Genomic DNA, 465,146 nt, shown 5'->3' on the forward strand with positions numbered 1-465,146 from the left:
ATATTTATAGTAATGTGTGTGTTTTGGTGGTACATGTGAATTAATGGTGAGTGACAGAACAGCTGTGGAATGTTTTTGGGTAAGGGGGGTCAGTAGGGCACCCCTCCATCTTTTCTGATATGAAAATGTGTGTTTGAAACTTTAAGAACTAAATGTATTCGTAATATCTTACCCAACGCATGTTATCCTTATGCTTTCATTCGTTAGAAAAAATAGAATTCTAATAAAAAGTAATAGCTGAATAAATACTTTGAAACCAAAATGTTTTTCTTTATGTTTACATTGCTAAATATGAGAAGTTTACAGTTCCAAATGCTTAATATTAAAACAGTATTATTGTCTAAGTGGAGACTTATGGGAGAAGAAAGTGTGGCAAGCCAGGGAAGTTATTGAATTGTTAATAATTATAGACACAGTGTTCAACAGTGTCCAGCAGTTAAAGACCACATCGTGCTCATACTGGGATGCAGCCAGGTGTGAATGTAGAGCATCGCTAGAAATGAGCTGTTGAGTTACCATACCCCTGGACAAGGTTACTCAAACAACGACGAATGAAAAGCATGCACTTGAATTAGAGCTTTCCTGACCATGATGACAAAAGTTACACCATCTCTGAAGAATGAATCCAACAGTTAAAGTAAATACATGTTGTTTAACTAAAATGCTTTGTTCTTGTACTGTACTTTCATAATGAACTCCTATTTAACCACTGACACACACATGAGCAAGAATGTGACATACACACACACACACACACACACACACACACGTACACACACCAGTGCTGAACTGAAGACCCCCCTTTCCTTTTTGTTTTACCTACATTAAAAATAACCATAGAAAAAGAAATATTATAAAGTCACCATGCACATTTGTCCCCTTACCATAGATTTTCTTTAAATGCTAAATGCACTCTTTTGTTTTTTGACTGTTGAACATGATACATGTTGACACTGAGATGATTAAAATTAATGTTCTGTATACATTTTCCATTGGTTCACCAGATAACCTCTGTATAATATTTCACTGTTGCCAATTAGGATTGGTGTGTGCGCACTGAGGTGAATGCCAAGTTGGTCCACTCCTAAAGCTTGCATTTCTCTCTCTTTTCTTTCTCTGTCTGACACACACTGTCTCACACACACACACACACACACACACACACACACCTATGTGCCAATGCAGAGAAACAGAGAACACATATGACCCAATATTTGATGGAAATGTTTATGTATTTCAAATTCTGTTTGTTCCCTGAAGACACCCATTCATCTCTTTCATATTAACCCTATTAGCAGTGTCACTGACGGCGCACAATATATGGGTTGCCGGATATTGTTGTTATCATTGCTGTGACTCTATTTTGAGACTCAATAACTCTCTCATCCACTCGCTCAAGGTGATGAGAGAGGTGTTTATGTGTGAGAAAAAGAGTGGTTGGGAATTAAAAGCAACCACATTTTGAGATTTTGAAGCAAATGTCTAAAAATTGACCATGAGAGTGATCTATAATATTATATGTTCCTGAGTAGAATAAACAACACAAACATGCCAGGCTAGTTTTGTTTATTGTTCCAATAATGGAACTATATTAATGTAATGATAAAATCTTCTTTACTGAAAGAAGGGTGTGAGGGTGTGGAAACAAGTTATCCAGGCTCATTTCACAGTAATTATCACTGATCATATTAGTATTATAATAAATATCTGCCAAAACTAAACCTAGACTAAACACACACACACACACACACACACACACACACACACACAATTGTACACAGAACACTGCTTTAAATCTGACAAGACTGACTTTGTTTTGGAAGACTGTAGAAAATGAATCCATCATCATTTCAATGGTGCCATCTGCACATATGGCCACATACACACATAATTATAAACACACACACACACACACACTCCAACGTCAGCACAACGTCAGACAATTCAAACAGTGCCCAGTGCTAGGCAACCATGCTATCACAGTGCAGATGGCAGGGTCTGATCATGTTTATTTTACTCTAATCTAATGCACTTAAGTCCCATTGCCTACCCATGCCTTCTAAATGATGTTACTGGGGATATGCAAGTTGTGTGTGTGTGTGTGTGTGTGTGTGTGTGTGTGTGTGTGTGTGTGTGTGTGTGTGTGTGTGTGTGTGTGTGTGTGCTTTTGCGGAGAGGGCAGGACGGACGGACTAATAGCTGTCGTATAATGGACTACACCTAAATGGTCAGTGTCCACTTAACCATGTATTCACTTCAACCTAGATGATATAATATCAGATAAAACAATTCCTCCTGGATTTAAGGATGGCCTCATGTCCTCTTTTTTTATTCTAAACTGCCCCGCCTAACCTTGCCTGACACCTGGGATTGTCCTGCAATGTGTGGGTGTGGTTTTCCATGGCACAGCTTAATGATGCAGAGAAGCTGTGGGTGCAGCGGTGGGTGGGTTCAGGTTGGCATGGCTCAACTATAATGGAGTTTGTAGCAATAAATCAAAGCTAAAGCACTGCACCTGCTATCCACCCATTTCTGTCGATGCATGTTTGCTGACTGGGTGAGCCACTTCAGTCACTCCACATTGCAATTATCATAATCACCAAGACAAAATAACAGATATTTACACACCCTTTCTCTCCTCTTCATACCTGTTCCACCTGCCATAGTGTGCTGCATACCATTTGACCATGTCAGTCACATAGAATAATTACAAGTCCATATAAAAATAATGTAACGTAACCATCCTAAACTACTCCAAATATTAGAAGAGTGTTTGCCCCAATAGTCTAAATTAGCAAAACCATGATTTAAAGCGGCTATAATCAATATGTTTATAGTAACATAATCTAATGGCAGTGTGAAAAAAATAATGCAGTGCCAACACTAAAAAATACTGAAAACCAACAGTCCTACTGTACATGTGCATGTTAGACATACAGTGCAGTTATTGGTATTGCATGTTATTTTAATTAAATGCAAATGTCAAATATAGTGTCAAATCATAACAGCCTTTATCTCAACAAACGTAACAGATAGAGTAGGTGTAGACCACACTATAATTTACAGTGACCCAACAATTTCCCCAAGAACAATTGGACTTACTGTATTGCAGCTGCATCAAGGAAAAACTTCCTTTTAACAGGCAAAAACCTCGGACAAAACCTGGCTCTTGGTGGGTGGCCATCTTCCTCGACCATTTGGGGGGATCTATTTATCAGTAAACACTATTAATCAGTCTTATTAGCAACACCATTTACAAGTAAATATTGCTTGTAAATTAATTAAGTAAAACTTAGCTGCAATCATGGTATTTAGCAGGCCAGCCCATCATGCCATCACCATCCCAAACTAAAATATACAAAAAACTGACACATGCTATTTTCTGCTCATTTGCAAATGTTATTTGACCTAGATCTGGTTTGCACCTCTATGTGTGCACGTCTGTCAGTCAGCAGTGACAGTTTGTCAGGTCTGTCAGTTTGTAGTACCCCCCCTCCTTCCCATTTTAAGTGTTTTTAAAATGGAAGATCTATTTATACAGCATGTCAACAGGAGACGGTTTTCTGGTTGCTTCGTCAGAGAGCTGGTCTGTTTGTGGCAGCAGGCTGAAGAGGCTTTAGGCACTTCATCCCCCCTGGTGAGGCTCTATCCCAGTAGGCTTAGCAACACAGGCCTAGGCAGCTGCCACAAGGCTGGATGGCCATGGGATAAATTGCTCTTTCTGCACCAGAATAATGAAGAGACACACAAACAAACAGCCTCAAAATATATTCATGCTGTGGCGCTCACACAAACACACATACAGATAACTACCACCCACTAATACAAAAGATCACAACTAGCCCTGATGAATCAACTTGTATTGTTGCATGGTATTCAAAGGCCTTAATAGCTGGACAGCTGATAATAAGCCCATGTAGTCTCGCGTTGCCAGACCTTCCTCCACAGTCTGGCTAGAATTCCGGGATGGGAAAAAAACGTGCTCTGGTTTATTGGCATTTCTTTAAACCAATCACAATCGTCTTGGGCGGTGCTAAACGCCGGACGGGGCCCCAATGCCGCTGCAAAATAGCCTCGGGAAGGAACTTGTCTTGGTGGAACATGTGAATGTACGTTCAAAGGTTGTTTTAGTCTTGTAACATAAAACTCAGATTGGACAGATAGTCTATCTAGCTATCTGGATTTACCGTGCAGAGATCTGAGGAGCAGTTAACCATAGTCCTTAAAAATCGACCAGAGTTTAGAATGCCTACACAAAGAAAGCGGAAGGTAACGGACATCCGGCCGTAAAGAGTGACATCCAGCGGAATTTCCAGCGGCAACGGACCAATCCCAGAAGTGGAACGTCGTGGATATAAACTAAAAGTCCAGTGACACTCATGCCATGATGACTTCTCAAAAAGTCTTATGATCAGTGTGGTTATCTGCGATTTTATTAAAGTGACACGTCGTACCACTGGGGGCCTTTTGTTGAAGTTCTTACAGGATCTATTTTTCTCATGTGACTCTCATTAATAAAATAATTCAAAGTAGGGAATATGAGAGGTAGAATGTTGCTCTAACACCCTCATTACTTGACACACATGCATGTGCACACATGTATTCACAGTCCACATAGATTCAAATTTATATCTTAGAACAGCTCATGTTAAGGTCTTATCTCCCCAACATTGTGTGCTCAGCTGTGTCTAACACCTAAGAGCCGACTATTGACAAGTATTGTAGCAGTACACAGCATGAGTGGCCCCGGGGCTGTGTACGGGACTAAAGCGTCTCACAGAGCTATTGACTTAGTTAACAAGGAATAAAGGACTGCTGTTGTTTGTCGCCACATGTTTTTCTGTGAAAAGTGATGTCTTCTCTACTCTCAGCCCTTTCTTGATGTTGTTTTTACTCCGCTCTGTACCTCCTCTGCTCTTACCATCTTTGCTTATTTCATGTATCTCTCTTGACCAATCTTTCCCTCCCTCCATACTGTTCCAGTTACTTATATTATCTCAGTGTCATTTGGGACCTCATATTGACAGCTTAGTCCACCACTGATTGCCTCTCTAGCCAGTGCGGTTAGCCACCCCAACCCCCAGGCAACTGGGAGGCATGACACGACATGACATACTGAAAATGATTGATTCCATTAAGATTTTGTGTGTTAATGTCACTGTAGTGCATGTTTATTCTTTACAATTGACCCTGCCATCAGCATTAACATGACTGTCAGTTGGTACCTAACCAAATCTGAGTTACATAACCTGACTTGTGTGTGGATTCAAAACAGTCTTGTCAGTTGATGTTATGTGACCAGTTTTGACTGCAAACCAGAAAACTCAGGGATTTAATACACGCTTAGCCCTAAACTGACAAACAACACACAATTACTCGCTGACCTGATTCTTCTTATCTCGTCACAATAAGGTGGGTGGGATTTGAATGATAACTGGTTGCCTCATATGACCTGCTTTTACAGCTGAGTTGGCAAGATTTGTTTTCAATTAAGGCATTTTCCGCTCGTCTAAACAGATCCTAGAAACCAATATCTCTGTTGTACTTTGTAATGTTTGGTCTGAAAAAAATTGGTTTCAGTAGGTTGTATTTGTTTTCAATAAAATGCCTTTTTTCTGTAATTTCTAGGAAATAAAAATAGACCTTCTGTTTCTACTGTAACTACACTGAACACAGTGCTCTTTTGACCCAATTTAAATGCTTGTTAACTGTAAAAAAAAAAAAAAAGAATAATGTGTAACCAGAAAGCAAAGGGTAACAAATACATCATAGACACATAAACACACCTGCCTCAAATGTAGATTATTTGGACAGTAAAATAAAATTATAATAAAAAATACATAAAAGTAAAAATAAAATTATACATTGTAGTCTTTCACATGTTAAACTGTGGACATGACTGGAAGAGAAGATGCATAGGAGGCCATCTTGCAAATACATATTTCTTCCTTTTACTTTCTCTATGTATCTGTACTATTGCTGTCCTGCAACAACTGAATATACCCCTCTGGGTATCAATGAAGGTTTATCTTATCTAAGAAAGAAGCCAATACAATGATCCTTCTGCGATGTGCCCACGTTAATTGCTTGACATTATTGTCCTGTGGTCTGCACAAAGTATTCAATTACAATGTGAAGTTTCTCAAAAAGTCTGTCTTCAGTCTATAACCTTTTGGGCAACTCCACCCTACACTCTAGTGAAATCTGTTTGCACTACACCATCTATTGGTGCATTTGTGAAGTGCAAAATTAAAACCAAAAAAGGCAGCTTTCTTCACAAAAATGTTTATTGGTAACAGCTGCTTGAAACAATAATTATATCAGAAAGAATAATAGAATATTTGTAACTTTCAAAAACTACATTCACATACATGTAAACATTTGTACTTAAAAATATTTATAGAAACTTTAACAGATTACTTTTGCATTATCTTGTTATATGCTAATTTCCTTCTACCCTTTGTAGATATAGACAGAAATGCCATGAATCCAGATTATGTTAAATACCCCCATCCTTACAGAATCTCAACCTGACCCTGACCTGGCCACTTTTGACTGTTGTTTCCTCTGGGTCATGTTATCTTTCCAGAAACACTCTAACATACCAAATTCACATTAATAGTATACTTAGCTTCAATGAAAGCAAAGTCCTACGACTGTGTGTAACGGATAATCTCACTCAGGTCATAGCCTGTCACTGCAAAAGCATAACCATCGCCGTCACAGAACTTGGCGCCACATATTTGAGTGTCCGTCACACACTCATTGTGCAAATGGGCAACCTGAAAGCAAATGAGGAAACACACACAGTCAGGGTCTCATTGAGAGCAAGTATAAGTTAAACCTGGGGCAAACCACCGTCAGTTGTGCCTTGATTCAGAACGTATTAACAAAATGACTTTTGTATTCTGTGTTTAGACCAGTTACCTCAACACTGTTGGTCTCTGGGGTCATTGTCAGGTGCCACACCCTGACCAGAGAGTCCTCAGCAGCAGACAGAAGCTAAAGCAAAAGTCAAAATCAAGTGGTATTAGCTATGCCACAAAAAACATTGAAGACCCCCTGAATATGCTTTAGAGTTAAATAAACTTAATAATTTAACTAATTATTGTCTTTTACTAAAAAAATCATATAGTTATCTGTTTTTGCCACTTCAAATTACAACCTTTATTTATTCAGGGAGGGCATTGAGCAAGCTCTCTTTTCCTAATTACAGCACAAATAAAAAGAACGATCTCAATTACAGTACAAATAAATATTATGATCATAAAAATAATATGATCATAAAACAATACCCAAATTACAATATGTAAAAAATGAATGACGGAACAATCACACAATTAGTTTTGTCAGTTTCCAGTTTTCCCAGTGTATTCACACTTTCCAAAATGATTAATGCCAACATAATAAACAGTGAGTCAGTGAAAGAAACAAATTCTTATCAAATTGGTTAATTCAACTCACCAGCCCAGAAAAAGGAGCAATGTCCAGTGAGTATATCCAGCGAGCGTGGGCGTTGATCTCAGCATGCAGGATGCCTGTCACTGCCTCATAGAGATGAATCTGGCCTGTGCCATAACCTGCCACCACTGTGCCTTTCCACAACTTGACAGATGAGCAGCTCATACTGAGAGCAGCGAGGGACATGGACAATGATTGCCATCAGGGAATTAAGGAAAAAGATAATGGACATTAGATTAGAGCGAGGAGGGGAAATGAAGAAGAAACAAAGGACAGTGGAAGGGAACAGAGTAGATACGTACAACAATGCCTGAAGAACGGAGAGAGATAAAGAGGAAAGAAAGAGTAGAAGAGGAGGAGTGATGAAGCAGTTTTACCATAAGTCACTCTATATTAGCTCAATCTTACATTGCACACCAAAAATTATACTATAATACAGTCAACATCTTACTCAAAGCCGGGGATGTTGTTGAGCAGCTGAAAGTCCTCCCCAGACTTCCACACACACAGGTTGCCCCCGTCATCTGCACTGACCAGATCAGCAATGCACTCCTGAAGGGAGGAAGACAGCAACAGAGTGGAATGGTTGTAGTTCCTAGACAAATTATATAAAGTAGTAATTTATCTATGTTTGTCTGACATTCATGGAAATAAATTCACAATAAACAAGTGCACACACACCATACCTGGCTCCCCGAGCACTCTGGGGCTATGTCAGTGATGGACTCCTTGTGCTCCTTCAGGACCTCAGACAGGGTAATATTACTGCCTTTAATGGGAACATCAAATACTAGAATTGCACCGGATGAAACGCCTAGAAAGAGAAAGAGACAGTAGACTGTAGAGCTTTGCCCTGTATTTTGAATATACAGTACTTAAATATATTCCACTCAGTGCTTACCCACACATATATAACTCTCCCGCACTGCTGATATCCCCCGAGCAAATACGGCCTGAGCTGGGACACAAAGACGTTCTGTGAGTGCACTCAATTTAGTGTAAAACTCTTGATTAATACTTTTCTCGCACACACAAATGCGTGATTGCACAAATATGCATACAGTATATGAACGTCTGTAAATGTGCATGCAAACAAATGTGTGGGCAAAAAAAGCCAGTAGTATCTATGAGTAAACCTGAAAAAGCAGAAAACCATTGTTCATGTGTACAATGTCTTCCATGCTATTTGCGATTGTGTAGATATAATAATGTAGATGCCTGATAATTGTTTATTTCACTATAATAAAATAGAAATAAACATGTTTTAAATATGGTTGTGTTATGAGGATGGATAAAGTGCTCAGTTTCTGGAACAACCAAGTAAACTTGTATCATATATTCCTTTGTATCATATCACACTGTATCATCTTATTGTATTGCATCATATAAAATATTGACTATTTTCTAAGTTGTCATGCAAATAATTGAGACAGGTCCGCCTTTGAGTGGCTACATGTGTAGTTTATATGTAAGTTTACCTGTAGGTGTTTCCGGAGTATCGAGTGCATGCCAGTACACCATGATGGAGCCATCAGATTCATACATCTAAAACAATGGATGTATATGAATGCAAGAGGCTGCAAAAACACTCATTCATACTTTTGTTTAAGTTCACATTTACAAAACACTCCACAAAACTCACTTCAGTCCCATATACAACCCCAGCTGCTATAAGTATAAAAGTAGCAGAAGCAGCAGTGCCTCCTCCAAATGTGGAGACTGCCGATGACCGCAGAGGAGAGCAGACACACACAAAAACTCACCTGGATGCCTTTCTGAGAGGTCACCACCAGCAGATCACGAGAGGGCAGAGGACAAAACGCAGCCTGTTACAAGAGAACACAGGATTTCTTTATTTTTATGAATAAAAATGCAGTATGCTAGAGCAAAAGCCACAATAAAACAATGTTAAATTTCACATTTGCCAATTTTTTTGTAAACGGTCGTAACTGTTTGTCAAGTTTATCACTGTACTCCAGCACAAAAAGTGGAAATGAAACCCTATGTGCTTACTTTCAGCATTAAAGTGTTTGAGGTCATTCACATTAGAGGTGTGAATCTTCACTGATCTCCCGATTCGATTCGATTATGATTATCGTGTAAGCGATTCAATTCGATTCGATATCTCGATGCATCACGGTGCATCACGATGCGTCAACTACATCTTTCTATTAAAGCCATATAGGATATTTAATTCATAGCTTTTCAAGCTTCAAAAACAAAACATTCTGCAGTGCTCTAATACTAAATAAATTGGATACATAAAACTACAGCACTGAGCACATGGCACTTCCTGAATGTGCAAAACATAACATAATATGTAAACAGAAAGGTTGTTAGGCCTACATTAAATTGTAAACAGAAATAATCGATTATGGCCCGGCCGATTATCGATGCAGCATCGTCCACGTCCATGATTCGATGCATCGATTATTTGATTAATTTCAACACCTGTAATTCACATCCATATTGGGTATTAGGATTTAATTCATACACTATTCATTTGATTTGAACACACCCCCCCTTAAATTTAACAGAAACAGTCCTAGCCATTGTTTCAGTTCAAATTCAGTGTTTTGAAAAACAGTGCCAACAAAACAAAAATGACCCACTGTCCTAACGCATTCCGTCTGCACGTAAATTTAGAAAGAATATTATTAAAGGGGACTCAAGGACCACACTCACACCCTGTCCAACCTGCTCTCACTATGGACATTAACAGCGGAAGACATTAAGAGCACACAGCAGAAGTTGCACTTTGTTTGGCCTGACCTGCATGATGAGTGATGTGCTTGTGGCGACATTGGGCTCCTTGGACTGCAGCTGACGGTGGGAATAGTTGAGGCCGTCCCAGGACGCGCTGACCATGTTGACCACGTTAGCATGGACCACCGTGAAGTAGGTGAGATGCCGCGGGGCGATGCGTAGCACGCCGAGGTTGTTGTACAGCGCCGAGGCGCTGTTTTTGACCTGGATGCTCTTCTCTTTGTGATACATCGAGCTGTCTTCTCTTGGCAGAGCGGTTTGTTGAAATGGCAGTAGCTAGGTGATCTGGTGTCAGTCTAAGATAAGACAGTAAAGGTCACCACAATTAGGGTCTGATTAAATTAGATGAACAATTTAATTAAAAAAAACATACCGTAATTTAACGGCAAAGGGCAACGCTAAGTACTAAATACTAGCAGTTAGCATACTTCCTCCGCAGCGCTGTAGGGATAAGACTAGCAATCCGAGACTAGCAGCAAGCTAACCTTGTTATGGTAGCAAGAAACCAAATGCAATAACCCAGCGTAGATAAAAGAGCACACCATTACTTTTGTGAGACACATTGCACATACTCTTGCTTTAGATTACATAACAATTGGTCCAGCCTCCATTGGCGCTGTCGTTATCGACCCTTACAAGCTAACGTAAACGAAGCACCTTTTTAGCTCTTGTTAGCAACAGGATTACCTCCGCGTCGTCTGCAGCCATAGAGACAACGCCACTACCTCTACGTAAAACGTCATCCTTGCGTCCTCGGTTGCTGAGCAACCGTAGACTACACGGATAAGGGTGTAACGTTACAAAGGAATGTGTATGGTAAGGTTGTAAACAGACTTGAAATTTTAACGTTATAACAGCATTTCATTGTAAGAAGTAGCTGTCGGTACACGATCCGTTCTGCACATGCGCAAGATAATACTGTTTTACGTATCCATACGACCTGCACGATCTGTTCCACGCTAGCCTATGGCTAGCCTCCACCGGGAAGCTAACGTTAGTTTAGCTAACAGCTAATTCGCTAACCGCTAGCTGACAGCTAGATTCAGTCTAAAATAACGTTAACTCAAACGTAATGGGAAAAGCAGGCTACAGCTAAATTAAGACTTCACAGTAATAACAATAAAGACAAGTATTGAGTGATTGTATTTTAAATGAGCACAAGTAAAGTAGAACTGACGTAACAGCTGTTATATATGTTAGGTGTTTGTTATATATGTCAACGTTTATTTTCAAGTTTTATTTTGAGGGTCTTTTAAAGTTATTACATGCTGTCTCAGCTAGCAGTTAGCCGAATTAGCTGTTAGCTAAACTAACGTTAGCTTGGCTGTCGACCGGAAGCGTGGAACAGATCGTGCAGTGTCGTAAATCCTCGTACAACCGCGCATGCGCGAACATTTTGCGCATGTGCAGAACGGATCGTGCAGGCAGAACGGATCGTGTACCGACAGTAGCCATAGATGTATTATGTTAACGGAAGTAACGTTAGCCTATAGAGTTGCGCTCGAATGGTGCTTAGCTAGCTAGCTACATAACATGAAAGAAATACACATAGCTAGACCCAGTGGTGGCAGGTGTAACTTTAGCCATAGATGGGTGTAACGATATCTAGCTAACTAACTGAACCAACTGGCAAAATAACGTTAGCTTGCTTGATATTATGTGACTTGTTTAGCTAGATTGAAGAGTAAACTCAATAACGTGAAAAAATGGTCGACATGACACTTGATTAAAATGATGTTTAATGACTGTGAGGGTAGCTAGCTAATTACATTTCACTAAAAGTTATTCTATCCACTATTCATCTATTCCCCACTCATACACAGCATGACAACTACCAACTCTAAAATATGTATTTCTTTATGCATTAATAAAACAAAATAATACATATATGGCAGTTTAGTTTAGTCACTATCATTTGCTCCCCAAAAAGTTATTGTTTCTGGAAGTTCTGTTCCAGTTTAGGATTCTACAGTGACTGTCCTGTTTCCTTGGTTTAAGGTAACTTGATTACTGTTAACTGGACGTCACTACATATGTTTTCTAGAAAACCATTTACACATTAACTAAAAACTTATAGCTAAGACCGTTATAAGTTCTAATGGTGCAACTCGATTTGATGAATAGTTTTAAGTATTTACTATTAATATAGGAAGCACTTCACACACAATCTTAGTAATGTATTGAATTTGTGCCTCTCAAACATTGTTGTCCAAACTCTAACATTAGTTACTGTTCAAATTCTGCAAGGAGTTACAGTAAGTGGAAGGATTGTGTTGATATGCAAATGAAAGTCCTGTAATGATTCGGGTCATTATAATTTTACATCAAAGTTCCCATGGAGAAAGGAAAACTGTCAAGTTCGATCACATCCACCAGAGTGTGCTAATGTTTACCAAAATACATTTTTCATAGCAACATGCCAACTGATGTTTTGATGTTGTTCCATGTTTAATTGTTTAGTTTTTTTGCCCAGTAAATATATCAAACTCTTCATCATCACAAACATCAGTTTTCTGTCATCCATCATTTGTGTTTCATATTTCACACCAGCCTCTAAGCCAAGATGCCCCGCTCTGCAGCCAAGTCCCAAGCTGAGAAGCAAAGACCCAAGTCGTCTGTCCCAGTGAATCAACCTCCAACGCCAGACCTGAAAGTGGAAGATATAATCCCTGGTCGCTTAACACAGGCCCAATGGACAGACATGTTGATCCGGGAGGATGCAGATGAGGCAGTGGCGGTGATCATAGAGGACGTGTTGAGCAAGGTCATGGAACGCTGTCTTAAATTAAAAATTAAAAGACAGGTAAAACTGAAAAGGCATATACAACTTTTTATTTTTATTTCTCTTCAGTGTGAACATAATCTTACTGATTGACACTTGTGGAGAGACCAATACATTATTATTTTTTTTAACTTGCCGTCTTCCATTTTGACCACACATAATACAAGTACATAACATCCTTGATTTTGCCTGTCTTTGCCCTTAAGCTAGTACCTTTCTCCGCATCCTGGGCCAAGAGCTACCTCACACAGATTCTAGAGCAGAAAATCCTGTGCCCAGATGAAGGAGAAGCACCAGAGGAATCATCTAAAACAGAAGACTCAGAGCCTATGCCAACTTCAGATGCCTGGGTTCAAGGATGTGTGCCTGTTGTAAATGCTACACCTCACCCCGCCTCACCACAGGTACTCTTGATATGTCTCTTCTGCAAGTCTTCTCTTTAAATTTCAACCAAGAGGTTATCTATATCCGTATCTACAGTATATATTCATGTATTCGTTTCTAACAGGAAGCTGACATTGGCCAGGTCCCAGTACAAACAGAGCCAAGAGTCGATCAGCTATGTAATGTTATGGCCCAAACAAACAGCTCTCCAAAGCAATCTGGAAAGGAAACAAATCACAGGAGGCATGTCCGTTACGAGTGCTTTAAAGTGCATAGTCCTAACCCCTCAACAAAAATTGGTCTAAGGAAAAAGCAGCAGGTTAAATTACCTCCCATGTCTGTTCCAGGCAAATTACTGCCACCTCTGTCCTGTTCAGCAGAAAAAGAGGATGTGGATGTAGAAGGTAAAGATTGGACACGTTCTGTTTATAACCACACGACTGGATCATTATATCAGCATAAGAACTTCCAACCCATACCAAGGCTTGATCCCTCCTGCTTGCCTCAACACTGCATCTTTCCTCAGTATGAGATTGTGGATAGCAACTACACAAAACCCAACTCCAAGAAAGCAAGTGGACTATCCAAACTAGAACCAAGATATAACAAGAAGCAAACTGAGACAGCTACCTCACTGAAGCAACTAACCAGCTCCAAGGATCAACCAGCAAAGTTTCAGAGGAGAAATGAGGTCGATGTCTGGCTGAAGACATTGTCTCCTTCTAGACATAGAAATGAAGGGATTGTGTCCTCTCAGTGTCTGAGGCTGGACACAATGGTTTTGGCCAAGGGTGTTTCTCTGTTGGATCCCCAGGCAATTGAAAATAACCCTCTCAAATGTTACCCTCCTACCCAGTCTACCAAGCTGAGGCCGATACGAAGTGATGCAGCTGTGCCACTGTTTTCCGTTGATCAGTTTACTACAGGTCCACCACCTCAGGTCACCCCGTTGTTTCAGTCCAAGGACTGTGACTTTAAAATGTAGTGATACATGTCTGTGGCTGTATTTACAGCAGAATGATCTTCATGTTAAGGAAATAAAAAGACCCTTCTAATACAAGAACACGTCATATAGGGTAGGCAAAAAAAGAAATTGAAGAAAATTCAGACTCAATCCATGTATTTGTTGCATCTCTACATTTGCAATACAGTAGTGAGATACACTTGTTCACATATTAAAAAAACAGTATCTGATAAACTGAATACAGTATGTGTTATTCCTTTGAAATTAATAAACAATTACAATATATAAATGTGTTCTATCATTGCCTCCCACAACATATAGCAAAAATAAAAGTGCCTCACACAAAAAAACTACCACTGTGAAGCAAGGAAATTCAGTTATAGATAGGTATCTAACAACGGAGTGTATGCATGCCCACCAATAGTAATCTGCAGCTGCTGCAAACATCTGCCAGAGATAGTGATTTGAATGAAAAATAGCAATACGCTGACAAATATGATCATGTTAAATTTGATTTATAAGGTAGACCTACTTTTAGAAATAAAAGTGTATTTACAGCATTTTCCTTTAATGTTGAATGTATTCAAATTACCCTGCGCCTGACACATCAGTGGGGAGCACCAACCGCACGGGAGACTGCTCATGCAACCTATCTTGTTGAAGCCAATAGGACTCTCAACAAGAGGCGAGCCAATCACCATTAACCCCCACCGCTCCTACACCAATCAGGGAAATATTTTGCATGCTAGCAAGCTTGACTGACCCTTTGCACATGTGAGAGCGCAGTGCAGGGAAAGCGGTGTTGATCAAAACTTTCAAAATATCGGAATTGTCATCACATTGAAAGCAGATAAGACATGAAAAAGAAGCAGGCAGTTGCAGAGGACGCAGCAGAGGTAAGACGGGCGACATTTATTATGATTGTAGCTGCTTGGTGGCTAACTAACGTTACCGTTTAGTCAACACGGGACAGTTTACTCAGTGGTAACGTCAACGTACACTGGCGTTGCTCGCACGCCTTGGCTACAATTACTACATCTAGCTAAACTTTACATCACTAAGCAGTAATAAAAACTCAATATACAACAGGTAACAGTCAGTAACACTTCTGATACAATCGTTAAGACAAGCACCAGGAATTAACCCAGTCTTATATCTGGTGATCTGCTTCCTTAGTGATAAAAGACATGTTAAACGTTGAATCAAACCGAGCTGCTACTACATGTTGTGTTGTTGTTGTTATTGCCAGATGATTCCATCAGAGAGTCATGAGGAGGAGGAAAACGAGGCTCCCGTTAAAGCCAAAAGGAGCAAAACCGAGGACGCTGGAGGGGAGGAGGTGGTCTATCACCCGGTGAAGCTGTCCCGAAGTGATCTGTACAGACCTCCTACAGCGGAGGAGCTGAACCAGCTGAAAGAGGCGGAAAGCCTGTTTCACTGCAGCCTGCTCAAAATGCAGGTGAGACTCTTCTCCCCCCCCCACCCCCCATCTATGACATCTCTCGAATTTGTGCATAAATTTTGTCCAGTTTGTGCATGTGTGTGTATTCTGGGCCTGTGTGTAATATGTGCCTAACAGAGTGTAACATGTAATTTACTTAGATACTTACTTAGATATACTTAGATAAGTATATCTTCTTCTTCTTACTGACACGGACATGAAAAGGAATGGGATTACGGCTTAAGCCAATCATGTTGTCCCATGTAAACAATAACTACGCAACTTTCCACACGCTCCCAGAAAATGTCTATAATCTCTCACCAATAACAGATGGAAGAGCTGCTGAAAGAGGTCGCCCTGAGTGAGCGTAGGAAACAGCAAATTGATTCCTTCATTCAGACCGTCACCAAGCTGCTCCGGACTGTACCCGAATCCCCAGAGGTTGAGGTATGTAGTACTTTAACTGTATTTATATAAAAAAAAAAAATAAAAAAAAAAGCTTCATGATTGGGCATTGAGGCTCAATTTCATTCATTCGGCTCACCACAAATTCGCACACTTAAACCTGTAACCACATTGTAACCACGTTTTTTTTCCCTCAATATCTCTCTCTGTGTTCAGGTAAGTGACCTGTCATGGCTGTCTAGTGCAGTTAAGGTCCCGTTCCTCCTGGTGCCCAAAACAACAAAGGGAAAGTTCCACATGACACCTCCTGCTTCTGTTGATCTGATCGGCAGCTACCCCCTGGGCACATGCACCAAACCACGCGTCATGGTGGACCTGGCTGTCACAATCCCAGCTGTAAGTCACCTGCCATGTACTGGATGCAATATGACAATGCAGACATTGGCTAATAAGAGACACCGCTGTCTTCTGTCTGCTCATCCTTCTGTTATTAGGATGTCCTCCACCCAAAGGACGTCGTGAACCAGAGGTATCCGAGGAAAAGGGCTCTCTACCTGGCGGGCCTGGCCCAGTATCTCGCATCCTCCTCTGACATCGGAAGCATGCTTTATTCCTGTCTCCATGGCAATCGACTCCGACCTGTTCTGCTGCTGACCCCTCCGGGTATTTCACTTTTAATTTACATCATTGTACAAAATACTGCCAACCTTCAAGAGCGTTGTATTAGGTTTTCATTGCATGGATTTTACCAGCAATTCATCGTGTTTATTAGTATTTGGTTTTGGTATATTTGTATATTGTCTTAGATGTTGGATATTGTAATATCGTAATATGGCATAAGTGGTGTCTTTTTCTGGTTTTAAAGGCTGCATTACAGTAAAGTTATGTCATTTTTTGAACTTACCAGACTGTTCTAGCTGTTCTATTATTTGCCTTTACCCACTTAGTCATTATATCCACATTACTGATGATTATTTATCAAAAATCTCATTGTGTACATATTTTGTGAAAGCACCAATAGTCAACCCTACAATATCGTTGCGGTATCGATATCGAGGTATTTGGTCAAAAATATCGTGATATTTGATTTTCTCCATATCGCCCAGCCCTATTTTGGTTTATGATTATGAAGATTGTTGTGATGTGCCATCTTTCAGGTAAAGATTCTTCCAGCTTCATTGTCCGTGTTCATGCCTGTCCGCCTCCTGGATTCTTCAAGCCCAACCGTTTCCACCCTCAGAGGAATAACATCCGGACAGAGTGGTACACCGGATTGCAGACCTCCCAGTCTGGTAAGATTGTTAATATACATATATACGGCTTGTTCAAATATTATCCATCACAATTTATTACCTTTTAATCAGTTGATCAGTGACTAATTTCTTTTGCTTGTTTGTTGCAGAGAGCAGCGAACCGCCCACTCCACATTACAATAGCTCTGTTCTGGGGGATTTACTGCCCAGGGCCCACCTCCAGTTTCTTTCTGCTGTCAGCTCCCAGTGCTCGGCTTTTGCAGATGGGGTTGCTTTGCTCAAAGTCTGGCTTCGACAAAGAGAGCTCCATCAGGTAGGAGGCTCGCAATGATTCTCTTAAGCTACACTCCAAGACTTTCAAATTCGCCAGTTCACTGTACTGTTCACACTGACTACACAACTTGCTGTCTTGTTTTTACACTCCCTGACTAACGGGCAACAGGGGCTCACACACTACTAGATCTTTTACCAGGAGGAATCCCAGAGTCTAGTCTCCAATCTACATTTTTGCAAGAAGTGACACGGGACATGACGTAATACCTTACCATGAAAAGGTTTTCATATGTCCACCAGAAACAAGCGCTCCAAGTTGTTGGTGATGGATTTGCAGCAATAAAACAAAGAACAGAAAGAAATATCAGAGAGAATGCTTTAAGGGGGGTGTTGTCGTTGGCACACGTTACCACATATCTTTTCTATTTATAGCCTGTTTTCTCTATGTGCATATGCAACACATACAGTAAAGTACAGGCGACCCCTCCCCCTGGCTTCCCCTCAGCCTGTGTCTTGCCCTCTCCTTGGCTGTAGCTCCCCAGCAAAGGGCCGGACACCTCCAGATATTTAGCCTGCTAGACTCTCTTGTCTCGTGTTTTTTAACAGTTCACACATCACAATCGAGCATGTGCACGCGAGCGCCAAGCCAATGTTGATTTGCCTCCGATATGGGGCTTATGTCGGTGAACGGAAAATCAGGGCTAAAGTCCTGTAGTGGGCACTTGCCATTGCTTGTTAAAGCTTTAGTGCGTAACTTTTAATAATTAACGTCCGTTACGTTCAAGCCATTGCCAAGTGAGTTGATACAAAGCTAATTAAGACTGTTGGCTCCACAAAACTCTCTGTTATTCAGCATGGCTGTGATTAGAAATTGGTGTAAAGATAGTTACCTCTTCTGAAGAGTCCATCATGTTTTTTAATCCTCCGTGTCCTCCTTGGCTACTAGCAACTGCGTGGAGGAGGGGTGGGGGTGAAGCGCGATAGTAGTAGAGTAGTGTTTAGATCGGGCCCAAAAAATCAAGCCCGACCCTTCCCGAGCCCGTGCACGTTGCGTCCGAGCCAGGCCCGGCCCGATTTCAACCTGACACTTTTTTAATACGTGGGCCGTTATAACTGACGTTCTCAACTACAATTCCGAGTTGTTTGAACTACAGAAATCTGTTTAGAATTATCTTAATAAATACAGGTAATGCAACAAGGACGAAGCATGTAAACTGCGCTGTTTGTTTATTCAGAATGGAACGGATCGCAAATGGATCCGAATGAAGAAACGTAAAAAAAACCTCAACCCTAGCTCCCTCAGCCGAATAGTGTGGGTAACAGATCAAGGCATCAACATAATCAAAGCCCTGGAACCATATAGGAGACATTCGTGTCTCGATGACCTAAATAATACTGTCCTTCGCCACGGTCTGCATGCTGACGCACTGGCCGTGAACAGTGCTGCAGATGGGGGAGACACGATGTAGCACAGTTTACCTCACACTCAAGTCAGTGCAGGACATACACCCAAAGCTACGGGAGAAGCACCGAATAAGGCTAATAAAGTAACGATTAAAAAAAACACAAATGCTTGATCAAGGGCCGAGGATAGCAGCGGTCGGGTCCGGCTCGGGCAGAGAATCTAAACTCTACACCGAAGGCTTGTATCATGTGGATGCACCGACAGAATTGTTGTCATTACTTAGAATTCCTCATGGGGGAGACAGAAACTACACACTATAGCTTTAAACTTTCTTTGTACTTTGTCTATTAACTAGTCGTCTGACCTCTGTATTGCTCTCTGAATGTCTTATAGGGCGCTGGCTGTTTTAATGGCTTCCTGGCTTCAATGCTGATTGCTTACCTGCTGACCAGTCACAGAATCAGTAACTCCATGACAGCCTATCAGCTGCTTCGAAACACCTTGAACTTCCTGGGTAAGAATATTTAAAATCCACTAAACCACTTCTTTTTTTTTTTTTTTTTTTTAAATAAAAGATAATATGATGCCAAATATGACATACGGTAGTTGACCTTACAGCAATTTGCTTATCACCGTTTTCAATATCTTGCAACTTACCTACCTTTCGTCCGCCCCCAGCATCTACAGACCTGACAGTGAATGGAATTAGCCTAGCCAAAGATCCTGACTCTACAGCTGTAAGTGGTCTAAACCTGTCGTGTGGTATATTCAGTCCCTTTCGTTATGCCCCATTAATTAATCATTATTGTCCCCTTTCTTTTTTTTCTTCTTCTTTTCCCCTGCAGCCATCTCTTGCAGAGTTCCATGATGCTTTCCAGGTCGTATTTGTCGACCCTTCAGGACATCTCAACATGTGTGCTGACATGACCGCTTGTACCTACAAACAGGTAAATACTGGGAATACAAACGTGCATTTCAAATTGGATCATTTTCACACGGGTGAGCTTAAGCAACAGGTTTTGACCATTTTATAATTGGTTTTCAGCTGCAGCACGAGGCCTCTGTGTCGATGCAGTTCTGGGACAACCCTACGGTGGACGGGTTCCACAGCCTCCTCATGACACCTAAACCCATGATAAGGACAAGCGACCACATATTCCAGTATGCCTTTATTTATTAGCTAATGCAACAAACCTCAATTATATCCAGTCCCTCTTTTTATTTTTCCTCTTCAACACACACCATTTTCCACTGGCTAACTTCTCCTTTTACAGATTCCGGCTGTAGATATTTTAGACACCTTCTCATACACATAGGCATTGTCTAAAATGTCAGGTAATGAAGAGGGTACTGGAAAAAAAATACCCTACTGCTCGCTAGACGTCACAAGAGTTGATTTCAGAGCAGGACTCTTTCACGTTGTCAATAGCCGCTTTCCGACCGGAGGGATTTTTGCAGTTCCTAGAACATAAAATTCCTAGAACCCTTTTTTCTCGTGTTCCGACTGGACCAATTTGGGGATTTTTAAGTCCCTCTGGCCGCAGTTCCTGTAACTCTTTCAGCTCCTACTTCAGGGCAGGGTCTTTTCCCTTTTCAGCATATGAACCTAGGTGAACGAGGGTCGGGTTTCCGGTACAGACAGACCAACAACGGGACAATTTTAACAATTTTCGCCATCTTATTCATCACTAATTTCACTTCTGACAACGTTTTAGGCGAGAAATTAACTGTTTAGATTTCGAATATAGCAGTCTTGCGAAAATTGATGCCGAATTGACAATTTGCTTCAAAGTTTTCGGAGTTGAGAAACTCCATGAAGTGAGGCAACAGCCAGCAGGCGCCTGCCCCGGCTGCTAGCTCGTCGCTCGGCCAGTCGTGCTCAGACACCTCGCTGTAAGCTGGAGGTCTCTCAGACCGCTCTCGTAAATAAGAGGCTTTTATTTCGCCGTTGACGGTTCGTTTGTTTAAATATCACAACACATGTCCATCATAAGATTAACGGGAACCTGTGGTTAACTGTCTTTTCGGAGCTAAACTCCACAAGCGTGTCCTGTGGCTCGCCGGCCGTCACACACACACACACACACACACACAGTCACACACACGTCCACAGCGCAGCAGGCAGAGGCGGGGGAGAGAGAGATACCCGTTTCTATTCGGGAGACTTGTTTAAATTATGACAAATATGCTATATACATTAGATTTAGTTCATACTTTTCTTGGTGTATTTGTTTTCTGATTTTAAAGCTATAAAGACCGTTGCCGTGCTTGCATCACTCCCTTACCCCTCCTACCAGTCCCTATGGCCACTTCGCCAGTGCGAATGCAATTGGGAAAAAAACGGTTTTGGGGGAGAGTAGTTAGATCTGTTTAGAAGTGGACTTTTCCTATAACTACGTTCCTGTAACTACTTGGTCAGAAAGCGGCTTTTGACTTCCCACTCAGCTCGTTTTGTGCTTTTCATCTCCCGCTCAGGTTATGTGAGCTGGTGAAGCTTCAGTCCAGCTGTAAGAAACTGAATCTCCTCAGTGAGCTGATGGACCACAGTGGAAATTACGTCCACACGGCGCTCCCTTATATCCTGTCGCTGCTTCAGCGAGGACTGGGCCAAAGGATCCACCTCCTCACCCACTCCCTCTCTCCTGACCCTGAGGTGGGAAACATTCACATTCAGGGGATCCAGTCGTCCATGTCTGGCTTACTCAACTGGCAGAATGTGCACATGGAGTATTCAGTGCTTAAAGTCATCATTGGTCTAAGCTAGTTAACAAAACCCTTGATTGAGACTCAAACCAGTTCAAAGGTCTCTTACAAAGTAAGATCTTGCTTCATTTTTTTTGTTTTATCACAGTGGTCTGTGGAGAGTGAAGCCCCGAAACACAAAGCCCAACCTCCTCTCTCCTTCGGTGTACTCTTAATGCCGGAGCTGGCAGCCTCTGCCCTGGAGAGAGGCCCGCCTGCAGATAGCCCCAAGGTAACCTCACCTGACTCTTTTCTCTACACGCGTAGATTTTATTTCTTTTTCCCATCTGGGTTGAGATACACGGTTATTTTACTTCAAATCAAAAGTGCTACAAAGATGGAGCACATTTGTGTTAAGTGTGTACTCACTGCAACAATGTACCTACCATACGGTGTGTTTTATTAGTAAAGACCTTTTGATGTCAATGTTCACGTACGCTAAATCTGTGGTTATGAAACATGACATAAGAATGTACATTTCTTAATCATGTATGTGTTGTGATGCGTTATTAACCACAGCGGTGTCCTTCCATTAGGCGGCTGAGTTTCGTCAGCTGTGGGGTTCTCGCTCCGAGCTGCGTCGTTTTCAGGACGGCGCCATCACCGAGGCCGTGCTGTGGGATGGAGAGAGCATGTGCCAAAAACGTCTAGTCCCCAGACAGATCATTACACACCTGCTACAGCTGTATGTATTATTTTAATCATTGAGTAGCATATTGGGAGACACAACAGACGTCACATTATTACTGTGGTTAGTCTGGTCAGTGAGTTTCTAGCTGTATTGATAATACAAATATTTAGTATGATAACAAAGGAACAAACCAGTGAATTTACTTCATTGTTTTTTTTTATTCTTATTTGAGGACTATTGTAAAGAAAGGTATTCAATATATTCAGTCTCTACTTGTTGCTTGGGTAAGCCTAATGTTTGATTTTGAATACCAAGGATTATATAGTGACCACATGTTTACTCAGATATTGCTCACATCAGCTGGAAGCCAGGAGTTTGACAAATAATGTATTGTATTCCTAGCAAGAGGTATGGGCTGGGTCCGGATCAACTTGCTGTCCGGTCCGGATTTTAAGCACTGCACTAGAAACGGGTTCTGAAATTAACCTTTTTTTTTCTGCCACTCAGAAATGTTATCGGCCAACTCTGAAATCTATGCACTAAATGAAGGAATAACATTTATATTTTGTGTAATAAAAAGAATTACATCAGATACTTTTACTATTAGATACATTTTCACAAATACATGCGTGGTAAATTCACAGCGTTTGAATTACAGGGTGGCTTTCGGGGGAGCCCTAGTTAGCAGTTATGCATTTCTGTTTACAAAGATCATCATGTCAACATGTTCTGGGCTCAATCTTGTTCGCATTGTTGCAAATGTTTGTCCAGCCTCTGACAGTAAAGATGGCAGTGATACACCAGGTACGCATAAATAGTGTCTTGCCAGAGTGGCTAGCTTGGGGAATCTTGGTCCATTTACCCTCCACCAGTCGAGAGGGTTTATGTCCAATGAGGGAGCAATGTCTCTCAAGTAGTAATCTACCTGAGCCTCAGAGTCTGTGGCATAGGAGGAACTGTAGTTGTCTCCTAGGAGCAACATCATGGTGTTTTTGGTGTCACTTCTCAGTTGCGAAGGCACAGCCACCTGGCTAATATCGGGTGTAACCAGGACCTCCTGCTGTTCATCCTTTGTGCCCACTGTAGTAGTTATCACATCTAATCTGGAAACCAGTTCGTGCAGTTTAACCTTTGCAGCCAGTCTCCCCGTTGGCGTCAGGAAGCTGAGATGTTTGTGACGAGGGTCCAGCATAGAGGCGATCAGGGCGGGTTTGGAGGCTAGGTCATTAGAGTCAACCTGTGAACCGTAAAATAAAATTGATAAAGAGTTAAGTAAGGGAATGCAGATTGTTTATCTTAATCAGCATCAATCTGGTTGTCAGCGCTTATTCTACTAGCACTGCCAAAGATATTACAGTTAAAGCACAAATTGATTAGTGACTTTTGATTAATTAGTTTATGCCTACCTCCATGTGATTTCTAAGTGACTTCTGAACCTTTAGCTTGAACTCGGAGACTTGTTCAACGTCATTCTCTTTTGGCACAAGGTGGGTCTGAATGAGGCTGAACGTGATCGGGTAGATGTTCGAAATGGACACTTCTGTGTCGGCAGATATGACTGTTGTTGCCCATTTCAGCGTTGCCAGCACAGGTGTGAAATTCTCAATTATTTGCCAGCAATCATCTTCAATCTCAAGGATCTGAGCTTCCTGCCTGTTGGTGGTTGTGCGATCAGAGAGCACAGCTTTAATTGCCCACCGTTGCTCAAGTAACCTTTCAAACATATCGCAGATGGTGTCCCATCTAGCTTTGCTCGACTGGATAAGCTTGTGCTGTGGCAGGCACATCTGAACTTGCTTCTGCGCCAAGGCCTCACTTGCCAGCAAGTTGTGATTGAAGTGCTTGACTAGTTTCCCAGCAGCAACAATGATGCGGACTAGATCCTCACTCAGCCCATCACTGACTGCTAGCTGCAATGTAGTGGCAAAGCAAGTGGCATAGTCCCAGGTGACACGGGCACATGCATGGGCGGACATGATGCCCTGCGTGTTGTTATGAACACATGCAATCACTTTCCCACCAATAGCCCAGGTTTGCACAGTTTTAAGGAGCCTGTCTGTGACACTGCCTGCAGTAGTGTGACTGTCTGATGGTAGCTTGTGTGTCTGCAGCACAGCTGACCTCCCCTGCCACTCTTCTGTTATGAATGAACAGAAAACTGTAATGTACCTCTGAAATGGGAGGGCTGTCCAGAAGTCAGCAGTGAGAGCCACTTTCTCCACTCTACCCAGCTGTGCTACAAGCTCCTCTACCTTCTCGTGGAAATGGCCTTCAATGAGGCGTGTGATCTCGCCAACAGATGGCATTTTATAATTTTGCACAGTGTATGCAAGAAGCTCACGAAAACCATCACCACTAATCACGCTAATGGGAAGCATGTCCTTCTCTATCATTCTGGAGATGAGATCAGTCACCTCTGCGTGTGCTGCAAGTGACACACCATCATTGGGCATAGTGTCTTGGTGCTTGTTTTTGATGTGGTACATCATGCTGGTGGTGCTGCTCCTGTATTTCAGCTTTGTGTCGCACATCGTGCAGTGAACCTCGTCGTCCACTTTAATGAAAATGTCCCACACCGAGCTCCTCTTCAGGCGCTTCCTCTCTCCGTATTCACGCTCAGGGAGGCTGGTAGTCATGTTCATGTTGGGTGACATGATGGCAACCTGCATGATGTCCGAATTAGCGCTACTCTCCTCCTCAGCGCACTGAACGGTAACGTTACAAATCACCGGTTTCTCGTCTTCGTCTGACGTTAGCGGTGCCGTGGACGGATGGTGCCTGCTCATGTGGTTAATCATGGAGCTAGTGGCGCCGCCGCAGTACTTCAATGTAGCGTCACATTTCATGCAGCGGACGAAGTTGTTGTTCACTTGTTCAAAGCAGTCCCACACAGAGCTCCGTCTCCTCCCCATACGCTTCATTTTGTCGTGCAGCTGGCTAATGTCTGGAAATGGTTTTTTTTTACAAAGCTAACGTTAACTGTTAGCTAATGTTAGCGCCGACTGTCGTCGCAAAAAGAAATAAGCCAATTTGAGACCAGTTTTACCTACAGAAAATTACAGTGAGGTGAATGTATGCATACATTTTTTTTTCAAGCCTCGTTTAAAAAGGGAGTCTAATCTATATATTTATAAATATATTATCCACCAGGCATGCAGATATCCCCGAATCCTCCGTGAGATATGTGGGGGCGATGGTGGATGACGTCATCAAAACAGGAAGTGAGGTAAATTCCAAAATAAAGTCGGTGAGACTCATTGAAAATAAATATAAAATAGCGGGGTTTTTTAAGTAATGAATATTCTTGTATGGAGACCCTGCACTGTCTTTGTTATGAATTGTTGTAATGTTTGTTATGTTATGTTTATATTATTGCTTGGTATTTAAACCAAAAATGGTGAAGACCACCAGAAATGGGTGTCAGTGTTGCCGTTTCATCACAAAATAAATGTAGTCTATAATAATGTGTATGTACAGCATGTGTTTGACATGTATTGTGCTCTTCAGCTGCCTAGCACTGGAGAGGAGGAGAGTTTACTGGTGGTTCAGTCCTACGATGACCTGAGTAGGAAACTATGGAGGTTGGAAGGTCTGCCTCTGTCCATCACAGCGGTGCAAGGAGCCCACCCTGCACTCAGATATACACAGGTAAAGCCTCTTGTTCTTAACAGGGAACTGCTCTCATTTTCATCTCCACTTCAATGAGCTTTTGTTGAGTCATTGATAGCTGTACTCGTTGTAAATTGTGAATGATTTCATGACCGTTCTTATATTTCAACTTTGCCTTGCAGGTCTTTCCCCCTCTGCCACTGAAGCTGGACTATTCCTTCTTTGACAGAGAAAAGACTTCCAGATCATTGGTGCCGAAGGAAGGCAAACCCTGCCCTGCATATATCACCCCTATCACAGGTTAGTGTTCTAATTTACAGGCACGTACTTAAGAAGTTGTTAACTCTTGTTTAATCTGTTGCAAACTACTGCTAGACTTCATCAAAGTTTGACTGAAACATAACTTTCCTTGATTTCTGTGATGTTCCTGGTGATTTCAAAATGGTAAATGACATGAGTTACAACCCATGTATTCAAAGTAGGAAAATCTTAGCCACAGACATTAAGCAATACAAACACATATACCAATGTATTGGCAACCCTGCTCTTGCAGTGATCTGTCACATGGAGGGGAGCGGAAAGTGGCCTCATGACCGCCTCGCCATCCGACACATCCGAACTGCCTTCCACATCCGTCTGGGAGAGTTACTCAAGAAGCACCATAATTATACGTGCAGGCCCTGTCCCACACACCTAGATGTCTGGAAGGTATATTTTTGAATTTGTGTATAAGTCACACTTTTGTCTGAGACCTTGACTGTGGTTTTTCTTTGAAATCTCATAATACATTTTTATTAAAGTTTGTGGTATGGCCAGGCAAGTTGTGTTGTTGTTGGTTTTTATCGCAGTTCACAGTATTCCGTTTATTCATGCAGTTTCATTTCCATTTGTTTATACATCCAGGATGGCTTGGTGTTCCGCATCCATGTGGCATACCATCGTGAGCCTCAGGTGCTAAGGGAGAGTGTGAATGCCGAGGGCCTGCTGGTTGTAAGGGACAACGAGGAGGCTCAGGCTCTGGAGATGGCCACCATTCACAAGCCTCTACTTACCAGCACATTGCATGGGTAAAATAAAAACAGTAACACAAAGCAGTGTTTGTGTGGGAAAGTAGGGTCGTAGGGTTCCTACTGGTTCCCTCAGTCTGTTCAACCCTACACATTGCTGTGAGAAACATTAAAGAGTTATTTCTGGTTATATGTTTTCATTTTCTTCAACCTTTGTCCTACTTTTCGTCCTTTCTGTCACCACATTTTGGTCTCTTTCCTGTTTCTTGTTTTTTTTTTTTTTTTTGCCCTGCATGCGCCATTTTCTCACTTTTTTGCCCCATCTTATACATTTCACTCTGTTGTTGATAGGCTCCAGCAGCAGCACCCATGTTTTGGGGCGGTGTGTCGCCTCGCCAAACGCTGGCTGGGGGCTCAGCTCTTCGGTGATGACATCACAGAGGACACAGCAGACCTGCTGGTGGCGTCGCTTTTCCTGCAGCCTGCACCCTTTACTCCACCAGGGTAGCTACCGCTTTTTTTGTTTGGTCCACCACACAGTCTTTCACAATTTTTTTTGTCACTTCCCTTTGTTCGTTCAGTAGGTCATAGGAATGAATTTCTGTCTTCTTCAGTTCTCCTCAGGTCGGCTTCCTTCGTTTCCTTCATCTGCTCTCCTCCTTTGACTGGAGGAACAACCCGCTGGTTGTCAACCTCAACAACCAGCTCGCAGGCAAGCACTCTCTCTGTCTCACACACACACACACACACACACACACACACACACACCTTTTTACTCTGTGTCACACAAACAAATCCCCCTATGACCTTTTTTCTATATACACACTACTTAACATCCTGCTCATAAGCCTTGCTGTTTCAACGTCAACCTTGATTGTTGTTCACCTCTCTGTCACATGCAGCCACCGACTACACGGAGATCAAGAATGACTTCACTGCCACCAGGGAGTCTCTGCCTGTCTTGTTTATAGCTACACCCAAAGACAAAAAACAATCCATTTGGACCAAGCGAGCACCTAGTGTACAGGTCAGTGGACACAAATAAAAGTACGCAACTCCCACAACAGCACATTTAATAGATTGGCACTCAATGCTGAATTTGAAAGTGATTAAATATTACAATTGGCCAGTAAGAGGACAAAAAGACAAAAATGGAATCAGATAGATAATACCATCAGATAGATCACAGGCTTATAAGTTATTTTTACTGTTTTTTTGTTTTGTTAGACTTGTAACACAGAGAGAATCACAAACAACGGTGTAGAAAAGAGTTGCATGTTCTCGGCAGAGAGCAGTCACATAGTTTCCCGATCCTGGAGCCTTTTCTTAGTGCACACTGGTCTCCTGGATCACACTGACAAGATATGACACCAAATTAAAGTAAGATATTGATCCATGGACAGATAATAAGTGTATTGCACTGAACATATTGACCAGATTGATTTCAGGAGTTGAGATCATTCCAGATGGACTGTGTTGTTGCATTACATACCACAGGCAGGTAGCCGTGCTTTTTTCTTAGAGCTGGAAATTGATTGTTCTGAAGTCTTTGCAAAATTCCATGTAAATCATAGATCTGGAAGTGCAGAAATGTTGGGTTTCACTTTTAATACATATCAGAATACCACTAGAATATCAGATAATGAACAACATTCTGAAGAATTTTTTATAAGCACTGCTTGCGTAGCTCACCAGTTGCTTTTCATTGCTGTCCTCTGTCGTAGTGAAATAAGTTAAGTATTTAGCTTTGTATTCCTCTGCTTGAATGTGACCGTGGCTGTAAAAGAGTCCGGTGGCACACAGTAATGTACGGAAAAGGTAAACACACCAGCTCCCCATAGTGCGTAGCTGACCCAGATACGCTTCCTGTGGTATCCCACCTCACTCCCCCCTACAAGCCCAGCATTAACACTGAGCCTCTCCCAGCAGCCTCCTTTATAACGTCTGTGGAGAACAGGAACTTTGTGCTCTGTGACATCCTGGCAGAGACGTCACTGTTGCCTCATCGCAATGTTTAGGATGATTTCCATTTTACCTTGTCTGGATGCCTGGGTTGCATAGATCAGTTTCTTGTTGAATTCACATGCCCACCAAAACTCTCAAAACAAATAACTGAGGTGAGTGAATGATCCTGGCTCAGTGTGTTGTTTGGAGTTGTCTCAATGCCTCTGAATGACCACTAGAGAGCAAAGTGGGATGGAGTGAATCCGTTCATAGAATACTTTTGATGTTATAACGTTTCTCTCAGAACACACAAGATGCTTTCTATCAACAAAATACATACATGACAATGTATAATAAGATTTGCACATATCATGATTTTATACTGAACCAGAAAGATATTTCAAGTTAGTTTGAATGAAAGTACATTGTATATTTCCCTAGTGAATGAATGGGGTTATAATCTGGTTACAAAGTGTACTTGTAGGGAAGATGAGGTCAAAACGCTGAAATAAATGGGTTTGAGGAGAGCAGTAGGGAGAAAGTCACTAACTCTAAGTATCCTTAAAAGCCTAAAAGGAAAAAGTACTTAAAATTAGCAGATAATAGTACAACTGGGATGATAATGTGGTACATTAATGGGACGATAATGTGGTACGTTAATGGGACGATGATGAGGAACATTAATGGGACGATAATGTGGTACGTTAATGGGACAACCTCATGATCTTACATTCTCAAAATGAGAAGGAAACAAGGTTCAAGGCACTATTGTGCAGTTATCATGCCATGAATGCCATAGAAGAGGAGATCCCAAGTAAGAAACGCAAAGATTAATTGCATGCATTTTCTCAGTGACCCTTTGCACTAATGCAAAAAAAAAAAAAACGTAAGGGTGTGCTTTCATCAGACAGGTTGAAACTAATCAATTTTTTCATTTTCATAATAATTGTTGGATTTGTGTGTCCTGGGAAATTGGTACTTGGAAATACCAGTGCTAATTGATAGCTTTACAACCACAATGGGGATCTACAGTATACATTAATATTATGACATGTCAAAATGTTTTCAGCTAAAACACTTCAGAATGTCCAAAGCTACCGTGTTTAACCATTTCAAGTCATATTTTGGCTGTTTGTTTTCAGATGCTGCAGCGTGTGGTGATGGTGGCTGCCGAGAGTCTTAAGTTACTGGAAAATCAGCTGATGGACAGCAACCAGATACAAGATGTCAGGGTTAGTAAAGAAGCGCTCAAAAGCTCTCATTTAGTATTATCTCCGTAAATGCTCCACTATCTGAATGAATTAGGATTTAATACATGTCAGCCTTGTGATGCACTCGTCTGTGTTTGTGCAGGTGGTCATGCGCCCTCCTCTGGATGCCTATGATGTGTTGATTCACCTGAACCCCAAGCAGGTTCCGCTGCTTGTTCAGGCAGTGGACCCCCCCACTGTCACCTTCAGCAGGGGCATCATGGCTGGCAATGTGACCCAGTCTGGAGGGGCCCTGCCCGTCATCAACTACAACCCCGTGTCCCTCTACATGGCAGAGCTCAGAGTGAGTTTTGTCTAAACTTACGGTTAAAAGGAAGGTGTGGTGTTAATAACGCATTGTTAACACTGGATGTGAGGAAAGCTGTGCAGCAGGATTTACGCATGCAAGTTGCAGCTAGTATGTGACGTCCAGCAGTTTCCTGACATTAAAAATGAATTACAAAGACGAGAAACACCCAGGCTGTACTTACATTGTTCACAATGTAGGTAGATTTCCTCGAAACAATGTCTACATTTCTCAGAAATGTTCCGCTTCTTCACCTTCTCCATACACTCTTGCGCATAACCCGCATGCATAGGGATGTTTGCCAGCCAGGATCTTGACTTGTTATTTAGCAATCTGAATATAGGAACTCTGTCTGTTTTTGTGTCTCTTTCCTGCTCTTTCTGTCTGTCTCCCATTCATGTGATCCAAAGCCATTAATGATGGGAATCGGCAGTCAACCCAAGACAGTAGTGATTTTGCACAGATATGATAAAAGCATTTTAATTCGGTTGTAAACCTGCTTTTATCTTTCATTTTATTTGAGAGATTATTTATTTGAATAGTTTTTTTCTTTTTCTTTTATCTCTCTCTCGCTCTCCTGTGTCCTAATTGGTGGAACCTTGAGTAGTTGTTGTATTTGTATTAGATTGTGATTGCTTGTGTCAGTTTTTGTTGTGTTTTCGTAGTTGTGTGTCATGATGGATGTCATACTCTTGCTGCAGAACAAATCTACCTACGGGTACAAATAAAGTAACCTGAACCTGAGACCTGATACAGTAGCTAGACCTATCAAACAGAAGTTGTTAAATGTAACCACTTGTGGAGGAAGCAAACTCAAACTGATTAAGATGCTGTCTTGTCCGGATGTGTAGTTTTGTTTTGATTGATGCCATTTTGTATTTAATAGGCTTTTGGCCTAGAGTTCTATAACAAAATGGATTCTGTCACCAACTTCTACTGCATCACTTAATTTAATTTATTTTCAGGAGGCTTTCGGAGACCTAGCCCTCTTCTTCTGTGATCCCCATGGTGGAACAGTGATCGCAGTTTTATGGAAGCCAAAGGCCTTCATCCCAGTGCCCTTTAAGGTAAAGCCTAAGTCAAATCATATATCTAAAAGCATTAAAGGGGAACTATGCAGTTTTTTTAGCTTAATTTAGCTTAACTGAACAGCTTCGGAGTCATTGGAATGGGTATATGACTTTTTTCGGGTTGAATGGTGGTCGTCTCGCTCCCCCCTAGCGCCTGTGAGCAGAAAAACCATCCTTGCCACTTTTGGCCTTCGAGCCGCCGGCCTCAGCATCAGGAAGTATTGCGTGATATCAGGTCTCGTGATGTAACGAATTGCTTTAGGCACTGCACAGATACACACCCCCATCCAGGAACCAGCTAGCTATAAGAACAAGGTAGCAACTCACACTATCGTCATGGCTGCGCCGGCAAAAAAGAAGCAGAAAGCTAGGAAAGCATTGCCGGAGGAACAGAGAAAGAGGAAACGGCAGACTGACTGACACTTACACAGTGTTGCCAAATATCTTTTCCGAAGCTGTAGGGGGAGTTCTATAGAGAAACCTGCGCGCAAAAAGCTTGCTTTGTTGTGTCATGTGTCTCCTTCACCTCCATCCTCCTCCATTCACTCACATTAACATCCACCACTCTGACCTGATGTGTTACACTTTTCTTCATCGCAGACGTCGCAGGTGTCTGCTCGGAGCGTGGTTGTGACTGGGGAGGAAGCAAATACAGTTCCCAACGTCGAAGCAATACTGGAGGACTTCCGGATCATGGGAAAGGGCTTGATCAAATCACTGGAAGCCAGAACTGAAAAATGGTCATTGTAGACAACACAGATCTGCACACACACACCAATTTTAATTTTACCATTTGATATTTTGTACTAGAAACGGTGTATTGATACCTTTTTTGTTTTGTTTGTGCCTGACTTGTAATACAGAACAATGGAAATGTGAATGCATTTTGGACATCTTGTTAACAATATTATGTGTTAATAATGTTGCTGTAAAAGACCAGCCAAATGTCTGTTTTGGTGAAGCTCTATCATGTCTAATAAATGCACAAGTATTTTGATTTTATATTTGATTCCTCTTGCCTGCCTGCCTATATGCCTATCTATCAGTGGATGAAACTGTGAAACAACATGATTGGTACATAATCGGTAATAACGTTTATGAGTGGCCAAAATAATAATAAATAATAGTGGCAGCTTGCATGAATTCTGAATTCAGTTTTGTTGTTACAGTAGAGCTGAAATGATAGTCAATCCACAGAAAACGTATCTGCAACAATTTTGTTAATTGGTTAATCATGTAAGGCATTTTTCAAACAAATATTTACTGGCTCCAGCTTCTCAAATGTGATTATTTGCTGCACTGGGTTGCACAAAGGGGATAGTGGTGGCCTAAAGGTTAGAGATACGAGCTTGTGACCGGGAGGTTCAATCCCCAGACCGACAGGATAAAAAAATCTGGGTGGGGAAAGTGAAAGAGCACCACCACTGGTGGTTGTACTGGGCAGCTTCCAGGTATGAATGTGTGCAACTGTGTGAATGTGATCAGGGCGTTCCTGCAAAGGGAGGCTGCGCCTCAGTGAATAAATCAAGGTTACAAAAAAGAGAAAAAAGGCAGGAGGTTGCTGTGTGACTCCTTTATCATTGCTGTTGATGCAAATATGCAATGAAAAGTAGTGGCAGTTTGAGACATATGTTGACTATTTGCCTTTAAAAAATATATAGAAGAGCACTGTTTACTTATTCTTAGGAAAACTGGCTGGGGCTTACTGTCATAGTCGCATATAATAATCATAATCACAGACATGGGGTGTCATAACTTACTTAGATAGCAATAGACATACAGTTAAGTACACAGTTGTGTCAAAAGTATACTAAATATAAATTGACATGTGCTAAACACCAAGAATCTGACATAAATTTGAAGTGCTGCTTTTCTCTTCTCTATAACTGAAAGTAGTGCTGCGGTGTCTCCAACACACACAACTCTTGGAATTGCCTCACCCGTCTGGTTTACCAGGACCTGGAGCACTTTTGAATTGTAATTTGATAGAGCGGGCCTTTGAGTTCACCACAGTTATGTCTGTACATGTCGTGTTTGTTTGTTTGTCGTGTTTGGCTTTCACAACCTCAGTGACAACCAACAGGCAGTTGATGAAACAATAAAGCTTGTCATGGTAATCTTTAATGTCTAAATGCAGAGTATGGACAGAAAATATGTACTTACATTCATATACAGCAAAACTGCTGGCCCTCTGATAGGACCTGTGTGTTATATATCGTAGTAACTGGTATTTAAAGGTGTACAGTGTTTGTTGCGTGACAATCTCTCTCTCAGAATCTGCAAGGCTTATTTTAAGATTTCAGTTGAACTTTCACCGGTTACTGAAAGAGCAATACATCTATCTGAGATGCAGGTGAGGGTTGTGATTAGCAAATTACAAATTAAAAGTACATTTTAAACTTCCTAGCATTAGGAAGTTTAAAATGTAGCTGAAGACTAATGTGAATACTTGTCACTGTAACATTATGTTCTGAACACAGAATCCAGAATCTAGTATATATGCAAAACGTTTGGGCAAATCAAAATGCAAGAGGCTATACAGTATATATACTGTATATTTGCTATGCATTATTTAAATTGGTTTGATGTGTTCAATTAAATATAAAAAACTTTTAAAAAGACAATTTGTTACAGACTATATTGAGTCTGAGGCATCAAATTATTAAATTATTATTAAACCACTAAAAACTGCCATAAAGTACTATAGTATAGTATAATATAAGATGTGTTGCAATGTTTTACAGAAAACAAAATGTGCTCACGGTGCTTACAGGATTACGGCTGCCAGTGCTACTGCACAACTTAATATTCAGATTACGAATGGTGAAATGGTGATGCATCACTTTAAATGTTGCTGCTGCAAGGAATTGTGAGAAAGTATTATCTCCTTTTCTTTCGTAAAGGATGGTCCAGTGTATCATATGCTAAAGGAGTCTAGAAATGAGCATTCAAGCATCTTTGCATATCACTTAGACAATCTGACCGGCTCTTATATGGCTGCCATTTAACTACTTCTGGCTCATTTCACTCCATTACCGAACCTAAGCGAAAAAGACTATTTGACCACAGCCCTGGTGTTCTCTTGTTTCATTGTCAGATTGTCTGCTTGTTTCTGGCTCCAAGTGTTATTGTTCCAAGTGTTTACTTCTCCAATGTTAAATATTTCTTGTCTTTTTGGATTCAGCTTTTGCTATTAAACCTTGCTTTTTTTGATCAATCTGCCTTACTCGTCTCCTACATTTAGATCCTCCTTTCAAACTCTGCTGTGTGACAGTACAATCAGACCAAGTATGGACCCAGCAGACTCTTTCAGTCAGGACCTGTTTTGTTAGTATGGGGAGTGGAAGAGAGCTCCTAGTAGGGAGTATAAGAGGGTTGCGCTAAAGATGGCACACCAGAAGGCTACCTCTGAGCCATGGCTCAGGAGCACTTTGCCTGAGTGGCTAAAGGACTTCTTAGGAACCCCAGTCTGCTCATCCAGGCTGGTTCTCCATCAGCTAGCCTCCAGTCTGCTGGCAACCAGCCTCCACGCAGGTCCATCAACCTTGGTATCCTGAGCCTGCAACCTGCTAGCTCCCAATCTACACCCCTGTTTGATGGTCTCCAGTCTGCGTCCCAGTCAGCTAGCCTTCAGCATGCTGGCCTTCAGTTTGCTTCCCAGCCTGCTAGCCTCCAGTCAGCTACCCATCTGTCTGCTCTGGACCCAGAGCCCCAACTCCCCTTGTTCCAGCCACATTTTTACCCCATGGACTCAGATGGTGGGCTTATTAAGTTTTTTTCCCACACACTCCATGAAGAGGATCCAACCCTGGCAAAACACCTGATGGAGGCTCGCTGGAAAGCTATAGAGCGTGAGTTTCCCAGTTGCCATTCAGACTCCAAGCCTGTCAGCCCCCAGCAGCCAGTCAGCCATCCTGCTCAAAAGCCAATGATTCCTCAGTCTCCCGAGCCTTCACTGCTGCCCAGCAATCCCAAGCCTCAGCTGCCCAGCGCCACAGAGACTCCGCTGCCCAGTGCCACAAGACTCACCTGCCCAGCGCCACAGAGACTCTGCTGACCCAGTCTCTGCAGCCCAGCTGTGTGATTGATGTCCAGCCGGGACCTGAACCAGTGTCAAGGGTCACAGCCGTTGCTCGTCACTTCCAGAGTCGGCGTTCCCAGCCGACGTCTCGTCACTTCCAAAATCGGGGGTCCCTGCAGAACCTACTCGTCTCGTCACATTCCCAAGTTCCTGTTGAGTTGCAACACACCCAAGTTTCTTTTGAGCTGCGGCAATCCCACGTTCCAGAGCCTCTGTAGTCATCCGTTCCTGTGCTTCAACAGTCATCAGTTCCTGTGCTTCAACAGTCATCAGTTCCTGTGCTTCAACAGTCATCAGTTCCTGTGCTCCGGCATACAACAGTTCCTGTGTTCCTGGTGACTGCAGATTTGTTTTTCACACGGATTGGACCGTGGGGCTTATTGTTCTACTGAAATCTATTAAGTTAAAACATAAACATGTTTGTTGTTTGATGTCTTGCCCGGTGTCAAATATAGCCCGCTCTGCATTTCTTGGGTATGTATGAAAAATTAACTTGTATTTTAACTATTTTACCATCTTATTAACCTGCTGTATTAACGCCTCCCTCATGAGTGATGTAGCCCAGGGATTTTCAAACTTTTTGTATGTGTGGACCACTATTTGTAATCAAAAATGTTCACGGACCACCTCATAATACACATAATAAAATATGTCTACACACAGTCCTTCCTGAATTAATCCGCACCTCTTAATAGATCTACTAGCACTAAAACTATAACTGGTCATCGCATCAGTACAGGCTTGTTAAAAGAAAAGTTTAAATAAAAGAAAGTTTACTGCACACAACGGCTGCCACATATTTTATTTATTTATTTACTCAAGCGCCCGAGTGGGCGTAATCAGGTTCATTTGAACAACAGGCTTATTTCCATAGCAATGAAGTATTAAATCTATACAGTAATAAGTAACACTTGGATATAGTCAAAATTTCAAAACCTTTGGCGATTTTAGGGGATTATTAATCTTCAGAGTTTTACAAGTCCTCAAAAAGTAGGCTATGTGAAATTGTCCACTTAACAGCACATCCACAAAACATTTCAGAAACGCGAGATCAAGAAACTAACTGGAAATTAAAATAATAATAGGCCTTATTCATTAGGGCCCGAGCGCCAGTGGCGGATCTAGAAAATTTTACATAAGGTGGCAAGGGGTAGCGAGAGATCTTGGCAGGGTGGCAGGGGAAGACGGTACATGGGAACCCCATATATGTAAACACACTGCTATGCCCTACTATGCCCCCGCAACACCCTGCTACGCCCTGAACTATTATTTCTAGTCATAGTTCCATTATCTTTGCTGTTACTATAATTGCCACCGTTCATCATACCAACTGGTATAATTATTATGAATCTTAATTCTCTTTATCTGTATATCTGTATCCGTCTCTGTGTCCCACCTGGCAGCAGCAGATGGCTGGGTCTGAGGAGAAAATGTTGGTAACATTATGAAGTCTATGTTGGCTTGGCTAGTGTTCCTTTGTTCTATACAGACCACTTTTCAATAACCTTTTTTGAACTCTTTGCGTGGCCCAAACCACAGTTTGATGCGATGGATTGTTTTTACCCATCCGGGGAGATGCTCTGTCAGCATCAGACTCTTGAAAGTTGTGCTGTACCACTGTATAGATTACTGCAAGGTGATGTATGTATGTAAAGCTGTTCTTGCCTCGAAAAAGAACCAAGTGTGGTTCTTTTTCAGGTGCTTAGACGGACTGGAAGTTGTTTGTGTTGTTACAAAAACCAGATCCAGTTGTGTTCAAGATAATCTTGAAGCTTTGTGACTGGGAGTTGAACCCGGATGGGTGTTGTTGGGCGAGCCATTTTTAAACTGCATGACACTGTTCCCCTGCACTAATAATCATTTTAAGTCATAATTCTGACTCCACTAGTTCTTACAGTAAGTGAGATACACTTCAATGGAATTTAGCCAACTTGTATTTCTCAGTCTGATACATTTGACCTTTTTTGTGTTTGACTCAGGTATGAATGTGTGACTGTGTGAATGTGACAGGTCATTGTTGCAAATGAGAAATTGTTCTCAATTGACTTACCTGGATAAATAAAGGTAAAAAAAAAAATAAAGGTTACGCCACAAAGACATCATGGGGACGGTCAACCAAGGCAGGCTGGGCCTAGGAGTCATAACCAGAGCTAGGTGGAGGGACGCTAATGCCAAAGGTCGCCGCAGCCTAGTCCAGGAAGAGCTCCTTATGGTGGAGGAGGAGGAAAGGCAAGCGAGGGCAGCAGCCATGAAAAACCAGGGGAGGTGGACATGTTGGGGTGGTGTCCAAGGAAGACCATTGGGGTGGAGGGATATGTGGGGCATGGGCATGGCGGAGAAGAGGATCAAATTCCTCCTGTGCTCCACATATATGTCCTACCAACACTAGTGAACCTCCATCGTTGGGGGCTGGCTGAGAGCCCAGACTGCATGCTGTGTGGGAAACCGGCAAGCCTTGAACATGTGTTGTCATCATGGCAAGTTCAGATGGAGGCATGACCAGATACTTGCCGAGCTGGCTGCAGGCCTGGAGGAAGAGAGAAGGAAGACCCACAACAGCACAAGGACGACAGCACCCCGTTTTGATCAGGTTTGTTAGAGCAGGGGCGAGCTCTAGTGAGACATCAACTGGCACAGGAATCTTGACATCTGCTACTGACTGGGACATGAGAGTTGACCTCAGGAGACAGCTCAAGTTTCCAGAGGAGATCACTACCTCAACTCTCAGACCAGACATAGTTCTGTGGTCCAGAGCAACAAAACAAGTGGTGCTGCTTGAACTGACTGTGCCATGGGAGGAGAGGATAGAAGAGGCCCATGAGGCAGTCACTTTGGAGCGCCATGTCCAGACTTGGAATAAGAGGTCCCAGCAGGAGACGGCTCGTGGCGAATATCACAAGACGAGCAGAGACAGCATTGAGATGGCTGTGGCTGAAGCGCTGTAAGCGATGGAACGACCCACCGGGTAGGGAGGGAACATAAAAGAGTACTGGCTGTGGAGCCCAAGGGGCCGAGGGGGCTGCCCCAGGATGCTGGGGCTAGCTGTCAAGCCCTCTGGAGGTGTTGTGGGTTAATTGACGAAACACTGTTGAAGGAGGGTACCCGAAGAAATGATGACCCGAAGAAAGCACCTTGGGCCCACACCACAAAACTCAGTGGGTTGGACTTGTAAAATGCGAGTGTTGGCCATCACCTCAAATAGGCGGCTGGGACTTCACCCAGCCATTGAGTTGAGAGCGATGATCCCATCGTATTTCAGACATTGATGTAGCCTGGGAGTATTAATGTGTTTTGTTTTCCACTTTTGGAATAATTGTCAAACTTAATTATCTTGATGAAATAATAACTACATGAGTGATAACAATGATAAAACATAACTCAGCAACAGCCCAACATTACACTGTGGACTTACTTATGAAAAACAAAAAATAAATAATGTATATCATAGTGTATGGCACAGCTTAAATACACAACATAAATGTGTACTTAAGATAAACGTAAGCAGTGGTGGAAAAGTACTGAGATAAGTAAAAGTAGCAGTACCACAGTGTAAAAATACTCTGTTACAAGTAAAAGTCATGCATTCAAAATATTACTCAAGAAAAAATACAAAAGCATTAGCAATACAATTGTTTTGTTATAAATAAGCTATTAAAAGTAAGAAGTTAATATGCCTCTAGTCTTAATGAGTTCTCTATTTACCTAGCTGTCACTTTAAGACTCTCAGCTGGTAACCACGATTTATGGTTGTAGTGTAGCAAGCCAACTACAGTTACATTCGCCTACATTTATGCCTAGAGTAGCATCGCTGGTATGTATTCATTCACTGTTTTTAAATAATGACATAGGTTCATAGATTATTAGTTTGATGTCCGTGTTATTTTGTGTTAAGTTTATATTAGAAATGTCCGTGATCGCTGGCGTTGGTGCTGTGACTAACGTTGCATGGTTGCTAGGCAACTATAAGTCATAGGACAGGCTACACTCGTACGAATGAACATAATATTGTTTACATGTAAAAATGTCTTTGTACAGCATAATCACACTCACACTCAGTTTAATAGTCATGAATGATGTAGCGGTGGTGTAGCGGTAGAAAGGAAATATTTGAATTGATGAAATTACATTCTGAACATTAGGCTATATTGTATGTTAAAAGCTAGCATAGAATTGATTAGTCTGTCTTTGTATGTTACAGTTTCACACTTTCCTTGCAACGTCATTAAACCTGTGGACTTGGGAACGACTGTCTTCAGAGTCTTGATGTTAGGAGAGTTTAGCTGGCTGTCAGTGTATAGAGCAATACCGAAGACGGCATAACAATATACTTAAAGTACAAAAAGTAAAAGTACTCATTATGCAGAATGTCCCATTTTAGAACAATGTCTATTTATATTATTGGATTATAATTAGTGGAAGCATTAATGTGTACATCATTTTAATGTAGGCCGTATGCTATGCGTGTGATGTGATCATGACAACGTTCTTTGCCTCTGGCCCTATACACATTTAATAAAACACAGTAGGCCTTCTCCTGGTTAAAAATAAAAAAAAAGTTGTTTATGGGAATTTACTGGTAAAATGAAGGTTAAAAAACTATTATTTTATATTTTACTTTGCTTTTCCACAGACCACCTGCAGTACCCTCACGGACCACTAGTGGTTCGCGGACCACAGTTTGGGAATGACTGATGTAGCCTATTTCATGTTTTTATTACTGCTTGTTACTGCTTTGCATGGTTGAACAGTGCAAGAAGATGGCTCAGGTCTGTGTTGCTTGGCTGTGTTTTGATGCTTGCATGGCTTCTTATACTGAATGGGATACTGTTGATGTGTAACTGTGTTTATGTTATGCTGCTTCCTGTAGCTCTGCATGGCTTATTGAGAAAGCTTATTTGTTGCTCTAGCTGTCTGTATGGTGTCTTGTTGACTTCTGTCTGTATAGTTTAAACTGTACTAATGTCTTGCTGTTTCCTGTTGCACTGGTCTAAAATCATCTGGCCAAAGGACTACAGTTGAAAATTAGCCGGCTGGCTAACACTGGCACATTTACAGAAATGTTGATTAATGTGTGTTGTCCTTTATAAAATAAATAAGAATATGAATAAACAAAAGTGGTTAAAAAACCAGAACCTAGCAAGAGATGAAAAAAGGGGGAGAGTTTCCAGTGCTACTTCTAGGACCCTACCCCTTCTCCATATCAATTAAATTAAATCATTTTTATTATATATACAACTAGAACAACTATCCCAATGCTATCATGTACCAAATGTCGAAATCATATGACTTAAACAATTACCTTATGTTCCCACCAACCCTTCCACGTCCCTATAACTCTTAAGAATATATTTTTGTAAATCTTTCCTGTTATGTTACGGATCAAATTTCACCCCAATCTCACACACACACACACACACACACACACACACACACACACACAATACACTCACTATCATTTTTAACTGTATACACAGTTGCACGCGTCTGAATAAACATTCCTTCAAGAAAGCAGGTAAACAGGTTGATCTCATCACTGTTGGGATCGAGAGTATAGCTCAGGTTGAATCCTGGTGATGGTGAAGTGCCAGAATGCAGGTGCTGTTATGAGTTTTAAGGGGAACCTTTTCTGTTCCCATGGGCAAACTCGACCCCCATTCACACGCAGGGGAGGAGCAAAACATATAAAGATTTTGACAATGTGATGCCGTAGATTTCCACGGAGACCAGTGAAGGATATTAGAAGCACTTTTCTGGTGATGGCTGAGCGTTACTGCGCAGCCTCCAACTGAGCTTGAAGACGTAGATGTGACGTGAGCAACCTGAAAGTCTGAAAGTCTTCTGGTAGCTGTGCCAAGAGAAATCTCAATCATTCCGAATCTTGCAGAGATGGAGAGCGTAGGTATATGTAAGGAGATAACATAGGCACAGGCTAATTATTGCTAACTAAAATGCTAGTTAACATTAGTAATTAAACTTAAACAGCTAATGTAAGTCGAAACTGCCTGTGAGCTTCTCCTGTAGTGCACGGTAATTTCTCTACTATGCGACAGTAAGTCGCGTGGTTATGACACAATCGTTAGCCTATTTTTACAAAAACGTCTTCTACAGAGCCATAACGTGAGATACAAGGTAATGGAGCCTTTTATACATTGTCGTGTTTCTTAAGAAATAAACAATGGACAAATAAAGTCTTTAAACGCTTCAGATGTATTCTGCTTCTGAAGTTATTCGCTGTCAAAGTGACGTCAAAATGAATGGCAGTCAATGGAATGCTAACGGCAGGTGATAGCTTGATAGCAACAAAATGGTCATAGGAGGTACGCTTTTGTGAATTTTGGTGAATTTCTGTAGCAGAAACAGCGTCACCTATAGGCCTGGAATATGAAGTAGCATGTTGAGTCATTTATAAACGGATCCATTTGGACGTAAACATTCTTGAAACGATTCCAGGGAAGACGGGGGAAAAAAAGATTGTTTTGGTACATGTGGACGTGGACTCAGTTGCACGCATCTGAATAAACATTCCTTCAAGAAAGCAGGTAAACAGGTTGATCTCATCACTGTTGGGATCAAGGGTAGAGCTCAGGTTGAATCCTGGTGATGGTGAAGTGCCAGAATGCAGGTGCTGTTATGAGTTTTAAGGGGAACCTTTTCTGTTCCCATGGGCAAACTCGACCCCCATTCACACGCAGGGGAGGAGCAAAACATATAAAGATTATCTGCAAGGGAGTCCTGCCAACATTACACTCTGCAGCTACATATGATATACTCTCTGTCAGAGCTTTACAAAATGAGCAGCAGAAGTACAGTAAAGAGTTCACAGCATTGGAGGCTCTAGAACTCATATTTGAATATTAGAGATTTGAATATTATCATTCTCAAAATGACTAATCTAGAAGGAATGTGTGTATTGGGGGAGAAGTAGAATGAGCTGGATAAAATGCATTTACATGCATATTTGGGGGTCCTCATCCTGGCTGGGGTCTATAAGTCAAAGGATAAATCAACAGCCAGTCTGTGGGATGCAGAGACAGGCAGGGCTATATATTTCATGCCACAATGTCTCTGGAGACTTTTCATATTTTTTCCAGAGTAATCCGATTTGATAATGGAGAGACAAGGGCTGCCAGATGGGAGAGAGACAAGCTGGCAGCTTTTAGAACAGTGCGGGATAAGTGGGTAGAGCAACTTCAACTACTCTATAACCCAGGCCCTAATGTCACAGTGGATGAAAGGCTAGTGACATTCAGAGGTTGCTGCCCATTTAGGCAATGCCTTCCAAACCAGCAAAATACGGCATAAAACTCTAGGCACCATGTGATGCAAACACCAGCTATGCATTGGGCTCCTACAGCTCCAAGTGATGACTGTGCGCTGGCCGCTGGTCATCTTTTTATCTTTTTCTTTTTGTTGTATCAGCCTACAATGCATTTGTCATTTGGAAGGAGATCTTTCCTGAGTGGAACGTGTCAAAGCTGTATAAGAGGTGCATCTTCCTTGAGCTGGGGAAAGACCTTGTGGTACCACTGTGTGCATTTACAGCGGAGGCAGCACATGCCAAGGACCCCAGCTGCTGCAGCTACAGTGAGGAAGATCCAGGAGAAGACTTAAGCTAGTACACCAGTGCATGAGGTGTGTGTGTGTGTGTGTGTGTGTGTGTGTGTGTGTGTGTGTGTGTGTGTGTGTGTGTGTGTTATTGGCAGCTATATCATTTATTTCTTTAGAATTATGCTTGAAGTCCTCCGCTTTCTTAATTAACAGGTTGTCCAGTTTTAATTTAGCTTCCTGTAGTTTTTTATAAATTCTGCTATTTGTTGGGTCTTGTGTGCTCTCTGGAGTAATGTTATCTCTTCTCTCACTTTATCTAATTCCATATCAAATTCCGCTTTCTTTTTTGACGCATATCTGATCATAACTCCTTAGGTATGCCTTAAAAGTATCCCAAACTATGTCAATACCTGTCTGTCCTAGGGATGCCCACTTTTCACATTCGTTTCTATAAATAGATCTATGTGGCTATTGACATATTCCAGAAAGTCAGTGTCCATTAGATATTTCCTGTTCATTCTCCAGATCCTGTGAGACGTTATGTTTTCTTTAGGGGACAACACGCATGTCACTATGGCATGATCAGATATTACAATATCATTGACTTTACTTGTTACAGCATCTAATTCAATCCCTGAAATAAACAAATATTCAATTTGACTGTAGCTATTCTGCGCATGTGAGAAGTATGTGTAATCTGTTGTATTAGGGTGTAAGGTCCTCCATACATCCTGAAGGTCGTTAATAAATAAGAAATTGAGGAGTTTATTTGGTGGGTTTACCTTTCTGGTTGTTGTTAAGCTGTCCTTTGAACTAAAGATATTGTTCAGATCCCCCCTGAATATACAGTAATGACCCATGTTGATGCACTGTCTGTATCTTGCTTAGAAAAGACATAGGAGGTTTATAGATATTGATAAGAGTATAAATCTCTCCAAACAATTCATACTTAACTACTAAGTACCTGCCATTTTTATCTGGATGTTGTGAGATTAATTTGAAAGGTAGCCTTTTATTTATTAAAATACCCACCCCTCTGCTCCTAGATGTAAGTGTTGCTTCAAAGGCTTCCCCAACCCATTGTCTCTTAAGGCGCTGACACACCTACCCGATTATCGGCCATTGGACAGTCTGGCGAGGTCGGTGACCCGAGTCTGTTTGGTGTGTTCCGTGCCGTTGTCACTCGGAGGAGCCTTCGGCGTTCATTTGGGCCAATTTGACTTGTTGAATCGGCCAGTGGGCAGTCGGGCTCAATGACCAATTACCGGAAATGACGAGCAGGATGAGCGTGACGAACGCCTCTCAAAATCTGACGAAAATCTTTTGAAACTGACCTTGACAAAACATTTTAAGACCTCGATCTTAAAATGTTTTGTCGCTTAAAATGTTTTCGGAAACACGTTTCGGTGAACTATTTTCGTAAAATACAAGATCGTATTCCAAAGGAGCCGCCATTATGGTCAGTTTTGAAATTTGGGAGAAGTCAGACCCACGTGACGCGTTCGTCCAATCAGCTGCCAGTTTAATTTTTTAGCCGACAATACAGATTAGCGCTGCTGTTATGTAGACGTATTACGTCTCGCACACGCGCAGAATGTACGCTCAAGTCGGCATCACTTCGGTGTGTTCCGAGGCACTTTTTTTTTTTTTTACCAACTCGGGGAGACTGATCAGTCTGACTGCCTTTTCTGCCGAGGGTCAGTCATCAGGTTGGCGTGTCAGAGCCTTAAAGGTACTCTATCTGGCCTGTTTTAAAATGGAGCTCCTGAAGAAAGACAATGTCAGAGGATAATTTCCCTAAAAGGTATAGGACCTTATGCTTTTTAGTACCTTCCTGTAGCCCATTTACATTCCAAGTCGCAATTTGTATTGTATTAGGAAGGTTTTGAGCAATACTTTTATGAGCCATGAGTAATAAACTAATGAATCTCCTTTGTAATGCTCCTCCAGTTACAGCCAATAGAACCCAACATAAATTGATAAGACAAAAAACTAAGAAAGACACACACTTAAACATCCATTCATGCTCAAACACTCAACAATCAACTTAATGTCATGATTGTGATTTTCTGTTTTGTTCTGTTTCCTGTTTTATTTTGAAGTCCATCTTGTGTCCCTTGTCTTGTCTACTTTACTTCCTGTCTTTAGTTTTCCCTCCCTTGTGATTGCCCTAATGTGTTTCACCTGTTTGCCCAGCCTAGTGTCACCTGTCCCTTGTTAGTCCTCGTTACCTGGTTTATTTAGTTTCTGTCTTGTCTTTGTCTAGGTGTCGGATCATTTTATTCTGTTGCTGTGTTCTGTGAGTTTGTTTGTGTCTCCTGTCTACCCTTCATCTCTCTGTTCCAGTTTTTTTGAGATGGTATGTACTTCATTTTTGTTTTAATAAATCCTCTAAACTGCATTTGGGTCCAAGCCATTCCTGACAAACCGTGACACTTAAAGCTTATTTTCCTGGAACCTTAATTGAGCCGAAGTACATTCAGCAGACGCTGTCCCAAATCAAGAGATGTACATCATTCAGGTATATCGACTTAATGTTCCTGGTACCTTACTTATACAATAACACATTTGGTTTTATGCGAGAGAGAGAGAGAGAGAGAGAGAGAGAGAGAGAGAGAGAGAGAGAGAGAGAGAGAGAGAGAGAGAGAGAGAGAGAGAGAGAGAGAGAGAGAGAGAGAGAGAGAGAGAGAGAGAGAGAGAGAGAGAGAGAGAGAGAGAGAGAGAGAGAGAGAGAGAGAGAGAGAGAGAGAGAGAGAGAGAGAGAGAGAGAGAGAGAGAGAGAGAGAAAAAATATGAATATCTCTGTCTGCCTTGAGGCAGTATGCCAACCTGTTCTGTTTGTCTGAGAGATATTAATCTTTCTTCACCTGTCTGTGCCTATTCTGTCTCCAGCATCTGATGAAAAACAACTGAACACTGGCACTCCTACGGGAGACAAACACATCTGGTATGCACATGGTACTTATGGCCATCAATCATATCAAAAACAATGATCACTGCTATTTCTGAAGGACTTCAGGGTTATAAAAAAACAAATATGAGACAACACTGTCTCAAAAAGCAAAGCCTAATTATTAGAACTTGTAATTGCAGAATTTTGACAGAAATTCATGTTTGTTTTACAGCTTTGTCTTAATGTTTGTGCGTACCGCCATTCTTTTCCCTTTCCCTGAGCCAAACAATTCCAGGAAAAATGGTTTAAAACCATGTGGCCCAAAAATGCAGCTCCTCTGGCTTCTAGATAGGATTCCTTCTGGAAGCCAGAAGAACTAAACTGAATCAGAAAAACAAAAGAAAAGTAAAAAATCTCTTTGTAGAAGATGGTAGCCCTGGTCAGGTTAAAATGTTTACGAGAAATATGCTAGTACAAATTTGACAAATGAGGATTAGGATTTTGAGATGCATAAAGGGATAACAGTCCAGTATAACTGATGAAACTTTTAAAACAAACAAAAACAGTATATTTTAATATCTGCTTATCACTGAAACCTATCTAGCATGCACTGGGTAAAGCAGGGAAACAACCTGGGAGGGTCAGACAGGCTAACACCAAAAGATGCCTTGCACTAAAAGTCCTACCTGTGGGAACTCTTCAATCCAGTTGACCTGCAGGTTACTCATGTATTCGCATATTATTTTCTCACTCAGCAATTGTTTTTTTTATAAGTGATGTACTATACATTTTTTAACATGTAAAGCCTGTTTAAGTTCTCTACAGCAAGTAATCTAATGCACTCCACTGTCAAAACGAAATAGGCATAGCAAAACAGAATAAAAGAACTTCAAACTGAGTATAGAAATAGTATACTGATTCCTTCTGATAAAGGCATGTCTGTGGGGTTTTAAAACTGGAAATGTTCTCACACCTTGAACCATTGAAACCAGACAAAGAAGGTATAATATGTGGTGATGAAGTTTCTGACGGGGGACAAAAGAACCGGTCACAGAAAACGAGGTGAGGGACAGAAAGGAAAGATGAGAAGGCCCAACATGTATGTGAAATAGGGGACATCTAGAGTCTTTCAACAGGGGTATTTTGGGTTTATATTATGTTCATTTATAAAGTTTGCCGTTTGGTGGACTAAGGTGGATAGAGGCTACATTAGGTGTATACAGGATTTTGCAGTACAGGTACTCTTTAAAGTATGTTTATCCATATATGATTCATTTGCATAATCTAAGACAGGTAGTGATTGCAAATGTATAGAGTAAGAGATTAAAGAAAGGGGAAATGTAGGATTCAGTAGATTTTAGGCACTGATTTCTAATGGTTAATGTTAAGGGGCAAACAGATAAACTTGGATTTGGTTTTAGGTTAAGATCAGATCAGGCAACACTAGTCTACACTGTAAATCAGGTTTGACCATAGTAGGCATGCAAAATCACAGTATGCCTGATCTCAAGGCCATTTTTATTATGTCTCTAAAAGTTTGAATTTTTGCTGAACTTTTTAAATGAAGAAATTTGATAACTGGATTATATTCAGGTAAGCTATGGTTATGGATATATGCCACAGGTATAACTGTGCATGTGTGTGTGTGTGTGTGAGAGAGACAGAGGGTGAGAGGGAGAGTGGACCAGTGAGAAAAACAGACTGAAACTTACCGTGACAAGCAGGGAGGCGTGGTGCAGAGAGTGGAGGCGAGTCCAGGCTTGGCACCAGCCCAATCAAAGGCCATCTTGGCTCTATAAGAGGAGCCCAGTCCTCCCAGCTTCACAGCCACTCAGGAAAAAACTATCCAGCTACCGTGCCTGTCTTCTCACTGTCTCAGCCAGAAACAAGAAAACATGGGCAGACATAAATTGTTTTTGGACAAACTGTCCCGGTCCTGCCATATCCGAAACCTGCTGCTTCGCCAGGCCCTGGCAGAGTGTCTGGGCACCCTCATCCTTGTGGTAAGTGTGTGTGTGTGTGTGTGTGTGTGTGTGTGTGTGTGTGTGTGTGTGTGTGTGTGTGTGTGTGTGTGTGTGTGTGTGTGTGTGTGTGTGTGTGTGTGTGGGCTTGTTTAACTATATTCGTGGGGTCCAAAAAAAACACGAGTCCAGTATACCTGTGGGGTCCCGACAGCTTTGTGGGGCCAAAATGCTGGATCTCACAAGTTTAAAGGGCTGTTTGAGGGTTAAGACTTGGTTGTAGGATTAGGGTCAGAATTAGGTTATGGTAAGGGTTAAGGTTAGGCATTTAGTTGTGATGGTTAAGGTTAGGGTAAGGGGCTAGGGAATGCATTATGTCAATGACAGGTCCCCACAAAGATAGTGCCACAAACCTGTGTGCGTGCGTGTGTGTGTGTGGGCATGGAAATTACATTGCATCTCATGCTGAAACAGATGAGTTTAAAAAAAAACAACAGCATTTTATGAAGTGGTTACAATGTTCATACTTTGAAATATACTGTACGTTAATAATAATAATAATAGTTCAACTGTGTCCCCTCTCAGTGTTTTCTTTTCAATAAATAATAACTTCTCAACTTATTAAACTACAGACTGCACTTTTAAACTTAATAATATAAACTTAGTAATTGCAAAGAGGAAATCTGAAATGGTAGCTCATCATCCAACTTTGCCCCAATCATAAAAGAGGTTTCAGGTTAAAATGAAGAACATTGTTGCATGGCAGGAAAAATAGAATAGACAATTTTTTTGCTCATTGATTAAAAAAGATCCAGATGATGGGATATCTACACATATAAACGTATTGGGTAAAATTTGTTTTACAGTTAATACTTTAAATACTAGTACAACAACCTGCTTAGTGGGAAACCTAAATGCTCTTGTATTGGCTTAACATTCACAGCGAGGGTGTGCTGAGTTTACTGACTCATTTTCTGTGATTAACACATTTATTATGGCATAGAAACATGCTAGTTTTAATTGAAGTGAACCATCCAACAGAGCTTAGTCAGAATTTCAAGTCACTCAAATATAATGTATAAACAAGTACATTATGTAAACACAGATATGTGGTTGAAAACTGCCTATTAACTACTACTTGCATAAGAGCTTAAGACTGAAAATATTCAATAAGCGTTATTAGTCAGACGTTACAGCATGTACTGTGACGACTGAGGGAACAGAAAGGTGTTCCACAGTCATTTAGGTTTCACAATAGGTGAAAAATATCAATACCAGCACTGGGAGAGTTAGTGGCAGAACAATAGGCATCACATCACAGACATGACTGACATAATTTTCCTTCCTCTATCGGAGATTACAGAAGTTTCTCACACATTTGTCATTATCTTTGCTGACCATCCTTTCTCTCCAAATATCAGCCTGTCAATACATGTTTCCCTAGTGACAGATTAAACAAAGCAAACTGTTAATAGTAATCAGCTACTAGTGTAGGATGGCCTGGAGCGACAGTGAGCGCTTGCGGCGCTTTCATTGTGTCTGCCGCTTAGCACCGCCCAAGACAATTGTGATTGGTTTAAAGAAATGCCAATAACCCAGAGCACGTTTTTCTCCCATCCCGGAATGCTGTGTAGACTAGCCAGACCCTCCTCCGCAGCTCTGTGGAGATAGGTCTGGCAATGCGAGACTAATCCTACTGTAACTGTTTTGTTAACCCCTCAATGCACTCTCACAACATGCACTTCATTTTCCACCTCAAACCACTGTTCCCTGCTTTGAGTAGCCGTAGGGGAGCTTCTGAGGCTCTTCATCCTGAATTTGAAAAGATCACACAGGTAGTGATTTTAAGACTGTTTCCAGGCCAGCAGATTTTTGCTTTCAGCTACTAAAGAAATGTGTTTTTCAGTAGACTGCTGTGGTTTTTTTTTATAAGCTTCCCGACTGTGCTAAAAGCTGGATGTAGCTGCATGGATGCATTACCAGCTGAATCAGCCAATTTAATGTCTGTTGAGAAGGTGTTGGAGTGCAGTTTACTAATTACAACATTATGACAGCAACATAGCAAGTGGCTGGAATTCTTCACCGTAGTGAACACACATTCACTGGTGAATTTGAGCACTACAGAGTTAGGTATAATACTCATTGCTCCCAGATTTAGTGTCGGATTTAAATAAGACCTTTTCAAGTGGAATATGATCTAAGTAAGGAATTTGGCACTCACAAGCTAATGGACCATCATTTGTAATCCAATGCCTCTGACATTAAGAAAAACTTCTTTTTTATATAAAATAAATAAAACTTTTTTTTTAAGTTTTAAAATTTTTCACATAAGTGCAAAAATAGCACAATAACATCAAGGAGACATTCACCGGCATTTCAAAAACAAAACTAAGCACAATTCTAGCATGGGGCGGATTCATGTAATATTTTTTCCAGTTATGGCTGGCTCCGTCTGGGGTGGAAAAGAGTTTAGACTGAGCCCGGTGATGATGAACTTCTCTCAGGCACCAGTTCCTCTGAGTGTGGTTCCCTCAAGCTAACCTCACCATCTGAGTCTTGTGGTCTGACTGAAAAGCATCCTCATTAGGAGGCTTAAAGAGCAGCAGCCTATGCATGGACCACACATATTCCATTTACCGAACACATACACCAAACAATGAGGACACACATACACACACATAATCACACAGTGTGCAGAATAAACAGTTTGGCACCTGCTTGGCAGTACTGCTCCTACATCTAAAGACAACATGTTCTGTAAATCCTTCTTCTTTGACAGAAGTCACATTCACGTTGCCCATGAACACATATGTTTTCCTCTTTTCCCCTCATCCAAAGTGGAAACAAAACTTTCTTTCCTTTCCCAGATAAGGCCAGACCTTCTGCACCAAACATCTATTGTGGGATAGGAGGAAAAAAATGTTCTGGTGTGTTTGCATTTCTTTGAACCAATCACAATCGTGTGCTAAGTTCCGGACACAGCGACGGTCCCTGCGAAATAGTCTTGGAGAGGAACTTGTTTTGGTGAAACATTTGCATCCCGCAAAAGAAAAATGCCACATTAAATATTAAATGAAGTTAATTTCACAAACACAATACAGTAACATGAGCTATTTAAATTAGCTGGATACATGGTTACATAACGTAATTTGCTCTTACCAGTGTGTCGCCGTGTGGACATTGTCCATAGTAATCCCCGCCATTGGACGTATCTGCCCCAAAACGTCCCAGTTAGATAGTGAATGCCGTAAACATATTCTTTGTAAATCTTTAGAATTATACACCAGAGGAACAGAACAGCCCTGCCGTATTGCACAATCCAAATCTTCTTCAAAATTGCCATTTTCAGTGTGTGCTTGCCATTTCTGCCACTTCGTCGGATGTCTGGCTTGTCAGGCTCATCCTGGCAATGTACTTCCGTCCATCCAGACTAGCTGGGCAGTAACAGCGACAGTTCTCCCCCAGTCAAGGTCAACACAGTGACCTTTTTTGTAGATACAGTATACTGTACTCCTGTGAGCCATTACGAACACAATAAGGCTCAGTTAATTCTGAGAACAGCTCATTTAATGGGCTTTTGTTCCACTGGTTTCACTGATAATGATCACAGTGCCTCATTTCACCCCTCAGCTTGACAGTGATCGGCAGACAAAGCACTAAATGTATCCAGTAAAAAAGTATCCTTTTTTTATTTATACAACACTGAGATACTGAATACAGCTGGTGTGTGTTGCGCAAAACTTTGCACTGGAAAATTCAAAAGCCCTAAAGAATACAGATTTGCTGTCTTTTCTTGTCTTTTCTTTAAAATCACACATAAATATCCCACACGTAACACATCACATCATCCGATTACGAGCTGTTGTCTTGTGGCTCGGAGGTAGAGCGGTGCCCCTCAACCACATGATTGGTGGTTCGATCCCAAGCTCCTCCAGCCACATGTCAAAGTGTCCCTGAGCAAGACACTTGAGAATAAAGTTTCATTCATACAACAGAAACAATCATAAAGCTGTTTTGCGCAGAAGAATGTACTGGGACATTGCGTAAACTTTTCTTCTCTCTCTCCAGATGTTTGGCTGTGGTGCTGTGGCCCAGCTGGTTTTGAGCGGTGGTTCCCATGGCATGTTCTTCACAGTCAACTTTGCATTCGGCTTCGCTGCCATGTTAGGCATCCTGGTCTGTGGCCAGATATCAGGTACACTAATCCTACTAGTATTTTATTGAAGATTATAATGCATGACTCATTTGGTTTTATTATGGGTGCATGGGAATTAATACTTTCTGAGCATTAGATTTTTCAGACAAATTCAAGTAGCAGGAAAACTATTTAACCAGCTTTGCCTTGATTTATAAATCTGGAGTCTGATTCTATATTTAGATAATGTTCATGGTATATAATATGTACTGACATACTGTCACCATGTACATTTGCAGGTGGCCATCTGAACCCTGCGGTGACCTTTTCCCTGTGCCTGCTCGGAAGAGAGCGCTGGAGAAAGTTCCCCATGTACTTCCTCTTTCAGACAATCGGTGCTTTCTTTGGTGCTGGCATCATTTTCAGCATGTACTTTGGTAAGAGATGACTCCAGATGTGGAGCCAAATTCAAATAAATGATGTTGTTACAACCCTATATGAAGTGCTTCATTTAAAAACCTGTCTAAACAAAACATTATACTATACAGTATTTTGTTGTTTGCATCTCTTTAGATGCCCTGATAAAACATCCTGGATGTTTCAATGTGACTGGTACTGATCCAACAGCTGGGATCTTTGCTACCTACCCTGGAGAACATCTCACCCTTCTCAATGGCTTCTTTGATCAGGTACCCTTTTGAAATGTGGAAACAGATATCATACACTTAATTTTTATTTTTACAAATATAGCCTAGGTGATGAAAATCCGACGATTTCCTTTTCGATGTACCTCTCTCGAACATAGATGATCGGCACAGCAGCGCTCATTGTTTGTATCCTGGCTATTGTGGATCCACACAACAACCCCATCCCCCAAGGGCTGGAGGCCTTCACTGTGGGATTTGTGGTTCTGGTCATTGGATTGTCTATGGGCTTTAACTCTGGCTATGCCGTCAATCCTGCCCGAGACTTCGGACCACGTCTTTTCACCGCTATGGCTGGGTGGGGCAGCGAAGTTTTCACGTAAGTGTACAGATTTTTAAGCCATTTCCACATTGTTTATCTCCATGCAAACTCTCCTTCACAACACTCTCATAGTGCTCACTATACAATGACCTTATACCCTCGGGACAAAGTAAAACCCTTTTTTTGATTATACATAATTAACTCAATTTTCATCACTCCTCAGGGCTGGACAAGGCTGGTTCCTGGTACCCATTTCTGCCCCATTCATTGGAAGCATCATCGGTACGATAATCTACCAGCTGATGGTTGGCTTTCATACGGAGGGAGAAGCACGTGACCAGAAAATCGCAATAGACGAGAGTGTCCGACTCACCAATGTCACCACCAACGATAAAACCAAAGACAATGCCAAAGAAATACACTGAGCGTGCTAGAAAGCTAACGACTCTAACACATGCACATTCTGTAAATACCAACACACAGCAGCATTTTCCCTTCAAGCCACAACTATTTTTTACAAACAATCTTTACAGCTGTTGGGGTATCCCCCAAGTTAGCTGTGTGTTTGTGAAAACAGGCCATTATCTTTACATTATAATGTAATTGGATTATATTGTAGAACTTCAGAAACCCAGAATTCCATTAATTATTTTAGGAGATGTACATTTGGATCTTAGAGTCTATAGCACTCCAGTTTGAACAGTATTGTATGCTTTATACCCATGTAGTTTTATATAACTTTTATGTTGACAGATGAACGTCTTTCGCAACCAATGTTTATGCATTGTGTCAGTCCAGAACCTTTCACTGCCTCTCACATTTAAATTCGGGGAAATTGGGAAACAAAGAATTCAAAATTCAACGTAAAAGTTCAAATATTGCAGAATATTTTATTGTGACATTCCATCAACTAGCAAATTTGATCATTTACCCTTTGTGTAGTCTTACATTGCCAAACCTATCTCCACAGCGCTGTGAAGTAAAGTCTCGCCCCTCCACATATTCTTTGTAAATCTGTACAATCATTCCCTGAAAGAACCAAGCAGGCCTGCCTTATTGCACGATGCAAATTTTCTTCAAAACTTGCCATTTTCAGCATGTAGCTTGCCAAGTCGAAGGTTCTGGTTGCTCTTTCTCGAAGCGACCAGAGTTTAGAACGGCAACACAAGGAAAGCGGAAGGTGATGAGGGGTATCTGGTGGACTACCCTTTGTATGAACTAAAATTATCAGAGCTTTCTAGCCTTCTAATTTCATGCTTGGAAATATCTTCTGATCTCCATACTCATAGATTTCTCACGTGTAGAGGTCAATTTTCCATAAGATTTAGGGGTACACAATTGGGGAATGGTTTTTTCTCTACTAGCAAAAAAAGTCCTCTATTAAATGTTACAAAAAATGTAACTGCTGTTTTGTAACTGCTTTTTCCCCATGTATTGTTGTCCACATTCATACATCATCTAAAACTCATATTTTCTGTTTTTATTTTTTATATTTTTTTTACTTCATATATTTGTTTATTACTTTTTCATCACTATTATGTCGTCATTTTATGTTCTTTATGTTCATTTTGTGTTCTTTATCATATTGTGAAATTTTAACATTATTTAGGTGGAGGCTTCAAATAAACTCATAAACTGGGTTTTCTGCCTCTTCCTGCACTGTACATCATGTTATGTTTGTTTCATTTGTCATCTTAAATTGTGCAAAATAAAAAACTGAACTAAAACTTCTCAGATGTGTGTTAACAAATGACAATGATCTTCTATGTGCAGCACAATATTAACTACCTGTCTTCAAATTGTTAGTTAGGCCTTTTGGTGTGCTCATGAACTGGACTGTGTGAGCACCTTGGTCCATTGTACATAGGTTGAGGGGAAATGTTTTTGAACTGATACAATAAACTTCTCTATTTGATTGTTGCATGAATGTGGATCATACGTTTTTGTTACTGTTGATTCCCGTTTGTCACTAATGCTTCTCATTTTCAGAGGGGTTGGGCTGTAATCAGAGCACAATTCAATTGGATATACTAGAGAGTTATACTGAACTGTAAACAACTGTGGTTCAAAACAGTTTGCAGTTGCAGCAGTACACATGTATGATATGTTAAAGTAATGGAACTCAGTGCTTGTCCATATTACAGTAATAGAATATAGTGCAAGAGTCAATGTAACATATTAACATTATATTATGAAATAGAGACTAAAATGAGAGTATAAGGTGCAGTATGGTAGCAATATAGTATAGAATAACATAACATGATGTGATATATAGTATAGTACAACCACATAACACTATATAGTAGAAGTATAGTATAGTGCAGCAATATAACATAGTATGTAAACCGTAGTGTAAAATATAACGTAATATGTTGTATAGTCTATATCCTTGATGTTCCACTTCCGGGTTTGCTCCTAGCCAGACCCTCCTCCGCAGCGCTGTGGATGGTCTGGCAAAGAGAGACTATATGTTGTATAATCTGCAGAATATCTGCAGATTGAAATAATTTTTTGATTCCATTTGGTCTTCACATTGAATAGTTTTTTCAAAAGAAAGTTGGGTCACAACATTGGTATCCAAAAGTGTTGTGCATTTACAGGAGAACTGACACAATGTACCAGCATACCTCAGTATCCACAGACCAGAACAGGGCTATCCCAAATTTCTCTTCTCTTCAGAATTTGGATTCTGGCAGGTTAATGAATCAACTGTTTTGGACAATAACTTTCAACAAGTCTTAGCATGTCACCTTGCATGCGTGGAAGAGATTATTAAGTCCCTGAAAAGTACTCAAACAGCATTCCTGTCGAATCAGACAGGTTTAAACACATCTGCTTTTAAAATAGAGACTAAGGCTGTGTTTCATTAGTGGTTCAACATGCCCTAGTTCACTTCCACTCAGCACTTACCTTTGGAGGAAATCTCCACCGTCATCATAAGTGTTGTTTCTTTTTTAAGACTGTTGGCATCATTATTTTGATATGACAGCTGAAGACCTGAAAGGGGAGAGAGAGTTGAGGGAATGACATGCAGCAAAGGGCCACAGGTCGGAGTCAAACCCGGGCCCACTGCATCGAGGAGTAAACCTCTATATATATATATATATATATGTATATATATATATATATATATATATATATATATATATATATATATATATATATATATATGTGCGCCAGCTCTACCAACTGAGTTATCCAGGCGCCCCATGAGTGTTTAAAAACCTAAAGAGAACTTGGTGATATCGACTGTCGGAGGGCTGAGGAAGCGAGTGAACAACTGTGGTCACTCAAGAGGTTGATATCACCCACAATGCATTGCAGTAATGCATTTGGTGCAAGATAATCCATGGTTTGGTGACAGTAATGTACAACCGGTAAATCTCTACTTGCTGACCACCAAAGAAGGAGAAGATGAATACACTGATTAAATACATTTCAACTTTTTAGTAGATGGTGTCTTAAGAAAAGGTCATTGTTAGCTTGATATTTTACTGAAAAATGTAAGCTTAATATATATATGTATAACTAATGTCAGTTAATATTTACTTGGATTGTTGTACTTATTCTAATTGTGTGATTTTTTGATTCTCAACATTATTGGTAAACACATGGTAGAAATTCTGTTTTTGCAAGATATTATAAACCCGTAGCAATAATAGTTATGATTAATCATGATACATCACAAACTTTCTAAATCAGAAACTCATGCAGCTAATTGCCAAGCCTCATTGAAATAACTCTCTCAGGTATTTCTGATGATTTGTAGAAAGTAGTAATAATAATCATAATAATAATTTTATAAATAGTAGGCTATTTGTAAAGCACATTTAAGAACATACAAGAAATGCACCACAAAGTGTTTCACAATAAGGAAATTGCATGACATAGACAGAATGAACATAAAAACAGGGATAGAATGCCATAATGGCCTTAATGGAAAATAAGATTGAAAACACACTTGAAGCAGTAGCGCTAAGCCTAGAACTGGTGGTCGATCCGTATAGTTTGGGGCTGAAAGTGAACAAGGGCAGGTGCGTTTCATTTTAATCCCCCACTCCTGCCCTGCCCACTTTCCCTCTGCTCACTGCCACGGGCAATAAGAAGTTTGAGTTTCTGCAAGGTGATGGTAGTGAAACTGAAAGCCATTGTAATGAAATGAACAAGACCTAATGGTTCTCTGAAAATGAAGGAAGTCGTTCCAAAATATCTAGATGTTTTGTAAGCTTGTCAGGTGTACACAATCTGCAGTTCATGGACTAAAGTGTGCAAAACCACCAGTATAGCCCTTTAAAGAGCTGATCCAAGCAGCACATACCAACCTTGTGGCAGTGGACATGTGTTTTCTATCTTGAGCTCCCTTGCAATGTACAGTATGCTGCCTGAGGCCCTGATGGAATTCTACCATTAGATCAGATTTGATATATTATGGCTTTTTGCCCTATATGTATGTATATATATATATATATATATATATATATATATATATATATATATATATATATATATATATATATATATATATATCTTGAGTTATGTTGAAGTCTGGATTCACTTCTAAGGTAAGTACTTATCATTGGCATGTGCAAATAACAGTAACCTCTACTGCATAGACCTTACTGGTGAATAAATGTCTGTAAATATACTATCCAGTGTTGCCAAAGATTTGCCAAAGATAAACTAAAGTTGTATAGCAACAAAAACAAATACTAAAGAAAACACTGATTATTTCAGAAGGTCCTCCTCAGCTTTACAAGAAAAGAAGAAAAGATGTGAGCGGAAGGCTGAATCTAAAAAAAAAAAAAAAAAAGACCCCTTGAAGACAACTCTTTCATGCTAAACCTGTATCATACCCTCAATATAGCCTCTCACATACCAAGTATATTCCTTTTTACAGGATCTGGGCCCAAGTATACCTGTAGAACCTCCATGATATCCCTTAAGCCAGGTTGCTCATGCCAGAGTCTCATCAAAGCCGTTTCACCTGGCTATATTTCAGTATTGTATAACACACTTTCACAGGAAAAACAAGCTGATGGATCTGTGGAAAACACCAACAGTCTTCAACCTTTTATTACAATGTCTGGTATACAAAGAAAGAAAGAAAGAAAGAAAGAAAGAAAGAAAGAAAGAAAGAAAGAAAGAAAGAAAGAAAGAAAAAGAAAGAAAGAAAATGTATAAGAGGTAAACTAGTCGGGTAAGTTCAAACAACTTTTACCACATATTTTACAGAGCAATAAAATGTATCTCACACAGTTGTATGGAGTGTCTGGTTCAGGCTGGGACACTAATGGCCTGTTTTGTTCCACATAGTATGAAACACCTGGGGGAAGAGTTAGTGTGCAGGCCATGTGCAGGCCATGTGATAACAGCAGTTTTTACTGTGAACCTGCAGTGAATCCAAATAAGAGACAGCTACATCAACAAGTTCAATATGCCATCTTTGAGGAACTTGTTGATTCCTATCCATTTACAATCCTTTTTTGGAAAATTAAAAAAAAAAAAAAATCTAAGAGCCAGATGTAATTTCCACAACCCCTATCATCACGTAGACCAGATGTTAATTGGCCGATAATGGGCCATCAGTGACCATTTCCTCCCTATGCAGAGCTCTCAGTCAATAGGAGGACAGACAGAGGAAACATGCCCTCATGTGTAAACACTGAACATCCTGTCACGATAATAATTAGGCCGTAATCTAAACAGCAGTCCACGCCCATACCCACACATTGATGCTGTGATATGATATGGAAAACTTTTGACGATTGGAGATTTCTACAAGAACTTTTCTGCGATTGGATGGCCAGCACTTTTGTTCTGGAAATTGCTCAGAAACTCCCTTGAAGGGTAACTACCTTTTTTTTTCAACCTGGACCCCAAATCCGCATGCATTTGTGTCTACAATTGGGGTACGCTGTACAATTGCCCCATTAGGTTACATTGCAGCTCGGTTTGCGCCAGGCTGTCACTGCGATCATGCTCAATATTGCAATACTGGACCAATTTCAAAGATTGTTGATCACATCAGTCTATTAGACACAAATGCATGGGGAAATGGGGTCCAGGTTAAAAAAAAACGCTATCTCCATAGGAAAACAATTGGACAGCCAGTACAGAGCGGCTTTACTGCTGATCATGTGTAGGCGGCTTACAGGTTAACACTGGTCTGACACTGCGGGCCAAAAAGGTAGCTATGTCACCAGGAATTCCCCCGGTGCCCGGATGGCCAGTCCAGGCCTGCAGATACCCTTTAGTTAAGCATGTTGACCACAGCCCTTGTGAAGAAATCACAGCAGTGGCTGTACTTTCTCAGGTCACTCAACAAAATCAACCTCCTTCAGAAGCTGCTTTTATCCTTTTACAACTGTTCTGTCCAAAGTATCATCTCGCACAACGTTCTGGTGTGGTTTAGCAGCTGCACCACTGCTGACAAAAAGGCGCAGGACAGAGTCAGGAAATCAGCACAAAACATAATTCACACACAGCTCCCCTCATTCACTGACATATATCACATCAGATGCTTGCAGCGGGCAAAAAACGTAATTAAAGACTGTTCCCACCCAGGTCACAACCTCTTCACTCTGCTGGAAGGCGTTACAGATCTTTCCAGGGTCACACTTCCAGACTTGAATAGTTTTTATCCAAGTGCCATAAAACACATGAACTCATGACCCATATGGACTGCACTGCACTTCATGGACTATGTCTTCTTTTAGCTACTTATCAATTTGTATAATTTATTTACTTATTTATTTATTACTGTGTTCATATTGCTTAGGTCTCTTTTTATTATGTCTTTATTCATGTTTTACTATGTTGTCTTGGCAGACTATGTGTCACAACCAGGGAAAGTGCAATTGAATTCTGTAATGTGCAATGGCAATAAAGGCATTCTAATTCTAATTGAGCAATAATACAATTGCTTTGAATGATTTCAACTGCATGTTCCACATACATACACAACTACGTAAACTGATCCACACTGTGCAGTAGAGGGATCTGAATATGGAAATCATACCGTATGGAGAATGAAACTTAGATCCTCAGTGACACACACACAAGCACACAAGGTAAATGAAATGTAATATTCAATGTGTCAATCGTCTTATTATTATTGTCTTAATTGTCTTATAAGCTGTGGCAAATTGTTTTTGTTTTTTTGCCAATAAAGCACAATAGCACACTAAAACGTATGAAAATTCATCAAACATTTTTAGTATCCCCATGCTGTGTTGGGTATTTCATACAACTATTAGCAAGATCTCAATATTACTCTTACACCAAGACGCCTATTGTTACGTGCCGTAGTTTTCGTTTGTGTTTTCCCCGTGTGTGATTCTCTTCAGGTGTGTGCTGGTGACGTCAGTCCCACAGCTGAAGCCGTTCAGCTGCAATGCTCGGCCATGCATCTCCCTGATTAATCAGTGGCCGAGCCGGTGACAGGGAAGAGAGCTTCAGTGGAAGCCAGAGTGAAACTGTATGTGACAGGGAAGAGAGCTTCAGTGGAAGCCAGAGTGAAACTGTATGTGACAGGGAAGAGAGCTTCAGTGGAAGCCAGAGTGAAACTGTATGTGACAGGGAAGAGAGCTTCAGTGGAAGTCAGAGTAACACCCAGATAGTCATTGAAACTATGTTAAAGCAGCCATATTATGCTCATTTTCAGGTTCATATTGTATTTTAAGGTTGTACCAGAATAGGTTTACATGGTTTAAATTTCAAAAAACACCATATTTTTGTTGTACTACAGTGCTCTCTCTCACTGCTGCAGATCCTCTTTTCACCTGGTCTCTGTTTTAGCTACAGAGTGAGACCTCTTTTCTTCTTCTTCTTCTGTACTATCTTTGATTGCACTGCACATGCCCAGTAGCTCAGATGTAGATCATGTCAGCTAGCTAGCTCCATAGACAGTAAAAGAAAGGCTGTTTCTACAACTTCGGTCAGTTACAAGGCAGGATTAGCTGGGAGACTTCTAAATGAGGGCACACATGTAAGTAGTTCTTTTGTAGATTATGGTGAACTTGTGTGTGTTGTAGCAGTGCTTTGCTATTGAGAACGAGGTAGCGTGCTAGCGTTAGCATGCTAGCGTTAGCATTAGCATTAGCATGCTAACGCTACGAGCTAATGGTTGCGGTTAGCCTGCTCGTTTCGGCTTGTGACGTCACAAGCCGTGCCGATTTGGAACAGCTCACCCAGAGACTGAAGGCAGGACACATTCAGAAACCGTATCTCACTCTAAACAGCATGGGTGGATTTTTTGCAAAGTTTGTATGTGTGTGGAAGCACCAGAGACACAAAAGAACACCCCAAATCCCAGAAAAAGTGATTTTTTCATAATGTGGGCACTTTAAATTAACATTCTGTTGTCATCATTAAGTCATTGAATCAACATTGACAGCATGTTCCGGTATGCAGCGTGAAGCAATAGCCTACTGTGACCGTGGTTGTGTGAACTGCCTCTTTTTGTGTTGTGTCTTTGTTTAAAGACTTAGCTGTTCAGTTTCACCTTTGGTACTAAATATTTGTCTTCTTTCTGAAGTTCGTTTTCTGTTAATTATTACTTTAACAATATACCATGTGACATGTCTGTTCTATCTTTAACTGTTTCCGCTTCTCCCTTGGTTTCCCCATAGACTGTATATAAGAATGGACCAACAGATCCCGTTGCTCTGGACGGAGACCAGTGAAGGCCTTTAGAAGCACTTTTCCGGTGAGCGCTGAGCGTTACTGCGCAGCCTCCAACTGAGAGAAACAACGTAAATGTGACGTGAGCAACGTGTCTGAAAGTTGTAAGTCTTCTGGTAGCTGTGCCAAGAGAAATCTCAATAATTCCCAATCTTGCAGAGAAGGAGAGCGTAGGTATATGTAAGGAGATAACATGGACACAGGGTAATTATTGCTAACTAAAATGCTAGTTAACATAAGTAATTAAACTTAAACAGCTAATGTAAGTCCAAACTGCCTGCGAGCTTCTCCTGTACTATACGGTAATTCCTCTACTATGCGACAGTAAGTCGCGTGGTTATGACACAATCGTTAGCCTATTTTTATAAAAACGTATACTACGGAGCCATAACGTGAGGTACAAGGTAATGGAACCTTTTATACATTGTTGTGTTTCTTTAGAAATAAACAATGGACAATAAAGTCTTTAAACGCTTCAGATGTAAAGTTATTCGCTGTCAAAGTGACGTCAAAATGAATGGCAGTCAATGGAATGCTAACGGGGGGTGATCGCTTTGTAGCATCAAAATGGCGCCACAGGAGATTCGAGCTTTGAAGCGAAGCTTACCCCCTTGGGTTTCCCCCGGGGTTTATTTCATTGTTAGTGTCTCCGCCACTAGACACGATAGTGACATAACCGTTATGTTTTTGGCTCAGTTTGTCTGTCTGTGTATTTCCTGTTTTGGCATGGATCACGTCAACTATCTTTAAACCAATGACATTTTTGCTCATAACTCCTGAAATGTGCAGTGCAGAATCCAATATTTTTTTTTTTGGACCAACAATTATCTATCCAAAAAAATTAACTTTCCTTCCAACAAATTTTGTTTAATCTTTAATCTTTAATCTTCCTAAACTATCATTGCAATGTGCAATTGCAGCCAAAGCAGGATTGGACAGGCATGTATCAACCCCAAGAAATTCTACAAAATGTGATTGCATTTCATCCTTCTATATGTGGAAAGAAGGTATGCATCCTTCAACTGCTTTTAGTTGTAATTGGGTCTCCAAAAGTTTATTCATCATATTCCAAACTTTCAAAACGCTTTCACAGCTTCAATTGTCAGCAATAATAAATGCAATAAAATGCAACAACCATGGCTACAGAGTTAAGTGTGCTAAAGTTTGAAGTATTGACTAAAGTTGCTAATGTTTTTTATGTTGTGACTAAAAAACATTTGTGACATTCACATAAAAAAATAAACAGTGGAGTTTTTATTTATCGTTTCCTTTATCCTTTAACCAATGACTGTGATGAAGATAGATTTAACAAAAACAACAAACCCGTTCTCACAAAGCTGTTTTTTTTTCTAAAATTTGAACAAATAAGGAAGAGTATCCATTGTGCATTGCTAAGGAAAAAAATAAAAGATCCCAAGTAATCCAGGGTCCTTAGAACACATCTGTTTATTGTTGCTCTTGTTCATTCAGCTTTTCCCTTTAATCTAAGCCTCATACTAAAATGTCATCCACACCCCTTCACAAGGCAAAGGGATTTTTAAAGTTTCTCTTTTGCTGATTGGTATTTATATAGAAAACACTTTACTTTTCTCAAAGGTCAAGACGGCCTGATGAATTCTGCATCATCAGGCAACTGTCTCATGTGGTATAGCTGTAGTGCTTAGGGATGAGCCGGATATAACTGGTTGCTTTTACGGTGTCCAGGCTCTGAGAAACCACTGTGGAGATTGTGCACTTCTCTCATGTCCCAAAACAAAAAGGACAGCAATACAGACAAAGTTCTATTCTTTAAGTTTAGAGTATAGATCACTTAAGCAATGCTACTTGGGGGGGACCCAGAAACATCATAAAGAGAATGAAGAAACCACTGTAGGGAGACTGTGAAACCAGATCTGCTATTGAGAGTGCTAAGTGTGTCCTCTCACACGCGCCTCTTATTCATACTCCCACCATCATCAGTATCATCTGCATGCCTGGGATATGCAGGTGAGGCTGTGTCAGACATGTCTGGGCACATACAGTACAGCCTGTCATTATTTAGACAGTAACACATTTATTATGGTTTCAGTTTGAGCACGCTGGATTTGAAATGAAACAATATCAGTATTAAGGATGTTTGAGAGAGCTCACATAAACCACATTAGATACACACTGTAGTCCAGTGCAGTGGAGGGGTAATATGATACGGTTATAATCCCTACACTATTCACCCTACACTCAAATTACAGTAAATATGAAATTAGCACTTTACCCTCATAGGCATTGTTTTTTATTTAAAATCCAATGGAGTACAGAGCCAAAACAAAAAAGGAAAACTTGTCACTTTCAAATACAAATTATGCGTTACCTGTGTTGCAGCTCTGCCGCAAAACGTATAAAGTAATCAAAGTATGATAAACCTAATGTCCTAATGATACTGTATATACTCAGCAAAACAAACGTCCTGTCACTTTTAACTGCTTTTTTAAGCAAACTTAACATATGCACATTTTTGCATGAACATTAAAATATTTAACAACTAAGACATAAATTGAACAATTTTCACAGACGTGACTAACAGAAATGGAATAATGTGTCCCTGAACAAAGGGGGGGGGTCAAAATCAAAAGTAGCCCTCAGTATCTGGTGTGGCCAAAAGTTGCATTAAGTACTGCAGTGCATCTCCTCCTCATGTACTGCACCAGACTGGCCACTTGTTGTGGGTGTTGTTGCCAATATTCGGATGTACCGATCCTATGCAGGTGTGCTTCCTGTCTCCCTGTAGCGCTGTCTTTTAAGTGTCTCACAGTAGGGACATTGCAATGTATTGCCCTGGCCACATCTGCTGTCCTCATGCCTCCTTGCACCATGCCTAAGGCACATTCACGCAGATTAGCAGGGACCCTGGGTGTCTTTCTTTTGGTCAGTTTGGAGTCAGTAGAAAGGTCTCTTTACTTTCCTAATTTTCTTTTAACTGTGACCTTAATTTCCTACCGCCCTTAAGCTGTTATTGTCTTTTCGACCGTTCAACAGGTGCATGTTCATTAATTGTTTATGGTTCATTGAACAAGCATGGAGCACATTGTTTAAACCCTTTACAATGAGTCTCTAAAGTTTTACAAAAGTATATTGTCCTGAAAGACACAAAAAGAGTTCAGATTCAAGGCCAATCACACACAAATATTAAACAATTGTTGATGCTAAATGATTCCTTTGCAAAAAAAAAAAAGAATGTAATAGGGAAAGAAAGAAAATAACCATTTTTTCTCATCAGGCATTTAGATGTGGTTTGGAAAGGTGTGGGTGCCGTGTGCTGTTCATTAAACTTAGTGCCCTCTCATTAGTATAAACACTACCAGCAGGGGAGTCAGCTCTAGGTTTGGTGCACTAACATGTCTATGAAAGCATTATATAACAGAGGCAGAAGTACTTGAATTAACCTACATAGCAACACCCATGCCCCTCCCAAAAAAACAGTGAAACAGCCTTTGATTTTCTGTTGTAAACAGGTTCCTCCCACTGGGAGGTTTCCGTGCCACTGGGAATGTCATGTTCTCTGCAAGCCTGATCATGATAACAACAGTACAAGTCAACTGTGTATATCCCATTTTATTTGCTAGTTCACAGTATAAAAATACTTTTGTTAAAAGACTAACACACAGCACAAATTAGTGGTTTATCAGGTTGCCACATACAAATGCAAAAAAGTAAATACCGATTTAAGTTAAAACAATCTCCACTGGAGGTTCTGGAGCTTTCAACTATATCATACGGTCTTCCCAGTGAAATGTTAAGATTGAGAGGTCCCAACAGTGTTGAGAATAATGGAAAGTTTAAACATCAAGGTTAAAAGCTCAAGTGGACCTTAAGGGAATATTGTTTCGTCAACTGCTGTTTCCAAGGAGATATAACAGGTCCAGTCGGTTATAAGCACTGTTTCTATTAACAATTTAAATTAATAAAGGTTTATGTAATGTCAGTACCAAGCAAAGTGCATTACAGTAATGAAATCTACTGTGTCAGTCAGACTACAGACATTCCCTACATAAACAAGATTTTCTACTGAAATATCTTACTCTATGCAGTTATTATAAAGAGCACACGCTAAATAATACAGAATTATGTTCGGAAAACAACTTTCATCAATCAATGTTTCTTGCAACATATCAAAGTTGCAACACAATTATGTATTATGTAAAGAGACATCTGAGCTAATCCCACAACAGTGTCTTGACAAATTGGGGCTAGATGATAGTTTAGACATAGGAACCTAATCTTTGTTTGCCTAAGTATTTATGTAAATAAAGGCCTAAGCTATTGGGTACATTGTTCAATCTTGAATTTTACTTATATAAAGCCGAAAAACAATGACTCAATTCTTATATTTATTTTACAGTCCTTTCATCCAACAAGCACTCCCTCAAATCTCAAAACAGCAGACATCAGGACTCAGTATTTTGGAAAACTCATGGTCCTACATACTTTTTCTATTCTGGCAGCTTCACAACAGCTTTTATCTTCCTGTGGCAGCTAAGTCTTACAGAAACGGTTTGATACCGATCCATGAACTTTCCATTTTATGAAACCGTATGCTTACTGTCATTTCCATGCCAACAGAAACAACACACAAAAATACTTATTTTGCCTTTTGTTTTTCTCATTTCTTTGTCCTTTAGAGACATTCAGATGATAACATACATAACCTTGCACAAGAAACCATGTGTGTTTGCATTACCACACCTATGTTCAAAGATACAGTACAGCCTTCAGGCCTCATACAGTGGAGTGACAGTGCCATCTTTCCACTCAATCAGGATTTCTCCTCGTAAAGTGGGGGAGGAGTGTGGGAGGCGCATGGCATGCTCTGTCAGCAGGGCTCTTTCACTGGCAGCTGGGGACCCAGGAACACTCACCTCTGGCCTCGGAGTGTATGACTTTAGAACACACACCACCTTCTTCCTTCTGGCACAGCAAGACAGAAAAGGACAGAAAGTGGTTGCTTTGTACCACAACTCTTTGAAATGTTTGGACACTATTTCTTCCATTCTCTCTATGTTCTTTTTTTGAATTTCCTCTGAATTTAAGAGATTTGTATTGGATGTGGGTCTCCAATGTGCAGAAACAAACAAATATATTCCATTACATTAAACAGAAACAAGCAAGCACATCCTAGCCTTAGAGAAGCTGGTATCAGTAGACAAAGACTGTCTATTTTACCATATAAATAAATAATTGATAGGCAAAATGATAATGGAATGTTGGTCATTAAATTAATGAAGCCACTTATCTTTTCAATAATACAGATATATAAATAAAAATGTGCACCTTTGTGTGTACGGTGTGTGTTGCCCTCACCTACTGGAGTAAACATTAAGGATAAGAATCACAGTCCCCAGGACCAGAGCCAAAGAGCTTAGTACCAGCATGGTTATCTTCCAGCCCATCCCTATGTACACAGGCCAAGCAACACATCATTTTGTATTTACCTCTTTCAAAGTTATGATTCTTCTTCATGCATTTGTTACATTTCTGTCAAGACTGAACCTAAAACATTACACCCATTTGAAAGCCCTTTGCAAACACTGCAACACACCAAGCATGAACTTCGCTCTCAGTTTCACATTCCTCCATCTCCACCTAGTGGTGGAAAAGTAACAACATCTTTACTGAAGAAGGAAAATTGACACAGAGCCTCTATGTCAGCCTTTCTAACCTATTGTGGATCAAATATTTCCACTGATAAAATTAGACATACACTACCGGTCAAAAGTTTGGGGTCACTTAGAATTTTCCATTCCACTCCATTAGACAGAATACTAGCTGATCTGAGTGGGCGGCTGATCTTTAATGCAATATCTAGAGCTGGGCAATATATCGATATTATATCAATATCGTGATATGAGACTAGATATCGTCTTAGATTTTGGATATTGTAATATCGTGATATGACATAAGTGGTGTCTTTCCCTGGTTTTAAAGGCTGCATTACAGTAAAGTGATGTCATTTTCTGAACTTACCAGACTGTTCTAGCTGTTCTATTATTTGCCTTTACCCACTTAGTCATCGTATCCACATTAATGATGATTATTTATCACAAATCTCATTGTGTACATATTTTGTGAAAGCACCAATAGTTAACACTGCAATATCGTTGCTGTATCGCTATCGAGGTATTTGGTCAAAAATATCGTGATATTTGATTTTCTCCATATCGCCCAGCCCTAGCAATATCTACATTGCCCATTATCAGCAACCATTCATCCAACGTTCCAAGGGCACATTCTGTTTACTAATGTGATATCATTTTAAAAGGCTAACTGAGAAAACATTGGAGAACCTTTTTGCAATTATGTAAGCACATAATGTAATCTGAAAACTGCTGCCCTGGTTAAAAAAAACAATGCAACTGATCTCAGCTGGTATTCTGTCTATAATGGAGTGGAATGGAAATTTCTAAGTGACCCCAAACCTTTGACCGGTAGTGGACATTCAATATTTTATTGATTTACCAAACTTACCGTAGTCCATACGGAAGAAAACCATGGTGGGATCTGCAGGGGATTTGGTGCTAAGGGACCAAAGAGGCACATCCATTAGTGGATATGTTTCTGTGACCTCCCCGGCCATTATACCTCCAACTGGAAGAGGAGAAAAAAAGAAACAACTAAACAACAACACAACTTGAAGCAAGGACCAACACTCAAACATTACTGGTTTGAAGTTTGCCCTTTTAATTAAAGAAGTGATAGTTATGCTCCATCTTCAGTAGTGAGACGCAAATCAGTTCACACAGGACCAGCCCGATATAAAGACAACATGACTCAGCATTGTGGCCCTGATGTGGCTGGCTGCCCTCCAGGAAGATATTGATTCAAGTCAAACACGGCTTTGACTGAATTAGATCCTCTGGCTAAAAGCATTATAATCTAAGATGCAGGACATGACGGAATACATCATGCAACTGATCAGATATAACACATAGACTTTTAAAACACACAAAAAATATAAATATGCTCATATTATGCTTTTTGGCTTTTTCCCCTTTCCTTTATCGTGTTATATATCTTCTTTGTGCATGTTATAGGTTTACAAAGTGAAAAAGCCCAAAGTCCACCCCATAGGGACTTAATTTGCAATTGCAATTTTTGTTAACAGAGACTGAGAGTCCATTTTATTTATTGTTTTTGGTTGTTTTGTTCATTTATTGAGGATATTTAAAATGTCTTCCAGTTCCAGTGTTAAATATTCTTTAGAAATAAAAGTTTATTGATCTTTGAAAAGGTGTACCTGCATTATTATGCCATTATCATTATATTAGATGAAAATGGTCTCAGAACGACAATATTATCGTTTATCGCAATAATTTCTGGGACAATTTATCGTTCAGCAAAGTTTGTTATCGTGACAGGCCTACTTGTTGTCCTTACCTAGGTACTGAGCATGTGCGACTCCCAATAAAGATGGAACAGAAGTGAGATGCCTCACTCTGTAGCTAAAACATAGAGCTCAACACACAGGGTGAAAAGAGGAGCTGCAGCAATGTGCAGTACAACAAAAATATGGTGTTTTTTGAAAATTAAACCATGTAAACCTATTCTGGTACAACCTCTATATACAATTATGAACCTGAAAATGAGCATAATATGAGCACTTTAAAAGAATATATTTGTGGTTTTGCATGTTTCAGCCCACAGAGTACGGTTTACACACATTTAATCTTCTTAATGTCAATCTTAAAAAAAAAGAAAAAAAAAAAGGTTTTGCTATGGTGTAAAAAACTTGCAAAGGGTTTCAAAACGTTCTAGTAACCCATCACAATGAATGGTAAGATGGGTATCCTGTAAAGGCTCTTAGTTGGTGTGTTCAAAGAATCCAAACATTCAAGCTTTGAGGATCAGCAACCCTTCTAATGCAAGACAAAATGACCAAATTCATTATCCTGTTCATGATGTCCATCTTCATGATTTTTTTTTGTGTTCTGGTTTTGATTTTCTGACAACATAGTAGCTTGTCAAAGAAATGCTTTTTAGCATTAGTGCGTAGATGCCAGCGGGTACATGAATGCACCACCAAGTAGGGTTTTGAAAATGGTCCCTGCTTGCAACAGCAAGACAAATAAACTATAAATCTACTGTTAGTTTGTTATAACAATGTACTGTAACAAAGATAAACAGATATTATATATATATATATATATATATTGTTACACTTCACTAGCAAGATCTGATACTATACCTACAAAAGTAGGAAATCAATCTAAAAACTCATGATTGAAAAATAGTTACAATAATGTCAAGTATTTACACTGTTGCCAATAAAGTTTGTAATTAAGGGAGGTTTAGCAAAGCTACTGGCTGACCCTTTATGTTACTTTTATTAGAGTCACACACAGACTGCAGCGTATCATTCGCTCTGCAGAGGTGATTGGCTGCAATCTGCCATCCCTTTCAGGACCTGTACCCAGCTAGGACCCTACGATTGTGACCCTGGACACAAACCCTGGACACAAACTTTAAAACACTTCCTAATCAGGACCAAAATGCCACAAAAACATCCCACAGACCCAGACAATAAACCTTCGGATTCTGATTCCGTCGGAAGACAACATTCAGTAAAGTACTACTAGATTTTTTAGGTCCTTACATGGTTCAGCCTGTCTTTGTATATCAGAGATGGCACTTGGAAAAATCCCAGGTTCCAAAGATTTACCCAGATGGTGATGAGGTTGGTGTTGGTTATGTTTGCTGTCTCTCCCATTGCATAGTGTCTGGTTGTCAAGTGTCTGCCACCTGCTGCCAGGCTGGTAGAGAAGGTGAGCCAAAATAATTCAGCTAGCATTAGACATTTTATAGACGAACATATTCTACAATATACACATCCTCCCAAGTTTTTAGATCAGATAAAGGTAATCTGATTAAGGTACTACCAGATGTTACGTCACAATACTCTTACCTGCCTATGTTCCCTCGAAAGGAAGACCAACGTAGCTTCTTGTGTGGCACTAAGATGTAGCCCCCTTCCTTTCAAAGTGAGGTGTCCTTTTTTGGAACAGGACCATATCTGGCTGCTTGCCCCTCTGCCTGTATCCACCACTGCCACTCCGGCATTAGACTCGTCACTTCCAGCCCGAAAGACGCAGCGCTGCAGGAGGACACCTTCATACTGCTCTCCTGGTGCAGTCAGACACTCCCCAGTGTGGTGATTGATGAGAGCCTGGCTCTCTGGTAACCAACGCCATTCCTGTAGGGCCGAATATGGGCTGCAGTCACCCAGAGATACTCTGCCTCCCAAAGTTCCTTCATGCACCTGCAGACATTTACCCAGCAGCTTGTTCTGAATCTTTAAGCCACATGCCTCTGTGGAGGGAACATAAGAAAATGCCTTGTCCAAAATCTTAAACTCATTATTATAACGTTAAAACTATTAGCCATTGTTACTATTTGGGGAGGGGAGCTAGGTGTAAAGGTAGAAACGTAATGGACCTTTTTCACAGCAGCAGACATTTTTGACTTGTCATAGCAGGAAAAGCACAGCTGAAATTTATAACCTTAACGATGGCTCAATTCCATCAAGTGTCCCAGTAAGCTATTTCAGTGAGTCAGCATGTACACTACCAGGGCCTCTCCTAAGTGGAATGCAGCCATCATTAATGGTTTTGAATACACCTGTGCTTTTCCTTCGGAATCATGCAATTCAGGAGATTTTAGTTTCATTTATATACTTATATTATAGGGCAACATGTATGTGATATTAAATTCTGCAAACCCAGGAACCAACATTGTTAACGTCACTGAGGTAAGCTATTGGGGAAAGTACAATGTGCATAAAATGCTCTAACATTGGATGAGACTTAGCTAACTAGCTAGCTAGGGAACATGAGAGCAATATGGTCCCAATGGAAAGTAAGTTAACTTTCTTTGGTTTTCGGGAAACGTGTGTGTAAAATATTACTTCAGAGGTTTAAAAAGTTGGTTTCTTGGAATCCTTAGCTCTAATCGGCTCAGCATACAACTGAAACAGAAAAAAAATGCTACCTAAAATACGACTAGCAATGCAACTATTCGGACAGCTAACGTTAACGTAGAAAACGTTGCCATTAGCTAGGTTAGTGGCCGTTTTTCTTTGGCTTCGAATCCCTGTATTCTCATCTGTCATCTGGAAATCAAACGACCAACTGCATTATTATATTAGCTAGCTAACTGTAACAGCATTAACTTTCTTACCTTGGAAAATGACTAAGACAAGCAAATAGACACACGGCAGGCTTCTTCCCATTGCGATGGCGATGACAGGCACAGATAGTTTGGGGTCTCCCGTGGCAATAAAGCCTGCAACAGTAACAAGTGCAAGTGGGCGGTGACAAAAGTTCATGCAACCTCCCTCTATGCATCCATCACTTGGACAAAGGAATGCAGGATCCATGCATTCCTCCTCATAAATCTTCAATGCAAATTTACTTTAACATGCTTTGTTAACTGTCCAGTAATCAAATCAATTTCTTGATATTAAGGATGACTATGGTTGTTTTGAAAGGCTCTTGCCCATTGTTATTTATGCTCTCCGCCCTTAACAACAGTAGGTCACTAGGCCTTTTTGATATGAATAAAAAAAGAAATCCCTGTGGGCCACTGTTCATGTTGTGTTCATTTGTTTACTGTTTTGCATATTCTGTAGTTTTTCCACAACTAATATATACAACTCATAGCCACTCCTTGTTTACCACTATGGCAGGCAAGAAATGTGTTTACAACCAGTGTGCTACAACTCCATGGACTACCAATTAGATTTATAGAGCATAAATCTGTTATAAGGACAAAACAGTGTTCCAAGCTGAATAGGATTGCCCACTCGTTACAGTGAAGAATGGGACAGCTTTTGGGGCCTGCATGGTCACATGATGTTTTTCTCTATCATGATGCACCACAAAGTATGTGAAAGGCCTTGATCAAAATAAAAAACTTCTTTATCAACTATTTATTTTTATAACAATAATATTAAACACATTGCATTTAATATTTAAATTACATTAAACATTTCACAGCCAATTAAAAGGCAAACAAAAACTGAAGTTCCCTTTTTGCCTGCAACTCTTACAGTAACTTGTTCTGTGTAAAACAGTTGAGAAACTGTGAAACTTGGTTTGCATCTTGCTTGGTCAACTTAAATCTTGCATATAGAAGGAAACTAGTTGTGTTAAAGGGTAATGCCATGAATGAATAAACATGTTGGTACTACATTAGAACAAACACTGATAACATCCATATAGCATGACTTTGAAAAAACAACAGTTATTTAAATTAAACAGTAGTGCAAAAACAGAATACATTTTCACATTCGTAAATAGCAAATACTATGCAAATACATTCGGGGCGTGATGGTGCTAGTCATATTTGTCTATTTAAGTAAGCCACTAAAGGGCAAAGAGCTGAACTTGTTTCAGATGGGTTTTCTGGGCTAAAACTTAACAAATGTCCAGTGCGCAGTATAACTTTAGATTCTGTGATCCACTTATTCACAGTTCTTTATACACATACTCACTGTAATGTTCCACCTATGAGTCCGAGACAAGAGTAGGGTTCATGCATTAACTGCTTTATTAAAGCACTCAAAAGTGTATCGAGAAAACCTACATACTGTATGTTTTGTCTCGCAACACTGCACTCGCTCAACAGCCCCGGTAACAACAACAACAACAACAGAGATTACAGTGGGCCAGACCTGCCCCTCAAGTCAAGATTATTTGTGTTCTTTTTTTGTGATTAACAATTTTTTATTTAAATACAAAACATACAACTCGCAACATGACCCCCCCCCCCCCCCGTTCGTCATCACCACCCACCCAGACAAAAATAAAGAAAAGATGTAACTATAATATTCAATTCAATTTTATTTATAGTATCAAATCATAACAAGAGTTATATCTAGACACTTTACAGATAGAGTAGGTCTAGACCACACTCTATAATTTACAAAGACCCAACAATTCCAGCAATTCCCACAAGAGCAAGCATTTAGTGTGACAGTGGCAAGGATTCAAGACCATTCAACAAAATAGTAACAAAATAGACAATAAACCAAATAAACATATGTATGAATGACAACACCATAAACCCATCATACACATCTCTCCACAGCACAAAGCTTCATAGGAGCCCTCCAGAAAGTTCAGGTACTTTCCCCATTTTCTAGTATAGACATCCAACCTGGCAAACCTTTTATATGACATTTTTTCAAACGCCGCCACCCTAGCCATCTCACAAGCCCACTACTGGATTGCCGGCACCCCTTCATTCTTCCATCCTCTTAAAATAATCTGTCTGGCTTTCATCAAACTAGTCTGGACTCAGCTTCTTATGTGCTTATCCATCCTGTTTAGGATTGACCCATCTCCCAGAACAAATAATCTTGGGCTGAATGGAACCTGGGTCCCTGCAATCTGACATAGGTTATCATTCAATTCAATTTTATTTCAATTCAATTTTATTTATAGTATCAAATCATAATAAGAGTTATCTCAGGACACTTTACAGATTAAGAGTAGGTCTAGACCACACTATAATTTACAAAGACCCAACAATTCCAGTAATTCCCGGTCCAAAATCCCTGGACCTTATCACAGGACCATAGGACATGAAGTAGTTGGCTGTCCTCTGTCTTACATTTCCAACAATTTGGTATGTCTTTCAGATCAATTCTAAACAATCTGGAGGGAGATTTGTGTTCTTTTTGAAGCTCAGCTTTTGTGCTCTGACCCAGTCCTACTGAGAGTGTCCTGAGAAGGGTAAAAAAAGGGACATATAAGAGGGAGGATCTTCTCCCTGTTGAACTAGAGGTGGAGCAGTAGGGGCTTGTTGCTGCATTATAGATGAAGCTGCAGTTGAAAAACCACATGGAGGGGCCTGTTGTGGCCACTGATTATTACAGCCACTTATGGTTCCATTTTGAGTGGGATCTGGTGCTGGGTACCCATAAGCACCTGAACCTGCAGGTACAGGATAAGGACCAATAGGGAAAGCAGGGGGAGGGAAGTCGCTGTAACTTGGGGCCCCAGCTGAGTAAGGCCCCACAGGGTAAGGGCGGGCAAAGCTAGAAGGAACGATGACCAGTGGAAACACCACCTGTGGGTCAATGGCAAAACTGATGTCCAAATACACCTAAGAAACAGAAACATGTGAAGAAGTAAAATCTGTCTACATCAGAGAGGATTAGAATCAATTAAGATTAAGTTGATTGTGCTGTCAATTTTCAGTTAATACACTCTAAATGGTAATAAAGCATTTTATACTGTAATTGTATGAGCTGTTGTGCTGTTATGTTGTTGTATTAATGATTGTTGAAGTGTGTGAAGACAAGAAATGTCTGTGTTACAATTACTTAATCGCCAATATTTGCAAATGAAAGCAATTACTTTATTTCTGAGTTGATGCAACATCACTATTACATTATTTCATACCTTGAGGTAATGGTCAACTGAGATTATTTCACAATGATGGAGTGTGGGCATGGCATCGGCAGGAATCTTCAATTGGCAGGAGACAGTTTTCTCTGAGTTCAGTGCGATAGTCTCGCCAACTATTTTGCATAGAGTTTGGTCACTAGAATTGGTGGAGCCACTGGCGCGGTACACTGTTTTCTGCTGTAAACTGAATTTGGGCTTCACTTTTTTGGAAGAGGAGTTGCAAATCTTGGCAACAACAGATAACGTGTCACCTATCGAAAACAAATCAGAAGATCTTATTATACACATTTATATAGAAAAATGTTACCACACAAATATTATAGGCTACATTACACATACACTATATGTGTAAGCATGTAGTAAGCTGGGGTGACTTTACCTGGAGAGCAAACCTTTGTGTTGACGGTAGCAGACAGCTGGACCTGACCTTTGGAGAAAACCCCGATTTTTTTAGCCACTGAACCAGACTGGGGACACTAGAACAAAATCAGAACAAACATTTCATATCAATACGGCAACTCACATGGCTGAAATTCAAAGTTTAAGAGAAAAGTTGCTTGCTGTCAACCTTTGAATGAAGCCATCCTTGTCCAGGTTCATATGATAAAAAGTGAACTTTTTAATGTCGCAAAATGATTGGTCCCTGAATAGGTTTAAAATAGAGTTACTATGCTCTCTCTTGATTGCGGTCTGTGTAGTTTGTGTGTATGTATGTATGTATGTATGTATGTATGCACTATGTGTGTTGAATTTCTTTAAACAGCAGATATTGTTTTTTGTCCAAGACAAATTTCCTTCAGGACAATAAAAGTCTATCTTATCTTATTCTCTAATGGGCCACATTCAGTGTTGGGGAAGCTACTTTGAAAGCATTGCTTTGCAAACTACCAATTACTTCACACTGGAAGAACCACAGCAAATCAACCCATTTACTGTTTATTCAAACTGGTGTGTGTGTGTGTGTGTGTGTGTGTGTGTGTGTGTGTGTGTGTGTGTGTGTGTGTTTGCTCTGCATATTACACGTGAATACATCATAGAGACTCTGATTACAAAAGGTCCTGCTGCCTGCTTCTTCCATGATGTAGTACACTGCTGTAATGTTAGCATTTTCTCCATGACAGACTTCATGAAAAAACTGTTTTCACACTTACTGTAACTCTTTATTGTTTTCTTTCCCTCAACTCCTCTATTCCATTCTTTTAGTTGTAGCCAAATGTTTTTTTTAACAGCCAGTAAGTGCTGCACAAATCATAAAATATTTAAGTTCATTTGGAAAGTGATATAGTGTATCAAATTCATAACATGTATCATATTGTAGTGTCCCATTTACCATTACTTGGCCAAGGTGTGAAAGGGACTTTGAAACAAAATTGAGCTCTGTTTGTAGTCGAGAATAACTCAGCCAGCCCCTGGACACCTTGGCTTCAAGCATGTAGACAATCTTTCCATGAATCCCCTTGAAGGATGATGGCATATCCCTGTAAAACACAACAAATGCACTTATTTGTAAAAGCAAACAATGACACAGAGTACGGTAGGGTTCCACACAGCAAAACACCAAGCAAATTTCAGCCAGCGAAATATTGCCTCGTGGGCGTGGTCGCGAAAACAAGACGCCAGACCGCAACAGAACACTGGCTGCTAGGCAGCTAGCAAAGAGGGTTGAAGCTAGGTAGCATAGTTAGCTAGCAGGTAGTTTGCTAGCAAGCTATCGTTGCTATTGTAGCTTGTGAAATCTGTGTTGATACAAGCGTCAATGTTCGCCAATAAAACATGTAATCAAACAAATGCACAAGTAGCCTAGCTGCCTGGCTAGGCTTACAATGAAATCCAATGTCCAAAAATGCTAGCGATTAGCCTGTCGGCTAGCTGAAAAGTTGGAGTGTTTAAACTAACATACACAGTGGTCTATTTAGTGGTGTATGTGCCCTGACTAAGTTTGTGTGTCATATAAATCACAATTTGTGTTGATACAAGTACCAATGTTCGTGTAGAAACATTTTAATCACATACAAATTTTCATGATACATTGCTGATAACCTCCACCATCTTGGTCAGACTTTTTTGTAACTCCCGCCTCCAAACACAAACACGCGGACCTGATTGGTTCTCGAGTGGTCCTCATTTGAATAAAGTTAAACTTTCGTCAACTTTGTTTCGCTTGCCTCGGCGATTCGCTCTCATCTCGCCAAGTCAGGACGATTTTCGTCTCCATTCAACCTCAATGAGAGCAAAGCAAAATTTCACTGTGTGGAACCCTACCTTATGCTATAGAAATACACACGTACCCCTGTGGAATTTTAAATCTGAACTTAAAGCAATGGACTCCTTGGGGAAGAACAGTGCCTGCAAAAGGAGAAGTGAGATTGATGAATACTTCATGTAAAGTCCTCATAAATGACAGAGCCTCTATTTACTCAGTTTTGTGTACTTTGTGTTACGTGCTCAATGAGGTTGTGTGATTCATGTGGTTTCAGAAAGTGCACAACTGTAATCAATCTGTGTAGTAGCCTTGACTGTTTCAGGCTGTGTTTAGAGATGGGAAAATGGACCATAAGATTGAATAGGCTACACAACTTCATTCAAAATGCATTTTATGTGTTTACTTGACTCAAGGAGAGTCCGCAGATACTAATAGCCTATGAAGCAATACGGCCTATATAACAAGGCCTATATAAAAGCATCCAAAAAGCAGCATGTCATAGGACCTTTAATATTTAGCAATACGGGTGGCGTACATACGGTAGAACTTTACACAATTTACAAGGTTATAAGGGCATAGGCTATTGGGCTACGCCCATCTTATCAAACTAACGGCCGTGACTTAAAAAACAATAAACATAAACTGTTGTTTAGACGAGCAAGAATATCACAAACTGACACATTTATTTGGCCTACCTTCAGAATTTTCTGCAACGAAGTACTCTTTTAGTTTAAAGTATCTCTTGTGGGCTTTGTAAGATGGGCCGTCGCCTCCGTTGTGTTCTGTCCAGTCTACGTTCGCGTCCCCTTTGGCTTTCACCATCACACCCTTCACTTTGGTTTTTTTCGTCAAAGTGAAAGTGAGTGTGCCTGCGACAGTGTCTCCTTCAGAAAAAGTTGCCTCTTCGTTGAGAGCTTCACAAGCCAGACATAAGTCCTTAATCGGAGACATTTTAGATATATCGGCCAAAACACGCTCTGTTTCCAAAACTTGTGGCTAAACGGTACGAAGTATTGACTGTCTGGCTTGGCTTCGCCCGTAGACTGAGGTCACAAAAAAGCTTCCAATATTGCCACGTTGGACTTTAACCATGTATTACAACAGACGTTTACGCAATCCAGCCAGGTATCATAACAATATAATGCACAACAGGCTTATCAGTTTTACACAATTTAAATAGCCTACATAAAATTTAGTTTAAGGGATCTTATGTGTAATGTGCATTGTACTAATTACAATGTGTTAATTAATACGCTATTTAACTGGTATAAGTGACATTTCAAATAATTTATAAAGACAAAATAAATAAACAGTTCAACAGGATGAGATTATTTAAGCGCTGTGCTACCCTGTGGCCTAGAAATGCAAACATGCAACATAAGTAGTTATAACAAATGTTCACACTCACTGAAAGTTTCACAGAAACACTTTCACTGACAGTTCTTTATTTAAATTTACAAATCAGAGAAAACACTGGCAGTTTATGAGTATAACAAATCAGATTTGAAAAGTACTGTGTAATTAAGTAGAAGTAGTTGTCTGGTTTTACTGGTAAAAATAAATGTATAATTAGCCTCTTAGTTGACTTTAATAAAAAAAAAGAATAGTCACATGTCTATTTTCTTTTAACTAACCTCCAAGCAAAAGAGTGAGGTAGCGAAGGGGGGGGGGGGTTCGGCTAAACAGGTTACGTTTGTTGTTTAACTTAACATACTCATTCGCATTTTACTCAATGTAACTCTGAAAACGTTAGCTAACGTTTACTAACATGAGTTGGAAAGAGTTGGGTACATAGTTTGCTAACCTAACCTAAAATAGGACGAACAGTATGCAATGCAACTATTTGGACAGCTAACGTTAACATAGAAAACGCTGACATTAATTATGTTAGTGGCCGTTTTCTTTGGCTTCGAATCGCTGTATTCTCAATTTTAGTCATCTGGAAATCAAACGACCAACTGCATTATTACATTAGCTAGCTAGCTGTAACAGCATTAACTTTCTTACCTTGGAAAATGGCTAAGACAAGCAAATAGACACACGGCAGGCTTCTTCCCATTGCGATGGCGATGACAGGCACTAGAGTGCGGATCGGGCCGCATTTTTCTGTCCGAGCCCGGCCCGCATCCAACAGAGCAGTAACCGAACCTGACCCGAGCCCGACCCGAGCCCGACAGTTAAAATCTCGTTTTTTTCTCATACTAATGACACATGTACGTTTGTTTGTGTGGAAAGCCCGCTCACCTAACCTGCTCCCGACCAGGTTAGGTGTTCAGCATAAGTTACCACAGCGATTGAACCCGGTAACAAGTGATCCACCGTCCTGATACAGAAAACCCTGGGTTGAACCTGAAGTTACCTCGTTAACGCCAAATCTTGCTTCATAGTACAGGCCTCAGCCCCTCAAGTCAAGATTATTTGTTCTTTTTTGTGATTAACAATTTTTTATTTAATTTTTAAACAAAATACAAAACATACAACTCGCAACACGTTATCACCACCCACCCAGACAAAATAAAGAAAAGATGTAACTACAATATTCAAGACCACTCAACAAAATAATAACAAAATAGACAATAAACCAAATAAACATCTGTATGAATGACAACACCATAAATCCATCACACACGTCTCTCCGCAGCACAAAGCTTCATAGAAGCCCTCCATAAAGTTCACATTGGTATGTCTTTCAGACCAATTCTAAACAATCTGGAGGGAGATTTGTGTTCTTTTTGAATCTCAGCTTTTGTGCTCTGACCCAGTCCTACTGAGAGTGTCCTGAGAAGGGTAAAAAAGGGACATATAAGAGGGAGGATCTTCTCCCTGTTGAACTAGAGGTGGAGCAGTAGGGGCTTGTTGCTGCATTATAGATGAAGCTGTAGTTGAAAAACCATATGAAGGGGCCTGTTGTGGCCACTGATTATTACAGCCACTTATGGTTCCATTTTGAGTGGGATCTGGTGCTGGGTACCCATAAGCACCTGAACCTGCAGGTACAGGATAAGGACCAATAGGGAAAGCAGGGGGAGGGAAGTCGCTGTAACTTGGGGCCCCAGCTGAGTAAGGCCCCACAGCCTCACCAGGGTAAGGGCGGGCAAAGCTAGAAGGAACGATGACCAGTGGAAACACCACCTCTGGGTCAATGGCAAAACTGATGTCCAAATACACCTAAGAAACAGAAACATGTGAAGAAGTAAAATCTGCCTACATCAGAGAGGATTAGAATCAATTAAGTTGATTGTGCTGTCAATTAATACACTCTAAATGGTAATAAAGCATTTTATACTGTAATTGTATAAGCTGTTGTGCTGTTATGTTGTTGTATTAAGGCGAGACACTACAGGTGAATAGGGTACATTTTTTAACTAGCAGATATCACCATGAAACTCTCCCAGTTGATTACTGACATTAATATGAGAAAAAAATGTATTACAAGTTTTCTGTAATTTAATGTTTAAATATGCAAATTAGGCATTATCTAATTAAATATGCGCTAATTTGCATATATTTTAAAAAAAACGAAATCTGAGTATTGGATAAAGCCAGCTTCAAAATTCTTTTTTCATTGTGTTCACATATTAGATGGGAAAAGAATTACAGAGGGAGTTATGGATATCTACTTTTGTTATCCTGTAAATCAGAATATACTGTCAATAGCCTTAAAAAAATCGATTTTCGCCATGTTTTTTGGAATAAAATGTTATATAAATCAGGCTAGGAATAATATTTACAAATCCCTCTGTAAATGTCTTCATAATATAACTAGGTACAAGACTGGAAAGTTTGGTGTATAAAGGTGCTCCTGAAGTGGAGATTTCAGACTTGGAGTATGAGAGAAAAGTCATTTTGAGAAAATGGGCTTTAAAGATTTTTTAGCAAAATTCTGCTAATTTCTATTGAAAGCCATGAATTACAGACACATATCCCTTTAGGTCCTAGTAAGATCCATGTATCACACTGTTTAACATCCAAAACTTATTATTGCTTCATCGATCACTGATCATAACATCCAAAACAACACATCAACATGGCCTTCAACTGAAGACCATTACATCACAAACTGACAGAACACAACCATTACACAGCCTAGTTCCCCCAAGTTAGTTTACAGTCTACATATCCATGCCAGCACCATATGTAGGGCCTTCCTCCATCTCTTGCTAGTGTCTTTTCACCTTTTTGGCTGTGCTTACACTTTTACAGCTCCGCTATGCGCTGGTGGAATGGACACTATTGGCTTTTGAGATCCTAACCATGTTGTCATCCTTCATTGCATTGACAGGCTGTGCTCTGAAGCCACAATATCTCCATCACAGCCACCATGGCAGAGGCGCCCTCATTGAATGTAGAAATAGCCATACTGACTGCAGCCTCAACCCTGCTTTTCCCCACAAAGACTGTTTTTGGACATCGGGCCCATATGACCAAGTTGAAGAATGCGTTGCCATTCTGAGTGCCTCCATGCTGCACTGTCTCTGGACATCCAGTAATACACAGGGATGAGCTTCTTATGGTGATCATTCAAAAGACAAATATTTAGAACATTGGAGAAAGCAAACAAAGTAGACTAAATTGTTATTTGACAGAGTATCTGAACACTGTCAGAGATACGAAGAAGAGACGGATCCTGACTAAATACAGGCTCAGTGACCACCAACTGGGTCAGACAGATATGCACTTCCTCCTCCACTGGGAAAAATTACTTCACTAAGAGATTTACACCTTGGAAAAATAGCCAAAAAAAGTTAACAACAGAAAAGAAGCTGGTAGTTCTCCTAGGAGCGGGGACAACAGCTCAACTGACAGATAAACATGGATCTGCCTGCCACAAGCTGAGGGACTCACCACCACTTAGGATCCCAAAATTACAGATCTGTTTAGTATTGTATAGTAATTATATTAGAATAGTATATATGTGACACCTACATATTTAATATATGACATGTAGGGTATGAATTTCTGTAAACTGCTTGGAGAGAGAGCGAGAGAGAGAGAGAGAGAGCGTCTGATTACTTCCGCTGTCTGAACACTCCTGTTTTCCGAACGACAGTTTAAACATCGACGTACTATGTGATGGCATTTCATCATCTGCTGTCTTAGTTTGTAATCCTGTGTGTCTTCTTGCTAACGACAACTGTTTTCGTCTTCTCTGAGGTGATTTTCGACCGTTTTCAACGCATTTCTTTTGACATTCTGAACTACCGCGAAAATGTCAAAGCACGTCACGTGACAATTCTGAACGAATCATGTTGTCAGAAATTGGCATCAGCCAATGAGATTACGTATTTAGAGTTAACCCCCCCCCCCCTTTTACTTTAACGATTGGTTGCTGATAAAAAGGAAATGACCATATTTGGATCCGACAGCATTGTACAGGAGAAAGAGAGCTTTCCAACGGTATATGTGATGACAGGCAGAGATCGCGGAGCAGCAGGATGATTTAGAACGCCAACTTTTGTTGAATATAGGACAAATCTACCGACGCAAACAGACAAAGTGTAGTAAAATAAAGACCTAAATGTGTACTTTTTACTTTTTTTCACCACAAGTCTGAAAGAATACATGTTATTGAAGACAAATAGCCCAAAATCTCAAAATTGACCAGTGAAAAAAAAACCGATGTTTTTGCCTGCCGTGTCTCGCCTTAATGGTTGTTGAAGTGTGTGAAGACAAGAAATGTCTGTGTTACAATTACTTAATCGCCAATATTTGCAAATGAAAGCAATCTAAAAAAAATAAAGTGTCTACATCAGAGAGGATTAGAATCAATTAAGTTGATTGTGCTGTCAATTTTCAGTTAATACACTCTAAATGGTAATAAAGCTTTTTTCTGGACCAAATTGTCTGTGTTACAATTACTTAATCACCAATATTTGCAAATGAAAGCAATTACTTTATTTCTGAGTTGATGCAACATCACTATTACATTATTTCATACCTTGAGGTAATGGTCAACTGAGATGATTTCACAATGATGGAGTGTGGGAATGGCATCGGCAGGAATCTTCAATTGGCAGGAGACAGTTTTCTCTGAGTTCAGTGCGATAGTCTCGCCAACTATTTTGCATAGAGTTTGGTCACTAGAATTGGTGGAGCCACTGGCGCGGTACACTGTTTTCTGCTGTAAACGGAATTTGGGCTTCACTTTTTTGGAAGAGGAGTTGCAAATCTTGGCAACAACAGATAAAGTGTCACCTATCGAAAACAAATCAGAAGATCTTATTATACACATTTATATAGAAAAACGTTACCACACAAATATTATAGGCTACATTACACATACACTATATGTGTAAGCATGTAGTAAGCTGGGGTGACTTTACCTGGAGAGCAAACCTTTGTGTTGACGGTAGCAGACAGCTGGACCTGACCTTTGGAGAAAACCCCGATTTCTTTAGCCACTGAACCAGACTGGGGACACTAGAACGAAAATCAGAACAAACATTTCATATCAATACGGCAACTCATATGGCTTAAATTCAAAGTTTAAGAGAAAAGTTGCTTGCATGGCTCCAGACTAACTTTTTGCCTTGGTCGCACTGGTGCGCCTAACTTTTTTTATTTAGGTGCACCAGCACAAAATTTAGGTGCACCCAAATTTTTCCTCGCGTCGCCATTAACGCCACAATTTCAAGTTCACCTTTTTATCACGCTCCATATACATTCATATATATATTATGCCAATTATTTTAAACAAGAATAAGTAGTTGGTACATTTTTTTTTATTTGAAGCACAATTATACTGTACTCAAAGTCTTATAGCGGGTCCCCCCTTGCTGTCAAATGCCCGTCAGATGGCTAACACCTGTAATCTAGCCTTCTTCCCCTTTGGCCTTGGCTAAACCAGCTTGCCACACTCCCTAGCATCAAAATTCTCCAAACTGGGCCCCTCCACACTGATTCTTATCAGATCTTCCACTAGTCCAGGACTAAAAATCATATCTCTGTATTTTTCGGCTGAATGGCGATACACAATATATATCTCTATCTCTAATATATGTATTTTTACAAAGTGGGCTAAATGTTCAGTTTTAAGTCAAAGCCACTTTTCACAAGCTCTTTTATTAAAACAGATGTGATTAAAATAAAATGCAAAGACAGGGTTTCCTGCCCAATTTGAAAATATACAGCTGCAGCACATGTAAATTATCTGAAATAAATAGCCTGGGATATATTTAAAAAATATATATCTCTGAGAAAGCTCCTTCACTTGTTTTCAACAACAAGAACAGACCTGGATAGCCCAGTAGCTCATATAGGGAGAGAGGGGGAGTACGATGGACTGAAGCGTATGGTCCAGCACGGGTCGAATGCGCTTTGGCGGGTCAGTGGCGTTACATACGTCTTGTGTATGAAATGTCTGTATCGTCCCTGGCTGCGCTGCATTTTTATGAACTATGATGATGTGGCCATGGCTCACATCTCTCGCCCAGGTCCAGCAGGCTCCGTCTCACACGCTATTACTCAACGAACTGAAGTTAGTTCCATTCAATAACTTCTTCTGTGTTTTTCGCCGTGGCGGCCACAATAACAGAGAGTTACCAGCGGAAACACTGGTACCAATACAGGTTTCCCTCTCATACTTAACAATATATAGCTGTGTTAATAACAATTACAACTGTAGACAAATGTCAGCAATTTGGACCGGCGGCGCTGTGTCTGTCTGCATGTCGCAGGTGGGCCGTGTGTGAGTGATTAGGGGCGGGGCAGCGCGGAGGAGAGATCCAAACACAGGCACGGCTTTACAGAAGAAATGGGTCACGTAACGCAACATTAAACCATATCGATATAAACGACATCACTTTCTTAGTGGAGAGGCAGTGGATGCGAGGATGCGAGGATGTTAGGTGCACCGGTGCGACCTAGGAAAAATCTTAGTCACACCCTTACAAATTTTGGTCGCACTCTAGAGCCCTGGCTTGCTGTCAACCTTTGAATGAAGCCATCCTTGTCCAGGTTCATATGATAAAAAGTGAACTTTTTAATGTCACAAAATGATTGGTCCCTGAATAGGTTTAAAATAGAGTTACTATATGCTCTCTCTTGATTGCAGTCTGTGTAGTTTGTGTGTATGTATGTATGCACTGTGTATTGAATTTCTTTAAACAGCAGATATTGTTTGTTTGTCCAAGACAAATTTCCTTCAGGACAATAAACGTCTATCTTATCTTATTCTCTAATGGGCCACATTCAGTGTTGGGGAAGCTACTTTGAAAGCATTGCTTTGCAAACTACCAATTACTTCACACTGGAAGAACTACAGCAAATCAACCCATTTCCTGTTTACTCAAACTGGTTTGTGGTTTGCGTGTTTGCTCAACATATTACACGTGATCACATCATAGAGACTCTCAGATTACAAAAGGTCCTGCTGCCTGCTTCTTCCATGATGTAGTACACTGCTGTAATGTTAGCATTTTCTCCATGACAGACTTCATGAAAAAACTGTTTTCACACTTACTGTAACTCTTTGTTTTCTTTCCCTCAACTCTTCTATTCCATTCTTTTAGTTGTAGCCAAATGTTTTTTTTTAACAGCCATTAAGTGCTGCACAAATCATAAAATATTGAAGTTCATTTGGAAAATGGAAATAGTGTATCAAATTCATAACATGTATCATATTGTAGTGTCCCATTTACCATTACTTGGCCAAGGTGTGAAAGGGACTTTGAAACAAAATTGAGCTCTGTTTGTACTCGAGAACACCTCAGCCAGCCCCTGGACACCTTGGCTTCAAGCATGTAGACAATCTTTCCATGAATCCCCTTGAAGGATGATGGCATATCCCTGTAAAACACAACAAATGCACTTATTTGTAAAAGCAAACAATGAAACAGGGTACTTATGCTATACAAATACACACGTACCCCTGTGGAATTTTAAACCTGAACTTAAAGCAATGGACTCCTTGGGGAAGAACAGTGCCTGCAAAAGGAGAAGTGAGATTGTCATTTATGAGGACTTTACACGAAGTATTAATCAGAGCCTCTATTTACTCCGTTTCATGTACTTTGTGTTATGTGCTTAATGAGGTTGTGTGATTCATGTGTTTTCAGAAAGTGCACATCTGTAATAAAAAGAAATAAAGGCCGAAAAAGTGCCTCAAAAATATAATCTTTAATATTTAGCAATACGATAGCCTACATACGGATGTTACACGAAAGGCATGTGCCCATTTTATCAAACTAACGACCGTAACTTATAAACAACAATAATCTTTTGTTTAGACGAGCGAGAATATCACAAACTGACACATTTATATGCCCTACCTTCGGAATTTTCTGCAACTAAGTACTCTTTTAGTTTAAAGTATCTCGTGTGCGCAGTGTAAGATCTCCGGTTGTCTCCGCTGCCTTCTGACCAGGATACGTTCGCGTCCCCTTTGGCTTTCACCATCACACCCTTCACTTTGGTTTCTTTCTTCAAAGTAAAAGTGAGTGTGCCTGCGACAGTGTCTCCTTCAGAAAAAGTTGCCTCTTCGTTGAGAGCTTCACAAGTCAGACATAAGTCTTTAATCGGAGACATTTTAGATATATCGGCCAAAACACGCTCTGTTTCCCAAACTTGTGGCTAAACGGTACGAATAGTGTTGACGAACTGATCGAAGAGCCGGTTAATTAACCCGACTCTTGTCACTGAACCGGGAGACTCGAGTGCCATATGTCAATGAACCGACTCACTCCTGTTTTTTCTTTTACTTCATTCGTGCCGTTGTGTGAAGCTGATATTCTTCTGCTACTGTGTGTGTGGTAATCTAGCTCATTAGCGCCTCCACTGGAGTGGTGGTAGTAGAATCAATCAGGAAATTAGCTACCTAGACCCATAGACTATATATATATATATATATATATATATATATATATATATATATATATATATATAAAATGGACCAACAGATCCCGTTGCTCTGGACGGAGACCAGTGAAGGCCTTTAGAAGCACTTTTCCGGTGAGCGCTGAGTGTTACTGTGCAGCCTCCAACTGAGAGAGATGACATAAATGTGACGTGAGCAACGTGTCTGAAAGTTGGAAGTCTTCTGGTAGCTGTGCCAAGAGAAATCTCAATCATTCCCAATCTTGCAGAGACAGAGAGCGTAGGTATATGCAAGGAGATAACATAGGCACAGGCTAATTATTGCTAACTAAAATGCTAGTTAACATTAGTAATTAAACTTAAACAGCTAATGTAAGTCCAAACTGCCTGCGAGCTTCTCCTGTACTATACGGTAATTCCTCTACTATGCGACAGTAAGTCGCGTGGTTATGACACAATCGTTAGCCTATTTTTACAAAAACGCCTGCTACGGAGCCATAACGTGAGATACAAGGAAATGGAGCCTTTTATACATTGTCGTGTTTCTTTAGAAATAAACAATGGACAAATAAAGTCTTTAAACGCTTCAGATGTAAAGTTATTCGCTGTCAAAGTGACGCCAAAATGAATGGCAGTCAATGGAATGCTAACGGCAGGTGATAGCTTTGTAGCATCAAAATGGCGCCATAGGAGATTCGAGCTCTGAAGCGAAGCTTACCCCCTTGCCTAGACCGCGCACCAGGCTACTGAATGAGACCGAATGTAACCATGCAACCGGCCGGCCCGCTCGAGTCGTGAGCTTTTTGGCGTTCCATAGTAACCGAGGGTACTGCATGAGTCTATTTTCAAACGGGTGTCTAGGTTCTCGGCAAGTTTGAGTTATCAACCGATCCCAGAAGCCTTTATTTCTCGTGCATCTTAGATGATACATACAAATTCATAGACTACATTATCGATGGATATCACATACAAATGCACATCATGTTATCTTAGTAGTTATGTTAAGTTAAATGTTTGTTACATGGTAGGTAGGCTGTCACCAGGAGACTGCACACCAGGCTACTGAATGAGACCGTAACCGTGCCTAATGCATGAGTCTATGTAATCAAACGGGTGTCTAGGTTCTCGGCAAGTTTGAGTTATCAACCGATAGCAGAAGCCTTTATGTCTCGTGTATTTTAGAATTGTGTTCATGGAAATTCATAGGCTACATTACCAAGGGGGGAAGTATTATATCACCTACAAATACACGTGATGTTATCTTGTTAGTTCTGTTAAGTTAAATGTTAGAAGTGAATGTTGCTACATGGTATAGTTAGACTGTCACGAGGAGACCGCCCACCAGGCTACCGGATGTAACCGTGGCCAGTGCGCGAGTCTAGTGTCGGTCAGTAGGAGTGTGTAAATAGTATGTCGAGACTGAATGTAACCGCAACCGCTCGAGTCTTCTGCGGTGTCTTGGTTCTTGGCAGGGGAACGCGATCACCCCCCCCCCACACCGCCGAAGGCACGCGAACCGGTGACCGAGTCTATTAACTCGGTAGGCCAACCAACGACCGTCCGGTTGTACCGACTCACGTAAAAGAGTCTGTTGTCCCATCACTATGTACGAAGCATTGACTGTCTGGCTCTGCAACTGGGCGTGGCTTCGCCCGTAAACTGAGGTCACAAAAAAGCTTCCAATACCGCCACATGTCCGACTTTAACCATGTATTACAACAGACGTTTAAGCAATCCAGCCAGGTATCATAACAACATAATGCACAACAGGCTTATCCGTTTTACACAATTTAAGTAGCCTATATAACATTTAGCTTAAGGGATCTTATTATGTGTAATGTGCATTGTACTAATTACAATGTGTTAATTAATACGCTACTTAACTGGTATAAGTGACATTTCAAATAACTTATAAAGACAAAATAAAGAAACAGTTCAACAGGATGAGATTATTTAAGTGCTGTGCTACCCTGAGGCCTAGAAATGCAAACATGCAACATAAGTAGTTACAACAAATAGTTCACACTCACTGAAAGTTTCACAGAAGACACTCACTTTCACTGACAGTTCTTTATTTAAATTTACAAATCAGAGAAAACACTGGCAGTTTATGAGTATGACAAATCAGATTTGCAAAGTACTGTGTAATTAAATAGAATTAGTTGTCTGGTGTTATTGGTAAAAATAAGAAATAAATGTATAATCCCTTCTTTTTAAAAGTAAAGCATTTTCTTTCTAAACAAACTCATTAAAAAAATAAGATATGTTACTGCATTACCACAAAACAACAAATAACCCACATTTGTTTAATTTCTTCTTTAACTTAACCATTAGCATCAAACTTTGTTTTCTCAATATGAAATATTCAAAACCAAACATTAATTATACTGCCATAACCTCCGTAACATACTTTATATATATATATATATATATATATATATATATATATATATATATATATATATATATATATATATATATGGGTCTGTGTTTCACAGCTGGTGAACTGGGTACGGTTTGACCAGAGTCAGTGGCATTCAGGGAACTTTGACAGTCCTTGTTACTTCTGGTGTTTGTCACCACTGGTGGCTGTGTGTCAGTCTCTGAGGTGCGCTCCTGTAGATCAATAAACTCTTGTGAAGATCCTCTTTTCAGCTTGAAAACTGTGGTCCATTATCCGAAAACCGTTCATTTGGAACTCCGTGTCTCGCAAAAACAGTCTTCAAAAAAGCTATGACGGCTCTGCTGGATGTGGACTGTAATGTTGCAACTTCTGGATAGTTGGAGTAGTAGTCCGTAATCACAATATGATTTTTTCCATTGCATTCGAACAAATCAACTCCAACCTTGTAGTATGGGTACTTGGGCACCGGGTGTGGCATCAGCAGCTCTGCCTGCTGTTTGGGTCTGTATGTGAGACGTATTTCACAAAAAGCTGTATTACGGCTAATATCTGCGTTTATTCTTGGCCAATACATGACTTTGCGTGCCCTCCGTTTGCATTTTTCTTCTCCTAAATGTCCCTCATGTATCTTTTGTAACATTTCCTGTCGCATTGCAGGTGGGATGACAAACTTGTTCCCTTTGAATATGATGCCATTTACAACAGTGAGTTCTGTTCTACACAACCAGTAGTCCTGTATTGCAGCTGGACATGTTTGTCTTTGTTCAGGCCATCCTCTTTGTACTGTCTCTCTCTCTCTTAGTGTTCTCATGGTCTGATCATTCTCTGTCTCTTTCCTGATCTGCTCCGTTCTCTCTTCAGAAACAGGAAGGGATGACACTATCATGTCCACATAAGCCTGAATTTGTGCATGTGTCGTGTCATCTGCACTGTCACTTTTGTCAACTGCACGAGAAAGCGTGTCTGCAGCGAACATGTACTTGCCTGGTGTATAGGTCATATTCACGTCATATTTTTGCAGCCTTATCATCATGCGTTGTATCCTCATAGGGCAATCGTTGAGTGGCTTTGACATGATCGCCACCAGGGGCTTATGGTCTGTTTCCACCTCAAAAGCTTGACCATATACATACTGGTGGAATCTTTCACATCCGTAGGTGCTGGCTAATAGCTCTTTCTCGATTTGAGCGTATCTTGTCTCAGCTGATGTCAAGGCTCTGGACGCATAGGCAACAGGTTGCCAGTCTTTGTCATGCTACTGTAGCAATACTGCCCCTAGTCCATACTGTGGCGCGTCAGCTGATATCCGGGTGCTCTTTTCCGGGTCATAGAATTTAAGCACCGGCTCGTTGGTGAGTATTCTCTTCAGATTTTTAAAACAGTCTTCCTGTTCATGTGACCATGTCCATTCATCTTTTTCCTCTAGGAGATATCTGAGTGGCGCTGACTTTGTTGACAGCTGAGGTATGAACTTTGCAAGGTAAGTGACCATACCTAGAAACCTTCTGACATCATCCTTACTTTTGGGATGTTCCATGTTCTTGATGGCTGACGTTTTCCTTGGGTCTGGACTAATCTCTGCCTCAGAGACTACATCCCCCACAAATCGTGAGCTTAGAATTATAAGGTTCTACCTCCACTTTTGGACGAAATTAAGTTTTTGACATAATCTGATCCATTAGGTGTTTATTAATGCCTGTGTGGTGTTATTTATGTAAAAAAAAATATTTTGTTAGTTAGTTATTAATAAAATAAAATACTACATAACAGTTTTGCCAGCTGGGATGTAAAAACTTTGATGCTCAATATCTCAGAACTACCCTAAACGGAGATAGAACCTTATAATTCTAAGCTCACGAAATGTCAATGACTTCACTCCAAACAGGCACTTGTCTTTGTTTAACTTTAAGTTTACTTGCCGTGTCAGGTCGAGCACCTGTCTCAGTCGCTCATCATGTTCTTCCTGACTGGACCCCCATACAATGATGTCATCCATCATGGTTTTGACTCCTGGTATGTGTTCAAAGATCATGTGTATTTTCTTGTGGTAGACTTCTGGCGCTGACAGGATCCCGTATGGTAGACGTAAAAACCTGTACCTTCCCTCCGGCGTGTTGAAAGTACATAGCTTTGAGCTCTCCTCATGTAGTTTAATTTGCCAGAACCCTGACGACACGTCCAGTTTACTAAACCACTTGGCTCCGGCAAACTGTGCCATGATCTCTTCCCTTGTCGGCAACTTAAAATGTTCGCGCTTGACTGCTTTGTTTAGATCCCTTGGATCCAAACAGGTTCTCATCTTTCCGTTGGGCTTTTCCACAACGACCAGAGAGCTGACCCAAGCTGTAGGTTCATCGATTTTCTTTATCACTCCTAACTTCTCCATTCTATTTAACTCCTCTGTGAGTTTTCCCCTCAGCTTGAATGGTATTTTCCTGCATGGATGAAATACTGGAGTCACATTCATATCAACTTGTATTTTGTACTCCCCTGGTAAACATCCTAGCCCCTCAAAACAGTCACTGTATTCCTTCATGAGTGAATCATGATCGTTAGCAGGTTGCGATGAGACTACAAAAACTCTTTTTACAAGGTTCAGCCGTTTGCATGCTTGTAATCCCAATATTGGCTTGACACTCATATCAACAATCAGCAGCATTTCTTTTATTTGCTTACCGCTGTGTTGGAATGTTGCAATGCAACCTCCTTTGACTGGCACTTTTTCTCCTGTGTAACCACTCACTTTTGTTTTTACACGGAATATTTTGCTCTTCACTGTGAGTTTCTTGTACTCATCCACAGATATGAGGTTCGCTGAGGATCCTGTGTCCAGTTTGAATGGGATGATAGTCCTGTTAACAGTCAATGGCACTATCCATTCTTCTTCCTTTTTAGCCTTGTTCATATGCACAGCATCCACAAAGAACTCCTCATGTTCCTCTTCAACTGCATGCACCTTCTTTTTCTTAAAGACCTCCGCTTTGCAGCACTTTGAGAAGTGGTTATTTTTCCCGCAGGTATGACACTGCTTGCCATACGCTGGACACGACCTTGGTTTGTGGCTTCCTCCACATTTCCCACATTTAAAGTCTGTTTTATTCTCTCTTTGTGACTTGTATTTATTTGGGTGTTTAAAGTGCTGTTCTCCTGTCTTTATAGCATGTACTGCTGTTTCTTCCTTGCGCAACTCCTTGGCTTGAGCATGTGTGGTTTCTGCTGCTCTGCATATGGTCACAGTTTTGTTTAATGACAGGTCTTGCTCCCGCAGTAGTCTTTCTCTGAGTCCATTATCAGGTATGCCACAGACGATTTTATCTCTGACTAGCGAGTCTCTCAAAATTCCAAATTCACACGTCTTACTCAGCGTGTGTAGCTCAGCTAAATACTGATCAAAACCCTCTCCTTGTTTTTGATCACATGCGAAAAACTTATATCTCTCAAACGTAATGTTCTGTCTTGGCACAAAGTATTCTTCAAACTTTTCCATTAGCGTACTCAGGGTCGCATCTTCGTCAAGTTGGAAACTGTTATATATATCCAGCGCATCCTCACCTATGACGTGCAGAAAGATTGACGCTTTTACCTTGTTGTCTTCTTCACCGCATCCACTTGCAGCCATATATATGTTGAATCTCTGCTTAAACCTTTTCCAGTTGTCAGCCAGATTTCCCGTTAGCTGCATAGGTGTTGGTGGACTTAGCTTATCCATATTTTTTTTTTCTTTTTCTCTCCGCTTGACGAGCGTTCACCTGTCGCTAGCGTTAGCCTCTTTTTGCTAATCCTTGCGGCGTGCAGAACTCCACTTCTTCTTGCAGCGACAATAGCTAAGTTTCCATCCACTTGTCAATCGAATTATCTGAAGTTTGGCAAAAAAACTCATGCGAATAAAGTTGGTGAAAGTGTGTTTCCATCCAACGGCTTTAAAGCGAATAAAAACCTGTGCGTAATGACGTCACATGCTGTTTTGCGATCAAATTGGTATATCGAATTGATTTTAGACATTTGAAGGTGTTTCCATTCATTTTCATTTTCAACATTCAAGATAACTTTTGCGAACAAAGTTTTGCTAGACAAAATGGATCATGCCATCTACCAACAAATGATCAATATTGCACAAGTTGTAATAGTGCTAATGTGCCAGCTGATAGCGACATATCAAGAAAACAACGACGCTATCAACACATTGCTATGATGATGCAGATGCACGTAAATGCCCGACGACAACGGAGGCGGCCTGTGGTGTGGGAACGACAGCGCTCCAAACAGTTCTGGGAGATCGTGGTTCAGAGACACTTCACGGAAACCCTTTGGTTGAAGCATTTTCAGATGACCAAGACAACATTTGACCTGTTGTGTAATTTTTTTGGCCCGTCCCTTTTCCCAGATGTCGCAAGCTATCGCCCTCCGGTTCCAACCGAGAAGCGTATCGCCATTGCGCTCTACAAACTGGCTACATGCGCAGAGTACAGAGTGGTAGGCGAAATGTTTGGAGTCAGCAAAACCACCGTGCACCAGTGTGTTTACGCCGTGTGCAATGCCATACGAACGAGGATGATGCGAAGGTATATATATACCTACCTGGAGTGGATGAGGCGCATGATATCTCGCTGCGTAACTCCAGAGCGCACCCTGTGCCACAGGTGTATGGCGCAATAGATGGGACTCACGTCCCCATTAGACCCCCTGCTGAAGGCTACAGGGATTTAGTCAATAGAAAGGGCTGGCCATCAATCGTACTACAGGCTGTGGTAGACGATCGTTGCATCATAAGGGACATTTGTGTCGGCACTCCCGGTAGCGCGTCTCCTTGTTCGTCCACTTCCATCTGTCTTTGTTGACACCCGCCATGTGTGCAAACAGAGCGGAAATACTGGGCGGAAATGAACTAAAACTTCTTCTTCTTTGTTTTGTGGCGGGTGGCAACCATAAAATGACCTAAGACTTAATCACAATTCATTATTTATTCGGCAAATAACGTTTCCATCAGCGTTTATCGCATAAGCCGTATATCGATCAAGAGAAAATCCGATGAGACCGAACGTATTTCATTTGAGTCGATATTCATGAAATTCAATCGAATTTTACTGTTAGCATAAGGCATTTTTCATTCGATATCACTTAATTCGGATAAAAACGTGTGGAAAGAACTAGGTGGAAAGCTAATGCTAGCCGGCAACCTGTCCCATCAATCCTGCTTGCAAGTGTCTCTTTGGACAACAAACTGGACTACATCCAACTTCAACGAAACTCCCAATGCGAGTTCAGAGACTGCTGTGTTTTTGTTGTTGTGGAAACATGGTTGAACAACAGTGTACCGGACTATCCAGCTACCAGGCCTGCTGTTCTGTAACCGGGTAAAACTAGCTAGTGGAGGTGGGCTTCTTTAACACAGATTGTTGCAGAAATGGGGTGCTTGTATCCAACTAACTGCTAACTGCTGTTGGAGTTTGTGACTGTTAGATGCCGACCATTCTACATTCCACGCAAATTTACGGCTGTGTAGAACTGTGTTTACAGCCTACCGAGCGCTAATGCTAGTATGTGTTAGCTGAACTTTACGGAGCATATAATGTGTGTGCACTAAATGTAGCCTGTTTCGTATGTCGTTTTTATATATTTTAATTGTGTAACCACTTGAGCCACGGTGAAACGTTGTTTCGTGTATATGGTTGAAATGACAATAAAACACAGTTGAGTTGACCGTCTCACTGTCTGTCTGTCTGTAAATGGTAGGCGTGGCTTGGGAGTGGACTCAGAGCAGCGAAGCAAGTGCATTCTGGGATTTGGTGTCTTTCATCCACATGGGCCAAAAACACATTTCCTGGCTTTTCTCGGCCTAGAAGGCACCAATTTAAAAAAAAAAAAATTCACATTTATACTACATAAGTGACCCAATTTAAAGATATATTCAGCTTTCCAGCGGTGAAATATCCCTTTAAGGAACTGTAGGAAGACATTTGGAAATGTCAGCAGATGAGCGCATCAGCGGTTGTCACAGCTACATAAACAAATTTCCACACACAGGAAGACGGATGTTAGGGTAATATTTTAAATTTATTTTAATCACAAAAACAAACCTTTGCATCAAGTGAAACAGGCCCATTGGCTTCATACTTAATAAGCTTGTTTAAATTTAAAATGTTCAATGCCTTATCGCGCTGATGTGACCGAGCCCCACCCAAACCCAAACATCATTTCTAAATATCTGTCCCAACCTGGCCCGGCCCGTTGGGCTCGGATCAGGTATCCATCCTCTAACAGGCACAGATAGTTTGGGGTCTCCCGCTCAACAGCCCCGGTAACAACAATAACAACAACAGAGATTACAGCGGGCCAGACCTGCCCCTCAAGTCAAGATTATTTGTGTTCTTTTTTGTGATTAACAATTTTTTATTTAATTTTTTAACAAAATACAAAACATACAGTAAGCAACATGTCATCACCACCCACCCAGACAAAATAAAGAAAAGATGTAACTACAATATTCAAGACCACTCAACAAAATAGACAATAAACCAAATAAACATATGTATAAATGACAACACCATAAACCCATCACACACGTCTCTCCACAGCACAAAGCTTCATAGGAGCCCTCCAGAAAGTTCAGGTACTTTCCCCATTTTCTAGTATAGACATCCAACCTGGCAAACCTTTTATATGACATTTTTTCAAACGCCGCCACCCTAGCCATCTCACAAGCCCACTACTGGATTGCCGGCACCCCTTCATTCTTCCATCCTCTTAAAATAATCTGTCTGGCTTTCATCAAACTAGTCTGGACTCAGCTTCTTATGTGCTTATCCATCCTGTTTAGGATTGACCCATCTCCGAGAACAAATAATCTTGGGCTGAATGGAACCTGGGTCCCTGCAATCCGACATAGGTTATCATGTATCCCGGTCCAAAATCCCCGGACCTTTCCACAGGACCATAGGACATGAAGTAGTTTGGTATGTCTTTCAGACCAATTGTAAACAATCTGGAGGGAGATTTGTGTTCTTTTTGAAGCTCAGCTTTTGTGCTCTGACCCAGTCCTACTGAGAGTGTCCTGAGAAGGGTAAAAAAGGGACATATAAGAGGGAGGATCTTCTCCCTGTTGAACTAGAGGTGGAGCAGTAGGGGCTTGTTGCTGCATTATAGATGAAGCTGTAGTTGAAAAACCATATGAAGGGGCCTGTTGTGGCCACTGATTATTACAGCCACTTATGGTTCCACTTTGAGTGGGATCTGGTGCTGGGTACCCATAAGCACCTGAACCTGCAGGTACAGGATAAGGACCAATAGGGAAAGCAGGGGGAGGGAAGTCACTGTAACTTGGGGCCCCAGCTGAGTAAGGCCCCACAGCCTCACCAGGGTAAGGGCGGGCAAAGCTAGAAGGAACGATGACCAGTGGAAACACCACCTCTGGGTCAATGGCAAAACTGATGTCCAAATACACCTAAGAAACAGAAACATGTGAAGAAGTAAAATCTGTCTACATCAGAGAGGATTAGAATCAATTAAGTTGATTGTGCTGTCAATTAATACACTCTAAATGGTAATAAAGCTTTTTTCTGGACCGAATTGTCCGTGTTACAATTACTTAATCACCAATATTTGCAAATGAAAGCAATTACTTTATTTCTGAGTTGATGCAACATCATTATTACATTATTTCATACCTTGAGGTAATGGTCAACTGAGATTATTTCACAATTATGGAGTGTGGGAATGGCATCGGGAGGAATCGTCAATTGGCAGGAGACAGTTTCCTCTGAGTTCAGTGCGATAGTCTCGCCAACTATTTTGCATAGAGTTTTTTCACTAGAATTGGTGGAGCCACTGGCGCGGTACACTGTTTTCTGCTGTAAACGGAATTTGGGCTTCACTTTTTTGGAAGAGGAGTTGCAAATCTTGGCAACAACAGATAAAGTGTCACCTATCAAAAACAAATCAGAAGATCTTATTATACACATTTTTATAGAAAAATGTTACCACACAAATATTATAGGCTACATTACACATACACTATATGTGTAAGCATGTAGTAAGCTGGGGTGACTTTACCTGGAGAGCAAACCTTTGTGTTGACGGTAGCAGACAGCTGGACCTGACCTTTGGAGAAAACCCCGATTTTTTTAGCCACTGAACCAGACTGGGGACACTAGAACGAAAATCAGAACAAACATTTCATATCAATACAGCAACTCATATGGCTGAAATTCAAAGTTTAAGAGAAAAGTTGCTTGCTGTCAACCTTTGAATGAAGCCATCCTTGTCCAGGTTCACATGATAAAAAGTGAACTTTTTAATGTCGCAAAATGATTGGTCCCTGAATAGGTTTAAAATAGAGTTACTATGCTCTCTCTTGATTGCAGTCTGTGTAGTTTGTGTGTATGTATGTATGTATGTATGTATGTATGTATGTATGCACTATGTTGTGTTGAATTTCTTTAAACAGTAGATATTGTTTGTTTGTCCAAGACAAATTTCCTTCAGGACAATAAACGGTCTATCTTATCTTATTCTCTAATGGGCCACATTCAGTGTTGGGGAAGCTACTTTGAAAGCATTGCTTATAGAGGTGTGAATCTTCACTGATCTCCCGATTCGATTACGATTACCATGTCAGCGATTCGATTCGATATCTCGATGCATCCGTCAAATACATCTTTCTATTAAAGCCATATAGGATATTTAAATCATAGCTTTTCAAGCTTCAAAAACAAAACATTCTGCAGTGCTCTAATACTAAATAAATTGGGTACATAAAACTACAGCACTGGGCACATGGCACTTCCTGAATGTGCAAAACATAACAGAATATGTAAACAGAAAGGTTGTTAGGCCTACATTAAGTTGTAAACAGAAATAATCAATTATTGCCCGGCCGATTATCGATGCAGCATCGTCCATGTCCACGATTCGATGCATCGATTATTTGATTAATTTCAACACCTCTAATTGCTTTGCAAACTACCAATTACTTCACACTGGAAGACCTACAGCAAATCGACCTATTTACTGTTTATTCAAACTGGTTTGTGGTTTGCGTGTTTGCTCAACATATTACACGTGAACACATCATAGAGACTCTCAGATTACAAAAGGTCCTGCTGCCTGCTTCTTCCATGATGTAGTACACTGCTGTAATGTTAGCATTTTCTCCATGACAGACTTCATGAAAAAACTGTTTTCACACTTACTGTAACTCTTTATTGTTTTCTTTCCCTCAACTCTTCTATTCCATTCTTTTAGTTGTAGCCAAATGTTTGTTTAACAGCCAGTAAGTGCTGCACAAATCATAAAATATTGAAGTTCATTTGGAAAATGGAAATAGTGTATCAAATTCATAACATGTATCATATTGTAGTGTCCCATTTACCATTACTTGGCCAAGGTGTGAAAGGGACTTTGAAACAAAATTGAGCTCTGTTTGTACTCGAGAACACCTCAGCCAGCCCCTGGACACCTTGGCTTCAAGCATGTAGACAATCTTTCCATGAATCCCCTTGAAGGATGATGGCATATCCCTGTAAAACACAACAAATGCACTTATTTGTAAAAGCAAACAATGAAACAGAGTACTTGTGCTATACAAATACACACGTACCCCTGTGGAATTTTAAACCTGAACTTAAAGCAATGGACTCCTTGGGGAAGAACAGTGCCTGCAAAAGGAGAAGTGAGATTGTCATTTATGAGGACTTTACACGAAGTATTAATCAGAGCCTCTATTTACTCCGTTTCATGTACTTTGTGTTATGTGCTTAATGAGGTTGTGTGATTCATGTGTTTTCAGAAAGTGCACATCTGTAATAAAAAGAAATAAAGGCCGAAAAAGTGCCCCAAAAATATAATATTTAGCAATACGGTAGCCTACCATCTTATCAGACTAACGCCCATAACTTCAAAAACAATAAACATAAACTGTTGTTGTTTAGACGAGCGAGAATATCACAAACTGACACATTTATATGACCTACCTTCGGAATTTTCTGCAACTAAGTACTCTTTTAGTTTAAAGTATCTCGTGTGCGCAGTGTAAGATCTCTCGTCGTCTCCGCTGCCTTCTGACCAGGATACGTTCGCGTCCCCTTTGGCTTTCACCATCACACCCTTCACTTTGGTTTTTTTCGTCAAAGTGAAAGTGAGTGTGCCTGCGACAGTGTCTCCTTCAGAAAAAGTTGCCTCTTCGTTGAGAGCTTCACAAGCCAGACATAAGTCTTTAATCGGAGACATTTTAGATATATCGGCCAAAACACGCTCTGTTTCCCAAACGTGTGGCTAAACGGTACGAAGTATTGACTGTCTGGCTCTGCAACTGGGCGTGGCTTCGCCCGTAAACTGTCACAAAAAAGCTTACAATACCGCCACATGTCCGACTTTAACCATGTATTACAACAGACGTTTACGCAATCCAGCCAGGTATCATAACAACATCATGCACAGCAGGCTTATCAGTTTTACACAATTTAAGTAGCCTACATAACATTTAGCTTAAGGGATCTTATTATGTGTAATGTGCATTGTACTAATTACAATGTGTTAATTAATACGCTATTTAACTGGATTAAGTGGCATTTCAAATAATTTATAAAGACAAAATAAATAAACAGTTGAACAGGATGAAATTATTTAAGTGCTGTCCTACCCTGAAGCCTAGAAATGCAAACATGCAACATAAGTAGTTATAACAAATGTTCACACTCACTGAAAGTTTCACAGAGATACTTTCACTGACAGTTCTTTATTTAAATTTACAAATCAGAGAAAACACTGGCAGTTTATGAGTATAACAAATCAGATTTGCAAAGTACTGTGTAATTAAATAGAAGTAGTTGTCTGGTGTTACTGGTAAAAATAAAAATAAATGTATAATTGCCCTCTTAGTTGACTTTAATAAAAAAAATAGTCACATGTTGTCTATTTTCTTTTAACTAGTCTCCAAGCAAAAGAGTGAGGTAGAGAGGGCAGGTATAAACTAACAAACACTGAATAAATGATCAGTCTAGGCACTCGAGCTGAACAAGGCACGTGAAATTCAGTCAGATCACAAAGACATAACACAGAAAATACAATCATAAGAAATACAGAAAGACAGAATTGGAAAATGATTTAATAAATACATTAGGATAATAGGGATGCAAAAGAAAATACAATTCTGTAAAGCAGTTACAAGAATAAGTTTGAAGGTTTTAAACCAGACTGTCCAAGAGGCACAATTGAGTTGATTTTAAGAAAGTGTTGTAATTTGTTCCAGGAGTCAGGTGCACTAAAAATAAAAGCAGTGTTTCTAAGTTCAGACGGAGCTTGTGGAACATGAAGTAAATGCCAGTTAGCGGAGCAAGTCTGCTAATGTCCCTCTGAGTAACAGAGAAGTTCTGTAGGTAAGATGGCAGTTTTCCAATTCAAGCCTTATAGATAAAGAGATACCAGTGAGTTTGTCCGAGACAAATTTCCTTCAGGACAATTACAAGTCTATCTTATCTTATTTTCACATTCAGTGTTGGGGAAGCTACTTTGAAAGCATTGCTTTGGAAACTACCAATTACTTCACACTGGAAGAACTACAGCAAATCGACCCATTTATTGTTTATTCAAACTGGTTTGTGGTTTGCGTGTTTGCTCAACATATTACACGTGATCACATCATAGAGACTCTGATTACAAAAGGTCCTGTTGCCTGCTTCTTCCATGATATAGTACACTGCTGTAATGTTAGCATTTTCTCCATGACAGACGTCATGAAAAAACACTTACTGTAACTCTTTATTGTTTTCTTTCCCTCAACTCCTCTATTCCATTCTTTTAGTTGTAGCCAAATGTTTTTTTTTTTTTTAACAGCCAGTAAGTGCTGCACAAATCATAAAATATTGAAGTTCATTTGGAAAGTGGAAATAGTGTATCAAATTCATAACATGTATCATATTGTAGTGTCCCATTTACCATTACTTGGCCAAGGTGTGAAAGGGACTTTGAAACAAAATTGAGCTCTGTTTGTAGTCGAGAACACCTCAGCCAGCCCCTGGACACCTTGGCTTCAAGCATGTAGACAATCTTTCCATGAATCCCCTTGAAGGATGATGGCATATCCCTGTAAAACACAACAAATGCACTTATTTGTAAAAGCAAACAATGACACAGAGTACTTGTGCTATAGAAATACACACGTACCCCTGTGGAATTTTAAACCTGAACTTAAAGCAATGGACTCCTTGGGGAAGAACAGTGCCTGCAAAAGGAGAAGTGAGATTGATGAATACTTCCTGTAAAGTCCTCATAAATGACAGAGCCTCTATTTACTCAGTTTCATGTACTTTGTGTTATGTGCTTGTTGTGTTCGTTCCTTATTTATGACAAACTTGGCGCTGCAACATGCTTACTTACGAGAACTCTTTATTGTTTTGTCAGTCTCTTCAACACATGTAGGTAACTCTCTAGACGCGCCAAAAACACTGACCACTTCCTGTGTTTTTGCCATGCCAAGACTTGTGGGTAACGTAGTACAATAAACCTTTATCAACATATCTCCCTTCTTTTTAAAAGTAAAGCATTTTCTTTCTAAACAAACTCATTAAAAAAATAAGATCTGTTACTGCATTACCACAAAACAACAAATAACCCACATTTGTTTAATTTCTTCTTTAACTTAACCATTAGCATCAAACTTTGTTTTCTCAATATGAAATATTCAAAACCAAACATTAATTATACTGCCATAACCTCCGTAACATACTTTATATATATATATATATATATATATATATATAACTCCTTCAGCAGGTTTCTATAAGTCTCTCAGGTGGTTTAACCGTCCTGCTGGGTCTGTGTTTCACAGCTGGTGAACTGGGTACGGTTTGACCAGAGTCAGTGGTATTCAGGGAACTTTGACAGTCCTTGTTACTTCTGGTGTTTGTCACCACTGGTGGCTGTGTGTCAGTCTCTGAGGTGCGCTCCTGTAGATCAATAAACTCTTGTGAAGATCCTCTTTTCCGTCGTGTGTTTTTTTTATTAGTCCTTTGATGATCTTAACTGAGCTCTCGGCAAGTCCATTTGACCTGGGGTAGTTTGGGCTTGACGTGTTGTGGCGAAAACCCCACTCTTTAGCGAATGCCTCAAACTCACAGCTTGAAAACTGTGGTCCATTATCCAAAAACCGTTCATTTGGAACTCCGTGTCTCGCAAAAACAGTCTTCAAAAAAGCTATGACGGCTCTGCTGGATGTGGACTGTAATGTTGCAACTTCTGGATAGTAGTCCGTAATCACAATATGATTTTTTCCATTGCATTCGAACAAATCAACTCCAACCTTGTAGTATGGGGACTTGGGCACCGGGTGTGGCATCAGCGGCTCTGCCTGCTGTTTGGGTCTGTATGTGAGACATATTTCACAAAAAGCTGTATTACGGCTAATATCTGCGTTTATTCTTGGCCAATACATGACTTTGCGTGCCCTCCGTTTGCATTTTTCTTCTCCTAAATGTCCCTCATGTATCTTTTGTAACATTTCCTGTCGCATTGCAGGTGGGATGACAAACTTGTTCCCTTTGAATATGATGCCATTTACAACAGTGAGTTCTGTTCTACACATCCAGTAGTCCTGTATTGCAGCTGGACATGTTTGTCTTTGTTCAGGCCATCCTCTTTGTACTGTCTCTCTCTCTCTTAGTGTTCTCATGGTCTGATCATTCTCTGTCTCTTTCCTGATCTGCTCCGTTCTCTCTTCAGAAACAGGAAGGGATGACACTATCATGTCCACATAAGCCTGAATTTGTGCATGTGTCGTGTCATCTGCAGTGTCACTTTTGTCAACTGCACGAGAAAGCGTGTCTGCAGCGAACATGTACTTGCCTGGTGTATAGGTCATATTCACTTCATGTTTTTGTAGCCTTATCATCATGCGTTGTATCCTCATAGGACAATCGTTGAGTGGCTTTGACATGATCGCCACCAGGGGCTTATGGTCTGTTTCCACCTCAAAAGTTTGACCATATACATACTGGTGGAATCTTTCACATCCGTAGGTGCTGGCTAAAGCCTGGTTCAGACGGGACGATTTTAAAATTGTCGGCCGATTTTCCAATCCTGAGAGACCCCACACACGGCGATAAAAAATCACAGGTCTAACAGTTTTGGTCGTACAGTGTATGGTGCGCAGCACACGGCAAAATCAACACATCACACACGAACCGATTTGACTCCCGAGCATTCCCAGGTCAGACGGGAAATCTCGCAAAATCCCTCGAGATCAAACGTGACTTCAGAGTAAACAATCATGGCGGACGAAGAGGATGCAGTGGCGATAGTTTGTAGTTAGTTTTTAACCAGGAAAAAACGTTGTCAAAAGAAAATGCGATGGTCAAAGAAGTGGAGACAACGCGAGCATGGACTATACTTGCTATACTTATCTCCGACGTCCACCGCACTTTCTGGTGCGCTATGCCGCCGGCTGTTTTGATTTTGTTTCCCGGTGCTTTCCTCGCAGCCTCATCACCTCGCTTTCTGATTGGCTACACGCCACAGTCCACAGGCTGCGTGCTTGTTTGTCCCCGGGGGACACCACACACAAGGAGAAATCGGGCCAAATAAATCCAACATGTTGGATATCCCCGATTTGAGATCGGAGCGGTCCCGACGTCCTTCCGAGCAGACGAGAGCAGTCTTAACACACCACACACGGCAGGAATATCTGATCAGATTATTTTACGATAGTCAGAGCATCCTTAAGATTGTCGGAAGGGGTGAATCGGGGCTGAAATCGGCCTAATTATCCTGCCGTGTGAACCATTCTTAATAGCTCTTTCTCGATTTTAGCGTATCTTGTCTCAGCTGATGTCAAGGCTCTGGACGCATAGGCAACAGGTTGCCAGTCTTTGTCATGCTGCTGTAGCAATACTGCCCCTAGTCCATACTGTGGCGCGTCAGCTGATATCCGGGTGCTCTTTTCTGGGTCATAGAACTTAAGCACCGGCTCGTTGGTGAGTATTCTCTTCAGATTTTCTGTCTTCCTGTTCATGTGACCATGTCCATTCATCTTTTTCCTCTAGGAGACATCTGAGTGGCACTGACTTTGTTGACAGCTGAGGTATGAACTTTGCAAGGTAAGTGACCATACCTAGAAACCTTCTGACATCATCCTTACTTTTGGGACATTACATGTTCTTGATGGCTGACGTTTTCCTTGGGTCTGGACTAATCCCTGCCTCAGAGACTACATCCCCCACAAATGTCAATGACTTCACTCCAAACAGGCACTTGTCTTTGTTTAACTTTAAGTTTACTTACCGTGTCAGGTCGAGCACCTGTCTCAGTCGCTCATCATGTTCTTCCTGACTGGACCCCCATACAATGATGTCATCCATCATGGTTTTGACTCCTGGTATGTGTTCAAAGATCATGTGTATTTTCTTGTGGTAGACTTCTGGCGCTGACAGGATCCCGTATGGTAGACGTAAAAACCTGTACCTTCCCTCCGGCGTGTTGAAAGTACATAGCTTTGAGCTCTCCTCATGTAGTTTAATTTGCCAGAACCCTGACAACACGTCCAGTTTACTAAACCACTTGGCTCCGGCAAACTGTGCCATGATCTCTTCCCTTGTCGGCAACTTAAAATGTTCGCGCTTGACTGCTTTGTTTAGATCCCTTGGATCCAAACAGGTTCTCATCTTTCCGTTGGGCTTTTCCACAACGACCAAAGAGCTGACCCAAGCTGTAGGTTCATCGATTTTCTTTATCACTCCTAACTTCTCCATTCTATTTAACTCCTCTGTGAGTTTTCCCCTCAGCTTGAATGGTATTTTTCTGCATGGATGAACTACTGGAGTCACATTCATATCAACTTGTATTTTGTACTCCCCTGGTAAACATCCTAGCCCCTCAAAACAGTCACTGTATTCCTTCATGAGTGAATCATGATCGTTAGCAGGTTGCGATGAGACTACAAAAACTCTTTTTACAAGGTTCAGCCGTTCGCATGCTTGTAATCCCAATATTGGCTTGACACTCAACAATCAACAGCATTTCTTTTATTTGCTTACTGCTGTGTTGGAATGTTGCAATTCAACCTCCTTTGACTGGCACTTTTTCTCCTATGTAGCCACTCACTTTTGTTTTTACACGGAATATTTTGCTCTTCACTGAGTTTCTTGTACTCATCCACAGATATGAGGTTCGCTGAGGATCCTGTGTCCAGTTTGAATGGGATGATAGTCCTGTTAACAGTCAATGGCACTATCCATTCTTCTTCCTTTTTAGCCTTGTTCATATGCACAGCATCCACAAAGAACTCCTCATGTTCCTCTTCAACTGCATGCACCTTCTTTTTCTTAAAGACCTCCGCTTTGCAGCACTTTGAGAAGTGGTTATTTTTCCCGCAGGTATGACACTGCTTGCCATATGCTGGACACAACCTTGGTTTGTGGCTTCCTCCACATTTCCCACATTTAAAGTCTGTTTTATTCTCTCTTTGTGACTTGTATTTATTTGGGTGTTTAAAGTGCTGTTCTCCTGTCTTTATAGCATGTACTGCTGTTTCTTCCTTGCGCAACTCCTTGGCTTGAGCATGTGTGGTTTCTGCTGCTCTGCATATGGTCACAGTTTTGTTTAATGACAGGTCTTGCTCCCGCAGTAGTCTTTCTCTGAGTCCATTATCAGGTATGCCACAGACGATTTTATCTCTGACTAGCGAGTCTCTCAAAATTCCAAATTCACACGTCTTACTCAGCGTGTGTAGCTCAGCTAAATACTGATCAAAACCCTCTCCTTGTTTTTGATCACATGCGAAAAACTTATATCTCTCAAACGTAATGTTCTGTCTTGGCACAAAGTATTCTTCAAACTTTTCCATTAGCGTACTCAGGGTCGCATCTTCGTCAAGTTGGAAACTGTTATATATATCCAGCGCATCCTCACCTATGACGTGCAGAAAGATTGACGCTTTTACCTTGTCGTCTTCTTCACCGCATCCACTTGCAGCCATATATATGTTGAATCTCTGCTTAAACCTTTTCCAGTTGTCAGCCAGATTTCCCGTTAGCTGCATAGGTGTTGGTGGACTTAGCTTATCCATATTTTTTTTTCTTTTTCTCTCCGCTTGACGAGCGTTCACCTGTCGCTAGCGTTAGCCTCTTTTTGCTAATCCTTGCGGCGTGCAGAACTCCACTTCTTCTTGCAGCGACAATAGCTAAGTTTCCATCCACTTGTCAATCGAATTATCTGAAGTTTGGCAAAAAAACTCATGCGAATAAAGTTGGTGAAAGTGTGTTTCCATCCAACGGCTTTAAAGCGAATAAAAACCTGTGCGTAATGACGTCACATGCTGTTTTGCGATGAAATTGGTATATCGAATTGATTTTAGACATTTTAAGGTGTTTCCATTCATTTTCATTTTCAACATTCAAGATAACTTTTGCGAACAAAGTTTTGCTAGACAAAATGGATCATGCCATCTACCAACAAATGATCAATATTGCACAAGTTGTAATAGTGCTAATGTGCCAGCTGATAGCGACATATCAAGAAAACAACGACGCTATCATACACATTGCTATGATGATGCAGATGCACGTAAATGCCCGACGACAACGGAGGCGGCCTGTGGTGTGGGAACGACAGCGCTCCAAACAGTTCTGGGAGATCGTGGTTCAGAGACACTTCACGGAAACCCTTTGGTTGAAGCATTTTCGGATGACCAAGACAACATTTGACCTGTTGTGTAATTTTTTTGGGCCGTCCCTTTTCCCAGACGTCGCAAGCTATTGCGAACTAAAACTTCTTCTTCTTTGTTTTGTGGCGGGTTGCAACTGTTCTGTGGAAAGAACTAGGTGGAAAGCTAATGCTAACAAACTGGACTACATCCAACTTCAACGAAACTCCCAATGCGAGTTCAGAGACTGCTGTGTTTTTGTTGTTGTGGAAACATGGCTGAACAACAGTGTACCGGACTATCCAGCTACCAGGCCTGCTGTTCTGTAACCGGGTAAAACTAGCTAGTGGAGGTGGGCTTTTTTAACACAGATTGTTGCAGAAATGGGGTGCTTGTATCCAACTAACTGCTAACTGCTGGTGGAGTTTGTGACTGTTAGATGCCGACCATTCTACATTCCACGCAAATTTACGGCTGTGTAGAACTCTGTGTTTACAGCCTACCGAGCGCTAATGCTAGTATGTGTTAGCTGAACTTTACGGAGCATATAATGTGTGTGCACTAAATGTAGCCTGTTTCGTATGTCGTTTTTATATAATGTCGTTTTTATATATTTTAATTGTGTAACCACTTGAGCCACGGTGAAACGTTGTTTCGTGTATATGGTTGAAATGACAATAAAACACAGTTGAGTTGACCGTCTCACTGTCCGTTTGTCTGTAAATGGTAGGCGTGGCTTGGGAGTGGACTCAGAGCAGCGAAGCAAGTGCATTCTGGGATTTGGTGTCTTTCATCCACATGGGCCAAAAACACATTTCCTGGCTTTTCTCGGCCTAGAAGGCACCAATTTAAAAAAAAAGATTTCACATTTATACTACATAAGTGACCCAATTTAAAGATATATTCAGCTTTCCAGCAGTGAAATATCCCTTTAAGCAACTGTAGGAACACATTCGGAAATGTCAGCAGATGAGCGTATCAGCGGTTGTCACAGCTACATAAACAAATTTCCACACACAGGAAGACGGATGTTAGGGTAATATTTTAAATTTATTTTAATCACAAAAACAAACCTTTGCATCAAGTGAAACAGGCCCATTGGCTTCATACTTAATAAGCTTGTTTAAATTTAAAATGTTCAATGCCTTATCGCGCTGATGTGACCGAGCCCGACCCAAACCCAAACATCATTTCTAAATATCTGTCCCAACCTGGCCCGGCCCGTTGGGCTCGGGTCGGGTATCCATCCTCTAACAGGCACAGATAGTTTGGGGTCTCCCGCTCAACAGCCCCGGTAACAACAATAACAACAACAGAGATTACAGCGGGCCAGACCTGCCCCTCAAATCAAGATTATTTGTGTTCTTTTTTGTGATTAACAATTTTTTATTTAATTTTTTAACAAAATACAAAACATACAGTAAGCAACACGTCATCACCACTCACCCATACAAAATAAAGAAAATATTCAAGACCACTCAACAAAATAGTAACAAAATAGACAATAAACCAAATAAACATATGTATAAATGACAACACCATAAACCCATCACACACGTCTCTCCACAGCACAAAGCTTCATAGGAGCCCTCCAGAAAGTTCAGGTACTTTCCCCATTTTCTAGTATAGACATCCAACCTGGCAAACCTTTTATATGACATTTTTTCAAACGCCGCCACCCTAGCCATCTCACAAGCCCACTACTGGATTGCTGGCACCCCTTCATTCTTCCATCCTCTTAAAATAATCTGTCTGGCTTTCATCAAACTAGTCTGGACTCAGCTTCTTATGTGCTTATCCATCCTGTTTAGGATTGACCCATCTCCCAGAACAAATAATCTTGGACTGAATGGAACCTGGGTCCCTGCAATCCGACATAGGTTATCATGTATCCCGGTCCAAAATCCCCGGACCTTTCCACAGGACCATAGGACATGAAGTAGTTTGGTATGTCTTTCAGACCAATTGTAAACAATCTGGAGGGAGATTTGTGTTCTTTTTGAAGCTCAGCTTTTGTGCTCTGACCCAGTCCTACTGAGAGTGTCCTGAGAAGGGTAAAAAAGGGACATATAAGAGGGAGGATCTTCTCCCTGTTGAACTAGAGGTGGAGCAGTAGGGGCTTGTTGCTGCATTAAAGATGAAGCTGTAGTTGAAAAACCATATGAAGGGGCCTGTTGTGGCCACTGATTATTACAGCCACTTATGGTTCCATTTTGAGTGGGATCTGGTGCGGGGTACCCACAAGCACCTGAACCTGCAGGTACAGGATAAGGACCAATAGGGAAAGCAGGGGGAGGGAAGTCGCTGTAACTTGGGGCCCCAGCTGAGTAAGGCCCCACAGCCTCACCAGGGTAAGGGCGGGCAAAGCTAGAAGGAACGATGACCAGTGGAAACACCACCTCTGGGTCAGTGGCAAAACTGATGTCCAAATACACCTAAGAAACAGAAACATGTGAAGAAGTAAAATCTGTCTACATCAGAGAGGATTAGAATCAATTAAGTTGATTGTGCTGTCAATTTTCAGTTAATACACTCTAAATGGTAATAAAGCTTTTTTCTGGACCGAATTGTCCGTGTTACAATTACTTAATCACCAATATTTGCAAATGAAAGCAATTACATTATTTCTGAGTTGATGCAACATCACTATTACATTATTTCATACCTTGAGGTAATGGTCAACTGAGATTATTTCACAATTATGGAGTGTGGGAATGGCATCGGCAGGAATCGTCAATTGGCAGGAGACAGTTTCCTCTGAGTTCAGTGCGATAGTCTCGCCAACTATTTTGCATAGAGTTTGGTCACTAGAATTGGTGGAGCCACTGGCGCGGTACACTGTTTTCTGCTGTAAACTGAATTTGGGCTTCACTTTTTTGGAAGAGGAGTTGCAAATCTTGGCAACAACAGATAAAGTGTCACCTATCAAAAACAAATCAGAAGATCTTATTATACACGTTTTTATATAAAAATATTACCACACAAATATTATAGGCTACATCAGTGTTTCCCACACATAGACTAATTTGTGGCGGTGTGCCGCACTATCAACACCTGCCACCGCACATTGCGTTTCATTATTATTATTTTTTTTTTTACGCTATTTAAAACATGCAGCTTATTCGTTCAGCTGCATTTCCTTTCCCTGCTCTCCTCCTTCTCTCTGTCACTTGCGTCTCGCTCACATACACACACACAGCCCCTCCCCCTGTGCACACAGCACCTGTCTCCATGACAGGAGAAACAGGAGAAGACAGCTGGCGAAATTCACAACTTCACGAAAGGTTGGTATCTCGTGAACACCTTTACACAATCACACATTAAAAAGTGCTTTAAAAATATTTTATATTCTGAACACAATTTTGTCAGTTAGCAAACAAGCGATTGCGCCTGCTTTAGAAAGTTAACTAGTCGCAGGTTTGCGGTAAAATGCAGTTGGGTTGTCGAGGTCAAAACACTATATGTAGCAGCTGTGAATCAAATAAACTTATTATAAATAATGTTGTGTCATTTTTTTACTCTTACACTAAAAAATGCACATGTTGAAGATGAGGACCAGCCTGAACCGGAGGTATCAGTCTGAAACAGAGCTGAACAGTTCGACCAGTGTAATTAGTTATGTTATTAATTTGTTTACAATATTTTCAGGCTTCAACCAGTGCTGCTCAATCATAAAGACAGGGTCAGTGAGAGAAATAGAAAGATTTGTTAGGCATTGAAGAAAGAGTAGGACAGCATCCAACAGCATGTCCTCCTCAGTTTTTGATACTTGATTGTATGAAAATAAGTATCTCCCCCCCCCCCCCCCTCCCACCGCCACAAATTGCCTTTTAATCTGTGGGAAACACTGCTACACATACACTATATGTGTAAGCATGTAGTAAGCTGGGGTGACTTTACCTGGAGAGCAAACCTTTGTGTTGACGGTAGCAGACAGTTGGGCCTGACCTTTGGAGAAAACCCCGATTTCTTTAGCCACTGAACCAGACTGGGGACACTAGAACAAAATCAGAACAAACATTTCATATCAATACGGCAACTCACATGGCTGAAATTCAAAGTTTAAGAGAAAAGTTGCTTGCTGTCAACCTTTGAATGAAGCCATCCTTGTCCAGGTTCATATGATAAAAAGTGAACTTTTTAATGTCGCAAAATGATTGGTCCCTGAATAGGTTTAAAGTAGAGTTACTATATGCTCTCTCTTGATTGCAGTCTGTGTAGTTTGTGTGTATGTATGTATGCACTATGTTGTGTTGAATTTCGTTAAACAGCTGATATTGTTTGTTTGTCCAGGACAAATTTCAAAAGTCTATCTTATCTTATTCTCTAATGGGCCACATTCAGTGTTAGGGAAGCTACTTTGAAAGCATTGCTTTGCAAACTACCAATTACTTCACACTGGAAGAACCACAGCAAATCAACCCATTTACTGTTTATTCAAACTGGTTTGTGGTTTGCGTGTTTGCTCAACATATTACACGTGAACACATCATAGAGACTCTCAGATTACAAAAGGTCCTGCTGCCTGTTTCTTCCATGATATAGTACACTGCTGTAATGTTAGCATTTTCTCCATGACAGACTTCATGAAAAAACTGTTTTCACACTTACTGTAACTCTTTATTGGTTTCTTTCCCTCAACTCTTCTATTCCATTCTTTTAGTTGTAGTAATTCAGTCTTTACCCTTGTGACTTGTGGTCTTAAATAGTTTTTTTAACAGCCAGTAAGTGCTGCACAAATCATAAAATATTGAAGTTCATTTGGAAAGTGGAAATAGTGTATCAAATTCATAACATGTATCATATTGTAGTGTCCCATTTACCATTACTTGGCCAAGGTGTGGAAAGGACTTTGAAGCAAAATTGAGCTCTGTTTGTACTCGAGAACACCTCAGCCAGCCCCTGGACACCTTGGCTTCAAGCATGTAGACAATCCTTCCATGAAACCCCTTGAAGGATGATGGCATATCCCTGTAAAACACAACAAATGCACTTATTTGTAAAAGCAATCAATGACACAGAGCACTTAGGGACCGTTTGGTATTTATGGAATGGACCACCGGAGGAAAATAGGGGAGGGTCATGTCTTTTTATTCTTTGTTGATGGGAGGGTCACCCAACATTTGTATTCATGAAACAGCTAAATTTCAAAGTAGCTTGTTTTGCTGCATATTTTTCCATTTAGCTCTCAGTCTTGGCCCCCCATCGCTAAGCTCTTGTGAATGCGCAAAGATTCACAAAATGGATCACAATGAGCTGAGGATGAAAATACGGACCGCTAGCTCGAGTTTCACTCCGAACCATGAACACCACTCAGAAACATAAACGTATAATTTGTGCTGATCCTTCCAGCCTGAGCCTTTTATGAAAAGATAAGGAGAACATATGAGTTTGTGACTGAAAGAGGCTCTGCTGTCTGCGCGCTGACGCACAGCAAAGGTGTGCACCCGCCAAGCAAAACACGTTTGTCTTTTTGAGACTCTGCAGTCCTCCTGAGTGAAGCCGTCATGGAGAAATTGAAAAACTTCCGAATTGATGCCCTGCTTGCTGATGAGACCTCTCCCCTGGTCTGAAAAGCGACAGCCCAGCAGGCAACCCGTTTTCTTGCCGCCGCGCGGACACCCCATCTCCGCAGGCCGCACATCTTCAAGGAATAATCCACAAACCGGGTGTACTAAATCTCCCGCATCCAGGTCTCGCTTCAATTCCCGGCATGTATCATGCCCCTATGTACCCATTATCCGCGTTGGGTGGACAGCACCCGCGTTTGCATACACCGGTTTCACACAACTAACACAGTCCTACCCAGAGCACCTACAGGCAGTTGCCATGGCGGAATCCGCGCTGGTATCATGATGCCACGACTACCAGATTACAGCAGTAGGCCCTAAGAATATGATGAAATAAAATGATTTTATAGGCCGAAAATATCCAGACTTTAAATGTCCTATGACATGCTGCTTTTTGGATGCCTTTATATAGGCCTTAGTGGTCCCCTAATACTGTATCTGAAGTCTCTTTCCCGAAATTCCGCCTTGGTGCAGAATTACAGCCACTAGAGCCAGTCCCACAATGAGCTTTCCTTAGTATGTGCTATTTCTGTGTCTGTAGCTTTAAATGCTATTGAGGAGGACAGGGGGGGGCAAGGTGGAGGGTGGGGGTGTGGCCTTGACCAACTGCCATGCTTCACATGTTTTCAAGCCATGATGTCTCTCTCTTTCTCATGAGCAGGACAAATTCTCTGAGCGGGCAAAGCAGAGAAAGGGGAGGTAATCTTCCTCCTTATGACATCATAAGGAGGAGATTCCAGATCAGCCCATCTGAGCTTACTTTTTCTCAAAGGCAGAGCAGGATACCCAGAGCTCGGTTTACACCTATCGCCATTTCTACCCACTGGGGGACCATAGGCAAGCTAGGGGAACTCATATTAATGTTAAAAAAACCTCATAAAGGGACATTTTCATGCCGTGGGACCATTAAAACACAATAGAATTAGTACATACATGTTGTTTATCCTGACCAGATTTAATTTTCCAAACACAGGCACACATCTGTCACTCAAGAACCGTTTTCTGTTATCAGTTTTTACAGTTTTTAATGAGCTCTGAAGAACCGCTGAGGTGTTGTAAACTCATTGAACACACTGACTGTCAAATAAAATTGCAGTTCATTTTTGACTTATAGTGAGTAAATCTACTGAAATGGCCACCATCTTGGTGGAGTGTGATGTGTAAGATGAGAAATCAGAGGTTAAGTCATGCATGTCAATATTGTAAATAAACAGTGGCTATCTGTACATCTTTGCCAAGCGCAAAGCAGTACAGAAGGCATCAATAAATTGTTGGGGATGGTCATGCCTATTTTCCCAATCATTTTGGAGGGTCATAGAAACATTTATTGCTGGCGAAGGGAGGGTCAAGTATATTTTGACTAAAGATCCCAAAACTCCTCTGGTAGCCCTTTAAATAAAAAACGAACAGTCCCATGCAATAGAAATACACACGTACCCCTGTGGAATTTGAAACCTGAACTTAAAGCAATGGACTCCTTGGGGAAGAACAGTGCCTGCAAAAAGAGAAGTGAGATTGATTAATACTTCATGTAAAGTCCTCATAAATGACAGAGCCTCTATTTACTCCGTTTCATGTACTTTGTGTTATGTGCTCAATGAGGTTGTGTGATTCATGTGGTTTCAGAAAGTGCACATCTGTAATCAATTACAGAGGCTACACAAGTTCATTCAAAATACATTTTATGTGTTTACTTGACTCAAGCAGAGTCCGCAGGTACCAATATTAAACAATACGGGTGCCTGGTTAGCTCTCCTGGTAGAGCGGGCGCTCACATAGAGGTTTACCTCTCGACGCAGCGGCCGTGGGTTCGACTGCGGCCATTTGCTGCATGTCATCCCCCTTCAAATCTAAACTATCCTATAGAAATAAAGGCCTAAAAATGCCCCAAAAAAATAATCTTTAATATTTAGCAATACGAGGGTAGCCTACATAAGGGCATAGAATTAGGCTACGCCCATCTTATCAGACTAACGCCCATAACTTCAAAAACAATAAGCATAAACTGTTGTTGTTTAGACGAGCGAGAATATCACCAACTGACACATTTATTTGACCTACCTTCGGAATTTTCTTCAACTAAGTACTCTTTTAGTTTAAAGTATCTCGTGTGCGCAGTGTAAGATCTCTCGTCGTCTCCGCTGCCTTCTGACCAGGATACGTTCGCGTCCCCTTTGGCTTTCACCATCACACCCTTCACTTTGGTTTCTTTCTTCAAAGTGAAAGTGAGTGTGCCTGCGACAGTGTCTCCTTCAGAAAAAGTTGCCTCTTCGTTGAGAGCTTCACAAGCCAGACATAAGTCTTTAATCGGAGACATTTTAGATATATCGGCCAAAACACGCTCTGTTTCCCAAACGTGTGGCTAAACGGTACGAAGTATTGACTGTCTGGCTCTGCAACTGGGCGTGGCTTCGCCCGTAAACTGACTCCGGTCCAATGCCGCCACATGTCCGACTTTAACCATGTATTACAACAGACGTTTAAGCAATCCAGCCAGGTATCATAACAACATAATGCACAACAGGCTTATCAGTTTTACACAATTTAAGTAGCCTACATAACATTTAGCTTAAGGGATCTTATTATGTGTAATGTGCATTGTACTAATTACAATGTGTTAATTAATACGCTATTTAACTGGTATAAGTGACATTTCAAATAACTTATAAAGACAAAATAAAGAAACAGTTCAACAGGACGACATTATTTAAGTGCTGTGCTACCCTGAAGCCTAGAAATGCAAACATGCAACATAAGTAGTTACAACAAATAGTTCACACTCACTGAAAGTTTCACAGTGACTGACAGTTCTTTATTTAAATTTACAAATCAGAGAAAATACTGGCAGTTTATGAGTATAACAAATCAGATTTGCAAAGTATTGTGCAGTTAAGTAGAAGTAGTTGTCTGGTGTTACTGGTAAAAATAAAAATAAATGTATAATTAGCCTCTTAGTTGACTTAAATAAAAAAAAATAGTCACATGTTGTCTATTTTCTTTTAACTAGTCTCCAAGCAATAGAGTGAGGTAGAGAGGGCAGGTATAAACTAACAAACACTGAATAAATGATCAGTCTAGGCACTCGAGCTGAACAAGGCACGTGAAATTCAGTCAGATCACAAAGACATAACACAGAAAATACAATCATAAGAAATACAGAAAGACAGAATTGGAAAATTATTTAATAAATACATTAGGATAATAGGGATGCAAAATAAAATACAATTCTGTAAAGCAGTTACAAGAATAAGTTTGAAGGTTTTAAACCAGACTGTCCAAGAGGCACCATTGAGTTGATTTTAAGAAAGTGTTGTAATTTGTTCCAGGAGTCAGGTGCACTAAAAATAAAAGCAGTGTTTCTAAGTTCAGACGGAGCTTGTGGAACATGAAGTAAATGCCAGTTAGTGGAGCGAGTCTGATAATGTCCCTCTGAGTAACAGAGAAGTTCTGTAGGTAAGATGGTAGTTTTCCAATTCCAGTCTTATCGATAAAGAGATACCAGTGAGTATCACGTCGTTCTCGGAGAGAAGACCACCCAATACTTTCATATATATATATATATATATATATATATATATAAAAAATACAATGATGTGTACCATAGACATGACTGGTTATGAATCTCAAGGCGGAGTGATAGACTGAGTCCAGAGATTTAAGAGTTGAAGATGATGCAGGTCAATAAATCACATCACCATAGTCCAAGACAGACATGAAAACTGCCTCAAAAACCCTTTTGCTACAAAACATGGGCTACACAGTGTATCCTGATGATTAAGGTTTGAGTAATTATGTTAGCACCTAGACAAAGCCGATTAGCAACCTGAACTGACCAGAAAACAGCCATCATACAATGCAAAAGTCCTATTTCCGTATGCAACTGTTTACATACAAACAGTAAATATGGAATTAGTGCCATTAATATTTCAAATTCACACTTTTAATTCAGCAACACTAATAAAGTGTTAAAGACACAATATAGGTGAATGGATTTCACATTCCAAACTATCCTAAGCATTAGTATTTTACATCATAATTCGTAAACTGATTCAGTCATAAGCAATGCATACATTCTATTATTTTGCAATAGATTTGTCAGTAGCAAAAGATGGGAAAAGGAGTGAATATGCTGGAGGAGCTTCATCCGATTGAGACAGGAAGTCTGTGTTCATCATTGGTGCAGAAGGCTGCAGGGTGTATGTCGGAGCAGTTGGGGATGTGTTGAAGGGTTGAGGAGGAGGAGGGGATGGGTGGATCTCTGGGGCAGGTGGGAGTGGTTGAAATGTTGGGGCAGTAGGCGGAGGGTGAAGCACAGAAGACGATGATGAAGAAGAAAATGGAGATCCATACAGAGCAGCCAGCAGTGGCACTGGGTTATTGTAGGCCCCATTAATGTGTGCCGGCTGAGCAGGGTACACACCTGGTGGACCAGGATACGCCGGTGGGTTATCTGGGTGCACTGGTGGTGGTGCCGAGGATATTTGGGCTCCTGGGTATCCATAACTGCCTGAGTGTACGGATACAGGATAAGGACCCATAGACACCGCAGGGGGAGGGAAGTCACTGATACTCGGGCCCCCAAAAGCCCCAGCTGGATAGGGACCCATAGACACCGCAGGGGAAGGGAAGTCACTGATACTCGGGCCCCCAAAAGCCCCAGCTGGATAGGGACCCATAGACACACCAGGCTGAGGGCCAGGAGATAAGTCTTGAGGAATAATGACCACTGGGAAAATGACCTCTGGATCGAAAGCAAAGCTGATGTCCAGATACGCCTGAGAAAAAAAAGATATGACAGCCTAATTAGCACATTATGCTCTACTTTAAAATAGAATAGCAAGAGAACATCTGACAGTCACAATGACTTTGGAAAACTTTTAACAGTATTCAGGGTCTTCGGTTTTACAAAATCTGTCTTCGTCAATGGATATAGCTTACTATGCTTTACCATAAATATACACGGTAACACCATTGCATACCTTTAAATGGTATTCCACTGAGATAATATCACAATTCTGGACTGTTGGCATCTGATCACGAGGAATCTTGATTGCACACCTGACATCCCTCTGTGTTCGGGATTTAATACAGTTGTCTACCACTTTGTGGATAACGCTGCTCTCATGATTGGTATGGCCATTGGCACGGTACACCACATCCTTGATTAAACTGAATTTGGGTATCATCTCACTGGATGAGGAATTGTCGATTTTCGCAACAATCACCATTGTGTCACCTATGAGGGGAAAAAATACACACAATTATTTTTTAATCAATTTTAATTTATTCTAATTCAAGTGCCACATAGGACAAAGCAGTGTGCTCCAGAGTGTGTATTATATAAAAGAAGTTTAATATTATGCCTGTGAGGCATATCTATCAACACTGCTGAATGCAGCTGCTATTAATGTTATTAGTTAAACAAGTGCTTCTCCTGCAATGACATGTCAACATGTCTACTGTGAAAAAAAGACAACAGTGTTTTAAGAGGAATTTTACTACCTTGGGCATAGGCTGTCCTGTCAACAATGACATCCATGTGTGCATGTCCTTTTGAGAAAAGCCCCATGTCTTTCTTTGTTGAACCAACTTGGCGTGACTAGAATGCAATAAATAGGGAAAACAATTACTTTTGATCCTCCTCCATTATTAGGACAATAGAGTGCATGAGTTAAACGGACCAGTGTGTAGGATTTAGTGGAAGTCAAGTCTCACACCTTCCGGTGGACCCCATGGGGCCTTATTTCTTACAAAATATGTATGGTAGCGTACAGGGAAGAGACAAATACTTTTCTGATCCCATTTGAAGTGAGCCATGAATTGCACATATTTTTTGTGTCAATTTTAAAGATAATTTTGCAAGTGAAGAAAGTCACAGTTTGTCGTAGGTTTTGTCGTAGTACTACTTAGTTTTGTGTGAAACCGCTCAGTGAACTACATACCTCGTCTCGCACCATAAGACGTCAACTTTCTTGCTGCTCTGCACACATTTAACGTTAAACACCTAACGTGTTTTATCCAGCGTCTTTATCAGCCAAGAAGCGAAAGACTGAGCAAGACCTAATATTGCTCCTGTGAGTAACATTACATCCCGGTACGAAACACAAGGGCATTGTAGCTTCAGTGAGACGTCACTTATGCGACTCTGGGGCGAGTAGCGTTTCTAATCACGCATTTTCACAGTCGTATACTGTACATATTTTTTTCCGAAATAAGGTCCTGTGGTGGTCCATTGGAAAGGTAAGGACTTTGACTCTCTATAGCGGTGAGGTTGCAGATTGCAACCAACTAATGAATACCGCTTCCCTCACCCTCCCTTTCTAAGTGTGTAGTAGAACCTTCGGTGGCCTTCAGGTAACGTAAAAAATGCGAAAGGCACTCTCTAGAGCCAGTGTTTGTTTGTCCGCTCTGGGTTACTGTAGAAACATGGCGTGCAACATGGCAGGCTCTGTGGAAGAGGACCCACTCCTTACGTAGATATAAAGGGCTCATTCTTAATTAACAAACACACAATTGTTAGTTTCTGGTGATTATACACTAATGAAAACCTAATTATGAATATTATATTCCATTTCTGCCAATAGATCCCCCAAAAATCCTACACACTGGTCCTTTAAGTGTTTCAGTTAGAGAGCAGAGCAAGATGCTAAGGTCCCCGGGACCAGGAGTTAGTATCACTGCATGACCCCTTAATCTTTTGTCAAATTGTGTATCATATGTTTCAATATTTTACACACCACCAGAGAATGAAGGTTTGGAAAGGCCTTGGAGACAAAATGTATGTCCGTTTCTACTGTACGGTTAAGCCTCCAGCTCCTGGACAACTTGGCTTCCAGCTTGTAGACAATCTTTCCATGACTCCCCTTGAAGGATGAAGGGATGCTTCTGTAATGGAGAACCAGCAGATACATTTTATGTAATCTCAAATGAATTAACACCAATAACCTGAATGGAGTTAACATCAATTAATAGAATGTGCAGGGGTAGGCTATTTTGTCCTGTTTGTGAAAATCAAGTACATTGTGAAAGTGCAAACATTATGTCATGGTAAGATTGTCTGTACTTACCCTGTACTTACCCTGGTGGTATGGTAAAGCTGAATTTATAGACATGGGTTCCTTGGGGAACTAAAGTTTCTAAAAGAAAAAAGATTTTGGTGTTATTCTAGTGGTCTACTGTCATTACTAGCTAACGTTACTATATTGCAGTGGTGGAAAGTAACACTAACACTTTATAAGTATAGCATTTAATACTTCTACTCCACTGTACTACATTACAATATTGTATATTATGTTCATAATGTGAGAGCTGCAATTTAGCCACTCTGCTGTTATGGAATAGACTACAAACTAAAGTGAAAATTAGCTCCAAATTGACCAACTATACCATACTTTTACTCAAGTTTTGAAAATAAGACTTTTATATAAAAAAATATTGTAAAGTAACAGCTATGCATATTTTAACATCACTGACGTGCCATGACCATCACTCAGGGTTCAAAATTAACTTTTTCGTCCACAGCCATATGGCTAGTGAATGTCGTTCACATTTTGGCTAGCGAGTGAAGCAACCCCTTGGCTCGTTTATGAACGTAGACTCTTAAGATGTTGTTTCCTGCTGTGTATCCACGTCTTTCAATAAAGCTTGAATAAAAAATAATAATAATTTAAAAAAAAACTTCACAAACAATCACAAACAAACCCGGAGGGAACAATATGGCAGGCCTTCACCCTTCTCCTAATACATCCATGCCTACACCATGGAAGTTAGGAATACCGTTAACGTTAAGGCATGCATAACTAACAAGAAGTACAGCCTACCATTAGAGTTCTCTGGGATCAAAAACTGCTTCAGCTTGAAATATCTCTTGTGTGCAGAGTATGTATGGTTGCGATCGCCGACCCTTTTCGTCCAACGTACATCAGCGTCTCCTTTAGCTTTAACAAACAGGCTTTCAACTATGGTGTCCTTTGACAAGGCCAGCGTTACTTTTCCAGTGAGAGTGTCTCCCTCTGAAAACGTCCCGTACTCATTCAGCGCGTCGTAAGTCATCGTTAAGCTTTGAATCGCAGGCATTGTCGTAAATGAAAAATATACTGCTTAAATGAATAAACAGTCTACCATCTGGACTGTGGGAGAACTACAAGACCACAGACAGAAGACCACCACCGTTCTCTTAATACATCCATGACCACCACAGGCTGTCGAGAAAACACGCCCATAAGAAAGTCTGCTCAAAGATCTCTACTGTCATCTAGTGTACAAAGGAGAGACTGTGGGCTCATAGGAAACAAGTGCGGACAACCCTATGCAACACATGGATATACGGTGCATAGGAAGGAATAGTGATGTGGGAGGCTCCGTAGAAAACAGCTGATGGCCAATTACTGGATAAACTTAAGGGGCCATGATGAATGGCATCCTACTAAGAGGGTCTTGGAGACTTGCTGGGAAAGAAGATAAGTTTTGGGTGGATAGGCAAGAACATAGCAGAGCAGATGAAAGTCCATGAAACTGAATTTTGTCCAACTGTGTTGTGGCCTGTGAGGCCATGCCTGGATGCTGCATAGTGCTTGTGTGGATCTTGAGCTCCTGAATATCAAGCACATAAATATAACAGCTGACCTTGTTTGAGAATACTACAGTTATAAGGATAGAAATGACAGTGATTATGTACAGCTTTTTACTGACGGATCAAAGGATCCTCTAACAGGGGCAACAGGGGCAGCAGTGGTGATTCCCAGTTACCAGACTGGAGTCAGTAAGAGAACATCAGATTATTTAAATGCATACACAGTTGAGTTACTTGCAGTTCTGTTAGCATTACAATGGGTGGAAGAGGTGACAATAAAAATAATAATATAAAATAAAAAAATAAAAATAAACAAAAAAAAGAGGTGACAGCACATAAAATACTCATCTGTAGCGACTGAGTGTCAGCACTATCAAGTATCAAAGCAGCATCAACCAGAAATCATCAAGACTTGTGTATGACATATTGTTTACTAATTCAAGGTTCGCCAATCAGGGTAAAAATGTAGTGTTCATGTGGGTATCTGCACATACAGGAATTCCAGGAAATGAGAGCGTGGATAAGTTTGCAAAGGAGGCGGTCAAGAAAGGAAATTAAATGTCGAAGTCAGAGGGGAAAAGCATTGTATGGAGGGAAATATCCAAACAGTGGCAACAATATTGGGATAGTGCAGAAAAAGGGAGACACTTACATGCAATACAAAATAAAGTAGGAGGAGTGAGAAACAGCGGGGGTAACTGAAAATAGCAAGTAATTAACAGTAAATTAAGAATTGGTCACAGCAGATTGAACAGTACTATTTTTATAATAGGAAAACACCCAACTAGGCACTGCAGTCTGTGTGAGGAAAAGGAGACAGTGGAGCAGGTCCTGATTTCATGCAGGAAATACATACAAGATAGAAGGGTCATGTTTGCTGGGCTACATACGTTAGGATCAGTGGTAATCAGAATCAAAGATGTGCTTGAAAGTGGGGTCACCGTAAATGGGAGGAAACATATATTTACATTTTTGAAAAACACCGGTCTAATTAAAAAAATTGTAATGGAATAAAATAATAGATGAGTAGACCAGTAGGAGGCAGTAATGCAACGTATGGGATGCCAACTGCCGTAAAACCATAGACTGTTAATATTAATTCAATTAAAATTAATAATAATAAAAAAATTATATTTACAGTCAATGCGTAAAACCCAGAAGAAGAAGAAGAAGAAGAGTGATGTGGAAGTTCGTAGGTTAGGCCTATTGCACTTACATCAGTGCTATGTAAAATAATGGAAAGAATGGTCACAGGCAGATTAATATATACATTAGAGAAAGATAGATGGTTTACACCTGTACAAAGTGGCTTCTGTAGAGGTAGAAGTACCATGGATGCTGAGCTTTCCCTTGACAGTGATATTAAGAAAGCCATGGTAAATAAAGAAGCCCTAGTGGCGGTGTTTCTTGACATTGAAAAGGCCTATGACATGTTATGGAAAGACAGGGCTAGTTATAAAGCTCTATGAGGCTGGAATCAGAGGGCGGATGCTTAATTGGATACAAGATTTTTTGAAGAACAGGATTATTCAAGTCAGGGTTGCAAATTCTTTTTCTGATGGTACAAGGGTGGATAATGGAACGCCCCAGGGAAGTGTAATTAGTCCAATTCTATTCAACGTTATGATAAATGATATTTTTCAGGATATTGGAACCAGTTTCGGACTTTCCCTGTTTGCAGATGACGGGAGGCAGCAAATAGCCGCAAAGCTTCAAGTCTGCCAGAAAGCCAGAAGAAGAAGAAGAAGAAGAAGAAGAAGAAGAAGAAGAAGAAGAAGAAGAAGTAGTTCATAGGCTCATAGCATGGATGTATTACAGTTTTTCTCAGTAGCATGGATGTATTACAGTTTTTCTCAGTAGCATGGATGTATTACAGTTTTTCTCAGTTGCTAAAACACTAAAACCCATTGGATAAACAAAGTTCTCAGTTGCCTGAACTCATTTAGCTAATTGTGCAGTCCGTTGTCAATACCTTAAATAATTTCACATGGTCAAACACAATTTGTAGATCTCACTTAGACTTTTCAGCAAAACTCTAAACACATTCTCATTCTCAAAACACATTCTGCACTCTAATGCACATGTCATCCATACTGGTAAACACAAGTGGCAACAATCAAATACAAATAGAGAACATATGTCACTGATTGACCACAACCACTCAAAATTGATTTCACTTGTTTCAAATGATGTGACACAATATAAGCCAGTTCAGAGAGCAAACAGGTTGATGAAGGTGGGAAGGAGAAAGTCTGAAAATGGATAGAAGGACGACTGCGTATGCGGTGGTAGGTGGGCGCTGAGGAGGAAGAGGAGGAGGAGGCCAAGAAAGAGGAAGAGAAGGACGAAGAGGAAGAGGAAGACAAAGAGTGGAAATATCTGATGAAATTCGAGCAACAGTCATAGACCATGTTCTTGTCCATGGACAATGACGGAAAAATATGAAATTTGTTTTGAGATTAAAAATGTACTTCTCCCTGAGAACTGAACAATGTGTTTTCTATTTGTTTGGTGTATTGTTTACTGACTGCTTGATAGTGTATATCATTTTGATCACTTTGTTTATGATTTGAAAGCAGTGTTTGATTTTGAACACAGGTAAAACTGTTTTGAGGCGAAGTTTAATTTTGCGAGAGGAGTCAGAGGTTTTGTAAATAGTAGCCTACTTGAAGATGAGGTTTTGTGTTTAATGTTTTCAGAAAATGGAGCAAGGTTTCAGAAATTATAGTTATGTTTTATTTCGGTTAAATCATTCAACCTACACATTTATCGAAGTGAGATTGTCATGTGCCGCCAGGGGATCGGTTTACAGTATACAGTACAGTAGTGACTGTGGTACCACAGTGGCTAGTCTCGCTTTGCCAGACCCTCCACCAAAGCGCGCTAGAGGAGGGTCCTGGACTAGAGCTGTCAATCTTCCTCTATAATACCATTCGAATTCCATTTGACATTTTTTTAATATTCGAATAATAAATGCTCAATTGCAGCCTGTTAAATAATATGTACTACACTACTCAGACGTATGCATTGTCAATGCTACTACAAGCATGTGGTTGTTCATGTTCTGTCCACTAGAGGGACATCCAACGTTAGCCTGGACCTGCACGCAATTTTGTTTACATTAATTTTTCACCACGAGCAGCACAGCGACAAACACAAATCAACAGAGAACTCTGTAATGAAACATTATCTAACAAGTGTAGTGAAGCGGCATTGTTGTTAAGGCTAATGGTGCTCGGTGAGCACAATGACATCATGTTAGAAAGCACAGCCGAAACCATTTGTCATAAACTAGCTAGGTAAGTAACAAACGATGCTAACTGCATTAATAACCAAGCCAAACGGTGCTGTCACTACTATTTTATTGATTTATAAGCAACCTGTTTCTTGCAGACTGTCACGTTACTGAGAATACTGCTATTAGAAGGTATGAATTCAGTCGAAGCTAACTCTGACAGCTAACATAAACTTTAGCTTTCTCCATGAAGCAGTTAGAAAACAAGAACGAGCTAACTAATGTTAACATAGCTAAGCACTTTGCTCGGTGGATGTCGATTTTAAAGTCATGTTAAAACTATTTTCCGTCCTTCTTACGATTTCCAGCCGCAGCCTGTCATTCTCCCTTGTACTAACTTTACTCGGTACATAACGTTAACTCCGTAATGTTGTACTAACGTTACTCGGTACATAATGTTAGCTTAGACCTCACAATGCCTTATGTTTCTCACTCCCGCTAAATGATTGTTCATAAGACTGACATGAGTGACACAGGCCAAAGCGAGAAGAGGGAGATTAGCTAACGTTAGCCAACATTTATAAAAAAAAATTAAAAAAAAAAGTCACATTCGAATAGTAATTTCAGCATTCGAATAGTATTGATTTTTTTACTATTCGAGTTATATTCGATTTTCAGTATTCGTTCCAACAGCCCTACTGCACTGACCAGCAGCCACTTTTTGATCTCGGCATCTTTGAGATTTGGGTGGGAGATGCGCTTGTCAGAGAGAGGGTCGACGCTGGGCCTCGCGTCTCCCGCGGTGGGCCAGACGTCTAACCTGTTTTATTTTCAAGAATGATAGCTACATTTGAGGTAACGTTACTTGTTGGAAGTCACAAATGATGGCACTATCTTTTTTTTTAGATTGTTCGGTTGGCAACTCTGGCAAGCTAGCTAGCTAGCTAACTTAACAACATTAACGTTGGCTTAAACTTTCTAGAAAGCAACTGTAACCATGGATATATTAACCTTAGAACTGTACCGTTAATAATTTGTATTCTTTGTGAGTGTTACCTAGCTAAAACTTGTATCGTTACCCTCCTTAGTGTGTGGATCTAATAGCCAATGTTGAATTGACGCACACATTTGGTTTATAATGTAGAATCGTTAGCTAGCTACATCTCAAAATATTGGACTTTCTAATTGTGATGGATTCGCTATCGGAGTTTGTCAAAACTGCCGAAAAGCATATGTATGCAGACATGATGTAGCACATTATATTATTATTCTTATACCGGAAATGTAAAACGTTAATGCCGCGTTGACGTCATATGAGATGGATCATATGGGATAGATGGTAGTGACTGCAAGATAGTTGATTGTGTGAGAATTACATTACTCTGCATCAATAATATCACACCATATCCATTATCTATTCAATTTGTGTTTAAATAAATGTTGGCTATGTGAGGCACTATGGTGAGGCATTTTTATTTATCATGTTTTTCAGGTACTTCCGTAAATCACTGGAGCTTTCAGGAATAACTGCTAAAACTATACTATGATGATTAGCACTAGAGGTGTTGAAATTAATCAAATAATCGATGCATGGAATCGTGGACATGGACGATGCTGCATCGATAATCGGCCGGGCCATAATCGATTATTTCTATTTACAATTTAATGTAGCAGGAAGTGCCATGTGCTCAGTGCTGTAGTTTTATGTATCCGATATTTTTAGAATTAGAGCACTGCAGAATGTTTTGTTTTTGAAGCTTGAAAAGCTATGAATTAAATATCCTATATGGCTTTAATAGTAAAAATGTATTTGACGCATCGTGGTGCGTTGTGATGCATCGAGATATCGAATCGAATCGAATCGCTGACATGATAATCGTAATCGAATCGGGAGATCAGTGAAGATTCACACCTCTAATTAGCACCCCTATCTAATCAGGATTTGGACAGCTTTTGACTGCTCAAGTGACCTGTTAATCACTTTGGAAAGTGAATAGGCAGACAACCATTATAGGAGTCCACAAGCTCAATCTTCTGTTCACTGTTTGTGGTTAAAGTTTTAAGTGCAGTTAAGTAATACTGAAATTACCATTATAATGTTGTGTGTGTGTGTGTGTGTTAGTGCCTTTCTTAAATACCTCTTTCAAAGTTTGCCCCAATTTAGATGATAATCAACATCTGTGGGCTGTCAACAGAAGTTGCTATGGAGACAGTTACCTGGCCAATGTGGTGAATGCAATGAGGGGAGGTTGGGGCGGAAATGAAGTCAGGGCCACAAGACAACCAAATGCAAACAATGTGCGAAAACAAATGGACCAACAACAGAAGTTATAAACGGAGAAAAGGAAGCGTGATATAAGAAGACCTACAATCGGCACAGGTTAGTTCCTGGTAGCGTTGTGTTGCTAAGTGTGTTTCTGCCTTTTTTTCTTTGATGTTATTTATGTTTGGCATTCAAAGGTAGAAAACAAAACTGGTCTTCACAATTTATTTTATTTTATGGTGATATATTTGTAATTGCCGCAAGTAAGAGTTCAACTCTTCAGTGGAGAGACATAAATAATTTTTGACCAGAAATTATGTTATGGTGCTAAACATATGGGAAGGTATTGTAGCCTGTAAAGGATTATGAATGCGTTCCTAGTGTGAATTTCTTGTTGTTTAAAGTACAACTTGAGACAGAACGCTAAGTCCAAGAGTGCTCTTTGTCAGTTGAATATTTCTTAGATGTTTTTTCCTGAATAATTTCTCTTACCAGCTTTGTTTATTATGTGTCATGTTTCTGTTGGTAAAGCCTGATTCAAAGGACATTATATGTCATGAACTCCAGCAAATGTTTTCCGAATACATTTAAAATACCTATTCTAAGAATGAGGCCTAGCCTGTAAAAGTGAAAACAGTCAGAAGATAGCCTTGACATGGAATGAACAGTACAAAAACCAAACTTTAAGTTCTGCGGAAAGCAAAACAATACAACTTGTAAAATCTGTAAAATATAGGGATATGTCTTGGGCAGCATCTCCAAGTGGAAAGACTAGATTTGTGGTGTGGCCTTTGATTTCTCTTATAAGGTCTTCAGGATATTTATAATAGAATCCCCATCACAATACAAGACTCTTTAACTCTGCCAGGTGTGGCATAGATTGTAAAGCTTTGGGCTCCTTCTCGATGCACATCAAGGGGTGGCTGTCTTGTCTGGCTAGCGAAAATGGTGCTTCAACTTATTTTCTTTTGTTTATTGAAAAAAAGGAATAATGTAATCGAGCCATTTTGCAATTTATTTAATTTAAAATGATCCATGACCCACCCATCCCTGATTAGTGGATATCAAATCATGGCAAAAGCTCAACTGCCAATCGGTTGTGAGCAGGAAACATATGAGTAAGTGTGGCAGAAATATGAAAGTAATTAAAAGTAAGAAAAGTGAGCAAGTCAAATCCTGCTTAGGGCCCTCATTAAGCTGAGGACAGCCCTGCATGCTTGGAAACTCATCTACATAAGACAGAGATGAAAGTGGCTGTTAGGCGTCTGCGTCTGATAACATTTGTCCATTATGCTCTGCGTAGGGCCATCTGTAGCATAACAGCAGATGCAGCTTCATATCACACAAAGACCTCATTACGGCAGCGCCGCTTGTTTTGTGAAGTTTCTTTGAAATTTCTCAACAAATAACTTCTATTGGGCAGTCAATATACATTTTAAAATGTTGTTCTGAGCTGCACACTAGACTAGGTTAAAGTAAGTACTATTATAAAAGACATGTTCTTTTATAATTGATCTATTAAGGGAAAATACTTAAATCACATCCCTCAGTAGAAGCTCATTAATCTATGCCGTGTATATGCCCCTAGTTGGATAGGTTGTATCCCTGCATTGGGAAAAAGGGTGCCTTGGTCAAGTCCAGTCTTTATTAAGATTAATGAACAGCTTGACATTTTTAGTCCTCTGTCTGAATCGATAATTTTAATACTCATGAGGGCCAATGGGGATCTAAGCTTGCAGAACACACATTGTGGCCACAGGGCGCATGTTAAACGTCCAAGTGGTAATCAATGCAAAGAAATTAGCTATTGATCTTTTATAGTTTTGTAATGGGTTATCTATTGGTTTGCTCTTTCGGCAAATTCCAATAGCAGTCGGATGGAATTGTGCTGGTAATATTGCTGTGGGGTGTGTGTATGTATGTGTATGCATGCAAATACACCCAGCTTCCATGTGTGTTTGCATGTGTGTGCAGGGTCACATTCTAATTAGCACAGAGGGCAGATTGTAAATAAACATGTGAGGAGAATATTGGTGATCTGCAGCAGCTCCACAGTTCATTACGAATAAGGCTGGGGAATTCAGATTGCTTTTATGCCAGCTTAACCTGTATTTGTAAACCACTATTTTGAATTAACACTATTTCCACTATTTGTCATCAGACCGTATGTGGAACCCCATCTTTCATATAGTGACCAATTATGACTCCAGTATCACTATTAACATCTAAAAATATATTTATATGTGTATTGGTGTGTGGGGTGTAAATGTAGGTGATGAAAAACTACTGCATTATAAATACCTGTTCAGGTCAGGAACTCTAGTTCCTATGCTCAGTTTTTCTAACAACGGACACAGTTCTTGTTAAAAATTAAAAATGAAGTAAAAGTTGAGAAAGGTACCAAGCAAACTTTGGTTACTTTTCCTATGTTGGCACAACACATCCCTCTTCTCTATCTGTGTTCCCAGGACATACAGTGTGACTTGGATATGAATCTGCTTTGCTGGGGTAGTGGGGACCTTGGCCAGACTGGCCATGGCAGGCCAGGCGAAATTGGTCCTGAGGAGGCCCATCTGAGAGAGTTCACAATGGCAAGGCTGGGCAGAGCGAAGCTACTGGCATGTGGATCCAGTCACTCCATTGTGGTTACAGGTACAGGTCCCCAGTTCCCTTGTGTACAGTTGTTTGTCTTCTATTGCACATTGTGGATGTCTAAATTACATTCACTATTTTTGGATGAATTAGTGCATTACATTACATTTTAATTTGGGTACTAAGCATGATTTGTGTGTGTGGGTGTGTGTGTGTGTGTGTGTGGGTGGTCTGGTGCAAGTTTTGCATGTATTTTGTAATTTGTCTAGTATAGCGGAAACATTATTTATTATATTATCATTCCACCATTAACACAATCACCATTAATATTCACGTCAATGTTTTTTATTAACTGACTATTCATCGTCATTGTTTACCATGATTAAGTCTAAGATGCATTTTCAGACATGAAGTGGTCTAATGCTTTGGTAAATGTATTGTTATGTCTGGTAGATCGAGCCATACTTTTGGTTATTGGGACAACCTACAATTACCGGTCGTACTTTTTAATATGTTGATTTGCCGAAAGCAACGGCTATCCAGCGAGGCTTTAAAATGTTTACAGAACAAATGGCTTAGAGAGACATTTAATCAAAAGATGCGTAACCAACCAAGCTCATTGAATCCATTAGCAACCACCATACATACTAACTGACATTTGATGGACATTTTTGTCCGAACTACCTTTCAGTACCATGAATGAATGGAGTGCACATACAGGACCTAGAGAATAGATTATCTGGGGGTGTAGTAAAAGGTTATTCTGTATAGGTTTTAAAGACACATAATGTCACATATTTATATTGGGTTTACACACAACATGAAGTGTCTTCCTCCCTGCCCATGAGGTAATACTGGCCTACTTATTTGCCAATTTGATAGAAACCCTGATGACAGGAAGGGAGGAGGCTCCTTTAGTACATTAGCTGGCAGTAGTCATAAATCAGTAGCCTAGATAAGTCTTATAGATCACCCCAACACAGGGATCCTATACCTCTACTATCATTACAGGGAAAAAGGTGACATTTTTGATTGATTAAAATGGTGCAGGCTAGCTTAGGCTAAATCATGTTAAGTGATGTGACATTGCAGTTTCACATATCATATTTCTGTCAAGACAATGCTGGTGGAAGGCATTGTCAAGGCATGATATCTGACAACAGCAGACATCTGGGGGGACCGGAGGAGATTTATGGGAAGGTTTTAGTGGTCTGAGGGAGATGAGAGAGAGTAAAAAGTGGTCCTTTTTTGTGCATTGTCACTTCCCGAGTGACTGTAAATTTTACTCCAGTGCTGTTGGGAATTGGAGACATTTACACATCCTGACAAATTGCCTGCTGTAAAAGTATTTACTGGTCTTGTCCTCCCTTTATTCTTGGCCTGCTCGCAAACACATACCCCCCTCACAGACACAGAAATATTTACCCACAGCAAATTTATGTGACACACGTTTATGTGGCGTACCTGAGCTCTAGCCCAACATATGTCATAGTAGTGGCATGTTGAGAGTACTGGTCTGCTGTTAATGTTTTAATAGAGGAGGTCCTGAGTAGGTCGTAATGGTTTTCTATTCAATCAATCACATTTTTTAACGTTGTCTCTTTTTTTTTTTTTTTGTCACATGAAATCGTACAAGGTACAATTCCATTGAAATGTAATCCCATCAGCGACATTGTCTCAGAGGTTTTGCCATTTGGCCCAGTCAGCCCGAGGAAAGGCTTGCTTATGGAAAAATAGCTGGCAAGAGAAATCCTTGAGTTGCACAAAAGGGTGAAGAACAACTAAAGTTGTGTAACTCACAGACACGCATCGTTAACCGATTAAAGGCTATCACCCCAGCGATTGTCACCAACCAACATTCAACGATCAACAGTAAATGAGACTGGACTTAGAGCTTGTTGTCATGGCAAACTTGCACGCATGAATGAATATATATATATATATATATATATATATATATATATATATATATATATATATATATTCATTTTGAAATGATGATTATTGGAATAATTTAATTGTTGATTTCATGCAAATTGTAGACTGTAAAAAATTGGACTGTAAAACCTCAGATAAGGGTGAAATGATTACCTTTAAGTGAACTTATTCTCATGTTGACTTTTTTAATCCATGTTCAAACATTGCTCCACGTTCTACAACATTATAAATTGCTGCCACTCGGTGGCACTATTAGACTGCCAATAAGACCGTGTAGCAGAGGGGAGTGGGTGGGAGAAGGGAGGCCCATGCTTACCTCACACTCAGACAGAGCTATAATTTACTAATAGTGTGGGAGCCGCCATTGCTGTTATCTTTTAATAGATTTGTACAGGGGAAAGCAGGTGCCTGTTGTTAATGTGTCCAATTGCCCAAGTTGCCTACAGAATTTAGGGCATCCATCACTGTCGGCGGCGGTGACACCCTGTCGTTCTACTTCACGCGGCGGGCCGGCCGGGCTGGGGCTGGTAACAGATGAGGCTTCTCTCTCCTCCAGACGCCCACAGTCACACAGAGACGACTGCCATACGTGCTTGCACATGCATACACACAAAAACGCACACAGCTATACCACACTCTTAGAGGGCAAACTAAACTCCTATCCATTACAACAGGAAATGCATATATTTATAGTGTATACATTAGATAGATATCATAAAAAAAAACAGGCATGATTACTTGATGATCCAAAAATGAAGTGGAATAAATGGGCTATGTTAGAGAGAGAAAGGTGCCATTAAAAAATAATCTCTGCAAACTTTGCCCCCCCCCCCCCATTGCTTTGAATTCTTGACCCTCCAGCTGCACCCTTGAGCTTAGCCAGGGGCACCACGTTGCTTGCAGATTTGCCCTCCGCCCTGGAAAACACCCCGTGCAGCTGTGTTTCTTTAGACCTGGGCTGAGAGTTGGAGGGTATACAGAGGTGCCTGCTAATACCTTGTTAGGGCTGTTTCAGTTGCTGGGTCTCAGTGAGGTCAGTGTCAGTACTGCTTTTGTTCGAGGCCCCTGATCTGCTGGATGTTGGATGATGCCAAGGACTCATGTGCTGGCCGTTTGTGACCTGCTCTGATTTTCTACTACAGGATGCGTCGCCCTTGTGAGTCCCACGGACCGTTAGAAGTCAGATGTCTCAGACATTGTTACTTTGATTCAGGTCTTCGGATGTTGTGGGCAACGACTAAATGATCTTTGATATGTTATGATTCATAAGTTTTCTGAGATTGTACACAGTTATGAGCAGAGATTTTTGATTTTGAGAAACTCGGTATGCTATCCCAAAAAAGGACTGACGGAGGACTGAGCTGGGGGCTTAGGTTATTCCTTTTTTTTTTTTTTTTTTTTTTTAATTTCCCCCGTCCTTGGTTTTTCTTCACCTCTCTTTCCATATGAGTTATGAACCTTGGTTAGGCCTTGGTGTCAGGTGTTAAACCACATATGAAGGCTATGACCCAGCTTCCTAACCCTCTCTGACATCTCTGTTAACATAAGACAGAGCCCTCACTCTCACCGTAATTGTAACCATCATGTTACTTTTGAACAGTTTTTCCAGTGTTTCCCTCTGCATGCTGTTGGTAAGCATTCCACGCATGCTCCACTCATTCCTTAGCTGTGAACACATGCTTCCTTTCTCAACCTAAAACAACTTCAAAACATAATGTGAAGTACTGTAATGACATCATGCACCTGTTAGTAATAAAGAACACAGTCTGGAATTTTTAAAGTGCATAATATTATACCACTCGTCAGTAAAAGCAAGTATTGATAGATCCTCTATTCTTCAACTCGTCATAAAAATCCTTCTGCAAACATGGAGAGACGCATAGCTCTGTCTATTCAGTTTAATGATGTCCATTAAAATGGATTACAGCAGGCATAGTTTGCTCTGAATTACTTGGTCTTGAAATCCAATACTTTTTTTTTTTTGAAAAAAACATCCTAAGTAACAGGAATGGACAATTGACCTGCCTTCTACCCAATCCTTATAGGCATTCAGGGCACAGTTACATCTCTGTAGAATCAAAGGGATAGAAAACGTGTGAGAGAGATATAGGCAGAGAGAGACAGATTGAGACTCAGACAGACAGCCACAATGGCAGAAGAAAAAAAAAACCTCCAGGTGCACATATGACTCTCCCTTTCAATTCACCGGTCAGGTCCAGGTTCTGCCTTGAGGATAGGGTCCATGCAGACTTGAGTGGCTACTTCTGTAAATGTATAATTCACTTGGACTGTCAGGAAACTGTGTTGTTAATATGGAGACCTATTTTCCCATTTTCTTTTTCTTCCTGTCTTTCTTTCAAGCCATCTATGCCTGTAGGCAAATACACCTTCACCTATGTATTTTATTGTCTTGTTTAATGTTTGTCAAAGAGTGCAATACTCAGAATAATTCTAGAAAAGTATTGGCCATTCCCCTGCATGACAACTCCAATATGTCTGCTTTGGACCCAGCACCGAGGGGAGCTTTGGTAATAATTTGCTGTTTAGCTGTGTTGATGTTTTTCTACTATTTCCCAGTTGGGAAAGGTGAATGAGTGGAAAAAGGGGGGGGGGGAATAACCCCTGTCCTTGCTTCTTGCCCCTCTCTCTCACTGACAGTTTTTTTCACTCTCCCTCTTGATCTCTGTGCTAATTTGGTTGAGCAGGTTGAGCGTTCAGTTTTGCACTCAGTTGCTTTTTAAGGTTAATCGTAGGACAGAAGTGTTTATGTTGCTGTAATATGGGCTTAACTCTCTCAGCGAAGCATGGAGCACTTGAAATATGTAGTTCACCATCCTCTTCCTCCAACCCCCCCACCCCCCATAAAAGACAAACGTTATGCAGAACAAAAGATGGGGGAAAGTCTTGCCAATTAGCAGCTAATGAGACAAGCTTGTGAGGATATCCAAATCCTCAACGTGTTAACGTTTACGACCCCCCCCCCCCCCGTCTCTCGACTCCTTCAACCTGCGCCTCCCCCATCTGCCCTTGCACCCAGCCTCTTGTAAGGCGGCGAGGGCACCTCTGAGGCCCTCTGTGTGATTATTCACACATGGCCGTGGCCCTGGTGCTTTAAGCGGCGAATAGGAGAGGAAGAAAGCAATGCCTTACGTATGGCTAGTGTAAAAATGCTCAACTGACACATGGCCAGGACTCCCTTTTTATTTTTTTCATTTCATATTTCCGTATTACTCTACCTCCTTTCCACCCCACACACACACACACACACACACACACACACACACACACACACACACACACCAACTCAACCCCATCTTCTATAGATAGATAGATTGATCCAATGAGGCACTCTGTTCCTCGCCATCCGTTCTCAATTTTCCTTAATATAGTAAAGCCAGGAATTGGGTGGGTAGGTTGTGGTTGGAGGCTGGTAAGGGAAACACATTTGATAAGTGAAAAATAATATGCCAAGAGAAAAACCAGTCATCCCAGTTGCCTTTGACTTGCTTTTTATCAGAGATGTCTGTGTTGGAAGTGAAAAATAAAATCTGCTTTTGTAATATAGATCTTTGGACAGCCTTGAATGATTCGCCACTACTCCTTTCCGGCCTCATTTTCTCCAGAATGTGTATTGGAAGTGTATTTGGAATCTTCAGTGGGGAAAATCAAATGTGAGTTGGCCTGGAAGTGTTGCAGTAAACAGTGAGAAAGAAGCAAACACAGACCAGATCAGGGAATTTCATGCAGAGTAATGTTTGGACTAAAAAGAAGAATTGTGTAATGGAACAGCACATATTCCACTCTCCAAAGGGACTTCTAATTGATTCTGTGCTTCATTACTAGTTTTGTCAAGGAGAAATGGACAGCTCATTTTATTATGAAAACAGAGCAATAGACATTTAAATGGATGCCAGTGTAATTATTGCGATACAGTTCTACAGTATTTGGCAGCAGATGATTGCTTTATTGCAGTAGCTTTTCCTTAAATTGCATTATTTTTTCGATGGAAGTAGCAGGGAGTAACAACCTTAGCCCTGACTGAAACAATTAGATGAAAAGCGTAGAATTGAAAGAGAGAGGTTTGGGAGCACAAAATAATCCAGGGCTCCACTTGATATGTTATTTGTCGGGGGCAGTACATTTGTGCATGTTAACTAACTGTGCCACTGGACTTGGCCTGTTCCTAATAGGGTTCCAGCGCAAACATTTTCTCTGAGGGATTTCTATTATTAATTCTGTCTGAACACATCCACAAATGAATAATGAAATAAATAATGAAAATGTTATTACTTTTGGCAGCTGGGTCATTTCTCGTTTCCTGCTTTTTCCTCCGCTTGTTTCCTACTAATTAACTTTCCAAGGAGTTGTCCTCCTTTTCACAAAATTAATTTCAACAACAACCAGAGCTCTACACGAGTCCTTTACTGGTTGCTTGTCATTTAAAGGAAATTAATGAAATATAATTATTATCTTTTTTAAGTTGCACACAGCTTTTAGTTGTCTTGTCACAACAAGTGGATTCAAATTTAGCATTGGTTAACGTTTTCACCACTCTTTTAACCAAAAGATTTAACAATGAAAAATGTTAAACTTTGGCCCCGAAGCAAAATAATGTATACCTAACTTCCACATACTGACCACTGAACCACAGGATAATGTGTAACGGGCTTTCTTCTTCTAGTGGTATCTTATTTGGCCATTCAAGGTTCCCCCCTCCTTACCCAGCTCCACCACCACTCATCTCCCTCCTTTCAGATGGCTGCCCTCTGCCCCGCACCATGCTGTTAAAGGCTTGTGTACTGGGACAGAGGCTTGGCGATAAGTAGCCCTCATTTAATATGGATCTTAAAGAGGGCAGTAAACCTAGAAGTCCCCCCCCCCCCCTCCATCCCTCTGGCATTACTATATAGATGACCCTTCTCTCTCTCTCTCTCTCTCTCTCTCTCTCTCTCTCTCTCTCTCTCTCTCTCTCTCTCTCTCTCTCTCTCTCTCTCCTCATTAGAGTTATTGCAAACTCCTTCAAACTGCTCCTTCCTTTTCTCTGCGTTTTACTGTTAATTAGTTTGCTTTGTAAGGTTAGACGTGTGGACGGAGCAACTTTGGGAGTGTTTGGCTGCCATCTGTGTGCATACGGCTCTAACTATGTACAGATGGTGTGTGCTTACAGACAGGTTGCTTCTTGTGGGGGGGAAAAAGCACAAGAGATGGTTTTGGTTATTTTAAAGATTTATGGCCATTCTCACAGGTAACTGTTTGAGCTGTAATGATGATTGTTAGTCGGCTGTCAAAAAAAGGATAATTTAAGGCAAGAGTACGAAAGAGAAGAGAATGTATATTTCTTCATTTCCACATCCTCTGTGATGAATCCTTCAGAAAAAAAAGAAAAGATAAATTCCTGGGAAAGTTGCTTTGTTAAATTTGTAACTGTGAAACATATTGAACCAATTCTGTTGCGGCTACTTCAGAAAAGCTCTCATAATTTAGACAAGTTAAAATACCATTAGCCACTCAGTGAACCAGTGAACCAGGTAAGTAGAGAAAAAGGCAGAGATTGCCAAATAATTGCTTGACAAGGTCACACAATTAGCAAACATAATCAAATAAGGAGCTGACTGAATTATTTATGGTTTTGGTTACCAGGACAGAAATGTCATATTTAAGTCCCCATTAAGTATCATGTTTACATATAGTACAATGCATACAATGCATTTGATTCTCATTGTTTTAGAATTATAAAACCACTGTCAGCTTGCACTAAAACATGGCTTTAAATTTTTTAGCATACTCATTTCTGTTTTTTTGGAGGGGGTGGGGTAGGATTAAGTTCTTGGCCTGCCTGCAAGGTGCCTCTTGCTGGTGGGAAACCTGGCCCTGTCAGTCGTAGTTCAGTGGTTAATGCTTTCTACAGGGCATTGTGAATGACCCTCCCACAATTAAAAAAGGGTTAGAAAAATTATTGTTGGCCTCCTGCCACACACTTTATGTGACTTAGCAGTGGTCAGAAACAGAATGTGGGCCCAGAGTCCCCAAAACGTGACTTTTTTCTTTTAACCCAGCTCTGACATTGCCGGTGTTAATAATTAAGTCTTGCTGTATATGAGGAATCAGAACACAGACTAAGTGTATGTTACTTTTTAGTTTAACTCAAATGCAGTGAACACCCCTATTGTTCACAAAGTTGAACCTTTTGCTTGCAGTTTTTTCACTGATACTTCTGAAGAGGAAGAGCTTGTCCATCTACATGTTTTAGATTCCCCCCACCCCCCCCTTATTGTATCTGTTAAAACGGGGACCCGTTATTGTGTATAGTTTTTAGTGCAAAATACCTTTTCACATTTTCGTGAGTAAAATAAAATACTATTACTATTTCATTTTGGTTATTCATAGGCAATACTTTCGGGCAGCAAATCTATAGGTTCGTATGTTGCTATGCTTTGACATTTGACATAACATGTATGCTCCTAGGTATTCAAATTGAGCTAGGGATGAAAGTGAGGAAATTACACGTAACTAGACATGAAAAAAAGATGAACATTTTTACAGTCACGTCATAGTTTTGTCAAACACCATCAAATAAAGGTTTATTAACGATTATAATTTGCTGTGCTGACACCTTTTTTTTTCGTGATGCAATGGAGTGTTGAGGCTGGCTGGAGAGGTGTTGCAGTGCGGTGTCAGCGCTTATGGAGTCAGTTAGACGGGAATCTGTCATTTTATTAGATTTGCAACAACATTATTCATTATCATGTATTGACGCATGTAACTTGGTGAGACGGGTCACAAATAACATGTGTAGACATTTATGCTACTCTGTGCTTTCCATGCACAATTGTTCAGATATACAAAAAAAAAAAAAAGATATGACATTTAAGATTACAAGATGCCGTATATTTCTACAGATTGTTCTTTTTTTTAACACGCACCTTTATTGAATCAATGAACACAATCGTCTGAGTTTGAGTGTGTCATAATGCTGCTTACTAATGACTACAAATGAGTACACCAATTTAAATGTATGAAAAACTCAGTTGCCACAGCTATACAACATTGTTCAATGAAGAGCCCCTTCTTTTGTCTTTCTTTCTCTTTAAACCCTCGCCGTGAGTGAAGCGGGTCCTCTACAAACGTCTGAGAAAGCAGCCAAAAATACTGGGGAAAAAAGATTGCTTTGTTCATCCCCCCCCCGCTTTCTCTCTTTCCCACTCTCCCCAAGGTTCTATTAGGAAATAGATCCCAGGTGTTCGATAAGCCTGTAGTGGACATGACAGCAGTGCAATCAAGTGTATAAATTTAATTGCAGGCTCATTTTGTGCCGTTTATTAGCCGTTTAGGGGCACATCGCTCCACTTGAACCCTGTTATTGCCAGACAGAACAGCTGTTTGGTTCCTTTTTAAATGTTTGTCTCATTGCATAGTTTTGAAAAGTACATACTTAAATGCCAAATGCCGCTCATGAGAACTAGAAATTATATTACAAAATGCATACATATATTTGATCATAAATTTTTGAAATATGCTTTTTTTTTATCATTTATACCATTTGATGAGGAAACAAATTCAGTTTGATTAGGCAACAAAAAAAAAACATGAATTCTATGCAATGTGATTAATATTGTTACTGGAAAACTAAAATGCATGCTAAAACAACAATGTGTTTTGTGCACTAATTTGTCTAAATTTGCCTTAATACATACAATATAGAAGTAATTAAAAAATGTACTATATATTATTTTCAATTAAAAAAGCTGGACAACACATATGCACCATACTGTCTATGAAAAAAACAGCTGAACACACACAATTAAAGGGAGAGAGTAAGTCTCTTAGCATAGCAGTGTGGCTTTTGCTGAACTGGGTTAGTCTGTCCTCCATCTTTGCTGCAGGACGGTGCCACACACCGAGAGGCCTGCAGATGTACTAGCTTTGGTTGAAACCTTCTTCTGGTTCGACACCCCATTAATAAAAAGCCTGGAGAAATGTGTGTTAATTGTTACCATGCATTCGGCCACGGCATTCCTATAAATCACCCGACTAATTGCAACAAATTGTGGGCTGACATTAAGCTATGATTCTGAACGGGCAAATATTCATCAACATTGCAACTAGCCCCATAAAACACAGAGCCGGCCGTTTCCCAGGCCAAACACATATCTACCATCTAACTCCCCCATTATTTATGGATCTTTCTTGTCCTCAGCATTTAAGTGCTGCATGGTGAGTGAATGAGACGCCATCTTGTTTATTTATTATATCCCTGGATAAAGCCCAAGTAATGGCAGTCATGACCAGTCACAGACCTTGTTTTCCATGTTACCCTTGAAGCCTGGTGTGTTGTCACACACCCCCTATACTGCCCTATATTGATTACTGTGTTGCCTGTCATAAGCGAATTACCTTGAAGCGTTTCTGTAAATGCAAGGCTGCTAAGAGTTAGATTGCAAAGAATGGAGCAGTAAAAATGTGCTTTATCAGTATATATATCTGACAGTTTCACAATCTTTAGAAATAATTAGCCTCAAATGAACTGTCGAAAATGAACAAAGTCTACACTATTTCTGTGGATCACTTGGTTTTTCAATGTTATTTACCAAATGCTTATTACTGCGGTAGGTACTTAGAAAGTGCTTGATTCGTCGCCAAGCAGTCATATGTCGGAGCATTTAACCTCCCGTGCAATGTTTATTTCATGCAGACAAAAGGCTAGTTAAATCTCTTTCTCTACGGTCTGACAGGCACCATAACTGTCACCGCAGTGATCTATTTCACAGCCCAATGCATTACTACCACTAATGTTTCACTATCCTGCCAATTCACCCTGGTACTGTTCAAAACAGCTACAGTATGTGTCAAAACAGTGCATAATAGGCTGTCCCCCAGGTGTGCATCAGCAGCTAAAGATGTAGCAGCCAAAGGTCAGGATCTGATTTGATATGTGGGAGTTCACCGTGCATTTTGATGTACACTGATCAACTCCACACCCCAACATGCACATAAATCAATCCTGCATCTGGAAAGAAGGTATACATGGGTGCACATGGTGTACGAGCGCATGTGTGGACATGCACGCACATGCACAAATGGTCCTGTGCAGACTATAGTGCAATTAATCATAAATCTCTTACAGCATTATGTGAGCATGTTTTTATCCCCTCCGTTTCCCCTCTTACCTTTTTCCCCCTCGTGTATCCCTCTGTTTTAAATTGCTGAGATCCTACTGGCTTGAAAGCCCAGACATAGCTGGCACTACCATAAAGGGTGGGGGGGGCTGAAGAAGAGCGAGCAAAGAAATCCTTCCTTTTGACACTGTTAAACATTGACGGGCTTATTACCGTGTTCTCTGATTCAGCTGGATGTGTTCAAGGATCTTCTCGGCAGTGAAAAAGGTCAGCTGCTCTTAGTTGTGCTCAGCTAGAATACTAATACTGTCCTTATTCAAATGATCTGCTCCAGCGCTTATTAAATTGATGGACCAGGCGCTCTAATTTAATAGTGTTGCAGTCCAGGAGAGGGACACAGCTGCAGTCACCGGTGAATTAGGTGCTTCTGAGGCAAAGTTCAAGCAGGAGCCCCCTTTGCTTTTGGGATGCATTTTTCCCAGCAAATTAGCAGTCAGTGGCAGTGTGCAATTAATTAGCTCAAACCAGGAAAAGCTTGTCATTTAATAAGGTGCTTTTTCCCCACTCACACCTCTCCCACACACAGAAATATCTCTCTATCTATCTTACCATATCTCATCCCCTCCCTTAATCCTTCCCTCCCTTTTTTTGTCTGCCTGTTTCTCTCGTACTCCCTCCTCTCTTGCACTTCGCTTTACATAAACAGAGGGAATTGATCCATTAAGTCGTGTGCTTTTAATACCATTTAATGTACGTCTGGTTAAATGAAAGCTGTGGGTTGGATATTTTCTGTGGCGTCAGAGTTTGACAACCCCCGTCTGGGTTGGCTAAAGAGATTAAAGACTGGCCACTTGCTGATGATTTCATCCAATCAATAACTGTGATTGGAAGATAGATTTAACAGAGGTGAATTTTGGCAGACTCAAACATGAGACATCTTCAGGTGCCTGTGTGTGTGTGTGTGTGTGTGTGTGTGTGTGTGTTTGGAAGTGCAACCATGCATTGTTGATTCACTTTGTGTAAATATTATACCCATAAAGTGGCATTTTTTTCTGTTTAATTGGACTACACTTTAAGAGGCTATAAATGGTATGAGATGTGATGTAGAATCGAGTGGATTGCAACCACATCCAAAAAATGACATAAACTCTACAACATATAACAGTTGCAGTTGATAAATGCTGAGAAGAGTACGGACTTTTGTCGGCTTAACAGCTTTTTTTTTTTTTGTCTCCGTAAAACTTAGTTTGACCTTCAGAGTAGAATGTATTTTTTACTTTTAATCCTTACCTTATTTCCTTTTAATCTCATCTCCTAAAATAACTACATTTATTCTATTATCACTGACAGAGAGGGAATTACATTCATTGAATTATGGAAGAGGTTGATTGAAAATAAAATGTTCCAGTTAAAATGTTGACGGCGACTGTTGACTTCAAGGCACCTAACCCTAACCTTAACCCTAACCATAACCATTGCCTAATCCTAGTGCCTTCCATGCAGCGCTGCCTGGAAGGAGACATTGGGGGCTAAAAACACCGATAAACGTGTGTGTGTGGGTGTCTATCTCTGTCTATCTCGGCATAAAATACTAACCAGTAGTGCTAAAGCCTACAGAAATTCTTTACCTTGTAATAGACAGATTTATTTGACTAATCAATTAGTTGATCTAATTAAATAATTTGTCAAATTGCCTCACCAGACTTATTGTCACCGATGAATGCAGACGCACAGGAGGATCTCTCAAAATGTAATAAATCAGCAGTGTAGTGCTTTCATGCTTATTAGTAAAAAAAAAAAAACTCTCAATGATATGCCAGTGAATCATTAGATAAAGAATACAAACACCTCTCTCATGTAGGATTTTTCATTTTTAAAAGTTGTGTGATTTGTCAAGATGGCAATAAAGAAATAGCAAGGGGTTGGGAACCAGACAAGCATATACTGTATATTTTATTACACACACACACACACACACACACACACACACACACACACACACACACACACACACACACACACACACACACACACACACAGAGAGAGTTAGACCTCTGTACCGTTGTCCTATTTACAGGCTGAATGCTGAACATGGAGTACAGTAGGCCATAAATAAGAGTGCTTGGGCTCTATCAGTGCTGACAGAGGTCTCCCCCCCCCACCACACACACACACACACACACACACACACACACACACACACACACTGCCTGGCCCGGTGCCTTGTTTTCCCCCCCTCAACTAATAGACTCTGGTGAAACCAGTCAGCATTGTTGTTCTCAGATTGATGTGACCTTGATGTCGTTTAGTGCAGTGATTTGTTTATTGGCACTTATTTTGATGCATGTGGAAGTGAGTCTTAAAAGCCCCCCCCCCATACACACACACACATAGAGGAAGATAAAGATGGGAAAAACAGAGCTAGAAAGATGGAAGGGGAGAAAAAGTGAGGGAGATGGAGTAGAAGAGATATACTCCCGGGGCAGATTACATAATACATCATTCACAAAGCATTGTTGCCAATATGTCTTTTATACTCCTTAAATTGCTGTTGCCATCCCAGGGCCCCCTCTGCGCTTTGACAAACACATCACAACACACACAAACATATTGTATTCTCTCTCTGTACAGTTTGTGTACAGTTAGTGGAGTCTATCACAGGCCTCCTGGGACGCTACTGTGTGAGGAGAGGAGCTGGTGCCGAGGAGTACTGTACAGTATTGATGGAGCTGTGTTTCTGTTAGGCAGTGAAAACAAAGTCTCCCTGATGCACAGCGGAGTGTAGGGGGATCAATAGACGTGGAGCGCTTCATTTCCTCAGGCTTCTGCTGAAGAAACACTCACTGATGTGTCACGGCTGCTGCAGTTGTTGCTTTGACATAGAGGAGAAACCAAACCATCAGGCTGTACTGTATGAGAAATGATTGAAACACACACACACACACACACACACACACACACACACACACACACACACACACACACATACATACACATTCACTATGATAAGGGAAAGGTAAAAAATAAAGTCGTGTTTCATATTGTGCTGCGTTGGAACAAGAAACATGGACTAAGGGGGAAGGGTTTAACAGACACACAGGATGGCAAGGCATGAGCTTGAGTGATGGGGAAGGGTTTGGCCACCGGACAGGATGTAACAAGACATGTGACTCTGCTGGGGAAGGGTTTGGCTGGCGCATGGGATGACACAGGGCCAGAGCCTGGGGCAGCCAGGGAGAGCCCAGCTGTCACCTCAGTCAGCCCCTTCTCTGGGGGCAACTGTCAATCAGCAGCCGCTCATATCGCTCCGTCATTGAAGCTAATTGCTATTGTCAACCCCAGAGACCTAGAGGATGCTAATGCTAGTGCAGTTGCCCTTTTAAAGAGAGAATACTGCCTCCAAACACGAGATAAAAAAAACCCGCAGGAGATCCAGAGAAGTGAATCAAAGGTGGTTCTGGTAGAGCATTAATAAGGCATTAGAAAAATTAAAGGCAGGATCACACAAAATTACCTCAAACAGCATACATCCAGGCCCACAGAGCAAATTGCTGGACTTTAAGGGAATGTGGCCTAAGTGGAATCATTCAACAACACATAAATATGCATGCAGTTACACCGTCCCTCTTACATACACATGCATGCACAAGCACACACTCACAGACAAGCCGGCACACGTATACACGCAGCAATAGACCTAATGAAAATAAGATGGATGCTCTCTGAGAGACGGGTGGCTGTGTTATTAATTGCTGTCTGTCCCCTCCTACTGATAATGATGGGCTGTATCCTGGAGAATTTGCACAGAATAGATTTTATTTGGAAGGATTATTTATTGTCCTTCTCATTGGAGGGGTGGTGTGTTTAGAATAGTAAGGGTTTAAATAATGGCATGTGTGAGATAAGTCCTCATGTTAATTCCTCTTCCTTCTCTGGCACCTTCTTAACCGCAACACCCCCATTACATAGATTTATCCACACAGACAGTTAGACTTCAGATGGGATATTTACAGCTTCCTTCTTCATTTCTTAATTCAAAGGCAAAAATATGTTGTCTGATACGTTGATAGGCATTATAAACAGTTCTCATAGATTTGTAATCTTCCGCCAATGGTATTATTGATATTCTAATCCATCATGACCCACTGCTGTTGCGCCAAGCGTCACTGCCCTTTTACAAGTGGACACGCAAATTTAGAGCAATTATTGCAATAAAGATTACCATTCTGTCTGCATGTAGAGCCAGTTGGCTGAAACAAAAGGACCATGTCACAGAGAAGACGTGAATTGAAAGAAAAAACACCCACGTGGGTGCAGGGGAGGTTGTCTGCTCACTCTCCTCTCTTTTGCTTCACGTCTCTCACTCTCTCACTCCCTCACTCCCTTCATTTGTGGGAGTACAGAGGGACAGCATTATCATAAAATAACACTGCCCCCCCCCCCATCTCATCACCCTCTCACAACCCATAAATCAGGATGCTGGTGTTATGACGGCTGGAGGCGTGGTAGCTGTGGTGACATGGAGAATCCTGGTGTGGGTGTGAAATCACTTGACCCCCAGCATTAACCTTTCTGGAGTGAATGGCCGCTGCTCTCCTCAGCAGGCTGGGAACAAAAGAGGCCTGGTATTGATTAAACTCCGCCGCACGCACTTGATATTAAACACTGGCTTAGACGCCTGTGTTCCGTAAACCCCTCTTGCTCAACGCCGCTACTGCCTTACCTCACTTGCACATGCATAATAAATAAAAAAAACCCGTCTTAGAATACATACCTCTATTTATTCTATTGTCAGTCGTGATGCTCACATGGCGGAATGGACGACTCTCTGCAAACACACACAAACCTATATAGACACAGTGAGTAAAAGCTATGGGGCCGATCATGGCTTTAGGCCGGGGGTGCCAAAGGTCACGAAGAATGATGGAGAAAGCGAGAGCAGGGAAGGTCTAGGTCTCCGGGGTGATCAGTGTTTTGTCATCTGGAGCGGTGTTTACTTTTTCTCAGCACAGGTTCTCCTCCCCATCTTCCCGATCGATACTCTGCATCCACGAAGGCATGCGAGCATGTGAGTCAGTCAACACTTACTGAGCTAAAGGCAATGGAGTTTGAAATCTCCCAGGCTGCAGTCATCATTCTATCACCTTTTCTTCCACTTTGTAGACTTTCTGCAGCACGGGATGTAAAGTGCATGCACCGTACCGTAGGTGTCCGGCTGATTCCTGTGTAGTTAAATGACTTCACAAAAAGCTATATCAAACAAGACTTTCTGCCATCTGTTGTAGTTATGAAAATGCTGTAGCGTTTTGAAATAGTGATTGGTTATACATTTTTTTTTTAGAAATTAGGCAAAGAGCAGAGGTGACATGCACTGTACACAAAACATAATGAGACAGAACATTTGAAGCTCTTTAAACGAGTACAGAGTGCACAGACAGAACAGTGAGTTCTGCTTGGATAACCCTTTTAGAGAGCTCTTCATTAGCTCTTTTATTCTTTAATTAACTGAAATGCTTTTGATTCGAGTGACCATCTAATCAAATAAGATTAAAGAGACTAAAACATCAGACTAGCAGAAATCAGAATAATTTGGCTGTTGTTGTCACAATGATTATATTTTTGATTCTCCTATCTATCTTATTAACTGCAGATACCGAAAAATAATTATAACGAGAACACGTGGACCTGTTAAACAGTTGACAAATAAGTTGTCGTTTTGAATTCTACCATACAATAGTGTTGGAATATAAGCATTGTTAAATGGTAAAACAAAATTCTATAAGATGTAGCAATATTGTGTCTAATTTATTTGCCAGTTATATATGCTCGCCACAACTCAAGTGAGGTTTGAAGTATAGAGCCACACAAACGTTTCCCATATTGGTGGTCAGGGCTTGAACAATAAAATGCATTCAGCTCCTCAGACAAGCTTCACTGGCCTTACAGGCGTACTTTCTCTAAGGCTGCCCTTTGATTATAAATGGTCCATCACAGGTCTGTTAGTTCATTTACTGTAGAGGCGATGCTAACTCTGCTACACACACCTTAACCTCAGAGGCAGGACAGGGCCGCTTTTCACAGGGAACGCCAGCATCTGTTCAAGGAAGTGCCTGTCTCGTTCAGGCCTAATTGTCGTTGCCTCTATGAGAAGGCTGGTAAGTGAGAGCAGGAGGGGGGCTGTCACGTTCCCGTCACATCCCAATGGTCCGGTAAATAGAGCGTGTGAGTGTAACCCCCCCCCCCCCAAGTTACTGACGGACGAATAGCCCCCCCTTCCCTCCTCTCCATCCTCCCTTTTCTCAGCCCCCCCACCTCCCCCACAATATACCACTCCAGCTTTCTCCTCCCCTTATTTATCTCTACTCTGTCATGTTCTTCACACGAGTAGAAAATAATTAATTACTGCACCCAGTGATGATTTATGATATTACTGACATAATTAATGATACACATCAATTTTCCTGCTTAATTGAAGGGGGCTGCAGAGCCTATCCTGGCACCAAGAAAGGCCACTGCCCTGCGAACATGAAAACAGCCCTCCACACTCACATACACCCCACCCTTAGGTTACTCCTTTTCCTCTTTTACCACTCTTTTTCCTTCCTTTTACCAGCCTCGCATTCATACTCAAGTGCTACAGTGGCGTTGAGGTTTTATCTACCAGGCCGGTTCAGCAGAGAACCATCATTCTTGTCCATATGCTAAATAAACCTTAAGAACTGGACAGTTGTTTTCACATGTAGATATGCATTCATACATATCTTTGTCTTGTTACGTGCGCATGTGGACTCCATAACGGCCACTATGAGTGTGTATGTGCGTGTGTAGGTATACAGTGATATATGATTCATGAAGATGCGTGTGAGGCATATGTAATTCCAGCTCTACCCTCAGGACTAGAGACAACAAGGTAGTGCATGAATATTTGATTTGCAGGGAGAAAGTATAGGATCTATGCACAGCATTTTAAACAGACAACCTAGAATATTTATCTTGAAAATCTATACACTCAATGTGTTTTTTAATTGTCTGTCCCTTGCATTGTGGCTATGAACATAATAAGACCATATTATACTGTATATTTTGAAGAAACAATGTTTATATCTAAGGGATTTATGTGTGTTTAATCAATTAGTTGTTTTAAAAGTAGGTTTTAAGGCTGGTACTGTGTGACGTGTTAATTTGACATGATACTAATTTGATATTAAGTTTTTTGCTTAAATATTTACCAAAGCTATTTGTGTAATTGAATCTCAGGGTTCTTTTGAAAAGCAGTCACAACAGTTTTAAGTCAGCTACAATGCAAAAAAAAAGGAAAAAAATGCATTTTAAGTTTCTGTGTATATGCGCGCGTATGTGTGGTGCGTGTGTAAGTCGGAGAGAGTGACAGAGACCTCTTCCTGACCTGGAGTACAGTGAACTCTATTTGAGAGCTTCCCGGTGGCTCCACCAGCCTCCAGCTAAATGTGTGATCAGGTAGTTTCAAAAACTGCCTGACGGTGTCAACACACAGAATGTGGACAGGGGGTGCGGGGGGAGTTGCAGACTTAGATTAGTCTCCATAGCAACGGCAAAGTATCCCTGTTTGTAGACAGACAAATTCTGCTACATGTGAAAATGATTGGCAGGCCTATTCCTCCACAGCTGACCCATAGACATTAGCACGTAAGCGTTATAATACCCAGCTGCATTGACAGGGTCTCCATACTTTTTAAAGTCCTCTTGTAAGCGCTTCTCTCTGCCATTTGCATAAGAAACATGGCATGCTTATTGGAGGGGCTTTGGGGTTGTTGTGGGGGGCTTTCATATCTTTAGCTTGACGGCTTCTTTGTGATCAAGGGGATTGAGGGGAGGGAGGGTTGCCAGATGAGAATAACTTAATTTCCAAAGCTCCAAGATGACAGAGAAGAGTTGAGGGTATAAGTTCACGATGCAGTCTCATTCGGGCAATAGTGAAGGAAAAAACAAAATCGACAGTGTCTGCGCATAAGTGTGTGTGTGTGTGTGTGTGTGTGTGTGTGTGTGTGTGTGTGTGTGTATGTAGTAAAGAGGCAGGAGATTTTGCAAGAGGAAAAGTCAGTGTGTGTACCAAGTGGTCACAATTATCAACATCAAAACCCTGCTGATATTCATTAAGACCGCATATTTTAGAACTAGAGTGTATGTCTTTGTTGAGTTCACTCCTGCTGAGATACTGGGAAAGGAGAGCATCCCGCTCCTGTAGTCAATATACACTAAAAATACACTCACAGGGAGATAGAATAAGGGAGGGAAAATGAGAGTCCGTAGGATTGACCCTGATGTCAATAGTGCCAATTTAGGCATGACATTAAATTAAACAAAAAGCTTTATATGTGTGAGCAACTGTTGTTGCCAGCAAGGCTGTGAATGAGTGTTCAAGAAAGTATTTATTTTTTTATTTTTTTTTTTTTTGGTTAATAAATATTTTTGAAATATCTTTTTGTATTTTAAGATAGAAGAAGACCATAGATTGTTATTCTACGTTAAGGTTTAAACTGAAATGATCTTGAGTTTGTTGATTAAAACTTAAGAGTAGTTTAACACATCCAGTGTTTTTATCCACACACAGTATGTGAGTGAAATTAAAATGTGAGACATGTAGAGGCCTCTGTGTAAGAAAATGTATTTCCTGCCAGCTATTATTGATCGGACATAATTTCAATCAGTGGTCCAATCAAAAGGTCACATAATTAACACTAGGGGGCACCAGTGTTCCACACAACTCTGTATTTCCAGTGTGATGATACCACTGGAAAGAAAATTATGCTTTGATAAATGATAGACTGTTGACACCACAGTGCATGTTCACAAGTAAGTGGAATTGCAAAGTTGCTGTTCAAATATTTTTAATTAATTTTGAAGAGCCTTTTAGAATAATTCAAAATCACTCTGACACACTACATAAATTTACTTTGGCAGTACAGCAACTTCATAATTTTTCTTTCAGAAGAAATGAATGGTGCTGAAGCTGGGGTCAAGGTAGACACAAAGAAACACTAATGAAAACTATCAGTGGTTAATACAGTTCTTGTTTTTTATCAACTATGGAGAAATCAAAGTGAACAATTAACCAGTCAAATTGAATTTGGCTTGAAAATTTATCTCTTTTCATGTGGTGATTTATAAGTCAGATAGAACACAAATAAGTTTCTGCTTGTTTATGCCTATTTTAGGAAACAACATTTTTTTATATTTAAATAGTATTTCATTTGTGTCATTTTCTTTGACATACTTAAATACATACATGCCTCAGTTTTACCTCTCAAAATAATGCTCTCAAAAACTTTTTTCTGCCAACATGATGACAAAGTCATTTCATTTGTTGGCCATTAGGTGTAATTATTATATAACCTTAATCTCCAAGTTGTTTTTGAATATCTTACAAAACAGCTAGATATTTAACAGCTCAAAGATTAACTGTTTTATAATTAAAAGTTCTTCAATGGATAGAAATTTGAAGGCTAGTTTTTCAGTTTCTACCTTGCCTTTGTACTAGATCTACAATAGATCAATAGATAGATAGAACAACAATAGATCTACTACAATCAAGTGAACAGCCTTTGTTTTCCATAATCATGTATTAGTTAAGTAAAAGAAGTAAGACTTTAAAATTAATTTATGTATTTTATAATTTACATTTATATAAAAAAAAGCAGATGCATTGCTTACTTTGTAACCATTTTTTGCAGAATAAGAGATTTATTCATTTCAACTTTATTTAAATGACCGTTTTCTCAAAGGTGATTCGGCATGACTTAGACAACACAATGTCCAAGATTTAAATCATTTAGGGGTGTTTTGTTGTAATCTTTTTACAATCTGATGAAATCATATAATTAACAAAAATGTGTATGAAATAAATGCCCCACCACTGTTTTCCTAGTGGTCCGCCTAAGACGGTGTTCCACTCTGTTTCCTCCGCTAAGTTTTTATCAATGTCCTCGTCTTCCCAAACCGTAATTTCATCTCCATGCAAAATACTCCAGGGGCTTCTACTCTTTTTCTTTATGAAGAATAATTGGGAAAATACCCTTTTTTTTAAAGCTTTACGTCGTTTTCTCTCTCTCTGGTGCGCGCGCACACACACACACACACACACACACACACACACACACACACACACACACACACACACACACACACACACACACACACACACACACACACACACACACACACACACACACACGTACCTTATCCTCCTCTCCACTCACCCGTCCTCTCCTTTTCCACTATTTGTACCCCACAATTCCACACCTGGTGCATTGGCCTGTTTCCGACCTATGGTTTGGAGCTGCCCTTTTCCCTCTCTATGTTTTGTCTTCTATGGGTAAGACCTTGAGAATCACTGCTCTACAACACCTTTCTAGGCCATTCTGCATTTTTGCTTTTCATACAGTTTTCCTCATTGACAATAAATGGCGGTAGGTTTGTGAGGAGGAGAGTGCAGTACAGACAAGACATCTGCGTGAGTGAGGTTCCCTCAGGGGCTCGGGTCATGGGGCATCATAAGCCACACCCTTAATCGCCTCTACACACACCCACTGGATTCTGATTGGTTAACAGTGTGAGGCCAGGGGAAGCCTAAATTGGCTTTCCCTCACTATCCCTTTGAACAGAGGACTTATAATAATAATAGGCCAAATAAGCAGAGAAAATAAGTTATGAAAGTAACATAATCAAAAAAAATCTGTATTGAGGCAGAGCATTCTTGGTGTCCTCAGGTGTGAATTATGAAAATCAGGCTTTATCTGACCAAGCGGACAACACTGTATATTACATTTGATCAAATGACTTGGTATTCCGAGTAAAAAAGAAAACCACTGAGATGAGGTCAGAATAAGTACTTACTATGTTGAATAAAACACAAAACAAAAAACTAGTTTAACACAGAAACAACAAAGCTAATTTATGAGGTGAAAAAAATGCAAATAGTTTCCTTAATTTTTCTTTTCCCTGTAGTGTTAGAGTAAGTTCATGATGTGAGGACAAAAAAGGAATAAAAGAGTGCAGTAGGTGCTCTGGGAGCTATGTTGTTTAATTATTATTTTGAATTCATTGGAATAACCGATTCTTGACAGTAGCAAAAGAGGGAAGACATGGACGGCTTTTTCATATTTGAATTTTGAAGTAATTCTTTTAAATTTAATTTCCATCCCCTACACTGCTTGCACATATACTTTTTTCCCTTTGTTTTTCCAAGTGTGATTATAGGCTTAAATTACGTGTCAAGAACACATTTCTAGAAAGATTCAGTAAGGCTGTTGTTTGAATGTGGTTATGTATGTTTGTGTGTGTGTGTGTGTGTGTGTGTGTGTGTGTGTGTGTGTGTGTGTCACACACACACACACACACACACACACACACACACACACACACACACACACACACACACACACACACACACACACACACACTTGCATACAAACAGGCTCCTGCATCCACAATGCGGCAGCCCTGCCCGTGCCATTGTTGGTTGGGGAGCGGGTACCCTGTCCCCATCATCTGGTTGTGACACCCGCTCTGTGGGACGTGGCAGCTCCCTTAGAAACCGGCAGAGTTCCAATCATCTACATGCCATAACCTTACGGCCGCCTTTGTCCACACCTCCGCCAAGATTCATTTGTGTCGCCCCAGCAGGTCTGACCGCTGAACAATTCCCGGGCGGAGCAGGAGGGAAATACATTTCACTGATTAAAGATATCTGGTGACTGTTCTACATGCTGTCAGCACACTGTTAGTGTTCCCCCACCCCCAACACCCCCTCCTCTTTCCCACTCACCTCATGTATGTCATCTCCACCCCCCGCCCCCCTCACGCACTCTTTTTTTACTTTCTTCACCTCTCACCCTATCCCACCCAAGCATGCTGTAATTTCACTATATGGGTCTAAATAATCATGTTAATATTTCTTTTTCTTCTTACTTGCTATTCTGGATTGATACAAGAATGCAATCTGAAGAGAACGTACAGTAAAGGAAAACATAAAGAGAAATATACAGAAATGGCAATAAAAGCAAAAGTGAAAAAAAAAAAAGAAACTTGGCTTTGTTCTGAAAAAGGCAGACGACAGTTGATGGAGGCAACCTGCAGTCTACAGAGTAAAATATCCACTAATGTTGGATTGCTGAGGTGAAGAGAGAACATGATGTGTATGCGTTATTATCAGTGTGTGTCGCTCATCTCAGTGGCTGTGTGGCCTGACCTTGGGCTTTTTACAGTATCCTCCTGCAGCGGCATCCCAGCCAGCTGTAAAATAAAATGGAGGACGGCACGCACACAGTAAATCAGAAATAGCTGGGCCACTGTGCACTGTATGTGTTTTAAGAGTCCCACACTGCAGTAAAAGGGCCTTGCAACAGGGGATAGAGGTAGGATGAGCAGTTCCGTGGAAAAGATATGGGACATCTCCTGACCCTCTTCCGCACTGTGATCAAATATCAGAGTTGACAAGTTACAAATGAGGTGCTCCTTGTTTTTTCCCTCTTTTTCTTTCTAGTCTTTTCTTTCTTTCTTTTTTTCTCTCTTTTTTTTGCTTTCCCCCTCTCACCTCAGTATACTCTACTTCACACAGCTTTGCATTTAAGAGCAGGGAAAGGCAGAACTGTATAACTACAGAGCTTTATTTTTTTTTGCCTATGTAGCACTTCTCCAGACCAGCAGGGGACAGTGTTACTTGACATGTAAATTGAGATGCTTGAACAAATATGTATGCACAATTAATTAAAGAAGAAACATTCTCTTCTTTGTTCTCTTATTTGTTGTTGACTTTGTTCACATACAAGTTTTAGCCTATTTCACATTAGTTGTTTGACTGAACTGCCCTGCCTACTTTGGCAGAAACACACAAATACAGAGTGGCCTATAACTTCAAATGACTTGATTGTTCCACTTTCTTCACTAGGTACTACACAGTATATGGGTCACATGTTTTGGAAGGTGGAGATGGAGGGGGTGTGGGAATTGGCATGTCTTTTTTTTTTTTTTTGAACATTTTGCCCATTTCCATTTCAGGAGTCACCTCCAAACCCTAATTAACAGGGAAAGCCATCAAATCAAACTTTACCAATCCCAAAGGTGCCGTCGGCAGGCAACTGGCACAGACACTCCCAATGCCACTCTCTCCTGCCACCTTTTTGCTCCACTGTTAACTCACTCACCAGTGTGCCAGTGCTTGTGTGTGAGTGCTGTGTGTGTTGGGATGTGTTGGGAGGAGCACAGGGGGCAGAGATCAGTGGGTATGACAAGTGCTGCTACTATTATGAAAGGGCAAAGATCTGGAGGCACCCAACCCTCCACAGGCTAATCATCCATGTGTGCATGTGGCTTTGTGTGTTGCTAATTTACAGTATGTGTGTCTGCAGTAGCACGTTTGTGTATTCATGCAGGTGGTGTTTTGTGGCTGTGCACTCTGTGAGCGCGTTTATATGCACGCGTGCACGTCAGAGGCGACAAGCAAGTGTTAGATGTCAGTCGAGGTGAGGGACTGTGGAATATGGAGAGCAGCAGAGGGGTGCCCTGTGTGACACCAGTCCTGTAGACAAGGGTTAAGCAGGGAATAGGGAATAGTCCTGAGGTAATAGCGTGGGAGCGGAGGGTTGATGAAGGGTGAACAAAGGTGATGCAGTGTTTCACAGACACGACGCCCTGATATGCTTTGTTGGCTCATTTGATAGGAGCATGTGAGTGAAGGAGTGTGCCCTCGAGGGAAATTTAATAGCAGTCAACATCAGCCTTTACGCTATGAAAGTAAAAAATAGGGTAAATATACAAGGCTGTGAGTGCAGAATAATTCAACAATGTACTGGCGTAGTTTGGGATGTGTATCTCACGCTCTCTTAAGCCAATAGGACCAAGCTATTGGTAGCCTTTATTTCAGTTATCATTCCACTTGTGTCTAAATATGAAAGCCTCAATGTGCCCATAGTAAGGGCACTCATCATTAAACGGGCAGACTCCAGGGTCTCCCCTCATTTTCTCATCCACTCTCCTTTTCTTCTATTAGATTCATATCTGATATTTAGCCACAGAGCCACATTATGCTCTCTTCTCTCCAAGTCTAGACAGAAACCAAAGGCTGTGTCTACCTCACGCTACAGACTACAGAGGTGACTTATTCCCATGTGTGAAGCACTATTCTGAAAACCAGACAGGAGCTGATGGGCTCTGAACTTCCAATTCTGTGTCAGGGACCCAAATGGCATCTAGAAAAGGGTAGCAGGCAAACACTTGACCTTCCATTAATTGTCTCCCATGCATAACCACTTGTTAATTACTGGAAGAGCCAAAATGGCTTCCAAAGCTAGTTTGTAAAAGGTCACTTACCACTGGGTAATGAACAGTCTCAGCGGCTCTTAAGTCTGCTGGTCTAGTAGACCATCGCGGGCTTAAGATGTATGATGTTGCAATGTAGACGCTGCCTTTGAGTAAGAGGAGATGGAGGATGGTACTTTGTCTTTCAAGTTAGTTTTTTTTTGACCATTGTGGGAGGATTGTCTGCCAGTTAAAGTCAAAGTCATTGGGTTGAATATAAATTCCCTACAGACGGCCTATTCAACATTCATGCCAAATACCATTGCGTTAAAGTGGAATGAATGTAAGCGTATGGACGTGCGAGATGCCAATTAATAACCTTGTGGTTCATAACTTCATTACACACGCGCACACACGGACACACACACACACACACACACACACACACACACACACACACACACACACACACACACACACACACACATACAGTACGAACACATACCCCTCCCTCATCTCATTAGCCTCTGTCCCCATTCTCTTTATCTTTTCCACCTAGTCTGCATAAGGATAATATATACATTCTTTGTAGTGACAGTATTATCAGGAAGGGTCATCTTTCTTGCCTCTTCCACACAGTATAACGATAAGGACTTGTGTTATTTTAAAGAACCCGTTCAAAGAGAGGAGCGATAATACAATGATAAGGTGATTTAACAGAAAGGGTTTTATATGATGCACATTAACAGTTTTGTCCCCTTTCATCGTCGTCTCAGGAATGATTACCATGTATTGCAGCTTATGAAAGCATCTTAATGGCAGCTTAGAAACAGTGAGTGGACTTTCGAGGCTTCTTTATGTATTTCAGATTATTCTTAAATGTTTTCCCAGAGGTGGTGTTTTTCAGTCAGCCATTTTGTTTTGCATCTGGAAAGAACTTTTTATCTTTTCTTTTCTTTTTTCTTTTGTCCTTACATTTTTGTGGGTCTATCAGTCCGGTGAGTATTGCACAGTGATATTAAAATTTAAATTACAGTATGAACCTGAGCACAAAGGTCCGATCCCATATTGTGCTAACTCTCTACCTGATCCATCTCATGCCTGTCTTGGCTTTGCATCGGGGTTATACGCAGACGCCTTGCATCACCACACATTTGATTGTTGGTTAGCAAAATGTGCTGCCTTCAACCATGCAGGGGTCTGTAACCTTTCAGAGGGGTAAACATCAGAGCTATGCAATCTTGGCTGATGTGTAGTGGTATATTCTCACCTCTTTCACTCTCCACCTCCTTTTCCTCTCTCTTTCTCTACCCCTTTTTTAATAGCTCCTGGTATTGTCTTGGTCCTTGCTGACAACAAAGGGGATAAATGCAATGCCTACTGTAAGTCCCTGTGGTTAGGCCTTGGACATGACACGTGTCAGCCTATGATAAATTGGCTGTGTGTCTGTTCAATTTCAAATGCAAAGCTCTAGAGAGAGAGAGGGAGAGAGAAAGAGAGTGAGGGAGAAAGAGAAAAGAACATGATGGAGAATGGGATGAGAGAGAGAGTGAGGGAGAGAGATGCCGGCATATTTCTGGCACAGGGGGAGAAGGATGCCTCAGATGCTGGATGTTAGTGTGTGGGGTACAGATAAGGCATTGCACAAGTTTGAGAGCGGGATGCCCACCTCCCGGGGTTTGGGAGGTGAAATCTTGGCATCAGGACAGGTGCTAGACAGTGGAGGAGCGGGGGGGGGGGGGGGGGAATGAAAGATGAGAGCGCTCTTTTCACAATGCTGATGAATCACTTTTTGCTGATGTATCCACAAGCAGTACTAACAAGTTTGCTTCACCTAACTCTGCCCACTTCCCTTCCGTATGTGTGGGGCTGATTGGTCATTTCTTTATTTCCTTTAGTTGTGTCTTTTGCAGGCTGATTAAGCACACGCCCAGTAAACAGTGTGGGACACAAAGTGAAACAACAAAGGGGGGTGAAAAAAAGTATGCAGTGATTCCAGGAGATGCCTGGCTAATAATCTGCCTGTGCTAATCAGTGCAGCTGGGCCGGGAGAGTTGGCGCTGTGACACCAGGCATCCACGCAGAGCATTGGGGAAGAGGCAAGGATGCGAGCCAAATCCAGCTTGTATCTCCCAAGCGGAGCTTCACAGGAGGGGGGGGGGGGGGGGGGGGTGTTTGGGCGAATCGAGAAAGCGGCTTCTATACCTTGGGATGCCGAGATGCCTGCTTGCTTGATGCCTCCATGAGAAAAAAAAGGAAAGGATGGCACTTTCCCTTTACAATTGGCCTGTAAGGTGACAAAACCGATATTATGGTAATGTCAATCTAATCACAGAGAGAGATATCTCCTGAAAATCCTTGATATCTCCTGAAAATCCCCCCCCCCCCGGCCTCTCTCACTTTAAAGACGATCTCTTTCTCTGGATAGGATGGCACATTTCTCCCGTTGCAGCAGTGGATCTTGAATGGTGTGATGCATTGTGAAAATAGCATGTTTTTTATTAGCACAATGAGTTGATTTCCCTCGGTGGTTAAGGCAACCTGGCAACTTGGCACTGTTCTCTGCGTAGTTTTGTATGACTACCCCCTTGAAACAGCTCATTTTAGTCATCTGTTTTTCAGTCTTTTTTTCCCGCTCAAACATTCCTCTGATTTGACTCCCTACTTCCTCCAGCAATCTCGATGCTCCATATTATGTAGCATGAGACTACCCCACCCGTACATGCTGTTTTGACCTTTAAATGTCATTTGCAGGTGTGTTGAGGCGGCTCGCTGCTAATGCACAAATTTGATAAGATGTTTATCTATCCCAGAATCCAAAAGGCCTGCGAGAAGGAACACTGGTGGTTATGCTGACATCCCCGCCAAACCGACCCTGTAGGAAAGCCAAAATAATCTTGATATTATAAATGTCTGCCGACCAATAAAAGAAAGGTGGAGAGAAAGGGACTGGGACAAAAGGGTAAACAGAAAGAAAGGCATGCAAGACCCTGACTGTGCTGAGCCAGGCACTGTTTTTTTCCCTGTGATCTATCCACGGCTGAACTCTCTGACACCTCATCTGCCGTGCTGACGAGACGTCGCCGCGCCTTAATTGAAGTGGGTTTGTCTCATCCCTGCTCTCCCATGATCCTCTTCTCCATGGGTCAGTGAGAGGTGGGGGGAACCCCCTTGAGTACACAGCATTGGTGGGATTGCTATTTGCCTCCTACCGCCCCACTGAGAGGATGTTAGATTGAAGTTATTTTATGCTTGGCTTAACTCTCTCTTCCACTCTTCTGCATCGTATCTCCTGCTCTCTCCTCTTCCTCCCTCTTTTTTTTTTTTTTTTTTTTCGCTTTCCCGATCCCACCATTCTTAAAACCTCTCATGCAGCAAGAAGGGAGGAAGGCATCCGTTACAGTGTGAAACTACTGTGATTTTACGGAGGTCCTGCAGTTGAATAGCTATACTTTTCCCAGTGGAGCTCAATTCTGTTTGAAACGGATCCTTTTTTGTCTCATAATGCATTGAATGTGTTTTTAGTATGGGGAAGGATCCAAGGATGTGGAGAAGTGCTTGGTTTAGGAGAGTCACCATACACCACAGTGACCCCCTACCAACATCCTGTTTGTTATAATGGTTTGGGTATTAGGGGTGAGGGAAATAATCAATACAGCATAGTATCACAATATTTTCTGTGGCTAAAAGTATCAATCTTTTTGGTAACATTTTACTTGACTACATAAGAGTGAACAGACACTGTAATGAACACATGACATTGTCATGACACAGTCATGACACATGAACCCTAACCCTAACCTAGGGCTGGACGATATGGAGAAAATCAAATATCACAATATTTTTGACCAAATACCTCGATATCGATACCGCAACAATATTGTAGTGTTGACTATTGGTGCTTTCACAAAATATTTACACAATGAGATTTTTGATAAATAATCATCAGTAATGTGGATATAATGACGAAGTGGGTAAAGGCAAATAATAGAACAGTTACAACAGTCTGGTAAGAAAAAGACAAAACCAGGAAAAGACAACACTTAAGCCATATTACGATATTACGATAGCCAATCATAATCGTAATAGACGATATCTAGTTTCATATCACGATATTGATATAATATCGATATATTGCCCAGCTCTACCCTAACCCTTACCCTAACCATAACTTGTCATGACAAAAACCGAATGACACTTACTAAAAGAAGCATTATGTCATAAACGTTTATGACTTGTTTATAATGTTTATGACACGTTCATGACAGTGTCATGTCACTCTTATGTAGCTACCTTCAAGTAAAGTGTAACCATCTTTTTTAATAAAAATTGCACGTGAGAGTTTAACTTTTTGGTACTGGAATAATAAAATCAATTGCTTTTTCAGTCCACTACATGGTGCAGTTGAGATTTTTTTCTAGTGAGATATTCATTCTTTGTGTGTGGATAAAACAGATGTTGACAACGTTTTCCTTTGGGGACATAAGTTGGGGGAAAAGGTAATAAATTGCAATATATCGCAATATGTTTAAAAAATGCAATAATATCGTATCGTGTGGCCCCTGGTGATTGCCACCCCTCATGGGAATGTATTTCTCTAGATTTTGGCGGCTGTGGCTCAGGTAGTACAGTGGTCGGCCTACCTATCGGAAGGTTGGTGGTTCGATCCCTGGCCCTGCAGTCCCATGTTGAAGTGTCCTTGGGCAAGGCACTGAACCCCGAACTGCTCCCTCGGTGTGTAAATGTGTGTGAATGTTTATCTGATGAGCAGTTTCTTTCTCACTTAAGAGAAAGTTTTAGTTAACGCTACAGTAAGCAATAGCACATCACGCGTTGCTTGCGTGTGTGTGTAGGCACAGTTTATTCGTCTGTGTATTGTAGCCTGTGTGAGTGCGTGGTTCTTCATGTTCGTGTGCTTATATGTGTGTGTTCTGGCGTCAAGCCTGTCTGTAGCTCTAAGTGTTGTGCGCATTAGGGTGATGAGGGTAATGATGTGCGAGGCAGTTGTGTTTTGTGCCAGGGCGACCCTGCGGCTCGCACCCCATTCCCAGCCCAATGTGTTTCTGATTCTCTCCATCCCTCATCACCAGTCAGCTTCTTCTGACAGCAACCACATACATATGAAGTTAGCCCACACGCATGTTCACGCGCACATACACTCAGATACATGTACCTAAAGACTGTATCTATACTTGCATTCATACATATGCTGTTAACACAGAACAAGCACAGCCACATCAAGGTATGCGTACACACACTTGACTTTTGTTTAAGCTACACAATGGAATTATCACTCCACCCAGCTACCTCTTCTTTCTACTCACATGCAGGCGTAGAGCAATATTCAACCTCATTCCATGGGTGAAATGGTAGGGTCATTGCATAAGTAGAAGTGAGCCTTGATTCACGATTTTGAGATGCAAACATGTGGGTAGACTTACATTCACCCATATAGACGCACTACCAAAAACCTGTCAGAAACATGCCTCTGCATATTGATTTCTCTGTTGTCAGTGCTATTGGAAAGATGTCTGACATTCCCTGTGTTTCCCACCTACCACTGTGGGGGTCTGGCTGGGACAGAAAGGCAAATATATGACAAAACCCTCCTCAGCACGGCTTACCTTTATGGTTCACTGCTGTAATTGGCCTAGGGTGAACGTACCCGCTCGACACTGGCAGTAATGTATTTGAGAAGATATTGAAAAAGCTGATGAGGGAGACAAAAGATGTGTAGTAGAATACAAAAGTTAATAATGGTGGGGATTTTGACGAATGGATCTCTAAATGTATCCTGATATCGGTCTAAATTGCATTCTTTTGCTCACAGTTTTTTGTGTTTTTAATTTATACATTCTCTCATTGACTATGCAAGGTGCTTGTGCCATAGTAGGGAATAGTTCACTTTGTGTGGAGGATAATTCACGCAGAAGTAGTACTGTTTGTACTGTATTGTGCTATGTTTGTCTAAATGTCCGTGGATATAGTTCAACCAACACTACGAAACCTCCCGGTACTGTCATCACACAGACACACAGTGAATGTGTCTTAAAGAGTCATGAGCTCAACACTCATACCATGCGGTTTTGAGTACATACATATCATTTTATTGCTGCATATATCACCCCCACACTGAGACATCTGAAAAGAGAGCATGATCTATACCAAAACATTAATCATCATTCATTGTATGTTAATAAATTCAGAATTTCTCCATTTACCATGCGGACGTCCACGCGTGCTGGAAATGCAACCTTTCCAGAGCTCATAAATCACACACACTGAGTCATCTGACAAAGTACCCCAAACACAGGCTGAGGCGCTGCGATCCCTAGGGCACAAACACGCGCCATCTAATGTGGCGGAATCAGAGCAGGGACCAGAGCTTTCTGACGCCTCTTGCTGATGCTCCGCTGCCAACCCCTACCAACAAGGAGCATTCGCCGCAACCTGGGAAAATAACAGGCAGAATCAGAGGGGATTGTGGGATGCCTCTCTCTGTCTCTGTCTCTCTCTTGCTAGTTTTTCTCTGTCTTTTTCCTCGGTGTCAAGGGGTTGAGGCCATGTACAAACAACAACACTTACACAGGGTTGGCTGGTGATACGTACAGTGGGGACCACCTGTCTTTGCCTTATAAGTCTGATTTCACCATTGAAACTTTAAACAGAGAGGGACTGTGAAAAATGTTACTTCCAGCACTTTCCGTTGCCTGGCTGTGTGAAAATATGGAGTCCATTTTTAACATCTTCAACCAAAAAAGAAAGAAAGAAAACAAAACGGAAAGCATTTGACTAGGAGTGCAGTAGAGGTAACGGCTATTATGGCTGTGCTCGATTAAAGAAATTCTTAGTCGACTAACGCTCATTCAATTGTATCGACTAATCGATTAGTTGATTTAATCGACAGAGCTGTAAATCTGAGTTTCTCTGCAAAGAGTCATGCAAAAGCACCACTTTAATTCTTGTGTTTACCAGAGATGTGCTCATACGTTTCTTGGAAATAAGTCATTCAGCATGAAAAAAGCATAAAACATGACTAATCGACTAAAGAAATCTTAGTTGACTAAGACCAAAACGACCGATTAGTCGACTAATCGACTAAGAGGGAGCAGCCCTAGTGGCTATCATTAGAGTATTAATGTCACTTTTTGCAACTTTATTCATAGTAGCTGTTTGTGAAGCACTTGTTTTACGCAGCAGAACTGTAACGTTTCTCAACCATAAAACTAAACTATAACAATGCACCTATGCTTTAAATATGGCAGGTAATACATTTGTGTAGTTCTCCTTAAAACATAGATTTTAATAAAAGTGCTTTAGATGATTTTATTTAGTCTGTACTCTGCTCTCTTCCATTCGACGCAAATTGCTCCAATCTGGCAATTCCGAGAGATTACCAAAGCAAGAAGGAAATCTGAGCAGATACAATGGCTTCTCCGCTCTATACCACAGCACAGATGAAGAGAAACAGATTTATCTGCAAACATCTTCAGAAGCCCAGTAATAATGGGTGCTATTCAGGTGTAAGGCGGTTATTTTTGCACGTACATGACGGATTAAATTATTTTTAGCCTGCGGGGAAAGGATCTCCATTGTGTTTCCTGTTTACACAGAATAATCATGTCTCTTTACCTTTTTAGCAAAGTGGTCACATGATCTCTGTGCTGTGAACATTTGCTTTATTCTTCAGATTAAAAGATTAACGGCTTTTTGGTGAGGAACAGCAGCCCAACGAAAACCATGATACTGTCAAAAAGGGTTCGAGACGGTGCTACAGTTGTGGAGTTGTATACATTATAGAGGAGACCCTCTGTAGTGCGATTAGGAAGATAATGCCATCACATGTTAATGACCAGAGTGTTTGCAGTGTGCAAAATGAGTGCCCTCTGATATGCAAAGCGTTTCTGCTGAGAGTGTAGAATTGTCTGTATGTATGGAAATCCAGTGGAAATAGAGACGCTAGTCTGTGCAGTATAGAACAGACAGCATTATTTATCCCCTTTTCTCTCATTTTCTCCTTTTTACCCCCCTTTGGGTCTCTGGATTCTTTCCCATCTCTCCTCTGTTGCCCGGGCCTATCCCTAGCTCCCTGGAGACTGGGGGACGAGTGGTTATTTCTGACTCTGGAAGATGGTCGTGACTAATTGATTCGACATCTGATGGAACGTGTGTAACGTCTCTTTTCCCTCCGCTGCTCAAGCTTTGCCACTTGCTCAGATGAGCTGGAACCATTAATGTATTGTGCATATATTTATGTACTGTACGGCTGTGTTTGATATGAGAAATGTGTTTATGCCAGCACTGTCTGTGCTCCTCTGTAAACCCACCGTAGTGTTGTCCCTGGTAATCTCAATTATTACTGGACTGTTTGATGTCATCCGTAGAGAAAAGAAATGCTGTATACCAGTGCATTCCCATTGGTCTCATAACAATGGATTATATGGCTAACACTCAAAATACTCCCACTTATGTATCTGTTAGATCGCTTTGTATTGTTTTTACATGTTTTGGAGATGTTGCACCACATAAACACAATTGATCCCAGAGGTGCTTTACTGTAGGAATGCATCTAATTCACCTATTGAAGTTTAGTCTTCTCTCTTTCTCTCCGCCTCTCCTCTCCCCACTCTCTTCCTCTCCTCTGGTGCTCTATCTTTGTCTTTGTGGTGTGGTTTTGGGTAGAGTCCAGAGACCTAATGAGGCGGTTCTGATGGGCCAAGTCCCACAGGTCTTAAAGCTGCAGCAGGCCACTGTTGATGCCCACTCCAAAGTACCTAATTGATCTAATCATTTAGCCGATTGGTCAAAGTAATCAGTCTCTGGCGGGCACACATGGGATGAACAATGACAAGTGTTTAGTGGCTGCAGGCTGGGTTCCTGTCTCTAACTATAATAGGCTAGAGGTAGATAGGGCTGTGTGTGGTTGTTTGTGTGTGCATAGATACCTGTTTTTGAATTGTTTGACACCCGAGGTGCTGGAGTGGCGGCCTGCTGAAATGCCTAATAAAAAGTTTCAGTTTTCTTTGCTCATCCAAACTTTCTGTTTATGAGATAGATTTTTCAGGAAACCTTGATACCTAGAGTATAAAGTTTTCGTTAAAGCCCATAATGGAGTGGATAATGTTTTGCATGTAATTTTAGTGAACAGTGCAAAGTATATTTCAAAGAAGTACCCTTCATTTACATCTTTAAAGGTCTACAAAGCAAGGCGCAATGGAACTTCCTTTATGTGGAAGACACATTGAGTATATTGTCTGGATGTGGAGAAGGCCACTAGGGAATGATCAAGTGTGCATCCCATCGACCCGCATCCTCTTCCCCATTACCCTGACATTTCATCCCCACTTTTAATTCCAGGCCTTTCTAAAGAGCAGGTAATAGTGCAGAGGGGTACAGGGACCCAGAATTAAGCAGTTTTACACCGAAGGGTAATTTGGTGTGATAAATGTGCCGTCGCTAGTAACTAATAATACATATTTTAAGTAGCAGCGGCACGGCTCCACGGCCCAGTAAAGGTAGCATCATTATTAATGTGGGAGTCGCTGCGTGTTTTAGTCAGGGTTACGGCACCAAGGTCAGAGCTACGTTTCACTGAATTAAAAGCCATTTTGAGCTATGGCACTCCTAATCAACTCAGACCTAAAGGTGCATAGCTCAGTTATAATGAGGCACCAATGAATTTAAATAAACAGCAAGATCTAGTGATTTATAAAGGCAATGTGCTATCCTTATAGCTCGTTAGCCATGACGGATACTCTTTATTCTCTGGGCCTCTTTACCCACAGGACCCTGAGCTTTTAACCAAGTAATGTCTGCCTCCATTGTCAGCGGATACACATTCGGAGCAGGACACTTATCCCCGTCATTATGAAAAGTGGAGACACAATACAAGAGTAATGGTAATGTATGCCATCCAAATAGGTGATTTTTCTCCTCCCCTCCCTCCGTTTTTTCGCCGATGTAAAAACTACCCCAGAGTTTTAGGCCTATGAATTCATCATCATATTTTCACAAAGGGGTTTTCATATATCCTGAAAGGAAGCCTAATCCTTGATAGTGGGAATGTTTTGCATTTAAAGGGGTACTTTTGGGCTGGGAATTGATGGTGATGTTTGGGGCTGTAGAGAAAGGAAAGTTCTAGTTTTGAGAGTGATCACTTATATGAATTATAATATGTTTTTGAGTGAAAAGAGTCGGTGGCTTATTTCAACTACTTTACTTTGAAATAATAGAAACTTCCACAGTCAATGTGCCACCATTAATATGCTGATTAGGAACTTTCTAGAATAATGATGTTTGATACTCAGACTCTCCCTCCCCTACATTTTTAGGAAATACTTCTTAAACAGTTTGCTGTCTGTTAGCAAGGGTAACTTTTCTCCTTATTTTTCTTTATCTATTCCAATATCGATCTGGCCTGTTGCAATTACAGGTATTGCTTCTGGTTTTGCATTTCTTAATCTAATGACCCTGGGAGTATAATTGGTACTTCAGATGGGGCCAGACGGGTCAGTGAGGCGTGCACATGTAGCCGCCTCTGGCCGCCCCCCTGCCGCTCTTGTTGGGGCATGCCGGGGCATTAGTCACTTCATCAGGTTCTTTGTTGCCCGCCTTTCTTTTGTGTTGCCCTTGTAGGACGTTTCAAGCAAAGCCATGGCTACAGCCTCCTCTTTACATCTTGATACAGCTTATTCAGGGGACTTTTTGAGAAATCAGTGGCTTGGGACAGGATTTTTTATTTTTTTTTTCCAAACTCCGGATTCAGGATGTGTTTCCCTCATTGATTACAGCTCAAGCAGCTCGCCTCACGTTAAGAATGAGTGGTTTTCATCACTGCACATTTGATGGCATCTATTTAATTACAGAGAGACTTCATTTGAACTACTACACGGTAAAGACTAGTATTCTACCACTGAGTGTAATCGGTTCGCTTTGTGCATGAGCAGGTACCGTATCCTGATACGCACTTCACTTTTCTTTGTATGTGGCAATACCTGAGGCCATTCTGAATTCAAATTGACATCAAACATTTTCGTTTTCCAAAGTACAAAAGTGTTGACTCACCTCCAAAATACACTTGTTTGATTTCCCATGTGAACATAGTACACAGTGACACCCATAGCTTTCACTATTCAGAGACCCACTCACTCAGCCTCTCACCGTGCGCCACACTTTTCAGAGTAATTTTCACTCCTGACACCACGGCTCTGCCTACCTGCCAATTTCTGTCTCGGCTCCTGAACGGGTGATTTGTAAAGCCATGTTCACCTCAACACTCGAAGTGAGCTTGCCAGGTGTTTGAGCTGTCAGTTTGTTCTGTGTTCACAAACTTGCCGAAGGGAAAGTAATAGCAATACTCAGCCAGTTGACTCAGCCAACAGAGTTGCTATTGCAGTAATAGTGGAATACATATGGTTTATTTTTGATTTGTAACTTGCAACAACAGAAGCTGTAGTATTGAAGTATTATTTCATGAAGCCATTTTACATTTGTTGGAAGTAGGCATGGGCCGGTTTACAATTATTATTATTATTTTTTTTAAGATAATTTTTTGGGCATTTTAGGCCTGTATTTGACAGGACAGCTGAATACAAGAAAGGGGCGAGAGAGGGGGAATGACATGCAGCAAAGGGCCGCAGGTCAGAGTCGAACCTGGGCTGCTGCGTCGAGGAGTAAACCTCTATATATGGGCGCCCTCTCTACCAACTGAGCTATCTGGGTGCCCGGTATACGATTCTGACGGTACGATAACCTTTAGCAAAAAAAAATCACAGTTTCACAGTATTGCGGTATTACAATTACAGCTTTAAAATGTTTGGGTCTGGGTAAAAAAAAATATTTCTCTACTGAACACAATGTATTTTATTTTTAAACACAGACAGAGACAGATTACTAAACTGCACTTTCTGTCCTTGAAGACTCATAAAACAACAGCTCATACCTTAGGAACGGTATGAAAGAAAATGTTGTGGTTTTGAACCGTGACTTTTTCAAACCACGGTACACCTTGAAACCGGTAACCGGCCCATGCCTAGTTGGAAGTTAGTTTCCTGTACTACTTGTTCTGAAAGACATTACTTGCATATGTGGAAAAACACTTTTAATGATTAAATGACTGATGTCTTCAAATAGGGCTGTGCAATTAATTTAATTTTTAATGTCATTTACGATCTCTGATCACAAAAACAGAGTAATCGAGAACAACGATTCGTTTGCACATTACGTTTTGCAAGTAAACTCTTATTTTGTCCTGTGTTCTGAAGGGGAATTCAAAGATTTCAAAAAGGGAAAAGTATTAAGGGAAATGTCACAGTTCAAGGTGTTTTCACTGTTGATTTGTTGAACTCTTTGACTGTTTTTTACTCTTCAGTAAATGCAACATCTTTCCAAAAGTCAATGAGTAATCGTGTCAAACAATCGTTTTAAATTTTAATATTGACCAAAATAGTCGTGATTATGATTTTTTTTTTCCATAATCGAGCAGCCCCATCTTCAAATGTCACGTGACATGGATGGGAATCTGTGTGATCTAAAAATATACCCATTCTTTTACTACCTGTATATATGCTGTTGTCTCCATAACTTCATAAACCTCTAGCTTTTTTTGTTTCGTGGTTACGCTCCCTGCTTCCTCTCACCATGGTTTATAAACAAGCCGTAGTTGTATTTTGGGGCTGGAGGTCGTTGATTTGTCTGCCTCTCCCTGTAGGTTACTGAGGTCACCACGGCCCCGGAAGCATCAAGCTTGGAAAATGAGAAGCCCCGCTCGGCTCTCCCGCTGGCGACCGGGAGCACCCCTTGCCCGCGCCCGCCCTGATGATTAATGCCACCCCCGTCCAGCCACAAACCTTTCTGCCTCAGATAATGCCAAGCGCGGCTGACACTTTTAATGTATAATTAAGTAGAAAAAGGCAGCACTGGCTATGCAAATTTTTTAAAATGATAAATGACGCTGTACAGCAGCAGGGATTGATTTGGTGTAAATGAAACTAATTAAGGAAATGTCAAACATAATTAATAAAACAGGTTTAAGCTGCAAAACATTGTCAATTGAATGAATGAGGAGGCATTGGCTCCCATTGTTCAGGCTTTATTTAGGTCTTGTGTTTAGCTTGTTCCCTGCTCCAGAATGCTCTCTCCCCTCCTCACTCCCTCCGCCACCAATTCCCTGAGAGGGGGAAAATAAATTTGCTTGTCTCTCCGCTGACTGTAGAAATTAATTGCTGAAATCTTGTCCCATCCAAGTGTTACATTCACACGCAGGACATTAACATAACTAATTTGAAAGAGCTCAAATGACTGCATAATGGAGCTCCGTCACCATGCATGACAGTCGCTGGTCATACCAAATTAGCTTGGTTTTATAATTGAAAATTTCCCCCCCCTTTCTAATTTTTACACCATTTCCCTCCTTTTTCTTCATCTTCTTTCGCTTCTTCCTTGCTCCTCGTCCTTGCGTCGTGTCTTTCCTGTCCGTTCTGTTGTCTTGATAAGAACAAAGGTTTTATAATTTACAAAAAGAGTGCTTGACCTATAATTAGAGGAGTGAGGGGAAAGGAGGGGGAGTGCCAAGTGGTGGCGGCAGAGTCAGATCCTTAGTCCTGGTAATGATGCTGGAGACCTTGTGGCCCCCGGGGAGGCAGAAGAATAATGGGATGGGCTATTTTTATGGGGGAGCAAAGCAATGGGCCACCAGCCGCTGGGATGCTGGTGCCTGGGTATGGTGCAGAGCAGCAGGGGCTAGCAAGGGGCTAGTGGGGGGCAAAGGAGGGTGAACACTCAACCTGCCACACTGCCAGCTCTCAGCCCTGCCCATCAGTTCTGTACGTCAGCCTGATGCACCACTGTCGGCCCCTGTGCCCCCGCGCCAGCCGCTGCCCTTGCCGCAGAGAGAGACAACTGGGTGGGTGGATGAGTGGGTTGGAGGGGGGTAGAAACATCTGCCACTCCGAGGATAACAGAGGACTCAAAGATACAAAGTGAGGGGGGTATCACATTAAAGTGATGCATCTGGATACTCAGATAAACTCACAATAATAACCACATATATAAACTACGAAGAACTGGAGCAAATAATACAATAATACTTGCAAAGTTATTCTTACCCTTTGTTTGAACCTGATTGCATAAAACTATTTGCACGTGTCAGGATGCTAATCAGTCTACAGTAAACTTTGCAGCAGTTAATTGGAGTTGTATGTCCCACCCATTTTGCATGTTTGTAATATAAAACAAAAACTAAATCTTAAGCTGTACATGATATTTATTATTGTGTACTGTTTGACCCAAGCCTGGTGCTAACACAGATATTGTTAATAATGTGCCTGTGTGCAGAGTATTGCAGCAGACCTACCGCTGCCAATATTTTTGTGCTTTGCTTCTAAGCACCGCTATTTATCATACTCCCACATAACAATTCTCAAGAGTTAAAGGAGCAAAAGAAAACAAAAACAAGAAAACAGAAAGTACAAGAATAAAAGAAAAACCCCAAAAATACAAAACAAGATAATAAAACTCTGGAACACTCACTGTCTTTATTCCCATTGCATTTTCATTCTCATCATTATTTCATTATTCCAGTGAGAGTTCTTATGCTTGTAAAAAGTAAACTCAAGTCCTGGACTCCTGTACAGTTTCTGCATTCTTTATGCATGACAGTAACAGCCCTACAACCGCCATAGCCCCACAGTGAGCACAGAGCTACGCTGTTTTTTGCAGCAATGCCATATGCTGTGCGTATGTATTTAAGGATTTATGTGTTTCAAAAGCATGGGCCTTTAATGAATATACTTTCATTAAAGTGTTTAAGTTTCTTATTATTCCTGTGCTCAGAGAACCTGTACATAGACTGGTAGTTTAGCAGCAGTTCATAATGAGTGTAGTTGGTTCAGTGAGCACTTAAAAGTTTATAACGTAACAGTGTATTAGAAGTGGTGTTTCTTTCTATCTGGTGCCAAAGCTTGAGCTGGACTCACAGTTTCTTGTGTTTATTGCTTGGTCTTGTTTTGTAGTAAAATGTATGTGTATATATATATATATATACACATCTGCATATATACATATACATACATATATATTATGGCATGCAGTTTAGGAATTTATTATATATATATGTAAAGTTTGAATATATTGAATGAAAGTCTGAATATATTGAATGGAAATCAGAATATATATAAATGAAAGTCTGAATATATTGAATGAACCTTGAATATATATATATATATATATATATATATATATATATATATATATATATATATATATATATAAATGGAAGTCTGAATATATTGAATGAAAGTCTGAATATATTGAATGAATGTCTGAATATATTGAATGAATATCTGAATATATTGAATGAAAGTTGAAATTGAATCTGATGTCATTGTCTGCCACCATCTTGTGTTTTCAGTGTGACACTATGAGCGAATCAGCAAGAAATCTACTGTCAGCAATTTTGAGCAATGAAGAGATTATTAAAACACTGGCGAATGCATGTACGGGCCAAAACACTGGTTACGGTAACCATATCCAGTACCGTTCTCCCAATGAAGAAGTTTATTCACTTTTTCATCATGTAAGACTGAATGAAAGGAACCTCTCTGGTCAGGCAGGTCCCTTTCATCAGGCTAACGTCAACACACCTTTCATTTAATATATTCAGACTTTCATTCACTATATTCAGACTTTCATTCACTATATTCAGACTTTCATTCACTATATTCAGACTTTCATTCACTATATTCAGACTTTCATTCAATATATTCAGACTTTCATTCAATATATTCAGACTTTCAGTCAATATAGTCAGACTTTCATTCAATATATTCAGACTTTCATTCAATATATTCAGACTTTCATTCACTATATTCAGACTTCCATTCAATATAGTCAGACTTTCATTCAATATAGTCAGACTTTCATTCAATATATTCAAAGTTCATTCAATATATTCAAGGTTCATTCAATATATATTTAAGGTTCATTCAATATATTCAGACTTTCATTCAATATATTCAGACTTTCATTCAATATATTCAGACTTTCGTTCAATATATTTGAGGTTCATTCAATATATTTGAGGTTCATTCAATATATTCAGACTTTCATTCAATATATTCAAGGTTCATTCAATATATTCGAGGTTCATTCAATATATTCAAACTTCACATATATATAATAATTTCCTAAACAGCATGCCATAAAAAATAAATATATATATATATATATATATATTCGAGGTTCATTCAATATATTTAGACTTTCATTCAATATATTCAGACATTCATTCAATACATTCAGACTTTCATTCAATATATTCAAGGTTCATTCAATATATTCAGACTTTCATTCAATATATTCAAGGTGCATTCAATATATTCAAACTTCACATATATATAATAATTTCCTAAACGGCATGTCATAATATATATATATATATATATGTGTGTGTGTGTGTATGTGTATATATATGTGTATGTATATATGCAGATGTATTTCAAACTTGCAAGTTAATTGACCTCTAAAGAACATTAACTTGTATTTGCTTTCTTGTAATTAACAAAAAGGTGCTCTGCAAACATTAGTAGAAGCAAATACTACAAACATCGTGTTATTCCAATGATAACATCTAGTGCAAATCACTCAATACATGCTGTACTAATCAGTGACCTGTTTTGCACATTCTCCCCAAAGTTTCCAAGTGGTAGTTCACCTTTAATGTTATTTCCCTTCACACATTTTGCTACAACTCTTTCGAACAACCCAACCCTTAAAATGCCAAAGGTCACGAGTCAAACATATGCAGCACGGAATACAATTTATTACCCCGCATTTGCCTGATAATTTTTCTCTTTTGACAAGCTTAGGTAAATCATATAGCCTACTCTATAATGTATGAGTACTCGGCTGGCTTGATGAGTAAAGTCCGTTGCTATTGGCTGTTACCCCTGTGGTGTTTGAGTTCCCATAAGACCAATAAGGCATGTCTGTGTTCCAACATGACTGGAATCACTGCAGGAACAGGTAGAGTTCCAGGTATTTATAGAAACCATATGCAAATGGATCAGTGGATCATGTTGGATTGTTAGAGCAGAGAGGTGACAGTTAAATACATGTACATAGAAGGAGAAATTTATAGGCTTCTTTTAGACAAGTCTAATCAGTTAGGATGGCCTCCTCTCCTCATTTCATTTGAATATGTTCAGCTTGGACTCAGTCTAAAGAAGTGTCCCATCCCATTTATATTATTCCTTCCTGCTGAAGGCTCATTATTTTACAGCAGGGTGTGTGAGAGGTGGCCCCAGTCTCTGAACTCTCTGTCGAGGCTGTATTAATCAAACTTCACACAGTGGGGAAGGGTCCACCCACTGACGCGGCACTGCTCACTCTACACTTGAGGACAAATGGGAAAACACGCAGCCTGAGTTGTTACTGTGAAACATCTACAGCTTTTGAAGATCACCACTTTTAATTGTTCACAACAGCAACCCCCACACCCTTTAAAGATTGTCTAAATGATAGTCCATGCTTGGAAAGTATTTTTCAGCATTGCTCATCCATTTGAATCAACACGTGTTATGTTAACATCGTCCTCTTCCTTTTCTCCGCAGTGGACAACAAGATCTTTGCATGGGGGAATGGCACCAGTGGACAGTAAGTGAATTTCAGAAGTAAAAAGATGTAAATGAGCATGTGAACAGTGCTTATCCCCCCAATTCTTGGTACACATATTGCAGCACTGTTCAGACTTTCATTGCCCACACTTTACTTTAGGAGACTACTCAGGCGTCCCTAAAAGTTCAACAATCCTTGGTCAGTTTTGTTTTCGCCCCATGGTCATTCAAATGCCTTCAAATTCTTCTGACATATACCGTACAGCTGTAATTTAAAACTGCAGAAAGACACTCTGGCAGATAGACAAGCAAACCCGACAGACATAGTTATACACAAAGATAAGTTATTTTCCTCCTGATGAGCTTCCTTGTTAAAACTTCTCCAGCCAGAAGCCCGTCTGGCTGTAATGGCATCTAAGGGCCTGGGGGCTGCAGTGATTCAGTGGCCCTCAAGTACTTAAACAGCAGCACTGCAGACCTCTGAGAAATACATAAAAGAAACAAAGCCATCACTTCTCACACTCGCATCATCTCCCATTGTCCCTCATTCTCCTTCTCTTGCTCTCCATCTCTGTCTGTCTCATTCTGTCTCTTCTCTCATGATGCCTTGACCCCTCTAAGCAGGTCGAGGCTCTCTAGTGGGGAGCTTATAGTTAGAGGAGCCTATAGTTGGAGCTCCACAACACCCACTTGCAGAGCAAAGGGTGAACATCTCCGTTACACAACTGGCACTCTGATATCTGAAAACTCCTCGGCTCTCCTGTTTGTCTCACTGGAGGCAAGAGAGGAGAAGAGTACAAGGGAGCTGTGTAAATTTAAACTGGCAAACTTTCTGATGGAAATAGCAGTGACCCCAGAGTGGTCTTGTCTTGAGTTGAAGCATTGTTGTAATCAATACAGGCTCTCGTGGGGATGGCGGGCGAGGACCTTTCGTTCCCCCGTTTGTGGAAATAATGGAGAAGACTGTTTGTTATTTTTCCCAGACATGCCGCAAACTAGCAGATATGGCCGGGGCATTGCAGGTTATGACGCTGGCTCAGGGAAACAAATACAAAGAGGAGCATTTTATCAAGAAGCAAACAGCAGAGCTCTGTTTGAAGCTGCTGGGAGCTCACAGGTCACAGGGGTGCTGGGGCTGCGTTTGACCAGCTCATCTTGAAAAGGGGTCTTGGATGTTCTTTGTTCACTCACACTAGGGACATAGATACAGAAACACAACTCAGCCAAGGCCTATGCAAAGTCATCTGTACAGCTACAAATTGAGTTAGGTTCAGTTATTATTTCTTCCCTAGGAACGTAAACTGACCTTACTGAAATACACCTTTTAGACACATTCTATACAGTATATGACTGTTGTCTGTATAGAGAAAACATATCAGAAAGACAACAGCACAGCATTGCTGCGGGGGTGTATACTAAAAAAAAAAAGTTATCTACCAAGATCATGTCTTATATCATTCTTACCTTAAAATGGCTTTTTACTTGTTAATGACACAAAAATTTCATTTTTATGTATTACACAAGCTCCATGTGTTAACAAAAACATGTACATCTATTTTTTTTTTGTTTTCAATGAGTTTGCTTTGAATTATTAATTTAAACACATTGTAAAACAGTACCACTTTCATGACATGATACCGCTGAAAGTTGATAGAAAATATTTGCAAATTATCACCAGGTTCTATAATTTGACGTCAACCTTCTCTTAAACCTTATTATGTCCTTTACATGATAGAGAAGAAATCGTCAAACTGCAATTCTTTTGTCTGCTTTTTTTTAGGCTGGGTGACGGAGAGAAGGCAGTAAAGGACCAGCCAGTCGAGGTTAAGTTGCCACAGGAACTGAACGTTGAAGGAAGCAACGCAGCTGTGGATGTGGTCAACATTGTTGGCGTGGCCTGTGGAAGCAGACACTCCTTCATATGGACTGAAACTGGCCGGGCCTACAGTTTTGGGAACAACTTCTACGCCCAGCTAGGCTATGACGTCCAGAGGCTTGACTTCAAAGACCACCAGGTATGAGGATAATGGTGTGTTTACAGTGATGACCAAAATCAAAACTAGATACATGATTAACACTGGTACCTTCTGAATATCTGAAATGCTTTGACTTTGGGTTAACACTCTTCACACAGCGTAGTCTATATCCACGACGTTCCAATGGATGTCACTCTTTTCATATGTCCGTTTTCGGATGTCCCGTTTCCTTCCGCTTTCTTTGTGTTGTAATTTTAAACTCTGATCGATTTATGAGGACTATGGTCAACTGCTCTTCATATCTCTGCAGGTTAAATGGAGACAGCTAGCTAGACTATCTGTCCAATCTGAGTTGTCTGTTGCACGTCTAAAACAACTTTTGAACGTACACGTTCCACCCAAACAAGTTCCTTCCCGAGGCTATTTTGCAGTGGCACCGTGGCTCCACTTGGCGCTTAGTACCGCCCAAGACGATTGTGATTGGTTTAAAGAAATGCCAACAAACGAGCGCATGTTTTTCTCCAATCCCGGAATGCTGTGTGGACTAGCCAGACCCTCCTCCGGAGCGCCGTGGAGGAAGGTCTGGCAATGCGAGACTACACACAGCGTAACACCCAAAACAAACAAAAATGTGGACTCATCACATGAAAACCAATGGGATTTTATAATGTCCCCTGAAAACGTCTACATAATCTTTACAGTACAATATCATTAGTTTTTAATTAATTGTTGTGTGAGAGAGAGAGAGAGAGAGAGAGAGAGAGAGAGAGAGAGACACAGAGAGAGAGCAATGGAGGCAGGCCTGTGTGATGGATACCTCAAGGGCCTGGATGGCTCTTTGCTGGTTGTCTCTATATCTCTGTCCTTACATGGCTTACCATACAGTAGCATGCTGCTGAACCATATTAAATTAAGTGCTGTGGAATTGAAATTGGCTCTCTTGTGAAGTGTTCCACTTGCATTGGAGCTTAATTTTGCCTACTCATATCATTTCATTCAGTCCCCCAGTCCCTCTTTTGCTCGCTGCAGCCCATCGCACCCTCTTCCTTCGCATGCAAAATAAGCCCATTTAATGTGACAGTGTCTAGGTGAATGATTGCCACTCAACACTTGATATATGGGTATGTGCTTCTGTGCGCATGTGTACTGGATATATTATATTTCCGACACATTTTCCCAGTCTCTTGCAGTGACATTAGTGCATTGTTAAACATTACATCTTTCAGTTTTTTACACCCACACACTGTAATGGATGGATTAAAAAGGGGGGAGAGGCTATGTGACAGGTTATTTCAGTCCGCCCTCTCTCACTTGGTCAAAATATTGTTCTCCCGTGCTGAAGTCAGTATGGAGAAGCTTAGCAGAAAGTACCCAGCCACCTGGCAGCAGTATGGAGTCTCAGGGGACAAACCTCTCACCTCTCCTCCCCGATAAAGGCCACTCCACTGGGATCTGCATGACTGCACCCAGGCCTCACCTCTTTCTGCTAAAGGAAATGATACTGAAGGGGGGGAAAGCAGCAGCAGTGGCAGAGAATGAAACCTGGTGGTATGTGTAGCTACACCAGTGGCCTCTGATTGCCCCAGGTGGAGGCCCAAACCTGGCCCTCTCTCCTGTATACCACCAACCTCCATCTTCTTTCATCATTGCAGCCCCCCCCCCCGTTCGTTTTTTTTTCAGTCGGTCCAGAAAAGCTGCTCCACCTCCAGCTATCCCCCCAGACTCCATACTATACGATACTGACTATTGTTGTAAAGAATCTGTAGGTTGGAACTGCCAGCTTCACCCCTAAGGCTCCATTTCTCTTTAGCATCTGAAATGGAGTGGTAGGAGACTGCTGAGATCTGGGAAACACGATATTCTGTTCTTTATTGGCCCGGTGATAAGGTGTTGGGATTCTGCTCACACCTGTGAGCCCATTGTTCAGGCCCGCTAAGGCATTTCACCTGCAACAGGCAAGGTTAGACAGAGCTCCTATTTAATGGTTTGATTGACATTATTTTAATGGCACACCGTGGGGAGCTATATGTCTGTGAATGGAAATGAAAGTTAATCTTTTTTTTTTTTTTTTTTTTTTTTACTCTCATGTCTCTGCCTCCCCCCTCTCTCTGTCTCCTCATTAGGACAATGACATTGTCATTTTCTCAGAGTTTTGAGGGATGTGTTTGTATGCAGATAGGAAAGTGTCTATGTAGTTCTCCATGTCCTGCCTTATATAAACATTTTGATAAGAACTAGCAATCACTGGCTAAGTTGTTGCGGAAGCTATTGTAGTATCAAGCAAGTCTGTCCCTGTACATACACATACTGTACAACCAGATCTCATTCTCCCTGTATACATAACATAGCTCAGTCTCTAAGTAGGCTAACACCTCCTAGCTGAAAATCTACCACCCATTGTCTGTATTTCTACAAAACTAAGCAAAAAGCGACCGTGGGACCATGAAAATAAACTCTGTTCCTAAGTGTGACACGTGTGCAGCTTGAGCTTGGCACGGCATCCATGTTCAGCCTGGCTGAGCACAACTTGTTTGAATGTCATATTTATCCCTGTGTTTTGTCAGAAAATTAACTTCCTGTGAGTTTGCGGCAGAGCCGAGCATATGGCCACAGCTCTCTAGAGATGACAGCCTAGCGGAGCGGGAGCTCGCCGGTGCCGCTGCCCTGCTCTGGCGGCAGATGCTCCTGGCTTCTCCGCGATTAAGTGGAGATCATCACTGTTTTCTTTGAGCACCGCTGTGCCTTGTACTCTGAAGTGTTCCGTTAATCACTGCCTGCCTTTTCCACACAAGCTGCCAAAGCACTCATTAGGTTTGAATCTCCCTCTCACCACTCGCTCGCTCACCATGCTGGATACACTGCTTTGACGGAATCTTAGCGGTCCCCTTTTCTGCAGGAACAAAATGGTTTGTTGCACCTGTTTTGCTAGAAGGATCATAAAATCCAACATTCTTTGCACGCTGGTTTTCTAGCCCTCTTCTGCTGTTCATTCATTTTTGAGGCATACTGTTAAATAAGTGTCGCTCTTTGTGTCGCGGAATGTTTTCTCTCCTCTGTGTATGCTGATGTAGTCTGTATTTGACTTGTTTCTCCCCAAGCACTAAGATGCTGCCTTGTTTCAGTACAGGCCTGTGAGAGGAGTGAAGCCTTTTTTACGCTTGTGTTTTTGTCCCAATAGTGCCCCCTCGTTCTGCATATAATTTGGAAACTGCGAGTCACTTTTACAATTGTTAAACTACATTATCCTCTGTGTGTGTGTGTGTGTGTGTGTGTGTGTGTGTGTCTCTGTGTGTCTCTGTGTGTCTGTGAGTGTATATGGAGTTTAAGGTATCAGAATCCAGCTATAATGTAGAACACAACTATGGTCAAAGAGGAACAAAAAAGATAAAAAGTGACTCTTTGTTACCACTCTAGCTTAACACCCCGCCCCCCAGCGTCACACATCGGGTTGTGTTGTGTATATCTCCTGCACAAGCAACAATCCATTGTTATCGTTAAACATTGTGACATGCTTTAACCCTGATTGATCTTGATCTCCAACACAAATAATAATGTGATTACAGGCTTTTCTCAGCTTCTGTCTTCACAGCAGTGGAAAATAACATTAGATATTTCCTTTCATGTTAATCGCCTTGGTTGGAAGTATACCTCGGTGCACCAATAGGCCTCAGTAATGCCTCCTTTCTTCTTAAAAAAAACATCCAAAATAACCTATTTGCAGCACACCCACACACACATTGCTTAGCTCTGTAACACCGTTATTCTGCACCCATCAAAGCCTAGCTTGCTTGTCCTGGTGCAGTGATCGTTCCCCCACAATAGCGGGATGGCATTACTGTGCCTTTGAAAGCATTTGCATGGCAAAGCAATTGCACGCACCTTGTAAATAAAGGAATTGATCCTGTTCATCGCAGGTTGGATTTCCTGGATAAAGCTGGGGGGAATGGATCCCAATGCCATCTCACATCGATATACACACCCTGTTTCCTCATCCTTAAGTTGACTTTGCAAATAACTGTCTGCTTCTTAATCTTGTCTGTCAGGCTGTCGGGCAGACACACAAAAACGTATGTGGTTCTCTCTGCTGCATTGGTTAGTTGGCAGACACGCTGATTAGTGCCAGTTCGTCTCTTTTTCAATATGTAGATACCCAGTTAGAAAGCTGGCCCTATTCATTGAGTCCAAGTACCAAAATAGCAATTGCTGTTCTCAATCAACTATGAAGAAATTGGTTTGTATTGTTGGAAGAGGTTGATTAGTGACTTTTTGAAGAGGCACTTGAAATTACTTTCAAATCGGGCCGAGTTGACAGACAGCTGGTTCCATAATCATTTTACAGCGTAAGGTCAGCAATAAAGAATATTGATGTTTATTGTTATAGTTCATACTGTACAAGTGCCATGCATTTGTACCTTCTGGGCCTGCATATTGTTATTCAAAGCAATAAACGTTTATCTCATCTACTCAAATCAAATCTATTCACAACTGTACAAATTGCCGCTGTGCTCTTGGCAAGGTACAGCTAATTTTTCGACGAAGAAATTCCTTGTCAGGAGCAGCCAAGGGAGGAGGTGTCAGTTTGATAGCACAAGTACACTAACGGCTGTGAGGGAGCATAAGCGTTTGCTGCGCTTCGGTGGCGGCGCGTTTGATTGTAACACTGACCACCGGTGATGCCAACCCTGTTGTCCTCATCTGAGCTGCCTCTTGAGACTTGAACATGGACGTCCCTCCCCCACATCTCACTTCAGACTGAGAGAGAGAGAGAGAGAGAGAGAGAGAGAGAGAGAGAGAGAGAGAGAGAGAGATCTCTGTATAGTATGTACTTCTATCATTTGTCTATTATTACACTACAGTTACAAGCTATGCAGTATGTGGGAACTCAGTGTGGGTGTACAGCGACCTAAACTACTATACCCATCTCCCCTAGGGGCACCTCAAAGGATGCTTGTTCTGTTCCTTCTCTCAGGCCCTGGGCTCTGCTGAAAAATGAGAGGCAAGTGAGAAACTAGGAAGAGAAGGAACAGGGGGAGGTAGTCTCAGCTGTGTAGGAAGGCTAACCTGCACCTCTGGAGATCATGCGTCTTTTCAAAAGTGCCAAGGCAAACCCATCTTTCTGACTTGTTTAGGGCCACAGTGTTGAAATAGTTAGTATTAAGACCTCTTCTGCACTCTGGAACTCACTATAGCCACTCTTCATTGTTTGCTATTCTTTTTACCATTAGATGCTATGCAAAGTTTGCACTTGAAATATGCATCATTTTCTCAGTGTGAATGAGAGAATATGGTGTTTGTGACCTTGTTTCAGTTTGCCCCACTGTTTCCTAATACGCCCCTAGTGTATGTAATGCTGAAAGCACATTTATTACACATCAATAATTCTGTACATTTCCTTCTGGAAAACTAATTCTCATAATAGGATTTTGTCAATGTGATTTGAATAATGATCTCAAAACATCCCATTTTAGGCTACTTAACTAAATAGAATATTACTGATTGCAACACTTATCCATGGTTGGGGTTTTGGTAACCTTCTTTTCTGTTTCTTGCCAACAGCCAATTTTCTCTCAATTAAAGCATGATATTAGCACTCAGTAGGGCATAAACAGAAACAACCGTACACTACTGAATATCATGCCTTGATTATGAGCTTAAGAGTGGGTGTACAGATGGATCCAGTTTCTATACTCCTATTAAAGTGCTGGTGTTTTTTATGTGTGTGCATGTGTGAGAAAGGGAGAGGCAATCACTGCCTGCATGTGCAGGAGTGGGTATCTATGTAACACTTCAGCTGCAGGAAAAGCTGGAAGTTATCAGCTCTATCCTCCTAAAACCTCTGGAAAGGGAGGACAGGAGGAAAAGAAAGACAAAAGTCACAGGTATAGTGGGAAGAAAAAGTGTATCATTACATTGAGAGCCAGTCAGTGGTGAAGCCAGTTGGCCAAAGTTAGCAGGAAGCTGTCCTAGTAAATGGCAGCAGCTGCTCGCAGTTCGAGAGAGCATGTCCCAGTCAGAGGAGAAAAGCGATGGCATCTACATTAATACTACCTTAATGGCCCATCTGGCACTCCGTAGGGTCCCTGGCTGCGCCACCGACTCATAGGCGTTTGACAGGCAGTCTCCAGCGCACCAGACGCGCATGGCATGCCAAATGGCGGGGAGACGCCTCCGTGGCGCACAGATCTGTCAAACTCTCTCTGACGCTGTAGTCACACAGACAAGGGAAGTTAAGGCAAGTTTTCACACGTGATTGGTTCTTGACATGGATGGGGAAGGGAGGGGGGGGGGGGCATTAGGAGAATGACTGGCTTGTCTATCTCTCACATATGTGCACACTCACAGGGCACACACACACACACACACACACACACACACACATCTTCACACATACACACACACTCTCCATACTAGATGCTAAATTGCCATGACCAGATTAAACCTCAATGAGAAAGCCAGGTTAAGATTAGCCAGTGGTGGATTCACTCTGCCCTGATGGCAAATGGAGATAACAAATATTATTGTTGCTGCGAGTCACAGCCTCTCTCTGTAAACAAATACTGGAACCAATTGCTTCATTGGAAGAAATTGTGGAAGGTCTTATCAAAACACCACAGGGGTTTCTGGCTATAATTGGCATAATTGGTTGACAGAGCAGGCTGCAGTCCATGATGTGGCACCGCGATGCACTTTATGGGAACTGAGTGATCATGGCTTTAGGTCTATAGATTGCCCCCTTAGATGTTTAAAGATACTGGGCAAGAAGTGCATTAATTAATATGCAAACAATGGACACTGTCACGTCCACCGGTATGTTGTAATTGCTTGGGAAATAATTGACTGTGTGTAAAAAAAATAAATAAATAATTCATAATTGAGTCATACTGTATATTTCTTTATGTCATGTCATCATTCTTTAAATCATTGCGAGATCCAGAAGATGCTTTATTTGAATCAATTATACAGTCATTAAGAATGTTCCTGATTTAAAATCAGACTGTTTTCTTGTGTCAGCACCTTTGTGAACTAACAACATTCTGTGCACAGGGTTAAGGAGAAACTTTAGCCAGTGGATGATCTCATCCAAATTCCTACTCTGCCCTATGTGCTTGGCCTTTCCATCGGCCCCTGTTGAGCTACACAATACTGGCCCAGTGGAGGTTTCTCTCAGAGCAGGTCACGTTCTGCAGTACCCACCAGCACAGATCACAGTCCCAGAAGTCTGTATCACACTGCTGCTGGGAAACTGTGGCTTCTTTCTCATGAGTAAAGTACACACAAAAGTACAGCAAGAGTACTTTAAAACATTTGCTACCGTTCTTTCTCTCACACTTTTTCTTAAGGACATTTTGAGAGATAGCAGCAGTTCAAAAATGGAACGGAAGGTTCTTTAGAAAATGCATTTCAAATGGCTTATCCAGTAGGTAGCCCCAGAGGACACCTCAGGGATAAACCTTGGCAAGAAAGGAAGATAGAGGGAAAAAAAGTGAAATAGGAAAGAAGACACAGCCGTGACTAAAACAGTAGAAATATATAGAGGAAAGGTATCCTCTTAACCCGCCGACGCCTCTTCAGTGGAATCACAGCGCTCCATATCAGTATTCACTTTCTGAACATTCTGCTGTGTTCTTTGTTCATAGAAAAAGTCTCGATCCACTGATGTCTCCTGCCCCAGACAGTCTCAAATGTAGACAGCCGGTGCATATGGTTTCTAAATGACTCACACCACTGTTAGACACTGTCCCAGTTTAGTGTTGTTGTTTCATGTTTGGTGTTAATGGTGTGGCTGATGTTGTTCTTGAGTTTAAAGTACATCAGTGGAGTGATGTGCATGATAAAAAAAAAAAAAAAAAATAGGTTTACTGTTTTATTTTGAACTAAACAAAATACTAAACTGGTGAAATTGAGGTCAGCTGGACAACAGCTGCCAAGATTTGTGTGCAAGAAGGCAAAGGGAGGAGAGACCTATAGAGATGAAGGCTGAAAGGAAAGAGGAGAGAGAACAAAAAAACTGGAATCAGCAAAATAGGTTTGGGGGGGTGGAGGTGGGGGGGAGGGATTGAGAAGAGAGAAGAGCAGGAAGAACTCTTCAACTTTCACTCTCGTTCCCAGATGTGTTGTAGGCAAGACATAGCCTTTGAAGAGCTTGTGGCAAAACAGGCAATACATGAATACACACACCATCTCCACGTTCCCTCTTTCTCATATACTTCCCCTTGCCCTGTCTCCCTCTTTCAAACTCTCTCCACATCTCCCTCTCTTTATCTTTCTCCCTGGGCATCTCCTTTCCTTGGTGGCAAGCCCAGCTTGGGGGGGTTTCCGTGCTACTGTGAGTGAACCTTCACTGTCGGCAGGCAGCTGTCCCTGCACAACACGCTAACACGCACATACTGCACTTACCCATGCCGCCTTCTGCTAACTTTGATGACTTATACTTTTTATATACATTTACACATGCGACCAAAATGGATAATTTACAGCTTTAAAAAAAAAAATGTTAGTTGAATTTGAGATTTATTTCAGGAATACTTAGAGAGGAAAGGACTCCACAACTCTTTTATGTGCAATCCACTCTAAAGCCACTAGAGGGAGCTTTTATTATGCTGTGGTCCCTCATGCCAGGATTCTGTTGCTCCAGCAAGGAGGCACAATTTTTTAAATGTCTCCTATTTTTGTCCCTAAACGCAATCAACTGTCCTGCATTGTGGAGATCACAGCCTCTAACCTGGGCAAGAGACAAGGACATACATTGGTATTCAGAGTGTGCTTTCTTTCAAACTAATACAGTAATTGCTTCTCATGTGTTTGTGTTTTAGCGCAGATATGCAGTAGTGTGAGTCTATGTGTGCACGTGCAGAGGTGATAATTCTACAGTTGCTCAGAAGCTTGAGCAGGGTGTATAATGACAATAACAGAGAGCATGCCTAGGCATGCTTTCAATCTGCTCCCCAAATGTAATGAGTCTGGGCTGAAGGCTGGTAATCCCAACTTGATCAAAAACGGGAGGAAATCTGCAAATGATTTATTATATCCTGTGGAGATTCATCAGTTACACATGTCAAAATGATGCTGAGCTGAAAATTAAAAGGCATCTTTCGTCACCATTATTTTCCTAATATAGACGGAAAGTGGGAGCTGGAAAGCAATTCAGTCAGGACAGTAGAGGAAAACAGTTTTATCTGGTTTAGTTTAGTGCATATTTGATTTCATTTGATCTCATTCCATCTGTATACATTTTATCTTTTCCTCAAAAATAATGAGTCAGTTATACAATTACAGTAATTTAAATAAGATACATCACCAGCGCTTTTCTTCCAAATTGTTTTTCAAAAAGTCATTCTAAAAAGTACCCCATATTACGCATTATTTGATTTCTTATTATATAAGCATGCTTATTATTAAATTAAATTCAAACATCTTTATTTCTGATTTGTGCACTCCTTATAGATACACATGCGCTTTTACTGTATCCCTACCTTATGTGCACCATTGCCCTTCTGCATTCCATCAACCTGCAGAAGACTAATGCATATTGCCAGTTAATCATATTTTTCTGTCTCGGTCCTCCCTAATAGGAGTGGGGTGACATGACAGCATCTGAACTAGACTCCCAGGGTTGTCCTGCCAGAACGTTACACGATCTTTCCTCTCACGTTACTCACGCAGGCTTGGCCGATGGGATTTGCCGTACTCTGCGCTTCCCTTCTCCTCCACTCCTCCTGGCCTTTTCCTGTGACAGGGCTGCCGATGATACAGATCCGCTGTGACATTTTACATTGTGCTCCCTAATTGCAGCAGCTGATAGTGGGATAGCTCGCCATACAGCTGTATATTTCCTCTTCCCCACCCCACCCTTTGGCTTTTTTCTTTTTCTTTTTTCAAAAGTGGCTAGCGCAGGATGTTGTACTGGTTTAGACTAATTGCATTATTCGCATGTTGTGTGATGGTATGGCATTAGGTGTTTCACCCTGCTGTGCAACTCTATATGCAGCAGCTTTTTTTATTTGTAAAATCCATTAATTTAACTCAAACCTTAAACAGAATCTTTTTTTGTCGTTCATTTAAAATCCTCATTTCAAACATTTACATAAGTGAATAAACATGTTTTTTGGGCCAAAGTGTATTTGTCCGTTCCTTCCTTTGCTCTGGTGTTGTGTCCTCAAGTGTCTCCCACAGCCTGCAACTCCCAAAACTGAAAGCCAGAATAAACCTGTGTGACAGATGCAGCTCTAATTATACAGTTGTTTTAAGACTGTCATGTTGCAGCGAAAAGGGAGCCAGCCATTTGGGAAAGTGAAGGAGGAGTGTATGAAGTAGGAAGGGGGGGGGGATTTGATGGACGGACATTGTAACACCAGCATCTGGTGATAGTTGCAGCTGCCGTATCGTTTTCCCACTGCCAGCTTGCCAGCTAAATAAATATTGCCACGATCTGTCTTGTACTAGCAAGTGTAAATTACTTTAACACGTCAATAACTAGTTTACAATGATGTTTTTTTCCTGCCATTTCAGGATATATATTGATTTCACATTGCTGTTAAATGGCACTAGCATTGTTTCCCTCACCCTGTACTTCGCTTTTCACATAGACTCCAGAGGTACTTTGCAGGAACAGGAGATGAAAGGGAAAAACTATTTACCCATGCAGTTATTTTACTTTTGCGCCTCTTATGATAGCATATATTAGGGCTGAACGATTTTTGAAAATAATCTAATTGCGATTTTTTTTCCCAAATATTGCGATTACGATTCGATATTCGATTAGTTTTTTAAGCTCTTTGTCTTCTGTATTATTCAACAAAGAATAATATAATAATGTATAGTATGAACACACAATTACACACTAGACAGTTAAATAAGTAAAAATATAGTATATATCTATACACACACACACACACACACACACACACACACACACACACACACCAGTGTAATTTTTTATAGTGCACAGAGAGGAGCTGCCGAGTGCACTTGCTCAGAGAGGCTATCGTTACGTTAGCTAGTTGCTGGTGTTCTTGCCGTGGGATTAACTGTACTAATAAAACCGTTGAAACACCGCGGCCACGCTGCTGTGAAAGCTCCCCGAACGTCATTTATCAGTCTGATTGTTACTCCTCTCAGTGGCAGCTCCTCCACTCATATCTTTATAACGGAGCTAACCGCTAACCGGAGCTAACCGCTAATCAGAGCTAACCGCTAATCAGAGCTAATCGTTGCCAACCGAGCCTTGAGTTGTGTGTGCCTGTATCCATTAACTGAATGTACAGACTCAAGCCCGAATGAAACCCTTCATTTTATTAAAATGGCTGTAAAAGTTTTAAACTACAACTCAGAGTTGTTTGAATGACAGAAATCAGCTCAAGGTACAGTGTAGCGTTAGCATGCTAGTTGAAGCTTTCTCTACGGAGTGCAGACTGATTGCTCTCGCGAGTCATGTGACCAAATCCCATCCTTTGCGATTAGGAAATCGCGTTTTAACATATCGCGATATTATCGAAAATGCAATTAATCGTTCAGCCCTAGCATATATCATATTTGTGTTTGATTGTAAGCATAAGGGGTCAGATTTGTAAATGTTTGTCTTTGTGTGTTGTGTGCTTTTTTTTGTCTTTTTACACCGGTAACATATACTGTGTCTGTAAATGCTTTTTGAGCCATGACACGTTAACTGTAGTGCTACATTCTGAAGCTCTTAGTCTCACCACCGGGATGCAATTAGTGTAACATGGAAACCTCTCTCTAAAAAAGTGCATCTAGTTTGTTTCCTGCATTGTTAAATAAAGCTGATTATAATTAGCATCATAGACAGACAGAAATCTTTAGTGTCAATGTTACCAGTATAATTTTCCATTTTTTCATGCTGCGTTTCAATATCTTCCTCAACATTAGAGAGAAATAATTAGTCAAGGAACGTGTTTAGGTAAGAAACAATGCCCACAGTATACATTCTCTGTTTGTGGTGTGTCAAAATAGACAAAGAAATCATAGAACGTACATTATGTAAATGGCTCTGAATGAGGCTTCAAGGCTGTTATTTGTTTGGATATGCACGTGTGTGTTGTGAAGTGGGAACATGCACGTGTGTGCACCCATGAAGCATATTTGCAGGCATGCTTACACTTCTATATTGCGTGTCTATTTTCATTCATATGGGTTCGTCCTCGCACGGACAGATGTTGGGAAACCCACAAAATCAGAGCTGAAACTGCACTATAATCACCGCGATTTTAATCAAGGTCTCGCATTGTGACCCACTTATTTTCTCACAGTGCTGATTGCACTGCAGTACAGTGACGACTAGCATTACAAAACTGCAGCCTGTGATTAACCTTCACATCATATACATGTCCCATAACCACCATACAGCCAATCCTAATCCCAAAATTACACCCACTTGGACTGGAAAACCTCTCCCTTTGTCAAATTTAAACATTTTCCTCCCTCATCCTCCCATCTTGATATGATACAATGATGATGCCTGCTTCGCGCATATGAGCAAATTGAGGTATGTCCGAGTGTGTAATACTCAACTGACAAATTTCAGTCAGACTGAATAAATCTTTTTTTTTTGCATTTTGTGCAAGCATGCAGGCTCACTCTGTGACCTACCGATTTTTCTTTTCTCTCTACAAGTTAAACACATCCACAAAATATGGTACAAATAAAACCCACACACAATTCTGTTATAGGCTTTTGTGAGAAATGGGAAATATTCTAACCCTTCTTAGCTGTTTTCACCAGCCTTATAATTTTCACATCAGTGATAATAGAGCAGACTGATTATTCATTCAATTCATTCTTCAACACCATTTAATTGTGTGGCCAGAACACTCCAACGTGGGGTCAGCAGGGTTCTCTCTCATTTACACAAAGACACATCAACACACGCACACAAATTCAGAAATTTCTCGCTTTCCTTCTCTCCCTCTCACAGATGCTCTCACTACGCCTTCTCAAAGGGCCCCCCAAAACATGCCCAGACTGGAATTTGCCAAAATATCATTTCTCCTATCAAACACACACTGTGCCCCATCTCAGTCCCATTCCACTTAATCCTTCAACATCTCAATTAATACCCCTTAGGAGGCATGGTGCCCTGCAGGGGCACAGACTCACTGTGGTGGTGGATTCTCCCTGTAAATTTACACCACAGAGGCTATAGTGCTTTCATTTTAAACCACGTCACTAAACTATCACTTAAACTCCATCTCAGTCCCAATCAACACCAAAAGATTAAACACATTGATTCAGGAAAAGTTGTCAGACATCATATGCGTGTATGTGCATGTGTTGTGTCTTTGCATTTGAAAGAAAAAAAAAAAGTCCAGTTCTTATGAGGATTCGGGGACTTTGAATCTCCCGCACTTGTGTGGTTTTTCAACCCAGTCTCACAGCAGTTTGTGAAATGGTCACGTAATCTAATCTATTTGATTCGTGTACACAAACACATTCATCTCGTTTTTTTCGTGATGTTCAGCACGTTTTTTATAATACCAACAATTGCATAGCTGTATACAACGGGACGGTTGGGTTTAGTAAAAGAAGAAAGCGACAGTTGGGTTTAGGAAACGTGACACGCGGGACATGATCCCCGGTCTCCTGGGTGAAAGTCCTGTGTTGATTGACCCATCCACCACCCCAACTAACCTCCCTATGCGGATTTCCGGGCTTAATACTACTCGCTACCGTAGTCGCTCTTAATGCTACGTCATCTTCTCATTGAGAATCGTGCTGTGATCACGAAAGATGCTTCCCATTGAAATACATTAGTTTAAAAAACACGCTCACCATCACTACAAAAACTAGATAAACGTGTTTGTGTAAACAAATCAAATCGATTAAATTACGTGACCATTTCACGAACTGCTGTGAGACTGGGTTGAGTTTTTAATGTTTTCATACACACAACCATACATTGTCATTTATTAAATGTATTTATAAGCGTGTTGTTTGATAGCTTGGAACTTTAAGGAAGTTGAACTGGTAGAGGCAGAGGGCTTTAATATTCAATCCAAGCCATACTCCCTATACCATACCTGTAGATCTGCAACAGTCTCTGTCCCCTGTCTCTCTCTCTCGCTCCCTGCCTGGTCCTCCTGTTCACTAGCTAATGGATCGTTGTGGTTTCCAGGGTCTGCTCCAGAAATGTTCTCCTGCGGAGATCTCGTAAGAAGTGCCCTCAGCTGGTCCCTCCGTCTGCCATTAGGCCTCTCCACACTTTTTATCCCTAGACCTCTGAGACCTCAAACTGCCAAATGAGTTGAATTATGGCCAGTTATGTGGAGTGGAGCCGGCGTCACGGGGGAGAGGCCTGAGTCAGTGGAACTAACCACACTCCTGACCATTAAAAGGCAGCCTGACACTGCCTCTTCATCTTCCCCCCCTGCTCTCAAAGGCCTGCACTGCAAACCCATGTCCCCCAGAGGAGAGAAACAGTACAGCAAACTGACCAATGAGCCAGGCAGCTAGCCAGTCAGTCTGTCAGGCAGGCAGGCAGGAAAGCAACCAAAGCACCAATCTCCTCCATTCTCTAGCTCCCACATCATTAAAATTGTTTAGCTTTTCCTTGACTCTCTCTTTTTTTTTTTTTTTTTAAGGTGTTTTTTTTCTCACCTATTTTTGCCCTACATTTCTGTCCTATATTCACCTGTTTCTCATCTGTCTCTTCCCTCTGTGTTCTTCAATCACCTTCCCTGCCATTTTTTTTTTTCATTTTTTTTCCCTCTCTGCCCTTCAGCTAAGTGGGTGGGGTTGCGGGGTTATAACCACACAAGGTTAATTGCAGAAGCTAAAACAAGCATGGCGGCCAGGGCCCCAGCTACTGTATAAAGGAGATCATCTAAGTCAGGCAACCCTCACAAATCCACTCACAACATCCACAGTCACACGGATGCCGATCACGCCAGCCTGGGAGACCACAGTTTGCATCCCTTACAGTCAGACACTGGAGGCACACATACACACACACACACACACACACACACACACACACACACACACACACACACACTTGAACACATGCATGCACACACACTGCACTGAATTTGATCTGCCACAATAACAGGAGCATCATGACATGATGGATACAGCCCTTTTTTTCCTCCTCTCTCCCCCGTTCTGCCTCTCTCCGGTAATCTTGATGCAGTGTGTAATGTTTGCTGTAGCCGGCGGCTGGAATTGAATGAGTGATACAACCAGAGGTGCTGGGATTACCGTGGGCAGAATTGATGCTATCTGTCCAATGATGTGTTATTTTGTGGAAGTGAGGCAACAAACCGGAGAGAGAAATGGTCGCAGCGCTCTGTATGATTTTACAGTTTAAGTGGTGAAAGACAAATAGAATAACAGTGATGTGCTAGCAGGGGTTGTAAATGGTTGAATAATTTCCCCCGATTTCAACATTCATTTATCTTTTCTACAGTCTTTTGCAGGGCTTTACATGGCCGTTTGAATGCTATTTATCCCTCTGGTCTACTCACAATTGCAGCATCAGCTAGCTCAGCGCCCATCTTTAGAGGTGAGACAGGTGGCGTCCAGTCTCGAGTCCTCTAATAGGGTCGGCTCAGAGCAGGGTCAGAGGTAAACTAATGACACCTGCAATAGATGCTTCTTTCTGGAAGCCTAAGCTAAGGCTGAGCAGGGCTGGGCTTGTGGGAATAAAAGTGTGCTGCTTTAAGACTCAGCAGGCTGGGCTTGGGTCAGATGCTAACCATTGAAAAGACTAAATTCAGCTCTTTCTGCCGGTTTGGGACACAAGCTGAAGGTCCTGGCTATTGTTATGGGGTCAGGTTGCAGCCGTCCAGATTGCCAAAGCAGCTGACAACCATTCATCACAAATTCAGCAACAGTTCAGCACTGCATAGCTTAGTAAGTTCTGCTTAGGTAGGTTAAAGGCTTTCGACAAAAGTTGTCACTTTTCATAGTCCATGCATTGTAATTGTGATATTGGTTTGTATTTCAAGTTATGAACATTAGAGGAGGTTTTCCTGATGTTGTGAATGTACATTGTTGTTATAGGTCTCTTTTTTTCTTTTTACTGCTACCAATTTTGCACAGTAGCATCTTCAACAGTCATCTCTCTTTTTGTCCTGTAACTTTTTAACATATCAACTAAGTTTTTTTGGGGGTTCCAGATGTGTCTGGTCAGGTATAAATCATTAATTTGATTACTTCTTTTTCAAGTTTTGCCTAAAGCACAGTTTTGGTTTCTTCTACACAGTTGATCAATTCTATTTTGCAATCATTTTGGCTATTTTGGGCAAATTCTTACTGTTTCTTTACAAACACCTTTGTAGGATAACACACTGCTTACTCACTCACTTGCTTTTGATATACAGTAGTAGTTACAACTACACTGTCTTCTGTCAGTCACTTAAATTTACAGTATGTGTTTATGTGTAATAATTGTATGATTTCCGGCTGGCAGAGAGCGACTGTGGGCTTTTGGCTTTGAGGGAAAAATGAAATAAGAAGGGCTATTTCTCTCCCCTCTGTAAACAGCTGGCAGCATCCCATGCTTGCACAATTAATTGGCATCTAATTGGCAATAATCATTTTTACTTAAGCAGATTTAAAATAGGCAGTTGCCCCTGGAACAAACAGCTGTTGGTGGAACCTTCTGGCAACATAGCGTGGATGTTTGAGGATATGGCTGATCAATGCTTACAGGAGGTGGTCCATACATGAACACTTACATACCCAACTGTTGGCACACACTTGCACAAGGGTTTCTACCTAAATCCATCAACCGTGCAGGAAGATTAACTGTATGATGCCTTCAGGTGGATTTGATGCATACATTACTGTTACATGCACTGCACTTATTTATTACCCCAAATGTTGGGGTTTAATTGAACTGTCTTTTATCATAGTTCCCATTAGTAGTTCCTTTAATTGTTTTAATGCAACATTTATAATGCAAATTGCTTTCCATGCCATTCAGTCAAACAAAACATAATAATGTAGGACGCCGGGGTTCTAATTTGCAATAATGACCGGCTCGCTCTACATTATACCTTAGGTATGAAGTCCAACACCATGCTAAGGCAGTTTTAAGGAGCTTCTATTTTCTTGCAGATAGTTTTTATCAGGTTATCAATATTACACCTAGTTAACTAGATAGTTCCTTTGTATCTGGGGATTTTGAAAAAGTGAACGATCACTGTAATTAATTTATGGTGTCAGAAAAGCATACAAAGGTGGAACTTCAGTTAAAGAGAGGAGTATATGCTTTAGTTAGAGAGGCTGTATGTAAACACGTTTCAGTCATATTGTTTTTAACATACTTGTTGAATCCTCTTTTGACAGCTTTTAAGGCCAGACCTCTGCAGTGTGAATCTACAGAGTTGTGATTTCATTTAACTGAAAGCAATCCCGCCAAGGTCATGATTCAATATAAAATACTATGAAGAAGTTTTGTACTGGCAGGAAGGACGGAGCCTTGCGGCTGGCAGACAAGCAGGCAGTGAAGAATGAATTAAACACAAAATTGTGCTTTGCCATATAACTCATCTGGCCGGGAGTTACTCAGACTGAAAGCCAAATAGGACATGAAGAAAAAAAATGTGAAACTGTAGTTCATTTGATAAAGGTACAGTGAAAGTCTCTTCGACATTGGCTTTGGGACTTCTAATATAATGCACAAATTAATTTACATGATGAAGTCTCTTCTGCTTTAAGCCTTCCCCTTGATGAAAGGTGAAATGAGTGAGGGTAAAGAGGGAGAGAATAAGTGTGCAGGATGTTGAAAAGTAATGTCAAACGACCTGATTGTGAGAAGGGAATGGATTAAAGGCATTGTTTGAGCTGCAAGAAGAGGTACCACTGGCTGCCATCTTATCTCGCCCCCCATCAGTGGTTTAATCTGTTGGTCGAGCACGCCTGCAAGTAATTTCAGTCTGTCAGACAGACAATGGAACTGCCACCTTGTTGTTCATCACGGATTACTGTACTGCGCATCGTGTCCCGCCCCCTACACAGACCCCTGACAAAGGACTTAATTGAATATCCGTCCGTGGCTAATTTGTGTGTGTTCCATGTGGGAGCATGTGTAAACACAAGCCATCCAAAAATACATACAGACTTGACATGTGTGCTCTTTACAGTAAGCACATGCAAGTGCACATAAACAGCCACCCAAAGCTGTGTGCACTTGCCTCCTATAGGAATTTATTTTGAGGCTATCTGTTCATTAAGTCTGATGTTGAAAGTCAGGTATTATTGCTTCCAATCCATATGGCTAAACTGTAAACAACTTGAATGGACCAGATTCAATTAACTCTGTCTAAACCTAAAACATAATTACATGAAAGCACAGAGTGAGAGGAGTGGGAGATAATGGAGTTTTTTTTACCCTTGAACCTTAACCCTACTTTTCCCATTTGTTTATCAAATTAATTTAAGCCAGTAGATTTGTTATGCTTGGGCTTAAATACATATAATCGCCCATTTTAGCTTCATATTACACTTGTGCTTAGGCTAATTAATCCTCAATGTTTATCATGCATAAACAGTGATGGCTTTGCATTATAGCTTTGCATTGTACATCTACAGAAGTAAGGGTCTTTTTAATTGTTTATCAAAATTGTTAATTATTTAGTGCCATTACAATTTTCCTCATCGTCCAAATACACAGCTTGTCCTTGTTTAGGGAATGATATTGAATGACATTGGTCTCAATGATGGCACGTTGAAGGGTTATATCACTGGGAATTGGTTGCATTTAAAAAACCACAAATCTGAAAAATACAAATTAATAAATTCCACATGATTGTGTTTGACAAATCTAAATAAAACATTTTATTTTTTTTTTCAACATTTTCCTGAGAATCTCAAATTTGACCAGCGGAGAACCACACTGTCCATGTTATCGCAACTGAGGAGAATGCCTATATGTCCGAGTTTTCTGAAGTGACAGCTGTGCCTCATCTCATATGATGATGTGTTCAACAAAACACTGCCCACATGTTTGCCTTAAACTAAGTAGCCCTTAACTGCTTGGACAGACAGCAAGCTGTTGCACTTTATGTATTTGTTTATTTTCAAGATAAGGGGCCTCTTTTATGGATAAGCAGCTGACGCTCCCGCTCTGTCAAGCTGGGACAGGCTGAGGGAAGATAAAATAGAGTCTGTTAATCTGGTGCTGGTGAGCAGAAAGAGCGATGTTATTGACCTACGCTGGCAGCAATGTGTTTCAATTATACCCCGCCATCCATTTGTCAGGCAGGCGGAGCGATGGGGGGGGGACACGGAGTTCAGGCCTGGGTTAGAGTCATTCTCCATCACTTATGATGTGTCTTTGGAAAGCACTTTAATTGAATTACCCAATTTATTCTTCAAGCAACAATGCCCTGGCCCAGACCCATGACGTGAGACAATTAGATACAAGTTTAAAATCAGGCAGTTTGCATACTTCATCTTTTCATGGTGTACACAGGGAAGGAGACAGCTAACTTATGGTGACTTTCTTCCCCTCTTCATCCTGAATGAATTCTATTAATGTGAGTGGTGCGACTCTATCATGACAATTTTATTTTACACCTTCTTGGTGCGGCCGCTTGACATACAGCTTCATGAAACCTATAATATGGTAAGTGGCGCTGCCTGTGTGTTGCTACCCACCCATGTGCACCATGTGTATGCATTCTGTATGAATGCAACTAGTAATTTGTCAGCACAAAACTCCCAATGCTTTGGCAAAGTGGGCAATTGAGACTGTAATGCATTGTACTGTATAAGCAACTACAAGATAACTTCAGCTGAAGTACAATCGGTGTACCCTTGACCAATGCGGAAACTTTTCTAATTCATACAATCCATCATAGCCAACATTTGAAATGCACTCTGCATAGAAATGGTGGCCTCTCAGTTGCACATCCAAATGTCTACATTTATCTTTTTAGCTAGAAAAATGCTGCATGTGCAAGGCAAATTGTCAAAACTAGGGTGTACTGAGTTTATCTCCTTTGTTCCGCGATCTTCCAAGCAGATTTCCTTGAATATTTTCCCTGATATTTGCAAATTGCAAGTAGTTGAGTGTGATTAATTCTAATCAAGTTCAATTTATTCTGGTAGAGCAGCTGGAAGAGGCCTAAGTGTTGCCTGCGTTCTGTCTGTGAGCTGTCTGACAAGAGGGCCAGGCTGTCGATCACCCCAGCCCCAGTTCCAGGTGTAGGGAAGGTGCTTGTGTCAGATGCACACTGGCCTACTTGCACTCTGGCCCTCACACCTGGCCGTTCACCAAACTCTGATTGTCTCGCTGTCTGCTGCCACTATCTGTGTCTAATCAGCAGTGTTGCTCTCCCAGTATCTCCACAGCTCATCTTGTTAAAGGCGAAGAATAGTGGATAAAATATACTCTATACTATATAAGCATGTTATGTACACCAATTATGTTAATTTGCAGTGTTGCAGATGGCCCAGTGTTGATTGCTGCTTTAGGTTTAGGAGATGCAATCTGAAATTTGATTGTGGGAGCCACGTGACTCATTACTGCACAATCTCAACCAAATATCCCTTTGTCACTCGTCATCCATCTGTGCTGACTGTCTTTGACAGATAAGCCTATGCAGACCTCTATGCAGCAAAAGAGTTGCACGACAAGCAACCGGGAAACACTTTCCTAGTTTTTAATTGGCAGTTCCCTAGTTAAGCTGAATTTGGGTGTGTTCTTATAACGAGTATTGCGAGCAATAAGTCATCTGAAATAGTGATTGGGAGATAGAGCGGAAAAAAAGAGGATAATGTACTAATACAGGATTATACTGTCTTTTACAAAGTAATCGCACAATAAATACACAAAAGATGCTGAATAATGACAGTAAATAGAATCATGTCATTTTCCTTTGACAGTCTACCTCATCGGGATACGAATAGTTCTCCTCTCCCTGCGTGCTGGCTCCAGGGGCAGGAGAAGCCACTCCAAATGCCAGTCCTCTATGGGAACTGTGACATTCGAAGTGTGCCAAGGTGTGCCGTGTGTTAGGAAAGCATGTGCAGTCAGCTGTAAATTCATCTTCGTCATCAGCCATGATGCTCTTTGTTCCGGCTATTGAGGCAAGTCAGTTTAGCCCCCGTCTTCTGATGCAGCATGCTGAAGTGAACCCATGCTGATGTCCAAATGAATGGAGGCCTTTCACAAAGCCAAGGCCATTGAACTCTGGAGACAGAATATTGCCTTAAGTCCTGCAACCTTTGTGGCAGAGGGTTCCTGCCAGGCATGATTCCTGTTTAGTGAATAAGTGGGGTAATTATGGTGCAGTTGGGGCTGTGCAGCAAATGTCACCAGCAGATAAACAGTGGGAGCAACGCTTCTGTAAAGGCCTGATTTATCCACTCTGGACCTCCTGTAGCCTGCAGATGAATTAGGAGCACTTGGGTGTAAAAAAAAAACTAACTAGCTTGTCTTGATTTCACTGGAGTTCAAGGATGCATATAATTGGAGAAACAGTAGTTATGTAGGCCCCATGTTAAACCTTAGTTTGTCACAAACCACATCTCTCATGCGGCTCTGAACGGCAGGTGGTAGTTTGATCTGTGGATGCCATGATAGTACATGAATAATATGCAATGGCATTGTAGAGATTTAATTATTTCATGCTGAAAAAACGTTGTTTCAATAGCTGCAACAGATAAAACATGTCACTTTTTTCTATTCCTGAGCTACTAACTGAAACCACAGGTGTAAAATAATCCCTCACACTTTACATTTTATGTGGTGCTATTAGGGAGTGTGAATCTTAAACTTCTCCATTCCAAGTCTCCTTCTCCGTATCTCTGATTGGCGGATGAAACCACATCTATTGCATGCCATTAAACAGTGCCCACTCACGCGAGACTGCAGGGCGGCCTTTATAACATCATGAGCCTGGGGAAATGGGAGAGCCAGCCAGCGTCATTCCATTACCTGCTGAAATGGATGCCCCTGTATCTCCTCCTTGATTAGCTTTGTCTCTAATAACAATGATAGCTTTAAGTGTGTCTAATTGAGGCCGGGCTCGCCCTCCCTCTCTGTGTGAAAGTGCTTACTCATTTTGTCTGTCCTTTTAATAATTACATTATCATTTTACGCCCCTGCCGGTTCCTTGGGAAGTGGGCTGGCGCTTTTGTTGAAGTGAAAGCTCATTATTGGAGCTGAATTATGTGCAGTTTATTGATCCCCATGGTGGATTATGGTGCTCTAAGTTAGTCTAGACAGAATAGTTAGCCAGATGACAGAGAGGAAACATAGAGGCCCCAGGGGAAAGATCCCTGGGCTCAGTTAGCAATTAATGCCTGCCAGGTAATGGAATTTAAGTTTTCACTAAATCCACCAATGCCTTGACATTTGAAGTGCCTTATAAAAAACATTAGCCTAATGAGACGGTCGAGAGCAGGAGAGGCCTTCTTTTACACACAGTTTCTCTCTCACAGACTTTTTCTTCTGTCTTTTCTATTTCATCTTCTCGTCTCATCCCATACAAGCACATAAATGCCCTTCTAGCACAACCCCATTCTGATAATTCTAATAAGTTAATACTAAACATCTACACTGGAATGTAGTGTATGTTGGTGCTTTTTGGATATGTGTTTTCCTCTCTTGATTGGCCTGGAGCAAGTTTTAATTGATAGGCTTTAGTTGGGTCCATTTTCCAGACACGCTTTGCTAATCTTCATCTTAGGCTGGGTGAGGGTGTTTGTGTGATAAAGTGCACAATGAGTGGGGGAAAGGCCAAAGTGCTGAGTAAGAAGCCTAGCAGGACATTCATCTCTATAAAGCCGAGGATGGATAAGGATAAAGCTATCCATCATTATCTTGATGAACATGCCACCAACAGCATTGCCTCCATGCCATCCAGGGCCAGCAGCGGTTTGTCCTCCTGTGGACTTGTAAGGACCTAAGTCACATGTGGAGTTAAAGGGTGGAGTGTGTGTGTTTACACATCAGCGTAAGAGCTTTGTATTATTTGAAATATTTTGATACTGATACATTACCTGAGTTTCAGTTCTACAGCAAAAGAAAATTACAATGTTCAATATCTTACTCAAGGAATACAGACTTGTTTTTCTACAAAACCATATTTTCATTAAAGAAGCAGAAGTTCTCAAATGTTAAATGTAAAAACAAACAGCCATACAAGAGCTGCCTAAAGAAAATACTTAAATAAAAGTTTGGCAACCGTTTTGAATAAAATCAGGAATGATCTGACTGAGAATTATGTAAACAAGACCACCCATCTGACCAGACATTCAGAGACAGCTTGACACATCGTCAATACTTTTTTGTTGGGATCAGAAAAGTACTGAGATTCAATATTCAGCGCTAGTCTGGGTGTCTGAAAAAAGAGAGTTGGTCAGTTACTTTTTTATACAAAGTGGATATACCTCTCAAGAAAATCAATGTAATCCCCCATAGCTGAAAACAATATGTTCACTTACATGCGTTGGTGTTTAAGACACCCACAGGCACACACTTTGTTGGGGCAGACTGCCAGTTGCTAAAGTCCACTTTAAAGCATGGCCTTAATGAGAAATACTGGATAGACCGGCAGCGTGCTGCACCTGTTAAAGCAGCCTTGTACATCCTGGAAGCGAGACAGGGAGCCAACAACTTTACCCCGTAATGAGGCCAATATCCAGCTCAAAGCCTTTCGGTGCCTTTTGTGTGGTTTACCGTGTCCTTGGCTCATAAGCCTTGATAATGTTAGTAAATACATACAGAGGCACGGATAAACTGGGCTGTAATCCACACTACCTCTAGATGGAAGAGGAAGGGAGCGATACAGGAGAGAGGGAGAGGAGAGGGAAGCGGCTGATTAGACTGGTTTTACTGCTCCTCTGCCGACCTAGAAAAACACTGCAGCCCTGACCTTGCATAGCAGAGTCCTTATATATCTAACGATCTCTGAGTACCTTAATGATACAATGTGTTCTCTCTCCCACTCTTTCCCTCCAGTTTGCACATCCCTCTTTCATGGCTTTCTCTCCCTATTCTCTCTGTTTTAGCACAAGCTTGTGCACACGCACACTATTCCACACGCACACAAAGTACACAGCCTTGAAAAAGCCAGTCAGCAGTTTGGGCTAGGAGTCTAGCAAATGAGCTGTCCTATTGAAATAGAAAGGAGAGTGCTCTGTGCTGCAGAAAATGCTGCTATGGCAAGCCTTCCAGAGGAGGGACATAAGGAAAATTACTTGTCCGGACAAAGAAACATAAGAATGTCCTTTCACTACAAATGTACCAATTTACATTTAGACGGAGCAGATTATATCCATTTCTTCCATGTTTTATTTCCTTTTTACCCTTTTTTTTTAACCACAATTTTATCTCATCTCATTATCATTCATAAAATACCACAAAGTGGTGTGAGTGCTGTAAGAGAGAGAGAAAAACTTCCAATTAAAAGAAGTGTATCATTGTCATTGATTCAGCGTTCTTTCCTCTCTTCCTAGGTGCTCCATTGGTTTGAACACTCTCCCAGAGTGGTTAGACTCCTGCAGTTTAATGGCGGCTGTTACACAGCTCAGCTCCACTGCTTTAAAGTTGACTAACCAACCACAGTATCTTCTTACATTCTTAAAGTGGGGTGCTGAATACTGTGTAATAGTCTCCCATCCTAACAACATAAGTGTATTTTTTTTTTAGATATGATGGGTCTTGGCAGATTGATTGGACTCACTAACCAAGCAGTCTGAACCATCATAATCTGCAGATTTATAAATAAAATAAAACACATTTTTTAAGTCTTCATTAAGCTTTTGAGTTCCCAGGCCATTTTTTGTGTAGAAAACTACTTTCACCGGTTTAAGTAATTCATTCTCGCATCTAATTCCCTTTTTGACCACTTAAAGCATAAACCTCTATTTGGTCCTGGTATTCCCCCTCCTCGCTCCATCTGCCCACAGTAATTAAGTTTCCATTCTGCTCTGAATAGGAATGTTAAGATGGAGAGTTATCACTGGGGTTCATAGCCTCACCCAATGAAACACCTATAGTGACCTCTCTGATTTCCCCAATAGCAGTCCCCTCCTCCCCCCTCGATATCCCTCTCCCCTTCATGGCCATCTTGTTGTGTGGTCTCCTCTCTTCAGTTCTCTCATTACTCCCTGTGTGAAGGCCGTGGAGGGGGGGGGTGACAGTGGAGGAGTGGGGTGGTTGAAGAGGAGGGCTTCTGTCCCTGGATGAGTGAGTGTGGATAAGAAGTTGTTTGAATTCATAATTGTGCTCTTGTGAAGGGGCAGATTTGTAAAGCAAGGCTGGGTTCATTGTGTGGCAGTGTGAGTCCGGTGGAGGGTGCGAGCCGCTCAAAGCTAATGTAATCTACGCTATTAGAGAGGGTTAATTAGCTGCTGAACTGGAGCCTGAAGAGCAGGCAGGGAAGCAGAGACACAGAGAGCGAGAGAGAGAGAGAGACAGAGAGAGACGGAGGGCGGGCAGTAGGGATAGAGAGGTCTTCAGGGAGTCATTAGAGACTGCTTGTTGTAATACAGCCACACAGTCAATAAGGCTAGCCCTCTGAGGAGTAGAAGAAAGGCAAAGACAGACATGGAGGGAAAGAGTTTCACACCATGAAAAATAGCTGGATGTCAGCAGAGCTGCCACTGGACACATGTTGGGAAACCAGAGATGAATTTTATGGCTTTATTTTTGATCTGCTGCCTTTTTAAGGGCCTTTTAGCTTTAACCCCCAACATTTGCTTGTAAATGGATCAGTTATTCACAGAACCATACTTTACATCAACACATCATCACAATGTCTTTACTTTATAAAACATTATTTGATGACTTCAATATTTTTACTAATAAAACATTTTTGTTTTTTGTAAATACAAATAACTTTGTCTGTGCAATCTTTTTGTGCCCTCCTGTTGGCACCGGCTCTGTGATGAACTGCTGTATTAGAACAAACTGGGTATGAAACTACAGTGATTTCATTTGTATCTTCATGTGGTTGTTCATTTCCTTTTTATAGCAAGTAAAAGTCAAAATTCAAGTTCAAAGTACCAATCTATTTACCGGTATACATTTTTATAATAGAGTTGTTTTTCTTGTTGCCGTTTTTTTTTTAAATCACACGTTGTTTATCTGAAACACATCTACAGTATAGGTCTTGTCAAACTGACTGAAAAACACCTTTAATACTGTAGCTTTGTAGCATGCCATAAACTCAAACCTAAAGATAGCTTAGATCGATTACATGCTGCCCCAATGAATGGTACACCCTTCCTGTCTCCTAAATGGGAGCTGCCTTGTTTGAAAGTGTAGTAAATATCATGTGGATGGATGAAAAGTTAAAGTTGCATAATTTATATTTTCTTTTGCTACCATTAAATAAAAGCCATATTTACGGTAGCATTACAAAAAATAAGTTATCTGTAGCGCTCACAAATAGTTGATGTTGGCTTATCTGTATCTAAACAGGTCTCGAACAAAGTTCATTTTCTCCTGATTTATCCGTCTGAAAAATGTAATTTTAGTGTCAGAATGTCCGGGAGATATGTGGCTTGTGCAAAATGGATCCAATGTTTACTTTGGTGGCTATGGGGTGAAAGAATTGGTCATAATCTGTGTTCACATTTAATTTTCCCATTGCAATCAATACACTCAGGACCTGCAGCTAGTCTCCTAAAGAAGCGTGGCAGTACGCAACCCATGTGACACAGATACAGGACGTGACGCGTCTCGGTTCTAAACCGTCTCTGATAGAATATAATGTCGACGTGTTAAATAATGACCTCAGTTACACACTGGACTTTACAACACAGCTGCTGCATAGTGGTATGGATGTGGTGATCCTTTCAGTGACTCAAAATGGCAATGGATGAATGTGAATGAATGTGCTGTGGTTCAGGGATCACTATTCAACTTTTCCAGCACAGTGGTCTCATTCTACCATAACAGCTTTTTAAATGCCATTTTATACTTAATTGAAATTAAGCAACTCCATGATACAAGAAGAATTCATTTCTTACAAAATGGTATGAAACTCTACGCCTAAATCACTACAAACTTTGCTTTGAATAACACGCGTAAAAACCAAATGTAAAAAGTTACTTCTTCTGCCTTGAGCTTGTTGATAGTTTGCATTGTAGTGCACAAGGAGATACAGTAATATCTATTCACCATGTATATCTTGACTACTTAACTGACTTACCTGCCACTGCACTGCTGCAAAAAAGGCCAGCATGGCCTCCTGCTAGCAGTCTATTTGTATTTATCATTGTGTCCTCTAGAAGTCCATCCTATGCTGCCATGGGTCTCTTGTCGCTCTGAGCAAAACTTCATTTAAGATGGGTAGTTAGTGCCTGTTCCCTTGGCATTTTAATGCAGATTAATTACTTTCCCTAGCCCGGGCAATCCATTTTTGTTTGTCTGTGGATGTTTTTAGCTTTTTCTTGACCTTGGGGTGAAGAAAGAGAGAAAGAAAAAGAGAGGGGAAGAAAAACAGCCCTCCACAGTAGACTTATACCCTCAATTTAATAGCCGAGTGAGGTGTTTCTCCAGCATCATCAGATCAATGGAGAGTAAATAGCCCACACTTCTTGTTTCACAGTGCAGTATTGATCTTTTCCTCAGCCTCAGCTTCCCTTTCCCCGGCATCTCGTGTCTTTCAACCCCTGGGACTGTGCTGATTGTCATAGATTGGACAAGCTAACAAGCGCATGATGAGGAACCAGGCTTTCTTTTCTTCTCATAGGCTGTTTCATTTTTTTCTTTGTGGCACTGGCATGAACACACACCGACAGACAGACAGACATACACACAGGGACTTAAAAACATCAGATCTACACAGCTCAGCGCCATAAAGGAGTATGCTGCTTCTTTCTTGTTCCCTCTGTTGTTCCCGTTGTTCTGTCTTCATCTATGCTGAGAGGATCTACTGTGGCTGTGCCTGTCTTTGGGATGTTAGCCAGCCTGATGGAGTATACCAACTGAACTACAGAGCTACTCAGAGATACACTGTGTTTCTTCACCTCACTGGGAACTTTATTTTTTTTTTCAGCTGGCACCGCGTTTGTTCCAGAATCTCCCATCCTCTCTGAAAATATCTCAAGTGGCCTGCGGAGAGCGACACACTCTGTTTGCGCTGGAGGACGGCAGCGTGGCGGCATGTGGGTAAGTTCAGTGTCAAGGCAGCAGACAGTTTGCCCAAGTCCAGACCTGAGGGGGATAGGAGGAGAGATGAAGATGCAAACCCCTCCCCACACATCCCAACCCCCACTGACATTATTGCATAGGCAAATTAGGGTCAGGGGAAAAATCGAAGGGTTATGTGCATGTGTGTGTGCACGTTAAATTGGGTATTTTCTGTGTGTGTGTGTGTGTGTGTGTGTGTGTGTGTGTGTGTGTATGTATGTATGTGCGCGCGCACATGCTTGTGTTTGCGTCTCTTCCGTTCTGCTCGGCAGGCAAAGTTGTAATAAATCTTGTTGAGAGCTGGATGTGCTGCCGGGTGGCTCAGGATCAATATGAAGTATGTTTACTAAATCCAATAGCTGTGTTTGTGGAGAAGGGGAATACACCAGCTGGAATAAGTGATCAGATGTGCTTTTAAGGCTCATTACCAGCCTGTTTGGCATATAGATCTGCTTTTAAACAGCCCTCTGGATTGGACACGTTTATGCTTGAACACAGCCAACATGATATAATTGCATATGCATTTGATCATCTACTTAGTGTTTCCAAGATTTACTTTTTTTCCCTCCACAAACCCTAGATGACTTTTCACAAGCAACTACTGTAGTTGTAGTAGTGTTTATTTAGCTGTATAAATGTGGATGCCTTACTACAATTAGCTACATTCAGTCTGGTATTTATTTTTTCTTTAGGGTTTGTTTTAAAGGCCGATGATAAGGCCATTATATTCAGGATCAAGGAAAATTAGAGTGATGTTTTGTTCCACCGTCGTCTCGTTGTTGTTTTTTTCCCTGGGTTGAGCAACCCTCTGAAGAGTATTTATCTCATGTGACCTACAACTTGTATAAAGTATAAACAATAAACAGTGGAATCTGTAATGATCTGATTCTTTTCAAAACCCAGAAACTCTAGATATGACTTATTTCAGTCAATACTAACGGCTTAGTGTTGATTCACAGTATTCAATCTTGGTAATATTTCTTAAAAGATGTGCTGAGTCTTTACTTTAATAAAATATATTTAAATATGATTTGAGAAAGGAGTTAGGAAACGTGTCAGGCTTTGCGTTTTCTGCCATAAAACACTCACAAACGGGTGTATGCTAAAACAAGCTAGCAGGCTAATGCAAAGGGTCACAGCATTAAGAGACCGTGATGCATTCCTTTCAATCAGGAGTAAAAAAAGTATTTTAAATAAATTCATTAGTTTGATTATTTTACATTTTGATATTTACGTTTTTTCTCACAGCCTTAGTTCACTCTTCCAAATTCAAAATAACACTTCCGTAATATTCTAACTAAAGTAATCCATACCAAGAGTGGTAATCCCGGTTACTTGCACGCACACATATACTGTATCTCTCCTCCAGTCCTTGCTCTCTTCCTGGTTTCCTGTGTTTGCATGTGATATTTTAGGCGACTCTGGGAGGGATGACAGTTCTAACCAGGCCTATTAGGTAACCCTCAGGGTGCCCTCAGCACTGATTTGAGCACCATTAATTTTCTATTATGGAGTGCTAAAGATGTGCCCCTGCACAGTCATTCACCTGGCTTATTGAGTCTCGCACACACCAATTGTGGACTTTTCCAGGGCAGTGTTGCTGAAGGTTTAGTGCGACCCCTCTGGGGAGCTAATTTATTATTTGCAGATATTGATCTGGCGGGGTAGGCCAGCCAAGCCACGGCCGATGTTGACTCTGCTCTGCCCTGTGGCGACTTTAACCCTTTCCAGACTGAAGTAGACACACACTAAATGGACGGTCAGTGGCTGTTTGAGCACTGCTATTAGTAGTTCTTTCAATTCCTTTGCTTATTCAATGGTCTTTTTATTAAAATGAGAAACTGATGGAAGTAACTTGCACTAAGACGAGGGTATATTTTTGTCTTTATGGATATAGAACTTGCTTTTTCTTTGCAAACAGACAAATAAGCACACTCAGATACACAGGCACACACACACACACACACACACACACACACACACACACACACACACACACACACACACACACACACACACACACACACACACTGTCTGGCCTGTCCAAGGGAAATAAAATCACAGTTAAGAGGAAGGAAAACAAATTTAGAAGGTCAGACAAAACATTTATCAAGCTGTGTGTGTCTGGTGGGTAAATAACAGAGGGACAGTAAAGGGCATGACCACCAGATAACCACAGCAGATCATCACACACAGTTTCAAGATTCACTGCAGAGAACGGATATTTCTCAGAGGGTTGCCTTCAGAGCATTTGCTAATATTCTTTCTCCTATATTGCTGTTTTATTTTGAACATTAAACTGAGACAAATAACCTAGATCAGACATCTTATTGTACAAGTCTTACAGTATAGGCATTAGGCTATTTATTAAGACGCCGTATCTAAACATCTGCAGTAAATAACAACAAACAAAAAATTCTGCTTAATCCTATGCTATTATATGATAGAAAATAAGTTGAGCCACAAACCAGGCTTCTCAGAGAGGTGAACAAGAGGAGGCTTTAACTTTACTTTAAATAAAATATCCAGATGCGGTTTTTTTGCATGTGTGTAGAACGTAGGGATGTCCCGATCAGGTTTTTTTGCCCTTGAGTCCGAGTCCGAGTCATTTGATTTTGAGTATCTACCGATACAGAGTCCCAATCCGATACTTCTATAATAATTCAACTTTATAATACCTCCAGACCGCAGACATACTCGCGCTTTTCGCTTCAAGCTGCTTCCGTGTTCTACTTTGCCGGCATTTAACCAATAGCGTCTCTGCAACAAAGTGATGTCATGCCGCACGCGTTGCTGTTTCTGTGTGGAGTCAAAAGGGTCTAACTCTGTGCCACCGCATAATTATAGATGTGTTAAAAAATAATGAGAATATATATACATATATATCCGAGTCCTGATCGGGAGGTAACGTCCGATTCCGATCGAGTCTGAAACCACGTGATCGGGCCCGATTTCCGATCACGTGATCAAATCTGGACATCCCTAGTAGAAAGTAGAAGTATATGCCAAAGTACATGTCTTTGCTATTTATGTCTTTACCATGCACAAACTCACACACACATACTGTATGAACCTGGTCTTCTCACACACACACACACACACACACGCACGCACGCACGCACGCACGCACACACACACGTATGCCCAGGGACCAATAAGTTGCTTCCCACAGGCCTCCTCAAGGCCCTGCTACAACCTCAGACTCAGCGTGGCCCGTCCCAGCCCTAATTGGTATTTAATGCTCTCACTGAACCCGAGAGGTCAAACAGCAGTGTGTGTTTGTGTGTGTGTGTGTGTGTGTGTGTGTGTGTGTGTGTGTGTGAGTGTTAGTGTTTGTGTAAAGGTGCTGAGCCAAGTATGTCACAGGAGGTATTACCAAGAAAGGGCAAAGAGGAAACCTACTGATTGCACATCTATGGATGTGTCCTATGATGACTGCTGGGTAGCCTGAATGGAGGGTGAATGATGATAGATGTCCGGAGAGGAATTATGGAGGATAATAGACCACCATTTTCCTTTATACTGGTTGTTATTATAGCCTTTTACTTGATCTTTATGGCCTAGAACATAAAATAAAGGTCAGGAAATTTCCCAGGGATGAAAGTGCCTTCAACCAATCCAAATTTGTCCATACTCCCTCTGTAAAGGCGATTTCATGGTTGACAAGCCTGTCTCTTGTTGAATTTGGCGTAACCTCAGAAGTTGGCCCATATTCATCTTCCATATTCATTCGAGTCACTGAAACTGAGGTGGAGGTCAGAGAGAAGACATCGCTGATGAGGAAACATGGTGGAGTGGATTTTCCACTGTTTTGCTGCGTAGTCTCTGCTAATGCTGTTACGAAAGAGTGGGCGGTCTGCCCATGGAGCTCTGATGGGGAGGAAGACAGAGGGAGGAAGCCACCTCATGCTCCCTTTGTCTCGTTCCATGCCACTTCCAAAACTGTCTGCCTTCTGCCAGAGACCACAATCCATGGAGATGCTCCACGCAGCTGTCTGCACTCCGGGAGAGGAAAGGAAAAGGAAAGCATAAAGGTTGCGAATAACGATGGAGGGGAGGCTGAAATTTCCACGTGTTCAACAATGCCCTTTCTTGTTATTATGGGGTCAGTTGTACATGTCCATAACAACACCTCTATAGCTATGTTTTATAACATTATTTCATGCTCTGCTTGTAATATGATCTCCTGCTTTTCTTTGTTTTGTTATCTCTTTTGTTCATTTGTTAGTTTTTTGTCACATTTGGTTTGCTTGATTCTACTTATGTTTTGTTATTGTTGTCGAGGACACCGTTGAAAATGAGACGGTGCATCTCAAGGGGTTATTCCTAATGAATCATTTCCTACAAATGGGGACAAATAAGATATTACCCATTTCTGTTGTCTCTGGCATATCATTCAGTATCTCATCTACCAGATCATTCTGCTGTAAATAAGACAGCATAGTAGGGTGTTTATGCTTTCTTTAAATATGTAATTATCAGACTTGATCTGCTCTTAGCTGTGCGAGATACGTCCGGCATCTGGACGAGTCCAGACAGACTGATCGAAATGAAGAGGCATGCCTTAATTAAACATAAAGAAAGGGTGGGATTTTACATCCAGCCTTATTTACTAAAAATGGTACATGCTCTTGGTTTATTTAATGAATAGGGCTTTTTTTTCTCCATTGGATTTACATCCATTACAGAGCTTTGGAACCTGTGCCATTACAAATTGCTCTATACGTAAAAAGAGTAAATGTGGTTCTAAAGCAACACAGTTGTCAATAAGCATCAAGCACCCGCCGCTGACATGCCTGCTGTCTCATCAGTAATCAGGCCAATCTGTTTTAGCAGAAAATGTCCATACACGGCGCAACATTGATGGCAATGTCTCATTTCAACTTCATGATGCCTTGAGAAGGCAAAGCAAATCAGCAAATGTTCATAAATTCGACAGCAGAAGCGTGGAAATTCTATGACAACTACTTGGATTCGGTGAGCCGAGTGCCAGCACTTTGCATTAAGTTACACTAAGCACTAATTGGATGCTACCTGGCTCTACATCACTAGCAGCTCAGAACAGGATCAGGATCTGGCTCTGGCTCTGACTAACAGCAAGCTCTCTGGTGTTGCTGGCTGATTACCCTTAGCAAAGGGAAAACCGAAACGATGATGAGAAAAAAAATCCCTTCTCTTCTCTCGCACAAGCCCTTGGCCCTGTTGGCACTCTGCAAGCTTTTAGATTTTTCCTGATGTCCCTGAAATTGATTTTCAGCCATGATTGCATCGCCTCTCTGAGGATAATCAAAGATTTTAAATAATTGCTGCAGTATGACTGTACAATGGGGAATAAGAAGAATAGTGGCTACTTCCCCTTGCTGTCATCTATAGAACAATTTTAGCTGAGTACTACGGTATGACTTCACAACATACCTCTCAAATGGTTCCCAGTTGTAAGCATGACACCATTTGTTTCGTTGGACTTGCCTTTTAAAATCCTATAATGACAAAACATGCCATGATGTCACAGCTTTGGAAATCTGTCATTGAAACCTATTTTTTTATTTAGGTACATGTAGTTATTACGTTAATACTCAATTAATACTCATTATTTTTCTTTTGGCTTTAAGGGGGAAAAAAGCCAATCTCTTAATAATAATGACTATCTCTTATCCCAGCTGATTCATACACAATTAATCAGCCATGGAAAGAAAAAGTTGATGTCCTCTGAATCCCTTCTACACAAGCTTGACAACACGTCAGCTCTCAGTAACATTTTCCCTGCTTAATCTTGCTGCCATTGATTTAAAAACATCCCAAGGAAGTGATTTTGTGCTGTTACTCCTGGCTGCCTCGTATAAGAGAGACATCACCATCCTGGAGCCACCCTTTTGTGCCACAGTGAAAGATGGTCTCTCGTTTAGCGCGGAAATGTAAGCAGTGTTTGCAAGGGGAGAAACAGATTGATTAGAGGGCGGGGGAAGATTAATAAGCTGCACAGGGCAGTTATGACACCCATTGTTTCACACATGCCCTGTAGAGGTGTGCCTCCCAAAATGCATCATTGTGTAAAATATTGACCTAAAGCATATCATTACTCTCTTTCTCGTATGTGCTTGCTTTGCTCTCCAAAGGAGGCTTCTAAACAGTAATAAACTGCTCTCTCTCCCTTTTTTTTTTTTTTTTTAATTTTTTTTTTTTTTCTTCGAGAAACTGCACTGGCTCCTTGAACAAAAAGATTATATATACTATATGGCTTGTCATAACTAAAATCCTGTCATGTACTGAAAGAGAGAAGAATCAGGGCACTCGAAAACAGACAGAGACAATAACCCTAAACTGTATTCAGTGACACTATTCAGTATCACAAGTAAAATAAAGTTTACTCATCTGCTAGATTGCTCAGTGGAAAAATAAACTGAGAAACCCTGCAGAGATTTTAAAACATGACTGAGCCCAGATGCATGTTGTATATATTATATCCATAAAAAGAGGTTTACCAGACAATGTTTTTTTTATCAGGTTCTATTGATTGTATTTCTTTACATCTAGACTAAAAGTAGGATGTTTTGCAAAATTAGTAGTATTATTTTGGCCAAAAAACTAAACAATTTTATTCATGTATACATATTTTAAAAGTAGTGTTTGTATTACACTTGTACACTAGACATTTATGTATTCATAACAGCAGATGTTCCCTTTTGAATGGAGTGAGTGCTGGTGTTACAGAGTGAGCCTATTACTTCAAAGAATGTTTTTTTTTTTTTTTTTTTTTTTTTGCATTACATAGCTTTAATGTTGTCAGCATGTCTCCACCTCACTAACTATACCTTAGGTTATTGAGTGTACAACTTTACAGTAAGCCCAGGTCACCCTGTAGGAGGTTTTTGTGGCTCTTAAGGTGTTAAGAAAGTCTTCCTTCTTCAGTTTTAAGACCACGGTTTTGTGTGAGCAAAACTGGAGCTGAGTGGTTACTTATACAAAACCAAAGCTTTTGAGTCTTTGTATTATTCACAATAAATGAACACACATACAGTATTACAGTCTGAATTGGAAAACATTTAACCTAAATTTTAACATTAAAATACAGCCTACAGAAATGACATAAGGATGTACAATGTAAACAACACATAAATACCCGGACAGATATCTACACTTCCTTTATTGTACGCTTACTCAATACTGCAAAAGTCAGTCATAAAGATGCATGATAAACATAAAGTTACATATACTAATGTTCTTGTGTGTGTTGCTCTGTTTAAAAGTAGCTGAAGGGAAATAAAGACATTTATAGAATGTTGGAAATGTGTTGTAATGGATTGGGGATTGCATTTGGGCTTTAAGTAGACTAAGTGAAATCACAGCAGAAGAAAATAAAACAATCAGTGTTCTTTTAAGGTATTTTAATTATGACAAACAATTGGATTAATCTACCATATTTACCATCAACAGCTTTTGGATGCTGTCATGGATGGGACAATAATGCTTTGCACGACAAAAATCTTTCACGCAAAAAATGTTTAAAGTGCTAATGGCATTTTTGTATGAAGAGTGAAGTGTATTCCAATTAGTCAAATGGCAAAGCTTGATGTTATCTGAAATTAGCTTTCATGTGAGATTTTCTACCCTTGTTATTTTCTGTTACTAGCTGGAGGCATGGCTTTGTTCCCCTTTCTATTTAATTTGCTGCCAACCTGTTTTATTTATTTCTGTGGTTGCAGAAATTGCCTTTTGACCTTGATGATTACAAAAAGTAAGTGAATCGAAAAGGCATTGATATCCAGAATTCAGTGGGCTGGTGCACAAGGTTATTCATCTTCCTACCTCGGCGCGGTTTCAGTTTTTGCAATGGTCAGATTTTAGTTCTCGCTTTGCTGTTTTCATTATCTTAAGAGGGCAGAGGAGAGCTTTTAGCCAGCGACCTTATAAACTTCAATTTCCAATTCAGTACACCAGCACATAGATACACACACACACACACACACACACACACACACACACACACACACACACACACACACACACACACACACAAACACACACACACACACACACTTTTGTTTCACTATCTTTGTGGGGACCCGTCATTGACATAATGCATTCCCTAGCCCCTTACCCTAACCTTAACCCTTACCCTTACCCTAACCATAATCTAATTCTAACCCTAATCCTAAAAACAAGTCTTAACCCTGAAACAGCCCTTTAACCATGTGGGGTCCAGCATTTTGGGCCCCACAAGGCTGTGCAGACCCCACAAGTATACTGTATTCCCCGGTTTTTGGACCCCACAAATATAGTAAAACAAGCCCACACACACACACACACACACACACACACACACACACACACACACACACACACACTCTCTCTATCTGCGATAAAGACAGGCCCCCTCCCACCACACATATACACACTCGTACTGAACGTAACCTCAATAAAAAAGTGACAATTTTCTGCTTAGGACAGACATAGACACTGCATTTTAGTCTCCAATAACTCTCAACTGTCAGTTTATCCTAACCCTATTTTTTGGTAACATAACAGCATAACATGGGACCAGAATCAATTGGTTGATTGTGTGTAATATAGTGACTGCACATGTAACACATAAATTGGATGTTGTGTTAAGTTATTTTTTTAATAACAGAGTATGGGGAGCATCTGCAGCCATGCAAATGTACTGTACCAATGTTGTTGGTTTTTATAGGCACGCCACCATACAAATAAATTTAAGGACAATATATGAATAAAAAAAATACGAGATCCCAGTTTTCATCCCTCATTCCTCTCTGCCTCACAATCTAACACACACACACACACACACACACACACACAGGCACACACTGTATAGCCATATCACTTTTGACACCTGTAAAATATGGAAGTAATGATGTCTACTGTGGATGAATGGCTGAACGAGCCTGCAATGGGGCTGTATAGTACCATGTTCACCTTGGGGTCACTCATTCGATTCAGGGGCTGAATCTGAGTGATCAGAAATCATTTCCATCTAATGGCGGAGTAGAAGAGACGGAAGCGTCTCAATGGTCCCACTGGGCTCTTGGTTTCCTTCATAATACAGAATAAACCAATAAACCCACAACTGATTGGTATACCTGATGCTGTAGTGTGCACATCACAGGGAGTGCATTTAGTAGTGGTGGTAGTCTTACATATAATGTATGAGTAAGTGTGCCTATAACAGAACTGAGTTTATCTTGTGTTTTTTTTATCTTGGTGACAGATCGTTCAATCATGTGTTTACGGCCGTCCTGCACCTCTTTCTTTCTCTATTGTCCTGTTGGCAACCATTTCTGGTTGCTGGAGAAGAGTGTTTTATTATTCTAGCAAGTGAGCAGACATGTCAACACTTAAGGATGACTCTCTGCCGTGGCCTCATGGATACCTGTAAAAAGATTTTGCTGTCATATCACATCCACCACACTGTGTAGGTTTATGCTCACCATCCACAGAATTCGTATATAGTTTGTTCCCTATCCGTCACACCATTGTTCATGTTTCACTGGCACCACAGTCCTCTCATCCAGCAGCATCGGTTGACAAAAAATATCACACTTCCTTTAGAAATATAATAAGTTAAATGTAGAAGATTTGCAAGCTTTTCACACAATCTTGATATAAAGGTCACTATAAATTATATCAATAATTTAAAATTTTTAATTATTCATTGTTTGTAATTGATAATTCCATATGATCGACTTTTTTTTATTTTTGTGATTGTGAATCTCGAATAAGTCACATTTGTCATATTTAATGCAACTCATTTGTATCGAGAGATTGAAAAACACTTAGTTTCATTGTAAATGCAGTTAACTGGACCGTGTTGAATGTACAGGGGATGAAAGAGAGGTAAGGGGGCTGTAGGGTGAGCAATAAAAGAGAAGCTGATTTTGGCTCTCCAGTGTTTCAGTGTTTTCTCTGCTGCCCTTTCAAGCTTAGAAGAGGCCCGGTGGGGGCTGCAGTGTGTGAGGCTGGAGTGCAGGGAGCACGGGGCACCGTGTAGGCTGAGGCTCAGCATCTGCCAGCCCAGGCTGTCCGTGGTTTGTTCCTTTTCCAGCACATTCTTACGTAATTATCTGTGATAAACTCCTCTGCAGTGAAGCCTCAAATCCACGTCAGAGGCCTGGCTTACCGAACAACTCTGAGAAAGCCACATGCACATGCACACATGGCCTTGAAGATGCTTGAGCGCACAAACACACACACACACACACACACACACACACACACACACACACACACACACACACACACACACATGCAAAGAGACACACAAATGTGCATTCTCACACACCTACTCACACTTAGATTCACACAAACAAAAGTTTGGGCTGCACTGTCAAGTGGGTTTTGTATTTTGGAGCCAAAGGAAGGAGGGTATTATCCCGGCTGCCACATTGACACTCAGCAGAGTTCAGCAGACTTCAGTGGTTCCTGTCGTGCCCAGCACTTTCCCCTCTCAACACAAGTTCCTCAAAGTCCCCATGACAAAGAACCTGCAGATAGTCTCTACTGTGCCAGAATCGGCACTACAAGAAGTCCTGCCTCTACTTCCTGGCTTTGAACAACTTTGACTACTCAATGCTCAACAGACAGAAGTGAGGGTTATGTTGTTCAGTAAATTATGACCTCCTCTTGTGTCTTTCCTATCGCTTACCTCGGAGACGTTGTTTATATCGTTATAATTAGCCGTCCATGCATGCACGTTGTTAAGATAATCATATTTTGTACCATATTTTGCTACAAATTGGGGCACAAAAATGAAGAACAATGGCCTGGTTTTGAGTTCAAAGAAATAATAACCATATTATTTCCTTGCCATGTTTTTTTACAAGGGTTCTTGGATCTTCGTTTTGCTGTGTATTATCTAGTCTGATGCCAGCAGAACAGGGGCAGGGGATGACAATGGAGTGGTGTACTGCGGAAGACTGAAGGCTGTGCCAGCAGGATAAGAGAGTGAAAAACAGAGGAGGGTGGGGGTTTCATTAGCATAACTAGCGGGATGCCCAGAACCTTTCTGGAGTGGCATGTTTACGGCACCAAGCTTGGCAAGAGCACACTCATTTTATAGGGTTTATTAAGGAGACAAGGGGAGGCACAAGCAGGATTTGGGATATTGTCGGCATGTGTGTTTTAGTGTTTGCGCTTGCTTGCATGCGTGTGTGTGCAAGTGAGCATCTGCGTTTATGTGTGCGTTTGGCTGTTTTGTTTGCATGTGTGGGGTCTGAGAGGAGGTGTGCTGGGTTTCAGCGGCTGTGTGGCGGCATCTAGCCCAACTACTTTTACATGTTTGTATTTTGGCTTAAGTGCCCTTTAAAAGCAATGAAATAGAAAGTGCATTCATAAGCCAATCCTCAAGAATGATCCCATTTCAGAGGAGCAGAGAATGGGGCTCTTTGTTGTGCTCTGGATCCTTTCATCTCTCTGAGGTCATTTTCACAGAGCAAACAGGGAGACTCATTATCAACCTGCACCTGAGAGGTCAGAACCTGAACTCTCCCCCTCCCTCACTCCCTGTCCACCCCCTCCCTCCCCTCAGCCGGGCCTCCGCTCACTGCTACCCCTGGTCCACACTCGGGTTTATTAGCGCAGAACATATTTTCCCGGGACTGAGCTTGCCCTTATTGTCTACAGCGGTCAGGGTCAAGTCAAGGGCTCTCAGCCTAGATTGGAATCATTTGTCACATGGTCCCGGACTGCAGCTGATTTCAGCAGAGGCCAGGGTGAGGTACACAGCGGTTCCAACACCACCTCTGACACAGGGAGCAGGGGAGAGCAGCCACCGGACTACGCAGATGGCCTCAACATATTACACAGCCACTGCTTGCCAACAAAAGAGCCCCTCCTTTCCCCTTTTCTGCTTGCGAATTTGAGGGGAATGTAATGGGAGACTGGATTGAGAACATAAATGGAACACGCTCTCTGGGTTGTCAGGACATATGCCTCCAAGTTTGGAGCCCTTTCTGGGACCTCTGTCTCCCTTTAACAGTCCAAAATTACCACATGAGTGACCGTGATAATGACTGCACCTTTTAAGCCATGAAGGCAAAAAAAAAAAAGTGGGTAGAGGACTTATTCCTTAAATGATGTAAACCGTGCAAAGTGTTGCAATTTGGTTTGGGAGCACAGGGTTTTTTCACCCTCCACCTCTCTTCATGGTCAGCAGGAGCTTGCATGAACAATGGATCGTGCTGAGGTAGCATGTGGAAAATGACTTTAATACACCATATAGAATGGCTTATTGCTTTGGTCAATAGGACTGCAGTGAAGATGGTGTATTTTGCCGCTTGGGAAGGTTAGAGCTGTCAAAGGGCCACGGTGACTGATGCCCAGACCCTGTTTATGAGGTCCGTAATGGGTGTGTGCACGTGTGTGTATGTGTGGCGGGGAGGGGGACTGACAGACAAGCAAAGTTATAAAGGTTACATATGACATACACCTTTCCATTAAGCATTAAATTAGTCCTTTTTTTTAATTTATTTTTTTTACTTTTATATCTAAGAATATTTCATACATGGCGCAATAGGATGTCGAGGTGGCACTAAAAGTGCGACGCCATAAACTGTGAAATGACAAATATTAACAGAACCCTGAAACTAATAAACCATATGTTTTCAGCAACCTGCTAAAGAAAAAAAATGGAAATATGGAAATAGTGGGAAAACGAGGGAAAAAGAAAGATTGAGCATCAGGCCATTTTAGCTTGTTTTCCCTCAGAGAGGCCAAGTGTGGAGGTGAAGGTCAGAGAGAGACTAAGCACACAGCTCATAAACAGCACAGCTGGAGGAATCATTGAAATATAGCCCTTTGTTTTCTCTGGGCCGTAATTGGCCGTGGAGCCTTCTTCCCCTTCCCGCTCTCTCTGTCTCTCGCTCTCTCTGTCTCTCTCTCTCTCTCTGTCTCTCCCTTTCTCTGATGTTTTTTTTTTTTTTTTTTGCACCAGGGTGGTGCAGTTTAGAGACCCAGATAATGACTTTAGGGTTAAAGGGCACACCTGCGGTCACAGAAACAATACACAATACAATAAATACAGAAAAACATAAACAAACATACTGGGAAATAACAGTCATAGCCATGCGATGCTCCTTCCCTCACACGCAGGTTTTAGGTTAGCTGAAACGGATTAATACATACAGTGATAACATTGTTATATTTGAGCATTCTTTTTTTATTACAGGTCAAGCTATGTTATTTCACATTATTTTTCTAAAATTGAAATTGATTGAAGGTCAGCAGAAGGGTTGTGTTTTCAACACCATATGAGAGGCAACGAAAATACTAATTTCAACGGGCAGCTATATATATTTTTTTTTTTTAAAGTTCCACTTCCACAAAACAACATGACATTGTCTTCATAGTTCACAATGTTATGTAAAGTAGCTAAATGTTATTCTTGGTGCCCTTTTCAAAATTGCTTCAGACAATGGTCTTACTAGCAAAGGTTCAAGCTCATCTCTTCCTTTTTTTATTGTAACTCTGTCAGCACGCTGGATGGGTCCAAATCACCTGTCCTCGTCCCAGGAACACCCATGGGGTCAGTTTCAACATATGTTACGGTCACCAAGCACTGTGGTATTCTGCATGCATGGTTTCAGATATTCTCATAATAGTTTAGCTAACAGGTCAGGGTGAAAAGAAGGAACATGCGTAACTAATTACAGAAATGAGCAGACAGAATACATTTTTCACACTCATACCAATGTATGAAGTACAACTTTAAATTCAGCCATCATCAGTTTTCCTCAATCTAATTCAATCAATTATCAACAATAAACCACACACTATTGATACTTCTATCAACTATTTATTCAGGATTATAGGAAAGGAATTTTGACATTCATTCAAGCCTGTCAATAATGACACAGTAGATACAGAGACACAGAGTTAGACCAACTTTGGATGCTCATGTCTTTTTTTTTTTTTTTTTTTTTGTACGTGTAATCAAATGCATGCATTCACAGCACTTTTCATTACGTCGACAGTGGTGGAACACCTCTTGAGGGATTAGCTCTAGAAGATGGCTGTCGCTCCTCCTGACTGGAGGCCTGAGATCTCTGAGTAGAGAGAAGAAAAACAGTATCAGATCCAGCCAGAGATAGCAGGGCTTTGCCGTATAATTACTATGTTAACCCAGATGATTCTCTCTGATCTCTGCAAACATCAGGGCGCAGGCCCCGCCAGGCCAGCTTAGGCACGGATCTGTCACAGTGCACTGTGGGACACTGGATGTATGTTAGCTTGCTAGCAATAGGACTTTTGGTGTGATCTTCCTGCGCTTTATTTTAAACCCCTTGTGTGTTTTTGTGCACACAGTTAGTACAGGCGCTTACATTGTCAAACCCCAGCTTCATGGTTCCCTTTGTAAAAAGTATTACGCCTTGCATACTCTCACAAATAATTTTCTGATCTCCAGCATGCTGTAACATGTCAACATTCAAAATGCAATCTTTTTCTGAAAACCTTACAGTATTGTTTAAAATCGTATTTTTTTCTGATTCGTTAATTCTGTTATTCTACACCTAAACCGCTTTTATAAATCTCAAACCACACAAAGTAGGGATATGTGAGATGTGAGACCCTTTCCTTCATTGAGTGTTATCCCCCTGAATGTTAGTGGAGATTCTGTCTTTGGTTCCTTGCTTCCTAAGCCTTATTGATCTGTGGGCGTTTTTTTCTCCCATTCTCCAAAGTCACTAAGCTTGCATCAATTCATCTTAATCTGTTTGCTCCTTAAACCCGGAACAAGGCATGTCTTGTTTCCTGGTTGTAGGAGTCTCTCGGCTGGCTTCCCTCACATCCTTCCTAGCCGGGCTTCTCCTGGGTGGCAACAAGAGGCTTTTCATATCGAATCAAGTGTTATTGAGTTTCCCCACACACCTCTTATATTCCCCCCTCCTTTTCGTTCTCTCCATCTCTTTTTTTCCTCTCCTCCATCCACTTTTAACAAAGCATTCCTTTAATGACTGTGGGATTATGGGCCAACCTTTTGCAGCCAGTCTGTGGACTAGCCTGTAATCTGACCTCATTACATCCCCTGTGACAAGCTCCTGGGTCACCGCAGAGTGACTATACCTTATCCTTCTGAGAAGACAAGCTGCACACAAGCCCCCACCCTGAGATGGCACTTACTCAACCAAGTCAGGCATCCAGGCCACCCTTCCCTCATCGCCATACCTGTCCACCAAAGCGTAGGATCCCTTGATCCTGTTCACTTCCCTTAACTTCTCCTCCATTACGCCGCTGCCAAGATGAATGGTCGTTTGTGGGGGCAGATGAAAACACAATTGTGTGGGTCCAGGCATGGTGGTGTCACTGATGAATGTGGAAGGTACATGTTCCTCAGGCTCCTGATGTTCTGACCGAAGAAGGCTAAAGCAGCAGGCCTCTGTCTGATTACCGTCCAGCAGACACATACATTTACACACACCGCACTCTGCACTGTATCTACCCTTCTCTGTCTGGCCTTACATACTGTAAACAAACAAATCGCATGGGGTCTGGTAGGCACCTAAATTGTGTAGTGTTATACAAGATGATGTATTAGATATTGAGCATAATTGCTGACTTTAAAAGCACTTTAAAAATCTAAAGTAAAATGCAATAAAACAAGATGCTTTGGCTCCCAACAACAATACAGTACAATATATAATGCATTTAAAACACAACTACATTCAAATTATATTTATCAAGTGTATTTTATATCAAGAGGAACAAGCTGGTATGTGGTTATTTCTGTTCAAATAAGCAACGTATTTAATTCTATCCCTTTCTGCTCCATTTATCCCTTCTTTCTCTTCAGCCTTCTGTGACTCCAGTGCTCCTACAGGCCACCTTTTCATCTTTCCCCCCTCTCTCTCGCTACCTCAGTCCATCCCCCTCTCCATCCCTTCACTCCCCCTGCATGTGTCCCTTCATCCCACCAGCGTTTGAGGGTCAGGTGTTGACAGCGAGCTGGCATGTTGTCAGGCCTACTATGCCGGATTGTGTGGTTGCACTGTGCTTGAGAGGACAAGGGAGGCCAAAGCAGGTCCATTACATCACCCCCATCAACACTGATTGGGCTCAGGACGGGGGTCCATGCATGCTCATGAGCGGTTGGCCCGGCCCGGCCCATATGCCTTTAATACAGGAACAGATGTGGAGCACAGACCCTGAGCTCTCACTCCCCTTATTCCCTCCCTCTGCCCTACACATTGCCTCAAGCCAGCCATGTTGTCCTGGGCCATACTTAGTGTGCTGCTAGGTTTAATGGGAAGTAACTGGCATGCTTAGATGGTTGGATGGAGATGATTTTTATTTCAGATGGCCTCCCTCCAGAACTGTCTTTGTTTTGTTTTGCACCGAGAAAAAGGGAGGGAACAAAAGTCCAAGAGGCGATGACAGAAAAATGAATTGTTGGCAGATGATACCAAACTCGTATATCATCAAGCCGTTTGGGACATGGTTTCTTTTACAAACACACCAAATGGACCAAAAAAGCTTTGGAGAAATCTGTCAGTTGATATCTCATCACTTATCAACTCTTTTTTGGTATATTTTTACAGACAGTAATGATAACTGTAGCCAAAACAAACTGCATTGGCCTAAAGGATGCTGCCTTTCCAAATATATTTTGAACAATAGTGATGGGACACCATTTCCTAGAGAATTATTAATGGTCCCACACAATCTCTACTATGGGCACATCCATGTAGGAGTCCTTGGTGGGGAGCAGGTGGGAGAGGCTCTGCCGTGTCTGTGTTGTAATTTGTTGGACCTGAACCAGTGGCAACTAGGGAGAGGGACTGTGCCATACCCCAGTCAAGTAACCCCATATCCAGACCTCATATATGGGATGCAGATGAACCAGGGCCAAGACCCTGGTGATTGTAGTTTGTCACAGGGATGTTGTACCTCCAACTGCTGTGTCAGTGAGCAAATACCCCTCTGAGTTTTTCTGTGTGGCCAAGACAAGACAAGGCCTGTTCACTCTGTCATCTTATTTTAGCTTTCCGGGCCGACTAAGGTAAGGCGAGGATGGGAGGTATCAACGGAGGCATTCGCACATGGATAGAGGAAAGCACCGAAAACATTAAGACAGGGTAATTGGGTGGACGGATGTATGTAAACACAGGAACAAGATAGAAGAGGAAGGGAAACGAAAAGAGGAATAAAAGAGCAGAGTGATATGTGAAGCAATGGACACGAAGCAGCAGGGGTTGACTCATATCTCCTCAACAGCATCCCTCTACTGTTAGCTGTGCCAGAGCAGCACAGACACAGCCAATCAGGTCCTCAGGTCTCTGGCAGCCATTTCCTGGAGAGGGATTACCGACCCCTCCTATTGGGCGGGACAAGGCCTCCTGGTCTGAATTCATCAGCGACACGGCGTACGAGATGTAGGAAGCAGGTTAATAGACACTCATCAGACATCTGCCGCTGGGTTACCGTCCAATAATCTTCTCCCTGGATCTGCTGCCAGCAATTGATGACCACATTTTTTCCCCTAAACCCTTCAACTGCCCTCCCTCCCTCTCTCACTCTCTTCCTCCCCACCACTTTGTTCCTCCCGACCTCTCTTCTGAGAACACACTGTTACACACAGACAAACACACTCTTAGTCTGCGGCTGGGTTAAACACGCACAACTGTGCACATGTTTTCAACCTCTATCCTACCTATCACCCATTATACTCCTCTGATGGAAGCAGACTTTTTCAATTTGGGGAGCCACTTCTGATGGAGTCTAGTGACAGATTTGGGAGGCCAGTGGTGGCTCAGTGTGACTGTGCGATGAAAAGGCCGCTGTCATACAAGAGCCAAGTGTAATCCTCCCTTCTAAAGAACATGGCCGACATCCCCCTGGCTTTAAACCACTTCCTGCTCAAACCGTCAATGAGGAATGACATTCTCTGGCTATGTCTGTCTTTCTTCTCTGTCTTTTTCATTCTGTATTTTCTTGACACACTCATGGTCTCTCACTGGGTCTCTCTTACTCACTATCTTTGTCTTTTTACAGTTACAGTGACATTGGTGCAGAAACAGTTAATGCCACTTGCATAGATTGTTTTTCCTACTCTCTATCCAGGCAATTTGTAAGCTTTTTTTCTCAGAGGTTGTATGCATTTTGTTCTACAGTATGTGTTTGTTATTAGTTCCCTAATTGAACCTTATATATGTGAATTGTCATGAATTAGCATCAATTATATACTGTTGTTGATTTGACCCCCCCCCCCCTTAAATGTTCCCCGTAGCCCTTATTACCAAAAATAGCTAGTTTTTTCTATTGACTATTTGCAGCATTTAAGGTTAGTATTACACTCCGGGGCATATAATGGCTCTCCTAATGATTGCGTCCACATAACTCCAGTGAAAATCATATGGCTCCTCTCTTATTGACTGTTTTCTCAACCAGGTTCAGAGGGCAAGTAGAGAGTGAAGCTCCCTCTCTGCCAGGTTATTTATGACTTTTCTTCCCCAAAGTTATTTTTCTTTCTCTGATTGCCGAGCGGTGTGTTAAATCCGACGTGTCGGGAGATTACTCAGCTGGCCGTCAAGTGCACATGGTCAATTTGCCATGATGAGAGGAACTGGATCACACAGCCCCTGGAATCTCTCAGTGGAATCTGTGGGGGGAAGTCCTCTCACACACATACACGCACACACATTCATGGAGGACGCCAATGTGGTAGTCATTTCAGACGCCAAAATCAAATGGAGGTTCAATCGTTTCCACATTTCTTAAGATAACATTATGAGAGGGAGAGAGATCGGAGGGCCGGGGCAATCAAACATGTTCTGTTTGGTGATGTTTCTATGGAAGGAGAAATAATGGGGTCATGGGATGAAGGTGAGACATGCGTAAGAACAGTTCCTGGGTTCAACTATCGGACAGTGCCACTTGTTTCTGACTTCACACACGCATAGTTCACTGCTGTCAAAGGCAGCCTGTTACAGATGCCCTATGGCCACTCCTCGTAGCAATTACTGCAATTGGACCTAATAACTTTGGGAATTACTAGAAAAACAGGAGGGGAGGGGTCAGTAACAAAACCTGTAGGGTACCAAGCACATGTTGGAGTATTTAGGTACACATCCTTTGAAAACTTTCTCTATGAATGAATGATGTGAATGTAAATCAATAAATACGAAGGGATCACTGTCTGTTGTAGCTTTAGTGCTATCTGTTAGCATGAGCCATTCATTTTCGCCGGAGGTTTCCTGAAATCCCCTGATGCGTGAGAGGGGAGTGGTTACTCGCAAAAGAGTTATTCATAACTGCTGATCCTTTTGTGCGAGGGATCTATGTCGGACAGGGGCGCGTTGAATGCAGGCTGGTACTCGTCTTTGGGTCTCAGATGGACTTTGGGACTTGTAGAATGGGCAAAGGGGCGTTTCTCCGTTCACACTTGAGCTCTGCCCAGCCATGCTGAACCCCCCGGCCTTCATCTCTTCTCTAGGCCATCATCTCGTCTCACCCAGCGACAGAGTAATGAAGTGGGGACCATTACGGTCACTATGACTAATACTGGGCTAATGGAGTTCAGATAGAGGACCAGCCCACCTATACCCATCAAAATAGGCTAGAGCAGTTAAGACACAATTAAGATCTGGGAAGGTTGAACCTTTGGAGCTATTCTTTTGAAATTCAAATATGCTCTTCATTTCAGTGGATGACACATCACTCAGTTGGCCTTTTTATGCTCTGAGGGAATGTGAGCCTTGTGTCTGCAGGCATTCTGGAAACTGAATATGGTGTATCATTCTTTATACAGTGCAATGATATGCAGCGTTTGCAAAGTTCAGAAACTATTTCCGCCTGGGCTCTTGTATGCCTAGATGAATGCATACACTTGCTAACAAACAAGTTTGCTATAACTGTGGTCACAGTCTGCCTGAGCCTTTAATGAGGGCCTTTTTGTCACAATGGATCTCCTTCTGATCCTCGGTGAGTGAAATTTCTGCAGTCAGCAGTCAGCACTTCCCCACACAGTAGCTTGCTGCTGCAGAAATCCACGAGCCAAGAGATTTTCGAGTTCCAATGCCGCCATATTTGAGGCTTCTGTCACATTCCGTGTTCAGACTGGCCTCTGCCTTGGCCACATGATTTGCTACACTCCTAACTCCTGATGCCAAAAACTGTCTTCCTCTGACTTCTGACATCAGCCATCTTTAAACACTTTGCACTGCGCTGCATTCTCTCGAATTTCTCTTTTTCCCGTCTGTATTCTCTCTCACATTCTCTCTTTTGCGATCTCTCTTTCATTTGCTTTTCCCCTTTGTGTTCCTCCTCAGCGATCTGGCTTACAGCTGAAGCTGATTCAGGCATGACAGGGATCAGATGATTTCAGCTGGAAAAACTGCATTCTTTTTGCATATTGCTTTGAACCCTGCTATTATCCAGTTGCCTGTTTCACAGTAATACCCTTAAACAGAAAGACTATGATGGAGGAACCTTTGCACTCTTTCTGGTCCAACAGCACTTCATTTAAAAAATATCCCTTTACAGGGATTGGTTGACACCCAGAAAATAATGGATTTTCTCTGGTATTGTCTGGCTCATAAAAATGGTATTTAAAAAAGAAAATAAAATAAACTGCATTCATTTTCTGTACTTATAAGACTCTCATTTTACTTAATGTGAACAACCGCAAGATCCACAGTACTTATTTGCTGACAAGTTAAATGTTTCTATGTGAAATAAGAAAATTGTAAATCGTAAATACATGCCAACGATAGCTCTATTATGATACTGTGTCGTACATGATGAGGGTAGTTCATAATCATGTTTTGCGGAGTGTTGGACAGGGCCGAGGTGAATACAGGGTGTAACCCTTTGGGGGTCCCGAGAGGTTCCAGGGTGATCCAGAATGGGCGATGGGCGTTTCTCCCCGTTCACACTTGATCTCTGCCCAGCCATGCTGAACCCCTCGGCCTTCCTCTCTTCTCACGGCCATCATCTCCACTTTTCTCCACGCAGCAGAGTAATGGAGTGGGGAACATTAGGGTCACAGTGGCTAATACAGGGCTAATGGGGATCAAACAGATGCCCAGCCCACCTATACCTATTATGCGTGGAAGTAAATGGAAGAAGAACAATATGCAGGGAGTGTCCAAGCACCAGTGGTTTTACTGCTGTCAGAGCTGCTCATGAAATATAATTTTTCAGTGCTTGCTGTTAGTCTTTATATTACAAGAACTGTAGTTATTTGAGGTTGAATTCAATAGTCAGACATTTATAGACACATATGCTGTTGTAATACCTAATTTCAAACGTACTAATTATGTAACAGCTCAAGCAACAAGCAATACTTTGCTTGCCGTCTCCATCTTAGTTTAGACGGTATTACTGGCTTTACTATATCGTTCTATATGAAGTGTTGTATTATTATTATTGAAAATAAGTTATGTGTTTGAACCATACCCTCAACAAAACATATTTCCCTTCATTTTTGAAACCCCTTTCCCAACTTGTTCCAGCCTGTCTGTATCTTTTCCTGGCCAGTAACTATAGGAGGAAGGCCATTATTCCAGATAGATAGAGGTGTTAGCCGTGCTGGGCCGACCTGTATTGATCGGCTGTGAGAGGACGCTGAGCGGGGGAGAAGGACTATTTGCTTTAAAGTTCAATGGCTCTCCACTGCTGTTAGTGTTGCAGCCACAGGAGCAATCGATATCTGGACAGGGACCCGTGTCACGAGACACGCTCCCCATTTAGAAACATCATAATACTGTGCTGATGCTGTTACCCCACGGCCAGAGCTTGTGTTTAGATTTTTTTTCTTTTTCCCTCTTTACTCCCCACCTCCCTTGTGTCTTGGTTGTCATGTTCCCCCTTTGCACCTTACAAGCTGCTTTCTTATTTTATACTGTAGGCTGGGTTTTAGCATAGCGGGCTGGAATCAGTGTGAATTGTAATTATAGATGATACACATGGCTGGAAGGGAGAGATAGAGAGAAAACACAGAGCAGAATAAAAGGCAAACAGTCATTTGCAGCAAAGGTAGGTGTCACAAGGTAACTGATTATGTAAAGAACACAGTGGAGGTGTTCAGTGGTGTGTGTGTGTGTGTGTGTGTGTTTGTGTGTGTGTGCGTGCGTGCGTGCGTGCGTGTGTGTGTGTGTGCGCGTGCGCTTCCCCACTCACCTTTTTTGCCTATGAAATTAAAAAAAATACATAATAAAATGTGCTCACTGCGTTTCTTGGCTGTGGTTCAAGTGCTGCGAAAGAAAGAAAAAGGGCGCGATTGTTTCTAGTTCAAGGTGTGTAATGCACAGAGGCGTACATACATAATGGGGTATTGTCAGGGGGTTAGTGTGAGGATATTAATGCCCTGGTTTGTCCATGCTATTTGGTGCAGTGTCGCTCCCTGAAGGGAACAGTAAGAGGAGGCTGCTCTAACTACTCTACCCCCTCCACACCCTCTTCCCCCAAGGCCCCGACTAGAGGTCACTCTGTTTAGCACAAGAGGCGAAGCCCATTTTCGCCATGATGTACCAAATACATTCCTCTCCTCTTGTCTCCTCTCCTTCGTTGGTAAACATAAATGCCCCGCCTTGCCTCATTGTGTCCCGAACGTTCACCCTCATTTTAAACCCTCTCAGTATCTCTGCTCATCCCTCTGTGTAATCCCTCTCTACCATACAGTATGCATTTGCATAGCTGCTCTATGGCTGTGCATACATTTGCATCAGACCCCCCCCGCCCTACCTCCTTCTACCAGCACTCCTCCCAACAGCCTACCAATGAACCTGTTTATGTTTGAACATTTCCACTGGCATTTGAACTCATCCCATCGATTTATTTATGGCGAGAGGTTGTGAGGCAGTTCCTTAAAGGGGTTGAAATCGACCATCTAAATATTTGACTAAGGGGTCACTGAGATCGCAGCAGGCCCGAGCGAGAAATACAGATGGAGGCGCAACGTGAGAAAAAGGGGAAGTGGCTGGGCGTCTCCGACAGGAAGAGGCTGGAGGGAAGATCCAGCCGGAGGTGGAGTGCCGCAGCAGAGAGGAGAAGGCTGCAGTGCTGAACATAGGCTGCATTTTACTTAGGCTCCACAAGAGGGTGCTGCTGGACAATCCATCCCAGATCTTTAAGACGAAGAGGGAAAGAACTCCCCCAAAACACCACATATATTTATATATCTTTACATTTAAACAACCTCCACTCTTACTCTTTCAGATAAAGTTATGTACTTATACTTAAGTTGCAGTCCTGAAAACTAAATTGATTTTCCTTGCACTTCTCTAAGTACTGCTATTGTGCATGTGTGACAGTAATTACATGCTAAGCTGTCAGTGACATCAACCAAAATTGACTTCGCTGTTCCCTTGCATTGTCTATCCATCGTTTTGCCTGAACAGAAATGGTTTCCAGAGATAAATCTGAATGGAGCGGGGTCTTGACCGACACAAGGAAGAAATGTGAAATAATAAATCTAATTGAATGTCTATTAAAATTACAATTTCTGCCTGATTGGGGAAGTGAGTGGCAGTGTCCACAGTATTACCTGCCACATTGTTCCTCACTTCACCAAAAAGCAAGACTCTCTCTCTCTCTCTCTCTCTCTCTCTCTCTCTCTCTCTCTCTCTCTCTCTCTCTCTCTCTCTCTCTCTTTCTGTCGCTCTGTCATCTCTCGCCTCCTGTCTTCATCTGCACATCATTTCAGACCTCTCGTCATAATTCACATAGAGTCCCATCCTAAATTGCAGCATTGGGATATACAGTACAGATGACAACATTTGCACTACAACCCCTCCCATTATGCCCACCATGACAATAGCCCCAGGGCACACAGAGGGGCTCATGTACAATCTCCTCTGGATCCTTTATGCTTAAATGAATAATGCATACAAATATTCACTGTAAAACTAGTGTGTGTCCTCATCTATTAGCTTAGCACAAATTATGTATTTTACTGTACATTTGCCATCCCCAGCATATGTTACTTGTCAAGACAATGGTTCATAGATTTTGAAACTCCCAAAAAAAAAGAAAAAAAAAAAGGATTTGCATCAGAAACATCAGAGCGACGCTTGTCTTCACAATAGCTAGGCTCTACATAATCCACTTGTTACTGGGAGTTGTTTAAATAATGGTAATTACTGATCTCTTTACATTGCATTCTCCCCCATTAACAAGCGTTGTATCTCCCCCTCTCTTCCTCACTGTCTCCTTCCTTGAACTACAGTTGTATGCTGCCGTGGTGTCTGTAGTCTGGTGTCTGTTGTCATGGTGTTCAGAGCCCATGCCAGATGTCATAGTTAACTTTGAGGGAGAGAGAGCGAGAGAGAGAATCATGCTAGAGGCTATTTTGTTGTCAGTGATTTAGATGAAACACAGAGATGTTAAAATGTTAGACTTGCCCCACAAAGCTTCCCCCTTTTCTTGCTTTTTTTAATTTTTTTTGAGAGCGATAGTAAATTTACCTTGAGGGTACACAGCCTTTTGCTCTGCTAAATACAAGAGACTTGCAAAGCATTGTTTGAAATCAGCATGAACACGTAGTTATCAGAGAAGAACTGAAAGTGCCTATAAAAATGTTTTATTTATATTCTTTTAATGTATTTCGAATAAAAAAAAAAAACAACATCTCTAGTCAGGAGTAAAAATTGATTTCCGTACGTGAAATTGCATTATGTCAGTTTAATTTTACCTGATATGTTTTATGTCAATATATCATCCTCTATTTTTACACTCAGACTAAGTGAGTGAGTACGGCTCATTCTGAATTGTATCATTCTGAGAATGTAGTTTCTTATGATCAACCGATATCCGTTTTTGAATAAAGGCACATCTCAAACCACTCAGCGTGCCATTCTTTTGGCAAGCGTATGCACTGATGTACTTTTTTTCACTTTGACGTCCATGAAAATATAGTTCAAATTACTGTGTTTTTTACTCCTTGTACTCTTTGTTACAGCAGATGCAAAATCTTTAAATGCAAATCTTATTGACATAAATTTGAATGCAAAAGGTGAATGAAGGTTAATTATTAGAATACATCATACAGTTAGAAGATGTTGCTTCTTAAAGACAAATACGAAACATAACAAGTCAAACAAGTTTAATGAATTATGAATGAATGTATTTGTTAATAAATTATGTTTTACAAATAAATGCATATATACCAAATGCATGTGTGTATATATTACATGCATTAATGTATTACATACATAAATTAGATATATACTGTACATACTATAAATTTACTTAAACTGGACTCCTGAAATGTACTTTTGTAATACTTCAAGTTGCTCCATTGAGTTACATTTGAAAACTCGTGCTGTATCTGCACATAAAGCATATCATTAAAACTTTTCTCAAGATTTTTCTGCAATTAATAACTGCATGAAATGATATTGCAGAGTAACAGAAAAAACTGAATCTCACTATTCCATATTTGTATTTATTAATAATTGAAACTGTGTATGTTTTAAAAATGAAAGAAAACTAAAACATATTTGCAGTATAGTTGTTATAAATCTAATTAATTATGTTTATTATTCTATGAATATGTAGATTCTGTAGATACTGTCCAGAGTGGAGCTGCTGTGAATGAATTAGACTGTAACATTTTACATTTAGGCAATAATTCATCAGCTAACTTTTATTGGTTTAATTTATGGGAAAGCAATTTTCACTACCAGCACTGTGGTAAACATCGTTAATCAAAATACATTATTATAATGAAGCTGTTTTAAAATGTTTATTAAAGGAAATAAAAAAGGGGTTACCCTTGCTTTGTGCATCTTTCCATTGTCGTGATAATTAATAGCTAAACTGAACGTTTTCTTTGCCAATGCAGATGAGGAGAGAGTGCCAAAGCAGGAAGAATAGTTGGACTATAAATTTAACAATAGGTAGGCTTAACCTTAAGTGATGAACGGTATGTAATATTACAGGAGTAGTTCCATGCAAATGCACCCCACTGCCTCACACAATGCTGGAGACCACAGCCAATTAAATCCATCGATGTAATACCAAACTAGTTGGCTGATTTTCATTGGACAGTGGGTGGCCTCTGGATTTGTACATTTAGTGTTTGATAGCGTTGTGAAGGAGGGAGGGTGTGTGAGTGTGTTGCTCCAGGTTGAAATTATGATTCTGAAGTGTTTCGGTGAGCAGAGTGAGTCATCTTTGTAGCCTTGGCATCGTGGGTGGCTGCAACAGTGTTTACACGTTATATGTAAGTTGTGCTAACAAAATAATTTGAATGTGAAGACATTATATGGCACCGAAAAAAATTCTGTTGCCGCTTTGCCTTTGTTACTGTTGCTTACAGTATCTATCCGGATCTGTTGGCCAGTAATTTAGTTGACCTCATGAAACACATTGCGACTTTGTACCAAGACTTACGTCACAAAGTGAAGTGTTAACCCCCACCCAGTTCAATTTGTGTCATTTGGTGATAGCCTTCTCTCTCTCTTTTTCACTCTCTCTCTCTCTCCTGTGGCAGGGATGAGGAATCACCCACCACCACCACCACACCCTTGAGTGCCATTTGTTAATGAAGGCCAAAGTGTTAGATGATAAATATGGTTGAAGAGAAATGGCACATGTAAGTGATCTCATTTAGGAGCATTACATTTGAATTTATTGGGGTACTTAGAGGGGACAGAGGGGCCGTGACTCTGAGGGAGAGGGGAAGGGTGCAGATGACTAACTTATAATAGACAGTGGGGTAGGGCCACTTAGCGACTAAAGATATATACCGCAACCAGAGAAGGATGCAAGTTCTCTGTGTTTATGTGGTAATGTGTATGTGCTTACATACAGCCGAATGTATGTGCTGTATGTGTTTTTCCTAAACTTTCACCACACAATTCCAAAACCTACACACGGTTTTGGAATCGTGTGGTGGACGTTTAGGAGATAAACAGTAGTCTGCATTAACCGTGTTGTTTGTATCCTCACCACTTTAATATAGGCTCCATTGTTAGCCTTGTCTTTGTATATTGAATTATTACATCCCTGGAAATAGACAGTACGATATCAAGAAAACACAGAACAAGTCATTACAATATAACACCCCCGTACATTTTATTCTCAACATTAACATGATGCACCGTGCCTGTCTTCTTTTCAAAGTCATGTTTTATGCACTGAATTTGTTGAAAACATTTCAATCATCATTACCATCATAAAACACTGTTTGGGCTTAAAAACCAGTAAAACATGAGTCTTACAAAGTGAAAAAACAAAAGCATGTTTATTAAACAGGCATTGATTTGTGTAGGGACGTGTTTGTGGTTCGGGACTCCTTTTTCGGTGCATAATCCTCGCATTGGAGAAAAAGAGCTTTGCAGGAGTGAGTTGCTTGCCTGCATGGTTCACGGTTAATTTATGTTCGGTTTTGTTACAGTAACTACACCCCATATTGTGCAGTCAAGTATTCAGAAGAATCCTACAGTATCTATAAACATTGGCAGAGTGAGACACACAGAATAAAAGACCTGCAATACCTCCAACTGGTTGACACAATTTGGATTTGCAGAAGACGAACAATATATTCAATCCATTTCTTGGCCCCGATGCATTTAGTAAATACAGGGCCTGGTTAGTAAGAGGGATGTTGACAGAAAATCAAAAGCAATGTAGCAGCAGCGTCCTATAATGGAGACTTAGCTCTACTTTACACTCCTCTTACAAAGATCTACGATTTGAAAACAATCAATCCCTTCATGAGAGCTTGTTATTTTCTCCTATAATAAGAGTAACGGCTTTTCATCATTCTCGCACAGCACTGATTGTGTTTACACTGGAAACGTAAGCATTCATGGCACGAGTGTAAATAGAAAAAATGAATATAGCAAGGTTTTTATTTGTGAGAATCCCGCTCTTTCACTTTTCTTTTTGTGAATTTGTTTTGCTGTCGTCAGATATTTTGGAAATATCCTCATGCCGTATTGACGGCTTGCGATGAAGGTGACACAGCATGGCACTGAGCATTGGGGTGCCGTGTCTCTCCTCCCTGTCGTTAATTTCAGGCAAAGGAGTTTGAGTTTTACCGGAGAGTATTTCCTTACGTAGACACAAGGACAGTTTTACATCCAGCAGTTTGTGGTGCTGTTCCATCATGCCTGTTTGTGGTCATTTATTGCTGAAAGTTGCTGTTACCAATTCTCACTTTCTGCTCATATTCAGCTAAATATTTTGGTGTGATACTGTATCTGTTACCTGACATTACACAGAAACATCTGGAGTCTCTGTTGAACCAGGTGTTGATATAGCAAATAAGCTTCCTTGGTAAATGGTTAATGTTTTGACTCACTGCAGACCAGTGGACCAGAGGAAATGTTTCTTGTTAAGGCCCAATAACACACTTAAAAGGACATTGTTTGTCTCTTTCTGCAAGATCCTGCCTATGGCACAGCCTCTATTAGGCGTTTATTCTCACAAATGACCGTTTAACCGTCTTTTCCGCACCCTGACGCCTCGCCTGTTATTACCGCCATTGTCTCTCTTTCTGCTGTATACACGTGTGAGGCTGGGCCCTTTAATACGCGGAGAGCTTTTCCTAGGCTTTCCTACGGGCACACTGGTCTGTGTTTACTCCTCAGTCAAAATGCCTCTTTTCCACAAGTTTGACATGCCTTTTTGTTGCCATGGTAAGCCCTCCCTTAAAATATATATTTCTGCTTTTGGCCTGGATGTTTTTTTATCTCAGTGGTTTAGAGCCTGTTGCCCCCAGGGCCAGATTTAAATGTGTGTGGGTCTTCAAGGATTTCGCTGCTGAAAAGCCATTTGGATTGCAGCCTCACTGCCATACAAGTGCGACGGAATTGTGTCATTTCAGGTTTTTGAGCCATCGTTGGAACCAAAGGAAAGTCCAAAAGAGAAGCAAAAAACACAAGACAAAAGCTGATGAAAATGGACCAGATTGGATTATGTCAGACTTGGCATGTGCCTCGTTATGAGGGAAGTCTTCGTTCTGTCTTATCACACTCTGCCTTACAGCTAAATGAATAAAAAAAAAAAAAAAAAAATGGCAAAGCACAGCTCGGCTCCTTGGAAAACAACAGCCAGATCGTAACTGTAAATACTGGCTTAAAGTGGTGTGGGCTCCACATGATTTTCAGTCACAAAACAGGAAGTGAGGGAGGAAAAAAACATACACTGTGATTGCATTAACTTTGGGGACATGGACCACATTTTAAGCAGTTAAGATGGGGCAATCGTTTGAACAATCTTTCCTGAAAACCGTTTTCTTATTGGCACATGCTGTCATAGACTTGGATTGCTACCTGAGTATCTACCCATGGGTCCTTATGTTTAGAGAGCCACTACAGTATGTTCAGGTGGGTTCAATTATCAGGGTGTATATATGAAAATCTATGAAATGGGTATTTTGGTATGGTTTGAATCTCGAAGACAGAAACTACATATCCAATCCAATCCATTTTATTTATATAGCACATTTAAAAAACAAAGGTTTACAAAGTGCTGGACAAGAAATAAAACATAAAAAAACACATATAAACACATAGAACACATAAAACAACATAAGACCACACAGTTCTCATGCTGGGTTAAAAGCCAGGGAATACAAGTGAGTTTTAAAACGGGATTTAAAAGATTTGAGGGTCGGGGCCAATTTGACCTGTAGAGGTAGCTCATTCCACAGTTTAGGCGCTGCAGCTGAAAAAGCGCGGTCGTCCCTGGTTTTTAACCTGGTTTTTGGAGCGACCAGCCAAAGTTGATCAGTAGACCCAAGTGACCGTGAGGGGATGTAAACTTGTAAGAGGTCTGAGATGTAGCGATAGAGATATGCCTCCCATTGCTTGTCACACCAGAAAAGAAATTAAAGAATAATCTTAGGATCAACAACATGCTAAAGGAATAGATCATCGGGTGTTTTTGCAGTTTTATTATCATGTATTTTGTTTAGCTTCTTTCTGTCTCATTTCTGCATCACTTTTAATTAGTGCAACTCAACCTCCATGTCTCAGAGCCAGCAGGCTGCCTATTTGCAACGTTCAACAGGTAATCAACACTGATTAAGCACTAAACATAGCCTAATTGCATTAGATCTCAGAAGCACACTATAACCATCATAACTGGAAACGCACATGGTCTCTTAGTAAAAAATAGGTTCAAATCTCAGAAGAGGAAGTATTTAGGCTACTTCTTCTGTAGCAAGAGAGAGGCTTATGATTATGAGCATTACATTTGAAATACTAAACCCAAATCCACATCAGGGAATGCGAAAACTAAAGTTATTTGAGTAAAAAGCAAATGTGTTGTTTCGATCTTAATAGGATTGAAGAGCCTTCATAACATATAATGAATTAATGTACTATTTTTTAAGCCAAGATAAAATAGAATTGATTGTATACAGTACAGTTTGTTTGTGAACATGCTCTGTTCCCTCTGCCATGTCTGAAGTCCTTCTGTATCACTGTGAATCCCTTTAAGCGTGCTGTGACATGTCCTGAAGGCCTTGTTTAGCACCTCTCTCTGTGTGTTCAGGGTGTGAACTGATACCTAGTGTCAGCTAGCGTCGGGGAAAGAATGGCGAGAGAAAGATTGCTGAGGTCTACATAAACGAAGAGGCTGCGAGGATTAGCCTTGAGAAAGCAGGAGACACACTGGGGAGAAAGAAATGGAAAAGGAAGAAATGAAGAAAGAAAGAGAGAGAGAAGATGAGAAAGAGAGAGATGGGGCTTTAATGGGAGGTTGTCAATTTTCTCCAATTTGGCTCAGGAGGAAGCTATTTTCTTGGAATTTGATGGTTGGATCAATGCAGCTTTCCAGCCATTTATTAGTGCATGACATCAACTGTTGCTGCATTCATCACCAGGCAGAAAAAAAACAAACATTGTATTTTCTCAACCTTATCACCACTTGTCAGTTAATTATGCATTTTAAGTGTGTGTGTGTGTGTGTGTGTGTGTGTGTGTGTGTATGTATGTTGGGGGGGGGGGGAGTTTAGCAGTGAAACACTTTGATTGAGCCCTTTGAACTCAACCAGGAAAGAAATCAGTTCTCTTAATCCCGGCTCCTATGTGATCATCATCGCTGGAGGATACAGACCTCTGTGTCCATCATCTCCAGGTCAGCCAACTGCAGCACCATTACTAATGCAATCACCACTGTGATCTGATCTTCAGAACCTTGGGCCAAAATAAATAGATAAACATGTCTAAGATATAGCTTGAAGAATAAGAAAATGAAGGTGTGAATGAGTCATCCGCTAAAGGTTCATCCGACGTGGACCTATAGAACTCTTCCAGCTGGTCTCGATAGCCTAAGGTGATATGAGCTATGTGATACATGATCTTTTGATCATACAACAAGTAATGCTTCTCTCATTAGCACAGGTCATGCTCTCGCGGCTTCAAGTAGTTCACACTTTTCATCATCTTACCTAAAGAGACTAGCATGGAAAGATCAGGCTGAAAAGTTAAATGCTTTATGCTTAGGAAAAAGAATGAATAGTGTAGCGTAGTATGTGGTGTAAGCGTATTTAAAGGAGTGTGGGTGTATGGTGTGGATCTCAATCTTCCGCTGTGTACATCCAAGTCAACATTTGGAACATAGCAGGTTGTGCAGAGACCCATTTCCCCTAGTATTCCCCAAACTTATAAACAGTCTAGATCAAAGGCCAAACATGCCTCTGTTTCTATCCTAGAGAAATATATTGCCACAATTTATCAACTTTGATTGGTTAACACTTGGACTCTCCAAATGGAACCCTTCATAATTTAGAAGCTGCTCTAAATGCAGTTGGCCGGGCTACATCTAAATGTTTAAAAGTCAAGTGAAGGAAGGAGACGGTTAGACCTGAAGTTATGTCCTCCAAGGGAACTTTACAAAGATCCTCTCACAGATTTATAGCCACTTACCTTGGAGCCTGAGTCGATATTCATAAACGTGGCTTCAAACAAAGCCCCCATCCACTACCCCTGCTTGTAAATAAATACAGATATGCCTCTTTTACAGACAGCAGCAATCTGAAATATTACCACCAGCATAATTTTACCACACACATTAATATTTTACAGCCCATTGTATTTTACCGCATTGAATCTTAAACTTTCATGGTCGGCCCCAAGGATTTTATTCCTTAGAAGTCTATATCATTATTAGCCAAGATGTATAGCAGGTACAGCAGGTGATTGCCTCGCTTTTGTACTCTTCACCATTTAATAGATAATATTTTCATGAAATCAATAGAGTCAACAGTGCTGTCCTATTTTTATACCCAGCCCTTCTTGAGACTCAAAACTGAGCTTTTTCCGCAAAGTTGGCTGCAATTCTGCCCCTGTGAGGTAAAAACACAGTTAAAACATACGTAACCACACCTCTTAAACTAGTCCTATGCTGTGCAGTACTATGAAACGCTGCATTGCAATCTTTGCCGTTTGTTATCGTAGACGGCATCCGTTCATTAAATTCACCATCCACAGACAGATTAATAAATTGCTCATGTAATGGTAGGACCCTATTAAATCTTGGTTGAAGTGTTTATTTTTATTTTTAAATCTAAACAAGTAAAACCCAACCTGTACAGTATCTGCCTCATTATGATGGGAATACACGCTTAACATCTGCATGTGTGTGTTTGCATCTGTGCTTGTTTATATGCCTGTGTAGTGATTTAAGTGGTTTTAGTGTCAAAACAAGTCTAATGAGCTGGTGCAATAATTATCAGCCATTTTGCTCTCACTTTAGCTAATTGAGGCATTATATTAGAGTTAATACCACTGCCTATGTACACTGTTTTACAGTTTGAAAATGTTTGGCCAGAAATAGTGCTGCCAATAATTTAGATTTTTAATTTGTGCATGTCAGTGTTTTAATAACTCCCTATTAAATATACTTATGAGCTTTGACAGTCCTCCCCAGATGGAGGTCATTGATCAACTCCTGTTTAATGTATTTTTTACATGCAAACAACTACTTTATACAATGGTATCAAAGTCAAAAAGGACAAGCAGTGGCCTCGCTTCTAACCTGATTTGCTTTAGTATTGCTTTAGTTTAGTTAGTAGTAAACTTTACAGTATATCAGCTCTGTAGAAGAAGTGAGTCTGGTATTACTGCAATTTGGCATATGCTACAAAACTCATCATATACCGTATACGTGATATTAAAGAGCTCCTCTCTTTTTACATTCTCTCTGCACCTTTTTTCTAAGTTGTCTATCATGTTTCTGCCTCTCTTCCTCCTTTCTCACTTCGCTCCATGTATTTGAAGCGCTTTGTGAAATTCCTGTCTTATCCAGGTGAGTGTGAGCTGATCCCCAGGCCCTTTGCTCTTGTCAGGAATCTCCCAGGCTATCGGGCTCTCCTGGGGCCCTGTTTCACACACCAAATTGATGTCTCTGACTGGAAATGACACTTTCAGCAGGATTTGCCATTCTAAACCACCTCAAACCTATGTGATATCACCCATTCACTCTCAGAGGGATTGCATTGAAATGCACCATAGCTTCAAAAGCCAATGAGCATAGCATGCTTGAATGAAAAGCTGATGCATATCCTATCAGGGAAAAAAGAAAAGATATAGATAGAAAAGATATTCTAAAATGCTGGCAATGTAGAACAGTACTTTTTTGCTCTGAACAAAGACCAACAGTCCCCTGAATAGGTAGGTATTGCCTGGGGGAATGCAATAGAGGGTAAAAGGGAGTGAAACTAAAAGAAATCAATACCACATGAATTTTCATGTAGAGGTGATTGTCCGCCATTTGCTTTATCTTGTTAATATCTGTCTTGGTCTGTCCTCCTATGAATACAGACACAGATGGCATGATTAATACATACCATTCAGATCTCGCCATCTTCTAACGCTCCATTTAAAGGAGGAGCACAGTGACCCATGTTGCTTTGCTTAAGAACTAGTTATGATATAATGTGATGCTGGAGTAAATGGAAAAGGTGTGACTAAGAATCCCTCCCTTGACTTATTTTCATCCCTAAGTCTTTTTGGGGCTGCACGTTTCTCTTAGGGGGCTCTATACACTGGCATAATGGATAAGGGCAAGGGTGTGAAAGGAGCACCTTAAGGCTCCTCATTCAACTCTCCCAATCTCTGCTGCACACACTCTTGAGCTGTGAAGGCCTTCTTTCTTTGCCCTGCTAGCATGGGAGCCCTGTAATGGGCTCTAATTGATAGGGAGGTGTTGGGGTCTTTCTGTATGGTCTGAAGGGATGAGAGTAAAGGAGAGAAAGAGGGAGTGAGAGAGAGAGGATTACATGCGGGCATGTGGGGTGGAGCGGGGGAGGAGCAGAGGCTGAGGAGCGGCCTAGGCCCCCATCCGTAATGAGTCATTAATTTCCTAGCGGTTTTGTGGCGGTTGGCTCATTACTGGTCTGCAGAGGAGCAGGAACAAAGCTCTGGGTAGGTAGGAGGTGAGCTTAAATAGTTGGGGCTCAACACTCCCCAACAAAAGGAGGAAGAGAACGTTTGAATGGCACTTGGAACAGATGCAGTAAAAAGTGGCAGATGCAAATTGCGGGAGAGCAAGTCTTCCTTCAAGCACTTTTCTCTTTTTATTTTGTCAGACTGCAGCCTGAGAGTCTAATTAGTTAGTGAGGTGTTTCACTTCTGATAGGGCTGTGTCTCGTTATTGTCACAAAGAGGATTCATAGCAATGAGAGGAAACGCATATGTTCCACAGTCCCCAGTGGAAGCTGCTCACTGCAATAGTTTAATTGATTTGATTATTTATTTTACCCTATAGAAATTAAAAGGTGTGCAATATTTTTCATGCTTTGAAATTGTGTCCTATATACGTAGTTTAAAATGCGATGAAACAGTATGAAGATGATGCCCGCAGATAATTAATTATGTTTTTTTTGTTTTTTAATTATGTGTTCATACTCTTCCCTCTACAGGCAGAATGATTATGGACAAATTGGCAGTGGTTCTGAGGAAAATATGGTCATCCCTCGCTTTGTGGAGGGTGTGGACCATGTGTCGAAAGTCACCTGTGGGGCAAACCACAATCTTGCACTGACAGGTACAGTAATGCACCGTGCAGGCCTGCCATGATGCACAACATTTAATTGACAAATTAACATTAAATAGATAATGATTAAAATATTTGCCTTTTAAAAATACAGCCGTATCTAATTGTCCTCATGTTACATACATCCCGTAGCAGTTATTTCTCTTTCTGTAATATGCTCCAACATACAAGAAGTGGATCCTATCGTTGACCCTTCATCTATTATGCTAGATGCTTTATTTCGTAAAACACACCAGCACAAATCCGCTGGATAATATCTTTATGAAACGGAGCTGACGTCACTTCTCATGAGCTGTCACCGTGTGCTTTAAAGTTCACCTACTTTACTCAATTTTATGTGAATATCAGAGCCCTCGAGCCCTCGATCGTCATATCACCTGAGAGAAAGACAAGAAGGGAGAGAGACAGAGTTAGCAGGAATATGGCCCTGGCTCCTGATCCATAACAGTCATTGCCTGTTACATACATTTCAGAATTCATTCAGGCTATGAAGATAATCGAGGTAGTCGACAGTTTCCCCTGCAGCCCAATGGATTTATGATAGCACTGTCAAGAAAATGAGGCGAAATGACACAGTAGCTGACTTTAGCTGCAAATAATGTGATAGGCCGTACAGTGGTGCAGCAGCAGCTGCTGTCATTGCAGGTAATAGGCTATAAAGAAGCCTGATAGCAATACCTGTCATTTCTTAATGGCTGACTTCACTGAAGAGCTTTTGTGGCCTTTAACATGAAGATAATGGAAGATACAACAAATTTTACAGCTTTTGCGTTGCATCCATAATTTATCACCAGAGGCCGCATGCAGCAGCACAACAAGGACAACATGCTCCTAGAGGCTTGCTGGAGAGAGATGCAAGATGAGCTGCAGGGGGTTACAGGCCCCTGCTATACTTTGCAATTAATGGAGGAACTGCATAGGGTATATATTATTATATAGCGGTCATATTACATGACAGTACATTTGGGTTCCGCATTTGTTTTGGACATGAGAACTCACAGATCCTAGATGTTACCTTAAAACCGTATGTGTGTATTAATTAGCAGAAATACTCTGTTGATCACATCATTTCTTTTTTGGCTTATATTGGAAACTTTATTTATTTCTTCATTGATGACATGCAGGTGACGGCAGGTTGTTTCAGTGGGGATGTGGACGGGCATGTGGGAACAGAAAAAGGAACATCCTTTCCCCAGAGGAAGTGACGCCACCAAGCTCGCCAGTGAGAGACATTGCTGGAGGATGTTGGCATAGCCTGCTTCTAACAGGTTAGTCTCTGCTTATACTTTAAACCTATTAATGTAACACAGTTTAATACTGGCCTTTTCTACTTTTACTAAAGCCAACAGTACCTTCTGTCTGCTGTTGTATGCATTTTTCTGTTCATAGCACATGCAGACTCCGAGTACATGCTTGCATGTACCGTGCGCACCGACATGTCCACGACCTCGACATAAAGTATGCATAAATCCTTGGTGTGTGTGTCTTGGCCCTCATGTAGACGTGTGAGTGTGTGCTTTTAGCTGTGGTGTCCATCTATCCGCATCATTCATTAAGAGCTCTCCCAGGCTTAGTTCGGCTACATAAACACAGAGGTTGAGGCCACGGCTGCTCTTTCACCTCGCTGCGGAGAACTTCAAAGTCACTTCTCCTCACAGAGCAGATGAATGCTCCCTGGCTGATATATTGGCCACAGTTGCTGTCTTCTTACTGTAGTATGGCTGCGACTGGGGCCCCATCATGGAGCCAGAGCTGGGCCATTTGTTAGTTTTAGCTGTATCTTCAAGACCCGGCTTTAATTCTGAAGGAAGGACATTAATCCTTTTAATACAACACTTTGTAGAGTCGTTTTCCTGTGTTGCTAATGCCGTCTATTATTAACCCCATTAAAAGTGTAATACAATTTAAGGAGAGTGCTAAAAGTGGATCATTTGTTGCTCTGTTCTGTTTGAATTAATTCTCAATTTATGATCTAAATGATTAAACTATGGGAGTCACAGGACTGAATGAGAGTTAAACAGCCAGGTATACATTTACACATATGAATACAAACATTATGAGCATGCATTCACACACACACACACACACACACACACACACACACACACACACACACACACACACACACACACACACACCAAATGTCCAAGTGTACATACACACGCACAAGAAGCTGCTGTGTGTTGCATTTGCTCTTCTAAATCCTGTAATGTCCCCATTTTGATCCCTAGCTCCATTCTGTCATGAGGGAACAGAAATATCCATCTCCAATCAGGACGTAATGAATAGCCTGATGAGTGTCGGGCAGAGCTGAATTACCAGATAGATTTGAAGAGCGTGAGAGTGTGTATGCACTGTATGTGTGTGTGTGTGGGATGGGCGGGGGGTAGTTAGAGGGTCACTGGAACAGGACACATGTAGAAATTAATTCTCCACAAGTTAAAAAAAAGAAATTGGCTAATTCTGTCTTATGAGCCTCATGGAATCGCCTTATCTATTGGTATGAGTTCTCATTTATTAGGGTCAATGCGGAGGAACGCACAAGGGAGAGAAAAGAGAGGTTGGGGAGAGCAAGTCGGAGTGATGGAGGGTGAGATTTGAAAATTGGAAAGAAAAGGAGAGAAAGAATGGGAAAAGAGTAGAAAAATGATAGAGAGATGGGAAAGATGGAGCAAAAGGAGAGCAAGAGAATCAGTGGTATGAGAGACAGCTTGCCTGGGCCGGAGCATATTGAGGGCAGCAGGTGGAAGAGTGGCACAGTTAATTAAAACGCCTGTCTTAATGTCTCAGCCCGTCACTCCAGGGAGAGAGAGGGAGAGGGAGAGAGAGAGAGAGAGAGAGAGAGAGAGAGAGAGAGAGAGAGAGATGCCAGGCTTGAGCTGGGCTGCACCCAACCAACAATCTAGCCAACCCACCAGGCCACATGTCAGACAAGCCCTGACACTATGCCCTTCACCCTCATCATCCTTTGCAAGAAACACAGACACACACACACACACACACACACACACACACACACACACACACACACACACAAACACACTCACACACACACACAAACACACTCACACGTGTGCGCAGACATACACACATGGCCAAACCCCACCTACTATTTCCCTTTTCCATGTACCCATAAGCCTATCCAAAACCACCACCCTCTCTAATCTGATGCAGACCCCTTCAAAAAAGGCCCCTCTCTCTAAAAAAAAGAAAAGAAAAGAAGAACAAAAACACACTTCTGATGTTACAGTTTTGCTCAGCAGCATCTGTAGCATGCCTCTGGACTTCCAGCCTTGCAGCGTAATCTGTCTGCTTTTAATAATTCATAGAAAGCACAGGCTGTGCACTATGTTCTGAATGCTGAGGATAATAGGGATGTTGTGATATTTCTATCATGGCCTGTCTGGAGCAGCAAGCAAATCAAACTATTAAAAATCTGATAAGCAGTCTGTTCAGTGTCATACCGGCACTGGCTGTCATCACTGCCTTAGGTGGACCTTAACAAATCTATTTCGCCCTGCACGCTACAATCTAGATTCTCTGCTACGCTGTCACAAAGTTTCGAGTCACACCAAGTCATTGATGTGGGGTACTACACTAAGACACAGGCACACGTGAGCCTGATGTAATGTTTTAGAACACCACTATACTGCACTAGAACAATACTCAATATATTGATTGATTATTTGACATAATAGAAATGTAAGGGCAAACAAAGAGTGTGAGCATCCACCCATGTGCGAGGTTGGGTCTAGCGTTGTACGTTGTGTTGTTTTACTAATGTTTTATCAGGCTTTGCTGTATCACGGCGGATTGCTTTGTCAATAACCAGCCTGGTGCCTCAGTGAGCAAGAATCTGAGATTGTCAGGCTGAGTGACAGGCTGGAGATGGCAGATAATTCAAAGAAATTGGAAGTGTGAAATCTTTAAGGGCCACTTCTTAACACAGCAAATGCCAGGGTATCTTTCCATCAGCTGCTGCTCTCACAAGCCACCGCATTGTTAATGGTGGCCTGTCTGTCCATCAAGAGCGCTTCAGGAGGGATTTAGACCTGTTTGGCACCTTATCTCTCTGACTGCCTCCCACTAACCTGACCACTGCACAGGCCTTAAGTACTGTGTGTGTGTGTGTGTGTGTGTGTGTGTGTGTGTGTGTGTGTGTGTGTGTGTTGTTCCATGTGTCCGATGATGTTCACACATTTACCTCCAGAGCAATATATATTTTCTGTTCATTCGCTTATTTATAGACATTGATTTATTTATGATTATCTGTCTGACAGTGTATTGGTATATCTATCCATTGTTACACAATCAGGAGCCATATGTAACGGTGCTTGTAGCACTTGTTAATTTAGCTGTCAACACTACTGATTGACCTGAGATTGTAGCAGTAAGAGCTCTTTGTCCTTGTGAGTGGTTTTCTGTGTCTGCTGCTGTCTTTCTGGGGTAGTGCAGGAGAGTCTGTGTCTGCTTTTAAAAACATTGTTCTGAGCAAGAAACTCAAAATGTCAGTCATTGATAGGAGATAACTGTTTCCATATAGACCAGATCTTTATATGATGACAACGTTTTTAGTTGTAGTCACTCCACTCAAAAAATGTGTTTTTCTTATCTTTATGTCAGATTCAAACGTATCCCGTCACAAATTTGAAAAAAAAGCTGCTCTTTTACCGGTCAACCTAGCGCAAACAGCTGTGGTGGGCAGGGCTCGAGGCCAAACCCAGAATTTCTCAATATAGGAGAAAGAGTTTTTTTGTACTTTGTGGGAAAACCATGTTAAACTAAATATGGATCATAGTATTTATTGCATACTTTAAAATGTCTTAGAAGGGGGACTTTAAGAAATTTAAATATAGGGCCTATTTATTTTTAGGTAATTTAAAATGAGCACTTGAACATTAACACAACTTTTTGAAATCGTATTACTGTATCCAGCTCAAAATGTGCTGCGGTCCACTCAAACATTGAAAGTTTGAAGAGGAAGCAATGGAATCAATGTCTTCTATGAATACATATTTCATTAATATGTTGAGATCTGGGGCATTTGAATACCCAAAATTAACCTAAAAGTAATTTGAAATACAAGTTAATTATTAGTTTGATAATGAGGTTTATGATTAAGAAGTTAATAAAAGAAACAAAAAGTCCTTTTTGTGCCAGAAAATAAACCGAGAATTCACACAGGAGTAAAGAAGAGCCGCTGTGTGTGTGTATGTGCGCACTGATGTTCATTCATCATACCAGAACTGCCTTTGCTCCAAAGAAAGTTAGGTATTACAGTGATGTCCTGACCTAGCTCGCTCTCTCTCTCTCTCTCCTTTTCCATTTTTCACTCACCAACTTCTTACAATCGCACACAGTCACTCCCTGAAAAATGTTGGCTAAGAAGTATAGAAAAAAGGCAGAAGAGGACAGAGGGAAAGAAGTGGAGGAAAGACAACAAGTCAAAAAATGGATCCTCCACATCTGCTTATCCAAAAAAAGCTATATATAATGAGAGAAAATAGACAGAGGAGGAAGGGGGGCTACAGAGACGGACCAAGAGAGAGGAAAAGGAATAAACAAAGAATAAAAGAAATAAATATGTCCCCTATTTTTCCCTCTCGTAAAGGTCTCAATTCCCTGCCAGAGCTCCCTGTCACAGGGAGGTAGTTCCCAGGCCGGCACATCTCAAGCTGTTCAAACATCCATTAGAATGTTTTGTTTCATACGCTCTACAAATACAGCAAGACGAGACAGAAACAGGCAGATGATGAGAGGGAAATTGAGGAAGAAAGAAAAGAGACAGAAAAACAGAGAAGAGAAGATGAAGAGGGGAGTGAGTTGATGGGAACAGCAGAGAGAGGAGGAGAGGGAATTTATCAAGGAACTCGTGTGATATTTAATGATCCTTGTATGTGGAGAGGGAAGACCACACCAACTCGTTCTCCTTCGCCAAATACCGATCCCCTAACTTAATTTCCTGCTCAATTGCTGTTCTATAGTGCATAGTACAGTGATACAGGCTGGCAATATAGAAAACAGATTGCCTGTGCGGCGGAGTGGATAAGGCTGAGGCTTGTGCTGCTGGAGACCTGCAGTCTCCAGGGGGGTCTTGTCGGTGGGCTTCACAAAACCAACAAAGCCCATCTTTCCCTGCGACTGGCAGCAGCTGGCAGGTAGATCTTCAAGCGCTGGAGGTGGGGAAGTGGATCTGTGAGTGTGGTGTGTGTGTGCAAGTTTGTGTTTCTCTGCAGTGTGTGTATGTGGTGCAGAGAGTCTTGCTATTGTTTGTATTGAAGAGTTCCACAGTCTTCCATCTTGTGTTTGCTCATGTGCTATGACTCCAATCCACTCGAAAATGTAGGCCTGCACAGACAGCAACCATCAATCAGTGCACAGAACAGTCTGCAACTACAGCTACTGTACAGTGTTTTCTCTGAGACACAAATACTCACACACACACACACACACACACACACACACACATGCAGTACACATGCCTGTTACGGTGTGATATGTTTCGAAAAGCCTTATTCAAATTTTCTGCTCATTTTTTCTTTCCATATAAGCCAACTCCGTTTTTGACATCCAATGTGGGAACGAAATCCAGTAACACGCACAAACACAGATTTGCGTGTCCAGTGCGCATATATACATAAACACAAATGGGAAACACAACCACCTCAAATATATGACAATGATTACTCAGATGAATTTGTTAGTGCTGCTAGTGGAGTAACTGACAAATTAAAAAACAAAATTTGGTAAACCTTCAAAGGTTTTTCAGAAGGAATGCTCTATATACAGTATAAAAAAACATAATTTTTTTACCGCACCCTGTTGGTATTAACATCATAGGGATTTAACATGAAGCCAGTTTCTGACACTTTTTACTTTTGCTGTTGTAAAGTAATGTTTTGCAGGGGAATTTTCTTTTTTTAGTTCGTAACTCATTCTGGCATAGTCAGACGGAGGAAGCAATGCTGCAAAGTGTTTTCAACACATGGCCGAAAAGCTGTGAATTTACATTATGAATAAACAGCCAAAAAAGAACAGAATAAAAGTATTACCTAAACACAAACAATTTTTCAACTTTTGTTTTTCATAATAAAACATTATAGCAATGGTTACCTACGACCTCTAAAGTTCTCATTGCTTGGATTACCTCTTAAGACAAAGACAGTTTTGATGGTGTTTCCTCCTTTAAACCCAAAATAGGCTAACATGGTGAATCATCCTTGGGTATTGAACCAATCAGTAAGACAATTATTGATTGTGAATAATTGGCTTGAGTGATTGCCATACTGATATACAGTACCTTGAACCTTGAACCTACTGTACATAAAGTCTTGATGTATAAAGTTGTAATGTGCTATCATGATGCTGTGTTGCTCAACACAAAGTAGGTCACTCTAGTGAAGTCTTCATCGTGTTGGAGACCTGATGTTACTTGTATCCCAGTTCTTTTAAAGTTGTTATTTCATGCAGGAAGTGTCACTAACCTAGTTGCCATTGGGGTTTTTTTCCCGCTAATGTTAGCAGTGTGAACCTCCTTTGACCTCTCAAAGTGACAGGGTTTTGTTGCGTAACAACCTTGTGTAATGAACTTCCTCCCTGGAGATGTCATTAAGAACGGGAATGTTTGTCTTCCGCTTGCACCAAAATGAATATTTAGCTATTATCGCTGCACAGCATTCAGATCTGATAGGAGTTTTGGGTTTCAGCTTGTACAGAAGAGACACAGAAACCCATTCCAGATGGGTTTTATTTACCGTCTCTGTGTCTCAGCGATCAGCCACCGGTTTTCTTAATTTATCACTTCTAACTCTATTTTGCTGCGTGAAGACAGTTAAGGTCATTTCTCTGTCTTCCTAGACATAGTTGTATCTGGCATACATCATTCAGATACTCCCCCACGTCTCTCTCTTACCCAGATTTACGTATTTGTTTTAACTAATGTCCTGTTGTAGGCCACTAAAGATCTGTAATAACACTGCTAGGGTTTCTGCGAGGCCACCTCGCCAAGAACCACAGAGATGTGGATGGGATAGAGTTGTCAGAAGGCTTTCCATCACACACAGGGATCACATTTGAGCAAAGGTTTTCCTTAATAAATGAACCCAATTGGTCAGCTTATCGGCTGGATCAACACTGTATACCTTTCATGGCTCGTCTACTTTTCCCATGTAGGAGGCCCTGCTGAGGGGGAGTGCACCGTGTATGTGTGTGATACGTGTAAGCCTGACAGAGAGGCGAAGAAACAAGAGAGAGAGACCGAAATATGTCACAGTGATTATTTGAATTCCCTTGTTTATTGAAAATGACTGAATCCAAAGTTGATCCTTCACATTCCAAAAATATTCGCAAGAACGGGGAGGAAGGGAAAAGAGCTCTCTGTCCTTGTGGGTGGGGGGCAGCATACACCATCTGATGCCTTGATTACCCTTCTGAGTATCCTCATCCTAATGGTAAATATAACTACAGGAAGTAATGATTTCTGCTCAAAATGATGTGCATGTTTACACTGCTCATGGACGGAGGAATATATTTCTGATAAAAGATAAACTACGAAAGAAAAATAGGAGTCGCATTAGTGCAACAGTGGGAAAGAGGAAATGGAGGGTCCCGGAAGACTGGTGTACCTTGTAAAGCAATCCCCCCCCCCCCCCCCTCTCTCTCTCTCTCTCTCTCTCTCTTGCTGTACCAAAGGAGTCAATGCCAAGATGGTTGCCTGAGCTCCAGGCCTGCAGGGCTTGACCCTTTGACTGTTTCTCTAAACTTCAATCTCTTCAGACCCTTGCATAATTCCTCCTCCTCTCTTCCTGTCCTCCTCACAACATCCCTCTCTGTCTCCATGTTTTACTTCTCTTTTATTTTCACAATGTGAGCCACAGGGAGGATGGTGCGGGGTGCTTCATCTTTCAAATTCCTGTGAGTTTTACGATGGCAAGACTTGTTTTGGAGGATGAGTGTTTCATGGAGCTGGGTGTCTGGGGCTCCTCCCTACAGGTTTATCATGTTGGCAACCATGGATGGCTCCTTTTTTTAGGGTTGTCGTGAGTTCTCCTCCCCTCAGTCTGGACCTTTCAAACATAGTGGCATGAATCTTTGGCAGTCACTGTGCACAAATAGAGCAATTAGCATAGAACTCCAAGTTTAGTTGCACAGGACTCAGAAAAGTGAGTTTTTTTTACGTTCTCCTGACCTCATACTAAACTATGCTGTAAATGAAACAACACACGATCACATCATCTTTTATTTAATGGAAAACTATGATGACATTTTGGGCTAACAAAACATGAGAATTTTGTAACTGCACTGTGCATAATGGAAAGTAATAGATTATGTTTCCAATGGGATTGGCACAAATCTCAAAAAAATGTAAATCCATGTTTTATTTAGATGAAAAGTGTTTATGGTTTGCATATCTTAAAGCCAAACGTGGGATCAGCTGTATCCAACTTTAATTGCTTGTGTTGAATATATAGCTTATGAGTTTAGAAAGTTATTTCAGTTGACAAGTCTGTGTAATAACCACTGATTTACTGTCATAAAAAAATGAAATAATAGGTTTTCTGTCTAAGGCCAATCACTGAGAGGTTTTATTGGATTTCCCCACTTCTCTAATAACGTTGCATTATTTTGGTTTCACAGCACAGTATATACTCCTAAGTTGTTCTCATGGTCTTCATTTCCATCATTCACAAGGCAAACAAAAAATATTTTCCATTCCTGTTAGTTACATTATACAGACAGCTCCCTGGGCCAGGGCAGGCCAGGCCAGTATTTACTGTAGCTTGGACTTCTGAGTGTTACATGTACGTTAAAACCTTTTCTTTCCTCGTTTATTTTTACTCCATGGTGTTGTGCAAATGCCCACGAGGAGAGTTTTCAAATTAAAAGCTGAACTTCAACCACTAGAGGTTATGGTTATTCTCTATCTCTCTCTCTCCCCCCCCCCCCCTCACCCCCCTTTCTTCACCACTGAGTCAAACCACCCACTACGTCTAAGGTCACCAGCATAGCCAAGGCGAAGGCTGTTCAGCAGGGCTGCAGCAAACTTGGCAAAGTACTGGTAAGACTCCCTGCTGCTCCGTGGGACATACCAGCTCCTTTGCCAAGTCAAATAACACATTTAGTGAATTGAAAGTAAGATTTAAGTGGGGCAGTACAATGCGGCCAACGCTCTCATCTCTGAGCCGGTCCTTTTCTTTGTGTGCTAGAGTGTGAAAACTGCTCTTGTTCTCAGGGACTTAATCTTTTATTTGGAAACAGGTCAGTTGGGTGTGGAGGCTATAACTCCACCCTCCAGTTTTTTTTTCTTCTTATAACTTCACATTCATTGCTTCACCAATTTTATTTCTCCTCATCTCTCAGTCTGTTTCTTTACCTCCCCTTCTCTTTTTTTTTTATACCAGCACTCTTTTCTCCTCCCTGTGTGTATAAGAACATTTTCAAAGAATTCAGTGGCCAAGTTCAGGCCCTTGAAGTGATTGGCTTTGATTCAAGATCGTTTTTTTTCTCTTCCTTCTCTTCTTTTTTCTCTTTCCCCTCACAGTATTATGCTCCTTATTTCACTGAGAGTAACACTTTTCACCTTTTGTGTTTTAACTTCAACATACAAACACAAATACTCCGGTTTAGTTTTTGTTACCATTTTATTATTTTATTCACCGGATGGCGGAAAAGAAACTGTCGAGAGAAAAGTCTTGCTACAGGTCTATTTGAATTGTATGTTGTAGTGATGCATTGTTGTATACAATTACATAATTGGAATATATATATATGTATATATATATATATATATATATATATATATATAATGCCATGTATGTCACAATCAATGCTATAAATATGCACAACAGGGGTGTAATGAATGTAAACAACATTTGGCAATGAGTTGAACAGAAAGACAGAGATATTCTCCATCTGAAGGCTTTTAGCATTCATATTATTCATAGATCTGGGTGGTCGTTTGAATTTTGAGTATACAAAAACAAACAAAAAAAATTGAAAATGACTCATTGAGGAGTATATCCCTTTCTTTCTTCCTCTGCACTCTCCCTGACATGTATAATGCTTAAGAAAGCAAGGCTGGTTGACACACTGGTTGTATTTAGGCTGGATTATATCAACATCCCTAAAAAGACCAAGACAAGCTAAGTGTTGATGCACAATGCACACTATTCAATAATTATATCAATTATATACATATATAATAATATATAAAACACGTCATGTGAATTATGTGAAGCAACTGTCGTCTTAATTGTAATGCAAGTGTAACAAAAGCCAATAAGCGATTTCTGTCTAACCAACTATGTTCCATTCTATTCATTTATGCCAAAAACACAAATGGATGGGACCAGAAACTGCATGTATTTTATCATAAAATTAGAAATTAGTGTATTTTTATTTTTAAATGCACATCTTTGTTCAGAATAGAACCGTATATGTAGAATAGAATATTATCTGGTGCTAGCTAGACTGCTGCACTACATTACTGCACTGTCACCGACTTGCTACTCCCCCTTTCTCTACATCCAGAATCTGTCCCCTTACTCACATTTTTTGGGGGGGTCAGATAGTTGGGCTAAGGATGGGTTGATCAGTACTGTAGAAACCAGTGCAACAGTAATTCTACTCTACATTGCCTGTGAGGCAAACTTCTCAAAAACAGTTACGACTTGATTATACCCTGCTTACTGTGGGTGGACAAGACTAGTTTGTAAACACGCCATTTATCTGTCATCGTTCATTATGCAATTTAATCGATCACATCTGTTGTATCTATTAAAATCACTTAGCTGTAGAGGATTCCTGATCTTGTCTAAGTCCCATCAAGCCCACAGCTAAGCAACATCTTACTGTGTGTCACACTGATTATTGTTGTAAAAACAATACGCCTTAACAAGGGCTAAAGCGTGTAGAATTTCTTTGCTGCTGTGGAGTGTTGTATGAACAACTTTCACTGTATGTCAATAGTACAGTAGCTACTAGACAGTGTGTTCAGGCATAGCAAATTGGGGCCAGAGGACTGTTGTAACACATTAGCTGCTGCCACAAAGAGGTCAAACTCAGCTGTGTTAGCTGGATATGTTTGTGGGGTTAGGTGCTCTGTGTGTGTGTGTGTGTGTGTGTGTGTGTGTGTGTGTGTGTGTGTGTGTGTGTGTAGTTGCACATTGCTGCATGAATCTATGCAGGCTAAACTGTGGGATAGAGACCAGTGACAGATCTTGACCTCCCCAGGGTGCAAAGCCAGTACAGCCATGGTTCAGAGTTCCCCTGCTTATCTGTGCTAGACCTGGAGGAGAAACCATCTGTAGGCATGTTCTTCTGTTAGATAAACAGAGGGGAGGATTCGGAGATGAGTGTGGAAGAAAAATAAACCAGACAAGGTCAAAACTGTTCAAAGTAGGTGGAATAATGACAATATTCCATTTTGACTGAGGAACTGATACTAAAATATGACATTGGGTATTGATATTTTAGACAGCCATTTTCCTCACATTTATTCTTTATTCTTTATTCTATATGTTTAATTAGTTGTTTTGTTAAAGTGGTTTTACATGGGTAATTTCAAGCAATTCACAAAGAGGCAGGATATTTATTACACTTGAGGGTGCAATGAAAGTTGGAAGGTAAGGATAGAAGGAGAGAGTCAGGAAGGGGAGGAAAGGAAGGATTTTGTGGAAGGAGGTAAGGGAGTGGGATAACGGGAGGGCAGGCAGAATCAGCAGGCAGTTCCTCAAAGCCCAGCTGGTCCCCGGCTCCCAGGGTCTACTTCAAGGACCAATTTCTGTGTTTCTCTCTCTCTCTTATACACACACAGACACACACACACACACACACACACACACACACCAACTATACCCACCCACTCAAGCACACACATACACACATGATAACACTCCCCTCTGTTGCTCATTGTCGGGCTCCAATCTCTCTGTATCCTCACTCCCTACAGCATCCCCACCCACCTTCCCTTTCTTTACTTTTGCTGTATCTGTCATTTTCAGCCCCTCTCCATTTTTGATCCACTGGCTGACAATGATGAATTTCCCTCAGCTGTACAGGAGTTGGCAGAAAAAGTTTGCTCAGCAAAGTTTTGAAAGTAAAGCGAAGAGAGTGCGGCTTATGATATTAGTTCAACACGATACTTCGTAAGACAAAGTCATTTTTCCTCATTTAACATCTGCCTTGTCTTTTGCAAAATAAGCTTTTTAAGGAAACCTGTTGTTTTTTTTTTAACTTCTTTGGTCATTATTTCATCACTCTGCCATTTTAGGTCATTCATAAGACATTTTACATTGCCTGTCTTTGCGGTTATGATTTAAGCCAAGGTTCTTTTAATTGAAAGGTCACCTGCTGATGTCCCTAAGTCAGCAGAAACTAAAAGTAATAGAAGCCTGGAGTCAAGTTCAGTGGTTAAAGTAATAGGAAATACACATAAAATGACAGTGTTTCTTGATACATTGGTTCAGATGCTTCTTATCAGGTAATTTATCTGTGATTCATTAAAAACATATCTGGAAATAATCATGTCTATTACACAATCAACAAGCATTACACAACAGAAATGTTTAACTCTTGTTTTACCAGCACAACCTGGGTTGGCAACTGTTTTGATAATGTGATTACAGATACAGTTCATATTTAGCATTTAGGCTTTAACCTCATCACTCCCTGTGGAGATAATAATGATAATATGATTTAAAAAAATAACTTTCCACTCTAAGCCTCATTAGATACAGAGTCCATTGTTAGCTGTTATGTGGAATCCAATGTTATGTGTTAACCAGGGACGATCTGCAATGAGGCCTCAGAGCACAATGGCAATATAGTATCTACTCATGCTTCTGTGTGTAGGCCAGACACCGATGGAAATGCGTACATGCCTCGACTTTGCACCTCTGATCGCTGGAGGGAATATACAATCTAGTCAAATAAGCATGCTGGTCCTCTTGCTCGTGTGCCTGTTCTATGTGTTCTATATCTATAATGCAACAGGCAGCTAAGGACAGATCAGTTGATCAGCAGAGTTCCTTTTTTGGCCTTCAACCTGCCTCTCCCTCTCTTTTGCCTCTTTGGTCATGACAGGTGGGTAAAGCTTGACCTATCATGACAAATAAACGAAAATCAAGTTAATCTACACTGTTTGATTTCCAGCATTCGTTGTTTCGTGCCTTAAGAGAGTTTTATATAAATTTAGTAATATATCTTCAAGCATAATGTGTACGTGTAAACCATCTTTGCTGCCTACAGGTGTTTAGTGTTCAGACCTTTCCCAGCACCATTAAGGTGTTTTCTCAATCGCATGTCATATGCTACCCTGCTTCATTAAACTGCCTACATCATTGAGCCCTTGTATACTGGAGATGCAAAACACCATCACCCTATCATATAAATGCGAGCTACAGCAGGGTAGAGATTTGAAACACCTGGTTAATTGGCCTAAAGCTTGTACATACAGTAATTCATTTCCAAAGCCTCTATTGGTCCTCCTCTCCAGTTCTCTCCTCTCTCCTCTCAGCCTCACTCCTTCTCTCGAGGATTATGCGCAGGTTACAGAGCTAGCACAGTGTGGATTAGCAGGGTCGTTCCTCCATGCTTGGTGCCTCTTTTAATGTGATTATGCATCATCAGGCTTGTTTACTGTTAGCTAGTTCATTGTTGAGACCTGACAAAAGTTCAGCCCCCTTCAACCCACTTACTGGTGCCCACGCCCACACACTCATACAGTGCTTAAGCTGTCAACCCCCCCTGCTCATACTCTGACACACAAACAAACAAACTACACATAATATTCACACCAACATAGTATATCAATGGCCCAAAATGTTCAGCACTGTTTTCTTTGGAAAGGCAGTACAATGTTTCTCTCTTTTGATAATAAAATGACATGTACCAGTATTGAAATACATAATGCAATAATGATCAGAACTCTTACTGTCATAAAAGAACCTGTTTTTCATCTGAAGGATACCATTAGACAGTGCAGTCGAGATTAGGTGTCTGTACTGTATGTGTTCCCTTTAGCTAGAGTCCACTATAACCATCTTTAAGCGTCAAGCACCGCCTTTCATTAGCCTAATGAAGCCATCAAGACAGCCTGTTTGTACAGAGCATGGTCTAGCTCTGTCAGACTTCCCAGCTATGCACTCCATCAGTGGTGAATGAGCCTCTGTGTGGCCTGAGGGGGGTGTGACTTAGACACGGTGTGTCATTAGCCATTGATGTTATTGGCTCATTATCTCCCAATTAGGCTGCTATCAGAGCTAGCTGGCGTTTTCATTACGACGTAGACCTCCATGATCTAACAAAGACCAATGCGGCTGATTAAAGATGGTTTCAGCAATAACATGTAGTGTGAGGTCTTTGAACTCTCTGGGATATAGTCAGAGCGGAGGTGATATAACACAATGAAGCTGATTAGAGAGGGCATGTCTCTTATTGTGCCACTTACTGAGGTTAAGGCAGAGTAATACTGATTAATGCGTTCTTGGTGGCACGTTTTGTTAATAATGTACAGTCAATTACGAAACTGAATAATCGAGGATGGTTACAATTAAGCTTTCAAAAGTACAATGGACATCAATTTCGATTTTATTTTAAGATGCTCCATCTTTAAGTGTAATCACCCATTGGCCCTTCACCCACATCATTATATGCACATGCACTGTATGTGTGCACACAGTGTACCCATATGGTGTACGTCCACTGAAGGACAAGTCTGAGTGTGTGTGTGTGTGTGTGTGTGTGTGTGTGTGTTGAAGGACTATTCAGCTCCGTTAATCACCCAGGGCGGGTCAGCCTATAAGGCAGGGACAAAAAACATGTCTCCTTAGGTAAATCAGAACAAGGAAATAAAGTCCTGCAAATTAGAAGCCTAGAAAAAGATTATAGTCAGTCATCATGTTTGTCCTTCACTTTGACCATGGAATCAGTGCTAGCTAGGCAATACGTCTCCCTCATGTTGTATTACTTTTTTAATTAATCTACCACAAACTCCTTAGAGTGATGAGATACATTAGAGTTGTCTGTTAAATGCAATCAATTATCTAGCTTTGTTGCTACAGAATATATATGGAAGATAATTGACATGTCTTTCTCATGTTTTGACTGACTGCAAGTGCCTTTTAAAATTTAGAATTGTGACTTCAAGTTTGTGTCTTTTAATCAAGTGATCATGAAAAAAAAATATTATCCTATAGCCTTGGACTTTGAAGCTTAAGCAAATAAAAAAAAATGGATTATTTCGGCCAGGAAAAGAAACAACATAATACAGTTACGGTAGCATGAATGTTGGTATGTGTGTTCCTGGCGACCTCGCCAGAGTGCTGCTTATCTGCCTGTTTACCCGTTAGAGGGGTTAGTTCCCTGATCCGTGAGAACTCTGTAAGTGTCTGCCTGGTGATTAACTCCACATCACTAGCACAATGTCTTCCCCCTCACTTCATAAATGGGCTTTAATTGAGGGAGCTGGCTCCTTAGCAGGGAACCTCTTTCACTCTGTGTCGATTAAAACGTCATTTTACAGCCAAAAAAGAAACACGCTCCCAATCACTGCCCTTGAATTATTGTTTTGTAGCTCGAGGCTTGTATTTTAAAGTCACTGAATAATTGCAATCAGATTATTCTAATCAAGTGCTGGAACAGTAATTACAGGTTGCAGTCATTTAAGCTGCCCTGGATGTCCCATACACACTGCTGGTGTGCGTATTAAAAGTTTATGTCGCAAGAGATAAATTTAATGAAGAGGATTGTAATCTTTCAGCTACTTTTAGATAGGTTTCACACGTGTATGAGGAGAGCGCAATCTAAATTTCAGCCATCCGAGTAGCTACGCTAAAGGCAGTTGTGGTGGATATTTTTCACACCCTGCTCCATTCTCCTCCTGCCCCCTCAGTCCCCTCGGTCAACCACGCCAAGGCATTAAGTTCCAAGCAGTTCTCCCAATAGGACTTGACGCGTTTCCTCCCCCCACACACCACACACACACACACACACACACACACACACACACACACACTGATAACCTCATCTGTGCCCAGGTCTGGATTTCATGTCAAGGCAAACGTTAGGTGACTTAGTGCTGTGCCAAGCTGTCAAAGAGGCATGAGAATTACAATCTGGAGGTCTGTGTGACAGTGGAACCGTCTCTCCTAATCCTGTTTACGCACATCCGCATCACCCTGTTCCAAAACAGAAACCTAAGTGTGTGTTTTTTGTCTGTGTGCATGTGTGTGTGTGTGCATTTATATATGTGTGCTTGTTTTCATCACTGTGTGAGATATTGTGTGTCTTTTTGACAACAGTACGTCTCTGGCTCTGTGTGTGTGTGTGTGTGTGTGTGTGTGTGTGTGTGTGTGTGTGTGTGTGTGTGTGTGTGTGTGTGTGTGTGTGTGTGTGTGTGTGTGTGTGTGTGTGTGTGTTCTCTCTATGTATTGTGTTGATGTGGAAGGTGTCGTACATGCTCTGAATGTATAATTCAATATGACTAATCATGGTGGTGGATGCCAACCCAGCAGCACTGGCTGACAGACTTGGCCCAAAGCTAATTTGATAAGGTTACAATGCTCTTGAGCTGAGATTTAGATTCAGCAGCAGTAGCAGCGCAGCCGCGGTAGTACAGCATCTTGTGCAGTTACCTGAGATTCAGTCCCAATTGACTACTTTGGGCTTCCGTCCACACCTAGCTATTCCCCACCTAATCCCTATTCAGTTAGCTTGGCTGCATAGGAAACATTTCCCTCTGTCCCTCTGGGGGGGGGGGGAAGAATTGAGTTTAACATGATAATAATCATCCACAAAACGTCCTACCTGTGCCTCATGAAACACACAGGGGCTTACGGAAATCGATCACAATGGCATTGATCGCAATAACACAGAGCTCAGTGGCACATTGCTTCCATGTATTGTGGTAAAACAGGTCACACTTTAATCTCTTTCCTGCCCGTATTTCAGTGTAATTCTCTGACATGTCAGTAAATATAGTATATGTTGTAATACAGTATCACACACAAAGTGGTTAAACGATATTGCTTGTCGGCCGTGTATGTTGTGAAGGTTCTTCACACATATCTGAAGCTGGAGGCCCACCTTCATAAACAGTTTATGCCATGCCTGGCGGTGTGATGTGTTAATGTGACTCAATCTGAATCTTTTATATGAGCTTTCTTAATTCTCGTCTTATGCATCATATCAATAGTGTGCACCATTGCTGGTATGTTGGTAATGTGTACAGTCAAGGATGCCAAGCAATCATTGTTCAACAATTTTAACAGAAATTAGGTTCCATAATATAATGTTTGGAGGTTAATCAAGTTGACTAAGTATCAGGTTTTTCTAATTAGTAGTGAATATTTATTATCAGTGCCATTGTATTCTGTGTATAGGGAGTGCAAGCAGGACTTCTGTGCAGAGCTCCTTTAAAAGATGGAGGGTTTTCATTTCGTAAATTCGACTAGACATTGGTTTTAGGAGCATTTACACCAGGGCTTTATGGTGTGCAGGCTGATTTTGTGTCACATATATAGAACAGGTGTTGCTACGTGCACATCCCGATGTTTCTAATGATCAATTCAGCCAAAAACTATTCAGCTTAATTCTGACATCCTGTCTTAGTTTTTAAAATCCAACCCTTGCTGGAGATCAGTGTCATTACATTAGATATGTCATCATTAAGGAAAGATACTGGAGAGGGAAATGCTTTGTTAGAGGAATTGAACAAACAAATCAGTCAGCTGCTAAATTCAAATAAAAGGGAGAAGATGTGACGAGAGAGCAAGAGGCAAAGGGTGGTCAGCAAATGGTTAAGATAAAACTGGCCGGTTATTACACTTTTTTTCCATTTCGAAGTCCAATATAAAATTTCTATTATAAGGACAATTAATTACCCCTGCCAAATGGCAAATGTGCATCCTTGTCAGGTGGAGTGTACTCTGATGGCCTTTCCTCAAACAGAGAATGTGAAGATTTGATCTCTTCTAATGGTTCTGCAGGAAAGGGTAATTACGGCATGGTCAAAGCTAATTTGCTTTCTGCCAGATGAACTGTTGTATTTTATTGCAGGCTGACATTTTAAAGTAATTATGGCACTGTTGACCCCAGACAATTTCAGATGTAGCATGGTCTTGGGTGATCCTCACTCTCCCTCTTTCTCTCTCTGTCTTTCTCTCTCTCTCTCTCTCTCTCTCTCTCTCTCTCTCTCTCTCTCTCTCTCTCTCTGAATGGAAGTCAGAGGCGTAACAAGGTAATGACACGGACGGAGAGAGCCATATGGGGCTCCTCCATCCAGCTCGCAGCCTTAAAACCTTCACATCATCATTACCCACCATGCATTTCACATAGACTTTGCATCCAGATAGAAATATATCCCACTGCCATGATCGTGTGTGTTTGTGTGTGTGTGTGTGGGCATGTGTTTTCTTCCAAGTGTGTGCATATAGGTCAGAGTCCATGCCTGTGTGTGAGGGTAATGTGTATTGTCATTTCATCCCTGGGTTGCATTCATTGCCCATTCCATAGATCCATGTATCGATGAGGGTGTAATTATGTGCCTCAGTGATCATCTCTCTGTTTCTTTACTGCACAGGAATTATGTAGGCAAAGGTCAGTATGTGCTCCCTGAAAATTGCCTGCAGAAAATCATATGGCGATGAGAGCAATTATGGATTTTTCTCCCCCTCTCAGGACCCCCCCTCTCTCCCTCGTACTCTTTGTCTCAGTGTTTTTCCTTTTGTCGATGAACATTTGAGCAGATGTCAATCGATGTGTGCTTCTAGCAACCTCTGTATTTGTATTACAGCAACCACCTAAATTATCTCTCCTGTATTCTTATTTTGGAAAAGCATGCAGACATGGGGGCGTACACACATACACACACACACACACACACACACACACACACACACACACACACACACACACATACACATTGCCAGTGTGAAGTATGCTAATGAAAACAATAGTAAGGCGATGCTTCATTACCACAGAAGATTATATGATGAATTGTACTGGATACAATATATACTATATATACCATTTCCTTCACTGGCACTGATTAATATAAAAATAAATGAAAATACTGTTTTTGTCAAACCAATTGATATTGGTTGCAATGTTTAGTTAGCAACTGATGATTCCACCTCGCTTACATGTATCATCGGAGTTATAGGATATTTCTATCCCTTGTCTGTTGATGGCAGAGAATTGAGCAGAGATTTAGCCACACATTTAGACATTTGATAGTGTGACAGTCCCGACATATCAGAACCAAATTTTTAGCCAGGGTATTCAGTATACAAGATAAGATGGGCTAAGAGGGATGCTCTCTATCTATCTTGCTCAATCTATCTTTCCCCTTCCTTGACTAACCATACTCCTTCATCCCCTAATATCATTCTGAATCTAATAAAGACTGACACTTGTGACACTTCAAACATGTCACCACCAACAGCTCCTGCCTAACAAAAGAGCCCCTAGTGCTACACGTTTTAATGGCGGAGCAGAGCAGGCCGGTGCAGCCCAGCCCAGCAGGTGTCTCCCACACATCCTGGTACTGAGAAACACTCCCTCTCATTCTGCCTGTCAATGAACACAATGGCACAAAAAGCCCTCGCCTGATGTGTGCACAATGGCCACTGGGCACAGACGGAGCCTATAGCTTTGTGATGTCTTAGAAAAAATGTATGTGTAAACATGGAATAAAGGCACTTTAGAATTGGCAGTATCGATGATATAGAGGAGATAATATGGATTAAGAGAAATTCTTCTCAGGACTCCTTGAGCTTTGGATATTAGTAATTAAAACATGCAGGGTTATAAATGTGCATCAAAATGTTGTACACTTTTGATATTAGAAAATGAATTGAGGCAGTGTGTCACTTTTTAGGGAAAAATATAACTATGACTTAGGTTCATGTTCAGTAAGTTTAATAGGAAATAGTCACAAACAATGTAAAGACAGATTAGCAATATAAGATAAAAAAAAAAAAAAAAAAGGCTTTTAGCTCCCTGTAACCTTGAACAGAAAAAGTGGGTATAGAAATTAACGGATGGAAAAATGTAAAAAAAAAAAAAAAAAAAAAACACTAAACTATTTACACTAACTTATTTTTTTTGTAAAGAAAAAACACTCCCTGGATATTTTGCTACAACTTTCCCTTACCTGCATCTTGGCTAAGAAATTGAAGTTATGCCTAATACGTAAGGGTTTGGGGACCTCAACAACCTCTATAAACAATTGGGTGGAAGGATCAAAGGCAACAAGGCTGTTCTCTGCTGCCTGCGGCGTTGTAAGTGAATATATAGCCTGCTGTGCATTGTGTGGCAGAGATTTCTTCTTCGTCCCTCAAAGAACAGCATGCCTAATTATAAAAGCCTTGTCAATTGCCTGATACAACTTTGATAATGTGAGCCTCCAGCTTATTGCACAGTACAATTATGTTTTCAAGAAGCAAAGCTATAGTTATTGTTAATCACGTTCACCTTAGTAATCTAATAATAACTCCATCCTTCTCATTAGTATGTATTGAAGTCTTTGCCAGGTGATGGCCTTCTTACAGTGTAAAAAAGTACTGTAAGTGTAAAATTGTCATATAGTCGCAGATTAATTTCTGTTGAGCTCAGCAATGTTTTAATCACATTATGAATGGCCTTTTCAGCTGGGGACTTTAATATTCTGGATAACCAGACCCATTAATGGTCATGCATGTATATGCTGATGTGTATGTTGATTACTTTTGTTTTAACATCTGGTTTAGAATCCAGAATGTGTTTTGCGGCTGCTTATTTTGGGTTCACACACGACAAAGGTGTGAATGTTCTCTCACAAACCCAGGTCCTAAAGTGAATTTAACCGGCTCATTTTAGTCTGTGGGTTAGTAATGGCTTGTAAATACATTTTTTAAACACTGATAGTCAACACTACAATATTGTCGCAATATTGATACCAAGGCATTTGGTAAAAGATATCTGGATTTTTTATTTTCTCCATATCACCCAGCCCTGCGGTATCCATAAATTTTGCACCCTACTTTTGTAAATATATAAACTTTTTCTTGATAAAATCATGCGTTAATAATTGGTTTTAAAAATATTTCTTGGCCTTTTCGCCTTTATTTGACAGATAAAAAAAGAAAATGGGGGCGAGAGAGAGTGGGGTGTAACATGCAACAGAGGTCCCAAGGCTGGAATCAAACCCTGGGTGTTGCAGTTACAGTATATGGCATGTGCTGTAACCACTCAGCCACACAGCATTCCCAAATCATGCATTCATTTTGACTACATGTCAATCAATACAGGCAAAGTCAAAGTAGCTCAACTGGACTACAGAATGTGTGTTTCTTGGGTTTGTATATTTTCTATTGTGAACCTCTGACCATTTAAATTACATTTAGACAAATATTTATCATGGATTTCTGTGTTTGTAATGTTGCCCTGAGGCTTAAAAAGATATAGGTTTCTATTGGTCATGGGACTGGGTCCGGGTCAGCCTATTCTTTCACGTGATTCAGAAAGGCAAACTCATGGCCAACTCTCAGCTGGAGATGTCACATAGCAGGCTTAATTAAAACAACTTAAGGTGATTGTAGAAAATTGAGTTGTATAACATCAAGTAACATCTTGTTGCATTACTATGGTAATGGTATGTTCCTTAAGCACTTGTGGATCAGGCTAAGGTTACAGGTTGGACTAAGTCCCTGGAGGTGATGATGATAATAAAATGACTTCTATAATAGGTTAGACTTGTTCCGGCCTGTCTGCTCTTGAATGTGCCTTAGAGCCCCCATCCTGATCGCTGCTGGATGAGGTTCTCAGTGAGAAAAAAAATGGCTCTTTAATTCATCATGCAATCAACCAACCATATAATTTAAATACGTCTATGGGAATTAGTGTAATGTTATGATAATTGCTATACAATTCAGTATAATAATTTTTCCCCTGGTTGAAATTACTTGATTTTTCACCGTAAAGGTGGGTAATGTGAGGATTTTAATTGGTTTATAAATTATTTGAAAATAATAGTAGTCAGAGGGATGTTGTTGGCATACCATAATGCAAATGCTAAAATCTAACTGTTCCACATTAACCGGAGAAAACCTCAAATGTGGGAAAAAAAAGTCTATTTTGTGGATCTTCTTTATTAAAGAAAAACAAAATGATGAGAAACTATGAGCATGCCTCAAAGAGCCGTATTGCAGGTTATTGAATTGTGCTGCAGTTTGAATAGATGAGGCTGACGGAGTCAAAGTTGGGAGTTGAAGGAAGTCACGATTTCCATTTCCTGTTTTCTTTTCTTTGTGTGTTTTACATCCAGGTCACCACCCTGTTTGCAACACAAACCCTTTGCTTTGTCTGAGGCCAGGGCTGAGTGGCTAAGAGTGTTGTGTGTGAGATTGCGTACACAGTACACACACTTGAACGATACCGTGTATTTGTGTGTCTGGCTGCCTTCGTGTATGTGTCTACAGTGTGTATAGTGGGGGCAGGGGCATTGCTTTCACAGCCCATCACCTTCACTTCCACACCCAATTTGTCATGAGTGTCACGCGTCAGGGTGAAAGCTGAGGAAGTCACCACAAGAAAATGGCTGCTTCCACATCACAAATGGGGGAAGAGAAGGGGCAATGGCTCGGTAAAGGCGGCGGTGGTGTTGCACTGTGGCCAAAGCAAGACAGTGAGAATGGAACAACTAATAAATAAATAAACACACAGCTGCCCTCTCCTCTGATTGTGTGAAAGTGCATGGCAACCACTCAACATCCTCCATCAGTAACCTGAAAGGAACTGCTGCCTTCGAGTTTCCTCCAGTGCTGCTCGGTGGCAATGCTAAGTGAGTGGGTGTGGTAGGTGACATGGCTGCCAAGGCTTTGACTCTGACTGATGAGCTGTGCGGTTGGTACTGGGCATCTATAAACATCTGCCCCGCTCTTGAGTGACAGGTCATTAGCAGTTTAATCAGATTCTAGCGTCAGTGCTGGTTGTGATTATTACTTCATACTAGCTCCTCCCTGACTCTGCATGTAATTATTGCTTTTGATGACTTCTCCTGTGTTTTGGTGTTTTTCTTTGAGTTTTTTTGAGTCAGGCCACATGCTCCGTTTACATCAGTGCAAACTGTGAAACGTGCCTTGCATATGTATTTTTCAACAGTATTATTGTCATTGGTATAAAAAAGGAAAGTGGAAATACAACACAAATAAGGACCTATTTCTAGACCTGAGGTAAAATCGCACCACAAAGAGCCACGCAACAGTCCTGCGTATTTGAGGTGTCTTTGTACCTCCATGTACACATTTCCATGACTTTTGTGTTGGCCTAAGCCGAGTGGTCAGAAAAGCCATTACAGAGGGGGTAAGGCTTGTAGCTGGAGGATTATGGACTATTGAAGTCTATGTTCGTCTCATGCAAGAAACTATCAGTGACATCTTCACCCCGTCAAATCCCACTGCATTAGTCCCTCAACTGACTGACCTGGCTGTACAATAAGGGCACTAACTCAGACGCAGACTCCACAAAGCCAGAGATTAAAACATGCTTCACAACCAACAAAAGAGCTCTCTCTTAACATTACCATGAGATGATTGATAACATTTATTTTCTTTATTTTTTTTTTTTAGCATATTGCATTATTTTGTTTTTCAATATTTATATATCTAATGTAATTACTTTCCTTGATTAGTTTTATATTATTCATGTGTATAATATCATCATTTTGTAAGTTGTAAGTTGTACTCATTGATGTACATGTAGTTTTGGCCCGCACAGGGAGTCATTGGTTTACAGCAATGCATGAGCTCCATATTCCATGCTGAGCACTCAAGTATAACTACTGGAAACAGACTGAAGAATTCATCAAACTGTGTTAACATTCGGAGAATGTGTTGGGACGTAACAGGGACTGCAGCTGAATGCTGACTGGCTGACGTGAATATTTGGCTCTTGATTGACATGTGTTTTATTTTGGTACAATGTTCTCATTGAGGGGTCCGTGTGAAGCAGGGCTGGGGGGGGGTGGGCGGCAGGGATTCAACCTGATTAAATGCACCCTCTCTGAGAGATGGCTTCACAAAAGCAGGCACAGACAAACTCCCAAACAGCTGGAAGCAGGGAGACAAAAATAATGGAAATTAAAACCAAAACCAAAACAACCATAGGTAAAATGGAGGTTGTGAGGGCATACACAATCATATAAAAAAAAAACAATATCTTAAAGTGCAAGATCAGAGGAATCCCCATTATGTGGAGCGCTGGCAAACAGTCAAACAGTTTGAAATTTAGAAATGTTTGCTATGTAAAAAGCAAATGGTTGAATAACACATGAAGTATGATGGAATGAAAGCTGAATGAAAGTGTGTTTTTTTAACCTTTTTTCAGCAGATGACTTAATTTGCACAGGAAAAGCTACCTCCCTCCCTCCCTCTGTCTTTCTTTTCTCTCCCTCCTTCCATGCTTCTCTCCTTCTCTCCTCTTTGGACTGTACCGTGACCTTCATTGGCGTTCCACCTGCAGGAAGCCATGTTTGATTCTCTGTCCGCCGAGACGCCTGCTTGACAGCAGAATGGTGTCATAGGACCGAGTAGAGGAATTTCTCTTTCTCTGTCATCATTAAGGGGCTTCCCCCTATGGTGAGGGGGATGAAAAGTACGATTTAATGTTCTCTGGAGAGTGGCAGCAGAAGAAAAGCTCAAAGCCCTGCATGCTGGTTTCTGAGTGGGTCACTCCAGCCCTTGCAGCGAATGGGATGTCCCTGAGGAATTTGCCATAGACCGGCCTGAAAGGCTGGGGATTAAGACCCTTTTAAGGATGGAAATGTAACAAAAGGAGCACTTTTATGATGTAGCAGCATAAAATGAGGGGGTCCATTGTGTAACTGATTGCAAAAGATCTTTGAAACAGGCGGCCCTGCACTGCATGCTCGCCTGGCCCAGTGGGCTTTAACGGCTTGTACAAAATGACTTGTCTACATTAGGGACAGAGTGGCTTTCGTTTTAGGAGGCAATGTAGAAGATTATTAGTTTGTTTCTATTTTCACCCTTTGCTCCTCCCTCCCTTTGCTTCTCTCTCACTCCCTCCCTCCTCTCCGTCTGCTGTCAATGCTGGATTGAAAGTGGCGACAGAGTCCCAGTGAAAGTTGGTTAATTTAGAGCGAGGGAGAAGGTAATTAGCATGCCCTCAGGCGTGGCTAAGCTAGAATAGGAGGCACCTAGTATAGCTTAGATGTGAGTGGGAAACACCATGCTTGGTTTGAGGCAATAACGACCAGATGCTGTGACTGTCCTCACTGCAAAAGGCGATCCTGTGAGAAAAAGAAGCTGCCAAGGCAACGTCACCAAACAAATATAATTGTAACTGGATGCTAATAGTATGCCAAGAGTGTGGTGTCAAGTGTCCGAAATTAATTCATCAGTGGTTTTCTTATTGCTTGCTTGTTATTCTGAGAGTGACAATGGAAATTGTGTTTTCTGCAAAAAATTATCGAAAAATGAAATACTTTATTTCTGTTTATTTTGGCTGGATTATTAAAATAAAACACTCTAGCTTTGTTAGAATAATGATGCATTATATGGGGAACATAGCAAGCTAAATGTTGACTGTATCACACTTGAGCTGCACCCAAACTGACATACACTCTAGTGATGCACATTGGGGCATCTTGTAGGCACCTGTAGCACATGCCAATTGAATAAAAACAGATCTTTTGTACCAGGTATCTCTACTTAAATTCACATTATGTATCTGTATTTAAATTAACAGCGTATTTGGACAGTGATTGAAAACTTAGTGGTGAGAGAGAGAGAGAGAGAGAGAGAGAGAGAGAGAGAGAGAGAGGCCTGTGAACACTAGAGGGGGAGCTTACCCAGGATGCAGCCTGTGCTGGTCTGACAGAGGGAGCTGTTCTCAGGGCCCCACCACATCCACGTCTTTTATCACCCCTCCATCCCTCTGTCTCTCCCTCCTCCACCTCCAGCACAGGCAGCGGGAGACCTCCAGGGATCAGAGGTCAAGGGTCGAGAAGAGCGGCGGGCCTTTTTATTGTCATTCTCCCAGGAACGAAAGGGGAAGTGTGTGTGTGTGTGTGTGTGTGTGTGTGTGTGTGTGTGTGTGTGTGTGTGTGTGTGTGTGTGCCTGTATGTGCATGTGGAAGTGAGTGTGTGTGTGTGTGTGTGTGTGTGTGTGTGTGTGTGTATCAGACAGAGAAAAACAGAAAAAAAAGTCAGAATCTGTATTGATATGTATTTGATTGTGCCCATCAGTGTTGAATCTTTTTAAATGTTGTGTTGAAACCAGAATAATAATTTGAATACGTATGCATATGTTATGCTATATTTACTATGCACATGGCTTCAGCAATAAATGTGTTTGTACAGTGTGTGTAAGGCGAATAAGTCGTGAACAGAGGTGTTTGGAGAGAGGGGGGTGGGCCGGCTGCTGAGTTTGTAAGTAGGGGGAGCGAAGTTTAGGAGGCCTCACACTGTGATATGGAGCCCTTAAAAGGCCTCTGGAGGGAGTGTAATATCAAGAGCAGGATTATTCCCCAATCCCTCTTCTCCTCCCCCTCCTTCACTCCCGCTCTTCTTCTCCTTCTCTCTTCAGCTGACCCTCATCACCTCCCCTCTCACTCCCCACATCATTTAAATGTCTAAAGAGTAATTGAATGAATTATCATAAAATTTTGACAAATTCATTGACTCGGCAGGCTGAGTGAGCCAAACGTTTCCTTCCATGTGCGTCTAATAAGACATGACATTTGAGATTAGTTTATGTGCTGGTTAGACATTTTGCCTTTTCCCTTGGTTCCAGAAACAAAAGGCCGATAAGTGTGTGAAGGGGTACATCTTAAATGCAACACAGACTGCAGACTTTTAAGGGGAATGTGGTGACCACAGCCTGAAACATGGCATTTGTCCATTTTGCACTCCTACATATTCAGACTGTGCTAAATTCTTTTTTTTAAAACTTGTTTTGAAGATAGTCTTCACAAACTGAAGCCAGTAGCAAAGTGAAAAGGGAACTCATGTGGGGGATGGAATTCAGCGCTGCACAGTGTTCTCTCTGACCTCGGTGTTCCCACATCAAAGGGCCTCCCCAGCCCACTTCTCTTGACGCAAGCTGAAAAGAGGTCTTTAGTGTGGAGGCTTGTGCTTGTGCTTGTGCTTGTGCGTGTGCGTGTACGTGTGCGTGTGCGTGTGTGTGTGTGTGTGTGTGTGTGCGTGTGTATGTGTGTGTGTTGAGCTTAAACCTTCAGGCTGCCTTGTTGGCTGCCAATATGTGGTACTAGATGACGATACCAGGTTCTTGGGCTTCAACTGAAACCCTCGTTGCTTAGAAAAGGAGTTAAGAGGGAAATAATATTTTGTGCAATTGCCTTTACAGATATGCTTTTTTACTTGTGTACTTTTCCTTAGATTTTTTTCACTCCCTATGTTCAAATATTAGCAATTAAAATGGCATGTTTTAGAAAGCGGTGCCAGCTCACTGTAGTTCATTAAACACACTGCAAGTTAATTGAAGTGAGAGGTTGGAGGTTAGAAAGCAATGTGGTGTATTTGGAGGAGTTCCATGTTTTTCTCTTGCTGGTCACAGCTGTGTGTCCTCTGTCTTTTGATGAGGGCGAACAGAGTTAAATCTGCTGAGTGTGTGGGTCCCACGCACAGTTGAACCCCTGCACCAAAGAAATTCAGGACACACACAGCAGCTCACACAAAAAGCACACGTTGACACACACATTCAGGCCACACACACACGCCCAAACTAAGTGTAATGATTCTTGTTAGAGCCACTTGTTCCTCGTGTGTAATTGTTTGTTCGAGGCAGAAGCTTGGGCGTTTGCCGTGACAAGATGAAACGGCCTGCTTCCATGCCTCCATGTGATGCAACAGCTGTGCCTGCAATGAGCTGCTCATACCTCCGCAAATCCCAGTTAACACACACACAAAAACACATATATACACACATATGGTGTATGCATGGACGTTCATATTTTCACAACAAATGCAAAGTAAACATCACAATTACATCCCGCAATAAAATAATCTTGTTCGTGTACTAAAACATGCACACGTTCCCCTCCACCCACCACACAAATGCACACACATAGACATGCACAGGACTTCCAGTACTCCTGCTGGGTGACAAATGTGTATTTTGCTGTCAGGCAGAGAGAGGGCCGCCACCGTGTGCCCCATCCGACTGGCAAACGGCTCCATACATCATGGTGCTCTCCTCTCCTCCAGCCCCGGCTCCACTCCCGGGCCAAATCGAGCATGTTATTCTCTGCTCACATCTGATTTCCCCCAGCCACCCAGTGACTGAGGATTCTCTTCTCCTGCAATGGAGAGAGAGGGAGAAAGAGAGAGAGGTAGAATGGGAGAGCAAATCTGGACACACACCCACGTGCACACGCACAATCCAGACAGTGAAACCGACAAAGAAAGCCACACGCCCTAATAGGCAAGCATGGACACACACACACACACACACACACACACACACACTCACACACACACATACACTCGCTGACCTCTGTGCTTGCCACCGCAAGGCTGCCACTGATCTTCAAATACAGCAGAGCATCAATCAGTTTGTGACTGCCTTTTAGTGTCATTTTTCTTCCTTCCCCTGGCTTTTTGTCCTCATCCTCTCAACCTTTCCTCTGCTCCTTGAGTATTCTTACAGGCGTCTGCTCTTTCTGGCTGAGCCTGTAGAGCATAGGTCATATTTAGTTTATCTCACGGCTCCCCCTCGCATATCAGGACTGTAAAATATCCCAAAGAGATAAACCCGGATAATGTATGTAAATCCAAATTGTTGTATCTCAGGCACTTATTTATTCCACTTTTTTTTTATGGAAATCTTTTTGATTTTTTTTTTCTCTCTCTCTTATCCTAACCCTCCCCCGTCCTGCCTCAAAGTCTCTCTGCATCATAAACTTGAATGATGCAGAAGTGTTTCATCCCAGGACTGTAACCCGTGATAGAATACTTCCAAGAGAGAAAACCTTTTGAACCCTCTCATACAGTAAACTTCACAATGACCTCTTAGTTTTTCCTGATGACAAATACTCAAGGGATATGAACATTGCTAATGTTAAGAGACTGTTTAACTTCTATGCTATTCCTATTAGAAAACACAACATGTATTGTACAATGTACTGTACTGCAGAACTTTATCTTTATCATTAGCTATTAATACATCAATAGTTATTGCTTTGCCGCTGATATTGGAAATTAGCCACATTATTATTTCGGTGTAGTATTTATAGCTCTATCTCCCCTGTTTATAAGAAAAAAATAATGCTCACAAAATTGAAATCCATGTGCTCAACACAGTGTTTCAGCTGTTTAAATGTGGAGTGCTTGGTTCTAATTTGTGGTCTTGCTTTTTTTCAACAACTCAATAATGCTCACATTCAGAGCCCAATTAAGTGTGACTGTGTTTATTTTTAGCTTTATGGCAAATGAATTAAACTTCTCAGTGGAAGACTATTAGACATTCCCTGGCAGCAGAAGTCTGCCAGCCAGCCAGCCAGCTCGCTGCTTTGGGAACGTCAGCGCACTGAACACTCACCCCGCAGAGCACATAATCGTGTTTACTTGGTTGAGGTCCCAAAATAAGTGTTATCTTAATTAATAAACAAATTACAAAAAAATATGAAGGAAAAAAAAACTAAAGTTCATCAATTACCAGGATTAGCCAGGCAAGAAGCATGTAATCTACACAGAGACATTTATAGGGCAACGATTGTGCCACCTTCCCCATAAGCCTTTATTGTGATGAAATTTGGAGCAATAAAGCACCTTCCCATTTCCCCTGACAAATCCTGTACTCCTGCTCAAAATCAAAAGGTGAAGCATTTAGCGGTCCGCTTCTAATGGGTAAAGCCGTGTGACGAATGAATTGCCCTACACACATCCAGTGGTGTGCTAAAGAGGGTGGAAAGTCAAGAAAACAGAGTGAAAGGAAATTAGAGTAGGAGAGATCAAGCTATTACATGTGGTGATATACTTTTAATGAAAATTCATAGATTTATTCTATAAATTTGTATTTTAGTGTTTTAAGTTTTTATGTAGGTTCCATACTGAATGCAAGGGATATTTATGGCATACTAACAACACAAATCACTTATTGCTGTATGCTGCTGGAAAGATTTAAACTATTCCCCCTCCACATTTTTTTTTGTCTTTGCCCTAGCTGAGCACAAGCTGTTAATTATGTACATAGGAGTGAAGTGCAGACTGAAACCAGCATTGTCTCATCTGGCATACTGAGTCCTGCTTTACGTCTCTCCCAACACTTTATTTCTAGTAATCTGCTGATAGAACCTATGGATTATGAACAGCAGAGCATCATAAGTAGGTTTCTGGCTCTCTTACCTGAGAATTTGCAACAGACCCCTCTTAGCTCACTCACGGAGTGAGGAGGGGAGGGGGGGGGGCTACATGGATAGGATGCACAGGCAAAGGAAATCTCCATGTCTTTCCTTTGATATGTATATTTGCAACCACTTTTTAAATCGGATATTTTTTCCCCTCCCCTCACCAAATGCCACTCTCTTTTCCCCGCTACAGTAGTCCTTTTTATTGAGGATCAGTTTGTGTTTTCACATCTTCCTTCTACACGAGGGTAGACACATCTAATATAGCTTTGATATGCTTTAGACTGGCATTTTCATCTCCACTTGTGGTTGTGTGAGTCTTTCAAGTCTTTCATATTATAATAAACATATACAAGGTGATTTATTGCCAGTTTACCTAGAACCTACACTACCAGCATTTCTTTTTTTTTAAGTCACGGATGATAGCTGTAACCATGGCTGCATATATCTGAAAATGGAGTTTGTTTTTCACTTTATCAGTCACTACTGTCTGGGTCTAGTTATTATCACAGCCACTGTACAACTTTAAACCACCTCTTTTTATGTCTCAATGCCCTGGTGTCAGCGGGTCTAAATGTACCTTCTTAATATGATAGCGCTCGCTATTGTATTCTCAATCACCTGGCATTAATATTTCCATCCCTGCTGGGGTTGATTAACTGCATTGTCTGCCTGCCATCCATCACTGCCTCCTGGGCAGCCTGGAGTTGCCGCAGAGTGATGGGCAAACCTTTTGAGGAACTTGTTGTAAATGTCAACAAAACATCTCCATGGGTGTTCAGGGTTCTCTTTGTTTTCATACTTTTAATTTATGTTTTAAACTGTCTATATAGGAAAAGATGTATGTGAGCTGATGACCCACATGAAGTGCATTTGGTCTTTTCGTTGTCTCAGGTATGTAATTTCATCTGATACACGGTGTATGATGGTAATTATATGGTTGACTGTGCACATATTTATAATTCCGAATCACCCTTTTGACATATTCCTTCATACTGTATATATAGTACAGTGTAAGCTTTTGCATTGTGTTAAATATTCAGTCACTCACATATTCAGCAACTAATGCCAGCAACCATCCCCATCTATTCAAAGAAATTAATATTCAAAGGTTAAGATATCTCTTCACAAGGTGTAATGAGCACCTCTGCTCGATTGTTACCATAGGTGTTCTGATCCTGGGACTGCATTAGGGACTACGCTCAGATAATTTACGATTCCCATAGTCCCCCTCAGCGGGGATTAATTTTGAATTATTTATGCTCTTATTCGCACATAGAGCTGAAACATTTTAGTAGGTGTCAGACGCTCACTCACAGACGAGGCTAATGTGCGGACTAACAGGGGAACTGATGGCAGTCTCTTGTTATTTAAAGTCTAGCTTTTTATATTCCACTTATTCCCCTAGGGAGTAGAGGGGCAAAAGATGAAAACAGTATGTCTCCTTAAATAGAAATATACAATTCAGACGGTGGTCGGGGTTGGGAATGCTGGCTTTAGGTGGTTTGTTTTATTGAGGCAAACTTTTCTATGGCTCGAATACTGTAGAAGTGACTCTTCTATAAGGCGGCTTTGACATATTGCTGACAACACTGGTTGTATGACCCTCTTTTATTAAGCAAAGAGAGAGTGGAGTGTTTTATGTGTGGAATCCATGTCAGGAGTCAAATATTTAATCATGTTTTTGTTTTTTGCACAAATGAAAATGGATGGACGTTTTGAACCCCTGAAATGAAAGGTGCTCCAGGTTAATAGTAGCTTATATTTTGCACAATTTGTACCGTTAGTCATTTCTAATATCATTAGGGAAATTAGGTGTGAGGTGATTTATTTGTTTATTCATTTAATAAATCATTAAACCCATTCTGAATCTTAAGCATGCTAGGCGAAAGACGAATAGCCAGCTCACTGTGCCCTTATAAACAGGAAGCCACATAAATCAGGTAATAAACTTGCAACATGTTTTGCATAGCGCTAATTACTAGTGTTTTTAATTTGTCCGGTTCAGGCAGGGATCTGTTGCCATGTGTCACATCTCATTGCTCTCTGGTGAGTAATGAATGATGTGATTCAGCCTAATTCATGTTATGGATATTCCCCTGCTTTGTTCATTCCATGTGTACTAATTAAATTTTCCTGCACTGGAATAAGGTTTGCTTTAAATATGCAGAAATGTATGTAAATTATGTTTTGTATTAATTTTCACTTGCTTTTTTTGCAGGTCAGGTCAACATAAACAAACAGTAGTTTTAATGTACCACATGCTGGTTTTATTTATCATCATACTGTACTTGCACACAAGAAGACACGCACATGCACACCACAGTGTCAGTCGCTACAACCCTTATAACTCAAGCCAGGCTCTGTAATTGTGTTGGCATCAGTATTGTCCTTGCCATAGGATCACTGCTACCATTGTACAGAAAAGGTCCCCTTTCTCGCTGCTCAACAATGTCTAATAAATCCTGGGGTGGGGAACATTGATGCTGGGCACTGACTGTGACACAAAAGAGGGGAATTTGGGAAGAGGCTACAGAGGATAATGAACAGTATTTTAACTCGGCAGTTTAACCTCCGAGCCTGTCAGGACTGACCTTTCGCCAACCCCGGCGAGAGTCTGATTTCTCCTGTTTCTCCGTGTGTTTTTTTTTTTTTCTCTCCCTCCTCCTTCACTCCCTTCTCATTCTCGCCTCCCCCTCTCTTTTATTCTTCTGCTGACAGAGAGTATACTGGAGTAAAAGAGATGGAGAGAGAGAGGGAGTGTGTGTGCGTGGGGGGAGAGAGGGTAGGGGCTGGGATGTGTAAGAAGTGTCAGTCCAAGACATTTACATGAAAAGCAGTTAGTAGTTGAAAGGCGAGCCGTTTCACAATCTGCCTGTACATTTTCTTTTTCTCTCACCCTTTCTCTCTGGCTAAGTCTCTCTCCATCTCTTTTATTGCCGTGGTCCATGCCTAGCGAATTGATGTGAGAGCAGGGGCGACCCCCACACGTCTACAGCAGACTGGGAGGTGTTATTGACTCTCATTGAGGCCTACATGACCCTCATCCAGTATGGCCTTTATACAACCTTTTGCTTCACCTGAGGTTGACCTGGAAGGAATGTGGCTCCCTGCATTTATATGTCTGCTATTATTAGTGCCTTCCAACTCATGCTTTTTTTTCCCACCCTTGTCCTTTTTAGTTGCTTTTCCATGCATCCTCTGTGTTTTTTTTTTTTGTTTTTTTTTTCTCTTTCTGTCTCCCTCATTTACACAGCAGAGGGTAGTACGTGTAAATCAAGCGGGGCCGTTTTCTTTAGCAGGGCTCTGATTAGTGCTGATGATGTTTCCAAAGAGGTGGAGGGGACAGCTCAGAGGCCACCGCAGCTGCTCTCCCCTATTCACCACGTGCAGATTTATGTCTCCCTCTCTCTTTTTTCCCTCTTTCTGCCCCGCTCTCGCTCTGTTTCCTACCACATTTTCAACATTATCAATATCGATCGGGCTGTGCACTTAGAACCTCTCTTTAACAATTGGCTCCTGCGGTTGATGTAGGCATTAATGGTGAGTGCTTGCAGAGAGAGAGAGAGAGAGAGAGAGAGAGAGAGAGAGAGAGAGAGAGAGAGAGGAGGGATGGTAAGATTTAAAGCAGTTTGAAAGATTTATGTAATTTCGCATGAACAACCACAGATGTCATGGCAGGGGATTCTCTCTTACACAGACAGCTTTATCAATGTAATAGTTAGCCGCATACGTCGGAGTTCACATCATCATATCATCTTACCTTGGGCTGAATGTTTGCTTTTTATGGATATTTCATGGGGAGCTGCTGAGATGAAGTCATAGTTGCGATGCTTTGGCTTATGCCGCTGGACCTGTCCTGATGTCCTGACCCTCCCTGTTTGATTTATGATCATAGGAGTCCGCCAAGACTTGATGGGCTTCAATCCATTCAGCTCAATCACTTAATGAACTTGACAGTGGACGGAACAAGTGGAGAGATACAGCTTTCAGTGAACTTTATTAATCTTTTTAGCAAATACAAATCTATCACATAGTTAACAAAATCTAAGAGGGCAATTTCCCATCCAGTTGCATATTTCTATAATCATAACTGCGAACAATGCATGGTTAATCTCACCATTGGCCAATATTAATCCAGTTTGAAGACAGATTTTGTCTCGACCTAAAGAAAAAACAATTTATAGCTTCTCTTTGCCCTGAGAAATCAGAACGGGAAGACTTTTGTCTCATAATGATAGATTATCCCAAACAAATAAAACAAGGTGTGAAAACAAGAGGCTGATCTGATTGAAAAATAATAGATCTTAATTTTCACAGAGAGTAAGTAGAATTAGTTGTTCCACTGAACCCCCCTTCTGCACAGCATAAATAATTATGCATGGGTGACTAATTTGAAGACACTGCATGCTAAGTATACAAATCCCCCTTTCTTCCCCCTGCTCCAGGGTTCAGGAGGAATAACACATGACCGCGAAACAAAGGCAACATCAAGCTCATAAAATTAACATAGCAAATGACCTGAAGAAGAGGCTCGATAAATATTCTGATCTTATCACCTCTAAGTACTGCAAGACAACTAGAGAGCAGCCAATGAAAACACCCTCGTTAATCTTCCATACTCTTGGATAAACTTTTTTACAGGAAACCATCTTTCGAGCAACTCTGCAGGGGTTGGGACAAGGGCGCCTTCTCCCTAAATTGATAGATATGTTTTGGGAGATCTCCGACTTTTGTTCAGACAGCTTCACTCTGACCTTGGACTCAAACTCAATTTAGCTTTTCCTTTCTTCTTGTGTTGCCTCCCTCTTTGTGATGTAGGAAGTACTGTCTGAGAGTACTGTCTGTTTTGATTCTGTATTCAATCAGATCTACAAAGGGGTGTGTGGGGGTATTGGGTTTGTGTTTGTGCGTGTCTGTGTGCGTGTGCGCTCGCATACATAGTTTGTGTCACAATCCTAACACCTTTTTTTGTCCCTTGTTCACTCCCTAAAGCTGTTTATGCAAGGTGAGGAGACAGAGCTTTGTACAAGTTTGAATGTTGTCGGAGGAAAACAGTCATTTTGGAGATGAAGAGGGGATCAATCAGCCTTAACCCCCCCACCCCCCCATCTGCCACATGTGTCATATGTCTTTTGGCCTGTCATTCTTATGTGCTGCAGGTAGATAAAAACGCATAATCCCCCTCATTTGATTCAGATGCATGTTTTGTAATGCGAGCATGTGGATAAAAGTGATGGCTCTCAGCGCCTGAGTTTTCCAAGTGTACACATTACGCTCTGAATAAACACTGCTGTAGGTTAGGCATTGTCTGAATGTGTGTATTTTGCAGTATACCTCTTAAGTGTCTTCTCTACAGATCATTTGATAACAGAAATTCCACTTTCTCTGTATGTAGTGCATCACATTGTACGGCATATCCACATGTTTAAATGCAGTCCTTCCATGAAAAGTAATGGTATTTATGTAAAGGTACATTCTGTAATTTGAAGTTAAACCAGAACAGTTGCTATCACCCCGACATTGACATATTTTGATTGAGTGACTAAGACCAGATGACAATACAACTTGACTGATCATTTTGGTAACACTACATTTTTTCTGATGTTTAATGTTTGGAAACACAGTAGGAGTAAAATAGGCATATATTTTTGATAGTCATCAGTTGAGAATCATACAACTCTGTAGTTATTAAATCAAACCCTTAAATATATCTGAATATACCTGTAATTTATATGGTCAAAAACATTATAAATTGTGCCATTAACTGATATTATATTATGCCTAGTCAATAATTTGAACACATTTGAGTAGAACATATATACAGTAACAGTAATTATGCAAATAAAGATACAGCACAGTATAAGATAGAAAAGTTCTACATGTTCTCCAAGAGCTCATCGTAGTTCATATGCATTATAGCATGTTGAAGCCCACGCTGTCCATATTAACATGATCTATAGTATTCTAGCAAGTTCTAGATGAGATTATATCATATTACATACATGTATCAATTTTTTAAATTCCAAATATATTCTACTATCTGCCCAGGTCGTTTCCCTGTTCCCATCGTCCTAGTCATTAGACTCATTGTTCCACTCGAGGCCCATAGGTTTAGACTAGCTAAAATTGTCCTCCTCGGAGAATACAACACTCGTATTTAAGGCATCCTGCAGCAAGGACAAAATCAACACTGGGAGAAAAGTTAGTGCCGCCACTGCCTGTATCAAAGAACAGGGGCATCTGATGCCCTAGTTTCTCTTTGGAGGTGTACTTCTACATTCCTGTTGATTTAAGCTTCCATCTCTACTTTCTTGCTCTAACAAGTGTTTGTTATCTCACTTTGCCTTACATGTGGCAAATGCAGAGACACACGTACCCGTGTGTGTGTGTGTGTGTGGGTGTGGGTGCGTGCGTGCGCAAATGTCAGCGTATTGTAAACAGGTCAGGTCACTCAGAGCACACAAAATATGTCATTCGACGATGTAGCGGAAGGACTCAGCAACACACGCATGCTACTGAAGGCTGTGGCATAAATCACAATTATTGAAGCTAGAGACACTGACTGGTCTGACCGCACAGTACACAGCACAGCACAGGGAACTTCTCCAAATAAGCCTCTCTCCCCTTCCTACCCTTGCTGAATGACACTCCCAGAATAGTGATTTGTGTGGGTCCCTGGTAGCCAGACAAGACAGGACAGGAACACAAAGTTAGTGTATTTTCAGGGCACAGCCAGGAACCTCAGTGTCAGCACAGGGAAGAGAAAAAGGCAGGTTGCTGTGTGTTCTTGCACTGAGCCAGTGACCTGGGTAATTAGGAGAATGTGTGTGTGTGGTCGTATGTGTGTGTTCAACCATGTGTTTGACTACCAGTTCCAGCAACCGCCTCCCGTCTCCACCCCTTCCCCGTTGGGTGACAAGGACAGGTATTTGTCGTTACCATTAGTGAGCGATTATGCCGCCGTTTCCTTTCGTGTTTTCAACACGTCGTGAGCTGCTGGATTAAAGAATTAACATGTGACCGTCGGGGCGGCAGGCAGACAGGTAGAAGTGTAATATGAGAAGTAGAGGAGAGTTACAGAGCATGCAGCTGCTCAGATAATACATACTATACAAACAATTACAGACAGTTCTGTGGGCACACCAACATTGTTTCTTTCCTGTCTGCGTCTAAAAGATATGATTTGGACTGACGTTGGCTCCAGACTTCCTTACACAACTCTGATGAGTAGGCTGACCTTGTCTCAGTCTGACCCGGTGTGACCTCCTGTCCTCCAAGCCCCCTTAGAGACAAAGCCTCATTAAGAAGGAAAATGGCTCTGAGCGGTCACTGTGGCATTGTGTGTGTGTGTGCGTGTGTGTGCACATGTACACATTTGTGGTTGACTGTAATACTGTCTCTATCTCAAAACACCCCTAGTGGCTTCAAGTGGGTATTGTGTTTTATTCAGCATGTGAAAAACACAATTCTACAGTACGGGAGAGGAAAGAGATAGAATGTTGTGTAAATGAGCTGAGCACTATTCTGATGATTGGTGATGTTTTAATTGTCAAACTACAGGTTTATTTGTATACACATCTCTGAGAGGAAGTTGCTGCTCACTGAATTCCTGTTTTGTTTTTGTTTTTTGTTTTTTATTTGTGTGTGAAACGTAGACTTAAATACTGCAGATAGAAATACTTTACTCAGCTCATTTACAGCAGACAGACACCAGACTCTTAAAACCACAGACATCCAGTATCGAATTAATAAATTCCTACTTTTAACACTTCCCTTTCAATTTGCTTTGCTAAACTTGGAAGTCATCCCAGAAACCAAAAGTAAATCTAACATGAAGAGAATCTAGGTTCATATTTTATTTTACTTTTTTCAGGTGTTCCCTCCATCATCCACAAGAGCTACTGTAGGTAGTCAAAGAGCAATGTATTTATTGTAAAATGCAAGGATTGTCGACTGGCACTATTGTCCCCCAAAGCTTTGGCTAATAGGCTGTAAGATGTTGATTTAGGGACAAGAAAGGAATGTCAGCAGTGTAATAATGAGGGTGCACCACATGAAACGAGGAATAATAGAAGACATGTTACCTGGATTTGCATTTCTAATGTTGATAACTTTGCCTAGCAAGCATTGGGGGACATTTTAAGGGGTCAGTGCTGCTGAACATGCACACACTGCACTCACTAATAATGTCTCCTGTGAATTATTCTGTGGCATACAGCATGACTCTCCAGTTCAGACCTTTACTTTACCTATACCTTTACCCTTTTAGTGGGACAAAAAGGACTGTAATCGCTCATATTATGTCATATAATAGCTACTTTTTAATTTACATAGCAAACAACAATAAACCATACATACTGCATTAGTAAAGACTGTAAAAACACAAATCAGAGTCATTATTATTTTTAATTTAATATGAAATAACAATAAATGCCATGTATCCAGAATTCAAGTATTCCATTTTCCAAAATATTTTTTTAATATTTCATATCGACAGCTGATTTACATTTTGGACATCAAATTGTAATATTTTTGTTATTCAATCATATGAGTCATCGTTCTCAAGAGTTTGTAATTTTCAATACGCACTGATTTGTTTTACCCACTTCATCCTGGATAGTCATAAAACAATCGTCGGAAATTCAATTTGCAGCACAACCAGCACAACAGATGTCAGACTTGTATTCGTGTGCACTTGTTGCAATGGCAGTTTTATGACGATAATGATTTCTTGCTTTCTTTTCCTATGTTAACACCTGCCTCCCAGATCAATGGCAGACAGTGCAACAAGTAGACAGAATGCAGAAAACATTATGCCGTTAGTTCTCTCGACATAATAAGTTCCCCGGGGTACATCCCAAGACTTTATTACTGCTGCTTTCCTTCCAGTCAAAAACTTTGAGAAGATAAGGAAAGGAAAGAACAGAGGAGGGGAAAAGAGAGGTCGATGAGGGATGGGGAAATTGGGACATTCTGCACGTCAGTATTGGTGATGAGAACTGAAGAATTAAAGTAAATAAAATAAAAAAGAAGCTTGTATCCAATAGGTGGTCAATAAATTTCAGGTGTTTGGTTTATCTCAGTAAGGCGGTTGTTAGAGTTTTGCAGAGCACATTCCAAACAATAGCATAACTCATTCCTTCTTCAACATCTGTTTTATACAGTTTCTGTCGTCTCCTCTGCGGTCAGACAATAGAAACGAACAGCAACTGAAACTTAGATTTCAGGGTCATGAACTGACTGTACGAGGTGTTGAAGAAAGCAGATATATATCGCTATACAAAGCTGAGTGTTACATGTGATGTGAGATTGGGAGTATACTTGAGTTGTATGCTTGTAGTATGTTTTTAAAATGATTTATAATTGCCATAGACTGTATATAAAGATGGACGACGCGTCTCCACTTCCTCCCATTGTACAAAAGTGAAGCCAAAATATCCTGGATACGGGCGCTGCCATCTTGTAATTTTGTCTGCGCAGTAGTGATCAGGCAATGGAGCCGCGGTATTGAAGTCCCGCCCATTCACTCGCCCGACCAATCACAGGTCAATCACAGCTGTCATCATGACATTTCACCCCATTTTTACAGCATCAAATAAAAAAAAAAAAAACGTATCTGAAAAACACTTGAACCAACATCACCGTGATAAGAACTAACTAAAATGACAGAAACCATCTTTGGGAAAAATGTTTTTGACGTATATATAGATTTCGAAAAAAAAATATGAATGGGAGTGAACGGGGAGAGGCAATTATTTTTTGATCCCGTTTGAATTGAGCCATGGATTACAAATATGATGTTCGTCAATTTAAAAGATAATTTTTCAACCGAAGAAAGTCTCAGTTTATTGTTAAACTACTGAAGTATAAGACTGTGAAAATACGTAATTAGAAAGACTACACACTTCAATGTGGCATGGATGACGTCTCGCTGAAGCTACGATGTCTGTGTGTATCATACCAGGGAGGTAACGGTACTCAAATGAGCAGAGGATCTTGCTTGTTCTTTTGCTTATCTGCTGAAAACACTTCACTGGATAAAACACATCAGGTAAGATAACGTTACATGTGTTGTGGAACAGAGCTAAACTAGCTAGCTAGCGAGCAAGTTGAGCATCAAGCTAGGTTACGTAAATTGTGTGAGACGAGAGATGTAGTTCACTGAGCGGTTTCACACAAAACTAAGTGGTACTACTTGTCGTAGTACCACTTAGTTAGTTTAGTACCACCTACGGCTAACTGAGACTTTCTTTGGTTGAAAAATTATCTTTTAAATTGTCGAACATCATATTTGCAATCCATGACTCAATTCAAACGGGATCAAAAAATAATTCGCCTCTCCCCGTTGACTACCGTTCATATTTTTTCCGAATTAAGGTCCCATGAGGTCCACAGGAAGGGGCGTGACTTCGGCTCTCTATACTGCAGCCTGCCAAGAGAGGGCGATCAATATGTTTTAGCTTCACTTATAGGGTCTATGCATCAAACCCTGATAATTACCCCCAAAACGTGGCTTACATCGGTCAGATGAACGAATATGAGTTAAACCTGAATATCCAAGTATTACATTAACCATGCATGTAAGTTTTCAAGTGGTTTATCTGTAAATATGAATAAATATGATATAATTACCTGCCAATTTAATACATAGGTATAAAGATGTACTAGATTACTAGATTCATCAATGTATTATGTAAATTAATTGATTTATATGGACATGTGATACCCCAATTTTGATCAGCTATTGCAAGGTATTTAACCTCGTATGGAATATTGCCATAAGTTATGAAAGGAAGGAGGCTGTACTTCACAAAAGGAGGGATGATACTTGGAGTAATGGGACGCACCGCAGGTGTAGCCTACCTTCTGCTCATAATAAATGACGTCCGTCCTCTTAAAGACAATTCTATTACCTCCCCAGTCATGTGCAATCAGTCTCTGTCAGGGAAATGGATATGCACACGTGTTACCAAATCGGTAGCCAAGGCCCTATCAATACAGGATGATCTCAAGATTTATGCCACTGCTTTGGTGGCTGTTGGCCGCTACACATTTCTGACTGAATCACAGCCAAGTCTTTCGCTCAGGATCTAAGTACAACTGGCCACATCTAATTGTTATGGAGGACCTCCAAGGGAATATAATGTTGTTGTTCACGTTTATTGTAATCACGTTTTGTTTCATAACTTTTTCCAGCCTGTTTTCATCAAAAAAACAAGTAGAAAGTTTGCCACAATATTTTTAGCACCGTGGACCTGTGATGGACCGTTGGGACTCATTAGTTTCTCTTGGAGACGAGCATAACCACCCCTACATGCTCTAGTCTCCAGTTCCTCACAGAGGTAGCAACATTTACAGACAAACATCACTTGCAGGATTAAAACCCTGGGATGCCTCTTTTTTTCTAACCAGGGCCGCGTGTTGTTTACTGGCAAGAGAACCACATGGCTTGAATCTTTTTGTAGTATCCTCTGTTTTACGTTTATTTTCTTTTTCTCCCTGTTTCTTTTTCACTATTCTCTTTTCTATTGCCATTTTGCATTTGCCCTGAGAGCATGAAACCAAAGTCAATGAGAACCAGGGGTGTATGGGTCCCAGCAGGGGTGAGGGATCAGACCCTCTTTGAGTGTCACATGTGGGGCTGGTTAAATCGGGGTTCAGACCTAAACGTACACGCGCACACACAAACGAATGCATGCATGCTCACACTCTTTTGTAGAAGGGGGCCTCTGAATAGTGGTGTCATTTTTTAACCTCATATCATCCGTCCAATACTTCCATTATTAGAGCATGGTGGTCATAATGAGAAATACGCTCTGGAAGTACTCAACAATGTACTAATGATGTCATGATGCTATTAGTTTACAGAGAGCGATCAGGGAATCAATCATTTGCTGTCTAAATGTAGGAACATATGTTGTGTAGGCATTTTACATGATTGTCTCGTGTGTGTGTGTGTGTGTGTGTGTGTGTGTGTGTGTGTGTGTGTGTGTGTGTGGGCACTCTGTACTGACATTATGTGCATGTCCATAATTTCTCTGAAAATCTGCACACCTACCTAAAACTAGCATCTTTTTTTTCCCCCACGTTGCACCTGATACATTTCTCTCCTCTTGTGTCTGTCCAAATATTTGAGTAGGAGAGACATTTAAGAGAGACCTTGAGAGCAGCACAATAACCCTCCACTTATGTCTCCGTTGGAGAGGAAGAAATAAAAGTGAGAAAAAAAAAGAAGCTTTCTCAGGCGGGGGCCAGAACATCTGGAGTGCAGGAAAACACGTAAAGCTACCCTGATTAAAATCACACTTTTCCTCCCGAGCTGTGACAAAATGACACTTAAAAACAGCCAGCCTTAGAATAACACACTCGCATATTAGAATAATACAACTTAAGTCTCTCTTTTATTAGATAAGGGTAAGCACAAATATAACTTGGCTCAGGTTCAGCTGAGGCTGTGATGTCTGTTTAGCCGGCGAGTTACACGCCACCTCAATAGCTAAGCAAGTTTGGTTTTCTTCTCCCCTCTTTAGCTAATTTGTTTGTGGACTTTTTCAATTCTCATAATTTTATCTTAAACTTGCCTCTTAAACCTTGACCTCCTGAGTTATTGTCGAGTCCTGTGGGCTGGAGTGCAGGCTGGGTGGCCGAGCCAGCGAGGCAGGAAAGAGGAAAAGCTAGACTCTTTGGGGTCTGTTTATACAAACGGGAAGCTTTTTGGTGGGAGATAAAAGTTCGGAACAGCATTGAAGTGCTTTTCCCATCGTCTCTGGAATCCTCCTCACATCGAACCTTCTCCTGTCACTTTAACAGATGTGTGCTTTAGGAAACTGTAAACCATGTGTGCATTTCAATTTCTGTTATCATCTTATTGCTATAACTTTCCGAGCATCACATTAAAGACTAAATAACTGTGTATCTGCTGACAAGCCAAACACAAAACTTTGTAGTGTGTGTAAAAAGCAACACAGTACATGTTGACCTCAGAGGACACATCATTAGGAACAGGTTTGTCGTCAAATCATGTTAAATGAGGTAGACGGCTGCTGCACATTGACAGATATACAGAACACGAGCTATGTGGTTGACTACCTGATTCCAAAGAGGCATGTAAAAACCAAGCCCTCTATCTATGACCCACTGTTTGTCCGCGTAAACCTCTACGCTGTAATCCCTTTGGTGTTCAATTAATCCACTCACTGCTGTTCCAACTTTGTATTACACACTGATTTGTATAACCCCTCTCGCATAAGCTGTCTGTATCTATGTTAGCTCAGCCCTTGGTTTTTGCAGCCTTTACCATCACCTCCACCACCAAACAGGCAGACAGACGGAGGGAGAGAGGAAAGCAGGGAGGGAGGGAGGGTTAACATCAAATGTGATGAATGCCTTTCTACGCAAAAGCTGTGCGGAATGTCCTTGACTTTAATCAAAACTATTTGTTTTTGGGGCGGCTCGTCTGTTGTCTCATGCGCTCATGTCCACTGATAGCCTGACATTAATGACACCATAAATCAGGCCAAGTGACGCTGGGGTTTTTGGTAATGTTTCAGGGCCGCTACAGAGATGGCGGTCATTGAGGAGGATGAGGAGGAGGAGAGTGAAGAGTCTGTTGGAATGCCAGATTATGTGGGGGGTTAACTAGCCCCTTGAGAGAGAAAAAAAACTGAGCTATGCCAGAGCCAAGAGAACCAAAGCTAAGCTGTTTTTTTTGTATTATGCATGAGATAATATGTTAGAGACAAGAGCTACATGATTTTATTTTGTCCAGGATGTTTTTTACCTAGTGAACAGGGAAAAAAGAGAAACAATGAAAAAATGGCACTTTTCCTCTAAAAAGAAATATAGTAGTGGAAATGCAGCTGATTTGCAATACAGAAATCTTTTCTTTCTCTGTACTCAACAGCCACATGGGTACTTCAGCAGCATCAAAGACTTGGGCCAAACACGACTGATAAGCTGCTCTCTGTGGATATGTGAATGCCATGATTCTCTGCTGCACATTGCTCATCTGTCGCTGTGATAGTCCGCTCACATAAACACACAAGCCCTCTCTGGGCCAGGATCTAAACAAATCTGACATGATTGATTTGACAGAGGCTATGAGATAACTGTTCATCGGCCAATGCACCATGAATAGAAAGGCCCTGAAACCTTCATACAGTTGGGATGGGGCAAGCTAACACTGCTGTCCATTTGTATGTTTGAATAGAGGGGGCGGAAGGCTGAACAGATGTTTAGTGTTTCTAAGGGTCAGTTAGTGTAATTCTACCTCAATTAGCTAGGATTTCAGGCATTACGATGTTCTGTTTTGGGTCAGTGTGAACTTTCACATGCAGAAATCGTTAAGATATGACACAGCGTTGGAACTGAAGTAGGCTGTGGGAGGCTGTAGTAGAGCTGTTGCTCTGAATTTATTACTGTGGTCAAGTCCTTATAATATATCGTGCATGGGTGGCAAATATAGACATTTTCATGGATCAAATATGCTCTAAACATATAATTTACTAATAAGCATGCAGTTGAAAATGGAATTATTGCTCAATGATAACATACCTACCTTGTAAAAACAAAGGACTTAATGCCTTTCTCTTATCCTTCTAATTGGAAATGCATACAGCTTTTTAGAGCAACACAGTAAGTGGTGTGTGGCTTTTTTTTTCTTCCCTGTCACAGTCAATGCAAAACTAAGGAGCTGTACATAGATCCCAATCACAAGAGCTGTTTGGTTGAATCTCACATTGCCAAGAGAAAGCTATCTAGACAGTGCCTGCCAAAAGGAGTGTGCATTTCTAATCCCTAGATGGCTCGTAGGCGCAACAAATCTTATCTATCTACATGCTGTCAAAAAATGTCACTGCCATATCAAATAGAGAAGACGATACCTGAAGGAGAGGTGCTGGAGGGAGGAAAATAGGAGAGGAAATATACAACAATGTGCATTTTCACCAGTACACACACACACACACACACACACACACACACACACACACACACACACACCCCTACACAAATACACTGGAGAGACATGGAGCTGTCGTCAGTTGACAAACAAATGACAGACAAATGACATGTTGGAACACCTCCACCAGGCCTGATAGTAATCGCCCTGTGAGATTGTGCCAATGGTATATCTTATAGAGAGAGAGACAGAGAGAGAGAGAGAGAGAGAGAGAGAGAGAGAGAGAGAGCGAGCGAGCCAGGCCTGTGTGTCATTTTACACAAACAAAACCTCTGCCAAACACCGGATGTGATTGCTTCCATCGCTGTCAACTGTGTCCAATCTAATCTGTCTGTCAATCTGGGTTGCAGGGAGTCAGGGCATGGTTAAAAGAGGGATGATGGAGAGGTGGAATGCTAAAGTGGGAGAGAAAAGGTGGATTTGTTGCATTGGACAGAGGATTTGATTCTAAAGCTGTAACATTGTGTTAACATGTATGCTCCCGATTAAAGTGATAGAAGGCTTTTGCTGTTTTCTGCTTCATAGTTATAATCTACATGTACAGTATACTGTAGATAAAGATAGTTTAATAACAACTGCTTTACTGAGGTGCATGCTCCATGTTTAGGTGCTTTAAAGATTTTCTAGCATGTTTTTCCTCTGCCCTCAGTGTCACTTTATGATATTAACATTTGTATACATGTGCATGTATTTATGGTGTGTCTGTATATGTTTTTGTGTGTGTGTGTGTGTGTGTGTGTGTGTGTGTGTGTGTGTGTGTGTGTGTGTGTGTGCGCGCGCAATGGTGTAGAGGCTATATGGTTGGGTGTCATGTATCCAGCAGTGAAGCCGGTGGATAATTGGCATCATGGTCAGACTCTCAGCAGTCTGAGCTGACCCGAGAGCTGCAACAAAGTGAGAGAGAGGGAGAGAGACGGAGGGACTGAGTGTAACCTAATGACAGAAAGACTGAGTACATATATAATACAGGAACAGGAGGGTTGCTTATTTATGTCTATGACTGGGGATATGAATATGATGATGTGTGTGTGTGTGTGTGTGTGTGTGTGTGTGTGTGTGTGGGTGGGTGGGTTTGTGCGTGTGCACACACGTGTCTTCATGGGAATGTATCTGCAAGTGTTGCAGACACCTGCACTATTAGTCGCAGCACATGCACACACATGAGAGTGCACATGCACATATTTACTTGTATGACTGCAAATGTGTGCATCAAGAAAAAAAGGTAACATGTAATTAAGAGTGCATGCTAATGCCTGACTTTTACTTTGTTACTTCTTGGGGAAAAAACTGCGATCAATGCATTTATCTTCAGAGTCGTCAATCCTAATCAGGCCAAATGATACTTTTATGCATGATGCACTTATGACTCATCAAAGTGTCATGGTGGGCCATGCTCTGTGACCTTTGTTTTTGTATGTGTATGTTAGTGTCAGGCTCAGGACCCTGCTGGCGGATACTGTATAATGTGTGCTTTTGCTTCTCCCTTAATTCAATCAAGTCCCTCCCATTGCCGTGGCCTCTTTATTCCAATTCGATTAGTGGGCTAAAGCCATCAAGATTTCCTGGACAAAATGAATGCTTGTATTAATCCTCGCAATTTCCATTTAAAACGTAAGGGCATCGACTCGATTAATAAGGGCTGATGCTGAATAATTACACAGCAAACACAGGAAGGGTTATAGGAAAAGCACAGCTGGGCCTGCCCCCAAACGCCCTCTGGGAAACCAAAGGGGTCAAAGTAAAGCAATGGCAATGACTGAGGTGATGAATTTCTTAGCTGGCCCCTTATGCAATTAACGAGCAACGCTTCTATTAATTTGGTTCCCCCAGAGTGGTGACTGGTCAGATGTCTCAGGGTCAAGGGTCAGGGGTCGAGAGCACAGGTCAAGCCAACAACAGCGCAGAATAAGAGAGAAAGTAAGAAGAGAGAGGGAGAGAGAAGGAGCAAGAGAGGAGGAAAAAAATACACCTAAATCAGATTCCAAAATTGTCTTTAGTTTCGAACATGACCACATTCTGTGCTGGGTTCTATCAGTTATTTTGTCTAAAATGTATCCATGTGCATGAGGTATTCAGGGATGTAGGTATGAAAGGAAACATCCAATGCACATTTAATTGGGAGTGATCAATCGTTGCATGCAGTGTTTGAGCATTCAATAAAGGCCCAATCAATGACGGGGTTGGGCTGGAGAGGGAGAAGACAAACAATGGCAGTGTTCTTTTAACAGATTACAAGTTAACATTTATTCGTTGGCGATATTGTAAGGCCAGCGCCGCCACCGGTGTAATATTAAACTAGTGATCCATCGTCATCCATTACAAATGTCCCATTGATCTTACCGACATTGACTTTTCCCTCTGGTTCTGGGTGGTGGAGAATGTTTTATCCTGCTCTGTGTAGTGTGCTTCATGTCCCAAACTATTTATTTTCTAAGAGCATGTGGAAAAAGGTGTGATAATCATAGCATACTAAGTATTTACTTGCAAAACCTCAGTGACCTTAGTGCATGTTTTCCTTTAGGTTGTATTATATTATTTAGAGTTGTTTGTAGGCTTTTTTAGTCTGCAGTGAAAAGATGCAGCATTTGTCTAATCTGAAACTACCTCCTGTGCTCAGAGACCTCTCATTTTTGTCAGTTTAGGTCTTATGGCTGTCTCAGATTCGAGTTAAAATCAGAGGGGGATTGAACTTTTGCTTTAGTGGCACCCAGGCTCTGGAATAATCTTCCAGTTAGGATTAGGTCTAATGACACTGTCTCTGTTTTTAAATCTGGCCTCAAAACCTACATTTATTGAATCACTTCCCTACCTGTAATATCCTTTTATTGCTTACAAGTTAGTGCCCTGCCATGCTTATCCATACATGTATACCATATATTGAACTGAGTCTTCTAAAAATGTTAGGGTCATAACTCAAAGTCAGAGCCCACTATCCTTTAATAACTCTTAACAGTCTCACTGACCTCGCTCTGGATACTCTCATGCTAGGCAGCGAGCACTTCAAAAGAGGTCCAGCGGCCTCAAGGTTAATGCCGTACCAAATAAAGGGAGAAGTTGTTAAAATTAACACTGTGCCAAGGCAGCTCTGTTTCCCTTTAGAATATAGGGAGTCTTGAGCCTTTTATGTTTAAGAGAAAGCATTCCCACATGTTTTCAAATATGGGGAAAATGCTCCAGGGATGGACTGTCATGGCTGCCTCCTGTACGGCTTCAAAATACCTCTTTGTTAAGTGGCAGTGGAGGAGGAAATGAAGCCTGACACTGTTTTGATTCTGAAAACACCATCCGGACTCGCCCTGCCCTAACGATTATCATAGTTCTAAAAAGTGTTGCATGCATGGACGGAAACTCTGAGGACGATAGTTCATACTCAAGGTTTAACTTAACTGCCTTCCTCCTGTTACAGCGCCCCTCATTTCTTCCTCGCTTCCCCTATTTCTTCATGTCTGACTCTCTCGCTTGCTGGCTCTAGTGTTTATGTTTCTTTTTAATTAATAAAGCATTTTGTTATGGTGGGATTCTATTCTACTTCAGTGAAAACGATTGGTTAATCAGCCTTAACAATGTTAAAATGTATTGCTTTTGTGAGTGTTTGCGCTTTCTCTGCTTAGTGCCACAAGTGGATAATTACATGAGCATATTTGTGTCTCTGTACAAGCTGTTTTAGTGTATGGTGTTTAATTTGCAGATACTGCATTTCATTCTACATGCCTTTATATTTACTAGTAGATAAGAACCACAAAGTGATTTGCCCTTAGCTAATTTTGCCATCTGTTGACAGAAAAGCTCCCCCTCAGAGTCTCCCAGCAGTTGAAGTAGAGCAACACAGTGAAAGACGACTAACCCTAATCAAAAAGACAAAACAACATATGCTTCTACCCTTGCAGTTTGAGCAGAAGTTCCTCTCTAATATGCGGTTCCACAGATGACTGACATTGTTTTGTTGCAGCTGCACTTTTCCCATCTGCCAGCAAATAGGCTGGATTCATTACATGAGGAGTTTTTATGTTTGGACATGTGTGGTGAACATGGATGTTGGCGAGTATGTCATGCTTTTGGGAAGTACACATGACTAAAGTATCGATCTTCTCGGTGCTGAGTCCCCTCTTAGGATGCAGAGGGCAGTCGAGGAAGAACAACCAAGGCTCTCATCCCGTCTCCCCCTGACCCCACTTCCATTGCATCTCTAACTATTGTTCACAGACACAGATCAGGCACCAAGTGGAACTGCGGAGCCAAGGGACATGGAGGGGGGCTAAAAAGGGAAGCGGGGGGTGTCCTAGTGAAGGAGAGAGAGTGATGGAAGGAAAGCAGTATCGAGGAGCTTGTCTCTATCTGCCTGCCTCCTCTTGAAGGCCAACCCGACATGGTCCTAAGCCTGGCTCAAGGGGCTTATGCAGATTCAATGACCTTTTTCCCAGGGACCAGATTTTACACTTAAATTACCATTAGAGCGATGGTCTCCCTTAAGGGGGCCGCAGACTAACCAAACCCCCCAGCAGGGGTTAAAAGCCACGGTGGCACTGTGTCTGGGCTGCATGCTAAACGATGTGGAACACATGTAAACTACAGAGCGGCCTCGCCGTTAGCATTGAGTCACAAACTGAAGGCGAGGGCGCCAGCAAGGATTGGTCATGTATTACACTTCTGGTGGAAATGCCAGGGTGATTTTGAGATTCATGTGATGGTAAGTGGGACATGGTTTGTTACGGTCCATTGATGGCTGTATCATACTGAATTTGAGCAATCTTTTATTAGTAGAACGTGAACTGAAGCAATTTTTTTTTTCCTCTAAGAGTTTTATTCAGGATAGCTCCACTTACACGTTGTGCTTCGATAGCTCAATAAAACCCATTAAAATGATATAGAAATTTTGCTCCAGTGTTAGCCTGCACATTTTGTCACATGCCAACCCTATTTCTTTTAAATCATACTTGAACAAAAGGTACTTGAGACTTCATGGGAGTAGTTTTACTGCACCGATCATGCTAGCGAAGAAGGACATGAGAGGAAATGGAAAAACAGCAGAGTTCTGCCCTTATTACTTCCCTCAAACATAAGAGAATGATGGCACTCCCTCCTACTCACACTGTAACTCTACTACAGGGACACAAGGACGTACAAAGTGAACACACACACACACACACACACACACACACACACACACAATTTCACCGCCTCTTCCTATGGCCGCAGGTTTGTTTGTCTTTAATTCCCTGCTGCGTGAGGGTAATGGGGATTCTGTGACAGCTGTCATTCTGCCGTGACCTCAACGGACTTCAGATCAGTAGTGGCACAATGATTGTCAGGATCAGGTGTGTGCGCATGTCTATGTGTGTGAAGGTGTGTGTGTGTGTGAGAGAGAGAGAGAAAGGGGGAGGACAGATGAGGGAGAGTGCATTTGATGTGAAAATAGTGGTTAAATACTGAAAGGGACTTCCTCCACTCTAAGACCCCCCAGGCCCAACAGTATGCCACTATGAATATGTCTATTCAGGAGGAGAGTCGTTCTGACAGCAGGCCAAAACAAGACTCATACACTCATAGGCTGATGTGACACAGGGCATTAGGAGCTGAAAAGGCATAATCTAAGTCGAGACGGGATGGAGTTTGAAACATTTCCTCCACATATTACAAGCTTTGATGTAGTGAAATATTTGATTAGGCATGAAGTACTTCATTTCAGGCCACAACAGTCAGAAATTGTCCACAGTTACACCCCCGATCTTTTACAGGAAAATGCATTGTCACTCTGTATGCCAGATTCAACTATTCCCCTGTCTTCCCCCTTCTCTCTCTCTACATTATCTCTAGTTTATGTTGCATTCTGTAGAGGAGCTGTCAGAGAATGTGAAAATACAAGAAAAAGGTACACATGATAGCGGGAGCAGAGCGCGGTCGACTGCTGCTCTAGGGGTGTTTGGGGTGCAGAGCCAGGTTGGGTAGGAGGGTGCGGAGGGGAAAAAGACAGAGAGCGAGAAGGTTCATAGTTAGTGGTGATTCTGCTTATTGACACATAAGACCGGGCTGTGAGGTTGGTGCTCAGTTCAGCGGTCCCACTGGGAGAGGGTGTCTGCGGTCGGCGCCTTGTGTTAGACCACAGAAATAGCCGCGTGCTAAAATAAAGGTGGAAAGAAATAAAAAGAAGTGAGGGCAGGTGGTGGTGCTTGGGGGGACGACATTTCTCATCATACTCTGCCTTTCTCCAACTACCCCCCCCCCCCTCCCCCCACCCACCCACCCACCCTCCGAACATCCTCTTCTTATCATCAGACTCTGAGCTGCCCGGGCCATGCTCACCTCTGATAGGACAGGCTGTCTCCCAGAGTGTGTGTGTGTGTGTGTGTGTGTGTGTGTGTGTGTGTGTGTGTGTGTGTGTGTGTGTGTGTGAGTGTGTGAATGTGTGAGTGTGTGAGTGTGTGAATGTGTGAGTGTGTGTGTGTGTGTGTGTGTTTGTAGGGCCCTGCCATTGTGCATGACTCATCCTAATTGGGAAGGTCTCTACTCGGCAGCAGATCCTTCCCCTGCTGTTTCAGCCTGTTTAAAGTGATGAACCCGGGATGAGATCAACAGTCGGACACCACAGCTTTTATTGCCTCTGTGTTTGACCTCGTTCTGTCTTCCTCACCTCAGTGTATGTGTGAGTGTGTGTGTATACATGTGTGCTTCAAGAGTATATCCTTCACTTCATGAGTGTGTATGTGTAGTGTATGCAATACATGTGTGTGTGTGTGTGTGTGTGTGTGTGTGTGTGTGTGGGAATTCAAAGAACAGCACAATTTGTATTGAGGCTGCCTCCCCACTCCTTCCCTCTCTCTCTCACACACACACACACACACACACACACACACACACACACACATACTCAAACACACACTCTCACCCCTCTAAAACGATTATATGTCAGCAATCCCACAATTTGGTTCCTGCTAAAGCTGCTGTGAACTCATCGCACCCATCTGGGGAATTATGCAAGCTGTAATGCAGGTCTCACCTGCCAACGCACAGCGCGAGGCCAGCTGGGGGACTGGCCGTCATGTGATAAGTCTGCCCTGACCAGTTCAAAGCTGATTTGGCCAGGGGCTGATTGCTGGCAGCTAATCATTTTAGCAATACCTAGTAGCAAGGAAGTTAAAGGGAGGTGGAGGAAGAGAATGAGAGGAGTCCGGAAGGGAAGAAGGTGTGGGGAAAGAAGGGGAAAAGAGAAAAATAAATGGATCTTTATTTGTATCCCACCATCTTTCTGCTAGCGTTGTACTGCTGAACTTATGATGAACTCTGAGATCTTTTTTTATTTACATTAACTGAAGGTTTTCAGCAGCCCCTTTTTAGACAGTGACATTCTTTGGTTGTTTTGGCTTTGTACTTCAGCTTATTGGATTTGGCATGAAACAGTGTGGCTAGAATGCCAACTTTCTTGTTTAATTTTAGGGTGTTTACATCCACATCAGATGAACCGTGTAAGAGATGATGATTTCTTCCTCTCATAGATTTCATTGACTCCCACACAGTCAATCTGATGTCGATGTAAACATCCTCAAAGTAAAGATGAAAGTCAGCACTTTAACCTCAAAGTCCTTGCTTCGTTTCAAAACCAGTCTGCTAGAGAGCACCAAGTCAAAACAACAAAACATGTGTCACTGTCCAAATACTTACAGACTGTACCGTATTTTCATCCTCCGTATTTTATTGTTCTCATGTGTTTTGTTCTGCTATGCTATTCTCTCCAGCAGAGGATACATCTGCCAAACTTTTGTAACAACCTTGGAGAATATGGTTTGACCAACTGAATTTGATGCTCCACAAAAGATATATTCTTGGAACAAAATGATGATACATTTCAGTTTCCTGACAAATGCCCAAGGCCACACATCTGAAATGGATAGGACTTGGCACACAGAGTTGTTAAAAATTGAGTAGCTTCACACTGTTACCTGAAGAAATCCCCAAACCTTGAATAAACTATTGTATTAGTTTTGATCATCTTCTGCCAGACTTGTTATTTGGATTTAATTCTTACACGTGTGTGTGTGTGTGTGTGTGTGTGTGTGTGTGTGTGTGTGTGTGTGTGTGTGTGTGTGTGTGTGTGTGTGTGTGTGTGTGTGTGTGTGTGTGTGTGTGTGTGTTGGTCGCTCTCTCTCTGATTGAGACATCTTTGTGTGCACAGGCTCTCTGGGTCGATGTAAGCAGTGGTCTTGGCAGTGGCCCTCCATCTTCTTATCCCAGTGGGGAGCACTCTGCAGCCAAACCCAACCTGGGCTTCACAGCCTTCGATAAGCCCTCAAATGGTACAGGCCAAAGGGCCAGAGAGAGACAGAGAGAGACACACACACACACACACACACACACACATATTGAGAAAGAAAGAAAGAGAGACAGCCCATACAAGGGTTATTCTGTGCTAATGTATATGCACTAAAAAGCTCCTCTTTTTCCTGTCAATACTTTATTTCTGGCTCCTTCATATATCATACACAAGGCCTTGCCTACCCATGTTGATTTTTTTCTTTGTCCCCCATCATCAGTCGACATAAATGCTCAGTATGTCACAGCAGGCTGTGCTCCGAACGCCCCCTCAGTGCTTATCTCTACAAAATGTGAATCTGTTATTCTACTGTAATGAAAACCATGTTGGTAACATCTTAACATATTACATTCACTCAAACACACTGTGAAACTCTATCTTACCGCTGTGTCAAAGCTCTTTTTATACTGCGGGAATGTGGGGGGGATGTGGTGAAACACAACGTTTTGCCCAAAGCGCAAACTCTACGTGAATGCACACACAGACTACAAGGTTCCTTTTTTTATTCTTTATTTCTTTCTTTCTTTCTTTTTAAGCGGACAATTCAAAAAAAGACTGAAGACACAGGAGTATTGTGTGCTTTAATGTTTTGAAGCTCTTGTATGTCTCTCTCTTTACGTGTGCAGACTAGCAGCGGTTCAGATTTCTTTAGGCAATTTGTTTCAGGTAACTGGAGCTTTCAACTGCAGTTGAGTGTATCCTGGGAACTATTAGGGGAAAAAAAGAGAGCGTTCAAGCTTTTCAAAATGTTGATGGATCCAACATAATGAGCATGTAACTGATCACAAAGATAGACAGATACGATTTTTTTTTCTCCTTAGAAACAGTGAACTGCACGCAGGAGAGAAGGGAGCCAAACACAATGCTAGCCAGCGGTATAGATGTGATGCTAAGGAGGCTCTCAGTAGCACATTGTTATTCACTTACTGCTCCTGTAGGGATAGCTACAGGCTGTATAAGTCTTTTTTTCCCTGCCAGAAATCTTTGAATTCAATCAGTGCACAGTCAGCATACTGTAAGCTCCAAGCAAGAACAGCTAAACATTCAGTTTTGTCAGGATCCTCTTTAAACTGTTTCAACAAGTTCCTGTCTATGCATACGTGTATGTTCATTGTCTGCATTTTAAATCTGTTCAGTTTGACTGCTGTGAATTGGACTTGTTTTCCTCATTGGCAAAGTCTACATGATCACCCCCTCACCTAGGTATTTTAAACACTTTCTGTTGCCTATTGGGACACGGATGCGGTGGTAGAAGAGGGAGGACGAGGCCCCCAGGTAAAACATCACTATTTGGGGCATGGATTCCACGGAGGGCATCGGAGAGCCAAGAGGTTGGAACATGTTTTTCTAATGCAGACAGCTCTCATTTAGCCTCCAGTCTTCTGGTCGACTGAGACAGTCATCACACACTGATGTCTTAGCTTTAGAGGACATATGATAATGAGTTTAGACTGACTGACATGTGACTAAAACCGTTTTGGAGCTACCACTCGGACAGGTGGGCAGCACTTTTAAAACAGACTTTGCCAGCAGTCATGGTAGGAATAGATCAGGATGTTGGTCCCAGGAGCAGATCCAAGGCTAGGTCTGTCATTGTGGTAATTACGACCATGGTTACAGTATCTGTAGGAAAGGCTGATCTCAGACCTGTGGCTCTGCCGGTAGCCTCGTGTCACTAGAATGTCCTTGAAGTTGTTTTTTTTTTTTCACATTGGTGGTAAAGTTGACCAGCAAAGACTTTAAACATGTCAGAATGACACATTTCCGATCATTTCAACATTATAATTTGAAACAAAACATACTAAATTGTCTCTTTAATAATAGTCCACTTGTCTGTGATGAATTTTTTATTTTTCAAATATTAATAAACATATCCTCCAGTAATAGTGCATAGTAGCAAGAAAGTTTGGTTTTGAGGTTTAGTAGGTGCTAATGAACTCTGGACAACTCTGCAGTACTTCACACAATATTGCCCCCCTCATTAAACCTGGCTCGGTCTTTTGGAATAACATATCTTTCCCACAATATCACCTCTGTGAAATTAAAAATCCAACCAATGTTGGTGCTCTAACATAATAAACCTCCATCATCTTTGCAGTGTCAATTAGCTAACTAGCTTCCTTTAACCCCTCAGAGACCAAACAGAACTCTATCTGACCCCTCAGTTTTACATATGTCATTTACAATTTGCCTCTCACAGGTTGTTCTGAAGTGCGCTGCCTAAACAGACAGATCTTTCTCTCTCTCTCTCTCTCATTCTCTTCCCTTCTTTTTCCCCTCTGAAGTCAAGGGCATGCTTTGAACTCCAACAGATTCACTTTTTTCTGCCCTATCGTCCTTTTTAATTTATTTCTCTCCCACTGCCATCTCTCCATCATTTATAGCCTCATCCCTGTATCCTGCTAATGATACAGATTTCACAGGGTGTCAAAGGCATGTCAGAATTAGACCTCTACGTTAATAGTTTGGCCGCTGGCACGGCCACATTTATATCTACTTGGGCAGGTGGATTTAGCTGTTGCAGCCATGTATTCTGTATATAGAAATAGACAGGGGGTTGTCCACATGTGGAAGAGATGAGAATGACACAGCTGACACGCCAAATCTCTCCATGAAGACTAAAATTGAAATGGTGTGACTGAGTGGCGCTTGTTGAAGAGGACATCATTCCTGCATCCCCATCCCCACCACATACTACATCCCGAATCACCCCGCCTCGCTCCACCGTGATTGATTCTCTGCCCAGGGGCTGTAATCCCTGAACCTCACCCCTCTGCAGGACCCTGTCTCTCCTCTCCTCTTTCCTCTCTCAACCATACCTTCCCCGAGCATCTGCCAGTTTCCCACTCTCTGGATGGCATCATCAGCTATGACAAGAGAATAAATCTCTGAGCGGCCACCGTCTCCTAGCATCTGAGAGGCGCCCATGACAGCTCTCAATAAACTCCCCAAGATTGTTTTTTTTTTTTTTTTTTTTTTTTTTATATTCCTCCTTCCTTTTTTTAATCTCCGACAGCAGACGTTGGAATCCTGCTGTCAGCATAACGGGCGCATATTAGCAGTGCTGGCCCCACCTGGACCCACCGCTCCCCGACCTGTCCCCTCCCTGTAATTATCCCCAAGCCCCTTTCCCATTAACCTACTCCCTTTGATCCCCACACGTGCTGATATTATGCAAAACTGCTGAATAGAGACTAGGATAGTGCAAAACAGCACGCAGTTACCCATGGTTCTGATTTCCTCACTTATTCTCCTCTTCTTTTACTCTCTATCTCTCTCTATTTATCTGCCTCTTTGTCATGGATTAAATTAATTTCAAAGGCGTCTGTGGGGATAGAAAAGGGAGGAAGTAGAGAAGAAGGATAGAGTTGTGGGGAAAGAGAAAATACTAGTATTGGACATTTTTACAAGCCATCTAGGATGAATAAGGAGACTTGAAAAAAGTTGCCACAAAAGAACCATTTCTTTTAGTCCTTTCTTGCATGTATCAAGTAAAACGTCTTCATTAGGTCTGGGGCCTAAAAGCAAATATCAGGGTCTGCACAATGCTGAAGGTCTGCGACTGACCTTTCTTTGGTTTTAATCATTGCAACTCCTGACAGCTTAATAAGTTGAAGGTGCTGGGTTGCAGCCTAACTTAATAAGGCCCACACCAGAGCCTTGGCCACCTATGATTGCTCCCATAAGTCTTAGCACATCTGGCGCTGTGTCCTTGGGTGAGAGATATTTTCCATAACTTTTCTTATGCTCAGAAGGCGCCATCGCCTTTTATTAAGAATGGGGATGATACAGTGCACAGTGTCTCCACGTGGCAGAGCATGTCCACGGGCGTCAGACGTTCATAATGCCATACCGTAGTCACTATTATCCTTTCAAATGACAACCACAGTGCACTTTAGCTCCAGTGCATCACACCGTGCAATGTTTAACTCGTTAAATATTCAGATAATTTATGAGTGTACTTTGTACTGTAAATCACACTACCATATTTACTTCCTCCCTGCTGAAGTATATTGTTAGGTAGAATATATGCCATCCATATTCCATGGTTTATTAGTTCTATGGATGAATTACCCACCATTTATGATGCACATAAGGTGTATAATTCTATATGCAGTAAAGTTGGATTTTTATGGAGCTGTAGCTTTTCACCCTCCACTCTCGGCCCACGGGGGAAAAAATTAATCCCTAGCAATATGAGAAATATTCTTGTTGCATTAAATTGAGTTGCTAATCCTTGATCATTTGCATTCTTTATGAAAAGTATTGCCTCTTTCCTCAGTATTAACATTTGGTTAGCAGATCAGACAACGTGTGATGAAATAACCTTTATTGTAAACAGTTTTTATTAAGGTTAATGTTCATGGAAGTTTCATTGTATTAACAGTGCTTTCATGCGTGCAATGTAGGTAGTAGGGCTCCACAGAGATCCTTAACAGTAAAGAAACAATGTATTTCTGTTGACCTTTACATGAACTCGCTATTAAGACTCTAGTGTTTGGACAAGCTAGTTACTAGCCACACTGTCATCTGAGATAAACTCCTTGACATCTCATCATCTCATATCCCTATGATGACAGATTTTTTTCATACACTTGACAACCATACCTTTACACTGCACCTGGCCTTTCAACATGCTGGTACTGAGCGATACCCCAGTGTTCATTTTGAAAGGCTACATGCTGAGGTGAGCTGCTATCATGAGCAGTCATATTAATAAAGGGGACTGGGACTTGTTTGATTGGATTGTGACACAGGCAAGCCATCAAAGGCCGCATCTGGCCACCCACTCATTGTTCTGAACAGATGCTCATCCACTTTACCTAACATCTTCATTAGTGTTCTGACCCAAAATACCAGTCTGTCTAGCCACTGACTGCAGAGGCACTTTAAGCCTTGACAGTCTCCTTGCTGGAATCCTTAAATTCTTCAGAATAAGGCACCTACCCTCTCTCTGTTGCATACCTGTGGTTTGATCTGTGCCGTGTGTTAGCAGAGAGGCTAATGTAGTAGTTTGAACCCCTGAGCTTACTGCTGGAGATATTTTAATGAACAGCCTTTGTTTGGGGTTCAGGTTGCCTCTGTGCAGTCGCCATAGAAGCTATGCCGAGCCCGCGGTTGATTGGGTACCCTTTAAGGTGAGGATGAAAGCCCTTGTGGGAGACACGGGGTGGAAAACGGGTGATGTACAAGGGGAGGAGATGAAGAGGTGATATAGAGACAGCATGGAGGCATTAAAAGCAGGCCCTTGCTCTTTTAAATTCACCCATAACAGAGACCGTAGAAATTGAAATGTAAATTGCCTATTAGATTTTCATGTGAAGCATCTCTATCCTCCTTTGTGGCTGCGACGTCCGTTCACTTTTCATGAATATAACAATGACTAAATTTTGTGCAATGGAGCCAATGTACTAATATTCTGAAATGCATTGTTCATTTGAGATATATTGAACAGGGGGAAGATAAAGACTGCCACACAAAAACAAAGTTTGAAATATATTGACCGCATTGTATGTCGTGATCCTGAGCAGAAGAAATCACTAGGCAACTCCTCAGTATATTTACATATTACAACGTGTATTTCAAGGCATCCTATTATTCAGTAGAGTGTGAAATATATGTTCTCGGTCCGTGTACTTGGTGGCCAACGGATTTTCGTTTTGAAAGGAGAAAAACAAAAACGAAAAACGGCCAGTTTCCCAATTACCATTAGTAAATAGGAAAACAAAAAACGGAAAACAACCCATTATTCGTTTTTTGTTTTGATATTAAAAAACGGAAAACGAAAAACAATCTCGTTATCCGATTGTCTTTGATGTATTTGTAGATGGAACTCGGAAATTAAAATACGTGTGTATAAGTCGTATTCCTTAATTTTGCATTGGTATTTTTTCGTGACCCGGAAGTTACTCCCGCCACGCCAAGACCCGCCCTTCAATAGCATTTATTGGCCTGTAAGATCCTTTCTGTGCATGCGCATAATTACGTAGTAGAAAACTAACAATGTCCATGTGCGATTTACAGTCTATGTTTGTACCATGTGTCAACACGACCAAACATTACAACTTTTTTATTAAATCTTTTTTTATTAAATCTTTATTATACAATAGTCATAGCTACAAACATTCGAAACTTGTCACTGATCCAAAACCGTGTAGCGACATCGTTGTTGTGTTGTTTACGTTCATGTTTTTACCTTTAATACTTCGTCTTGACTAATAACCATAGACTGTCTATTATTAATGCGATGAAGTGTAAACGTACATAAGTGTCCTTTTGAAGATGGGATGACAGCTCTCCCAGCCACCACTGCTGTATACCACTATAGTAGCTACATGCCAACGGCAGTAAACACTATAGTAGCTACATGCTAACGGTCATCTTAGCTGGCAATGTTGTTAAATTCTCCCCAATTCCGGGTCACATTCCTGCTGAAACATGTCCGATTGTGTAGTGTTTGGTTCAGAAGCCTTTATCTGTGATTTTTGACATTAGAAAGTGCTGCTTCGTTCCACTACAATCTAACATTAGCATACTCATAACTATTGTAGCTGCATGCTAACGCGACATAGCGGAGCATATAGCTAGCTATGTACGTATGTAGCAGGACTTTGTACCGTAAAAATCACCAATAAAGGCTTCTAAACCAAATACTAAACAAATACAAATACAGTAAAGTGACCGGAATTAGGGGTGAAATGTCCAGCATTAAGCTACATAATAGTTTGCTAGGAGTATGCTGGTCTCTCACAGAGATCTCATTTGTAGCCCTGTTTTACCCGATACTTTCATAAAAGTACAAACACATGAAGTGAGAGGTATACACATGCTTAAACTTTATTAAAAGCATGGTTAACCTGAAGCAGGACGGAGTCATGACTTAAAACACCAAAGCAAGGCTTCTAGCTCAGGCTAGCTAGCGTTAGCAAATTACCTTCAAAGTTGCAAAGAAATGATGAAACGTAAAATTTGAAGCCTTTATTCAATTTGCTACATGGTGTTGTACTGGATGGCCAGACGACCCTCCGTATATCATTAACAGATACTTTAGGCAACTCCAGCAAACACCTTGTAAACTTCATCTCTGCCATCATAACGGTCTACTGTCACTGTCTAATGTTTTCTTCCAGTAACCGGGAATGTCCAAACATCCTTAAGCCAATGCGTGCATAGAGCTGTGAAGTTTGCCGGTGCTCGCGCAAGCGTAGAACTGATCAGGCAGTGCACAGAACGGATTTTACAGGCGGTACGGATCGGGTACTGACAAAGGAATAAGATTTATACACACATTTTAATTTCCGAGTTCCATCTACAAATACATCAAAGACAATCGGATAACGAGATTGTTTTTCGTTTTCCGTTTTTTAATATCAAAACAAAAAACGAATAATGGGTTGTTTTCCGTTTTTTGTTTTCCTATTTACAATGGTAATTGGGAAACTGGCCGTTTTTCGTTTTTGTTTTTTTCCTTTCAAAACGAAAATCCGTTGGCCACCAAGTACACGGACCGTTCTCCCCTCTCAGCTGTATATCTAAATCTATTATATTTTAGTAGACTCTAAGTAATAATATAATTTCCATGTATTTGTATATTACATTTCTGTGAAACACCCCACACAATTTGTTGATACAAACAGAGAAAGTCCTGCATAGCTCACATGTAAAAATTATATAAGTTGGGATAACCATGATGTAGGGTTTTAACATTTGTTTTGCACATTTCACCCCTTGATCCTCATTATTTATGACAACTCAACTTAGGAATACATTTTGGCATTTGTTCTATACTCCCCATTGTTCTCTCTGTCTCTGTTCTATCTTGCTTTTTTTTCTCTGTGGTGAGGACCAAATTGAAAGAGTGAGGCGCCAGTTTAAAGGGCAGACTCAGGTCCCTGCCTCCAGGGCTTTTACATCAGTGCTGACAGAAAGCCGTGTGAACCATTGGGAAATGTTTCATCGGTCACGAGACATTATGCAGCGGAGTGAGAGCCACATTAAACTTTTCACTTACTCCATCATTGCTTCACTTTTATTGTCCAGCACGCCTGCTGACAAATCTGCAACCCCGGGTCCACTGGAGAGTTTAACAACTCAGAATGTTTCCTTCAATTATTGTAATTCCTTGGGTCTTTGAAATATGAAAATAAATGTTGCCCGTGTTCCTGTAGTTAAGACACGTACATGGATAGTTTATACAGCCTCTGGGACCGTTACCCCTCATTTCATTTGATGAGAAAAAACAAACACCGGATTGATTTAGATACTTTTTATGAAACTAAACATTGTGTCAACAGTTCATATGACGTGCACATTCAAACCCCTGGTGTACTGATTTAGTGATTGATATCTTTATAACCAGTTTTACACTCACATTTAAATGCAATACAGTATATGCACAGAAATGCAGTTATGTAAAGGTTTCTTTCATAAAACAAGTCTTTGTCTTCTTTATCATGCAACAATGTGAAAAGGATAAATCAGTTGTACCTTATGTTATGGTTTGTGCACCCTTTGTGATTATTGAAACATTCGTCTCCTGTTCCTACACTCCATTCTTTAGAGACTTAGGAGAAGTGACCGCTTTTACTTCTATCCTGTGGTTTTTAGCTTTCTTTCTTACAACATCAAATCCGTTCATCCATTAGGCAAATACTGATTTGATGTTGTTGTGGAAGCTTGCTGGAGATATATGGCGAGATCCCCATGGTTCCACACTGGCATGGAGAGGATGGCGAGAACAAATTGCAAGGCTTTGGGAGTCCCCTAGTTTTGGGATTGAATCTTTTGGATTTGGCTGTGGAACTGATGGATTTAATATGGACTAGGGGATGTAGGTCTGACTGCAGAGGGTAAGCATCCCCTGTGCCCACTGGATTGGTCACCCCACGAGGATGGCAGGAGGATGCTCATGGTCTGGTCAGCACCATAAACCATTACTGGAGCACATGCATGACAAGGATTTTCATCAGGATTATGTATGTATGGAGCCACCATACTTAATCTCATGGGAAATGATACAGACATGCAGACGGACACCAGGATGAACATTCTTATTACATGTCTGCTTCAAATTATCATAGCAATTTTGTGTCGAGAATTTTAAAGCTATTAGAAAATTGTATATCATTTTTTTCAAAAATTGTGAACAAACAGGATTGCAGAAACAGGAACCTGGCAGAGTTTTTTAGCTACATCACTGCATTTGTGTGCATGTGCTATACATTTAATTGTTCAGAAGCAGTTGTATTTCATTGAGGCACATTGTCAGCATGCAACACGGTAGAGGGATAGCTCCCACACCAAGTGAAGATGGCTACCTTTGTCAGTCAACCAAAACCAGCCTTGATCATGCCATCATCCACCTTGTTATGTGTAAAACCCACAACGGGCATTCTATTTGATATCAATCTGAATTTCTCTCTTGCCTTTCAAGGAGAAAGTGTTCACAGGGGTCAGCCAAGGGACATAGAGAGAGAGATACCGAGTGTGAGAGAGGGAGAGAAAGAGAGAAAGAGCAGAGAAAAGTGGAAGAGAAGGAGATTAGGGGGAAAATAAATGTAACACAGACAAGAGAGCTTTATTAATAGGATTATGGGCTCATAGGTTTCGATATATCATTGGGTCGAAAAGGGAGTGAAAATGTCAGGAAATACAGAAAAGAAGGGGAGAGGAGAACAAGAATGTGTTTAGAGTAATTTATTGAATGTGTATCACTTGGAGGTGTGAATGTGATTTGGCCAAAAAGATAAGTTTTCGTATGGCGGAATTGGGTCAACTCAAGGCAGTTAAATGTTTTAGAAAAGACATGCAGGAATGACAGGATGGTAACCACAACAGATCATTAAACTTCATTCCCTTAAATATACTCCAAAAGGGTTATTGATGGGTTTTATATCGTAGGGCTACAGACAAAATCACTTTAATCGCTGAACCTGCTATTGCTTATATGCTACTTCATAAAATGATGTTTATTGATGCTATATAGCCAGTGCCAAGCTGTGACGATTCACTAAAGCTAGACAATAAAAGAGGCCGCCACCTTTAATGGGAGGAGCAGCATTTGCTTGTTGCTAAACACAGCAGTTAACCTCTTTCGCACGCATTAGCAGGACCCAGTGTTAAATCTTATTTCTATTACTTTCCCCACTCCCTTTATGATAGCTATAGCGCTCTCAAAAAAAAATTGCTATTGCTATTTTGTAATGACCTTTTTCTTGGTTCATTAAGCACAAACATAGACTCGGTGTTGAGAAGATCTAAGCCATTACCGAAGGACAGACTACTTTACAAAACAATGCAAAGGCAACAATTTATTTCTTTTAAATTATTTGTTACTTATATTTACACAATTTTAGAGCCGCCGCCTACACATTTACTGTACAATGGCTGCAAAGAGAAACAAAGAAACTAAGTCAAATAAGACAAACAATGCGTAGTGTTAGTGATTATCACAGTACATTTTACAAGAAACTGGCAAATTAAGATAAAAAAAGTCAGGAAAAAATAGTAACAGGTATTGCATAAATGATGGTTATAAACAGAACACTATACAGTATGTCAGAGAGAAAGACAACCCACACACACATTCACAAGCAATCTGTCTGTTGTGTGGTTTCAAATGTGGATTTACATTGTAGAGAATGCACTATTTTCAGTATTGTTTCATGACTTTTTAGCTCCAGGAGGTTACTGAAGTTAGCTGGTTCTGTTTTTACTTCCAGAATCATAGCATGCCAACAATCCTTAAACATCAATAATCCTGCAGTAGCTATGTGTTGTCACTGCTTTTTCTCTAGCTGCTCACATGGCAAAGCCTTTATGTTCCTTCATATAAGAATTTAGTTACAGTTGTCTGCTGTCATTTATTATCTCGGTGTCATATTATATTTCCCACAGTGGAGACCAGTGGAGATGTGTTCAACAGCTTTCTTGCCCTCTCTTGTGTGATTTGGAATAGTTCCAAAGACTCTTAACATAGTAAAGCACAACTTTCTGAGGCTGCTGCTAAGACGGATTGCTTTCGAAATAATTTCAAACATGAGGAATCATTCCAAAAATGTTTCACTGTATCTGACTTGAGTTGTAATAGCAGGGCAGAATCTATTTTCAGCACAAAGATGGCAAATCAGCTATCGTTTAGTGCACATCTTTTCTAGTGGATGAGGGGGTGGAGAAAGGTTGAGGTTTTGAATGGCTCATTTTGATGAGCTTTGACAGTAATGCAGCCACATTGGCAAATGTAGCTGATTTCTATGACACCCATGTCATAGGGCTGTGGTTATGCTTCTGCTCGATCATTAAAGGAGACTTCTAAGAGAGACAAGTGAGAATGAGTAATGGTGCTGAAGCGAGCTTGTATAAACATGTCAGGGAGCAGAAAAGTTCTCATGTCATCTAGGTATTTTACTCTCAAAGAGTGACAAACTAAATAGCTAAAATCCCCTGGGCTAAAATCTCCACGCTCTACCACATTACAGTATTGGCTTCTAATGCCTTAAGTATGTGACAATCGCATTTTGAAGCATTTTACATATCCTTTCTCGCGCAGCCACCTTGTTAGCCAACTATGTTTGTTTTTCCTTCCTCTTCCCGCCCCGTGTTTCTCTGCAGGCATGGCTTTGGAAGTGGTGATGAATGAGTGGAAGTTGACTCATTATTAAAGGTGGGAGATGATTAATAAGGACCATGTGTGTTTTCCTCTATAGTGTAAATAAAATATATCATTCACGTAATGGAGGGCTGTGCTCGGAGAGTGATTTATGGCGTGTTAAAATGCACAGAGAGCCAAAGGCTGAAGCCCTCTCAGACACACAGCCATGACAGTGCCCTACCCTGCCGCTTTAACATGGCTTAGAGATCTCACACTCCCGCTCGCGCTATCGCTCTCTGTTTCCTTATCTCGATTTCCGCCATGCTGGATTTATTTGTCTCAGGAGAGTTCCAAAGATTGTTCTGAGGTCATTCAGAACTAATGATATGAAATGAGACCTCTAAAACCTTATGTTTCCGAGTCTAGCCAAATTGTATTTTTTGTATTTTTGTCATGGATGAGATAAAATTTCTAACTGAAAATTCAGAATGTTTTTTTTTTTTTTTTTTTGGTTCATTGGTATGAGAAGAGTAACAGAAGCATGTGTTCTTTATGTAGAAAAGTAAAAGACAGGGTAACGTTGCAGAGATTTAGAGGGCATGTACTATGAGGAATCCTCTGCTTTAAAGGGGACCCACTACTCATTCTTGATTTCCAGAAGAAGACACATTGGAGATGCCAGTCTCTTTGGCAGGTGGCCACCACTCCACAGTCAAGGTATTGATTCACTTTAGACCTCACCTTATTTCTCAACTTCAAATCCTGATGGAGTATCTCTGTTTAAGTGTTCGAGGGTAGACTTCCAACACGACACATCTTACACGGATTATCTCCTCATCAATCTTATTGTCTGTTTGTGAAGTGTACAATTAGGAAGAGTAGGTTTGCACCCCTTTTTTTTTTATTTGACTGCAACAGCACATACAGTAATGTACATGTATGAAATTCAACATGTGAGCTTCAACTGTTGAGTACACCACACCACAATTGTGCAGCCTTTGTGTGACCATGAGGGAGGATGAAATGTGAACAAAGCAGTCATTCAGTTTTTTTTCTCTTTCCAGAGAAGGCCCAATGTAAAAATTGCTATGTAGTCATTCGCTCTCTTTCTCTCGTTCTGATAACTCTGGTTTCACTTAGCATTTTGGTATTCCTGGTTTATAATATTTCCCCAGCTTTCAAGGCAGTAACATTGTCCTCTACTTCAACCATGTTACTGAGCGGCGTCCATCGTTTTGCCTGTAACAGTACAGGAAAGCAGATGGCTATATGTTAGTTTTACAGCTGTAATCCTCCCACAAAGTTGTAGAGAGAAAACGAGAGCTTGGAGAGATGCGTTGGTTTAAAAAAAAAAATGTAAACCTTCTAAACTTTGCTTCCTCTGTTGGAGATTACCTCATGTCTATTTCATTTCTACATTTCTTGTATATTTATTCAGAGGGTACCACTGTTTTTTTTTATTCAGACATTTTCGCAATGTACAGTGCAAGTGGAATGAATGTGTGTATTTGATAACAAATTAGACAACTATTTCTGTCAGAGGCGGTAAGCCTTGCGCTACATCAGCTGTATGTCAATCGACTGGAAGCTAAGATATCTGGAAATTCTATTCCATAAATGTATGTGTGTGTGTGTGTGTGTGTGTGTGTGTGTGTGTGTGTGTGTGTGTGTGTGTGTGTGTGTGTGTGTGTGTGTGTGTGTGTGTGTGTGAGTATGTGCATAAACACAGAACATGTGTATGAAAATGTGTGTTTTTGACAAAAAAGACTGACAATGGAACCTTGAGTAGCTCCATGCTTCAGTATCCTGCTCATTCCCCATGGTTCCTGACCTGGGGGAAGGATATGTCTGTCTTTTGGCAGGCTCCATAACCGCTGCCCTCCCTCACTGCAGTTATCATCACTTCATCTCAAATAGGAAAATAGGGGCACCAATGGAGGCTTGCGGCTCACTGAAGCTGTTTTTGGGTTACAGCTATTTCTCCGAATTTCTTTTTAAGTCAGGCCCTTCCAGGCCCACTGGTGGCAGCTGCCTATTCCGCCATTCACTGGGGGCATGCCCTGGTTTTATGTGTGCTGTTGTGGCGGGAGTGATGGGGAGAGAGAGAGAGGGGAAGTGGTAGAGAAAGATGGAGGAGGGGAATAGAAACACTCCGTTGTGCCACTGTGCCCCAACCTCAGCCAGTGTGACACACTTACCAGCCAACATTCTGCCACCTTGCCCTGAAGCCGCAGGAAAGCCACGCTCTGCCTCTGAATGGGGGCACTGGGTGCAGAGGGAACCTGTTGGAGAAGACTCCTAAATCAGGCTGCCGGGGAGACGGATGTTAATGTGCTGTCTCGAGGTCTTAAAGTACAGAGTTGAAGCCACAGCCTCTTGCTGAGTGAGGCTACAAGTCAGCGGCTCTCTCATATCCTTTGTTTACACAGCCAGTGGAGTGGGACTACTTTACCTGGACCTACTGAGTTCGCTCACACAAATCCTCCAATATGTACAAGTGCACATAAGAAGCTTAGCCCAGAGAAGGCAATTCAGTTTGCTCTCCCGGCCGTCCCCTGGAAAATGACAAATTAAAGATGTTAAACAGTCTGGTGTGGGTATTACAACTAAAGAAGCATTTTGGGGAGAGTTACGTACAAAGAGTTATTACTACAAGCAGCTATGCTATAAGCTCAGGCTTAGGCTTAAGTTCAAGTATTAACTACATCTAATATGCTCAAGTGGAATTGATAACATACAAAAACATACATTGGTTGCCAGTCTTTAGAAATATGTATAATATATAATAATTTCTAGACTTAATTTTGTCATGTATGAGATGATTGACAGTGGTATATTTGTATTTTGGACTAGATCAAACAGCTCTGTACTCACCCGATAATAGTTCTCCCCGTGCCCCAAAGTTGCCCCTCCTTTTACCAAAACTTGTACCCAAATACCATAGAGGCATAGTAAGAGCCATGTTTAAGCTAATATACAGCATGTCCATGGAGTGGGTGTAACTGACACCAATCCCAGTGGGGCAATTACAGGAAATTAATTACCAGGCATTCCTGTATTAATGGTTTATTCCAAAATAAAGCAAGCTAATTTATTCATTTTGACACAGAAAATTGATTCAATGAGGATTATAAAAGCTATTTGCTAAACAAAATGGAAGGGAGGAAGGGGATATGAAGTAGGGGTTAAAAAAAGAAAATGTGAAAAATCCTTCGAAATGTGGTAATTAGTGGATGATAATTCCTCGCAGTGCTCACAGTGTGCTTCCCCAATGCTCATTGTAGCTATTTGACTGCCATTTCCCAGCGTCTGCTCAGGTTTCCCTTCCTGTTTACCCTGTACTGGAATCTCCTACCGCCAGAAAAGGAGTGGAATCTCTGCAGAGAGAGAGGATGATGAGGAGGGGTGAAGCCCTGTGGGCCTGGGGCCTAAGGGTGAGAAAAGAAAATGGGTGGAGTTGTCAGGGAGAAAAAGAGTGGGAGTAGGGGAGACATGGGGTGACAACAAGAGTTGAGTTAGAGAGTGAAATGGGGTGGTGGGATGTAAAAGGAGAGAGAGAGCGCTCTTGACAGCCTGAGAAACCTTGAGGTGCCATCTGGCGTGAGGGGGCCAAAGGACAGGGCTCACCGACCTTTGACCCAGATCCCCCTTTTAGCAAACATCCCAGTGCTGCAGATTTATGGGCTGCTGAGGAACAATAACTGACTGAGACCAGAGGCGAAAGCAGGCAGTGTTCCACTACCTTCAGGTGACTAGAGACTGGAAATGAGTCCAAACACGGATGTCCAGGATGTGGTGTCTCACTTGTGAGTTTGACCTCACAGTAGCTCAGAAAACTTAGAGCAAGAGAGGAGGGTATTACACATTCCACCTGCATACTTATAAAGGAGGGTTTTTTTGTTGTTCTGGCTTGTTTGTTTCTTGATGGAGGGCTCATTAAGTAAAAATGTAAGTGATAGTCTTAAAGTCAGTTTTTTGCTGTATGGCTACTCGTGTTTAAGGTGAACAATTCATTACCATGGGACGGGGGTGAAGGTTATGTCAAAGGCCACGAGTTAGGGGGCACAGTCGAGCCTAGTTTGTTTATATATAGAGAGTGAATACTAAAAGGTGCTGCGTAGAGCCGGGGGCTGTGATTGAGTCGTAAAGGAACAACAGAAAATAATAATTGTGTGCGATTTTTAGTATAAAAAAACAGCTGCTTTCAACTTGTTATTGTCTTTTTGAACATCCATGGCTGTTTTTGTCTCTGTGAAACTTTTCTGTTTTCACTCAACTCAGCAGCAACGTCGCAACAATAATGGTAACTGCTTAGGGACCACTGTGACGAGGATCAATACTGCTTGCTGTGCCTATCTGGACACCCTGTGGCAAAGCAATGCCAAACAACTAATGCCGCCCCCCCCCCCCAATCACACATCCGTCACACACACATAGACATGCACACAAAAACACATTTCTGTCTTTACTCAGCTACAGAGAAATAAAAACTACCTTGGAACAAAAGATGAAGAAGAAGAAAACAACACTCACGACAGCCAGCTGTCATTCACCATTCCATTTGATCAGTTGCTTTTCATCCATTCATTTCATTACTTATTCAATTTCATTCCTGTTGTTTTTCCCTACTTTTTTTTGCATATTTAGAGGGGGATGGGCCCAGGCCTGAAAAGACTTTTGTCTTGCTCATTACTCCTGGTTCTGACTGTGTCAGTTGCAGGGTGCCCCTGGCAAAGGCCCTCCCAGCCTTAGACGCAGGCAGGCTGTCTAGTAGCTAGTTAGCATTCAGAGCAGCCATGCTAGCGCCCAGCAGACAAGTCTGCCATGGGAGCCGGTACAGGACTGGCTTTCTTAGACAAGTTCTATTAATGTGACCAAACAGGCTTGAGCTAATCCACTGAATGAGGGAAACATACTTTTTTATTTCCATGCTCGCTCATATTCCTCTCCGATTTACCTCTCACACACACATTAAAACTAAATAATTAGGTCTTAAGAGTATCCACCTGTTGGGAAATATCGATGTTTTCAGATCATATTCAGTTCAGTTCTTTATTTAGACGCAAACAGACCTATTTGACTCAACAAGAGACCTTTTTTCAAATGTACATTTATACATGCACATGTATGTTTGTGCATTGATCTACCACGTTTGAATATGAAAAGATTACCCTTTTCTATTCATACTAGATTATGCTTAGCTTAATTAGCTCTGTGTATGACTGTATGATGTGCAGAATTCCCATAGATAGCCCAAATAACTGTCCGGAGTGCCTCTCTTGTTCACCCTTTCTCTGCCTTCCTTTGTGCGACGCGGTGACATCACAGATGCTAATATCTGCTGGCTAGCGTGGCATCTCTTAGTAGGCGGCCCGGAATTCCAGAGATTTACTCCTATCGGGAAGCGGCAGGATCAGTAATGCTAACTATGTGGATCATTCTGAGAAGATTGGACCACAGCCGGCATGCCCTCCTAATAATGCTGTGCGTTTCAGCAGTATGTCTCAATCGAGGGCTGCAACGACCCAATGCCTCCATTGTTCCTGCTCTCCTTTGTGATGCAGTCAGGAAAAGAAAAAAAAAAAGTAGCAAGCGGGCATTCAGATTTCATTTCTTTTCTAATGGCATGAATAGATTTCATTGAAGTGCAGATTGAGTGTGTGCCGCCGCGGGTTGTGGAGCGAGGCCAAAAGCTCAGTACCCGCGAAAATGCCCTGGCTGGGCAGCGTCATTCCAGCACCGAACTGATGTTCTTCATTGAGACTGGGCAGCATCATAGCAACCCAGAGAGACGCATTAAAGATGACAGCAGAGTAGGCAATTTGACATGCACTTCCAGAACAAGACACACGATAGGCTGGTTTCAACCTTATTGAGGTCAAGTGAGGCTGTCTTAACCAAGCAATAGATGCTGTCTTATTCTTTCTTTGTCAAATCAAAACATGTGACTTCATTCAAATTATGTATCCATGTTTCTGTAGACAGGATCACATTTGCGTGAAATGTAACAAGTATGCATTCTCATTCTCCTCACATGTCTTAGTAAATGCATGGATTGTACTGCAGTGGGGCTGTCAGTCTGCCTAATTGCTGTCTACTCTGTACATGCACACATACCAGGGAAGGTATGCTCTGCTCTGGTAATTCTTGTTGGGAGCATATGCTCATGTAAAGCACAGGCGATTGCCTACCAGTCCATCATCTCATACATCTCTTTGACCAGTAGACACATTTCTCTGTGAGCTAGAGGGGCAAAGAGAGACAGTCTGCTCTTTAACCCGACTGCCCTCTTCAGCATTTCTCCCAGTTGGGTCATGTTTTTTCATATGGCTTTATCCTCTGCAGGTGAACTTGTTGTGGGCTGTAATGGTGAGAAGGACAGGCAGGTCTCCTTGCCAAAGTGCTGTGTAATAATGGTGAAAATTGCTTGATATGTTTAGCTGGAGATCCAGCACTAGTCCAAATAGAGATAGACTATTTCGTAACCACACACGTCTTTGGAATTTCCTTCCCCTGCTTTCCTTGGCTTTCTCTGCCTCCAGCATACACTAACCTCTCCTGTGTACAAAAATGTAAAAAGTGAGAATTGTGTATCACTAAATAAATTCTGAAAGAAAATAAGGCGAGCATGTGGGTATGTGTGTATCGACAGGAAAATGTGTTTACAGTATGTACGGTAAATGTGTGTATCAGCTTGAGACGACAATCCGGTGAGAATGGGACGGCTGAAAGAAAAAGCAATATTGTCCTGTAGGGCTCAGACAGTCATGAAATTAATCTATTATCTTCCCGTGCAGCTGCCATGTACGATACAAGGTGCTTGACAATTCCCTGTGCCATTGTGACTCCGTGACATTTGCCCATTCACCAAGCTCGCTGACACCAACAGGATCTGGCCTTGCCGCCAAATTAAGGCAACGAGTGGGGAAATGAGAGCAGTGGCATCGGCCAGAAGGAGCCCGAGAGGCGGGATAGATTTCCCCTTGTGTTTAAAGACCTGACCTAAGCACCTTGCCCAGGGGCTTTTTATCAGCTGGAGCTGAAAAACGATGGAGACGGCGATATAGCCACAGCCGGTTGTAATGGTGTGACAAGGCTGAGCTGTCCTTGCACACCTCTTCACTCCCCCTCCCCTCCCCTTCACAACTATCCCTACTTTTCTTTCCCTCCTTCTCTACCAGACTGTGTCCTCTATCTAAAGCTCCATCCAGTTGGGAACGGGCAGGCTTTAAATGCCTGTCGCCCAGTGTCATAGAAGCGGCTACACACGGGAGTGTCCAGTGTCACAACACAGGCTGGGCTCTGTCAAGGCAAAATGAATTTGTTGTAGGCAGAAAGGTAGAGGGGGAGAGAAAGAGAGCAGAGAAGGGATATATTACGGCGAATGATGAATAACCCGAAGGTGCACAGATACTACACACAAACAATGAAGAGAGGTGAGGTGATGGGAGGAAGCGAAAGAAGAGTAGTAGAGGGGGGTCTGGCCTGGCTGCTGCTGGCTCAGGCTTACGGATAGCGGCTGTCAAAGGAGCAAGGTTTTATTTATTTATTGTTGGTCTGCTTAAGAGATGGTGAAGGTCAGGCTATGTGTCTGCTCCCCAGCTTTGTTATGTGAGCTGGATCAATTTATGAAATATGTCTGTTAACAATGCTCCCGATGTAATCTCTCTCTCTTTCCACACTCCCTTCGCCTTTTCTACAATTTCTCCTCCTGCTGTTGCCACTACTCCTGCAGTGACCATGGTAACCTCATCTCTATAGTTGCTGCTGTTGCAACAGTGTCATAGGATGAATAGGTCACCATATTATTTCCTTGAAGAAGTAAACGTGACAAATGTAATTCTCTTCAAGCGAGGCTATGTCAGCTGTGATTGCAGTATCAGTGTGTTTAAGGGTTTATAATATGTGAATTGGAAGGTTATTTATTGTCTAATTGTATAAAAGAGAGGTGAGTTTCTTTTGTAACCCAATTGAAAGTGGTGTATTATATTTCAATTCAACAACACAGGCGTATCCATTATATTCATTCTGTATTGCTGAACTGCAGCATGTGATTGACTACCACCTTTTAAACTAATGTGTTACTGTGCATACACTACTGTGCATTGTATTTATGCAATATGCATATTGCATAATTCATATAATTTATGTGCCCCCTATTTGTGTTTGCTTTTAGTATGACAGGTCATTGGTTTAGAGTCAATTTCACATAACACGATGAACCAAATGGCCGTTTATGCATGTTAAAGGGCCCTCCTGATTTGATAGAGCAGCTAGCCAGACTACAGTGTGATGCAGTATGTGTATCGGCACTCTATGTGGTATTTCTTCTCTTCTTCTAAATGCATCATCAGTTGTAACATTTTCTTCCTCGACTGTCTCTGGCGGTCAGACAACCCTGCACCATAACCAGCATAACCACACCACCCTGTCATACAGTCACATTGTGTATGTCAAATCTGCCCTGAGCTGAAGCCTAATTCATGCTTAGATATGTACTCGACAGTTTATAAATATACTCTACAAAGTATGGTCTCTGCTGTGTGTTCCATGCTTTCCATAGACAGTGCTTGTTGCTCAGTCTCATCTCATTCGAACTGTCTGGCAGAGCAGACAGACAGTGGCCTGGATCACTGCTGCGCCACCAGGCCCTGCGGCCTTTTTCTTGGTCAGCAAACCAGAGCAGGATCAGTGGGCCATCTATCTCTATCCATCTCTCCATCCTCATGTTGGAAAGCCCAGCGTTCACAGCTCGGGTCAAACCCCAAAGCATGTCTGATCAGTCTGATGATACCAACCATACTGTGTGAGTGGATCCCTTTTTTACCCCGTGGTTTAACCAGAGCGAGAGAGGATAAGAGCATGTTGTTTGGAACGTGGTCGCACATCTGAGTTCAATAAGGCGCTTTGGTGGAGATGGGTCACATTTTGTGTCTTCCCTTAAGTGAACTGAAAGCCAGTAGAGCTCAGGGGCAGTTGGGTTGTGGATGTATTTGTGCGTGTGTGTCTTACATGTGCTGTTGTGAAGGGGTGTGGGGGTGAGTAGGAGGGTGACAGGGGGTGAGTAAACAGTTTGCGAAAGAGCGACCAGGGGAAATGCAGGGCGGCCGGTTTGTTTTGGATTGCTCGGGGCCCAACAATTTATAGACATAAATATAAACAGAGAGCGGGAACAACTAATCCCCCCCAAATGCAAGATTAAGAAATGAAATGATTCCAAGATGACCTTTGATTAAAGAGTGAGGGTGAGTTTGATGGAAAGGGAATATGACATGGGTGCTTAGCAGTGGGCAAGGGAAACCAAATGCGGAGAGGAAAAACTGGGCCATGGAAGGTCTAACTCTTAATTTGCATTTTGTGAGTGACGTAAATAAGGGCTTTGGAGATTTCTAACCCGAGAGCCATGACCATGTAATTATCACAACTTAAGGATCAATATACGCTCATTTGCAGAACAAAGCTACAATCTAACCATCAGTCCTCGTCGCTCCCTTTACTTGCATGTGACTGAGTGACTTTGACAACTAAACTGTATGTGCCCAGTTTTTTTTTTTTTTAAATAGCTTGTCTTTCTTCCTCTAATGTTGCCGCACATTGAGCTCTCACGCACACATTACTTTTACGAAATAGTTAAGTGTCGAGCATGTGCTCCTTGCCCTGAGTATCAAGAAACTGACACTGATAGAGAATTTATTTGATCCATGCAATCGTATCCCTCCACCCTTATTCAAACTGTGGATTCATCTAAATTCTATGGAATCTACAGCAACACATTTCTCTTTTTCTCTTTCTCTCTTTTTTTCACCCTCAGAGTTCAGAAGCTTGTAGGTCTTTAATTATGTATAATATTCTTTTGCCCTGTTTTATGGAAACTCCAGACTGGATTCGCTCAAGTCATCGACTTGAAAGTTTGAAAACCTCCAGTGACAAGAATATTAATGTGCCAGCAGTGTCATATCTGTTTCAGCTCATGCATATTCAATGTCCCCCCAGCTCTCCAAGATTTATGTCAGACTTTGCCGGAGTGTAGTTTTCCACCATTGGAGATAATAGCATGCTAAATTGATGTTATCGGGGGCAGGTTTTTTCCTCTCTACTCCTCTCCAGGTCGGGGGGTTGGGAGAGGGGAGAGAGGAGCAACCCACTTGCCTGGCTGTGTTTCAGACCGTTGGCGGCTTTAGTGCTCACCTCCACCCACCGGCCTGTTCTGTAGTAGCAGCGCACTGAAAACCTCCATCATGGGGGGAGAGGAGAGCATATTTTGGAAGGAGATTAGGGGGCGATCCTGTGGATTATCTTTTAATTAAGGACGGTTGAGTTGTGCCCACTCTGGTGGAGCAAACGCCCAGCTGCTAATGAAGTTTAAACAGACATACTTTATTTAATTACTGCTAATCGCTGGGGCCCAAAGTCCGGCCCTCTTTGATCTGCCTGTCGCACTGTAATCTTCCTGGCAGATACCATCTCCCGTTCTACCCGGATCCCTTTTAGAAGTTGCTACGGGAGGTCCAAGATTAACCATGGGTTAATTGAGACAGCCAGTGTGTGTGTGTGTGTGTGTGTGTGTGTGTGTGTGTGTGTGTGTGTTTGTATGTGACAGAGAGAGATAGAGGGCAGAAAGGGAGAGAGGTAGAGGGAGAGAAGGAGGGAGGATGGGCAGTAGGTTGATTGATGTGTTTGTGGCCTTAGAAGTCATCCTGTTTTCTCGGCCTCTGCTCTCTCTCTCTCTCTCTCTCTCTCTCTCTCTCTCTCTCTCTCTCTCTCTTCCTCTCCCACTATTGCTCCCTCTCTCTCTTTTGTGGTCAGTTGCTACAACAGTATGTAGGCTATTGGTCACACATTGCCTGGCTGTTTGACTTTAGGGACACTAGGGGGCCATGATTATACCTGACCTATGTAAAAATGTGAAAGGGTATTTTTTTCCTCCCTTCCAGCTCACGGGACAGATTTCTGGACACTTGTCGAAGACTCCTTTAAGTCGAATGTAATATTTAGTGAAATATTTCAAAGTATATTTTTTCATATGAATTTCTAAGTTACATAAGCGCACCGTAGTCATGAAAGCCATTCAAGCCTCTCAGTCAGATGGATTTCCTTCTTTGTGTTGACCAGGCAGGTCACAATATGTTCCTCCACATACCTTTATCGCCCACTTATCGTTTACTATTGTTTTACCGAGGACATTGTCTTAATGTAAGTGAATGGTGAGCAGCTGTTATCTTTGCAAGCGTCACACAGGTCAGCAGGGGCAGCAGAGAGCACAGTAAGGGGGTTTGTGTGTTTGTGTGAGAAGAGGAGGGGGGGTGTCTTTATCTGACCTGGGGGAGCCATGGCTTCCTGTTAATTGGGTTAGTGCAGCGACCAGGAGCAAACCGTGTGACTGGAGAAAAATACTGTGAGAAAAACCCTAAGAGGCACTTTTGTCTCAACTGAGACATATGGCAGAGGAGCTGTGAGCACACTGAGTCTTCATCTGGAGGGAGCAAATGAAGAGGGTGAGAGAACAAGAGAGGCAGAGAGAGAGATGCATGTTTCCCCTAAATTAATGCGGTATCCCCAAATCAAGTGAAAAAGAGCCAGAGGACACACTTGCTGTGGTAAACTGATCTCCCTATACGTATCTCTATCTAACATGCGCACGCGCAGGCACACACACACACACACACACACACACACACACACACACACACACACACACACACACACACACACACACACACACACACACAAACTCAACATCCTTTGTCTTTCCAACTCTCTCACACCCACCCTCTCCAACATCTCTCTTCAATCCTCACCCTTTCAATATGTTCCTATTTCTTTCCTTCACCCCCGTATTCTTGCCCGCCCGTTCCCATCCTCCACAGCTGAAAGATTGCCAATAAATGAGTGATTTATATTCCGATAAGAGATGTTAACTAAACCGCTGCATGCATATTCATACCTGAAGCTGTTGATTAATGCCGGCTTCACCATAACAGAAAATGTGTATTGTTTTCTTTTTCCATTGTAACATGACCCATAGAGTCAGTAAAGGCCGTTACGTGCCTCACAAAGAGATTTACTGCTTTAATTATCCAAAGTAAAATGGCAAAAATTATTCATAGCCCTGCTTAAAACATGGTTGATGGAATTATGCATTGCAATTTGTGAATAATTGAATCTTTCCTTCAGATTGTGACAGAATAGTTAATTTATTAATAGACGTACACAAAGTTGAGTCAAAGCCTCAGCTGGTCCTGCGGGTAGAACAGCTTTCAAGAGAATGAACCCTTGTTAAATAAGTTACAGAACACAGTCCTGCGCAGACATCTGAGTTGCAAACAAACCCAAAAGACACAAAGGGGAGAGGGAGGGAGAGAGAGAAAGAGAGAGAAAGTGCGAGCACTTTCGCAGACACTGAGTGTTAAACACAGTGACGTCTCTGAGGCCCGTCGGTAGAAGAGATGAAATATTAAATGCTTTAGTGTTTATTAACGGGATGAAACAAAGGGCTGCTTCCCTTTGACTTGTGCACATTGACACTTGGCACAGAACAAACAAAATCAAATATGGTATTGATCCATAATGGATGAAAAAGGCAACTTTGAATGAGCAGCATTATTTAAGAATTAGGAAAGGAAAGAGACACAGAACAGGGAGACGCTCTGCAAGTAAACATCAAAATGTTGTCAGCTGCCTCGCTGATACACAAGTCTGGTTTAATGTCATATATGAGTTCAATATGTACATGCTTATCTGATTGTCATGACCAAAATATCCTGAAATCAGCATCTTTTAATAATAATCAAAATAATTTATTTAGCATATTAAAAAGTTACAAAACATATTTCATGAAAAATTCACCAGTTTGAATGCAAATGCACTGTATGTGTATAACTGTAACAGGGAAATAAAGTTGGTTTTTTTTTAAGTTTTTGGGGGGAATTGAGTAAGGATGTGTAATATATCACGTAACCTTGGTGAAAGTGCTTGATGTAAGCCACTTTGCATGTCTTTCATAGTAAAGCAGGGCCAGGGTGACATTTAATGGTGTTAGCAGTTTAACCCCTCGCCCCTGTCCTTGGGGCCCTGTCATGTCCGAGTGGCACCCCAAATAAGCACTTTTGACACGGGGGCTCCAGGCTTGCGGCCCCTGCCTCCGTTGACAGTTCCTAACAAAGGGCCCCTCTTCCATTGATTGCCCTTTGCTGTTATGCAAATTCAAGAGTCTCACTGCTCCCTAACCCGTAGAGGAAGGTATGGGGGCTACAGCGAGTAGCTACGTTTGTTTTCTTTTTTCTTTTTCTTTTTGGTCAAACGTCTCTGGGTTGTGTCGCAGAAGTTAAAAGTCCTATCCCTCCAGTTCCAGGCGCCCTTCCTCGATTCTGTGTCTGCTTCTTCTTCCTTTTCTTCTCTTTTTCATCCGCACTTCTCAGAACTGTGTTTCCCCTCTTGCCAGTGTTTCATGGGACAGAATAAAGCAGGCCAACTGTGATTACAGAGATAAATTTACAGATGAGTACATGGAGGAGCACATGCACATGTGCATACCTACACACAAACACCACTATTCACTACGTGTGCTCTCTCACTCACCCACATATTTAGTCTCACTAGCACACACTTGACACGCAGGAGAAAATCCCCTGTAGCCTTTTTTCTTCTGGTTGTGGTTCATATTCTGTGCCCTAATGCCTTCCCCAGCTGTGTGTTTGTGTGTCCCCGGGGAGTCCAGGCATAGCTGCTGTACTGACCTGATAACATCTGGGAGTAACTGATGGTTTTGCCCACATGCTCCAGAGACTCAGGACCCCACAGGCGTCCTCGCAAAAGGCCCGTCTCCCTTGGACCCTTTCAACACCTCCTCGACACCCTTCTTAATGCAAATTCCACCAGTGAAAATCCAAACATGCTCTGTGTTTTATTAAAAAGTATGCCTCGAGGACTATTTCTCATGATCTTTGAAGTGAAAGTTCTTGTCACCGTGTGTGAGAGACGGACAAGGCAAGGTGAACAAGCAGTGAACCCAGAAGACCGCTTTCCATGTTGTGTTTGATCTGCATCATCCCTCATCAAGCTCCTTGCAAATGGAATGAGAGCGTGCCTCAAACATTTCCCACAGTAAAAAATGAGTCAGCTTTCACTCAAGTTTTTTTTCCCACTTAATTAGAAGATACAGTGACATTTTAACACATTTGTTAAGTCACATGTTGTGTCAACATTAAATAAATTGCATGCCTAATTATTTGATAAATTCTTACTTGTCATCCCAGCTTTAAAAATTGTAAAAATAATGATCCAGAGGGCAAGAGAGGGGGGAGTGAGGTACTGTTAAAACACAACATTGGATGCTGTTGCTTCTGAGATATTTTATGACTGCCCTGACCTCCATATGACACAAGGTTATCAAGGCATCAGAGCAGCCTGTCCTGGGATTCCAAGAGATGGCATATCAACTAAGAAGAGAGCGTTTTTATCCAAGGCTGATGTGACGATGAAGTTTTCTCTTTCCTACAAAATCACAGGAACCTCGTTTGCAGAACATTTACGTATTGTTACATAAACTGCTGAGAGAGTTGCAGTGAGAACGAGAGGGGGCGAGGAAGGACATTTTCAAGGACATTCAAGTTCAGTAGTGTGCCTGTTTTATTGCATGGAGCTGTGATTGCAGCCCTCAAGTTGTATTATTTAAACCCCTGGAACCATATCCCCATACCAGTGTGTATGTAGTATGTCTTCTGTGTCATCTCCCTCATATTTCACATGGAACTTGTGTGAGTGTGTTTTGCATGATGGCCGATAAGGGGATGTATATGACCCACTCCGTAGGAGGGAAAATAAACAAAAACGGAATGAAGAGGAGGAGGAAGAACAGAGGAGGGGGAGGAATAATAAAAACAGAAAAGAAGTGTTTCCATGCTTTCTCCAGCTGTTTTCCCATGGAAAGGCACCGGTTATCCTACACAGCTTGTTACAATAGAGTGAACGAGCCTGGTGGGATCTGGAATTGACAACTTGTGTCTGCTTAGTTACACTAGTTAATGACCCTAATTATCTTCCTTCTTGTTGTGAACAGTCAATAAACAATTAGCGTGGCATATGGACCCCCTAAACTCTGTGTTTTCTATCACCAAGACAATAGGGTGTCCTTCTCCGACAGTGGTAGAGTGTCAGTGCTGGCTGATTAAAGTATGTGGGAAACAGTAATCAATGGCTTATCCTAAGACCCTTGAACACTATCCCATCCTTGTAGCCTTTGACTCTCAGCCTCATAAGCCCTGTTGAATGGAAAGACACCATCCATCGAGTCCATCCATGTTACTTTTATCTCCTGTCCTCTTGGATCACTTGTTAGGAACGAAGAGAGACAAGGTGCTGATTAATTTGATTTCACCAGGGCTGCAGAGCCCTCAGGCCTTTGGCTATAGCCTGTCCAGTGTAAACCTGCTTAACTACCTATCTTCCAGGAAGCCAGGACCTTGAACAGCTCTGTCATGTGTTTATGAGTTCTACCTTTGAATAAGACTTTTTCACCTCGGTAGGAATAGCTAGACAGGAAAAGCTACAGTAGCTAGAGGGAGAAAGAGAAGAGGCAATACCCTTTGAATATGGATGGAGTGCAGGTGAACTACACCTGAACCCTGCCTGTGATGTCTTTATTGAGAGGTGTTTCTGACTTTCTTTTGCTTTTCAGCCACCATCAAAAGTTCAAGAGGCAGTAGTGTTTTGTATTCAAGGGGAAGAGAACCTTTGAAACCTTTGGGATAAAAGAGCTGCATGGTGTCAGTCTGGAAGGTAAAGGAGAAGGAGGGTGGGCTAAGAGGGTGCAGAAGAGGGGAAGAAAAGGGTGCACTTTGTTGTGCCATTTCACAAGACTAATCTGAAATAAGCACTAACCTCCATTTGGGGGGGGGGGGAGATACTTGATAAATGTTAACAAGAATGGGCAAAGTTCTGCACTTGCAGATGACCTTTGGATTGAAATTCAAGGATTTTTAAGAGCTCTGTCAAATTAAATCTTTAAGGAAATAATATATATTTTTTCTCAAGATCGTATTTTAACATGAATGAATTACAAGAATCATACATTGTATACTGAGAGGACATGATTCTGCTTTCTCAAAAGTGTGAGAAATCTTCATGTGTTTAACAGGAAACTATAGAGCAAACAGCAGAGAAAAGTAACAGCCTGTCAGTCTAATAGTATCCCTCTATTCTTGATAATTTCCCCTCCTTTCCATTTCAATATTATTTCGTTGACAGTCTGAAGTGGTAGCTGATGTGAGGGGGAAAAAAGCACTTTGGAATGTGACACTGTTGTTTTTGGAATGAGTAGGTGCCCATTATCAAAAGTTATATTTCTCTTTGTGATCATTTCCTTGCAAAATGAGTTCAGACCACACTTGGGTTTCATGACATTTCCCAATAATTGTATGCTTCTTTAAAATTGAAAAAAGCCCAGTAGCACTGTTTTAAATATTTCCCTTTGACTAGAAAAGAAACGTTGTGATCTCTTGGTACGAACTATATCCCTGCTGGCAGAGGTTCTGATGCCTCGTAATGGCCCTCCATGGATTTGATAAGATTATTGCTTTTCTAACTGTAATGTTTTCACTTTTACTTTTCTCTTACAATGAATACTGTTTCAGTATGCATGACAAAACACTGCAGCTAAATGGCCAAGGAAAATATTATGCCATATATTGTGTTCATGTGTTACTGTTACGTATGAGCCCATAGTGGCATATAGCCGGCAACCATACAGTTCTATGGATTGGAAATACATTTTCTACTCATATTTGTTAAGAAAATCTGTAGCCAATACAATAAATTAATACATTACATTTTTTTTTTAAAGTCTGTTTTCACCAATTCTAAAAAAAAATTAAAAAAAAAGAAAAAAGAAAAAAAAATATTTCAAGATACAATATGTCCTGTTTATACCACATCATAACAAGCATTTAAAAGTTAGTTATGCACACCCCTAGTTCACTTTATACCAGGTGTAGATTTTTTAACGGCCTTCATTTTCTATTGGATACCATGCCAGTAACAGTGGCTCTTATTTAAAAGGGGTTTGCATGTTTTTCCCATGAGGAACTTCTTTACAGAGTAACATTGCAATTACAAATCACAGCACTAACAACATTCTGCTTAAGTGTCGCACCATTACTGGTTGGCTGCTACTTGAAACATGCCTTTTTCTTTGTATGCAATTAGGCTAACTCAGTGCTTCAGTATTAATGGTAAGACTGTCTGCTCAGGGGATTAACTTAGTCGTGTTGGAGGGTTAGTGAAGGGGTCTGCTTGTGAGAGGGCCTATTGTCCTACCAGGTCACTGATCTCGGGGTTCATACCCACTCAAGGCCAGGACTTTACCCTCCTTCTCTCTCCACTTCAGCAGGCAACAGAATTGGCTGCATTGTGTGATATGAGGTGGAAAAGAGTCCACTGCCCCACCCATCCACTTGGGTCTTGGAGTGTGTTTTGAACAGTGTTCATCACAACACTGGTTGTGCACATGCACATGCACACACGCACAAACACACGCACACTAGCGTCCTATCCGCACTCAATAACCAAAGGAAAAACTCCAGCTGGGAGAGCCATTGATGGCTTCGTAACAGGCTGATTGTTTCCTTAAGGAGAGGGAGGAGCGGGGAGGAGAGAGTGGGCAGGTCACTAACTCCACCCCTAGGCTTTGAGTGGGGCCTAGCAGGTGTAAACATCCAGTACTTCTTTCTTTATGAGGCAGTGGGAGAGGGACCCCTAGGTAGTCACGGAGCGCTGCCCTGAAGGAATTGAGAAATTAAAAGCGCAGAGAAAAGGGACAGGGATCCAAGAAGGATCACAGGCCAGACAGGATACATGTTAGACTCAGGCCAGGTGTTCTGCTGTTACGATATGAGTTCCCTCAGCCCTGCTATGAGAGGCAGATAACCTCTCTATTGACCACTGAGTCAGAGATCACTTTCCTATAGCAGGACGCCTGTAACACAACACAACTTAAAGCAGCAGCTGAAATAGGGATAAATAATGGCATTTTCTGGCTCTGGCAACACTTGTCTGTACGGGGAAGCTCCTGTGGTGATTCTAGGGCCCATTCAGATGATGGAAATACAGCCCTCAATGATTCATCTCCATTTACTTAGCTATGAGTATCCTATCCCTGCCAGTTTGGAAAGCGATATAGCACAGGAGCTTAACTTATCCCTGAATGGGGCTCTGTGAGAGAAGTTAGTATATGTTTGAGACGCTTCTGATGCTTATAATGCATACTCGTTGGGTAATGCTGTTGGGATTATAGAATAGAAGGAGGCAAATATATCGACCAGCATTCTGTTTATCCGCTGGCTCCACACCCTCCATACAGAACCCCATTACATAGGCCAGTTTGGAGAGGCTTAACACCTGTTTTTTTTATTTATTTCCCTAGCCCGTATAAACTCATTCTCTCCCTCCCTCTCGCTTACTTTTTGTCTTCCAATGCAAAGAGGATGAAGCTAGGGGAATGAGAAGAGCTCCATTATTGCTGTATTTTCTTTCCAGAGAAACGTTATTTACTAGAAAGATATCATCCTAGCTTTTAATCCTCTTAGCGGTGGATTGCGGTTGTACTTACAGCGCCATGCACCTGCTAAACTGCCTTCTCTTAAAGCTGTATAAACACAGCTGTAGGAGCCATTGCCTTCACAAGCCTAACCCATCAGCTTTTTTTATGAGAGTTGGAGAGAGGGAGAGAGCTCACAAGAAGTTTAGAGGACACAGTATTGATGGGATGATGCTTAAGGCCCCTCTCGCTCTCCCTTCGGATGTGGTCAGACCCCACCTGAAGCCTGTGGTTGTTGGGAGGCTACATGGAGAGGAACCTCAAGACCACTAAACAGAGGAGGGCCTGTGTGAAGGAGTGTTTACACAAGGGCTGTGAGCATGCTCGCATATCCTCAGTGTGTAAGGTCAGATTAGCAGGCTACTTCACTTCGTCTGTATTACAGAGAACTCAAGGAGGCCCTGTTTTGGTGTATTTTTCTTTTAACAATGTTTTTGTTTACTAATAACATCTGCGTGGTTACATCGAAATAACAACTTTTAAAATATGTGTTAAAAATGAAATAACTCCTGAGCTTGTGTTTACATGTAGAATGTTTCTTGAGTTTGTGTCTTTTCTTAAATTCTTTGGACTAATTCCCATTCCTCCTCCTTAGTAAAGGATATTATGTCTATCTGGCACGAGAGCGGCACTGCACTGTGTTAATATTACCTCTCCCTTTCTAACAGGGTAACATACACCACTCATCCCCACACTATCTCATGGGAAGACAGACAGATAGAAAGACAGGAGAGGGAGAGAGCGGCAGAAACAGAAACGGAGAAACTGCCCTTTGTGTGTGTGTGTGTGTGTGTGTGTGTGTGTGTGTGTGTGTGTGTGTGTGTGTGTGTGTGTGTGTGTGTGTACATAGGCTGGAGGGAGGGAACTTCCACCGCAGGCAAACAATATGGAATTTGAAATATTAGCTGGCGTAGTGATTGAACATGGCTCCCTTATCACTGGGTTGCCAGGTTGGCCAGCTATAACGATGACTTATCACAGGGCTGAGGAACATGGAGTATATAACAAGATTCTCCGACATGACAAACACTGCCCTGAGGAGACACACACACACTCTGTCGACGGCCCCAAACCAGGCCATCCAGGACTGGAAATGGAGGATTCTCCCAGGACTGTTACATAGGTGGAGGTGCATCTGAGAATGGAGAAGGGTGCATCTTTTTTGCTTGTTACGAGATGAGATGCCAAGTAGGATGCACACTGATAAATGTTATAAGTGCAATGACATTTTACTGTCCAATAGTATAACAGGAGCATACTATATCATCAAAGTTGTTTGTCACTGTTAGTGCTTCTACAATTACTTTGCCAGGTGCTGACATTTCTGGCTTCCATGATCACTTTGTGACCTATACTCTCTCTTTTGGAACAATACCCAAACACCACACTTTCATGCATTTTCAACTGCTTAGAATTGAGGATTGTGCTCCGTGGAACGAAACACAGAGTTCCCATGCCAAAGAGTCAAATGCCAAAGCAGTATTATTGTACATTACATTACAGTTATAGTATATTACTTATTTCTATCTTTCTGCTTAGAAATGAGAAGGCATTTCTAAAAGGCACCAAAAAAAAATAACGGTACACATTAAGTCTGATGCAGAATACAAGGATAAAGAAATCATTTACAGAAAAATGTGTTTTTTTTCCAGGAGTTTGGATCAAGGATTAGGATGTTTCCCTTACTTGCAAGATTGTGCTCCAGGTCAAAGATAAGCTGTGGACAGCACTCTGTGCCTCATGACCCTTCTGTTAGATGCTGACTCTTCTTTCTGCCTCCCTCAGTGGGTGAGAGAGAAGGGAGTCGAGGTCAAGCCTTAAGGGATGTGTGTAATCTTTGAGGCACAGAAGGATGCTGGTTAGTAGCAAAATTAGGAGTAGAATGAACAGTAGGTCTGCTTCTTAACTATATTCTATGTGCAGACGGGTTGAATAAAAGGATGTAACATTTATAAAGTACTAAAAAAGACGGAAGCCCTCCTAGTGAGCTGTTAGATGCTCAGAGTTGTACTGTATTAAGTTGAAGGTTCCTTGGTGTGCTGGGTGAAAGCCTGGCTGCTCAGAACCTAATGATCTTTGACCTTTGGGCTAAAACAAAAACAGATGCCATGTGAGGTGACTCACATCCGGCTTTAAATACACTGGTGAGGAATTTTTCACCCTGTTCTCCGCAGTGTTATTGCTTCATCTCCTCCTCCTCCTCCTGTGTTTCTCTACCAGTCATACTCCTTAGCCATGTGAAGACCACCCCCTCTTATCTTCAATTTTCCCCCCACTGTCTGTATCCTTCTCTCTTTCTCTTTTACATTCTCTCTCTGGAGTTTTCATTAATTATGTTCCATTGCCAGGAACTTGTTTGCTTTCTCTTTGTGTGTATGCATTGCTGGCATTGGAATGGATTTGTTTATAGTTGTGACTCTTGCTGCTTGAAATCTTAAAGCAGCTCTGCTGTCAAGAGCCCAAACTCTGGCAAGGTCAGCTCATTTCTGTTTACTTTTAGAGCACTATTTAGCCTCTGGGGCTTTTAAAAGCACTTCTGCAAAACATCACTTCCAGGAAAGAAAGAGAAAGAGAGGGAGAGAGAGAAAAGGAAAGGAAGGTTGGAGAGAGAGAGAGAGAGAGAGAGAGAGAGAGAGAGAGAGAGAAAAGATTTGATAGGATTCTACTATTCCATTGGTGACAGTGTCATGTTATATTGAACCAGGAAATTTGCTATCCTTCTCAAATTGTATTGAAGATTGCAGATTTGTAGTCTGCTTTAGGTAACTGCACTAATATATTGATATCAATATGGTGCATTTACCATAATGGGCCTAATTTACCCACTGCTGCATTACTACTCTGCATATTACCAGCATATCCTAATGCTTTAATACGAAAGCGATAAAACATTTTTAGCATGATAGACCCTGAGGCTGTTGCCTGAATGCAAAGGCATGGAGTTGGGATTAACCCATCAATAATCACTATCTGCCGTGCCATGCATTTACCCCTGCAGAGCTAATGATTAATCTCCCCTATATGGGACTGATCACTATCAGGTTGATGAATGCACTGACCAATCATGTTCCTGCAAACCCCCGGCATGTACATACACCAATAAGTGATGATGAACAGCCTGTATTGTTGGTTATTTATGCTGGCTGTACGGGGGAGTCCCTGCGGTTTCCTATACAGATGCGGTCATATGGTTTTTAATGTTCCTGTGTATGTGTACTTTTTCGCCTGTGTGTGTATGCGTATTGGCTTTGGATTGTGTAGCATGAAGTGTACTGCTCTATCCCCTGTAGACCAGAGAGAAGTAATGTCTGGTTAACCTCTTATTATGGTTTAGATCTCAGGAACATGAAGTAGGATCTGGATACCTCCTGCTCTGAAATCCCAGTGCAAACATCCTTTCTCCAATGTGTGAGGTTGAGTGAGTGAAAGTTATTATGTGAATGTGAGTGTGTGTGTGCCCGCGTGTGCTTAAAACTGTGTGAACGCAAACCTATATAGACAAATTGTGCTCCTCCATGTAAGACGTACTGTATCTGCCCTTGAATGATGGATGTAGATTTTGTCCTTGTTGCTTGTTGTTGTTACTCAGGCTGGGCCTCCGTGTGTTCCATGCTGATGTCCTTGTATAGTCAGGCTTGGGTTTATTTTCTCTGGATCGACAGAGACACCTCCTCTTGAACTTTTATAGCTCCTCTTAGTGATGTGTATCTGAGAGTGTTGACCCCGGTCACCAGGCTTTACGGGCTTCCGCCTGCTTCTCATCCCCGCTGTTTGTTTTTCCTTTGCTTTGCTTTTTCATATCATTGCTTTTCACACGTTTACACACGAGCAGAATGACAATGACAAAACAAAAATGAGAAAGATTGTGAGATTTCTGCAGAGGTGGAAAAAGTACTAAAATATTGTACTCAAGTAAAAGTACCAATACTTTGATGAAGTATTACTCAAGTACAAGTGAAATTACCTATCTGAGAGATTACTCAAGTAAAAGTAATAAGTAGTTCATTTAAAATGTACTTTAAGTTACTTAGTTACTTAGTTACGTAAAACGGGGCGGGGGGGCTCTCTCCCATGTAGTGAAAATAGGACAAGGGGTCATAAATCCAAAACTATTTTGTTTTTAATTAAAGAAAAATCTATACAAATGTATAAACATCTATACAAATGTATGCACATGTAATAGCAACATAACACATGTCACACATGACATTTAAGACCCTTTTATTTTAGTTCAGACCATCCCATAAAACGTTTTCAAACTATCAATTGAAAGTGAAAGTACCATACATTGTTAGTTCTGAGGGTCATCCTTCTTTTCTTGACAAACATAAACAACAGTTATAATGCAAATCAAGGCCAAATCACATGTATTGACTCCATAAACGGGTTAGACCCTAATGTTCACAGCCCAGACTAGCAGCTAGCTTCTACACACCTAAGTAGCCCGTATGAGCTAATTAGATGTATGTGAATTCATTTAGCCAGTCTCTTACATACGTTGTCCTATGGCAGGGGTGGGCAATTCATTTCCCCAAGGGGCCACATGAGAAACAGGGACTGTTGTGGAGGGCCGGACCAATAGGCTAAACTCAATTCTGCTCAATATTAATTTTATTGTCAGGCGGCACGTTCTCAAACGTCTTTTTTTCTCTGGGCATATTAGTGCAGCAGAGTCCACCAAACACTCTTTAATAAACTCGCCTTCAGAAAATGGCTTACTGTTTTTGGCGATTTTGTGGGATATCACAAAGCTGGTCTTGACTGCTGCATCCCTGGATGCCTTGTTGCTTTTGCAGCAAAGCTTTCAGATGTCCGTGACCGCTCTGCATCAGTCAAGTTGTTGAATGTATTTTTCCTTCCTGAGACACAGTAGCAAATGTGTAGTGTGTTGTGTTGAATTAATTCAATTTTATTTTGTATTTTCGCAATGTATCAATATACCCTATGTACATATATTCATTTCCCTGAATAAACAATACAGAGAGTTGGTTGTGGCAAAAAAGCAAGTGAACAGTATTTTTGTTTCCCAGGGCTGATATTCAGTCTGGGGCAGTTCATAGTGCAAATCCCAATAAAGATTAAGTGCACAGCATAAAACCTAATAAATGCCAAAACCAGTAAAGAGAGCTAGAAAAAGCTGAGGAATGCGAGACCCCACAAACCTAACCCACCCTTCACCTTGCAGCAAAAACCCAAAGTGACTCATGGGATACCTCATACTCCGAATCCTATACACCTCTCACCTCCCCCTCACACTCACACAGGTGCCTCTCACAGACCCAGGGCGGAGACCTGTTCACAGTCAGAGCACCAGACCAGGTCTGGGAAGATTGTATCCATATCGCAAAACGGTATTTTAATACAGAGGTCTCCTAATACAAATTTCTGACCAGACACAGGGAGTTGAGAGTCTGTCGGCCTAAACTAAAGTGACAGTTATTGGCCCCTCTAGCCCAGAAGAAAAATCTGTTAAGCCATGTCCTGTTGTGTCACATTTCTTGGTGGGGAACGTGTTCCCAGGCATTTGATACGGCCACATTTAACCATGCACTCATGAGCCCAGACCATAACTTTTCTCTGGTGGAAATTTATAGCACAGAGCTGCATTATGAGATACTTATGTATACAAGCCACAGAGTACTCCTCTCTCTGTTTTTGACGTGCCATAAACTGTGACACGAACCCCAAAGAGTTGTCCTTTATACTTTATGTAATTGCCTCCTTTGTGCCCTGAGAAGGGTAAAAGAGACAAATCTCTTTCACTCTTTTTATGACCAATGGAGTCTTGGATCAAAAAAAGCCTCCACCACATTAAATCAGAGTTGTCATACACACATTTATTAGATTGTAGATTTGAGCATGTGTCCATACAACGTGTTTGTAATCTCTTGATGTGTGTTTCCGTTTTGAGGGGCCTGCTGAGCCTCATAAGGAGCATCCCGTGTCTTGGCCTTGGCCTCATCACGCCACATCCCACTACTTTCCTTTTTGCGGCTGACTCCTCCATCACTCCCAACGCATTCAGAATTCCCTGTTCAGTGCGAAAGCTTCCCCTCAGTTGTGCAAAAAAAACCATCTTATCTCAGTTCACATCTCAGTTCCCTACACATCTCTGATCTTCCCCTTAATCCAGGTCAATTGTCCATTCAAGTACTGCTTAGTTCAAATTTGTTTGTCAAATGAAATGAACAGATTGGCCAGTATGCTAAAGAACAAGTTTAAGAACATGTTGTTTTGTTATGCGGTGGTTTAATGTTTGTAATTTCATCATCTTTTCTTTGCTTTTTTTAAACTGTGTGTATGATACATATCTGAGCAACATTCTTTATAAGCAGATGGTAAACATCTTCAGTCAGTATGCAAACATAATATGATACGCAAACACAGACACAGCAGGCGTGCACTTTATAAAACAAATACATCAACTATACCCAATGGTAGCATATCAGATCTGTAATAGAAAGCACATGCTTTTTAAAATGTTTTAAAACTTCTAGTTGAGCATTGTGCAAGCATTGTTTACCCTGTTTCATATTTAGTCTGTTTGGTCCATTCTATCATGCATGGTTGTTTACCTTACAAGGGATTTATTTGTCTTTTTGGTTTTGTGTTTAGGTTTTAATGCATCGCAGCTTCACTGGCACCACGATGTGTAAACCTATTATGAATCCAACTAATCTCTTGCAGCAATTCCAACAAAACAGCTAATTGTGTTTAGCTTCTCTGTGACTCAATGAGGTGTATTTGTTTTATTAATGTATGCTTGTGTGGACGATTGGCCCTATTTGGATCACTTTTTGGCAGGGGTTTTGGCAGGGTGAGAAGTTCCATGGTACTTGCTTACTTGAAAAAAGATATTCAGGAAAGATAAAAAACACACAAATATGTACACATATATATCATATTCATATGCACATTTTGTGATGTGTGTTGTTGGGACGATGTGAGATTTGCATGATACAGAAAACATTATAGTTAATATCACAGTGATTAATAGGTTGTATTTATTTTGTCATCTATTTACTTCTATGCAGGTGAGCTGGTATGCTTTGGTATATGTACCACCAAGATGCTTAGTGCCATATAGTACCAATACCACACTTAACTGATGACCTTCTGAATTGTTAGAGTTTGAGCCTTCACAGTTTCAGTATACATGTAAGCACACTTATAGGTAACCTTGTTAGCATGCTAGCGTTAGCCATAGCGTTAGCATGCTAACGCTACGAGCTAATGGTTGCGGTTAGCCTGCTCGTTTCGGCTTGTGACGTCACAAGCCGTGCCGATTTTGAACAGCTCACCCAGAGACTGAAGACAGGACACATTCAGAAACCGTATCTCACTCTAAACAGCATGGGTGGATTTTTTTCAAAGTTTGTATGTGTGTGGAAGCACCAGAGACACAACATAACACCCCAAATCCCAGAAAAAGTGATTTTTTCATAATATGGGCACTTTAAGCATTTTTAAAATGTGTAGTATTGCTTAATGAAAGTTTTTTCACCCTGACCTCTGCAAATTTAACAGCTAGTTTGTGTAAATTGTTATTCTGATTGGAAAGTAAGTTTGCAATGCCGTTTCAGGAAAAAATATAAAATACACAAGATCATTAAAGACTTCATAATTTTTTTAATTGCCCATCCATACTGTGTGTGCTTCGCTGTGCACGACCCTCGTCACCTTTGTACTGGTTTGTACACATTAGTGCCTGTCGGAGCCCCACCCACCACTGGCTAAACAGGGAACACATCTACGACCACTGCAATTAGATCCCATCTGAGGAGCATTACCCGTTCCTCCAGTGTTTACACAGGGTCAGTCCTGAAGGGGGGAAAGTCGGAGGCTCAGATATTATTCTGACACTCACTGTAATGTCTTTCTCTGCATGCTGGCGAACTATGTGTTTTCCCTGGGGTTAAGTGTGGTATGACTTGATGTTTAGTTTAATGAATGTCAGTGCTAACTGACAGCTCATGTGATTCACAGATGGATAGGAATGTTTGCTAGAATTTGGTTGGACTTACAAATTGCTTATTTGGTCATTGTTGTACCTTAGCAGCGGCATGAGAAATCACATTGGCCACTTACAAATAGTATACGGTGCTGCATAGAAAAATGTTTCTTTGAATGGACCCGTTGTGTCATTCCATGTGTCCCCTTGCTCATTAACACGTACACCCACTCTTAACATATGGAATGCCTGGCAATGTCTGTCATAGTCATTTGAAACGTACTATTCATTGGCTAAATGCTATGTGTGATTGTATAGACACAGGTGTTGCCATCGCCGTTACCCGTCTGTCGCTGTGTCTCGTTATTTCACTCAACTGGGGGATGATTCATTTTCAAAGACAAGTTAAGTGTTAAGGGGTGAAAATAATGTGCTTCTTTTTTTTCTCTTGTTAAATACCCAACCTAGCATTTTGTATATGATAGGAGATAGGAGGGAGGTGAAGGCAGAGAAAGAAGGAGAAGAATTGTGAAAAAGCTGCATTGATTGTACATTAAAGCTGTTGGGAATATATATACAAAATAATATAATATTGAGGCATTTTGAAATAGACACAATCAATGACCACTCATTGTTTTCTCTTTTGTATGTCTAAATGCTGTTTGCAGTGTTTGGTCCATTATTCCGTGTGTTAAACACATTTGTATGGTGGTATGATGTACGATTATGCTAATTGCAAGGCAGAAAGCCATACTGTGTGAGACCTTTATTATACTTGGAGATTAGTGAACCATAATTGTTGTGTAGGGGCTTCCAACTCAAGCTGCGAAATGTGCTGCTTTACATCCCCCATCCATTTTCCTTTTTTTCTGTCTTTCTGTCTGTTATTCCCCTACTTCTCTCTCCTCCTGCCTCTCCCCCTCCACCTATCCTCGACCTGGTTCTTGATCCCTACACTCGGAGCAGATACTTCTGGTCGGATTAATATTTCTCCCACTTTGATGCGAGAACAGTGTTTCACAAAGACAGAGTTAGGATGAGGGGGCGATGGGCAGAAAAAGGATAAGACAGAGGGAATGAAAAAAAGAGAGGGATAAAGAGACAGTGAAAAGGAAAGTGAAAAGGTGGCAGAGATGTGAGGGATCTTCACTTGGCAGCCAGATGTATAATCTCATAGTGTGTGTGTGTGTGTGTGTGTGTGTGTGTGTGTGTGTGTGTGTGTGTGTGTGTGTGTGCGTGTGCGCGTGTGTGTGTGTGTGTGTGCGTGTGTGTGTGTGTGCATGTGAGAGCAATTGTGTGTGAGCAATTGTGTGTTAGAAATTGTGTGTTAGCAATTGTGTGTGATTTTGCACGTGACTGGTTTTACATCAATGCTGTTGGCAGCTACCTGGTGCTCCCACCCGAGGCTGTGTTTGCAGAGGCGTGTTGCCGTTGCTGTGGGCTAGCGGAGGTCAACAAGGGGGTACAGGCCAGGCTGCTGTACCTCATTGGCTCCCAGGCAGAGGCTCTGGCCTTGCCCATTAAGCCAATCACTCACAGCCAGCTGACCCCTGACAGCCTATCAGCTTACTTGGCCTGGAGGCTGAGAGCAAATAGACAAAGGCAGAGGCGTCGGGGAGGGTTATGTTATTGGAAGAGAGCTTGGAAAGAGATGGAGTGAGAGAGACAGGGAAGGAGAATGAGTGTTTTGCATGGTTTCAGCTGAGGAGCCAAAGGTGAGAGCAAGTGGTGGGCGAGAGCGCCCTTAATCTGTGGCTGGCGAGGGCACCAGGAGCCTCCGTACAATAATTACATTAGAGTCAAATGGATCCCTGTATCTGAAAGCAACACATTTATGCCCTGCAGGAGAATCCCTGGCTAATTGTAATCCACCAAGACGGTGCAAATGCAAGAAGTGCCTACCTTTAAAGTGAAGAGGTTTAGGAGAATGCTTTTGTGTGAATTATTGTTTGTATTAAGTGTGTGTGTGTGTGTGTGTGTGTGTGTGTGTGTGTGTGTGTGTGTGTGTGTGTGTGTCTCTCTTGTTTTATGAATTCTATATGTCTAATGTTTACAAAAATAAAAAGAAGCATCTCAAAAGGGGAATATAAGTATTTTTTTTCAATGCACATATCCTCAGTGTTGATATCTGCACACATCGATATGCGTTCTTGTATTTACATGCGTTATGGCTCTTGGCTGCAGTGTATGTTGGCAGCATTGCTTTTAGCATCGCTTGAGGGATAGGTGGATGGTGGAATGGCAGGATGGAGAGATAGACTACGGGAGGAATGGATGGATGGAATGAGAGGAGGGGGGTTAGTATATCTAGTGAGCCGAGCCAGGCGCAGCCGGAGGGGAGGAGAGGTTGATCTGTTTAGTGTCCGTCTCCTGCCAGCTTTCACTGGTCATTAAAAGTAGGCTGTTATCAGACAGTGCAGGGAGGACTACCCAACCAGCCAGCACAGTGCTGCGTCTTCAGGTAACAGCTCCTTATCTGTTCGCTGATTGCCTTCACGCTCCCAATCCGTCTGACGTTGGCGTCTCAATCAGTCTTTAAATAATCTGCCTCCTCACGGAGCAGCAGCGCAAGGAGGTCCGCCTCCATACCTCCATCTCTCTCTCTCTCCCTCTCTCTTTCTCCCTCCTGCTCTCTATCTATTCCTTTCCTTGTTGTGTATGAGTTGATGCTGAATATTAATGCGGGAAAGCATTCTGTCTCCCGCACTTAGAGGAAATAAACAAACAAGACTCTAAATCTGCCTGGGTGTGGTGTGCTCCCTAGGAGCATGTGTACCGTGCACAGCCCAATCCCACAGATCTGAACACTCGGCATTGAGCTAAAGAGCCAGCAATGCTGACATTACATTCTGGGCCTTGCCTTCTGAGAGGTTACAAACAAGTGCACAATAACAATCTGAATAAAAAGAATTATTTGAAACTGTTTGTTTAACAAGTTTTCTATAGTAGCTCGGTTGTTCTTATTGTTTAGATGAGATGAATGAGTTTTGTTTCTTTACTATTCATTTTAAAATTAATCTATTACAGTATGTCCCTTACATTAATCTCAACATTTTAATATGGATATATGAAAAATGAATCAGCCAAAAGGAAAAAAATACACTGCATGTCTTGATTTGGGGCCATTGTATGACTGAAGAGAGAAAATCAACTTTTACCTCAAAGTTGTTGGAGTTATTAAGCACAACTCTAGGGCAGCGCTAAGTTGAGCTGGCAAGTCCCGCTGCCAACAGCATGGCTGACATGCTACACCAAGCCTCCCACTCACCTCCCACCCCAGGCCCACAGTACAGGACCACTACTGCTGTCAACTCCACGGTAGTTATCTCTCCTACACTCAGAAAGGGAGGAGAAGCAAGTCAGAGGTAGAGATACAGTGAGGGATAAGTTATTCAGTAACTAACACTGTGAAGAGGGAATGAAGGAAAGAGTGAGATAATGAGGGAGCGAGTGAGTGAGTGGGTTAGCGAGTGGGTGAGTGAGTGAGCAAGAGCAAGAAATCTCATTCGACACTTCTTTATTTTGACTTTGTAAATGGAAATGGCTTTCCCCACTTAATACAGCATGTTGATGAATCTGTCGATTTTTACATTATCCTGTTTAACTCTCAGCAACTGTTACTCATATCACTTTTTTTCTTCTCTCTTTATTATGGGACCTTGTCACTTAAAGGCTTTGGATAAAAAGTGATATGAAAGCTGACTGGGCAAGACTGACTGTAAGAAAGCACTCCTTTGTTTCTTCACCAGCACAGAGATGTCTCCGTCTGCCTCTACAATTCGCCCATCATTATGAGCTGACTCTTTGAGGCAGGACTTGGGGTTCAAGGCATTATGATTTCCATAGTCCCGCTTTGTCAGACCCTCCTCCACCGCGGCGTTGCGGAGGAGGGTCTGGCCAGTCCACACAGCATTCCGGGATGGGAGAAAACGTGCTCTGGTTTATTGGCATTTCTTTAAACCAATCACAGTTGTCTTGGGCGGTCGTACCGAGCAACGGTCCCTCTGCACAATAACCTCAGGAAGGAACTTGTTGGATCATGTGTACGTTCAAAAGTAGTTTTAGTCATGCAACAGAAAACTCAGATTGGACAGATAGTCTAGCTAGCTGTCTGAGTTTACCCTGCAGAGATCTGAGAAAAGGTTAACCATAGTCCTCATAAATCCAACGGAGTTTAAAATGCCAACACAAAGGAAGCCCAAGGCAACGGAAATCCGGCCTAAATCTGTCGTCAATGGAGCAGTCTCGGAAGTGGAACGTCAAAGATATAGACTATCATTTCCATAACATTCAAATCTCAACCATTAGGAACATAGAAGAATGGGATTCAAAATGACGTTAGATGCTATCCCTATTTTCCCTACTTTTAAAAATAAAAAAGTCTACATCATGTTTTAGCAATACACATACCTGCAACATAATCAAACTTTAATATGTACCATTATTTCAGTATTACTGAAACCAGTATTAACCCCTATTGTACTGCCCTCTAGCATAATGTAATAGCCACTCTGCTGTCTAATTTGGCCCCACGCTGACTTAAGATGCTCCAGTACCTCTTTGCCAGGTGCTGTTATGTCCAGAAGCTAGAGTGAACTATCAAAGAAATGTGTCCAGTCTTGTCTCCTAGATGATACTAAAGGGACAAATGTGATGAAAAGGTCCTACACTTGTCTGTCAGATTGAAATAAAGTTTCATAGGTTTCACAGGTCTTACATATCCTTATGCTGTGGTAGTGTTTAAGTAGAAAGACAAAATATTTATGTAGGTTTTAAGTTGGAAAATTGGAGCTAATTGATAGAAAAGAAATATGCAACATTTTGATAATTGCTTAGTCATGTAAGTACATTCTTAAAGCAAAAATGCCCCAATTGAATCAGTGGTTCTGGCTTCTCAATTATGTGCTGGTTTTCATAGTTTTCTTTGAAGATAAAGTGAATATCTGAAACCTTTTGGTGAGACAAAACAAGCTATTTAAATTTAAACTTGGGCTCTTGGAAATTGTGTTTGACTTTCACTATTTTTTTATCGACCAAACTATTTATCGGAAAAACAATCATAAAGATAAATGAATATTGAAAATAACAGTTCAGTTATTTATTTTTTTAAAGATTATTTTTTGGGCTTTTCCACATTTAATTGATAGGACAGCTTAGGTGAAAGAGAGGGGGAAGACATGCAGGAACTCGTCACAGGTCAGACTTGAACCCTGTGTCGAGGCACAAACCTCTCAGTACAGCCTGCTCCACCCACTGAGCCAACCCGGCCACATAACAGTTAAATTATGAACCCTGGAGTATGATTAGATTTTGATTACCTTTTTTTTGTCGTTGACTTCCATCATATTTCTTCCAGTAGTCTCCCCTGTTTACAGATTACACCTCTTTCACTTCACTTCAGCTCATTTTAAACTGTCTAAAAGTGTAAACGTAATTACACTTTAAAATTCTAAGATTTGATTATGGATGCACCATCATATTTACACTGTAATTGTATATAATGTATTGAAGTGTTATGTTTCAGATTAGGGTATATATGATTGACAAATACCTAAACATTATGTTCTAGTATTCTGGTCAGTGGGCAGTAATGGAAAGGTATTTGTTTCAGCAGCTGGTAGCAGCTCCAGTAGATGGTGTAATAGTGACTGTACTCATAGCTCAGAGTGAGTCAGATAAATGAATGTTCCACCTCCGTCACCATTTCACTGCTGATGTCATATGGGATTTTAGACTGTAGGTGACAACCAAGTAATAACTCCTCTATCTCTCCACCTCGATCTCTCTTTTTTCCTTTGCTTGCTTGCTCGCTCCCTTCCACCTTTACCTAGAAAGCATACTTCCATTCCTCAGTTATCTGTCTCTCTCTGTCTGCCTCTCCAGTCCCTCTCTGTCTCTCCTTCCTCACCCCTGCTCTCATCCATGTGATGTGTGATATGTATCATTGGTTAAGACTACTCCAGGCCGGCATGTTGACATTCCCCCGTGCCTCTTCATCTCTCCCCGCAGAGCTGAGTGCTGTTGAGTTGTGTTGATTAATGATATTGATCGCTCCACACACTGCTTGACTTTCAGTAAACGAGGGGAGGGAGAAGAGAGAGAGAGAAATTGGAAGGAAAAAATAACTCGCTCACTCTCGATACAGTATTTTTTTTTTTCCTCCCACAATCTCTGTTTCCATGGAAACCATACCATAGGGAAAGAGATGGAGAGAGTATGGATGCATAAAAAGGAGAGTAAAAAACACAACAGGTCTGGTTTACAGGTGACGAGGGTGCATGTAAGTTCACTTATCTGTGGCCGTCCGCTGCCAAGTTGGATGTATGTCTGCGGTGAACGATGAGGAAAAGCGTGCAGGTGTCGTCAGCATATACGACAACACATCGATGGGACTAAAAGCAGGATGTCAATATCCTCTTAGGATGGTCTCCTTGATGCCTGATAAGTTGTGTCAATAGCAATGAGTAAGTGTCAATACTTTTTTTAAGGAGTGGAGGATCTCACTCTCATAGAGTTAGTCACTTGGATAGATGATACAGACGAGGGTGATTAGATGCCCTGGCAGGAGAAATTCACTGACTCTGTACCACCGGTAAGCAGTAACCGATTTTTTTAGTCATTACTAGTGAGCTCATTAATGGTATCAGCCATGTGGCCAGTTAAGGTTATTTGTGATGAAACGATATGGCATTTGATGTCACCAAGGGGAATTTCCACCACTATGCTAGCTAATGGAGCTTCCTCTCTCCCAGGCCTGACAGGACACATGGGGAGAGTCATACCACAACTATGGTGGGGTTTGCAGGCTCCCATGAAAGCTTAACTCCCAGGGAAATGTATTAAAGCACTGGTATAAAGAATGTGTGTGCGTGTGCGTGTTTATGATGGTGTGTCAGTGCAGGACAGGATGTAGAGTGTGTGAACCAGGGTCCGTCCCACTGAATCAGCTGGCGCGCAGGAAGAGGGGAAAAATAATAAGCACCAGAGGATATTTGAGTATGCAACATTTCGTCGCTGTTCCGTGTGACTACGTTGTTTTTTCCTGTATGTACGTGTGGGGGGGTAAAAAAAAGAAGCGATCTGAGGTACACCCTTTTCCCCACGAGCAGTCCCACGCACCCCCTCAGCAAACAAACATAAGCAGACACCCATGTCCATTCTGCTGAGTTAAGTGTAATGGAGCAGGGCATAACCCTTCTAAGGTGTGTCACCAGAGCCATGATGCCTTCAACACCACTCCGAAACAGGAAAAGGTAACAATGACGCTTCACCATCACATGCCCACACAAACACTGCTTACTCAGTGCCTTTGGGTGCCTGTGAATATTCATGAAACTGAAATTGCTCATTAATTTGAGTATGCACACCTCAAACTGTGTGTGTGTGTGTATAAGATAAATTGTGCACATGTTTATGTTTGTGCCTGTTTTTACTCTTGTGTGCAAGTGCCTGTTTTGCTTATGTGTGGGTTCCTGGGTGTGCGTGTGCACTCATGCTCTCTACTGTCTGGCCTTCTCTTGTTCTCCCAGCTGTCCTAACACTGGTCTGTGTTGACAGTAAACACAGCTGCAGGTCACAGAGGCCCCGCTCTGGTCGGACACAGGGCTCTGAAGGCCAATGGGGGAGAGAGCATACAGGGAGCATGATTGCAGGGAGGGGAAGGTGGTACTACAGAGCACTGAAGAGGAAGAAAAAATAGTTCGGAAGGAGAGGAGACTCTTCTGTGGTCCAGCACGTGCCCCTCTGCTGTTGTTGAGCCTGCCATGAGGAGGTGGAACGGAGGGAGGCAGAGGGCAGGAGGGCAGAGGTAGTGAAAAGTTTCTGTGGTAAAACATGTTACTCCAAAGGCTGGGAGAGGGGATGAAGAGAGAGGTACAGAAAAGCAGAAACGGGGTGAGAGAGAAGAGAGTTCTGGTTTCAGGCATCGATTTCCATCTCTGATTAGAAAAGGGAGGTGAAAATGAAAGCAGAGAAGGAGATAGGAAGGGATAAGGACTTGAACATTAGGCATTGAATTGTATGTACATCCTGGGGGTCTGAATCATAACACAGCTAACAGCAGACACTAAGTGACCTGAACCCATGTGCCTCATTAAATCTCAATGTCATCAGACTTTCTCCATAATTGTGGATTGGATGTATCTTTACGGATCAATACATTGCGATAAATCATCTATGAGTATATGTTTTTAACAGATGACATTAGCATTGCTAACAGACACACCGCCATTAGGGTTCCATGACCCTTGTATGCATGATTGATAGATTGTCTGACCCTGTCTACGTGTCGCGGCCCTGGCTGTAAGAGACACGTTGTTTTGGTAACCCACCTATTTCTATATACACTCCCCTGTGAGGGTCCTTGCAGAGGGAAGAGGCGAAAATATGTGAGGATATACAGACACATACACAAACACAGTCACACACACGCACCCCACTACCATCAGCGCACACCCACACACACTAGCACCAAAAATAAAAAAACATTTGACGTGTTCCTTTCCGGCCCCTAAGGACAGATCAGGCACAGCTGTGACTTGGGAGGTCATGAGGCTCGGAGGGGTCAGACTGAGCAGACTCTGAGAGAGCCCAACGCAGGGTCACAGGTCACTCCCAGCAGCCCTGGCGGTGTGAAAGGTCATGGGTCATAGTCTCACCACGATGCGTCGGCAGGGTAGGGTTTCAAAAGGCGGCTGAAGCCAGTGAGAGGCACAGATTTATAGATACTGAGCCGAGCCCCGGTCCTCAGCCCGAGGTAATTACACAGAATATGAGCATGCCCGTTGAGGCTTGGCCGCCATATTTCATTTCCACCCTGAGCCCCTGTAGACTGAAATAATACATGAGATAGCCAGGGAGAGACGAGAGGCGAGACCAGGGGGCAGAGAGGCAGAGAAAGGAAGATCCATTGATGCAAGGGAAGAAGAGATGGAACGTGGCGGATAGAGAGAGAGAGAAAAGGAAAGGGAAAGAGTGTAAGAGTGAATACCCAAGTTATAAAGTCAGAGTGAGAGAAAGAGTGAGCGCGAGGACCGAGAAGAAGCAAAGGCAAAGGGTCATACTTGTTACTAAACAAAACTCCATTCTTAGCAACAAGACCTTTGACGTCAAATTCCAGTAAGACAGGGAGAAGGTCACAGGGATCATCCCCAGGGAACGCCGGGAGCCGGAATGACACGAAGCATGGACAGCAGGGAGTGACAGCCTCGCGAGAGGAGAGGAGCGGAGCGGAGCATAGGAACAGATGGAGCGAGGGAGGGGAGTGAAAGAAAAGAAGAGCCCAGAAATTAGATTAGTTTAGAAAGTGAAGTTGTGATGCAGCGGGCTTGATATCCTGCTCGGAGCAGTTTCCCGTGAGAACCTGATCGGACCACTGCGGGCTCAGCGAGACAGTTCAAACATATTTACCCCTCGTTGGAAGGTACAAATTAAATTAGGCTCTTCCACAAAGAGGAGATGCTTTCCCCTTCTGTTCTGATGTCATGGTAGTGGGGCGTTATAGAGTGGGGGTCGGCCCTCTCTGGCCTGCATGCATTTATCTTAGAGGCCATTCATCTTCCAAATACTCCCCACCCCCACCCCCACTGCCATTCTCCTTCTCGAGATCCTTCTGTCCCATTTGCAAAACACTGTATCAAAGTCCTTCTCTGTCTAGTTACCCACAGGCATACACAAACACAGACTACAACGGACGAAATTCAAGAACAGGTCACCGCTCTGTCCTCTTCTTAGCACTAGCTCTGTTATCCCCCTTTCTCTCATCTTACCTCTCCCCTGCCTCCCCCTTCTTCTTATCCTGTGTAATTTGAAAAGAGTACATCTGTGGAGCAATTGGGAGTGTCCATCCTTTTGTTTCTGCCTTAACAATGCCATAGAAGGTTTCATTGGAGATCATTACAGTAATTGCTTCATAATTGCATCGACTTTAGCCTTGGCTGCGGCCCATTCTCTGAGTACATCCAGTCCCTGTCACGGACTCTGTGCTGCACAGCAGCGTGTGACCTTAGACCAGGAAGCAGGAGGGTCGCTGTCACTTAGCCTTTGGCAAGCCTGGCAGCACCACAGCATTCCTGTACCAGGGAGAAAAAATATTTACACTTTTTTTCTGCCTCTGTTTTTATACAACTTTTGTACTTTTCTCATTTTCTCTTTCTGCTCGTTACTCTTTCTTACATTTCTTTATTCTCATTTCTCCCTCTCTTGCTCTGTTTCTATCTTGTGTTGGCGGATCATAAATGTTTCCAGATAATATTCTTAAGGACAGTACAGGGAGGCCTTCACCATCCACCCTCTGGTCCTGTATTTATAGAAAGCAGCATCTGCTTCCAATGCTGCTGATTTTTTTTTCGGAAAGGGAGGAAGATTTTGATGACTCAACCGAGCATTTCGATGAAGGTTCATACAGAGCGCTTCAAGAGTTAGAAAACTTGTTGAATTCATGAATCAACTCCATCAGGTTTCTTTATCATGTGCGTCATTACACATATGCGTTGCGCTTTGCCCTTTCTCTGAGCGCTTATCTAGCCCTAACTTAACTCTCCCTCAGAGACAAACTAAACCACCACTGTGACACTCTGACTGAAAAAAAATCCTTGAGAATTGTACAGACACACAATAAATCAATCCATTATTTACGAGTGAACTCATTCAGAAAGGAAGCATATGTAATCTACTCATCCATGCTGAGGGGATGCTGAGCGAGAGAGGAGGAGAGGAAGAGAGGGAGAAATGGGGTGTGTTCAGGGACGAGGCAGGCGGCCAGCTGAGAACGAATTCTGTTTCTGTTCCTAACTCCCTAAAGAGAGGTGGGAACCAGTAAACAAACAAACCAAGTGAGAAAATGTTTCCTTCTTTAATGACAAAGGCAGAGGCTGAGAAAGAAAGGCAGGGAAGGAGGGATGCCCTCTGCCCTGATCGTATGCAGGCCAGCGGCCTCACAAAGGCACAGGGGGCATACACACAGATGGGTAAACAAAGCCATTGTTTACTGTTTTGTTTTTTATTATGTTGGGAGAGATTAGTAGTTATTGATTTTTCTCAGTCAGGGCCAGGAAGAGTGGAGGCAAGTGGTAAACGTTCCCATCAGTCGCCATCTTCACACACACACACACACACACACACACACACACACACACACACACACACAGAAACACGCTCACACAGAGTCTCGCCCCTTCACCGTACCCCACTACCATTGAGTCTGTCACGCCCTTGTCAGTTCCTATAACAGTGTGTCTACCTGAAGTATGGAGATGAGGTCTTTGTGGTCCCCTGTCCCAGCCTGGATGCCCATTCTTTTGGGCTCAGGTCTATTATGGCCTGAGCCCGGGGCGGATCTCCAGCACTCCATGCACGCACACACACACACACACACACACACACACACACACACACACACACACACACACACACACACACACACACACACAGCACTCCTGGGGTCATAGCCTTTCAACCTCAGGGGCTCGACTTCTGCCACCACAGCCTGACAAATCACCCCGCGACACACACAAAAAGCGCTAGGGCCCCAGCATGAGAGGGGTTCCAAGCAGCTCCTCCAATCTGCGCTCTGTTACAAGCAACGCCAGCGAGCTGCTATTACCCTGCTCCCACTGGATTTGGACAAAGGGGAGGAAAGAAGATGAGGGGAAGGAGAGTGAAAAAAAAGAGAAAACGCAAGGGAAACGGAGAGATGGGAAGGGAGAAAGCGATGGGAGGAAGAAAGAGACATTTAGGTTCTTTCATTCGGTGGACTATGATAAATGGCCTGGCCTTTAGCTTGTCTGTGCTCCCCCAGCGCTCTCTCTGGGCCTCCCCTGACAAGAGGGTCTTTGAGGGAGAACGGACCCCACAAATATTGCTCTTTGTCCCAGACAGAGAACAGCCAAGACCCCAATGCTCTGACTTTAATCAAGTAAAACCAGCAAAGCAAGGGACTGCTTTTATGTGTGAGAGTCAATCACTGTGCATATGTACTACTAAGCGCTGTGTGTGTGTGTGTGTGTGTGTGTGTGTGTGTGTGTGTGTGTGTGTGTGTGTGTGAGGAGACAGAAGAGACAGGAGGGGGAGAAGTCTAGGAGGACTGAAGAAAAGTCAGCACAGTACATTACACTGGCACCATTACTCCTCTAAAGACATTCAGAGCTTTGCCTTAGGGGTACGTGGGTAGATTTGGGGAAGGCTGAATTCAGATACACCCCAAAGGCACATTACAAACTGACTCAGCGATCAAAACAACTTACGAAGTTCACCTCTAACAAGGGGAGGTCTAAGTGAGACAAAAGTGTCTTGAAAAATACTTAATGTTAAATTAAGTGCACATCTGTTTCACATAGCTGCACTTGTTAATTATCAATCTAAGTATTAAGTATTCAGCTATACAGTAGTTATAGTGCAAAAATGTTTTTAATGTGTTTCCATGCTTATGTTTACTGTGACTATGTGGCCAGCTAATAATTACACAGTGTATCAGGTGCATCGCAATAAGCCCACAATGGCAAATTATCGATTTAGAGCGTTACAGTCAAGTTAATGGATTGCAAAAGCTGATTAGCAAGGTTGACAAAAAAAAAATTTCTAAAAATGCGAGAGTGAACGCCCTTAGTGTCATAGATGGAAGTTTACGGTTGATTAATTGTTTATGCGGAAGGCCTACTGGCAGCGAGGGAGTACAGGGTAGAATTAAAAATGAAAATGAATGCTCAGGTTTCTGAGGGGGGAAAACTGGGTAAGGCTGTTCTTATCTGTATTCTCCCAACAGTAGGATAAGTATGTATGTGTACGTATGTGTCTGTAATGGTGTGTTTAGAAGATTGTGTAAGAAAGAGTTTGTGTGTCAAATTGCATGTCTTTCGGGGTTGTATGGAGTCGTGGGTAGAGAGTGGAGGTTATGGAGCTTTTTGCCTTTTGTCATCCCTTAACATTCATTTCTAAGCCCTCCTTCGCCTTTTACACTTCCTCTTCCTTCAATGTCACAGTCGCCTAGTGTCATCCTTTTGCCTGTGGCCATTCTGGAGAGATGGATCAGGGTTTAAACTTTGTTCATCTCCTCGGTTATTGATTCAAAGCGGCATATACTGTATGTGTGTGTGTGTGTGTGTGTGTGTGTGTGTGTGTGTGTGTGTGTGCGTGTGTGTGCGTGTGTGTGCATTTCTGTTAGCACATGAATAGGTTCAATATGTGTGTTTTTATACACACAGCCACGTGTGTGCGGTGAGGGCAAACCTCAGTGCCACTCAGTGCCACACAGTGCCACGGTGCCATAATCCCCGCCCTTGCCCAGTGGCCCAGATTAAATCCAGGCTTTGATCCACCCCCTAATCTGAGTTTACAGGCTCTGGGCTGAGGGTGGGTGCTCTACTCTGCCTGCCAGCTAGATTCTGCTTGCTTCTTTCCTTCCTCCCTTGTCTGTCTGCTTCCTTGCTGCCCCCCACTGAGGAGCTGGCAATTGAAATCAGCTTTAGAGTTGCTTAATACAGAAGCAGGCTGAATTAGGCTCTTTAATGCCTGTCATGGTCGAAGATTATATCAATGGCTCTTTTTGTCATCGCTACATTGGTGTCAACGGAGAAGCAGCAAGACTTCCAGAATTGACAAAGGATACATTTTTAGATTCAGTTGTAGTTTTTTTTTCCTTCTCTCTCTGCACTCAAAACATGCACGCATGCATACAGTACATCTGTAAGGTTGCACACACACACAAAAACATTCACACAAATAAAGAACCTAACATGTGTTGCTTGTTTGCATTAAACTGTAGCTTCGCCAGGCTATCGAGTGATGTACATTTTGTGATTGTAAAATCCACTTCAGTGGCAACCTCTTTTGAAGTGGAGTGTGGTTCATTCGTTCAGGGTCAAACGCATACATAGTCACAATTGGAAACAAAAGCCAGAGTCTTGGCTGCGCTTTAATGCTACAGTGAGTTTGATTTACTGCCCATCTGCAACTGCACAAACACTCTTTGACTAGGCCCGGACAAAATGAATAAGAAAGCAAGAGACTCACTGTTGTTAACCAATTTACCAGTTTATATAAACAAGCCCATGGGTGATTAGAATATGATCTTCCTAAAGTAATAGTTTACAACAAGGCACATTACAAATAATTAGCCCTAACACAATAAAGTTGGAGGAATTTCAGAGCCACAAGACTGGGCTGAGTTGTGCTGCTCTGCGTTAGCTGCTAACATTTGGGGTTAACCAAGCTCAGTAAATGTCCACACTTCTGGAGATAATTGACAGAATGGCGGCATTACATGCATTGTTACACAGTGTGGTGCAATTACATGTTGTCGCATCTGAGGAAGCAAATAAAAAATGTGGGAATATGCAGTATATTAGCTGATGTCATACTTTTAAATTAGCATGGCGCACTTACCCACTTACAAACACATGCCCACACACACACTGTTCATCTCAGCAGAGTAAAGAAGGTTACATTTCCTCACCTGGCGTGAAATTAGTTCTCCTCGTTTATGTTGAATTTAATAAAAATGGACACAGGAGAGAGGGAATGGAGCTGAGAGGTAGAAAACAACATGTGGAAACAAGTCAAGGTTTATTTCAGAAAACCTCTTTTGCACTTGTACTACCCAAAGTAAGTCCACTGCTCGGTGAAGAGAACACTGCGCACCACAGTGTATCCGTAGTATCAGTCTGACACACTCCTCATGTCAGTACTGAGCTTTAAACACCACTCTTACTTTTCCCTCTGCTCCTCTGAATACAACCACATCCCACACATGTACACTTCAATGTGGAACACAGACAGGTGCAAGAACAAGCTGACTGACCAACACACACTCACTCACTCACACACACACACACACACACACACACACACACACACACACACACACACACACACAGCACTCTGCTCCACTCTTCTCAGTCAGATGTGAATCTAATTCAGCCCCAGGGGATAGGAACAGCGTGGGGTAATACCTGAAACACTCCACTTCTCATTTACTGGTAGTTTGGAAATCTCCCCCACCTGCCGGCTGGAGTGTGTTCACATACAAGCACACACAAGTAATGTGCATACACTGGTAAACGCGGCCCTTTTGAAAATGAGGGATGTCATCTACTGTACCTCAGGAAAGCCAAGGCAGTCATGAGTTATTTGTCTTGCTTATTGGCAGAGGTTGACCAATTAACACCCCAGTGCTAGGTCCAGATCACTGGCTCTCTGCATGGTGGTGTAGTGTGAAATGTGCCATAAATCCAGGGCACGGCCCACAGCACATAAGGGTGGCAGAAAGGTCTGGCAGAGGGTTTCTCTCACTTGGGTGAATGGCAAAGCAGGGTTCACAGGGCCCGAATGGCTGATCCAATTAAGTGCTGCCTTCTGATAAGCTTTGCTTTCTGGTAAATGTATGTTAAATTATGAAGACTTTGCTACTGTGGGATACAATGGGATAAATAATGGCTTAATATCAAGAGCAGAATAATCACACACATTTTAGTAGTAGTTTGGCCCCTAAAGTTTTAGATCAGAGCAGTATGATTCCTGAGGGAAGTCCCCTTTGTCATCTCATGTGAGTGACAAGCCTTAGATCCTTGAATGTATTCTCAGACAAGTGTCCTCAAACAATCACTTACTAGATATCTGAGGCAGGTCAAGGGGTCGCTGGCCCCTCTAGTTGCTCCCTGATAAGAGAATCATTAGGATTATCTACAGGTAGGTGCAGAATGGAGAGTCCAAAAGGTTAAAGAGGAGTGAAAGGTCAGTTAGAGAAAAGTAGACAGACTTTTGTAATGACATCTATTTGGTGTCATGTTGCTCTCTGTGGATTTTGGTGAGTTGTGGCGTAATCTTGGCCTACATTTACTGACTTCTTGAAAATGAAATTGGATATAAACAAGGCATTTAATATTGATGATTTACATCTGTCAGTTAGCGTCCTCATCCGATTGACATGTCAGCTGCTCACCCATGACCTAGATCACAACAGTTGTAGGACCTCCGAGCCTGTTTAAGAGCAGATAGATCATGGTCTAATAAGCTGGGCATCTCCCCTACTTACATGGCATTAAAAATAGGGGGCCTAGACTCTCTTCACTAACACCTCTAAGCACTCCATCATTGACACTTAGTAATATGACTCTGAATGTGAATGTGTCAGTCTGCCCAAAAGGACTCGGACGGGTGTGAAGGTTGTCTATTATATAATGCCAACAGCACCTCATTCTAAGCTGACTTAGACATTCTTGGCTGACTGGTGGAGGTCTTTTAGAAAGGGTTGACCTGAGGTTCCTCCTCTTCCTCCTCCTTTTCACTGGAATAAGAATTGTGTCTAAATGACTTGGCATGGAAAAGATGTAAATGAACGCTGGGGGTTGTTGTGCTCACATCCAGCCAAGGTCAGGCATCCAGCTGTCAGCTCATGTTTGGGACTAATCGTTTATGTGCCTGCACCACTCTGCGCTTGTTCCCTCATTCTCTCTGTGTCTGTCACACACCTCTCCCTCTCTCTTTAGCTCAATGTCCTGCCTTTTATCACTCCACTCTTTTTTGCATCTGTCCTATGCATCCTTCACATTTCACATCCTTTTATTCCGTCCTTTCACCAAAGACACTAGTGACACGAGTGTCATTACCTCTGTTATCCCATGGCTAATGACTTGTGCTGCAAGAGGGGGGTGGGATTAAGTATGATGTTCTGGTCACCTTGGAATAACTCTAGACGTGCATTAACATTAACATTAGTACATCAGTAGGTTACATTAGTAGTTTTTCATTAATAACACAACTGCAATATATATATATATATATATATATATATATATATATATATATGGGGAAAAAGAAAAAAGTATTGTACCTGTAATTTGGACTTTGTACACCAGTCACATGTCCCATACTTCTCAATTCAGTGTGGAATTTTCTGTATGAAGTTTTTGTGTCTAACGGGGTTATGCCAAGAAACATATTTAGTTGTTTTTGTACATAGAACACTCCATACATGCATTTTATCATATCTCTTGGATCATTTCCATGACCCCCCTACTCTCCGATCTTGGCCTTAGACTATCACGGCCATGGCCGCTGTCTTTCCGCGTAAAAATGTGGCAGGTTGCAGAGTTCAAGTCCTTCGAAATGTGAATCGAAACAGCTGCCCCTAATCACTAGCACAAGCTGGGCTTAAGGGCCTCTCAGTTTCACCTCTCATCTGCCTGGAATTTTGAATTTCCTGAGTGGAGATCAAATGGCAGCCCAAGTCAGTGAGACCTTTGATATATGGACACCCATCTCGCGAGGGCCTTCTGCATTGGGATTTACGCTTGACAACACACTCGGTGTCACCTCCGCTCCCGGCGGACGCTCTGCGACCCCTGGAAACATTGGGCCCCTTTGACGGGACAGCAGAGCCCCCCCACCCTCTAAACCCCCCTGGAGTGCCCAGCAGTTATTTATTAAATTTGTTGTGCCCACCGTGGTATGGTTTCAGAAGGCCACTTAGTTTTGGATTGCACTCTGGATTTTTCAATTATGTGGTTCATTTCACCTGCTTGTGTTCCTTTACCCCCCAGGATCAAGGGCACGAGAGATCACATTTAATTATTTCAAAACAAGAAGTCTCAACCGGACCCCGCAGATCCATAACATCATGCTTCCCTATCTATTGCTCCATCACCACAACTTTAAACAAGCACTTTTTGGTCCGTTAAAAAAGAAGAAACTGAGAATATCCTTCCTCTGTCTCCGATCACCACATTACTCATGTCAATAAGGAAATTTGTCTACCTATCAGGAGGGTAAATAAAAGGGCAGAATAAGGGATTTCCAGAATTCCCCGCTTGTTGGCTCTCATATGGAGCACATTAGTGGCCACTTTGATTGACAGGTGCTCCTGTGTGTAGCCAGAGGGAAAGGCAAAGAGAAATGGGAGATGATTATATCCCAGGTAATAAGTGTGGGCTGTCCACAGCAGGCATAAAGATGCTATCTGGAGTTGCTGTGGATTAGAGGATGTTAGTGGGTTAGCCACACTGCTGAACTGCATTTGGGTGCACATTCAGTATTATCTTTGTGTGTGTGGACATATGCATCAATGCATGTGTATGGCATAGATCCTTTGGATCTTCCTTCTATACGTAGACATGTTATTAAATGTTCAAAAAATAACAGCACTGAATTTTCCCACCTTTGTTAACATTCAGTTTGTAGCCATTAGAATGGAAAATGACACAATACAACTGTTAAAGAAACACAAAAACACCTGTTATGGCTAACTATGTATCATACAAAAAATGTGTGGTACTGTTTTCCTCATGTTTTTGCTACCTATTAGTTCCTTAAACCGTCTGTATGACAGGGGATCATTTACCTGGCTGGGACTCCAGACTCCATTTGAGCCATTTCTTGCTCACACAGGTGCAATGTTAAATCCTATCTTTGTTAAACTTGTAACGCGAAATTAGCTATGGGAATTTTTAAGACTGTACTTGTTGTACTGCATTATACAAGAAGGTGTTTTCCTTTTTATTTAAACAAGTTAAATAATCACCTCTCTGTCAAATAAAGAGTTTAATTTGTTTTATTATTTTTTTTTGTTTTTACTCCAAGCTTTGCACAATTTTCTGAACCTTTCATACAACCTTAAATTGGTAAAGACTGTTGTTTACCAAAAAATAATCCCCTTTAATTCTCTTGCTGGCTTTTAAAGTAGCTAATAACTCGAAATCAGTTGGTTCTACAACAAAAGCTTTTGCAATGGTTCTATTTTCTATTTTCTTTTGTCTGTGTCGGTTTGGTTCATGGGAGCCAAATGGTGCTTTGGACAGGATGAAAATGGCCCTTCACAATATCTTGAGCAGCTTTGTGATTTAGGAGCTTTGTTTTTCTAAGAGTCTCCCGTCATTAAAATAATTCATTGCCAATGAACATTGGAGGCTCCACAATGAATCAGATGGCTTTTTTGCATTCTTCTAAACACCGAAAGAGGTGTGGGGTTGAGTGAGAAAATGTGCAAGCGAGAGACTTTAAAAAGTGAAATGACTTCATGGTTAAAACCACAGGGGAGACAGGAATCTTGGGACCCCACTGGATTATCAGAATTTATTCCCTGCAGCATACTGGGAGTATGTGTGTTCTCAGGGCGTGGCAGAAGTGATAGCAATGCCATAGAGAAAACTAGGGAGAAGCCAGGCTGTGTTTTGCCATCAGAGCATCTTTTTAAACTTCAGTTTTCCTCAATCTGCTAATTACATAAATCAGAGTAATAAAGAGGATTGGTATTAAAACAAAAGTGTTCAGAGGGTGCACAGTGACCACTCCCTGACCCTGGAGTGTGGGACCCCACCTGACCTCAAGACTAGAGTTTAAACGGTCAATTGCAGGTCACTGGCAGAGTGGGGGTGGGGGGGTGGGGGTGCTTAGTGTGTGAGGGTGTGCCAGAGGGTGTAGATTGTAAAGCTTGTGTATGTGTGAAGGCTACAGGGGACTGATCCCTAATTAATGCTTAGAGTGAATGACCTACAGGTTCCCCATTGGCAAACAGTGCTCTCTTACCTCACACATCTGCGACACACACACACACACACACACACACACACACATATTCACACATTCCCTGTCAGAAATATATACATAGTTTCCCACTTTGCACATAGCAGAAGACAGTGGGTTTACATGTACCACATCCACTGACTGTCCCTTCTCCTACTGTATGCTTATCTGTCTCTCTCTCTCTCCCTCCTCTTTTATCTCTGTTATCATCCTATCTTTCTTGCCATTCATTTGTCTCTCCTGTCCTAGCCACCAGGCTGGCTATCTATCCTTCTAATGAGCTCCACCGACTCTTCTAAACAGTTGTCAAACAATCCTCACACAGCCATCACTTTTACTGGGCTCAAGCTAAGGCATAATCAGCAGCAGCCTCATGGCAACCTGCCGGAATAGGGAGAGCAAGAGAAAATGTGGCTTAACACTTTTAGCACTATAATGTGTCTTGGGTGACCAGATCACAAGTGGGATACAGGTGCTGTTGAATCCAAAAAGTAACTGAGATCTGACTAGTCAAGCCTCAAGTAATATTGTCCTTAACTGAGTCAGAAATCTACTGAAATTGACATAGTAATCCCTTTTTCGTAGCTGGTCTGATAAGTAATAATAAGCAATGATCTCAGTTTCCAATGGATAAACTCAAATGTGAACAGAGAACCTAAATCTAATCATGTGTGGTCAGTCAAGATGCTTTTGAGATGTATATCGATGTCAGGTATAAACTGCAATCTGTCTCAGCAGTATCTAGACACAATCTGGATTTTCTTTTCTGAATACGAGAATCTAGGTCTGAACAGAGATGGCAGATACTGACATGTGTTAAGAATCATCAATCATCAAGGTGTAAGAAGGACAGAGAGAGATTTTAACCGCAAGCAGTGGGTGAGAAACTATAGAGAGCTTTTCCTTGCGCTATCACCTCCCCCTAATTTCCCCAACCTCGTCCTTCTTGAGGCCAACATGTGAGCATCACTCACAGTGTCTGTACAAGCCAAGCACCCAGTTCATCAGAAACACCTTCCCTGGCCCCAAACCTGACCCGTTCTCTCCTGGGGTCAGGATAACAGGCTGCAGAGCTAACACACTGGATGAGAAATGGACCGGAGACTGTGGCGTATGTGTGTGTCTGTGTGTGTGTGTGTATGAGGTGCCTGCTCAGCTGCATTTGGAATATATGTTTCAGTGTGTATAATGTGTATGACTAGCCTGTCAGAGGGGGCCTGTGGAGGTTACACAAACACAGAGGAGGGTTATTTATACTTCCAGGAAATTATGGTGGTTTCTGTCAGATCTGGCCCACTCTCGCCTGATCTGGCTTGGTCTTGGTCTAGTCTTAACCTATTTCCAGCCCACACAGAGCCAGTGATACACAGCAAAGAGGAATTGTGCTAATATGGCTGTCAGTGACAACCCCAGTGGCCAAACTCTGTCAGTCTACAGCTCTGAGCCCACCTCCACAGATGGTCCAGCAGTACTTAAGAATTCACCCCCAGGGTTTTACTGCTCTGCTGTATGGAGGACTGTCACAGCACACAGAGCATGTGGTTTAGATATGGGAACAGCATCCTCCAAGAGCTCTCATGGCCTGGCACAATGAGATGTCTCCACCCCCAGTAAAAGAAAAGACAACTGGGCATGCCCTGTTTTATAACAGGACGCAGCCTACCAGCTGAGGAAGTTGAAGATGCTGATACGCGCTTTTGCATAACATGATTCAATAATGTTCATTTAAGCTTTTCATTTCTGTTAAATCAGAACTTTGATTCACTTTGTCTTACTGGCTCTGTGGTTGTATAACATGCTAATAAGACTTCATTTTCCATGTACTTAGTCAGTCAGCTAGTCAACCTTTCAGGCAACCAGCCAGTCAGAGGATAGTGATTTACTGTCCTGCATCCAGAGAATGGAAACCTGCTGTTACCTCTCGTTCAGCCGGCCACCCTTTTACTCTTAATGAGGCAAAAAAGGCACAAATCCACAAATCAGCCTGTACTAATTTGTTTATTGCCCTCGTTCTGGCTGCTGCACCTCCTCTTTCACCCACCCTCTCACCACCCCTCCATACGCGCTCTCTCTCTCTCTCTCTCTCTCTCTCTCTCTCTCTCTCTCTCTCTCTCTCTCTCTCTCTCTCGTATTGATCTCCCAGCTAAAAAGTGAGAGTGTTACAGGGTGTGTTAGGTCTTCAGAAAGAGGCTGTCGTGTGCATTAATGCATGTATAGGGAGTGGGTGTAATACGTCCCTGAGGCATGGCGCCCATCTGAGAAAATTGAACACATCCAGTGACAGTCCTGTTTTGCCTTGTTTTACACTGGTGACGCAGAAGCAACAACAGTTGAGTTGTAATAGTCCTCGAGGTCAAAGCACACGCTCAGTGTGCACACATGTAGTGAACGCGTGCGTGCATGTGTGGCAGTATGTCTCACACATCCCGCTGTGTGTGTATGTAATGTATATTGGTGAAGTAAGTGATAAACTTGGGCTGATGGCATCTGGATAGGTGCCAGGGTGAGTCATAAACAAGCAGGGGGTTGAATTTAAGGGTGAGGGGGCGAGGGGAGGGGAAGGAGGGGTGCACCACTGAGTGTGTCTGTCCTGGCAGGTCCCCTTCTCAAATTCCACTGATACGACTTTAATCAGGCCTAATCTGCTTATCGGCCTCCTGGGGCACTGATCAGCCTAAAGTGCTTAACGGAATGCAGGGACCCATAAGATGCTGCCACTCGAAAGCATAAAGTGGGTTGTTGCTGAGGGTTTTTGACTTAATGTGATTAATTAAAACAAACTATACTGAAAGGAGTTCCTTTACCTCTGTGCCTTTTTCTGACTCCTTCACCGTTTTCCGTCTCACTTGCTTGTGGCCAGTCCCATGACTTGATGTGACACACACAAACCTTGTGGGTTTCTTGTAGTTAATATGTACTTTCTGAGTGTTTCACTATAAGCCAATAAGCCCCCTTTTCACCTTTTATCTGCATATATTTGGTCATCTGTCTGCATTGTTACAGTAAACTTGACAACTTCACACTTGCTTTATTATTTTATTATTTTGTATAATCCCTAAAACCTAAAAAGGGAGAAAGATAGCACATGACTCTCTATACTGTAACAGCTCATCACACCAGACTGCAGAAGTTCGCTCTGCCGAACATTTAAGAGGCAAGATAGGCCAATCCTGTTGTTTGCTGCAATTGTGAAGACTAATAGAATAATTGACTTGATCTTGTAATGGGGGTTAAGAGACATAACCTCAGCTAATGAAAGACGGAGACAAATTTGTTCACGATAATGAATTTCGTTCAAACAAAGCATGTATCGAGCATCGTCTGTGCTGTAAAAGAAAGGGAAAAGCTGTTTGAGGAAATTGTGCTCTGTATCTTATTCTTCTTAATACACCTGACACTGTGTGATAAGGTGAATGTGATGCTAGATGAGTTCACGGGCCGTGTCATGGCACTTGTCACCTGTGCCACCTTGTGATCATAGATTATCAGATTAATGCTGATGCTTCACGTGGGCTATCCTCAATTGCATTTGATTCAGAAGATCAGTGGGGTCGCTATTGAGGTGGAAGTGCTCTGACCTCCACAATGTCTGATCCATTTACACACAATAAAACTGGATTTGCTCTGGCTGCTGCCATTTCTCTGAGTTCATATTTTCATGTACCTCTGCAGCCCACTCAGTTTCTGTTGTTGCCTCGCCTTGTCCCAGTGTGTCCTCTGCCAATCTATTTCTTGCTCCCATTGACCTTTCATTCCTTTCATACATGTCTCCTCTCAGAGGACAGGCCCTTGCATGGAAGTCCTCCTCATGTTCAATGTGATCAATACAAAGGGCAGGGACCTTGCACACAAACTCCCCCGCTGACTAAACGAGAAGGATTAAAGGCTGGAGAGACTGTGTGGTGGGTGCAAGTACGTGTTTGTGCATGTTTGTAAGTGTGTGTGCGTGCTCATGTCCTTGTGTGTCTGGAGCACATGTGCTTGAGAGAGAGCAACACATTCTAAAACTTAACGTAAATAAATGGTGCTGTGATCGTTGCGGGGTGGGTCGAGTAAGCTCAGAGTTCATGACCCCAGTCTGTGTCACAGCAAAAGGTCCATGCAGGTCATACAAACGCACACACACACACACACACACACACACACACACACACACACACACACACACTGCCATTTAACCTAAGGAGAGGAGAGAGAGGAACTGAGCAGAAAAGGGAGAGAGAAGGATTAACAAAGATAGGCAGCGCTAGCAGCTGGTTGGCCATTTAGAGATTCCTATTATCCGGATGGTGAGGTATTAATAGAAACTTGTACTCAGCCAGCATTCTCCTTCAAAATAGATGCTTATTTCCCCAACCCTGACAGCCTCTGTTGGTTGGATGGAGGTACAACTCAGGAGGGCAAAGTGGTAGACAAAGGTTAACAGGTGCAGAGGTGAAAATCAAATCCAAGAACAAAGGCCTTGTGCAATTTTTGTTGGTCTCCTGCTGTTAAAGTGTATGTGACCACTGACAGCTGTCCTGTTCTTCAACTGAAAACTAAATGCATACTCATGAACATTTAATGCAACATTTTAGATTTTACTCATTAAAATATACATTTTATTTTCAATCAAATTGACTGCCATTTGATGGATTTGCACCAATAACATAAAGACTCCTTTAAGATTGGATATTTTACGGTATTAGTCAGTTTAGTTACCCTCATTGATGATTCTTGAATTCTAGTTTCTTCTTGTTTTTGCATTGCTATTGAGGGTTTTAGAATAGTCAGCTCAAAGTTATAAGGTTGGGTCAAATGCGCTGTGAGTGGATTGGTGTCATTAGAACTCCTGAGTATCTGCAAAACGGTGTGTACGATTATGGATTGGGCCTAAGTGGTGTTTTTATTTTCAGTGTTACTGTACTGTATATTTGTTACTCGAAGCTTGGTATCTGTGCAGTTCTGTAGTTGACATCTCCCAGTCACACACTGGTTGGCCAGTCCTCACACATGAACATCCAGTCACAATTTGTTATGGATAAAAAAAAGAGGTGACTTCTTTACAGTTGCTCAGACTCAAATCACGACAATAATATAATTTATTCTTCTTCACTTCCAACGCTTCTGTCCAAGCTCCATCACCTCAGGGCCCATTAAGGGGCGGTGAACAGGCTGCCTCTGCTCTCTCCCTGCCCTCTCTGTTTGTCACTGAGCGGGGGTCCTGCCCTCTCCACTGGGCTTATCACAGGTCAACGTGCATCAAGGGCCACACATTTACACACACACACACACACACACACACACACACACACACACCAACAAGGTGGACACTTCTTAGCATAACGCTTCAGTGCTATAGCATAGACCTTGCCACAGGGGGCCTGGTGTGTCACCATGTGCATTTACAAACAGATAAAGCACAAACACACTGAAACACACACACAAACATTATTTCCCTATCTCACTGCAACACAAACACACACACACACACACACACACACACACACACACACACACACACACACACACACACACATTTCCCCTTTCCCTTGCCCTCCGTAACCCAACATACACTCTCCCAACTCCCACCTCTCTTGTCACCTCCCATCTCCCAGACCAAGGTCAGCTGTCCAGACCTGCGGCTCTTGATGTAGAGGCTTTGACCCAACATGGCCACCTCTGTCTCTCCAGAGAGATTAACACAAGGCAGGGACAGAGAAACTGAGTTCTGCGTGGCTCCATGTTATCCCAGCCGCACTCTCTGTCTCTACTCTCGCTTCTCATTCTGTCTCAGATAACTCCTCGCGTCTGCAGACTGGGGACCAGGAAGAGCTGCAAATTGAATATGTCTGCCAGGCAGATCTGTGAAGACTCATGGGGGATGTTAGCGAGAGAAAGCAGACTGTAAGTGTCCACATTGTGTCACTCAGGCAGTATACGTAAAGGGATGTGTAGAGAAAGATAAGCGGGGTTTATTATCCTTCTTTTGGTTTGTGTTTCTCTCACACCTTTTTTTTTATTAAAATGAAATGTACTTGTGTTGTGAGATAGTGCAGCAAAGGAACACTGCGGCATCTTTACAACAGGGCGAATACAACATCCAGTGACATCACTGAGAAGGTGTTGGTTGTAGTGGTACTCTTGAGGATCTTAAACGCTTCCATGTTGTCTTTGTTTTCCCATTGCCCATCCCATTCCTTTGCTTGATTTCCCCTCATTATTTCTTCTGTTGGACGGGGCTGAGGGGTTTCTGCCCCGGCAGTCGAAAGGTTAAACAAAGTGCTGCGACTGTCAGGCTGAGTGAAACCAACTGGCGCTCGGCTATCAGAAGATAATCAAGGCTAATAGGTACATAATGGCTAACAGTGGGGCCGCACTCGCAGGCAGATGCATCATGGGGGACGGAACGCAGACAGCGTGACCTCGCATTCCCTCCGCAGCTCTCACCGCTTCAGAGTCATCAGGCGGAAAAAGCCAGACACCAGGAATTTTACCCCTGCTTTGCCCTGGGATTACTCACAGCAGAGTCGCATCGATTGTAATATGCTCAAAGTTGGCTGTTTGTCTTTTTTCCCTTTTTCTGTTAATCTTTTTTACTGTTAATTTGAAGTTTTAACTTTACGGGCTGTGAAGTGAAGTGCCATTGGGAATGATGTCACCACACTGGACTGTGAACAGTGAAAGCATTATTCAGCATTAGTGTATTCAGCGGGGATTTGTGTGGATCTCAGTGAGTTATAGTTCCTGTAGCATATGCTTTCACTTTTGTCTAAACCAACAAACAGAATGTTTGTGTAACTGATGGTCAAAGTGCCCAAGGTCCTAAAGGACACTTTGTTCTGAACATTGAAGATTAATGAGCCTGTGAAGCAAAGAGGATGAAGGGAAAACGTCATGAGCCAGTATACTGTCGTAAAGTGAATAGGAGAAAAACTATCCACTGTCTTCAGCTGCAAATTAAAAACCACATCTAGAGACACGTTTTGAATTCAGCTGAGATTGAGCAAATAAAAATAACAATGCAGCCCTCCAAACCTCCACATGTTGACCGCACATTCTCCATGAATACATTATATAAAAAAGACATTCACACAAGCGTGACACTTTGACCTACCCAGCAAAGAGTTAACATGTTCTAAATTGATGCAATTGAGCAGAAAGGGTCACAGGATCATGTGTTAACGAATGTACACATGCTTGGTTCTCAGCGCTCTGCGAAGCATCCAGCCAACACTTCCCTTCTGACAGCACTCGGTTGCCCTGGACTCCTCTCCAAAGACTCTCTCTGTAAACAAAGCCTGCTTTTGTTGAGGCCCAGTGCGTCAGAACCATCATCTCCAGAGGGAGAGAGGGATATGGAGGAGAGATGTAGGGGTGGGTGGAGAGAGTTAGACACACGGAGAGAGAGAGAGAGAGAGAAGGAAAGTGTTTAGGTGGGGGTGAAGGGCAGGGGAACTGAGACAGAGGTCTGGGTAATTGCAGCACAATGGAGATTGTGTTTGATCTCTGAGGTGTCCAGGCCTATTTAGCGGGGAATGTGCCAGGCTGAGGAATGTTGTAGCTCTGAAAGACTGAGTTTATCAGGAGTTCAGCAAGTGAGAACAAGAGGGGAGGAGGGTGGGGGGGTGGTTGTAGTTTGAGAGATAGAGACAGAGGAGAGAGAGAGGGACAGAGAGCTTAACCAGGCCGCCTTTTCATTATTGGCTAATTAAGTCTTTAAAGCCTCTGAGAACTTCACTGTACACACTGTTCACACATGTTGCATGTATTCTATCATGCCCCTCTCTCTCTCTCTCTTGCTCTCTCTCTCTATTTGAATTGAAGTGAGAAAGGGCAGTCTGATCTGTGGTGCAGTGCAGCAGCAGCCTCCTGATAGCAGGGCTAAACTGCTGGAGAGCAGAGAGTGCCCGCACAGAGCAGAAGGCTCTTTGAACTCTGTCTGTACTCTCTGCTGCAGAGCTTGAACTGGGTTAATCGCTATTAATATTTAACATGCTGCCAAAGTTCCAGCCCAGAAAACTATATCAAAGCCAAGAGCTCAATCCAGCAGAGCCCTTTCAGTACTCTTCTGTAGCAAACTGGCTGGCATAAACACACCGAAGCTGCCGACATGAGACTTGATAGAGTTATTTAATTCTTTTTTAGATAAAGGAGGGGATTCTTTGCAAGAGCACTATCAATATCAATCCATTTCCATTTAGATTAATATTGTATTTTTTTGTTTAACTGTTTTCTTTTTGTATGGAGCATCAAATCAGAATCAAGATCCGGCTGATATATATTTTTGTTCTATTTGGAGTTGTCATATAACAGTGTTAGCCACCAGCATGTAACATTATGAAATACAATATGGCAATACATAAGATACAGTATCATTGACAAGAATGAAAGAGGAGCAACTAGAGAGGTTTACTTTGTAATCAGAAGTGTAGGGAGGACGGGGTCGGTTATGAAACAACTTGAGGTCACCAGGGGGCTGCTGTTCTGTTGCTGCTGCTCATCTCTCTTTCTGTCTGTTCTGTCAGCTCACAAACTGGATTATTTCATCAGAGTTCAAGCCTCTATTGCCTCTGCCACTGCAGTCTTTTTCACTCTTTGCCCTCCCCCTTTACATCTCTCTCTCTCTCTTTCTCTCTCTCTTTCTCTCTCTCTCTCTCTGTGCTCCCAGCGCCAGGACCTCAAACAGCATGGTTAAATACCCAGGCCAATGTGTCGCTCTTCAAAGAGACTCAGGTAGTAGATATGCTGGCAATAGGCCAGGATCAAAATGAAGAGTTATTGTAGAGCATTGTGGCTGCACTTCACGTGGACCTCAGTCGAACCATATTAAGGGGCCCCACCTGGGCCCAAACCTTCCCACAAGGCAGCTGAAATATAGGCCCTAAGTCCCATTTCGCCCCCTCTGAAAAACCCACTAATACCACGCAGGGACCCATTTTTATTTCACTTCATAAATCAGGCCAGCAGGACGAGGAAGTTCATTTGGCGTAGAAGAGCTTATGTTAGCTTTATCCCCTGTCGTAAAGTTCCTTCTCTCGGTACGCTTGCCTCCGTTGTTCACCTACAGCAAAAACAACAGAAACCAAAGCACTTTTTAAATGGTCAGAATTAGCTTTGATTACTTAAGATTTAGAAAATGAGTGGCTGTTTGTTGCCACAAGCCCTGCCCGATAAAATATTAAAGCACAGCTGAAGGGGGAGCTTTGTAGAAGACAAAAGCTGGAAGCAATTTGTGTAGCTACCAAATTAAAGTTATTCAGCACCAAGGGTAATTTAATTACCATTCTTTAAATGTTTGAATGACTTTGACCCTTGGAGTAGTCGCAGGTCGTGCAGGTGTATTTACTTAAGCTAATTCAGAATCAGTAACATGAAACAAAGTCCCAAATCAAACAGGCCTCCTCCTTGAATATCTAGTTACCAAGAACCAGCTCTGTGTTTAGAAATTAAATTAATATCTATCGACCATGTCATTAGGCCTGTTTTCTCAAAACCTTGAAATCTCTCTTAGGCCCCTACCTATTCCCCAGAGCAAACATCTCAGTGATGAGCTTGACAAGAGAAAGACAAAAACAAGAAGAAATCTAGACAATGAAAGGCAGGGAGAAAGACATAAACGCCAGATGAAAAAAGCTGACAGTGTTTCCCAGGATGCACCTCTCTCAGCATGGCTCATGAATGGAAACAGGTGTGTGTGTGATTGTGCGGTGGGTCTTGAAGATTCTGGCCTATGTGGCATGTCTACTGCCTAGGTGATATGGGTCAATGGAGCACATCTGGTACTAGTCACAACAGAGTGCACACGTCCACGGCCCTCAGACACCCTACCAGGCGAGTAGAGGGAGAGAGAGAGAGAGAGAGAGAGAGAGAGAGAGAGAGAGAGAGAGGGAGAGAGAGGCAAGGGCAAGGAAACATCTGGGTTCTTTCTTTCTCTTTCACACACACATACACTCATACATTTGGGATTCTGTGCTTTTTCGGGGTTGCTTGGGTTCCTCCAGGTGCATCTGGACTTGGATAGAAAGGAACAGGAGTGTGTGTATGTGTGTGTTTGGGGGGAGGGGGTTGATTGACAGCCTTGAACCAGAATGTTCCCTGTGCCGGGTGAGTAACTCTCACATCATGCCCACTCTCTCTCTTTTTTCTTTTGTGCCTATCAAGGGTTTTTCCCCTATTTTGTCTCTGCTCCATAATCTTCCCTTATTTGCTGGTGTTCTGGAACTGACTCATTCCTGTATTGGAAAAAAAGGCATATATTTTCTGGTGAACAAAACAAGGCAGGGCAATTTTTTTGTTTGCTATGCATGTAAATTAAAATAACAACCCACTATATTTATTGTGTCAAATGCTGGAACCTCATGAGTCATGCAGTAATACAGAGCAAGAGATAAACCAATGGACAGAAAGGACACATGTGCCTACACACACTCACACAGACACATGCACACACTGTTAGACAGCAGGTCTATTTTTTGGCAGTACTTGATACGTTGTGGTAATGATGGGGTAAAACTGTATATGAGTATATGAGATGCCGTATCGAATTCGGATGCTGGGATTTTTCAGCACTGACAGCTCTCTCGGTCTCTCTCTCTCTCTCTCTCTCTCTCTCTCTCTCTCTCTCAGTCCCTCTCTCGGTCTCTCTCTGTCTCTCTCTCTCTCTCTCTCTCTCTCTCTTTCTAGCCCACTTACCTCACTTCACCCGCTACCTCACCACATGCCCAAGGCAACAGCAATAAACATGATTGGTCCTTCACACAAACGGAGGAGGGCCATCATCTGGACAGGCATGACAAGGGGCAAGTGAAATTGATTTCAAGTGTATCGGCCTGTGTAGGTCTGTGTTTGTGCACGTTAGACTGTGTGTGTGTGTGTGTGTGTGTGTGTGTGTGTGTGTGTGTGTTACATAGGGTACAGATTATTTCACTAAGTTTGAGCAGTGTGACGAATATGGGAAGTGATGGCATGTAGAACAGAGTGTTTCCTTCCTTCACTTTTAACAGTGGCTAAGGAAACAAATACAGGTCCCACTCTTTTACTCACTCAATCCAAACAAAGAGCCATGTGTCATAGATGTAAATGTGTTTGCTAGTGACTGTGTGGGCCTTCATGATAGCCTCAGTGTCTGTTATAGAGCACAGAACATTACATTTCACACTAGGACAGCATAACAAGAAGGAAATGTCTAAAAACCCTGTCAAACAGTACTACTGAAACCACTTGATACAGATAAAACAAAAACTGAAACTAATTTTAATCTTTTAAAGACTAACGTGGTAATCTGCATGGTAGCATGTTTGTTTCTTTATAGCTCGTATGTTTAATGTTTTATGTCCAGGTTGATATCTTCGTCGTATTTTGACCAACCAACAGGTATTCAACAATCATAGAAAAGTAAGAAACCAGCAAATTCTTACTTTTCAGGAGCTGATACCAGTCAGATTTTGCCACTTTTGCATAGGAAATTAACGGAAAGATCATTCAATCATCAGAATTGTTGCTGCTTAATTTTTTGTCAATCGACTAATCTGTAATTGAACAGTTGTTGCAGCTCAACCAAATTGGTTGATTAATGCAAACATTCCCCAATGTTCATGATATTTTACTTAGCTTTTAACATGATTCTTTTCATTTTAGATTTAAAATGAGTGGAGGCTGCCACTATATCAACACCTATTCAACGTTATTCAACGTTAATAAGTATGTTGTTGTAAAGTGCATTTGGGGTCCTTGCTTTTGTTTGTGGTGATGCAAAGAATGTGTTGTGTTTGTTCGCGTGAGTACATGTGTGAGACAGAGAGACAACGAGACAGACAGAGGGAGGGCGATTGAGAGAGTGTCCTCAGGTGCCCATCTGGCCTGTGTGTGTGTGTGTGTGTGTGTGTGTGTGTGTCATTTCATGCTGTAATGTCACTGTGTGAAGTGAGGCAACAACATACAATGGCTGTAACCCTCACATCTAAGCACAGAAACCAGACCAAACTAAAAACCGCCATCTGCACCAATTGTAATGGTCACTGGCAGAAATGCATCACGATTAAAAACCTTCATCCTCCGTTCTAGATTTAATCCTATTCTTGCAACCGGAACCATTCCCAAAAAAATGTTTTAAGTCTATAATTCCTATAATTCCCTTAATGGCTTGCTTTGTTGTTGTTTTCTGCTTTCAGTCATCTAGCTGTGCTTCTAGGTTAGGATGATCTAACTGTGTGTGTGTGTGGTTTCTGTGTGTAGGGGTAGCCTTGTGACCAGAGTTACAATTGTTCATCCACAGCTGTGGACTGTGGCCCAGAAAGAAAGCCCACACACAGTCAGCAAGCTATGATCCCACTTGGATACAAACCAAATAATCGTACATACAAGTCAGCCTGATTTGTGCCGCAATACCATCCACACTTGTAAATTCCTACATCCTTCAGGGCTGCTCAGTTTGCTCAAATGAGCTATAGACATGCAAAAGACTACCATAGTGTTTAAGAAAATGCTAAATTGATAAACATGTTTCTATAGCACCATAGCCTCTTTAATTCACAAACGTTAATTTAAAATGAGCCTCTTTCACGATGCATAGTTCAACTGCTTCTTTTTGTCCCTCAGTCATCCGAGGGGATTGCATGCAGTCACAGATGATGATGCTGCTGTTGTGAGTTGTTGATTTCTCTGGGAAGCCATTAGTGTTGTTTGTCTACTCAGAGCAGTGCCGGGTTACTGGACCCCTTCTTACTAACAGTTGGTTCATATTGGCAAACAGTCAGGGTGCTTAACTAGGAACAGGAAAATGACTTGCCCTCCGTGGATTCCTTACAAATTACAGAACATGTTTTGCTTATACTTTTTCACTCTTTTTCAACTCAAGTTTGCAATTAAATGTGTCTTTAGAGACTCAATTTGTTCATGTTTTGTCTATTCAGCCTCATATCGCTTTGTTTACTCTTTCCATCACCTGACCCTGAAAAGTGAGTTCTGAAGCTCTGTATGGAAGCTAAACAATTACAAGGTTAAGTACCTCTTGCCTACATGAGAATGCTAAATATCCCTGTTCAACTGTATTTCAATATACAAAGAGTTGGATATTCTGTGAGTGATGGCAAACTTGTTTCAACAAACGAATAGGAGAATCCTGTTGAGGTAAATAGAGCAGAAGGTGGAGGAGTGTAAGGAATTTTGGATTCACTGGCTTGCCCCTGCTGTGCCAACTCTACAGCAATGAAAGCTTGGAATTGGGAGTGGAAGCAGCCAGGAAAAGAGAGAGGTGCATAAATCCTCCTTTTTCTCACAGCTGCTGGAAAAGGGTCTAATGTGCTGTCCAAACATTTTTGGAAATCCCCAGACACTTTACACACAGTTTACACACTATGCACTGGTCTTAACCAGAGGCCTATCTAGCAGATCTTTGTGACAACACTTCTAATACTGCTAAAGCAAAGGAAACATGTTTGCATCATGACATCATTTTATAGGAATCCTATATGCATAAGGCACAAAATACATTACAAGTGACCCTCATTGCTGGCCACTCTTAACTGTTTTATAAGCAGTCAGCATTGCTGGTGATAAAGCATCCTGCATGTCTGCTGCCTGGATATTTTGTCACACCTAAATGAGACTGCACTAATGCTACAGACGTGGTACTTACTCATCTTTAATCAGAGGTTTGTGTGTGTTGCACACGTGTCAGTAGATTGTCTCTTGAGTGTGTTTTCCCACATCTATTAATTTCCTTGTTGCTATGGTCTTGTTCTACATGCCTGTGTGTGTGTGTGTGTGTGTGTGTGTGTGTGTGTGTGTGTGTGTGTGTGTGTGTGTGTGTGTGTGTGTGTGTGTGTGTGTGTGTGTGTGTGTGTGTGTGTGTGTGTGTGTGTGTGTGTGTCCTTGTTCAGAATGTGTGAACAAACCCTGACCTTTGAGGTAAGGAAACAGATAGTGTCCCAGAATGTTCCACCCAGCCAAGGTCCGCCTCACCTCGGAAGTAATCCTTCTTGCTTTCATGCTGCTTGCATGCTTAGCATTTAAGAAAACACACGCATCGTTAAAAAATGCACACAAATCCACTCAACAAACAACACACATACACTCACGTGCCTACACCATCCTTCATACTGAAAATTACTAGTATAGGAAGGTTATTGGACATGTTTACTGACTGTTGTCACTGTACAATATGGTTTTGGCCAGAAGGACCTTGCTGTGAACTTTTGAACCCCTCCCACAAAAACAGCAATACTACTTTGCTGTAATGCTGTTCAATGTTACCTTTAAGCCGTCAGTAAGTAGGATTTTGGAAAATAATGCCCTTATGCAGGCTGTTTACACAAGATCCCTGCCATACCAGCCACACTCTTGCCGCCTCAGCCCCCCTCCTGCCTCAAATCACATTTAATAGGGCTAGTTTGATCCCACGCCAGCATAAGCATACACTTGCTATGACCTTGGTTGAATTTAATGGGGGTTAAAGAAGTTTTCACATTGGCAGTGTGCACATTAATAGTTTGTCTGGCGGATTTGGTAAATTGGATAAGACGGAAGTGGAGTCAAAGTGTCCGATTAATTGGGTCTACAACACCCCCCACCCCACCCCACCCATCCATTGCTTGCACAACCCTGCACAATCCTTAGCATCCTATCCAGGTTCACCTTGGGGTACTCTGTGACATTCTGTTTAAGTCAGTACTTTTGTGTTTGTGTGTGTGTGTGTGTGTGTGTGTGTGTGTACATGGGTACTGTATTTATGTTCAACATGTATGTGTGGGAACTAAATGCAGAGACTGAGGGAAAAGTAAAGCATGAAGTGGGAGGTGGACGAGAGGTAAGTGAACATTGGTGGAATGAGGGGGCGTAAAGAAAGTGTGAAGCAACTAAAACGGCTCTGAATCAATAAAGGTCTGTTAAAAGTTACAGTGGACTGCAAAAAGTTTGATAGTGTAAAAATGTGGGAAAGAGCAAGATGGTTATTAAACTACTCTTAGTATGTTCTGCGGGGGTTTACAAATTTATTTTATAATTCTCACTGTATAATTCCTGCATGTGTTGATTTATATTTATGCATATTTTCGTGCACTGTCTTATTTTCCCCTGTCATTTATTTATGAATTTATTGTTTTGTTCCACATTTTACTGGATTTTGTTGGATTAGCATCGCTCATAGTCTATTAAACATTTTCCAGATATGGCAATGCCAGCTTCTATAATGTTATTTATGTCTTTACAGCCACCAGACTGTAATATATGTGATAATAGCATGAGATGTAGCATCATAGTGTGAGCCAAACAAGTCTAGTAATCCACTGTAATTGGTTGGATTTTTGCAGTGAGTCAACCTCTCTGTCTGCCTGCCTCTGTGCCTTTGATAATCCAATTTACATTTCTTTAATCTTTACCCTCTGCGTTTAGCAAATTAATTAAATATTGACAAGGAATCCAGGGAAACCACAGAAAAACAGAATGTCACAGCTAAACTGATTACTTCCATGACAGAGGTAAGAGAGAGACAGAGAGAGATGTATGGTCCACCTCATGCACTATAATGATTAAAGACCATAGACAATGGCTAAATCCTGCAACCAGATGAACAAGTGTGCAGATTGAATGCTGTCTTCGCCAAGGCTCCCTTTCATATAGCATTAGTCTGTGGCCACTTGTCAATCTTTTCCCCACTAACCCAACATGATAATGATAACACTGTCTTTCTGAGTGATTTCCTCCAAGAGAGAATCCCATTTCCCTTCTTGAAAGCCAACGCACCATCTGTCACCAGAGCGCTGATAATGAAACGCTAAGAAAAACATTCATAGGATCATACACACACAGGAAAAGCTAACATGTTGTAGGAGAAGATTTGAGTAGGTCCATGCAGGCTGATGATGTTTCATTTTCCCATGGAAACCTGACTTTGACCCTTGTCCTTTTCTTCACGTAAGGGTAATTGGACAATCTGGTTAACGCACACATAGGAAATTGTGGAAAAGAGCCAAAAGTGTGTGTGTGTGTGTGTGTGTGTGTGTGTGTGTGTGTGTGTGTGTGTGTGTGTGTGTGTGTGTGTGTGTGTGTGTGTGTGTGTGTGTGCAAGGTAGCAATGCGTGCACGTAGGTGCCGGGCAATATATTTCCTTTTTTTGTGTTGTTCTCCGGGCGATTTATGAGGACTATGGTTAACTGCTCCTCAGATCTCTGCAGGTAAATCCAGACAACTAGCTAGACTATCTGTCCAATCTGAGTTTTCTCTCGCACGACTAAAACAACTTTTGAACATACACGTTTCACCAACACAAGTTACTTCCCGAGGCTATTTTGCAGCATCTCCGTGCGGAGCTTAGTGCCGCCCAAGACGATTGTGATTGGTTTAAAGAAATGCCAATAAACCAGAGCATGTTTTTCTCTCATCCCGGAATGCTGTGTAGACTAGCCAGACCCTCCTCCTCAGCGCTGTGGAGGAAGGTCTGGCAATGCGAGACGACGTGACATGAGACTAGATATTGTGTTAGATTTAACAGTTACAGTTTATCCACATTATTGATGATTATTTATCGAAAATCAAATTGTGAAAATATTTTGTTAAAGCACCAATTGTCAACACTAAAATATCGTCATAATATCGTCATCGAGAGATTTGGTCAGCAATATTGTGATGTCGGATTTTCTCCAAATCGCCCAGACCTTTGCGGACGTACATTCACTTACAGTATTTATATTTCTACCAGCCCATTTGGTATTTGTGTGTGTGCTTGAGCATGAGCCCACTTGTGTCTGTGTACAAGCATGCCTGAGATTGTGTTTATGTCTGTCTTTTTGGGAGCATCAACAGACACAGTGACGATGGAGTTGATTTTATTAGGGATAAGATTAGAGTCGTCTTGCATTAAGCTTGCTGTGGTGTTATTATTCTGATCTGTCCCTTGGAGTTTCCGACTTCAGAGAGACAGCTGGCCCAGTAACATGATCCAGACCGCCAACTATCCTCTTACTACTTCACAGCCAAGTCAAAGCTCAGGCCAAGGACTAGAGCTGATTTAGAATGACTAAAGACACACACACACACACACACACACACACACACACACACACACTTGCTTATGGTTGTCCATTGTGTCCGATGATGACCATCTTCTCCTTCATTTTTGATACTTTTGATGACTGTATAAGACAATCCCAACATACACACAAACATTTCTCCTCACTTACAGTAAGTATGTGTAATAATAACGAATATAATAAAAAACCTTAACTACCCAAACCACATAGGGTAGTCTGCAGTTCATCCTTCAGTTGAGAAGAAAAAAAACACCTTTTTTTCCAAAACGATGACGAAAGAAAGGAATGCATAGCTGAGAATGAGTTTGGAGGTGTAAGGAAAAGCCCTCTGGCTGGGAGAGGTAGGAGAGCTGTGAGTAGTGGGAAGTGAGGGGAGCTGATTCTCACCACCATCATGTGGCTGAACCAAATTCCCTCTCTCCTCTCCTCTCCTCTCCTCTCCTCTCCTGCTCTGTGTGAGGAGTGAGTTTGGCCTGGGGCAAATGTTCAGATATGGGTGCTAGTGATTGGTTTGCTGCCAACGGTGGCAAAGGTCAAGCTGCTCTGTGCTCTTTGTTGTTGTTTCCTCAGAGTCACTGTTGTATTCTGTTCTCCACTGCAATCCCTTGTTTCGTTATTACCACTGCATCTCACACGTTGGTGTGAGATGCATCTGGTAGATGGTTGTTTCCATTTTTAAGCTTGTTTTTAGTTGCTTTATTACACTTGTTTTGCTTATACAACAGTCTAGTTTATGTATACTCTCTTCACAGTGGGAAGTTGTTTGAATTGCCACTTAATATCTGTATTCAGAAATAACATTGTTTCACAGAGCTTTACGCCAGGTGTGTTCAGATAAAGGCGTTAAATCAGTTTGCTGCCAAAAAGAGCAAAACATGGCTTTGCTGATTAAAAATTAGGGGAACTAATTAGTCTTAAGGAAAGTCCCAAGTAAAACAATGAGCAATAAAAAGATATTATTAGGCTATGTTATCAATTATTAACTTTATGGAAAAAGTAGACAAAGAGAAAAAAGATCCCCAAAGTTACTTTCTTCAGAGAGAATAAATGTTCACCCCAATGGATCACAAGCACAAAAGTGTAGAGTAGCTTGACCTAATTCAGTCCTCAATGTCATGTAACTGTAAAATATTTATTTTGATATGCCAAGTAAGGTAGCTTGTTTTCATCAAGGATAATAAGACAAGATACACCTTCATTGATCCCCAGTGGGAAAATTTAGTTGTTGCAGCAGAAAAAAACATACAAATGATAAGTATAGAAAGAAACATATAGAAATAATAAGATAGCAGATAGAATAAAAAGTATAAACTATACAGAACACTTGGAGACAGATGACGTGATAAGGTGAGTGGTGCTGATAAAGTGTCAGTGGTGTGATTAATAGCAGCAGTCTTAATATAATAGAATATATTGCATGGGTCAATGAAATAGTGAGGGAAAATTAGACATACTAAAGGTGCAGTAGTGTTAAAATATAGAATAAAATAATATATGGTTATAGTCTGGATCAAAAGGAAGTACATTTCCAGGATAATTTTCTGACATTAAGCCTGGCTCACGTGCCAGATGTCCCTTACATTCTGCTCTCTGTGTGTTGTCGTTCTTAAACTCTGTTCGCTTCAGGAAACAACATCAAATTTCGAGCTAGCAAGCTACACACTGAAAAAGGCATGTTTTGAAGAAAATTTGGATCGTACAATAAGGCAGGCCTACTTGGTTCTCTCAGAAAATGATTTACGGTTTACGGCATTTACAATCTAACTGGGATGTTTTGGGACCGGTTGGCGGGATTGCTATGGACAAGGTACAAACGGCGATACACTGGTAAGAGCAAATTACGTTTTAGACCATGTATCCAGCTAATTGAAATAGCTCACGTTACTGTATTGTGTGAACAGTTATTTTATGTGTTGTTTTTTTTTGCAGGGTGCAAATGTGCCACCAAAACAAGTTACTTCCAGAGACTATTTTGCAGAAACACCGTTGCTGCGTCACAAGCTTAGCGCTGCCCAAGACAATTGTGATTGGTTTAAAAAAAATGCAAACAACCAAGAGTGTTTTTTTCTCCTATCCCAGAATGTATGTGTGGTGTAGCCAGACCTTACTCCACGGCACTGTGGAGATAGTGATGGTGTCCACACTGTGGTCTGGCAATGCAAGACTATGGTAATAGTAATAATATAGTGTGAATGATCATATCTCATGTAATCTTAGAAGGATAAAATATAGCTTTTTGGGGGGTTTGATGTGAGTGGAAACTGAGACCTGTTATTATTATATAACGTAACGTAGTGCATAGATGTTACAAAACTACATTTCTACATCAGTGCTAATGAGAACCCCATATGTCCTATTCCAACCTCTGTGGTCAGTCATGAACATTGTTGGGAATGTTTGTGCAAAAGAAGTAATGCATCTTTGCATTGTATAAGATGCAGTTGCAGAAAAAGATTTTGTAATAATAATGAGAGAAGAAGACATTTCAGTGCTGCCTAATTCAGCTGGAAAAGGGGGGTGCCAGCTGTAGAAGGGATTGCTTCTGTTTTGACGGTGGCTAAGATATGGCTGTAAGTGTAACAAGTATTCCTAACAAATTGATGCTGTCTCTCTTTTTTGTATGTTAACAACTGCCAGAAACAAAAAGTGATTACTATCAATTAATTATGAACCTGTAGATTATACAAGCAGTGTTGAATGCTGAATAAATATGCTTCATTTAGCCATGTTTGGAAATATACAGACTTAACGTAACTGCATATTAGTGTCAACATTTAAACCATGTTGTGTTGGTTTAACCATGTTTAGTTGGTTGTCTTTCTCCAACTTTGTCCAAGTTGTTTAATAGTCTAGCACTATTTGTGTAACTGTTTCACAGTCTGCAGTGTGTATGTCCTTATTTTAGCCCTGAAGTTTGTGCTTTTCATCTCCTGCCCTCTTTCTCCTGAGAGGTGAACCAAACACTCTTTAAGACTGATGTGTGTCAACAGTATAGACAGAGATACTCTAGCCTGCAGGACTTTTCATTTTCCATCAAGAAGCACAGTGTGTGTGTGTGCGCGCGCAAGTGTGCTTCAATGTATGGTTTGGCTTTAAAAAGGTGGTTCAAATAAGAAAATGTATGAGGTTTACAGAATAACCATGGCAACCATTAGTGTAACTGTTATTCCATCATAATTACGAGATTTGAATGCTATTTAAAAAGCAGATCATCAATTCAGGTGTTTGACTTGGCATTCAAATGTGCTTGAAATATAATTTTACCAGGGAGTGAAATTGTAGTATTACGGCTGTCCGGAACCACATTTCATCGAGGTAACTTCGCAGCTCTTCGGCTCATCTTCACCATCGATATATTCTGTCTGCTCAGCTGAAAGTTTTCCTAAAATCCTTATTTCCCCACTCACCTGCCATTCCTCCACCCTACTATACTTTCCCCTTTACCTCTACTCCTCCCCTCTTTCCATCCCATTCTATTATCGCCTTCCCATCCTCCCCTATTTCCATATTGGCCTTTTTGGGTCTCATAACCCAGTCGCTTTTCTTCATAGAGTCTGGAAAGGCGCTTGAGCAGTGAATAATTCTGAACATGATAAATCCCACCTTAAATCCAGCCATGAGACTCCAACAGGGTTCCACATGTAATTCTAAGCCCTATTATAAGGCCACTAATGCCGGTTGAGGATGGCGAATCACGGCACAGCCTGCAGCCATGTAAGAATTAGAAATAAATATGCATCGGTACCAGATAAATATAGCAAGCGGCAAATCTGCCGTGAGACTGTGTGTGTGTGTGTGAGAGAGAAGCCACAATTTGCAGGCGATGAGACGAATTCGCAACAGCTCTCTGGGTAATTGATGGATTAAATTCAGTGGCTAAGGGGTTGGAGTTAATGTGCGCCATAATTTAGGAAAAAGAAAGCTCAATAACATTTTTTGGTCCGTATTCAAGGAAATGCGTTTCGCTGTCATGTCTGAACACCTCATTTTAGGGCTTGTATTAGGTGTCTCAAGGGTGGCAGTTGAGGTCTCTATCCTTGGTGTTTAGCTATCTGTTTATTGACTGTGGAATTACTTGAGGACTAAATGAGGGGTGTAAGCTAGCCAGGGTAGAGCTTCAGCTCTGGGTTTTTTCTGCATATGGCTCCTTTGAAGTCATAAGTATAAGTGTAATATTATTTTATTGAGTCCCGACCAGACAAAGTCTTTATGCCTGTTTCCTAGAGCTGCACTAGCTGCTTATATCTGTGGTCCACGAGCTGATCTCCTCCCACTCTCAGGCAAATAGCAGAGTTACTTAAATTCACTCCATTCGCTGAAGAAAGTCTCCCTATAAATCAGGTAGCCATCCAATCAGAATGCAGGATTAGGGAAGTAGATTTTTGATTGAACCTAGTGCTCACTGAGTCTACCACCATAATTTACATGGCTTACACACCATTGTCTGTTGCCTGTTACACACATTTGATGATAGCGTCTGCAAAATCTTTGCACCTCACGTTTTTCATTTTTCAAGGGTAGAAAGTGGGCTGAAATGGGATTTACAAGACATCTACTGTAATTCAGTGTTTTCAAAAGAATGTGTGTGTGTGTGTGTGTGTGTGTGTGTGTGTGTTGTGTGTGTGTGTGTGTGTGTGTGTGTGTGTGTGTGTGTAGGACAGGAGGAGGGAAGAGAGGGTAGGAGTAGCGGGGCCACATGGTCAGGGTAACCACGCGAGATTCAAGATGGCGGTCGGGGGACTGCGTGATTTGAGGCTATTTGTAGTTTTAGTACAAAGGCCCAAAATGGCTGCTCCTAACGCTGAAATGGCGGAGGACACCGCAAGATTTCAACACGTGTTACAGACAAAGGGGGAACACACTACGGAGCGCTATTATGGTGCTGAAATGGCAGTTGTGAAGCTCTGTTATGTTCTCGCGTGACTATGGTAACAGGCAAGGCCAGCTGTTTAAAATAGTGTGTGTGTGTGTGTGTGTGTTTGTGTGTGTGTGTGTGTTTGTGTGTGTGTGTGTGTGTGTGTGTGTGTGTGTGTGTGTGTGTGTGTGTGTGTGTGTGTGTATGTATAGAAAAGGGAGGGAAAGAAACAGGAGGGAAACACGACTGAAAAGAAGAACACTTGAAATCTTGATCCTCGTGGCAGTGATAACCACTCTCCTCGTTCACTCAAGACTCTGGCCTAACGTCAAGTTACTGCAGGGTCTGAGAATTTGTTTAACGAGGGGAGTATTATTTTTCTGCCTCTTTTGTGAGCTAACAGCTGACTCTCCGTGGTAATAATAATCAAACAGTTCGTCTAACACAGGTCTACGATATAACGTCTCGTTATGTCGCAGCGCCATGGTTTGAGTGATGAAAGGAAGGATTATTATCTCGCTTGTGCAGTGACTAAACTTCTCCGCGGCGGGAGGTAGCAATTACAGTTTCAACACAAAACTTCAACATATATCGTGATCTATGATACCTTAACTGCAATAATTTGGGACACGTCGGTCCCGATCACATTAATGGCAAAACAGCTGCAGCAATAGCATTTACTCATTAATAAAACACACTGTTGTACATCTGCCCAGAACTATTAAGCCTCTTACTTTGTGTTGCAGTCCATTAGTTTGTCTGGTTCCTCGAAAAACGGGGTGGATTACCCTCTATGCAGATTTGATGAGATGCTGAGTTTGTGTCTCACTAGGATCCCTTGTATCACCGAGGATACAGAACAGCTCACTCGACCAGCGAAATTATACTATTTATTCTCGTACAACATTGACGACGTGCCTTCATTCAGCAACGGGTTGCAATCGAAAAGCGTTGAGGACTGGGTGGCGGAGAGTTTTATAGCATCGGTCACCTGGTCTCGGACCCCTACTGCGTTCAGGGACCCCAACCAATGGGGGGAATCAGAGTTCTTGAAGGTGTGAACTACAATGTCTGTAGTTTTTAGAATTTTAACCATTTTGAACCCTCTTTTGTCATGGAGATGCAAATTTTAGGCTTCTGCAGCTACATGGAGGCCTCATCTTTGTTTGAGAAGGGCTGCAGGCCTGTGGCCTGCCTCATGTTGGCCACATGTTGGTTCATGTGACTCCTTTGTGTCACTGGTCTGATGCTTAATCCACTGCTACGGTCCCAACACAAAATATCAGCATGTCATATAATCTGATGTAGGAGCAGGGTTACAATATGTACTAAGGTAATACCTGTAGTTATTCAAGATTGTGTGTCGTGCTGTGTCATCCCCTCTCTCAACACCACATGTAAAAAAATGTCACACCTTTAGGCCTAACCTTATGGGAGCTATTAGTTTGTGGTGTCCCTGAACCTCTCCAAAACCTCTTCAAGGGACCAAATTGTGCCAGTTTACTCATTTGTGTGATATTGGAAAAAAAAAAAAAAAAACATACTAAAGCATTTAGATGACTATAACATATTTTTCCTTTATTCAAACATTGTTGATCATCTTTTTCTCACAAAACACATTGATGGCTGGCTGTGGAAGGAGGGACTTAGCTCTGTTACGCGTTTATTTGTTCCTACCGATGTTATAACCTGTTGGAAAGGGAATTTGATTGGCTACAATCGTCTTCATTGACGCGTTGATAACCAATGACAGCTCATCATACCAAAACAGCTTGTTCTACGGCTGTGCAACAACATGAGGGAGCCCATTGGCCTTCCACACTGGGAGCGCTTGCTGAACTTCAGGGGCTGTCCCGGGGTGAAAACTAAATAGAAAAGAGTAGGGATACTTTCATTTTGTAGGCAGCAATATAACGAAACAAGCATACCCAACAACACTGGGCGTTTATATGCCAGTGAGTGACATCAATAAAAAAAGGGTATCAGACCATTTATCAGTATACACCACAGTTATTGGCATTACAGTGGATAGAGGAGAAGGGAATACCCAATACTATTATTGGTTCTGACAGTTTTTCAGCACTATCTAGCATTAGATCAGGCAGATCATCATTTAGAACCGATATTTTCAATGAAATATTTCTTATAATGTACAGAATTCAAATTTAGGGCATATTCCTAAGTTTCATTTGGGTTCCTGCCCATGTTGGTGTGGAGGGAAATGAGCAGGTGGATATTCTGGCAAAACAAGCACTCAACATTGCTTTTGTAGACAATAATAATAATAATAGATTTTATTTGTAATGCACTTTACATTTGGAGCAAATCTCAAAGTGCTACAGTTAAGATCATAAAAGCATGGTAAAAACATCAATATAAAATACAAATAAATAAAATAGACCTACAGGTTCCACTAAGAAAAGCTGAAGTCAAAACATTTATCAGGACATATGCACAAACGACATGGCAGGAGTATTGGGACATTAGTAAAAAAGGAAGGCATATCTTTACAATTTACAAAGACATGTTGGTGATGGGAGGAAGGTGGGTTTTAAACGTAGGGAAGAAAATATCATTACTCGTCTCAGAATTGGTCATACAGGTCTTAATTATTCATTACATAAAATAGGCAAACATTCAACTGGAAAATGCACATACTGTAACCAGCCAGAAACTGATGAACACATACTAATTCATTGCATGGAATACATTACCCAGAGAGACCACATGGTTCACAAACTTCATAAGGCAGAACACCACACCTTTTCACTGTCAAGGGTTTTGGGGAAAACAGCAGGCAAGGTATATTGCAATATAATATATTTAAGTTTCTAAGAGAAATTGATTTAGTAAAAAGAATTTAGTTTCTTTCGTTATTTTTTCCTGCATTTATCTTTTGTTCACACTCCAGTCCAGTTGGTGGCGGTAATGCACCTTTAAATTGGTTTGCCAACCGCCAATAAACTATAAATAATAATAATAATAAGAAGAAGAAGAACACTGGGCAGGAAGTATTCTTATACTTGGAACAAGCAAGGGGGTAAGCCAGCCTCCACAAAGCGTACCTCCTATGGAGCCATTTTGTTGCTATCAAGCCATCACCCGCAGTTACCATCCCCTTGACTGCCATTCATTTTGGCGCCACTTTGACAGCGAATAACTTTACATCTGAAGCGTTTAAAGACTCTATTTGTCCTTTGTTTATTTCTTAAGAAACACAACAATGTATAAAAGGCTCCATTACCTTGTATCTCACGTTATGGCTCTGTAGCAGGCGTTTTTGTAAAAATAGGCTAACGATTGTGTCATAACCACGCGACTTACTATCCCATAGTAGAGGAATTACCGTACAGTACAGGAGAAGCTCACAGGCAGTTTCGACTTAGATTAGTTGTTTAAGTTGAATTACTAATGTTAACTAGCATTTTAGTGAGCAATAATTAGCCTGTGTCCATGTTATCTTCTTACATATACCTACGCTCTCCATCTCTGCAAGATTCGGAATGATTGAGATTTCTCTTGGCACAGCTACCAGAAGACTTACAACTTTCAGACAGGTTGCTCACGTCACATGGGCCCAGATTCAGCTTTTACGACGAGCTAACAGGTAGGGGATCGCCATGTTTTCTAGCTCTTTTGTTTATCATTCTGGTAAGTCTAGCTATACAAATCATGCTTTGGTGTAGAGGGCTGCATTGGGATTGCAACACAAATCTCGCGGGAGCGGGCGGTTTGAACTTTGCTGCGGGCGGGAAAGGGCAGCTAAAAAAACACTGCAGGATCGGGATGTAGCCTGGAACCCCCCCCACGCCAGCAGACACCATAGATATATATACTGACAGTGTATATATCTATTAGCAGACACCAGCAGCGTGTCTGAGCCTCCCAGGACGGGGGAGCTCCGAGGCTCTGTCCACCGTCCGCCCGCTCCCTCATCCTCTGCTCCTTCCTCCCCTTCTCACAGCAGCAAGCACCTGCCTTCTTTCCCTGCATCTTCGCCCTATTAGCCTATAAAATGACGTGTTTTCTCATGCGGGACGGGAGAAGACACAAAATCAATGAATCTCTATTATTGTGCGGGCATAAATAAGGAGCAATACCAACACTCGCTCATGACCCGCAGCTGAACATTTATTTTCTCTTAAAGTCCAGTCTCACTTTTTTATTTACCTAATCCGATTTTTGAAAGTTAACCATCGACACTAGAGTTTGGGGAGGGAAAATCACATGGTCTGAAATGTTCTTAACTAGCATAGAGTCATGTATTCTTTTCTCTATGGTGCTACTTTTATTTCCTTACCAGTCTTGTTTGACTCACTTGTTGGTCAATTGCTATAAAAATGCACTTTCTTTCTCTCTTATCCCGACCTATCCAAAACATTTCTTATAAACCATGTCAGAACTTTTTTAGACAACCTACTTACAGAAAAACAGAAGTAGAACAAATATCTATCATATCTATAATCAGGTATCAGAAACAGAGACAGCTCAACGTGCACTGTAAGGTATCACATCTCAGACGTTTCATGATGTGTCTATTTGCAGCCATTCTCCTTTGTATAAACTTCCTTTTTGTGCAGCGGTAGAGGCTTTACTTTTATATTTTCAACTTCCAACTAAGAAGTTGATACATCAAATCGAGGTCAAATTGGGTTACTATAAAAATAGACCCTTTTTTTCAAATTGAAAATGAGAGAAAGATATAGAGAGCAAAAGGCTTTATTGATAGCCATCCAGTCGCTTTTAACATCAGTGATCATACGACTCCAGTGTAACACCCAGTGGACTAACTACTAACCTGCGGGTGCTTATTACACCCTGCGGGGTGCCATCCCCACCATGGCAGTTACACTTTAATTAAGTATTTTGTTGTATTAGAGACCTCAGTTTAAACTTGAAGCATCTTATTAGATCATTCCTCCCTCTGTGTTTTGACAGGAAGAGTGAATGCTGCAGCGTTTCTTTTTTCTTGATCTGAAGGCATATGCTAGTTTTTGTTCCCTTACAGTGGAGTATGGCACTATGACATGGTATTTGAAAAACCCTGGTTTTGTTGACTTATTAATTGCTTGTGTCTTTCTAACTGAGGAGTGTGGAGATGACACGGCATGCTGCGATATTCTCTTTAGATGGTGATAGTGGTTGTGGTGGGAGGTAGTGGGTGGAGGGGTTGTTCTTAACTTCTCTCTCTCTCTCTCTCTCTCTCTCTCTCTCTCTTCCCTCGCACTCCTCCTTCAGCTCATCAGTTCATCAGGCTTCTCCGTGGAACACTTAGCCCTGAGGAGAAGCCGTGGGTGGAGGTCTGTAACTTTTGATGAATGAATACATCTCTGACTCACTCCTCTTTTATGTGACTGTTTAATCTTGTCTCTCTCTCGGTCTCTCTCTCTCTCTCTCTCTCTCTCTCTCTCTCTCTCTCTGTTTCTTTCTCTATCTCTCGTTTGCTTCCTCTCTGAACCTCTTTCCCTCTCTTTCTGGCCTCTGCTCCTCGCCCAAGACAGTGGTTGCTGATTTAATTGGATTGTGCTGAACTCTGGCTCTCTGTTGCATCTCTTATGATCATCTCAGAGACTCTTTGACTCAGACTTCCTGTGAAGTTCTTCTTTGTAGCATTGTATGAACTTTGCTATCAGTCAGAAAAGCATCTCAACTCCAGGTTTTTCCAGGTACACTGTGTAGATGAGGTTATCAATTATTTATAAAGTTTTCTGTTACATAGACCAGAAGTGGGTTAGAGTATAGGCAGTCCTGAACACAAAATCGGGAATATGAATGTGTTTACAACATATCCAGACTTTACCTCAGGTTCATGGTCTGCAGAGCCAACTGAGACTTAGTCATCCAGAGACAAACAGGCTGCCTCTTGGATCCTCTACCCACACAGGGCTCACATCCTTGGGCTTGCCCCGATGCCTCCACCCTCTCGCCTCTCCCCTCCCCTTTGCTCTCCTTTCCCCAACCTCCCTGAGCTCGATTGAGGACGATGATTAAGACATCAAAAGCTGTGCCTCAGTGTAGATCAAAACTCAGGGCTGACGGGCGAGAGCCTGATCCCACATAGACTTCCGCTGCATCCCCACAGCCGGAGATTTGCCATTCCCAGCAGCCCTCCTGCTCCACTCCATTAGTATCTCCATGCCAATCTGAGGCTCCCCGGGGTTCAACATGTAGCCTAGGATGAGTCAGGGCTGTGCAATCAACCCCATCCATGGAGAGGCAGGTGCTTTAGTGGTGAGCCACAGTGGTGTGTGTGTGGGGGGATATGTATGTGTGTGTGTTTGTGTGCGCATGTGTTTATCATAGCTCAAGGCCCTTCTTCACCCCCACTGTTTTATCATCCCCAACACTGAACAGCAGCAGCCCATCACACCGCCTCTATCTCCTTTTCTCTCCTTTCTCTTTCTCTTTTACTCTCACTCTCTCCCTCGAGGGGCTTTAGTTCATATGATTCCACGCTCCAGCTTTAGCTCAACTTTGCCACTTGGCAGTCTCGGAAGATTTTTTTCTGCTTGTCTCTCATTTTACTCCTGCTGTTAAAGTGGTGATAAAGAGTACAGAAAATACATACAGGATCACGAGGAGGGACTTTTTCCTGCTTGTAAAATGAAGTGCTTCATGTTCCATCTGAGCAGCGTCAGTGGAAAAAGGTTAGAGCCAGTCAGAGTCGGTGAGGACAAATTGTGGGGAAAAAAATGAATAAACGTGGTTCCCGTCCAGGCATGGAAATAATTGGAGTCTTTCTAGTCGAGGAGGGGGGGTTAATAATAATCATCTCAATACAAAAAGGAGGTTTATGAAATGTTTTGGTATTAGTTTTAAGCAACATAGAGATAACACTGAGTTAAGAACACTGCGCAAGTAGTGTTATTATTCCCCGTAAACTGGCTGGAAATCTTTTCCATGTTCACTGGAATTTGGTGCTGATGTCATGGTTGGTACGGGCAGCAGCACAATCATTAAATTAGCTGGAAACACAACCTATGAATAGTCTTTCCATGCCTGAGGGACACAGAAGAATATGTACCACACAAACACGCATGTCAAACATACACACAGAGACACTACACAGTAAAGACACAAGCAGGCAAGACACATAATTCACAGATGACAACGTTGGAATCATCCTTAATTAATGTCCACTTATCAGCTCATCAAGGTCTGTGCCACTCTTCACATTGGCGGCTGAGTTACAGTCATCTGAGCAGCCACTCGGTCATTCAGTTTTAGCCAGTCAACCAGTGAGTCAGGCCCTGGGGCTAAGCTCATTAAGGCAGGAGAGTCCCCTACTATACGTCCCTACCGCTATGCACCTAAGGGCCAGCCCCCTCCCTGTCAACTCCCTGCCTTTAATTGAGTTCTCACTTCTCTTTATTTTACTGTCAGCATTATACCCCTCTCATTGTTATCCCCCTCTCCATCCCCTTTCTTGAGCCCATCTCCTCTCTTTCCTTTACTGCTGCTACCACCAACACTTTTTTTTGGTATTTCAGAGAGTAAGCACTTTCTCCATATTAAGATGTGAAATTCATTTTGACACTGGGCTGGAAATAGAGTGGAACCGGCAATATGCCCCTATCTGTTCCTTCCTCTCCCCTCTCTCTCTCTCTCTCTCTCTCTCTCTCTCTCTCTCTCTCTCTCTCTCTCTCTCTCTCTCCCTCCCTCTATTTTCCCCATGTCTTTCTTATTTTTTTCTTCAATCCATGGATCCACTCTCCCATCTCACTTTCTTAAATCACCTAGAAAGTATCCTGCGAGGTGTAGGCTCGCTTTCCCTAAATTATATTATATATAATAATATATAATTATATATTTTTTTTAAAGGATGGCATAGAAGAAAGGGCGTAATCCTTTGCACCTCTTTCTCAGGATTTGGATCTATTAAGAGGGCAAGAAAGAGATCAAATAAGGGATGCAGACAGAGAAAAGGACAGATTAAGAAAGAATGAAAGCGAAAGAGACAAAAGTATACAGTGAGAAATAAATGAGGGCTAAAGATGACAAGTGTTAATATATTGAAAGAATCAGTGGTGTCAGTGGTGTCTTGTATAATGTTTCAGTGAATCTGCTGATAATGTAACCTAATGTAGTTGAGGGAAGAGATACAGTGGATATGTGGATTGCATTAAGACTACTGTATGAATAACTATATCCCTGAGCCAGCAAGTGTCCACAAGTTACAGTGTAGCAGGGGTAGCAGAGACATGCAGATGATTAGACTGACTGTTACATCTGGCCACTAGCCCAGAGCTAAATCACATAGTTGAATAACTGTATGACCGCATGGCTGTAAAGCCTGGTCTGCCACGCTCTCTATGAGATGATATGATGCAACCGGATAAAGAGCAGAGCGAGGCTGTGTGAATACACATAAATGCACTTTAGCCAAGCAGTGGCTTTTCTTACATGATTTTTCATCATGGCTAAATATTTGTTTTCCCCCCAGGGACATTAGTGTCAAGGGATCATAACGATAGTCGCGTTACCAAGGTGGATTTGAGCCTTTAGGGTGTCTTGGCCTTAAAATCACCTCTGTACACGCAATAAATAGAGTGAATGCACATGCATGCAGATGCAGGCGTGCACTGGTGCATACAGATGCAAACATACATATATGCTTGAATAGACACGGAGGATGCACATACAGCCCCTACCCTGCATACACATATTTCATTACTGGATTTATATACATGGCTGTGTTCCATTGTAAAACATTGGAAATGGCCATGCATGTGCAGTTTTGTGCTCATGAACATGCATGCATCTATGTGATGTGACATAGGCCAACGGTGTACCGACATATTCTTGTTTGTGTGATTTTTAAGTTCTTTGTTTGTATGTGTTTCGGCCGTTTGTGTGAGATTTCTAATAACGTATACACAGCAGGGTGTATTTCTCTGTATTTCTATATATTTAACTCTATCCCCTGTAGCAACCGTCATTACGGCTCATGACACTCACACATACACACTGATAAGGTCTAATGAGAATCTCAGTCTGTCTGACATAGCTGAATCAGGACAAGTCATCCTTACAATGCAAAGACGAATGTGGACTACAAACACATACACGTATGTAACACCCCCCGCCCCCCCCCTTTTTTTTTTTATTTGTGTAACAACTGATGAAAATATACACAACCTTACATACACACATAAACTCTCTCACACACATTTTCACACATAGAAAGCCTCCTGAGCATGGCACGCCAAGTCCTCCAATTTAATTTGTAATCTAATAAATCTAAAAAAGCAATCAGCGACAGCCAATGGCTATTCAACTTAACCCCCTTGCCCTGTCTGACTAGACTGACATAATTGTCCTGTAATGTGGTCGAGAGGGCAAGGGGGAGAGGGAGCGAGGCGGAGAGCAGAGGGTCAGGGCCCATCTCCTCACCGAAAATAGCCTCTAAATGTGCAAGGCAAGGCTCCCATTATTAGGCCTTCCAAGTTGACAGGGAGGTGGCCAAGGCCTGTTTACATTCACCAGTGATATTTGGAATGAGGGACCATAGAGAGAGAGAGAGAGCGGGGAGAGGGAGAGGAAGGCACAGAGGGAGGGGAGAGGAAATAAATTACCAGTATGGTCCAGGAAGTGCGAGGCAGGTAATTGCAGTTGACAGTCCAGTCTGCCACACAGTTAATTTGAGCCTGAGCCCAGGTCCCTTCCACTATAGCGCACCATACTTATACACAGCACAATCTGTCTGCATAGGTACATGCCCAGAACACCATCTCTGTCTCTCTCTCTCTTTCTCTCGTTCTCTCGTTCTCTGTCAGTAGAATTATGACGTAAGCAAGATATAAGCAGCCATGTCTCTCCTGGTAGGTGCACACTCCATGTCCTTATTTTTCCTATTTTTCCTAGTTAATTTTCCACTGAGAAATATTGAATTTTGGGCAGGGTGATAGTGTACCTGTCAGTGATAGGGCGTCATCTCTAACTCTCTCTGACAGGTGGACCATTATATCTGCGAGGGAAAATAATCCCTCTCTACTTTAAGACCGGCAAATTTCAACCCATTGGTTGGTGATTGCAGAAGAGCAGGAAAGAAAGGCCTCTTACCTAAATCTGCTCTGATCGGTTAATGAAAGACATTATTTAGAAAGCTGATTGCTTTTTCGAAGGGAACATACAGTACGGGTGTTTACCTTCAGTTACTTTGAGAATCCATTTTGGTGAACCTGACTGGGCATACATGGATACACATACATGCATCAGTTTCAGTATTCATTCATTACGTACAGATTTTGATCTTCCTAACTTGAGTTTTGAAATATAGAAATGGTGACGTGACAAGCGTACCTTCTCGTTTTTTTGTGTGCTGTGTGTTTATCGACGGAAAACCAGAAACAAAGCGCAACCAAGTCTTTCACTTTTTTATCTAATACCAACAATAAACTTCAGTTTAACCCACTAAGTTTGGCATCAACATAGCTTATCAACAGACCTACATTTAGTGTTGATTTCTTAACAAAATCAGTAAACAGAGCCAATGACTTACTCTTATCTCCTCTAACATGCGCTGCAGTTGAGGATCTAGCTCAAATCAATCCTGACTTCACTCTTCTGTCCTCAGTGTTAAGGTTGGGAATGCCCAGTGGCCCCTCAGTCTACTATACCACGGATGACATCAACCCCTCTGGTCCCACATCCCTGCAACCACTTGACATTTCTATCGACATTTCCCACAGTGCTCTCACATTAAAGGGCGTGACATTTCATTTGCACATGATGTTGATTAAAATACACCCTTATGGTCTCAAGAAAAAAGGGGTTTAGGCCATTTTTGTACCCTCTACTTTGGGAAATTGAGAAGAGATGAGGGAATAAATAGAAGATCGGCTGATTGAGGGAATTATGAAAAGGCCCTATGCTGGTGTTCTGTAAAGGCCGGAAGATATTTCAATTTTCCATTATGAAATCAGATCACTTATTAAATGATTACTATTAAGTCAAAAGAAAGTAATGAACTATGAAAACAATTTGGTTTCATTTCATTGAGACACATACTGATTTCAGCTTCTTTCATGAGCATTTGACAGCATTCCTCTTTGCAATGCTTCTTAATTCAAATAAAACCTGATTTGAATCAAGCCAAATTCATTCAGAGTCCGTCAGTGGCAGGTCACATTTACGTCTGTGTCAGGCCACCTGCACGGTGCTGCTGTCTGCTGATGTGTTAGCCCCAGCTGGACATGTATGATCTGACTGCAGGCCAGGTCTCACCTGCCAGCTCCTATCGGCTCCTCCACTTGTACACTGGCCCGGGGCCTGTCACTGATGGGCAGCCTGCCGTCCAGTCTAAACGGCTGGCTTTCAAAGACATTCGCTGACGTCTATTCACCTCTGCCTGAAACAGCTTCTGACAAGACATTGGGCTGTGTATTTCCCTACTCAGTTCATGTTTCCTCTCAGAGCTTAGCTTAGATGTTTATAAGCATTGCATGGAAATGGATGACAAAAGAATTATTGCAATGATGACGGTATTAGAATTAAATTCAAATTGGAACATTTACCTTGAGAGAGACTAGCGCTGACCTGTGTTTCCACTCATCTTCACTGCACAACAGTTAAAGCGCCATAACATCTGTAACTCAATTATATTAAATTAGCACAAAGGGAAATGTATAGCCATAAAATAGGCATTTATGGTATACTTGTATCCCCTAGCAGCCAGTAGGAATCCAGAAAAGAGTAACATAGTAACCTAATTAAAAGCAGTTGATATAATACCCAATGACCGCTCAGCTGTTAAACTAGGAGAAGTGCATAGGTTAATCATAGCCTGTGAGCAGCTTCATGTAATAGAACTGTAATATGATAATTAGTTCACTTTTACTCAAACTTATCTGTGTCAATAAAAAATATAGCCAACCATACGCATGCCCTGGCCTGATCCAATATATCACACTAGACATAACAGCCACTATTCATGTTCCATGCTGACCTGGTTAGCACCAGGAACATTTAAAATGCATTGCAATGAGTGTCTTCCATTGCTACAAGGTGTTTGATCACTATTATGCCATACAGATAAGCTAATTTAGCAACCATTATAAGCTGGTTGCCCTTCCACCTTGGTAGTATTTCTTTAATTACTGTAGTGACAGCATTGTCCCACATGGTTACATTATTATAGCCCAAGAGGTTGTGTTTAAAGAGTGATGCAGTTATTAGCATACCTTTTTGTCATAAGCACATTCAGTAACCTACAAAATGGCTTTATTCTCTCAGTTAAATTAATGATGTGACTGATGTGAGAAAAATTACTTCTAAATATTCTGCAAATGACCAGAATATATCTTTCTACAAATAACCCTTTGCATTCTTTTCTTTTTTTTTTAAAGGTTTCACTAAAGAAGTTGATCCCAATTTCTTATATTCTCTCCCTCTAATGATCTGCCGCTATTTTGCAGCACACTATTGCAGTTTTCAGAAAAGAATGCGCTCCAGCAGCAATCCTACCAGCAGCTGGCCACAGTTACAGTGCAGATATCATAGACTGCCATCAAGTTATGGAGATGACAGTTATATCATCAACTCCATCAGCCCTCCTCAGTGAAACAATTTGCAGTGTCTACAGGGGCAGACACAAACAAACCGTTTTCCTGATATTCCTTTCCCAAGCAGTCAGGCTGCAAGGGTCTTTCCCAGCTCGAGGTGAGGACAGCAGGCATACAGGGAAATGGATAGAGAGAGATAGAATAGGAATACATGGAAGGAGGTGAGAGAGAGAGAGATATAAAGCTAAAGAGAGAGACAGAAAGACAAAAGCGGGAGAGAGAGAGAGAGAGAGCGAGAGAGAGAGAGAGAGAGAGAGAGAGAGAGAGAGAGAGAGAGAAGCGAGCCTAAATTGGGAATCTATTACTGAGGCATGGGTAGAGCAGCCTCTCTCTGTCTCCCGTAAACACACAGAAATGTGTTCAAGTGCAGGGGCTTTATAAGTTTCCCCTTCTCCAGAGTAATGTGCTTTGAATGGCTGGTAAAATGGGACTGGGAGAATTTCATTCCCGCTGCCTCCCCAGGCGTCTCACCTTTGGCCCACCGATGATATGAGCCCTTTTCTATTTTTTCCACTTTTACTCTCCCTCGTTCCCTCTTTCCATCTAGCCGACTGATGGAGAGGGGGAGAAATAAATGGAGAGCAGTGACACAGCAGGGGATGGAGGGGTGGAATTGTAGAGGGAGAGGCACAGAGGGAAAAGGATTGAGGAACAGGGCTTATTTATTTAGTGGAATGAGGCAGGTGCGTTATCCACAGCTCAGATTAGCTCATCTGTTTATGCTAAATGCCACACCATGGGAAGCGCGGTGGTGTCACAGGAAGTAGAGAAACCCATTTTTCTCACTGTCTGCTGCTCCCACCGATTGCTGGATCTGTTCTTTTCACCTGTCAGACCTTTACTGGGATTCACGTATTAGATATAGTCAACAGATTATTGGCTTTGCTTTTCACTTACCTTTGTAGATCTTGTTACCTAATAATTTAGCTAGCTGATACATTTGTTTCTTATTTTGCTTGATTCAATTACATGTTAGGACATTTCTTTGTTTTTCCTCTCATTTGATTTAAAACCAAATACGGCTGAGGTAGTGATGGTTGAGCCACTCGGGGTCCCTGTACACCCAAATGAGTTGACTCAGATGAAAGCATGTTTAAGTCCCGCTTTGGCCCCTATACTAACATGAAGTCATGAAGCCCAGGGTGTTGGGTCTCTCAGCACCCACTTAGACATGACTGATGCATTTTAAGGCACGGTAACACTAGACGTTAAAAACATTATAGCAACAGAAAAACATTGGTCCAGTTCTTTATTTTATGTTATGTTATGTTATGATGAAAGTCATAGCTTCGGGATATGCTATCCTTTGGATGTGTATGTTTTTGCTGCTTGCCCCCTTTTATGGTAAAACTGCAGTTTGGAGAATAGGCACACTGTTACATGTTGGACCCTAGATCATGTTCACGTCATATTTTACACAACCTAACTCAGGCTCAGCATATACTGTGAAATGACGTCTGTCATTGTGATTTCTGTGTTAAAGAAAGATGTTGGATGTTTTATATGAAGGGAAATAACCACTCAAGTTACATTTTATTCATAACAATCTTTACTAAGAATTGCTTGAATGACTATAAGTGATTTCTTATAAAGAGGACATCATTAAAAGATTGTATATCAAACAGTATAGGTTAACAGAAAATGTTTATTTATGCTTACTGTAACCTTTTGCTCTCATCACCTTCAGTCAGTTTGTCCACCGGTAAAAAGATAAACATCCAACTGGTGTACTGATTGGCACAAATGCAGTGATATGAACCAGTCTACTTTATATTTTAGTGCCTGTTTGCATTAGATGAGCGATTTTCAAATGTTAGAGTGAGCAAAAGGAAATAAAAAGCGACGGTGAAAGAAATATTACACCTGTTCTTCGAGTTGTGTATTCAATGGTACAAGGAGGTCATATTCTCCTCCATTAGCCCTGAAGCTGTTCATTACTGCGTGATGTCTCTGCTACTCCAAACTATAAGGAGAGCTTGGCCAGGCCACGACCTTTCACCTCTTTGCCCTCATGCAGAAAATCTTCTTGATAAGACATGTAATAGCTGAAGCATTATCTTGTATGTGTGTGTCTTTGTGTATCCACTTTGTGCATAGCATGTGAGAGGGTCACAACTTCCCTGCATGTGCGGTTCCCACCTACATCTCCTTTCCGTCGCCTTTTTTGATTCACTGAGCTGTGACTGTTGCTGGGTGAGGAGTTTTTCTGCCATTAAAATGCCTCCACGGCTGCATTTCCACCTGTTATTAAAATCCGATCTGAGGGATCTGATGGATCTGATGACAAGTGAACACTTCTAGGTATGTGTTTTTACCCCTGGCAGTAAAATGTGTCTCCAAATGCATCCTGAGTAGTCTGGCGTTGCCAGACCTTCCTCCACAGCGCGGCGGAGGAGGGTCTTGCTAGTCCACACAGCATTCCGGGATAGGAGAAAAACGTGCTCTTTATTGGCATTTCTTTAAACCAATCACAATCGTCCTGGCAGCGCTAAGCGTCGGATGCAATAACGTTGCCTCTGCAAAATTGTGGAATGTGCTCATTCAAAAAATTTGTTTTAGTCGTGCAACAGAAAACTCAGATTGGACAGATAGTCTAGTTAGCTGTCTCCATTTACCCTGCAGAGATCTGAGGAGCAGTTAACCATAGTTAACCGGAGTTTAGAATGCCATGACAAAGAAAGCGGAAGGTAATGGGACAGCCAGCTGAAAATGAGGAACATCTGGCGGATTTTCCGGCGGCACCGGAGCAATCCCGTATATGAATTGTCGTCAATATAGTGAGTGACCACTTGTGATTAGATCTACCCTTCCCACTCTATATGCAAAAAACAACGTACATAATTTCCGTTGTGTGTGTGTGTGTGTGTGTGTGTGTGTGTGTCTAAATGTTAGCTGTTACTCTTACATGAATCCTACATAAGAAACATGCAATGAAACACGTGATTCACTCTCAGTGGTTTCTGTGACATGAGAAATACTTTTGAATGAGTACGTAGTTCCGCTCACAGTTGAGTAGGCGGTCCATAATGTGGCCCAGGGCTAAAAGAGTGTGGTCATATGTGGCCCACACCACCTCAGAATGTGGTCTGAGTGATCGGACCTAAATGTGTCCTAGATGCGCCTGGGTGCATTCCCACCTCTACCTAGAGCTGTCCACTTGTGATTGGATCACTCAGATCAGATTTTAATACCAGGTGGAAATGGGGTACCTGATGGAACCATTCAGTCTTCCTGTGGTGAGAGTAAATGGAGCAGCATTTCACAAACAATAAATCCCTGAGGGACCCTTTCTTTCCTTCTCCCCCTCACCTCTGAGCACTGGCTTTTCATTTGTTTTATTTACATAGCAGCCTTTATGAGCTTTCATCAGCGGGTCTGCTTATATAGGAAACTAATGGCTTTTCTGAGCTGTAATTTGAAAGTGTGTGTGTGCACGCTTGTTTGTGTGCATGTGTGCATTCATCCATATATTTTATGTTGGTATATCCACCCATAGCTTTGCATCTGTGTGTGTGGGTGTGTGTGTGCTGTCCTCTATCTTGAGAGAGAAAAGGCATGTGTTTTGTCTATATATATATATATATTTGCTTTTCACTTTCTACTTCCCCCTCCCTCCTTTATTCCCGACCTTTTCTCTCCGTCTGTGCCTCCGTTTTTCATTACTACATTGCTCATTGATTATCCATCATCACTAAGGCACTACTACAAGATATGCTGGATAAATACCAAACATGTGTCCTAGCTTCTTTTTTTGAGAGTCTTTCTACTAAATAGTTTTATGCAACACCGCTATGTGTCTGTGTCTCTGTTTTTCTGTTATGTTTCTGTTTGTGGTTACAAGTTTGTATTTTATAGCCTATTATGCTTTTATATTGCTCATAATATGTTGCCAATTTCTTGAGGAGGACCTGGCTGCAGACAAGATGGCGGACTAATAATGCTACAACCACAATGATCATTCGTATACAGAAAATTACATTGCAACAGGTGGAAGTGGTTCTTTGCGGTTTCTGACCCCAATGCTTCAAAGCTTTGATCTTTTTTTCTTTTCTTTTTTTGTTATTATAAATACATTACCGCAAAAATAGCCCATGAAATTAGGACTAATAATCCCACATTATTCATGTATGCATTAATATTAATTATAATAGGTTATTGGTTTTTATTTCAGACAAAGCGGTGTTTGTGTGTGCAGGGCGGTTATGGCGCTGTCGCTCGTACTGAAATTGATAGACAGACAGACGGAGAAACATGTCACGGCCTGCCTCGCTTCACCCTGGCGCCTGGCCTGAGCAATCCTCTAACGTTACCAGCACCCAAACCAAAGTTTGACCAAGTGAGCGGTAGCAACTCAGCTGCAACTATCGGCATGCAAGATGTCGAAAAAGTCATGCGTCAAGTTGCTAAGATGACATCCACAAAGACGAGTGCCAGATATGCCAAAGGAAGCGCACATATTACAAATCTACAACGAGTATTTGTCGAATGATATTTAGAACAGGTGCAATACAATACAATATGCAACTAGGTTATAAAGCTGCCATTCTCTGTCGCTTTAATTAATTAATTATTAAATGCCCCCACGTGACATAGCATAAATTATTATTAGAGATGCACCGATTACAACTTTCTAGGCCGATTCCAATTTCCGATTTTCTTTGAGTTAGGCCAGCCGATACTGATTTTAGCCAATTCCAATTTCATTTTTTCTAACCACTTTACAGCACACACAAATATTTATTTTCTATCTTTTCTTTAATAGAACATTTTGCACAGAACATAGAACATTTTTTGAACAGATAATGGATCACTATAAAATGTAACTATATAAATTACTCCTGGTGTGGGAAATTCACACACATCTAAAGTGCAATGTTAGAACCATTTCCTTCTTTTCACATCCAATATCCCAATATCCAATATAGTTATAGTGTTTCCCCTATAACTGTACAGGCCTCGCGGGCCACCAGCTCTCTAGCGAGCTAGCAAGCTAACTAATCAGCCCACCGGCCACCCAATAAGTTGGGTAAATATAACAATTTAAAGTTTCATCCACACACTCTTGTCACAGCGTAGAAAATCACAGTGCTCTCGCCAGATGAGTGACAACTTTGTGCGGCTCATTATCTGTAACATTAACCAGTGCCGCAAGAAGACATGTTTGGTGGAATTAGCAAGCTAACAATAACACTCAGCCTGTTTAAAGTCAGAGAGTCAGGCTATTTAAGGAATAGAAATAAGATTTGTTACAATTAGATTGAGTAATATTAATTTTCCACGCCACAGAGAATGAATAGATATTTGTAAAATCAGCCAGTGAAATATGTTTACGCAGTTTAGCTGGGATAACCTTTACATTGATACAGATCTTAACAGGAATTTTGATGTAGCTACTCATTCATTTCATCGTGTGGCCTATAACTAGCAGGGTCAGCAGGAGTGCTTGCATAGGTGTTTGATGACTGCACTATGTTGCCAAAAGTAAGTAGACTAGCCTATCCACATACTTTGTGTACTTTTGCTAAGGCCCATTGTTTTGGATGTACACTCAGCTATCAAATATGAGTTCAAAATGCAGGTGTCTACATACTTTGACCCATGCAGTGCATGTTGAGCCTTAGTCTCGTAAATCATATTTTTAGTATAGGTTGTAGATTTCAAGTAAATAAGCTTAACAGTAAAAAAACAAATCAAAAAAATTGTCCTGGTTTCACTTGTTGTTATTCACACATTTAAATAAAATTTGCAAGTAAATGGAAAAAATGGTTCTAAAGTTTTTAAAAAGTAAAAAAGCCCTAATGTCACGTGACTTCCTATATACAGACAACCATCGTGGTTGACGTCCAGCAAGGTTTTCTTGAATTTCTTTGTTTTATGGAATGTCAGTTCGCCAGTTTTTATATGTGGTTATTTTACAGTTAGCAGTTAACTCAGCGAGCAGCACAGAAATAAACAGACATATTTATGTTGTGGGAGAAATAACACTTCCACCACCTCTGCTCCCTCCTCTCCCTGTTTAACACCCTCTGTGCCCCCCTTGGGCTAAACAGAAATAGGTCCAGCTTAGGGCCATAATTGGTCTTGATCCTTCAGCTGCAAGGCATATTCCAGCGGTGGGTCTGGATGGGGCGCTTGTTATGTGTGAAAAGGTGGCAGGGGAATGCCTGGCTAGTAATTAACAGTGTGCAAGGGACTGTGGAGGAGGAAATTTAAAAGTGAATGGGGGAGGCCAGTTCATTCTGTGGCTCTGCTCTGCCTCTCTCTCCGCCTCCTCTGTTTCTCATCTATTCAGTCTCACCCGTTATTGGAGCTGATGGGTTTATAGAGATTTTCACACTTTTTGAACTCAGGCTGGCATTGTGAATTTGTTTTTCGCTTGCCCCCCATTTCGCGCCCCTTTGCCCCTTAGCCCCGCCACACACAAACATGCTCCCCAGCGTCATTTGTTTTTCACTCAAGCGCTTTCTCATTCACTCAGTTCCATTTGGTTTTTCATTTTTAATGAACATGACCGTTGAAATAATCTTGCCAAATAAAGGAAGAACAAGAAAGGCAAATATCAAAAATTTGCATCAATACTTTGTTGCGAAAAAAATAAAACGCAATTAATTAATTATATATATATATAAAATTATATATATATATATATAATTTTATTATACTAAAGTAACAATCTTCAGTATAGCATACGTGTACAGATGCTGTAGAGAAAGACTGCATTGTACCTGTTGATGTAACAGGGTTGTTTAATATGTGGTTTGCAGATATTCTGTGTTACCTGAACCTAGCATGTTAAGTTTTATGGAATGATGTTCCTTTCGCCAATGGCAATCCTGAACTTTTCTTGATTATGCAGTGAAGAAAATGAACTTTTATTCTCATGTTCATCAGCAAAAGACTCTAACTGTAGAGGAGGAAGCATATCTCTGACTATAGTGACCACATCTTTGCTCATCTCTGGCTAGCCATATCTTACTGTATAATTCTGACAGACTGAAGGACTAACTCACCCACTCAATCACTCATGATCTCACTCAGCAAAGAGTTAAGTCTCTGTCTTGTATAGATTTAGTCTACAGTGTTTCCCATGGCTGAGCTGTCTAAACAAAGAGAGGAATTGAATATACTGTAGCGCAGAACACATAAATAGCACAATAACATTGTGAAATGATGGATGTGATACAGTTAGGATACAAACAAGTGTGTGCATTTGTGACCCCTTGTGAAAAGTAAGCTTATTTTTGTTTTTCAAAAGTTGCTGAGTAATGGCTTGAGAGCCTACATATGTTGTCTATAGTAGGCAATGGACAACAGCAACAGACACACAAATACACACATAAACTCTCTACACACATAAACATGTTTCCCCTTTCCTACATTGTTTCTTTTTTACTTTTTTACTTAAATTTATAAACAAAATTGCCAAAAGCAATGAAGTACAAGGCTGTTAAATATTAGCATATTATTAATGCATGTTTCTCTAAGCTTACATTATTCAGTACATCTGTAAAAACTCAAACAACAACTCTGTCATGTTGGCTTCTTGTTAAAAATACATTTGGAGGTATTTGTATGCTTACACATCTGAAATATAGAAGAATCTGTATTTGCTGCCTTCAGCTACAGCCAAACTTAATTTATATTCACTGCATACCTTTGACTGAAACGTTAACAAAATAGTGTGCACACTGGTGCAAGTGTGTGCATGTGTAATAGTATTATGTAAGCCAGACAGCAACAAATTGCTGTTTGTGTCTGTTTCTCCCTCTAGATACTGTACACTAGTGTGGTAGTATGCCAGTAATTCCAAAAGCCCTCTCCTCTCCAGCCAGACCAGGTCCAGACTAAACATGTTTGTTTGAGAAGCCTGTTTACAGTGTTTAGGCAGACAGACAGACAGGAAGTGGGCTAAGCGATGAGAACCTCCCCGACAGCTCCAGAGATAAATGGACGCGCTGCTAAATGAAGGAAGGAGAGGCCTCAAATGAGCCATCACAGGGAAGCACCCGGTTCGTGTTTTTAGGTATGTCTGTTCATGTGCAAGCATGTGTCTGCTTGTGTGTGGTTCTGGGGGTAACAGGTGGGAGGTATGCCATGTCCTGGTTAACAAGAGTGTTATTGTGTTGTTCTGTCCTGCATGGCTGACTGTCAGCTGTGCGGGGTCATCCTCCTTCCACCCTAACCCCGGAACACTAACACGCCAGCTACGCATGCCCGCACACACATAACACACACACACTTTTCAGACTCACACATACGGACTCAAGGACACACCCAATCACGCACACACAAACAGGTTCCGTTATGCATCAGTTGGTGGCCTGTAATTGAATTGGGACATGATCAGTGATATTTGGTGGCCCGATGCACCCCAGTGAAGAGGCATCTGCTCTCTTTTTCCCTGCCACAGAGCTTTTCAAGGCTACAGCCAGCGTGAGACATGGCTTGAGAGGTTCACACACACACACACACACACACACACACACTCTACCCCTCCTTGCTGCACACGTACACATAGCTTCCCTAAGTCACTCACACACGGTACCCTGGGGCTCTCTTGCAGTTCTGTAACACTAGCCAACGACAATACTCCCTCAACTGCTTGGCTGTTTACTTTCTGAAAGAGTTAAAGCCTCCCACTTAAAGGATTACCTTACGCTGCCCTGAACCCCCTGCCCTCCCTGCCCTATGCTCTCACTTAAGCACCACATTCACACACACATTTACACACAGATGCAGGCCTGTGCATATATGCACATCCACAGACACATGAATGAACACACAAGTCCAATGCCGGGCTGACAGCCACACAAAGACGGGGAAAAAAAACAAAACGCAGTACTCCACTGATGCAGATGACCTTTGTCCCAGCTCTACTTTAATCTCTTCTTCTCTCTACCTGCCACTGACTTTTTTTTTTACCAGGGCAATAAAGAGCTGTCAGGAATCACACGTCCTTCTGGTCAGTTCCTCATTAATTTAACCAAGAGGTTGAATTTTATTTTCTATTATGCAACGTGCCATTTCACATCAACTCCCTGTTCTTTCACTGCCATATATCTTTTACATTAATTCTTTTTTTCATTTAAACACGACAATTTTTGAAATTTTGGTAACACTTTCTGAAGGGGATGTCTATAATGCATTATAAGCACATTCATACGATATTATAATGCATCTATAAGGCTTTATAAAACTCTTTTATAAATGGTAATAATCATACATGACTAATAACGAGGTTTATAAAGTATTCTAAGACATAATGTATTGTAAGTTCAGCATTCATAACGCTCTTTACCTCCATACCAAAGTTTTACTTTTTAGACAATGCATTATAACTACTATAACTTAAGCTAGTTATGAAGACACATAGAACTGCTCTTACTTATCATAAGATATTATAAATTCTAAGTTTGAAATGAATAATGGCTTACAAACATCAATAATACACTACAGCATGACTTTGAGAGAGAGAAAAGTGGCACGTACATCGGAGCAGTTTCCTACATATGTTTATAACTGGCTAAAGTTATGGTAGTTATAATGTGCTGTGTAACCCAGGACTCCAAGCACCGTTGTCACTTTGACATGGAGGTAAAAAGCATTATGAATGCTGAACTTATATTGCATTATGTCCACCATGTATAATACTTATTAAACCTTGTTATAAGTTGTCATACATGATCATCATCATTAGAGTTTTAAAAAGCATTATACAAGCATTATAATGTCTTATGAGTGTTCGTATAATGCATTAATAACATGGCCTTCATAAAAAGTGTTGTATGACATTGATTTGGTCCTGCAATGTGATCTGAAGGTCTCATGGTAATTCAGGGAGTGGAGTCCCACCACTCTACTCTCTCTTTCTGAACTCTGAAGTGAAGCTCAAGTGGTCTGACACTCTCCACCTTTTATTACAAAGCACCCCCTCCTGGGTTGGGCGGGGCAATCTAAGAGCAGAGGCGGGGACGGGGAGTCGTAACTGATGGACTTGTTTACTAACAGGCTAATTGTTGCCCTCCCCTGTGCTGCTTCTTGTAAGGCACTGTATGGCTCTCTGTATGAATCATTGTGTTCAAAGCAAAGGGTAAGAAGTGGAGTGATAAGGCCAGAGGCGTGTCAGTAGCCCCTTGCTAACTCTTAGCATTTGTGTGTTTTGGTTTGTACGGGCAGGTGTGTGCTCTGAAGCCGTGTTCATCGACATATTCTCAGAGCCTGTTGCGTGCTAGAATGCCCTTTGTATAAAGAATTTCTATTGTTAATGAGCTACGTGCTGGTCTGTTTTAGCTTTTGTCTTTGTCAGGGAGTTGTTACTCTTATCTTCTCTTATAGCCTCTTGTCTCCTGGCTGAAGAAAAGCCACATCAAGGTCTGGGGGATTCAGGCTCTGAGGCCATCCAGCACCCTCTTAATTATGGCTCTCATAGGGCAGGAAATACCAGGCTTATGGGGGTAGCAGGCTCAGCACTGTGGCACGGAGATGTCCGTTTTGCTCTAATCCACCTCCCTGGATAAACATTCAACAGGGATTGAGCCACTTTGCACGTCTATTTGTAGCAACACAGTGGGGACTACATTGATACAGATGGATGAAGATGCCCTCATATTTGCTCTGACAAACACACAGTGCAAATACTGACATGACAATCATGTTTGTAATTGGATATGAAATTATGAGTCATAGGTAGTGTTTATTTTATTTTATATGTCTCATGCTATTCTTTTAGCACACATTTGGCATACTTTACCTTTGAAACACACATCCATCTAAGCACCAGCACACAGTTGCACAAAGTCACTCACACACACCTACTGTAGGAGGCCCCCTAAATTAACATAATGTCATGCTTGCCCCTTGGAGAATGCAGTAGACAGCTGACTACTGGAGCTTATGAGAATGCTCAGTTGTCAAGAGGGAAAAATTTACATGAAGGTGCCGCTTCCAGTTTATGTGCTATGCATGACCCCCACATGCCAGCCACTGCACATGGTATGTGCATGTGTGTGATCTGGGGTTACGTTTGTGTAATAGTGGGGTTTACATGTGTGCTTATGGCACTTTTTAACCAATTCAACTGTGTATGAGGGTGTGAGACCTGTCTCCTTCTGTGTTTGTGTGTTATTCTGTGTCTCTGTGTTATATTTATGCATCTGTTGCATATCCGAGCACCCTTTATAGTGCCTTTTCAAGTGAGTGTGTGCGTGTGACAAAAGGAAGATAAAGAAAGCCTGATCCCGCAAGGACTCAACAATCTGTTAGATGTTGCTTTTCTGACCTTGTGAGATGTGTGAACACACAACCTGTTCAGAGTTTAGCTACTGTGGCATGAGGAAATATGGAGTGGAAACTTTTCAAATAATGGCATTTGTCAAGTAGGTAATCCATTTCACTGTCATCTTTAGAGGTCACTGCATGGACTGTGTAAGACACCCCCTCCACCTCTGCCTTTCTTCCCCTTTGTAACTGGCCAGAGTGACATTTGAGATATTCATACTATCCATTTGAAAATGAAAATGTAATAGGAAATACCTGGGAAATATTTGTATTTGATGTTTTTTTAATGTCTGTTTAAGAGTTAAATTACTTCATCTTATGATCCAGCAGGATTCAGAATAAATTCAACTGGCCAAGAGTCATTTATTGCAACATAGTTGTGAAGCTAAATCTCAAGCCAAAAGCTGAAAACCAATACACACTTACTATCAGTTTTTGTCTTTTAAAGAACAGCCCTAATCTATGGTAGCAAAAGATATGTCCAAAGGCCACGCTGTCACAGGCGGTATGTTTTGTTCCAGGGTCACTTATTTTCCAGGAGGTGTGTGAAATAGCACTGACCCTACAAAACCCCTGGCACTGAAGTATGGCATGTCACAGGCCAGCCCTATAACATGGAACACACACACACACACACACACACACACACACACACACACACACACACACACACACACACACACACACACACCGCATATCAACAGGTGGCTACTGTGGATGGTGCACGTGTTGTGTGAGAGTCCCATTTACAGACACGCTGCTACTTATTACAGAAGCCCTGAAACACTGGACATTCCCTCATGAATATAAGTCAAAAGTTTAGCAAACAATATTTAGATTGAAACTGTAAATATATTTGTAGTAAATGCAGGGTTTATTATTAGCCAAAATTGTACATTGCTTAGAAACATTGCTCAAACTGTATTTTTGTCTTGATAATTCAGTTATTTCCTGGAGCATCACCTGATGAACGAGCATGCTCTTTCAGAATTGGACTTATGGAGGAAGGTTGGAGGTTTTTATATGTTGTCATAACAAGGTCATAATGTTTCAATGCAATGGCCTACTCAGAATGACTGGGGATTCCAAGAAGCTCCCCTTTTGCAAGTCTTTGCTATTTCATCAATTACTGACCGCTGGCCTTCTTCCAGTGTCTCAGTAGGCATTGCATATCTACTTGCAATGCATGGCATGCATTAACGCAGACAATAGAGTGATAGATAGAGAATTTTCCTATTAAGTTATATTTGAAAATAATCTAACCTGAGTCTGACCCAAGCCTGAAGCCGCAAAAAAACAGATCTGAACTGAGCCCGAAAAGGGTCAGGTTTTAGGTCAGGTTTCTTAACTTACTGCTTCTGAATTTACAAATGTGTCAGCACTATAATTCATGCTAACATTTGGCATAATTGGATTTTTGTGGCCCATGGCCCTATTTTTAAGTCAACCAATTGTGATGATTTCTTCTGTTAATTTCTGCAATCAATTAAGGGTGATATGTTGTAGAAATAATAGAGTATTTCAAACTTTTTGTATGTATTTATTTAAAAAGATGTTACAAGCATCAATATCAGTCTTAGAAATCTTCCTAAACCCCATCTTCTCATTCATTGATCCTTTTTGGGGCCCAGATCCTAGGGTTGTCCCAGAGGACAATATGGCAAGTTACACAGATGAGGTAAATCACCTTTTGTAAGTGATGAGTCAGTCCTCACACAAGAGCAACCCTCCCATTCCCCCAAGCACCTCCGCTATACCCAGTGACTCAACTTCCCACCTCACTCTATCTTTCTCACCCTTGCTTCACCCAACTGTCTCCGTGCCTCCCTACAGACAACAGGCCATTTCCGCTCTCTTCCCCACTCAACAAATATGTTCTTTGGAGCCCTTCCCAGAATACTTTGGCATGCACCCATGCCCACTCCCAATCTGCTCATTTTGCTTGACACAGATCCAGAGGACAGCAAGGGGGCAGTGAAGGTGGCGTGGGGTACACCCATATAGTTACTGTGCAGTCATGGTGCAACAAACCCTCGAGAAAGAAATCGAGTTGAGAAAGGAGGAAAAAAAAGTGAGGGAGGGAGAGAGACTTACCTCATGCCCTCTTCTGTGTAACATGGCATTACTGTTTGGACATGGGTTTTTTTCTGCCTAAAAATATTCACTCTTGGTCTCTTTGATGGAAACTGTGACTCTGCCTAACCACCGCTGTGAACTTATGAACAAGTGATGAGAGGTTGGACGAGAGAGAGATGAGAGAACGATGGGAAGGGGTGAGATAGGAATGGGAGAAATGGGAAGAGGGTGAGAGAGGGATCAGAGACAGATGGGTTGGGGAGGTGGTAGTGGAGGGTGAGACAGGGAGGGAGGGAGAAATAGAGTGAGGATAGGACATTATGGGTCAGCATATGACTCATCTTGGGTCTTACTCTCATGAACCCACAGTGATGTTCTCAAATGGAAATGCATTTGGAGTTGGGAGACATTTTGTCTTAATTGTTAAAACTTAAAACTGTTGTACATCACGCTGCTCTAACAAAAGACACAAGTTTAAAGAGTTAAAAACAGAACTCTTGTAATCAGACAAAGAGAGGTAACGATTTGTGTATGTGTTCCAATACCCTTTAAATGTGTTTCATTGTAGTTTACTTCAGAGACTTAACACAGGGGCCATTGTTTCTTTCTACCTGTGCACATCTTCAGAATCATGTAGTTATAATTTATCATTATCATTCAACTGTCACCCATTTACTAAACAAGTTACCAGTATTTGGCATTAATCAGAAGTACACTTTAAAGGGTGTTCCTCAGCAAACCTCTCCTTTCATAGCCCACGACTCCATATTTTCATCCCTCTCTCAGTTTGTCAACCCCGTTTGTCCTCTCATCCTCCCTCACACACACCACTTCAGAACTGCTTTCTAAGGCTTGAGCAATCTCCCGGTAATGGTGTTTTTAAGTGGCCTGTTTGCATAGAGGGTCTATGGAGAGAGAGCCTGTGATCGAGCCAGTGACTAAGTGGGGCTTGTTACAGTGACTGAGCTCATATTCAGAGGCCAGTCATCCACTGGGGGACTGGCTGCTACAGTAGTCTGGCTGTGGTCTCCGAGCTATCACCAGCCAACACAGTTTTAGCAGTCTCCTGTAATGCGACACTTGGGGGGTTTTCAAAGCGTGACGGCTATGAAGCGTACTTTTACCATGTATACTATTTGCAGCAGTTAATGCCTGTGTGTGTGTGTGTGTGTGTGTGTGTGTGTGTGTGTGTGCGCATTTCTGTGTGTCCCTGGGTGTGTGTGAGAAATAGCACTTGTATTTGTGTCTGTACGTGTGTGTTAAATGTGTGCATACACAGTTGCGGTTGCATAGTAAACATCCTTTCTCTGATTTGATTGTTACCACAATAAGTCCACCTGAGTGCCCTTAAATAATTACTAGTCCTCTCCCTTCATCTCTGCTTTAGATTTCTTTTTATGGTTTCTTTCAAATTTTCAGTGAAGTTATTTGCTTTTACTTGGCCATTGATAAAAGCGCCATTAAAGCAGAGTGACTTTGATGCAGAGGAGAGGAACCCTTGGCAATGAGCCTTGATGAGACAGCCAGCCGGCCAGCCAGCCAGGTTTTCATTAGATGAATGCTGTGTGGGACTCAAGCCAGATAAAATGGGCGCCAACATACTGGAGCCAACCAATATAGTTATAGCAAGGTGCTCTCTATTTCACTTCCTCTACGTCATGGTCTGTCTTTGTGGAAGTCACAGTCTGTGTCTCCATCTCCATCTCTCTCTGTATAACCTGAGAGAGGGTAAGGCTAGCCCGAACAGCTTTCTTGCCCTTTGCAAATCAACACACCCACAGCGGTGATTTCCATAAAGATGTCTTGGCCCAGCTTTGCTTAAGAATAGGTCGACTGAAATAGGTAGCTTAGTGGTAAATGTCAGAGAGAGATCCAAGAGGCAGAGAGACACAGCATCAGAGAGGAGCGTTAAAAAGAGAGAAAAGGTGCAAAGAAATGGCATGAAAAAATATAAAAAATTCAAAGGTTCGTGACTAAATTGCAGCTGTTGACATAACCATATGATTTGTAGTACACACTTGCAGTCAACAGCTATTCTTAAACAGATTTTTGGATTTATATTTATATTTGCTGCATAGAATACTTTCTGCTGTCAATTTGCTGGACGGTCAGTTTATGTAAGAACTGATGTCCTTTCCCCATCAGGTGTCATTAGATGCAGTTTGCCAGAATTATATGTGTACTTGTCACAGGGAATAACATACTAAATAATCAGGACATTTCAACATCAAGCCTCTTAAATTACAAATTAAAAATATTAAGATCCTTCAGACTTTCAAGAATTTCTGATGTGCATGCTTGTGCATTAGCAAAGGTCAGTGCACAGACTCTATGAAGGGCAGCTGTGTTATTCCAAGGCCAGTCTTTAGCTGGTAGTCACCATTTTGCCCCCAGACCATGTAGGATGCCCTGCATTCCCACAGATAATAATAGCTGTAGAGAGATGTGTTGAAGAGTACAGCTGGGGCATGACTTTTCCCCTCAGTCTGGTGACCGGTGGCCACACGCCATTTAAAATGACATCCTGGCACTCTGCACAAGGCTGCTGTTTTGCAAAGACATAATTTTGAGAAGATTAAAAACATTAAACATGTCATTTGAAATGAGTTCATATGTGACAAAAAGTAGTAATTGTCATTTGGCATCACAGGGCTGGAGTAAATGAATTCCTCTGTTTTTTGATCTGCCAGAAATACTGTGATGAAAAAGCCACAAAATCTACAATGTTAGTTAATGACATATTGATTGACAGCACTGAGACAATACTGCAAGGACATGAAATAAAAAAGGTGTCATTTACCGGTCACTCCTGTAGGACTGCTTATTAGGCCTGTTACGTTCAGCTATTTTGGATCTTGCATTCCTTTGCAGGGGCCCCTTGTCCTTAGCTTGTTAAAGACATGACCCCAAGAACTAAATGACCCAGACACAGAAGCATCCATTCACCTATTTGGTTTATATACCTATGTAGCGTGTATGTGTGTTCATACCTGCGCGAATGCTCACTCTTATAGTTTATGTGTTCAAGCTGTAGATTGTATGAATATTTACGTACCTACCTGTATGTTGAGTGGGCCTATTTGTGTGCATCTGTGTATTTGGAATGGCAAATCCTCTCACTGATTGTTTTAATTTCTGTGTGTGTGTGTGTGTGTGTGTGTGCGTGTGTGCGTGTGTGCGTGCGTGTGTGTGTGATGCGACAGATAGCTGATATTTATCGGGGCGTTAAGCTGATTAGTGTGAACTGTGGCCAGGTTCATTTGCATACATTTCTTATCTCATTAGATTGCTATCAGCCTCTCTCACCATGCAAGGCCTCGACCGGGATGTCTTCGTACCTCGCTCTGTAAGCACACACACACACACACAAACACAATCACCCTTGATGCCCCTGGCTAACAACAACACTAATGTGTAACACCAGCCAAGAAGTGCTGGCTCCTCATCTCCTCTTGTCACTAGCACTACTACACCGCTGTCACGGAAACGCATCACGTCTTCTCCTCGGGCTCTCCGTGTCCCTGGTCTTATCAAGGTCATTAACTTGCATCTCTTGCTGCCATCTTTACACCCTCACCCTTTTTTCCCTTTGTTTATCTTAAAAAATACTGTATCTCTGTGTAATTTCAAAGGAAGTTCATCTATATAAGATAAGATAAGATAGACTTTATTAATCCCACACTGGGGAAATTCCTGTGCTACAGCAGCTCAAAAGAAACATTTTTACACACAACAGAATAACACAAATTGGCTTCAGTTTGTGTTTGTGGGACATTTCAAGGATGGGCTGCTCAATACGAAGAGATTTTGCATAGTAAATAACTATCGATGTATAAAAAAAAGCTTGCTTTACAGATATGTCTAGACTATTCTAAGAGGATTATTGAATTGCCAAATGAATCCAGCAAGTTCAGTTCAGATCATTCCAAATAATGATTACTTTCATGAGGACATAAAAAAAAGTCTGACTTTATTTAGTCAGACATCTCACTCATTAACTTTCCATGTGGCAGCTGGTCTGTAGGAACAAATGGTGACTGTATCATTTATAGGGATGCTAATTCAGATTTTTTTTCTGAACGATAGCCGACCCTCGTTAACCGATCATTAACCATTAACCGACAAGCAGGCAACGGAATCCCAGTTCATCCAGCCAATACTCCCGGACATACTTTCAGCACTCTACGTCTGCGGACAGCTATGGACTTGTACCAGTCGCGTTGCCACAATGCTGCGTGCATTGTTGTGGACACATGGAGTAGGGCTGCAAAATTAATCCCAATTTTATCGAAATCGCAATATGAACTAGTGCAATATCCAAATCGCAGGGGGGCGCAATATTTGTTAAAGGCAAAATATGTGTCAAACCATTCTAAAAAATATTTGTCCGCAGAGCAAATGTCCAAGCTCATCTCCAACGCATCCACCTGCAACGTTGGCAGCTGTGTGTCTGCCTGGCACACTTTGTGTGTAGGATGGCCGATGTAAACCTCCAGTCCTAACGACGTGGCGTTTCTGTGGCGTGGCGGCTGCGTGGTGTTTTCTATGTCTTTGCACACCAGAAACGTGTCTGACGCGGCGCTGCTGTTGCTAGCCTTGTCTGTACACATGTATGTTTCCCATTGATTATTATAAATATATACTGATTTGATTACAGCAAAGACAACGTTGGCAGTATTGACGGTAAAATAGGCTACAGAATATTTTGTTCTGTATTGACAGGTGCAATATTTGAAAATCGATAATTATTTTTTATTAATTTTTTAAAATTACATTTATATCTGCATTTATGTCAAAACCTAGAGGCTTTCAAACATCAAAATGTCATTTATTAAATGTATTTGTGTCAAAATGAAATATAAACATCTTTTCCTATTCTATTTTGAATGGAAATGCTTCTAACACGCTTGCGTGTCGCGTGATAAATAGGCGTCGGTCCTATTTCTAGCATGTACGCGTTTTCGGCACGGCTCAAGCTGTGCCTGAGACGTGCGTGTCACGCAGGTAGTGTGCAAGCTCCAACCTGTTAACATGGGAGCCGAAATAAAAACGGACACGCCACACAGCTGACACACTCATCCCACTCATCCAGTGTGTAGCCGGCTTAATCAATATAGTGGCATGTGTCAGGTAGCTCTCTGCTGTGAGCGCCATTCAGCAGAGAGCCACAAACACAGCAGAAAAAGAGCTTAAAATGCAACTTGCTAGTTTGCACTAGCAAGTTAACTAGTAGTTAAGAAATAGACTGTATAACCTATTTTTCTTTTACCATGCAAAGAAACTTTTTAATTACTTTAATTTGGTTTTAATAATATTCTTTTTAAACTGATGGTATTAAGCAGTATAAATTTGTATTGTTGGTTAAAGGTTAAACCGTTAATCATTAACATCCCTAATTATTTACTTTCCCATAATTCCACTTCTGCCCTTGCCTTTGTGTTTTGGAAAACATGTTAATCTTGTCTATTGAATCCCCATGGACATTTATTGAAGAACACGCTGCCCATTAGACTATCAAAAATTCATGCATCAGGATGACTCTTTATTTATGAGTACTACACTCTTGACATGTTTATTGACATGTTAATCGTCCTTTGCCATGAGCAGAAAATAAGACAGCAACTACTTCCTGTGAGATTAATAGTTTCACATTTCAACATGAAAGAATCCTTCAGCTCATGTCACAGTGGCAGCCTTGTTACTTTGAATCATTTGAAGAGAGTCCAGCTTTCACTAGCTACCACATGTGTGGTTTTGTCAGACTATGCTGATGTTTAAAGATGCATCTCACAATGCTACTAGATAACTTTTTATTTACTATCATGCCTTACATGCCAAGGACAACATTAATGAGTTCTGTCAATGCCGCCTTGCCTGTGGAAAAACCAGTACATTGTTCTCATTTATCTATCAAGTGCTTGTCCGCCTAGAGTGAGTGGACCCGCACCGAGTGCTTGTTTCATCACTACTCGGTTATCTTCTGTACATATTTCCAATTTCAGGATGGACCAAGGATACTGATGGAGACATACTTTATATCATTGCCTGGGCAGCCAGTGGAGACATACATAGAGAGGTCATATTAATTTTTCGTTAGAGTTAATAATGCGAGCTACAGTGTGCTGAGGTTAGCATATATCTTCCTATAGAAAATGTAGTATAGCTGCATTCATAAACTCGGCACAATTAAAGTGTGATGAGTGGAAGGAGATCTTAGCTGTGGTCTTAGTATTAGCAACTGATACAATAGGGAGAGAAAATCACCTTATCACTTTTCTTCCGTCAAAGAATACAGAGCATTTTAAACGGTTCGTGACAGGTTTAGGCACGTACAGCTTATGAATGGGAAGAAAAGAACATGAGATAAGAGTATTAGTGGGGGGAGCAGAATAGTTAATTGGCTTAAAGCAATTTTCACAATAACCTTAGTATTCTCATAATATTTCCCCAAGTGTTGCTTATCAGTTTCATGTCATTGTTTGCACCATGATTTGTGTGAACAACGAAGTGAGCACAAGATCGAATGGGATCTGAATTCCGTATGCATTGTCTGATTATCAAAACCACGTTACTTTTTATTTGCAACCAGCATGTCTGCTAACAGAACAAAATATGTTGTCAAGCTAATTAACTATTTTGCAAGTCACTTAATCTGATGGACTTTAAACAATGCCATTATATCAACCCTGACCTTGACCTCGTGATGGTTGATGTGCTCTCAGGTCTCCTGCCCTTCACTCAGTTGGAGCCAAACAAACAGAACACTGTATAAGGCCAGTACAGTGTGGGACATTACTGAAAGGAACACCGTGTTAGACCATCAATCTTAAAATGCTGTTACACAGCTGGTGTCAAAGGGGTTCAATGTGCTCCTCAGTGGTGGAAAGTAACTTAGTACATTTATTCAAGTACAAGTACAATTTTGAGGTACTTATACTTTACTTTTTACTTACTTTCATTTTCTGCTACTTTATACTTGCATTACATTTTAGAGGTAAATATTGCACTCTTTACTTCCCTACATGCATTTAAAAGCTTTAGTTCTCAGATTCATCATTAAAACAAAATATAATCAACTTATAAATGATGATGTATTTTTATGTGTTAAACTACCCAGTCTTAAATAAAGTAATAAAATTAGCTTCGCCATTACAAAAAGCAACATTCAAGTGGTAAACACATTAATGCATCAATAACTGTAATTCCGTAATATAAGCCTATTACCCCAATGGGCCATTTTGCATAATATGTTCTTTTACTTTGTGTGCTTTAAGAATATGTTGATGCTGTGGCCGGGTTGGCTCAGTGGGTAGAGCAGGCACACATATACTGAGAGGCTTATGCCTCGACGCAGAGATCCAGGGTTCGAGTCTGACCTGTGACGATTTCCTGCATGTTTTCCCCCTCTCTCTCCCCTTTCTCACCTAGCTGTTCTGTCAAATTAAAGGCGGAAAAGCCCCAAAAAATAATCTTTAAAAAAAAGAATATTTTGATGCTAATACTTTTGTACTTTTACTTAAGCAATATTTTGCATGCAGGACTTTTACTTGGAACAGAGTAGTTCTACACTGTAGTTTTACTACTTTTACTTCAGTAAAAGATCTGAGTACTTCTTTTACCGCTGCATGTCCTTGCTACACCATGGATTTGAATCTGGAGCATGTGAATGTATCTCCAACAGAAATAGCTTTAAAACTGCAGATTCTGCACAGTTAATGTTTGGCTTTGAGACTTTTACACTGTGACATTTTCATATGACACATTAATATTGTTTCACAGCAATATTAGAAAGGAGGGTATAGAGGACGTTGTGTGAGTAAGGAAGTTTTGCGGTCACTATATTTTACTCTAATTACTTTTTATTTATAAAATGCCACTATGCACTTGAGAGGAAATGAGGACTCAGTGTAGGAGTAATTACAGTATTATAGGACACTAAGTTGCATTACGTTAAGATTATGATAATGACGTTATGGTTTCTGTAGTAATTGACCACTACAGACAAAACAACGGCCCCATTTTGGTGGTTTTTTCTGTTACTTCAACTTTATTTTACACAGTTTTACAACATAACCACACAGAGATCAATCAGTCTAGCCATCAGTCATGTCCGCCACTTCCGATGTGATGGAAGTAAAACAGGGTGTCCAGATTTTGCCACAAGACAGTCCCACAGTTTACCTCTTAGTGATTTTTTGTGCTGTTACATGTACCTCCTCTGCGATGAAAGGAGTACATGTACATGCCTGCGGGTTAACTGTTAGTAGGAGTTAGTGGGGAAAAGAGAGCTGCAGAGACAGCCCTTCACATCTCTCTTCCCTTCAAGAGGCTAATGCTTTATTTATAACACTGCACCCCCCAGGTGCACACCTCAGGTCCCCGCACAGCCCCTTCTCTTCCCCACAGGTATACTCTGCGCCTCTGCCTCATACTGCGCTACCTAGCGCACCTTCACATGCCTTTCCTTTCAACATCCCACTCCTGCGGCTGCATAAGAGGAGGAAGTTGAGGAGATAGATACAAAGACTTGGTGTGACGCACATACAATCTGCAGACTGAAGCGGTTTCACAGCCATGGTCTCCGATGTCTCGCTGCAGTTCTCTCGTGTGTTGGAGAGAAAGAACTGAATCCCCTATCCTCCAGCCGTGCTCACTCCCACCGAGCCGAAGAAACGCCACAGAGGAGAAAGAGAAAGAAAAAGAAATATGCAGGAACACTAAAGGAATGAAGAAGTAGCATCGGAGGGGAGGTGAATGGAGAAGACAAAGACGTGGGAGGGGGGTTAGAGGAGAAAGGAGAGATTGAAGAAAGCATGATAAAGAGCTAGAGAAATAGTGTCTCGCTCTTTTTAAACTTGGAGATGCTCAATCCCTTCTTCTCACTCCAACCTGCATTTCTGGGTCACTAGAGACATTTAAACTGCACTTATAATTAACAGCTATTTTTAAACAGGGAGGGAGAAGTGGAGCGGTGGCGAGGTACAAAAGCATTAAAATTGCCCCAGATTCGCTATTGAATAGGACACATCAAGGCAATATGCTGGCAGATCAAAGTGAGCGAGGAGAAAGGCGACAGGGCCGATCAGTGGGGATAAATTGTTCCCTTTTATAATGGCATAAGAATAGACCTCTTTGCAGCTGAAACAATTTAATAACTGCATTCATTACTTATGTCCAGCCTGTCTCTCTGTCTGTCTGCTGCACAATGTGCAACCGCCTTTGCCATGCGCTACCTCTCTTTGTCTCTCTTTCCCCTATCTCTTTGTGTTCCAAACTTATCACTTCATTCCTTCCCTTTCTTTACATCTTTCAGTCCTCCTTTTGTCTCTTCCTCCCGCTAACCACCCTCCACCGAGTCTAGCATCCTCCACCTTTACTCCAGTCCCTTTTCCCCATCGTCTTGCCACTGCTCCTGCTTGCTCCAGCAGCAGCTACAGCAGCAGAGGTTCCACTGTGCCGATGTGCTGCAGGCCCCACAATGAAGATGTGCAATGTCTGACACTCTTGGAATGAGAGCCCTAATAGAAGGGGAAGCGGTTATCACAGAGCTCCCCCAGGACCAGCCTCTGTGTGCCTGACGCTAATTATGGCGCATGCAAATGAATGTGCAGCATTAAAGTTAGGAGGACTGCCTGACTCTGTGTGTGGAGGGGCTTTGTGTGTGTGTGTGTGTGTGTGTGTGTGTGTGTGTGTGTGTGTGTGTGTGTGTGTGTGAGCTTGTTTGGATACTCAAAAGTGTGTGTGAGTGCGTGCATGTGTCTGCACAGCAGGAACAAACCACCAGGCCAATCCCCTTTTACCTTTTCACTCCCGCAATGGTTTAGATACTTACACTGATTCATTCTTTATTCTTTTATTCATTAGTATAGACTCAAGGAGCATGCCATGCATTAAGGATTAGGATGAAGAAACAGGCAATAACACAACCTCTCTCTCTCTCTCTCTCTCTCTCTCTCTCCCCCTCTCCCTCTCTCTCCCTCTCTCTCCCTCTCTCTCTCCCTCTCTCTTACACAAATGTGAGGTTGAGCACAGAGAATCTCACAGGATTCCTATAAATACATCTCCCTCACATTCACAAGCAACCTCTCCAAGAGGGCGTCTTTATTAAAACCATTTTGTCTTCCCTGTGTGTGTGTGTGTGTGTGTGTGCGTGTGTGTGTGTGTGTGTGTGTGTGTGTGTGTGTGTGTGCGCACGTGTCTGCTCATGTGTTTTTGTTATTTGTATGTGCACATACTTATAAACGTACAGATACGTTGATACATATACGCATTGTGTTTGTATGTGTTAATTTGGGAGAGTTTATACACATTTAATTGTATTTTCCTATTTCAGCATGTGTTTTCACTGGCACTTTTATGTGACAACCCCTATCTGTTTTCTTGTCATTTTGTGTGTGTGCATTAATATGTTTGTGTGTGTGTGTGTGTGTGTGTGTGCGCACCTGTGTGTTTGTGTAGTATATATGTTGGCCATCTTATCTCCCCATTAGCCTCTTGTGCCCTGACCAGTATTCCCTCTCTCCCATTCCTGCTTTCTCTAATGGGTAATTTAGCCATGCTCGCCTGACATCTAGCCTATTCCTAGTTTAGTTGCCATGGCTACGCAGGCCTATGGATTGCTCTCTTGCTCCCCTGGCCTTGCTGTGGATGCTATAGATGTCTCAACTATTAGAGGGCAGAACTGCTAAAACAGCACACATAACCTCTCACACACACACACACACACACACACACACACACACACACACACACACACACTTTGTGTGTACCATGCAGATAAACAATTAAGCACTCCGGTAAGAATATAGATTAATCTCTTTGCAGACTAGAATCTCTGACTCGGATAAGCACTGAAATTGACAGTAATCGTGAAGGTCATAGTGATGATGACAGGGTAAAATAAATAATAAATGCAATTTTAAAAACTGTTTTTATGTTGGGGTTTTTTAAACACCATCATTGCATTGGACCAGAATAATCCTCTCCGTTAGAAGTTCAAGGTATAATAAGTGATTTGATTCATAATGTAGTAATCAGACACAGTGGAAGAAATCATGTCCATTAATAGCAGGTCATGTTTTACACCTCGATGCGTCTTCCCAGGTCAAGCGCATTGAACTTACACAAGCATAATTGTTCTGCAAGATGATAAGAGAATACTATATATCTGAGTGGTCCCATTTGAATTTCCTTTATTGGCGTGGTAGGTAAGGGTTAGCATCATAGTTTGTTTTACTGCGCTGTGTCTTTTACAGAGCTTTATCGTCTTTATTTCCCTGTTATGACAGATCTGTGATGGCTGGAGGCAGCAACCTGCTGATAGATGAAGCTCTTTTGGACTTCCCAAAAAGAAATCAGAACTTCAATCTTCAACCTAGACGCCTAGATGAGTCTGTGGAATCATAGGGTGTGTGCATGTGTGTGTGTGTGTGTGTGTGTGTGTGTGTGTGTGTGTGTGTGTGTGTGTGTGTGTGTGTGTGTGTGTGTGTGTGTGTTAATTGGTTTTCTTAGTGGGTTATTTTAAATGCATTTTAAAAATTTGTACTCCTGTTCACAAGAAACTTATTATAATAAGGGTTGCAGGCGGGCGGGAAAAACAGTAGCTCTGGATTTGGTCTCTCTTCCTCATGTATTTCGCAGGACTTGCAAGTTGGAGTTGGAGGGTTGTAGCAAGGGGCTTTGGGGTCAAAACAAACAAACGTGCTTGGAGTTTCATGCTTTTGCAGAATATTTTTGCAGAAGATTTTGCTGTCTTTGAAGTTTTCACTATCGAGAGCAAAGGAGAGGGAAAGGCAAACGGGTATAGAGAGAGTCAGGATAGGGAGAGCAGCGAGGGAAGGAGAACAAGTTATAGAAGAGTGAAGCCCTTGAGTTGAAACTGTGCCTGCCTGGGCCTACAGAGAGCAGATGACAGTAGCTTTGGTTTCTTTTGCGGAGCTCACAGTACTTTTGCCTTACATAACCCCTCCCATTGTGCTTTTTCAATTATTTGGGGAGAAATCTTAAGTATGCACTTTAAAAGTTAATGCTTTCATGTGTTCCGAAGTAGGGGGAAGAGAGGGGGCGCATCACAGATCACACATAAAGGAGACAACTCTGACAAGTTTTCAGAATATCGACAATTACAATATTCTATAAGGTATATCAGCGGAGTTTAACTGTGTGCAGCAGTGTTTTGGGAAAAAGAGAAAGAACATAGACACTGAGAGAGACATATAGCATTGTAAGATCAGATGCAAGCAGTGCAAACTCAGACGTTCTTATTTTTACCCCTCCCCCCCATCCCAGATTCCTTAAGGTGCCCCTTACCCTCCGCCCCTCTCCTCTTGCTTCTCTGTGAGGTTAAAGCGCACCTTCCAACTAAAGGGCTCTGGGGTCACGCATCTGCATGTGAAATGTGAACCCACTGACATTCCAGGGCAGCCCTAAGCCGTGCAGTCCTTTTGTTCACTAGGGTGCCAGTGTCAGGCCTAACAAGCCCGGCGAGGGGAAGACAGGGAGAGAGGGTGGTGTGTTATGGATGCCCTCTGCAACCATCCATTTTCACAAATGCCGAAGTAGGAGAAAAGAAAAGTTTGAAAGTTTTTCAAAATGGTAACACAAGTACTTTTTATACTGAACAACCCCCAAATGTTACCAAGAGCTGGCTGTAACACCAAATGACGTTGGTTTGGGTATGTGAAGATGGTAATGTATGGAGGGGTGAGGGAGGTCTATATATTGAATAAGGTCATGGCAACATCAGGTTTCCTTGACAACAGTGACTACGAGACCAGTGTTGGCACCAGAATTGTTTATATTCAACTTAGTATAAAAAAGGAAACTAAATGTACAATCCAAAATGCTGATTTTTTTTTTGTTTTTATCCTCAAAACTTGATTAAACTTGGTGTGTTTAACCTTTAACAGAAGGCTTTCAGGCAGACCTCAGTGGACATGCAAGCTCTTTTAAAACAGGCGGAACACAGAGGTGCTATGGCAGGGCTGGGGTCCTTTTCAGCCTGTGAATTAAGTTCTGAGGCACAAAGGGCAGCTATTCACCAGGCAGTGATGGACTTCACACTAGCCTTTATGTCCTCACTGGCAGGCAGAGAGAGAGAGAGAGAGAGAGAGAGAGAGGGAGAGGGGAAAAACAGTTGTGATGAACAAGTATAAAACAGAGACATTGCTCAGGAAGTAGTTGTATGGACTAATAAACATTTCAGAGTAGAAAGTAGTAATTAAGTTGATCGATGTGACCGCAGGTATTCCTAGACATGCTCCCGTTGTTTTGTATTTTCAAACGGTTACAAAAAGTAACATTTGGAGGCAGATAATGGCTCGTCGGCAGATAATATGATACACATCATTTAGAAAAAACTATTAGTCAACAGGTGTTGGGGTACGCACACTTTAAAGCATTTACAAAAACAAGTAACACTCAGAACCTTTTCTATGGTGCATTACCCTAAAAACTACACATCTGATGTACTAATCTCCGAGCAATGAGAAAAATTTGACAAAAATCCTCATTCATCTGCATTTGGGAACTCCGTTAGGTTTATAAATCTAATACTTTTCTTTGGCGCAAAAACCTGTTGATATCTTGTCACACTTTAAAGAAATTTATTGCCACTTGGCCACTTTTAATGAGTCCAAAAGGTCCGTACATGGCGTTGCCAAAAGTCTAAGAGGTCGTAGCCACGCACGCTTACACACATACAGATACCACACAAAAACATGCACAGCCCTTTTCACCATACACTTTTACTTAATCTACCAAATTGTAAGTGGGGCCTTAAGCTCCCATCCCACATTCCTTCCCCTGGGGAACCCGGTGCTGTGTGAGTGATTCAGTTAGTGCTACTACATTAGAGCTGTCCATCCATCCGGTCTGCTTTTCCAAACACATCCATCCCAGTCCTAGTTAAAACACTGGGGGATCTCCTCCTCTCCACCTCCACCCCCCCAAAGTCTTTTATGATGTCCATAAAATGGAAGAGTGCAGCTTTACTTGAACTAATAATATCTGAGCTTACAGGGCCGTGATTGATGATCTTTAAAGCCAGCCCGATCGGTCTCATCTTTCTTCAGATTTTTATCACTGACTTGTTTGCAGTCATGTGCAATCACAGGCACCGGGAGAGGTAACAAGTGCTTGATGTATGATGCTTGAGCCACTTTTGTCAGCTGCGCATTTCCCTTCTCTCCCTCCGCTTTTGTTTTTTTTCTTTTTCCTTTCTATTTTAACCCCAGGCTTCTATTTGTTGCCTCTCTTGAATTGTTTGACTGTTGGTTTGACTGTGTTCTCTCTGTCCTCCTCCCTCTTTCTTTTTTTTCAGATGGTGGGAATGTCTTCTCCTGGGGGATGGGGCAAGAGGTGAGCCAAACATTTTTCCACTTTTGGCCCTGCCAGGAGAGGCAGACTTAGAACAACACTGGACTCCAGGCTTTTCTACATCACACAAGTGTTCACTCTCTTTCACATACACACTCAAATAGCTTCCATTCTTAAGACAATTTGAGAAGATATTTTTTTGTTCCAGAGTGGAGAATAAAAGATTTCTAGGGGGAGATCTGTGTCCGAGGCCTCCTTTCGAGCACTTAATATCCTTGATGGTGTGCCAAGAACGCACATCTTTTTAAATTCTATAAATCACCTTTATGGGATCTGCTGTTTGTCCATTTTAAACTCCTCTGCTTCGCATGGACATAGCAGGAAATCCTCTACTGTCGTTTATGTATGTGCATGCCTCTTTGAATGTGCATAGCCAGAAGTGTGTGTGTGTGTGTGTGTGTGTGTGTGTGTGTGTGTGTGTGTGTGCTCTGTCCTGTCTCTCCTCCTCTGTTAGATAAAGAATCCCACCTGTCACCGAGGATTGTTCTGGCCTTTCATTTTAGACGTTCTTTAAAGAGCCGCATCATTACACAGCCCTCAGACAGAGCCCAGAGAGTGTAAAACCTAGGCCCACCTCAGTCCCTCTGTTCCCCTCTCTCTCTCTGCTTCTTTTTCCTCCCGGCTTTGGTGTTTATCTGCGAGGTCGTTTGAAACCACGGCCAAAATGTGATCACTTTTACAACGTGACAGTGAGGATGACGCTTTGCCAGGACAGTGAAACAAACAAGTAGGTGAAGGTTAGAGAGACAGGGGGGGGGGCAATGAAAATGTTAGACATCAGTTGTTATGAGCTTTGACGTGGCCTTGGCTTCCATACTGCGCTCTTACAGGCTGGCTTGTAGTCTAACTAGACTCGTTGGATTTTCATAGGCGCTCTCGCATCTATATAACTCTATGTTAGTCTCTGCAAGGGCACCGTCTCTTTCTCTCCCTCCCCTCATCATGTTCTCTCTTTCTCCTCTTCCTCCATCGCTCCTATCTCCCTGCCCTCTCTCTCTCCTCTGTCTTGGAGCCATTCTGATGATTGATTGTTTCTCTGTGCAGTCTGACAGGATGTAGCACACTCTCGGCCCCAGGGGCCCCAAGCAGACTGCACCACCTGATTAAGACTCCTCCTGTAATCAGCCGCACAGTGCCACACCGAAACTACTCCCGTCAACATGTAAAAAAAAAAGAAAGGTTCCACCTCCTGAAAGATAACACTTTGTTTGTCGCTGGAGAAGAAGTGAGATGAGGGGCCATCTTGAACTTCTTCTTTTTTTACTAAGCTGATACCTTTCTCTAGGGCTTAAAGGCTCGTATGTATCAGTGGCAGCAGAAAAAGTAGAAAAGCAAAAGGTCTTAAACCTAATAAAGTTTTCCGCTGCCTTACCAAGGTAAACCCAGGCAGCTCTAACCCTATTACGGCTGGTAATAGGGTTACAGATAGAAATCTCATTGTTTTCCTCCTATTGAGACTAAAAGACGGACAGCCTGCGCGGTATCACATGATTGAGGTGAGAAGGAATTTGAATGAAGTCAGAGAGTGCGTGCCACAACCAGAATCAATATGGTAATACCATAACGGGGGTCGCAAATAAGTGTCAAAGGAAGCACGAGAACAAAAAGTGGTATATCAGACCTTTTTGTGGAGTAAACAATTTCTTTTATGTTTTCTCTAAAGATAAAACAATAATATGTCAAATGTTCATATCTAAATAGTTATCACTACCATTATGGACTATTGAATTAACCAGTAAGCCAGTTTAACTGATGCCATCATCCCAATTACAGACAATTCACAGTCTAGAGTCATGTCTCGATTCCTAATGTCAGCTGTGTGATAACAGGGTCAACTGTCTGCTAAAGTTGTGTCAGGGAGTTCAACCGACCAGAGACCGGAATTGAACATAACATCCAATAGACTTCTAATGTGAGCTCTAAGCAGCCTAAATAACGAGGTAGACAACAAGGAAAGGAAACTGCCCTATTATACAAAGCAGGCAGTACAGAGATGAGCTACAGATTACAGTATATCTGCATTACCAATGAAGTGCAAAACTACAAAACAAAACTCTTCCTGGAAAAATAATTTGGTAGTTGTAAAACAATTGAGGAGTACGGCAGTAAAATGGAGAGTGTCTGTCTGATTGTTTTTTAACGAGTGACACAAACATATGTGACTGAAACAACAAATAATAGTAAAACATAAAACCGAGCATATAGGCCTGACATAGAACTAAAGCACCAACACCTCCATATTTTTTGTCCAATGCTGTTGCTTTTCACACTTATGTGAAATGCATTGTTATAAACGTGGTAGTGATAGTGTGTACAATGTGTTTATGAATGTCTGAGGTATGGCTTCAGATCAGTGTGGCTATTCAGTCTGTCGATTGCAATCCTGTCTGTAATGTAATAATGGGAGGGACTCATCAGGCAAATAATAAGTGAGCCGGCCAGTTGGTGCTGGAAACCCCCGGGCCTGGTTCCAACACAGTTCAGGCCTCATCGAACTGGGCCTGTTCCAAATTGATGCTAATATGGTCTAGGCTGCTACAGTAGAGTAAAACGAGTGTTATTGATACCACAGATCTACAGTTCTTCCTCTGTGTGAAAGAAGAGGAAAATGAACTTGAGAATGAGGAAATTAAAAAAACATGTTTGTGCATGTGTGTAAGGGCATGTGCATGAGTGCGTTTGTATGTGATCTCAAATGTATGTGTGCGTAGTGTAAGCATCGTTGCCTGTGGGTGTCTTGGATATTTTGCCATGCTCACATTTATATCTGTCTATGCTTTCCCTTTCCCTTCCTGCTGATGCCATCAGTACACACGTCGTGACTGATGACAGTCGTTGCCACAGTCTGATGCTCTGCTGTTTAATGTCCTTTTTGTTTATTAATTAACTGCAGGACATATATGCTGAGAGACACCTATTGATTCTACTGCTGCATTAATTGATTTTGTGCTTCACTAATCATATTGTTGCTGCAAGATCATTACTAGGCCTCTGTGCTCTCGTTGTGTTGGAGGATTGTGTGTTGATATACTGTGCTGTTCTTAGTTTTGTGGGTGAAGTGTTGAGTGCAGTTTGTCATTATACATACAATATCTTTCTATTTGTATTATGTGATATTGGGAATAAGACAAAAGGGGAAAGTCACAAGTAAGTCCTGACAATCAAGACCCAAGTCTAAACTTTAGGTTTCAAGTCCTCAAGTAGTCATAATGCATTCTTTATCAAAATGAATGCCGTTTCCAAATGTAAACACCATAACAATAGTTAGTAGTATATATTCAATAAATTGGTTTGAAAGCACGTGCCACTGAAGTTAGGAACTCATAACCAAATAGTCAAAACATTTTGAAATTAAATAAAATCCAGACACGTGGAGAAAAAGTTCACCTGGATTACATTGAAGAAAATAGGCAGCAGTACTCTGACAGCTAAGAAAAGTAGAGAGTGTCCTCTGATATAAAACACTACTCTTCTTATCATTGAAACAAACACATTCCAGTGTTTGTGTACATGTATCTGACTGCCAGAGGTTCCCTAGTGAGTCTGACCGGGGGTTACAGTGTAACCAAAGCGTCTGTCTCCTGCTCACCACCCAGATCAGCCGGTTCAGCTTGACTGGGCCCAGTTGTCTTGGTTTCATACTGACGACTGTCTGGGAAAGGTCTGTCTGGGGTTCAAGTACATTAAAGTCATCCGCTCCCCTCCCACTGAGCACCAACACAGATGGCTCCAGATGCAGCTGGCACAGCATGGAGCAGCACCTGACAGTGCTCATTCACTCAGACACACATACGCAAATACACACATACAAGTATAAACACATGCAGACACACAAACACGTGCACAAACTCCGTTATGGACACATCTGCTCACTTACTGTACCTAAATGCAAGTAAAATTACACACACACACACACACACACACTGATGGAAGCACATACACTCACACTTATAAACACATAAACACACACACACTCACAGCAGGAACATATGCTGCCACGCATCTACAAATCCTCACAGTAGCGCACATACGAATAAGCAATTAAAGACCCCGATTACTGCGTGGCGCACACACACACACACACTCAAATGTAAACCCACACATATTGTGCTCACTTTCAAACATATGCCAGCTCATGCCAGTGTGCACATGAGCACAGTGCAGAAAGCCCTTCATCTCTGCAGAAGCGAACAGGAAAGAGAGGAGCAGGACAGCTGAGAGAAGTCAAATTGAGCAGCCTCACCATTTGTAACAGAGAAAGAGATGCAAATTGAGGACAATGCATTCTATTGTACTGCGCGAGACGCTATGGTTATTAAGCCCTTGTTTCAGAATAGAGTTTTTTAACAGACCAGCTCTGCGATGAGGGATTGCATTGCCAGGCAGTTGTACATGATGGTAAATGACACATGAAACACAGTAGATTTTGGGCCGGTGAAAGAAATATGCAGTGTGCTTTTTTTGTTTTTTTGTTAAACAGTATTTCCTCCTGAGTGACAGCCATTTGAGCCAAGATGAATTGCCAGTTATCGGTGTCTTATATAACCTTACACAGCAGCAGATATTATAACGGAGCTTTACAGAGGTGCACTTAAATTATGATACTCCGGATGTGGTGTACAAGTCCTCTGGTTAACAACCATGTTTACGTTCAGGAATGGCAGGGCAGCATGAATTAGGATGAGATGATATAATATATAAGTATATACCTATACTTATATTGTTTAATATTCCATCTAGAGAATGTGTGACATGCACCAACAACACCAAAACAAATTCCTTGTAAAAAACGTACTGATTCTGATAGATCTTAGTCACTTGCCGAAGCCACACAAAACGGGAAAATTGTTCTTTCCCCAAAATTGAAATACCACCGAGGCATGTGTCTTTATTTAACTGTGATATCTATGAGCAATGAAATCATCGGGATTAAACTTTTATTTAATCCTGTGACTGACACTGTATCATTGTTTCGCTTGCAGGGACAGCTTGGACTTGGAGAGGACGGGATTCATATCTCCACTCCTTGTCTTCTCAGCTATTCTCAGCTTGCTGAGGTCACACAGATACAAGCAGGGGACAGCTACAGTGCAGCCATCACAGGTGAGCCTAGTCTCCACAGCGCTGCGGAGGAGGGTCTGGCTAGTCCAGACAGCATTCCGGGATTGGAGAAAAACATGCTCTCAGCTTTCTGGTCTGCAGTATTTGGTACAATTAGCACAGTCCTAGACAAACCTGTACACCTCGACCCCCTCTCTGCCCTCTTCGGAATCTCTCCCTCACTCATTACGTCCAAAACCGCAAAGCAGGTGATTGCATTTACCACACTTTTCGCTAGGTGGCTCATTCTTCTTAAATGGACTCACTCCTCCCCTCCCACACATAACAAATGGATTGTTGAGGTACTGCAATGTGTAAGGCTTGAAAAGATCAGGTATTCTTTAAGAGGCTCCCTTAAGGCTTTCCGCAAAATCTGGCATCCCTTTTTAGCCCATGTCAACACATTAGATATCAATGAAGAAACTGACAGAAACTGACCAGTCTTAACTGAGCCCTGAGCTAATCCCCTCCCTCCCTTCTATGTTTATTTTTTTATTTATTTTATTTTTATTTATTGTTTTATTTTTTGGATTTGTCTATTCTGTCTCTTCTGTCCTGGTGTGTGTGTTTGTGTGTGTGTGTGTGTGTGTGTGTGTGTGTGTGTGTGCGCGAGTATGAGCGCTGGGTTCTTGTTTTCTTTTTTGTGGGTGGGCTATAGGGACCTGAAGACAGGTGTGTGGAAGCTCCAGTAAATGGGTGTGAAGCTCCTTTTGTTATCACTTATCTGTACAACACTTTGTTTATGCTAATGTCACTAACTTGGAAAAAACAATAAAGAGTTTGAAAAAACAAAAAAGTTTTCTTATCTATTGGCATATCTTTAAACCAATCACAATCGTCTTGGGCGACGCTAAGCGCTGGACGGAGCCCCGGTGCCGCTGCAAAATGGCCTCAGGAAGGAACGTGTTTTGGTGGAACATGTGTACGTTCAAAAGTTGTTTTAGTCGTGCGAGAGAAAACTCAGATTGGACAGATAGTCTAGCTAGCTGTCTGGATTTACCCTGCAGAGATCTGAGGAGCAGTTAACCATAGTCCTCATAAATCCACCGGAGAATTCCATCACAAAGAAAGCAGAAGGTAACGGACATCCGGCCGAAAAGAAGACATCCATAGAGAGGTTTTATCTCTCCCTCAACTGTATCATTTTAGCCTAAAAGTGTTAAGTACAATTAAATAAAACAGCTTAACTCCAATCTCTAAACAGCAAATTGTCACTGCAGATATCTCTCATTGTGATCTTTTTAAAATAAGTCCTTAAATGTTGTATTCACTCTACATAATATAACAACTTAATAACTTGAAAACCTTATTTTCCCAGCAGTATCCCTCACTGTGGCTTTCAGCCATGCACATTTTTCATCTACATCATTTTATTGAGTTTTAATTAACACTACAAGGATTCAGTGTCCTCAAATGGCATCACTCGGAGCACAAATTCAACCTCATTAGCTCTCAATATCTCTTAAACCAAGCAACATTGTGCAATACTCCACCCGGTTTTAGTGTTATATGATATTTGACGTACATAATAAATTGATTTGTTGTTCAGCCAGCTATCCCCTAAACTACTCTGCTAAGATCTCAGACTATCCCTGTAGCTACTTTGTTATTAATAAGACTGAGAGATAAGGAGGCCCACTATCCCTCTACAACAGCTTTTCCATTAGCGTGGCTGTCTTTCCTGTAATTTCTAAAAAGTCAAACTCAGAGCTCTTTGTTAACTAAATTTAAAAACAGTATCAGATTGTCCATTTTTTACCTTTTTCTTTCTTTATGCTCTAACTTGTATGATTTTCAGCAATCTGATTCATCTCCCCTCTGCTCCATAGAGAGTCACTGAACTGCCACAAAACTAGTTCTAATACATTTACACCACTACAAACTGTCAGGCAACTACTTCTCCTTCAATTGCCACTTGCCTTCTGCCAGACAGCTGGAATTAAAGAATCAGCCACTTAAAGAGAAAAGGCATTGTACTTGTTTCAAGACCAGGGCACATTTAATGCCTCCTGCTGTACTGCAATATTCCGTTTAAAGAATTGCCTATCGTTGAACAGAGACGTCTGCTGGCTCTGTGTGCGTGGTTTCGCTGGAAATGCCACTGGTTCATTAAATGAACTGCAGTCAACATATTAAGTTTGTTCCCATTTGAATTCTTGGCGCATTGAAGACTATTCGGAGGCCCTACCTGCCGGTGTTACAGTTATGTTTTTTAGGTGATCTATAAAATTGTTATTATTTAAAACAAGCTCTTTATGGATTACTTACGAGGCATGCTTAGCACATGATTGATCTGACCTTTCACAGACCGTCGTTCTTTGGGAAAACATCAGCCTTAACCTTTTTTAGCTGGATTACCCTGCCAGCGTCTCTGTTTATGTGTGTGTTTGTGTGCTTGTCAGTTTGTTTGTGTGTGTGTGTGTGCTTGTTGTAAAACGTCATCTAGCAATGCCTGCCTAGAATGCTTTTATAAGGTTTGCGTAGCTGAAATGAAAATAATACATTACTGATTGATTGATTGATCAATCATTTCTGAAAGGATATCTGTGTGTGTGTGTGTGTGTGTGTGTGTGTGTGTGTGTGTGTGTGTACGTGCCATGGCTTGATGCAGAATAGAGATTGATGGAGGCTTGCCGTGAGGAGGATACTCAGTTATCTCCTTGTAATTAAAATCCACCTCATAAAGATTATTGACTCCCCCACCACACAAACCAGCATGCTCCCTCGCTTGGCAGGGTCTGCAAAGCGCTTCTTAAAAAATGAAAAATAGCATATTAAGCAGCACATATTTCCCATTTATGCGGAACATTTAGATGTGGTTAAGTTATCGTAATGTGCAATAAAACCTGGATGTGAAATTTGTAATCCACTTTGGAAAATTGCTTACTATATTGCTTTAACATCCCCTGAAAGAGCTTTTGAGATGTGTGTGCCAGGTTTATTGTACGCCATAATTTAAAAGTCCTCATTGCAGGCAGTAAATATAAATTTATTAGTGGCAGGTTTAAATAGGCAGACTGAGGTAGCATGAGTGAGTGGATGCTTGAGTGTTTGCTGTGAGTGTGTGTGTGTGTGTGTGTGTGTGTGTGTGTGTGTGTGTGTGTGTGTGTGTGTGTGTGTGTGTGTGTGCGCGTGCGCATGCGTGCGTGCGTGCGTGCGTGTATGTGTCTTTGATAAGTGCCAACTGAGAATGTGCTCCCTTTGCTCACAAAGACAGATGAGTGGGTGTAGGTGTGTGGTGTGGGTGGGGTTACTGTCTCAATAAAGTGCTGTACATCAACTCCCTATTCCAAACTAGTATGTACATTTTAGTTCCCTTTAACAGTTTCTAATTGGGGGTCAGTGTTTGTTTTTGAATTTGGAGGAAATCAGACTTGTAAGGTTCAGCATCAAGCTGATCTGTCGTAGACTGCGGCCTGGTTTCCTCCTAGCCACTGAATGGGCAGAACCACTTCTGGCACTTAGCTGTGTTATTCCAGCGTATAAAACAGCTACAACAAAATGTGTGTCAACAGTCCAATGTAAATATGATCAGGAACCTACAATCACAACCTGGCAATACATTTGGAGAGGGTCAGAAACATGTGAAGAGCACACCAACATATCCTCGTATGGCTCAAATTTACTTCTCATATTTGAGATAAAAGTTTTGACATAAAATATGTGGCAAGTTGACATTGTATGTATTTCTGAACATTTGGCCCTTTTGTTCTTATCTCCAGCAGGTGGAGAGCTGGTTCTCTGGGGTCAGATCCCCTGTGTGTCCTGGGTCATTGATCATCCAGGCCTCAAAAAGCTCTGGACCCCACAGCCTGTTCCACTGGCAGGCAGAAAGGTGTGTATGTGAAAGACTGGACATATTATGTTTTCTCAAGTAGATGAAAGCCCCAGGATTTTCTGGGTGTATAAGTTTTAGCTGGATATGCGTAAATTCTTAAAGGGTCCACATTGAATCGACTGATGACTGAAAGCTGATTCTGCAGTGCTTTCTGTGTGTTTAAAGTTTAAAGTATGTAGCACTCCTGAACACAGCCCAATCAATGATGTCACAGCAGAATATCACAGCTGATGGTGTAGCCAGAAGTGCAATATACCAGCAATAAATAAAGAGAATCTCATAAAATTGAGCCTTAAAACGTCTTGCAGACTGGAAAGCAGTGAATCTTTAATGGTAACCTCATCTTGCACAACAAAACAAAGAAACATCTTATTCATTCTCTAATTACCTCCCATTCAATTCAGCATAATCCAAAAATCTTGTTGCAGGGCAATTTGGGGGGAAATTGTCAGCTGATACCACATATGTGCTTTGAAATCTTGCACTGCTTTGAAGTCTAAAAATTATTTTCATTTTATGCAGGTGTGTGATTTGGCCTGTGGTACCTGGCATATGATGGCCCTCACCACAAGTGAGTAGTCGGTCATCTGTCCCGACCCTAAATGTTCATATCTATATGGCTAATTGTTTTAGGGCAATGAGAGTGCTTCACCTAAGGCAAAATAGTCAAATTCAGATTTTGCATCGTATTACTCGCCCCTTTCCCCTCCATACTCGCTTCTCTTCCCGCCTCCTCAAAGCCTCTCCTTACTCACTTTCTCACTCATCAAACCATAATTCACTTCAGAGGGAAGCATCATTAATGCACAGTAGGACACAGCAGCTTGATGTGTGCTAATTATATTGTGTGTTTTACACGCTGGATGACTTTTGCTTAGTCAGTGATGAGCTCAGACTCTGGTAATTGTTTTTTGGTTGTGATGAGTTTATAAAAGCCTGTGTGTGCGTGCGTGCGTGCATGTGTGTGTGTGTGTGTGTGTGTGTGTGCGTGCGTGTGTGTATATCTGGGTGTGCAACGTATGTGTGTGTTTGTCCGTGCATGTATATGTGTGTGTGAACTTGTGGATGGTGAGAGCATGCAGATCCTCACATTAAATGTGTTGCTTATGCATGTGTAGTCTTGCATTAAAGCTGTGTGTATACAACATACACTGTTTTTATAAGTAGCCAGGAAGACGAGATTATTCCACCGCTGCACACATCACACGCCTCTGTGAACTTAATAATGATTATCAAAATCTCAAGATCATTCTGACACGTTAAACCTCCATGCAACTCAATCCCACACAAAACTTTGACATGCACCGTCAACCTTGGCACTGCACTTCATGACTTGCTTGCATTCTCCACAACCCATGTGATCCTTTATAGCACTGTACATCACTCAGTGCTGTTGCTAGAAATGCTGCTTAGCCTTTGGCTAATCATCCTGATTGGAGGTGTCCTTTGGCTCACCTGGGGGCTTCCAATCCTATTAGGCCAACCGTCCTGAGCCTAGCGCAACCAGCAGCCGCTCGTGTTTGATCACTGGTGCTTAGAGCCCACACTTGTCCTCTTACTGTATGTTGGTATTAAGGCATGGAGGAGAGGAGAGGCAGGGTGGGGTTTGTTGGTGGTGGTGGTGGGGGGGGTTAAAGTGTGATCTCCTTAACTCTCTAGGGGGGCAGAGGGGAGTTTGGTGCCTCACCTCCCTCACTGACACTCCTCCGCTCCCCCAACTGGAGCTGGTCTTTAAACTTCTGATGTCAGTTGAAAGGCGGAACACTGAAGATGTTTCCAAGCAAAAGGGAATAAAAATGGAGGGAATGGAATAATGAAAGATTGAGAGAGTGGGACTAAGAAGATGAGTTTGAGGGTGTATGTTGTCTTTTTACCTTTTAAAGAATATTTTTGAGGGTGTAAGTTGTTTAGAGGATCACTAAAATTCTCTCTCACATCCCTCTCTTCTTCATTTTCCGTCCTTCATTTCCATCTATGAAAGCACAGCAGGTCTATCATCTCTTTGGAAGTCAATACACCAGATCCCACCAAGCCTGTCACCTTTTTCACCCTCTTCCTATCTTTACCACGCACTCCCCCCTATCACTTCCTTCTCCCAACCTTCCTCCTGGCTGCTATTCTCCCTCACTGCACACCTATCACTATATCTCTCTTGTGGCTCTCCTTCTTCCTCCCCTTTTGCACCCTCCTTCTTCTCCCCCGGGCCAAGAGCGCCCAAGAAGAGCCATGTGTTTCTAAAGTGGACTGGATGGGAAATCGAAGCAGGGCTTCTGTGTTTATCAAGCCACAGCTCCGTCACCTTGCTCCTACTCCCGTCTGGAGGCCCCGGCAAATTGGTGACAGCAGCAACAACCCTGCAGCACACATGCCCCTTTTTTCCCCATGTGCACGACCACACACACACACACACACACACACACACACACACACACACAATATAGCACCTTGGCCTGTTTAGTTTTATTGCTGGTGTCAGGTGAGGAGGTGGAGGTAGGAGTGCTGTCTAATGTTCACCTTCACACACACACACACACACACACACTCACACTCTCACACACACACACACACACACACACACAGTCATTTCCACCCCTGCCGACACCTTGGCTAACAAGACCTGTGAACCACAGTGACAGAACTCCGAGAGTTGTCAGAGTCCCAGTCATTTAATGCCAAGACCCGGCCCCAGCTCTAACCCAACAGGGTTTCTGTATGCACACCAAGCCACAAAAGGCTACACAGTGATATACTGAACATGAGTCTACTGAATACTACTGCTCCTCCAGGTTCATATTGTTTAACTCAAACCTTTACTGCAGTCATTTACTGTAATTCTTTCTATAAAATACTACATTACTTGCATGGAGTAATATTGGAGTTATCAGAGGTGGAGGTGGAGATGAAGTGTGTGTCTGATGGGACATGGTTCAGTTTACCTTCACCCTCATTATGTTGATCTGCACCCTTACACATGACTTCTTTCATCCATAAATGTTTGAATATATGCTATTACTCTTGTCTGTCTACTTGCCTGTGTAACAGTACAGTTAAGTGTCTGTAAACATGCTGCATCTACAAGCATGTTTTATCTGAGGCATCTAATAGTTAGAGTCATTACAAGTAGTTTTGCATGGACTACTGCCCCTTTTGTTGCATGTGTACAGGAAGCTCTATTTTGTTTTGCTGTGATCATATAAGTGGAGGAGAAAGGAGAGTTGACTCAGGTTAGAGCCCTGCATGGCCCTGCTACCTTGGAAATGAACTGCACAAACAACGCCTGGCCATTGTGCCTAAGCGCTTACAATGATGCCATTTAAGAGAGTATTGATTCACCCAGTGCAGGGTCAATCATTGGATCAATGGTGTGTGGGTTGGTCAGCTGGAAGGCTGGTTGACTGCATGAATGAATGAATGGATGGTTGGATAACGGATAAATGGACGGTTGGATAAAGGATGGACGTATACATGGATGCATTCATGGAAGGATACAGAAGGAGGAGACAGACGTGTCAGGTCTGTCCAAACATAAACTTATTATCTTTATTTAATTAGTTATTAGCACTCTTTTGTGTAGGATTGTGTCCAGTCTTTCTCGTATAGCTCTCAAACATCGCCGCCATTCAGCACACACTGAGACTTACTGTAAGTTAATTTGATCTTCTCAAAGAAACATCTCTTTATGTGAAGTCATTTAATTCAACAACAAACAAACTTTGTATTACTTGGTCATAACTTTTTAGACTTTTGCTGTAGTTGTTACTGAGGAGGGCATACAGCAGTTAGTTACATCCAGTATGTATGGAAGCCTACTACTACCTAATGTACCTAATGGTTTCTATAGATATAGCCAAGCTTAAATTGACATTGCTCAAGGAGTACACTGTATATATATATATATATATATATATATATATATATATATATATATATATTTTTTATTTTTATTTTTATTTTTTTTTTTTTTGTGGCATAGAAGAGTGAGTAAAGTGTATATATAAATTATAAAATAGAGTCATTGTCATTAGCATGTTCGTAGATTCTTGTGATGTGTTTACACCAGGGTTGATTGGCCTAGTTACCCTACCCCTAGCAGCACAACATGGAGAAATGTAACACAATGCAACACAAAGGAGAGGTGTAGCCTTCTTTATTATTCTTACATGTGAGACACATGTGAGTGAACACACACACACACACACACACACACACACACACACACACACACACACACACACAGAGCAGTGTTCATCAGGGGCTCACAGAGGTCGTGCCTTGTGACAAAGTGAAAAAAAGGGAGCGAGCTTATTTAAAATTCTGTAAGAGATGTCAATTGTGCCCTCTGCATATTTCTATGGAACATTTGTAAATAGATCCTTTGTAAATAGCTTCTCTCTTGCCAATCACCCTGTCTGCTCTCTGCACAGCAGCATTAAAAATTGATCCTTAGCCGCACCAGGGTGAAATGCTAACATCGCTGCCAAATGACTGATTAAAAAGAAAAACCTTTAATCTTTGCTTAAAAGTGTCTACTGCCTTGGCATGCCTTTCCCCTGTGCTGCTCTATCTTCCAAGGCTGTGAAGGGAAGGAGGGGGTCGCCGTGGGGGAAACGGGGTCACGCTTCATGTAGAGTCAGCGCTGTACAGTGATATAGCTCTAGAGGTGAGGGATTTCACTAAGAGCAGATCTGGGAAACGACATGCATTGCTCTCTTCTGAATTTAACCTTAAGCCAAAGGTTAAAAATGCATTTGAACATTCCACAAGAGGGGGGCGAATGTGTTGGCAGTCCTTCCACTTGCAAAAAATAGCAGCTTTTTATTCAACTTAAGAGTAAGAACAATCAGCAGATAGTTTGACAAGCCTTCAGCTTACTCAGTTGCGCAGCAATATAAATCAACACACTCTCTCTAAATGAGGTAGATAGTGACATTGCATATAGGTAAATAGTGACATGGCAACTGAAGTAAGTAATGAGATATAGAAGCATGAGCAAAAGATCGGACTAAAGGAGACAAAAAAGGCCATCAAAGTGTTGATTGGAGGTGCTGAGATGTGTGTTTGTGTTTCAGCAAGCAGAGAGAAGAACACTGAATGTGCTCACTCAGAAACTGAAGCTCGCTTCAGAGACCTTGTCAGTGATCCCATGCCGACAGAGCACACCGAGAAAGAAAACACAGTGCAAGTAAGAAAAACATACCTCCTCTTTCTTTCTCTACAGCCCTTTTATTGACTTACTTGCACACTGTATAGCTCAATCTGTAACTCACTTGCTAACTCAACAGCTCCCTAACTCTTGCAGTGGATCACTCCTGATTGATATATTCCTCTTCCACGCTCCCTGTCTGCCTTGTTGACATCCTCATTCTCACGCATTCATTGTTTGCTTCTCAAATCCTCTTTCATTCATTGTTTTAGTTTCCTTATACATGCTGTAAATCAACATATCTATAATGAATGATACAACATAACAAAGTTGCACTTGAGTAAACAGCACAGCCCTTAAAGCATTAGGTGTCGAATATATTTACTCACCTCTGTGAATATCAGGGAGGACCACTAAACTGTCACACACACACACACACACACACACACACACACACACACACACACACACACACACACACATACACACACACACACACACACACACACACAAGCTCCCGCCCCTCCCCGTCATTCAGGTGTTTACTGTCATTCATACTGAGGGTTTTTGTATAATCCTCTCACCACACCTGAATGCTCCCCACTCAGTGTCACTGGATTTACTCTTTCCCCCCCCCCTGCTTCTCTCTCTCTCACTTCCCCTCTCCTCCAGTGCACAGCCTTTTTCATTTTGCATTACAGCCATTCTTTTACACACATTGTCATTTCTTATGTAAATAACCATAGATAAAAAGACAGTAACAGACATTTTTAGATTTAAACACACCGCTCGGCGCGTATGTTTTCAGTCATCCCCTCTCATCAGCCAGTTTGTTTGTAGAAGTGTCTTTGCCTGCAGCCATAAATTAGGGGTTGTGATTTAACTCATTGAGACAACAGAGAAATACAACGAAACATGAATAAAACAAATGATGTGGAGAAGGTGAGGGAGAGAGAGAGACGAGAGGAGGGTGAACTGAAGGCAAAAATGGGCCAGGATGTATTTTTGCTCTACTTTCACTTGGGGAAGGCTTCATTAAGAAGTCTTTTTCCAGAGCATGGTGGAATCTATGTGTGCACACATGCATGTGCATGTGCCTGCACAGGAGTGTGCATGTATGTTCACAGGTTAACGCGGGAGATTGTGTCGATGCACATGCACATTCATGCATACATTTGTGCATGCCCGTAAAATGATTTGTGTGTGTTCAGCAAGAGAGGTCTCTTAAATTATTTACTCCCAGAACTCTCTAATTGGTATTAAGTTTTTAAATGGGGTCAAATGTTGTGGTGCAGTTTCATGCAGTTTTTCTCTTGCCTTAAGTCTGTATCATTACATCTGGTGCTACAGTTTGATTGGGGCTCTGCTGTCAGACCAGACAAATGTGCTGAAGCAGTGGAGGGAATGTAGTTTTATTACCGTGTTAGTCCATCTACTTATGTCTATTAGATAGAAAACATTCTAGGAGAGATCTGGTGAGTCGTAAACATCAAACAGAGGTGCACACACACACACACACACACACACACACAGCCTAAGGCAGCGCACCTAAGGCAGCGCACAGAGCTGGTATTAGATTTAAGCCTCCTAATAAAGCCAATTAGAATTACACTTTGCTCTGATGAAGGCAACTTTACCAGGGCATATTTCTCACCTCCACACATACACATGCAGGCATGCAACATGCATGTACACACATACATGCATTCTAACTACTGTACGACTGGAGTGGATTTCTTGTTACATTGCCAAATGCATTTTCCTTATTTTAGAACTTTGGATACAGTTTAATCAATTATTCATGGAAAAGTAATTGCATTACTTTACTAATTACTCAAGAGCAAAAGTAAATTGTTACATTACTCATTGTATTTCTTTTGTTTCTCAGCACAGCTCTGTCAATGATCCCTTTTAAACATCTTCTGTATTTGTATGTGGAAGTAAAGAAGGAGACGACTTGTCTTAACATACTGTCATTCGTATACATTCTTTGTAGGGATTTACTGACCATCAACACTAGCTTACTGTAGCCCCTGTGACTGCACACAGCAGAACTCCCGTCCTCACAGTCAAGCCGTGGTGTTCACATACTCTCAAACTCTAAACACAATCCAATATACAGTATAAATTGGAAAACTTTTGGAGTTACCAGGAGGAGCAATTCTTACAGTAATGCATACATTATTGCCCAACACCGAGTATATTGCACCGTCTGCCCAGAAAATTCAATTTTAGTTTAGCTTTGTTGGCAAAGTAGAGGTTTGCCAACAAAGCAAAAGATCTCATATTCTCATTTGAAGTGAAGCAGTTAGGAGTTCAGAAATTAGCACATAGTTGCAGTTTATTACAAATGATATCCTTTATAGCTAAATGCCTACTTTGAAAGGTTTCTGTTTTCCTATCTATTCACTTTGACTGTACATTTGAGCTACCTGTGTCACAATAGGAACAACCTAAATAGATATTGTGTATCACCCTGACAGGACTCCAGGCAGGTTCAACACAAGCTGCTTCACGGTCTGGAGAGGCCAGAGGGCTGTGAGGAGCACGAGAAGGATGAAGAAAGTGAGAGTGCAGAGGAAGAAGAAAGACTAAACAAAGAGGAGGGAGATGGAGCGTTACACGATTCAGCATTTGCCATTGCCAGGTCTGCAACGGGGATGGACAGGAGAGGAAATGGCCACTCATCAATCATATCCAACCAAGGGGATGAGAGGGAGAGTTGCAGGACAGCTGCATCGTGGGAGCTAAGGAAAGAACCATGCAGAAGCAGAGGAAGCAGAGATGTTGTATTCACCACTTTGCATCTGTTACCCAGGTCAGAAGGAGAGCAATGCAGGCCCACTGCCAGCAGCTTACCCCGGCTACTCACAGGACATCAAGCTCATAGCAGGGTTTTAGATGAGGTTCGGATGGTGAGTGTAACAGTATGTGGTTATCCCAAAGAACAAATCCAAATGATCCAGCTTGTCGCTAGTATGTTTCACGTATGTCTTCAAAAGACAACACACATCTGGGTTTGCACACATTTAATCTTATTTATTTTTCTTTATCTCATTTGTCTCTTTAAGTCTCTATTGCTTTTGTTAGATAGTTAGACAATAGAGAGTGAATGGAAACATCTGGATGACCCGGTGATGTCACTGGGCTGCTGGCCCTTAACCCTTTATTTGTTATACTTACTATGTATTTTCCTTCTGCAACATGCCTGAGAGAGCTAAGTGGTTTTGTACTTTGAGAGGCAGTATTACATCACTTTGGCTGAGATTAAAGAAGCAAGTATACATTAACTGGTTGGCAGGCTTGAGGTGTGACTTAAGTAATGGACTGCTGCAAGAACAGTAATTTAATAAACAGTAAGCAGTTAACAATGAAGTTTAAAAGTGTTTATATTACAGAGACTGATTAAATGAAGAAAACTGAATTGTCTTCCAAAAGAACATTGATATATTGTGTAATCATGGAGATGAGGTCTTTCTCTTTATGTATGCCCACATCTAGATATGTACTGTATATGTATTTTTCCTTTTTACTGCAAACATTTGCTATTATCGCATCAGGTAATTTACCCAGCAACTTCAAAGCAGATTCTCAGGACTAAGTAGGCTGTTTTCACACATACACATATATATATATATATATATATATATATATATATATATATATATATATATATATATATATATATATATATATGTATATATATATATTCTTTTTTTGTCTTTGTCTCCTCAGGTGAGATCTACACATCTGACTGAATTGGTCCACAGATCTGGAAGTGACAGCAGCATTTTGCAGAGTCCCAGGCTCAGACCCAACCCCACCCCTCCTGGGAGATATACAGGTCGTGGTGGCTCTTTTCACCGTTCAAGAATTAGACCACACACTGGCCTCAAGTGTCCCATTGACAATTCTTCACCCAGTCTGAGCCCTGGGCAGCAAGCTCAGATGTCCCCCCTCCCTTCCACCCGGGACCACGAGTCATAACCTCTCTATCGCCAACTCCTTCCTCTTCTGAACTATTCAGGTACTCTCCTACACACAGAAGGGCTATCTATCTTCCCTTGGCACTTCTCGGAAGAATCTATAAGAATTCACAGATCCAGTTCTCTCCAACAGTAGAATTTATCTGATGTTTTAATGTTTGATGTTTGAAGATGTGTATTTCCCCTTTTCTGTCAGGTTATGTGAATTAATTGAAAAGCAAAATATGTTCATCATTTAGCCACCTAGATAATACACAGCTCATCCATAAAGTCATCAGCATCAAAAGCATTTTTACCCAATAGCCTTGAGAAATGACTGGCTATGGAGAGAAAATGTGCACTCTATTATCTACTTGATAATGCTTTGCTGTGCACCACATACAAAGTTAAACACTTTTGGCTCCAAGGTGACTGACAAACAGCCTCTTTTACTTTGTAAGAGCTCTCTAAAACAGAGAAACTCCAGATCAGCATTAATGGGCTCCACTTTACCCCACACTGTGATTTGGCAAATATACTCCTCTTACAAACCATCTCAGTCAACATCACTCCTGAACCTTGACCTCATCTTCATCAGCATTAGACTTTGGTCTTCCAGTCGAAGTCGTGTGTAGGAGCTGCATAGTCCCTGAATCAGCACATTTCAACAGAACTTGAGAGGGTTTTTTACCCTATGTACTACTGCGTACTACTGAGACTCATTTCTTTTTAATACTTACAGTATGTTGTTTATTAAAGACAAAACACCCTCTCAGATCTTGGTCTCTTGTAAGACATTTCACGGTGGAGTGTTTTCATGGCTGCCTCTGCAGTATGAGTCACATGTGCATGCTACTATGGCTCTTTTGAGTGTGAGTGAAAATTGAGTTGCTTCCAGAGATAATACTATATGATGAGGCTTCTCAAAGACGTAGGATTATTACAGCTTCTTTTGAGTTTGCTCTGGGTTTTTTAATGTTTTTTAGTGAGATGTCCTCCGTGCACACTGGATGCAAACTGGTCCTGTGCCACAGTGCAGACCACAACTACATGGTCATTCCTATTGTCATGATTTCCATATAAGTGGAGCATGTGATTTTTATATTTACATTATATACAGTGCGTTCAACAAAATGGACCTTTTGTCGATAACTTGGCACTGTGTAACACATTGGCAGTGTTCGGTTAGAGACAACACTCCACGTGCCAAGTGAAAGTAAAATGATTTCTTAGTAATAGTACTTTTTAATACCAAATAAGGCAGTAATACTTAATATGTTATCACTTTAAGCACAGATTTTACAATATGAATCATGGTAGAACATTCTCAATCAGTGTGTGTAAGTTATGAGTCATGTTTAAATATTGAATGAATATGCTGTTATTTCTGTTTTCTTGCATCACAGTCGTCAGTTCACTTGGACTTCAAAAATGCATATGGACATCAAGACTATTCATTACCTTGGTCCCAGTGTTTAAAGGTAAAAAATGTAACTAATGTTGATATTGCAAACTTTAGCAAAGTTATTTAAAAGGGTATTGAATTTCTGCTCCAGGAAAGTGATGAGATAAAAAAACAAACGTGCTTTTGAATTGAGTCTCAGATTTGCTTTTGTGATTATCAAACCCAATACTGACTACACACAGGCATGCAATACTAATGGCATTGAGACATCCGCCCTCATCCCACCCCATCGCCTCCTACACTCCCTATGGTTTGTTTTGGTGTGTGTGAGTAAGTGTTGGTCGTGTGTATCACGTCTTTGCCCTGCAAGACTCCTGCCAATCGATTCAAGGTGAGACCTGTCGATTAAACACCCTGAGCCATGCTCTCTACCTAACCCCAGGGCGATTCAATCCCACCCCTTACACACACATGCACACAGCCGTACACAAACACACGCACGCATACACACCCACCTCACCTGTCATCCATCAATATCTCCATCTGGACCTGTATTGATCCCCTCCATCCATCCTCTTCACCCCATGCAGTGCAACATCAGGGCCAAGACGATGTCCGTGCAGGTTTAATTTCTGACAGATTTACAATAAAGCTCAAGTTATTATTTAACTCTTCCGGCCGCAGTGTGCTCTTTGATTTAGCACCCTGGGAGAGGATGAGTTACAGCTGACACGGAGAATCTGCCGGGGCTGGAATGGTAGGCACCCTGTTCATAACTCAGCCGCCGAATGTGTAGTTAGTCAATCACTTGATCTGTAATCACAAATGCTGCCAGAAATTACATGAGTGATGAGCTGTAATAAAAGCACTTACTTTTCCTGCTCTGTCTCTTAAGTGTTATTGGCAGACCCCTCTCTCCCAGGAGGCCGTGACTGTGAAACAAAATCCCGATATAAACTGCCTCATTGGTCCCTGCCTCACGCTCTCTCTGGTATACTGTACGTGTGTGTATGTGACTGTGTGTGTGTATGTGTGTATGTGTGTGTGTGTGTGTGTGTGTGTGTGTGTGTGTGTGTGTGTGTGTGTGTGTGTGCGTGCACGTGCATGTGTGTTTAAATGCAGAGTGATCCCACTACAGTGTAATACAAAGCTCTTTTTGACACTCTTTCTTCCACTCTTGGGTTGCCTTGCCTCAGGACAAATGATCCTCACTCCAGTAAAGACAGTCATCCGCGTCTCTGTCATTTATAATCTCTAATGTCTGCAGAGGTGCAAGGAAACACAACTCACCAACAATGAAAGTTTTTAAACAGACCTGGTCGTATTAATTGGCCAGTAAAACGCATCATATACATTTAGGTTTAAATGTGTTGCTATGCAGTAGTTTGTTGCTGCTGTTAAAACTTTCCCTGCCTGACTCATCTCAGCCGAGATGTCCTGATGAATTATGGTACATCACAGATGTGACCTTATGTACAGGTAATCAAACATCGCAGGGCCACGACACAAACCTTTCTTCGACTGTCTGGGACTCCCAGCTCCATAGCCTTTGGCAGGAGGTCATGCGTGACAGTTTTATTGATACGGACCTCTGTAATAATTACACAGGGTTTTGCATGCACTATTGATCAGGCCTATTGATAAAATCATATTTTACTGTAAAGGTCTGTTGATTTGATGCATTACAGCATAAATCTCTTCTCACAAGCAGCTGATTTGGAACTCCTACTGCTGAGTGATGGATGCTACTGCAGATAAACACACACACATGTACACACACAACTGTGTATATCCATTGTTTGAATGGGGTAGTAACAGACACAGGTTAAAGACAGACAGAGATGTAATGATATCCATATCTTTAGTCCATCTATATAAATATACGATCACATAGAGAAGACAAGTGGGATCTGATATCCAGCCCAGCTCATATGATGTGATATATAAGCGAGAGTGTTTATGGAGTCACTGCTCCATCTTATCATGATTTGTATTGTCAGCAGGGGTTGAATCTGCATGGTGGTAATAGATTCTGATGTGGTTCAAATGCCCCGTGGTGAATGGGAAATAGAGATGAATGTGATGGATGATACAGAACTTGTCCTGTATATAAACGGCCTTTAGAACTGTTGTTCTTTCACAGGGAGAGAGGGAAGGATAGATGGTAGAACGGCTGCTGTGTAGGGAAATGTCACTGCTGGTATTAAAATGGTAAAAATCTGATCCTCAAAGCTGACCTCTGCAGTTGATGCAATGAAATTGATATGAATTCCAGAAGAGAAACATTCTATACTTTGGCTACCGCAGGTTTTCTGGTGTTAAAGAGGTTTTTGTCATATTGAACCTGAAATACAGACTAATGCAGAACTAAACAGAAAGTGTCAGGTAATATACACTGGTACCTATGGTGTCACGAATTATCACCCTTTGATCCTACCATGGAAAAAACATAGTATGTGTAATAAAGGAAAAGAGCAAATTTATTGCAATTGGAAGAAAGGAAAATTGGTCTTTACGGTTCAGGTTAAAAAGCAGCTTACTAGACCATGTTTCCGCTTTGGCCGGCAGTTCAAAAGCATGTTTTCTTTTTGGACTTTTCTCTGGCTGGATTCTGAACCACCTGGGGGTAGTTTGCAAAGGCTGTGGTGCACCAGTGACAGGCTGGTTTTCACATTTAAGGAGCCAAGGGGACATGGGGAACATGTCCATGTTCAAGAGGCCTACAAAAACCTAAAAGCCAGGATATAGAGTTAATCGCTGTCCCAGTCAAGACCCCCCCTGAGCGGCTGCTCCCGCAAAATGCTGGACAGCCCGTCTGGCTGCAGTACAGGAATGTTGTCCTGCAGAGGACAGAGGAGGGAGAATTGACTTTAATAAGCAGTGACGTACTTTATAAGCATAAAACATGCTCCATTCTGAACTTCTTTAAATGCCCTGGAATTCTGATGAAAGTAACAGCGTAAAGATTTAAAAAAAAAAAAACTCATGCAAACCAAATGCAGCCCATTAAAAGAGAATAACATAGTACAGCAGCCTCTACAAGGCCTAGAAATAAATAGCAGTGGGAGGATGATATTTATTTTTTTATAGCCCATTTTGTCATATAAAAAAAAAACATATTCTTCTCAGTATTTTGCGATCAATTCAGGAACTTCCTTCTGTAGTGTATGATTGATACAGTATGGAATCTATCCATAGCCATCCATGACTTTGAACATACTCACTACTTTTGTACCACAGCTGTTTGAAATGCTAACATAGAGCGTGTGAAATAGCAACAATTCCGCAAGTGTGTTCCCCAGAGCTGGAGGGAGAAGGCAGAGCAAGACAAAGGCAGTTTTTAATCTGAGCAGGAAGCATACAGTGGCGATTCACTGTGACATGGTGATTGATATGAGTGAGTAGTGTATTTACCGAGTCTGACGGGATAGGAGAAAGAGAGTGTTTTCTTCCTATCCGTACGCTTATCTCCCTCCATAAATCACTGCCAATGGGATGCATAAATGTGGATGAGCAAACGTTGTATTGTCCCGACACAGGCAATTCCACTTTGACCTTTACATTTGGCATTGGTCACTGGTGCTAAATGCATGGCACAACCTTCCCTGACTTTGGGCTATTCATATTTTATAGCTATGAAGCGTGATGGTTCATCACACAACATACAGTATATGAACACACACACACACACACACACACACACACACACACACACCACTTAAGCACACCGAACAAGAAGTTACTGTAGTAAAGCCAAACAACATTTCATGCCATAATGTGTCACTTTCTCTGTCTATTAAAATATCGCATAAATAAAGAGAAGATATGATCCTTTTTGTCCTTCTCATCAGACTGTGTCTTTATAGCTCTGATTCCATTACCCGTTTCCCAGTGGCACACTATGATGGGCTTTGTCCATCCTAACCTTTGACTTCTGCCAGTGCTTTAAAGGTTCTGCACTTTGCCCTCTCCCATTTGACCTGTCTGAAGTATACCTTTATAATTGCCTCTGTCGCTATCAAATGCACATATAAGAGGGTGCAGGGGCAGGGGGCCGAAGTCTGTCCAGTAACCTTTTGGCCTCTTGTTCATCCATTCTGCTCGAAGCAAGCACAGCAGGCTTCATCCCCCTACCCACAATCCCATACTGTATTAGTCTGCATGTCAGAGTTATTGATGGCGCTCTGGAAATATTTTATTGGTCAGTCATGACCTTTGACTGGGGCAATGTAAACACTAACCCCCCTAAAGCTTCCTATCGACATGGATATATATATATGATCAGATGGCTAATAGAAGTATAGATTTAGATAAGCTGAAGACCTAGTCATTTGGATTTTAACATCATGAGGTCAGCATCGCTTTCCACTATACATGTGTAGGATCACTTGGAAAAACAAATATTGTTTCAGATATATTTATTGTGAAACATTTCATTCAACAAAGGAGTTTGCATGGCATTTACATGTTTCCTTAAGAATAATCAAAACAACAAAAAACAGTAACAGACATCATACAAATAGTAACAGAGACAGTGACAGACGTAATACAAATTGAAAATATATATACAAATAAAAACCCGACATAGCTTACCACCCACTCCCTTTAACTCCTCTAAGGATCCCTTTCTTCAGTTGGCAAAACAAATATTGAGTTTGTTATAATCTAACCTATCCAGTGATGCACATAAAAGACCCCCCCAAACATATATAAAGGAATATTAACAAAAAAAATTAGAGTCTTTAAAAGTCTTACAAATGGTAAATTCTTTTCTCGTACCATCCTCCTATCTTCTCCCTTTATTCCACATACTGTAAGTTTCTTTATCAAAGGAAGTGTAGCTTGCATTGAAACACCCACAATTAAGATAAGCCCAACCACAGCTGGACAATTACCTGCCAACTAACCTTTTCTGGAGGCACTTAAGAATGTAAGGACCCCTGAGGATAGATGTGCCCTGAGTAGAACAAGCACTTCAACAGGCCAGGGAGGGAGGAAGGGAGGGAGGATGTGAGGTATGAGAATGCAGGGGTAGAGAAAGGGTGACAATAAGAGAGAAAAAAAAGGATAGAAATAGAGAAATGGACAGTATCATGGTGAGATTACCTAATCCTCTGTCTGAGAGCAGTATTTGAAGGACCTGGTGGTGTCAGACATGCAGGGGCTTTGTGGAGGTTTACACAGGAGAGGCCAGCTCAGCTGGAGGATCTAGTTCAACACCCAGTGACCAGTGCTCTGTCCCCAAGCACAAACCTCAGCCCATGGCTTTGTAAACACGGTTAAATTGATTGCAGGGAGCTGATGAAATTTCCCTGCAGCCAGGGTCATTATCACATTGTGCACCAGCTCTAACTCATTCATACAGAGCCCTCTATGGATTGTCACTCTGGTTTATGTTGTCATTTTTAATGTAAGTGACAGTGTTTTCTGTCAAACATTCATATATCCGTCAGGTTGTGTGTGATAAGTATGGTGGCAGGAATTTCAATTGTGTCATGAATTTAATGATATAAATTGAAAACTTATATACATACAAGTGGCTTGTATTTAATTCCATAATGCTTGGTGTAGCATTTTTTAAGCACTGGGTGTTAGGGTCTTATAGTTTACCCTGCTGCGCAACAGGGTGAGTTTCAGCACTGTATGATATCTGATCCCAAAAACCCTGCAGGGCAGCCACAGCAAATCAACAATAGATTAATGGATCTGGTTCTGCTCGTAAATCTCTGTGGGATTGGAAAGCGTTCGAGGACAGTCAGCCTGTAGTGGTGTGCTTAATGTTACAGGCAGTTTGGGTTTCCCATCGTTCAAAGCAGTGACAGGGTAGTAAAGATGTGGCAGCATCTTATGTCAGCGTTAAATCAGTGAATGTCAGGAATGCTAGATTGTCAGTCTGCAATGCTGAGAGCTGTACCAACACTGATTCATTGGTACAGATTTGTTTCTAAATAACTGCAATGCTTTTCCATATCTCTCAATGTACAGTAGGAGAACGTCATGCACCACACAGAAAATAAGATGTGTTGTGCAGACATGCCCTAATTCAGCGACGTCAGTACAACCCTTCAACTTTAGAGTAGTGCGGTAAGGCCTTGCCATAGATCACAGTGGTTAACAGTTAGCTGTTTCTGCAGGTGTGTAGGGAATGGCAGTAACTGCTTCCATTACTGGAGAGAATGGCCCAACTCCCACAGCCCCCTCCAGACAGCACTGTCATTACACATCCATTGTGAGGCCTGAGAGGGAGCTGTAAGTACGGCAGACTTATGGCTTTGTTAGAAGGACTGGATGGTCTCCTCTGTCTCAGCACAGGATAAGGAGGGACGCTGGTATGGAAGGATAGCCAGATAGAGTGATAGAGATGGAGGATGAGGATGAATCGAACACTCCCTGATACCCCACCACCACCACTCTCCAGTGTGCTCGTGAGTGGAGTGCAGGCTAGAGGGGAGGGTTATTTGGTGCTATTTTTACAAGAAACGGGTTGATTTGTCTTAGGCTATTACCGTCTATTACAGCTGCGAGTCTTGGGGAAAAGGTGGGAAGCGGCAGACGCTGGCATTCTGCCTAAAGAGAAATCAATGAAACAAATTAATCCTTCGCAGGCTGCAGTGACACAGTAATCCATCATTCAGGGGGCGCTTTTACACACTGAATCAGGGAGCGAGGCAGGGAGGTGGAGGGATTGGGGGTTGGTGGGTGCGTGTTGGGTGAGGAGGGGTGGGGTAGGGGGGAGCTAGACTGAGGCTCTGGGGGACAGGGGCAGACATCCACGCTCCGGTAACACTGGGGCAACGGTGGGTGGTGGCAGGGAATCAAGTGGCTCTGAGCCCTTCCTTTACATCCTTGAGCTGCCTGTGGACATACAGAGCAGGAGGAGGAGGAAAGGGACGTAAACACAATCAGCTGAAATGCACCATGGACATGGCCATGATTACACACATACGCCTACACATATTTTCTCTGTTGCCTGTCGCTTGCTGTCTACTTAAACCCCACCAAGCTGATGGCTGATGGTGATGAGAATGATAGGAGAGCTTTATTATTTATTTACACTGGGTATACAGGCAGCCAACTGGGTCATTAATGCGTGGACATACCCTGGATGTGAAAGAATGGAGGGAGAAAGAGAGAGAAATCAGGAAGCAGTAATGTACATATATATTAAAACTACAAATTCTACTCTTTTTGCACCATTTCATCTGCGCAACTTAACTATATGGCATTGCATTGTTTCGGTTTAATTGCAGATCTGTATACATTGTCCGCGTGATGACATATTATTTAGAATTGTACATCATCATAGCAACAGCCCTAGGTCTAATCCCCATTCACAGATGTACACAAAAGTCCCTGCCCTCTTGCCTAGAAAGGCAAAACACACAACCCACCATTTTACTATTCAAAGCAGAGAGCCGTATACATGCACCCAGATTCGCTACCGTGATGCACCAGTGCACGGCCAATTAGAGCTCAGATCTATCCGTGTGATTGAGTCATGTGATCAGCTGCCCCTGTGAGGAAACAGTCCTGCCCAGGCCAAGATCCATGTGAAGCAGCTGTACCCTCCGATGAATCACATAACATCCAACATCAAATGATATCACAGTTCAACCGAGAGTAAAGAGAGAAAAAAAAAACATTCGCACACATATCGAGATTGATGTGTTTTTATTAAGATCTTTGCTGTGTTGCATTGCCTTTTTGTAATATTACATCATTTTGAAAGCAAGTTCAAGAGCATGTTCCACTCAGTGTTACAGTATCAACCGGCTTTGTTGGTTTCCAGGCTCCTCTGTGGCGCTGTGGTTGCTCTGCTGACGTTCATTGATGGTGACTGTGTGTGTGTGTGTGTGTGTGTGTGTGTGTGTGTGTGTGTGTGTGTGTGTGTGTGTGTGTGTGTGTGTGTGTGTGTGTGTGTTTTTACAGCAGTGACTTGTAGCTAGAGCACTGATGGAGGGTGGTGATGCTTAGGAAGCCGGGGTCATTCCATGAAAAAAAGTTAATCTAGAAACACAACAGGCACAACCATTATTTGCCGTGTCATTGTAATAGAGGGTGCCACTTACCTTAACCAGCTTCCCGAAGAGGAATACCAATAGCCCCCCCTTTTCCCCCTAAAGACACAGGTGGTAGCATTCTGTGGAACGGCATGTTAGAAAATCAGAGAAAATAGTGGGTGGAGGAAAAAGGGAGGGGGAGGGAGAGGCTGAGATTGGGCTGGGTGGTGCAGCAGAGAGGACTGGGTAAAGGGAGCAAGAGTGGTCAGAGAGCAGAGAGAAGGCAAACAGGGAAGGAGGGAGGGAGGGGTAGGGGTAGGGGAAGAAGTGAAACGATGGAAAAATGTGGGGATATTGCACAGCAGAGCGGATGGTGTGAGGGAGGCAGAGTGAGAAATGTTGCCGGAAATGCTGGAGCCAGCAGCGTGTGTAAAAAAAAAACCCACACTGCAACATTTCTCATCCTTGACATCACTGACAAGCTTTCCAAACACACACAGTGTGCTTTCAATGTGCAGGGTTGTAATATCCAAATCTTTGACACAGCTTCTCATCTACGATTGTACTCTTTTTGTGTTTTCTCCCCTTCTGTAAACAAGGCAGATGTCGGGGATATTAAATATAACCGATGCCGTAATTCTTAATTTGAAGGGTGTGTGCTTTAAGATTCCCACCGCAAATTCAATAAAACATGTCTGTTTGTAATGAGAACTCTCTCTGACTCTCTTAGTCGTGGGGGAGACATACTGAGAGGAGTTAAGGGGTGAGGAATGACGGATATGAGGAGAGGGGAGGAGGAGGACAGAAGATTGTTGTGGAATGTTTGCCGTTCTGGCCAGAACTCGACCATCTCATTTGTCAGGGCTTGACCCCAACTGTGGGGTCAAAGGTCAGAGGGAACATCTGAGGGAAACTGACTCGGCTATCACACACACACACACAGACACACACACACACACACACACACACACACACACACACACACACACACACACACACAGTCAAGTAAACACACAAACATCTGTGAGTGTCTCTCCTTTAGCACACTCACACATAATTCAAGCTCATGCACAGTACATCTGTATATATCATCATTAATATCCATCCTAGTCTTATTTGTTTTATTAATACTGAGTGTTATGGTGACCTTTAGCTATTAAAAGAGCAGCTGCCAGTTTCTCAAAAAGCATACAATGGTCTTTTTCCAAAACAAATCATTGAGAAGGAATTTGAGTTCCAGGATGCTTGGATTCATTTCTGAGTAGAAAAGCTTTGGATAGTACTTGATAAACACACACTAGCAAGTAATGTACTTAGTGAAAAAAACAAAATCTAAACTGAGCAATAAAATACAGAAAGAGCAGCCTCTTAAAATCTATTCTGAGAGTGATATTATATTTACAGTTTATGTAATATTTACCACATATATATAAATCAATGCAATGAGCCAGTCAGTGTATGGCTGTCGTGTCAAGTGAGCCCAACGCTCATACTAAGCAGTGGTATCACCGTCACCATCCTATAATCAAACAGCACTCGCCCTAAATTACACCTCAACCCAGTGTCTGTCCTTGCACCACACCGACCATCCCGCTGTGTTTCCGAGCGCCTGGCCGCCGTGTCGCTCTCTGCCTGCGAGGAGACACAACACAAACTCAGTTACAAAAGGGCAAGGTTAGCTCCACCCAATCACTCAAACTCTGCTTCAAGTTTCACATTAAAGTGAGGATAAAGCTGGCAGTGACAGTGTGTGGCCCGCTTCAGTGATCACTGGACACCTGTGAGTCACATACAGTAACAGTAAGACAGAAGCCACACACATAAATGGTAGCTTGAGTTCCTGTTGAGTTTTATTAATGTGCAAATGATGATTGGCATACTAAACAGTACTGTATCTATGGCTCGTCTGTGGTCGCTTCTCTTCTACACCCCCTGTTAGGAAACAAATTGTTCATTTTTGTGCTTTAAAATGCAGCTCTCTATCTCCCTCTTTTTCTACTCTAAAAGGAGACAGGTAGCACAGCAGCTGATATCCATGGCTTTTAAGAAGGATCTTAAATATTACACCTTTGTCATTCTTTGGCTGCAGACATCAAACAGGTGCTATGAATAATTTATCTTAAGAGTTTCACATTGATAAGGTCACAATCTGCCAGGTCTGGACACTAAACACAGGCCACCTTCACTTCACTGTCTTTTTACACACGTGCCAACACCAGACACACACTCTCAAACAAACAAAAAAGTTAAGAGCGTTTTGTCCACGTGTGTGGGTGTGTGAGAGAAAGGGCTATATTTTCTTTTAAATATAATTTTGTTGTGTGTGTGTGTGTGTGTGTGTGTGTGTGTGTGTGTGTGTGCATGCTAGTAAGTGTTTTCAATTAGAAATGTGATTAAAACACAATTGCTGTGTTATATTTTAGCATAATAAATAATATGTCACAGATGTTTAGGAGGGTTGGAATCAAAGTACAACTTTGATTGCAGCTTCATATCCCTATATATAGTCATGTATGGCACATAATATTTTCCAAATGTAAATAAATAAAGATGTGTTTCACTCAAACTGCCTCTGGGAATTTGTGAGGAAATAATGTTGTTGTTGTTTTCTCTGTACTGATGTAAAGGAGACTGCACCAGTGTGCTCAGTCATTCTCAGCTCCAGCATGCTGATGGTTCAGCTACACTACATTTCTAATTAAGCCCCTGCTGTGTGTTGGTTTTGAGGGGGGGAATTCGAGAAAAAATAATGCAGAGGCTGATGTGATGCCACTCATTTAGTTACAAACCAAAAGTTAAATAACCAAACAAGTTCAACCAAATGGGGGCAAACTGACCCAGTGTTAGTAATCCTTGCGTCATAACCAACAGTGTAAACATTATTCTGTCACCAAAAGAGAACTCATTTGTTATCCTCGTTCATCTTCGCTCAGTTTCATATTGATGTTAATTTACTCAGCATAAATATTAATGGGTAAACTCTTTTTAGATGGTTCCATCAGCCACTACCTACACCACTACGACAGTGACAGGACACTCATGAACGGCGAGCTTCTTTTTTTTTGTCTCCCCCTTTGAAAGCACACAGGGAATCGCTCCTCTACTGTGTTGACCCCCCCCTTCCTCTTCCCTCCTCTGTCTCTCTCTCTCTCTCTCATTGTTCACTCCCGTAATAATCGCAATACTTCTTAAAATTGTTTTGCACTCTTCTGTGTCGGAGGGTAATCTCGCTCTTTTGTCGCTGAGCTATATTTCTACTGTGTGTTGTCGGATAATGTGAGGATGGGATGAAAGGTAATCTGCGTGCAGAATTCCTAAAGCTCCCTTATCCTTGTTGAATTTCTCAAGAATTCCACCTTTGCCCTCCGGTTTCCCTGAAATAAATTACTTTAAGTTTGAGATGCCTTCACGCTCCCCCGTTCGAGTCCCGTTTTTTTTGTTTTTCCTTCTTTAAACGCAGTCAAACAGGTATTATATCTTATTTTAATTCACTTTATTCCTTTAGGCAGCGGCGCTCCCTGGATATGTCACATGCACTTGGGGAGTAAGAATAAATTATTTCCCAAACTTGCATTAAAAATAGAAGCCACAGTATTAAAAGAGTGTTGTGTTGATCTTTATTACAATGCTGCATTAAGTTGACACAGTAATATAAACAGGCCGTGTTTAAACCTAACTACCGGCCAGTGATAAGACAGTTTCCCGTGTCAGTTCATTTTCTGTTCTGCCTAGTTTACTCTGTGTGTTTCGGCTTAGCTGCTGATTGATATACGCTGGGCTTTCCTTCACAGTGGATCCCTAAGAAGTACACACGCTGTTGAAAATCTGTTTCTCTTCATCTAGCTTCTGGTAGTTTGGTTTTTTGGTGTACTACAAAATTACAGTGTTTGCACTGTGGAACCACGAGGGTTTGGGTGCTAATGGATTTATAATCTCCGTCTCAGGGACCATCCAAAGTAATTAGCACATAGGCTCTAAAGAAATGATGGTTAGTGAGCAATAAAGCCATTGCCCATAGCTTAAACTGACAGTCCCTCTAACTTAACTCCAACCTCAAGCCTAATTGGGAAAGTCACTGCAGTTATTGTCCTCAATTATAGTCTGGGATGCAAAAATCCTGTAAAGAGACTTCTATTCATCACGTCTGAATCTGAAGGATCTCAAATCTCTGGAGAGATTAAAAATAATGAGGAAATAGACAATAATGTCTACATACAAACTAGGATGATACAAACTGTGGGGTAATGCATTTTTACAGCTAAAGTCATTTTAGGGCAAAAAGATAACTTTAAAAAAACACTATTATGATGAAATAACAGAAAGGAACAGGGCAATTGTAACACAAATGAAGTTATATCTACTCTCAATATAGACTGCTGTTTGCATCTGATATGTAAACTTGCCCTGTTTTGGGGGAGACCCTTTTCAGTTTCCAGTAATAATTAATCGCCACGCTGCCTGTTAAATGCGTCGGTCTTAAATGGCTGTAGCCTATAGGCTCAACGATATTTCCACTATTTCTCACGAATGGCCTTTCCATTAAGAGCGATTAGATTATGTCTATTGAAAGTTGCTGATCCATAGAGAAAAAAAAGCCAGCGGATAAAAGGCGATTTCAAGTGACCTTCTCGTCCCTTTCACACCAATCTGAGCCCCCAGAATAATTTGGGGATCAGATTTGGACAAAAAGAAGTCCCCACACACACACACACACACACACACACACACACACACACATACACACACCCCTCCTCCCTTTTCAACACACAAACACTCAAAGCAACATAACCTCCAATTTAAACATTAGGATGAGTTTTATTTTATTTTTTAAAATTAGGACTTGCAAAAATATGAGTGTTAGTGTTTGTTCTATGTTTACCACCGTGAACCGTTTTTTTCTTCTTTGCCCCCCCCCAGTTCCATTTTATACGTAAAGGCTGAGGCTTTAGAGCTGTTGAGAAAAGTTACACTAACTTCATTGTAGCAACTAGGTTGTCACTTATAAAACCGTGTGAAATCACTGTTGTTTCAAACTGGTCGAAGGCATTCATGTTATTTTATATTTGACGATGTTAGCGTGATTAAAAAAGAAATTCGCCCCATCATAAAGCAGTATGCTTCCATAAGGCAAATAATCCGGATGCAAAAGCAAATTATACTCAAAACATATAGTTGAAAGATAGATAAGGGACTACATTTATGTATTATCTTACTGTATTATCCATGTGGCATATGTTGGATAAGATAGTGAACATTTACATCTTGTTTTTACTTTAATGCCATATGTAAAACACATTGCTCTAATGTTAGTGAGCTCATGTGGTCGGAAAATGTAACAATATATAATACAATACTACAAATTAATCTCCACAGAATAACAGGGGAAACCGTGTAACGTCAGCGGCGCCTAAGTGTTTACTCACTAACTCTTAAGCCACTTCATTATTAATGAAAAAAAACTTTAGTGACAAACTTCTCCTTAATACACAGAAGCACAGTCCAACCACCATCCACTGTAACGTCATTTTAAAGGTTTGGAGCTGCATCTTATTTCCACACATGCTCGATTTGACTATTAATCAGTGTCTATTATTCCCACAAACAGACAGGACCCAACATGGAGTTGTGTAACGAGGCTCGAGGTGTCCATCACATTATTGGTTTTGGTGGTTTAATCATTTTATTTTTGCAGGCAGACGTTTAAAGTCGCAGGGATCAGCATCATGGATGTGGCCCTTTAGCCCGGCGTCCAGAAACATAACAGTGGTGTGCACACAGGAGGCGTCTTTCAGCAGAGGCCCCCTGGAAAAGCGAATCAACCTCTAAACCCATACAATGTCTATCTGGCTATATGCTGTGCTTGTAACCCTGGTGTGCTCACACACAGTCAATAATAACAGACCCTCGTACATTTCTAAATCCCTACATCCAATTGCATCGTTTTAAATGCTCTAAACGCGTCCTTACGGTCGTGTGTTGTTTTATTGGGGGCCTTGCACTTATGACCTCAGGGTCTTCCCAACTGATTGTTCTGCTTGTTGGTTTCAGCTGTTTTGAAGCTGCATTTCTGAGTTTAACAACGTCCTACTGTATCTGCGTCAAAAGAGCATCAGTTATTGATTATCACAGATATGGCAAAACTGTTATGTTCTCTGTATCCCTATACATGTTAACAAATAAGTTCCTTTGACAAAGCTAGAATACAGGGGGGAAATTTAAACAGCCATAGATAATCTTTGGATTATTCAATTTTGATTAAAAATAGAAAAAGTCAGATAGAATTTAAATATTCCAAGATCCCTAATTATCTGTTGCAGAGCAAAGCATGAGATTAGAGTAAGGCGGCTGCTAATGCGCAAATGCATCCATTACCTGAAAGACATGTTTAATAATAATGTGATTATGTAAGTCTTTGCACGTTTTCAATCATTTAACAGATTAGTCATATTTTGCTGTCCAAATAAAAAAAAGGTAGACTACTTAGAGAATTGGAAATGAAAAATAAATGTTTCTTGGCTCACGTGAAATGATTGATTTGCATGAACTTTATGCACCCATGAGAAGATAAGAAGTTAAATGTTGTTATGTAAGGTTATTTTACAAACTGATTGACCTAGAATAAGCGAACCTGGCCTACCGTACTACATCATTTATTTTAAATCAGTTTTCATTGCAATCCCTTTAGATCGATAATGCTGCTTAAATAAATCCCATTGTATGCCATCTCACATTTCCTCGCTGCAGTCTTTTCTCACATACAACGTGTTCTTGCCGGTGCATGAGATTTTGCGCCAATCTGTAATATTTGCATCTGACAGTATTGTGGCTAAACTGGCTATTGGAAAACAGCCTAAAAGATGGGCAACGGTTGGTCTCCTTGATCAGCCTTTTAATCCGGTGACACTATCGCTGAGACAAACAGCCTGCTATCGATCTTTTCATTATGTGCTCAAACAACAAATAGCCTTGCAGGTGAGGGACGGGACGTGCAAAAAAAAAAACGCTCCTATGTCCAGCGGTACTACAAGCAGCCTGTAATAACTATCTGATGTACAAATCAGTGAGGACAGCTGGAAAACGGGGGGGACGAGTCTCATAATCGGTGATGATGTGAAGAGAAGATGCAACTGTCCAGTATTTAAAAAGTTGGGACTCTGACACTGCCCGGGTCGGCTATATGGTTTGAAGTTAACGGTCCTGTGGCGTGACACAGATAATTCAGTCTTGCATTCAGAGCCATGCGTGTGTAACGTAGGAGAAGTGAGAAATAAATATTTTACTTGCCTTATCGGTAGCTGGTTTTATCCAGGTAGAAAGCTGCTCCTCTACTGGTAACCGCCGTGGCTGGTGCTTCTTCTTTTAATGTCCTGCTGTCCACTTTCTCCTTTTTCTCTCGCCGTTTCCCAGCTTTCTATTAGAGCCCCTACCCTGCTCCCATTCGCTGCCCCTCTCACTCTCATCTCCTCTTCTCCTGCGGAGCCCCTTTCCAATCTGTGGAGTTAAATCTTAATGATACACTTACAGAAAAAAATCTTTGTCCGATTTAATCTTATTGGTTTCACCTTTTCAAAGAGCTGGAGATATGGCCGGGGAGTTTCAGTGGAGTGTCCGAGACAGGGACGGGAGAGAGAGCTCTAGTTGAATACTTAAAAAACAACCCATCCCTCCTGTGCGTTTCCAAAGGTGGCACTTGCATATTTACGCTCCAATATATCTGCTAATATCTTTGTGTGGTTAAAGATCTTCATACAACAACTTAGTTTATTTGTATTAAATCATAATTTGATGTATTATGAATGCTTATTCTTTTCCAATATGGTGTATTACAATGTTTTTGAAATGATTTACGCACATCATTTAGACTTTATGTTTCATCTAAATCACATGCAATCAAAACGCTAGCGCACTTTTGGGACTATTATTATTATGTTGTAATATAATTTATATTTATTATTGTTTTTTGAAAGGTTTTTTTTCTCCGCTATACAACCTTAACATCAAAAGGTTGTACTTTGGAGAAAGTTAAAAAAAAAAAAAAAAAAGAAAAGACGAGAGGAAACGGTACGCAAAATTGCATCTTATTTTATTTTTTAAATCAACTTTTAAGTTTAAAAAATTCATGTTTGGTGACTTGTGCATGCATTAATATGAGGTTGTAATTGTACAATGTACGCTAGATGGCAGCGCGATCCAGACATTTTTGAGTTGAGAGGTATTAAGCCTGCAGAAACCCTGATACAAAAAAGCCGGAATCCCCATGCAGATTCCCAGCAACTTCACATGATTTAGAATTACTGTCATTATTAAGACATAATGTGACACCAGCTTAGTGATTGTGGAGACTACAGGACCTCGGTAATTATTGAATATTGCTTATTGCTCCGTCTAATTTTAGAGATTTTCGGCCGCTGGCACGACATCCCGTTAGTATAACACACTGTCTTTTATGCATCATTCCCCCCATTGACATTTTCCTCCCTTTTATAAGCTCGTTTTGACTAAATTGTAAGTTTTAATCAGCGAGACTGTGCCGATTACAGACGAGGATGTACCGCAATGCGCATGCCAAAGACAAAACAACGTGTGGAAATATAAATCCGCTTCAAATCAATCATGGCATCCGTTAATTTTATAATAAAGATACGAGTCCAAGACAAACCATTTTGAAACTTTGGGGAATTTCTGAACCAGAGTGCCCCTTTTCGCCGCTGCGCACAGTTTTTGGTTTATTTGTAGTGCGTAAAAGCTTTGTCCCCCCCTTGCCTTTACCCCGCTTTTTCTGCTATTCTATTCAGGGTTTCTTCCTCTTTTTGGTGACAATAGACGGCCCATACTAATCAGGTTTCAAAGTAAATAGCAGCGCGGGGCGAGCTCAATGTAAATTGTGCCTGTCAGAGCCCCCCAGTTCCTCCAGCCGTAGATTGCAACACTGCAAAAAATATCCATCCCCTGACATTAGTCAGTTCCGTATTGAGTCTGGAAATCTTGGATTTACCAAAACAGGAGACTGAATCTTCCATCGGGGCAAGATGCTTCCACTAGTTTCCAATGCCAATCGACCCATCACTGCAAATGTTATTACATCCATTGTTCATTTATAAAGGAATCCCCCTGCATACTCTGCTTTATTTCATGATATTGACTCCTAAATATGCTACAAACAACTTGGACTGCGATTGGAAACAAGCGGAATTCTATAAACTGCACTTGCATTTTTTTCTACTGTGTTTTCAGAAAAAAATATAGCATTTCAAGATTTGAACACGAGACCCAATGACTTATCGAGATGGACATTTTTTGCAGTGAATGAACGGTGGGGGACTCTAACCAATGGAGAGAAAGAGAGGGCTTGGCTATAACCTTAGCCTCCCATTTTCTCTCTCTCTCCCTATCTCCCCCCTCTCCTCCTCTCCTCCTCCTCCTCTATGCAGGGCTCTGGCCAGTCAGTCGCCTTTGATTATCAGTCTCCAGCAGCCCCTCTCTTGGCTCCTTGACATGAGCACCATATAAGGCGCAGCGATCTCCATAGAAACGTGTCAGTTTCAATAGTAGTGTCAAAGTTCACTATATACAGACATTCGCGCAGATCCCCCGTTTCGGAAACATTGCTCTGCTGGTCCTCCCGTTTAAGCGCATTCATTTTTGGGTCTCTCCTTCTTCTTGCATATTCTATTAGTTGTTGGTGTTGGTCTTCTTTTTTATCTTTTCTCTTCGTATCTCCATTCCTCCTGCTGGAGCGAGGTGAAACTATACATGGGCACTTCATTCGGCGACGCGGTTTTCTTTCGCTGCTGGGCGAGATGATGAGCTTTATTTAGTATATAGATGTAAAAATCCGGCTCTTCAGTTTTTCCTCCCCTCCTATACGGCGAAGACGGGAGTGTAAAGGAGCAAGGGGAAGAAAAGAGAAAGGAATTTATCTCCGCAGCACTTTGGATCGCGTGTCTTTCCAGCAAAAGGTTTTTTTATTCGTTCCTGCGTCCATCTGATTCGCTCCTGCCTTTCCTTTGTGGCTATTTTATATCAAACTGCAATTTGTTACGACTGGACTCTTGTTTTCCTTCAAGATAGGGATTCCTGAATGGCTGGCTGCAATTTACCCTGGAACTGGCCTCCCGACACTTGCATATCCTGATCGGGTGCCTATTCAATCGCCCCCCTGTATTTTGAATGTATTGATCGCGTTGTACTCTCCTTCTTACCCCATATGAGATTGCGTGTTGCGATTTGACTTTGCACTGCCCCGTCTTTTCAGATCTCATTTTTTTTCTCCTGTACGCTACATAAACACCGGCGATCATTTCGCTTTATAGCACTTTCAGGGGCCGAGATATGGCAATGGTAGTTAGCGTCTGGAGAGATCCGCAGGAAGACGTGGCCGGAGGACCTCCGAGCGGCCCCAACCCAGCAGCGCAGCCGGCGAGGGAGCAGCAGCAGGCGGCGTCGGCGGCGCCGCACACTCCGCAGACCCCCAGCCAGCCGGGACCCCCGTCCACACCGGGGACTGCTGGGGAAAAGGGGAGTCAAAATTCTGGACAGAGTCAGCAGCATATTGAATGTGTGGTTTGCGGAGACAAATCGAGCGGCAAACACTATGGCCAGTTCACCTGCGAGGGATGCAAAAGTTTCTTCAAGAGGAGTGTACGGAGGAACTTAACATACTCATGTCGTGCCAATAGGAACTGTCCCATTGACCAGCACCACCGAAATCAGTGCCAATACTGCCGGCTGAAGAAATGTTTAAAAGTGGGAATGCGGCGGGAAGGTGAATATGCTTTTTTAAAGCCACTCATGATTACGCATCCTAGTAGCAGACGAACAGGGCTGCCATGTTGCATTAAGGTCACAGGCATATGGCTAGGCATACTGCAGTCTCCATCCATGTTTTTTAGGGATGTTTGCATGAATAGTTAGTCTTTCTGCCTATGTAAGAGAGGTAAAAGGCCAGTGCAGCTATGTTTGTGAATGCAGGTCGCCTGAACAAAGCGGCTCGTCTAGCTGACCCTTTTATTATTAGTTTTCTCATGCAGTCTAAATTGTACTATTATCAAGCAAAGGCATTCGGTCTAACAGGCCCTTTTTTACGTATAGGTTTTAGAGCAGAAGAGGGGTCGTGTGTATGTGTGTGTGTGTGTGTGTGTGTGTGTGTGTGTGTGTGTGTGTGTGTGTGTGTGTGTCTGTCTGTGTGCCTGTGTGTGTGTGTGTGTGTGTGTGTGTGTGTGTGTGTGTGTGTGTGTGTGTGTGTGTGTGTGTGTGTACAGTGTGCAAAGGCTAATAGTCCCTTCCACAAGTATGGGCAGTTTACTAATTTATAATCGTACAGTAGGGTTTGTAATCTGTGTGTGAATGTAGAATGAACACACTACAAACCCACGTCTCTCTCTAGCTCCTCATGCTGACTAGACAGCTGAGCCACACTGAATAATGCCGCTAAAGTTGTTCATGGCACATTGTTTTGCCTGGTGCATTACAGGCCGTATAACTTTCCTCTGTATGTCAAGTGTTTAATTCCAATTCATGCAAACATCCCTTATTTAAAATGTACTATTTACAGTACAAACTACAAGCCCTGATTTACATTAATATTTTATTTTTTAAATATTAAACAACAGCTGAATTCATTTTATTCCCAGTTGACCTTTTGATGTGGGTAAAATGTGCGAATGTGATTGCATTAAACAGTAATTATCAATCAAATACGTAATATGTTTGGCCACAATGAATGATTATTAATATAAACAAAACCCCACGTAAATATAATGGTAAAGTAATCAGTGGAGGCTGCTGCATGCAAAATGCAAATACGCCTTAAAATACTTACATGACTTACAATACTACATGTGTTAAATGTACTTTAGTTTTAGCAGAAAATTGTGTGTGTTTACTGTTTAAAAGAGATTGTATTTTCATGTTGCATACAGCCCATGTAGCGTGCAGTGCTAAATACAAATGCAAGCAGTGTGAAGGTTAGGGGACACAGCACATCTGTTTTGATGAGATGTTTATGCTGTTAATGTATTAATTTGCTCTTACAAACGGCATACACTAGTCAATATGTTTTGAAAAAGCGTGCTGAATTTAGATTTCAGGACATGCCGTTTTACTGAGGAGAAACACACAAGCTGTAGCTTGCTTTGCGGTTGTACTGCTCATGAACAATGTTTATCAGTCCGGGATGCACATTTCCTCTTTTTCTCTCTCTTTTTGTTAGCGGTTCAGCGAGGACGAATGCCTCCAACTCAGCCCAACCCAGGCCAGTACGCGCTGACGAACGGGGACCCTCTGAATGGCCATTGCTATCTGTCCGGATACATCTCGTTATTGCTGCGGGCCGAGCCTTACCCGACGTCCCGGTACGGCAGCCAGTGCATGCAGCCCAACAATATCATGGGCATCGAGAACATCTGCGAGCTGGCGGCTCGCTTGCTCTTCAGCGCCGTGGAGTGGGCAAGAAACATCCCTTTCTTTCCCGACCTGCAGATCACCGACCAGGTGTCCCTTCTCAGGCTGACGTGGAGCGAGTTGTTTGTGCTTAACGCGGCCCAGTGCTCCATGCCTCTGCATGTGGCCCCTCTGCTCGCCGCGGCGGGCCTCCACGCCTCCCCGATGTCCGCGGACCGCGTCGTGGCTTTCATGGATCACATCCGGATCTTCCAGGAGCAAGTGGAGAAGCTTAAGACCCTGCACGTAGACTCGGCAGAGTACAGCTGCCTCAAGGCCATCGTGCTTTTTACATCAGGTGGGTGTCCGACATGTCACATAGGAACACTACACACTATAATCAAATGGGGCCTAGTTGCAGTAATGTTACTGGGAGCGAGGCTCCAAACACTGTGGCACCGAGAATATGGCTGTCAAGTATGGACTGGTCACAAATCTGAGTTTACGAGATGTTTGTGTTGCCGATGGAATAGCTATTTTGTCAACAGCTTGCTACATATCCACTTACATACATTCCCATGTCAGTTGTAGCCGCAGCATAAGACGTGTAAACAAATCCAGATTGAGTGAGCGCATCAAGTTATTGTAGTCTAACACTCAGTTCAGTGCGCTTTAAGTCGGATATAGTTGAAAATCTCATATATGTAAATATTTTATAATTGTTGAGTTTAAACTTTTTTGAACACGTCTGAGCCGAGAGCGACCTTGTAGGTTCTTGTCCATAAATTTTGGAACAGGTGTCAAATAATCGAGCGTAAAGATGAAATAGTCTATCACTGTGTGATATATGACAGCTGATGCATTTATGAGTGTTGGTGCATGCTTTTATCCTTGTTTTGCGTGCACAAACACATGTCTTGGGGGGCAGGAAATAATCCTTAGCAGAGTGAGATCAAAAAAAGCTGATGGAAGTTGACTCATATGTCAGTGCATCGCTTCTGTAGGACTCAGAGCAGCACTGCTGTATATTGTTTGTAGATTAATCTTAGCTGACCTATTAATTTATCTAAAATTATTGAGGGTAGTTTCTCTTGTCGCACACACTTTGAAAAGTCATCAGCATCTATTTCCAAAAGTAACCTACATTGTTGATAGCTTAATTGATGGCTGACTGGGGCAAGGTCCTAAAAGGTCCTCATTTACTCTCGGTGCCAAATTTAGATGCTATTTTGGAGTTGGTTGTGTACGCGTGATGCCATTAGGCCTGTTATGTCAAGGGAGTCCGGTGATGATTGGAAGGAAAGGGAAAGTCTAAACTCACTTACAGGCCCCAAACTACTTTAGAACTTACCTCAAAGTTTTGACCTCATTGTCTCATATTTGGCCCATTTCAAAATTATGTAACTCAGTTGTACTTATCCTATAATTGGACACGTTAGTAATAAAATATTCAGTTTTACTGTAGTTTTCAGATTTGGAGTTGTATTGAAATAATTCCCCCTTTCAATATGGCTAGAAAGCGTCACAACTCCATTTTATATTAAGTGGTTACACTTATCTTCGAGCATATTTCAATAATTAGTGTTTATTATTTACTTATCGTCACAGGGATGTACAACTGCATATATAGATTGCCTTTACTGTTTTTATATTGCATTCTATTATATTATATTTAATTCTACTGTATTTTATTATTGATATATTCTCTAACACCATATTAAAATGTTATGTAGTGTGCATAAAACAATAATACCAATGTATAATTAGGATCTAAATTATCCAAAGTTTTAATGCTCACCAAACTTGTAAAAAGGAACTTAGAGATTGTATTCCATGCTACTAAACCACCTTCAACATTACATTACCCTTTTTTTTGGCGAATATTACCATAAATGTTTTCTTTCAGTTAGAGAACTTTCTATGTTTCTATATTTTTAGTTTCAGGATCCATAATAATTACTTTTCAGTTTTGGGGTTTGGCAACTAGTTTAATTTGACACGCTAAAATTTGAAGGCACACTGAGAGATAAATATATGTTTTAACACAAATAAATACGTACTTTGCCTGTGTTGTGACATCCTCTTAGATTCGATGTTCCGTGTGCACTGACGTTTGGCTATTTTTTCCTATTGCACGGCGTTTACAGTAATTCACCCCAGATTACCCAGAGAAACTTCATACACACATTAACATCCTCCATGTTTTCCAACAGATCATTTAGTTTGTCTGATAGGCTACAACTGGTGTTGGCTATAACAAGTCATGTGGCACTTTGCCAAGACCAGCGTGGATTGTTTGCCTTTAATAACACCAGACTTGTCAGTATTTGATGCATAAATAATGGTGGCCAGGCTAAACCATTTCACCACAGACAGATCAGGATCATTGTCTTACATGAAGTCCGTATATCCACGTGTGCACGATGCAGTGTGTGCCTTTGCTAACCTACCACAGAAATAGTCGTTTGCGAATCTGGAAGCTATCTGCTCCCATGTCTCAGTCTATTGAGGCAGTGGGGTGCAGGGTTGCAGGCAGGCCTAATGGAGGACTAGGGGGTATATTTGACCAGCTTTCTATTGACGCATACATTCAAATGCAGCCTATTCCCTGTAATACCTCGAACTCCTTATATCTCTGCATTGCAACATTCAAGTATTATATTTTACCAGAAATTTCCAAATGTAATTAATTTCAACCTTATTGATTGCAGTATATTTTAAAAGGAACACTCAGCGTTAATCCAAAGGGATTTGCATACATGGGGCTTTGACCGGCCGGACTAAGGTCACAGTAAATCACCCCGAGATCTCAGCGTTGCCCCCGGGTTCATAAGGTTATTGTGTCTGGCCATAGTGAGTTATAGCACCGCGGAATCACGACTAGGCTTAAAAGCCTCTGTCCTGTGTTTTATGTATTACTGCTTGAAAACTAAAGCTGTCTTTCTTGTGTAGTTTCTACAAAAGCACAGCTCAATAGAGAATCTTTTGAGGACAGCCTAGACTCCATGTGGGACCATATATGCCAGCGGTTATGCTGCTTGCGTTTACAGCAGTTAATAGAACACGCCTGCTTGGGTTGTGTGAAAAAAACACTGCTCTTTATAACGGGCTAAAATATCGTACGACACTAACAAGCCTTATATGATTTTGTCTATACTGAAGCGTGGCTGCACAGAGCTGCATAACCCACCAGTGAGCACCAAAACACGCGTCTCGCCTGCGTTGTTGCACAGGCTCATTTTGTGACATTTTATGTCGCTTCTGCGTGACTATTGACTTCACCTCCTCTAATAAATTTGATTGCTTCCAGCGGCCTGTCCTATAGGCTCCATCGAAAAACAGGCCAGGAGTGGTCTATGGAGAGAAGAGCGGCGAAATGACTTAACAGCTTACTGCAGAGTAATTAGGTCACATTACATCCAGTGTAATTTCAGATTCATCAGTGCCGTTTATGTTTCCTTATACTTGAATCCCCATGAGTCCAGACATCAAGAGCAGTGGCCTTTATACCCTACCTTTCGCCTTTGCTCCGTTGCCCCATCAGTTCTTCCTCAACACGCTAACAACACTGCTTTCATGACATTTAACTCTATATTCTTGTTGATTGTTGTAAGAGCAGGCAGAGATATCCTCCACTGACTTGTGCATCCCCTACTCCAGCAGCAAGCCCCTTGTTTATTCTGTATGACAGTCCCACTCGCTCAGTGTGATGTAGCATGTTTGGCCAAGGTGTTTGTTCATTCCACTTTGTCAATAACACGTAAAAGGCTGATGCTGAATGATAACCAGAGTGCTTCTGCAGGACATAAATTGGGTATGGCAAGGTGTGCACTTGCCAAAGCTAAGCCTACATGAGGCTAAAATTGCCCTTGTGCTTTTGTGTTCATATTTTGCACAGAAAATATTAAGCGAAATTGTCAGCAGTGTAATTTGAGTTCTATACATTTAAAATATATATAATGGAAAAGTAATATGTGTATTTAAATACAACTGTTTATTTTCTGCAAGCTTGGTGACCTGAGAGTCTGATTTAATTATATAATATTTTAACATATATTGTAGCCTAAACATATTGTTTCACTGCGACATGTTAAAGTTTAACAGCAAAGGGATTCTTTCACAATATGTTGTACCTTGAGGTATTTGAAACGTGACGAGCCTAACCACAGTGTTTTTGGTGTGTGTTTCTCAGACGCTTGCGGCCTGTCGGATGCTGCTCACATCGAGAGCCTACAGGAGAAATCCCAGTGCGCCCTGGAGGAGTACGTGAGGAGCCAGTATCCGAACCAGCCCAGCCGCTTTGGGAAGCTCCTGCTGCGGCTGCCCTCTCTGCGCACCGTCTCATCGTCTGTAATCGAGCAGCTGTTCTTCGTCCGCTTGGTAGGTAAAACTCCTATTGAAACCCTCATCAGGGATATGCTATTATCCGGGAGCAGCTTCAACTGGCCTTACATGTCCATCCAATGATCCTAATATGAAAGTGGAAAAAAAAAGAGGAAAAAAGGACCAAAATTCTGCACCCCTCACCCCATCCTCCTCCAAGAAGACTATATATAGGACCTTTTCTGAGAAACTTGGAAGACATTACTTTTTTTCTGTCTTCTGGGACTGAGATGGAATACATTATGTACAGAAAAATATTGGAACTGGACTTTACACCTGTGTAAATCCACCCTCATCGTCAAGAACAATACTTTTCATTTTGTAAAATACTAGTCTTTATTTTCCTTTTTTTGTAAAAAATACAAATAAAATGAAAAACATCATATGCGCAGTAAGAAAAAAAGAATCAAGACTTAGCGGGAAAATAATGTTTCCAAGCAATTATAAGAATTGTCCTGTGTCTATGTACCTCTCTGTTTTGTATTTTTTCTGGTTCTAAACCAGGGTTTCTGTGATTCTATACTAATAATTTTTTGATATAACCTTTTGCTTCTTATAATGAGTGCGATATATGTTGTCGAAGCTATGTTCTCCAAGAATTAAAATTGAAGTGAGAATTTAAAAACAGAAAAATAAAGAAATTTAGACAAATAAGAAACAGTCTAATCGCTATGACAATATCACCACTGATGGTTGAACTTTTTCCCCAATTTACGATGGACCTGCAACAGCAGCAAACTGACCTCCAGGACATTTTTACTGAGAGGACGTCTGGGGCGCCTTTCCCCGGGCCATGAGTGCGTGTGGAGTCGATCATCAGTCAAAGAGGAGAGACATGAAAATCAAAAGCACTTTTAATATATCATTTCAAATACATTTTGTTTGTTTCGTCTTGAAAATTTTCATTGTTTCTTGAATTTTATTGGTTGTTGCCTTCGATTTGCTTACTCCATGATGCAGCTTTTTGCAGAAGGGTCGGTTGATGAAGTTGTGTGATGGTGACTGTACTATTAAAAAAAGAAATAGGCAACAATGTCTCATTCTCAAGCATTTTCCTGGAAGCAAATGTCAAGATTCTCGGTCTTATTTTATATCATCTGAGGGGATCTGTTGTCTCTGTGCGCTCCTGGTTCCAATAAGTAAAGCGCAAGTGCAGCCTACAGTTACTGAGTCATTGCCTTGTACCGAAACATATAATTCTGAATACACTGTTTGCCTCTACTACACCCATACAACTAAAAAACGAGGTGATACACGGGATTAAGTGTGGTAATTACACAAAATCCTACATTTTAACTGACCCACTGACACAACTGGCAATGCTAACACAAAGGATGGGAGGATATAGCTACGTGAGGAACTACAGCAGTGAGCTCTCTGCCAGCCTGTGAGCACATTCATGTTTCATATTTTTCCCAGACAGCAAGGGAAGCCTGCGCACCACACAGAGCCACCTCTATCCTGCCTCATGTGGCTTAATCAAGGTGATTCTTCACAAACCAAACAATATTCCCCTCTCCCCCGTTCTTATAAAAACTCTGCCTTGATAGTGAATGCCTCAATATTGATGTGGGCGTGGCAAAAGGGTTAGGCCCCGCTGCAAAGCTGCTGTGATATGCGTGATCAATCTGGAAAATGTATTTTACAGCATGTAAGCCAGTCGATAGGAACACCGAGTGTGATGCATTGTGTGGGAAAAGAGAGGAGGGAGGGAGGGAAAGAAAGAAAGAAAGAAAGAAAGAAAGAAAGAAAGAAAGAGGGTGGAGAGACTGTGGAACCAGTGCAGACAAATGAGAGGGGAAACGTGTGAGAAGGAAAGCAAGCTGTGTGTGTGTGTGTGTGTGTGTGTGTGTGTGTGTGTGTGTGTGTGTGTGTGTGTGTGTGTGTGTGTGCGTGTGTGTGTGTGTGTGTGTGTGTGTGTGTGTGTGTGTGTGAGAGAGAGAGAGAGAGAGAGAGAGAGAGAAAGAGAGAGACAGAAAGAGATGTGGCCTTGGTTTGCCTGATACATTCAGAGTGTAATGAGTACATCGATAAGTCCTCAATGTGTTAGATGGGTTACATAGAGTTTCTGTCCTTACATTGGTCTGTCTCTGTATGTGCGTTTTGTCTCCATATGGTCCACAAATGACACAGGAAGGCCAGTTACGGACCTTGATCAACCCTCACTGTCAATACAGCGTTACACTCGCACCTTGAGTGGTAAAATGTGATATTGGAAAGCGTCATGAAGAAGAAAATGGGGTTTAGGTGTGACAATTATTACATTTGCCTGTTAGTCCACCCCCCTCCTTCATCATCAGACGTGTTGCTTGTGTGCCATATTGCCCACATCTTCATCTGCTGAGGGACAGAAGGACAGGAGCTGAACTGCATGTAGCACGTTGCAATGTCTGAATTTGATATCGCCATATTTTTTATCTGCCTTATAGGATTGGGGGAGGGGTATTCGTGCCAGTGGGTTATTTGTTTGTATTGCCTGTCTCGTTCAAAGGCTACACTATTAAGGTATTAATTAGCTCGCGCTCGTGCTGGAATGATGCTATAGGTTGTGCTTTAGGCTGTCCTTAAATGCTCTCTCAAAGGGATACAGTTTTCATTCTCATGATTAATGTCTGTTCAGACATATTGTACCTATTAGCTCCCAATCGACCTGTCTGGGTCAGTTGTCAGACGCCTTGATGTTGCCTAAGCTACTGTACAAACATAAATGTGATATGTCTTCAGGTTGGATCGTTGTTTCCTTATTGTGGATATGATTCTCATGCAGCTTTAGGTCAGGGGTAAGTTGCAGAATAATCAGCTAATGGGGACTTTCCTTTCTGCTTTTTTCTGGAGGCAAAATATGCTGAATTTAAACAAAAATAAACAAAATACACACATTTTTACACAACCTCTAAAACGCAGCCTTGAAAGCAGACGAAGCACTGGAATTATTTAGCGTGTTTGTCTTTAACAGGTCTGTTTTTGGAATATAATCCAGAGGATCGTTTCCTGGATGCTGAGGAAGGCTGCATGTGAGAATAAATGTTTGTTCTTCAAAGAGAATGAATATGGCTTCACTATGGCCATCACAACAGCCCAGGTCGTTTTTGTTTTATGTAGCTCTGGACTAAATAGATTGTTAGGTTATTAAACGCAGCTTTCAGATGGTTGGCTCCACATAATGTATTCTAAATCCCTCTAGAGTAACTATCTTTTATCCTCTTGCTGAGAACATTCGGTTATACAATTGTTACACTACAGGCTATATAAAGCAATAGTTCAAAAACAGATGAAATGGTGGCATGTGTTGCTAATTAACGTTTCTGCAAAGGCAATACAAGGAAAACACATGAGCACTCTAGGAAAAGTGATATTTTGTCTTTAGGCTGTGGACTATTTTTGACTCTTGGACAGAAGCTCAAATTAGTATATTATGTAACACTTCAAATATTGAAATAATAAGCTTCAAATAGCAGCTCTATTTATTATAGACATTTATCACCAAGTTCGTTATCCTCTGCAGTGATGACAACATTATTAGTACTTATATTTAATTAAATAAAAGCAAAGTACAAAGTGCACTAAGGGAGAAGTAAATGCACTGTCAGGTTGGACTGAAGCTGCGGTGGGTAAGAGAGATGGATATGTGGCACACTATGGGCCCCATTTGTGTCTCTGTAATTTCGGAAACTCTACCAAAGTGTTACTACAAAATGAGTTAAATAACCATTTACCTTTGTCTGGTTTCATTCATCAAACCACAAGTGGAGGACTCCTAACACGGGGGGCTATTTGTTTGCTTTACACAAGCAGCTGGGTGCGATTTCACGTTTGAGATATCTGTCTGAAAGCGACACATTTATTATCCTAAGTTGTCAGTGAACCTATTTCTTCAAAACCCTCAATGCAAGCCAATGGTTTTATGCAGCAGTGGAAACGTCCTATTGGCGTCACACGTCACTTCATTTCACTTATAGGAGCCTAGTTTTCCCGGTCACATTTGACAAATACTGTTGTTTGAGACAATAACAATTTCCAAATAGCGGCTCCATGTATGAATGGGGGGCCCTGTGAAGTATGACACGGCTTATTTCTCATATTGTCTTGTGCGTAAAAATGATGACAATACCGGACAACAAGTGCTTCGCCGTGTCTTCCACGCACCTTACTCGCACGAGCTTGCAAAATGGCTGGGAACGGCACAATGAGGACAAATGTCCAAAATTAAATGGATTCCCGTGAGATGTTTGCACTAAATCTCAGCAAACAGTCCGAGTTTCTTGTTGTATTGACTGTACACTAATGAATAAAGACATATCTTATGATTACAATGTGCTGTCGCGAGAGCTGTCCGCGGACCTCATAGGCAACCTTTAAGCCATGGATCAAATCCAGCCCTACGGGGTATAAAATATCCCTAGTTGTGAATGTAACATAAGGGGACGCCTCCCGGGGACGCCTCCCTGCGCATGTGTGTGTGTGTGTGTGTGTGTGTGTGTGTGTGTGTGTGTGTGTGTGTGTGTGTGTGTGTGTGCGCGCGCGCGCGTGTGTGTTTGTCATGATTGTCAGAACTGTGTGTAGGCAATGGAAGGATTGTTATGTCTGTGAGAGGTTTTTCTATATGGATGTGTGCGGGCGCGTTCTTTTGCATGCCCGTGCGTAAAAGCGTGTATCTACCAGCGTGAGTACGCGTGTGTGTGCGCGCTACTGGCCGAGAGAGAGCGAGAGAGGGAGAGGGAGAGAGAGAGAGAGAGAGAGAGAGAGAGAGAGAGAGAGAGAGAAAGAGAAAGAGAGGTGGTTGTGAGAAAGCCCGGATCGCTGTGTAAGCGGATCCCTTTGTGTTGATTTAGGAAGACGTTTGCTGTATATAACGTTCAAGGCTGATAATATCATTGCCTGGCCAGATAAATAAAGCATTGGCCAAAACCATCGGGTCAGCTATCGATCCGTTTTTTCTCCCTGAGAGAGAGAGAGAGAGAGAGAGAGGGGGGGGGGAGGAGAGAGGAGGGAGGGTGTGGACAGGAGGAGGGGGGATGGAGAAAGGGAGGGAGAGAAAAGGAGAGAGAAAGGGAGAGAGACCTCACTCATTAGCATTCCACAGCCATGGACTAAACGCTGACAACTAACAGAGATATCCAGCTCTACACCACTGCATGCATTTTCCCCCCTTTGTCTTCTTCCCCTGGCCCTTCATTTCCAGCGGACAGATCTCTCGTCACAGCCAACACATTTTTATTTATGCCTTCCCCACTCTTTTTGCACGAATGGACCCCGTGCACAAGAGAGAAAACCTTCCAGTAAAGCAAAGAAAAAAGAGGGGAGAGTGATGTTATAAAAGCTGTGCAGAAGTGACAGCGCTAAGCACACTCGCTTGAAAGATATACAATTGTGTGTGACTTGACAAAATAGACGTGGGAGACGTTTTCAATTGCAACCTTAATTGCTATTATTTGGATATTTCAGGATTTAAAAAAAAAAATCTACAGCATGTGTGTTTGATTATGAGAAGGTAAATGATAATTTTAATAGTAGGTCAATATTCTTCCACTTTGTTTAGGACGTTTGGTTCCATTTAGTGTCACTATTGGAGAACATGTTTCACCTTTGAAAAGTGTGTCCAATAGTTTTCTATTAAAGATGTCAACATAATCTGTAGGATAAAATAAACACACTGATTAATAACGCTGTCGGTGCAAACACACTAAATTCAAATTCTCTGAACCTTGAAAAGTTCAAATTGTGTTTTTTACATTAATACATACATTATTTGCAGTTGTACTATTTTTAAGAAAGTAAAAAATATGTTTGAATTCACACTTTAAACATTTGAGTGAGTGATACAGGGACTATGACATTATTAGACAAGCTCCTTTTTTCAGATGACTATATCTTAATACGCATTTAAGTCTTGCCCAACAATGACAGCTGTTCATCTGATAGTAACTTCTTTCCAAGTTTTCTCCCCTCCCACCCCGGGGCCCCCGGTCTCTGTCTTGCTTTGTTGTTTTAAAATATGCATGTCTCTCCGGAATGCCAGTCACGGGTCCAAACTTTGTGTGTCCCAACCTCCCACATGATGAAATGATCCTTTTAAAGCGGGCTCAATATGTCTCAATCTGCACTCCTCTTCCCTCGCTAAAGCTTCTGGGTTCGGGACACAGCCCAGAAATATATTAATTAAAGCGGACTCCTACAGACTTTCAGCACTGGGGAAGAAGTGGCTAGATCAAGTCAAGCTCTGTCAACGACGGACGGATGAAGATTCACGACTGGAAAAAAAGTAAGGCTCATTTTGACGCTCTCTCTCCTCCTTCACTCTTTTTCTCTCTCTATTTCCTCAATATGTGTGTGTGTGTGTGTGTGTGTGTGTGTGTGTGTGTGTGTGTGTGTGTGTGTGTGTGTGTGTGTGTGTGTGTGTTTTGCACAGTGTTCTTGTGTGTTCCTCGGACTGAAACGAATAAAGCCAGGGGGAGTGAGTGAGAAAGAGAGAGAGAGAAGTGTGAGAGAAAGGGGAGGAGGGATATATACGTAAAAAGTGAAAGAGGGAGGGTGTGTGTGTGTGTGTGTGTGTGTGTGTGTGTGTGTGTGTGTGTGTGTGTGTGTGTGTGTGTGTGCTTGTCATCACTAAGGAAATAATCAACACGTGGCATTAAACTCCAAAGTGCACGTTTTCTGATAGTTGTAGGTACTCTGTATGTACAGAAGCCTATATATGGACGAATAGAGGTGTTTACTTGTTTGCGTGTGTGCACATATACATGCTGTGCGGAATAGATCACACTACCTACTATGGAAAAAAAAGAAAGAAAAAAGGACCCGGATGGTCGGAAAGGAAATGCTTGGTTTTAAAGGGGAAAAGTGTGAATCGGATGTAACAGAGCGTTTGCAGCTCAAGAGGAACTCCTAATTCATTCTGTCAAGTTTGAGAGGATGTGTGTATGTTTCTCAGCGGCAAAGTGATGCCATCGTAAAAGACAAAGCGTCTTAAAACCAACTCGTGCTAATAATTAGCTTTTACGTTAATGGATTTTAGGGGAAAGGTGGAGTTGAAACCAGTGAACCTGTTGCTCATGGTCCAAACATAACAGCAACCTCAGTACTGTGATAACATCACGTGAGCCCCTGCAGCACATCATTCCATAATAATCCACCCTCTCCAAAAATGTAAACAGAACAACACTGGGAGTCACTGGGAGATCTGCACAGGCAAACTGAATATAATTACTGTGTTCATGTATTACATTCAGATACGTTTTAATAGACATCCCAACAGTCTGATTATGTCAACATATGGGAGGCCATGCAGCAAGGCCCGGGCTTACATACCTGATAACGCCTGGACTTTTCAGTAATATTTACGGCTTCTCTTTCTAATACACTCCAGATGGTGTGTGACTGTGCCACCGCAGTCAGCGAGCTCCTCAATTTTTACGCAGCAGCATTTTGTTAAAATAAAATAAAATAAATCTTTATAAAATATTTTATAAAAATAAAAGAATAAAAAAAAAAGAAAGGGAATAGGATAGGAAAAAAAATAAGTTTTGCCCACTAGTGAGCTCTGCTTTATGTGCAGGCGACGCTTTTTTAAACTGCTCTAAAGTTTACTTTTAAGTTAAAATAAATAAATAAATACAGTAAAGGGCTCTAACAGTCGCCACTTCATTGTTTGATGGATTAATATGTTATGAAGACAAAACACACAGGCCGCATTCATGCCTGACCAATCTTTGCTGTAGCCTGTGCGTTTTTTTTCCGCCACTCACTCAGGCAGAATAATGCTTGTGAAGAAAGTATGAGCCCATACCCTCTGTAGTCCTTTGCTATATTATCCACTGACAATGAATTGGCAAGCTTTTTAGCAGGTATCCAACCTCTCCACTAAACACATGTGAATGCCATTAGCCAAGTATTAGGGTAGTAGACCCATTCCGTTTATATTTTATTACTATGTTAAGTTTACTATGACATGATAAAAGCCTGTGTGTCTGCGTTGGAATAAATGTAGTGTGTTTTTTCCTTAATGCATTTGTGCAGATACTCATAAAATTGTTGTCTGAAAATCACAAAAAAAAAATCTTATATACAAATGTGATTAGTTTACATCTGCATGAACTAAAGCGTGACAAATATGTATCTGTAACACAAGGCATTCATACATTGTTATCTATCTATCTATCTATCTATCTATCTATCTATCTATCTATCTATCTATCTATCTATCTATCTATCTATCTATCTATCGTTCTATCTATCGTTCTATCTATCTATCTATCTATCTATCTATCTATCTATAGTCACTGTTGTGTTATGGGTTGTTTTACTGTCAAAGTTGCAGCTCATATTGTTGCTATCTGTGTTTACCTGGATTGCTCAGAGAAGCTGCTGTAGGTCTATTATGATTGACTGAAACGATGAATTGAAGGGTATTTTTCATCTATGCCACGGGGAACCGCTCCTTACAGTGGTAAGGTTTCCCATTGACTCCCTGTAGTCTCCATGGTTGGTGCTCTCTCTCTCTCTCTCTCTCTCTCTCTCTCTCTCTCAGCCACCTCAGAGGACATGCAGCATGTTGATAAATACATGTCTTTTTTCCATCTTACTCAGCACCATCCATCAAATTTGTATGTCCATGTTACACTGCTGTGCTTAAGGGAGGGAGGGGGTGCCAACAGTCGCGTAGAAACACACTCTAAATCGTCAACAAGGGATTCATTGCTCTCTCTACATACTAAATAATTACTTGGTCATTCGAGCTGTGTTTTGGTCATGTTAACGTGCTGAATTATCTTGAGTCAGGCGGTGCCAGGGTTATGCTGTTTGGAGATTTAGAAGTAGTCTTGTGCTGT

The 465,146-nt window shown here is 41.5% G+C and overlaps 13 protein-coding genes and 4 long non-coding RNA genes across 27 annotated transcripts; 6 read left to right on the top strand and 11 right to left on the bottom strand.

Moving 5' to 3' along the window:
- Window positions 1–6,271: 6,271 nt before the first annotated feature.
- On the bottom strand, window positions 6,272–10,990 carry wdr54 (WD repeat domain 54). 7 transcript variants are annotated; one of them, XR_004895598.1, is made up of 10 exons: window positions 10,234–10,510; window positions 9,225–9,287; window positions 8,940–9,006; window positions 8,363–8,419; window positions 8,148–8,275; window positions 7,913–8,013; window positions 7,465–7,627; window positions 6,928–7,002; window positions 6,576–6,782; window positions 6,272–6,540 (listed from the first exon to the last, which is right to left on the bottom strand). XR_004895598.1 is itself a non-coding variant. In XM_035994221.1 (10 exons), exons 2-10 carry the CDS (start codon window positions 10,456–10,458, stop codon window positions 6,651–6,653), a joined length of 1,011 nt encoding a protein of 336 aa, XP_035850114.1. In that variant the 5' UTR covers window positions 10,459–10,523; window positions 10,915–10,990; the 3' UTR covers window positions 6,272–6,650. The 7 variants fall into 7 exon arrangements, 6 of the variants coding, with proteins under 6 accessions (XP_035850114.1, XP_035850102.1, XP_035850099.1 ...); XM_035994221.1 differs by adding an exon at window positions 10,915–10,990 and having other exon boundaries at window positions 6,272–6,782; window positions 10,234–10,523; XM_035994209.1 differs by adding an exon at window positions 10,800–10,980 and having other exon boundaries at window positions 6,272–6,782; window positions 10,234–10,512.
- Window positions 10,206–14,617, top strand: LOC116056621. 3 transcript variants are annotated; one of them, XM_031308833.2, is made up of 4 exons: window positions 10,206–10,363; window positions 12,778–13,030; window positions 13,216–13,413; window positions 13,518–14,617. In XM_031308833.2, the coding sequence occupies exons 2-4, from the start codon at window positions 12,791–12,793 to the stop codon at window positions 14,376–14,378; spliced, it is 1,299 nt and encodes a 432-aa protein (XP_031164693.1). In that variant the 5' UTR covers window positions 10,206–10,363; window positions 12,778–12,790; the 3' UTR covers window positions 14,379–14,617. The 3 variants fall into 3 exon arrangements, with proteins under 3 accessions (XP_031164693.1, XP_031164692.1, XP_035850094.1); XM_031308832.2 differs by lacking the exon at window positions 10,206–10,363 and adding an exon at window positions 10,906–11,043 and having other exon boundaries at window positions 13,518–14,616; XM_035994201.1 differs by lacking the exon at window positions 10,206–10,363 and adding an exon at window positions 12,031–12,225.
- Window positions 14,618–15,066: 449 nt separating this feature from the next.
- On the top strand, window positions 15,067–32,696 carry nol6 (nucleolar protein 6 (RNA-associated)). The gene is made up of 26 exons (XM_031308830.2): window positions 15,067–15,253; window positions 15,607–15,816; window positions 16,129–16,245; window positions 16,420–16,599; window positions 16,698–16,866; window positions 17,361–17,495; window positions 17,606–17,769; window positions 19,528–19,648; window positions 19,813–19,871; window positions 19,980–20,081; window positions 20,180–20,295; window positions 21,610–21,787; window positions 21,986–22,108; window positions 22,413–22,561; window positions 25,658–25,733; window positions 26,015–26,155; window positions 26,299–26,416; window positions 26,670–26,824; window positions 27,020–27,183; window positions 27,475–27,627; window positions 27,738–27,835; window positions 28,026–28,150; window positions 30,210–30,299; window positions 30,421–30,621; window positions 31,590–31,691; window positions 32,295–32,696. The coding sequence occupies exons 1-26, from the start codon at window positions 15,215–15,217 to the stop codon at window positions 32,442–32,444; spliced, it is 3,435 nt and encodes a 1,144-aa protein (XP_031164690.1). The 5' UTR covers window positions 15,067–15,214; the 3' UTR covers window positions 32,445–32,696.
- LOC116056620 (zinc finger BED domain-containing protein 1-like) lies at window positions 22,995–25,695 on the bottom strand. The gene is made up of 2 exons (XM_031308831.2): window positions 23,914–25,695; window positions 22,995–23,744 (listed from the first exon to the last, which is right to left on the bottom strand). The coding sequence occupies exons 1-2, from the start codon at window positions 25,426–25,428 to the stop codon at window positions 23,196–23,198; spliced, it is 2,064 nt and encodes a 687-aa protein (XP_031164691.1). The 5' UTR covers window positions 25,429–25,695; the 3' UTR covers window positions 22,995–23,195.
- On the bottom strand, window positions 28,180–28,911 carry LOC118493656. Its single transcript, XR_004895601.1, has 2 exons — window positions 28,816–28,911; window positions 28,180–28,699 (listed from the first exon to the last, which is right to left on the bottom strand). It is a non-coding gene; the product is annotated as an uncharacterized LOC118493656 (long non-coding RNA).
- A 15,267-nt stretch (window positions 32,697–47,963) lies between the features above and the next one.
- Window positions 47,964–55,005, top strand: LOC116056812 (aquaporin-3-like). Its single transcript, XM_031309167.2, has 6 exons — window positions 47,964–48,219; window positions 52,246–52,372; window positions 52,612–52,749; window positions 52,886–53,001; window positions 53,118–53,335; window positions 53,502–55,005. Exons 1-6 carry the CDS (start codon window positions 48,112–48,114, stop codon window positions 53,701–53,703), a joined length of 909 nt encoding a protein of 302 aa, XP_031165027.1. The 5' UTR covers window positions 47,964–48,111; the 3' UTR covers window positions 53,704–55,005.
- A 10,429-nt stretch (window positions 55,006–65,434) lies between these two features.
- LOC116056854 lies at window positions 65,435–72,357 on the bottom strand. The gene is made up of 6 exons (XM_031309228.2): window positions 72,164–72,357; window positions 70,893–71,296; window positions 70,584–70,740; window positions 68,459–68,578; window positions 67,295–67,385; window positions 65,435–66,901 (listed from the first exon to the last, which is right to left on the bottom strand). The coding sequence occupies exons 1-6, from the start codon at window positions 72,309–72,311 to the stop codon at window positions 66,706–66,708; spliced, it is 1,116 nt and encodes a 371-aa protein (XP_031165088.2). The 5' UTR covers window positions 72,312–72,357; the 3' UTR covers window positions 65,435–66,705.
- Window positions 72,358–74,519: 2,162 nt separating this feature from the next.
- Window positions 74,520–78,724, bottom strand: LOC116056829 (arrestin domain-containing protein 3-like). The gene is made up of 6 exons (XM_031309189.2): window positions 78,298–78,724; window positions 77,688–77,745; window positions 76,730–76,877; window positions 75,779–75,875; window positions 75,394–75,650; window positions 74,520–75,094 (listed from the first exon to the last, which is right to left on the bottom strand). The coding sequence occupies exons 1-6, from the start codon at window positions 78,551–78,553 to the stop codon at window positions 74,699–74,701; spliced, it is 1,212 nt and encodes a 403-aa protein (XP_031165049.1). The 5' UTR covers window positions 78,554–78,724; the 3' UTR covers window positions 74,520–74,698.
- On the bottom strand, window positions 74,530–87,195 carry LOC116056828 (arrestin domain-containing protein 3-like). 2 transcript variants are annotated; one of them, XR_004106676.2, is made up of 7 exons: window positions 86,872–87,195; window positions 86,470–86,527; window positions 86,242–86,389; window positions 83,926–84,022; window positions 83,541–83,797; window positions 80,287–80,770; window positions 74,530–74,618 (listed from the first exon to the last, which is right to left on the bottom strand). XR_004106676.2 is itself a non-coding variant. In XM_031309188.2 (6 exons), exons 1-6 carry the CDS (start codon window positions 87,125–87,127, stop codon window positions 80,342–80,344), a joined length of 1,245 nt encoding a protein of 414 aa, XP_031165048.1. In that variant the 5' UTR covers window positions 87,128–87,195; the 3' UTR covers window positions 80,109–80,341. The 2 variants fall into 2 exon arrangements, 1 of the variants encoding a protein (XP_031165048.1); XM_031309188.2 differs by lacking the exon at window positions 74,530–74,618 and having other exon boundaries at window positions 80,109–80,770.
- Window positions 87,196–96,425: 9,230 nt separating this feature from the next.
- On the bottom strand, window positions 96,426–100,133 carry LOC116056900 (arrestin domain-containing protein 3-like). The gene is made up of 6 exons (XM_035994267.1): window positions 99,788–100,133; window positions 99,415–99,472; window positions 99,187–99,334; window positions 97,869–97,965; window positions 97,484–97,740; window positions 96,426–97,260 (listed from the first exon to the last, which is right to left on the bottom strand). Exons 1-6 carry the CDS (start codon window positions 100,041–100,043, stop codon window positions 96,832–96,834), a joined length of 1,245 nt encoding a protein of 414 aa, XP_035850160.1. The 5' UTR covers window positions 100,044–100,133; the 3' UTR covers window positions 96,426–96,831.
- A 409-nt stretch (window positions 100,134–100,542) lies between these two features.
- Window positions 100,543–102,115, bottom strand: LOC118494648. Its single transcript, XR_004896776.1, has 2 exons — window positions 101,979–102,115; window positions 100,543–101,898 (listed from the first exon to the last, which is right to left on the bottom strand). It is a non-coding gene; the product is annotated as an uncharacterized LOC118494648 (long non-coding RNA).
- Window positions 102,116–109,303: 7,188 nt separating this feature from the next.
- Window positions 109,304–115,425, bottom strand: LOC116056878 (arrestin domain-containing protein 3-like). Its single transcript, XM_031309289.2, has 6 exons — window positions 115,080–115,425; window positions 114,456–114,513; window positions 112,272–112,419; window positions 111,349–111,445; window positions 110,114–110,370; window positions 109,304–109,883 (listed from the first exon to the last, which is right to left on the bottom strand). Exons 1-6 carry the CDS (start codon window positions 115,333–115,335, stop codon window positions 109,455–109,457), a joined length of 1,245 nt encoding a protein of 414 aa, XP_031165149.1. The 5' UTR covers window positions 115,336–115,425; the 3' UTR covers window positions 109,304–109,454.
- Window positions 115,426–116,181: 756 nt separating this feature from the next.
- LOC116056831 (arrestin domain-containing protein 3-like) lies at window positions 116,182–121,277 on the bottom strand. The gene is made up of 6 exons (XM_031309192.2): window positions 120,839–121,277; window positions 120,097–120,154; window positions 119,756–119,903; window positions 118,521–118,617; window positions 117,998–118,254; window positions 116,182–117,793 (listed from the first exon to the last, which is right to left on the bottom strand). The coding sequence occupies exons 1-6, from the start codon at window positions 121,092–121,094 to the stop codon at window positions 117,095–117,097; spliced, it is 1,515 nt and encodes a 504-aa protein (XP_031165052.1). The 5' UTR covers window positions 121,095–121,277; the 3' UTR covers window positions 116,182–117,094.
- Window positions 121,278–125,538: 4,261 nt separating this feature from the next.
- Window positions 125,539–432,435, top strand: LOC116056857 (ultraviolet-B receptor UVR8-like). Its single transcript, XM_031309233.2, has 15 exons — window positions 125,539–125,680; window positions 127,021–127,205; window positions 129,557–129,740; window positions 172,618–172,660; window positions 174,401–174,635; window positions 202,574–202,686; window positions 237,536–237,660; window positions 238,794–238,937; window positions 412,048–412,085; window positions 417,086–417,206; window positions 420,926–421,038; window positions 421,564–421,612; window positions 426,111–426,223; window positions 428,668–429,099; window positions 429,920–432,435. The coding sequence occupies exons 3-15, from the start codon at window positions 129,578–129,580 to the stop codon at window positions 430,169–430,171; spliced, it is 1,941 nt and encodes a 646-aa protein (XP_031165093.1). The 5' UTR covers window positions 125,539–125,680; window positions 127,021–127,205; window positions 129,557–129,577; the 3' UTR covers window positions 430,172–432,435.
- LOC118493665 lies at window positions 375,642–387,412 on the top strand. Its single transcript, XR_004895607.1, has 4 exons — window positions 375,642–375,654; window positions 379,806–379,812; window positions 386,000–386,004; window positions 387,329–387,412. It is a non-coding gene; the product is annotated as an uncharacterized LOC118493665 (long non-coding RNA).
- Window positions 432,436–444,384: 11,949 nt separating the features above from the next.
- Window positions 444,385–447,636, bottom strand: LOC118493667. Its single transcript, XR_004895610.1, has 2 exons — window positions 447,117–447,636; window positions 444,385–447,045 (listed from the first exon to the last, which is right to left on the bottom strand). It is a non-coding gene; the product is annotated as an uncharacterized LOC118493667 (long non-coding RNA).
- Window positions 447,637–448,972: 1,336 nt separating this feature from the next.
- Window positions 448,973–457,353, top strand: nr2f1a (nuclear receptor subfamily 2, group F, member 1a). Of its 2 annotated transcripts, none has more exons than XM_031308790.2 (3): window positions 448,973–450,319; window positions 451,769–452,293; window positions 456,128–457,353. In XM_031308790.2, exons 1-3 carry the CDS (start codon window positions 449,887–449,889, stop codon window positions 456,400–456,402), a joined length of 1,233 nt encoding a protein of 410 aa, XP_031164650.1. In that variant the 5' UTR covers window positions 448,973–449,886; the 3' UTR covers window positions 456,403–457,353. The 2 variants fall into 2 exon arrangements, with proteins under 2 accessions (XP_031164650.1, XP_031164649.1); XM_031308789.2 differs by having other exon boundaries at window positions 448,975–450,319; window positions 451,766–452,293.
- Window positions 457,354–465,146: the final 7,793 nt, after the last annotated feature.

The sequence above is a fragment of the Sander lucioperca genome, chromosome 2, assembly GCF_008315115.2.
Source record: "Sander lucioperca isolate FBNREF2018 chromosome 2, SLUC_FBN_1.2, whole genome shotgun sequence".
NCBI lineage: Eukaryota > Metazoa > Chordata > Actinopteri > Perciformes > Percidae > Sander > Sander lucioperca.

Excerpts from the sequence above, each read along its gene's own strand:
- nr2f1a (XM_031308789.2), top strand. The coding sequence starts at position 449,887 with ATGGCAATGGTAGTTAGCGTCTGGAGAGATCCGCAGGAAGACGTGGCC. Across the intron at positions 450,320-451,765 it reads AGTGGGAATGCGGCGGGAAG|CGGTTCAGCGAGGACGAATG; the intron begins GTGAATATGCTT and ends TCTTTTTGTTAG. Across the intron at positions 452,294-456,127 it reads CATCGTGCTTTTTACATCAG|ACGCTTGCGGCCTGTCGGAT; the intron begins GTGGGTGTCCGA and ends TGTGTTTCTCAG.
- LOC116056828 (XM_031309188.2), bottom strand. The coding sequence starts at position 87,127 with ATGTCTCCGATTAAAGACTTATGTCTGACTTGTGAAGCTCTCAACGAA. Across the intron at positions 86,390-86,469 it reads AGGTTTAAAATTCCACAGGG|GGATATGCCATCATCCTTCA; the intron begins GTACGTGTGTAT and ends TGTGTTTTACAG. Across the intron at positions 80,771-83,540 it reads CAGTTGACCATTACCTCAAG|GTGTATTTGGACATCAGTTT; the intron begins GTATGAAATAAT and ends TCTGTTTCTTAG.
- nol6 (XM_031308830.2), top strand. The coding sequence starts at position 15,215 with ATGAAAAAGAAGCAGGCAGTTGCAGAGGACGCAGCAGAG. Across the intron at positions 16,867-17,360 it reads TCTGCTGCTGACCCCTCCGG|GTAAAGATTCTTCCAGCTTC; the intron begins GTATTTCACTTT and ends GCCATCTTTCAG. Across the intron at positions 17,496-17,605 it reads ATTGCAGACCTCCCAGTCTG|AGAGCAGCGAACCGCCCACT; the intron begins GTAAGATTGTTA and ends TGTTTGTTGCAG.
- LOC116056620 (XM_031308831.2), bottom strand. The coding sequence starts at position 25,428 with ATGAAGCGTATGGGGAGGAGACGGAGCTCTGTGTGGGACTGCTTTGAA. Across the intron at positions 23,745-23,913 it reads CACTTAGAAATCACATGGAG|GTTGACTCTAATGACCTAGC; the intron begins GTAGGCATAAAC and ends TACGGTTCACAG.
- LOC116056831 (XM_031309192.2), bottom strand. The coding sequence starts at position 121,094 with ATGCCTGCGATTCAAAGCTTAACGATGACTTACGACGCGCTGAATGAG. Across the intron at positions 120,155-120,838 it reads GATCCCAGAGAACTCTAATG|AAACTTTAGTTCCCCAAGGA; the intron begins GTAGGCTGTACT and ends TTTTTCTTTTAG. Across the intron at positions 119,904-120,096 it reads AGCTTTACCATACCACCAGG|AAGCATCCCTTCATCCTTCA; the intron begins GTAAGTACAGGG and ends TCTCCATTACAG.
- LOC116056854 (XM_031309228.2), bottom strand. The coding sequence starts at position 72,311 with ATGAACTTTTGTCACCGCCCACTTGCACTTGTTACTGTTGCAGGCTTT. Across the intron at positions 70,741-70,892 it reads TTTCGAGGGAACATAGGCAG|CCTGGCAGCAGGTGGCAGAC; the intron begins GTAAGAGTATTG and ends CTTCTCTACCAG. Across the intron at positions 67,386-68,458 it reads TTTCTTCCGTATGGACTACG|GGATGGGCTGGAAGATAACC; the intron begins GTAAGTTTGGTA and ends CTGTGTACATAG.
- LOC116056621 (XM_031308833.2), top strand. The coding sequence starts at position 12,791 with ATGCCCCGCTCTGCAGCCAAGTCCCAAGCTGAGAAGCAAAGACCCAAG. Across the intron at positions 13,031-13,215 it reads AATTAAAAATTAAAAGACAG|CTAGTACCTTTCTCCGCATC; the intron begins GTAAAACTGAAA and ends TTTGCCCTTAAG. Across the intron at positions 13,414-13,517 it reads CTCACCCCGCCTCACCACAG|GAAGCTGACATTGGCCAGGT; the intron begins GTACTCTTGATA and ends CGTTTCTAACAG.
- LOC116056878 (XM_031309289.2), bottom strand. The coding sequence starts at position 115,335 with ATGTCTCCGATTAAAGACTTATGTCTGGCTTGTGAAGCTCTCAACGAA. Across the intron at positions 112,420-114,455 it reads AGGTTTCAAATTCCACAGGG|GGATATGCCATCATCCTTCA; the intron begins GTACGTGTGTAT and ends TGTGTTTTACAG. Across the intron at positions 109,884-110,113 it reads CAGTTGACCATTACCTCAAG|GTGTATTTGGACATCAGTTT; the intron begins GTATGAAATAAT and ends TCTGTTTCTTAG.
- LOC116056857 (XM_031309233.2), top strand. The coding sequence starts at position 129,578 with ATGAATCTGCTTTGCTGGGGTAGTGGGGACCTTGGCCAGACTGGCCAT. Across the intron at positions 237,661-238,793 it reads CCACAATCTTGCACTGACAG|GTGACGGCAGGTTGTTTCAG; the intron begins GTACAGTAATGC and ends GATGACATGCAG. Across the intron at positions 426,224-428,667 it reads AGAAAGAAAACACAGTGCAA|GACTCCAGGCAGGTTCAACA; the intron begins GTAAGAAAAACA and ends TCACCCTGACAG.
- LOC116056900 (XM_035994267.1), bottom strand. The coding sequence starts at position 100,043 with ATGTCTCCGATTAAAGACTTATGTCTGGCTTGTGAAGCTCTCAACGAA. Across the intron at positions 99,335-99,414 it reads AGGTTTAAAATTCCACAGGG|GGATATGCCATCATCCTTCA; the intron begins GTACGTGTGTAT and ends TGTGTTTTACAG. Across the intron at positions 97,261-97,483 it reads CAGTTGACCATTACCTCAAG|GTGTATTTGGACATCAGTTT; the intron begins GTATGAAATAAT and ends TCTGTTTCTTAG.
- LOC116056829 (XM_031309189.2), bottom strand. The coding sequence starts at position 78,553 with ATGTCTCCGATTAAGGACTTATGTCTGGCTTGTGAAGCTCTCAACGAA. Across the intron at positions 76,878-77,687 it reads AGATTTAAAATTCCACAGGG|GGATATGCCATCATCCTTCA; the intron begins GTACGTGTGTAT and ends TGTGTTTTACAG. Across the intron at positions 75,651-75,778 it reads CACAAAGGTTTGCTCTCCAG|GTGACACGTTATCTGTTGTT; the intron begins GTAAAGTCACCC and ends TGTTTTCGATAG.
- wdr54 (XM_035994221.1), bottom strand. The coding sequence starts at position 10,458 with ATGTATCACAAAGAGAAGAGCATCCAGGTCAAAAACAGCGCCTCGGCG. Across the intron at positions 8,276-8,362 it reads GGAGAGTTATATATGTGTGG|GCGTTTCATCCGGTGCAATT; the intron begins GTAAGCACTGAG and ends TTCTCTTTCTAG. Across the intron at positions 7,628-7,912 it reads AACAACATCCCCGGCTTTGA|TATGAGCTGCTCATCTGTCA; the intron begins GTAAGATGTTGA and ends CGCTGCTCTCAG.
- LOC116056812 (XM_031309167.2), top strand. The coding sequence starts at position 48,112 with ATGGGCAGACATAAATTGTTTTTGGACAAACTGTCCCGGTCCTGCCAT. Across the intron at positions 52,373-52,611 it reads GGTCTGTGGCCAGATATCAG|GTGGCCATCTGAACCCTGCG; the intron begins GTACACTAATCC and ends GTACATTTGCAG. Across the intron at positions 53,002-53,117 it reads TCAATGGCTTCTTTGATCAG|ATGATCGGCACAGCAGCGCT; the intron begins GTACCCTTTTGA and ends TCTCGAACATAG.